Raw genomic sequence first — 501,207 nt, 5'->3', positions numbered from 1 at the left:
GGGCCTTCAGTCAGAGGGAAGATATCCCTGACCCCCAGAAAAGGTTCCTAAGCCATGTTTTAAGCTACTGCCTCTCGCACAATTATTTTTGATTTGGAGGCAAGTTCTACACTCAAAAGAGAGGCGTAGCAATGGGGCAAAGTATGCCCCTAGCTTAGCGAACCTTTTTCATGGGGGAGTGAGAGGATCGGTTTGTATACTGTGGACAAAGACCAGAATTGGTCTTGTACAAGAGGTATATAGACGACCTATTCCTTATTTGGAGGGGATCTGAGGAGTCGTTACTGGAATTTATGCAACATCTTAATGCAAATAGGAACAATATTAAGTTAGATTTCAGTTGGAGTAAGACCAATATCCACTATTTAGATGTGGAAGTCCATTTGGAGAATGGGGAAGTTGGCACTAAGGCATTTTTTAAGCCGACGGATAGGAACGGCTATCTCCCTATGCATAGTGGACACCATCCGAAATGGCTGAGGAATATCCCAAAAGGTCAGTTCCTCCGAATTAGGAGGCACTTTACTAGTGATGCGGATTTCCTCATGCAATCGGAGATTCTAAAAAAACGGTTTGTGGAGAAAGGGTACAGCCCCTCCATTCTAGAAGGCATCATCCAGGAAGTTGGGAATCTTTCTCTGGATGACTGTCTGGGGGATAAAGTTAGAGATAAGAATAACAAACATGAATGGGGGTTTATCACTAACTTTAATGAACAATATAGAGAAATAGAGGAGGTCTTTAGAAGGCATTGGGGAGTCCTATGCATGGACAAGATTTTGGGGAAGGTGATTCCCCAATCTCCTATGTTCATATATAGGAAGGGTTCATCCTTTGGCGATCAGGTTGTCCAAAATATCATAGACCCAAGATGTTCTGGGATAAAGCGGGATTCTATGCCTGCCGCAGGTGTAAATGCTGTAGGCAGGTTAAGGAACACCTGCGTGGCAAGACTACCTTTACCTCAAGTGCCAATGGTAGACAGTTTGATATTAAGGAAGGCATTTCTTGCAGTACTACCCATGTGGTGTACTGTTTAGAATGTCCGTGTGGCCTTATGTACATCGGACGCACAAAAAGAACATTGACCAAACGGGTGTCCGAGCACATAGCTAACATCATTAAAGGTTACAAGGACCATAGCGTGTCCTTTACATTTTAAAAAACTGCATAACCAGGACCCCTCAGGACTTAAATTCTGGGGCATAGATAGGGTTTATCCTAATTGGAGAGGCTCAAATTTAGTGAAACTCACTGGATATACCTTACCAACATCCTTCATCCTAGGGGCCTGAATGTTGAGCTAGATGTCAACTGTTTTATCAGTGACTACTAACATCTAATAAATTATGTCTACCCTACCTATATCTCACGGTTGACCCCATTATATGAATTGGGATGGAACTGTTGGGTAGGGACTCATAGGGAGAGGTGGACTGCAAATAAAAATTTTTATATACAAATTCTCTCTGATATTGGATTTCTTATTATTTTAATGAGCTTTTACCGGATTATAGTAATTTTAGCCATTTGTTACTGGTAAATGGGCCAATTCATTTTAAATCTATTTATCCTCTGTGTGTGAGGATCAATCCGTTTGAACCATGCGCACGCTAGAGATTTTAATTAAATATATACATCTGGGGCACCTGTTTACCCATATGGGGTGCGCTCAGTTCACGCATACAATAGAGAGCTTTGATGTTAAATGACCGACATCGTGCACTTAGTAGCAGAATGGAGGCATCATAGATGTAAATCTAATTTTATATGGAGTCATCCATTTTTTTATATATGTGTTTTTATATATGCATTTTACATGTGTCATTGTATGTGATGAGCTATAGCTAGACCGATGTGGTGTCTTAATATGAGGTGGGAAAAGGTTATTAACCCCCTGAAGTAATTGGGGTGGTGTAATAAACACCGCAGGGCACTGCGAGGTGAAGCTACTATTATAGTTTTAATGCCATTCAAGTGGATATGAAACGAATGCATAACACTATGTACATGTATTGTTATTAAATGAGGGGCTCCGGTCTTCGGGTCCCGCAATCAATGACTACCAAGGATGCCGGTCGTCCGCAGCGGTTGTAATACTACTGAAGGGGTTAAGGTCTGGCGGAGGTACGAGATAAATATGAGTGATGTGACCGCGCAATCACGCTCTCAGTTGAAGTCCTCTGACGAAACGCGTTAGAACGGTGACTTGCGCAGTCACCCAGGCAACGGTAACTTCGGCTAAGATCGGGAACTTCCGGAACGCTGGCGTGCGGGCGGGAGACCGGTAAGCGGCCGGCAGAGACCGTGGTGCCGACACTTTTTGAGTATATGCTGTGTTTTAACCTTTTTTGATGTGAGTGTAATGGGTGAGGGGGGGGAGAACTTGATAATAAAAAAGTGCATGTTGTATCAAGCGGTACTTCTCTATGTGCATTTTTTTACTCCCTCCTATGCACCGCGTCTTTGAGAATATCGCAGCCGTGAGTAGGGCTCTCAGAGCTTGGATTATCTGGATGGTCCGGACGTGATTTCATTATCCTTACAGGCTCATATTGCAGAGGGATCTGGTAAGCGTGTATACTTTGGGTTCTTTACACGTGGTGAGGTGGGAAGAGGGACATACTGACTACTTATGTTCCATACCGGAGATATACCCCTCACTGGGACCCCGCAAGAACTCTGTTAGTGACGGACTTTTCCATAATTGGACTTTTTCTCTATTTATGTGTGACACGTGATTTTAGAGATATTTATTTTAGACTGTTTTTTACTATGGTCATAGCGGTGCTTGTGCATATTGATTAAGATCTTCATGATCGATACGCACCTTTATTTATTCATAGTTACATAGTTACATAGTTACATAGTAGGCGAGGTTGAATAAAGACAATAGTCCATCCAGTTCAACCTGTGTAGGTGTGTGTGACTGTAATCATCTAACATAGCCCTCAATCTCCTGATCCTTGAGATGTAAGTCTAAGAGTCTTTTGAAAGTCACCATACTACCCGCAGAAACCACCTCTTGTGGTAGACAATTCCACAATCTTGTAGCCCTAACAGTAAAGAACCCCCCACGTTGCCTGAGGTTAAAACGCTTCTCCTCTAATCGCATTGTATGTCCTCGAGTCCTCATGCAATTCCTTCGAATGAACAGCTTTTCTTCTAAGCTGAGATCCCCATTAAGATATTTATAAATTGCTATCATGTCCCCTCTCAGACGTCTTTTCTCCAGGGAAAATAAATCGAGCGATTGCAGCCGCTCTTCATAGGTAAGGTCCTCCAACCCCCTAATCAGTTTAGTTGCCCTTCTCTGGACTTTCTCCAGCTCCAACACATCCCTCCTGAGGACTGGCGACCAGAACTGGACAGAATACTCCAGATGCGGTCGGACCAGAGTTTTATAAAGTGGAAGGATTATAGTCTTATCTCTGGAATACATCCCTTTCTTTATGCATGCTAATATTCTGTTGGCTTTGGAAGCTGCCGCTTGGCATTGCATGCTGTTGCCTAATCTATCATCAACTAAGACTCCCAAATCTTTCTCCATTTTTGATTCCCCCAAGGGTTCCCCTCCTAACGTGTATTGTGCTTTTATGTTTTTGGTCCCCAAGTGCAAAACCTTATTCTTTGAGTTGTTTTGGGCGGCAGCTGTTTGAGTCAAATTGTTTGTGTGTTATTGCACACCATCTATTGGGAGTGCAGAGCCCTGGGTGATTGAGTTTTAAGCTTAGCTTGGTTCTCAGTCCTTTTATAGAACAAACCTCTTATACTTACCTGCTGTAAGAGACGCTCAGCTGGACCCAAATAGACGTTTGTGCGCATGCCCAGGCACACAGGTAGAAATGTGCGTATGTGCGTATGCGCGAACACACGTACGCAACGTGCGCACGTAATTGATGCCAAACTCCCTATTTATGCTGAGCGGTGACAGGAGCATATTGCTGAGTGGTCTTTCAGCTTGTTCCTGTTTACCTGTGCCCTGACCTGCTTCTGGATTACCTGTTATACCGACCCGGCTTGCCCTTGACTCTCCTCTGGATTCCTACCTGCGACCTCGGCTTGTGTCTGACCCTGATCTTGCCTTATGCTTTTGTACCTCGCTGCCAGACTGTATACCGACTTCGGCTTGTATCCTGACTCCTCTCCTGTCTCACGTTCCTGTACCCGTGCTGTCCGGCTGTTGACGACTCCTTGTGTTCCGGCTTTGCTCCTGCCTTCTCATCTATCTGATCCACAGCCATCATTCTCCTGTCAAGAAACCACCTGCTATACCGGCCCTCATGCCACTCTGTCCTACATCGCCTGTCATCTCTACCAGGGTTGTTGGACAGGAGGTGCAAGAGAAGCCCTCTCTACAGCTTGGTCTCCACCAGGTACGTGATACCTGCTCTGTGAAATGGTTTTGCACAGAGCAGCCTGGATCATCCTCTTCTCGGGCCTCTTTGCTGCTCCTAGCCCCCCTTCAGTCAGGTGCCCCACAACAAACAGCTTGCAAATGGGGGCACCCGAGCCGAGGTGCAGCTCCGTGTGTCCATTCAGACATGGAGCTGCCGTTCAGCCCCGCCCCCTCTTTCCTGAATAGCTGAATGAGTTTGACAGCCACGGAAGCCATTGGCGCCGCTGCTGTGTCACCTACAACTAAAGATTTGCTCAACCTACTAGTCTAGCGCTTGTTATTTAACTGGCATGGTTCTGTGAGTAACCCTTGTGGGCCTAGTATTTCTTTACGTCTGCTGTTGTAATCTTGCAAAGTCTGACTCTGTGGGTTCTGCTTTGCATGCAATGCACCCTTGATGGGGAGATGACTCTCTACCCAAGACCATTTCCTCTGGGCAGTGGCTTCCTCCAGAACCACTCCCCAGCCGGAGAGACTGGCATCTGTAGTCACCACCTTCCAGGTCACTGGAAGAAAGGATTTCCCTTTCTTCAGATTTCTGGTCAACAACCACCAATTCAGACTGTCGTGCTCTTGGTAGCAGAGATATGAACTGTTGTTCTGCAAGGGTCTGGCATGGAATTGATCATAATGAATTGCCTCGAATGTGGATACCATCTTCCCCATTAACATCATGCAAAAACAACACTCCCAGTTCTTAACCACTTTACCACCGGAGGATTTTCCTGCTTTACGTCCAGGCCACTTTTTGTAACTTGGCACTGTGTGACTTTAACTGACAATTGCGTGGTCATGCAACGCTGTACCCAAACAAAATTTACGTTGTTTTTTTCCCACAAGCAGAGCTTTCTTTTGGTGGTATTTGATCACCTCTGCACTTTTCATTTTTTGCGATATTAATAAAAAAAGAGTGAAAATTGTGCGAAAAAATTTACATTTTCTTCTTTGACAGTTAAAAAATATCCAATATATTTAGGCCAAAATGTATTTAGCTACATGTCTTTGACAAAAAAATTCTCAATGAGCGTATTTTTAACTGCTTTAAGACCAGAAGATTTTACCCCATTCCTGACCAGGCCATATTTTGCAATTGGGCACTGCGTTACTCTAACGGACAATTGCGCAGTCGTGCGACACTGTAACCAAATTAAATTTATTTTCTTTTTTTTCCCCACAAATAGAGCTTTCTTTTGGTGGTATTTGATCACCTGTGGGATTTTTACTTTTTGCGCTATAAACAAAAAAAGAGCGACAATTTTGAAAAAATAACTATTTTTCACATTTTTTTATATGAAATTCCCCAAAAAAAATGTAAAAAATCAACATTTCAGGCCAATTTGTTTTCTGCTACATATGTTTGGTAAAACAAAAACGCAATAAGCGTTTGCGCAAAAGTTATCACAGCTACTAACTACGGGAAATTTGTCATTTTTATTTGTTATTTTTAACTAGTAATGGCAGCGATCTTTTTTTTTTTTGTGGGACTGCGACATTGCGGTGGACAGATCGGACCCCTAACTGACATTTTTGAAACTTTTGGGGGTACCAGTGACATTACTACAGTAATCAGTGCTATAAATATGCACTGTTACTGTAATAATGACACTGGCAGGGAAGGGGTTAACTTTATTGGTGATCAAGGGGTTAAATGTATGCCTGGTGCTTACTGATGTGTGTAGGGGGAGGGGATTGAGTGACACAGGCACAGATCGCAGGTTCAGCTATGCTGAATCCTGTAATCTGTCCCTGCCTGTCACATAGGAGATCCGCACGTTTTTGTTTACACAAGCGGGCGGATTTCCTCACTCGATCCCCGACGATCGGGGAAGAGCGGCGGTGATCACCGCCTCTTCTCCCCTGGCCCGACTCCCGCTGTGTCTGAATACAGTGGGAGCGAGCCTCCGGTGGAGCGCGCCGCCGAGAAGGGAAGAAGTCCAGCGACCTAGGTCTACGTCGCTGGACGATAACAAGTCACTTTGCCGCAGTACGCTCAAGGCAAGTGGTTAAAGACCAAAAATGGTCATTTTGATCAAAAACGGCACTCCCGGCCTTTGGAGTCCAAAAATGGTCATTTTGACCAAAAAGGGCACTCCCAGCCTTTTGGAGACCAAAAACAGTAATTTTGACCAAAAAAGGCACTACCGACCCTTGGAGACCAAAAATGCTCGTTTTGACCACAAAAACGGCACTTCAGACCCTTGAAGATCAAAAACAGTCCTTTTCACCAAAAACCCTTGGAAACCAAAAATGGTCGTTTTGACCAAAAAGGGCACTCCCGACCCTTGGAGACCAAAAAACTGTAATTTTGACAAAAATAATGGCATCACGACCCTTGGAAGACCAAAAATAGTCTTTTTGACCTTCAACAGCACTCTTGACTGTTGAAGACCAAAATCAGTCATTTTGACCAAAAACGGTACTCCCGGCCCTTGAAAACCAAAAATGGTCATTTTGGCCAACAGCACTACCGACCTTTGGAGACGAAAAATGGTCATTTTGACCAAACACGGCACTCCCCACCCTTGGAGACCAAAAAAGGTAATTTTAATAAAAAACGGCACTCCCGACCCTTGGAGACGAAAATGGTTGTTTTGACCAAAAACAGCACTCCCGGCCCTTGGAGACAAAAAATGGTAATTTTGACCAGAAAAACGAACTTCAGACTCCTGGAGACCAAAATCAGTAATTTTGACCAAAAACGGCACTCCCAGCCCTTGGAGATCAAAAATGGTAATTTTGACCATATAAGGCAATCTCAGCCCTTGGAGACCAAAATCGATCATTATGACCAAAAAATGGTACTTCCAGCCCTCGGAGACCAAAAACAATAATTTTAACCAAAAATGGCACTCCCGGCCCTTGGAGATCAAAAATGGTAATTTTGACCTACAACCGCACTCCTGACCGTTGGAGACCAAAATCAGTAATTTTGACCAAAACGGCACTCCCGGCCCTTGGAGACCAAAAACTGTAATTTTGGCCAAATACGGCAACTTCAGACACTTGGAGACCAAAAATTTTAATTTTAAACAAAATTTTTTGGTTTCCAAGGGCCGGGAATGCCGTTTCTTGCCAAAATTACAGTTTTGGTCTCTAAGGGTCTGAACTGCCATTTTTTAATGGTCATTTTGGTCTCCAAGGGCCGGGAGTGCCATTTTTTGGTCAAAATTACCATTTTTGATCTCCAAGGTTTGAAAGTACCATTTGTGGTCAAAATTACATTTTTTGATCTCCAACGGTCAGGTGTTGGTCAAAATTACCATTTTTGGTCTCCAAGGGTCGGGAGTGCCGTTTTTGGGTAAAACCGGACACTCCCCACCCTTGGTGACCAAAAACTGTAATTTTGACCAAAAACGGCACTCCCGGCCCTTGGAGACCAAAAATGGTAATTTTGACCAAATAAGGCAACTTCAGACACTTGGAGACCAAGAGTGGTCATTTTGACCAACAACAGCACTCCTGACCGTTGGAGACCAAAAATGGTCATTTTGACCAACAGACCCTTGGACACTAAAAACTGCCTTTTTGACTAAAAACTGCACTTCCAGCCTTTGGAGACCAAAAATAGTCATTTTAATTTACAACATCACTCCCGCACATTGGAGACGAAAAACTGTAATTTTAACAAAAGAATATTACTCCCGGCCCTTGGAGACCGAAAAAGGTAAATTTTGATCAAAAACGTCACTCCCGGCCCTTGGAGATCGAAAATGGTCATTTTGACCAAAAAACAGCACTTCAGTCCCTTGGAGACCATAAATGGTCATTTTGGCCAAAAACGGCACTCCCAGCCCTTGAGACCAAAATCAGTCATTTTGGCTAAAAACGGCACCCCCGAACATTGGAGACCAAAAACGGTGCTGTTGTTGGTCAAAATGACCTTTTTTTTGGTCTCGAAGGGCCGGGAGTGCCGTTTTTTGGTCGAAATGGCCCTTTCTGATCTGATCTCTTAAATTGTAAAAAGCACAAATCTCGCTCCCTGCCTAACTGACTGCTATAAGCAATGTCCTCTTAATTAGACTACACTGCACTGTCTGATAAACTGCAAATGACTGTCCTCTCCCTGCCTCAATCACATTCCTCTTCCTGCCCCAAACACTTACTATCTCGCCCGCACAGTCACACTACACGCAGCTGCTGTGCGAGCAGCCTTTATATAGTGTGGGGCATGTACTTAGCCCCTGAACCATGATTGGCTGAAGGCATCCAGAGACCCGGGCGACATATGACCTACACGTCTCGCCTGGACCGGGGGATGGGATTTTTTGATTTGATTCTTCCTCATTCTAAAGATATTACAAATAACCTTTACTGAAAGATAATGTGGACGGACTACAAAACTCTTTTTCCATAACAAAACAAATACCAATATTCACTCACTTAATAAAACATGTCTCTAGGATTTACACATTCACAAAATCACTTTTTACCTAGATGTACCCCTTTATGGTTTCAAAACCTTCCTTCAAGCCACCAACGTATACAAATTAAACCTTATACTTTTGGAATCGGGGTGTCTCTTCTAGAACACACAAAAAAAAAACCCTTTCCGAGTCTTGACTGATACTCCCAGGTATAGTGGCTATCAAGAAGGTTTTCCTACCATTATAGACAAACAATACACATAATAAACATTTATCTTATACTTCGATGCTACAGAAAAGATAAACAAAGGAAAGAAAAAGATCTGAGTCTCATAGGTTACGATCGGTCAGTAAATTTTATAGTAATAATGTGACTGTCACTGTCAGGTCCGGTATGTTGTATTAACAGTCCGCAGGCGCAATTTATACAAGTCATATACAATTTTATACGGCTTCAATATATGTCAAACCAGTAATCGTGACAACTCACTTCCTCTCATCAGATATAAAGTAAATGAACTTAAATCTCTACACAAGTGACAAACCGGTTCATTTACTTACCAACTGAACCTCTGGGTCACGCAAACAGATTATCTTATACTTTAATCCTTATAACTCTATGCGATAGGAAGATATAAGCAAAAGAAGATTTTACACAGAACTGACCGACATCTATTTGTTCTTCCCAGAGGAACAGGATTTTCCTAAAACTCCTGGGCTTCCCTGAAGCCCCGTGTATTGTCTTTTCTTAAGACAATTCCCGTGTCTCCCTGAGACACTGTCCCGATACGTTCCCGGAACGTATTCAGGTTCAGGGATCGGAACCACGGTCAGAGTCCAGGTCTCCCGGACAGGTAGATAGATAAAATAAAATATCCACTTACCGGGTGACCAGGAGTGACCTTCCGATCTCAGATACAAGCCCCCAGCTGAAAGTGGTTGGCTCAACCCCACTTCTTAGTAGTCCCTGACCACTTAAGTCAAGTCGGTTCTGTGCAAGGGCGGAGTCTCCGGGAGAAACCCTTGCCACTGGAATAAATCGACCTAGTCAGCGTGTGGTTCAAAGGATTTCTCATCCGTTTATTACATTTCATGAGTAGTTATACATGCATTGAAAAAGATGGGTGGCCTAGGGTAAATTCCTTATACGGGTATAAACTGATCAGTTAGTTTTGAAGCTGCAAGCTATAGGAAATGCTCCTTATACGGAGACAGACTTAATTAGTAGATTCTATTGGTTAATCAAGAAGATTAAACAATTCCGACGAGATCATTCTTTCAAAAGAGGAACTAAAGACAAAAACATGTACAGGAAACAGATAGCATAATTTTAACACGCCATAATGTGTTAACTGCATGCTACGTGTATCAAAGATGAAATGAAGTTCAGACAATTAGCAATTATTCTATACAAAATGGAGTAGCATACTCCACACTCCTTCAAGTACATCTCCCCAAAAAGATCACATTCACATCTATGGGTCCATCATTGAACGCATGGCAGAAAAGAGTCACATACAACATAAACCATGGACATAAGTACCCTCCTTAACTCCTGGAAATCCAATGTGTATTGTTACATGTGATTTAGGCACTGCTCATCAAAGATTTCAATCAGATATTAGAGAAATACATCTGCAAGCAATGTACGTTAGGCACAATCTAGTTCAAAGAGGGATGACAGCAGTATATTAAAAAAGAATAGCACAACCATGCAAAAGAAATGACTATTAAATATGGAGACAATCCATAAATAAAAATGGGGATTTAGTCCCACCATATGGCCATATCGTGCTCAAGCCCACCACTGCGTCAAAGTACCCCATTATCAGTGGGTCCTACACTATCCATAGAAAAGGGTTGAATCCAGCCTCCCCAACCCTTGGAGACAACACTCCTTGCTGGGATGGATGTGCTAATGCACTACAAAGGACTCCTCCTGTATCTACTTGATGGTGGACTCTGATAGAGTACAGGTGTGTGTGGGGGGTGGGATGCTCAACCACAGAAGTCTGGTCAGACCGAATACATAATAAACAAGCAAAAAATTGGGGGAGCAAACCCTGAACATGTATATCTAAAGCCGGTGCAGCTATGGACCAAGCAACATGTATATTAAAAAAGAATAGCGCAACCATGCAAAAGAAATGACTATTAAATATGGAGACAATCCATAAATAAAAATGGGGGTTTAGTCCCACCATATGGCCATATTGTGCTCAAGCCCACCACTGCGTCAAAGTACCCCATTATCAGTCAATCCCCATTTTTATTTATGGATAGTCTCCATATTTGAGAGTCATTTCTTTAGCATGTGTGCGCTATTCTTTCTTAATATACATGTTGCTTGGTCCATAGCTGCACTGGCTTTAGATATACATGTTCAGGGTTTGCTCCCCCAATTTTTTGCTTGTTTATTATGTATTCGGTCTGACCAGACTTCTGAGGTTGAGCATCCCATCCCCCACACACACCTGTACTCTATTGGTGTCCACTATCAAGTAGATATAGGAGGAGTCCCCTGTAGTGCATTAGCACATCTTTCCCAGCAAGGAGTGTTGTCTCCAAGGGTAAGAGAGGCTGGATTCACCCCTTTTTTATGGATAGTGTAGGACCCACTGATAATGGGGTACTTTGACGCAGTGGTGGGCTTGAGCACGATATGGCCATATGGTGGGACCCAATCCCCATTTTTATTTATGGATAGTCTCCATATTTGAGAGTCATTTCTTTAGCATGTGTGCGCTATTCTTTCTTAATATACATGTTGCTTGGTCCATAGCTGCACTGGCTTTAGATATACATGTTCAGGGTTTGCTCCCCCAATTTTTTGCTTGTTTATTATGTATTCGGTCTGACCAGACTTCTGGGGTTGAGCATCCCATCCCCCACACACACCTGTACTCTATTGATGTCCACTATCAAGTAGATATAGGAGGAGTCCCCTGTAGTGCATTAGCACATCTTTCCCAGCAAGGAGTGTTGTCTCCAAGGGTAAGAGAGGCTGGATTCACCCCTTTTTTATGGATAGTGTAGGACCCACTGATAATGGGGTACTTTGACGCAGTGGTGGGCTTGAGCACGATATGGCCATATGGTGGGACTAAATCCCCATTTTTATTTATGGATAGTCTCCATATTTGAGAGTCATTTCTTTAGCATGTGTGCGCTATTCTTTCTTAATATACATGTTGCTTGGTCCATAGCTGCACTGGCTTTAGATATACATGTTCAGGGTTTGCTCCCCCAATTTTTTGCTTGTTTATTATGTATTCGGTCTGACCAGACTTCTGAGGTTGAGCATCCCATCCCCCACACACACCTGTACTCTATTGATGTCCACTATCAAGTAGATATAGGAGGAGTCCCCTGTAGTGCATTAGCACATCTTTCCCAGCAAGGAGTGTTGTCTCCAAGGGTAAGAGAGGCTGGATTCACCCCTTTTTTATGGATAGTGTAGGACCCACTGATAATGGGGTACTTTGACGCAGTGGTGGGCTTGAGCACGATATGGCCATATGGTGGGACCCAATCCCCATTTTTATTTATGGATAGTCTCCATATTTGAGAGTCATTTCTTTAGCATGTGTGCGCTATTCTTTCTTAATATACATGTTGCTTGGTCCATAGCTGCACTGGCTTTAGATATACATGTTCAGGGTTTGCTCCCCCAATTTTTTGCTTGTTTATGACAGCAGTATAACCTAGCACTGAATAGTTCTGTGAATGTGTTTGTACAATAACACTTTTTAAAATAATAAAGTCTGTAAAAGTGAGATACTACTGTTCGCAAAGTGATTTGACTGTGTACTGCTGTTTTGGTTCCTAATAAAACCTTCTTTCTGATTAAAAAAAAAAAAAAAAGAAGAGGGATGACAGCAACATCGCCATAATCCTTGCAGAACATCAAATAGTTTATAAAGGTGGTAACCTGACATATCCTGGGTGTTCTAATAAAATATTGCCTCCCCCATACTCTATAGTCTGAAAATATCAAAGGAAGATAGAAGATGCCAGCTCCATGTTGGACACCCATGTTTATCAGGGTGGAGAACAGGTGTTAACAAGGGGCAAAGGTGGATTTACATCTCTCAGGAGTGAGATTGCAATGGTGGTCTAAAGAGGGTAAAGTTCACATGTATGCAGAACAAGAGAAGGTGGGAACTAAAAGATTGCAGGGTTCAGAGTGCTTCAGAGGAACTAAAAAAGTTAAACAGAGGTCTCAGTCAAGTCAGATTTACAGTTCAGGATCAGTATCCTCAATGTTTGTGTACCACATCAAACTCCACCAGACCCCTAATCCATGCCTGACAAAGATCTTCTTTTTCTGAGCTTAATAATGGATACAACTAATAACATCACATGTTCTGGCAGGGTCAGGTGACCATGAGTACAGAGTTCTGTGGAACAAGTCGATCATTAAAAGGTGTCTGTAGTGTTGTCCAGTAGTTTATGTAGTATGGATTCAGTAGTGTTTTGGAAATGTTCAGCTTCAGTTGCCTTCCACAAGGGCATGTAGTTGTAGTTTATTCCACTGACTCCTGTCCTCTAAGTCCTCAATGTACAACAGGAGAGTGCACAAATGAGCAGTTTGTGAGATCTGCAATTGTTCCAGAGGGATAATCCTGGCCTCCAGTGCTGAAGTTTTAGACTCTCCCTTATCTAGTCTTTCAGTAACTTGGACAAAGTCTGTGTGGACATACATTAGAGGCTTTTGATGGGAATCTTGCACTTGATGAATCAGGGCCTCAATGTCTGCCTTTATAATTCTAGAATCAGTGCCCTTGAGCACCTCACCTATTCCACACACGGCAAAAGGCTGGGTCAGGTTCCACTCAAACTGCCCACTTAGGAATTCCAAGTGGAAGTTGTTCATAATCAAATCTACTGGACTCAACGATGGAACAATGAGGAAAATAGCCATGGTTCTTGATTTGAGGTGTAGGAGGAAGCAGGAGCACATATCAGTGCAATTGCGTGCCTGTCCTCACTGTCCACCAACTGAAGTCTTGACGCAATTATGCATTTTGGATCTGGTGGCAGAATACTGTTATTTGCATTTTTTCTGCGAGTATAAGCTCAAGTCTGAAAAATGCTGCAAGCAGCAGAGTTGGAGCTCATCTGAAAAGGTCCACAATTGCTCATACATGCCCATAAAGGTATGATTTTATATGCATAATTAAATTGGGCCATCTTGAACCAACGTAAGTGTGCTTTTTTTTTTTTTTAGATCTGAGGGACTGCTGTGGAGGCAAGCACTGTTTTTGGATGTTTTGAGACCTTTACCGAGCGGCTTACCTTCTGCATGGGTAACACAAGGGGTTGCTCACTGGCACTGCTGCCAGTTATAGAATGCCTAGTATATTTTTTCCAATTAATTCATAGCATTCTCTGATTGGACTAGATGGAGAGTTGGGACATTGACATCACAATTTGTACTTCATCAAATCAGAGAATGCCATGTTTTAAAAAAGCAGGTGCTCTGTGAACGGCAGCCTGTTTCCTAGCAAGCACCCCCCTTCTGTTCCCTATTCAACTGAGAAGCTGTTTGGCACAGTATTTAGAAAAAAGTGGCAAGCGTGGTAGTAGCACCAACTACTACAGTGGTTGTCTTCTTCCACTGCAGTCCCTTAGATATACATATTGTCAGAATATTTATACTGCTCTGAATATAACAGTGTCTCGATTTATGTAAATAAGCAAAGATCTGTGAGGTAGGAGAATCTCAACTTATTTCCACAAATCAATACGTAGCGAATTCTTTTTATCGATTAATTTATTTTTAAAAGCATATACCAGGGGTATTGAATTAAAATTCATGGAGGTCCGATTAGTAAAATTTTCTTCCAGCAGAGGTCCAGATTGCATTTTTGCGTGATGACTTGGATTCTTTACATCACAGCCCAGGTGTGCAGGCACGACAGCCCATTCATTTGAATGGGCTGTTGTGTCTGCGTTTTCTGCTGGGAATAGGCCCTGGCACCTTTTTAAAAACGCTGTCGCATGGAAACTGCATGGTGCGTATGTACCATGCAATTTCCATGTGTGGGAAACCGCACCTTGTATTTCATTGCATTTAAGAGTCAATTGTACCCCTGCACGGTTTCTGTGCAGCTGCTTATCCCCCTTCACATCACCACTCACAGCACTGTCCCCCTTCACATCACCACCGTCCCCCCACACACACACACACACACCACTCACAGCACTGTCCCCCTTCACATCACCACCGTCCCCCCACACACACACAACACTCACAGCACTGTCCCCCTTCACATCACCACCGTCCCCCCACACACACACACACACCACTGTCCCCTTCACATCACCACCCCCCCCCCACACACACAGAACAGTCCCCCTTAACATTACCACCCCCCCCCCACACATACACACACACAGCACTGTCCCCCTTAACATCACCACTCCCCACACACACACACAGCACTGTCCCCCTTCACATCACCACCCCCCCCCACACACACACACAGCACTGTCCCCCTTCACATCACCACCATCCCCCCACACACAGCACTGTCCCCCTTCACATCACCACCCCACACACACACACACACACAGCACTGTCCCCCTTCACATCACCACCGTCCCCCCACACACACACACACCACTGTCCCCTTCACATCACCACCCCCACACACACACAGCACTGCCCCCCTTCACATCACCACTGTCCCCCCACACACACACCACTGTCCCCTTCACATCACCACCCCCCACACGGCACTGTCCCCCTTCACATCACCACCCCCCACACACACACACACCACTGTCCCCTTCACATCACCACCCCCACACACACACAGCACTGCCCCCCTTCACATCACCACTGTCCCCTTCACATCACCACCCCCACACACACACAGCACTGCCCCCCTTCACATGACCACTGTCCCCTTCACATCACCACCCCCCCACACACACAGCACTGTCCCCCTTCACATCACCACCCCCCACACACACACACCACTGTCCCCTTCACATCACCACCCCCACACACACACAGCACTGCCCCCTTCACATAACCACTGTCCCCACACACACACACACCACTGTCCCCTTCACATCACCACCCCTCACACAAACACACAGCACTGTCCCACTTCACATCACCACCGTCCACCCCCCCACACACACACCACTGTCCCCTTCACACCACCCCCCCCCCCACACACACACAGCACTGTCCCCTTCACATCACCACCCCCACACACACACAGCACTGTCCCCCTTCACATCACCACCCCCCACACACAGCACTGTCCCCCTTCACATCACCACCCCCCACACACACACGGCACTGTCCCCTTGACATCACCACCATCCCCCCACACACACACACACACCATTGTCCCCTTCACATCACCACCCCCCCACACACACAGCACTGTCCCCCTTCACATCACCACCCCACACACACAGCACTGTCCCCCTTCACATCACCACCCCACACACACAGCACTGTCCCCCTTCACATCACCACCCCCCACACACACACAGCACTGTCCCCCTTCACATCACCACCCCCCATACACACACAGCATTGGTCCGCTTCACATCACCACCCCCCACACACAGCACTGTCCCCCTTCACATCACCACCCCCCCCACACACACACACAGCACTGTCCCCCTTCACATCACCACCGTCCCCCCACACACACACACCACTGTCCCCTTCACATCACCACCCCCCCACACACACAGCACTGTCCCCCTTCAAATCACCACCCCCCCCACACACAGCACTGTCCCCCTTCACATCACCACCCCCCACACACTCACAGTACTGTCCCCTTCACATCACCACCGTCCCCCCACACACACACCACTGTCCCCTTCACATCACCACCCCCCCACACACACACACAGCACTGTCCCCTTCACATATCACCCCCCACAGCACTGCCTCCCTTCACATATCACTCCTGCAGCACTGCCCCATTCATACCCCCCCACAGCACTGCCCCCATTACCTCCCCCCAAAGCACTGCCCCCCTATTACCCCCCCCCACACTGCACTGCCCCCTTCACCTCCCCACACAGCACTGCCCCCCTCACATATCCCCCCCACAGCACTGCCCCCTTCATATATCCCCCATCAGCACTGCCCCCCTCACATATCCCCCACAGCACTGCCCCCTTCATATATCCCCCCATCAGCACTGCCCCCCTCACATATCCCCCCATCAGCACTGTCCCTCTTACATATCCCCCAACAGCACTGCCCCTTTCACATCCCCCGCACAGCACTGTCTCCCTTTACATCACCCCCCCACACACACACACACACCACTGCCCCCTTATATCACCCCCACAGAACTGCCCCTTTGCATCACCCTCACACACATACACAGCACTGCCCTGTTAACACACACCCCCATAGCACTTCCCCCCTTTACATCAATATACACCACTACCCTCTTAACATATCACCCCCACAGCATTGCTCCCCTTTACATGAATCCCCACACACCACACTACCCCCCCTGCACATGACCCCTGCTCCCCAATCATCCTTCACAACTTTACAGCCCTGTCCTCCCTTCACTCTCCTACCTTACACAGAGCGGAGAGCAGGAGGCGGGACAATCTCAAGGAAGACAGAGGAACAGCAGCACCGCATGCATAGAGGCAGCAGACTGTGTGCCAGCCAATCACCTTCCGCCTCTCAGCAGCCAATCACCTCCAGCCTGAAATGCTAATTCAGGCAGCTGCCTCCCTCCATTCAATGCCGGTCCCGCCCCCAGTCTCAGTCCCACCTCCAGCCATCTGCCCTGCTCTGCTAATGACAGCAGCAGAGACAGGGAAGAAATCCAGCAGCTGATCGCGGCGGTCCGGATGGAGCAGCAGCTCGGCCCAGAAACGGACCACGGGCCGCCATTTATTGATGCCCGGCATATACCAATCTTAGTGAAAAAAGTCTACTGTAGGGAATATATAAGAATATTTATTCACAAGACATGTATTCACTATAAATGATCAGACTTGAGATGACACAAAAAGATAACTTTACATAAAATACAAACTTCAAACAATAAATGCAATGTGATGTGTAGCTCACTAATGAGAGTAAAAATAAAGCAAGATTTCATTTTCTCCAGGTGTAGTATAAACCATAAATGAATGTTCTATATAATCAGACCACAATTGTCTGCGCAATGCGCAGCCGATAGTCACTCCACTGCAGATGAAGCGAGAATAGGCCATGCAAAACGTGAGACTAATACGCCAATATGCGCTAAATCTGATATTAATAAAAATTTATAAAAACAAAAATCAGTTTTTAAAGAAAAATCTACATGGTTCATACGGCTGGGATTGTAATCTCATTACCCTTTAGCATGAAATGTAAAACATGTAAGGAAGGAAATTAATGATAGTAAATAATATCAAATAACAGCAAGGTATATTTACCATATTTAAAATGGCTGCTAGCTTAGAATGGTCGTTACCAGAGTCCTTAAGATGGCTGCCTTCCCAAAATGGTGGCCAGTTAGGGAGGAGTTTCATTTGGCGTCCTTCCAAGTTTCAGATACATGATGGAGCAAAATGGAGTATGTATAGATGAGTATATGCATGGCTGTAGTAGCGTGTGTGTTGTATGTGTAATGTAATGTGTTACATCTGGGTTCTCCTTTTTATATGGTATTGAACAAAGGACTATTAAAATTACCATAAGTTAAACCCAGAGGGAGTAACTTCATCCCCATTGGTTGGGACATCTTATTCATTAACTGGTGATGTCATTGGTCAACACCTCTAACCAGTATACTAAAATTAAATGATGATTTCTTTATATTTAAGAGTAATCATCATAAAAACTTGTCCATACTCTCATAATACACATATCCATCTAATAATATCCATCATGTATCTAAGAAAGGATTAAATCTGGTAACACCATAATATATTATTAATATATATATATATATATATATATATATATATATATATATATATATATATATATATATATATATATATATATATTTTGGAAATTACTTTTTAACCTAAGACTTCAATTAGTAGCAGTCAGTCAAAGATGGCAGTATTGTGTTGCTCTTTAGATTTAGTACATAGCAATATAACAAATAAACTTTGAACCTTATATTGACAAAGAGCCTTTAATCCCAGACCTTCTAGACTAGACACCTGGCAAGGTCAGAAAAAGTTTTATGATACTTTACCACTTACAAGAGCTTATTTACTGAAGCCTTACTAAACATGCAGTGATGAGTCATCAAAATCAGTTAAAGCTAGAATTTAGCAAGAATGAAACAACTTTAATATATAACGTTTTCCTACATATCTATGCATGTTATTCATATATATATTTTATTGTTAATATCCTTTTACATAGGATTATAATATATCTTTAAAGCAGAGTTCCGGCCACAAATAAAACATTTCAATGAACATACCCCCGGGACAGTCAGGGCTAGTACATTCCACAATGGCTAGCCTCTGATCTGTCCCGGTTCGCACTTACCTTTTAGAAGAAATACTTACTTTTAAAATTTCTTCTCCAGCGCTGCCATCTCAGGTGTGGGCAGCTTGAAGCCAGCGCGATCCTCTTCCGCGTCCTCTTCGGTCCCACGATGCACTGCGCCGGCCCCGCCATCACTTCCGGGTCTGTAGCGTCATCCCTGCACAGCTTCTGGGCATGCCCAGAAGCTGTTTAGCAACAGACTGACGTCTGGGTCGGTGCAGGCGCATTGATTCCTGGGAGCGATGATGTTCAGCTCCCAGGAATCATTGCAAAGCGGAAGTGACGACGCATGCCGTGCGGCCGAGGGAGGAAGTGGAAGAGAGGTGAGTATTTTCTTTCTGCAATTACAAGGTAAGTAAAAAAAAAAAAATCCTAACTATCCATTTCTGTTTCAGGTGATCTATGGCAAGCGGATGGCCCAAAATCGATTTTGTGGCCGGAACTCCGCTTTAAATCTTATTTTTAAATGGGTCTAAACACAGAATACTTGACTAGGGTTTATCCACACAAACAAGATTATCTTGGTATAGCGTCAGCTAGACTTTATCTAAAGAAAGTCAACAGACTATTTATTTATTACCTTAGGTCAACACAGCATGTCTGTTGAAACTTTTTAAGAATCTCCTGAATTAACACTTTTCTTAGAAGGAGATTTGAAGTTTTTTTTTTTTCAAATTCTTTATTTTGGTTTTGCATAGAAAGCAAATACAAATACAGAATACAAAGTGCGTAAGCAAATAGGTAAACAAACAAAATATGACATATCGGTTGAGATGGTCACTAGAAAGTGTAATAGACATAGTCCCATAGGGAAGGTTGAACCATCAGAACCAAAGGGTTATAAGCTCCACATATTCGCAATATCATGACCGAGGATCGTGCGTTCTGGAAGTCAGCAAGGTGTAGTGCAAGCAGGGATGGCCCATAACACTGGCCTATGACGGCCAGTTAGGACAACGTGCACGTCCCGGGGTCATGCATTCCATGGTATTTTCTCGATAGCAGGGGGAGGGTGCCAAGAAACAAGGACTAGGAAATAAGGGGGGATCAGGAAAGGGCTAAAGGAAACAAGAAGTGTAGGTAGAAGTAGAGCACAAGGAATGATAGAGAGTGGGGAGCCAGGTGAAACAAAAAAAGGGGGGGGGAGGGTAGACACAGGGAAAGAGCGGGGTGAAGGGAGGTTAGACAGGGCAGAAAGGGACTAAGGGTAGGGAGGGGTCCCGTACGGGCGACTCAATAGTCCAGTCAGACCCCTACTGCTGGGGGAGGCACACCCAATAGTCGGCCCTCATCCGAGAGTATGAACTCATTCCAACAGGCCCACGTCTTAGTATATTGCTCCCTCCGTCCACTCGCCGTCAGTACCAGGTCCTCCAACTCGTTAATCCATTTCACCCTCTGTAGCCAGAGGGCGATCGTAGGAGGGGTCGAGCTTTTCCAGCATAAATTAATGCATGATTTCGCCGCGTCCAAAAGATGACGCAGCACAGAGCGCTTATATCGCTTCGGGGCCATGCCCGAACGATGCAATAGGAAGAACGCTGGGTCTTCCGGGATGACTCTTTCCGTCATCCGTTGTGTAATACGGCGGACCTCGGACCAGAATTCGCCCAACTTAGGGCAACTCCAAAAGATGTGGGAGATGGTACCCTTATCCAAATGGCACCGCCAGCATCTGTCCGAGGTGCCTGGAAAGACGCGGCTGAGTTTATCAGGAGAGTAATACCAATGGGTGAGGATTTTGTAGTTGGACTCTTGGATACTTGTGCAAATGGAGGACTTCAGTGCGAATCGGACAATGGTGCGCCGTTGTGGTTCCGTAAAACTCCGATCAAGTTCCCGTTCCCACTTGAGAATCCCTGGCAGGACGAAGTCCTCCGGGGGTTGGGACAGGAGCGAATACAGCTGGGAGAGTGCATGGGGCATGTGCCCCTGTGACCTCAAAAGGTAGCACGTCCCTCTGGAAGATCGACGCTGGACCCAGTTCCCGAAGAAAATGGAGTAATTGTAGAGCCTGCCACCTAGACAGGCGGTACCTGCCTTCCGGCGTGGTGAGCTGAGAAAGTGAAGGCCATTGATTATTCTGAATAAAATGGGAAGCCTGAAAGATGCCACCCTGAACCAACTCACCAAACCTGTCTCTCTCACAGCCCGGGGTGAAGCGTGGGTTCCCCAAAATCGGGTACAGTGGCCCCTTTGCGTCCGCCAGTCCTTTACCTAACACGATGGAGGAGCACGCCCTAACTGTCGGCCCAATCAAGGGATGCTGTCGGGCCTCCATTGGTAGGTCCCGTGGAATCAAAGGTGCTCCAGGCAACGACACGTTAAACAAAGAGGCCTCCAGAGTGACCCATTGTTTCAAGTCTGCATGCCGAGCCCAGTTGATCCATCGTGTCAGCATTACAGACTGGTAGTATCGCTTGACGTCAGGTAAAGCCACCCCGCCATGCCGTTTGGGCAAGACCAGGAAGCGTCGAGCCAGGCGTGGCGTCCGGCCCGCCCACACGAATTGAGTAAAGGCGGAGTCGACTCTCCGAAAGAAGATCGTCGGGATAGATATCGGGAGTGCTTGCATCAAGTACAACAATTTAGGGAGTATCGTCATTTTGATGATGTTGCACCTCCCGAACCACGAATGGAGCCCCGTGGTCCATCGTGCGAGGAGCGCGCGGATATTCACCAAGAGTGGAGGAAAGTTAAGGCGGAACAGATCTGCCGGGTTGGGGGAGATCCAGGTGCCCAGGTACCGGAGTCCCCCCGCGGCCCATTTAAATGGGAAGTCCTGGGTCAGGGTATTCCGCACCGGCTGAGTCAGTGCGACCCCCATGACCTCCGACTTAGAGAAATTTATTTTCAGATTTGAGACAGCACCGAAGAGTTCAAATTCCTTCAGAAGGCATGGTAGGGAGATCAGAGGTTGGGTCAGGGAAAACAGGAGGTCATCTGCGTACGCAGACACCTTGTGCACCGAAGTCCCCACCGTGAGGCCCGAAATATCGGAGCTCGCCCGGACCTTAGTTAAGAATGGCTCCAATGAGAGCGCGAAGAGCAATGGCGACAGGGGGCAGCCCTGCCGCGTGCCGTTGGAGATGCTAATAGGGTCCGAAAGAACCCTGTTCACCTTCACCTTAGCGCTGGGGTTAGTGTACACCCCTTGAATCCAGGAGAGCATCCGGTCGCCCAGGCCAATTCTACGGAGAGCCGTAAACATATAGGACCAGTTGACCCGGTCGAACGCCTTTTCTGCGTCCGTGCTCAAAAAGACAGTGGGGACACGGGAGCGACGCGCCTGATGTACTAAGTTGACCACCCTGATCGTATTGTCCCTAGCCTCACATGTGGGGACAAACCCCACTTGGTCCAAATGCACCAGGGCAGGTAGGTGAGTTTGTATGCGAAGGGCCAGTAGTTTAGTGAAGAACTTCAGGTCCGCGTTAAGCATAGAAATCGGGCGATAACTCCCGCAGGCCGAGGGGTCCTTGCCCTCCTTGGGGATCACCGAAATATGCGCGCTCAAAGCCTCCTCTCGGAAAGAGACGGTGTCGCCCACCGCATTGAAAAGCTGCAGCGGGGGGGGGGCAGGATAGAGATTTGAAGTTTTAACAACCTTTAACAAAATGGATGTCACTGCTCAAAATTTCTATATAAAACAGAATATCTATATATGACTATGCCAAAATTAAATTTTTCTTTTAATTTGATCACCCCAATAATTCTGAAAATATTTACATTGTGCCAAACTATACTAAAGTAGCTAGGCATTTAAAATAAACTAGTTGTCTCCCCAAACAAAAGAAAACCTTCAGAAATAAGATGTATGCAATCAAAAACACATAATGGAAACATTCATACAATTTCCATTACCCAAATATTGCAATCCAGTATGCCATTAAATTGTGCTTGAAAGTCGGGGTAATTTTCAGAAAGATGCAGGACCCTACCACATGTACAGGCAATAGGTCTTCTGGAAAAAATATACATTTCTTCAAATTGCACATAGATGATCCCAGGCATGTTTAAATCACTGCCAGTGCAGTACCTCAGAATCTTACACAAATTGTAAGTTCTCTAATGTATTTTTTTAAAATATTTGGATACCTCATTTTCTTTTGGTGACATGGTAACAGGGAATTCTAACTGCTTCAGAACTTTTTGACATGTTGGCTGGAGTTCTGTGTATTGTTGTGATAACATGTCAGCTGTAAGAAACTGCATTTCCTGTAATATCTCTTTCCAGGAATCAATGACAAACATTGGTTTTTGGATTAATTCTTTATGTGCCATCTCAAACAGTGTAGCTCTGTAACTGGTTGATGTTATTTTACGTCGGCATCCATAATTATCAAGAACATCCAGAAGTTCTGCTTCATCAGCTTCTGAAAATGTGTTCAGAGCTGTTGCGAGAATTGCTTATTCTGAGTAGTTGACATACAAAGAAATGTTCAATAATATCTGCATAAATACTTCCAAATAAGACTTCCTGCATGAATGGAAGCGCAAGTTTAATAGGAAGGTACACACAATCATTGTAACCTTTGAGGTAGGTTCTGGCAATTGCCTTCCAGGTGCCATATGTATAGTCGTGCCTTATGAATGGGACTTTACAACTGTTCCCTAAAGTACGCTGCTCATTAAACTCCTCCCAAAAATGACACAATGTATCTCTCATGACACCTGACCCACTTCCAGGTTCTTCTGAGCCATCTGGAAACAGACATTTTATATGTATGTTTTGCTTTAGAATTTTGGGATTGCTAAAAGCAGTGATCATGTCTGTTAGACAGTTAGCATAGTGAATAGTCACAGTGTATTCCTCTTCATTTTCAGTAAGACTTGGAGATAACCATAGAAGGGTGCTTTCTAAATCTTCTTGAGAGATCCTTAGTGGACCAAATTGAATATCTTCATCACTATTTGTCAGTTCTCTAAAGTCAGAAGCTTGCGGAGCAATATCAGATTGTTTCGTCAGTGTATTTTCAATCAAAACTGGTGTGCTATTTGTGGAATAATGGTCACTTTGAGTTTCCCCAACATGAACTGATGTGGTTAATGTAGGAACATAGGTAGGGTCTCCTTCAGGATCAGCTTTAACAACAAGGTGTTCAGGTTAAAAACGCAGTACAGAAAGTTTCACAAGCTCATACATTTTGCCTATTGTAAGGTCATCAGAAATAGGATTTTGCTGGAAGTCGCAGACCTCTAATATAAAAAGGGATTATTTTCCTCTTGCTAAAATTCCATCAGGGAAAAAATCGGATTTTTGTAAGATCTTACCGATCTTACCGTACCACCGTCTGTCTGATCCATTTGGAAATAGTCGCGGCAGATGCAGGCAACCCCTTTTTGGGTCCATCCGGGATCACAAAAAGTGAATCCGTCTTGCGAAACGAGTCTGTCGTTTTCAAGTATACCCTGATCGCCCGGACCACATCCAAGGAGTGTAAAGCAAACTCCCGAGGATGACTGGGCTTAGGACACAGGGAAGGTAATACAATTTCTTCATTCAGATGAAATTCTGAAACCACTTTTGGTAGGAAGGATGGGTTCGGACGAAGAACCACCTTATCTCTATGAACCACCAGATATGGGGAACGACAAGATAAAGCGGCCAGTTCTGACACCCTGCGTGCAGAAGTAATAGCCACCAAGAAGGCCACCTTCTGGGACAACGTAGGTAGAGGAATCTCCCTAATATCTTCAAAGGGAGGTTTCTGAAGAACCGACAATACTAAATTAAGATCCCAGGGTGGTAACGGCGCGCGCACTGGTGGTGCAAGATGTCGCACCCCCTGGATGAAATTCCGCACCAAGGAATGAGTAGCTAAAGGCTTCTGAAAGAAGATAGCTAATGCTGAGACCTGACCCTTGATAGTGCTCAAGGCCAGTTTCTGCTCAACCCCTTGTTGCAGAAAAGCTAATATTCGGCTAACCGAATAAGACCGTGGACGGAACCCCAGAGGTTCACACCATGCAATGTAGGACTTCCATGTACGATGATAAATCTTTCTGGAAGTCGCTTTCCTTGCTTTAACTAGAGTAGGAATAACTGAAGCTGACAATCCCTTGTCCTTCAGCACCTGGGTCTCAATAGCCAGGCCGTTAAAGCCAGCGATCGTAAAGCAGGATGGAAGATCGGTCCCTGAGACAGTAGGTCCTCCCTGAGAGGAAGTCTCCACGGGACGTCCGCCACCAGTCTGACCACGTCGGCGTACCAAGCTCGGCGAGGCCAGTCCGGAGCTACCAGGATTACTGGAATTCCTTCCTCCTCTATCCTGCGAAGAAGTCTTTGCAGTAACCCGAGAGGAGGAAAGGCATACATTAGCTGGTATTGCCCCCACGGGGCGATCAGTGCATCTGCGGTCTCTGCTAGAGGATCGCGGGAGCGAGCCACGAATCTCTGTACTTTCCTGTTGAATCGTGATGCCAACAGATCCACATCCGGGGTGCCCCACCGTAGGCACAACTGGTGGAAAACTTCTGGATGGAGGGACCATTCCCCCTGATCCAGAGTCTGACGGCTGAGATAATCTGCCTGCCAATTCTCCACCCCCGGAATGAATACCGCAGAGATAGCTGGAACAAATCGTTCCGCCCAGCGAAGAATGCAAGCCACTTCTTTGGCCGCTCGGACACTCTTGGTGCCCCCCTGGTGATTGACATAAGCCACGGCCGTGGCGTTGTCCGACTGGATCCGAACCGGGCTGCCCTGGAGCTGCTCGGTCCAGTGAATCAGACAAAGTTTGATCGCTCTCAGTTCCAATACATTTATCGGCAACCTGGATTCTTCCGGGGACCAAAGTCCCTGGACAGATAACTGACCGAGAATTCCTCCCCATCCGGATAGACTGGCATCCGTGGTCACTATCGTCCAATATATTGGCAGAAATGACTTTCCCTGGCTGAGCATCGGAGACCGAAGCCACCAGACCAGAGACTCTCTGGTCTGTTTGCTCAATCAGATCCGATTGTCCAGGGATTCCGGATTCCGATTCCATCTGAGAAGAATCTCTTGCTGAAGAATTCGGGTATGGGACTGGGCAAATGGGACTGCTTCGAAGGAAGCCACCATCAATCCCAGAACCCTCATGCAAGTTCGAAGAGAAGACCAGCTGTTGGATAGTAACAACTGGACTGCTGATTGAATCTTCCGGAGTTTCCCTACCGGAAGGAAAACTCTTGACCTGACTGTGTCTAGAATTAGACCCAGATATTCGAGCCTCTGGGTGGGAACCAGAAATGACTTTTGCTGATTCACCAGCCACCCGAATTCCTGTAAAGAAATTATAGTAATTTCTATGTTTTGTAGCAGAGTCTGAGGAGACTCTGCATGAAGCAGGAGATCGTCTAGGTAACCTAGAATCGATATGCCTCTTTGGCGCAGTAGTGCCAACATTGGGGCCAACACCTTCGTGAAGACCCGAGGAGCCGTGGCGAGACCGAAAGGTAACGCCACAAACTGATAGTGGTTCTCTTCTACGGAAAAGCGTAGAAACCGCTGATGTCCTGCGAAAATGGGAATGTGAAGATAGGCGTCCTTGATGTCTATGGACGCTAGGACATCCCCTGGATGCAGGAAGGCTGCTACTGTGCGAATGGATTCCATCTTGAATTTCCTTATGTTGAGAAAGGAATTGAGTGCCCTTAAGTCCAGAATTGGACGCACTTTGCCCTCTTTCCTGGGTATTGTAAATAGGTTTGAATAAAACCCTTGAAAACGTTCTGTCCAAGGAACGTGGACTACCACTCCTTGTTGTAGTAAATCCGTGACTGCTCTCCGCAGATCTTCTAAACGATCCGGGGATAGTCGGATATTGGAAGGGAAGAATCGCGCCGGTGGGAGAGATCAAAACTCGATCTTGTACCCTGACCTTATGACTTCGCAAACCCACTTGTCCGGGATTCTGGAAAGCCATGGATCCGGGAACCGGCGAAGACGTCCCCCCACCCCAATTATGGGTGGGGGCGCACCTTCAGGCTTTGGACGATTTATCTTCAGGTCTGGAGGGGGCGGGCTTTTGCTTGCCCGACCAACGTCCCCTGAAGCCTCCTGAAGGAGCTTTGGAGGACTTAATTTTTTGACCCGCGGGACGAAAAAACTTTTTGTGAGCAGAAAAAGAAGGCCCTCGTCTTTGACGAGTTCCTTTACCCTTAACATTTTGCGGTAAAAAGGTGCTCTTCCCACCCGTGAGATCCTTAATGATCTCATCTAAGTTGGCTCCAAATAGACGCTCTCCTGAAAAGGGGATATTAGCCAATGCTTTTTTGGAACCTTGGTCGGCTAACCAACCTTTTAGCCACAGTGTACGCCTGAGAACCACTGCTGAAACTGATGCTCGCGCCAATAATGGAGTGGAGTCTAACGCCGCATCACACACAAACTGTAACCCCTGTATCATTTGTTCCAACAAATCTGATACCGCCTGAGGGACCTCTTCTAAGTCCCGGCGTAACCACTTGGTCCATTCAGTTACAGTCTGCGAAACCAGACCAATAGCAATTATTGGTCTGAAAGCTGATCCAATCAAGGAAAACATGGTGCGAGACATAGCTTCTATCTTGCGATCCACTGGATCTTTAAAAGACGGAGCGTCTTCTAAAGGAATAACCGTGGCTTTATTCAATCTAGCAATTGGTGAATCCACCACAGGTGGTTCTGTCCATTTCTTAATGAGGGTTTCCTCAAACAGATAACGCCTGTTAATGCGTTTAGAAATAGCAGAGGTGCGTTTTGGCAGACTCCATTCTTCTTTGATTGGATTGCCAAAACATTTGGGCAATGGAAAAACCTTCGCCACTTTCATGCGTTTTTTAGTCCCAAAAGGGATTTCAGTTTCAGCTATTTCCGACGGAATACCCTGTAATCTTAAGGTTTCTTGAACAGATATAATGAGTGCGTTTACCAACGCTTCCTCTCGGGCTATGGCTGATGCCGAAACATCCTCCTCACTGTCTGAAGAGACAGTACCCGAGACACCAATCCCAGATGAAGTACCTGCAACTGCAGAAATAGGCTCAGAGTCTGAATCCAAAGTTTCAGATAATAAGGGGTTAGGCGGGGGTCGCTTTCTTGCGCCCTGTCCCTGACAAGCCACTTCCACCCGGGACACAAAAGTTTCCATAATAGCTGACAATGATTCAATCGTAAGCGGGGTGCTGGAGGATCCTGCAGACACCTCGAGGGGATCCGGTGGAGATACATGAGTGGCAGGGTCCATGTTAATTCAGGACACCTCTGCCAGAAAAAACAAAAAACTTTTTTTTTTTTTTAAAATAAAAAAAAATACCTTTTTTTTTTATGTGTCTCCCCCTAGCGCAATAGCGCCCCTCAGAGTACCTGCTTCTCGATCCCCAAGAGAGAGAGAGAGGGACCCCCAAGGCTCACCACCTGATGCAGAGAAGTTTCCAACCAACTGCAGTCAGCGTCTGTCTTTTACAGACTGGAAAGAGCTGTGTTCGTTTTCCCGGGTAGAAGGACGTGGCTCCGCCCCCTGTGTACGCCTTTCCGGCGTTCCCAGCTCTCCACGAGGTAGCTGGGCTCATCAAACATGGCCGCCCCCATACAGGAGACAATAGACTCCAAAAACATGGCGGCCGGCGTGACCTGAGGACATACATGCACCTGGTCTACGGCAAAATGGCGGCGGACCGCCGAAATCGTTTTTCCCAGCACATCCACCTGCATCTCTGCTAAGTGGCGGTTTATCGATCTGCAGGAGGTACACTACAATTAAGGTAGGATTATACCTCCTATGTCTGCTGTAATACTACAGTCTGCTGGGTAGAGTGTTAGCTCTCAAACCAAGTCCACTTCCCACCAAACACATACTGTATTTACAAGGGGGACTTTTGGTGTCAGATATATACTGACCATGTATGGAGGGGCCCATAATTCATACTGCCTCATAACGAGGAAAAAAGGGAACGTTTACTCACCATACCAAACCGACAGGCACCCTCTCTTCACAATACCCTCTCCACCGGGGTGGGGGGTTGTGGACCACTCCGGACGCCTCGACTCTCTGGTTCCTGGCGTCCAAGCGAGACTTTTAACTCGCAAGGTCAGTCCCTCCAATGGGACTCCGTCGCGGCCGACCCAGCGCGGAGCTCTGGTCTGCACGCGCTCGTAGGCAGAAACCGGGGTGACCACTGGATCTCAACATCCAGCCCGTCGCCCGGCCCCGCATACTTACTTGAATGTGTCGCGGCCGACCAAGCGCAATGCAATGGTCTGCGCGCGCTCGTAGGCCGGCTGGGGTGACCACTAGTGTCGCCCAGTCCGGCGTATTTGCTTGAAGATCTTACAGGAAAAAAACACTGGAGAAAACTGCCTAAAAAAAAATATTTTTTCTAAGAAAAAATCTTGCCAGGACCCAAAAGATCCCAGCAAGGAACTTAGGTCCTTACTCCTGACTAGACAGAAAAAAACTGATGCCTTGTAGCAGAGAGAGGGAGGATATACCCTCAGGGACTGCCCCTAAGGTGGAGCCAGAACGTTTTTTCTTTCTGCCTAGTCCTGCTCCTGCGGAGACAACATAACCCAGTTCTTGTGAATCAAGAAGACTACGTCTGTCAATGAGCGACAGAAAAAAAAAGTTTTTTTGCTTCATGCAGTATTTCAATCTTTCCGGCCTCACTTCATTAATCCATCCTATTTCCATCATCTGAGTTCCAGACAAACTCTTTTTCTGCTCAATCTCTGCGTCTTCATGGTCTTTACTTTTTTCAGGTTGAGTTTTTCGAAGTTTCATTTTGTCCTGCAATTTTTCAAAAAGGCCCATTTTGCAATTTGACAGTGGCTCTAAGCACCTACAGACATTGAACAGGGCTATTCTGTCTCCATATGATGGAATATACTTTGAAAGTGAATGGTCCTCCATAAGAAGTATAATATCTCTGTCAATCTGAAATGAGAGAATATATTTAGCAAATAAATAAAAAATAAAAATATAAAGTTATATCCACTTACATATAAAACTAGAAGTATAATTTGGCTATCATTTATCTCTCTCTGTGCAACTGAGAAAAAAATCTATGGTGGAAAAGATTACACAAGCTTGTTTTTTTAACAAGCAAACACTCTTTCACTTTTAAATGACAATTACTGACAGCTAGTTTAACAAATATTTCTAAAAGTCTGTGCTGCAAGAAAACACATAGTGTACATACAGCAGGCATACTTGTCCAAAAAAGGGGAGGATAACCTACAAAATTTATTCCCAGCCCTTAAAAATGGTAATAACTGCATCGATTGTGGCAAACTTCTATCCAACATTTAGCAATAGCTCAGAAAACCAATAGACATTAAAGGGGAAGTCCAGCTTAACACTGAAATCTCTACATCTACAGGCATCCACGATCTAAGACTAACCTATCTAGCCCTGTAAAGAAGAAATCGCTATACATACCTTTTTTTAAGCCAATGTGGTCTGGTCTCCAACGGTGGAAGCTCTGCAGAGGACACAGCCAACAAGGGCTCAAAAAAGTGATGTCACCCATAGAGTTACTATGGGGCTTCTGTTGTTGGCTGCCTCCTCTGCACCCGCCTCCACAGAGATACTGCCGTTGACAGCTCAAAGGGGGACTGGACCAGATCAGCTTCACAAAATGTATGTATAGCGATTTCTTCTTTACAGGGCTAGATAGTTTAGTCTTAGATCATGGATGTCTGTAGATGTAGAGATTTTAGTATTATTGTTCAGCTAAAAAAAAATACAAAAATAACCTTTTCATTTTGCAGGACTTGCTAAGTTTCTTCTGGAAGGCTCCGATCTCAGAGAAATTCTATTATAGAATTTTCCTCAGACATGTTCAGATTTTTTAATCTAAAAAACAAAAAATTTAAATTTTATTATAATTCCTAGAATCCAAAAGTAGCATTTTTAACAAGAGACTTTCTGGCATGTGCAGCGTGCCCTAGAAGAAAGTGAAGCATTTTTCTAACATACCATGAAGGCCTGCCACTGCCAAATGCACTTTGGGAGGTATAGTAGCTCCAGACCAAATTTCTGGAGAGTGCTATGCGGATGCTGGAAGCACGAATGGGCGAGCTGATGCAATGCACACATGGTGCCACCCACTTTTTGCACCTTCAAAAGTAGGTGTGTCAAAAATTGAGTGTTTCTTCCCAGGCTATAGTTCATATTGTGCCTTTGTATAGACCCTTCCCCCTTTGTATAAATTAAACAGGGCCTGAAGGTACACTCAAGAGATTGTGGAAGTAAAATAGGCTTCACTGGGACCAGCATTGAGAGCCCCAGTGTCAGGGGCTGGTAATAACTCCCAGCATGTGTCAGGGACAGCATTGATAACTCTTAACAAGGTGTCAGGGCAGGAAACATCAAGTCAAAGGGGAAATTAGGTACAGTATTTCAACGGCTGCAAAGAAACCAAAGACCCATATAAGACTCAGTCACACACTGATAACAGGCCAGTCAGTCAGACACTCTATCCCATGCCAATGCCACAAGCTTATCCAGACCACTTTCCCTTTCAAACACAAGCAACTGTTCTTTTCATATCATTCTTTCAATTATGGGAGTACTGACTGCCCTGAGTCACAGCAGCCTGCAAGTACTTTTAACTAGATGTTGGGAGCTGCAAGGTTTACTCTATACAGACTTGTGCCTCAAACCACTGTGTCTTTGCTTATAAGCTAGGAAAACTTATATAAATCATATCACTATGGTGCATGGGAGTTGCTAGGGTTGTGAAAGACCTAGGGCACCCAGGGGAACATAAAAAAAAAAAATCAGCGTGCCACAGCGAGTGGTAGGCATGTAGAACTAGCACCAAATAATGGAAGTGGCTTAAGAGGAATGGGTAAAATAAAATCTGAAAACAAAAATTTCCTTACCAGCTAGCCTACAAACAAACCAAATTGACCCTATAACAATTCACATTAAAACAGAGGGTTTTGTTGCACACATTTGCAAATGTGGAAGTCGCAGTGCTCACATATAATCAGGCCCAAACTATTATTGAGTAACTGAGTCTCTCCAATTTGGAGCACATTTAGCATTTGATAAATTAAGGGCTGGTTTGTCTGAATAGAGTCCACTAAATAGAATCTGAGCCAACTTGTACACATATATTAATTACTGGGCTAGTCTAACAAACATAAACCTTAGCACAAATCATCATTCTTAGGAATTGTTTACACTTGCTTCAAAACATGGCTTTGGACACGCTTTTTTTTAAAGCTCTCTGAATGCCAGTCAAACCTCCTGTCACTAAATAAAATGGTTACCTTTACTGTCCTGTTGATGCCAAAACGAATACCCCATGTTGCTTTATTGATGTTTCAAGCCTAAATAGAAGTCTATGACAAAGCTTGCTTGAAGCACCTGCAGCTTTTGAGGGACTTTAATTCAGCTTTATCTTCTGTAGCCCTGCTCCCACGGGAGTGGCTTAATGCAGGTATATCCTCTTCACTTTGGTTGCCCTGAGCCTGCTCCAACCCAACTGACACTATTGGTTTGGTCATGTTAAATAATCAAGACCACAAGAGATTGCAATAAAAGATCAAATTTACTGCTCTTTGATTTGAAGTTAAAGAATGTACCAACAGAATCAATCATAATGCAAGAATGTCAATAGTAATGTAGATCCTCAGTCCCCAACCAATAACTTGAGTAGGGTTTAGCACTCAGGATCTGGAATACAAGCCACACATATATAATGTATATACATACATATATATGCTAGAGGATTGTATTCTGTAATAATATAAACACACTGGATTTTTAAGTAGATGGAGAGTGACCACAAATTAAGGTTAACAGTACTTAGAGACAAACTGTAGAATAAACAGTACTAACTAAATATCAGAGGGCACTCTGTGTACTAACGGGGGCCCCCTTTACACTAGATTGCAAAAGTCTCCTGGAAAGTGAGGCCTCACTAGTCTTCACCGGCAAGAGATCCTCAGGAAATCCAAGGAAAGTAATTGTAATCCAAGTAAAGGTGATCAATAACTGTAATCCCCAAGGTAGTTAGTAATTGTAATCCACAAAGATGAATGAGAAACCGATCTCGATGCTTTCCATTAGGCAAACAACCTGGTACTGTAAAAGGGCTTAAGGCCTTGTTCGCTCACCACACACTATGTATAACTGCAGTGTCCAGTGGAGATTTTAGAACTCAGTATGGCCTGCTACTCAAACAGTTCGGCAGTTCTGCCCTGACTCAGTCTAGGTATGTGATAAATGCAGATGCTGGATGTCTCTCACCCAATACCGGGAGCTCCACTCCGCGCTGCAACCAGGCCCCGCTCTGCTCAGCGACTCTCTTTCGGCCTGTCAGGCGTCCTTCCGCTCGGTCACACTACCGAGATTCTTCAACACACACCGCTCATCTCAGCTCCGATGTCCACTACTAGGCCTCCGGCCTACTCCTCTGCGATCCGCAGCAGCTCTTCCCCTTCTTCACAGCACGCTGTCCTCAAGGCAAGAGAGTGAAAGTTGATCCCGCCCCCCTTTATAAAGACACTCCCAGCAGGCTCCACGAGTCACATCGCTCCCTGGGAGAAGAGTCCTTTCGCATAGCAGTCTATGGTCCTGGCTCATCCCGGAACTACATCGCCCATAATTAAAAGGTCACTTTCTTTGCAAAACTTTAATACCAAACAACAGTCTGAACAATACTAGCCGTGCGACAAGGCTACACTTCGCTTTGTTGAAGGGAGATATCAACACACTTACAGGGCATCTGCCAAGCTTCATTAAAGCTTCAAAAAAGCACCGCTGAAGCATTGCAGAAGCATTAAAAAAGTCAAAAAAGCATGTGGAAGTGATAGGCTCTTTAATGTGTGTGTTTAACCACTTAAATACAGGGCACTTTCACCCCCTTCCTGCCCAGGCCAATTTTCAGCTTTTAGAGCTGTTTCAATTTGAATGACAATTGCGCAGTCATGCAACACTGTACCTAAACCAAATTTATGTCATTTTTTCCCCCACAAATAGAGCTTTCTTTTGGTGGTATTTGATTACCGTTAGGTTTTTTCTTTTTTGCTAAACAAATAAAAATAGACTGAAAAGTTTGAAAAAAAAAGTTTTTGTTTAGGTTATAAAATGTTGTAAATAAATATGTTTTTTCCTGCACTGATGAGGCCGCACTGACAGGCACTGATGAGGAGGAACTAATACGCAGCACTGATGGGCACTGATAGGCATCTGGCACTGATATGTAGCACTGATGGGCACTGATAGGCGGCACTGATAGGTGGCAATGATGGGCACTGGTGGATGGCACTGATAGATGGCAATGATGGGCAGAAAGGAGGGCACTGGCAGGCTCCCTGAGCACTGATTGGCATCCCTGGTGGCATGGGTGGGCATCCCTGGTGGCCATGGGGCCATGGGTGGGCAATACCTGGTGGCTTCTAGTGGCATCCCCCAAAGGTCTGCACTGGTAATAAATGCTCCGATTACCAGCACAGACCCCCCTCCACAGGAGAGCCGCTGATCGTCTCTCCTCATCTGCGCCTGCCAGGCGCGAGCTGAGAAAAGCCGATCGACAGCACTTCCTATTTACTACGTCACCAGCTGTGATTGGACACAGCTGGTCACATGGTAAAGAGCCCAAGTCATAGGCTCTTTACCAGGATTGGAGATGCGGTGTGTCGGAGTGACACACCGCACCACCGATCGCCGCTCTGCGTGCCCCCCGGGGGTGTGCAGAGTGGTCTATCCTGCTGGACATCATATGACCCTCAGTCAAGATAGTGCAACCACTTTGCCGCCGTCATTTTGCTATATGACGGGCGGCAAGTTGTTAAGTTAAAGTGTAAAGGAGCACTAAATTAAAATCTTCCATTATTCGCTTTACCACCACAGATATACTGCGAAAGAGCGGCCGCCCTGCGCCAGATCATGTACCATGTGCCAGGGGAGAGAGCGTGCCCCCGCCTCCCCGGCTGTGCTGCGATTGGCTGCAGCACCAACCAATTGTTCACCAGCACCCAACGATCAGCTCCATACATTACCGAAGAGAGAGCCTTGTGCAGGGCTCTCTTCTGACAGCAGCGATGTGCTGTTTTTGTCTTCCTGCGAAGCACATTGCTTAGTAAAAACAGCACATAGTACCACATGTTGGCCACACATTCAACCCCTTGATCGCCCTAGATGTTAACTCCTTCCCAGCTAGTGTCATTAGTACAGTGACAGTGCATATCTTTAGCACTGATCACTGTATTGGTGCCACTGGTTCCCAAAAAAAGTGTCAGTTAGGGATCCTATTATCTGATTTGTCCACCAAAATATTGCAGCCACACTATAAATCGTTCATCGCTGCCATTACTAGTAAAAAATAAATTAAAATTCCATAAATATAACCCATAGTTTGTAGACTCTCTAACTTTTGCGCAAACCAATCAATATATGCTTATTGGAATTTTTGTTTTACTAAAAACATGTAGCAGAAAATACATTTTGGCCTAAACGGATGAAGAAATTCGATTTTTTACATTTTTCTTTGTAATGTGTTTAAAAGCAGAAAGTAAAAAATATTTTTTTTGCAAAATTGTCGGTCAGTATTTCTGTTTATATCACAAAAAAATAAAAACCACCAAAAGAAAGCTCTATTTGTGGGAAAAAAGGACACATTTTATTTGGGTACGGTGTTGCATGACCGCACAATTGTCAGTTAAATTAACTCATTAAGGGGGTAAATCTTCCGGAGCTGAAGTGGTTAAATAAGCTTTTCTTCAAACTGAAAAGAACACTTTCTGATCCTAAAAAGTTTTCAATATTTTTGGAAGTACTTTGCAGTCAGCATCTCGTAAAGCAATAGACCCAATGCTAAAAATATGTAATGAGCAACAAGGAATATAAACTTTGACAAAGTCGGATGTGACGAAACACGTGTCAGGGCGCGGCTACATGGCATACCGGAAGATAGTGATCAGGTGAGTGGAGGTATTTTACGAAGGTCTGTTGCGCCACCGTGGAGGTAGTAAGGATTTAAGGAATACCTCTGACCCTCTAGGTAACTATATGCGCCAATATTGTTTTATCCTATGTGAGTGCAATTATATTGGGCTTGATTTTAATTAATAAAAGGTCAAACTGTATTGCACTAGTGGACTCTTTTTCTCCTTACATATACATCTGAGAGAGGAAGAGGTGACACGCAGGAGCAGTCCGAGGAGGATTCCTTGATTTTGCTATATTGATTTATTATGCGCATTGGGCCCTAACCATGAAGATGGTGGGCATTAGTATGGGGTGAAGTTGCCTAGCTGAAGGGTGTGGATTCACAACAGTGGTGGATTTTGCGTTGACCCATTACTCAGCATGGGATTTTAACACCAAAGATCACTTAATTCCCTGATTACACTGTGGACTTTTTTTGGCACTAATTCATTGATTTATTGCAGTGCACTTTTTTGGACTTTTTTCATTTATACATAGTTATAGGTTTATGACACTGATTTATATTTTAATACGTTTGTTTTTGGTAATGCGCGGCTAGTGGGAATATAATTTCACTTTAATTAAAAGGAATATAAATTGCAGTGATCAGGAGTGTAACACACAACACCGTTGAAATAATGCAGTGGTCGGGACTATCTGACATACACAGCATGGCCATATAAATGTGAAGAGACAAGAAAGATTGGCCCATGGGACTGGAAATAAAAAACAAGAGTAGATGGATAAAAAAAGAGTAGGCTTTTATTGCAGTAGATAAAAATAAATGGGAGTAAAAAATGACATCATGCAATAGTATACACATGAACTCTCCAACTGAATGAAGTATGATAGTATATCACATAAAAGTATACATCGTAATAATACAACTTGGTTTCAAGGATAATCTTATTAACATCATATAATTCCATGACAATTGAGAATAATGTATCCTGAGCTGACGCGTTTCGCGAGCTATGCGCTCGCTTCTTCAAGAGTAAATGCATTCAACGTATGTCTACAAAGGAAACATAATATTGGAGTAAAAAAAATAGAAAATTCATGAAAAAAAAGGTTCAGTAAAGAAGTGGGGACACGATGGAGTGCCCAATACTCACAGGCCGATGAGGCTGAAATGGGGGGATGGACTTCTGTGCGGTGGTAGTAGCACATGTCTGACCCAGGAGCAGAAGGGTCATGAATTGTGGAATAGAAAAGTGCACCTTCCAAATCTGTCATAAATTGTAAATAAAGTAATGTGGGTATAGGTATAAAATTGTAATATCACATATATAAGGATAATGCGGTATTATGTTAGATATAGGAAGGGCTGGTGCAAAAGTGATATAAGTGACAAAAACCAAGGTAGAGTAGGGGGGGGGGAGGGGAGGAAGATGAAAAGGAAAGTGTACCTGGCACCAAGTATCTAGCAACCATGATAATGAAGGGAATAATAGGTAGGAATGAGAAGGTAGACCATCGCCAAACACCCAAAAAGTATGTGAAGAGTGAAGAACAGCATCAAAATAAGTCAACCTGTGCTGGACATGTTGGATGAAGATGGTGCAGAGAAAAGGTATGCCAGTGATGAAGAAAAGAGAAGAAAGTGACCCAGCTACCAATCCTACCATGGATATCGGAAACCAGCAGCATAAAATGGGACCCTAGCGTCATGCAGTGGGTAACGAACGGATCAATCAGAGACCTGGGCGTCTGTGACCTTGTGGAGGAGAAGAACGCTGACCGCAGACTTCCCCCCCTCCCGCAGATGTAAAAGCATGCAGCAGCGCGGTGACGTCAGTGATGACACCGGCGCACCACGCTGAAGGTGCAGCATGACGCCGATGTATGGGGGAAGGGTAGGGACAGCAAGGGAGGAGAAGCCTTCCATATTATACATCGCAGCTCCCGGGATTAGAGCAGCCACCACCCGATCACACAGGACCCCAAGGGAACCAGAGTGGGATGCAACGCCCAGTGTAAAAGCATCACAACGGGGGAACCAATTTGATGGTATTTGGAAAATCGGATTTTTGTAAGATCTTACCGTAAAATCCTTTTCTCTTAAGCTCATTGACAGACGTAGTCTTCTTGATTCACAAGAACTGGGTTATGTTGTCTCCGCAGGAGCAGGACTAGGCAGAAAGAAAAAAAAACGTTCTGGCTCCACCTTAGGGGCAGTCCCTGAGGGTATATCCTCCCTCTCTCTGCTACAAGGCATCAGCTCTGTCACAAAGCAGCAACAGAGAATTTAACCCAACCCAACTCAATGATAGAGGGGCGGGTACTACGTCTGTCAATGAGCTTAAGAGAAAAGGATTTTACGGTAAGATCTTACAAAAATCCGATTTTCTCTGTCGCTCATTGACAGACGTAGTCTTCTTGATTCACAAGAACTGGGACATCCAGAAGCAGTGCCACAAATGAGGGGTGGGATTGACAGAAATCAAAATCCAATCTAGAAGGCCCAACCGGAGCCAACCAGAAGTATCAAAGGACTCATCGAGTAAACAGATGAGACCTACCCCACAAATCCTCGAGGTAGACCAACAGTCTCCTCAAACAGTGGCCTGCAGGAACCTTGCAGCCAGAAGAGGCATCTGACAATGCCATCACATAAACCTTATACAATATTGTAAAGGTATGAACCGATGACTAAACAGTCGCCTTGAAAACCTGAACCACTGACGCCTGATGGCGGAAGGTCCAGGAAACTAAGCGCCCGAGTAGAATGCGCCTTAACAGGGAACGGGGGATCCCGACCCTTAGATAAAATAAGCCAATACCACCATCTGTCTGATCCATCTAAAGATGGTCGCAGCAGAACAGGCAACCCCTTCTTAGGGCCATCCGTGATCACAAACAGTGAATCCGTCTTACAAATTGAATCCGTAGTATTCAAAAATATCCTGATCGCCCGAACTACATCCAAGGAATGCCATGCAAATTCTCGAGGATGATTGGGCCAAGGACATAGGAAGGACAATACACTGTCCTCATTCAATGAAACTTTGAAACCACCTTAGGAAGGAAGGATGGATTCGGATGAAGAAGAACCTTATCCCTATGAACCACCAGATCTGGGGAACAACAGGATAATGCAGCCAGTTCTGACACCCTGCGTGCAGAAGTGATAGCCACCAAGAAGACCACCTTCTGGGATAAAGTAAGCAAGGGAATCTCCCTGATATTTTCAAAGGGAGGTGTCTGAAGAACCGACAGCACCAAATTAAGATCCCAGGATGGTAACGGCGCGTGCACTGGCGGAGCCAGGTGTCGCACCCCCTGGATGAAATTCCGCACCAAGGAATGAGTAGCCAAAGGCTTCTGAAAGAAGATAGCAAATGCTGAAACCAGACCCTTGATAACACTCAAGGCCAGCTTCTGCTCAACTCCCTGTTGCAGAAAAGCCAATATTCGGGCTACCGAATAAAGATGTAGATGGAACCCAAGGGATTCACACCACACAATATAAGACTTCCATGTACGATGATAATCTTTCTGGAAGTCGCTTTCCTTGTTTTAACTAGAGTAGGAATAACTGAAGCTGACAATCCCTTGTCCTTCAGCACCTGGGTCTCAATAACCAGGCCGTTTAAAACCAGCGATCGTAAAGCAGGATGGAAGATCGGTCCCTGAGACAGTAGATCCTCCCTGAGAGAAAGTCTCCACGGGACGTCCGCCACCAGTCTGACCAAGTCGGCGTATCAAGCTCGACGAGGCCAGTCCGGAGCTGCCAGGATTACTGGAATTCCTTCCTCCTCTATCCTGCGAAGAAGTCTTGGCAGTAACCCAAGAGGAGGGAAGGCATACATTAGCTGGTATTGCCCCCACGGGGTGACCAGTGCGTCTGCGGTCTCTGCTAGAGGATCGCGGGAGCGAGCCACGAATCTCTGTACTTTTCTGTTGAATCGTGATGCCAACAGATCCACATCCAGGGTGCCCCAACGTAGGCACAACTGGTGGAAAACTTCTGGATGGAGGGACCATTCCCCCTGATCCGGAGTCTGACGGCTGAGATAATCTGCCTGCCAATTTTCCACCCCCGGAATGAACACCGCAGAGATAGCTGGAACAAATCGTTCCGCCCAGCGAAGAATGCAAGCCACTTCTTTGGCCGCTCGGACACTCTTGGTGCCCCCCTGGTGATTGACATAAGCCACGGCCGTGGCGTTGTCCAACTGGATCCGAACCGGGCTGCCCTGGTGCTGCTCGGTCCAGTGAATCAGACAAAGTCTGATCGCTCTCAGTTCCAATACATTTATCAGTAACCTGGATTCTTCCGGGGACCAAAGTCCCTGAACGGATAACTGACCGAGAATTCCTCCCCATCCGGATAGGCTGGCATCCGTGGTCACTATCGTCCAATATATTGGCAGAAATGACTTTCCCTGGCTGAGCATCGGAGACCGAAGCCACCAGACCAGAGACTCTCTGGTCTGTTTGCTCAATTGGATCCGATAGTCCAGGGACTCCGGATTCCGATTCCATCTGAGAAGAATCTCTTGCTGAAGAATTCGGGTATGGGACTGGGCAAATGGGACTGCTTCGAAGGAAGCCACCATCAACCCCAGAACCCTCATGCAAGTCCGAAGGGAAGACCAGCTGTTGGATAGTAACAACTGGACTGCTGATTGAATCTTCCGGAGTTTCCCTACCAGAAGGAAAACTCTCGTCCTGACTGTGTCTAGAATTAGACCCAGATCTTCGAGCCTCTGGGTGGGAACCAGAAAAGACTTTTGCTGGTTCACCAGCCACCCGAATTCCTGTAAAGAAATTATAGTAATTTCTAGGTTTTGTAGCAGGGTCTGAGGAGACTCTGCATGAAGCAGGAGATCGTCTAGGTAACCTAGAATCGATATGCCTCTTTGGCGCAGTAGTGCCAACATTGGGGCCAACACTTTCGTGAAGACCCGAGGAGCCGTGGCGAGACCGAAAGGTAACGCCACAAACTGATAGTGGTTCTCTTCTACGGAAAAACGTAGAAATCGCTGATGTTCTGCAAAAATGGGAATGTGCAGATAGGCGTCCTTGATGTCTATGGACGCTAGGACATCCCCTGAATGCAGGAAGGCTGCTACTGTGCGAATGGATTCCATCTTGAATTTTCTTATGTTGAGAAAAGGAATTGAGTGCCCTTAAGTCCAGAATTGGACGCACTTTGCCCTCTTTCCTGGGTATTGTAAATAGGTTTGAATAAAACCCTTGAAAACGTTCTGTCCAAGGAACGTGGACTACCACTCCTTGTTGTAGTAAATCCGTGACTGCTCTCCGCAGATCTTCTAAACGATCCAGGGATAGTCGGATATTGGAAGGGAAGAATCGCGCCGGTGGGAGAGATCGAAACTCGATCTTGTACCCTGACCTTATGACTTCGCAAACCCACTTGTCCGGGATTCTGGAAAGCCATGGATCCGGGAACCGGCGAAGACGTCCCCCCACCCCAATTATGGGTGGGGGCGCACCTTCAGGCTTTGGACGATTTATCTTCAGGTCTGGAGGGGGCGGGCTTTTGCTTGCCCGACCAACGTCCCCTGAAGCCTCCTGAAGGAGCTTTGGAGGACTTAATTTTTTCACCCGCGGGACGAAAAAACTTTTTGTGAGCAGAGAAAGAAGGCCCTCGTCTTTGACGAGTTCCTTTACCCTTAACATTTTGAGGTAAAAAGGTGCTCTTTCCACCCGTGAGATCCTTAATGATCTCATCTAAGTTGGCTCCAAATAGACGCTCTCCTAAAAAGGGGAGATTAGCCAATGCTTTTTTGGAACCTTGGTCGGCTAACCAACCTTTTAGCCACAGTGTACGCCTGAGAACCACTGCTGAAACTGATGCTCGCGCCAATAATGGAGTGGCGTCTAACGCCGCATCACACACAAACTGTAACCCCTGTATCATTTGTTCCAACAAATCTGATACCGCCTGAGGGACCTCTTCTAAGTCCCGGCGTAACCACTTGGTCCATTCAGTTACAGTCTGCGAAACCAGACCAATAGCAATTATTGGTCTGAAAGCTGATCCAATCAAGGAAAACATGGTGCGAGACATAGCTTCTATCTTGCGATCCACTGGATCTAAAAGGAATAACCGTGGCTTTATTCAATCTAGCAATTGGTGAATCCACCACAGGTGGTTCTGTCCATTTCTTAATGAGGGTTTCCTCAAACGGATAACGCCTGTTAATGCGTTTAGAAATAGCAGAGGTGCGTTTTGGCAGACTCCATTCTTCTTTGATTGGATTGCCAAAACATTTGGGCAATGGAAAAACCTTCGCCACTTTGATGCGTTTTTTAGTCCCAAAAGGGATTTCAGTTTCAGCTATTTCCGACGGAATACCCTGTAATCTTAAGGTTTCTTGAACAGATACAATGAGTGCGTTTACCAACGCTTCCTCTCGGGCTATGGCTGATGCCGAAACATCCTCCTCACTGTCTGAAGAGACAGTACCCGAGACACCAATCCCAGATGAAGTACCTGCAACTGCAGAAATAGGCTCAGATTCTGAATCCGAAGTTTCAGATAATAAGGGGTTAGGCGGGGGTCGCTTTCTTGCGCCCTGTCCCTGACAAGCCACTTCCACCCGGGACACAAAAGTTTCCATAATAGCTGACAATGATTCAACCGTCAGTGGGGTGCTGGAGGATCCTGCAGACACCTCGAGGGGATCCGGTGGAGATACATGAGTGGCAGGGTCCATGTTAATTCAGGACACCTCTGCCAGAAAAAACAAAAAACCTTTTTTTTTTTTTATGTGTCTCCCCCTAGCGCAATAGCGCCCCTCAGAGTACCTGCTTCTCGATCCCCAAGAGAGAGAGAGAGGGACCCCCAAGGCTCACCACCCGATGCAGAGAAGTTTTCAAGCAACTGCAGTCAGCGTCTGTCTTTTACAGACTGGAAAGAGCTGTGTTTGTTTTCCCGAGTAGAAGGACGTGGCTCCGCCCCCTGTGTACGCCTTCCGGCGTTCCCAGCTCTCCACGAGGTAGCTGGGCTCATCAAACATGGCCGCCCCCATACAGGAGACAATAGACTCCAAAAACATGGCGGCCAGCGTGACCTGAGGACATACATGCACCTGGTCTACGGCAAAATGGCGGCGGACCGCCAAAATCGTTTTTTCCCAGCACATCCACCTGCATCTCTGCTAAGTGGCGGTTTATCGATCTGCAGGAGGTACACTACAATTAAGGTAGGATTATACCTCCTATGTCTGCTGTAATACTACAGTCTGCTGGGTAGAGTGTTAGCTCTCAAACCAAGTCCACTTCCCACCAAACACATACTATATTTACAAGGGGGACTTTTAGTGTCAGATATATACTGACCATGTATGAAGGGGCCCATAATTCATACTGCCTCATAACGAGGAAAAAAGGGAACGTTTACTCACCATACCAAACCGACAGGCACCCTCTCTTCACAATACCCTCTCCACCGGGGTGGGGGGTTGTGGACCACTCCGGACGCCTCGACTCTCTGGTTCCTGGCGTCCAAGCGAGACTTTTAACTCGCAAGGTCAGTCCCTCCAATGGGACTCCGTCGCGGCCGACCCAGCGCGGAGCTCTGGTCTGCATGCGCTCGTAGGCAGAAACCGGGGTGACCACTGGATCTCAACATCCAGCCCGTCGCCCGGCCCCGCATACTTACTTGAATGTGTCGCGGCCGACCAAGCGCAATGCAATGGTCTGCGCGCGCTCGTAGGCCGGCTGGGGTGACCACTAGTGTCGCCCAGTCCGGCGTATTTGCTTGAAGATCTCACAGGAAAAAAACACTGGAGAAAACTGCCTAAAAAAATATTTTTTCTAAGAAAAAATCTTGCCAGGACCCAAAAGATCCCAGCAAGGAACTTAGGTCCTTACTCCTGACTAGACAGAAAAAAACTGATGCCTTGTAGCAGAGAGAGGGAGGATATACCCTCAGGGACTGCCCCTAAGGTGGAGCCAGAACGTTTTTTTTTCTTTCTGCCTAGTCCTGCTCCTGCGGAGACAACATAACCCAGTTCTTGTGAATCAAGAAGACTACGTCTGTCAATGAGCGACAGAGAAAGGTAGATAAATAGAAAAGAAAACCTAATTTCTTGTCTATTTATATATATATATTGGGATGGAGGTGTTTTACTGATGTTACCAGACCATTCCCCTGTTGCTATTGAATTAGGGTGGAAGACACCCATTTGTGCCCATTAATGGTCTGGTGTCATTATGGCTGATATCTTGAACTTTGGTTTTCTTTTCTATTTATCTACCTTTCCAAATACCATCAAATTGGTTCCCCCTATTTGATGCTTTCACACTGGGCGTTGTATCCCACTCTGGTTCCCTTGGGGTCCTGTGTGATCAGTGGTGGCTGCTCTAATCCCAGGAGTTGCGATGTATAAAATGGGAGGCTCCTCCTCCCTTGCTGTCCCCGCCCTTCCCCTCTGGACGAGCGGGTCCACCCATACATCGGCGTCATACCGCACCTTCAGTGTGGTGCGCCGATGTCATCACTGACGTCACCGCGCTGCTGCATGCCTTTACATCTGCAGGAGGGGGGAAGTCTGCGGTCAGCGTTCTTCTAATCCACGAGGTCACGGATGCCCAGGTCTCTGGTTGATCCGTTCGCTACCCCCTGCATTAAGCTAGGGTCCCATTTTATGCTGCTGGTTTTCGGATATCCATGGTAAGATTGGTAGCTGGGTCACTTTCTTCTCTTTTCTTCATCACTGGCATACCATTTCTCAGCACCATCTTCCTCCAACATGGCCAGCACCGGTTCACTTATTTTGATGCTGTTCTTCACTCTTCACATACTTTTTGGGTGTTTGGCGATGGTCTACCTTCTCATCCCTACCTATTATTCCCTTTATTATCATGGTTGCTAGATACTTGGTGCCAGGTACACTTTCCTTTTCATCTTCCTCCCCCCGTACTCTACCTTGGTTTTTGTCGCTTATATCACTTTTGCACCAGCCCTTCCTATATCTAACATAATACCCCATTATCCTAATATATGTGATAACACAATTTTATACCTATACCCACATTACTTTATTTATTTACAATTTATGACAGATTTGGAAGGTGCACTTTTCTATTCCACAATTCATCACCCACCTACCATGGGCCCTCTTCTCTGGCTTGCATCCAGTTGGGACCCTTGAGCTCCTGGGTCAGACATGTGCTACTACCACCGCATAGAAGTCCATCCCCCCCATTTCAGCCTCATCGGACTGTGAGTATTGGGCACTCCATCGAGTCCCCACTACTTTACTGAACCTTTTTTCATTTATTTTCTATTTTTTTTACTCCAATATTATGTTTCCTTTGTAGACATACGTGGAATGCATTTACTCTTGAAGAAGCGAGCGCATAGCTCGCAAAACGCATCAGATAAGTATGCATTATACTCAATTGTCATGTGATTATATGATGTTATTAAGATTATCCTTGAAACCAAGTTGTATTATTACGATGTATACTTTTATGTAATATACTATTATGCACGCTGTACATTGTTTATACTTCAGTCAGTTGGAGATTTCATGTGTATACTATTGCATGATGTCATTTTTTACTCCCATTTATTTTTTATCTACTGCAAAAAAAGCCTACTCTTTTTTTTATCCATCTACTCTTGTTTTTTATTTCCAGCCACAAGTACTCACCTCATTCAAAGTCCCGTGGGCCAATCTTTCTTGTCTATATATATATATATATATATATATATATATATATATATATATTGGGATGGAAGCGTTTTACTGATGGCACCAGACCATTCCCCTGTTGCTATAAATGTGAAGAGATACTATTTCATAATAAAAAATGCATTAAAACTGAGCAAATCAATCAAAATATTTAAAAATGTGAAATCTGTGAAAAATGCAATTCATTACCAGCGTGTCCAAAATATGAAAATGTATTTCTATAAAATAAATTGTTAATAAATCACTCAATTAGAAATGAAAGTCTTATGGAGTGCATCCACATGCGAAACAAAGTGCTCTGTGCTCCAGTATACAAAGTGCTCCAGTGCTCAAAGCGCTAGTAAGATAAAAGGGCCTGTTACCAGACTGCACTGATCTCAAAATTATAGAGATTATTGGGCTAAATTTGATTGACTTGGAGGAGCTGACGGGTCTCACTCTTGGATCTCCACACAACTCAATTACCCTAACGAACAGGATTAACAGCAAAGTCCACCAAACACTCCATCAACAAGCTCCAACACACAGACGCATCAAATATAAAAAGGGAGAAGTGTCACAGCGCAACACTTTAAAATACTCGATTTATTCCATAAGGTATTGCACTTATACAGATTCAGAAAGAACAGCCATTTCACAAACGCTTTTGCAGATCGGCCGCAATGTCTTCCGGCAAGCCTCAGCATGATGACGTCACAGAGCTAGTTACACCAAAAGTGTTTCTCCGTACAAGGCACCCTCTGGAATTGGAGACTGTCGCCAGATGGTTTTTGGTATGAATCTTAAACTGATACTCAGGTTTGTTAACCACTTTCGGACCGCTCACATTGAGTGTACTGCGGCAAAGTGGCTCGTTATCGTCCAGCGACGTGGAGCTACGTCGCTGGACTCCTCCCCTTGTGGGCGGCACGCGCGCGCTGCCGGAGGCTCGCTCCTGCTGTATTCAGTCACAGCGGGAGTCGGACCAGGGGAGGAGCGGCGGTGATCACCGCCGCTCTTCCCCGATCGTCGGGGATCGAGTGTGGAGATCCGCCCGCTTTGTTTACACAAGTGACAGGCAGGGACAGATTGCAGGATTCAGCATAGCTGAGCCTGCGATCTGTGCCTGTGTCACACAATCCCCTCCCCCCACACACGTCAGTAAGCACCAGGCATACATTAACCCCTTGATCACCAATAAAAGTTAACCCCTTTCCTGCCAGTGTCATTTTTACAGTAACAGTGCATATTTATAGCACTGATTACTGTAGTAATGTCACTGGTAACCCCAAAAGTGTCAAAAATGTCAGTCAAAGGTCCGATCTGTCCGCCACAATGTGGCAGTCCCGCAAAAAAAAATCGCAGATCACCGCCATTACTAGTTAAAAAAAAAAAACAATAAAAATGACAAATTTCCCGTAGTTAGTAGCTGCGATAACTTTTGCGCAAACCAATCAAAATACGCTTATTGCGATTTTTTTTTACCAAAAATATGTAGCAGAAAACAAATTGGCCTAAAATGTTAAAAAATTAGATTTTTACATTTGGGGGGGGGGGGGGGGGATTTCATATAAAAAAAAATGTGAAAAATCTTTTTTTGTTTATAGCGCAAAAATTAAAAATCGCACAGGTGATCAAATAACACCAAAAGAAAGCTCTATTTGTGGGGAAAAAAAGGCCATACATTAAATTTAGGTACAGTGTCGCACGACCGTGCAATTGTCCGTTAAATTAACGCAGTGCCGAATAGCAAAATATGGCCTGGTCAGGAATGGGGTAAAATCTTCCGGTCTTAAAGCGGTTAAAAATACGCTCATTGAGAATTTTTTTTGTCAAAGACATGCAGCTAAATAAATTTTGGCCTAAATATATGACAAAAATTTAATATATTGGATATTTTTTAACTGTCAAAGTAGAAAAATATTGTTATTTTTTCAAAATTGTTGCTTTTTTTTTTATTAATATAGCAAAAAATGAAAAGCGCAGAGGTGATCAAATACCACCAAAAGAAAGCTCTGTTTGTGGGAAAAAAAGGACGTAAATTTAGTTTGGGTACGGCGTTGCCTGACCGTGCAATTGTCAGTTAAGGTCGCACAGTGCCGAATCGCAAAAAGTGGCCTGGACGTAAAGCAGGAAAATCCTCTGGTGGTAAAGTGGTTAATCACTTAAGCCCCGGAAGATTTTACCCCCTTCCTGACCAGGGCCTATTTTGCGATTCGGCACCGCGTGACTTTAACGGACAATTGCGCAGTCGTGCGACGCTGTACCTAAACTAATTTGATGTCCTTTTTTTCTCCAACAAACAGAGCTTTCTTTTGGTGGTATTTGATCACCTGTGCGATTTTTTGATCATGCGCTATAAACAAAAAAAAAAAGAGCGTCAATTTTGCAAAAATAACAATATTTTTCACAATTTTTTTATATGAAATTCCCCAAAAAAAATGTAAAAATCAAAATTTTTTAACATTTTCGGCCAATTTGTTTTATGCTACATATGTTTGGTAAAAAAAAAAGGCAAAAAGCGTATTTTGATTGGTTTGCGCAAAAGTTATCGCGTTTACTAACAAAGGGAAAGATTTTTGTCATTTTTGTTGTTTTTTTTTTTAACGAGTAATGGCGGCGATCTGCGATTTTATTTGCGGGACTGCGACATTGCTGCGGACAGATCGGACCCTTGACTGACATTTTTGACACTTTTGGGGTTACCAGTGACATTACTGCAGTAATCAGTGCTATACATATGCACTGTTACTGCAAAAATGACACTGGCAGTGAAGGAGTTAACTGTATTGGAGAGGGAGGGGTTAAGTGTGTCCTAGGGGCGTGTTTCTAACTGTGATTGGCTGTGGCTACTAGTGTAAGAACAGAGATCAACGGTCCTACATAGTAGAACCGTCTGATCTCCATTCTTACACAGGGAAGAATGACAGGCGACTTTGTTTACATCGGGTCCGCCGGGCACACGCGCGGGGGGGCCCGTGTCCGGCGGCGCGCGCTCGCTCCCTAGAGCCTCACAGGCTAGCGACGTAGTATGTAACTCAACCCAACAGAGGGTCAGGTGTTGTGTCCATCAGTGAACCTCAGAGAAAAGGATTTCACGGTCAGACAAAAATCCATTTTTCTCTTTCGTTCTCTTGAGGACACAGCTCCATATCTTCCTTAACCTTTGGGACATCCCAAAGCAGTGTCAATATGAGGGGCGGGAAAAAACACAATAGATATAATGCCCAACAAGGGCTAAATATAGCCAACCAGGTAAACCAGGAGCTCAACCAGGAACAACTGGAGCTCACCACCAGGAAAAAAAACACCCTCAAGAGGCAGGAGCCTCTGCAACCGCAGCCTGCAAAAGTTTGCGGCCAAACGCAGCATCTGAAGATGCATGGACATCCACCTTATAAAACTTTATGAATGCGTTCACAGATGACTACATAGCCTAAGAGGGGTATATGCAAATGCCAGGAGCCTAGCTAATAAAATGGATGAGTTGGAAATGTTAGTACATGAGGAGGACATAGACCTTGTGGGAATAACAGAAACTTGGTTCGACCCTTCACATGACTGGCTGGCCAATATCCAAGGGTATTCTGTGTATAGGAAGGACAGGCTAGGAAAAAGAGGGGGATGGGTATGTCTCTATGTCCAGAATAATGGAAGGGTGGTAGAGAGGAGTGATATTATGGAAGGGATGAGTACAGAGCTAGCAGGGCCGGCCCTACAATGGGTCCCAGTGGGTCCATTAGACCCAGGCAGCAGATGAGCAGGGGCGGCCGCATCGCGCCCACCACGTGACCACATCCGCACTATGCCAGAGCAGTGTAGAAGAAGAAAAAAATTCATTACCACTAACGTAAGTGTTGCGGCCAGCGGCTGCGGCAGGGACTCTCAGGAGTATTCAAATTACACTGCTGGCCGCGGTCCCTGTCTCGGCTCCAGAGTGACTCAGACAGTGTGACAGCGTCAGAGTGTCACCTCCTCCCTATGCTACTGACTGGCCGAGGCGAGCAGGGCGAGTGGCAATGCCGGTTGGTTGGAGCAATGTGGGTGGGCGGGCTGTGCGGGCTTGTGAGGCGGAGCCAGGGCAAGAGAGTGGAGCAGCTAAGTTTCCAGGCAGGAGGCACCAGGCAGCAGCACAAGAACCCGCTTACCAGAAGGCAAGACTTTGCTGGTGAGTGTAAGATAAATTAAATGAAAAAAAAACACTGACGCCACTAATTAATAATAAGGCAATGAAAACGAGTGTGTTGTAAATAACACTAAAGAGCCGCATGTACACACTAGCAGTGCTTCAGGACGAAAGGTCCCACGAATGACCAAGATTTGGCCGATTCACATATATACAAGTTCAATGCAATGGTCTCATGTGACTGTGGTAAAATCCTTTTCAGTGCTTCAAAGACACAAACAGGATGGTAAAAACCTCTGTGAGCCCCCTAGGTGATAAACACGTACCCTTATGTCATGTGACTGGCGCTTTGTATGATTATTTCAGCCTGGCTCTCCACATCAGTCCACTTGCACTGACACCTCGATCAGGAACCTCTTAAATTAGACCGCCAGCACTCCTCCTGATGTCTCTCAACATCAGTGGCAACCTTATTTAATCGTTGTTCTGAGGCCCTGGTGGGTTCCTGTACTCAGCTTTTTTTAGTGTCATGTGACCAGCACAGCACCAACCAGCACTGTGCAGACACAGGTTATACATCAGCAGAATATTGAAACTCCTCAAAACTTTCCCTAAGGACAGCAAAGACCTGAAAAGCAACATGTGACCTCAGAACAACTATTAAATAAGGTTGCCACCGAGACATCAGATCAGGAGGAGTGCTGGCGGTCTAATTTAAGAGGTTCCTGATCGAGGTGTCAGTGAGTGGACTGATGTGGAGAGCTAGGCTGAAATAATCATACAAAGCGCCAATCACATGACATAAGGGTATGTCAAAATAGAAAACTGGTTGCTATTAGGTACAGTTGCTAGCAAAGATGCTGGTTGCTAAGGAGTATGCTAGTTACTATGAGCTATGATTTTTCTAGGTGGTTGATTTGACCTATGGTTGCTAGGGAGAATTCCGGTTTCTATGAATTACAGTTGCAAGGGAGGAGGATGGTTTTTGTGAACTATGGTTGCCAGAGAGAATGCTGCTTGCAATGAACACTGGGTAGTAGGGAGGATGCAGATTACTATGAGCTATGGTTGCTAGAAGGATGCTGGCCGGTATTTGCCACAGTTGCTAGAGAGGATGCTGGTTGTTATGACCTGCTGTTGCCCACAGCCCCGCATTCTCCTGTACCATGCCCGCAGTTCTGCATTCTCCTGTACCATGCCCGCAGCCCTGCATTCTCCTGTGCCATGCCCACAGCCCCGCATTCTCCTGTACCATGCCCGCAGCCCCGCATTCTCCTGTACCATGCCCGCAGCCCCGCATTCTCCTGTACCATGGCCGCAGCCCCGCATTCTCCTGTACCATGCCTACAGCCCCGCATTTTCCTGTGCCATGCCCGCAGCCCTGCATTCTCCTGTACCATGCCCACAGCCCGCATTCTCCTGTACCATGCCCGCAGCCCTGCATTTTCCTGTACCATGCCCACAGCCCCGCATTTTTCTGTACCATGCCCGCAGCCCTGCATTCTCCTGTACAATGCCCGCAGCACTGCATTCTCCTGTACCATGCCCGCAGCACTGCATTCTCCTGTACCATGCCCGCAGCACTGCAGGGCACTGTGGCACTATAGACAGTAGAAAGCCTGGTGCGCTCATCTGCCCAGTGTCTACTGCTCTGTCCTGCTCCTGCTGTCACTCCGTACCCATTCACACTCCTCTGACTGCTTTCATAGTCCTATAGAATGTGGGGGCCTCTTGGAGGGCGTGGATTTTTTTTTGGGGGGGGGGGCAGCATTTCATTTTTGGACCCAGGCAGCACAATGTCTTGGGCCAGCCCTGAGAGTTAGAATCCATGTGGGTAGAACTCCATAGGGAAGAAGTAAAGGGAAAAGTAATTGTGGGGGTTTGTTATAGGCCACCCAACCAAAGGGAGGAGGTAGAGCTGGAATTTATGTCACTGTTGGGTAAAATGGCAAAGCTGGGATCAGTCATCATATTAGGAGACTTCAATTATCCCGACATTGACTGGGAAGAGGGGACACACTCACAGAAGGCCCGTCTCTTCATGGAAACCTTACAGGACAACTACATGTCTCAGTTGGTGGATTCTCCTACTAGAGAAAATGCAGTGCTGGATCTATTAATCACTAATGACCTAGACCTTATCTCAGATGTAGGAGTCCAGGACAACCTGTGCTCTAGCGATCACAGGATGATCACATTTAGCGTAAATAACAATATAATCAGGCAAGAGGGGAACATAAGAACCCTAAACTTCAGAAGGGCAAACTTTCCCAAATTGTGCTCAATGATGGAAAAGGTAAACTGGGACCAAACCCTAGAAACACTGACCACTGAAAAATGGGAATGCTTTAGGAACATATTAAACAAATGCATCTTGCAGTGCATTCCTATGGGAAATACATTTAGAAGAGACAAAGTCAAACCTGGCTGGCTAAACCGTAATGTTAAAAAACTTAAGGGGAAAAAAATGGCCTTCATGAAATATAAATCAGAGGGCACAGTATCGGCTTTCCAGCAATACAAGGAAGCAAATAAGAAATGTAAATACGAAATCAAAATGGCTAAAATCAACTTCGAGAGACAAAGAGCGGAGGATAGCAAAAAGAACCCTAAGAAATTCTTTAAATATATCAACAGCAAAAAAACTAGGGCAGAGCATGTTGCACATATAATTACCGATGAGGGGAGGATGGTTACAGAGGACACAGAGAAGGCAACCGTGCTTAATGCTTTTTTCTCCTCAATCTTTACACAGGAAAAGGAGGGGTACACTGACCATGACAGCGGGTGAAATCAGAGAAGGGCTGGATAAAATTAACACAAATAAATAACCAGGTCCGGATGGCATACATCCGAGAGTACTCAAAGAACTTAGTAAAACTATATCTAGACCACTGTTCCTGATCATTGCTGACAGTATTATGACAGGAAATGTACCAGGGGATTGGAGGAAAGCTAACGTGATACTAATATTCAAAAAAGGGCAGAGGCATGTCCCAGGAAATTATAGGCCGGTCAGCCTGACATCGATAGTATGTAAACTTCTGAAGGAGATGATAAGGGACTATATCGTAGAGTTTGCTAAAGACAACAACATCATCAGCAGTTATCAGCACAGGTTTACAAATAGGCGTTATTGTCAAACCAATCTGTTAACATTCTATGAGGAGGTGAGCTGTGAGCTAGATAGGGGGATTCAGTTCCCCACAAGTGCTTAATTTATAAAATAAGGTCTGCAGGCATCGACCACAAGGTTTGCTCTTGGATACGGAACTGGTCCAAAGGGTGGTAATAAATAGCGCATACTCAGACTGGTCTGGGGTGGTAAGTGGGGTCCCCCAAGGCTCAGTCATTGGACCAACCTTGTCCAATTTATTCATAAACAGCATTGAGGACAGGATCATTAGCTCGATATCAGTTTTTGCAGATGACACAAAATTGGGCAGGGGAATAACTGCACAACATGAGGCAGATATCTCACAGAATGACCTGAACAAAATAACAGAGTAGGCAACTACATGGCAAATGAGGTTTAATGTGGAGAAGTGTAAGGTTTTGCACTTGGGGACTAAAAACATAAAACAAAATAGACTTTAGGGGGGAACCTTTGGGGGAATCAAAAATGGAGAAAGTCTACCATTGTCGGTTTTGGGGCGTATCAATCTTGTTAAAATTAAAATTCTCCCAGTCTTCTTGTATTTTCTCCGGAATTCACTGGTGTGGGTTCCCCGTTCGTTTTTCCAAAGGGTTAATGGCCTGATAGGCTCCTTTGTCTGGGGTAGTTCTCCTCCTAGAATAGGCATCATGGTGCTTCAGGAACCATGGGGACAGGGGGGGGACTAGCTTTGCCCGAATTACACAAGTATTTTTTGGCGGGACAGGGGGTGTTTGCACGCAGGTGGCTTCGGGGTGATGACAGGGATTCTGCCACGGTGTTGGAGGCGGCTGTTTTGGGCTCATACGAGAGTGTCCGTCTCCTTCTGCATCGTGGCCCTGGGGGCCAATCTTCCCCTGACGGGGACGATGCGTGCCACTATCAAAGCCTGGGACCAGATGCGGGCACTGGTGGAGCCTGGAGCGCCTGGGTTCTCTCCGGCTTCCCCCTGTGGCGGAATCCTCGGTTCCCTCATCTTCACTCTATACCTGACCCTGTCATCTGGGTGTCGAGGGGGGGTCAAGACGCTGGGTGATGTTACGTCTGGCAGGGAACTTTGCCCCTTTGATGCATTAAAAGCCCGATTTCATCTACCTAATTCTTACCTGTTCCGATACCTTCAGTTGCGTCATGCTTTTCTTGCACAGTTTGGCTCCTCTCGCATTCAGCTTAAGACTTCCGTGCTGGAGACTGTTGTGCAGGCTGAGGACTTGAGGAAGCCGCTGTCGGAGCTATATAAGGAGCTGTTTGTCACCCCCCCTGTTGGCAGTGCGTAGGTGCAGGGAGAAGTGGGTGGAGGACGTACCGGACTTGGATGGAGATGACTGGGATGACATGTGATGTTCTCCGTTTACCTACCTGGTTTCTGCTAGGGATTGTTTAATCCAGTTTAAATTCCTGCACAGAATTTACTACACGCCCGCTCGGCTGGCTCGTATTTTCCCGGGATCGTCTGCTGAGTGCTGGCGGTGCTCATATACCCCTGCGGATTTCGGGCACATTTTCTGGCACTGCCCCGTGGTTTGGTATTTCTGAACTGCAGTGCTGGGCTGTATTGAGGAAGTGACAACGGTACCGGTTCCTAGAACTGTAGACATTTGCCTGCTGGGTTTGGTCGACAGTTTGGTCCCCACCGGGGCCCTCCACACATTATTCAGCTTGCTGCTCTTTTATGCTCATAATGCCCTGCTTCTACACTGGAAAGGTCCACTGGCTCCGACCGTCTTCTTTTGGAAGGGTCTGGTGAACAAGGTGACTCCACTCTATAAGGCTACGTATTTGAACAGTGGTTGTCCTCACAAGTTTGATAAAGTCTGGAAGATATGGCTGGACTGTCTGGCCTCGACCTACTGCTAAACGGTCATGGGTATCCTATTTATGCTATCTGCCTCAGCTGCTGTTAAGTATATGCTGCTGAAAGATTTCCTCGACTGAATGTGCATGATGACGGGTATTGTCTTTTATTTCTGTATTCATGGGTGGGTACTGGAGTATGCTGCCAAACGTACTCTACATCCTACTGGTACTATTGTGAAGCTGTGAGCATGTTATTAATCTACTGAGGTGTTTTGGCCTCCTCGGAGGCTTATGCATTCATTGGGATGGGCCTGATGGGTAGAGCCTGGGTTGGTGGGTGGGTAGGGTGGGGGCGGGGGGTTCCACTGGCTTGTTTCCGGCTGTTCTTGTGTTTTTGTGTTCGCCCTGCATGCCGGCCTTGTTTTATTGTGTCTTTTTCTTGTTTAAAATAAAAAGAAATTTACAGTGCCTTGAGAAAGTATTTGGCCCCCTTGAACTTTGCGAACTTTTGCCACATTCCAGGCTTCAAACATAAAGATATAAAACTGTAATTTTTTGTGAAGAATCAACAACAAGTGGGACACAATCATGAAGTGGAACAAAATTTATTGGATATTTGAAACTTTGTTAACAAGTAAAAAACTGAAAAATTGGGCTTGCAAAATTATTCAGCCCCTTTACTTTCAGTGCAGCAAACTCTCTCCAGAAGTTCAGTGAGGATCTCTGAATGATCCAATGTTGACCTAAATGACTAATGATACTAAATAGAATCCACCTGTGTGTAATCAAGTCTCCGAATAAATGCACCTGCACTGTGATAGTCTCAGAGGTCCGTTTAAAGCGCAGAGAGCATCATGAAGAACAAGGAACACACCAGGTAGGTCCGAGATACTGTTGTGGAGAAGTTTAAAGCCGGATTTGGATAAAAAAAGATTTCCCAAGCTTTAAACATCCCAAGGAGCACTGTGCAAGCGATAATATAGAAATGGAAGGAGTATCAGACCACTGCAAATATACGAAGACCTGGCCATCCCTCTAAACTTGTAGCTCATACAAGGAGAAGACTGATCAGAGATGCAGCCAAGAGGCCCATGATCACTCTGGATGAACTGCAGAGATCTACAGCTGAGGTGGGAGACGCTGTCCATAGGACAACAATCAGTCGTATACTGCACAAATCTGGCCTTTATGGAAGAGTGGCAAGAAGAAAGCCATTTCTTAAAGATATCCAAAAAAGGGTTGTTTAAAGTTTGCCACAAGCCACCTGGGAGACACACCAAACATGTGGAAGAAGGTGCTCTGGTCAGACGAAACCAAAATCGAACTTTTTGGCAACAATGCAAAACGTTATGTTTGGCGTAAAAGCAACACAGCTCATCACCCTGAACACACCATCCCCACTGTCAAACATGGTGGTGGCAGCATCATGATTTGGGCCTGCTTTTCTTCAGCAGGGACAGGGAAGATGGTCAAAATTGATGGGAAGATGGATGGAGCCAAATACAGGACCATTCTGGAAGAAAACCTGATGGAGTCTGCAAAAGACCTGAGACTGGGACGGAGATTTGTCTTCCAACAAAACAATGATCCAAAATATAAAGCAAAAGCTACAATGGAACAGTTTACAAATAAACATATCTAGGTGTTAGAATGGCCAAGTCAAAGTCCAGACCTGAATCCAATCGAGAATCTGTGGAAAGAACTGAAAACTGCTGTTCACAAACGCTCTCCATCCAACCTCACTGAGCACGAGCTGTTTTGCAAGGAGGAATGGGCAAAAATTTCAGTATCTCGATGTGCAAAACTGATAGAGACATACCCCAAGCAACTTACAGCTGTAATCGCAGCAAAAGGTGGAGCTACAAAGTATTAACTTAAGGGGGCTGAATAATTTTGCACGCCCCATTTTTCAGTTTTTTATTTGTTAAAAAAGTTTGAAATATTTAATAAATTTTGTTCCACTTCATGATTGTGTCCTACTTGCTGTTGATTCTTCACAAAAAATTACAGTTTTATATCTTTATGTTTGAAGCCTGAAATGTGGCAAAAGGTCGCAAAGTTCAAGGGGGCTGAATACTTTCGCAAGGCACTGTGTATATATATAATATATATTTATTGATTATTCATGTGATTTTTTTATTCTAGGTGCTTTCTCTATTTTTATATATATTTTTTGTATATTTATGCACACCCACGTACGTCATAATTGGCCTCTTATAATTGATAATTTTCATGTGTATATATATATATATATATATATATATATATATATATATATGCGCATATATGTATATGCATGTTAGTACTGATTGCTCAATTTTATAGATTATATACTTTTTTACATATATTTTTTACATATTCTTTTTTATTTATCACATTATTTTATATTTTTCTATTCTTTGTATCAATTTATGTACAGATTTTTATATTAATTTTATAATTTCAAGTCACATAAGCCTTTATAAGTTATAAGTGTGCCCAAAAATTGGTGTTTTGGTATGCTAATTACACATTAGTATGTATTTACTTTGTATTTATTCTGTATTGTTTAATATTATAGTACACTTTCCAATGCCACAAGTATGCTTTATATTGGACTTGTCCGTCCTGTGTTCCCAGTTATGACAATCGTATAGGTTGTTATCTGTGTATTAGTAGGGTACCTACCTTTGTTTAGGAGCCAGCGGACCTTTAGAGGGTTTCCCTCTATATATTTCCCTCCCTTAAGATGGCACCACTAGAGGCCTGAGGAAGGAGCGAATGCTCCGACAACGCGTCGCCTGCCACATCATCACATTCCTACGTCTCAGCCGGAAGTGCGCCGCCGGAAGCTCCTACAGTGTCCCCAGTGTTCGGGAAACGCCGACTTCCACCGGCTACAGCGGACTACTGTAGCCGACCGTTCGAGCTCTTCCTAGGCATCCGGATGCACCAACCGCCTGGACGGAACATCTTTGTATTACCCACTGCTGTTTTATACCTACTCTCTTGTGAGTACATGGTGTTATTGATTTACAACATTAAACGTGTCTTACTGCACTTAGAGTGGCGCCTGTCTTTTTCTTACAGTACTCTGCAAGTTTTTCTTCTTGCTTGTGACAGAGCAGCCTTCAAGTGCCTATCGACCAATTCCATTTGACCCTAGATGGTAGTAATTGTTGGTATCCCTCCATTTCTTTGCGCCAGTATAATCATTGTGTTGTGTTGTGTATCTGTGACAACGTGAGCAGAGGAAGTTCACGAATATTTGATGGCAAACCCCTTGCACGAAAGTGTGAACCAACGATGTCGCAGCCAACTGCCTTTGAAAAAATATGGCCACCTAGTTGTAGAAACTCCAGCAGATGAGACACAGAAAAGGAACGGGGAGAATCCCCCCTGAGACTCACACCAAGCAATGCATGCCCTTCAAACTTGATGATAACCCTTCCTGGAACTAGATTTCCCTGCTTTTAACAGCATAGGAATCACTGACTCTGACAGCACTCTTTAAGCACCTGGCTTTCAATAGCCATGCCGTTAAAGCTAGGGACCGTAAAGCAGGATGGAAAATCGGTCCTTGACACAAAAGATCCTCTCTGAGAGGAAGTTTCCAAGGAGCATCATCTACCATCTGTACCTTCCCGTTGAGACGGAAGGCCAACAGGTCCACATCTGGTGTCCCCCACCAGATACACAGTTGATGAAACACCTCCGGATGGAGAGACCAGTCTACATGCCAATTCTCTACCCCTGGAATGTGCAGAGCAGAAAGGGCCGAAACATATCGTTCTGTCCACCTTGAGATGCTGGCTACTTCCCGGGCCGCCAGGGCACTTCTTGTGCCCCCTTGATTGACATAGGCCAAAGCTGTGTCATTGTCCGAATGCACCCTTTACGGTGCACCCCTGCAGGCGATCCATCCACTAGGACAGACAAAGCCTGATCGCCCGAATCTCCAGGATGTTGATCGGCAGACTGGACTCCTCCCGAGTCCAAACTCATTGAACCGAGTAAACGACCAAGACACCTCCCCACACGGACAGGCTGGCATCTGTGGAAACCAATCTCCAATACAGGGGGAGAAAGAACTTTCCCTGTTGAAGCGCCGGGGAACAGAGCCACCAAATTAGGGATCCCCTCGCACCCCGGCTCAACAGGATAAGATTGTCCTGGGATTGGGGATTCTTGTCCCATTTAGCAAGAAGCTCTTTTTGCAGAGGTTTGGTATGGAACTGAGAAAACAGAACTGCCTCCAAAGTGAACCTGCCACAGTAAAAAGGTATCGGTCCAGAGTCTCAACTCTCCTGTACACAGGGTCCTTAAAAGACGGGGAATCCTCCACCGGAAGAAGCGTTGCTTTGGTCAATCTTGAAATCTGAGAATCCACCACCGGTGGAACCGTCTGCTTCTTCAAAAGGCACTCCTCAAAGGGATACCTCCTAGCAAAATGCTTAGATATTCCAACCATGCGTTTCATGGATTCCCACCGATTAGCAACAATCTCGTCGAAATGGGCAGGAAAGGGGAACACCTTTAGTCACCTTGTATGGTCTATGGGTACCAAATTGCACTGACGCAGCATTAGCTGTGTCCTCCAATTTTAAAGTTATCTGCACTGATACAATCAGTGCCTCCACAAGCGCCTTTTCATGCGCGGCCGTAGTGGAAGAAGATTCATCCTCACCGTCAGAGCACTCAGTGTGCGTGGACTCGCGTCCGCAGCGGCCAAATCAACCTCAGAATCTAGGATGCATAGGATACAGGTGAAGGCGGGGGTTCTTCATGCTAGGCCTCTTTTGAAGGGCCATATCAACATTGGACACTATTGACTGCAGGACCGCCATCATGGCTGTCAGGGCAGACTGAGGCCCAGAGGGTCCCGCAGCTTCCGAGAGTCAGTCAGGTGGTGACACATGCTCCAGGGACTCCATGGTTAACCCGGAGGCCGCCTGCAATATGTGAAAAAAATTGCAACAAAAAAAAACCCCTCACCACTTCAGCGGTAGTACTACAAGTCCCAGCGCACCAGAGGCACTGCTATAGCTGAAAGAGGGAGCTGTACACCCGCAGGATCTCTAAAGACGCCACAGGAAGTGACAAAACGAGTTAGATTGGAACGCATAGCGTCATTACGTCACTGAAGGTGGAACGCAAACCAGGAGCACCGCTAATCACCACCAGTGATTTGTTTTTGTATTTACTGCCTTTTAAACCCAAACTGAGGGTAATAAACATTATTATCATTTGAAATACTACACTATTTGGAGCTTCTTTTCTCCTTCCCCATATTTACTGGCCGTATGTCCTGGAGCTTAAAGGAGCCGGCACCAGCCCATTGAACCTAAAGGGAAAGCCATCACAGCCCAGGGGGCAATTAAGCTTAAGTGGTCCTAATGCCATACAGCATATAGGTCCCACTAGATCCCGTAAGTGATTCATTCTATCCATACACACAGTGAAAGGAATCAATGTCATGGAAAATCATGTTTGAGCACTTGCACTTTTGAATTCGCTGGAGAATTCACAATCACTGAGGACTTTAGTTGATAATAAATTTCTGAGCACTACAGTCACTTTTTTTTGGACTTTATTATTGATCCACTGAACTTATTTATTGATTTATTATTCACAGCTGTATATTATGGTACGCAATGAATTTGAATCATCTTGCTATTGCTATTTATTTGAAGTTGTTCACTTCAAATAATCACCACTTTAGTGGTCACTTTAATCACCATTATTATCACCATCTATTAATTAATTAATTTATTTATTGACAGTTTTTATGTTCATCACATATCATCTTTTTAGTCCATTGTACTGCTATTTATATAGGGTATTAGAAAGCGCTGTAGTTGGCCTTTATAAAGACCATTACCATCTACTGCGTGACTTTAACTGACAATTGCGCGGTCGTGCAACACTGTACCCAAATTAAATTGACATCCCTTTTTTTCCCACAAACAGAGCTTTCTTTTGGTGGTATTTTATCACCTGTGTGATTTTAATTTTTTGCGCTATAAACAAAAAAAGAGCGACAATTTTGAAAAAATTATATTTTTCAAATTTTTTTTTTGAAATTCTCAAAAAAAAAAAAGTAAAAAATCTAAATTTTTTAACATTTTAGGCCAATTTGTTTTCTGCTACATATTTTTGGTAAAAAAAAAAAATCGCAATAAGCGTATTTTGATTGGTTTGCGCAAAAGTTATTGCGTTTACTAACTACGGGAAATATTTAGGTCATTTTTATTGTTTCTTTTTAACTAGTAATGGCGGTGATCTGCAATTTTTTTTGCGGGACTGTGACATTGCGGCGGACAGATCGGACCCCTGACTGACATTTTTGGCACTTTTGGGGGTACCAGTGACATTACTACAGTAATCAGTGCTATAAATATGCACTGTTACTGTAAAAATTACACTGGCAGGGAAGGGGTTAACTTTATTGGTGATCAATGGGTTAAGTGTGTCCCTAGGGGCGTGATTCTAACTGTTAGGGGGCGTGGCTAGTGAAGTAATCACAGAGACATACGATCCTACATAGCAGGATCGCATAGCCTCTGTCATTACTTCAAAGAGAATGACAGACGGCTGTGTTTACATCAGCCATCTGTCTTTCTCCCTCTCCTGCGGAAGATCGCGAGTGTCAGGCGGACATCGGAGCTGGCGGTTACTCGCGCTAGGTCCCCAGGGAACGAGGTCTACGTCACTTTGCCCAGCTGCGGCAGACTGCCGCAATAAATCCTTGTTAAACGGTCGGCAAGTGGTTAAAATTACACTTTAAAACACATTCTCTAAAGCCTTCCGAGTATGGTGATACTGCATGTGTGAGACTATTTCACAGCATGACCACATAGACGGTCCCAAAATCAAACGAGAACCTTCAGGCATTCTAGGGGCAAATTACACTATAATGAAATTACCCATAAAAGATGATAAAGGAAAAATGGCCACTGAGGACAGAGAAAAGACGGGAGTGTTAAATAATTTCTTCTCTTCAGTCTTCACAAAAGAATCGGGGGGCTACATGAACCTTGCTTGTAAGGCCGAACTAAATAATACACCTCAGGAAGTGCCGCCATGGCTAACAGAGGATAGACTTAGAGCTAAACTAGAGAAACTTAACATAAATAAGTCCCCGGGACCGGATGGCTTGCACCCGAGGGTTCTTAATGAGCTCAGCCAGGTGATTGCCAGACCATTATTCTTGATCTTTAAGGATAGTTTATAGACGGGTATGGTGCCAGCTGATTGGAAAAAAGCCAACGTGGTACCAATATTTAAAAAGGGGCTGAGATATATCCCGGGTAACTATAGGCCGGTCAGCCTAACATCAGTAGTCTGTAAAATTTTGGAGGGGATGTTAAGGGACCATATACAAGACTTTAGTAATGAAAACGGTATTATAAGTAGTAATCAGCACGGATTCATGAAAAATCGTTCGTGCCAAACCAATCTATTAACCTTCTACGATGAAGTGAGCTGCCACCTAGATAAAGGAAAGCCTGTGGATGTGGTGTATCTGGACTTTGCAAAGGCCTTTGACACCGTTCCCCACAAACGCTTACTGTACAAACTAAGGAAGGTAGGTATGGACCATAAGGTGAGTACCTGGATAGAGAACTGGCTCCAGGGGAAGAGTACAGAGGGTGGTGATTAATGGGGAGTACTCAGATTGGGCGGGTGTGGAAAGTGGGGTCCCCCAGGGTTCTGTCCTGGGACCAATCCTGTTTAATTTATTCATAAATGATATAGAGGAGGGGATATCGAGTACAATCTCAGTATTTGCAGATGATACTAAACTAGGCATGCCAATATCTTCTATGCAGGATGTGGAAACCTTGCAAGCGGACCTGAAAAAAATAACGGGGTGGGCAACTACATGGCAGATGAGATTTAATGTTGAAAAATGTAAAGTAATGCACTTGGGGGCCAGAAACCAGAAAGCAAGCTACCCACTAGGGGGGAACCTCTGGGTGAGTCTAGGATGGAAAAGGACCTGGGGGTACTGGTAGACAACAGGCTTGCCAGTGGCATGCAATGCCAAGCCGCCGCAAGCAAAGCCAACAGAATACTGGGATGTATAAAAAAGGGGATTCACTCCAGAAATAAAGAGATTATTCTCCCACTATACAAGACTCTGGTCCGGCCACATCTGGAGTATGCTGTCCAGTTCTGGGCACCGGTCCTCAGGAAGGATGTGCTGGAACTGGAGAAAGTCCAGAGAAGGGCAACAAAAATAATTAGGGGAATGGAGGACATCAGCTATGAGGAAAGACTACAAGCACTGAACCTATTCTCTCTGGATTAGAGACGATTGAGGGGGGATATGATATCAATGTACAAATACTGTACTGGTGACCCGAGCATAAGGAACAAACTATTCAGAGAAAGGAGATACAATAAGACACGTGGCCACTCACTAAAACTAGAGGAAAGGCGGTTTAACCTTAAAGTGCGTAAGGGGTTCTTCACTGTAAGAGCGGTAAGGCTGTGGAATTCTCTTCCACAAGCAGTCGTATCAGCAGGGAGCATTGATAGTTTCAAAAAACTATTAGATGGGCACCTTAGAGACCACAACATACAGGGGTATACAATGTACGGTTAAAAGCAAACACACACACACATCATAGGTTGAACTGGATGGACTGATGTCTTTTTTTCAACCTCACTAACTAAGTAACTATGTAACTATGCAACACTAATTTCCTGACTATCTATCACATTTGTGGAAGCCCTAGAGCACTTTGATAGTAGAAACAACCAAAAAAATGACTGAATTTTGGAAAGCAAATAACCCAATGTATTTACTAAGAGGCATAGTAAGTCTTTTGAAAATTGTCATTTTTTTTACCACAAATGTTTGGAAAATGTAAAAAGAAAAAGAAAATGTATTTTTTTAAGCAATTTTGCCAATGAATAAGATATTTCTAACATACAGCATAGGCATTCTTAGAATAACACTTCAAAACACATTGCTACTGCTACTGTTTCTGAGTATGGGGATAACCAGTATGTAGGATATTTTCAATGTTTGGACTAATTAGGTACATTGCAACTTGTGTATCACAAAAATCAGCCAGCCCTGTATAGGAAACAATGAATTGTAAGTGCCGGTTCACACTAGGGCGACCTGTGAGGCGACCTGGTCGCCTCACAGGTCGCCGCAGGTCGCCTCCCATAGGGAAGCTGCGGACCCGTTCTAATAGGAGCGACACAAGTCGCACCGACCTAGAAAAAGGGTCCGGAGCTTCTTTGGGGCGACCCGGAGGCGACCGCCATAGACTTCAATGTTATGAAGTCCGTGGCAGCCGCTCTGAGGTAGTGGCGCGCTGCTCGTAGCGTCTCTGCAGTGTGAACCGGCGCTAATGGTCACCTTTTTATCAGTGGTCAGTCGATATAGTGTATTGTAGCTTCACCTACAACAATCCCTGTTCCTAAAAGCCTAACCTACTGGTATGTTGCTTCCCCCCCATTGCATGTTAACTCGCCAGAAAGTACAGGAGGTTTAACAGGGAGTAAACCAAAGAGCACCTGTGCTTTCAGTAGTGCAGTTGTCTGCAGAGGCTGGGTGACACCAGCGTCTCGCAGGAATGTAGCCAGTGGGATGTGCAGATGGGCCAGTGCAGGTGCCAAGCAGAGAAGTGGTCAGCAAACAGGCAAAACAGTGGTCCAGGCAGAAGCCAGGAACATGGTCCATAAACAGGCCAGAGTCCATAGAGGCAGTGACATAGTCAAAGGATTGGCCCAGGCTGTAACATGCTTAAGCCTTGGTTAGGTAAGACTGGACAAAGAGGTAGGGGCCGAAATCTCTTTGAGAGCCTCTGGTCTCAAGACTCTGGTTTACAACCCTGGAATTACAACCCAAGAAAACGAAAAACCTAGTTTTGTCCCTTAAAGACGTGAGACTCCCGTATTGTCTTGAATCCAACTACTTCAGTGGGGGGGCTTATATTAGTCCAGGAGGCAGTCAAAAAAACATGGGCGATTAACCACTTGCCGACTGCCTAACGACGATTTACGTCGGCAGTCAGCCCCTCACAGGCAAAGTGACGTAGATCTACGTCGCTAGCCTGTGAGGGTCTAGGGAGCGAGCGCGCGCCGCCGGAGACACGCTCCCGCGTGGTCACGGACCCCCCCCCGCGTGTGTGAGTGCAATCGCTGCTGCAGAGGGAGAAAGTCAGGCGGCTAGTGTAAACAAGCCGCCTGTCATTCTCCCCTGTGTAGAAACTGTGATCACACGGTTCTACTACGTAGAACCGTTGATCACTGTTTCTACAGCTCAACCCACAGCCAATCACAGTTAGAATCACGCCCCTAGGGACACACACAGCCCCTCCCTCTCAAATAAAGTTAACCCCTTCACTACCAGTGTCATTTTGCAGTAACAGTGCATATGTATAGCACTGATTACTGCAGTAATGTCACTGGTAACCCCAAAAGTGTCAAAAATGTCAGTCAAGGGTCCGATCTGTCCGCCGCAATGTCGCAGTACCGCAAAAAAAAAAAAAAAAATCGCAGATCGCCGCCATTACGCGTTAAAAAAAAAAAAAACAACAAAAATGACAAAAATCTTTCCCTTTGTAAGTAAACGCGATAACTTTTGCGCAAACCAATCAAAATACGCTTTTTGCGATTTTTTTTACCAAACATAGGTAGCATAAAACAAATTGGCCGAAAAGGTTAAAAAAAAATAGATTTTTACATTTTTTTGGGGGGGAATTTCATATAAAAAATTTGAAAAATATTGCTATTTTTGCAAAATTGACGCTCTTTTTTTGTTTATAGCGCATGATCAAAAAATCGCACAGGTGATCAAATACCACCAAAAGAAAGCTCTGTTTGTGGGAAAAAAAGGACGTCAAATTAGTTTAGGTACAGCGCCGCACGACCACGCAATTGTCCGTTAAAGTCACGCAGTGCCGAATCGCAAAATACCCCCTGGTCAGGAAGGGGGTAAAATCTTCCGGGGCTTAAGTGGTTAACAGGCTGAAGTCAGTTCAGGTTGAAGGCAGAAGCAGATGGCTCCAAGCAGCAGGCAGAAACTTGGCAGGGAAATGGTAGAGAATACGGGAGAAATATCTTCACAACACTTCACTAATAGCTTGATGTATAGTAGATACGGAGGCGCTCTCCTAAACAGAGGCCAGGCTGGGAGGGACACTGGGGACAACAGTATCTGGCGACATGTTGAATTCTATTTTTGAAGCATACACAACATTTTTTTTTGGGGGGGGGTTGTGGTCTGTTTGGGTTGGTTGGAGGATATCTGGGAAATGTCCTTTGTAGTATGCTTACTGCATCAGAGCGAATTTGTTCAGGTATGGGGCTCTCCTGATAGATGAGGGATGTGACAATCCTGTAGATGAGAGGTGACCTGCCCTGCATTGTAACATGTTAGTTTGGTTCACTTTGGCATCATCCCAGATATATACATAACAAGAATTTAGAAAATCGAGAAAGGGGGCTTTGTGTATGCCATTGAGAACCACACCGCAAAATATATAAAAATTACAGAATGTTTTATTCGGTCATACAATAAATTTGTTTAAAACACAATTTTTGTAAACATATACAGAAAAAGGAAAAACCCTTCAAGTAGTTCAGAACTTTGTTATTTGCATACATAAATAAATTCACAGGTGGTCTACGCATTTTCACAGGAGTCCCCTGGTAAAATGTCAGGTTTCTGTGATGAGACAAAGCTAAATCATTTCAGACCCTTTTCCACCTTTTAATGTAACCTATAAACTGTACAACTCAGTTGAGCAAAAAACTGAAACCTTTTAGGTAGAGGGAAGTAAAAATAAAATAATATGGTTGCAGAAGTGTGCACACCCTTAAAAAATAAACTAGACCTAGAAGAGGGTGCGCTTCCCTACACACCAAAGGGCCACTTAACTAAAACTTTTTTTTGTATAAAAGGTACTAATTGATGATAACCAGTATACCTATAGGATGGGGTCAAATGCCATTATTTATGAATCAACGTTCTATCTCTATGTGGCAATATTAGAGGATTTATAAACTCAAGGTCCACTCACCAACACCAACTGGTATGAAGAGCTGGGGGTATATCTGTCTCTCCTCCCATCTATTGGCCACATATAAAAATGAGATGAACAGAAAAAGTGAAAGTATACTAGTAAATACTGTCTTACTAAAGATGTGGGCTGTCTGTCTTCCACCCTATGAAACGATCTATCTTTCAGATATGTAATACAGGTACATTCATCCATGTGGACACAATTAACCACTGATGGACGAGCCCCATATATCCCCATATGCACAAAAAAAGCTTCTCTCATAGTCAAGACTGCATTGACACAAGACCTATCTCAGACCACAAAAAAAAAAGATACTTTGTTGAAGTACCTTTTAATTTTATTACAGCACTCAGTCTTTTTGGGTATGAGTTAATCAGCATGGCACATCTTGACTGACATTTTTGACACTTTTGGGGGTACCAGTGACATTACATATGCACTGTTACTGTAAAAATGACTGTAAAAATGACACTGGCAGGGAAGGGGTTAACTTTATTGGAGAAGGAGGGGTTAAGTGTGTCCCTAGGGGCGTGCTTCTAACTGTAAAGGGGCGTGGCTTTTCATGTAACAGCAGAGATCTACGGTCCTACATACCGTGTTTCCCCGAAAATAAGCCTGGGTCTTATATTGATTTTGGCACCAAAAGACACAGTAGGGCTTCTTTTCGGGGTAGGTCTTACTTTCATGTGCTGTCCCTCTCTTCCCTCTCTGCGTGCCAAGAATCCTGTGTGAACCTAGTTTAGTGTATATAAAATCCTAGGATGCGCTTTATTAGTGTTTTATATATGTCCAGTGTGTGTTTTTGTAATGCAATTGTGTGAAATACCTTCATTACTGCTCTGTGTTAAGCTACAGTAATCTCCCACTCTCTCCTGTCTTTCTTCTCTCATGCCGTGGCTGTCAGACTCAGAGGGGGGTATCAGCCCCTCCCCTCTGCAGTTCAAACAGAGCGCAGGGTAAATTAGATTACAATACCGGTTGTGTGAAATACCTTCTTCATCGCTGCTCCGGGCTCAGATGATCTGTCGCCCTCTTCTCCCCGCTGACAGCTGGGGGTCATGGAAGTGCCGATGTAAAGGTATTTCCCACAATTCTAATCGAACATCCAGCTCTTCTGTGTTACACTGCAGAGGAGAGGGGCTGAGATCCCCCTCTGACAGGACAGCTAAGGTATGAGAGGAGACAGAATCAGCCGAGAGCGGAGCAGCGATGAAGGGAAGGTATTTCACAGTGTTATATTACAAAAACACACATTGGACATTATTCAAAACACTAATAAAGTGCATCCTAGGATTTTACAAACACTAAACTAGGGCTTATTTTCGGGGTAGGGCTTATATTGCAGCCCTCCCCAAAAATAACACTAGGTCTTACTTTCGGGGAAACACGGTAGCAGGACCGTATGATCTCTGCTGTTACACAAGGGAGAATGCCTTTCTCCCTCTGTAACCGACGATCGCGAGTGACTGGCGGACATCGGGTCCGCCGGTCACACGCGCGAGGATCCCAGTGAGCGAGCGGGGGCAGGAGCGCGCTCGCCCCCTATTGGCTCGCAGGTGAGTGACGTACCGGTACGTCACTTTGCCTGCACGGGGCTGACCGCCGCAGTATATATACTTGCGGCGGTCGGCAAGTGGTTAAGGGGGCTGAATAATTTTGCACGCCCAATTTTTCAGTTTTTTATTTGTTAACAAAGTTTGAAATATCCAATAAATTTCGTTCCACTTCATGATTGTGTCCCACTTGTTGATTCTTCACAAAAAAATCACAGTTTTATATCTTTACGTTTGAAGCCTGAAATGTGGCAAAAGGTTGAAAAGTTCAAGGGGGCCGAATACGTTCGCAAGGCACTGTATGTGAACAGGGGCCATTGAAATTAATAGGATTTGCTTGTTGGGCGTTTTGAGGCTTCAGAGAGGAGCGTTTTACGGGCTGAAAAATGCCCAGGTGTGCCCCTGGCCTTAACCAGTTGCTGACTGCCTAACGACGATTTGCGTCGGCAGTCAGCCCTTCACAGGCAAAGCGATGTAGGTCTATGTCGCTGGCCTGTGAGGCTCTGGGGAGCGTGCGCGCCACTGGAGGCGCGCTCCTGCTCGCGCGCGCGTGTGCCGTGGCACTCACGATCATCCGTTAGAGCGGGAGAAAGGCATGCGGCTAATGTAAACACAGCCGCCTGTCATTCTCCCCTGTGTAAGAATGGAGATCACACGGTTCTACTATGTAGGACCGTTGATCTCTGTTCTTACACTAGTAGCCACATCCAATCACAGTAAGAATCACGCCCCTAGGGACACACTTAACCCCTCCCTCTCAAATAAAGTTAACTCCTTCCCTGCCAGTGTCATTTTTACAGTAACAGTGCATATGTATAGCACTGATTACTGTAGTAATGTCACTGGTAACCCAAAAAGTGTCAAAAATGTCAGTCAAGGGTCCGATCTGTCCGCCGCAATGTCGCAGTCCCACAAAAAAAAAACAATCGCAGATCGCCGCCATTACTCGTTAAAAAAAAAAAACAACAAAAATGACAAAAATCTTTCCCTTAGTTAGTAAACGCAATAACTTTTGCGCAAACCAATCAAAATATGCTTTTTGCGATTTTTTTACCAAACATATGTAGCATAAAACAAATTGGGCTAAAATGTTAAAAAATTTTGATTTTTACATTTTTTTTTGGGAATTTCATATAAAAAAATGTGAAAAATATTGTTATTTTTGCAAAATTGACGCTCTTTTTTTGTTTATAGCGCATGATCAAAAAATCGCACAGATCAAATACCACCAAAAGAAAGCTCTGTTTGTGGGAAAAAAAGGACGTCAAATTCGTTTAGGTACAGCGTCGCACGAATGCACAATTGTCCGTTAAAGTCATGCAGTGCCGAATCGCAAAATAGGCCCTGGTCAGGAAGGGTTGTAAAATCTTACGGGGATTAAGTGGTTAAAGTGATATTGCTAGTTTTGTTATTTATTTATTTACCTATTTGTGTATCCAGGTTTTTGAATGCATTTTCTTTAATCAGTCCCACCGATGACATTCCATGGTTGCATTATATATGATTCCCATGATATGTAAAGGAGCCAGTGTGCCCCTAAGTAGCAGTGTGCCCCTAAGTAGTAAATGTTATTAATCCTAGTCCTAACCCTGCACTGGTTCTTGTCTCTACATACATTGGCTCACTACCCACTTCTCACCAGCCTGGTGAAAGAGTGCACATGTCCACAAATAGTAAGGCACATGAATTGACAGGCGTCACTCTTCTCCAGTGACATCACCCTGCAGACCAAGTTGTGCTCCAGTGCCATCTTGGAACTTCAATTGATGGCTTCCACGTGTCTCTATCCCTGCCGCAGTGGACCCCGCTGGCTCCACAGCAAACATGAGCAAGGACATCCCGGCCACACATCTCCTTTATGAGCCTGTTATTTATCCACAAAATGGGAGTGGCCAATTGTGGCTTGCTTGTTTTTTCCCCAATAAATTTAACAGTCTGCACTTAGACACTTTTATCCTTTATGCCAGTGATGGCGACCCTTTGCACCCGAGATGTTTTGGAACTATATTTCCCATGATGCTCATGCACACTGCAGTTTATTTGGGCATCATGGGAAATGTAGTTCCAAAACATCTGGGGTGCCAAGTTTCACCATCACTGCTTTATTCCATTGCATACAGAGCCTGCTTCTGCTCAGTGAAAAGCTTGCCCTATTGACTGGGCTTTGTTTGGATTGAATAAAGACTTTGCCCATGTGGGGGCAAAGCAGTCCCTCTCTCTCTGGGGGCAAAGCGGTCCCGCTATCCCTTTCTAGAATAACCCACCCTTATTATAGCGAAAAACACATATAAATATGATTTTAACCTTAAAATCTACCTAAAATCACATTGCTAATTGCATATTGTACTTTTTTGTAACTTAAATACTGAAATTTGCAACTTAAAGTTTTGGAAATCCCAGTAAAAACTTGGTTGGCCTGTAAATTTTGTGTGTCATGTCAATGAATTTCAATCTAGCAGGTTGGCAACACTGAGTAGGACCAGTCACTGGGAGTGAGGTGATGGAACTACTGAGTTGGTGGAGACCAGTACATGCTCCATGATACTGGCTCAGAAATGCTGCACACCTGGAGAATAGTGTTCTCTAACAGAAGTGTGTCTGAAGTGCTTAGTGCTAACAGCATCAGAAATACAGCCATGGATTACGAGTTAACTGTGCAAGTCGCTGTTCGCTTCTAAAGTCTGGAGACCTGCCTTAATGTTGATTTCACAGGACCGCAGCTCCTGCCTAGGATTCAGGCATTAGTGAGTGCAGTTCCAGTGTCCATACTAAGCTTCCTAAGCCCCACCCATATGCTCTTATTCCTGCTTCTGCCACTGTGATCTACAATTCCTTCTGCTTGCTCAAATATATAGTTACATAGTCCAGTTGAAAAAAGACCATCCAGTTCAACCATTATAAGGGGGGAAAAATTATGCAATCCTACATATACAATCATATTCCCACAGTTGAATATGCTAGATTATTTTTATATATTTGAATCTGTGGAGGACCTGTTCATCTTCCTTCTGCTACTGCCCTCTTTGTACAGGAAAATGTTTAAAGTGTTTATAATATAATGTTCCATAAAATAAAATTATTGTTGGCCTGCAATTATCTATCAGATTTCCTGGCTGTTGCAAACTTGCAAAAATATCTATATATTTTTGAACATTTGGGAGCCAGGTCATTCTCTGCTGGTGCAGCTGCCCACAGCCATCTTGTTATTGTATGTAAAACTATCCATAAACTTGTATTGTTATTTTGCACCATCAAGGGCCTGCTCATCTTCCTAGTACTTTCAATATCTGCTTCAGTTTGGTCTGTATGCCCCTAAATATCTACACAATTCTAATGTTTTGCAACAAATGGGTGAATGGTCACCTAAAAGATAAGTCTCCAAAATAAGTAAGATGAAAGCACATTTTTTTCTTAGGAGCATGTCAGGCTCCTGCAGTCCATCAGTGTAGCTGTCTGCCTGTACCTCCGATACGGGCACGTAGTTACTTCAGTCCAGGAAGATTCAATGAATTACGAGGATGCTTACCAGCGCTCCCGTAGTTCAATGAGGACTACAAGCTATCAGCTGCAAAGGCTGACTGCACAAAACTCAGGGAATGAATGACGCAGCTGTTCAGGCAGAGCCCCACACAGCTAAGCTCTTTTCAATTTGAGACTGTGGGTGCAGAGAGAAGATCGCCAGGCCGCTGTCACAGGCAGGAGGCAGAGGATCGGGGGGAGAGCTCCAGGAACAAGGAACCCTAAAAATAGAGAGAACATGTAATATGTTCTTGAAGGTGGACATATCCTTTAAGTACTGCTACTTTTTTTGGTACCTTGATGACATATATACAGTTGTAACCAAGTGCTGATTATGTCATCACTCCATTCAACAGACACTTACTGTGTTCCTGTCAGGGCACAAACACTAGGAGAAGGGCTCTAGGACCCAGCAGCGCTATTAGCACTTTGGCAGGAGAAGGACTTTAGGACCAAGCAGCACTACCAGCAATTTACCTGGGCCTATATAAGGAAGCCTGCCAGTGATTTTAGTTGCTGGTTGATCTTCAGCTCCTCTAGTGTTTTATCCTAGTGATATTCCAGTTCCTGTCTCCTGTTACCAACCCGGCTTGTCCTTGACCAGTCTCCTGATTGCTTCCTGTGTTCGACCTCGGCTATCCACCTGACCACGCTTGCTCTGATATCCACCTGGCTCCTGATCTTGGCTATCCACCTGACCACGTTCCAGTCTCAGCATTATCCAAGTCCTGCAAACACCTCACGGGCGCCACCTGTCTGCTGGTTCCACTCCAGCGGTACTCTGGATCCTCCTGCACACAGTCCAGCAGGCGACCCGTGCTACTTTGGGCCTGACCTCTCCTGTTCTCATCCTCAGGGGGGTCTGGAACCCCCCTGAGCCGCAAGGGAAGCCCTCTCTCTCCATTGGCACCAGGGACGTGATAGTTCCTAAATGCTGATCAGACTACACCTACCAGAAGTCTGGTGAGGAAGAGAGGATACTGGGAGAGCAGACTCATTGAACTGCGAGCTGTGGGCTTCCTCTCTTGGGACACTGAGCTTTAGTACAGGAGTCTGTCGCCCCTTTCTCTGAGAGCAAGGCAGGCATCGCTGTGTGCAGACCGTTTATGCATTTTATGCAGCTGTTCTGCCCATCAGGATTGCCACTGACCTCTCCATGCAGCTCCCGCTGATCTGCCACACTGACAGACTGTCAGGCGGATACTCCATCCATTGCTGCAGACCCTCAAGAGCAGAGGTAGGCAACCTTTGAGAGGTGGACATCTAGCTGACCAACATGGAAGGGATCAGAGATCCCAGGGATTCTGCACCAATTTTATTGCTACTATATGCAGTTACCTGCGGTTTTTTCTCATGGATAAATGCAGGTAACTTCAATGACCCACAGAAGATAATAGTTTTCTATGTGTCATGTTCATACCAGAACACTGTGTTATGCAATATGTTTGCGTAATATTGCATCTCATTGGATGTCACTGCACAGCAAATCAAGGCACCATGCTGCGGTGTGGTGACATGAATGAAGTGTCACTTTGTGCAGTGACACAAAAAACAGGAAACTGATCTGCTTAAATGTGCATCACACTCCCCTCTACCACAGGCTCACTGCGGCTGAAACAGACAGATGCTGCAAACTAAAACACCTTGGTTTAGTTTGCTTTCAGTGTAAATGGGCTAAAAAATTAAATAACAAGGACTTGATAAAAAGCAAGGACAGCATAAAGAAAACTGACAAAAAATATAATTAAACAGATGTCACTGTAAAAATATAAACTTAACCTAAGGTACCTTAAAAGTTAGCTTCAGTGACGAGGTCAGTTGGATGTATTGCACTGTACAGGGGTCAGTAGTATGTGAGAAAATGTACAGAGGTCAGCAGTTTGCAGGGGACAGTGTCAGTGGTGCAGTGAGCAGTATCAGTAGGGCAGAAGATGGTTTCAGAGCAGTGGATAGTGTCAGTAAGGCAAAGGACAGTGTCAGAGCAGTGGATGGTGTCAGTAGGGCAGTGGATGGTGTCAGTAGGGCAGAGAACAGTGTCAATAGAGCAGTGGATGGTGTCAGTTATTTTGTGGTCTACCTATTCTTGAATAAAAGCTCTTAAAAGGTTTCACTAAAGAATTGTCTCTATTGCATTTCTGTCTCTATTTGGAATGTGTGTAAAACCAGAGTGTGTCAAAGTTGTTAGGAGTCTTACAAGGGCAACCATTGGGGACAAGCATTGTCAAGCAAACCCTCCAGGGGTTTGGGGGCTTGTCCATTTGGGGGCTTGTCCGGGATGTGTCTCACAGTTGACTTTGGCAAGTGGAATTACAAGCCAAGGCATGAAGTATTGATGGACCCAGCTGCAGTGGTTATGTGGGGCCAGGGACAAGGATGCCAACTGGAACCGTGTACGGTTATCCAGATACTAGGGTGAGGAAAGTCCTTCAGTTGATAAAGAATCTTGTGCCAGATCTGAGGGTCTATCTCATTTACATGAGAAAAGTTTTTTCTATGGACTGTACACATGTATTACTAGAGTGGAAGGGAGCTATACTTGTTTGTATCCAAAGGGACAGCATAAGTTTGGCAGAGGGGGTTGAAGCACAAGTGATCTCATTGTTTCACCTTGGTGATACGCAGGACCATACACAAGCAAGGTCAGAGAGTCCGTATCGGTGGAGGCCGATTCACCCCTAGTTGGGTTCCCCACTGCCTCTTTCTACACAGACATGAGTAAGCTAGTTGAAAACCTAGTGAAGAATAATTCCGCTTCCATCAGTCAAGATTTCTTGGGGTGGGTTCCAAACCCCCACAGGAGAGTAAGAATTTGAAACCTGGGTGGATTAGGCCACTCAGGCTGTGGAAGAGTGGGATCAGGGCCGATCCTAGGGTAACAGATGCCTGGGTGCAGAAATATTTATGGCGCCCACATGTGGGCGTGGTCATCTTACTAACTCCTCCCCTTTTCCTAATGGGACCTGGAGGGGGGTCTCTCCAAGGAACACAGAGAGGGCCTCTGTTAGAGAGTCTGTTAGAAAGAGCCCCCACCAGGCCCCATTAGAGACTCCAATGGGGTCCTATCATAGAACCTGGAGGGGGGTCTCCCGAACAGTGGTCATCTCTGTGTGAATTTTAAAGTCTATGTTAGAAAGACCCCCCCCCCCCACCGGGCCCAATTCGAGACTACAACGGAGTCTAATAGGACCTGGAGGGGGGGTTTATCTGTGCCTATTGGAGAGTCTCTGATAGAAAGAGTCCCCTCCAGCCCCCATGAGAGACTACATTAGAGTGTCACTGAACAATAGAAAGATAAACCATATTATATTAATTCATAGCCCAGGCCCAATACTAGAAGACTTCACTTACCTTAAATAATGGGTACTAGGGCTGGCTGCTGGTCCTGGGGCCTGGCTTCTGTGGCTTTACTGCTGGTCCTAAGGTCTGGCTGCTGGGGCTGGCCTGCTGGTCCTGGGGTCTGGCTGCTGGTCCTGATTCCTGGCTGCTGGTCCTGGTTTTTGGGGCTGGGCTGCTGGTCCTGTATTCTGGCTGGCTCTGTGGTGCCAGGCTCTGTGATGCTGGTTTCTGTGGTGCCGGGTTCTGTGGTGCTGGTTTCTGTTGTGCCGGGCTCTGTGGTGCTGGTTTCTGTGGTGCTGGGCTCTTGTGCGATATCCTGGGGGGCTGCGGCTGTCCCTGTATGAACGGCGCCTTTATTTGCCCCATAGTCCCGGCTTACAGGCGGAGTGATATCAAATGCACTCCGCCTGTGAGAGGAGGAGCCGTACATAGAAAACAGGCAGCTGCAGTAGAGAGCAAAGCCGCTGCTTCCTCTGTACGGCTCCTCCTCTCACAGGCGGAGTGCATTTGATATCACTCCACCTGTGACCCGGGACTACAAAGGATGTAGCGGCTACATTCTCTCACTGCAGCCTCACGCATGCACCCGCCCAGGATCGGCCGAGTGGAATGTTCCAGAAGTAGTAAGGAGATAAGAGACCTTGTGAGAGCCTTAGAGGTCCAGTGGCTGAACTGATACGCAGCCTGAGACTGAGAAGGCAGGACTATGTAGTAATGGACTACATTGATGCTTTATATGCTGTGTTTGACAGAGTAGATGTAGAGAAGCTTCCAGATCTTCTATACAAGTTTGAACACACTCACAAGGGGTGAGAGGTTGTCTGAATATATCCCTCGAGTAGATAGGATATTTCATAAGATTGGGAACAAGTGCAGTGTTCACAACGGGGAACAGATCCGTGAATTACACATGGAGTCCAAAAACAGGTGCTCTGGCTAGTTATAGTGTCCTCAATACACCAGAATTCAGCATAAAGCAAAAGTGATAGCCGACAACTCCAACATCCGTATGAATATCTTTATTTCTTGCACAAGAGTAAAGAAAAAGCTTACATGTTTTGGCGAGTAGCCTTGTTCACAGCTATGAACAAGGCTACTCACTGAAACATGTAAGCATTTTTTCTACTCCTGTGAAAGAAAAAAAAGATAGTCATATAGATGTTGGAGTTGCTAGCTACTACTTTTGCTTTATATTGCATCAGATTATACTAAAGAAGGGAATCGACCCCTGAGATGCTGATAAAGCTTGTCTGGATCGTGTCCTTCAAGGTGCCAGGCCTAATCACCCAATTGTTATAAAACTTTTACTTAAAGGGTCACAAGTAACCCCCACTTACCCTGAGCTAGTATGAGAGGTGAGAGAGGAGGCAGCTTTATTAATAGAGAAGAATCCAGAACCCCTAGTTGGCAAAATCAACCCCTAAGAAACAGAAAGTGTCGACAGGTGGTGCATATAGACGAAGACAGTGAGGTGGAAACAGAAGCGGACAAATACTCTAACCCACCCATCACAGAGGCTATCAGTGAGGCAGCCCCAGCTAATCTGTTGACTTTAGTTGTTCATGTCCAAAGTCAGATACAGCAAGCCTTACTGCGGGTGATGGAGACAAGTGAAAATGCAGACTGCTGGGGGGCGTGGCCTGATGCAGCATGATGTAGGATGTGTGTAGCTTGACCTCTGACCATTGCTCCTTCTACCCTTTAATCTTGTGCTCTGACTGCCTCCTGTGCCAGCCTAACAGATCCCCTGAGGACCCTGCACACAGCCAGTCGTGGCCTCACAAAATTCTGGCCAGACGGAGGCCCGCACGGAGTGGCATTCCCCCGAGCGACTACCATTTCTAGGCGAGACCGTGGCTTCGGCCTAGTTCTGGAGGTCCATGTTCATATTGCTACACCCGGCTGTCCAGCCTGCACACCATCCTGCCCCTACCGACTTCTGAAATCGCCTTTAACAGTTACTGGTGGATGCTCAGCCTTCCCGCCACCCCCTATGGCCCCCTCAGTCACCACTGAGCATCGGCCTGCGGGCGATCCCCACGGCCATCTTGCTGCTCCCCGAGGGATACCTACGGCCACCTTAACCACTTCCAGCAAGACTCAGACCCCACATGACCACGGGGAACATCAGCCTGATAGTCTGATACCCCTGGCTCCATCTGCAGTGGACTTCCTACTCCATCAGGGAGGGGAGGTGGTTGTGGCCTAGTTCCTGGTGCTACCCATGGCGGCCATTGTTCCACGCTGCCCTCCTTTCCGACATGCCTGCTTCCCTAGTGCCTAGCTTTACCTCTATACTGACCCCATCCCCACTCACCTACTGCACCTGCCCCATCCTTGCTCCTGCCATGGCCATGCCGGAACCCAAGTCGGAGGTGGCTACCGAGCTGGATAAGTTTCATAGGAATGAGAGGGACGGCCTGGAAGAAGATGGTGGAACCACATTGAAGGGGAGGGTCTCGGCAGGAGTGGACACAGACAAGCTTTTGGAGGCCATCTCTGCTTTGCAGGCCACCCTTGCCACTAAAATTGAGGCGGTGAAGGTGGATATTTCCCTAGTCCAGCAAAACCTCCACAAGCTCAAGGAGCGGGTTAAAATATCAGAGACCAAAATAGGGGAGGTGGAGGACGTAATCCCACCATTACAGAATTCCTCAGAACGCATGCAGCACCAGATCAATCAACTCCTTGCAAAACAAGACAACATGGAGAACAGACTTCGGAGGTGCAACCTCCGCCTCATTGGCCTACCAGAAGGATGCGAGGGGAAGAACCCAGCTGATCATAACATATGGCAGAGAGGCCTTCTCAGCCACGTTTGCTGCTAAACAGCTCATGCATGCCCACCAGGCTGCCACCACAAGGTGCCCCTCCATGCACATTTATCGCCAAACTGCTGAATTACAAAGATCGAGACATCCCACTATGTATGGCACAAGTGAAAGGAAATATATCCATTGGCAATGTTAGGGTGGCTATTTTCCCTGACTTTTCCACTGAAGTACAAAAGCGCAGACAAAGCTTTACGGAGGCCAAAAGATGCCTACGCGTCAAAAACCTCAAATATTTCATGCTGTTCCCTGCACGCCTTTGCGTAGAAGACGATGACCGTGCCATTTTTTTTTAAACTCCCGATGATACCATTGCCTGGCTGGAGCATCGAGAAACCAATGGGAGATCAAAAGATTAACCTATGATGCGCGGTGTACGACTGTCTACTGCTACCGAGGATTACAAGCCTCCCTGACTACACCTTTTCTCAGGTACTGTGGATTTCCTATCAGACCTCCCTTTCAATAATTTCAGGCTACCGTTTGCATTACTCACCCCTAGTTTTCTTTTTCCCCATTACCTCCTGTTATGATAGCAGGGCTCTTTCCTCAACGTCTCTCATCTGGTGAACTGCAACATTAGGTTTCATGCACACCTCCGGATAGAAGATACTCTAAACAACTGCTGCCTCGAATGAGGGCTAACAAGTTCTCCTTGAGTGTTATGGCCGGGAATCCCCGGGATGCACAAACCACCTAGGCCAAGGCCACAAACAGAATAACCATTCCCCTACACGAACAGAGAAATACTACTAGAAGTGACGAAAGTCTTACAATATGCGAGATTTTTTCAGTGCAGTTTCGCCCCCCTTGCACTTCCAGAGGGACCTGGATTCGCGGATTTAGGTTTGTTCTGAAATCTGCCCCACCATGCTCCAAAAGCCCTACTGCAACACATCCTGTGTGGTATGGTTACAGGACTGTATTGCCACATCACCCTTTATCACTTAGGGCCCAGATCCAGGTTTTCTCTTTGTTACTGTTGCACTTGAATGAAGTTTTTGATCCACTTCACCTGCAAGTTACGGTTTTGTTATGGGAATATGCCTACACCAGTTGGGGTCGTGTTGGGCTGGGTGGGAAAGAGGGGGGACTATTTTATCAAAACGTACAATGCATCAAGTACAAATGTTATTGTTTGAAGAATGCTATGTTCAGTGTATTTCTATTTGCTTTGATACCTAGAGGGCTTCCCCACATGTGTGGGGTGATGACCCCCTCTTGTGTGACTTCAGGGTACTACATGATCACAATCCTACGTTACTTACATCATACTCCACCATGACGTCTCTGAAATGCCTAACTTGGAACGTTAGAGGGTTGGGAGACAGGGTCAAACACACAGTCCTATCCTACATTAAAAAGCAAAAAGCTGACATTATAGTTCTTGTTGAGAAGCATTTAGATGGCCACTTACACCTGGCCCTTAGACGCCCCTGATTGGATGGGCATATCACTCAGCTTATACCACACACGCAAGAGGAGTGCCATTACTCATAACCAAGTCCCTGCATTTTGAATTGTGTGACCTGTGCTCAGACCTGCAGGGTCGCTATGTTTTCTTGCATGCTAAGATATATGGTGAACAGTTTTTGTTGATGGCATATTATGTACCACCTCCATTTTGCATGACAGTTTTGACGGAAAGGCTTGATTATATGGCGCAACACCCGACGATCCCAACCATCTTTCTGGGTGACTTCAATGCCACCCTAAACCCTAACCTAGAAAAAGTGCAGCAACCTGCCCTGAATTCTAGACCCTGTACATTAGGGCTGCGCATCTTCACTTACCTCACGATTCGATGCGATTACGATTATTACACCATTTTTGGACCATTTTTGAAAACAAGCCATTCTCCATCTCTCCAGTGCCAGAAAAGCAGTAAAAAATATAAAATGTTCCAGGTTCACTGCGATTGTGTTTGCCCCTGCCATTGCCAGTCAACTAAACACAGTGTGTGTGTGTCGTGACTCGTGACAACTCAAAAGCTTATACGCAGCCTCAGCATCAACTCAACACACACACACACTGTGTGTGTGTGTGTTGAGTTAATGCTAGAGCTGCGTTATAAGCTCTTGAGTTGTCACGACAGTCAGTCAGTCAGTCACGTTACAGAAAGAAAACTTTACCTGCACTGCACTGAGCAGCACTCTACCATGTTGATTACATCTGTAACTGAAGCCAAGCTAGCCAACAAGCCACCATTAGAGGAAGGAAAATCCTTGAGAGAATAAATTGTAAACTGAAGCTTAACCTTGAGGAAATCCTATGGGGGTCACATTCACAAACTCACAAATATAGTATATTACACAAGAATCCACAATTGGTGTATTTATTTGTGATCCAATAAGATAAGATTTACTCGAGGTTAAGCTTCAAATGTACAAGTTATTTCTCTCAATGATTTTCCTTCCTATAATGCTGCACCGTGGCTGGCTTGGTGTCAGTCAGTTGTCTAGAAGAAAATACACTTTAATATTATTTATTTGGTTGAGGGTTAAATGAACCCCTGCCTACTTGCCTAGACACTTTTAGTGTGAAGCAACGGAACGGATTATGGATTGGAAATGGACACATTGGACAGGACAATCTTCAAAAACAAACCATCAGTGCTATAAAACAAGACTGGTGATGTGACTGACTGGTGACTGGCGGCAGATTGAATTAGTAATTACTAATTCATTAAAAACATGAATTAGTAATTATTTCAGTGCTTAGCATTTGGGAACATGTAGGTTTTTCTGTAAGAACACTAGATGATCCACATGCTCAGGTTTCAGACTGCTTCTTTTCGCTGTTATAACATCTCCTGCAGTAGAGAAAACCCGCTCTGCAGATACACTTGTACCTGGGATACACAAATATTGCTTTGACAGCTGAGAGAGGAGGGGGAATATGACCTCATGCTCCCGCCACCATTTCAAAGGGTCCTCAGTGAGAGGCAGAGGTGGGGCTTTACAATATTTTTCCATTTCGTCTTCTGCCTTGGCATAGGGGGTCTTAGGTTCTATTGCACCATCAGTGAAAGACTGCCCCAGCAAAGTCATGAGCAGCGATGTTGTGGCCTTTTTTTTGGGAGGAGAATGGCTGTCCTCAATGGGTGTTGTTTCTTCTTCCACAGTTGCTTTTTCCCTAGGCACTTCATCCACATTTGTCCTTCTATTAGATGTAATCTGTGTGTTTGAACAAAAGATAATAGTATAAGAAGAGCTGAACTGACTAAGAGTGTGATTCATTGATGAGGTGTGGGAAACTGCACGGTAATCCATACCATACAGTTCCACTTTCCACACCGCATCAGTGAATCAGGGCATGTTATTACACAACACAATGTAGCTGAGCTTCTAGCTGTCTGGGAGGAAACATGATGAAATTCTAATTACCTCCAAAGATGCAGCCTCCTCAGTCACTCCTCTGTATATCTCCGATCTCTCCTCCTCTGTGAGAATAAAAGGCAGTCCTTTAAAGCGAGGATCCAGTGCAGAGGCTGTATGAAGGATCTTCTTCTCTGCCTCACTGCTGTACCTCTTCAGGAGATCTGTTTTGATGGCATTCTTGATCTCATGGGTCATGGGTGTGTCTCCCATGGTGTCTGTCATGCTCTGGAGCAGTTGTGCATTTAGAGGGGCAATGAGAGACACTGTTGGGTTGCGCTCTTCTGACATCAGCAAGGTTGCATCCTTCATTGGCTTTAATGCACTCACAGCATCCTCTGCATTTGACACATCTGTTTCATTGAGAGTGCAGAGATCAGACTCTCCTTTTCTGACTTCTGGAGACCGCAAGGTGGCACAAACTGCAGGTTGTTGTTCCAAGAACCTCTTGACCATGTCATATGCGCTGTTCCATCCTGTTGGCACATCAGTTATTAGCTTATGATTCTTCAGGCCCAGACATTTCTGTTTCTCTTTTAGACAGTGGCTTTCTCTAGTGCTGCGATGGAAGAATGTGGATATTCGTCGCACTCTGGCGAGAAGCCTGGAGAGCGTGGCCCTTTTCAGTGCCCGCTGACATGGAAGATTGAGTGTATGGGCAAAACATTTAACATGTGGAAATTTACCAACTTGAGCTGCAACTATCATGTTCGCCGCGTTGTCGGTCACAAGCACTACAGATTTATCAGACAGCTGCCATTCTTCCATGACATGAGACAGTAGCTCTGCCAGATGAGCACCTGTGTGAGACTCATAAATGGCTCGTTTGCAACACATGTGACAAGACCTGCCAGTCCTTAGTAACGTAATGTGCTGTTATTGTAACATAGGACTCCGTTGTGACTGAAGTCCATGAATCACACGTTATTGCGACTCGACTGGCTTGGTTCATTGACGCAAGTTACCTGAGCTTTGGTGTCGTGGTAGAGTGCAGGTATAACGTTTTCTGTAAAGTGACTGCGTGATGGGATCTTATAACGTGGCTCTAGCGTCTTCACAAGGTAGCGAAACCCGGCGTTGTCCACAACTGAGTAAGGCCGTAGGTCCTTGGCGATGACAGCTGCCACAGCTTTGGTTAGTTTTTTCCCTTTTTCTGAGTTGGGCTGATAAGTTGACAGTATGGCATCAATTCTTGGCTGATCTGGGTCTAGCAGTCTTTCCTTGGCAGTGGTGGCACTGCTGGTGGCGACAGGTGTTACTAACTCAGAGTGAAAACGGCTAACATGGTTTCTCAAGTTCGTAGTATTCCCTAGGTATTTAATTTTTGTGTGACAGGCTTTACATACGGCGTGTGTCTTGTCCAACTCACGCTTCCCTGTGTGTTCGTAAAATCCGAAATGTGCCCAGATGTTTGCTCTTAAAACGCTAGGTGCATTTTTTATCTCTCGATCTTTTTCTCCTTCTGCCATTACCACCATACTACCACGTATGTGACGGAGACGGATGACGTAAGTTGCCAAACTCTGTCAGTGTTTAAAAAAAAAAAATACCACTTGTAAACTAAGCCGCAACAAGTCAACCAAGCAACATCTTTCATAAAATATGACTGTCTGTCAGACTCCCTCTTATGCATGCACTGAGCCAAAACCCCCGGGGCCCCCCCTTACCCCACAGCTGCCTGTGACAGTGACACTGACAGAGACCCCCCTCCCCCCACAGCTGAGCTGACAGCCGGACACACTGACAGAGACTTGGATGTCCCACACCTTCCCCAATCCCCCACAGCACTGACAAACACTGAGAGTGAGTCCCCCCCCTTGCCCAGACCCCCACAGCTGACAGTGACACTGACAGAGACCTGGATGTCCCACACCTTCCCCAATCCCCCACAGCACTGACACTGAGTGAGTTCCCCCCTTGCCCAGACCCCCACAGCTGACACTGACAGAGACCCCCAGGACCCCACTGACACTCAGAGAGAGCCCCCCTGGCTGCCAGACTGCCACAGCAGAACAGTACCCCCGGGCCCCGACCGACCGTCCCCTGTCCCAGCCCCCCCATCAGACATCCCCCAGAGATACAGACGAGACCCCCATGAATGTCATGATTATACAATTATTTGTTCGGACTAGTACATACCTGCTGCTGTGTGACTGTGTGGGTTGTTGTGCACTGCATTGCAGAGGAGGACAGGTGCTGTGCTGCTCTGTGGCGGGCGGCTGGTGTCACTGGCAGTGGCGGCTGGGCCTGGGACGGTCGGCTACGGTGAGGCTGGTGGCGCTGGCTGGCTGTGATGGGAACGCACTTGGGGCTCCTCGCTCCTGTGCTGTGGAGTGTGGACTGGCTTCTGGCTTGGCTGGCTTCTTGGCTGCAAGGCCGCAGGTGGGACGCCGATACACGCCGGGGATGTCTTGCTGCGCCTCGGCCCGGGTCTAAGAGACGGAAGGGGAGGGGCGGAGCCTTTTTATTAAGCTCCCGCCACTAACCCACCAATCCGCTGCCGATCTTGTGACTTTTTCTCCCTTGCGCGATAGGGCGTGGCCGCGGCTGATGACGTCATTTCCTAATCGATTATGCCAGCAACCCGCATCGATGCAGAATCGCGAAGGGTCGAATCGCGATGCATCGATCTTTCGATTATATTCAGCAGCCCTACTGTACATCCACCAGGTTTGCCAGGTTGTGTCAGGGATACAGCCGTACTGGCATTTCTGCCAGTACTAGTCATGGACGCTCCTGGCTCAATTGACACAGCCCTCTGCTGGCCCGTCAGGGAAATGGCCGTAGGAGAACTGGCAACATTGCCAGTAATAGCAATCTTCTTCCTGCCTCAATTGACACTGCCCTCTGCTGGCCTATAAAAGGTGGCCATAGGAGCAGACTCATTGCTGGATTATCTCTCAGCTTCCTGTGTTCCTGTTTGGACTTCCTGTTGTGACCCGGCTTGTTTCTGAACCATCTGATCTCCTCCTGGTGTTTGACCCTCGGCTTGCCTCTCGGACTTTGCTCTTGCTACTACCTGCCTGTTTTCCCAGTGTATGACCCCGGCTTGCCTAAGGACTCTGTTTCTGCCTGCTCACCTGTGTATGACCCCGGCTCGCCCCTGTTCTGCTACTTACCTTGCTCTTGGACTGATCACCGGTGTTTGACCCTCGGCCTGGCTTTTACTACTCCTCTAGTTGCCTGCCTTACCCAGAGATCCTGAAATCATCTGGTGCTCACCACAGGCGACCTGTGCTACTTCACAAGGGCTGAGCTGCAAGGGAAGCCCTCTCTGCACTTCGGCCTCCATCCAGATTGTGACAGTATAATCCAGCCATGTCTGAGGCCGACAGAGGTGCTTCCCCGCTCGAGTCGCTATGTCAACAAGTCGCCACCCTGACCCAAGCAGTTCAGAGGCTTCAAGATGGCTACTTCCAGTTAGAAGGACATCTGCAGCATTTAACAACTTCTCCTTCTCCTGCTGATCCCAGCCAGCTCTCTGCCAGCTCCGCTTCTGCCTCCTCACAACAAGAGCACCCCAGTTCTCCACATTTTGCAATGGCACCTCCACCAGAGCCACGGGTGCCAACACCTGAACGTTTTCGCGGAGAACAAATGAAATTCAGGTCCTTTAAAAATGCCTGCCTGCTGTACTTGGCCCTCCAGCCTAGGACCTTTTCCTCCGAGACTGTGAAAGTGGGGTTCATAATCTCCCTACTATCTGAGGAACCCCAAACTTGGGCCCATAACCTTCTGGAAAAAAGAGTCCCACTCTGAATTCGGTGAACTCCTTCTTTGAGGCTATGGCTCAGCTTTATGAGGACCCCCAGCGTGCCGCTACTGCCGAATCAGCCTTGCATGCTTTACAACAGGGGAAACGACCAGCAGAGGACTACACTCTTGACTTTCGCAGGTGGGCCGCAGACACTGATTGGAATGAGGCGACTCTCAAATATCAATACCGCCATGGACTGTCCGAAATCCTCAAGGATGAACTGGCTCGTGTCGATACCCCTGCTTCTCTCGAGGATCTTATTCAACTAGCCATTCAATTGGACAGACGTCTGAGAGAACGACGTTCCGAACGTTACCAAGGCTCCCGACCCACCTGGGTATTGCCTAAGGTTCCATCAGCTACTGCACCTCCTACTGGGTCACCTGCTACCTTGAGCACGGAAGGGGGAACCCATGCAGATCGGCTTGATTCGATCCTCCTTGACTCCTGAGGAAAGACAACGCTGCCGGCAGGCCAACCTCTGCCTCTACTATGGGGGGACCGGCCATTTCCTGCGCAACTGCCCTGTAAGACCCAGTAAGTCTTACCTACGAAGCTCTCCAAACTGTCAAGTCTCTGAGCCTTCCTCCTCTCACCTTGTTCTCCCTGTCTCCCTACAGGTGTCAGAAGGGAAGGTTCGGCTCCTGGCGATCATTGATTCCGGGGCGTGCAGCGGTTTCATGGACTTTGCTTTGGCTAAGAGACTGGGTATCTCTTTGCAGCCGAGGAAACAAAGACTTGAGGTCCACTTAGCCGATGGTTCCCTGCCCAGCTCCGGTCCAGTTACCCGGGAGACCTGTCCTATTCTAACTACATCGGACTCTGGCCATCAAGAGTTTGTTCGTTTCGATGTAATATCTTCACCCATGTTCCCCATCATCCTAGGACTCCCTTGGCTGCAGGCCCACAACCCTCAGATTAATTGGGTCAAGAAGGAGATCCTCTTCACTTCCGAGTACTGCCAGAATCACTGCCTCCCTCCCGGGCCTCATAGTTCTTCTACCTGCTTGGCGGTTCAATCAGTACCCGACACCCTTTCCAGCATCCCTGCAGCCTATCGGGAGTTCATGGACATTTTTGATAAAAAGAAAGCCGAGGTCCTTCCCCCTCACCACTCCTACGATTGTCCCATTAAATTACTCCCTGGAGCTGAGATCCCGTTTGGGAGGATATTCCCTCTATCCGAGAACGAACTTGAAGTCCTCAGAGTCTACATCAATGAGAACTTGGAGAAGGGGTTCATCCCTCCCTCCTCCTCTCCTGCTGGGGCTGGCATATTCTTTGTGGAGAAAAAAGATGGCTCTTTAAGACCCTGTGTGGACTACCGAGAACTCAACAAGATTACCGTTAAGAACCGGTACCCTCTTCCCCTTATTCCTGAACTTGTTCAGCGCTTCCGGTGTGCCCGAATTTTCACCAAACTTGATCTTCGAGGAGCCTATAACCTAGTCCGTATCTGAGAAGGGGATGAGTGGAAAACAGCGTTCAGAACTCGATTTGGCCACTTCGAGTACTTGGTCATGCCTTTTGGGCTGTGCAACGCTCCAGTGACTTTTCAACATCTCGTGAACGACATCTTCCGAGAATTCCTGGACAACTTTCTGATAGTTTATCTAGATGACATCCTCATCTTTTCTGCCACCCTTGAGCTACATCGGACTCCTGTTAAAAGAGTGCTTGGCACCCTGAGGAAGTATGGACTCTATGTAAAGGCAGAAAAGTGCGACTTTGAGAAGGATTCCATTCAGTTTTTAGGACTGATTATCTCCACCAATGGAATCTCCATGAATCCTCAGAAAGTAAAATCTATTTTAGATTGGCCAGCCCCTTCCGACAAAAAAGGTGTCCAACGGTTTGTAGGCTTTGCCAATTTTTACAGAAGGTTCGTGAAAGGTTTCTCCACGATCATCTCACCCATCACCCAGCTGACCCACCAGCAGGTTCGCTTCCGCTGGTCACCGGAGGCCCAAGCAGCATTTGACGAACTAAAAAGACTATTTATCTTGGCACCTATCCTTCAGCACCCGTCCGGCTCTGCCCTATATATTAGAAGTTGACGCTTCAGAAATTGCTACTGGGGCAATCCTGTCCCAACGTCAAGGCCCGAAGGCGCTTCTTCACCCCGTGGCCTTTTCCTCCCGGAAAATGACTCCTCCAGAGAGGAACTACGATGTAGGTGATCGTGAACTTTTGGCTATAAAATGTGCCTTAGAGGAGTGGAGATATCTGCTGGAAGGGGCCGCCCATCCCATCATGATTTTCACTGACCACAGGAACTTAGAATACCTCAGAACAGCTAAATGTCTAAGACCTTGACAAGCCCGGTGGGCTCTGTTATTTTCAAGGTTCAACTTCCACATCACCTACAGGCCCGGGTCTAAGAATGGAAAAGCAGATGCTCTTTCTCTGATGTTTCCTGACAACCCAGAGATGGTTGAACCCAATACCATTCTCTCTGCTCAAAATTTTTTTTTGCTTATCCAGCCTGACCTGAAGACTGTGATTAAGAAGGCCTCTGCTCAGAGTACAGAACCAGTAACTCCCCCCTTAAGCAGACAAGATGGATTCTTGTGGCATCAAGACAAAATTTTTGTTCCCCCTCAAGTAAGCCTTCTGGTCTTTAAAAGCTTTCATGACCACAAGCTTGCCGGTCACTTCGGGGTACGGAAGACCCTCGAACTGGTCCAACGCCTCTTCTGGTGGCCCAGCCTGAATCAGGACTGCAAGGCTTATGTTGGTTCCTCCGTCACTTGCCAACGTAGCAAGGGGTCCAAAACCAAGTCTTGGGGCCTACTAAGACCTCTATCTCTATGGACTTCATCGTGGATCTCCCACCCTCAGAAGGGTTCACCACTATTCTGGTGTTAGTGGACCATCTTTCAAAGATGGCCCACTTTTTACCCATGATCGGTACACCCTCTGCTCTAGATACTGCCAACGTGTTCATTAGAGAGATACTTAGGTTACACAGGCTTCCAGACAATATTGTATCAGACAGAGGTGTACAATTCACCTCTAGATTCTGGAGGGAGCTATGTAAATCCTTATCCATTGAAATAAGTCTGTCATCGGCTTACCATCCACAGAGTAATGGGCAAACCGAAAGAACGAACCAAACTTTGGAGCAATATCTACAATGTTTTTGCACAGGTTCCCAGGATAATTGGGTTTCTCTCCTTCCTTGCGCAGAATTTGCGTACAACAATTCTCTACACTCTTTGCCTCTTTCTTGCCTAACGTCATTCCTGAAACATCAGTCCCTGCAGTCCAGGATCGAGTAAGTTCCATCCAGGTCAACTACCAGTTACTGCAGGATGCCATACTCAAGGCCCAAAAGGACTATAAAAGATTCTATGATCTGAAGAGGAAAGGAAATCCTGATTACAAGATTGGAGATAAGGTATGGCTTTCTTCTATGAATTTGAAACTGTCTTGTCCTTCTAGGAAACTTGGGCCCAGATTTATCGGCCCTTTTGAAATCAAGAGGGTGATTAATCCAGTGGCTTTTGAACTGGCTCTGCCCAGTTCCTACAAGACCCACCCAGTGTTACATACCTCTCTACTTAAACCAGTTGTACAGAGCCCGTTCCCTGGAAGAGAGGAGCTACCTCCACCGCCGGTTTCAGTGGAAGGTGAAACCGAGTTTGAGGTCGAATCCATCTTGGATTGCAGGAAAAGGGGTAGACAGACTCAGTACTTAAGTGGAAGGGGTATCCCCCTGAAGATAATTCATGGGAACCCATGAGCAATATCCATGCCCCAAGGCTTATCCGAGAATTCCATAGAAGGTTTCCTGAAAGTCGGGCCCATCTGGGCATCCGGAAGCTGCCCCTTGGGGGGGGGGGGGGCACTGTCAGGGATACAGCCGTACTGGCATTTCTGCCAGTACTAGTCATGGATGCTCCTGGCTCAATCGACACGGCCCTCTGCTGACCCATCAGGGAAATGGCCGTAGGAAAACTGGCAACATTGCCAGTAATAGCAATGGTCGTTCCTGCCTCAATTGACACTGCCCTCTGCTGGCCTATAAAAGGTGGCCATAGGAGCAGACTCATTGCTGGATTATCTCTCAGCTTCCTGTGTTCCTGTTTGGACTTCCTGTTGTGACCCGGCTTGTTTCTGAACCATCTGATCTCCTCCTGGTGTTTGACCCTCGGCTTGCCTCTCAGACTTTGCTCTTGCTACTACCTGCCTGTTTTCCCAGTGTATGACCCCGGCTTGCCTAAGGACTCTGTTTCTGCCTGCTCACCTGTGTATGACCCCGGCTCGTCCCTGTTCTGCTACTTACCTTGCTCTTGGACTGATCACCGGTGTTTGACCCTCGGCCTGGCTTTTACTACTCCTCTAGTTGCCTGCCTTACCCAGAGATCCTGAAATCATCTGGTGCTCACCACAGGCGACCTGTGCTACTTGGGACGCTTCACAAGGGCTGAGCTGCAAGGGAAGCCCTCTCTACACTTCGGCCTCCATCCAGATTGTGACAGGTTGATATCATCTTTTAATCTGGTTGACTCCTGGAGGACTAAACATGCAAGCGCCAGAGCATACTCATGCTTCTCCTCCATCCACAACACAATGTCCCGTATAGACTTTATTTTTCGATCACAGATACTAGTGCCTTGTCTGTTAGATGCAGCCTTTTGCCCTAGACTTCTGTCAGATCATAGTCCATATTGGATGACAATAGCTGTCCCTACAGTCAAACCACATAGGACTTGGAGATTAAACCCATTTTGGCTGTCGTTACTGCCAGATGATGGTCAGATGGACAATGAATGGAAAAGATATTTCCACGAAAATGCTCACTCTGCCTTATTTGCGAATATATGGGACTCGTTTAAACTCGATGTGTGGGCCACCCTAATATCTCGAATAAATAGGCTTAAAACTACCACAGCTGAGAGGGCAGATGGGATACTAGAGGAGCTCTTCCTCTCAGAACGTCAGTATGAGACTGACCCATCTCCTGTTAACGCCTAACTGAACATCATTACAAAGTGGCATGTTGGAGCAGAGGCCATTGGAGTCACTCCATCAAGAGTACCCAAGTGCTATTGTAATCTGACTCAAGTGAGGAGTGAGGGCCTGACACAATTATCCAAAAAGGACCTAAAGATGAATCAGAGTGAGGATCCGTTATGCCGCTTAACCTTGAAAGCTCTGAGTAAATAAGATCCCAGTCTGCTGCTAGAAATAGTTCTGTCACAAACTCTTAACTAATAAACAAAGAATGGGACCGGTTATAGCTGAGAGATGGCCTCATCTACAGTGGATATAGAAAAGAGTCTTCTTAAAAAAAATAAATAAATCACATTTTGTTGTTTTGCAGCCTGAAGTGTAGACAGGCACATTTTTTGTTTTATCCAGCTGTATTTGCTCAGTGCAACTTATAACATCCAAGTGAAAGATATAACACCAACATGTCAGAAAAAAATAAAATTCAATAGCAGAGTCATTGGATTGGAAAAAGGATAACCCCCTTGTGTCAGTATTTTAGTTTTGCTTTAATTATAGCCTTTAGTCTGTTGGTTTACATATCTCTACTAACTTTGCACATCTAGACTTTGCAATATTTGCCCACTCTTCTTTGCAAAACTGCTCAAGTTCAGTTGAATTTGATGATGACCGTTTGTGGACTGCGGTCTTCGAACCATTTCACAGATTTTCAATCGGATTAATGTCTGGAATCTGACTAGGCCATGCAAGTATATTCACCTTTTTCTCCTTCAACCACTGTGTGGTCATGTTTGCTATGTGCTTTGGGTCATTGTCACATTGGAAGGTAAACTTTCTTCCTATTGACAAATTTCTGGCAGAGAGCAGTAGATGTTCCTTAAGAATTTGATGGTATTTTGCCCTGTCCATTTTTCCTTCTATCCTGACAAGTGCTCCAGTCTTTGCTGCAGAGAAACACCCCCATAAGAGGATATTACCACCTCCATTCTTTACTGTAGGAATGGTGTTATTTTGGATGGTGAGCTGTACTGGATTTCTGCCAGACATGGTTTTGAAGCCAAATAATTCAATGTTAGTCTCATCTGACCATAACACATTTTTCCATATGGCCTCAGAATCTTCAAGGTGCGTTTTGGCAAAGCTCAGTCGTGACTGCATGTGGCCTTTCTTGGAGGAGTGGCTTTTTTATTGCAACCCTCTTATACAAGCCACATTTGTGGAGAAATTGTTGTCACATGCACACAGTGACCACTCTGTCATAAATTCCTGCAACTGCTTCAGAGTTGCTATAGGCTTCTTGGTAGCCTCTCTGTCCAGTTTCCTCCTGGTTCTTTCATTCAGTTTGGAGCGATGTCCTGATCCAGGCTGCTTTCACACTGGGGAGTTTTTCAAGCGCTTTTTTGTTAACAAAAGCACCTGAGAGCAGCCGTAATAATATACTTCACTGTGCTTAAATGCATTAAAAAAAGCCTTTGAAATGTTTTTGTATCCATCTCCTGACTTGTGCCTGTCCACAACTTTATCCAGGAGATCTTTTGACAGTGCCTTGCCACCCATAGTTGATTTTTTGCTTCAGTTTCACTACCAGGGATTGAAATGCTCCAGGAAAGTTCTTTCATGCTGAGCTAATCAAAATGCTGAGCTAATCAAAATTACCACAGGTGCTCACAGTTGAAAATCAAATGGCTTTGTGTGCTATTGAGAAGGTGATTATCTATACCTTAGTTTACAAGTCATTTTTAGGAGGGGATGATCCTTTTTCCAACTCAGTGATTCGGTTTTTGATTTTGTTTCTGACATGGTGTTGTATCTTTCACTTGGATGTTATACAGATGAATAAAACAAAAACTGTGTCTGTTTTCATTTCAGGCTGCAAAGCAAACAAATGAGATTTTAAAGAGGGTGATTTTTTTTAATACCCACTGTTATGGAGGGGCCCATCAGAAGATTCTGAAGAAAAATGGCAGTTGTTACTCCCAGAGAACACAGACAAACTATGCTAATAGCTCTACAGGATGAGCACTAACATTCAGGACCAGAATAGACCTTCAGGTTAGTCAGTGATCACTTTTACTGGCCTGTTATGAGAGCAGAAGTAGAGAGCTACTGTCACTCATGTTTACAGTGCATCCAGAGAACAACTACCAACCAGAGCTGCCTTAATGGGCCATCTGCAAAGTCAAGGGCCTATGGAGCCATCCATTGACTTTCTGTGCCTAGAACTCAATGCCAGTGGGAGAAGCAATATCTTAGTGGTAACTGACCGTTTCACTCAATATGCTTAAGCTTTCCCCATCAAAGACCAACAAGCAATCACTGTGGCGAAAGCACTGGTGGAAAAGTTTTTGTGTACTACAGCCTGCCATGAATACATTCTGACCAAGGAAGAGACTTCAAGAGCAAACTAGTTTAAAAGCTATGTGAGCTCCAGGGTATTCAGAAAACTTGAACTTCCCCATATCATCCTTAGGGAGCACCGCAGCCTGAAGGATTCAATCGTACCCTGCTGAATATGCTGGGAACATTACCCTCAGAGAAGAAACAGCATTGGGGAAGCCGTAGTGCATGCCTACAATAGCACAATAAACAATGCCACTGGTTATTCCCCTACAAATTAATGTTTGGAAGAGAAACTCAAATGCCAGTCGACCTGGCCTTCCTAAATTTCATGGATTACACATCCCTAACCTCACACAATGGGTATGTTGACCGACTATGAAAGAATCTGAAGCACGCTTATGAGAGGGAGAGAGAAACTGCTACCACCTGAGAGCAAAGACAAAGAGAAATTTGATCTTAAGGTCAAAGTACAAGATCTCCAGCCAGGGGCTTGTGTTTTGTTGTGGAAATTGATAGTACCTTGGGAAGCACAAGCTGGCTGATCGTTGAGGATTCCAACCCTATATTGTCTGCAAGCAACTCCCCAGGCTGCCAGTTTATCTGATCTGTCCTAAAGGAAAAACAGACATATTGAAAATGTGGCATCCAAATCACTTTCTGCCCATCTCAGATGCAATACAAATACTGTACTTCCCCCTTCTACATCCCAATCCATCAAACCACCCAATCCTAGGTTTCAATCACAATGTCAAACTGATATCCATGCTGTGGAAGAGGATGAAAGTGATCAAGAAGAGATGGTGACTGACTGGTTATGGTTAAAGCTGCAGGAGTGCAGCAATACCCCTCGTTAAGTTGAGCAAGCAGAGCAAGAGACATTAGAGCCAGAAGTGGCAGTTTCCTCCACTCGTGGGTAACACTAGAATTAAAACCGAAGCAGGCAGTGCACCCACAAGAACAGACAACAACACTCCATCTGACCCTAGTAGCGAAGACCGGGTGGCAGGGCCGGAGTAGGGGACACTTCTGAGTCTGACCCACATCCAGTTGTCATAGATTCAGATTGTGAACAGGAGGCTCAAGCGGTTGAATTCTGTCAAAACATCCATAATGAAGTTCACGAGCCTGCAACTACGTTGAGTGAGAACTTACCTCTGATTCAGGTTAGGACCTCACACTTGAGGAATCCTTGAATTACAGGACGGAGACAAAAGATCAATCCACCCAAGAGATTGACATATGATGCACTGGGAGAAAACTCAGATGAACTGACTCCTCTACCCAGCATTCAAGTAAAACACCAGTTTCTACTACTAATGTGCATTGGGTAGAATGACCTTGACTTGTCTTCTGACACTACTGGGTGGGCCACTGCAACTTCACTGGCCTGTCAACAGGCTAACTGAAAAGTTATACAAGTGGTTATATTTGAACTTTAAAGTTTGTAAATTACTTTTAAAAATGAATTATGGTTGATATCTGTTTTTTTAAGGTTCATTATTAGGTGACTAATATCATAGAGAACTCCACCTCTTTGGGGACCAAAGATTTCAAGCGGGGGGAGGATGTGGCCAAGTGCTGATCAGGTCATCACTGCATTCAACAGACACTTTCTAGTGGAACTTCAAGTGAGTTTTTTCTGCAAGTGCCCAGCTTTGCGACAGCTACATCACTTCCTGTTTGCAAAGAAAATCCCTTTTATCTGCCAGCAGAGGATATGGGGACCTGTAGTCCCTCTGTAAAGATACACTGTATTTCTGAGTGCTGAACAGACTACACCTACCAGAAGGCTGGTGAGGAAGAGAGGATGCTGGGAGAGCAAATATATTGAACTACGGGCTACAGGCTTTTGGCACGTGGGACTCGGAGATGGACAGGAGTCTGTCGCCCCTTTTCCTGAGAGCAAAGTGGGCATTGCGGCCTAGTTCTGGCTGGGATACTTTCTTCAGTGGATTATCCTCGTTGCAGTGCATACCGTTGCTGCAGAATTTTGACAGGTGTTCTTCCCATCAGGATCACCATGGTCATCTCCATACAGCTCCTGCTGATCTGCCGAGCTGACACTCCATTCATCGGTGCAGACTCTTAAGAGCCTGTGCAGGAATTCCCTGTTCTTAGAAGGCAAAGCTATCATAAGGAGTGGTAAACAGGGGAATGCCCAACCTTCTTTACCAGTTAAGTAACCCAGACATTCTGCATGCAGACACCTGTACACCTCAGCCAATAGGATAACCTTTACTGTGAGCAGCATGTTGCCATTTGCCTAATCTCACAGTGTTCACCATTGCTTTGGCACCCATCATTGCGAGCAAAAGACAGTGGATAACCTTTTCATCATAGAGACTTCTGCATCAAAGAGACTTTTGCACCACAGGACTCTAGTTGCTATCCTAGTTAAAGGAACTCTTCTTCATTTAAGGCCTTACCCACTCAAACGAGTGCTTCCCCGGTCGGGTTTCTTCTCCCTACTTAAATGCTGGGGGTTCAGAGGGAGTTGACTGACCAAGAAGTATTTTCCTCCCCCTTTTTGCTGCGGGGGTTGCAGTTTAATGTCTGAAGTTTATTTGCCACAATCGTTGCAAACTATTTACCACTACAAATTAACCAGTATTTTTTTAGAGCTTATTGTCATTCCTTTGTTAAGGCTGTGTACATTGATATAGTTATTTTGTGGTCTACCTACAGTATTCTTAAATAAAAGCTCTTAAAGGTCTCAAGAATTGTGTCTAATGCTTTTCTGTCTATATTTGAAATATGTGTAAACTCAGACTGTCAATAAGTCTCGTCTTTCCCATCTTTTCTGCCAGAGGTTGCAGTTAAATGACTGAAGTTAATTTACCATAATTGTTGCAAACGATTTACTGATTTTTACGAATTAATCAGTATCTTTGTATTCGAGTAATCCTTTGTTAAGGGTGTGCAAATTGATATCGTTATTTTGTGGTCTACCTATTCGAGTAAAAGCTCCTAAATGTCTCACTAAATAATTGTGTCTATTGTATTTCTGTCTCAATTGGAAATATGTCTGAACCCAGAGTGTCAGAGGTGTTTGGAGTCTTGCAAGGTCAGAGCAACCATTGAGGACAAACATCTGGGGGTAGCGTTACACACGTTACGTACAATTTTGAACCAGTGAGGGCATGGTCATGTAAATGTTAACGATCCCAGAGGAAGCCCAGAAGAGGCGGGGGGCCTGCCTTTAAATAGGCGGCTCCTCCCCTCCCACAACTCCAGGCTGCGCCTTCCCATTTGTGGTCAGGGAATAGAGCCCAGATGGATAATATAGCATAATTAAAACTACGGTAGTAGCGTGCCAAAACCGTCGTTCGGGCAGGCCTGTGGAATAAAGAGGGCAAAAGGAAAGCGTGCAAGTAACCTTTAATGCAAGTGCAAAGTTTATACAAGGAAAAGACACAATCGTGAGTCATTCGGCTAAGACTCGGAACGCCTGTCTAAGCTCGCCTTCGGGTTGGGGTATATACCTGCAGTAAGCGGAGGCTTTCCACCGCCCTAGTCTCTTGAGTATATGCACGGGAATGCCATGGCTGGAGGCCACCGTGGCTGCCCCTATGCAAAATTAATGACCGGAGAAAGCATCGGGATCGCACCCTAACTTACTCAGCAGTGTTCTCAGGTACTTGACAAACCTGGGCGTGGTGAGAGGCCTGCCATGGAGGCTCAGCACGGGAGCATCGCTGGCCTGATCCGCCATGCCCGAATAAAGGTGGTCCAGCAACTGGACTGGGCACCATCTATTGTAAGAAGGATACAGTGGTATCTCAACTGGTGGCCCTAATTGATTGGTCTTGGACTGGCGGAGTGACAGGACAAAATGGTTGTCCACCTTAACCAGGTCTGCCCTCCTTAACATGTTGGCGGTGCTGAACAAGTTCCCCACGGTGAACTCGTTAGGCCGCAGGAACCCGTAGAAGGCCAGGTATACTGCTGTCTTGATGGCATCATTGGTCCCTGCCTCAAATAGCCTAGTATCCAACAGGTCGGACAAAGCCCGGAACCTGCTGCCGTCGATTGGTTGACGACACGTGGGCTTGTGGCCTTCCAACCGAAGGATGCCTTTTAGAATGTTCTTGACGGGACTTGACGTCATGAAGGTACCGTGACTGGGGTACGTGTTGACAATGTGAAACTGAACTCCAGAGAGGTAGAGTTTGATTGTGCTGTGCGCCAGTTTCAAGTTCAAATGGCAAAAGGAGGAAAAAGCCACGACGGTGTCCAAAGACAACGGGTCCGAAATATTGAACTCTGTGATGAACCTCAAGAAGATGGTCAGAACCCGCGCGTAAGAGCGTCTGGTGTTCAGCGACAGTGCTGACTGGGCTAGCATGTTCCCATGGGCCATGAGAACAGCTAATGCAGGATTAGTTCCCGGAATGGTGGTGGTTCATCCGGGATTTCCTCTGCCATGGGATGTGCCTGGAAGAAGCCCTGCAAATTGGAACGAGACAGGGCATCAGCTGCTGTGTTAAGAACGCCTGGCACATGCTCGCAAACCAAGTGGAATTGCAAAGTGGCGGCCAGCCAAGTGAGCCTTCTGACTAAACTCAGGATGGTAAGGAAGGAAGACCGCCCCCTGTTGATGATCTCGCCCGCTGCCATGTTGTCGGTGAAGCACTTTACAGTTTGGCCTGCCCAAAGTTGCCCCCAAATCCTGGCAGCTGCCACTATGGGGTACATTTCAAAAAGGGCCGAGGTGGAGTTGAAGGATGGCAGGTTTAAGGTTTCAGGCGGCCAACTATCCCTGAACCACCTGTTGCCCCAAATGGCCGCGAACCTGGTATGGCCAGCCGCGTCGGTCAATAAAACCGGAGGGCAGTCTGTGACAGGCGGGATGAACATGTTCATGCCATTCCAATGGGCCAGGAACTCGCTCCACATGGACAAGTCCGCCCTGGCCTGACCGTCCAGTATGATGAAGCTGTCCTTGTGCGGAAGAACTGGGAGCAGGCTAAGAAGTCAGGACACAAAAGCACGGCCTTGGGGGATGACCCTCATGGCGAAGTTCAGAGAACCCAGGAGGGACTGCAGATCCCTCCGCGTCGTGGAACCTCTGTGGAGGAAAGACTCGACCTCAGCCCTGATTCTCTGAACTTTGTCTGCAGGAAGGCTGGCCTGCATGGAGACTGAGTCCAGGCAAATGCCTAAAAAGGTCAGCTTGGTGGTGGGGCCTATGGTCTTGGCTGGAGCCACTGGAACCCCCAAGGTGGAAAAAACCCTCACAGTCTTGGTTAAACTGAGTGGTGTAGCGGTGTGACTTTCTACGGTCAAGAAATCATCCAGATAATGAATTACCACTGGACAGCGGCTGATGTTTAGAAGGAACCAGCACAGGGTTTCAGCAAATGTGTCAAAAATTTTTGGGCTACTTTTGGCCCCGCAAGTCAGGCGGACAGCAAAATAGTAGACTCCCCCCACTTGACGCCGTGCAGGTGCTATAGTGACCGATGAATGGGCAGTAGTTTAAAGGCATCGGATATGTCAGTCTTTCCGAGCCAGGCAGCCTCGCCGGCCTGCAAGATCGCCTGGATGGCATTGTCTACGGAGGCGTATTGTAGAGAAAATGCCTCAGAGGGGATGAGAGAATTGAGGCTAGGCATGACAACAGAATAAGGAGCCGAAAGGTCAATAATTAAACGCTTTTTTATGTTGTATTTCCCGGTGGCAATGCGCAACGGGTTGGTACGCCAACAAGAAAAAGGCGGTGTGTCAAAAGGCCCAATCATGAAACCCTTGGCCACCTCAGCCTGTAACAAGGTGTTGACTGTGGAGGGGTCGGACAGGGCAGACTGCAAATTGTTGCACTCCACCGTGGTTGCTGGTAGAGCGACTAACCCTATCTGAAACCCTTCTGTGAAACCCTGGATTAGAAAATTAACCAAATCCTGAGCAGGGTGGGGACTCCAGGAGGGAAGCCAGGGTGTCCACGTGTAATTCGGTCAGTCATTTCTTTGGGAAGAGTCGGTTATGGCACATGGTCTTGGCGCGTGCCCGGAAGCAGGTAGAGCAGATATGCAACAACCTGCAGGCGCTGAAACTGCAACCACCTGCATTGAAGTTGTTACAGACCTGTGTCTTACCCAGGAACACGATGGGCCTGCCTAGCCTGTCTTTGGAAGCTTTCTGGTCGACTCTGCTGGTACCCGGGGTGACGTCGCTGGTGACGGTGGAACTGGATTCAAAGGTACACAAGTTGGTGGGATGGGAAAAAGCAGCACAGTTGGCGCAGGCCGGTGGAGCGAGCCCAGCGAAGTGGCGGCAGAATAGCTCCATGTCCAATTGGCCCCAGTCTGCCTGGACATTGAATTGGGCGAAGGGGGCAGCCGCTTTGGCGGAAAAAGAACGGTGGTAATCATAGAATGCTGAGCCGCCATACTTGTACCCCAACTCGACCACCTTGTGCATATACAAATCCAGTTCCTCACTTCGGTTCAGGAAACTGAAGCACATCACATCCCTAAACAGACCGAAAGCCAACACGAACTCCGGGATGGTCAATTTCTTTGGGGTCTTTGGCCTTAAGCACCACAGAAAGTTCGCCGTATTTATACGTCTTACTTTCAACGACGTCCTGGGAAGCTAACAGCAGGGTCATGAGGTTGACATCCTTGCCCTCCAGGATATCTTTCTTGACACTAGGAGGGACCAAGTGAGCTGGCGTGATGATGTGTGAGATAGAGGCAGGGGAGGTAAGAGTACCTGCGATGACACTGCGAGAGACTGCTCGCAGACACAGACTGCTAGGCCGGCAACCTGGGAGAGTGGGAAACCCGGGGATACCGAGGGGACGGGAGCCTGGGTTTCTAATTTCTCCATCCTCTGATTTAGGCTGTTGATGGAGGACAAGATGGACGCCATCGTGGCCTGAATCCCAGCTAAAGTCTCGTGCACATTGTCCTGCGATCCAAGCCCCGACTGCGGAACTGTGTTGGTCGTTAGGATCCTGAAAAGTTCAGCTTTCCTGGCAGTGGCCGGGAGCGGAATTCTTCTCCGTCTTAATTCAGCGACGATCTTTGGGATGGTCCATGCGCTCAATGGCCAGGGCTCGTCGAGACTTGGCTTCATCCTGCGATAGGGACTGACGCCGGAGTAGGAGGCCTGACTGGCGTGCTAGGAAGGGAGAAGCTATCTCCTATGTCTGACGCGTGAGACATCCTGGAAAACATGAAGGAAAAGGTCACTAAAACATGAGCGTAAAAACATTTGACGGGTGGGCGTGCCCCCCCAAGGTTTCCCGAGAGGAGACCAGCGCTAGCGAGCGGGACGTGAGGCGCTAACTAACCCAGCGGTGGATAGAGGCACTGTCTTTGAGTTGGCCCTGTGCTGTGCCAAGTAATGAAATGGCGGGGTGTAGGCCTCTGGAAGGTGACGCCCTCTCTACGCTAGTGGGGTGACCGAGACGCTAGCTATGATTTGGGCCGATGGACGAATTCCTCCGCGTGAGGATGGGTGTTGGTCTCAGGCTAACTTCCAAGTGACCTACCCAACTACCCCCCCCCGCCCGATACAAAGGAAGAGTATAGACCAAGTGAGACGACATACCTTTGTGCGTGCTGCCTGTATGGGTAAAAAAAACTGTTGGCGCCTGAAGTGAGATGACATAAGCGCCGGACTCAAACAACTGACATGACCTGCGGACGCCAACCCTAGGTGTATCAAGAGGGGCTGTACGAAGTGCCCACCAGAACCTGCGACTGAGGGAAGGAGAGATGTGGTCCGCTCCCCCGAATGAACGTTTCACCGGAAGTGAACCAGGAATGTGGTTGGAGCGTGTCCTTGTGTGTCAAGGCCGTGGGTGGTAGCCGGAAGCCAGGTGAGGGGGGCGGGAGCGTGGCCCCCCGCATGCGGTACAAAGACCTCTGTGGCCGAGTTGGCCCAGAGAGTGGTGACTAAAGAGAAGAAAAAAAAAAAACAGTCTGTTGTACCTGAAATAAACATCAAACGAACATTGAAAGAAAAAAAACCCATATGTAACCAAACAAAGATTGAGTGGCTCAACGTGATGGCAAAGAAAACGACAAAGCATTTCGGCATTAAGTCTGTGTTTGGTAAACCCCCCCCCCCCCCCAGAGAATGCAAGAGTGAGGCTGGCCAGTGGGAGGGAGGCCCAGCCAGGGGGTTGCCTGTGCGAGATGAGAGCAGGTGCAAACCAAAAGGTGCGATTAAAAGGCAAAGAAAGCTGCTTCACGGGATTCCTTTTTTTTTTTAAGCCGCAACCAACTATCTGGGTGTATGTGACCTGATGCATGGAAATAAAATAATCGGAAAACATGAATGAGAAACAAACAATTTGCAGGGTTCCTAACCAGGTTTGCAGTATGACAATAATGAACAGGTTTGAATAGGACAGTGAAACGAAAAAAAAAAAAAAAATTGCAGATGTAATTTCCCTCTAGACCACTAGGTGTCGCCAGTGAGCCGGAAATGCAGCCTGTGCTGATACTGAGAGACGAACCTGTGAGGTGAAGTGAACTGTCCCGAAGGAGATACTTCAACGGAACGATGCGAGCTGTCCCATGGCTGGTTGGTGGGGGGGGCAGGCTGGTGGTGGGTGACCCGGGGGGTGAATTTGAAGGTGCCCGGAAAGGTGGGAGCGCCCCAATTAACTTACAATGGGGAGAAAAAATGGCAGGGCAGTGAAAGGTGCAAGGGCTGGCAGGGGGGCCGGGGGATAATGTCAGGACCCCCCCCCAGGGAGGCCGTGGACTGCCCCAGGGTGTGCGGACATGATCAGGAGTGGCCAGGACGAGACCCCCCCCCATGCAGCAGCCTGAGAAGGGTAGGTCCAGGCTGGGGAGACAAGTTGCGGTTGACCCTGTGTGAGTGGAAGAAGGAGCAGGAAGGTTTTGCGGCTGGTGATGGAGGGAGGGGGGTGGGTGGGGAGACCGGGCCCCAGCTCCCCCTCCCCAGTACTCACAGTGAGCCGGGTGCCTGATGGCCAACCCGGAAGCATCCTCGTGGAGCTCTGCAAATTGACTGGTGGGCGTGACACAAACCAGATAACGATCCCAGAGGCAGCCCAGAAGAGGCGAGGGGCCTGCCTTTAAATAGGCAGCTCCTCCCCTCCCACAACTCCAGGCTCCGCCTTCCCATTTATATTATGTATACCCAGGAAGAATCCAGTCCTTTTTTAAAGCAAACTAGTGAGCTAGCCAGAATCACCTCTGGAGGGAGCCTATTCCACATTTTTCCTAGCTCTTACGATGAAGAAACCTTTCTGTATTTGGAGACTAAATCTGTTTCCCTCTAGACATAAAGAGTGCCCCTTGTCCTCTGTGTTGACCTTAAAGTGAATAACTCAACACCAAGTTCACTACATAGACCCCTTATGTAAGAGAGAGAATAAATTCAGTTCCTCTAATCTTTTCTCATAGCTGAGCTCCTCTATGCCTCTTACCAGTTTGGTTGCCCTTCTCTGCACTCTCTCCAGTTCCCCGATATCCTTTTTAAGAACTGGTGCTCAAAACTGAACTGCATATTCCAGATGAGGTCTTACTAATGATTTGTACAGGGGCAAAATTATATCCCTCTCTCTGAAATCCATGCCTCTGTTAATACAAGAAATTACTTCGCTTGCTTTGGAAACACCACTGATACCTCAGACCATTCAGAGTAAGAATCATTAACCACTACTCTCTGAATTCTATCTTTTAGCCAATTTTCTATTTACAAACTGATCTTTCCAAGCCTGTAGACTTTACCTTACACATTAGCAGTATGTGAAAAATCCAAGTATACTACGTCCACAGCCACCACTCTGTCCAAGGTTTTACTTACCTCCTCAAAAAAAGAAACAGGTTCCGTCTTTCATGAATCCATGCTGTCTGTTGCTTAAAATATTTTTTTCCAGCAAGAACTCATCTAAGCGGTCTTTTATTAAACTCTCCAGTATCTTCCCGAATATAGAAGTTAAAGTAACAGGTCTATAGTTATATTTGGCAAAGACTTTGATCCTTTTTTAAATATAGGTACCACATTGGCCCTACGCCAATCCAGTCGTACTATTCCAGCCCTTAACTAGTCCCTAAAAATTAGAAACAAAGGCTTTGAAATTACAGCGCTCAATTCTTTTAGGATGCGTGGGTGAATGCCATCTGTTCCAGGTGATTTATCCACCCTTATTCTGTCTAAATATTTCTGGACCATATCACTTTTGAGCCATTGTGGATCATTTGGGGCTGTGTCAATACCATCCTCATTATGGTCATGAGCTCCCCCATGCTCCTTTGTATACACAGAGCTAAAGAAAGTATTTAATACATTTGCCTTTTTTTTTTTGTCCCCAGTCACCCACTCATGATTATTTTGTAAAGGGCCTTCATGCTCAGACCTGACCTTTTTACTATTAATATATTTGAAGATTTTTTTCGGGTTTGTCCTACTATCTTTTGCAATCTGTCGTTTATTTAGAATTTTTGCGTACTTGATTTCCTTTTTACATATTTTGTTATATTCTTTGTAACAATGATAGTGTTCCTTCATTTTTATATTTTTTAAAAGCGCTTTTCTTATTATTTATATATTTTTAAACTTTGGTCGTGAGCCACATAGGTTTTATTTTTAACTTGTAAACTTATTACCCATGGGAATATACTTTACAGTGAGTTTGCATAAAGTCTTTTTGAAAATTTTCCATTTCTGTTCTGTGCTCATCGATGCCGATATTCCCTCCCAGTCTAAATCCTGGAGAGCAGCCCTCATTCTTGGAAAATTTGCTCTCTTAAAGTTAAGTGTTTTTGTATTTCCTGTATGCGTTTTTTGCTTACAGCTAACATTAAATGAAATCATGTTATGGTCACTGCTACCCAGATGTTCTTTTATATGAACATTACTAAAAAGCTCTGCATGGTTTGAGATGAACAGGTCCAACAGAGCATCATTTCTAGTGAGGGCCTCAATAAACTGTACCATAAAATTGTCTTGTAATATGTTTATAATATTTTGCCCTTTAACTGTTCCAGCAGTACCATTACTCCAGTCAATGTCTGGGTAGTTAAAATCCCCCATTATCATCACTGTCCCAGCCCTTTTTTAGCTGTGCCAGGAGCTGAGTCTCCACCTCCTCATTAATATTGGGAGGTCTATAACAAACTCCAATGTTAATCTTTTTATTTCAAACACCCATGTACATTTCCACCCATACTGCTTCAGACTCATCACACTCTCCATCAACTAGGTCCTCTTTCACACTCACTTTGAGATCACTTCTCACATAGAGACAGACACCACCACCACCAACCCCCCCCCCCCCCCGTTTTAACCCTGTCTTTCCGAAAGAGAGCATAGCCAGGAATATTATTAGCCCAGGCATGTGAAGAATGAAGCCAAGATTCAGCAATACCAGTTAAGTCATAGTTCTCCTCGTGCACCAGAGCTTCCAACTCACCTATTTTGCTTGGCAGACTTCTGGCATTGGTGAACAAACACTTTAAATCATTGTCACATTTTGCACACTTGTTTTGCATATTTTTAATTTAGGTACAAATAGTACTGTTTCCAATGGTTGTTTGTACCATGGGAATCCTCTGCCATAACCCCATCTTTCTCTATTCCATCAACCAATAGGGGCGGACCCCTGTCTGACCGGTCTGCCCCATTATAATCAAATTCACCCTCCCCCCTCAATCCTAGTTTATAAACTCCTCCAGCCTTCCCATAAACCTCTCCCCTAGCACAAAAGACCACCTTCCATTTAGGTGCAAACCATCTTTAGCATATAGGTTGCACACCAATGAAAAGTGAGCCCAGTGCTCTAAAAACCCAAATCCCTCCTTCTTACACCAGGTCTTTAGCCATGCATTCAGCTCTCTAATCTCCCCCTGCCTTTCCTGTGTTGCGCATGGCACTGGCAATATTTCACAGAATATCACCTTGGAGGCCCTTCCCTTCAACTTGCAGCCTAGTTCATTAAATTGGTTCTTATGGAGCCTCCACCTTCAATATATTCTGTCATTAGTTCCAATGTGGACCAAGACGGCTGGGTCATGCCCAGCCCCTCCCAGTAATTTATCAACCCGGTCCACCTCATGCCGAACCCTGGCACCAGGGAGACCGCAAACCATTTGGTTGAGGTGATCCTGGCGACAAATTATTCTATCAGTCCTTCTGATTATGGAATCCCCAATTACCACTGTCTGTCTAGGCCTGCCTACAGTCCCTTCACACCTCTGCTCTCCCGGCTGTTAGGGATAGCAGTGACATCTAGGGCTGCCAACTCTGAGCTTGCCACCCCCACATCTTCACCCAACATGGAAAATCTGTTAGGGTGCTCAAACCCAGGGCTGGTCTTTCTTTTCTGTGAGCCCCTACCACTCCCTCTGACTGTAATAACCCATCTTCCTACCTGATAAACCTGACTTACCCCTCCAACCTCCCCATTAACCCTACTAGCCACCAGCTTTTCAAGGTTGTCAGTTCTGCCCAGTGTTGCAATTTGCACCTCCAGATCTCTAATGTGAGGATCCAGAAGGGCAACCCGCTCACATCTTTCACAGCGCTATCCATCCTGGAGCGGTTGCTCCGTTATTGTATACATGCGGCACACGTGCACTGCACAAAACCTTCAATCTTGCTAGCAAACATTTTCCCGATTACAACAATGATACAACTAATAGAACATTTCAGATGTTACTAACTGGTCAGAAGACTCCTGTTATAATCTCCTGCTTTAAAATCTGGTTTTTAACTCACCACTTAGTCAAGGTCCATTAGGTGAGAGATCCAGCAAGCAAAAATGTGGCAAGCTCAAAGAGCAAGCTCAGAAAGGAGTCCTGCAGAAATTTAAATAGCACCTGAAGCACCTGTGACCAATTAACCACTCCCCTTAATTAGTAGTCTGAAGAAAGGAAAGAAAGGAAAAAAATGGCTATTTAAAAAGTGACAGAAAAAAAAAAAACTGCAAGGAAAGAGCCCTTAAAAATGCAAACAGTCACCAAAAGTAAAACTGTTTATCACTCTCCACTCAAATTTCCCACTCTTCAGCCTCCAAACAGCAAATCTGGCAATTGTTTTAAAGCAGTTTTACTTTACACCATTTCTTCACACCTGCCTAAAAATTTTAGCATACTTGTACATATGAGTTTCCTAATCTGACATCACCCCACTCCGCCCAACGTGTTGTGTCATCAATCACATGACTTCATCAGGAGTGCAACCAATAAGTATCTGTTATAACCTGACTGATGTTGTCTAGTGTATGTTTATGCATATACACATGAGTGCAATACCTTTTACTTTAATAAAGTGGAGGCTTTTTTTTTTTTTTTTTTTTTTTTTAGGTACTACACTGTGTAAGTCCTTTATTAAACAGTTAAATTATTAAATTGATCATGTGATCAAATGAGATCATTTCAGCCACAGTTAAGTGAATGCACTCTGTGAATGCACCCTGGCTGCAATCATATGCCAGAACCCCAGCAGGGGTTCCCACGATTTGCTGCAAGTTGCAGCCCAATCAAAAGCAATGGGAGGATGTCGGCTCTCGCAGCTAATCAAACTCACTCCCATGTAATTGCTCATACTGCAATCACATTAGAGAGATCATCCCTAGAGGCAGGCAATTTGTGTCCAAGGTATTTGCATATAATTGCAGCATTAGTGATTACATGTGAGTGGGCACCATTAGCAGCTTTAAATTGCTTTCAATGGGGATATTGCTTGCAGCTACAGTGAGGGGAAAAAAGTATTTAATCCTCTGCTGATTTTTTACATTTGCTAACTGACAAAGAAATGATCAGTTTATATTTTAATAGTAGATTTATTTTAACAGTGAGAGAAATAATAACAAAGAAATCTAGAAAAAAAAACCATTTAAAAAAGGTATAAATTAATTTGCACTTAAACTAGTGAAATAAGTATTTGATCCCCTATCAATCTGCAGGATTTCTGGCTCCCAGGTGTCTTCTATACAGGTAACATGCTGCGATTAGGAGCACTCAAAGGGAGTGCTTCTAATCTCAGCTTGTTACCTGTATAAAGGACACCCGTCCACAGAAGCAATCAGATTCCAATCTCTCCACCATGGGCAAGAACAAAGAGCTGTCCAATGATGTCTGGGACAAGATTGTAGACCTACACAAGGCTGAAATGGACTACAAGACCATTGCAAAGCAGCATGGTGAGAGGATGAAACAGTTGGTGCGATTATTTACAAATGGTTGAAACACAAAATAATGGTCAATCTCCCTCTGTCTGGGGCTCAATGCAAGATCTCACCTCGTGGAGTTTCAATGATCATGAGGATGGTGAGGCATCAGCCTAGAACTACACAGGACAATCTTGTCAATGATCTCAAGGCAGCTGGGACCATAGTCACCAAGAAAACAACTGGTAACACACTATGCTGTGAAGGAATGAAAATCATGCAGCGCCTGCAAGGTTCACTACTTAAAGAGGTTGTAAACTCAGTTAAACTTTTTTTTTTTACAACCTGAAAGAGAAACACATAATGAGCTAGTATGCATCGCATACTAGCTCATTATGAAATACTTACCTTAGAATGAGCCCCCGCCGTGCTGCCCGCTCACCTCTATGACGGGCGACATGTCCAGTCGCCCGTCTTCCGGGATCGCGGCATCCGGCCATCTGATTGTCAGGAGCCGCGGTGACGTCACTCGCGCGTGGGAGCCGACAGTCACGGCACGGGTCTCTGAAGAAATGGCACCAGTGGCCGTTCCTTCAGAGCGCATGCGCCAGTGACGTCACTGGCTGCATGTAAGGTAAATATCTCCTAAACGGTACATGTTTAGGAGATATTTACAGTACCTATAGGTAAGCCTTATCATAGGCTTACCTATAGGTACAAGTGTCAGAGGAGGGCTTACTTCCTCTTTAAGAAAGCACATGTATAGGCCCGTCTGAAGTTTTCTAATGAACATCTGAATGATTCAGAGGAGAACTGGGTGGAAGTGTTGTGGTCAGATGAAACCAAAATCAAGCTCTTTGGCATCAACTCAACTCGCTGTGTTTGGAGGAGGAGGAATGCTGCTTATGATCCAAAGAACACCATCCCCACCGTCAAACATGGAGGTGAAAACATAATACTTTGGGGGTGTTTTTCTGCTAAGGGGACATGACAAATTAACAGCATCAAAGGGACGATAGACGCAGCCATGTACCGTCAAATCTTCCGACCCATCTTCAGGGCACTGAAGATAGGTCGTGGATGGATATTCCAGCATGGCAATGACACAAAAAACACTGCCAAGGCAACAAAGGAGTAGCTCAAGTACAAGCACATTAAGGTCCTGGAGTGGCCTAGCCAGTCTCCAGACCTTAATCAGATAGAAAATATGTAGAGGGAGCTGAAGGTTCAAGTTTCCAAAAGTCAGCCTTTAAACCCTAATGACTTGGAGAGGACCTGCAAAGAAGAGTGGGAGAAAAACACTCCTGAGATGTGTGCAAACCTGGTGGCCAACTACAAGAAACGTCTGACCTCTGTGATTGCCAACAGGGAATTTGCCACCAAGTACTAAGTCATGTTTTATGAAGGAATCAAAAATATTTTTCACTCATTAAAATGCAAATTAATTTATAATTTTTTTTAAAAAAATTTTTTCTGGATATTTTTGTTGTTAATCTGTCTCTCACTGTTAAAATAAATCTACCATTAAAATTGTAGACTGATTTTTTATTTTTTTTTGTCAGTGGGCAAACGTAGAAAATCAGCAGGAGATCGAATACCTTTTTCCCTCACTGTAATCGCAGAAACCACTGCAGCCAGGGTGCATTTGTAAGTGTGAATGCACCCTTAAGGTTGAGAAAAGATACTATGGGGGAGATTTACTGAAGCTTGTGCACACAAAATCTGGTGTAGCTGTGCATAGCAACCAATCCGCTTCTAATTTTAGCTTGTTCTATTAAAGTATAACTAAAGTATAACTTAAAGTATAACTAAAGAACACATTTTTTTTTTTTTAGTTTTGGATAGAGTAGAGATGGATTAAAACACCTGTCAATGCTTATTGCTGTCTGTGCCCCCATTAAGGAGATCCACCCTCTCTATTTGTCCTGTTTACCATTATCATTGAAAGTGAAAGAAAGAAAATCCCAAATTTTAGGTTGTGCCCAGAAAAGTAATAGAGGGGAAATCTTTCAATAGGGACACTAGTTCTGGTAACCTGGGGTCCCCAAGGAATTCCCTCAATTTCCTGTTTGGCTATTGGACAGGAAGTGAAGGGATGGGACACAGATGGCAAAAATAAATCTGACAGAGGTTATAACCCTTCCTTACTCTATCCAAGTTTTGCCTATAGTTTTACCATAAGCTTTCACAATAAAACCTGGAAGCTGATTGGTTACTATGCACAGCTGCACCAGATTCTGAGAGCACCAGTTTTAGTAAATCTCCCCCTATACAACATTTCTGATCTAGGGACATAGCAAGAGAGGTAAAGATTTACAGACTGTATGAAAAAGGTCATTTACATTTTTATATTGCATTTAGATGTCATGTTTTCAGCAAATTAAAAGAAGATTTCAATGTAAAACATGGAAAATACTTTTTGAAAGCAAAAAGCAATGAAATTCCTATTTTTGCTTTTGTTGGAACTGTGGAGCTTATGTTTACATTGTCTGAAACTTGTCTGGAAATGGAACATAACATTGTCTGGAACTGGAACATAAACTTATGTATACTTTGTCTCAAAATCACTCCCTAAATGAACGGCTAACAATTGTATTGTTTGACCTGCTTTTGGTCAACGTATAACCCAAGCTGCAAGTACCACCATGTTGCTACGTGGACTGGTCAGAAACACAGTATTTATTTATGGTAAAATGAGTTATTTTGCTGTGACTGCCTATAGGTGTGCTGGAACAATTCTGATACCACAATAGTTGAAGCATAGTATGTGCAAATTATGGTTGGGATGTTTTTGTTTTTTTAAGGCTTCAGTTCTAGTGCATATGCCCTCAAAATGCTTTTGAAACACATAGGGGGCCATTTATAAATGTTTTCACACAGCTTTCTCTCAGGCTTACGATTTAAAAATTGTTGAAACACACAGAGGTCCATTTATAAATGTTTTCTCACAACTTTTCTTCCAGGATTCAGACAATTGCATTCAATCAGAAAAATATGAAAAAGTAAGTATTCTGTGTGAAATATTTAAACAATAGAACCAAGACATTTATTCATGTACAGGCATTTTACTGCCTGCATTTATATTTTCAGAAATGTCTGATTTAATCAATACCAATCTAAGGCCCCTTCACATTGGCGCTTAAACGCATAGGCCGTGAATGGGCCTGGTCTTGGAACTGACAGGTGCTGTGTGCAGGCAGCCCATGTAGGTCTAGGGGAGTGCAGCAGCTATATAAACAGTTTCTTGGCCCAATTCGACAGCTGTTCAGCTGCAGGTGAACGTCCCCAAATGCACAATGTATACATTCAGGGCTGCTCACCCGCATCTGCACTGTCAAATTGAGATAAGCAGCTGTGTCATGTGCATTCATGGAGTACAAGTGTACTCCATTCCATTTTCAGTAAGCCGGTTACATGTTTTCAGAATCGGTGACTTAGATGGAGGTGAAGCTTTATTCATTTTTTTACATTATTTTCCCTTCTATTCTTAAACTTTTCTTTTTATTTATTTAACTTTTTTTCCAGCCGTTTTGGGACAAATTCTTAATAAACTGTGTTTTTTTCCCAAAATGGCAAAATTTTTTTCATATTGGAGAAAAGCAAATGAAGGGTTTATTTACTTAATTCACCATTACAATTGTTATCATTTAACCTCTATTTCCTTGTGAAATAGGGAAACAGCAGAATAGTTGAATTATAGACATTTGGTAGTGACCAGAATTGTGATTTGCAGAAAATAAGGAAGGAAAATGATGGGTGAAGAGCTATGGAAAAATAGCCAGCTACTGCAAATCATTATCTACAGTATAATAAATTAGCAAACGTGGTTTATTTAAAATTGATATATTCATGGATGTAATTGAATTCTCTGGCCCTCACTGAAAAATATGCAGCAAAGCAACAAATTATCACCTCAGATAGCATATAAAATACACAAAAAATATGATAATGGACACCCTAGAGTCATTGTCAGAGCTGTCCCTTCCCTAGGATCCTATGTGCAGTAGGGTATTGCTACATGTATATCAGAGAGCCCAAGCCACTGCATATACATCAAAGTGGATATCACACCTTCATACCAGGATAAAATTTCAGAGCTTTCATTGCATTGGGTCACTTGTATAAAATGTAATTTTCCTACGATAAGCTAGAAAAGCTAATGAAAATAAAAGTAGGACAAACCTGGGAAATGCAAACTGAACAAAGATTACCTCCAGTAAAAATTACATGTCAAAATTATTATTAAATAAATAATAAATCTAGAGATGTAATCAGCTAATGTCAACTCAAATTTTTAATTTTACAATTTAAAAATTAAGCTCCTCTTATCTCTTTATCTGTTCTTTAGATGGCCCCATTAAGTATTTGGAAGGTTTAAGTGGAGACAATACTATTACATGCACAATGACATTGGAATATAAGCTGCCCTAATGCTAAGACATGTGATTTCCATCTAAGAAAACCTCTGCTTTTACATTTCTTTAATCATATGCTCAGATTGCATTGCTCAGGGTTATCACAGGTTTATGTTAACACCCTGTCTGGTGTCCATATGAAATTATTTGAAACAATCAATCATGTCTCTCACCCTGTATATGGGTAATTAAAAAACCTAAAAGAGTAAAAAAATTTTGTTCTGCTTCCAGTAAAAATACCTGCACCTCCTGCTTACACACATTTTTCTTAATCTCAAACATTCAAACAGAATAGCGAGAACTCAATAAATAAGGTCAAACAGAAGTAATCACAATCACTTTGTTAACAGACAGGCAGATGCACAAAGCCCCTTATAGTTGTGTTCACAATTTAAAAGGCAAATTGTTGTATCCAAATTCACAGCCAACACTGCCTTTGTGCTATTTTGTCCTTTATCATGAACCTTGTTGCTTACTGTTCTTATAGCTGTCCATGTGCTCTGTAACCACAAGATGGCAGTGTATAGTTTGTTTAAAATTAGTATGAAAAAACCAAGCCTGTATAAAAGCACAGCATGGTAACAACATTGGCATATGCTATATGTTTCATCAAGGCAAGATATTTCCACATAACCATAAATAAAATTGTGCTCAGCTTAATTCCACCTACAAAAGATTGACAAAGGTTTACAGTGTGTACCTATTGCCTTCAGAAATTGTTTCATCTTTGCTTGACAACTGTGCGTGTCCATTTATAGAGCTTCTAACATGTTAAAACTGTGACATTTACAAGTAATGGCTGGTTTGGAAAGTTCACCCTGTGTTTTAAAGACCTCCTACATACCCTTGAAATTAAGAATAAAAATAACCATAAAAGGTAACAAAATGTTTATATGGAGACATGGTAATCAAGGAACTGGATCTGAAGTCCACCCATAACTAATGTTTCAGCTATTGACGCACTGTAGTGGGCGGTTATACCCACTAGCATCATATCTCTCTGAGTTTTCAGCTGCAAGATCTCACCAAAGTATCCATCTCTGCTCTCCCCACCCCGAAGTAATATTTCTAATGTTAGAGCAGTAAGTTTCATCTTTTCTATGGCATTTTGTAATATAACCTGTAAAATACTGCAAAACAAAAATTAAAAAAAAAAAAAACCCGTGGAGAACAAATGGATTAAATAGGTTTGCCTCCCCTAGCTTCTTCTAATAGCGCCTAGGCGAGAGTGCCATCATACTTCTTCTGGCAAGATCTCTGGGAATGCCTGAATCTTGAGAAAACATGCTCATGCATTGTGTTTGAGCCCATCTCATAAGATATTTTTAAACTACTTAGCATTCTCTAGGATCTTGTCTGGAGAAGTGTGAATTCACCTAATGCTGTATAGAAGCATACAAAAAGGTGTTAACTACTACATAAGTGAACTTTGTTTGTAATGCAAGGTCTGCTTTAATATTCTTTTACAGGCTGGCTCATTTTAAAAAGGAACACTCTCACAAGAACCATAGCAGGTAGAAGGAACTTGGAATTCATGTGCTGAGACCTTGCCACTGGAATTCCGTATAGAAGTAAGCTGGTGGGCAAGTTAACCTTTTGACATTTACCACAAAATGATATCATCAGTTCAGGGTGGACTGATAATTTACAGGTGGAATTTGTAACAGTGTTCAAGATTGGAACAAAGATAGTCATTGAGATCTGATTTGGTAAAGGGATTCTGAGGACTGTTAGTTGCTCAGACTGTAGTGACAGAGAGCAAGGGATTGTAAACCCGCTTTCCATCAGCTGAGCGTGTTCCATGAGCCAGCATTTCTTGAATTGTGATCCAGTTGTCCAAGATCTTCTTGTTGCGTTTTTTCATGGTCTTGCGGTGGCTAAGTGCAATAATGCTCATTTCGCCCTTGCCTTCTGCACCTTGCTGCTGCTGTTGCTCACGTAGACAGTCCAGTCTGCTCTGCATCATGAATTCTCTCCTCTTTCTTTGCTCCCGAGCTCTCATTAGGTGCCTTTTTCTGTCTTCCTTGCTCCAGTAACGTCCCATTTTCATTTCACTCACAGCATCATCATCAGTGGTCATCCCACTGCGCTCCTCTTTGATTTTCATGGCTCTTGCTTTTAGAAGGCGGTCTCTTACAGGGCGTTTAGCCACATAACGTGTGCCATCACTCCTTATCTTTACTTTCCACTCCATTCTTGGTTCAGCTTGAGTGCCTTGTGATGCTCCCATATTTTTTCCACACGTGGGGTCCACATCCAGCTCATCTAAATTTCTTGGCTGGGACAGCTGTAGGCAGCTTCGATAACGTTCACCTCCCTGGGAGCGGTGACGTCTGCTTAGGTATGGACTACTCTCACAGCTTCCCCTTTCAAGCTCATTTCCTGGTTTTGATCCTCTTCTTAACCTGTCTTCTGTTGGGTGCCTTCCATTGCGGCACAAAGATCTAAATTTAGATGGCACTGGCTCTGGACTACCAGCGTATGAAGGTACATTTTTGCCATGTCCTCTGCTTAAATTACTATTAGAAGGAAGGCTTTCTGCTGTTTTGCAAAATGCTCCTGAAGGATCATTGTTTCTCCTCAAGGGGCTGTCCAAAGGTAATGGTGGCTCCATCATAAGAGGAGTGCTCCTGCAGCTCTCCCCAGTGTTATATGCACTGGTACTGTCCTTGTCTGATCTCTCTGGTAATTCAGTGATGTCAGGAAGCTTGGTAGAACTTTCATTGTTTGCACTACCCCCCCCTATAAAGCCATACAAACTCTCCTCCTCCTCAAGAAGCCAAGCTTTCATGCAACGTTCACGTAGTTGTTGCATCTTTTGTGCACGCAAAACATTGCGAAACTTAAATTCTAGATGTCTCAACTCCTCTTCCAGAACTGCCATTTCCCGTAGGACATTTTCATTGCGATTTACATCCAATCCGCCCTGTCGTGACGCATAGAGGAAGGCTGGTCCATTTCCATTCTCCATGTGACATGTAATTTCAAGCAGTTCTCTATATCTCTCATACTCTTCATCTGTGAATCCTGCACCAGGAGGAAGAACTTCATTGTAAGGTGCTGACCCATCAGCTGCAAGCAGGGAGTCCAAACTGTGATGAAATTCACGACACTGAAGAGGATGTTGGTTATCTCCTCGCAAGAAACGCAAACGACGCTGGCTGCCTGGTGTATTTGCACTACTTGTTTGTTCATCTCCCAAAAGATCATGTTCCGAGCTTTCATCATTGCGAGTGCTCTCATCTGTTCGCCCAACTCCGCTATCCAGCTCCTGACTGTGACTTAGGCCTGGAGTGTGTGGAAAAGTATGAGGGGATTTAGGACTCGCTTCTGCATCCTCATTCTCTACCTATAAATCAAAAACAATCCATGTTAATTCTGAGAAAAAAGAACAGGAGCTATAAAATACAGTATATAAAATTAATAAATTGAAAGGCTCTCTTTAAAGAAGTTTTATGGGAAATTCTGTCTGCTTCTATACCTCTTAAAATACAGGGGTCCCTCCAAGCCAATTGAAAAAATATTGGTTAATGTGTATGCATATGTAATTTTTTTTCTTTTTTAGTTTTTACATATAGTGGAAGAGTAAGACCCTCTGTCAAGTGCTAATTGCCACGTATCTGCTGGGGAGATTTCCCCTATTTGTCCTGCTGATCCCCAAGACAGAAAGTGTGAGCAGATCTTAAAAACTGGATTTTTGACTTACCGTAAAATCCTTTATCTTAAGTTCATTGACGGATGCAGTTCTCTTTGATTCATATCAGTAGGGTAATACTGCCCCCTACAGGAGTAGGACACTAGGCAGAAAAAGGTTCTGGCTATGCCTATGTGCAGTCCTGGAGGGTGCACCCTCTCTCTTCCTGCATAGGATGTCAGTTTTATATCAAAGCATTTTCAGAAAGGAATACCAACCCAACTCAAAATAGAGGGGCGGGTACTGCGTTCATCAATGAACTTAAGAGAAAAGGATTTTACGGTAAGTCAAAAATCCAGTTTTCTCTATCGTTCATTGACGGACGCAGCTCTCCGATTCATATCAGTAGGGACATCCCAAAGCAGTGCCATAAAATGAGGGGTGGGAACAGCAGAAAAGAACAAGTCCCCAAGGCCAAACATAGCCGATATCTTATGATTAAGGCATTTTTGCTGAAACGCGTTAAGGCCACGCCATTGACAGCCTACTGATGTTATCTGATATGCTATTCTCCAAGAGATGTCTGTAAGTGTATCTTGGTATTTTTTATTTAATACAATTTAGCAATTTTACACTATTTTTGCCCCTTTTGCTTCATTTGCCATGTCTTGGCTGTACAGGAGCCTTGGGGAGTCTCTGGTGTAAGGGCACATTTGCTACAAGATTCCATTGGAACATCCTTGAATTATGTACTGTGTTGAATAACCCACCTACGTTATATCAAGCTCTTCTGACCCAGATGCTATATGGCATTCTGAGTCCAACCTTTCTGGTGAGCATATAGTATCTCCATTCCCTGTTGGTGTCGGGACCTGCTGAGCACTGTGATCATCCGCTGCTTAACTGCACATTAATGTCACTCCTACCACTTGGGACTTTAACTTCACTCATATTTTTGCTTATACGTATTTTTATGTACTTATCTGCATTTATTGATTTTTAGCGCTGCACTTCTTTATATATTTTTCCTGTTTAACAATTTGTTGTCAATTGTCTGTGTCAGCCGCTTATCTTTATGGTTAGCGTAATTTCTTTCGTTTTCATAGCCGACCAGGCAACATAGGACTCATCAGAACAAAAGATGAGGCCCATCTGAAAACAAACAGTAAACGCCCTCCAAACAACAGCCAGCAAAAAAAATCTTGTAGCCGAAAAGAGGCATCTGCAGATGCCAGCACATCCACCTTATAACACGTGGTAAAGGTGTGAACAAATGACCAGGTAGTCGTCTTGCAACCTGAAGCACAGATGCCTGTATGGCAAAAAGCTCAGGAAGCACCAGGCGCCCAAGTAGAAAGCGCCAAAACAGGGAAAGGTAGGACCTGACCCGTAATTGAAGAAGCCTGCACCACCAACTGTCCGATCCACCTGGAAATAGTTGCAGCAGAGGCAGGCAGCCCTGACCTTATAAACAATGACCGGACGCCGTCATGACGTCCTGAGGAAGCGTGCGTGACGCACGCGAAATGCGTTGACGTCACACGCCGACGTCCCGCCCGCCAACCCGCCCCCGCTCTGATGTAGAGGTCCCTGCCGAGAGCAGCAGCTATGGCTTCAACATATGCTCCGAGGATCTTTTCATTTGAAAAATTACTTCCGGGTTCTGAGACGCAGACTCTACGTGACTCACCCCAAGAACGGACTTTGCAGTTGATGGTCTGATTCACATTAATTGGGCAAGCTATACGCAAGCTATACGCCTGGATTGATGCCAGCTGCATCTGCCGGAGCCACACATGGCATGACAACAATTTGTGAGGTCAGCGCTCTGCAACAGTTTTGAGAGTTAATGGTAAGACTCCAGTTTTTTACCTACTTGGGAATCCACTGCTGTATATTAGCTACTTGATAGCTGCGCCCCTGGACACTGTACTTACAAGCGGTTATCTACCCAAGATGAAATTGTTATTATTGATTGCCTTGAGGTGGTTAACTTCTACCTCACAGGTACTGCATGAGCAAGATATTTGCGTCCACGAGTAGAAGTCTGTTCAGAGTACACCATCCTGCTCCATTCAATTCATAAGTCACTCACCCCGGATCCCGGACATTATTTCAGTTTCAACTGAATGACTAGCAGTTCCTTTCTGTTTTGTCAGCCATACTATACATTGTTCTCTACGTCTGGTAGAGAATGGACCGAGTTTGAAGTCAGTTTTCACTTTTCCCTCACAAGGATACTCATGTCATATGTGCCAGGGACATTTCCTTACCATCAGTGAATTACCTTCATCAACTTCATATGTACACTGTGAATTAACTATTTGTCTCTGAAAATATATCAATACGATCTCATTGCTGACAAAGCAGTCGGTCCCTTTATGCCGCATATGAATTTCATCCTTTGGACACATACAGTTGTAGGGAATTTTGTGTACATTTGTATTCAGAATGAAATCCTACAAGGACTTCTTAAAGAACCATATGCAACTAAAATGACATCAATTGGTTTTGTAATACAGTAGTAAATGTTTCTTTTGTGAATTCTTCATTGACAATTATTCAACCCCTTAAAGACTACCACTCTGAAGAACAGAGGTTCATTGAAGTGTTTTCAATCAGGTATTGAAAACACCTGTGGATGTCAGGGAGCAGCAATAAAGCCAAATAAGCACCAATTAGGCAGCTTTAAAATGACTGTGATACTCAGCTCCTTCTAGACATTTACTGGTGTGGTTACAAACATGGTGAAGTCAAGAGAATGGTCCAGGAAGACAAGAGAAGAGGTGATTACTCTTCAAAGGAAGGGCAATGGCTATAAGAAGATTGCAAAGATGTTAAACATACCAAGAGACACCATAGGAAGCATCATTCGCAAATTCAAGGCAAAGGGCACTGTTGAAACGCTACCTGGTCATGGCAGAAAGAAGATGCTGACTTCAACTGCTGTGCGCTACCTGAAGCGTAGAGTGGAGAAAAGTCCCCGTGTGACTGCTGAGGAACTGAGAAAAGATTTGTCAGATGTGGGTACTGAAGTTTCTGCTCAGACAATACGGCGCACACTGCGTAATGAAGGCCTCCATGCCAGAACTCCCAGGCGCACCCCCTTGCTGTCTCCAAAGAATAAGAAGAGTCGACTGCAGTATGCCAAAAGTCATGTGGACAAACCACAGAAGTTTTGGGATAGTGTTCTGTGGACTGATGAAACAAAATTAGAACTGTTTGGGCCCATGGATCAACACTATGTTTGGAGGATGAAGAACAAGGCCTATGAAGAAAAGAACCCCTTGCCTACTGTGCAGCATGGCGGGGGTCAATCATGCTTTGGGGCTGTTTTGCTTCTGCAGGTACAGGGAAGCTTCAGCGTGTGCAAGGTACCATGAATTCTCTTCAGTACCAGGAGATATTGGATGACAATGTGATGCAGTCCGTCACAAACCTGAGGCTTGGGAGACGTTGGACCTTTCAACAGGACAATGATCCCAAGCATACCTCCAAGTCCACTAGAGCATGGTTGCAGATTATAGGCTGGAACATTTTGGAGTGGCCATCACAGTCACCAGACTTAAATCCGATTGAGAACCTCTGGTGGGACTTAAAGAAAGCAGTTGCAGTGCACAAGCCGAAGAATGTGACTGAACTGGAGGCTTTTGCCCATGACGAATGGGCAAAGATACCCGTAGATCGCTGCAAGACACTTGTGTCAAGCTATGCTTCACGTTTAAAAGCGGTTATAACTGTAAAAGGATGAGATTGAATGTCACTTGGGGGTTAAATAAAACTGATAATGATGTGAGCACAGAAAAGACATTTGTGGTTACAGTAATCCCCCACTCCATCGCGGTTCAGTTTTTGCGGTCCCAGTAATTCGCGCTATTTTAATTAGGACCCATTAATTTGGATATCGCGGTCCCGGTAATTCGCGCTATTCTAATTAGGGCGCATTAATTCGGATATCGCGGTAATATTTTGCCATTTCGCGGTTATGTAGCGGTGAATGAGAGAATCAGAGCGAGGCTGTGGTGGAACGCATGCCTCGCTCGTGGACCGCACCGAGCGCGGTGACGTTAGAGGGGGCGGTAACGCGATTCGGAGCATGTGCAGATGTGCTCCGTGCTCCTTTGCCAACCACAAGCAAGAATGCCTGCAAGAATGCCACCCAAACGCCCATCATCTAAGGCTAAGGCTTCTGGTGAGCCAAAACAGAAGAGAAAGTTCCTTACAATTCAGGAGAAGGTGAAACTTCTTGATATGATAAAGGAAGGACAGAGTTATGCTGCTGTAGCCTCCCATTATGGTATGAATGAGTCAACGATTCGATACATCAAAAAGGATGACAAGAATATCAGGGCAACTGCTGCACTGTCCATAAACCAAGCTGCAAAAAGAGTTGTTTCTTCCCGCAATAAAACCATTGTTAGGATGGAAACTGTATTGGCCATTTGGATCCAAGATTGCAGAAAAAAAGCATCACATTGGATGGTAACATCATCAGGACTCAGGCAAAGAAGCTGTACAACACTTTTGCCAATCAAGGAGGCTCTGAAGAAGGCTCTGCCGCAGCCGAACAGTCAGACAACGACAATCCTGATCAGCCTTCTACTTCTAGTACAGGTACATCTTCATCAGGAGACTTTTCTGCCAGCAAGGGTTGGTTTGACCGCTTCCAGAAACGCTATCAGTTGAAGAGTGTTTCATTGCAAGGTGAAGCTGCATCTGCCGACAAAGAAGCTGCTGAAAGGTACACCAATGAGACCTTCATCGAGGAGGGTGGGTACAAACCAGAGCAAGTCTTTAATATGGATGAGACCGGCTTGTTCTGGAAGAGAATGCCCAAACGGACCTACATCATGAAGGAGGAAGCCCGAGCCCCTGGATTCAAGGCTTATAAGGACAGAGTAACCTTGGTTATGTGTGGAAATGCTGCTGGGTTTATGATCAAGCCAGCCCTGATCTACAAAGCCAAGAACCCCAGAGCATTGAAGCATAAAAACAAGAACCAGCTACCAGTCTATTGGATGCATAACTCTAAGGCTTGGATGACTAAACGCCTCTCAACTGAGTGGTTCCATAATTGTTTCATCCCAGCCGTCAAGGTCTACCTTGCCGAACTTGGCCTTGATTTTAAAGTGCTTCTGCTGATGGATAATGCAGGAGGCCACGCCATGGATCTATCGTACGAAGGAGTGCAAGTTGAGTTCCTTCCACCCAACACCACGTCTTTAATTCAGCCTATGGACCAGGGTGTGATACGAGCATTCAAGGCGCTGTACACTCGCAACTCCTTGAATCATTTTGTTGAATCCATGAACAATGATGATAATTTCAATTTGAAGAACTACTGGCGTAATTACATCATTGCAACTTGTCTGGAGAACATACAAAAGGCCCTCAAGGAGATGAAGAAGGAGACCCTGCATGCCTGTTGGAAGAAGCTTTGGCCAGAAATTATTCATGAATATAAAGGGTTCTCTCCTGATGAAGTTCATCATTCAGCTGTGGACAAATCAATTAGGCTGGCGAAGTTGCTAGGAGGTGAAGGTTTTCAGGATATGACCCAGGACGATGTCAATGACCTAATTGAAACCCATTCAGCTCCACTAACCGATGAGGATCTGACAGAACTCACCAAGTCAGCGAGTGAGGAGGAAATGGAGGAACATGAGGGGGAGGAAGAAGATGAAGGCTTGTCAATTGAGCGCCTTGGCAGGGTCACGTGTACGGCCAATGACCTGAAACAGATGTTAGCTGATTGGGATCCTGACATGGTTCGTTCACTGCAGTTCCAAAACAGCATTGATGGAGCCATTCAGGTGTACAAGAACCTCCTCGCCCAAAAGAAGAAACAGGCCCAGCAACTGCCTATAACTATGTTCTTCACAAAACAGAAGAAGGCCACATCCACCCCAAGTACCTCCACAGGCACCTCTGATGTAGAAGTGGAGGTCATGGAGCAGCAAGAAGACGACCCACCTACACCAAAAGAAGCGCCTGCTGAACCTGCGCCTTCAAAAGGACAGTAGCTGCTCTTATTTGCTGCTTATCGTCATCTTCTTTTCTGCTGAGTACAGTACAGTACAAATACTGTACAGTACTCTTATTTACTACTGTACAGTATACAGTACTGTACTTTTAGCACAATAGTTGTGTTTTTACAATGCTCTTGCTCTCTCTCTATACAGTACTGTACAGTACTCTTTTACTACTGTACAGTATACAGTACTGTTAGCACAATACAGTACAGTAGTTGTGTTTTTACAATGCTCTTGCTCTCTCTATACTGTACAGTACAGTTGTACAGTATTTTTTTACTACTGTACTGTTAGCACAATAGTTGTGTTTTTACAATGCTCTTGCTCTCTCTCTATACTGTACAGTACAGTTGTACTGTACTCTTTTTTTACTACTGTACAGTATACAGTACTGTACTGTTAGCACATTAGTTTTGTGTTTTTACAATGCTCTTGCTCTCTCTCTATCTTTTGTGTGTTTTTATTGCTTAAAAGTTTGTTTAAAGACCTTTAAATGCTATTAAAAAGTTAACAAAACATGCCTAGGGTGTATTTAAATAGGGTCTTTCTATTTCGCGTATTTTCACTTTTCGCGGGTGGGTCCGGAACGTAACCCCCGCGATGGAGGGGGGATTACTGTATTTCATTATAAATGTTATGTTATATTTGTCTGACCTACACGTGCCTCTTTGATTTAATTGTAAGCAGGATGACTGAATGATCAAAATCAATGTCAAACTGGCCAAAACGATCAATTTCATTGGGGGTTGAATAATTTTGAACACAACTGTATGTGACCTATCGTTGGCCCCAAAGGAACTATGATGACCCTGAAATGTGTTTAGAAATAGAGATGCCTTATGGTCTTTGATTATTACCTGTATTTAAAATTTTTTCCATTTCAGCATCATTCTGGACCTATTGCATTGCGGGTGTGCGGACAGTACGCCTAAACTGCAAGATCAATACCACCTTAAGGTGGACCATTAAAAGTGCAAGAATTAGGCACGTGAAGCAACTATCTCTTAGATAGGTGGCAGTGAACTAGTGTCTTGTCGACCAGTCACTCCCTATGTTTGGTGAATAGTGCTTGAACCTGGGTACCCAGTTGGGGCGGGACGTCTAAGTGTGTAGACCATCTGATACCCCCTAGGGTCGTCAGGGTCCAATATCTGCCATTGTCTGTTCCTATTTTTGACTGTCTACAGGAATTTTACTGATTTTTGTATATTTCTTCTTTTCTCACCACTAATAAAGGTTAATTATTTTTTTGCATGGTAACTCTGTGCGAGCCCTACATATTGCAGCCCTCTGAGGTGTCTATATCACCTCTTTTTCTCCATTTTTTGAGGCAGGGGGATACCCTCGATAATCACAAAAGGAGGATCTTGAAGAACCGACTGCACCAAACCAAGGTCTCCAGTTGGTGACGGAGGTCGCACCAGAAGAACCAAGTGCCGCACCCCCTGGAAGAAGTTACGCAACAGGGAGTGGGCGGCCAATAGCCTGTTGAAGAAAAATTACCAAAGCCGAAACCTGACCCTTGACAGTACTCAAGGCCAACTGTCAATGTCAACTGCCATGGAGTAAGAGCAAGGGGGAGCCCAGGAAGACTCACACCACGCAATACGCAACTTTCTCATATGATGAAAAAATTCATCCCAGAAGATGCTTCCCAGGCTTTACGCAGGCTGGGAATCACTGAAGCAGACAATCCTCCGTCCTTCAACACCTAGCTTTTAACAGCCAAGCCAACGAGCGTAAATCCGGAAGGGAGATCGGCCCCCGGAGACAAGAAACCCTCCCTGAGAGGAAACCTCCAAGAAGCTCGGCAAGGCCAGTCTAGAGCCACGAGAATGACCAAAATCTCTTCCGCCTCAATCCTGCGAAGTATTCTTGGCAGCCACTGGAAAGGAGGAAAGGCAGACAGCAGCTGATAAAGAGCTTGGACCATCCGTGAGCACTCTGACATGATCATGCCTGCGCAGGTGACCCCGCCAAACTTCTCAGCATCGTTCAAGACCAACCTAGCGAATGTTCTTGCCTATGACAGAACCCATGGTGCCACCAATGCACCCACCAGAGGCTCCCGGGAGCGGGCCACGACCTCTGCACTATCCTGTAGATGCAATGCCAACAGGACCACGCCCGGAGTGTCCCCAAATGACGGCACAACTGCTGGAACGACTCCGGATGAAGGAACAATCGCCCTGCATCCAGGACCTGTCGACTAAGGCAATCCGCCTGCCAATTTTCGTTTTCCGCACCTGGAAAGGAAACAGCGGATAGAGCTGGAACAAGGCGCTCAGCCCAACGAAGAATCATCACTTCTAAGGCTGCAAGGAAACCCTTGGTGAATGACTCAAGCCACGGTCGCGGCGTAAGCGATTTAATGTGCACCGGACAGCTGCAGGTGCCCGATCCAGTGAACTAGGCAAAGCCGGATTGCCCTCAGCTCCAGGACAATAAGTGGTAACCTGGATCCTCCAGGGACCATGCTCCTGAAGCAGAGAACCTGCCGAGGACTCCTCCCCACCCGAACAAGCTTGCATCCGTGGTGACAATTGTCCAGTAGAAGGGGAGGAAGGAATTCAGAGCAGGACTCCCTGGGCACCCGGCTCAGTCGGATTTCAGTCGCCTTTGAGAAAGGATTTCCTCCTGGGGGATCCCCAAGAGGGAATGAGCGAAAGGGACCGTCTTGAAAAACAACACCATCAGTCCCAGAATTTGCATGCAAGTCTGAAGGGAAGACCATGTGCGAGACAGCAACAGTCGACCACAGTCTAAGTTCCAAGAGTGTTTACCCCGGAGGGAGAAACACCCTGACCAAAGTCAGGCTCAGAAAGTCCAGTCTCATGGAAGGGACCAGGGATGATTTCTGAAGGTTAAGAACCCACCTGAACTCCTCCAGAGTTCTCACGGTGACAACCAACTTCGTTGTCAGCACCGTAGGGGATTCCAAATGGAGAAGCAGAGTGGCCAGGAAACCATGGCCGAAACGCCCTGCTGCCGCAACAGCGCCAGGACCGGAGCCAACACCATTGTGAAGACCATAGTAGCATAAGCGAGATCAAAGGGTAACGCCACAAACCAAATAAGATCCCTCCCCACGGCAAAAAACGGAGAACCTGTAGCTGTCCAGAACATAACGCCGAAGGACCACTGCTGTTAGGGACAGCCTAGAAACCAAGGGAGCCACATCCAGAGAGGCACTACAGACAAACTGCAATCCCTGGACCAACTGATCCACCAGCTCGCAAGGGCAGGGGGAAGCTGTTCCCCCTCCAGATCCTGGTGCAAAAGCTTTGCCCACTCCGTTAAAGTCTGGGGCACCAATCCTATGGTGAACACCGACCTAAGGACCGATACGGCTACAGGAAACATACGGCAGACCAAACTCTTGGCTCTTCTGTCAAAGGAGTATTTAACCAGTTGCCGCCTGCCCAACGCAGATATACTGTGGCAGGCTGGCTCGGTTGTGCGAATCGCCACAAGGGTAAGTTGGTCGCGCGCGGGAATAGGAGGGGCGTGTGCGCAACCCTGCTATCGCCGTAATATTCTGGTTCGGTTCAGAACTGATAAGTCATTAGGTCCAGGCCAATTATTTTTGGCCTGGACATGTTGATCGGTTCTGACCAACGGCAGAAAATCCTGTGCCCGTGTAATGTACACACAGGCACAGGATATGATGTAATCGCCTCTCCTGGAGTTCTTTTCGGTTCCAGCGTGAGAGGAGATAACATCTACCATGAGTACACAACTAGTACACATAGGCACACTTAACTCCCTGATCACCCCCTAATTAACCCTTTCATGTATTGATCACTGTATTAGTGTCACTTGTGACCAGTTAGAGAGGCAGTTAGTGGTAGTTAGAGGCAGTCCCAGATAGGGGGTATATGGCGAGGACCCTAAACCTAATAAAGATTTAACCCCCTGATCACCCCCAGTTAACCCCTTCATTGCCCTGTGTCACTATTATATAGTGTACAGATCTTTTTTCTGATCGCTGTATTAGTGTCACAGGTGACATCAGTTACCATTAATTCAGGACAGCGTCAGATTGTCCGCCACATATTTAGTAATACATTTTAACCCTTTGATTGCCAGTGACACGCACACTAAACACCTCTATTACTAGTATAGTGAAATATAAAAATGCAGCGCTGTTAATTGATTCTGTATATAAATGTAGGACATAAGTTCGATTCAGAATACTATTATGGAACAGTCCTATCCACCAAAACACCATGGAAAGTGAAGAAATCCGTCAACTTGGTACTGGAATAGTGAGAACCTCCACCATATATAAAGTGACCGATTGGCCTCTTACCAAATGCAGGTGACCAATGCTCTCACAATGGTCGCCAAACGCTTTAGCTCAAAAGCAGGATGGTCAGCTCCAAACGGTGTCAGCAGAAGCTCCCAGGATCCAAAAATCACCTCCCAAGGACAGGATCAACCATATAGCGTCCCTCTCAGATATAAAATGTAAAAGCAGGGAGAGACCATGGTGCAGTATGTTCCATGTTGTTGTTGGATTTCTCATTGAAGGTCCTTTATGCTTTTATATGTGGTGAGTGCACCTGATTTTTAAATAAATTTTATATTGGAACATACTGCACCATGGTCTCTCCCTGCTTTTACATTTCATATCTGAGAGGGACGCTATATGGTTGATCCTGTCCTTGGGAGGTGATTTTTGGATCCTGGGAGCTTCTGCTGACACCGTTTGGAGCTGACCATCCTGCTTTTGAGCTAAAGCGTTTGGCAACCATTGGTCACCTGCATTTGGTAAGAGGCCAATCGGTCACTTTATATATGGTGGAGGTTCTCACTATTCCAGTACCAAGTTGACGGATTTCTTCACTTTCCATGGTGTTTTGGTGGATTGGACTGTTCCATAATAGTATTCTGAATCGAACTTATGTCCTACATTTATATACAGAATCAATTAACAGCGCTGCATTTTTATATTTCATTTCCTTGTATCACATTGTGGTTTGTGTCAGCTGCTCATTTTGGTAGCGCGGATATTCAGTTTGTTTATATTACTAGTATAGTGTCTGAACAGATCAATAACTTTGATCTGATCAGAATTATACTAGCGTCCCTAATAGTTTGGTGTTCCCAAAATGCAGCGCTAGCAGGATCAGCCCTGACAACTGCCAGCACCTGCGTTTAGCCCCTCGGCGCCCCCCCCCCCCCCAAGAATCAGCATATTACTGTCACTTCCAATACACAGCACACTAAACTGCAGCATTAGCAGAGCAGAGTCAGGTCTGATCTCTGCTAGCACTAGCAGTTAATTTTTTTGGTAGCAGTTTAAACAGTCCTTGACAACCAGGTTCTTTTTTACCTGTGAGTCACAGTAGGTACCTATAAATGTATTGGCCAAAATGTCCAAACAGAGGTACACTAGTGAAGAGGCCTACACGATGCGGAGCATTACAGATGAGAGCGATGGGGAAGCCTCACTGTCAGATTCAGGCTCAGTATTCAAACCTGTAGACAGCAGTGGCACAAAGACAGATAGCAGGGACCGCTACTCCGTCGTCAGAGCTAAGGTCAGGCGTACCCGACCCCGTGTTCTTCTGTTGCTGAGGTGCAACAAAAGCAGGGTTCTCGTATGCAGCAGAGTATCAGTACTAGTGCCGCTCAATCTTCTGGTGAACTGGCAAGCACCAGTGGCCTAGTACATCCTGTTCATAGTCAAACCAGAACAGCAGTAACACTTGGTGATTTGGCAAGACCCATAAGTGCAGTTCAAGCTGGTGCGGTGGCTATCAAAAGTAGTGGCCCGTAGACACCAAGAATTTGAAGACAGGCCCGTAGAGCCCACAGTGTCCTTCCTGATGCGCTTGCAAATCCTGATTGGGAGCCCACCACTTCTGCAGCACCCGTACTATCCCCCCCCCCCCCATTCACTGGCCAACCTGGAATTTAGGTGGAAACAGCCAATTTTACTTTCCTTGATTTTTAGGAGCTATTGTCAATTTATATGCTGATCAAGTCATTGCCGCAAATCCAAATTTGGCCCTTGCCAGAGAATTTGCATGGAAACGTACCACGGTTTCCGAATTTTATACTTTTCTGGGCCTATCCCTCCTCATGGGCATTACAAAAAAAAAAAAAAAGTGAGTTGCGGTCATATTGGTCTACTGACCCAATTTACCATATGCCCGTGTTCTCTGCTGCCATGGCCAGGACACGATACGAGCAAATCTTTCGGTTCATGCACTTCACCGACAATGAACTCTGTTGTCCTTGGGGTGACCCTGGATATGACCGGCTCCACAAAATCCGGCCCCTCATAAACCACTTCAACCAGAAGTTTGCAGCCTTGTATATGCCCCAACAAGCTCCGTGTTTAAAGATCCCTGATTCAATTTTCAGGCCGCCTTGCTTTCAAACAGTTTTTCCCCAGCAAGCGTGCCAGATATGGGGTCAAGATGAACAAGTTCTGTAACAGGGCAACAGGCTATACATGTAGTTTCCAGGTTAAGAGCAATAAGGAGCCCCCCAGCTGCCCAGACTACATGGGAAGCAGTGGCAAGATTGTTTGGGACTTGGTGTCACCCTTATTTGGAAAGGGGTACCATTTATACGTGGACAACTTCTATACAAGCGTGACACTTTTTAGACACCTTTATGATTTTGCAATTGGCGCATGTGGCACAGTGCGACCTAATCGCCGGAGCTCCCCCCAACGGAGGGGGGACTTAGACTGGGGGGGAGAGCCTGCTTGAAGTCTGATATATTGCTGATAGTGAAGTGACACACGGAATGTTTTGGCTCTGTCCTCCATTTACGCAGATATGACAGTCCAAATTGCAACGGCAGCTGGTGCTGTTGAGAAGCCCCTCTGTGTCCATGAAAACATTAACATGGGAAGGGTGGACTTCAATGACCAGATGATGGCGCCATACTTAGATGCCCATAAGGCCAGACGCTGGTACAAAATAGTGTCTGTATACTTATTTCAATTGGCTCTGCTGAACGCTTAGGTGCTATACAAAGCGTCAGGACGAAGTGGATCTTTCCTAAAATTCCAGGAAGCGATCATCACAGCCCTTCTGTATCCAGAAGGTGCTGTGGCCCAAATTTACATTCCAGATGCAGTGATCTGGCTGCATGAAAGGCATTTTCCAGATGTCCTCCCTAGTAACCCTACCCAAAGAACACCCCAAAGAAGAGGTCATGTCTGTAGAAAACACTGATTTAGGCGTGACCCCCGTTATTTTTGTCCCTCCTGTCCTGGCCAACCTGGTTTCTGCATCGGGAACTGTTTCCGTTGCTACCACACACTAGTAGTGTATTAGTATAGGGTACTACACAACACAGTCTAGGGCACACTTTTCACACAGGGTCTTGAAAGATATTGGCTATTGCATTTTGAGAGACCCTAGCCTTGAACAGTTTAACAGTTACAAAAAGGTTACCAAAAAAAAAGCCAAAAGCAGTTGTCCTTTTATTGAGTGAATTTTCTGTTCTTGCTCTACTTTACTACTCTTTGTACTTTTACTGTACTTTATAATATACTGTAATGTTTTATTGTTACTGTATTTTATTGTTAGCCATTGTTTGCTTTGCAGGTACGCCGATTAGCTGCAGCACTGATTTGTTTATTCTGACAGCAACAGCGTTTGCCCTCACCATATACGTAATCACTGATTGCAGCACTATAGGAGGTGATTTCGCCACCGCAATTAAAAAGAGCATATATGGCAAAGCATAGGGGATGGGGTGGACAGAGGGCAGATCTCCCCTATTCTTCTCCATATTTTTTCTTAACACTTTTCTTGGCAGATATTTCTTCATCCACGTCGATTGATGCGAATGGAGGAATCTACTGTTCTTTTTTTTCCTTCAGCCCATGGGCTGAAGAAAAAAAAAAAAACATGGCATGTATGCTTATCATTAGAAGTGGGTGGATGCTGGGAGGTCTAATGGTGGGCATACCAAACACTTTCTGGCATCGTTTTTTACAGCCAGCGGGCAGCTTTCATGTAAAAGCAATCCTAGGAGATAATTAGACGCTAGACTGCTTTTACAAGCAGTGGGATGGAACCCCCCCCCCCCTCTCGCTGCCTTCCACAGTTTTCTCGGGCTCTCCTGTCCCACCGGGTAACCTGAGACTGCAGTCTGTGGTTTAGTCAGCTGACCATAGAGTTGGAGACCAGAATGGCTCCAATCAGCTCTATGGCCTAAGATACCGGAAGTTACGAGCATTCCATGACTTCCGTTTCGCCAGATCTAAACAGCGCCATTGGGAAATTGGGAAAGCATCTTATCACACCAATTTTGGTGTGGTCAGATGCTTTAAGGGCAGAGGAGAAATCTAGAGTCCAATAAACCCCATTTAAAAAAAAAAAAAAAAAAAAGGAGTACCTGTCACTACTTATTGCTATCATAGGGGATATTTAAATTCCCTGTGATAACAATAAAAAAATAAATAAATAAATGAAAGGGAAGGGAAGGTGTCAAAATAAAATAAAAAAAACAAAATAAATAATATAAAAAAAGTCGAACGCAAGCATTGGTCTGGTGTCATATGTAAACAGCAATTGCGCCATGCATGTGAGGAAACGCCGCGAACGTCAGATCGAGGGCAGAAATTCTTGCAGTAGACCTCCTCTGTAAATCTAAAGTGGTAACCTGTAACGGATTTTGTAAATGTTGGCGCTGCACTGGCGTGCGCAATTTTAAAACATGTCGTGTTTGGTATCTATGTACTCGGCATATCATCTTTTATGTTTTACCAAACAATTGAGCAATAGATTTGTGCATTAAATTTAAAAAAAAACAGTTTTTTTTTAAAAATTGCGTTTGGAAAATCTCTTCGCAAATACCGTGTGACAAAAAAAATTGCAACACCTACTATTTTATTCTGTAGGGCCTCTGCTTTAACAAAATATATAAATGTTTGGGGGTTCAAAGTAATTTTCTAGTAAAAAAAAAAAACAAATCTTTTTTTCACGTAAACAAAGTATCAGAAAAGGCTTGGTCTTCAAGTAATTAGAAGAGTGGGTGATGTGTGGCATAAGCTTTTAATATTGGGCATAAAATGCCAGGACAGTTCAAACACCCCCCCCCCAAAATTACCCCTTTTTGGAAAGACACCCCAAGCTATTTGCTGAGAGGTATGTTGAGTCCATGGAATATTTTATATTTTGCCACAATTTTCAGGAAAATTATTATTATTTATTTTTTTACACAAAGTTGTCACTAAATAATATATTGCTCACACATGCCATGGGTATATGTGGAACGACACACAAAATACGTTCTGCTGCTTGTGCTGAGTACAGGGATACCACATGTGTGAGACTTTTTGGAAGCCTAACTGTGCACAGGACCCCAAAAACCAATCACCGCCTTCAGGTTTTCTAAGGGCATAAATTAATTATTTTACTTCCTCACTACCCATCACAGTTTCTGAGGCCCTGCAATTTCAAGATAGCACAACCCCCCCCCCCCCCAATAAACCCATTTTGGAAAGTAGACACTCCAAGCTGTTTGCTGAGCCCTCTGACAGTCGCCGCCCACTCATACAGTCTGCACTTCTGGGTATTGATCTTATCCACAGGAGTAAGCTAGGCATAAGATTTTGTTAGAAAACATTCACAAAACCTTTGCATACACACACCTATAGGGGGCTGTCCCTCTGGTCCAATACCCCCAGCTAGCAGCATTCCCAAATAAGTTTGGTAGCAAGCAGTATAGAGATCCATGAACCCCAAAAGAGGGGTGGGGGGTGGCGACTGTCAGAGGACTCAGAGAAAATAATTTTACGGTAAGTTCTTACAAAAATTCTATTTTCTCTTACGTCCTCTGACAGTCGCCGCCCACTCATACAGTCTGCACTTCTGGGACGTCCCAAAGCAGTGTAGATGTGAGGGGTGGGAAAAGTAACCGTCAAAAAGGCAACGCAGCACCCAGGTCACAGAAAAGAACCTTATCTGAACCAGAAAGGTAAACACTGGGTAACCGGAAAGCTCAACAGGAGCGAACAAACCCAGGAAAGCAAAATAACCAAGGGGGAAAAAACCCCAACAGGAGGAGACAGGCTAAAAACCGCCATGTCTCCCCTAAGGCACTGCCACACTCAGAACTTTGCGGCCAATAGAGGCATCTGCCGATGCCAGAACATCAAAGTTTTTTAAATTTTGTAAAAGGTATGCACGGACGACCAGGTGGCCGCTTTGCACACCTGGGACACCGATGCCTGATGGCGGAAGGCCCAAGACGCACTAACCGCTCTGGTAGAGTGCGCCGTGACAGGGAAAGGTGGAACCTGATCCCTAATTGAATAGGCCTGTACAATCGTATACAAAAGTTGCCGTGTAGATTTGGCCCTTACCCCTATGAGGAGACTAGCAAACAAATAGAAAGAAAAGATTGGGCTTTGCGGGCCAGTGGGAGTAGAAGGATCAGACGCAAAACCAGTTTATAAAACCAAATAACATTTTATTGATATATAGGATAAAAACGCATGGATCACCATGCATATAGGGTGCAATTGGACTAACATACAATTCATAAAATCAAGCAGGATGAGTCATTTACAGCATGGAAATATGTCCCATAAGGGAAACAAAACCAAAAAGCCTGTGTAGGATGGAGAGTAGGTCTCACGATGGAATCGGTCAATGTAGGTCCCCAGCAAGCCGCCGCGTTTCGCTCAAGGCTTCCTCAGGGCCTGAGAGACCAAGACAGACCGGTATTTCCTGATTGATAATGACTCAGAGTAGATGACAGGATTGTGACGACACAGATATTGACTGGGAATTATTGCTTCCGTATTCAAGACATAAACTTCATGTTGGCATACATATGCATTCTATTCGTGCTGGATTACAAATTTTGGACCCTTGCATTCACCACTAGTGATAATCTCCTGGCAGTTTCGACTACTCGCACCCTTTCCCTGATGTATTCAGATTTATTTAGGGTGCTCAACATTTAGGTGTAAAAAATCTATCGTGGCATGGGGATAGCCTCAAGCGAACAAAAACAGGCACATTCTATATAATCATAGGAGGCATCATAAACCAGACCCAGAGGTCCCAGAATTAGCGGTGAAAACCTATTTTTAGTACAGGAGTGGCTCCAGGCAGGAAAGGATATGTATATACGTGTCAATATTTTTGATAGGAGGGACCATAAGTCCCGAGCTCCATAGGCCCTTAGTGACTATCGTGTGTCAGCAACCTGCCTGTACAATCGTCTGTCTGATCCATTTGGAAATGGTTGCCACAGACGCAGCCGCACCCTTCCGAGGTCCCTCAGGAAGGACAAAAAGAGAATCTGACTTTCTGAAGGATTCAGTAGATGACAGGTAAACCCTGATCGCCCTCACCACATCCAAGGAATGCAAGGCAAACTCCTTAGGATGCTTAGACTTCGCACACATCGAAGGCAAGACAATGTCCTCGTTGAGATGGAAATCCAAAACCACTTTCGAAGAAAGGACTGATGAGGTCGCAAGACCACTTTGTCCCTATGAACAACCAGATAGGGAGATCGGCACAAAAGAGCCGCCAAATCCGACACTGCGAGCAGATGTGATCGCCACCAGAAAGGCAACTTTCCGTGACAGTGCCGGCAGAGGAATCTCCCAGATGTTCTCAAAGGGAGGACGTTGCAAAACGGACAAAACCAAATTCAGGTCCCAAGGAGGCAAGGGTGCCCTTCTAGGGGGAGCCAGAAGACGCACCCCTTGAATGAAAGTGCGGATCAAGGAATTCGACACCAGAGGGCGTTGAAAAAGAATGGCCAGCGCAGATAACTGGCCCTTAATAGTGGTCAGCGCCAGACGCTGCTCCACACCAGTTTGCAAGAAGGCTAACACCCTCGCCACCAAAAAGGAGCGGGGATGGAACCCCTGGGATTCACACCAGGTGAAATAAGCCTTCCAGGTACGATAATAAATCTTACTGGAGGAGGCCTTCCTAGCCTTGAGTAAGGTAGGAATGACTGCCGACGAGAGACCCCTTTCTCTCAAGACCTGGCTTTCAACAGCCACGCCGTCAAAGCCAGCGACTGTAAAGCAGGATAAAAGATCGGCCCCTGAGACAGAAGATCGTCTCATAGTGGGAGCTGCCAGGGAGGCTCGACGACCAGTTGCATGATGTCCGCATACCAAGACCGGCGCGGCCAGTCTGGGGCCACTAGAATCACCAACCTCGGTTCCGAGACCAACCTGCGAAGGAACCTGGACAACTGAATTGGGGGAAAGGCATAAATCAGGCGATACCGATTTCAAGGCACTACCAACGTGTCCGAGGAGTCCGCCAGAGGGCCACGTGTTCTTGCCACGAACCTTCCCACCTTGTTTAGCCGAGACGCGAACAGATCCACATCCGGGGATCCCCACCGTGCACACAGCATCTGAAACACATTGGGGTGTAGGAACCATTCCCCCTGGTCCAGGGTCTGGCGACTCAGATAGTTCGCCTGCCAGTTCTCCACACCTGGAATGTGAACTGCCAAAATCGCCGGGACCTGCGTCTCGGCCCAAGACAGAATCTCGGCCACTTCCTTGGCCGCCCGGGCACTCCTGGTGCCCCCTTGGTGATTGATGTAAGCCACCGCAGTGGCGTTGTCCGTCTGCACCCGCACCGGGCAGCCCCGCAGAAGATCCGACACACGGAACAAACAGAGTCTGATCGCTCGCAGTTCCAAGACATTAATCGGAAGGGAGGACTCCCCCTCCGACCAAGTGCCCTGGGCAGACAGATTGCCCAAAACACCACCCCAGCCCGACAGGCTGGCGTCCGTGGTTACCACAGTCCATAGCAACGGTCGAAAGGACTTTCCTTCCCGCAGAGCCAGAGACTGAAGCCCCCACAGAAGATCCGATCTGATTTAAGGGCTCAAAGAGATCCTCCTTTCTAAGTATTGAGGATGCCTGTCCCACCTGGTCAGGATCTCCGCTTGCAGAGATTGTGTGTAACTCGGCAAATGGTACCGCCTCGAAAGCCGACACCATCAAGCCCAGGTACCACATGCAGGTCCGGAGCGAGGAGAACTCGCTGTCCCTGAGGGACGTGACCTCGTCCTGCAGAGTCTAGAGTTTGTCCTCCTCAAGAAAGACCTTCGCCTGGGCGGAGTCCAGAATTATCCCCAGGTACGGGAGACAAACAGAAGGGGACAATGTCGACTTCTGAAAATTGATGGCCCACCCGAACTCCTGGAGCATCTGAACCGTGGATCCAGAGTAGCACTGGAACTCGACCTTAAAAGGAGATCGTCCAGGTACCCCAGGATGTCAATCCCCTGTACCCGCAACAAGGCAAGAACAGGAGTCAACACTTTGGTAAAAACCCTTGGAGCCGAAGCGAGGCCGAAAGGCAACGCCACGAACTGATAACGCTCCTCCGCAATTGCGGATCGGAGGTACCTCTGATGACCCTCGTAAACAGGGATGTGTAGATACGCATCCTTGAGGTCGATGGAAGCCAGGAAATCCCCTGGACTCAGGGATGCCACCACCGACCGGAGGGACTCCACCCGGAATTTCTGGACCCGCACAAAGCGGTTCAGAAACTTTAAGTCCAGAATTGGACGCACCTTGTCCTCTTTTCTGGGCACTGTGAACAGATTCGAGTAAAAACCCTGAAACCTGTCCCGATGTGGCACCGGGACGACCACCCCCTGGGCGAGGAGATCCTGAACCGCCCGATGGAGATCTCGGAAACGATCTGGGGTCAAATGAAGATTTGAGGGAAAGAATCTGTCTGCTGGGCGTGATCGAAACGCGATCTTGTACCCTGACCGAATGAGTTCTTGAACCCACCTGTCCTGAATCTTGGCCAGCCAAGGTTGGGGAAAACAGCGCAGACGTCCCCCCACCCCTGAAAAGGGTGAGGGCGCCCCTTCAGGTCGAGGCGGACTGGGCCACCGTGCCCGTGTGGGCGGCTTTAGGCTTGCCCGCCCAAGGCTTCTTCTGGCCACCAGGGGCCTTGAAGGACTTACCCTTGTCTTGTGCCTTGAAGGCACGAAAGGACCCCTGGTTAGGTTTTGTAAGATCCTGGTACTTTCAGTACCTTTCTAGCCTCTTACTTCCGCATTGCGTTCCACCATTCAGGTAGGTGGAACGCATATAACTGCATGTCTCTTTAACATCTGATGACGTCATCACTAGGCGCCGCTCTGAGCGGCTATTTCAACCGACGCTGTGCACTCACAAGGTGTTCGTGCAACCGCTCGTTATACATCCCTGTCTGATGCTGCCGAATCCTCCAGCTATCTTCCTATACCTGGATTGACTGGAGCCTCGCTACCTGATCCTTTACCTCGCTACCTGATCCTTTACCTCGCTTACCAGCTAGTGATAAGTACCCCGCAGGGGATCCCTTCCTATCAAGTCACATGCTATCTATTCTTGCATATTAAGAACTGTTGCTAAACTCTAGGATATATGCACTCACAAGATGTTCGTGCAACCGCTCGTTATACATCCCTGTCTGATGCTGCCGAATCCTCCAGCTATCTTCCTATACCTGGATTGACCGGAGCCTCGCTACCTGATCCTTTACCTCGCTTACCAGCTAGTGATAAGTACCCCGCAGGGGATCCCTTCCTATCAAGTCACATGCTATCTATTCTTGCATATTAAGAACTGTTGCTAAACTCTAGGATATATGCACTACAATATCTATCACCTGCATTGTTAGTTTGCTAGCTCTTGAGCCTACTACCACCTGTAACTTATATCCTTGCATTAACTTAGCATCTCCTGTACACTTCATCTGCTATCCCCTACCACCTGTTACTTGTACATGATTGCTAACCCTCCTGCATACTATCTATCACCATCTGCTATCGCTCCTGCAACATTACTACCTGAGTGCCTATCATTAATTGCTATCACTACTCAAGCCTATTCCTTCAGTATATCACCTCAATACTATTGCATAGATATCTATCACTCCAGCAACATCTTATCTGAGTGTTTGTGTATGTGCATACTGAAGCGGGCTGAGCCACTATGATGAGTCAGGAGAGTTGGATAAGGTGATTCAACACATCTCTACAAGAGTGGAAATTCCGCAGCTGCAAATCCAGTTCACTAAATCAAACCCCAGAGCGTTACAGGTTTAAATGAAGGGCCCCGCTTACCGCGGAAGGATCTTCCCCTGGACACCTGGGGCAGCAGCGTGCTCTTACCTCCAGTGACCCCCTTCACCAGTTCATCCAGAGAGTCCCCAAAAAGACGACTCCCTGCATAAAGGATGTCAGACACCGTCTTCTTGGAAGACTGGTCGGCCGACCAGCTTTTCAACCAAACGATGCGATGAATCATCACAGCAACTGCAGACAGGCGTTAGACTAAAGGGGCCTCATCCAGGGCCGCGTCACATATGTATAAAGCAGCCTGAATAATTTGATCCACCATCTCCAGAGTAGCAGGAGGGGCGGAGTCATTAATAAGTGTGAGTTTTAAGCACCTTGGCCCACTCCACAACAGCTTGAGAGACCATTACGGAAGCAAACACGGGTTTCATTAAGGAACCCGCATCCATGTAGATGTGGCGGGTAAGATTTTCCACCCGCCTATCCGCCGGGTCTTTAAACACAGGAGAATCCTCCGCGGGCATTAAAGTGGCTTTATTTAACCTGGACACAGTGTGGTCCACCTTAGGAGCCACAGTCCATCGCTAATGCACCGGAACCGCAAAGGGATAACGGTACTGAAAACGCTTGGGCACCACAAAATTGCGCTTTAAATTGCGCCATTGTTCATTAACGGTCTCGTGAAATTCAGCTGGGCAGGGAAAAACCTGACCTGACTTCTGGGCTTTGCGGGTCCCAAAGGAAGACCGCTTATCCGACAGGTGGGGCTCATCATCTAAATTTAGCGTGTCTTTCACAGTGCTAATAAGTGCAGACATTGCAGCGCATTCTCTTGCTGAACCGGAGGTGGAATCCTCATCCTCCTCCACATCCGACCGAGAGGACTGAGACCCCTCAGAGGGTACACTGCCCGTGGCAACCATATCTGGCTCTGAATCAGAAGATTGAGAAAACCTGGGCCTTTTCCTAAAAGCCCGGTCAGATATTAACAAATCCACTTTTGCCACTAAAGTCGCAAGCGCAGCAGTAAGTGAGACTATAGCAGAGGATTGAACCCTCCACTAGAGCAGGGGGGAATTTGCTATCCTGGGACTCCATCATAGCACTTCAGAATTTAAAAGGCGCTGGCCCTTTAAATCGGTGATTACCGCGGTTCCCACCGCAAATGCACTGCAATGAGGAACTAAGCCTGTGCTACTAAAAACTGCAAAAGAATGAAAGCCAGCAGGAATGCAGCCCAGGAAACACCATAAAATGCCCTAAAGTGTGCCTATACCTTGTCACACGCTGTCAGCTCGATCTGCCTGTGAGAAGAAAGGAAGTGACCTCACGCCACTAGAGGCAGAACACAGCTCTGAGCCACAAGAAAATGGTTGCCAATACAAGTCTATGGAGAAGGCTCCAGGAAAATGGCCGCTGTTCACATTAAGAAACATAGCGCCCACACTAAAGATGGCGCCCGAAGGGCGCCAAAAGAATAGCAGAAAATGGCTGCTGCCCTCACAATGAGGCCAAACAGCCTGCCCACACCTAAAATGGAGGCCCCGTGGTTTTACACTGATCGCGGCCCCCACACACACTATGTCTGTACCCCCAAAACGTTGCCGAAGCACCTCAGGGACATCAGGGACCCCCGCAACCCCCCACACAGCGGCAGAACCGCCATAGCGCCCCCGCAGGAACCGGGAAGGGACACACAGGGACCCCACTGATAGACATGAGGGGGATATCACAGATCCATGTGCACTGCCATCCCCATAAAGAGAGGGCCCACATACACACCCCGACAGACAATTGCCATAGACAGAGGAGTAGCATGGTACTCACTGGTCCAGCAAAACGTGGGTACCGCTCTGTGAAAGGAAGCCTCCCACTCTGGGTGGTGGTGCCGTCAGTCGAAAAGGATGCTAGCAACAGCTAGCTAGCTAGCGTACCGCAGTTGAGACATCCCAGAAGAAGTAGCCACTACGCAGGCTCTGCCCTGAGGACAGGGACATGGTCGTTTGCAAGGCCTGGGCATACGCATAGCCTGCTAACACTCGATGGCAGGCTGAGATTCCATAAGGCCCTAGGATAACCAGTTAAATTCCCAGCCCGCAAACGCTGTAGTCTTCTGAAGTCCAACTAATCGCAGGAACAAATAAAAAGCTATTATTAAAAAAAAACACTTTCTCAGAGAGAAAAAATAATAAGAAGTAAAAAGGCTGAGACTGCAGCCCCAGCCAGGGAAAAGCCAGCCTACTCCTATGCTAGGCAAAGACAAACTGATTTGGGAATGCTGCTAGCTGGGGGTATTGGACCAGAGGGACAGCCCCCTGTAGGTGTGTCTATACAAAGGTTTTGTGAATGTTTTCTAACAAAATCTTATGCCTAGCTTACTCCTGTGGATAAGACCAATACCCAGAAGTGCAGACTGTATGAGTGGGCGGCGACTGTCAGAGGACGTAAGACAAATAAGATTTTTGTAAGATCTTACCGTAAAATCTATTTTTCTGATGTCCATCGTCAGACGCAGCCTCATCTCCATGAGCGAAGTGGGTTATGCTGCCACCTGCAGGAGTAGTCTAGGCAGTGTGTTAATACAAAACTTTTAATATGTACACGCCCACAGGGCTGTCCCTCCAGGCATAACCCCCACTGCCACAGCCCAGCACATCAGTTTAGTTGCAAGCAGTGAAGACAAAAAAAACATCCCCATAAAGAGGGGCGGGTGCTGTGTCTGTCGATGGATATCAGAGAAAAAGGTTTTTATGGTAGGATCTTACAGAAATCTTATTTTCGCTATCGTCCATTGACAGACACAGCCTCATCTCCATGAGCTGAGTGGGACGTCCCAAAGCAGTATAGGCATGAGGGGTGGGAAAATGCAACCAGACAGTAATGTCAACTCCAAGAGGCTAAACCTAGCCAACCGGGCAGCATGGAGCTAACCCAGGTAAAAGACCCTTAAGAGAAAAACAAAAAAAACATTCTCTTATGAAACAGCAGCCTGCAAAACCTTGTGGCTAAAAGAGGCACCCGAAGATCTCAACAAATCCACCTTGTAAAATTTTGTAAAGGTGTGCACAGACGACCAAGTCGCTGCCTTACAAACTTGTACAATAGAGGCCTGATAGCGAAAAGCCCAAGAGGCACTCTAGTAGAATGCGCCATCACAGGGAAAGGAGGAACTTGACCCTTTTTTTGAATAAGCCTAAACGACCCCCTGCCTGATCCATCTCGAAATGGTAGCAGCGGACGCAAGCCAAACCTTTGCGAGGACCGTCCGCAAGGACAAAGAGTCTGACTTCCTGAAGGACTCAGTAACCGTCAGATAAACCCTTATCGCCCGAACCACATCCAGAGAGTGCAAGGCAACTTCTTTGGGATGTTTAGGCTTAAGACAAAAGGAAGGCAACACAATGTCTTCATTCAGGTGACAATCGGACATCACCTTAGGAAGAAAAGACGGATTAGGTTGGAGGACCACTTTATCCCTGTGGACCAAAAAATAAGGCGAACGACAGGACCGCGCCGCCAACTCAGAGGACTCTGCGAGCACAAGTGATAGACACTAGGAAGGCAACCTTCTGTGAAAGAAAGCAGAGAAATCTCTCCAATATTCTCAAAAGGAGGCTTCTGAAGAACAGGTAAAACCAGATTAAGATCCCATGGTGGTAACGGGGATCTCCACAGAGGAGCCAGATGATGTACCCCCTGAATGAAAGTGCGAATCAAAACTATTAGTAGCCAACGGATGTTGGTGTAAGATTCTGGTAACTTTGGTACCCTTATTGCCCATTTTCCTTTTCATATTGCGTCCCACCTTTTTAGTTAGGTGGAACGCATATACCTTTAAGCCGGATGACATCATCGCTGAGCGCCGCTCTGAGCGGTTATTTCAATCGCCGGCTTTCTCTCTCACATTGTTCGTTCAATGTTACCGCATGCTCACAAGCCTTGTCTTATGCTGCCGGAGCCTCCAGCTATTCTCCTTTACCTGGAACAGACCGGAACCTCGCTACTGATCCCGTATCTCGCTACCGGATCACTCCCTCACTACCGGACCCCTCTACTTACTAACAATACTAGTGATAAGTACCCCACAGGGGATTCCTCCATAACTAACTTACACTATCTACTTCTGCACATTAAGGACTGTTACTATCTATGCATACTAATTCTATCATCTGCACAGTTACATAGATTGCTAGCTCTTGAGTCTACTACCATCTATCCTTGCACTGGGTTAGTCTATCCTGTATATGTCATCTGCTGTCCTCACCACCTGTTACCATACATGATTACTAACCTATCTGCATTCTACCTATTACCATCTACTACTCTCCTGAACATTACTATCAAGTGCTTATCATTGCTGTCACTGCTCACACCTGTCCCTTCAGCACATCACCTCCATACTGTCATATACATCCCATCACTCCAGGAACATCTTATTGAGTGTGTGTATATCTGTATGCTGAAGCAGACAGGCCCACAGTGATGAGTCTGGAGAGTTGGATCTGGTATTTCAACACATCTCTACATGACTACTGAGTGGAGATTCTGCAGCTGCAAATCCAGCTTACTATAAAAACGCAGGAGCGTTACAGATTGAACGAACCCAAAAAATGGATTCAGCAGAATTACCCACTCAAGTGACACAATTAACACAAGTAAATGCATTAATACTTGCTCTTACTGAAGTAAAAGATGAAAATCAGACTCTGAGACAGCAGGTAACCCGTCTTTCACAGCTTACTGCTGCTCAGCCCCCTGAACCTAAAATAAACCCTCCTCTAGTGTTTACAGGTGATCGGAAAAAATTTTGTGAATTCAAAAACGCATGTCAATTGTTTTTTTTGCTAAAACCTCGTACTTACCCTACTGATCAAATTAAAGTTTGTACCGTTATTTCATACTTAACGGGTGATCCACGGGCCTGGGCAGACTCTCTCTTTGAGAAAGATGATCATCTTCTCAACTCCTATCCTTTATTCCTAGCGGAACTCGCTAGCTTATATGAAGACCCCAATAGGCAGAGTACTGCTGATATCCAATTGAGGGCTTTAAAACAAGGAAGGAGACCTGTTGAAGACTTTGTAGCAGAGTTCAAAAGATGGACCCTTGATTCAGGGTGGAATGATACATCTCTGCAAACTCAGTTCAGACTTGGGTTGTCAGAAGCCGTTAAAGACGAGCTCGCCCGAGCGGATTTACCTGGCACTTTGGATGCCTTAATACAACTCAGTATCAACATTGACAGGCGACTGCGAGAAAGAAAGGCTGAGAGAATGGGAATGCCATTGTCTAGTCCTTCTCGGATTTCAGCCGTTGACCCTACTCCTATGGAGGTAGGAACCATACGCCCACCTTTATCAACTACTGAACGAGCCAGGAGAAGATCCAGAAACCTCTGCATGTACTGCGCATCCCCGGATCATTTGATAAGCGTCTGTCCCCTTGTCCGCAAAAAAGAGCGTGAGTGTTCAGATGTCTTGCTAGGGGGATTAACGACTTCCTTTTCTAATCCCTATCTCTTTGTTCATTTAACATTACAGTGGGACCAGACTAGGATTACCACCAAGGCTATGATCGACACAGGATCTTGTGGGAACTATATATCGATACACGTTTTGTTACTTTAAATAAAATACCTATTATTTCAAAACCTAAACCTGTCTCTGTTAGTTTCATTAACGGTATTCCGTTATCTTCTGGTCCAATCACCAATCAGACACAAGCACTCCTTGTCACTGCTAACGAGTCTTATATGGAGACCACCACTTTTGATGTACTATCTTCACCCCATTTTCCCATTATTTTGGGACTTCCCTGGTTACACACACATCAACCAACCATAGATTGGAAAACACGGACTCTAACTTTCCCTTCTCACTATTGCGAGATTACGTGTAACCTCCCATCTTATGGAAAGATCCTGTCTGTGGTGTCAGATGAGATTGCACCACTATGCTATCAGGATCTGTCCGAAGTTTTCCTTGAGAAAAATGCTCAAGTGTTGCCTCCCCATAGGGATTATGATCTACTCCCTAACAGCAAATTGCCTTTCGGTCATGTTTATCCTCTTTCACAGGATGAACTCTCTCATCTCAAGGAATACTTGGATGAGAATTCGACAAAAGGTTTCATCAGACCCTCTACTTCTTCCACAGCTGCAGGACTTTTCTTTGTCCGCAATAAGGATTCAAGTCTTAGGCCTATTATCGATTATAGGCAATTAAATACCATTACGATAAAGGATCGATATCCTTTACCGCTCATCCCTGAACTCATTGAACAAGTGCGTGGGGCTACCTACTTCTCTAAATTGGACCTAAAAGGGGCATACAACCTAATCCGAATCCGTGACGGAGATGAGTGGAAGACAGCATTCAGAACCAGATACGGATTATTCGAATATCTTGTGATGCCATTCGGGTTGTGTAATGCTCCCGCAGCCTTTCAACGGTTAATAAACGACATCTTTAGAGACTTACTTGATGTCTGTGTTGTGGTATATCTGGACGATATACTTATCTATTCTCGATCTTTGTCTGAACATATAAAACATGTAAGACTTGTGTTATCCAGATTACTCGCACACAATCTATACGTGAACCTAAAAAAATGCCTATTTCATAAAGAAGAAATATTATTCCTAGGATACATCATATCCAAAACCGGAATCAAGATGGATATGAGCAAGATATCCTGTATTCTGGATTGGCCTATACCAACAACTCGTAAGGCATTACAGCGATTCCTTGGATTTTCAAACTTCTATAGGAAGTTCATCAAGAACTTCTCTGCTATTGTGAGACCTCTCACACAACTTACAAGTATAAAGAAACCATTCAAATGGTCAGAAGAAGCAAATGGAGCTTTCCGCTTGTTAAAATCAAGCTTTACTTCTGCTCCCATACTACGCCATCCAGACCCATCCCTCCAATATATTCTGGAGGTAGATGCGTCAAACATGGCAGTAGGAGCAGTTCTCTCCCAACGACCAACAAATACTTCACCACTCCACCCAGTTGCTTTCTTCTCTAAATCAGTAAGCAGCCCAGAAGTGAATTACCCAGTGGGTGAAAAGGAGTTGCTTGCCATAAAACTGGCACTGGAGAATTGGCGACATCTACTTGAAGGTACCCGATTACCAATACTCATATATACAGATCATAAAAACCTTCAATACCTCCAGACTAACAAAACTCTTTCCCACCGGTAGGTACGATGGTCATTATTCTTCCTAAGATTCAACTTCCTAGTGACCTACACGCCTGCAGACAAAAATAAAAAAGCGGATGCGCTATCACGATTAACCGAAGATAACTGCGCCGAAATCCCTTCTATTCCTATAATACCCTATGAACGTATTATTGGTGTTGTTCGTTCCCTGAAGGAAGAGATTTTGCACAGTATAGGATTGGATTCACCTCCACCACAACTAAGTACTGATGCAGAAGGCTCCCTCTATTACAACGACAAACTCTACATACCCCCTACTATGCGCACCAAGATCTTGGAATTATCACATGATGTGCCTATGGCAGGACATATGGGTATGACGAAAACCCTTAATTTGCTTACCAGGCAGTTTTGGTGGCCTGATATGAAGACGTCTGTACAAAAATTTGTTTCTTCATGTGACATCTGTGCAAGGTCCAAAATTGACACTACAAAACCATCTGGTCTACTCTGCAGTCTACCAATACCCCAGGTTCCATGGGAAGTTGTGTCCTTAGACTTTATAGTAGAACTACCACCTTCCAAAGGATTTAATACCATTCTAGTGTCAGTGGACCATCTGACAAAGATGGCACATTTCATTGCTATTCGCAGACTACCTTCATCTAAACAAACAGCGGAACTACTAATGAAACATGTGTTCAAGTTACATGGAATTCCAAAGACTCTTTTATCAGACCGTGGTTCACAGTTTATCTCCAAGTTTTGGCAAGCTCTATGTCAAATACTACGGATTGAGCGAAAGCTCACTTCTCCTTACCACCCTCAGACCAACGGACAGACTGAAAGAGTCAACCAGTGTATAGAACAATATCTGCGTTGCTACACATCATACCTACAGGATGATTGGGTGGACCTCCTCCCTCTGGCGGAATTTGCTTATAACAACGCAACCCACAGTACTACTAAGCAAAGTCCGTTCTACTTGAACTATGGGTTTCATCCCACACTTCTTCCACCACGCATCCTACCATCAAGTAACCCAGTAGCCTCGGATTATCTTACCCAAATAAAAGACTCTCTGGGTTTACTTAATACCACCATCTCACACACTCATAGTCAACAAAAAAGGTACTACGACCTTCGTAGAAGACCTTCTCCGCAATATGCTATTGGGGACCTCGTTTGGCTATCGACAAAAAATTTAAGGTTAAAGATCCCTAGCAAAAAGCTTGGACCTTTATTTCTGGGACCCTTCCCAATTAAGAAACTCATTGGAAAAGCTGCAGTGCAACTCACCTTACCGGCAGATCTCAGAATACATCCCATCTTTCATGTGTCGCTATTGAAACCACATGTTCCTAACCAAGGAATAAGGCCTACCATCTTGCCTCCACCTCCAGTACAAGTTGAAGGCGGAGAAGAATATGAGATTAAGGAGATTTTGGATTCTCGTATCCACAGAGGAAGACTCCAATATCTCATAAAATGGAAGAACTATGGACCCCAAGACGACACCTGGTTGGATACTTCTGATGTTCACGCACCTAGGCTTATACGAAGATTTCACTCTAAATACCCGGAGAAACCAGTGCTATAGGCCTTCCGGAGCCGGCCTTAAGGGGGGGGGGGGTACTGTAAGATTCTGGTACCCTTATTGCCTATTTTCCTTTTCATATTGCGTCCCACCTTTTTAGTTAGGTGGAACGCATATACCTTTAAGCCGGATAACATCATCGCTGAGCGCCGCTCTGAGCGGCTATTTCAATCGCCGGCTTTCTCTCTCACATTGTTCGTTCAATGTTACCGCATGCTCACAAGCCTTGTCTTATGCTGCCGGAGCCTCCAGCTATTCTCCTTTACCTGGAACAGACCGGAACCTCGCTACTGATCCCGTATCTCGCTACCGGACCCCTCTACTTACTAACCATACTAGTGATAAGTACCCCACAGGGGATTCCTCCATAACTAACTTACACTATCTACTTCTGCACATTAAGGACTGTTACTATCTATGCATACTAATTCTATCATCTGCACAGTTACATAGATTGCTAGCTCTTGAGTCTACTACCATCTATCCTTGCACTGGGTTAGTCTATCCTGTATATGTCATCTGCTGTCCTCACCACCTGTTACCATACATGATTACTAACCTATCTGCATTCTACCTATTACCATCTACTACTCTCCTGAACATTACTATCAAGTGCTTATCATTGCTGTCACTGCTCACACCTGTCCCTTCAGCACATCACCTCCATACTGTCATATACATCCCATCACTCCAGGAACATCTTATTGAGTGTGTGTATATCTGTATGCTGAAGCAGACAGGCCCACAGTGATGAGTCTGGAGAGTTGGATCTGGTATTTCAACACATCTCTACATGACTACTGAGTGGAGATTCTGCAGCTGCAAATCCAGCTTACTATAAAAACGCAGGAGCGTTACAGTTGGACATAAATAGCCAAGGCCGACACCTGGCCCTTGATAGTGCCCAACACCAAGCGCTGCTCAACCCTTTTTTGTAAGAAGGCCAAAACGCTAGCTATAGAGAACAAGCGAGGGTGCAGCTGCAGCGATTCACACCATGAAATGTACGATTGATGTACGATGATAGATCTTCCTAGATGTCTACTTCCAGGCCTTCAAAAGGGTAGGAATCACCGAATCAGAGAGACTTCTAGCCTTCAACTCCTTGCTTTCAACAGCCAAGCCGTTAAAGCCAGCAACCATAAATCAGGATGGAAGATCGGTCCTTAAGATAGCAGATCTTCCCGCAGAGGAAGACGCCATGGAGGATTCACGACCATTTTTTCCAGTTCTGCGTACCAGAACCACCGAGGCCAGTCTGGTGCCACCAGAATGACCGGAACGCCTTCCATCGCCACCCGGAGAAGAAACCTCGGCAAGAGAACGAGCGGAGGGAAGGCATAGATCAGGCGATACTAAGCCATTAGAGCGTCTGTGGCATCGGCCAGGGGATCCCGAGACCTGGCCACAAAACGCTGAAACTTCCTGTTGAGGCCAGACACAAACAGATCCACCTCTGGAGTCCCCCACCGGGAACACAGAAGAAGAAACCCCTCCGGATGAAGGGACCACCCCCCTTTATCCAACACCTGACGACTCAGGTAATCCAACTGCCAATTCTCCACACCTGGGATGTGGACGGCGGAAAGAGCCAGAACATTGTGTTCTGCCCACACTAGAATCTCAGCTACCAGGGCACTGTTGGTGCCCCCTTGATGATTGATGTAAGCCACGGCCGTGGCATTGTCCGTCTGAACCCGAACGGGAGAGCTGCATAGCTGACTCGTCCAGTTAAGCAGGCAGAGCTTGATCACTCAGCTCCAAAATCTTGATCGGCAAGGAAGACTTCAGTCGTCCAAGTCCCCTGGGCACAGAGCTTCCCAAGCACTCCACCCCAGCCTGACAGGCTGGCGTCCGTGGTGACCACTGTCCAAAACACCGACAGGAAGGCCTTGCCCTGGCACAGGACAGGTGACTGAAGCCACCAAGAGAGCCGACTTCGTGAGATGGCTCAACCGAAACTTCAGGTCCAATGACCGAGGATCCCTGTTCCATTTTGTCAGGATCTCTTTCTGCAACTGTCTCGTGTTAGACTGTGCAAACGGGACCGCTTCGAAGGTCGAGACCATTAGACCCAGGGCCCTCATGCAGGCCCGCATAGAGGACTGATCGGTCTCCATCAGCAACCGGACCACCCCCTTTGCAACTTCTGAAGCTTGTCCAAGGGAAGGAGGACCCTCGCCAGAGCAGAGTCGAGGATCAGCCCCAGATAAGTGACCCGCACGGATGGCGTCAGGGCAGATTTTTTTAAATGAATCGTCCAACCTAATCCTGAAGGGTCTGAATGGTGACAGAGACGTTGTCCAGCAGATCCGAATGGGAGACTGCTCGCAACAGGAGATCGTCCAGATATCCCACAATGGAGATCCCTCATTGACGTAACAAGGCCAGGTCAGGGGCTAGGACCTTGTTAAAAACTCCAGGAGCCAAGTTGAGACCAAAGGGTAACACCACAAATTGAAAATGCTCCTCTGCCACCGCAAAGCAGAGGAAATGCTGATGCCCCATGAATATGGGGACGTGGAGATACGCATCTTTGAGATCGATGGAGGCCAGAAAATCCCCCAGATTCACTGATGCCACCACTAACCGAATGGACTCCATTCGAAACTTCTGCATCCGCACAAAGCGGTTCAGAGCCTTGCGGTCCAGGATTGGACGCACCTTGCCCTCCTTTCTGGGCACCGTGAGCAGGTTTGAATAGAAACCTTGAGAGCGTTCCTGCGGTGGAACTGGCACAATCAGGAGATCTCGCACAGCCTCCCGCAGATCCTTAAAACGCTCCGGAGACAGGTAAAGATTTGACTGAAAGAACCTGTCCCTTGGCCGGGACCAGAAATCTTTTACCCAGAGCAAATCAATTTGTGAACCCACTCATCCTAAGGCCCTCGATCAACTCATCCAATGAGTCGCAAAACAAACGCTCTCCCAGAAAGGGGAGATCAGGTAGAGCTTTCTTAGAAGCTTAGTCAGCCGACCAGCTCTTCAGCCAAACCATGGCCACCAGGGGAGCCATATCCATAGTCGCATCACACAAACACCAAAACCTGGATCACCTGGTACAACAGTTCCAGCTGTTTCGGAGGAACAGTCTCGGGGTCCAAAGACTCCCGCAATCCCCTAATCCATTCCGTCACCATCTGTGAGACTAACACAGACACAAAAACCCGTTTTAAAATGGAACCCGCCAGCACGTGCAGATGGCAGGAAAGGGATTCCACCCGCCTGTCCACTGGATCCGTAAAGACCAGGGAATCCTCCACAGGCACAAGGGTAGATTTTGGTTAATCTGGAAACAGGATGGTCCACTTTAGGTGGCACCATCCAACGGATGGAAACCTTTTCTGCAAAAGTGTACCGGCATTTAAAGCATTGATCATTCACAATATCCTAAAAAGTGTCAGGACAAGGGAAAACCCTGTCAGTCTTTCTTACGGGAGACTTACGGGAGCCAAAAGCCACCCGAGTCCCTGCCGGCGTGGGCTCATCAGCCAATTTTAAAGTATTCCGTATGTAATAATCAGGGCTTCCATCAAAGCGCGTTCCCGTGCTGCAGCTGAAGAGGACAGGTCCTCTTCACCATCTGACTGCGAGGACAGCAACCCCTTTAGGTAGGGGAGCATCCGGGGCGACCACATCAGTCTCTGATTCAGAGGACTCCTCCATAGATGGAGAAGGCAGCGGCCGTTTTCGGCTATCAACCTTTTTCATGACTAAATCAAATTTAGTCGCCAGGCTTTCCAGGGCTGCTGAAATCGTGGCCAGTGACTGTGATCTGGACTGGCCGGGAGGCGCACAGAGCGAGTCTGAGGGTGATTGCACAATTTGGGACTCCATATTGCAAGTAGCAAAAAAACAGAGCACTGTCGCTTTAAGAGCACCGATCACGTCACCTTCCACCGATCCGGTCTGCAGGGAGCCCCCTCTAAACTACACTGACAGCAGAACGTGCAGGAATATGCCCGCAGGGACCCCCAAGTACTGTACCACCTCAGACAAACTATCCTTCTGATTCTTCCAGCAGCATGGAGAGAAAGACCGGAAGTAAACTCGGCTAGCAGCAGGAAACAAAAGCACAGGAAGCGATGGTGCCTGAGGAAGGTCACGCTGCTCAGCATAGCACAGGGGCTACACAACAATGGATGCCTATATATATATATATATATATCAATAGGAAGCTCCAAGGAAAATGGCTGCTCCATACAAGTCTAAGGGGAAAAATTCACATTGCCCGCCCACACTTAAGATGGCGGCGCCCACGTCAAGCCATGCTGCCAGGAACCGACACATGAAGGCCTCAGGAACCACAACAGGGACCAGCAAGCCCAAGGTATAATGTCATCCCCCCCCCTCCCCCAAGGGCGACAGGCGCTCCAGACACACAGCCACTGCAGGGACAGGGAAAGGGGGGGGGTAGGTCACACAGGCCGGGTACCGGGCAGGGGGATCTCTTGGGAGGCACAAATCCCATTATCCATAGGAGACAGCCCACATCCCCCCAAGGCCAGCAGGGACAAGGGGGGCACATTTACTCACCATACCATGGACCAGGTGGGCTCCACTCCGGGCAGACTGCCTCCCACTCAAAGTGGGGGTGCTGCCAGCCGAGGGGTACACTGCGACCCAGGGCGTTCCAGGTCATCGCATCCTGGCGAGGCTTCCGCCTGCAGGCTCCTCCCCATCCTAAAAGGGGCACCGTCGTGGCTAGGCCTAGGTTGGGACTATAACCTGCTCACGCTCGTAGGATAGACTAGGGGTACCATAATGATCTAGATTATCCAGTGCAAAGCCCCGGCCTGCATCGTTGCTTGTAGATCACCAGGAAAATTCTTCCCTGAACACTAGCTAGCCAGTGAGTAAAGAGAAATAAATATTCTGAAAATAATAAAAAACAGACCGAAGTCCCAGCAAGAAAGCTAGGTCCTACTCCTTCTCTAGGTAGAAACAAACTGATGTGCTGGGTTGTGGCAGTGGGGGTTATGCCTGGAGGTACAGCCCCGTGGGCGTGCACATGTTAAAAGTTTTGTACCAACGTACTGCCTAGACTACTCCTGCAGGTGGCAGCATAACCCACTCAGCTCATGGAGATCAAGCTGTGTCTGTCGATGGACGATAGAGAAATGTTTATTTTTTCAATTTACAAAACTGTGTGACAAAAAACGAGATCTGCAATGTACTCAAAATGCATCTCAGCAAATAGTTTAGGGTGTCTACTTTCCGAAAAGGGGTCATCGGGGGGGGTTGTGCTGTCCTGGCATTTCATGACCTCCGAAACTGTGATATTTAGTGAGGAGTAAAATCAACAATTTCCGCTCTTGGAAAGCCTGAAGGCGGTGATTGGTTTTCGGGGTCCTGTACGCGGCTAAACTGCCAAAAAGTCTTACACTTGGTATCCCTGTACTCAGGAGAAGCAGCCAAATGTATTTTGGGGTGCCATTTTACATATAGCCATGGCATGTTTGAGCAAAATATCACTTAGTGACAACTTTGTGTAAAAAAAAAAAAATTATCATATTCCTGATACTTGTGGCAATAATATAAAATATTTCATGGACTTAACATGCATCTCAACAAATAGTCTAGGGTGTCTGCTTTCCAAAAAGGGGTAATGGGGGGGGGGGTGCTATCTTTGCATTTCATGGCCCCTGAAATTGTTATAGGAAGTGAGGAGTGACAACAATTTATTCCCTTAGAAAGCCTGAAGGCAGTGATTGGTTTTCGGGGTCCTGTATGTGGCTAGACTGCCAAAAAGTCTCATACATGGGTTATTCTAGTATGCAGGAGAAGCAGCAGAATGTACTTTGGGGTGTAATTCCACATATACCCATGGCATGTGTGAGCAATATATCTTTTCATGGACAACTTTGTGTAAAAAATTTTTTTTCAAACACCTGTGACAACAAAATGTAATATTCAATGGGCTCAACATGCCTCACAGAAAAATCCTTGGGGTGTCTAGTTTCCAAAAAGGGGTAATCGGGGGGGGGGGGGTCTTGTACTGCCCTGTCATTTTAGCACTTCAAGAAATGAGATGGCCAGTCAGAAAGTAAAAGCTGCGTAAATTCCAGTATTTACACCATAGTTTGTAGATGCAATAACTTTTATGCAAACCAATAAAAATACACTTCCTGAGATATTTCTTTTAATCAAAAACATGTAGCTAAATCAGGGCTTGACAAATTTTCCTGAAATCTAGGAGCCAGCCCTAAAAGTTAGGAGCCAGTTTTTTTTTTTTTTTAAACTAACAACCAAGCTTTATTTAATAAAACGGATACTAAATTTACACATAAATACGACTAGAACCCCACTCTCCTCTAGCGCAATTGGATGAAAACAGACTGTCTGTCTCTTTCCATCCGATGCCATCTGATCCGATCCACGGGATGGATAGAAAATAGAACCACCATCCATCTGCTTTTGGAGGACAGGATCAGATGGCGGCAGATTACTGCTCCATTGAGGAGAATGAAGGGTCCGATCAGGTCTGCCTGAAAAACTGACAGGCGGACCTGATCAGACAGCCCGTGTGAAAGGGGCCTTCGGCTGTGGCATGGCGATAAGGAAAAAAAGAAAAAAAAAAAAAAAAAAGATAATATATATAAATAATAATAATTGGAAAAAAACATTTTTTTTTTTTTATTTTTTTTTAATAATTAAAAAGAAAAAAATATTATTTAGTTTTTACATTTAAAAAATAAATTAAATTAATAATAAATAACCACACTCCCTGTCAAAGGTAACTAACTGGACAGGGAGATGGTAATGCATTGTGAACAATCAGGCAGTGGAAACACAACAGTGGATTACAACAGTCATTACTCCCGGCCACCACAAGAGGGCGCCAGTTCCCCATTGGAAGCCTCTCATTTCAAGTAGGCCGAAAAGCCGGGGCCTCAATTTTCGGACGGCCCGGAAGTCCGTGCACTCCGTGCGCGGAAGTCCGTGCAAAAATGACAGGACACCTTCTGCAGGGCACCCCAGGCGCCAGGTCGCTAATTCTAGTTGCAAATGCGACCTGACGCCCGGGTTTTGTCGAGGCCTGAGCTAAATACATTTTGGCCTACATGTATAAAAAAAATTTAGTTTATTGGATATTTTTTTATAAGAAAAAGTAGAATTTTGAGACTCTAGAGCTCTCCTCTGCCCTTACAGCATCTGACCACACCAAAATTGGATTGATAAGATGCTTTCCCTATGGCGCTGTTTATATCTGGCGAAACTGAAGTCATGAAATGCTCGTAGCTTCCGGTATCTTAGGCCATAGGAGATGATTGGAGCCATTCTGATCTCCAATCAGCTCTAAGGTCAGCTGACAGAACCACCGGCTGCAGCCTCGAGTTGCCCGGTGGGACAGGAGAGCCAGAGAAAACCGTGGAAAGGGGGGGGGGGTGGAGTGCCCTCCCACTGCTTGTAAAAGCAGTTTAGCGGCTAATTATCTGCTAGGATCGCTTTACATGAAAGCCGACGGCTGGTTGTAAAAAACCACACCAAGATGCTTAAATCTGAAGGCATCATCTTGGTATGACCACTCAAAGTCCAGCGACATACCAGTATGTTGCTGGTCCTTGTTGGCCATATATTGTAAGGTCCCTTTCACACAATCCGGTCCGTCAGGCGGACTCCGTTTAGCTCAGCGGGGGATCAATCCGCCGATCCCCCGCTGAGCAGGCGGATGGCAGCTGTGTCTTCGTGCTGTGTGCGGAGACAGCTGTCAGGTCCCGCTGTTCTCAATGGGGGAATCGGATGGGAACGGACCATCTGTCCATTCTCATCCGTTCCCATCCGATCTGATCTGCTGGGCGGATGGAAAATAGGGTTTCCATCCGTCCAGATTTGACTAATCGGATGTCAGCGGACATGTCTCCACTGACATCCGATGCCCCATAGAGATGCATAGGGTGTCCGTTCAGATCCGCCAAAAAAAAAAACTGACAGGCGGATCTGAAAGGTCCGCCTGTGTTAAATATTCTTGGGATGTCTGGTGTGAATCGCTTTCTTGAGGTCATGACACAGCATCTCAATCGGGTTGAGGTCAGGACTCTGACTGGGCCACTTCAGAAGGCGTATTTTCTTCTGTTTAAGCCATTCTGTTGTTGATTTATTTCTATGCTTTGGGTCATTGTCCTGTTGCAACACCCATCTTCTGTTGAGCTTCAGTTGGTAGACAGATGGCCTTAAGTTCTCCTGCAAAATGTCTTGATAAACTTGGGAATTCATTTTTCCTTCAATGATAGCAATCCATCCAGGCCCCGAGGCAGCCCCAAACCATGATGCCCCCACCACCATACTTCACAGTTGGGATGAGGTTTTGATGTTTGTGTGCCGTGCCTCTTTTTCGCCACACACAGTGTTGTGTGTTTCTTCCAAACAACTCAACTTTTGTTTCATCTGTCCACAGAATATTTTGCCAGTACGGCTGTCGAACACCCAGGTGCTCTTGAGCAAACTGTAAACGTGCAGCAATGTTTTGTTTGGACAGCAGTAGCTTCCACTGTGGTATCCTCCCATGAAATCCATTCTTGTTTAGTGTTTTACATATTGTAGATTCGCTAACAGGGATGTTAGCATTTGCCAGTGACTTTTGTAAGTCTTTAGCTGACACTCTAGGATTCTTCTTCACCTAATTGAGCAGTCTGCGCTGTGCTCTTGCAGTCATCTTTACAGGATGGCCACTCCTAGGGAGAGTAGCAGCAGTGCTGAACTTTCTCCATTTATAGACAATTTGTCTTACCGTGGACTGATGAATAGCAAGGCTTTTGGAGATACAGTGCCTTGCAAAAGTATTCGGCCCCCTTGAACTTTGACCTTTTGCCACATTTCAGGCTTTAAACATAAAGATATAAAACTGTAATTTTTGGTGAAGAATCAACAAGTGGGACACAATCATAAAGTGGAACGAAATTTATTGGATATTTCAAACTTTTTTAACAAATAAAAAACTGAAAAATTGGGCGTGCAAAATTATTCAGCCCCCTTAAGTTAATACTTTGTAGCGCCACCTTTTGCTGCGATTACAGCTGTAAGTCGCTTGGGGTATGTCTCTATCAGTTTTGCACATCGAGAGACTGAAATTTTTGCCCATTCCTCCTTGCAAAACAGCTCGAGCTAAGTGAGGTTGGATGGAGAGCGTTTGTGAAAAGCAGTTTTCAGTTCTTTCCACAGATTCTCGATTGGATTCAGGTCTAGAGTTTGACTTGGCCATTCTAATACCTCGATATGTTTATTTGTGAACCATTCCATTGTAGATTTTGCTTTATGTTTTGGATCATTGTCTTGTTGGAAGACAAATCTCTGTCCCAGTCTCTGGTCTTTTGCAGACTCCATCAGGTTTTCTTCCAGAATGGTCCTGTATTTGGCTCCATCCATCTTCCCATCAATTTTAACCATCTTCCCTGTCCCTGCTGAAGAAAAGCAGGCCCAAACCATGATGCTGCCACCACCATGTTTGACAGTGGGGATGGTGTGTTCAGGGTGATGAGCTGTGTTGCTTTTACGCCAAGCATAACATTTTGCATTGTTGCCAAAAAGTTCGATTTTGGTTTCATCTGACCAGAGCACCTTCTTCCACATGTTTGGTGTGTCTCCCAGGTGGCTTGTGGCAAACTTTAAACGACACTTTTTATGGATATCTTTAAGAAATGGCTTTCTTCTTGCCACTCTTCCATAAAGGCCAGATTTGTGCAGTATACGACTGATTGTTGTCCTATGGACAAAGTCTCCCACCTCAGCTGTAGATCTCTGCAGTTCATCCAGAGTGATCATTGGCCTCTTGGCTACATCTCTGATCAGTCTTCTCCTTGTATGAGCTGAAAGTTTAGAGGGACGGCCAGGTCTTCGTAGATTTGCAGTGGTCTGATACTCCTTCCATTTCAATATTATTGCTTGCACAGTGCTCCTTGGGATGTTTAAAGCTTGGGAAATCTTTTTGTATCCAAATCCGGCTTTAAACTTCTCCACAACAGTATCTCGGACCTGCCTGGTGTGTTCCTTGTTCTTCATGATGCTCTCTGCGCTTTAAACGGACCTCTGAGACTATCACAGTGCAGGTGCATTTATACAGAGACTTGATTACACACAGGTGGATTCTATTTATCATTAGTCATTTAGGTCAACATTGGATCAGTCATAGATCCTCACTGAACTTCTGGAGAGAGTTTGCTGCACTGAAAGTAAAGGGGCTGAATAATTTTGCACGCCCAATTTTTCAGTTTTTTATTTAAGTTTGAAATAGCCAATAAATTTCGTTCCACTTTATGATTGTGTCCCACTTGTTAATTCTTCACAAAAAATTACAGTTTTATATCTTTATGTTTGAAGCCTGAAATGTGCCAAAAGGTCGCAAAGTTCAAGGGGGCCGAATACTTTTGGAAGGCACTGTACTTTTATAACCCTTTCCAGCTTTATGCAAGTCAACAATTCTTAATCGTAGGTCTTCTGAGAGCTCTTTTGTGCGAGGCATCATTTACATCAGGCAATGCTTCTTGTGAAAAGCAAACCCAGAACTGGTGTGTGTTTTTTATAGGGCAGGGCAGCTGTAACCTCCAATCTCATCTCATTGATTGGACTCCAGTTGGCTGACATCTCACTCCAATTAGCTCTTGGAGATGTCAGTCTAGGGGTTCACATATTTTTTCCACCTGCATTGTGAATGTTTACATGGTGTGTTCAATAAAAAAACATGGCAACATTTCATTCTTTGTGTGTTATTAGTTTAAGCAGACTGTGATTGTCTATTGTTGTGACTTAGATGATGATCAGATCACATTTTATGACTAATTTGTGCAGAAATCCATATCATTCCAAAGGGTTAACATACTTTTTCTTGCAGCTGTATGGTTAACAATGAAAAACAGTAACAATAAAACATTACAGCAGAGGTGTCAAACTCAATTCTATCTGGGGCCGCATCAGCGTTATGGTCGCACTCAAAGGGCCAGTTGTATCTGTAAGACTAGATGTCCAGAGCACACCCCCCTACATCAGAGGTCAAGAGTCCCCCACCCTCTCTTATACAGTGCACCCTCCCTACCATGAGCTGCTGCAGTGAATAAGCTGGAGGCAGCGCTAGGAAGTAGAAAGTGCAGAATATGGAGGAAGACCAGAGGAGGGCTGGAGTCAGCTGCTGGAGTCTGTTGAATGCTGAAACCAGGGAAGGTGGAGACAAGGTGGTGCTGGAGCTACATAGAGGTGCAGGATCTGTAGGAGGAGTTTTGACTTCCTCTCAGCTGCTGACTGCTTAGGCAGGGGGGGTGGGCAGAGACAAACCTGCCCGTAGCTGCATGGAAAAGTGCAGGATCTGACGCGGGAGTTCTGTCCTCCTCTTTGCTGCTGACTGCTGAGACAAGGTAGGTGTGGAGATGAGGGGGGAGCTGCAGCTGTAGAAGAGGTGCGAGGGCCACATGAAATGGCCTGGAGGGCCGGATTCGGCCCTCGGGCCTTGTGTTTGACACATGTGCATTACAGTATATTATAAAGTACAGTGAAAGTAGAAAGAAAAATTAGAGTAAGAACAGAAAATTAACTCAATAAAATGACAACTATTTTTGGCTTTTTATTTTTTTTTTTATTATTTTTTTTGTTGTAACTTTTTTTTGGAACTGTAAAACATTCCAGTTTACTGTCTCTTAACCACTTGCCGACCGCCGCAAGTACATATACTGAGGCGGTCAGCCCCGTGCAGGCAAAGTGACGCACCGGTACCTCACTAGCCTGTGAGCCAATAGGGGGCGAGCGCGCGCCGCCGGAGGCACGCTCCCGCCCCCGCTCGTTCAAGGACACCTCCGCGCGAGTGACCGGTGGACCCGATGTCGTGCTTTTTAAGTATTGCAGAACACATCTTCTGACATCTAATTTGTGAAAATTAATTTCCTGTTCCCTCACAGGATCTGAACAAAACCTTGGTAGTACTATCTCCTGGTCTCTATGGAACTTTGAGACCACCTTGGGAAGAAATGCTGGATCGGTCTTAAAAATAATTCGATCTGCAAAAATCTGTAAAAGAGGTGGTTTAACTGAAAGGGCCTCTAGCTCACTAACCCGTCTGGCGGTAGTGATTGCCACTAAAAAAACTGTCTTGAAGGTTAAGGTTTTCACGGAACAAGACTCCAATGGCTCAAATGGTTCTTTAATAAGAGCCTGCAAAACTAAGGACAGATCCCACATTGGAAATGGGAGACCTCCTGCTGGTCTTTGTCTATTCAAAGCCTTAAAGAAATGGATCACCCAGGGATCCTTTGCTAAAGGATTTTCTAGGAACACGCTAATGGCTGACACTTGGCTTTTCAGGGTGCTGATGGCTAACCCCTTGTTTGCCCCCTCTCGAAGGAACTCGAGTACTGACACTGTGCTTCCTGTGTCTAAAGAGCTTGCTTTGCACCAAGCTATGAAAAACTTCCAAGTTTTTAGGTAAATGCTCTGTCTCTTTCTTTCTGCTTCCTAGCAGAGTTAGCACCAGTTGGTCCGAGAAACCCTTGCTCCTTAACAGTTCTTCTTCAGAAGCCAGGCTGCCATGAGGACAGAGTACTGGGCCCTGATAGAGGAGATCTTCTCTCACTGGTAATAACCAGGGGGGCTCTACCGCTAGGTGTTTTAGTGTCGAGAACCACGGCCTCCTTGGCCAATGTGGCGCTATAAGGATTAGCGTCGTACTTTCCTCCTGAAACTTCCTCAGGACCGCTGGTATTAGCACCGGCGGAGGGAAGGCATTAGATTTTGGGAAAATCCAAGGTTGAGCCAGAGCATCCACTCCTAGAGCTCCGTCCCATCTGCTCAGGGAAAAGAATTGAGGTTTCTTTGTGTTCTGCCGTGAGGCAAACAGGTCGATGTTTGGTATTCCCCATCTCTGGGTAATTCCATTGAACACCTCCTGATTTAGCGTCCAGTCGCCTTCTCTTACAGTTTTCCTGCTGAGAAAGTCGGCTAGTTGGTTTAACTCTCCCTTGAGATGGACTGCCGAAAGAGAGAGAACTTGGACTTCGGCCCATTGAAAGATCATCTTTGCCAAACCCCATAGGAGATTGCTCCTGGTTCCCCCCTGTCGTTTTATATACGCCACCACTGTGGCATTGTCCGACCGAACCTGGATTCTGTGTCCCTGCAAGTCTTCCTGGAAGGCTCTGAGGGCTAGCTCTACTGCTCTGAACTCCCTCCAGTTGGAGGATTGTTTCGCTTCCTCCGGTCCCCAAGCCCCCTGAGCTGGCTTGGATCCCAGATGGGCCCCCCAGCCTGTGCCGCTTGCATCTGTGGTGATAATGGTGGAAGCTATCTGAACCCAACAAAGGCCCTGCGATAGATTTGCGGCTTTTCTCCACCACCACAGAGATCTTTTTACTCCGGTTGGGATGTGGATTAAAGTATCCAGGGAGTCATGGCTGCGGTCCCAAGCTTCCAGAATGAATAGCTGCAAGGGATGAAAATGCAGACCTGCCCACTGTACTGCTGGGATGGCCGCTGTTAGTAACCCCAGTATAGACATGGACTGTCTGACTGAGATTGCTTGGTTGGTTTGTAACTGTCCTACCGCTTTGTTTATCTTCTGTTTCTTGTCCAGAGGTAGGAAGACTTTTTGGACTGTGGAGTCTATCTCGTAACCCAAGAACAATATCCATTGCGTTGGTACTAAGGAGGATTTTTCTAGATTCAGTAGCCAACCCAGACTTTCCAGAATTTGTGTTGAATCCCAGAGGTCCTGCAGGTTGTCTAAGTACGCAATGATCGACAACCCCTGTAGCCGCATTAATGCCAAGGTCTCTGCCATGACCTTGGTGAATATTCAGGGGGAAGAGGAGAGGCCAAATGGGAGGGCTTGAAATTGCCAGTGTTGAATGTCCTTCCCTGTTCTTACGGCTAACCTCAGGAACCTTTGGCTTTTCTCTGCAATGGGAATGTGCAGGTAGGCATCCTTGAGGTCTATTGAGGCCATATAACACTGTGGGGGTAGGACAGTCCTTATCGAATAGAGTCCATCCTGAAGTTCCTGTATCTGATTGAACGATTCAGGGGTTTTAGGTTTAGAATTAACCTGTGACTGCCTGAGGGCTTTACTACCACGAAAATGTGGGAGTAAGACCCTTCTCCCACTTCCCCTAGTGAAACCCTCCTGATGACCTTCTGTTTCTTTAGGTCCTTGAGGGAGGAGAGTATGGCCATGGCCTTCTTTTCACACTTTGGTAGATGGGTAATTAACATTCTGGCTGGAGGGGGGCTTGAGAACTCCAGCTGATAACCCTGTCTTATGATCTGCAGGATAAAGGGGCTGGAGGTGATCTCTTCCCACCGTGGGAGAAAAGCCCCCAGTCTTCCTCCCACTGTGGTGAGGTTGTCATTGTGACTTCCTGTGCTGTTCAGGAGGGCGAAAAATAGCCCCCCCACGGCCCTTTCCTTTTTGACTCCAAGATTTCCTCTGCCCTTCAGATTTTCTTGGAGCTGAAAAGTTCTTTAGGGGGTAAGACCTTCTAGAAAGGATTTCTTCTGCCGTTTGATCTAGGATGGTCTCTAACCCTGGACCAAATAGGTGGTCTCCTGTAAATGGGATCCCACACAGCTTGGCTTTAGATCCCCCGTCTCCTTGCCAAGTTTTTAATCAGAGGGCTCTCCTAGCCAAATTGGTTAAGGCAGATGACCTGGCCGTCATGCGCACCGACTCTGCGGAGGCATCTGCAATGTATGCTACTCCCCGTAGCAGCATGGGAAAGGAGGACAATATGGTCTCCTTAGCAGTACCCGCCTCAATGTGCGCTTTTATCTGTGTTAGCCAATACTCCATGTTTCTGGCTACCACAGTAATTGCCATAGCAGGCTTTAGGTTTCCAAGAGATGAGTCCCATGCTTTTTTAAGGAGGGAGTCCGCCCGCTAATCCATGGGATCAGGAAGCGACCCCATATCCTCGAAAGCCAAATCCGTATGCCTGGAGACTCGTGAAAAGGCTGCGTCCAGTTTAGGTGATTTGTTCCAGACCGCCGAATCATCCTCAGAAAAAGGAAATCGTCTCTTTAGAGCCCCTGAAAAGAAGGGTTTCCTTTCTGGGTCCTGCCATTCTCCCTTTACGGTGTCTACTAGGACCTCGTGTACTGGAAAAACCTTTTTCTTAGGTTTGCCCAGACCCGCATACATCTGATCATGTAGGGATAAGGCTTTCTTTTCTTCTTGGATTCCCAGAGTGGTGTGGATAGCCGCTAAAAGGCCCTCCACCTCTTCCAGAGACAGCTTGTACCTAGAGGTTCTGTTGGATTCCCCATCCGACCCCTCTGCCTCAAATTCCCCTTGGGAATTGGGGGATGTGCTATCGCACTCTCCCTTCTGACGTTCAGAAACCGCAGGTACCTCCCCACTTGTCGAAGGTAGCACCTGCGGCGTTGGAGCAATTTCCTGCCGTGCCGACTGGGGGGAACTCTGTGGAAGCTGGATATTAGCAAACAATTCCTTAAAGGACTGGAAAGTGCTAGTAAGCTCCTTGACAGATGTGGCTAAGTCTGCATTTTTACTTTCAGTGTGCTCTCCGACTAAACTATCCAGACATTCTCTGCATAAAGGTTTAGTCCAGGATTCCCCCATGTTTTCTTTGCAGGAAGGGCATATCTTCTTAGCAATATGGGCTGTTTTTGTTTTTTTCAGAGGCTTTCTGAAATTTAACATAAAAAAACATAGTAAAAACATACTCCTACTAGTGCCCCCAGCCCGCACAGCTTGCCCCAACAGAGGGTGTTACTAGGGACGACCATCACCAAAAGATCCCACAGTGTAACCCTCAAGCCTCCCTGATCCCCTTAAAGAGCCTCTAGGGGAAAGGAAAATGGAGCTAGTGGGAGGAAGGTAAGGGAGTACCTCCCCAGGTCTCCTTGCCTTATGTTGGCTGGTGCTGTTCTCCCCCGGAGCAGTCCCTGAGACCTGTGCCCCTGTGGCTCCTGGAGTGGCTCACAAACTCTTTCAGGCAGCTGTCCCCCAGCAGTTTGAATGCACCAGTCTTCATATCTGGCCCGCTCACCGCCGTGACCCGGAACCGGAAGTCACGGTTGCCGACGGAAGTGCCCGCCCCTACTGGAAGTGACGTCCCCCGTCATCCGGCCCGGTTGCTCCACACCGGCCGTACAGCGGGGGGCAGTGCACAATCGTCGGACGCTCTCCCCGAGCGTGGAGAGCAGGCCCCCCAGCCTGAATGCCCCCCTGAGCGGGGCTGGGGTGATACATTTCTTGCGGCCGACAGGTAAGCGGGTCCCCCCCGGTGCTATTTTTCTGGCTGCTTCTGAGAGTACCTGGCTCTCTTTGAGCTTCAGCTTCCCAGCCTCAGCTATGGCTCCTCTTTGGATGGTGTCTCCCCGCTGGAGGAAACACCAGAACTGAGGCATCCAGCTGGAAGGAGGCTTAAATCTTTTAGATTGGGGCGCGGTTTCCTATGAAAGGAGGAGCCAGGTTCTCTCAGAAGTGCCTGTCCTGAAAGACGACAAGGGAAAAAAGGACGTCAAATTTGTTTAGGTACAGCGTCGCACGACCGCCATTTAATTGTCCATTAAAGTCACGCAGTGCCGAATCGCAAAATAGGGCCTGGTCAGGAAGGGGGTAAAATCTTCCGGGGCTTAAGTGGTTAAAATGCAATCACCATCTAACATCTTTCGAGACCCTGTGTAAAAGTGTGCTCTAGACTGTGCTGTGCTATTCCCTATACTAATACTCTACTAGAGTGTTGTAGCGACGGAAACAGCCCCCGATGCAGAGACCAGGTTGGCCAGGACAGGAAGGACAACAATAGCGGGTGTCACGCCTATATCCTTCTTTGGGGTGCTCTTTGGGTAGGAGTACCAGGCAGGACATCCGGAAAATGCCTCTCATGCAGCCAGCTCACTGCATCTGGATTGTGAATTTGGGCCACAGCACCTTCTTAGTACAGAAGGACTGTTATGATCTCTTGCTGGAATTTTAGGAAGGATCCACTTCTTCCTGACACTTTGTATAGCACATAAGCGTACAACGGGGCCAATTGGAATAAGTATACAGACACCTTTTTGTACCAGTGTCTAGCCTTACGGGTAATTAAGTACAGTGCAATCATCTGGTCATTGAAGTCCACTCCTCCCACGTTAGGGTTGTATTCGTGGACACAGGGGCTTCTCAACACCACCAGTCGCCTTTGCAATTTGGACTGTCGCTTCTGCGTGAATGGAGGACAGAACTAAAAAACATTCTGTGTGTCCCTCCACTTCACAGCAAGCAATTTATTACACTTCAAGCAGGCTTTTTCCCCCCGTCTAAGTCGGGAATCTACAAGCCGTTGGGGGAAGCCCCCGCGATTAGGTCGCATGGTGCCACATGTGCCAATTCAAAAGTCAAAAAGGTGACTAAAAAGTGGCACACTTGTGTAATAATTGTCCACATATAAATGGTATCCCTTTCTGAATAGGGGTGACACCAAGTCCCAAACAATCTTGCCACTGCTCCCCACTGTAGTCTGGGCAGATGGGGGGCTCCACATTGCTATCTTTTCCCTCGTAAATTCGGAATCTACATGTATAGCCTGTTGCCCTGTCACAGAGCTTATACATCTTGACCCCATATCTGGCACGCTTGTTGGGGATAAACTGTTTTAAAGCAAGGCAGCCAGAAAATTTACCCAGGGACTCATCAACACAGACCGTTTGTTGGGGCGTATACAAGGCTGCAAACTTTTGGTTGAAGTAATTTACAAGGGGCTGAATTTTGTGTAGCCGGTCATATCCAGGGTCACCCGGAGGACGACAGAGTTCACTGTCACTGAAGTGCATGAACTGCAAGACTTGCTCGTATCTAGTCCTAGCCATGGCAGCAGAAAACACAGGCATATGATGAATTGGTTCAGTGGACCAATATGACCGCAACTCACTCTTTTTAGTAATGCCCGTGAGGAGGGATAGGCCCAGAATGTTAGGTTTTAAATTCGGAAACAGAGATACATTTCCATGCAAATTCTCTGGCAAGGGTCAAATTTGGATTTATTGATCGGCATATAAATTGATTTGGTCCACAAAAGGTCTGTACAGATCTTCCGTAAAAAAAAAAAAAAAGCTCATAATAATCAAGGGAAGTAATATTGTCTGTTTCTACCTGAATTTCGGGTTGACCAGTGAATAGGGGAAGTACAGGCGCTGCGGTACACTACTTGTGTTAGCCACCGCACCAGCTTGAACTGCACTTATGGGACTCGCCACGTCACCAAGTGCTACTGCAGTGCTGGTTTTACTAGCTCCTGCTCTCTACAGGTTTGAATACTGAGCCTGATTCTGACAGCGAAGTGACGAGCGGGGCCGGTGCCATCGCATTGATTCCTGGGAGTGATGACGTTCAGCTCCCAGGAATCATCGCGAAGGAGGAAGTGACGGAGGAGCCGCGGCACAGAGGGAGGAAGTACATTGAGGTGAGTATTTTCGATCTTCAATTACAAGGTGAGTTTTAAAAAAAAAAAAAACTTACTATCCAATTCCTTTTCAGGTGAAGGTGAAGAAGCGGACGGGCACAAAAAAAAAGATCGATTTTGTGCCCGGAACTCCGCTTTAATGTGGAACTCAGAGATCACCTTAGGAAGGAAGGAGGGATGCGGACGCAAAACCACCTTATCCTTGTGAATCACCAAGTAAGGAGAACGGCAAGACAACTCCGCCAGTTCCGATACCCTGCGAGCCGAAGTGATCGCCACCAAAAAGGCAACCTTCTTAGACAGCAGAGGTAACGATATCTCCCGTATGTTTTCAAAGGGAGCACGCTGTAACACGGACAGAACCAAGTTCACGTCCCATGGAGGCAAAGGCTCCTTCCTGGGAGGAGCCAAATGTCACACACCTTGAATGAAGGTGCGAACCAGGGAATGAGACGCCACAGGGCGTTGGAAAAGAATAGCCAGTGCGGACACCTGGCCTTTTATCGTGGCCAGCGCCAGGCGTTGGTCCACCCGAGACTGGAGGAAGGCCAACACTCTCGACACAGAGTACGAGCAAGGGGAGAACCTCCTGGACTCACACCAGGCGAAATAGGCCTTCCAGGTACAGTAATAGATTTTACCAGAGGAGGTCTTCCTAGCCTTGACAAGGGTAGGGATGACCTCAGGGGACAGACCCCTGTCCCTCAGGACCTGGGTCTCAACAGCCAGGCCGTTAAAGCCAGCGACTGTAAAGCAGGATGGAAGATCGGACCCTGAGACAGGAGATCTTCCCACATTGGCAGCCGCCACGGAGGCGCCACTGCCAGGTGAACAACGTTGGTGTACCAGGACCGGCGTGGCCAGTCCGGGGCCACCAGAATCACCAGGTGCGGATCCGATGCTAACCTGCAGAGGAACCTGGATAGCAACTGAATCGGAGGAAAGGCATACATCAGACGATACTGATGCCAAGGGGCCACCAACGCGTCCGCCAGAGGATCGCGCGTTCTTGCCACGAACCTTTCCACCTTTTGGTTTAACCGAGATGCAAACAGATCCACGTCTGGGGATCCCCACTTCGCACACAGCATTTGGAAGACCTCCGGGTGCAGGGACCATTCCCCCTGGTCCAGGGTCTGGCGGCTCAGATAGTCGGCCTGCCAGTTCTCCACACCCGGAATGTGAACTGCCGAAATCGCCGGGACTTGATTCTCGGCCCAAGACAGAATGTCGGTCACCTCCCGGCCCCCCCGGGCACTCCTGGTGCCCCCTTGGTGGTTGATGTAAGCCACCACGGTAGCATTGTCCGTCTGTACCCGAACAGGACGGCCCCAAAGTCGGTCCGACCACTGGAAGAGACAGTTTTATCACTCGCAATTCCAGCACATTTATCGGGAGTGAGGACTCCTCCCCCGACCAAGTGCCCTGGGCAGACAGATTGCCCAGGACTCCACCACAGCCCGACAGGCTGGCATCCGTGGTAATCACCGTCCACAACAACGGACAGAAGGACTTGCCTGCCGACACCGTCGGGGACTGGAGCCACCACAGAAGAGCCAATCTGGTCTGACGACTCAATGAGACAACCAGATACAGGGACTGAGGCAGTCTGTCCCACCTGGCCAGGGTGTGAAACTGAGCAAAGGGTATTGCCTCGAAGGCCGAAACCATCAACCCCAGGCCCAGCATACAGGTCCTGATTGATGAGGACGGGTTGTCCCTGAGGGACCTGATCTCGTCCTGCAAGGTCCAGAGCTTGTCCTCCGGCAAAAACACCTTTGCCTGAGCAGAGTCCAGAATCATTCCCAGATAGGGAAGAGGAACCGATGGAGACCACGTCGATTTCTGAACGATGATGGTCTATCCGAACTCCTGTAGCGTCTGCACCGTGGTGGACAGATCGTGCACTAGGTCCTGACTGACACTATCTCAGAAGAAGATCGTCCAGGTACCCCAAGACCGCAATGCCCTGTGCCGTTAACAGGCCCAGAACCGGCGCCAGCACTTTGGTAAAGACCCTTGGAGCCAAAGCGAGACCGAAAGGTAATGCCGCAAACTGATAGTGGTCCTCTGCGACAGCAAACCGAAGGTACCGCTGATGACCCTTGAAAATGGGGACGTGCAGGTACGCATCTTTTAGATCTATCGAGGCCAGGAATTCCCCTGGACTCAGGGAGGCCACCCCCAACCGGAGAGACTCCATACGGAACTTGCGAACGCGCACGAAGCGGTTCAGCGCTTTTAGGTCCAGAATAGGACGTACTTTGCCCTCCTTCCTGGGCACAGTGAACAGATTGGAATAAAATCCCCGAAACCTGTCCCGATGAGGCACCGGGACAATCACCCCCTGAGCAAGAAGGTCCTGCACCGCTTAGTGTAGGTCCTGCAGACGCCCAGGAGGCAAATGAAGATTTGAGGGAAAGAATCTGTCCGCCGGCCGGGAAAGGAATTCGATCTTGTACCTCGATTGAATGATGTCATGAACCCACCTGTCTGAAATCCGGAGCATTTCAGACTTCTGCTTGCCCGCCCAGGGCTTCTTCTGGCTGCCCTGGGCCTTGAAGGGCTTGCCCTTGGATTGGTTCCGAAAGGCACGAAAAGGACCCCTGAGTGGATCGAGGCGCAGAACCCCTCTTGCCAGGAAAGGACTTGTACTTCGGGTTCTGGGGCAGCAAAGTGCTCTTGCCCCCTGTGACGCCTTTCACCAGGGTATCCAATGCCTCGCTAAAAAGGCGAGAACCAGCATAGGGAAAATCAGCCACTGTTTTCCGCGAGGACTGGTCAGCCGACCAGCTCTTCAGCCATATCAGTCGCCGGTTAAGTACCGAGACACTAGAGAGGCGTGCCACTAAAGAGGCCTCATTTAAGGCCGCATCACACAGATACATGATTCCTTGGTGGATTTGATCCACCATATCCAGCCGGGCAGGCGGAACAGCATCAGACACGAGGTTGGTCCTAAGCACCTTAGTCCAATCAGCCACCGCCTGAGCCACCAAAACGGACGCGAAAACGGGTCTGAGCAACGAGCCCGCCACCGTATAGGAATAGCGGGCTAGAGACTCCAACCGCCGGTCCGTGGGATCCCGAAAAACCGGGGTATCCTCAGAAGGAACCAAGGTAGCCTTGTTTAACACAGCCACAGTGTGCTCCACCTGTGGAGGCACACACCATTGTGATTCCGTAGCCGGTGCAAAGGGATAAAGCAACTTGAACCGACTAGGTACCAAGAATGGACGTTTTAAAGTGCGCCACATTTCATTAACAGTGTAATGAAACTCAGCGGGGCAGGGAAAAACCTGCGCCGACTTGCGGGTCCTGTGTGTTCCAAAGGAGGACACAATGCCCGGAGGACTGAGCTCATGCTCCAAATGTAGTGTTTCCTTAACAGAAACTATCAATTCATCCATGGTCGCTCACTCTTCAGGCGACCCTGGGGAGGAGGTATCAACCTCCTCCACCTCCACCTCCCCCTCAGACCCCAGCGGGTCTAAGGATGACCGAGACCCTGAAAAGGGCACGCTTGCTGCAGCAGCCATATCACCATCACAATCAGAAGAGAGGGACAATCTGGGCCTCTTTTTAGCAGCACGTTCAGCCATCAGCATTTCCATATTGGACACCAAGGTCGCCACTACAGCGGCCAAATCAGGTCTCAGAGGGGCCACAGGAGAACTGGGGTCCCCCACCAGAGCTGGGGGGAATTTGCTGTCCTGAGAATCCATTGCCCAAGATGAAAAAACAACAGTGCAATACATTTGGTACTGCCCCTTTAAGACTGCTGCGAAGTGCGCAGCCCACCGCTACAGTGACAAAGACCCCCAAACAGGAGAAGAAAAAACTGAGCCAGAAATTACAATACAGAAGGTAATTGAGAGAGATAATCTGCAGAGCCCCGCAGAGTGTTACCACCGATGTCCTGCTTCAGAGGAAAAGGAAGTGCTGTCAGAGTAGGCTGAACCATAAGCTGCATGACTCAGGGAAAATGGCTGCCCCATAGGACTGAATGGAAGGCTCTGGCAAAATGGCCGCCGAACATGCGGTCGTAACGATCGTTCTGCCACCGCAAAATGGCGGCGGATGGCGCCAAAACAGCATGTAGTATTGCCCATAGTGAAGCCAAACATGCCTGCCCATACCTAAAATGGCGGACCGCGCGGTTTCACCCCGCTGCGGCCGCCACACACACAGTCTGCACCCCCAACAAGCACTGAAGTGACACAGGGAAGGGGACCCCTAAAAACATACAGCACGGCAGCGCATGCACAAGCGATCCCCGCAGGGACTGCATCAGGGAGTCACACAGGCACAGACATGGGGGACACACAGCAACACAGGACTTGTTGCTGTAGCCTATGAATAGGAAAGACTAACTGGATAATTTTGAGGCCATGTATGCTGTATTTAGGTTAGTGGAGAAGCTCCCCGGCCTTCTATCCAAATTCGAGCACACTTATGAACGAAAGCGTGACAGATTTTGAGTACATTTTGCAAGTGGAAAGAGTATTACACTAGATCATCCTGAAGACCCCAAATATGCCGACAGAGTTCCAATGGACTGAGCCCTGCAGGGGGCACGTCCAAATTAACCAATTGTCTTGAAGCGGCTGTTGAAAGGAGCCGTGCAGTCTCCACCTACCCAGAGCTGGTGAGGGAAGTAAGAGAAAAAGAAGCTTTGCTAGAGGAGAAGAACAAAAAGCCAAAAGAGCTGCTGAAGTCTGGGCTGAAGGGGGGAATAAGTGTCTGCCGGTGCAGCCCAGTTGGAACCCAGCCTTTCAGATGAGGATAGTGAGGCAGAGGCAAAAGGGGAGTATCAGTCTCACTAGCATGACTGATAGGAAGTCTAAGCAAGCGGAACTATTGGCTCAAGTTGCTCAAACTCAAAGTCAAATGCAACAAGCCCTGCTGCGAGTGATGGAGACTCAAGCAAGGATGCAGGGGTCAAGGCTCAACCCAGGAGGAACCAAGTCATCCCTAACCAAGGTAAAGAGATGCTTCAGATGCGGAGAGACTGAACACTTCAGAGCTCAATGTCCCCAAGAAGAAGTTAGGCCTCAGCGCTTGGCCTTACCTTTAAAGGCGGTTTCTCACAAAGCAAAAGGGAAACTTCAAGGGGCCTCACTGAAGGAGCCAGCTGAGGTCCCCAGAGCTCTGAAAGTCAGGAGATCTCAAATCTAAACAATGCCTCCTTGTTCTCCATGTTCTTCTGGCCCTTTACCTATGCCTAGTTCTTCCCAATCAGGTTGAGAAGAAGGACACAGAAAGGCCAGCACCACCTTCCCCTAGAATTGCTGACAAGTCCCGGCAACAATCAAGGAAGCTAGAGAGGGTCCAAGCGACAAAGCCCAACATGAATGACCTGCCAAAAAACCCATTAGACCCATCTCCTATTGTCTTGCTACAAGTAGAGGGAGTCTACACCAAAGCCTTGCTAGACACTGGGGCCCAAGTAACCTTAATGTACAGAAACTTTTATGACAAATACACTTTGTCACTCCAAAAGTGCAGAGTGCTCAAAAGTGTTCCTTATAACAAATTGGCCACCTACCCCACAGAGTGGATCCCGATTACAGGAATCACATAAGCATATATTCCATCCAGCACTGCGTATCACCAATATCAGTGGGTATACACAATAACAAACTTCATGTTGACCCATCGTCTAAGAAAGGCTTTCGATCTCCTCTCAAATGCTCATCAACGATAACCATACAAAGCCAGCAGGGAGAATCTCATAGTGCAATACAGCAAACTTTTATTAAAAAAACAATCTTGTTCACTTACATCAAAGTGAATGCAGGTGAGCTTCAAATAAGCGTTATGGCTATGGCCATGGCTCCTCAAACTCCAGCAGCACTTGTCGACGTCACACACACTCTTCTGCCGACACGTTTCCCAAAAAATGGCATCTTCTTGGACTGGAGGGTTTGCGTTTGAGGTATTTTTCTTTTTTTTAATTATTCATTACTGTCTGTTTTTTTTTTCATTCTGAACATACCTAAATGCCATGTGTCCAACTCGACCAGTCTTGGGTGCTGTCCCAGGGTTTGGTTGACCTTTCTGCACCCACTGTATGTCTTGGTCACTACAGAAGTCTGCTGAATTAAGTTTACATTGTGTCTGTGGTTCATTTAAAGGGGTATACATCATGTCAGAACCTAGAGTGTCAGAAGGGCTGGGAAGATCCCAGGGTCAGGGCAGCACAAGAGGACAAGCAATATCGAGCAGCCCTGATGGGGGGTAGCGATACATTTGTGTTGTATTGTTGCCTCAAGGAGAATGAGAACACATTCTGTTTTTTTCCTTTGTTTTTTTTTTTTCTGTGTTGCCCTCTTGTCCTAATAAATGGATTTTTGTAAAATCTTACCGTAAAATCCTTTTCTCTTAGCTCATTGACAGACGTAGTCCTCGGTGATACACCACCTTCGGGTTATGTTGCCTCCACAGGAGGACTAGACAGGAAATTAAAAAGCTCTGGCCACACCCTAGGGGCAGTCCCAGAGGGTATATCCTCTCTCTCTCTGCCTCAGCAAATCAGTTATGTGAAAAAGCAGTCTTTAGAGATTTTAACCCAACTCAAAAAACAGAGGGGCGGGGACTACGTCTGTCAATGAGCTAAGAGAAAAGGATTTTACGGTAAGATTTTACAAAAATCCATTTTTCTCTAGCGCTCATTGACAGACGTAGTCCTCGGTGATACACCACCTTCGGGACGTCCCAGAGCAGTATCACAACTGAGGGGTGGGAAAATGAAATCAAATCCCAATCTAGAAGGCCCAACCGGCGCCAACTAGAAGTTTACAATGCTCATCCTTAATGATGAGACTCAACAAAAAAGAGAAAAAAATTTTTTTTTTTTTTTTTCAAACAGAAAAAAACCCTCGAGGTAGACCACCGGTCTCCTCAAATTGCGGCCTGCAAAACCTTGCGGCCAAATGAGGCATCCGCCGATGCCGTCACATCAATTTTATAGAATTTTGTAAAGGTATGTACCGACGACCAGGTGGCCGCCTTACATACCTGGACCACTGACGCCTGATGGCGAAAGGCCCAGGAAGTACTGAGCGCTCGAGTGGAGTGCGCCCTAACAGGGAACGGAGGACTCTGACCCTTGATAGAATAAGCCTGTACCACCGTTTGTCTAATCCATTTGGCAATGGTCGCGGCAGATGCAGGCAAACCCTTTCTGGGGCCATCCGTGATCACAAAAAGTGAATCCGTCTTACGGAAGGATTCCGTAGCTTTCAGGTATACCCTGATTGCCCGAACCACATCTAAGGAATGCAACGCATGTTCCCGATGATGCTTGGGCTGAGGACACAAGGAAGGTAGTACAATATCTTCATTCAGATGAAAATCTGAAACCACCTTAGGAAGAAAAGATGGCTTAGGATGAAGTACTACCTTATCCCTATGAATCACTAGGTAAGGGGACTGGCATGATAATGCAGCCAGTTCTGACACCCTGCGAGCAGAAGTAATAGCCACCAAGAAGGCCACCTTCTGGGATAAAGTAAGCAAGGGAATCTCCCTGATGTTTTCAAAGGGAGGTTTCTGTAGAACCGACAAAACCAAATTAAGATCCCAGGGCGGTAAGGGCGCGCGGACTGGAGGAGCCAGGTGCCGCACCCCCTGGATGAAATTCCGCACCAAGGATTTGGTAGCTAAAGGTTTCTGAAAGAAGATTGCTAATGCTGAAACTTGACCCTTGATGGTGCTCAAGGCTAGCTTCTGCTCAACCCCTTGTTGCAAAAAGGCCAATATTCGAGTCACCGAATAGGTACGTGGAGGAAATCCTAAAGATTCGCACCACGCAATATAAGTCTTCCATGTGTGATAATAGACTTTGCTGGAAGTCGCTTTCCTTGCTTTAATAAGGGTAGGAATGACTGAAGTAGACAAACCTCTGTCCTTCAGTACTTGGGTCTCAATGGCCAGGCCATTAAACCCAGCGACTGTAAAGCATGATGGTAAATTGGTCCTTGAGACCACAGACACTCCCTGAGACGAAGTTCCCACGGAACGTCTACGACTAACATGTCCAAGTCGGCCAGGCCGGCTTGAGGAGGCCAGTCTAGAATTTCTAGGACCACTGGCGCTGATAGAATCTGAACCAGGCGTCCCTAGAGGTATCTGGCCCCGACCATCCGAGAAAGTCTGGTCGTTTTCTGTTCCCACACATTTATCAGATACCTGATAGTTATCAGGAAAGGTGATCTTTTCTGGTTGAACCTCAGGGACCGAAGTCACCCGACTAGAGGCTACTTGGCCTATCTGGTCAACCAGATCCGATTCCTGTGAGGTATCGGGACTAATCTTAGGAAAAGGTAAAGGAAAAGATCTATTCAGGGAACGGTAACTACCGCTTCCTGTAGTACTTAAATGTTGGAAGGGAAGAATCGCACCGGTAGTAGTGGTTGATGCTCGATCTAATGTCCTGAATACCGGTGAAAACGTCCCCCCACCCTGAAACCAGGTGGGGGCGCACCTTCAGGCTGTGTACTCCTTTGCTTCGGGTTTGGCTGGGTTGGTCCTTTGCTTGTCCGACCAGCCCTTCTTGAACCCTCCTGGAGGAGTCTTGCCTTTCCCGCTAGTACCAGCCGGGCGCCCTTTATGGGCGGTAAAGAAAGGTCCTCGCTTGTTGCGAGGTCCCTTCGCTTTAGCAGCCTGTGGCAAAAAAGTGCTCTTGCCCCCAGTGGCATCCTTAATGATTTCATCTAGGTTGGCCCCAAATAGACGATTCCCCTGAAAGGGGAGATTTGTCAAGGTCTTTTTGGAACCTAGGTCAGCTGACCAGCATTTTAACCACAGCACACGTCTGAGGATCACCGCTGTCTTAGATGCATGCCCTAATAAGGGAGTAGTGTCCAAGGCTGCGTCACAGATAAACTGTAGCCCTTGTATAATCTGTTCCATCAAATCAGATGTCTCCTGGGGAATATCTTTTCCCCTAAGATCTTGGCGTACCATTTTCGCCCATTCCGTAAGTGTCTGGGAAACTAGACCAATAACAATTACTGGTCTAAATGCTGACCCTATCAGAGAGAAGATGGTGCGGGACTCTGCTTCCATCTTTCGATCCACCGGATCCTTAAAGGACGAAGTGTCCTCCACTGGAATAACCGTGGCTTTATTCAGCCTGGAAATAGGTGGATCCACCACTGGTGGTACCGTCCATTTCTTAACCACTTAAGCCCCGGAAGATTTTACCCCCATTCCGACCAGGGGGTATTTTGCGATTCGGCACTGCGTGAATTTAACGCACAATTGCGCGGTCGTGCGACGCTGTACCTAAACGAATTTGACGTCCTTTTTTTCCCACAAACAGAGCTTTCTTTTGGTGGTATTTGATCACCTGTGCGATTTTTTGATCACGCGCTATAAACAAAAAAAGAGCGTCAATTTTGCAAAAATAGCAATATTTTTCACATTTTTTTATATGAAATTCCCCCCCAAAAAAATGTAAAAATCAAAATTTTTAAAAATTTTCGGCCAATTTGTTTTATGCTACCTATGTTTGGTAAAAAAAAATCGCAAAAAGCGTATTTTGATTGGTTTGCGCAAAAGTTATCGCGTTTACTAACAAAGGGAAAGATTTTTGTCATTTTTGTTGTTTTTTTTTTTTAACGCGTAATGGCGGCGATCTGCGATTTTTTTTGCGGTACTGCGACATTGCGGCGGACAGATCGGACCCTTGACTGACATTTTTGACACTTTTGGGGTTACCAGTGACATTTCTACAGTAATCAGTGCTATACATATGCACTGTTACTGTAAAAATACACTGGTAGTGAAGGGGTTAACTTTATTTGGAAGGGAGGGGCTGTGTGTGTCCCTAGGGGCGTGGTTTCTACTGTGATTGGCTGTGGCTCTAGCTGTAAGGACACTGATCAACGGATCTACATACCAGATCCGTTTTATCAGTGTCTTTGCAGCGAGGAGAATGACAGGCAGTTTGTTTACACAAGCTGCCTGACATTCTCCCTCTCCCCCGCCGATCGCCGAGTGACCGGCGGACATCGGGTCCGCTGGTCACACGCGCGGGGGGGTCCGTGACCACGCGGGAGCGCGCCCCCGGGGGCGCGCGCTCGCTCCCTAGACCCTCACAAGCAAGCAACGTAGCCCTACGTTAGTTTGCCTGTGAGGGGCTGACCGCCGACGTAGATAGTCGTGCGGCGGTCGGCAAGTGGTTAATGATGGATTCCTCAAACGGATAGCGTCTAGCAATACGCTTGGAAATAGTAAAGGTACGTTTAGAATGCTCCCATTCTCCTTTAATCTGATTACCGAAACATTTAGGTACAGGAAAAACCTTCACCGTTTTGATGGGCTTATTAGTACCAAAAGGAATCTCTGTTTCAGTTGCCTCTGCCGGTAAAGCCTCAAGTTTTAAGGTTTCCTGCACTGCCACAACTAGTGCGTCCACCAATGCTTCTTCCTGAATTATAGCGGGAGAAGAAGCGTCCTCCTCACTGTCTGAGGGGGCTTTACCTGGGATAACAGCCCTTGCAGAGGAACCTGCAACTGCAGTGACCATCTCTGAATCAGAGTCAGAGGTGTCAGATAGTATAGGGGTAGGCGGGGGTCGCTTCCTTGACCCCCGTCCCTGACAGGCCGCCTCCACCCGAGCCACCATAGACTCCAAAATTGCTGTAAATGACTCTATACTCTGTGCACCGGCGGGTCCCGTGGCCCCCTCGAGGGAAACAGGTGGGGGAATATGTGTGGCAGGGTCCATGATAATTCCAGTCACTTCCTGGATAATATGATTCAAAAATAAAAAACTTTTTTTTTTTTTTTTTCTCAGACCCCCAGCGCCACAAAAGCCCCTTAGTGTTACCTGCTAGGGATCCCTATCGATCGAGAGAGAGAGATAGACCCCCAGGCTCACCACTTGATGCTCAGAGTTTAACTGCAACAGGTTAAAGCGCTGTCTTGACAAACAGGAAGTCTTTTGGCTGGCTGCCCAGGAAGAAAGGAGGCGGCTCCGCCCCTCTGCACGCCTTCCGGCGCCTCCCCCAAGCTCCACGAGGTGTTAGATCACCTCAAACATGGCCGCCCCCATGCTGGAGACACGAGGCTACGCCAAAATGGCGGCTCGTGCGATCCAGCAAAAAAAAAAATGGCGGCGGCCTGTACTGAATAGCGGTGTGCTGCAGGGCACACAACACTCTCTCTGCATGGGGATATGGCGTGGTTGGCGGTACCGGCCCTGGCGGACCGCATGGCCATTCGGGAGGCCTGCTAATAGCTGGAGATCTGATTAGGAAGGCAGTCTACATGTCCGTGGCTTCTGACTGGTAGGTAGCTTATTCTTAACACCGTAAGATTCCCAGAATGCCACAGATTACATCTTTTTAACATGTATACAATTAGATTGTTAGCTCCCAAACCAAGCCTCCTGGCTTTTTGCACATAAAATCACACTCAAAGTAGGAGGATCTGTGTCATGTTATAGGATAGAGAGGGACTCTATCTTACCATACAGAGAGGGGCCCGCGTTCACCACAAGACCCTTAGGGGAAAAGGGGGAACATACTACTCACCATACCGGAACCAGGCGGGCACCAACTCCTGACAGTACCCCTCTCCACCGGGGCGGGAGGGCTGTCGACCGATACGGACGCCGTGACTCATGGTCTTTGGCGTTTCAGCGAGACGTTTAACTCGCGTGAACAGTCCTTTAATGGGACTTTGTCGCGGCCGACCCAGCGCGGAGCTATGGCCTGCACGCGCTCGTAGGCTGAACTGGGGTGACCACCGGATCTCAACATCCAGCCCGTCGCCCAGTTCAGCTTTCTTGCTTGAAGATCTCACAGGAACACTGGAGAAAAAAAGCTGTCTAAAAAATCCTTTAAGAAAAAATTCTTGCCAGGACCTAAGATCCCAGCAAGGTATCTAGGTCCTTACTCCTAACTAGACAGAAAATAACTGATTTGCTGAGGCAGAGAGAGAGAGAGGATATACCCTCTGGGACTGCCCCTAGGGTGTGGCCAGAGCTTTTTAATTTCCTGTCTAGTCCTGCTCCTGTGGAGGCAACATAACCCGAAGGTGGTGTATCACCGAGGACTACGTCTGTCAATGAGCGCTAGAGAAAACATGTTTTCTTTCTCCTTTTTGGTTTTTATACTTCTTAGTTGAGCAATGTATATCCTTTTTGTTCTGTATGTTCTAAGGGTGTAAGATGGGGTGCAATTAGTTTTGTGAATACTCTGGGAGTGGACCAAATGGCAGTGTGACAAACTAGAAATTGTTTGTCTCCTACTACTAAGTGCAGAGAGCACTGATAAGGTAAAAGGGAATATGCAGATAGGCATCTTGGATGTGCCAGGTATTCTTCATTCCAGAGAGTTAATAACTTAGCTTGCTGATTCCATATGAAACTTTTTCACTAGAAGTTATTTCTTTAGGGATTTTAGGTCCAGGATAGGACAAATAACACTGTTGGATTGTATTACCATGAACAGGCTTGAAAAGAATTGGAACCTGTCCTCTAGAGGTACTAGAACTACTGCCTAGAGCAAGAGATGGTTCAGGGCAATCTGCAATTCTGATTTTCTTTAGCAGATTTTGGTTGGTTTGAGGGAAGAAAGCGGTGAGGGAACGAAGCTGAGAACTTTATTTTTGTACCCTTTTAAACCACCGATTGAACCCATATTTCTGGGAAGTCTTTGACCCAGAGACAGGCAAATGTATCAGATGTCATTCCCAGTCTTAGGAATGTGGGTGTATCTTCATTGTAAAGAGAGATTTGGGGTGGACATGGTGGTTTTTGTGTTCCAGGTTTTGTGTCAGAGGGAAGGGCTGAATGTTGGCTTAGCAGCCGAAGCCTGGGTAGAACCTTGAGGTGCTCTGCAATTTGAGGGAGAAGGCGACCATGATGAAGGGGATTTCGGAACCTTCCACTGTAAAAGAAGAACCCTTCCCCGTGACATCTTTGATGAATTTGTCAAGTGTCTCATCAAAAGAGATGTCCTGCTTTAAAAGGCATATGTATAAGGCGTCTTTTAGAGGCTACCAGGCTCTGAACCACAAGATTCTGAGCATGTAAACAGAAATCAGAGCTATTCTGGAGGAGATCTGTGTCATGACTTATTCTAGGACATAAATACAAAAGAGCATGGCAGAAGGTAATTGCTGTATTTGGCAGGCCTACAAGAGTAACGAGAACCTTTAAAGTGGTTGTAAACGTTTACATTTATTTAATTTTTTTATTAAAACACCAAACATGGTAAACTGAGATGCTCTGTGCAATGATTTTACACACAGCAGCCCTGATCTTTCTCTTCTCAGGTCCTCTGCCGGAACTCCTGGCTCCTCCCCCTCGCCGAGTGCCCCTATAGCATGCAGCTTGTTCTGGGGGCACTCGTGCATGCGTTTGTCTATTAACAGAGTGTGGCTTCGTCCCCACCCCCACTCCCTCCTTACTGGCTGTGATTGACAGCAGCAGGAGCCAATGTCTACCGCTACTGTCTGAGACAGGAGGGAGAGAGCCAGGAGAGCTGCTGCTCTCGTGCAAATGCTGGATTGAGATCAGGCTCTGGTAAGTAAAAGGGGAGCTGGGATTGCATGCAGAAAGTTCATTACCTAATGCAGCTAACTACACACATTATATATGCCCATGCAGGATCCAATTCCCAAAGCAAGATTACAGGATGTTACCATGGTTCGGGGTTCAGGTACAGTTCCCAAGGTTTTATTGAGGTTGCACCGATTCTGATGTAATGCTTCTATGATTGTATTAGAAAATGGAGAAGAGTTGATTAAAGAACCTGAAGTTAAAATAATAAACAAGTTAAGCTAAGAGTGATTTTTTTTCCATGAACGAGAAGTGGGCCATCCCCTTAAGACACTAGCAAAAAACGGAGGTTTTACAGAGTGGGGTAAGGTTATAAGGTGGCACCCAGTGAGTGTCTCGCAAAAGCCTTGCCAGTGTCTTATCCCCTGAAGGTACCAGCCTATAACCAGGGTCTATGAATTTTAAGCCTGTATTCTGTACTGTAAGATCAAGATGCACTTGTTCGTCGACCACACAGTACCCCAACGTACAGTATCTCACAAAAATGAGCACACCCCTCACATTTTTGTAAATACTTTATTATAGCTTTTTATGTGACAACACTGAAGACACTTTGCTACAATGTCAAGTAGGGAGTGTACAGCTTGTAAAACTGTGTAAATTTGCTGTCCCCTCAAAATAACTCAACACACAGCCATTATTGTCTAAACCGCTGGCAACAAAAGTGAGGACACCCCTAAGTGGAAATGCCCAAATTGGGCCCAAAGTATCAATATTTTGTGTGGCCACCATTAGTTTCCAGCATTGCCTTAACCCTCTTGGGCATGTGGTTCACCAGAGCCTCACAGGTTGCCCCTGGAGTCCTCTTCCACTCCTCCATGACGACATCACAGAGCTGGTGGATGTTAGAGTCCTTGCGCTCCTCCACCTTCCATTTAAGGATGCCCCACAGGTGCTCAATAGGATTTAGGTCTTGGGACATGCTTGGCCAGACCATTACCTTTACCCTCAGCTTCTTTAGGAAGGCAGCGGTCGTCTTGGAGGCTGTTATGTTGGAAAACTGCCCTGCGGCCCAATCTCCAAAGGGAGGGGATCATGCTCTGCTTCAGTTTGTCACAGTACACGTTGGCATTCATAGTTCCTTCAATGAGCTGTAGCTTCCCAGTGCCGGCAACACTCATGCAGCCCCAGACCATGACACTCCCACCACCATGCTTGACTGTAGGCAAGACACACTTGTCTTTGTACTCCTTACCTGATTGCCACCACACACGCTTGACACCATTAGGACCAAATAAATTTATCTTGGTCTCATCAGACCACAGGACATGGTTCTAGTAATCCATGTCCTTAGTGTGCTTGTCTTCAGCAAACTGTTTGCGGGCATTTTTGTGCATCATGTTTAGAAGAGGGGTGACAGCCATGCAGACCAAATTAATTGCAGTGTGCAGTGTATGGTCTGAGCACTGAGAGGCTGGCCCCCAACCCCCTCAACCTCTGCAGCAATGCTGGCAGCACTCTCACGTCTATTTCCCAAAGACAACCTCTGGATATACGCTGAGCACGTGCACTCAACGTCTTTGGTCGACCATGGCGAGGCCTGTTCTGAGTGGAACCTGTCCTGGTAAACCACTGTTTGGTCATCGTGCTGCAGCTCAGTTTCAGGGTTTTGGCAATCTTCTCATAGCCTAGGCCATCTTTATGTAGAGCAACAATTCTTTTTTAGATCCTCAGAGAGTTATTTGCCATGAGGTGCCATGTTGAACATCCAGTGACCAGTATGAAAGAGTGAGAGCAATAACACCAAATTTAACACACCTGCTCCCCATTCACACATGAGACCTTGTAACACTAATGTGTCACATGACACTGGGGAGGGAAAATAGTTAATTGGGCCCAATTTGGACATTTTCACTTAGGGGTGTATTCACTTTCATTGCCAGCAGTTTAGACATTAATGGGCTGTGTGTTGAGTTATTTTAAGGGGACAGCAAATTTACACTGTTATACAAGCTGTACACGCATTACTTTACATTGTAGCAACAAGTCATTTCTTCAGTGTTGTCACATGAAAAGGTATAATACAATGTTTACAAAAATGTGAGGGGTGTACTCACTTATGTGAGATATACAGTATCAAAGTCTACGCGTATTGGGGGTCGCTATCCTAAAAGAAACTGCGGCTACACAGCCAGGGCCAAAAACCAGGACTGCGCATGCGCAAGCTAAGCCTCAGTTTCACCTGAGGCATCGCACATGCACAGAATGGCCCGGAAGCCACCAGCCACGGAGACTGGCAGCATCAAGAGCAGTGTGAAACCTAAATGTGCTTCAGCCATCATGTGAGGCTGCATACTACTAGAACCAGGGAAAAAATTAAACAAAGAAAAAACAAACAATTAACAGGCAATCCATAAAACAAAAAAAATGTATCTGCGGCACTGACATAACCCGGTTACCGGAAGCAGGAGATCAGCTGCATAATCTACTCTGGGCACAGTTAATGGCCACCCGCTGATAGCAGGGCTCCTGACCAATGCAAAACGCCCACCGATGGCAGGGTCCACTTTTCCAGGCAAGGATCTTCTGTATATGTTGTGCCATAACACCACCCCACTAATAGCTGGGGACATGGAAAACAATCAAGCCACCCTGGAAGGCTAGAAGACTCCTGGATGCTGCAAGACGCTCCACTAATCTGCACAGCTGCTCCCTGAACAAGACCAGGCCACCGATACTTTCAAAAGGTAGGAAAAGAAATATCAAACATGATGGGTCCTAGGAGGAGGACAAAAAAAGGAATGCGGCCTCTTGTTCAGCCTAAACATTTTTGGGAGTGGGGTCCTTTAGGGTAGGGCCGAGGGCGGAGATACCTAAACGTATGCTGCCATGGAGTCCTTTCAGGAAAAACAGAGTTAGGTACCTGGCAACTCTTTTTCTAGGAAGTGTTCCATGGCAGCATCTGAGAGATAGGGTTCCTCCCACCTGTAAACTGGAAACACAATGTCTACCATTATAAAAAGTTTGCACGTAATATAAAAGTACCAAAGGAACAACAAATGATTATCTTGCCTTTTCACTGAAACCAAATAATTCCCCCCCCCCCTTTTTTTTTTTTTTTTTTCTTTTTTAGGAGGGAACGAGTGCTGCCCTGGAAAACTTCCTTGACAAGGAGTTACCAGGTACCTAACTCTGTTTTTCTCAAGTTGTCTTCCAGGGCAGCATCTGAGAGGTTGTAGCAAGGAATACTTACTAGGGGGGTCTACCGCCTAGAGAACTTTCCTACTGAAATTTTAATCTTAGCTGGACAGGCGGTCAATGCGATAGTGCCTTACAAAGGTCTTCAAGCTCGACCGTGTCGCTACCCTGTAGCCTGTATCCTTCTGCAAAGGAGGAGGCCCAAGCTCTGGTAGAGTGGGCTGTGATACCCTCAGGCGGACGTAGACTTTGGGACTGGTATGCCAGTGCAATGCCCATTTTAATCCATCTTGCTATAGAGCTCTTTGTAGCTTGATGACCCCTATTTTTTCCTGAGTACAGAACAAAGAGCAAGGAAGTCTTGCGCCAGTCTTTGGTCCTTTCCAGGAAAGCTATCAGGATTCTGTTGTTGTCTAGTTTGGAATAGGTTTCCCTTTTGTTGCTATGGAGTTTAGCTGGGAAGGAAGGTATGATGATGTCCTGTGACCTATGGAATGTTGAGAAGACATTTGGTACAAAGGCTGGGTCAGGTGAGAGGATTACTTTTTAATAGGATCGTACAATATGGTTCCAGGATTGATAGTGCCTGAACCTCACTGACTTTTCTTGCTGATACCAGCGATACCAATACTACAGTTTTTAGTGTTATTGTTTTGTCTGAGCATTCATCTAAAGTATAGGAGTAGAGAGGAGTAGAGAGGAACCCCTTTAGTACTGTGGATAGATCCCACGAGGGGAATTTTCTATACCTTGTTGTTATTTACTTTTTTACCGATAGGAGGAATAGTTTTATGAGCGATCTTCCACTAGTCTTTCATCAAGGAAGGAGAATAGTGCTGCGACCTGCACCTTTAAGGTGTTGTGCAATAACCTGCCAACTGCACTGTCTTGACGAAAGTCCAAAATGGTTGGAATAATTTTTTCCCCCAATCTACTCCTTTCAAATGCCAAGATACAAAACTTTTTTCGAACCTTCTTATAAAATTGCTTAGATGATTTTCTTCCTACTAGCCCAGATGGTATTCACCACTTTGCCTGACAGGCCTTTGTTCTGTACCATTATTCTTTCAGGAGCCAGGCTGAAAGCTTCAGTATTTTGACGCTTGGGTGCCGGATTGGCCCTTGAGTTAGTAGTCCTGTTTTGCATGGCAATGGGCGGGGCAGCCAACAGCTCATGTTCTTTAAATGGCTGAACCATGCTCTTTGAGGCCAGTAGGGGGGCGATCAGGATGACCGCGGTCTTCTTCTTGATTTTTTGGATGACCCTGGGATCAGAATTGTTGGGGGGATTTCATCACGTAGCGGGAATGACCAGCCTTGTGCCAAGGTATTCACCCTGATGTTCCAGACCTTTGGGAAGAGGGAAAAGAACCTTGGGACCTTGTTGTTGTGCTTTGATGTGAATAGGTCTACCGCCTCTTCAATGAGGTGAGTGACCAGTCCTGTCTTCAAGTGCTTTGGGCCAGATGTTCTGCTAAGTGCGCTCCCCAGCCTTAGGTGCTGGCATCTGTGGTGATGCAGGTCACATTATTTTGTGTCCACAAGTGCCCCTGGCTGTGTGGTTTTAGCCACCATTGCAGCAATGATCTTCTCTCTTGTGGTAGTGTGATCCAGGACTCTATGGATCGGGGGTTTCTGTCCCACTGAGCTAGGATGAAGTTCTGCAATGGTCTTGTGTGCAGTTGTGCCTAGGTGATGGTCGGTATAGAAGAAGTCATGAGGCCCAGCACCCTCATGCTTTTTCTGATGTTGACCGCATTGGTGAGACATAAGGTCTCAACTTCTTCCGTTAACCTTACTATCTTGTCTTGTGGTAGAAAAATCTTTGTTTTCTTCGCATCCAACACATACCCTAGGTAATTTACTTTCTATCTGTTTTTATTTAAGAATATCAGATAATCAGGAATACAAAATAAACCAGGTTTACCATCCAAAGAGAATAACATCACACATGAAAAAAATTTTCGCAAGGAAATAGGAATCATCAAAACAAAAGATAATAAAACGTTTCCAGAATTGGAATGCACCAAAAGGTAAACATAACAGGATCATTAGATAAGCACAGAACTAAGTTAAATATTTTTTTGTGTGTCTAATAAAGTATTTATGGTTTCAAGTGACCTAGAAAAGTAATCATAGGATCCCAATAAATCAGAGTTTTTAGTGGAAAACATATATTGGAAACCAAGACAGGTAAAACCTGGTCAGTGGTAGGAGGTTGAGGTCTAAAGGGCGGACCTAGGGTAGCTATTAAAGCCTTAAAGAGAAAAGAACAGAAAAGTAGAAGGAGAAAAGAGTTGATGTAGAAAAAACAAGGAAGATAAAAAGAAGAGTGACCGACTAGGAGTGAGCTATCCCAAAAATCATGGAACCAAAGGGATCTTAATGTAGTTTGCCCATGGTTCCCATATGGCTTTAAACCTCTGAGTGGAATCCAAGAGCAAGCTAACCATCTTTTCCTGGGCCATAATCCAGGTGATTTTCTTTTTTGCTACTTGGACAGAGACATAAGGTGCCTTCCATAATTTGGCAATGGTTAATTTGGCCCCAAGGAGGACGAAAAGGTCTTTGCATGTTCCTGGAGGCTGATTCCACCAGAAGGTTGAGGAGGGCAAATTGAGGAAACTTTGTGATCGGAATACCTGAAAATCTTCTGAAGCAAAGAGAATATTTTGTTCCAGAAGCTCCTAAGTTTAGGGCAATCCCACCATATCTGGAGCATGTCACCCAGATGTTCACAACCTCTGAAACAGAGGGGTGAAGCTGAAGGTGTCATAACTCAAATTAGCTTCCACAAGGCCAATATTGAGCACCCCTTTTTAGGCCTTAAAGAAGTTCCTATTCAATACCCATTCTTGTGAAAGATCCCAGGCCAACATAAAGAAGTTTGAGTGTACAGAGGAAAGCACCTTGTAGATAACTGAAATCCCCCCTCCATGCTCTGCTGCTTGATTGCACCATTGTTCGTACATGGTGATGTTGGACCCTTCTGTTTTTGAATTCCAAAGTTTATGTACAAAATTTGAGAATAAAAGCAACAAAAAGTTCAGAGGAAGGCATGTCTAAATTGCAAATACAAAAAGCCTTAGTGAGTGGGCCCAAAGGTCGTAGGAAGTGTCCAATACTGTAAAGCCCCTTGTTTAACCACCAACCCTAGGTAATTTACCTTTTGGCTAGGGTTTAGGTAGGATTTTTGTTTATTATCCACCCTAAACTTTTTAGAGGATTGATACTCGAATGGAGGTTGTCTGTCAGGGTTTCTTTTGTGTTCGCAAAAAAAAAAGGAGGAGGTTGTCCAAGTGTGGTACGACTCCTATGCCTTTTAGCCTTAGACTCTTCAGAGCCTCTGCTAGGATTTTGGTAATAATTCTGGGTGCTGACAAAATGCCAAATGGCAAGAAGGTGTACTGGAAGTGAAGGGTGGCTTTTGGCTCTTGCATCGTGAATCTTCGAACCTTGTGGTGATTTTTCTTTATTGGTATGTGCAGGTAGGCATCCCGCAAGTCTACCATTGCCATGAAGGCTTCTGGCAGTAGCAAGTTTCTCACCGAATAGATAGACTCAGTACAAAACTTTCTGTATTTTATTTTCTTGTTGAGGGGTTTTAGTTTCAAAATGAGCCTGTACTTTCCGGATGGTTTCTTCCTGGCAAAGATGAGCGAGTATAAACCTAGTTTGTCCTGTGGGACCGCAGAAATTACTTTTTGTGTTAGGAGGTTTTCTAGGGAGGACAGAAACCCTTCTGCCCTCTGTTTGTCTCTGGGAAGTGAGGTCACCAAGAAACTGATTGGGGTGGTGTTGGGAAAATTTTATTGTGTAACCTTGTTCTACCGTGTGAAGGACAAATTGGTTTGTGATAATTCCTTGCCATTTGTCTATGAATCAGGAGAGTCTGCTGGACATCATTGTCTTTTGGTGTTGGGCCAGGGAATCTGGAGGATGAGGTCATTCCTATTTTTCCTCCTTGGAAAGGACCATCGCTCCCGTTTCATTTTGCTTGTAGCTTTTTTTTTTTTTTTTCCGCTGCCAAAAAGTCCCTTGCTTTGTTTTCCCTTTCGTCTGCGGAAACCCCTTTTTCCTATCCGCTGACCTGTCAAGGACCTGCTCCAAATCTGGGCAAAAGAGAAGGTTGCCTGCGAAGGGGATACCACACAACTTGTTCTTTGATGCTCCTGCTTCCCTTGCCCTCTTTAGAAGGGATTCCGCTTTTTTATTTATGGGGTCTTTTAAAGTACTGGAATCTTCAAAAGAAATCTCCGACTTATTTGCTATTCTTGACAGTGATGCGTCTTCCTCGGGGCATTTGCCCCAGGTTAGCGTGTCCTCTTCTGCAAACGGGTACCTGCGTTTTATTGCTGGTGGTATGAACAATCTCCTCTCGGGTTCTTCCCATTCCTTCTTTATGATGTCTTTCATGGATTGATGTACAGGGAATGTCCTGGGTTTCTTTGGTTACAGTCCCTTGTACATTGTGTCATGTAAAGACAATTCTGATTTTTGTTCTTTTATTCCTAGTGTGTGTCTGCAATTGGCCTCAATAGTTCCTCAGTGTCCTCTGTCAGAAAGAGTAAATTTTGGGAGTCTTCTTCCTAATCTTCTGAATCTGAGCATAGACCGGGTGGCTGCCAGACTGGTGGGAGGGTTGCTCCTTGGCGCTTCTTTGGCTGGGTTTTGGAGGTTTTTAATGTTCACAACAGTGTTAAAGGTGTCCCACATTTCCTTTTTGAAAGTTGACATAAGCTCTTTGAAGCGCCCGTGTCTCTTTTTGCTACCAGCTTGCTGATACATTTTTGGCATAAGGGTTTCGTCCAATCTGACGCTAATTTGTGATCGCATGAAGGGCATGCCTTACTGCTGGTCCAGGCTTTTTTCTCTTCTGGGGCTTTTGTCTGTAAGTAAGAAAAAAGGGACCAAGCGTGAGGAAGATGTAGCCTGCTGTATACCCCTATATAGCCTGGGGAGTCGGTGAGAACAGAGGTGGCCCGTGCATGCTCTGACTTACCTTGGAGCTGTCCTGTTTTGCAGGATCTGCAGGGCAGGGTGATGCAGCTTTCAACATGATTAGCCCACTGAGCCTGCTCCAGTTGCTCTTTTTAAGGCTTCCCAGCTCCTGCTCCTGCTCTGGCGCTGCCCCAGCTACCTTAATAGAGGTATGTGTGGACACATACCTCTCCATGTGTCTGTGTCCTGAATAGATGCTGTATCCAGATTGACTGTCGATCTTGCAGCCGGAAGTGACTTCACTGCTGTGTCCTAACTTTGCTTTCCCCCTCCGCGTCAAGGTGCCCACAAAAAAGATGGTGCTGGCCAGAAGTGCGTCGCCAGAAGTGTGTCCCTGGAAGTGCGTCATTGTTAGGTCCGCCCACCAGAAGAGACAAACTTGGAGTCCCAGGATTCACCCGACGCCGTCTTGCTACACCCTCCAAACACCAGCAGGGAGAGGAGAGGGGAGGATGGATGACGGGAAGTGCTACTGCACTCCAATTCCGGAGGGGGGACTCAGGGAGGCATCCTGAGATACCTTGTTGGCTAGGGGGACAGTTGCTTACCCCCCCCAATGGGGCCGAAGCCTCAAGACGATGGGATCACTGTGTGGGTCCCTGGAGGCCTTTGCCTGTGTGTTTACACGTGGGAGGAGCACTCTCTCTCAGATGCTGCCCTGGAAAACGACTTGAGAAAACTTTTTAGGAGTGACACATGCTGATAACAGAGGAACAAAGCACCAAAGAGAAATGACACTTAGAGCTTTGGAGATAGACAGAGTACACTACAGATATACAGTATGTGCTTTGTTCAGATTTCATGACTGAGGTTTACAACCAATTTAATAGTTCAGTGTCCTCTGTATAGCATTGCCAAATACTGTATATCATGCTATATAAATGTACAGTATAACAACTTGTTACTGTGGTGGGATATTTGCTAAATTTTTAAACGTAATTTTTCTTGTTTGGAGGTTTGCAAATGGCCAAATTAAATGGGGGCTTGGTTGAGCCGAACCTTCAGCTGCAGCAGAAAGTGGAACATTTAATATCAAAATTACAACTGCTGGTAAATGTGACATACTCCTGCTCAGAAAGTCTGTTAGGGAGCTGGCAGCCATTCAAGCACACACAGAGAAGAAAAAAAAAAGTTTGCGGTCACCTCAAAACTATGACAGACCCTCAAAAAAAAAAAGAAAAAGGGGTAGAGTGCTGTGGATACTGTGGGTGACACCCAGGACACACCTTTATTTACAATCAGCTGCGTGGCCTGAGAGCTGTCATTTACAGTGAGGGATGGGTCATTGGGTGTTCATTGTGAATGACGAGGACCTGCTTTGCCGGACAACATTATTCCACCCATATACTTCCTAAAGCTAGCCATATGTTATACAGTTTTCTGGTTTAATTTCCTTTAGATTTACCTTCAATTACGTAGTGCAAGGGCCTGCCTGACTGCATACAAATTTAAAGTGTTTAGGTTTGACATCATATTATATGGTTTTGATAAATCTAAAGGAAAATTGTAGAATGTATGGCCAGCCTAAGGGCTCTTTTATACCCAAAAAGAAAAAGAAAAAAAAATGTCAGCGCCTAATCCATAAGAAATAGCAGCTTGCAAAACAGTGTGAACATATAAACACCAGTGAAATAAAAGGATGCAGCGCTAAACAATGTTATAAAGAGTGTCTGAAAATCAAGTCCATCAATGAAACATAAGTTCAGTCAACTCATAAATCCAAGTGGATGACAATATTCTGTGTCAATATAAATTCAATGCCGATACCAGCTAGTGTTTCTTCAACAAAGTAAAAAGTGAACTCTCACCAGACCCATATGCTGTCTTATCAGGACAGCTGAAAGCGTGTGATATGAAGCCAGAGAAATCAGGCGAGGAATGATCTTCTTATCCCTTTACCGGACTTGCTTTCCTCAGATGTTAAATCCAGAGTGGCTAATTAACCGACAGGAGAGAAAAGAAATCTCCTCATGGTGTAGTATTTATTAAAACTTCCACAAAAGTTAAAAACAATGTACAAAACACACATAGAGATCCATACAGTGCAACAACATATATAGCACTTACATATGGAGACACCAGACTGAAAAGACTGGCGGCTTATGGACCTCTGGCATATAACCATATGCCACATTTAATAAATACTACACCATGAGGAGATTTCTTTTCTCTCCTGCCTGTTAATTTGTCACTCTGGATTTAACATCTGAGGAAAGCAAGTCCGTTAAAGGGATAAGAAGATCACTCCTTGCCTGATTTCTCTGGCTTCATCCATCACGCTTTCAGCTGTCCTGATAAGACAGCATATGGGTCTGGTGAGAGTTCACTTTTTACTTTGTTGGAGAAACACTAGCTGGTATCGGCACTGAATTTATATTGACACAGAATATTGTCATCCACTTGGATTTATGAGTTGACTGGACTTATGTTTCATTGATGGACTGGATTTTCAGACGGTCTTTTATACCCAATTTGCTCTTTGGAGAGTAATTCTCTGTGAATCGCTTTTGAGATAGTAGTGCTGGCAGGGCTGACAGGCATTCAGGAGGGGGGTTGGCGGTGTTGGGCATCGTGATTGACTATGGATTTACACCAGAGGAAATTTTTTTTTCTTTTTAATAAAGTACTTGTCAAAACTGCCTCCTGTCTTTTTGTACTCCATATTCATTCACATGGGGGCTTCCAGATTCCAATAAGCCCCCTGCCTGCGGACCCCCACAGCCCTGGCACCTTTGGCAACATGGGGACAAAGTGCTTTGGGAGCCCCAAAGCACCCCTAATGCTGAGGGCATGTGGATGACCCCACACACATTTTATTATTTTTTGTTAAATGTTCATTGGCAGCAATTCTATTTTTTTTTAAACATTGAGCTATCAGCAGGAAACCCCGCTGACAGCTGATGTCTCATATGATGTTAATGACGCGGCGGCCGCCCACTCCCTAACAACCATAACAGTTACAGTGGCGGCTATTTAAAATGTTTGTTAAAGACATCATCTACCACCGGCGGTAAATTACTACTAACATACCGCATGACTCCATTAAATAACTCATGTGGTATTTTAGTAGCGTTTTTTTAGTGAATGCCAAAAAAACTTTTTGAAAAATGTTATGCGGTAAGATACTGCTTTGTGAATGGAGCCCTATGTAACTGGGAAATTTCAACTTAAATTTCACATGCTAAAGGGTGTCACTTTTTCATTTTAGAAAATTGTGTGGAATGATTAATACATAATTGGAAATAAATCAGAAAAACTGGATTTTGTCTTACCGTAAAATCCTTTTCTCTGACGTTCACTGATGGGACACAACTCAATGTCTTCTAGACCATTGGGCTTTATGCTGCTCTCTCTAGGAGCAGGACTTGGCGGAAACCTTTTAGGTTACACCCCTGAGGCAGTCCTAGAGGGTATACAATCTTTTCTTGCTTTAGGACTTCAGTTTGTAACAAGCAGTGTCAGAAGAACACATAACTCAACCCAACAGAGGGGCGGGTGCTGTGTCCATCAGTGAACCTCAGAGAAAAGGATTTTACGGTAAGACAAACATCCAGTTTTTTATTTCGTTCACTGATGGACACAGCTCCATGTCTTCTAGACCATTGGGATGTCCCAAAGCAGTATCAATATGAGGGATGGGAAAAACACAGCAATACGTAGAATTCCCAACAAGGCTAAATATAGCCAATCAGGTAAAAAACAGGAGCTCAACCAGGAACAACTGGAGCTCACCACCAGGAAACAAATTACACCCTCAAGAAGCAGAAGCCTCTGCAACCGCAGCCCGCAAAACTTGCATCCGAAGATGCAAGTACAGCCATCTTTTTAAACTTTTGTGAATGTGTGTACAGACGACCACATAGCCACCATGCACACCTGAACCACTGATGCCTGATGATGGAAGGCCCAGGAGGCACTAAGCGCCCTCGAAGAAAGCGCTTTAACAGGGAAAGGAGGAACCTGACCCTTAATGGAATAGGCCTGCACCACAGTCTGCCTCATCCACTTAGAAATGATCACAGCAGATGCGGCCTGCCCCTTACGAGGTCCATTCGTAAGAACAAACAAAGAATCAGATTTTCGTATCGGTTCAGTCACCACTAGGTACACCCAAATTGCCCTGACCACAGCCAAGGAAGTCTGGTGCCACCAGAACGACTGGAATCCCTTCTACCTCGATTCTGCGTAGCAATTGCATTGAAGGAAAGGCGAAAATCAGACGATACTGACCACAAGGGGCCACCAGGGACTCTGTGGCGTCGACCAGAGGATCCAAATGCCTTGACACCCTCCTGTTGAGACGGGAGGCCAGCAGGTCCACATCGGGGGTCCCCCACCGAAGGCACAGTTGATGAAACACCTCCGAGTGAGGAGACCATTCTCCCAGATCCAACATCTGCCGACTGAGATAGTCTACTTGCCAATTCTCTACCCCCCGGAATGTGCACAGCAGAGAGGGCCAAAACATATACAGTATCTCACAAAAGTGAGTACACCCCTCACATTTTTGTAAATATTTTATTATATCTGTTCATGTGACAACACTGAATAAATGACACTTTGCTACAATGTAAAGTAGTGTATAACAGTGTAAATTTACTGTCCCCTCAAATTAACTCAACACACAGCCATTAATGTCTAAACCGCTGGCAACAAAATGTGAGTTCACCCCTAAGTGAAAATGTCCAAATTGGGCCCAATTAGCCATTTTCTCTCCCCGGTGTCATGTGACTCGTTAGTATTACAAGGTTTCAGGTGTGAATGGGGAGCAGGTGTGTAAAATTTGGTGTTATCGCTCTCAGTCTTTCATACTGGTTTCTGGAAGTTCAACATCGCACCTCATGGCAAAGAACTCTGAGGATCTGAAAAAAAGAATTGTTGCTCTACATAAAGATCTAGGCTATAAGCAGATTGCCAGGACCCTGAAACTGAGCTGCAGCACGATGGCCAAGACCATACAATGGTTTAACAGAACAGGTTACACTCAGAACAGGCCTCGCCATGGTCGACCAAAGAAGTTGAATGCACGTGCTCAGCGTCATATCCAGAGGTTGTCTTTGGGAAATAAACGTATGAGTGCTGCCAACATTGCTGCAGAGGTTGAAGGGGTCGAGGGTCAGCCTCTCAGTGCTCAGACCATACGCCGCACAGTGCATCAAATTGGTCTGCATGACTGTCATCCCAGAAGAAAGCCTCTTCTAAAGATGATGCACAAGAAAGCCCGCAAACAGTTTCCTGAAGACAAGCAGACTAAGGACATGGATTACTGGAACCATGCCCTGTATTCTGATTAAACCAAGATAAACTTATTTGGTTCAGATGGTGTCAGGCGTGTGTGGCGGCAACCAAGCGAGGAGTACAAAGACAAGCGTGTCTTGCCTACAGCTGCATGAGTATTGCTGGTACTGGGGTGCTACAGTTCATTGAGGGATCCATGAATGCCAACATGTACTGTGACATACTGATGCACAGCATGATCCCCTCCCTTCGGAGACTGGGTCACAGGGCAGTATTCCAACATAACGGCCTCAAACACACCTCCAAGACAACCACTGCTTTGCTAAAGAAGCGGAGGGTAAAGGTGATGGACTGGCCAAGCATTTCCCTTGACCTAAACCATACTGAGCATCTGTGGGGCATCCTCAAATGGAAGGTGGAGGAGCGCAAGGTCTCTAACATCCACCAGCTCCATGATGTCGTCATGAAGGAGTGGAAGAGGACTCCAGTGGTAACCTGTGAAGCTCTGGTAAACTCCATGCCCAAGAGGGTTAAGGCAGTGCTGGAAAATAATAGTGGCCACACAAAAAATGGACACTTTGGGCCCAATTTGGACTTTTTGACTTAGAGGTCTTTTCACTTTTGTTGCCAGTGGTTTAGACATTAATGGCTGTGTGTTGAGTTATTTTGAGGGGACAGCAAATTTACACTGTTATACAAGCTGTACACTAACTACTTTACATTGTAGCAAAGTGTCATTTCTTTAGTGTTGTCACATGAAAAGATATAATAAAATATTTACAAAAAATGTGAGGCATGCATCACTTTTGTGAGATACTGTAGTTCTGCCCACCTCAAAATACTGGCCACTTCCCGGGTTGCCAGGGCACCCTTTGTGCCTCCTTGATGACTGACATATGCCACAGCCGTAGCATTGTATCCGCACAGGGCATCCCTGCAGAAGATCCGCCCATTGAGACAAAGTCTGATCGCCCAAAATCCCAGGATGTTGATCGGAGGCCTGGACTCCTCTCGAGAACTCCAAACACCTTGGGCCGAGTACATTCCCAAGACACCTCCCCATCCAGACAGACTGGCATCCGTGGTGATCACAGTCCAAGACAGGGGAAGAAAGGATTTTCCCAGACGAAGGGTCGGGGAGCGGAGCCACCATAGCAGAGACTCCCTCGAACCCCAACTCAAGAGGATCAAATTGTCCATGGACAGAGGATCCTTGTACCATTTGGTCAGAATCTCCCTTTGCAGAGGTCTGGTATGGAACTGCGCAAACGGAACCGCCTCGAAGGTGGGAACCATCAGACCCAGCACTTGCATGCAAGTCCTGAGGGACGACTGACGATTGGACAACCGGAGCCAAACCCCATCCTGTAGCTTCAGGAATTACACCCGAGGAAGAAACAATCGGGCTGATGTTGAGTCCAGCCTCAGCCCCAGGTAGTCCAGCTTGGTGGACGGAGGCAGTGCCAATTTCTAAAAATTTAGTGTCTATCCAAACTCCTGAAGCGTTCGCCCAGTAATGTCCAAGTCGGCTTCTAGAGCCGAGAAAGACTCTGCATGCAGAAGCAGATCGTCCAGGTAACCCAATACCGCAATCTTCTGTCGTAGCAAGGCCAGAACTGGGGCCAAAACCTTTTTGAACACCCAAGGAGCTGAGGCGAGACCAAAAGGTAAAGCTACGAATTGATAGTGCTACTCGCCCACGGCAAAACGAAGAAAACACTGATGCCCGACATATGTTGGAATATGAAGGTAAGCGTCATTGAGATCGATAGAAGCCAAAAGATCCCCTTGATTAAGAAAAGCTACTACCGTGCGGATGGACTCTATATGAAACTTCTGAACCCGCACAAAGTGGTTCAGAGCCTTGGGATTCAAGATCGGACGAACCTCGCCTTCCTTCCTAAGAACTGTAAACAGATTTGAATAAAATCCTTAAAAATTTTCTGACTCTGGAACTGGAACTGCAGGGCTGCCGTCAAGGCCACCAGGGCAGGCTGAGACCCAGAGGGTCCTGCAGCTTCCAGGAGTGGGTCAGGTGGTGATACACGCTCCAGAGGCTCCATTGCCAACAAGGGGTGAAGCGGAACCACGCCACAGACAAACGAGAAAAAACGGGGGACCCCGCACACCGCTGGAGCACTGTATATAGGAAGGCTCGTACCCCCCAGAGCTGGAAAGCGGCAAACAGCCTGCCACACTGCGATAGAAAAGGAAGAGGAAGCGCCGACACTGACACTAGAGGTCCCCGCAGCTCGTTACCGCACTCAGACTAGTAGAAAATGGCCTCCGTAGTTCTCTATGGGAAAACCAAAAACATGGCCGCTGGACTACACAAACATACCTGCCGAAGCTGGGAATTCCGAATCCATTGCAAAAACGGCGGCACTGCACGGGACCCAGGACCTCACTGGACCCCAGGGAAGAGGTCATGCACCAGGAGGGGACCCCCCCAAAGCACCCAGGTACAGGCACCCAAAAAAGGGGAGCACCGACAGCGGCACCCACTACTCTCCGGCCCAACACCAGACAAGCCCCCCTACCCAAATGCACCTATTAGGGGGAGGAAGGACATATGAGGGAGCCTATCATCCCCTGGGAGGGCCCATGACCACCCGAACAATTCCGTAAGAAAGGAGGGGGGACACTACTCACCACACCACTGCACCAGGTGGGCGCTACTGCCAGCAGTCCACCGTACCATCTTGGAATGGGGGTGCTGTGGCCTGAGGTACGCTGCGACTCTGATCGTGACTGCTGTCGTGACCAGGGCTATGGGACCTCGTGAGGTGTTTCACTTCCCCGTCTAGTGGGGCTATGTCACGGCCAACCTAGCACGTAGCTAATAGTTGCGTCACGCTCACAGGCCAGACTGGGAAGACCATAAGGATCTAGGATATCCAGTGCGTCGCCCAGTCCGGCTGTTGATTGTAGTTCACACAGGAACAAGCTGATTGTAGTTCACACAGGAACAAAAATAATAAAGAAAAAGTAACAAATTCCATATAAAAAAGGAAAAAAAGCCAGGACTGCAGATCCCAGCAGAGAGCCAGGTCCTTACTCCTGACTAGGCAGAAAAAACTTAAGTGCTATAGCAGGAAGTGATGGTATACACTCTGGGACTGCCTCAAGGGAGTAACCAAAAAGGTCTCCGCCTAGTCCTACTCCTAGAGAGAGCAGCATAAAGCCCACTGGTCTACAAGACATGGATCTATGTCCGACAGTGAACGAAAGATAAATATATTTGTATCCTTTTAAATCACAATATACTGTAGATGTTATTTTAAATTGTGAAACTAGAAATAAGGAGGCAATGCAAATTTACACCACAGAGTTTTGATGCTAGGCAGGGTTCAAAGCTGTTGTTAGGTACCTGCTGCTGAAGAGGAGAGGTCACTCCTTGTGTTTGTAGTTCCTCCTCATTTTCAGATACTAAATCATCCAAGAAATCCTCTCTGTCACTATCTTTCCATCTTCTGCCCATCTAGGATGAACCATAGAAAATTAATGTGATGAGTCCAACAGATTTAAAGGTACATCATTATATTTTTTAAAGGGATGTCATGTTTTGCTAATTAATATAATTATTGAAATCTTCAAAAAACGTTTTGGAAATGTTAACACTGCATATTTAAGGGACCTTTAAAGTCAGAGTCAAACTCTGCCCAATTTGTATGAAGTAACAAATATCAGCAACAGAGAGTGAACAGTTTAGTAAAGAAGCAAAGTTCACTTTCATTTTGCTGCTCAGAAAATACACTTATTTCAATGGGCAGCTGGGCTTACTGGCAATAGAACAATATTCATGTCGTACATGACCTCATGTGTCCATGAGCATGAGGTCTTTGGGTACAAGGACTGTGACATATTTTACTGTGTTTTAAGTTTTAAGCCCCTGCCACTGTTACCACAGTTTTGCTACACCTATAATTTGCCACAGCAGGCACAGCCTTATTGTTCCCCTCTGGGTGCCCTGAATAGACTTAGATCTCAATATCTGCATTGTTCTGTACACAAGAAAAAAGTCAAAACAAAAACTATGAAGGCTAACACGAATACTTACAGGCACCAAGGGTCATGATATATTTTGTTAATGATACATGAACGGATCAAGTTCAATGTTATCAACAGACAATATCTTTATTCTTTTATTTCATCAAGTATGGCTACATTTTATACAAGCAATTATTAGAACTTAGATCTCCAGTAGCAACTTGATTTTTTTGCAGTAGAATGGGTAAGAGTTAGATCAGCTGCTAGGTTTTTATAGTTGTGTCTTTGCTAGGGAGAACTCCCTTTGCTTTCTCTTTCTCAACAGCAGGAACAATTTTAGTAGAGTGGGGAAGTGGGAAAAACCCTCCCAAACACAGCTGGTAATAAAAAACCAACAGTCTGGTCAAACATTCCACTTCAATTCTGGCACTAGATATGACTCTATTCCAGCAATGCAAAAAAAGCAAAAAAAAAAAAAACTGGCCTTTTGTCTTACCTTAAAATCCTTTTCTCTGATGTTCATTGATGGACACAGTTCCATATCTTCTCGACCCTTGGGTTTTTTGCTGCCCCCCCACAGGAGTAGGACACACGGCGGAAAAAAGTCTGACAACGCCTATAGGGCAGTCCCAAGGGGTATACTCCCGTTTCCTGCTATAGGTCTTCAGTTTTGCAACAAGCAGTTTCAGAAGAACATATAACCCAACTCAACAGAGGGGCGGGTGCTGTGTCCATCAATGAAAATCAGAGAAAAGGACTTTACGGTAAGACAAAAATCCAGTTTTCTCTTTCGTTCATTGACGGACACAGCTCCATATCTTCTTGACCCTTGGGATGTCCCAAAGCAGTGTCAACATGAGGGGTGGGAAGAACACAGCAATAAACAAACTTCCCAAAGGCTAAATGTTGCCAGCCAGGTAAAAGAGGAGATCAACCAGGAACAACTGGAGCTCATCTGACAAAAAATACACCCTCAAAGAGGACTAATCCTGTCCAACAGCGGCCTGCAAAACCTTGCGGCCAAAGGCAGCATCCGCAGATGCCAACACATCCACCTTCTAAAATTTACTGACAACCAGGTGGCCGCCTTGCAAACCTGCACCACTGAAGCCGGAAGGCCCAAGAGGCACTAAGTGCCCTTGTAGAATGCACCTTAACAGGGAAAGGAGGATCCTGACCCTTAATGGAGTAGGCCTGCACCGCCATCTGCCGGATCCATCTGGAAATGGTGGCAGCAGACGCGGCCTGCCCCTTACTGTCCCTTACCATCTGTAAGGACAAATAGGGAATCCGATTTTCGAAATGACTCAGTCGCCGGCAAGTACACCCTGATCGCCTGAACCACATCCAAAGAATGCAAGGTAATCTCTTAACCACTTGCCGACCGCCGCACGACTATTTACTGTAGTACTATGTCGCTAGCCTGTGAGGGTCTGGGGAGCGAGCGTGCGCTCCCGCTCCCGAGTGGTCAAGGACCCCCCCCCCGCGCGTGTGAACGGCGGACCTGATCGTCCGCCGGTCACTCGCGATCATCGGTGGAGAGGGAGAAAGGCAGGCGGTTAATGTAAATAAGTCGCCTGTCATTCTCCCCGGTGTATAAATGGCGATCATACGGTTCTACTATGTAGAACCGTTGATCACTGTTCATACATCTCAAGCCACAGCCAATCACAGTTAGAATCACGCCCCTAGGGACACAGATAGCCCCTCCCTCTCAAAAAAGTTAACCCCTTCACTGCCAGTGTAATTTTACAGTAACAGTGCATATGTATAGCACTGATTACTGTAGAAATGTCACTGGTAACCCCAAAAGTGTCAAAAATGTCAGTCAAGGGTCCCATCTGTCCGCCGCAATTGCGCAGTACCGCAAAAAAAAAAAAAAAAAAAAAAAAAAAAAAATCGCAGATCGCCGCCATTACGTGTTAAAAAAAAAAAAAAAACAACAACAAAAATGACAAAAATCTTTCCCTTTGTTAGTAAACGCGATAACTTTTGCGCAAACCAATCAAAATAAGCTTTTTGCGATTTTATTTTACCAAACATATGTAGCATAACACAAATTGGCCGAAAATGTTAAAAAAATTTGATTTTTACATTTTTTTTGGGGAATTTCATATAAAAAAAATGTGAAAAATATTGTTATTTTTGCAAAATTGACGCTCTTTTTTTGTTTATAGCGCATGATCAAAAAATCGCACAGGTGATCAAATACCACCAAAAGAAAGCTCTGTTTGTGGGAAAAAAAGGACGTCAAATTAGTTTGGGTACAGCATCGCACGACCGCGCAACTGTCCATTAAATTCACGCAGTGCCGAATCGCAAAATAGGCCCTGGTCAGGAAGGGGGTAAAATCTTCCGGGGCTTAAGTGGTTAAGGGTGCTTAGGCTTAGGACACAAAGAAGGCAACACAATGCCTTCATTTAAATGGAAACCAGAGATGACCTTAGGAATGAACGACTGTCAGGGATGAAGCACCCCTTTGTCTCCGTGAACCACCAGGTAAGGTGAACAACAAGACAACGCAGCCAACTCCGACACCCTGCACGCAGAAGTAATAGCCACCAAGAAGACTACCTTCTGTGACAAAGTAAGAAGAGGAAGCTCACAAATATTTTAAAATGGCGGTTTCTGAAGAACCGACAGCACCAAATTGAGGTTCCACGGAGGTAATGGAGACCTCACCGGGGAGCCAGGTAGCGGACCCCCTGAACAAAAGGAGTTAAGTGTGAACCAAGGAATTCCTGGCCAACAGGTGCTGAAAGAAAAATCGCCAGGGCCGAATTGGGGCCTTTAATGGTACCCAAGGCCAAACGCTGATCTACAAGACATGAGACACCGAAAAGGAATGGACTTAACTAGACTTGATGATAAATCTTCATAGAAGTAGATTTTCTAGCTTTTAACAGCCTAGGAATCACTGATTCAGACACCCCTCTATCCTTCAACACCTGGCTTTCAATAGCCAAGCGGGTAAAGCCAGCAACTGTAAAGCAGGATGGAAGAACGGCCCTTGAGCTAAAAGATCTTCTCTGAGAGGGAGTCTCCAATGGACATTGCGACCAGACGTACCAGGTCTGCGTACCAAGACCTGCAAGGCCAGTCCGGGGCCACTAGGATGACCGAAATCCCTTCTGCCTTGATTCTTTGCAGGAGTCTCGGCAGAAGAGTTATTGGAGGAAATGCGTTTATCAGACGATACTGGCCCCAAGAGGCCACCAGAACTTCAGAGGTGTCAGCCATAGGATCCTGAGACCTTGCTATGAACCTCTGCACCTTCCTGTTGAGACGAGAGGCCAACATTGGAAGTCCCCCCACCGGAGGCACAGTTGATGAAACACCTTCAGTGGGAGAGACCATTCGCCTTGATCCAACGTCTGCCGAATGAGGTAGTCCGCCTGCTAATTTCCCACCCCTGGAATATGCATAGCAGAGATGGCTGGAACAAAACATTCTGCCCACCTTAGAATGCCAGCTACTTCCTGGGCCACTAGGACACATTTGGTGCCCCCCTGATGATTGACATATGCCACGGCTGCGGCATTGTTCGATTGAATCCTTACCGATTGCCCCTGCAGACGATTCGTCCATTGGGTAAGTCAAGGCCTGATCGCCAACATCTCCAGGATATTGATTGGCAGGCTGGACTGAGCACAATCCGTGCCCAAGAAACCTCCCCACCCAGACAGGCTGGCATCCGTGGTGACCACCGTCCAGTACAGGGGGAGAAAGGATTTTCCCCGTCAAGCGCTGGAGAGTGGAGCCACCAGATCAGGGACCCTCTCGTACCCCGGCTTAACAGGATCAGATTGTCTAGAGACTGGATTCTTGATCCATTCTTGATCTCCTTTTGCAGAGATCTGGTATGGAACTGAACAGAACCGACCCGAAGGTGGAGACCATCAGGCCCAGCACTTGCATGCAAGTCCTGAGAGATGACCGCCGGTCGGACAAGAGGAGCCAAATCACATCCTGCAACTTATGGAGTTTCTTCTCCGGAAGAAACAACCGGGCTGAGGCAGAGTCCAGGGTCATGCACAGGTAGTCCAGTTTGGTGGACGGGACCAGAAAATAATTTTGGAAATTCAGTTTCCACTCAAACTCTTGTAAAGTTTGCATCGGAATGTGCTCCAAGCCCACAGCAAAGTTAAGGAAATGCTGATGCCAACATATATTGGTATATGAAGGTAAGCGTCCTTGATGTCGGTAGAGGCCAGAAAATCCCCTTGATCAAGGGATGCCACTACCATGCGAATGGACTCCATCCGAAATTTCTGAACCTGCACAAAGCAGTTCAAGGCCTTGAGGTCCAGGATTGGACAGACCTTGCCTTCCTTCCTGGGAACAGTAAATAGGTTTGAATAAAACCCCTGAAAGCATTCAGATTCTGGAACTGGTACAATGACCCCTTGTGAGAGCAGATCCTGTACCGCCCCAAGAAGACCTCGTAGGCGATCTGGGGGATTGGAAGGAAAGAACCTTGCCCAGAGGCAAGGACCAAAACTCAATCTTGTAACCGGACGAATGAACTGTTGGACCCATTTGTCTTGAATCAAGGAGGGCCACAGATCCGGAAAGAAGCGAAGATGTCCCCCCACCCCAGATACGGGTGAGTGCACTCCTTCAGGCAGAAGTGGACTTGTCTGCGGTCCTGGAAGAACCCGCTCTCGGCTTACCAGGCCAGGGCTTCTTGGAACCCCCTGCGGGGTTACGGGTGGATTTTGATCCCTGGTCCTTAGATCCCAAGGACTTTTACCTCCTGTAAGACACTTAATGATCTCCTCCATGGAAGCTCTGAACAGTCGGTCTCCCACAAAGGGGAGATCACTCAGTACCTTCTTGGAAGCCTGGCCTGCAAACCGGTATTTCAGCTATATTATGGGGCGAAGGGTCACCACTTTCACGGACACCCTGAAAGCTAAGGGGGCCGCATCTAGAGAGGCATCACAGATATACAGCAACGCCTTGGTACAACTGGTCTGCCAGGTCAGGAGGAGGCTAGGTCCCCCTTCCAAATCCTGGCGCAAGAGCTTAGCCCATTCCATTAAGGTCTGGGAAACCAAGGTTATGGTAAAAACCGGGCGCAGAATAGAACCGGCCATGGTAAAAAGGTATTGGACCAGAGATTCAGCTCTCTTGTCAAAAGGATCCTTAAAGGAGGGAGAGTCCTCCACCGGGAGAAGGGTGGCTGTATTCAACCTGGAAACCTGAGAGTCCACCACAGGTGGTACTGTCAGTTTCTTTAACAGGGACTCTTCAAAAGAATACCTTCTAGCAAAACTTTTAGGTACCCGACAGTGCGTTTAGGGGAACCCCGCTGACTCGAGAATGCTGTCGAAATAGGTGGGAAAGGGGAATACCTTAGCAGCCTTTGAGGCTCTGCGGAATACCAAATTGCACCTGCGCAGCCGACGCAGCCGTAGCTGTGCCCTCCAATTTTAAAGTGCATTTTACAATCAGTGCATCCACTAGCACCTTTTCATGCGTGGCTGTAGTGGAAGAGGATTCATCCTTACTATCAGAGCACTCTGGGTGCATGGATGCAGACCCAGTAGGGTGACTCATGTCCGTGGCGGCCAAATAAACCTCAGAATCTGAGGAAACAGTGGATGCAGGTGTAGGCGGAGGATGCTTTTTGCTCATCCTATTTTGGAAGGCCATATCTACCTTGGACACTAGTGACTGCAGGACCACCGTCATAGCAGACAAAGTGGACTGGGACCCAGAGGGCCCCGCAGCCTCTGTGAGGAGCTCAGGTGGTGACATGTGCTCAAGAGACTCCATGAGTTAACCTGGGGACCGCCAACAAAAATGTGGAAAATTGCTGTTAACCACTTAAGCCCCGGAACAGAGCTTTCTTTTGGTGGTATTTGATCACATGTGCGATTTTTTGATCATGCGCTATAAACAAAAAAAGGAGCGACAATTTTGCAAAAATAACAATATTTTTCAAAATTTTTTATATGAAATTCCCCCCCAAAAAATGTAAAAATCTAAATTTTTTAACATTTTAGGCCAATTTGTTTTCTGCTACTTATGTTTGGTAAAAAAATTTGCAAAAAGCGAGTGACCATCGCGGGGGGCGTGAACAAGTGAGGGGCAGGAGCGCGCCTCCAGCGGCGTGCACTCGCCCCCTAGAGCCTCACAGGTGGTACTACGTCGATTTGCCTGTGAGGGGCTGACGGCCGACTTAAATAGTCGTGCGGCGGTCGGCAAGAGGTTAAAGTACCCCCCACTGCTGCACCAGCGGCAACACAAGCCGCAGCGCACCAGTTACCACTATAGCAGAAAGAGGGAGCCTTTTAGCACCCACAGGGATTTACCAACCCCTACTCAGGTACAGAGAGAGAGAGAGAGAGTGCCCAGCTGCACACGTGTGGCAATCAGAGAGAAAGAAAAAGTTCAGGAACTGACCCTAGAGGCCCACCGCCGATTCATCGCTCCACAGGCTTGAAAAACATGGCCGCCGTATGATAGCAATGGGAAACTACAAGAAAATGGCTCCTGGACTACATAAACATGGCCGCCGATAGCGCAGCCATCCACATCAAAATGGTGGCTTCACGCGGTTCCTGGAACCCCCAGGTACATTTGGACAGCAAGGAAGGCCCCGGCAGGGGCTCCCACCAGGACCACCACCCCCCCCAAAAAAACGCGTTTTGAGCAGCCGCCATTGCGCCCTCCCCAGCCCCCAGCACCTGCTCAATGCCCCCAAAGAAAACTGGCATTGCACCCCAGGGAAGCTAGGCGTGAATGAATGGGGGGTGGTCCACAGAGGGACCCCGATAGTGAAGGGGAGCATTATGAGTGAAGGAAGGGCGCTTGGGGGTCCGACCAACCCAGGGAGGGGCCCACGTCCACCCCAAAAACTGCCAGAAGGGAGGGGGGGGGACACTACTCACCACACCTTGGGACTGCTCCAGGCAGACCACCGCTCCAATTGGAATAGGGGTGCTGCGGGCCAGAGGCACGCTGCAATTCAGGTCGTAACCAGGGCTATGCGTCCTCGCAAGGTGTTCACTCACTGGCCAGCCCCCATCCAGTGGGGCTATGTTGCGGCCGACCTAACGCGGAGCGAGCTCGCTGGCCGGCCAGAGTGGGAAGACCGTAAGGATCTAGAATATCCAGTCCGCTGCCCAGTTCAGCAGTTGATTGTAGTTCACAGGAACAGAATGGATTGTAGTTCTCACAGTAACAGAAAATAATAAAAGAAGCAAAAAACATTTAATTTAAAAAGGAAAAAAAATGCTAGGACCAGAGGACCAGAGATCCCAGCAAGGGACTAGGTCCTTACTCCTGACTAGGCAGAAAAAATTGAAGGCATATAGCAGGAAATGGAAGTATACCCCCTGGGACTGGCCTATAGGTGAAGTCAAACTTTTTCTGCCTAGTGTCCTACTGCTGTAGGGGGCAACATAAACTCAAGGGTCAAGAAGATATGGAGCGATGTCTGTCAATGAACGAAAGAGAAAAACAGTTTTCTACATGGTTTAGCATTTATTAGTCAGCAGATAAATCTCTGATTTTAATGTATTTAGAATCTCACCTCAGTCTCTGGACGAGCAACTAGCAAGGAGACGTTTGTGTTTTCATCCTGTGTTAGTATAGCCACTGCCTCCTCTTTGTTTTGGACATCCATGCCATTAATCTAAAAAGGGGGAACCCAGTAGTCATAAAACTTTAAAATGGCTAGATATTTTGTAAAAAATACTCCTATAAAAAATCTTCAATTCCAAGTGTGAGCGCAAATAAACTGATTTTATTTATTTCCCAAAACATCCCAGTTTATTGTAGCTCAAGATGGCTTATATAACTTAGCTACATAGTTAAAGCCTAACTCCACTTTTGTTGAGAAAAAAAACATTCCCCTCTGGGTGATATATGTACATTGCAAGGATTATAACAACCTTTGTTGCAGATTCCTACCTTTTGTTAATCTGAAGAAATCCCTGTTTGATCCTCTGTGACTCTGTGCTGAGTGGGTCTAATGGGAGTGGTTTCATAATTATCAATCAGCTGTACAGCTGCAGAGCACTAATGAGGAAATCTGCTTGGCCTGTATCTCACCATAAATGACATTTTTGTTGCAGGAGATGCCTGAAATCTGACTTGTATCTTAGGCAGACGTCTGGGATAATTGGTGAGCCAATCACACAAGCAGGAAATGGTATTTGAGGGGTGCGTTCAGTACACACTCTGTGTGCAGAACTACAGGTAGCCATATTGCCTTGCATTTTCAGAAAATACAGCGGCTGCAGATTGAAAAGGAAAGGTCATTTTTTATAACATTCCGTTACAATATGACTTGTGTTGCAATTGTATATGCTATATTATTTTTTTCTCAGGAAAGTGAATGTACCCTGTAAATGCTGCTTTAAACAGATTAATATTGCTATTATGGCATCTTGGCATTTAACCTCATCTGGGGGTCTTGCAGGTTAATTTTCTGTTTGTAGGTAAGTATGCTCACCTAGTAAATTGCAATCTATGAAAAAGCCATTGCTGCTGCAGCACCCAAACATTTCTGAGCAACATCTGAATTTCATAAGTCAAAACTATGCATGCTTCTTTCTTTTCCACAACAATGACCCTGCCTCATGAAAGCCCCTGTGTGAGTGCTACCACTATGGAGGAGCTTCACATATTCCCACATATCCAGAATTAAAAGTTTTTTCTACAATGTGCGCATGTTTTATTGTGTCATATTTGTCCACCTCTCCAGGATGGCAGTTGTAGGGGTCACAGATCAAAAACTTATATTGAAAATCATTTAATGAGAATTAGCCTTATTTGCACCCGTTAGGTGCTGATTCATGCTGGTTAAATCCCTCTCAGAACACATAACCATTTAATAGACTAGCTACATCAGTGACCTACCTGAAGAATTCTGTCTCCTTCTCTAATTCGGCCATCTCTTGCAGCAATGCTGTTTGGGTTCACCTGTTAAAGAGAACATTTTCCCAAAATATAACTTCACATTTTACTGCATTGCATAACTGTTCATATAAACAATGTGTGATGACAGCTGAAGTCTCAAAAAACTTGGAAATTAAAGCAGAGTTGCACTCAAAAGTGGAACTTACACTCATCTGTCTCTTCCCCCCGTCCAGTGCTACATTTGGCACCTTTTTTTGGGGGGGGGGGGGGGGAGCTGGGAGCGGGTACCTGTTTTTGATAGGTACAATGTCCCCGCTTCCTTCGGACCGTGCCGCGGCGAGGTACGTCAGAAGTTCGACCCCCTCCTCCTCCTTCCTCTGCTTCCAGGCCAGTAACCTAGCGCAGCGTGCTTCACGCATGCTTAGTAGGGGCCTGGCCGTGAAGCAGCAAGGTAAGGTAAGTTCCCTTACCGGCAATAGCGGCAGCATCCGTCAGCCGATGAAAACATCGGCTGCGGTGCCAACATCGCTGGATTCCAGGACAGGTAAAGTGTCCAAGTGTCCAGTATGTGTAGCTGCTGACTTTTAATTTTTGGAGGGTGAGGCCGGAACACTGCTTTAAAACCTAACTCCAGGTTTTAGGTATTTTAAAGCTGCATGCACAGTAGGTAAAAACTGCTTCAGCAACCCTGGACAAAAAACGCTAAAGTTTAAGCATTTTTGCTGGCGTATAGCAGTGTTTAGCCCAGTGTTTAAGCTACTTTTAATAGTTGCAGGGTTAAGGAGCGGAGCCCGCCGACATCCTTAACAACGAATCAAATTGAAACTAAACGAGTCAAAATTAAAAAAAAAAAAAGAAAGTGTTGGGCCCTCCCCAAAATCCACATCCTTAATATTGGATGAGTCATCAGCTGTCAGTGGGGTTCCCTGCTGACAGCTGAACATAAAAAAAACCCATTGCTGGCAATACAAAAATGTGGGAAAAAACGGAGTGGGGATCCTCCCCCCAATCTATTCCAGGCCCTTTGGGTCTGGTATGGGTTTTAAGGAGAACTCCACGCCAAAATTTAAAAAAAAAGGCGTGGGGTCCCCCCAAAATCCATACAAGACCCTTACCTGAGCATGCAGCCTGGCAGGCCAGGAAGGGGGGGGGGGGGTTGAACAAGAACACCCCCCTTTCTGAACCGTACCAGGAAACATGCCCTCAAGATGGGGGGGGGGGTGCTTTGTGGCAGGGTGGTCTCTGCCCCCCCCTTGCCAAAACACCTTGTCCCCATGTTGATGGGGACAAGGGTCTCTCCCCCACAACCCTGGCCGGTGGTTGTGGGGGTGTGAGGTGGGGGGGGGGCGTATAGGAATCTGGAACCCCCTATTAACAATGGGCCCCCTAGATCCCGGCCCCTCCTCTTTTGTGAATGAGCATGGGTTACATAGTACACATAGTAATTAAAACACTTTTTTTGTCAAAGGTTTTGAGAAGTCCTTTATCAAAAAATGTCCCCGCTGTACTTTAGATACATCACCAATCACTCCGCCCGCCACCACCATTGACCTGAAAAAAGTTTAAAAAAAAACACCAGTCCTGCCTAAGGCTTCTGCCACCTGTGCCAGCTCCCCCATCTGACAGCTCTTAAACTAAGGGGCATGCCCTAAACTACCCAGCATGCACTTGGTCATTGATAACACAAAGGGGCGGTGCCACCTGGACACATCACTGGGTTGCCCCGCCCCTTTGTGATATCATTGACCAAGGGCATGCTGGGTTTGTGATATCACAAGGAAGTGGTGCCACCCTGCAATGTCACCGGGTGGCCCACCCCTTAGTTATTTAAGAGCTGTCAGATGGCAGAGCTGTCAAAAGCAGAGGGCGGGAGCCTTCGTTGGGACTGAAGGTTTTTGGGGTTTTTTTTCCTCTTTTCTGGTCGGCGGTGGACGTCATGATTGAAGATGGATCTACAGTGGGGGACACTTTTTTATTCTTTACTTTTTATTAAAGGACTTGTCAAAAACCTGTGTTGTATTTTTATTTACATTTTACACTTCTTTGGTGAATGAGTGGAGGGGGGGAGGGGCTGGGATCTGGGCCCCCTGTCCCCAGACCCCTATAATCCCTGGGCAGGGTTGTGGTTGAAGAGGCCCTTATCCCCCATCAATGTTGAGGGCATGTGGCCTGGTACGGTTCAGTAGAGGCAGGTGCTCGCAACCCCCCCCCCCCAATCCTGGCCTGCCAGGCTGCAGAATGGTACCATCCATCCATTTGAAATTTGTCCCTTAAGCCCCGGTTCACACTTATGCGATGCGGGAAGACTGGGAATTTGCAGCCTGTTCCCACATCGCAAACGCACACCTGGCAGTTCACACTGCCATATGCGAAACGCTGGGGGTGTCAATGTAATCTTAACGACACCCCCAGTTTGATCGTATATCGCAGTGCGATCTTGCAGTTCGCACAGGATCGGATCGCACAAGTGTGAACCGCTGTGTGATCCGATCCTGATGCGGCTGCAAAAAAGGGTCCTGTGAGTCTTTGCTGCAGGTGCGGTGCGAATTCAGCCATACAAAGTGTATGGCTAAACTCGCACCGCACAGCCGATCGCATGTAATGAAGGAGCAGTGCGCTCCGACATTACATGCGATCGCCGCAGCCGCATCAGTGTGAACCGGGGATAAGCGCTGTTAGACCTCCCCATGTCTGGGGTCTGATATTTTGATAAGCGGCTGCGTGTTTTTATGGTGGTTGGTGCACTGTTTTGGGATGGCTTATGAAGAAATAATTTACCTCATGGTGGACTTTAAAAAAATTTTGGACTTATATTATACTTATTATTTGGGATCATATTTTTTTTTTTCTTAACACCTTAAAATTGAAAACCATTTGTTAATTCAGTGTAAAGCGACAGCACAACACACTTTATTTGTATTACCTTACAGCTTAATAGCTACACTAATTACGGTTTCTCTGTCAATCCCCTCACCTCCCTGCATAACCATTTACCTATCAGCAAGGAGAGGGGTAAAGGAGAATACTACATTTTCACTTGAGCAAGCAGAGTCAGCTGGAGCTGTTATCACAACAAAGATGGCAGCACCCAGCAGTAGTCCCAAGGCTTTTAAATGTCTATAAAAAGGAAGGCTTTTTACAGGTAAATAACATGCGTAAAACACAATAAACGCACATACACTCTTATGGGAAGATTGTTGTCAAAAAGAATGATTTGGCAACAGGGCCTCTTTAATGTCAAATTTCATAATAAATGCCTGAAGAATGTTCTTATTTAATGGAAGTGCTGAAGAGAATTCAGAGCCTCATACCTCTCCTACATAAATTCCCAGATCTTCTTCATCATCTGTGCGGTAACAAACTGTTAGGCCAAGCTTATCTTGATGGCTTGTTTTACATAATTCCACTTCCTGCAACAGAGGAAGACACTAGCAACACAGAAATACACACATATATAACAGGTTCCCCAAATATAACAAGTTCCCCATATTGGTAGAAGTGAAAGTTAGCAGTAGCAAACAGTGAGTGCTGCTGCTAGGCAGGATCCAAAATGTCTGGATCACTGAGCAGAGTGAGGATGCCACAGAAGTTTGAAAACCTGGGAGATCTGTGAACGGAGCCTGCTGCAAGGTGGAGGAGGAGGAGAGTCTGAAGACTTAATAGAGGGGGCCCATCCCACACCATGGGGACCTCTGAGCAGATGATTAGCGGAAGGAACAGGCAACGTGATTGGAACTGTGAGGTGCAGCTCTACTGTATGAGTGAGATCTGTGTGAGAGCCATTTGAATGGGTGAAGGAGCTGCTGTATAACCTGAGGAAGGCTGTGTGAGGAGCTGTACACTATTATAACACCGCTGGCCTTTGAAATAATAGAATTTTTGTAAAATCTTACCGTAAAATAATTTTCTCTGAGTCCTCTGACAGTCGCCGCCCATTCATACAGTCTTCACGATTGGTATTGCCCTTCTACGCAGGAGCAAGCTAGGCAGTAATTTTGTTAATACAACAAACATTAACATATAGACACACCCACAGGGGGCCGTCTCTCTGGCCAATATCCTCCAGCCAATAACACCCTAATCCAGTTATGTAGCAAGCAGTCCATGAAAAAAACATCAACCCCAAAGAGAGGGGCGGGGGCGGCGACTGTCAGAGGACTCAGAGAAAATAATTTTACGGTAAGATTTTACAAAAATTCTATTTTCTCCTACATCCTTTGACAGTCGCCGCCCATTCATACAGTCTTCACGATTGGGACATCCCAAATCAGTGTAGATGTGAGGGGTGGGAAGACGCAACCTTAAAATAGGCAACGCAGCACCCAGGTCAGATAAAAAAACTGAACTGAACCAATAGGGTAAGTAAAGCTCAACAGGAGCTAACCCAGAAAAAATGAAATAAACCCCATGACTAAGAGACAGAGAAAAATAACATGTCTCTCTAGACTACTGCCGCACTCAAAACCTTGCGGCCAAAAAGAAGCATCCGAAGATGCCAACACATCAAGTTTGTAAAACTTAGAAAAGGTGTGTACAGACGACCAAGTCGCCGCTTTGCACACCTGAGCCACCGACGCCTGGTGGCGAAAAGCCCAAGACGCACTAACAGCTCTAGTAGAGTGCGCCTTAACAGGGAAGGGAGGAACCCGACCCTTAATCGAATAGGCCTGCACAATCGTCTGTCTGATCCATTTGGAAATGGTTGCCGCAGACGCCGCTGTACCCTTCCAAGGTCCCTCAGGAAAGACAAACAGACAATCCGACTTCCGGAAAGAGTCCGTGGTAGAAAGGTTAACCCCGATCACCTGGACCACATCCAAGGAATGCAATGCAAACTCCCTTGGATGCTTGGGCTTCGCACAAAGCAAAGGCAACACAATATCCTCATTGAGGTGGAAGGCTGAAACCACCTTAGGAAGAAAATACTGATTTGGTCGCAAGACCACTTTATCCTTATGAATAACCAGATAAGGGGAACGGCAAGACAGCCGTCAACTCAGACCCTCTGCGAGCAGATGTGATCGCCACTAGAAAGGCAACCTTCTGTGAAAACACAGGCAGAGAGCTCTTCTCTGATGTTCTCAAAAAGAGGTCGTTGTAAAACAGACAGAACCATATTCAGGTCCCAGGGAGGTAAGGGAGCCTTCCTCGGGGGAGCCAGATGATGCACCCCCTAAATATAAAGGCGCGAATCAAGGAATTAGACGCCTAAACGATGCTGGAAAAGAATGGCCAAAGCCGACAACTGGCCCTTGATCGTGGTCAGCGCCAGGCGCTGATCCACCCCAGTCTGCAGGAAAGCCAAAACCCTCGCCACTGAAAAGGAACGGAACGGGGGTGAAGACCTTGTGACTCACACCAGGCAAAATATGCCCTCCAGGTGCGATGATAAAACTTCCCAGAGTAAGCTTTTCTAGCTTTTAGCAAAGTAGGAATGGCAGCCGACGTAGTACCCCTGTCTCTCAAGACTTGGCTTTCAACAGCCAAGCCATCAAAGCCAGTGACTGTAAAGCAGAATGGAAGAACGGTCCTTGAGACAGAAGATCGTTTCTTAGTGGAAGCCGCCAGGGAGACTCGACAACCATCTGCATGATGTCCGCGTACCAAGACCGACGCGGCCAGTCTGGAGCTACCAGAATCACCAGCATTCCGAGGCTAACCTGCGGAGGAACCTGGACAACATTTGAATCAAGGGGAAGGCATATATCAGCCGATACCGATGCCACGGCACCACTAATGCAGCCGAGGCGTCCGCCAGAGGATCGCGAGATCGAGCCACGATCCTTTCCACCTTTTTGTTGAGATGGGATGCGAACAGATCCACGTCCGGAGAACCCCACCGGACACACAGAAGGCGAAACACCTCCGGGTGTAAGGACCATTCCCCCTGGTCCAGGGTCTGGCGACTCAGATAGTCCGCCTGCCATTTTTCCACACCTGGAATGTGGACAAGCGAAATTGCAGAAACATGTGATTCGGCCCAAGACAGAATCTCGGCCACTTCCCTGGTGCCCCCTTATAATTTCATGTACGCCACCGCTGTGGGGTTGTCCGTCTGCACTCGCACAGGGTAGCCCTGAAGCTGAGCCGTCCAACGGAACAAACAGAGCTTGATTGCCCGGAGCTCCAGGACATTTATCGGTAAGGAGGACTCCTCCCCAGACCACGACCCCTGGGCACAAATCGTGCCCAGAACTCAACCCCAGCCCGACAGGCTGGCATCCGTGGTGAGCAACGTGCACAATAACGGCCAGAAGGACTTGCCTTGTGTCAGAATCGGTGACTGGAGCCACCATAAAAGATCCAATCTCACCTGGTGGCTTAGAGAAATCCTCCTGTCCAAAGACTGAGGATGCCTGTCCCACCTGGCAAGAATCTCTGCTTGCAGTTTTCTCGTATGAAACTGCACAAAAAGAGACCGCCTCGAAGGCCGACACCATCAGATCCACGGACCGCATGTAGGTTCGAAGGGAGGAGAGATCGTTGTCCCTGAGGGAACTGATCTCGTTCTGCAGAGTCTGGAGTTTGTCCTCCGGAAGGAAGACCTTCGCCTGAGCGGAGTCCAAGATCATCCCCAGGTAGGGGAGAGGAACCGAAGGGAACAGAGCCGACTTCTGAGAATTGATGGTCCACCCGAATGCCGGGAGCGTCTGAACCGTGACCGACAGATGGTTTAACAGAGTGGCACTCGAGCTCGACCTTAACAGGAGATCATCCAGATAACCGAGGATCGCAATCCCCTGCACCCATAGCAGAGCCAACACAGGAGCCAAAACCTTGGTGAACACCCTTGGAGCCGAAGCGAGACCGAAGGGAAACGCCACGAACTGGTAATGCTCCTCTGCAATTGTGAAGTGGAGATACCGCTGATGATCCTCGTAAATAGGGATGTGCAAATACGCATCTTTCAGGTCGATGGAGGCCATGAATTCCCCTGGACACCGACCGGATGGATTCCATCTGAATTTTCTGTACCCGCACAAAGCGGTTCAGTAACTTTAGGGCCAAAATCGGACGCACCTTTCCCTCTTTTCTGGGCACCGTGAACAGACTGGAGTAAAAACCCCCATAACCTGTCCCGCGGAGGGACCGGCACAATGACCTCTTGGGCGAGAAGATCTTGAAGATCGTTATAGATCCCGAAAAGGATCGGGAGTCAGATGGAGATTTGATAGGAAGAATCTGTCTACGGGGCAAGATCGGAACTCGATCTTGTACCCTGAACCCACCTGTCCTGAATCTCGGACAACCAGGGCTCAGGAAAACAATGCAGATGTCCTCCCACCCCTTAAACGGGTGAGGGCGTCCCTTCAGGAAGGGGTGTCCTGTGCCCCGAAGGCAGGAAAGGACCCCCGGTTAGCATTGTATACCCCTGTATGTTGTGGTCTTTAAGGTGCCCATCTAACAGTTTTTTGAAACTATCGATGCTCCCTGCTGATACGACTGTTTGCGGAAGAGAATTCCACATCCTTACTGCTCTTACAGTGAAGAACCCCCTGCGTATTTTAAGGTTAAACCGCCTTTCCTCTAGTTTTAGTGAGTGGCCACGTGTCTTATTGTATTCCCTTTCTCTGAATAGGTTTTTTCATATGATAGGGTTGCCAGTACAATATTTGTACATTGATATCATATCCCCCCTCAATCGTCTTCTCCAGAGAGAATAAGTTCAGTGCTTGTAGTCTTTCCTCATAGCTGATGCCCTCCATTCCCCTAATTATTTTTGTTGCCCTTCTCTGGACTTTCTCCAGTTCCAGCACATCCTTCCTGAGGACCGGTGCCCAGAACTGGACAGCATACTCCAGATGTGGCCGGACCAGAGTCTTGTAGAGTGGGAGAATAATCTCTCTATTTATGGAGTGAATCCCCTTTTTTATACATCCCAGTATTCCGTTGGCTTTGCTTGCAGTGGCTTGGCATTGCATGCCACTGCCAAGCCTGTTGTCTACCAGTACCCCCAGGTCCTTTTCCATCCTAGACTCACCCAGAGGTTCCCCCCCTAGTGAGTAGCTTGCTTTCTGGTTTCTGGAACCCAGGTGCATTACTTTTCATTTTTCAACATTAAACCTCATCTGCCATGTAGTTGCCCACCCCATTATTATGTTCAGGTCCGCTTGTAAGGTTTCCACATCCTGCCCAGAAGATATTGGCATGCTTAGTTTAGTATCATCCGCAAATACTGAGATTTTACTCGATATGCCTTCCTCTAGATCATTTATGAATAAATTAAACAGGATTGGCCCCAGGAAAGAACCCTGGGGGACCCAGCTTTCCACACCCGCCCAATCTGAGCACTCCCCATTAATCACCACCCTTTGCAACCTCCCCTGGAGCCAGTTCTCTATCCAGGTACTCACCTTATGGTCCATACCTACCTTCCTTAGTTAGAACAGTAAGCGTTTGTGGGGAACGGTGTCAAAGGCCTTTGCAAAGTCCAGATACACCACATCCACAGGCTTACCTTTATCTAGGTGGCAGCTCACTTCATCATAGAAGGTTAATTGACTGGTTTGGCAAGAACGATTTTTCATGAATCCATGCTGATTACTACTACTAATACCGTTTTCATTACTAAAGTCTTGTATGTGGTCCCTTAACATCCCCTCAAAAATCTTGCAGACTGATGTTAGGCTGACCGGCCTATAGTTACCCGGGATATATCTCGGCCCATTTTTAAATATTGGTACCACGTTGGCTTTTTTCCAATCAGCTGGCACCATACCCGTCTGTAAACTATCCTTAACGATCAAGAATAATGGTCTGGCAATCACCTGGCTGAGCTCTTTAAGAACCCTCGGGCGCAAGCCATCCGGTCCCGGTGATTTATTTATGTTAAGTTTCTCTAGTTTAGTTCGAAGTCTATCTTCGGTTAGCCATGGCGGTATTTCCTGAGGTGTGTTGTTTAGTTTGGCTTTACAAGCTGGGTTAGTGTAGCCCCCAATTCTTTTGTATGGCCTTACAAGCTGGGTTAGTGTAGCCCCCAATTCTTTTGTAAAGACTGAAGAGAAGAAATTATTTAACACTACCGCCTTTTCCCTGTCCTCTGTGGCCAAAACTCCCTTATCGTCTTTTATGGGGCCAATGTGTTCTGGCCTCGCTTTCTTACTGTTTATATACTTAAAGAATTTCTTGGGGTTCATTTTTACTCTCTTCGGCTATATGTCTCTCATGTTCTATTTTAGCCGCCCTGATTTCGTCTTTACATTTCTTATTACACTCTTTGTAATGCTTAAATGGTGCCAATGACCCCTCAGTCTTGTATTTTTTGAAGGCCTTTCCTTTAGCATTAATATGCATTTTTATGTTGGAGTCTAGCCACCCAGGGTTTAGTTTTGCTCTTTTAAATTTATTTCCCTTTGGAATGCACTGGCCAATCCCTTTGTTTAGTATGCTTTTGAAGCACTCCCATTTTTCCTCCGTGTTCTTTGTTCCCAGGGTTCTATCCCATTTCTATCCCATAACGGTACTTAAATCTCTTAGGTACTACCAGCGTATGCTTAATGCGACGCCATTGGTCATTTACCGTTTCCTGAAACTCCTCGGGACAAGGAAAAACCTGACCCGACTTCAGGGCCTTGCGGGTCCCGAAGGAAACCCGCTTACCTGCCATGGAGGGCTCATCATCAAGATTTAAAGAGGATGGGGACCCCTCAGGGGGGAACGTCGTCCGTGGCAACCAATTCAGGCTCGGAGTCAGAAGACTGAGAGGGCATAGGCCGTTTCTTTGTAACTCGGTCAGACATCAGCAGATCAACTTTGACGCTAAAGTCGCAAGTGCAGCAGATAAAGAGGCTAAGGAAGTGGAAACCACCTGTACCACCAAGTGGAAGTACCTGAACTAGGTCTGTGGGGAATTTGCGATCCTGGGACTCCATATTAGCAAAGTGCAAAAATAATGACACTGGCCCTTTAAAACGGCAGTTCCCGAGGACCCTTATCGCAAACTGCACTACAGGTGGATACCCTTCCCTTAACTAAAGCCACACTGAAAAAAGAGTGCTAGCAGAAACATAGCCAGAGAAAAACAGTAAAATCCCCCCACAGTGTCCCTATACTTGCCATGCTGCAGAGAAGGCCGATGTGAAAGGAGGAAGTGACCTCACGCCCCTAGAGGCAAAAGTCAGCCCTGAGCCACAAAAAAATGGTGCCTGATAGAAGTCAATGGAGGAAAAGCACTTAGAAAATGGCTGCTGCCCAGAACAGGCCATCCGCCCACACTAAAGATGGCGCCTGACCGGCGCTGACAATGATGATGGAAAATGGCCGCCGCCCTCACTCTGAGGCCAAACAGCCAGCCCTCACCAAACATGGCGGCCGGGCGAACAGCGCCAAATGCCGCAGCAAACGCCTGCACTAGCCCCAACCGGGATCTGCACAGAGCACCCCGGGGAGAAGGAAGCCCACACACCCCCCTGCATGGCGGTCTGCTCCGCAGGAGCGCCCCCGCAGGGGCAGGGAAGGTAAGACACAGGGGGCCATCCCACGGCCATGAGGGGGATATTACAGCAAACTTTACATGTACCGCCATCCCCAGAGTGGGCCCACTCAATACACCCTCAAAAACCTGTTCCCAGGGACAGAGAGGTAATAGTACTCACCATCCAGCGAACATGGGCACCGCTCAGACACGGGAGACCTCCCACCCTGGGTGGAGGTGCCGTCAGCCAGGAAGGATGCTAGCAACACCCGGGCGTTCCAAATTTGAGATATCCCAGTGAAGATAGGAAAAGTTTGCAGGCTCGTCCCCGTTTCTTGGGGCACTGTAGTTGGGAGGCCTGGGCGTACCAAAAGCCTGCGACGCTCGATGGCAGACTGGAACTTCATAAGGTTCTATATAAACCAGTGCGAGGCCCAGTTCTGCTGACGCTTGTAGTCCTCCAAATTCTGACTAACTAGGTGAGAAAAATAAAAAGCCATTTTAAATGAAAAATCACTTTTCAGAAAGAAACTCAAAGAAAAAAAACTAGGTCCCAGCAGGGAAAACCTAGCCTACTCCTGACGCTAGGCAGCAAAGAACTGGATTAGAGTGTTACTGGCTGGAGAATATTAGCCAGAGGGACGGCCCCCTGTGGGTGTGTCTATATGTTAATGTTTGTTGTATTAACAAAATTACTGCCTAGCTTGCTCCTGCAGAGAAGGCCAATACCAATCGTGAAGACTGTATGAATGGGCGGCGACTGTCAGAGGACATAAGAGAAAACTATTAACAACTTCTAGGTACTATAACAACAACTAGGCACTGTAATAACTGCTGGGTACTGTAATAACTAAGCACTGTAATAACTATTGCAGGGCAATATAATAACCACTGGGCACTACATCAACTACTTACGTTGTAATAACCACAGGGCACTGCAATAATGACTTCTGGGCACACTCAATTAGGTGAAATAGGTGTACTCCAGCGCTACCAATGGTATACTCCTAAATGAGATGTTTATGTTCCAAATCATAAACTAAATCAAACAGTAAAAGCTGCTGCTTGCACCGGATAGTGTTCCAACAACTATAAATGCTACAATAATATCCAATGGTGCTGCGCAATAGACTCTTCAATAAACTATTATAAACAAATTATTAGTTTGTGTCCTTATTCCCAACATTGAAGAATACAGTATACAGTATATCCTATATATAGAAAAATAACCAAATAAAATAACCAAAATTATCAATACACTTTACAACTGTGACATCTTGATATTAACAAATCATCAATTTATAACATTTATCTTCCCCTGTGATGTGCACCCCTCACCAATAGATATACAGTATCTTTCTGTGTTTCAACCAGTGCTCCTCTGTGTCAAGCATATACTGCATCTGTCTGAGTTTCACCAACTGTTGGTCCTCCCACTAACATTCATGCTGCAAAATTCGCCTTCCAGTGACCCTCACAGCCCTCCGCTGTCTCCTCGTTCCACCAAGGTTTTAGGTTCATTAAGAATCAGGCTGACTTAATAGTAAATTACTGACTCTACAGAAGGGGTCAACTGCACCTAAATGAGTTGGGTACAGCTCTGTTGGGGAGAAAATTATAAATTGGAGGGGCTTTTACACTAGGATCTGGGAGGGAAAAATACCAAAAATGAACATACTGTGCAGTGAGCAAGAATTAAAGTGGTCACAGAAGATAGTGTTGAGTGGAATCGTGGAAACAGGGGGGACTCAAACCAGCTAGCAGGGAACTTGCATTATCCAATAGCAATAGTCCAATGCAGAAAGTCTGTCCCTGCTAATTGTAACTCAAGAGAAAGCAACAAGAAAATTCTAAACACACATAAAAATTAAAAGGTATGCTCACAAATGCTTAAAGTCTGGCTAACAAAATGGAAGAGCAAGAATTTCTGCTACTCGGGGAGGTTTTTGAACTTGTGGGAGTATTAGACACTTAGTTTGACAGCTCACATGACTGGGCTGCAGGGGGAACACTCTGCTTCATGTTTTTATATGTTATTATGGGAGATATTGATTGGGCAAATTAAAACCTCTCTACATACTCTCATCTAAAGCTTGCACTTTCCTAAAGGCCAAGCTCACCTGTTTTTTTTTTTCCAATTTCCAGTTTTCCTATGTACCAATATACCATTAATATGTTGCAAAATAGAGAAATTATTTTCTATATTCTAGGCCAGGCTTTGCCTCCAGTTTCTCCTAAAGAAAACACCTCCACCTGAGTACTTCAGTAGCTGACCTCATTAAAACAAACCAGAAACCTGTCCTCCCTCTCCAGGAAATTCCTCCCGCCCACCTTTGTACTTACACACAATCAGTGTCGGTGAGCACTGTTCTCCCTGAATACATAGCCAGTGTCTTCATCTGCTGATCATTTTGCATCTTACCTTCTTGCATAGATCGTTCATTTGGAAGAGTCTGCAGGAGCTGAGCGATTGCAAAACACTCTGTGTAGGGCAGAGCTGTAGTATTGAAAACAGAAGTGTGTCCCTGGAAGTCTGTAAAGCTCACCATACAGTCTGATCATACAGTCTGATCTACCAACAACTATGTAGTTCAAGGACCTTCCTGATTGAATACATAGTGATTGGATAGATAGGTGTGTCCTCCTATTATATAGTTTTGGTAAATCTAAAGGAGATTGTACAGAAATGGTACATTTGTACATCTAAAATGAACTAATAATTTAGTAGCACCAAAAGTGCAAACAGCATCCCAAACATGGAAGTAAGCACGCATTTTGGCCACGTGTAAAAAAAAGGGCCCCATGTGCTACTTTGCCACATTTGTTGCATGTAGGACAGCCTGCTGAAATCAAAGCTGCAAAAAATGTGCATTCCCACCACACTAGATGTGAATAGGGCCTGAGCTTGAAATTAGTGTGTTTACACAAGAACAGTGACAGCCGCGTGCCTCAGGTTCCTCTTATGTGCTTGTATACAGCTGGCCATACACTATAAAATCTGGATTTACAATCTCTGTACAATTTCCTTTAGATTTTCCAAAACTATGGAATAGGATGACCCATCTAAATAATCTATTTAATTTGTATAATGTCAGGCTGGCTCTTTCACTGCATAGTTGATAAAGAAGATTGTATTATCAGATTGTACAGCATATGGCCACCTTAAAGGAAGAAGTGGGTGGAAATAAAAAAAAAAAAAAAAAAAAAAAAAAAAAAAAAAGAGGTGGTGAAGGGATGAAGGAGATGTCGGGATTATTGGGGGTGATTGATTAAAATAATAATAGGTAAAAAAAAAATGATTTTAAAAGCCATGTTTATTCATATCTTATGATGCTGAACAGTACAGCATGGCTTCCATCTTGTTTTTAAGGTCAAAGAAAGTTCATATATGTACTTGTTAAACAAAATGTCTCTTACAAGTTTACAAAGGGTCTATGGTTTCAACAGAGATCTTTGTATTTCTTTTAAAATCATAAATAAGGTGATACATTGACATCTCTATCAGATAAGACTCAGTCAGTCTGACGCTATGTTAAGGGGGTGATATCTCAGTCTGTCTATAAGTATTTAACAATGGACAATACCCCAGTATACTCTAGTTGTATTTTAAAATGAGCTATATATAAATTTTTAAAGATACATTATATGTGTGTGAAGATATTAGCCATAATTATGTCATTATATTATGTAAGGCATATACATATATATTTAGGAATGTTATATCACATTTTGGGTTTATATTCTTACAATAGTAATCTTACTTAGACTTAAGACTAGAGTGAATACTAATTACTTCATTTTAAAAGGTATGTGGTAGGAGTGTTTATATAAGAATTGCTTTAGAATAGACTAAGTAATAGATCTTCCAATTCTAGACGCTATGTCTGACAACATGTGGCATGGTCAAATAAGTAATGGACTTTCACTAGCCAGAGGTCAAAGATCATTAGATAAGAATATCTTATAATTAGTCTAAATACACTGAATTTAATAAACGGTACAATACTGCCCTCTGTAGACGAAAAACCAAATGCAGTTTTGGGATAGTTGAGATATTCCCATATAGAAATATTATATTGTATTAAAAATAATTATTATTGAAATGGTTTACCAGATCCAATAATTGCCAGAGAATGATGGAGATACAGATGGACATTTATGTATGTACTGGGAGTATGGACAAAGTTTTATGTTGCGTTTTATGATTAATCTTACATATAGAGAAATCATCCTTTAATTTTATTATACCAAGTATTGGGTTAATTGTCAAGGGAGGTGTGTCTCTGACCTCACCAGTTTAGGTATAGAATATCCCGACCAATGGAGATAATGTTTCATCCCTCTGGGTTTAACTTATGGCAATTTTAATAGCTCTTTGTTCTTGCCATATAAAAGAACACCCCAGATGAGAGACACATTACATTACATTGCCCAACATACAATACACTTGCATCACACACACACTACTACATACATCTATAGACTCATCCAGACATACTCCATCTTGTCCACATCATTCATCTGAAACTTGGAGGAAACTCCTCCCTCACTGGCATCCATCTTAGGACTCTGGTAACGACCATTTGAAGCTAGCGGCCATCTTAAGTGTGGTAAATATAACCTTGCTATGTTATTTGATTTTATTCAATATTGTTTATTCCTTCCTTATATGTTTTATATTGCATATTTAAGGGTAATGAGATTACAATCCCAGCCGTATAAACCATGGTAGATTTTTCTCTAAAAAGCTGATTTTTGTTTTTATACATTTTATTAATATCAGATTTAGTGCATTATTTGCAATTTTAAGTCTTCCGTTTTGCACGGCTTATTCTCACTCATCTGCAGTGAAGTGACTTTCGGCTATGCATTGCGCAGACCATTGTAGTCTGTTTATATAGAACCTTTATTTATGGTTTATGCTTTACCTGGGAAGAAAGGGTAATCTTGCTTTCGTTTTACTTTCACTTTGTTTCAGTTTCACTTTCATTATTGAGCAAAACATCACATTGCATTAATTGTTTGAAGTTAGTATTTTATGTAGAGTTGTTTCTTTGTGTCACTTCTTGTTTGATCATATATCGTGATTGCATGTCTGGTGAATAAAAATGGATTTTTGTAAAATCTTACCGTAAAATCCTTTTCTCTTAGCTCATTGACAGACGTAGTCCTCGGTGATACAGCACCTTCGGGTTATGTTGCCTCCACAGGAGTAGGACTAGACAGGAAATAAAATGCTCTGGCCACACCCTAGGGGCAGTCCCAGAGGGTATATCCTCTCTCTCTCTCTCTGCCTCAGCAAATCAGTTATGTCATAAAAGCAGTCTTTAGAGAATTTAACCCAACCCAACTCAAAAAAAACAGAGGGGCGGGTACTACGTCTGTCAATGAGCTAAGAGAAAAGGATTTTACGGTAAGATTTTACAAAAATCCATTTTTCTCTATCGCTCATTGACAGATGTAGTCCTCGGTGATACAGCACCTTCGGGAAGTCCCAGAGCAGTATCACAAATGAGGGGTGGGAAAATGGAAATCAAATCCAAATCTAGAAGGCCCAACCGGTGCCAACTAGAAGTTTACAATGCTCATCCTTAATGATGAGACTCAACAAAAAAATTTTCAAACAGAAAAAAACCCCCGAGGTAGACCACCGGTCTCCTCAAATTGCGGCCTGCAAAACCTTGCGGCCAAATGAGGCATCCGCCGATGCCATCACATCAATTTTATAAAATTTTGTAAAGGTATGTACCGACGACCAGGTGGCCGCTTTACATACCTGGACCACTGACGCCTGATGGCGAAAGGCCCAGGAAGTACTGAGCGCTCGAGTGAAGTGCGCCCTAACAGGGAACGGAGGATTCCGACCCTTAATAGAATAAGCCTGTACCACCGTCTGACTGATCCATGTAGATATGGTCGCGGCAGACACAGGCAACCCCCTTCAAGGGCTATCCGTGATCACAAAAAGTGAGTCCATCTTACGAAAACCACTTTAGGAAGGAAGGATGGATTCGGAAGAAGAACCACCTTATCCCTATGAACCACCAGATCTGGGGAACGACAGGATAATGCGGCCAGTTCTGACACCCTGCGTAGAGAAGTAATGGCCACCAAGAAGGCTACCTTCTGGGAATGTAAGCAAGGGAATCTCCCTAATATCTTCAAAGAGCAGTTTCTGAAGAACCGACCACACTAAATTAAGATACCAGGCGGTAAGGGTGCGCGCACTGGCGGAGCCAGATGTCGCACCCCCTGGATGAAATTCCGCACCAAGGAATGATTAGCCAAAGGTTTCTTGAAAGAAGATTGCTAACGCCGAAAACCTGACCCTTGATCGTGCTCAAGGATAGTTTCTGCTCAACCCCTTGTTGCAGACAGACCAAAATTCGGGTCACCGAATAGGTATGTGGGGAAAATCCAATAGATTCACACCATGCAATATAAGACTTCCATGTGCTGGAAGTCGCTTTCCTTGCTTTAACTGGAGGTAGGAATACCTGAAGCTGACACTCCCTTGTCCTTCAGTACCTGGGTCTCAATGGCCAGGCCATTAAGCCAGCGACTGTAAAGCAAGATGGAAGATCGGTCTCTGAGACTGCAAATCCTCCCTGAGAGGAAGTCTCCAAGGAGCGTCCGCGACTAGCCTCGCCAAGTCGGCGTACCAGGCTTGACGAGGTCAATCCAGAATTTCCAGAATAACTGGAATTCCCTCCACCTCTATCCTGCGAAGAAGTTCCCGCAGCAACTTGAGAGGATGGAAGGCATGCCGTAGCTGATACTGCCCCCACGGGGCGATCAGCGTTTCTGCTGCGTCCGCTAGAGGATCGTGGCGCGAGCTACAAACCTCCGCACCTTCCTGTTAGGCCAAGGTGCCAACAGATCCACATCCGGGATGTCCCAATGAAGGGACAGCTAGGGAAAAAACCTCTGGATGAAGAGGCCATATGCGATTGGATCCGAATCGGGCTGCTCTAGAGCTGCTCGATCCAGTAAATCAGACAAAATCTGATCGCTCTCAATTCCGATACCCTTATTGGTAATCTGGATACTATCGGAAGAAATGACTTCCCCTGGTTGAGCATCGGAGACTTCCTGGTCCGCTCGCTCAACCGGATCCGATTGTCCAGGGAATCGGAATTCTGATTCCATTAAAAAAGAATCTCCTTCAGGAGAATTCGGGTATGAGACTGGGTATACGGTACTGCCTCTAAGAAGGCCACCATCAGCCCCAGCCAATTGACGGACAGCAACATCCGAATCGTTGAACCTTCTGGAGTTTCCCAGCAAGGAGAAACTCTCTTGCCCAGGATGTATCCAACCTTAGGCCCAGATAGTTCAGTCTCCTGGTGGGAACCAGGGATGATCTTTGGGAAAGCGAAAAAATCGCTGATGTCCTGCGATGATGGGGATATAAAGATAGGCATCCTATATGTCTATGGACGCCAGGAAATCTCTTTTATGCAGGGAGGCCACCACTGTACGGATGGACTCTATTTCTTCCCAAGTCCAGATTTGGACGCACCTTGCCCTCTTTCCTGGGCATTGTGAATAGGTTCGAATAGAACCCCTGAAACCGTTCAATGTTAGAAGGGCAGAATCGCACCGGTGGAAGTGATCGAAACTCGATCCTGTGTCCTCCAGAAACCGGTGAAGACATCCCCCCCCCACCCCAGAGATGGGTAGGGGCGCATCAGGCTATATTCTTCAGGCTTGGCTGAGCCGGACTCTTTGTTTACCCGACCAGCGCCCTTTGAAACCCCTCTAAAGGGGCTTTGGAGGGTTTCGCCTTATCGCCCGCCCTCGCGGAACGAACAACTCTATATGAGCAGAAAAGGAAGGTCCTCGTTAGTTACGAGGTCTTTTTATCCTAACAGTCTGTGGCAAGACAGCAGGTGGTACCGTCTATCCTATAAAGAGGAATTCCTCAAACGGATAGCACCTAGCCATGCGTTTGGAAATAACAGGGGTTCGTTTCAAAACGACCCCATTTGGGTAAAGGAAAATCCTTCGCCCTTTTGGTAGGCTAACAAGTACCAAAAAGGAATCTCAGTCTCAGCTACCTCTGCCGGTGTAACCTCAAGACTAAAGGTTTCCCGGACGGACACAACTAGTGCATCCACCACTCTTGTGCTATGGCGGAGGCAGAAACGTGCTCCTCACTGCTGAGGAGATATTACCTGAGACAACAGCCCCCTAAGAGGGACCTGCAACTGCATTGACCAGTTCCGAATCCGTATCTGAAGTATCTGATAAACAATAGGGGTAGGCGGGGGTCGCTACTTGACCCCCGTCCCTGACAGGCCACCTCCACCCGGGATACCAAAGACTCCAAAATTGCCGATAATGCATTAAAACACAAGTGGGGTACTGGAGGGTCCTGCGGCCACCTTGAGGGGATCAGGTGGGGATACCTATGCGGCAGGGTCAATGATTATACAAGACACTTGCCAGCGACAAAAAATGACAAAGTAAAAAAAACTTTTTTTTTTTTTTTTGTGTCCCCCAGTCGCAACAGCGCCCCTCAGTGTTACCTGCCTTTTTGGACCCCACAGAGAGAGAGAGACAGACCCCAAGGCTCATCCCTGATGCACAGAAGTTTTCATCAGCTTGCTCAGTGCTTGTCTTGTTACAGACAGGAAGTCTTTGGCCCTATTTCCTGGGTAAAAGAGGCGGCTCCGCCCCTTAACACGCCTGCCGGCTCCTCCCCCTGGCTCCATGAGGTGTTTGAGTCACCTCAAACATGGCCGCCCCCATGCTGGAGACACGAGGCTACACCAAAATGGCGGCCTCGTGCGATCTACCAGACAATGGCGGCGGCCTGCACAGAATAGCGGCATGTCTGCAGAAGGATCTCGGCCTCACAACCCTTCACCCTCATGGTGGTCAGCGTGGTCGGAGGTACCGGACCCTAGCGGGCCGTATGCGGACCGCTGCTTAGCTGGAGGAATGATCTGGAATGCAGTATACATGTATAGACATCGCCCTGTGGCTACTGACCGGTAGGATACCTTATACTATCACAGTAAAGTTCTAGTACTGCCACTGACTACAATCATTTACACATCTTTACAATTAGATTGTCAGCTCCCAAACCAAGCCTCCTGGCTTCTTGTACACAAAAATCACACTCAATTAGGGGGATCTGTGACATGTTGTAGGATAGAGGGGAACCCATCCTTACCATTACAGAGAGGGGCCCGCGTTCACCACAAGACCCGTCAGGGGGAAAGGGGGAACATACTACTCACCATACCGGAACCAGGCGGGCGCCAACTCCTGACAGTACCCCTCTCCACCGAGGTAGGAGGGCTGTCGACCAATACGGGCGCCGTGACTCATGGTCTTTGGCGTTTCAGCGAGACGTTTAACTCGCAGGGTCAGTCCCCGTCCAGTGGGACTATGTCGCGGCCGACCCAGCGCGGAGCTATGGCCTGCATGCCCTCGTAGGCTGAACTGGGGTGACCACTGGATCTCAACATCCAGCCCGTCGCCCAGTTCAGCTTTCTTGCTTGAAGATCTCACAGGAACACTGGAGAAAAAAAGCTGTCTTAAAAAATTATTTTCTAAGAAAAAAATCCTGCCAGGACCGAAGATCCCAGCAAGGTATCTAGGTCCTTACTCCTGACTAGACAGAAAAAAACTGATTTGCTGAGGCAGAGAGAGAGAGAGAGGATATACCCTCTGGGACTGCCCCTAGGGTGTGGCCAGAGCATTTTATTTCCTGTCTAGTCCTACTCCTGTGGAGGCAACATAACCCGAAGGTGCTGTATCACCGAGGACTACGTCTGTCAATGAGCGATAGAGAAATATTTTTATATATATTCCATACTGTAAACTGTACTCACTAAGATTGGTATATGCTTTTAAAAAGAAATTAATCAATTAAAAATAATTCACGACATATTGATTTATGGTAATAGGTGAAGACTCTCCTTTTTCATAGATCTTTGCTTATTAACCATATATAAATACACCGCTATATTCAGAGCAGTATAAATTTCTGACATAATGAAGTACGAGCGCGAGATATTATTATTAAATATTCTTACAGAGATGTGGTCCAGAGAAGTAAACATGCCCTATTCTGTGATGCAGTAAGGCCGTGCATGATGGGCTATGCCGTTTTCTGGATGGTCACCCGATACTACAGAAAGTGAGGAGCTCAGAATGCACGTTTAACAATTTTTTAACAGAGAGGTGAAGATTCAAAGCTGCCACGGACTAGGTAAGAGAGAGATAAGCACATTGGTTGGCTTGGGCAGAAAAGACATAAGAAAAAGCCTCTATTTATTATGAAAAGTGAACAATTATGCCTGCAAAGGTAAACTTAGCCTTTACATTTATTTCAGGAAATGTCATGGGTCAAAATGATGGAAACTCCTAACTCATTTCAAATAACCCAAAACAACCCAAAACTCAAAGACTGAGATCAAACACCGCTGATCGCTCTCTGCTCTGGGAGTCCTGAGAACCGAGCTGGTGATGGTCAGTCACCAGCTCTCTGCTCCCCCTCCCTCCGTTTCTCAGCGGCTCACCAGTTTTCTGGTCAGAAGAACCAGGGGAATATGCCCAATGGGCTCATAAGGCTTTTTCTGTGAAACTGCCAGCACCAAATTTAGATCCCAAGGACACAATGGTGGCTCCACTGGTGGAAGCATACGTAACATCCTTTGGACGAAGGTTTGAACCAAGGAATGAAGGCTGAAATTTGACCCTCAACAGTGCTCAAGGTTAATTTCATTTCTACTCCTACTTGCAAGAAGGCTAGAATTCTCCCGATAATAAACTTGCAGGGATGCCATTTCCTGGCTTCACACCAGGTAATGTAATATTTCTAGACTCTAGCATTTATCAGGGTAGAAACCGCAGGGCCAGATATACCCCGCTCCTTCAAAATTAAGGCTTCAATAGCCAAGCCGTCAAATTTAGAGACTGTAAAGCAGGGTGGAATATCGGACCTTGAAAGAGTAGGTCCGGATGCAGTGGAAGAACCCTACCACTATATAATCTCAATCGAGGAATATAATATCAATATAAAAACACGGGAGGTAAATGGCACTGCCTGAAGCAAGAAATTATATATAATCAAATAAATTAAGATGGTCCAAACTGGGGATAGGTGAATAAATCCCACTCTTCTTAGAATCTCAGTGATACTCTAGTGCAAATAAACAGTTGAATAAATAATTCTACTATACATAGAAGAATAAATTCATAAAAAATCAGGATCAAGTGCCTAAGTACAAAGAACGGTGTCCATGTGCACAATAAATAGGATAAAAATCAAACCATGTGCATAAAAGTAAATATAAACACACAGAACAAATTGTAAATAAATAACTATGAAACATTTGCACATAAAATGTCTTTATAAAATGACTAAGTGCCCAAAAAAGTCCATATACACTGTAAATAAAATTAGTAGTTGATTCTTCATTGGGGATAGGTGATAAATAAACTCGCACATAACTTATTTCTTAATAAATTGACTAAGTGCAAAAAAAATTGTACATATGTACTGTGGATAGATTAAATTTGATTCTTCAATGGTAATACGCGATTGTGGTAAAACACACGTGCTCACCCTCTCTCTCCTAGGACCACACTCACCAGATCACCAAACCCCCACAGGGGTAATGAGCCTCTAGATGTTTAAAGATGGTGGTAGTATCTTTACCCAGCTGCATATGAAACCACGTTGCCGATGTAGAAAGATCTTGGTCTCAAAGGCCATACATATATAAAAAGAAATATGCCCGTATAGTGTAACCTGTATAATCCACAGAGTTTATTTTAAAGTAATATACTCACAAACAGAAAGGTATCAATTGCAATGTGACAAACGGTGCTTCCGGAATGCCGTGCATTCCATGGACCGGAAGTACGCGGAAGTGACGCGATGACGCTCTGTGACGTCATCAGGAGCAGCGTCATCCAGGTCGCTTCAGCATATTAAATAGTGTGAGGTTACCAAGAAACGGGGACGCCTGCAACCGGAGAGAATAGTGCTTAGCCAATCTCATAGCCACTATGCAAATCAACCAAGTGTTACTACTAGGCAGTGATTAAGGATCACAACCATAAAATCGTAGCCCCACAACTACGGTCCTTTTTTATTTTAAAATACATTAGATAGTAATATTAAATATGGGACAATGCTACGGATGATAGGTTAAAATGGATTAAAAAAAACTTTATTAAATTATAAGGCCTCATGGCTTGATAACCAGGTTGGGATATGTGAGCCCCAATAGTATAAAACCCAGGTTGGGATATGTGAACCCCAATAGTATAAAACCAAATTCATATAGTATATAAAATCTCCAAAGGGCCTATAAATACATATAATTATTTAAATATTAAAAAATACAAAAATAAAAATTATACATTAATTATGTACAGAAGGACAGAGGAAATACTGTAATTAAATGTATTCCCATAAAGGAATGAATATGCGTAAATTTGTATACATGTCACATCGTAAATGTGCATGATATAAACAAAGGAGGGGGAGGGAGGGGGGCTAAAACCAGATATTCCTCATACTACAACCCAATGTTTACATTAGAGGACCAGAAGAAAAACATACCCACAATCCTATGTGTAAAGCCTAAATGTGGATAAGATATAGATAAAATGATTAAGAAAAAAAGAGGGGAAAATTTAAGGGAAGGGTACTCAATTAGTGACCGGTTAAAACCTTAAATATAAATAACATATATGTTAGATGAGGGAGGGGGATGGTTGGAAATAAAACTGTTTAGGTCAATGTCTAGGTTTAACCCATAGGGTTGCAAGGATCCTAGCTGATAAATCCATTTAGTCTCATTTTGGGAGATCTTTTTCTTCTTATTTTCACTCCTCCAATGTCCCTGAATAGTGTCTATTCCATAAAATGTTAATCCACTGGGGTCTTTTTTTGTGTTTCTCTGCAAAGTGTCTGGATAGGCTATGCTTCAGGAATCCTTTTCTGATATTATTAATATGTTCCCTGATCCTGATAAACCGGGGCCTTGTTGTTCTAACATACTGAAGCCGGCAAGGGCATTCTATCACTGTCCCTTCTTGTCCCATTTGGCAAGAATTTTCTTTTTGCAGAGGCCTGGTATGGAACTGCTTCGAGGTGGAGACCATCAAACACAGAACTTGCATGCAAGTCCTGAAAGACAGAGACTCTGCTTGCAGAAGAAGATCGTCCAGGTACTCCAGTACTGCGATCCCCCTCTGGGGAAAACGCTGGTGCTTAACATATACTGTGATATAAAGGTAAGCGTCCTTGATATCGAGAGAAGCCAAAAAACCCCCCTTGATGAATGGATGCCCCCACCGTACGAATGGACTCCATCCGAAATTTCTGGACCCGCACAAAGCGATTCAGGGCCTTAAAAAACAAAATCAGATGGACCTTGCCTTCCTTCCTGGGAACAGTAAATAGATTTGAATAAAATCCCTGAAAACTTTCCAACTCTGGAACCGGGAAAATTACTCCATGTGATAGCAGATCCTGCACCGCCCCGTAAAGGCTCTGCAGCCGATCCGGGGACAGGCGCAGGTTGGAAGGAAATAACATTGCCGGAAGCAAGGACCGAAACTCGATCTTGTAACCGGACCAAATCAACACATGGATCCATTTGTCTTGAATGAGAGGTCCACGGGTTTGGAAAGAAGCAAAGGTGTCCCCCCCCCCCCCACACCAGATACGGATGAGGACACACCTTCAGGCAGAGGAGGGCTTGTCTGTGGAACCCGCTTTTGACTTACTAGCCCAGGGCCTCTTGGAACCCCCCCGCAAAGTGACGAGTGGACTTCTGTCCCTTCTCCTGCAAGCTCGCAGGACAAAAAGGCAGTTTGTGAGCCGAGTAGAAAGGACCACGTTTACGACGAGGCTCTTTGCAACCTGTGGAAGCAGAGTACTCTTACTCCTGTAAGACCTTGAATGATCTCATCCATAGAAGCACTGAAAAAACGGTCTCCTGAAAACGATAGATCAGTCACCACCTTTTTGGAAGCCTGGTCAGCTGACCAGTACTTCCACCAAATCATGTGGCAGAGGATCACTGCAGTCACAGACACTCTGCCAGCCAAAGGGGCCGCATCAAAACGATGCATCACAGATATACTGTAGCCCCTGTATCAACTTGCCAAGTTGCAGGTTGAGGGGGATATCAGCTCAGGGGTGGCAGTGCTGGAGCAGGCGCCCTCCCCCAGCTGCCAGGGGAGTGGCAGCTCCAGGAAGAAGAGGGGGGGCCGAGATTCAGGAAAGGTTAGACAGGTTGTGGTAGTGGGGGACTCAATCATCAAGAGGACAGAAAGGGCAATCTGTCGAAACGATTGTGGTAGCTGGACAGTATGTTGTTTACCGGGCGCTCGAGTTCGGCACATCGCGGATCGGGTAGACAGATTATTGGGCGGGGCTGGGGATGACCAAGCAGTCATGGTGCATGTGGGCACTAATAACCAAGTAAGAGGAAGGTGGAGGATCCTAAAGAACGATTTCAGGGACTTAGGGAATAGATTGAGGAATAGGACCTCCAAGGTGGTTTTCTCTGAAATACTGCCAGTACCTCGAGCCACACAGGAGAGGCAGAAGGAGATTTGGGAACTTAACAAGTGGCTGAGGAATTGGTGTAGGAAGGAGGGGTTTGGGTTCATGGACAACTGGGCTGACTTCTCAGTCGGCTACCGGCTCTTTAGTAAGGATGGGCTGCACCTTAATGGGGATGGTACAGCTCTTTTGGGGAGAAAGATGGCCACCAAGTTGGAGGGGCTTTTAAACTAGGAGACAGGGGGGAGGGCTCAGAAGTAGAGTCAGTCAGGAGGGAGCAAAGGACAGAAGGCAGTATTAGAGTCAACAGCGACAGTAGTTCCATAACGTCAATGGGGGGGATCTGTGCGGGAAAACCTCAGACCGAACAGGAATAAAAATAATCACCATTCACTATCAACTTACACAAAACTGTGAGGGGTTTATGCAAATGCCAGGAGCCTAGCTAATAAAATGGATGAGTTGGAAATTTTAGTACATGAGGAGGACATAGACCTTGTGGGAATAACGGAAACTTGGTTCGACCCCTCACATGACTGGCTGGCCAATATCCAAGGGTATTCGGTGTACCGGAAGGACAGGGTAGGAAAAAGAGGGGGAGGGGTATGTGTTCCGTGAGAATTACCTACCCGTGAGAAAAACCTACCCTCGTCACTTCCGGTGCACCCTCATTGTCTGTAACGCGGCGGTGACATTAAAACAGCTGCCCGACAATATGAATCATCTCCGCTCCTTCCCCTGACACTTCACTGATGTCGGCTAGTAAATATAAAAGCGCCGCCGGGTGTATGAGAAGATACGTAACGGACCCGCCAGCCACTTTTATATTTACTCGCCGACATCAGTGAAGTGACAGGGGAAGGAGCGGAGTTGATTCATATTGTCGGGCAGCTGTTTTAATGTCATCGCCGCGTGGGTAGCTTTTTTTCACGGACACCCTAATACTGTCATACTACTGCGCATGCCCAGTAGTCAGCTCCTTATCTTTTTCATTCGGTTTCCGGGGCTCTGAGCATGCGCAGTGCTGCGCTGCTCAGCTGTTCCTGCCCGGAAGGGACGAAGGTAGGTTTTTCTAACAGGGTAGGTAAATCTCATGTTACAGTATGTCTCTATGTCAAGAACAATGTAAGGGTGATAGAGAGGAGTGATATTACGGAAAGGATGAGTATGGAGTTAGAATCCGTATGGGTAGAACTCCACAGGGAAGAAGAAAAGAGAAAAGTAATTGTGGGGGTTTGCTATAGGCCACCCAACCAAAGGGAGGAGGTAGAGCTGGAATTTATATCACTATTGGGAAAAGTGGCAAAACTGGGATCAGTCATCGTATTGGGGGACTTCAATTATCCTGACATTGACTGGGAAGAGGGGACTACACACTCACAGAAGGCCCGTCTATTCATGGAAACCTTACAGGATAACTACATGTCTCAGTTGGTGGATTCTCCAACTAGAGAAAATGCAGTCCTGGATCTATTGATCACTAATGACCCAGAGATCACAGGATGATCACATTTAGCGTAAATAACAATATAACAAGGCAAGTGGGGAACTTAAGAACCCTAAACTTCAGAAGGGCAAACTTTCCCAAATTGTGCACCATGATGGAAAGGGTAAACTGGGACCAAACCCTAGGAACACTGACCACGGAGGGAAAATGGGATTGCTTTAGGAACATATTAAAGAAATGCATCTCGCAGTGTATTCCTATAGGAAATAAATTTAGAAGAGACAAAGCAAAACCTGGCTGGCTAAACCGTAATGTTAAACTTATTAAGGGAAAAAAATTGGCCTTCAAGAAATATAAATCAGAGGGCACAGTATCGGCTTTCAAGCAATACGAGGCGGCAAATAAGAAATGTAAATACGAAATCAAAATGGCTAAAATCAGCTTTGAGAGACAAATAGCGGAGGATAGTAAAAAGAACCCAAAGAAATTCTTTAAATATATCAACAGCAAAAAAACTAGGGCAGAGCATATTGCACACATAATTAACGATGATGGGAGGATGGTTACAGAGGACACTGAAAAGGCAACCGTGCTGAACGCCTTTTTCTCATCAGTTTTTACTCAGGAAAAGGAGGGGTACCCTGACCATGACTGTATGATTAGTAGTAATACACAGTAATACACAGGACTTGCCATACGAACATTCTACCAGGAGGTGAGCTGTGAGCTAGATAGGGGGAGACCAGTGGATGTGGTGTACCTGGATTTCGCTAAGGCATTTGATACAGTTCCACACAAGCGCTTAATTTATAAAATAAGGTCTGCAGGCATCGACCGCAAGGTCTGCTCTTGGATACGGAACTGGCTAAAAGGGCGTGTCCAAAGGGTGGTAATAAATAGCGCATACTCAGACTGGTCTGAGGTGGTAAGTGGGGTCCCCCAAGGCTCAGTCCTGGGACCAACCCTGTTCAATTTATTCATAAATAGCATTGAGGACGGGATCAGTAGCTCTATAGCAGTTTTTGCAGACGACACAAAATAGCAGATATCCTACAGAATGACCTGGACAAAATAACGGAGTGGGCAACGACATGGCAAATGAGGTTTAATGTGGAGAAGTGTAAGGTTTTGCACTTGGGGACTAAAAGCATAAAAGCACAATACACTTTAGGGGGGGGGGGGACCTTTGGGGGAATCAAAAATGGGGAAAGATCTGGGAGTCCTGGTAGAGGATAGACTAAGCAATAGCATGCAATGTCAAGCGGCAGCTGCCAAAGCCGGCAGAATATTAGCATGCATAAAGAAAGGGATGTATTCCAGAGATAAAACTATAGTCCTACCACTTTATAAAAAACTCTGGTCCGACCACATCTGGAGTATTCTGTCCAACTCTGGTAGCCGGACTTCAGAAGGGATGTGTTGGAGCTGGAGAAGGTCCAGAGAAGGGCAACTAAACTAATTAGGGGATTGGAGGACCTTAATTATGAAGAGCGTCTGCAATCGCTTGATTTATTCTCCCTGGAGAAGAGACGCCTGAGAGGGGACATGATAGCAATTTATAAATATCTCAATGGTGATCTCAGCATAGAAAAAAAGCTATTCAGTCGGACGGATTGCATGAGGACTAGAGGGCATACAATGCGACTGGAGGAGAAGCGTTTTAACCTCAGGCAGCGAGGGGGGTTCTTTACTGTTAAATACAGCTTAGCAAATTCAGATAACAGGAAATAGTGTTGTCAGTGAAGAACAGAAGCTGTTTGTTAAGCTTAGATAAGACTTTCTAAGCGTCACAAGCATATAGTTTTAGACTGGAGTTTCCCTTTAAGATCTGCACGAAGCCTTTGGCCAACAGACTGGTAGACATCCTTCCATCCCTGATACATAAAGACCATTCGGGGTTTACAAAAGGTTACCAAACTTCTTATGCAAAAAGAAGGATGATTAATGTTATTCATCACGCTGACATTACTGGAAGCATCTCTCCCTGGTCTTGAATAAGTTTGGATTTTAAGGACAATTTCTAAGAGCCATACTAGCCACATACACCAAACCGTCTGCACGGGTTTACACATCCAATACTCTTTCCACTCAATTCCAATGGCACAAGACAAGGATGCCCACTATACCCCCTAATTTGTAACTAATCCGAACCATTAAAAAAAAATTCCAGAATCAATATTGCATCCCAACAACATAAAATCAGCCTATTTGCGGATGACGTGATACGAATATTAACTAACCCCACATCATCCCTAGCAAAAGTCTAAAAATTTTTTACATGGTTTAGCAAAGTCTCTTATTACAAAGCCAACAAAACAAAATCATCCATTCTAGATTAAGGAATAGATGCCACATCCCGACATCTTATTCAACAATAGTTCCCATATAGCTGGGAAAAAGCATACCCTATCTAGGCATACAATTGACAAGGTCAACAAACTATTTCAGCATAATTACAATCCCCTTCGTACCAAAATGCAACAAGACCATAATAATATGGCCAAATTTTAATTCTCATTGATGGGTAGATTAGCTGGGTTTAAAATGATGCAGCTCCCCCAACTTATTTATCTATTCATTCAGGATGCTACCTATCCCGATCCCGACCAGTTACTTCAAATCCTTACAATCCCTCTTACCCAAATTTGTTTGGAAAGGGAAAAAATCCCGCTGTGCACACTGACAATTAATCAAAGATAGGTTCAATGGATGAGTGGGATATGTAGACTTCCAAGACTATTTAGCGACAGTCCTCACACAACTCAAGGAATGGTTCCTTATGTTACCCAGCACACCTTGGGGCTCTATAGAATGTCCCTACAGACCCCATTATCCCCACTCAAACTGGATATTCAGTACACACATGGGTGCCCAGATCCCTTCATGCTTCTGACCATGCTGCCGACCATGACAGCGACACTATGATCTTGGAAGAAACTGAGCCAGCAAGCCCAAATGTACACACACAACCTATATCCAGATACCTTTATCAGCCCAATGCCCCTTATATACGAAACATTCAAAGGTCCATTAAAGACCTTTATGAAGGCAAGTCTCTTAAACCTTTCTCATACCTTGAAACTAAATACCACCTCCCACACTGACATATGTCAGAACACCTGTTTGGCCATATTGACAATCATACAAGTTATACATGCTGTGTTTTTCTTACATTGGGTATATGCATTGTACACTGTAATTCTTCCTTTATTCATTAGTGTCTCATAAATACATGCCTTTTTTGTATGACATCTATAGCTGGCTTTGTCTCATTCCTTTATGTAAAAGCAGCCTTCAGCCTATGCTCTGATGGATCATATTCATTATGCATTTATTGATCAAATACATTGTTGTAGTAGTTAGCTGTTTGATTGGTTTTTGTTTACTATTTTTCTTTTGCCAGCAACTCCCACTGTTGGGACTTGTGTCCCCTTGTTTTGGCCCTATTCTGGGTGACCCGGCACGGTAAGGGCTCACTTCTGCGAGCCTGACTCTGAGCTGCATGTTTCCATCCCCGGGATCCAGTCTTGGTGACCTGGTGCATGCTCAGTACCTCCCTGCAGACAGTTCTGCGGGGAGGTTTCTCCGTGTGGGTGGAGATCGGGGGCTGGTCGCCGTTCCACCACATCACTTCCTGTGATGCTGTGTGGGGTGGGGGCAGCGCCGAGCTTCCGCTCTCCAGGAAGCCCTCTCTGGGAGCCGGTGTAACATTAAAAAAACCCTACCTCGTGAAAATTCCCTACCCTCGTCACTTCCTGTTCACATACGTCATGGAACAGCTGAGCAGGTTACCACTGCGCATGCTCACAGCTCTGGAGGGTAGCACCTACATCATGGAACAGCTGAGCAGCTTACCAGTGCACATGCTCACAGCTCCGGAGGGTAGGGAATTTTCACGGGGTAGGGTTTTTAACGTTACACCGCATCAGCTGTTGCCGCGGGTACATGAAATCATCTCCGCTGCAACATGAAATCATCTCCGCTCCTACCCCTTTGACTTCCCTTATCTCGGCTACTAAATGTAAAAGCGGCGGGTGTATGAAAATATAAATCACGGAGATCTCGAGTTATTGTAATATCGCAACAACATATGTACTAATCTTGCTTTGTATGATTTAATCTTAGAGGAACAGTTGTAGCCATCAGTGTCACCCCTGAAGAAGAAGCGCAATCAATTCGAAATGCATTGGGCATACATTGTGCTATAAATCTGATCATCTATTGCATTTTGTGTAGTTTCTGGAACACACCGCTTGATCTTTTTAATGGTTTTTGCTTTAATGTCTTTGTTTTTCATTAATGAAAATTATATTATATTACATTTTTTGTTATTTTTACAAGTGCCTTTGAAGTCCCATCACAGGGGGAATTTTCCTTCATCCATTTAAATAGGGATGTGGCACGACTATTAGGGGTTTTGCTGAGGTCAAACTATTTCACTATGTCAGAACACCTAGATAACTCATTGTTTATCAAAAATTCCCAACTGGCCTTGCTTAACACCAAACCCAGCTTGGTCTTTCACAACCTCCTCCACATTACACCAAAAGGGGATTTCCTTTTTCTATACCATCCTCCAACAAAAACGCCACTTCATCGAGACTCTCCCCTTCCAACAGTGGGAAGCACACTTAGGCCAGACATTCACAGATATCCAATGGGCCACAGCTTGTAAAACTACATACAGAGTTACATGCTGTTCCACACTATGGAAACTCTGCACAAAATCTGCTAAAATGGTATATGAATCCAGACAAATTCTCGCGCTTCAGTCCTCAGCTGACTAATCAGTGCTGGTGAAATTGCAGTCAAAAAGGAGATACCCTACACATTCTATGGGGATGCCTTACGCTATCATACTGGATATCCATCTTTAACATTATTTCTGAAATCGATCACGTACATGCCTCTCCAAATCCAGGACACGGTTTACTGTACCTAGATATGGGCATTCTACCATATAAATCACTTCATATAACCATCCATATCATTCTTGCTGCAAGATTCAATATCACTAGAAAAGTGGAAGAACCCCCCCCCCCCCCCCCCCAAGAGAAAAAAAATACAGGGCCAAGGGGTCTTCGTCAGCATTTCAACACTATAAGGAATGCAATAAGAAATATAAGAATGCAATCAGGGCAGGTAAAATAGACCACGAAAGACACAGTGGAGGAGAGTAAAATAAATTAAGTTAAATATATCAACAGTAAAAAAGTGAGGTCAGATCTTATTGGCACCATGAAGAATGATGATGGGAAGTTGGTTACAAATTATAGGGAGAAAGCAACTTTTCTAAATGCTTTCTTCTCCCTAGTTACACAGGAAATAGAGGGGTATAACAACCATGACTGTATAGTTAGTAACATGTCACATGATGTAATTTTGTGGCTAACAGAAGCCAGAGCCCAAAAAAAAAAAAAAAAAAAAAGACTAGAAAAGCTTAAGACAAATAAGTGACCAGGACAGGATGGCTTACACTTGAGAGTCCTCAAAGAACTTAGTCAGGATACAGCCAGACCTCTATTCCTAATTTTTATGAACAGCATACTGACAGGAATAGTACCAGCTGTCAGGTTTCTACTGGTGTGAGCCGACAGGCGAGCAGGTGACACAGGATCCCCTAGGGTGTGGAATCTAAGAGCCAGCCGGTGTTCTGCCAGGGACCCCCCCCCCCCTCCCCAAGGGAGTTTGGACTTAGCTGCGTGCTGACCCCAGGTCACGAGCCCCAGGTTCACCCTGCTCGTAGGGAGAATTCCCAAAGACACAGTGCAGGCACGGATGGATAGATGGATGGAGCAATAGGAGAGCTGGATAACAAGCCAAGGTCAGGGCGGGCAGCAGACAAGCGTAATCCAGAGAACTAGCCGAGTCGGTACACAAGAGATCAGTCCACGAGAAGACAGGTTAGGAAGGATTGCACAGAAGGTGCTCAAGTAACCAGAAACTGGTCTGAGTGGGATTTAAATAGGGAGACACATGGGAGGCTGAACAAGAAGTTAACCATCAGGTAAAGCGGTTGACACCCATAGCTGCTAAGTCAGTGCAGCAAGAGCAGAGAACAAGCTTGTGGAACCGCAGGTGCCAGCAGACCTACAGCAGCAAAAGGTAGAAAACATATGCAAATAGTAAGACACAGATCAGCTCCCCAGCCGATCTGTGAAAGTAACCCCCCCTTGCTTACGAGACCCCCCACAGGTCTAGGCTTCAGCAGGGAGACATGGAAGGCATTGGGGATCCTGAGATGAGAGGGCAGGCGGAGCTTGAAAGCAACTGGATTGATCTGATGGAGAATTTGAAAGGGACCAATGAAGGGAGGGGCAAATTTCAATGAGGGCACCATAAACTGAAAGTGCTTGGTAGAGAGACAAACTATCGCCAGGTAGAAACTTAGGACCAGGGCGAAGACGACGATCTGCTGTCATTTTATGCCTGGAAGCAGCCAGATGAAGATTCTCAGAAACTTCTTCCCAGACAGAGTGGAGGGGCCTCTGGGTTTCAGCTGCTCCTGGTATGAGAAAAGAGATCGGAGAAGGACAGGGAACGGATGGATGTTGCCCATAAAAAGCAAAGAAGGGAGATTTACCAGTACTCGCATTGGAGTGGTGGTTTAAGGCAAACTCTGCCCAGGGCAAAAGGCCCACCCAGTCATCTTGGTGGGATAAAATGAAGGCACAGAGATAACGTTCTACATTTTAATTGACACGTTTTGTTTGCCCATTGGTCTGGGGATGAAAGGCAGATGAAAAATCCAATTTAATCCCGAAGGAGCTGGCCAAGGCTCTCCAAAACCGAGCTGTAAATTGAACTCCCCTGTCAGACAATGTGTGAAGGCATCCCATGGAGACCAAAAATTTCCTTTATGAAATTTATGGCAAGACTGGTAGCTGTAGGTAGACCCGGGAGAGGAATCAAGTGAAATTTTGGAGAACCGATCCACCACTACCCAGATGACCATAGAAACTGTTGAGGGGGGCAGATCTGAGATAAAATACATGGAAATACAATGCCATGGTATATTGGGAACTGGTAAGGGTAGAAGCAGCCCAGCTGGGGTGGATGTGGAAGACTTGGATTGTACACAAACCATGCAAGCTTGTATATACTTTTTGATGTCCTTACGAAGAGCGGGCCACCAGTAGTAACGCTGAAGAAGGTCACAGGTACGATGTAAACCTGAATTTCCAGAGAATTTGGAGCCATGTGCCCATGCAAGGAGTTTGGAACGAAGTGTGGGCACCACAAATGTTTTACCTGTAGGAGGCTGCGTGGGCAGGAGCAGAGTAGTGGCCAGAATTCGGTGCGAAGGGATGATGGGTCAGTCAACACACTCCGAGTCTGCTGCTGGGCCTGTGAAGGGGGTTGATCCTACTGCTGAGCAGTCAAGTCTCTCTAAAGGAGGAAGGCGATCAGCGGACTTTTTGCAAAAAATATCATGGAAGAACTGTTATTGGGAAGGCAAAATAGGGAACAATTCAATGTTTTATCTGCCCAATTTTCATTACAAGAAATCACCAAGGCAATTTCCAACCTACCGATGCATAAAGCCCCAGGCCCAGAGGGTTTCAGCAACGAATACTATAAAAAATTTAGCTCAGTCCTAGCGCCACATATACAAAATGTATGCAATACCGCAGCAAACAGAACTCCATTCCCCAAAGAAGCCCTGGAAGCAACGATAATCACTTTACCAAAGCCTAGAAAACCCCCACATCTCCCAGCTAACTTTCGTCCCATCTCCCTTTTAAACGCGGACATAAAAATTTACGCTAAAATCATTGCTGTCAGGCTTGACAACATTATTCCCAATCTAATACACCAAGGATCAAGTGGGCTTTGTGAAGGGTCGCCAGGCACCTGATGGCACCAGACGCATAGTGAACTTACTTCAATATGTGGGGTCCCTTCGAACCCCTTCCCTGCTTCTCTCCCTGGATGCGGAGAAGGCGTTCGATAGGGTTCACTGGCCTTATCTTAGGGAGGTTCTACAAATATTTGGCCTAACAGGTTTTATCAACTCAGCCATCAATGCTTTATACTCCTCCCCCAGGGCAAAGGTATTTACGAATAGCATTATGTCACAAGCCTTTCATATTACTAATCTAACCCAGCAGGGCTGTCCCCTATCACCAATAACTTTCGCTTTGGTTATGGAACCCCTCGCTCAAGCCATTAGAAACCACCCGGAGGTCACAGGTATAAAGATAGGATCTGCAGAATACAAAATTGGGTTATACGCTGATGATGTAATCCTATCCTTATCCAACCCCGCAACCTCCCTCCCAGCAGTCACCACTCTTCTACAAGAATTTGGTCGCCTCTCCCTTTACAAGGTGAACATTCCTAAATCACAAATGATCCCAGTAGCTCTATCCAACAAATTAAAAGACCAAACCACTAAAATATCCGGCTTCTCCTGGGCTCCACATTCAACCCTTCAATATTTAGGCGTTAAATTAACTTCACCTAGCTCCTCACTCTTTTAAAGCCAACTACGAACCTCTTCTAAGCAAAATTAGACAACAAACAAGTGCTTATGCTAACTTTCAAGTTTCTTGGGCAGGTAGATCAGCAGTCACAAAGATGTCAATTCCGCCAACAATACTATACTATTTTAGAACATTACCGATCCCACTCCCCCCTTCTTATCTCCGAAAGCTCCAATCCACTCTAAATCTATACATATGGGGAAAGCAACGCCCACGGTTCAGAAAGAAGATCCTATACAGACCCAAATCAGCAACTGGAATGGGGGTGCCCAACTTAAAATTCTACTACCACGCAGTTATCCTTGACCAAATCAAAGCATTGTGGGACCCGACGCCCGACAAACAATGGGTTCATATAGAACAAGCAGTATTGGGACACCCATTAAAAGGTATATTAGGAGCCACGGCAATGGGTCTCCCTATCCCAACAACTAATCACTCCACATTGGCAGCCACGGCCAAAACGTGGTCCTTCACCGACTCATTGAAATATCGCCAGCAGCCCCCACACTTTGGCCTCCTTCAGTTATGCTCACTACTAGAACTCTTCACAATAGACAACTCTCTCAGCAACTGGGTGGAGTCGGGCATCATCACCATTGGACACCTTTGTGAAGGCTCACTCCTGAAATCTTTCTCAGATCTACAGAGTCAATTCAACATTCCACATAAGGACTTCAAATATCTAAGCATCAGACATACCATTGAATCCATGGTGGAGATCTAAATTCCATCTGACCTTCTCTTCTTGCTCCAGGACCATGCCACAAACCAAAAAGGGATATAATTTTTCTTCAAATGGCTCATCTCCCCCACCTCTAAGGAAAAATCCCAATCTATGAAGATGTGGGAAAAAGACCTTTTCACACCCTCCAATGGTTCAACGCCATGGTTTTCAAACACTCAATATGTCCTACTCATTGGGAATCCCAACTTAAGCTAATCCACCGCTGGTATTATACTCCGATACGCCTATCCAAGTTCTCTCCCTCTCACTCCCCACTCTGTTGGAGGCATTGTGGAGAAAGTGGAACCTTGCTGCACACCTGGTGGCAATGTCCTAAATTACTTCCTTTTTGGGTCACTGTCTTTCACTTCATCTCCCCAGTAATGAATGTGAAATTAGATCCAGATCCTGCAGCAGCACTTCCCTTTCTAAACAATGAGCGATGGCCAAAACATCATCACCCATTCATCATACACAGCCTGATCGCAGCCAGAAGAGCCATCGCATCCAACTGGAATCAATCGGCCCCTCTAGATATTTCTGTTTTTACAGCTAATCTTAACACACAAACCCAATTTGAACTTATGTTTTCCATCAAAAATGGCAGAGAACAAGCCTTCTGGTCTCAATGGTCACCCTGGCTACAACATCCGTCATGTACAGCACACCTGTAACGATGGCACGACATCTCCCTTTGCTTCACTGGGAAGCCATCCTTTTATTTCCTAAATATATCATTAGAGTCCCCCCTCACTTCTCCTAGGAGTACCCAGACGGGTCCTCCTCACCAGTGATGTTGATTTCAGAGTTACTATTCCTATGCCTTAAGTCTTAATTTCTGTAAATCCTTTTGTGTGCAGTCGTATATCTTACTGTTGAGAGTATACTGTCATTGGGTTAATTACATAATTAAAAATGTGAAAAAAATATGATTGAGTTCTGTCCTCCCTCCAAACACAAATTGATCCCCCAGGGGTGTGTGGAGGTGACGGACACCTCACCTACTGTAAAGCTTGGATCTGATCCTATTGTTTAAGAATGTTACTACTTTTATTATATTACCAATGTATACCTATCTGTGTTCACCCACAGCACTGTTGGTATACTACGTCTGTATTCTTTGTTTCCTCTGAAAATTGATTAAAAACTATTGAAAGTAAAATGGGAGTTGTGGAGGTTTCAGCCAGAGGGACGGTAAGAGACGGTAATACCTTGGACACACAATGTTCATGACACCGAGGCCCCCAAGCCAATACTTGTCGAGAGTTCCAATCCAGATGCTGTGAGTGTTTCTGCAACCATGGGATGCCCAGAATGATGGGACTGGAGGATTTAGGCAGAATTAGGAAAAAAAAAGTTTCCTCACCATTCAAAATCCCATTCTGTAACGCAATAGGAGGGGTTTGAAACCAGAAGGGGCTAACTGGCAAAAAGGTGCCATCTACTGCCGTCACAGAGAGGGGTATAATCAGGGCAACAAAGGGAACAAACTCGGAGGCCAAGGATTGCTAAATGAAGTTTCCGGCTGCTCCAGAGTTCACATATGCAGAGAATTGATAGGCGTTTTGAGCCCAATGGATAGACACTGGTAGGATGAAACGAGCTAAGCTGACTAAATTAGAGGATCGGTCTAGATCTCATCCCTCAGAGTGACCTAGACCCTGGAGTTTCCCATACAAGCTGGACAGGGTTTCAAAAGATGTCTTTTTACGTCACAGTAAGGCACAAGCCCAAACCAAAGTGACGGGTGTGTTCCTCTGGAGTGAGGCGAGTTCGAGAGGTTTGAGAGGCTGGAGATGGAGAGGGTTCCATACGTTTTTGGGAAACCTGTGTTAGATGGCCAGAAGGACGACGAGTGGATCTGGATCTTTCCAGGGCCCGTTCCTGGAAGCGTATATCTATTTGAATGCTCAATGCGATCAAATCATCAAGCGTGGTAGGAATGGTACGTACAGCAAGTTAATTATTTACTCGCTCAGATAGGCCTTGACAGAAGGTAGCGGTAATAGCCTTATTATTCCATTTGAGTTCAGCGGGCCAGTGTACGAAATTGAACTGCGTATTTGCCCAAGTGACATTCCTTGCGGACGAAGACGAAGGTGGGTCCCAGCAGCAAAAGACGCTCTGCCGGGCTTGTCAAAAGATTTACGGAATACATTCAAAAATGCATGGAGGTGATAGGATCTTGTTGTTCCCATAGTGGGGAGGCACAAGCAAGGGCATCACCAGAAAAGAGGGAAATGACATATGCCACTTCAGTGCGATCTGCTGGAAAATGGTGGCTGGAAAGTTCAAAGTGGATGGAACACTGATTAATGCAGCCACGGGAAGCCTTAGGGTCACCAGAAAAAAGAAGTGGTGGTGGTAGACGCAGGCAGGGATTGCCAGGTGTTGCAGGTAACAAGGAGTCGATGGGGCAGAAGCAGGAAAAGAAGAAGTCGAGGTTACAGTGTCTTGCAGACGATCCAGGCGGGAGGTAAGATCCTGTAAAAATATAATTTTTGTAAGAACTTACTGTAAAATTCTTTTCTCTGAGTCCTCTGACAGTCGCCGCCCACTCATACAATCTGCACGTCTGGGTATTGGCCTTCTCTGCAGGAGTAAGCTAGGCAGAAGATTTTGTTAGAATAATCACAAAAAAACTTTGCATAGACACACCTATAGGGGGGTGTCCCTCTGGTCAATACCCCCAGCTAGCTGCATTCCCAATTCAGTTTGGTAGCAAGCAGTATAGAGATCCATGAACCCCAAAAGAGGGGTGGGGGCGGCGACTGTCAGAGGACTCAGAGAAAATAAATTTACGGTAAGTTCTAAAAATTCTATTTTCTCTTACGACCTCTGACAGTCGCCACCCACTCATACAATCTGCACGTCTGGGACGTTCTAAAGCAGTGTAGATGTGAGGGGTGGGAAAACGTAACCGTCAAAAAGGCAACGCAGCACCCAGGTCAGAGAAAAGAATCTTTCCTGAACCAGATAGAAATCACTGGGCAAGAAGAAAGCTCAACAGGAGCGAAAAACCAGGAAAAACAAAAAAAGGGGAAACCCCAACAGGAGGAGACAGGCAAAAAAATACCCTGTCTCCTCCAAGGCACTGCCGCACACAAAACATGCGGCCAAAAGAGGCATCCGCTGATGCCAAAACATCAAGTTGTAAAAATGTGTAAAGGTATACACGGACGACCAGGTCGCCGCTTGGCAAACCTGAGTCACCGACGCCTGATGGCAGAAGGCCCAAGACGCACTAATCGCTCTGGTAGTGTGTGCTGTGACAGGGAAAGGTGGAACCTGATCCCTAATTGAATAGGCCTGCACAATCGTCTGCCCAATCCATATAGCAATGGTAGCTGCAGACGCAGCTGTACCCTTTCGAGGTCCCTCAAGAAGGACAAAAAAAAAATCCGACCGTCTGAAGGATACAGTAGATGACAGGTAAACCCTGATCGCCCGGACCACATCCAAGGAATGCAAGGCAAACTCCTCGGGATGCTTAGGCTTTGCACACCGCGAAGGCAAGACAATGTCCTCGTTGAGATGGAAGTCTGAAACCACCTTTGGTAGGAAGGACTGATGAGGTCGCAAGACCACTTTATCCCTATGAACAACCAGATAGGGGGAGCGGCAAAACAGGGCCGCTAACTCCGACACTGCGAGCAGATGTGATCGCCACCAGAAAGACAACTTTACGTAACAGAACAGGCAGAGGAATCTCCCGGATGTTCTCAAAGGGAGGACGTTGCAAAACGGACAGAACAAAATTCAGGCCCCAAGGGGGCAAAGGTGCCCTCCTAGAGGGAGCCAGATGACGCACCCCTTGAATAAAGGTGTGGATCAAGAAATTTAACGCCAAAGGGCGCTGAAAGAGAATGGCCAGTGCAGACAACTGGCCCTTAATAGTGGTCAGCGCAAGACGCTGTTCCACACCAATTTGCAGGAAGCTAACACCCTCGCCACCGAAAAGGAGCGTGGATGGAACCCCTGCGACTCGCACCAGGCGAAATAAGTCTTCCAGGTACGATAATAAATCTTACCCGAGGAGGCCTTCCTGGCCTTGAGCAAGGTAGGAATGACCGCAGACGAGAAACCTCTGTCTCTCAAGACCTGGCTTTCAACAGCCACGCCGTCAAAGCCAGCGTCTGTAAAGCAGGATGGAAGATCGGCCCTTGAGACAGAAGATCGTCTCTTAGCGGTAGCCGCCAGGGAGGCTCGACGACCAGTTGCATGATGTCCGCGTACCAAGACCGACGCGGCCAGTCTGGGGCCACCAGAATTACCAACCTCGGTTCCGAGACCAACCTGCGAAGGAATCTGGACAACAACTGAATCGGGGGAAAGGCATAAATCAGCCGATACTGATGCCAAGGCACCACCAACGCGTCCGAGGCGACCGCCAGAGGGTCGCGCGTTCGTGCCACGAACCTTCCCACCTTATTGTCGAGACGAGACGCAAACAGATCCACGTCCGGGGATCCCCACCGCGCACACAGCATCTGAAAACACCTCCGGGTGGAGGGACCATTCCCCTTGGTCCAGGGTCTGGCAACTCAGATAGTCCGCCTGCCAGTTCTCCACACCTGGAATGTGAACTGCCGAAATCACCGGGACCAGCGTCTCGGCCCAGGACAGAATCTCGGCCACTTACTTGGCCGCCCGGGCACTCCTAGTGCCCCCTTGGTGATTGATGTAAGCCACTGCAGTTGCGTTGTCAGTCTGGACACGCACTGGGCAGCCCCGCAGTCGATCCGACCAACAGAGCAAACAGAGCCTGATTGCCCGCAGTTCCAAGACATTCATCAGCAGGGAGGATTCCCTCTCTCCGAACAAGTGCCCTGGGCAGACAACTTGCCCAGAACTCCACCCCGCCAGATAGGCTGGCATCCGTGGTGACCTCAGTCCATAGCAACGGACGAAAGGACTTGCCTTCCGTCAGAGCCAGAGACTGGAGCCACCACAGCAGATCCGATCTGACATGGGGGCTCAAAGAAATCCTCCTTACCAAAGACTGAGGATGTCCCTCCCACTGGACCAGAGTCTCCGCTTGAAGAGATCTCGTGTGAAACTGTGCAAATCGGATCACCTTGAAGGCCGACACCATCAAGACCAGGCACCGCATGTAGGTCTGGAGCGAGGAGAACTTGTTGTCCCTGAGGGACCTGACCTCGTCCTGCAGGATCCGGAGCTTGTCCTCCGGAAGAAAGACCTTCGCCTGGGCGGAGTCCAGAATCATCCCCAGGTAAGGAAGGCGAACAGAAGGGGACAAAGTCGACTTCTGAAAATTGATGGTCCACCCGAACTCCTGGAGCGTCTGAACCGTGATCGACAGATCGCGCAACAGATTGGCACTGGAGCTTGACCTTAATAGGAGATCGTCCAGGTAACCGAGGATGGCAATCCCCTGTACCCGTAACAAGGCTAGAACAGGAGCCAACACTTTGGTAAAAACCCTTGGAGCCTAAGCGAAGCCGAAAGGCAACGCCACGAACTGATAGTGCTCCTCCGCTAATGTGAAGCGGAGGTACCTCTGATGACCCTCGTAAATAGGGCTGTGTAGATACGCATCCTTGAGGTCGATGGAAGCCAAGAAATCCCCTGGACTCAGGGATGCCACCACCGACCGGAGGGACTCCATTCAGAACTTCTGAACCCGCACAAAGCGGTTTAGAATCTTTAAGTCCAGAATCGGATGCACCTTGCCCTCCCTTCTGGGCACGGTGAACAGATTCGAGTAAAAACCCCAAAACCTGTCCCGCTGTGGAACCGGGACAACCAACCCTTGGACGAGGACCTGAACCGCCCGAGGAAAATCTTGGAAACGATCGGGGGTTAAATGAAGACTTGATGGAAAGAATCTGTCTGCGGGGCGAGATCAAAACTCGATCTTGTACCCTGAAACGAATGAGTTCTTGAACCCACCTGTCCTGAATCTTGGACAGCCAAGGCTCAGGAAAACAACGCAGACGTCCCCTCACCCCTGAAACGGATGAGGGCGCCCCTTAAGGACGAGGCAGACTGAGCCACTGTGCCAGTGTGGGCGGCTTTTGACTTGCCCGCCCAAGGCTTCTTCTGGCCACTAGGGGCCTTGAAGAACTTACCTTTGTCTTGTGCCTTGAAGGCACGAAAGGACCCCTGGTTAGGTTTAAAGAAGATTTCCCCTGGACACCTGGGGCAAAAGAGTGCTCTTGCCCCCAGCGAGCGCCTTGACTAGGTCAACCAGAGAGTCCCCAAAAGGACAACACCCCGCATAAGGGATGTCAGACACTGTCTTCTTGGAAGACTGGTCGGCCGACCAGCTTTTTAACCAAACGATGCGATGAATGTCGTGCGATTAAAGGAGCCTCATCAAAGGCCGCGTCACACAGGTACAGAATGGCCTGGCCCATTTGATCCACCATCTCCAGAGCTGCAGACGTCCTCTGACGAAACGCGCAGGGTGGAGTCATACGTCATTACGTCACTTCCGGGTTTCGGAGCCAGGGCCGTGGAACGCGGAAGCTTCCCGGTTTCCTCTTTCACTGATCGTGGACAGCTATAACCGTGAGTTACTACCGTCGCCTTTTCCCCCGATTGCCATTTCTATTACACCAAGTGGTCCTCCTTCTCTCCCTTCTTGTCTCTGAGGAAATTAAGAGAGGGAGGAACACACCGGAGAGACCCTGAAACGCTATATTTGTCCCACGGAATACACCACAAGCAGGTTGTATGAGAGGTGCGACACCTAGTGGGCACACTGGTGATCGCAACCAAAAGAAATCCTTACATCTGTTTTTTCACCCATTTATTTCACATATTTATAATTTTTTTTTCTGGTGGAACTTTATGATTATTTCTCACTAAGAGGAACTCTATCTCATCTATTGATTTAATTTTCACTGGTGCTATCACACTGTAAAGTATTCATTATTTCCGTTATAATAAAATTCACTATTTATTAGGGCTGGGGAATATAATCGAAAGATCGATGCATCACGATTCGACCCTTCGCGATTCTGCATCGATGCGGGCTACCGGCATAATCGATTATACGAAATGACGTCATCAGCCGCGGCCACGCCCTATCGCGCAAGGGAAAAAAAAAATCACAAGATCGCAGGATCGGCAGCTGATTGGTGGGTTAGTGGCGGGAGCTTAATAAAAAGGCTCCGCCCCTCCCCTTCCGCCTCTTTGACCTGGGCCGAGGCGCAGCAAGACATCCCCCCGCGTGTATCGGTGTCCCACCTGCGGCCTAGAAGCCAGCCAGCCAGCCATCCAAGCCAGAAGCCGCCAGTCCAGTGAGTCCACACACAGGAGCGAGGAGCCCCAAGTGCGTCCCCATCGCAGTAAGCCAGCGCCGCCAGCCTCACCTCACCGTAGCCGACAGGCCCTGGAGGCCCAGCCGCCACGCCACTGCCAGTGACGCCAGCCGCCCGCCACAGAGCCCAGAGAGCAGCACAGCACCTGTCCTCCTCTGCAATGCAGTGCACAACAACCCACACAGTCACACAGCAGGTATGTCTGAACAAATAATTGTGTAATCATTCATGGGGGTCTCTCGTCTGTATCTCTGGGGGATGTCTGTGATGGGGGGGCCTGGGACAGGGGATGGTCGGTCGGGGCCCGGGGGTACTGTTCTGCTGTGGCAGTCAGGGGGGTCAGTCAGTGTCAGTGGGGGCCTGGGGGTCTCTGTCAGTGTCAGTCAGCTATGGGGGTCTGGGCAAGGGGGGGACTCACTCAGTGTTTGTCAGTGCTGTGGGGGATTGGGGAAGGTGTGGGGGACATCCAGGTCTCCGTCAGTGTGGGGGTCTGGGCAAGGGGGGGGACTCACTCTCACTCAAGTGTTTGTCAGTGCTGTGGGGGATTGGTGAAGGTGTGGGACTTCCAGGTCTCTGTCAGTGTGGGGTTCTGGGCAAGGGGGGGGGGACTTACTCACTCTCAGTGTTTGTCAGTGCTGTGGGGGATTGGGGAAGGTGTGGGACATCCACCCAGGTCTCTGTCAGTGTGTCAGGCTGCAGTCAGCTCAGCTGTGGGGGGAGGGGGGTCTCTGTCAGTGTCACTGTCACAGGCAGCTGTGGGGTAAGGGGGGGCCCCGGGGGTTTTGGCTCAGTGCATGCAAGGAAGGGAGTCTGACAGACAGACAGACAGTCATTTTATGAAAGATGTTGCTTGGTTGATTTGTTGTGGCTTAGTTTACAAGTTTTTTTTTAGTTTTTTTTTTTAAACACTGACAGAGTTTGGCAACTTACGTCATCCGTCTCCGTCACATACGTGGTAGTATGGTGGTAAATATGGCAGAAGGAGAAAAAGATCGAGAGATAAAAAATGCACCTAGCGTTTTAAGAGCAAACATCTGGGCACATTTCGGATTTTACGAACACACAGGGAAGCGTGAGTTGAACAAGACACACGCCGTATGTAAAGCCTGTCACACAAAAATTAAATACCTAGGGAATACTACGAACTTGAGAAACCATGTTAGCCGTTTTCACTCTGAGTTAGTAACACCTGTCGCCACCAGCAGTGCCACCACTGCCAAGGAAAGACTGCTAGACCCAGATCAGCCAAGAATTGATGCCATACTGTCAACTTATCCGCCCAACTCAGAAAAAGGGAAGAAACTAACCAAAGCTGTGGCAGCTTTCATCGCCAAGAACCTACGGCCTTACTCAGTTGTGGACAACGCCGGGTTTTGCTACCTTATGAAGACGCTAGAGCCACGTTATAAGATCCCATCACGCAGGCACTTTACAGAAAACGTTATACCTGCACTCTACCACGACACCAAAGCTCAGGTACTTGCGTCAATGAACCAAGCCAGTCGAGTCGCAATAACGTGTGATTCATGGACGTCAGTCACAACGGAGTCCTATGTTACAATAACAGCACATTACGTTACTAAGGACTGGCAGGTCTTGTCACATGTGTTGCAAACAAGAGCCATTTATGAGTCTCACACAGGTGCTCATCTGGCAGAGCTACTGTCTCATGTTGTGGAAGAATAGCAGCTGTCTGATAAATCTGTAGTGCTTGTGACCGACAACGCGGTGAACATGATAGTTGCAGCTCAAGTTGGTAAATTTCCTCATGTTAAATGTTTTGCCCATACACTCAATCTTGCTTGTCAGCGGGCACTGAAAGGGGCCACGCTCTCCAGGCTTCTCGCCAGAGTGCGACGAATATCCACATTCTTCCATCGCAGCACTAGAGCAAGCCACTGTCTAAAAGAGAAACAGAAATGTCTGGGCCTGAAGAATCATAAGCTAATAACTGATGTGCCAACAAGATGGAACAGCGCATATGACATGGTCGAGAGGTTCTTAGAACAACAACCTGCAGTGTGTGCCACCTTGCTGTCTCCAGAAGTCAGAAAAGGAGAGTCTGATCTCTGCACTCTCAATGAAACAGAAGTGTCAAATGCAGAGGACGCTGTGAGTGCATTAAAGCCAATGAAGGATGCAACCTTGCTGATGTCAGAAGAGCGCAACCCAACAGTGTCTCTCATTGCCCCTCTAAATGCACAACTGCTCCAGAGCATGACAGACACCATGGGAGACACAGCCATGACCCATGAGATCAAGAATGCAATCAAAACATATCTCCTGAAGAGGTACAGCAGTGAGGCAGAGAAGAAGATCCTTCATACAGCCTCTGCTCTGGATCCTCGCTTTAAAGGACTGCCTTTTATTCTCACAGAGGAGGAGAGATCGGAGATATACAGAGGAGTGACTGAGGAGGCTGCATCTTTGGAGGTAATTAGAATTTCATCATGTTTCCTGCCAGACAGCTAGAAGCTCAGCTACATTGTGTTGTGTAATAACATGCCCTGATTCACTGATGCGGTGTGGGAAGTGGAACTGTATGGTATGGATTACCGTGCAGTTTCCCACACCTCATCAATGAATCACACTCTTAGTCAGTTCAGCTCTTCTTATACTATTATCTTTTGTTCAAACACACAGATTACATCTAATAGAAGGACAAATGTGGATGAAGTGCCTAGGGAAAAAGCAACTGTGGAAGAAGAAACAACACCCATTGAGGACAGCCATTCTCCTCCCAAAAAAAAGGCCACAACATCGCTGCTCTTGACTTTGCTGGGGCAGTCTTTCACTGATGGTGCAAAAGAACCTAAGACCCCCTATGCCAAGGCAGAAGACGAAATGGAAAAATATTGTAAAGCCCCACCTCTGCCTCTCACTGAGGACCCTTTAAAATGGTGGCGTGAGCATGAGGTCATATTCCCCCTCCTCTCTCAGCTGTCAAAGCAATACTTGTGTATCCCAGGTACAAGTGTATCTGCAGAGCGGGTTTTCTCTACTGCAGGAGATGTTATAACAGCGAAAAGAAGCAGTCTGAAACCTGAGCATGTGGATCATCTAGTGTTCTTACAGAAAAACCTACATGTTCCCAAATGCTAAGCACTGAAATAATTACTAATTCATGTTTTTAATGAATTCGTAATTACTAATTCAGTCTGCCGCCAGTCACCAGTCAGTCACATCACCAGTCTTGTTTTATAGCTTTATAGCACTGATGGTTTGTTTTTGAAGATTGTCCTGTCCAATGTGTCCATTTCCAATCCATAATCCATTCCGTTGCTTCACACTAAAAAAGTGTCTAGGCAAGTACTAGGGGTTCATTTAACCCTCAACCAAATAAATAATATTAAAGTGTATTTTCATCTAGACAACTGACACCAAGCCAGCCACGGTGCAGCATTATAGGAAGGAAAATCATTGAGAGAAATAACTTGTACATTTGAAGCTTAACCTCAAGTAAATCTTATCTTATTGGATCACAAACACCAATTGTGGATTCTTGTGTAATATACTATATTTGTGAGTTTGTGAATGTGACCCCCATAGGATTTCCTCAAGGTTAAGCTTCAGTTTACAATTTATTCTCTCAAGGATTTTCCTTCCTCTAATGGTGGCTTGTTGGCTAGCTTGGCTTCAGTTACAGATGTAATCGACATGGTAGAGTGCTGCTCAGTGCAGTGCAGGTAAAGTTTTCTTTCTGTAACGTGACTGACTGACTGACTGTCGTGACAACTCAAGAGCTTATAACGCAGCTCTAGCATTAACTCAACACACACACACACACACACACACACACACACACAGTGTGTGTGTGTTGAGTTGATGCTGATGAGGCTGCGTATAAGCTTTTGAGTAGTCACGACACACACACACACACTGTGTTTAGTTGACTGGCAATGGCAAACACAATCGCAGTGAACCTGGAACATTTTATATTTTTTTTCACAGCTTTTCTAGCACTGGAGAGATGGAGAATGGCTTGTTTTCAAAAATGGTCCATTCACATACGTGAATTGATAATTATTTAAGCTTAAGCTTATATTTGTATAACTCCCCTCTAGCAGCCATCAACTCACTTCACTTGAGTTGACTGGCAGTTGCAGGGGGAAACAAACATCACGGTGAACATGGAAGTTATGCAGCAGTGCACTATTGCCAGGTTTACCTTTGATATTTGCTACTAGTCAGGAAGTGCTCTGTTTTGTAGAGGACAGGTTATGGCACACACCTGGAAATTATTGCAACGCATGTCTGTCTGCTGGTCTGTTGTACTCTGTAGCAATAGCAAGTGTAGGGGGTTCCCTCAACCAAACAAATACTAAAGGTAAAAGTGTATCTAGACAACTGAAGGCAAGCCAGGCAGCCACGGTACAGGAAAGGACATCCTTGAAAGATTAAATCAATCATACATTGAAGCGTAAAACCTTGATTAAATCTTTACTGGATCACAAATACACACAAACCTGACCTAACCTATATGCCTTGAGTTGTACCAGTGTGGCAATGCCAAACCTTTCTTCAGTTCTCATGATTCTGATGCAGACAATCGTGTTGTGTGTTTTTTTGTGATCCCATGAAGATTTACTCAAGGTTTAAGCTTTAGTTGAGGATTTACTCTGTCAAGGGTTTTCCTTCCTCTAATGGTGGCTTTGGCTTGGCTTCAGTTGGGTTTAATCGTGGTAGACAGAGACTTTCTGCAGGACAGGTAACGTTTTCTGTAAAGTAAGTGACATAAAAGTGACATAAGTGAATTGATAAGCTTAAAGCTTATATTTGCAACTCCCCTCTAGCAGCCAATCCATCAACTCACTTGAGTTGACTGGCAGTTGCAGAGGGAAACAAACATCACGGTGAACATGGAAGTTATGCAGCAGTGCACTATTGCCAGGTTCACCCTTGATGTTTGCTACTAGTCAGGAAGTGCTCTGTTTTGTAGAGGACAGGTTATGGCACACCTGGAATTTATTGCAATGCATATTCACATAAAAGGATTTATATATAATGTTTTGTGGGAATTTATGATGACCATTTTCACAAGAATATTCGCTTGGCTGGCTGGCTGGCTTCTTCTATCTTGGCTTGCCTTAAAGTACTCTCTGGAAAAAGACTTCCTTCGGGAAGCCAAAAAATTACAACAAAGATTGCTCCTAAGGGGATATTCTCGTACAATTCTGAGAAAAGCCTTTAACAAGGCCAAGGAATTGGCTAGAGACGATGTTTTACAACGTTAAAAGAAAACGGACTCTGATCCAACTGTAAAAATAATTACCCAGTTCTCCAATAATCACCAGCAACTTAGAGCTATATTCCAGAGGCATTGGCATCTGCTTAAAGAGGAAAATACTCTTGGCAAATATGTCAAGGAATACCCTGAGATTGTGTTCAGACGAGCCACATCTCTTAGAGATTTGCTGATTAAAAGCCATTATACTGTGGACAGACCCCAACCCATGGGCAGGCTAGGCACATACCGATGTGGTGGTTGCTCTCGCTGCCCCTGGATTGAGGAGGGTCCGATTACACAGTTACCCAACGGCTCTTCTCACAAACTGCGGGGATCCGCAGACTGTGCGACCCGGGGCGTGATATACCTTATGAGATGCCAGTGTTCCGCCTTCTACGTTGGCAAAACGATCAGACAATTAGGCCAACGAGTGGGGGACCACATATACCTCTCCGGGGGGGGAAAATCCTCACCCCGGTTACCAGACACATAGGGCTACATCATAGTTTTGACAACTCAGTTGTCAAATTCAGGGTACTGGAAATTATTCCCCCTGATCCCAGAGGGGGTAACTGGGATCAGAAAATATTACAACGTGAAACCCTCTGGATAGAAAGGCTAAACGCCACTATACCTCCAGGATTAAATGAAGCTCATTCTTATAAGGCATTTTTATAGGTCATGTATACTGAATTGAATCTGTCTTCCCCCCCCCCCCTCTTTGTATAGTTATTTTATTCTTTTTCTTTATTTTCCCTTTTCTCCCCCTGTCCAACTTCACCAGTATATCCATGCGACATCTTCATCCATTAATTTATACCAGTCTCAGCCTCCTGGGGAGTTTAAATACCCCATGGACAAATGGACTGTCGATATATAGTGGTGCACTATATATGTATTAATTAAATTTCCTTTTTTTCTTCTTAGTATGATTATACATTTTGTAAGTTGTTGATGTATATTTTATTTGTTGTGGTTTTTTCGATTAATGAAGTCTACCAATATTATTGATCTTTATTTTTCTGTAACTTTACAGTTATTCAGAAATTTTTCTTTTTTAGTAACAAATTTGCGTGTCCATGACACAATGTCCAGCGGTATACACTTTCCCCTCCGTTTTTCCTGTTTTTGTAGGTTCAAATATGGGCTATTTGATTGCTCTCTTTTGATGCGACTACTTCGGGCTCCCCCATTGGCGGGCACATGACGTCAGGTATTACCCCTCCCCCCTTCGGGGGACTGGTGTTGATATGTCGTTTGGCTTGCCCCTCCTCTACACGTTCGCGGTGGCCACTCCCATGGCTCCCGCGGACGGCGTTTTGGATGTTGACCGGCCTTCGGCTGATGCGCAAGGTGCGCGCGCGTCCCTGACGTCAGCCCGGATGTTCGTCAGGACGCACGTCCTGTGCGTCACCCGGGTGGAGTTATCCGGACACATAAATAGCGGCAACTTGGCGTCCATCACCGCGATGTGCGGGGACTGGACGCGATCCTTATTCTGTTATCAAGTAATGCTTGTGCCTTCATTATTTTCTTGTATCGGCAACACCTACACCGAGGGGCAAGCCCAACCTAATGGCTTAGATCCTCGTCAAGGATGATTAGTCTAACCTCTAGATAATGTGATACATGTATCTGCCTAAATATTGCAGATTGCTTCTCCTAGTCGATACATATTAGATATATATTACCTTATATTTGTTTCTTTTTAGGAAACATTATTGGGGATCTTCTATTTTGATCCACTTTCTCCCTCTACCCAGTCCCCGCCCATATTTATGGCCGGGCATTACTGAGGTAAGACACCCTCTCTTAACCACCATAGCTCCATGAGCTACGGCCTAAGCTAAAAACACTAGGTGCCCCTCCTGTCTCCCCTTTCTAGGTGAAACATAGGGTGGCTATACATGAAATTAAAAGCACATATATTATTTTTTATTTTTCATCTTTTAGATCATACTTTCCTTCAGCTGCATTTGTATGCCCTATTTGTGGTCGGTCTCCTGTGTCCGCCCCCGGGGGGTTTCCCTCTGGCCTTGTGGTCGCACCTCCTACTACAGCGTGCTCCATTGCATGCCGAACAGGTAGTATAGTGTATACTACTTTTGCTACCCCTGTGTCATGGACACTATTCAATTTTTTGTTTACTATAGCTACTATTTTGAATAAGCTCTGACATTACATCATTAATTGTACAAGCTATTACAAACATGTATATCATGATTTTGTACTAACTTCATTTTTCTTTTCTTTTCTTTATCATCTTAGCTTATTATTACATTTCTTTCATGACAAATATATTTATGTGATACCCTCAAAGATACCCCTGAAGAAGCGGCGGTAGTGCTGCGAAACATGTTGGGTTAATTGTTGTGGGCTACCACGCCTCCTGCACAAAGACCATCCATTGTGGATGCAACTGGGTATAAAAGCATATACACCATTTACCCCTGTGTTAGGAGAATATATGTATGACTATATTTGTATGAAATTATATGGCTGTTTATTGTCGGTGTGATATAATTCAATTTTGTACAATATACTGTGACTTCCCTAATCACAGTATATTTTTTATTGTTGTTTACAATAAAGTTATATTTTGCTTTTTTTACTCTAATATATGCTTAGTATTTTTTTGTCATATCTGGTACACCACAGAATACCCAAGCACCCTATTGTAAAGTCCCCCTTTGTGGCACCCAGCTATACTTCCCAGTATAACTCCTCACACTAAAATATTCAATAGGGACGTGGTGCTTTTCAAATAACTTCAAACTTATAGAGATAGTCCTCTGTTTATATTGCCTTAAAGTACAACTATAGGCCAAACTTTATCCAAAATCCAAAAAGTTTGGCCTTTAGTTGTACTTTAAATGGTGGTAGGCCTGGCTTATATTAATATTTTCTTTTATGAAGCAGTAAACTGCACTACTACAGTTTTTTACTAATTTTACTGTTACTTCTAGTAAAATACTAGTGTTGTTGTCTGTCTCTGCTATGCTGTTTGCTTTTTCAGACCTTCCTATATGTTTGCAGTGCAAGTGCCCTAAAGTATGCAGGGCTTGCAGGCCATGACAGGGTCCAGGAAAGTGTCCTTTGAAGCAAATGAAAATAAAAAGGATTCTTTTATTTGTGACTGCTTGATTGTTTGTTTTTTTTGATAAAGTTTTGAAAACCATTGGGCAGTGGGCTGGGCATGGGCATTGGGCAGTAATCGTGATGCATCGTGATGCATCGCGGAATCGAATCGCGACCCTAATAATCGTAATCGCATCGAATCGTGAGGTAAGTGAAGATGCACAGCCCTACTATTTATATAAGTTTATTTTTCCAACTCAATTTATTTGCACTAGCGCTTTTCACCTGTTTTTGCATGCCTTCCTGGGGCTAACATTTGGTCACAGCATCGACCACAACCACTAGTGCACTTAACATTTATATTCATTAATTTTATGATTCTATATAAAAAATCTATTTGTATCACGATTTATTTATTTACTTGTACACTTGGCACTTGTAAGGTAGCGCCGTTTCAATCCCTTGCACATATCTCACTTTCTTAACCCTTAGGGGTTGGTTGTTGGCAGCTTACACCACTGTGATAAAGAATACACACATTTACTGAAAATTCCATAGTGCTGGTCACCCCTGCTTACCCAATAACCAGACGTGCAGATTGTATGAGTGGGCGGCCACTGCCAGAGGACGTAAGAGAAAACAGTATTATTCACTCTTGATTAGCCTGCTGGGAGTCAAGTCTCTGAGCTAGGTGTTGCATTTGGTCTTCAGCCGGTGACAGACTCTTAGAGGAGCTCATGGCTTGAGCAAACTGTCACGTTTCTACTGGTGTGAGCCCACAGTCGAGCAGGTGACAAGGGATCCCCCAAGCCAGCCGGTGTTCTGCCAGGGACCCCCTCACAGGAGTTCGGACTTAGCTGCGTGCTAACCCCAGGTCAAGACCCTCAGGTTCACCCTGCTCGCAGGGAGAGTTCCCAAAGACACAGTGCAGGCACAGATGGATGGATGGATGGAGCAAAAGGAGAGCTGGATAACGAGCCAAGGTCAGGGCGGGCAGCAGACAAACGTAATCCAGAGAACTAGCTGAGTCAGTACGCAAGGGATCAGTCCACAAGGAGACAGGTTAGGAAGGATTGCACGGAAGGGGCTCAGGAACAAGGGTTGCTCAAGCAACCAGAAACTGGTCTGAGTGGGATTTAAATAGGGAGACACATGGGAGGCTGAACAGGAAGTAGCAGGAAGGAAGGTATATTAACCATCAGGTGAAGCGGCCGACACCCGTAGCTGCTAAGTCAGTGCAGCAAGAACAGAGAACAAGCTTGTTGAACCACAGGTGCCAGCAGACCTACAGCAGCAAAAGGTTAAAAAACGAATGCAAGCAGTAAGACACAGATCAGCTCCACAGCTGATCTGTGACACCACCAGCTGATTGGTGACGGGCCAACATGGTACCAATATTCAAAAAAGGGCCAAAACATATACCTTGGAATTACAGACCAGTCAAACATTGATAGTATGTAAACTATTGGCGAGGATGATAAGGGACTATCTCCAAGAATTTGCGAATGAAAACAGTATCATTAGTAGTAATTGGTGTGGGTTTATGAAAGGACAATCATGCAAAACCAATCTGTTAACATTCTACAAGGAAGTGAGCTGCCATCTAGATAAGGGAAGGGTGGTGGATGTGGTGTATCTCGATTCTGCAAAAGCATATGATACAGTCCCCCATAGACGCTTAATTCACAAACTGAAGTCAGGAGATATGGACCATAGGGTTTGTACATAGATAGATAACTGGTTACATTGGCGGGTTCAAAGGATGGTGATAAATAGCGAACACTGAGAATGGTCTGGAGTGGTAAGTCTTAGGCTCTGTCCTGAGATCAATTCTGTTTAATTTTTTCATAAATGATATAGAGGTTGGTATAAATAGCTAAATCTCAGTGTTTGAGGACGATACAGTGTAAGTGAAGTAGGGAAATAATTTCACAGCAAAAAATAGTAACCCTACAAGAGGACCTCAATAAAATAATGGGGTGGGCAACTACATGGCAAATGAGGTTTAATGTCGAAAAATGTAAAGTAATGCACTTGGGGGCTAAAAATGTGAATGCAAGTTACTCGCTAGGGAGAGAACCTTTGGGGGAATCCAGGATGGAAAAAGACCTGGGGTTGCTAGTAGATCACAGACTCAGCAATGGCATGCAATGCCAAGCTGCAGCAAGAAAAGCTAGCAGATTAGCATGCATTAAAAAGGGAATTTACTCCACAGATAACATGACAGTCCTATCACTCTATAAAATGCTGGATCAGCCACACCTGGAATATGCTGTCCAGTTCTGGTCCCCAATCCTCAGGAGTCCAGTGAAGGCAACAAAATTAATAAGGGAACTGGAGGACCTTGGTTACGAGGAATGACTATAATCATTAAACTTACATTTATCTCTGAAGAACTCAATGAAATTGGAGGAGAAGCAGTTTAACCATAACCATTTGCTGACTGTGCCATAGCAGAATGATGGCTACAGAACAGCCGGCCAGTTCTGGGAGGGCATCATATGAGGGCCATGCGCTGCAATCACTGTGTCCCTAGGACAAAGCTGATCACAGATCATGGTAAAGAGCCAATCAGCGGCTCTTCACCACATGATAATCATACCAATGTAAACACAAGCCGGTTATTAGCATTCCTTTCCTCACGCTGACAGCGGGAGGAGGGAAAAGCTGATAACCGCCTTGTGCGAAAGAGAAATCCACACTGAAAATCAGGACACTGATTATCAGTGCCCTGATTATCAGTGCAGTCTTACCAGTGTCCACCAGTGCTGCCAATCAGTGCTGCTAATCAGTGCCCATCAATGCTGCCAATGAGTGCCCACCAATGCTGCCAATCGGTGCCCATCAGTGCTGCCAATCAGTGCCTCCTCATCAGTGCCCCCTATCAGTGCACCTCTGAGAATCCAGTGTCCTTTATACACAAATTCGCAAAATTCTCACCACGGCAGGGCCTCCCACTATCACAATGTATTTCTTAGCAATGCACAGGGATGTGGAACACTGTAGTCTTGCACACAAATTCTTAGGTTGAACTGGATGGACCAGTATCTTTATTCAATACCAACTATTTAATTTTTGGCTGCGAGCTCCAGCCTCTAAAAAAAACGGAATTTTTGTAAAATCTTACCGTAAAATTCCTTTCTCTGAGTCCTTCGACAGTCGCCGCCCCCTTCCAAGTCCTCACCAATGGGTATTGACCTTTGCTCCGTAGGAGTAGCTAGGCAACAAGAATTGTTAATACAAAAGCTTTTAGCATAGACACACCCCTAGGGGGCTGTCCCCTCAGTCAATACCTCCCTGCACCAGCATTCCCAACTCAGTTTGGTAGCATAGCAGTAAGAGTACACAAAAACCCCAAAAGAGGGGCGGGGGGGGGCGGCGACTGTCGGAGGACTCAGAGAAAGGAATTTTATGGTAAGATTTTACAAAAATTTTACAAAAATTCAGTTTTCCCTTACGTCCTCCGACAGGCGCCGCCCCCTTCCAAGTCCTCACCAATGGGACGTCCCAAAGCAGTGTAGACATGAGGGGTGGGAGACGCAACCGTAGAAAGGCAACGCAGTACCCACATCAGAGAAAGGAACCTTACCACAGTAAGAGAACCAACTGGGCAACAGGAAAACATGCTCAACAGGAGCAACAACCCAGGAAAACAAGTAACCCAGGGGTAAAACACCCCAATAACCAAGGGCCCACAAAAACAAGGGTCCCTAAGAAACTGCCGCACTGAGAACTTTACGGCCAAAGGAGGCATCAGCCGATGCCTGAACATCCACCTTATAGAATTTTGAGAAGGTGTGAACGGACGATCAAGTCGCCGCCTTACACACCTGGGCCACAGAAGCCTGATGACGGTAAGCCCAAGACGTACTCAAAGACCTGGTAGAGTGCGCCTTCACAGGGAAGGGAGGAACCTTCCCCTTCAAGGCATAGGCTTGTTCAATGATCTGTCTGATCCATTTGGCGATGGATTTGGCCATTTGCAGCCGACGCCACCATGCCCTTCCGAGGTCCCTCAGGAAGGACAAAGAGGGAATCCGACTTGCGAAAAGATTTAGTGGACAACAGGTAAACCCTGATCGCCCGGACAACATCCAAGGAATGTAAGGTGAAATTCCGAGATCCTTTTCGGAAGAAAAGATGGGTTAGGCCGCAGGACCACCTTATCCTTGTGGACCACCAGGTAGGGAGAGTTGCAGGACAAAGCCGCCAGCTCCGACACCCTGCGAGCCGAAGTGATCTCCACCGAGAAGGCAACCTTCTTGGATAACAGAGACAACGAGATCTCCCTGATCTTTTCAAAGGGAGCCTGTTGCAACACGGACAGAACCAAGTTCAAGTCCCATGGAGGTAAAGGTTCCCTCCTAGGAGGGGCCAAATGTCGCACCCCCTGAACAAAGGTGCTAACCAATGAATTAGACGCCACAGGGCGTTGAAAGAGAACGGCCAGCGCAGAAATCTGACCCTTAATCGTGGCCAACGCCAAACGCTGGTCCACTCCCGTTTGAAGGAAAGCCAACACTCTCGACACCGAGTATGAGCGAGGGGAATACCCCCTGGACACCAGGCAAAATACACTTTCCAAGTACGGTAGTAAATTTTTCCTGAAGAGGCTTTTCTAGCCTTGATCAAAGTGGGAATGACCTCAGGGGAGAGACCCCTATCCTTCAGGACCTGGCTTTCAACAGCCAGGCCGTTAAAGCCAGCAACTATAAAGCAGGATGTAATATCGGTCCTTGAGACAGAAGGTCTTCCCGAAGCGGCAGATTTACGAGGTCTGCGTACCAAGACCGGCGAGGCCAGTCCGGTGCCACCAGAATCACCGTGTGCCGTTCCGAGGCTAACCTGCGAAGAAGCCTGGACAGCAGTTGAATCGGTGGAAAGGCATACATCAGACGATACTGATGCCAGGGCGCCACTAACGCGTCTGAGGCATCTGCCCGAGGATCGCGCGTCCTTGCCACAAACCTTTCCACCTTGTTGTTCAGACGAGACGCGAACAGGTCCACATCCGGGGAACCCCACTTCGCGCACAACATCTGGAAGACATCCGGGTGAAGGGACCATTCTCCCTGGTCCAGGGTCTGGCGACTCAGATAATCCGCCTGCCAGTTCTCCACCCCCGGAATGTGAACTGCCGTTATCGCCGGGACGTGCGTCTCGGCCCAAGACAGAATGTCGGCTACTTCGCGAGCCGCTCGGGCACTCCTGGTGCCCCCTTGGTGGTTGATGTAGGCCACCGCGGTGGCATTGTCTGTCTGAACCCGAACTGGACGGCCCCGAAGCCGGTCCGTCCATCTCAGAAGGCAAAGCTTTATCGCCCTCCATTCCAGAATGTTGATCGGAAGGGAGGACTCCTCCTCCGACCAAGTTGCCTGGGCGGACAGAACGCCCAGAACACCACCCCAGCCCGACAGGCTGGCATCCGTGGTGAGTACCGTCCATATTAATGGACGAAAAGACTTGCCCCCCGACACCGCCGGGGACTGGAGCCACCACAGAAGATCCCTTCTGGTGTCGTGGCTCAACGAGATCCGCAGATCCAGGGATTGCGGCCGCCCGTCCCACTCGGCCAGAATCTCCGCTTGGAGACCCCGCGTGTGAAACTGGGCAAAAGGGATCGCCTCGAAAGACGAGACCATTAAACCTAGACATCTCATGCATGTCCGGAGAGACGAGTGCCGGTTGTCCCTGAGGGACCTGACCTCGTCCTGAAGAGTCCGAAGCTTGTCCTCCGGCAGGAAGACCTTCGCTTGGACAGAGTCCAGAATCATTCCCAGGTAGGGAAGGCGAACCGAAGGACACAGAGTCGACTTCGGAATGTTTATGGTCCAACCGAACTCCTGCAGAGTCCGCATCGTGGTGGACAGGTTGGTCACCAGGCTCTGACTGGCGTTTGACCTTATCAGGATATCGTCCAGATACCCCAAGACAGCAATGCCCTGTGCACGCAACAGGGCCAGAACCGGCGCCAGCACTTTGGTAAAAACCCGCGGAGCCGAAGCGAGACCGAAAGGTAACGCCACGAATTGGTAGTGATCCTCCGCAATGGCGAATCGAAGGTACCTCTGGTGACCCTCGAAAATGGGGATGTGTAGGTACGCATCCTTCAGATCGATGGAGGCCATGAATTCCCCCGGACTCAGGGCAGCCACCACTGAGCGCAGGGATTCCATGTGAAACTTGCGAACCCGCACAAAGCGGTTCAGAGCTTTCAAGTCCAGAATCGGACGCACTTTGCCCTCCTTTCTGGGCACAGTGAACAGATTGGAGTAAAACCCCCGAAATCTGTCCCGATAAGGCACCAGGACCACCACCCCCTGGGCCCGCAGGTCCTGCACCGCTAGGTGCAAATCCTGCAAGCGCTCCGGAGACAGCTGAAGATTTGAGGGAAAAAATCTGCCCACCGGCCGAGAGAGAAATTCGATCTCGTAACCAGATCGAACGATTTCCTGAACCCATCTGTCCCGAATGCGGGCCAGCCAGGGTTGTAGGAAACCGCGCAGACGTCCCCCCAACCCAGAAACGGGTGAGGGCGCCCCTTCAGGCGGAAGTGGCATGGGAAGTTGAACCGGACTGGCCGGACTTCTGCTTCCCCGCCCACGGCTTCTTCTGGGAGCCTTGGCCTTTGAAGGGCTTGCCCTTGGACTGCGACCGAAAGGCACGAAAGGACCCCTGAGAGGGCCTAGACGAGGAATTCCGCTTTCCACGGAAAGACTTATGCTTGAAAGACTGGGGCAGGAGAGTACTCCTGCCCCCCGTAACCCCTTTTATCAGGGTATCCAAAGCCTCGCCAAAAAGGCGAGACCCCGCGTAGGGAAAATCTGCCAGCGTCTTGCGAGAAGATTGGTCGTCCGACCAATTCTTCAGCCAAATCAGACGACGATTCAGTATCGCCACGCTGGACAGGCGCGCAGCCAAGGGAGCTAAAAATGGATTTTTGTAAGAACTTACCGTAAAATCCTTTTCTCTTAAGCTCATTGACAGACGTAGTCTTCTTGATTCTCAAGAGCTGGGTTATGTTGTCTCCGCAGGAGTAGGACTAGGCAGAATGACAAAACGTTCTGGCTCCACCCTAGGGGGCAGTCCCTGAGGGTATATCCTCCCTCTCTCTGCTACAGGGAATCAGTTCTGTTTAAAGCAGTACAGAGAATTTAACCCAACCCAACTCAATGATAGAGGGGCGGGTACTACGTCTGTCAATGAGCTTAAGAGAAAAGGATTTTACGGTAAGTTCTTACAAAAATCCATTTTTCTCTATCGCTCATTGACAGACGTAGTCTTCTTGATTCTCAAGAGCTGGGACATCCAGAAGCAGTGCCACAAATGAGGGGTGGGATTGACAAATCAAATCCAATCTAGTAGGCCCAACCGGTGCCAAACTAGAAGTTTTAAAGGCTCATTATAAACAAAGAATGAGACTAAAAGAAAAAATTTTCCAACGGAAAAAAACCCTCGAGGTAGACCACTGGTCTCCTCAAATTGCGGCCTGCAAAACCTTGCGGCCAAATGAGGCATCAGACGATGCCATTACATCAACTTTATAATGTTTAGAAAAGGTATGCACCGACGACCAGGTAGCCGCCTTGCACACCTGGACCACTGACGCCTGATGGCGAAAGGCCCATGACGCACTAAGTGCCCGAGTGGAGTGCGCCTTAACAGGGAACGGGGGCTCCCGACCCTTAATAGAATAAGCCTGTACTACCGTCTGTCTGATCCATCTGGAAATGGTCGCGGCAGATGCAGGCAACCCCTTTTTGGGTCCATCTGGGATCACAAAAAGTGAATCCGTCTTGCGAAACGAGTCTGTCGTTTTCAAGTATACCCTGATCGCCCGGACCACATCCAAGGAGTGCAAAGCAAATTCCCGAGGATGACTGGGCTTAGGACACAGGGAAGGTAATACAATTTCTTCATTCAGATGAAATTCTGAAACTACTTTTGGTAGGAAGGATGGATTCGGACGAAGAACCACCTTATCTCTATGAACCACCAGATATGGTGAACGACAAGATAATGCGGCCAGTTCTGACACCCTGCGTGCAGAAGTAATAGCCACCAAGAAGGCCACCTTCTGGGACAACGTGGGTAGAGGAATCTCCCTAATATCTTCAAAGGGAGGTTTCTGAAGAACCGACAACACTAAATTAAGATCCCAGGGGGGTAACGGCGCGTGCACTGGCGGAGCCAGATGTCGCACCCCCTGGATGAAGTTCCGCACCAAGGAATGAGTAGCCAAAGGCTTCTGAAAGAAGATGGCTAATGCTGAGACCTGACCCTTGATAGTACTCAAGGCCAGTTTCTGCTCAACCCCTTGTTGCAGAAAAGCCAATATTCGACTAATCGAATAAGACCGAGGACGGAACCCCAAAGGTTCACACCATGCAATGTAGGACTTCCATGTGCAATGATAAATCTTTCTGGAAGTCGCTTTCCTTGCTTCAACTAGAGTAGGAATAACTGAAGCTGACAAACCTTTGTCCTTCAGCACCTGGGTCTCAATAGCCAGGCCGTTAAAGCCAGCGATCGTAAAGCAGGATGGAAGATCGGTCCCTGAGACAGTAGATCCTCCCTGAGAGGAAGTCTCCATGGGACGTCCGCCACCAGTCTGACCATGTCGGCGTACCAAGCTCGACGAGGCCAGTCCGGAGCTACCAGGATTACTGGGATTCCTTCCTCCTCTACCCTGCGAAGAAGTCTTGGCAGTAACGCGAGAGGAGGGAAGGCATATATTAGCTGGTATTGCCCCCACGGGGCGATCAGTGCGTCTGCGGTTTCTGCTAGAGGATCGCGGGAGCGAGCCACGAATCTTTGAACTTTCCTGTTGAATCGTGATGCCAACAGATCCACATCCGGGGTGCCCCACCGTAGGCACAACTGGTGGAAAACGTCTGGATGGAGGGACCATTCCCCCTGATCCAGGGTCTGACGGCTGAGATAGTCTGCCTGCCAATTCTCCACCCCCGGAATGAACACCGCAGAGATTGCTGGAACAAATCGTTCCGCCCAGCGAAGAATGCAAGCCACTTCTTTGGCCGCTCGGACACTCTTGGTGCCCCCCTGATGATTGACATAAGCCACGGCCGTGGCATTGTCCGACTGGATCCGAACCGGGCTGCCCTGAAGCTGCTCGGTCCAGTGAATCAGACAAAGTCTGATCGCTCTCAGTTCCAATACATTTATCGGTAATCTGGATACTTCCGGGGACAAAAGTCCCTGGACAGATAACTGACCAAGAATTCCTCCCCATCCGGATAGACTGGCATCCGTGGTCACTATCGTCCAATATATTGGCAGAAATGACTTTCCCTGGCTGAGCATTGGAGACCGAAGCCACCAAACCAGAGACTCTCTGGTCTGTTTGCTCAATCGTATCTGATTGTCCAGGGATTCCGGATTCCGATTCCATCTGAGAAGAATCTCTTGCTGAAGAATTCGGGTATGGGACTGGGCAAATGGGACTGCTTCGAATGAAGCCACCATCAACCCCAGAACCCTCATGCACGTCCGAAGGGAAGACCAGCTGTTGGACAGTAACAACTGGACTGCTGATTGAATCTTTCGAAGTTTCCCTACCGGAAGGAAAACTCTCGTCCTGACTGTGTCTAGAATTAGACCCAGATATTCGAGCCTCTGGGTGGGAACCAGAAATGACTTTTGCTGGTTCACCAACCACCCGAATTCCTGTAAAGAAATCATAGTAATTTCTATGTTTTGTAGCAAGGTCTGAGGAGATTCTGCATGAAGCAGAAGATCGTCTAGGTAACCTAGAATCGATATACCTCTTTGGCGCAGAAGTGCCAACATTGGGGCCAACACCTTTGTGAAGACCCGCGGAGCCGTGGCGAGACCGAAAGGTAACGCCACAAACTGATAGTGGTTCTCCTCTACGGAAAAGCGTAGAAAACGCTGATGTCCTGCGAAAATGGGAATGTGAAGATAGGCGTCCTTGATGTCTATGGACGCTAGGACATCCCCTGGATGCAGGAAGGCTGCTACCGTGCGAATGGACTCCATTCTGAATCTTCTTATGTTGACGAAAGAATTGAGCGCTCTTAAGTCCAGAATTGGACGCACTTTGCCCTCTTTCCTGGGTATTGTAAACAGGTTTGAATAAAACCCTTGAAACCGTTCTGTCCAAGGAACGTGGACTACCACTCCTTGTTGTAGTAGATCTGTGACTGCTCTCCGCAGATCTTCTAGACGATCCGGAGATAGTCGGATATTGGAAGGGAAGAATCGCGCCGGTGGGAGAGATCGAAACTCGATCTTGTACCCTGACTTTATGACTTCGCAAACCCATTTGTCCGGGATTCTGGAAAGCCATGGATCCGGGAACCGGCGAAGACGTCCCCCCACCCCAGTTATGGGTGGGGGCGCACCTTCAGGCTTTGGATGGTTTATCTTCAGGTCTGGAGGGGGCGGGCTTTTGCTTGCCCGACCAACGACCCCTGACGCCTCCTGCAGGAGCTTTGGAGGACTTAGTTTTTTCACCCGCTGGACGAAAAAACCTCTTGTGAGCAGAAAAAGAAGGCCCTCGTTTTTGACGAGTTCCTCTACCTTTAAAATTTTGCGGTAAAAAGGTGCTTTTTCCACCGGTGAGATCCTTAATGATCTCATCTAAGTTGGCTCCAAATAGACGCTCTCCTGAAAAGGGGATATTAGCCAATGCTTTTTTGGAACCTTGGTCGGCTATCCAACCTTTTAGCCACAGTGTACGCCTGAGAACCACTGCTGAGACTGATGCTCGCGCCATTAATGGAGTGGCGTCTAACGCCGCATCACATACAAACTGTAACCCCTGTATCATTTGTTCCAACAAATCTGATACCGCCTGAGGGACTTCTTCTAAGTCCCGGCGTAACCACTTGGTCCATTCAGTTACAGCCTGCGAAACCAGACCAATAGCAATTATTGGCCTGAAAGCTGATCCAATCAAGGAAAACATGGTGCGAGACATAGCTTCTATCTTGCGATCCACTGGATCTTTAAAAGACGGAGCGTCTTCTAAAGGAATAACCGTGGCTTTATTCAATCTAGCAATTGGTGAATCCACCACAGGTGGTTCTGTCCATTTTTTAATAAGGGTTTCCTCAAACGGATAACGCCTGTCAATGCGTTTGGAAATATTAAAAGTGCGTTTTGGCAGACGCCATTCTTCATCGATTGGATTGCCAAAACATTTGGGCAATGGAAAAACCTTTGCCACTTTGATGCGCTTTTTAGTCCCAAAAGGGATCTCAGTTTCAGCTATTTCTGATGGAATACCCTGTAACCTTAAAGTCTCTTGAACAGATACAATGAGTGCGTTTACCAACGCTTCCTCTCGGGCTATAGCAGATGCCGAAACATCCTCCTCACTGTCTGAAGAGACAGGACCCGAGACACCAATACCAGATGAAGTACCTGCAACTGCAGAAATAGGCTCAGAGTCTGAATCCGAGGTTTCAGATAATAAGGGGTTAGGCGGGGGTCGCTTTCTTGCGCCCTGTCCCTGACAAGCCACTTCCACCCGGGACACAAAAGTTTCCATAATGGCTGACAAAGATTCAATTGTCAATGGGGTGCTGGAGGATCCCGCAGACCCCTCGAGGGGATCCGGAGGAGATACATGAGTGGCAGGGTCCATGTTAATACAGGACACTTTGCCAGCAATAAACAAAAAAACTTTTTTTTTTTTTTTTTTTTGTGTGTCTCCCCCTAGCGCAATAGCGCCCCTCAGAGTACCTGCTTCTCGATCCCAGAGAGAGAGAGAGAGGGACCCCCAAGGCTCACCAACCAATGCAGTGCAGTTTCCAACAAACTGCAGCCAGCGTCTGTCTTACACAGACTGGAAGGAGCTGTTTGCTTTTTCCCGGGCAGAAGGCGTGGCTCCGCCCCCTGTGTACGCCTTCAGGCGTTCCCAGCCCTCCACGAGGAAGCTGGGCTCACAAAACATGGCCGCCCCCATAGAAGAGACATAAGACTCCAAAAACATGGCGGCCGGCGTGACCTGAGGACATATATGCATTCGGTCTACGGCAAAATGGCGGCGGACCGCCGATATCGTCTTCCCAGCACATCCACCTGCACTCTGCTGAGAGGTGACATATGGATCTACAGAGATATACTGCACATAAGGTAGGATTATACCTCCTATGTCTGCTGTAATGTTACAGTCTGCTGGGTAGAGTGTTAGCTCTTGAACCAAGTCCACTTCTCACAAACACATGCTGTATTACAAGGGGGACTTGTAAGTGTCAGATATATACTGACCATATATGGAGGGGCCCATAATATATACTGCCTCATAAATGAGGAAAAAAGGGAACGTTTTACTCACCATACCGAACCGACAGGCACCCTCTCTTCATAATACCCTCTCCACCGGGGTGGGGGTTTGTGGACGCCTCGACTCTCTGGTCCTGGCGTCCAAGCGAGCTTTTAACTCGCAAAGTCAGTCCCTTTACTGGGACTCCGTCGCGGCCGACTCAGCGCACTGGTCTGCACGCGCTTTTAGGCAGAAACCGGGGTGACCACTGGATCTCACATCCAGCCCGTCGCCCGGCCCCGCATACTTACTTGAATATGTCGCGGCCGACCAAGCGCAATGCCTGGTCTGCACGCGCTCGTAGGCCGGCTGGGGTGACCACAAGTGTCGCCCAGTCCGGCATTTTTGCTTGAAGATCTCACAGGAAAAAAACACTGGAGAAAACTACCTAAAAAATGTCTTTTTCTTTAAAGAAAAAAAGTCTTGCCAGGACCAAAAGATCCCAGCAAGGAACTTAGGTCCTTACTCCTGACTAGACAGAAAAAAACTGATTCCCTGTAGCAGAGAGAGGGAGGATATACCCTCAGGGACTGCCCCCTAGGGTGGAGCCAGAACGTTTTGTCATTCTGCCTAGTCCTACTCCTGCGGAGACAACATAACCCAGCTCTTGAGAATCAAGAAGACTACGTCTGTCAATGAGCGATGGAGAAATTCAAGTCCGCATCGCACAAGTACATGACACCCTGATGGATCTGGTCCACCATAGCCAACGTGGTAGGTGAAGCGGAATCAGCCGCCAAGGTGCGCCTGAACATCTTGGTCCAATCAGCAACAGCCTGTGCCGCATAATGGAAGCAAAAATAGGCTTCAGCATAGAACCAGCCACCATATAGGCATGACGGGCAAGAGACTCTATTCTTCTGTCCGTAGGGTCCCGGAAAACCGGGGTATCCTCAGAAGGCACCGCAGTAGCTTTGTTCAAAACGGCTACCGCGTGATCCACCGGAGGCGCCACACACCAACGCTCGTCGGTGGCAGGTGCAAACGGATAAAGCAATTTAAACTTATTTGGCACAGTAAAGGGCTTCTTTAAATTGCGCCACTGTTCATTAACCGTATGGTGAAATTCAGCAGGGCAGGGAAAAACCTGCGCTGATTTGCGAGTCCTCTGTGTCCCAAAGGAAGACATCCTAGCAGGAGGAGTAGGGTCATCCTCCAGGTGCAAGGTGTCCTTAATGGAAGCAATCAGCTCATTCATGAGTGCAAGCTCTTCAGGCGAGCCAGGGGGAGAATCATCAACCCCCTCCACCTCAGGCTCCCCCTCAGACCCCACAAGGTCCAAAGATGAGCGGGACCCCGAGAAGGGCCAGCCAGCCACAGCAGCCACATCGCCCTCTGAATCAGAGGAAATGGATAACCTGGCCCTTTTTGCGGATCGTTCAGCCAGCAGCATCTGCACCTGAGACACTAAGGAAGCCACTACAGTGGACAGATAGGCCCCCTCGGGGGGTGCAGCAGCCCCCTGGTCCCCCACCAGGGCGGGGGGAAACCTGCTATCCTGAGAATCCATGCCAGAGTACAGAAAAGTAATAAAGGTACTGGCCCTTTAATACCACGGCAAGCGCAGCCCACTGCACACTGCTGTATGCACTGACCCCGCAGGGATAGACAATACTGAGCAAGGAATGACAGGACAAGAAGGTAAAAACCTGGAGAGAGCACACCAGACTGCAGCCACCGATCGCTGTTCCCAGAGAAAGAGGAAGTGATGCAATGCTGGCTGACTGATATAGCCTATGGAAGGCTCCAGCAAAATGGCCGCTCGGCCGAGGGAGAAGGCTACAATAAAATGGCGCCGCCATGTGCATGATGAGTACCGCCCGCCAAAATGGTGGCGAATGGCGCCAAAACACGGCGCTGCATAGGGACAGGGCCGGTCACAGTATACAGGCAAATAAAATGGCGGATCGCCGCAGCGACCGCCGCATACACACATGTCTGCACACAAAACTGCACCCAGAGCATAATAAACAGCAGAGCAGGATGGCCCCCCCTCGCAGCCCACAGGCAGTGCAGCCACACAGGGATCTGACAGGGAGCCCGCAGTTACACAGACATGGAGGGTAATACACAGCCACAGACTGTCACCCATACAGAAGGTCCCCACACAGAAGGTGCTTACCGTACCAGATGGAGTGGGGAGCCGTCTCCAGCGACAAACCGCTATCAGGGCAGACAGGGAGTGCCCCAGCCAGGACGCTTGAGGACCGCAGTCATGGCATCCAGTGAGGTAGCCACCTCACAGGCAGCATCCCTGCAGTAAACAGGGATGGGTCGTTCAATGTGCCAGGGTAAAACCTAAGCTGAACGCTTGATGGCAGGCTGGGGATCCATCTGGCTCTCAGCCCTGGGATCCAGGGCGACCAGTCCGAGACCCAGCTCCGCATGAAGATTCTTCATCAGAAGATCCCTAAACTAAGGCTGACAAAATAACAGCTAGTAAGGAAAAGAGAAAACACTTGAAATAAAATCAAAGAAAGGGTAGAAGGCTGAGACTGAGCCCCAGCACAGGATAGCCAGCTACTCCTAAGCTAGGCAAGATCAAACTGAGTTGGGAATGCTGGTGCAGGGAGGTATTGACTGAGGGGACAGCCCCTAGGGGTGTGTCTATGCTAAAAGCTTTTGTATTAACAATTCTTGCTGCCTAGCTACTCCTACAGAGCAAAGGTCAATACCCATTGGTGAGGACTTGGAAGGGGGCGGCGACTGTCGGAGGACGTAAGAGAAAGCTCGATTTTGTGGGCATTCCTATGGGGGAAGTTCCAGCAGAGCCCAGTAGCTACTGCCTCTTTGCTATGCCCTCCTGTCATTCTCGCTCACCGACTCTCTGTTGTGTTTTAATTTTCTTCACACCTTCTGCTGTCATTCACGTCTGCCACCTCTATTCAATTCCTTAGCCTACCACAATCATTTCTCTTCTCCCACCTCCAAACTACCAATCTTCCTCCACCCAACTGTATGTCATACTCTCTAAGCACATCTACCTAATTATTTTGGCTCCTGCTGTCATTTCTCTTTCCCCACTTTCTGTCCTCCTGTCAGTGTCTCCTGGAGACAAGTTTTTCAAAACGCAGGAGCCTGGCAGCGTGCAACGATCACTCTCCAACTGCCAACCAAAGTAACAAAATGGCCTGAAGAGGTCTGAACACGTATTGACAGCGCTGATCTCTAGTGTGCTCCTCCTGCCTGAGACAAGTGTGTTATGCACCAATTATATATTTATCTCCTTGTGAGCAGTGAGGTTGAACAGCAGTGGGAAAAGGGGGGTGCTCTCTTGCCAATGCTAGCTCAGCACCTACAACACTGGTCAAAATGGGACAAAGTGCTACATGAACTTTGTCCAGACTGGGGGAAACTTTAGGGAATATGGTGAAACTTCTTCTTTAGGAGACAAGAAGCATGTCTGATATGAGATCATTGACATATTTGTTTAGGAGAGTCTAAAGTAAGTGACACAGTTACAGATAGAGGAAGAGGCTATCAGATTGTAATGCAAGTTTTGAAAATACTCAATGCATGACACTTTTCATGGAGGAGACCTAGAAAATGACAAACATAAGCAAAGATCATTCACACAAAACATTAACCAGAATAAGATGTACAGTAAACCCCCGCTCCATCGCGGTTCAGTTTTTGCGGTCCAGGTATATTGCGTTTTTTTTTTTGTAATGTTATTTTGCTATATAAATCATTAAAAATGAAATATTTTTGTGTTTTCCATAGCTCTTGCTATGTCTCTCAGTATCTTTTATGTGTTTAAATGAGTTTCTATTGTTTTAATAGTGTGTTTAAAGACCTTAAAATGCTTTTACACGTACAGTGACAGTAAAAAAACATGCCTACAATGCATTTTAATAGGGTTTTTCTATTTCGCGAATTTTCACTTTTCGCGGCTGGGTCCGGAACGTAACCCCCGCAATGGAGGGGGGTTTACTGTATATATCATCAAATTATTAGCGTAAATAGAATAAAAGAGAAACTCACTTCATACTCCAGTTCATCAGCACGCTCCACATCTGGCTGCATCCCATCTGTATATTCCCCTGGTTCATAGAACTCATTTCCAATGGGAGGGCTATAGGATTAAGCATAATAAAAATGTACTTTAAAATAAATGTTGCGTGTCAAACACTAGAAAATGTCATATTCCCACTAAAGAAAATCTAAGGCTATGTTCAGATAGTCGCTAAAATGGGGACTTTGCAAGCAGTTTGACGTCTGCTAAGTGCCCTCCAAACATATCAGTACACACAACAGCAGTTTGCAGATGTCATTTTAGAGCGAAGCTAGATATACAATATACGCTCACTGATTCTCAAGGTGGTCCACCTTCAAAAAAAGCCTTCCAAACACAGCTCTGCCACAAAAAGTGTAGGGAAATCTACAGTAAATAATCGGGATATAGGCAACAAAGAAACCCCTCCAGGGTTTCTAAATTGTTCCTACTATATGCAAAGCTAAAAAATAAAAAAAGTTTTGGCTGGAGTTGAAGCTTAAGGGCTGTGTTGTGTCTATGGACCTGCGATCTATGTACAGAGACATACTTGATGAAAACCTGCTCCAGAGCGCTCTGGATCTCAGACTGGGGCGAAGGTTCGTCTTCCAACAGGACAACGACCCTAAGCACAAGATAACAAAGGAGTGGCTACGGGACAACTCTGTGAATGTCATTGAGGCCCAGCCAGAGCCCAGACTTGAACCCGATTGGACACCCCTTGAGTGATCTGAAAATGGCTGTGCATGATGCTCCCCATCCAACCTGATGGAGCTTGAGAGGTCCTGCAAAGAAGAATGGGAGAAACTGCTCAAAAATAGGTGTGCCAAGCTTGTAGCATCATACTCAAAAAGATGTGAGGCTGTAATTGCTGCCAAAGGTGCGTCAACAAAGTATTCAACAAAGGCTGTGAATACTTCTGTACATGGGACTTTTCTCGTTTTTTATTTTTAACAAATTTTCAAAGATTTTAACAAACTTTTTTCACAATGTCATTATGGGGTATTGTTTGTAGAATTTGAGGAAAAAAAACGGAATTCAATCCATTTTGGAATAAGGCTAACATAAAATATGAAAAAAGTGAAGCGCTGTGCACTGTACATGTGATCAGTTGTTATTGCACACAGTTGATCACATGGTAAAGAGCCAACATCATTGTTGACACCGTCATTGACTGACACTGTCCACTGCCCTACTGACTGACACTGTCCACTTTTAAGGTCCAGAAGCAACCAACTATGTCCTAGATGAGGACGACGTCCGGTGCCTGCACAGCATTGTTTGCCCCTCTATCCCCCCCCCCCCATTAGTACTGGGGTCATATTAGCGGAGTGAGGACTGGAAACTGAAGGAGAAAGAAACATTGAAATACTACTCAGTACCAGTGTGCAAAGGGGTATTTGCTTTGGAAGGAAAAAATCAACTCTGATGTTGGATGTCCTACCTGTGTGGATGTTGCCACGTTATATAAAACTATTTGTTTAGTTTTTTTTACATTTTGGAATGGGGTTTTTCGAGATTGTCCATATTCTAATGGGTGCCTTGGCTGAAATAAGGTTGAAAGACACTGTTCCAAGTTACCACAAACCAATTCTCTTTTTAAAGTTAATAGCAATTTGTAGAGACTACTCACAGCTCCGAGAGTACATACGGTTCAAGAACAACCATGGCAGGACTGGGGGGTCGTGCTTTGCCCATTGTCATGATCTGCTCAAAGGTGATATCAGTCTGTGTTCCACTATCCACATATTGAAGGTCATTGGAGGAGGCTGCCAGGACTCCCTTCATACGTGGACTGCGTCTTAGAACTTGGATCAGGAGAGGGTCTTTAGTGGTGCGTAGTGTCTCAAGTGTCTGCTCCTGCGAAAGTCGGGATAGATCTTTACCATTGACCTGTGAAACAGCAAAAATTGTATATTCCGGTTAGCGTTAAAACATAGAATTTAATACTTTTATTTGCAATTCAAAGGTAAAATAATTGTTTCAAGAAGTTTTAAGTGCAGTAAATGTTGTGTAATGCTGTGATAGCACTTGCCTCCATGCCCCTGATCTAGAGATCTTCAGTTGCAAAGTTTGGATCAGGACATGCTTCTGCAGTCAGCGTCGATTCAAGTAAGTTGTTGGATATGTACAAATTTAGCTAGCTGTAAATGTTGTAAGCATGTCAGAACCCAAAGCATGTCAGGATCTCTGAAGCAAGGGCATAGAGATAAGTCCAAAACACATCATTACCATGGCTATATATTAATTTACATATTTTGTGACCTTGGAGGTCTTCTTGAAAAAATTTGAAGGCGCCTTATGAAGATAAATGTACAAAATCATCTGCAAGTCCATTAATCAATGGCATTCCTGCTGAAGTATTAGTATGCAATTATTAACAACTCCAGGATTAGTGGCATATGTATTGCCAGCACTAAAACAATATTGAAAGAAACTTGATGTATATTGATCGTGACCACTTTTGATATCAGCGACTTACTAAAATAATAACTTCAAAGTATTAAAAATAGCTGTTAAAATAGTTATGGCAATTGCTATATGATGCTTTTGTCTGAAGAGCGAGAAATCTTTTTCTGTTGGAGCAGGTCTCTGTGTATGGCAAACGCTTGACCCTTTCACAACTTTGAAACTTTAGCTGGTGTGCAAGGATACAGGTGAATCCATGTGACATTCAAGGATTCAGTTGTACACCTAAAGCAAGCACTATTAAAAATGCAAGTAAGGTTAGCAGCCTTTTTTGACAATGTTCTCACAATACATTCACTACACTTATTCAATCATGTACAAATAAGAAAAAAGTAAAGAGGGATTTTGATGATTCCCAAATCTTCAATTAGACATTTAGTGAATGAAACCTGAGATCGGACTTGCTGTCATAGCTAGGGCTAGGGACGAGCTTGGAGTTTGAGCGAATAGAGTGCTTGGGCCAAACTTTAGATGTTTAAGGTTCACATCAGAAAAGGATCATCATGGTTGGCGCATCATTCATCAATGATGGACCTAAATTGCTAATAGATGATGATTTTTATTTTACCATGTGCATTTGTTTAGTGAGTGGACAGGGCCCTCCAGCTGCAGTGAGCCCCTTTGGGCATTTTAGTGTGTCCGCGAATGACAGATGTAGCATCCAGCGCTGTTGTCAAAGTCTATGGCAGGCTGCTGCTTGATGTGACTGGACCTTGTACTGAGTGGTACCAGCGTTTAGGGTCGTGTGTGTTCAGGGATAAAGATATACACTCAGATAAGGATCTGATATGGATTTTAGAGTCGGCCCTATGATGTTTTTTTTGTGATGTTTCCCCTCAAAAGGTCTATCACAACCTCATCAAGGATAAATGTTACATAGTTGGTCAGGTTGAAAAAAAAGACACCAGTCCATCCAGTTCAACCTATGAACTGCCCCTGTTGCTGATTTCATATGGCAAACCAATACGTGCCATTGCCAGGTTTGCTGTGTCTCCCAGCACAGTCTCAAGAGCATGGAGGAGATTCCAGGAGACAGGCAGTTACTGAAGTAGAGCTGGACAGGGCCAAAGAAGGTCCTTAACCCATCAGCAGGACCGGTATCTGCTCCTTTTTGCAAGGAGGAACAGGATAAGCATTTTTTTATTTTATTTTTTTATTTATTTTTTATCAACGTTATTGCTATCACAAAGGATGAACAGCAGCCCTTGTGATAGCATGGGCAGTGACAGATCTTTTTGGACAGATCTGGGGTCAATTAGACCCCAGATTTCTCCTCTGGCCTCCAAAGCATCTGATCAAGCCAAGATCAGTTTGATCAGATGCTTTCACAAGCCAGTAACGGCTTTTTTATATAAGACCAAAGCCAGAAGTGACAACCTCACTTCCAGTTTCTGACGTCACACAGTTGAAGGAACATCATCAGTTTCTCTCACTGTGTCCGCATTACATGATGCTGCCAGTCGCATCCCAAGGCTGTGGCAGCGGTGATGGCGGTGGTGGGGTTGTACACCATTTGCCACCTGTAGAAGTGATGCAGAGGCTGTATTACCGCTCAGATCACCATTACTTAAAACGCAATTTTAACGGAACCGCGACCCACACTGTTTGTGGGCTTCCGTCAGAATACCACTTCCTTCAGTCTTGAACATAGATAACAGATATTCTAGCTGCCCCCATACAAAACTAGCCAGAACTTTGCTTGTATAGATCTGGAACCAACAAATTTATTGAATAGTCTCACACACAATATATACAGCACAGGGAAATATCCCCCTCCTAAACAGTCACCACACCAGGTCAGGTACCTGATTACATTATCATATGCAGATGAAATTGTGTACAGAAATATTATTAACATATCTAAAGAACAACCAACACAAACCGTATTCTATTTTTCCACCAGTAACTAATAGATGACAGCCATTCTATCATCTTGAGCCAATTAACTAGCAGATTGCCGTCCTCGAATGCCTGAAGTACAACACACATTATCATAAGTGTAAACGCAGAACCCACAGTAGAGAACAGGGGAGTAAATCAGCATATTCAACAATTTGTGGAAGACAGGTGATTGAGCTGATAGTAACACAAAAAAAGAGTTCATGCGCTGATCCAAAGCACAATGTCCCTGTAGTGTCCTTACCCAGAGGGTACAAAACTATAATGGAAATGTATATGATGCACCGCTGGACGCCTAATCCTTGACACTGGATGGTGTATGGAAGAATAAAAACGAGAAAAAAGGATGGCGCTCTGGCGTGCATAGATAAAGTAAAATCACCCCAAATGAAGCTCACATGTGCAGTCTGTAAAGATTTATTGAGTAAATCCAGGGTAAATTAAAACAAACGGCATACTTCCTACCGGACCATTAAGCCTCTGTATCTCCTAGCTGTGATGTAAGGGATCCCTGATGGAAGTCATGGGAACCTGGTACCTTTAATCCCGGTGAGGAAATGGTTCCCGATTGTGAAGGCTCGCACGGTCCAGTATGCGACCGCTTCCTAGGACCGGAGCCGATGCGCTGTACTCCCGCTGTGTCCGCCATGAACACCGGGAGTCGCACTTGGATGACGTCACAAGGGGGGGGCAGAAATCAACCGGAAGTCAGCTGCGGAGACCAACAAGAAGCCGGATGGAGCTGGGAAAGTGATGCGCTCGCTTCTCTGGAGCCTCCCGTTGCCACAACTACATTTTTCGCTACGATGTAGCTTTGTCAAGTTGTGGCTATGGGCAACTGGAGGCTATAAGAAGGCAAAATAATGGGTGGGATTAGGCCAGTCAGCCAATAAGAACCCTCAAAAGCTGAATCAGAAAAGAATAAGTAAAATATAAAAAATAAAAAAATAATATAATATATATAAAAAAAAAAAAAAAACAGAAAAGAAGAGGCATATGAAAAAAAATATAAAAAATATATATACAGTAAAACCTTGGTTTGAGAGTAACTTGATTTAAGAGCGCTTTGCAAGACAAGCAAAATTTTCAAATAAATTTTGACTTGATATACAAGCGATGTCTTGATATACAAGTAGCCTCATGTCACAGCTGATGATTGGAACAGGCACATCCAAGGATGCAGGCATCAGGGGTAAAGCTGTCCACATAGGACTATCCTCCGCACCATCATCTACGTCATCCTTTCCATGCTGCCCCTCGCTTTCAGATCGCTTTACTGCAGGGTGGTCTTCCCGGGCAGGATTACAGACTGGCAGCCGGCGGTGCAGAAGATGGTCTATGTGAAAAGCTTTACCCCGGATGCCTGCATACTTAGATGTGCCTGTTTTATTCATCAACCATGTGAGTTGCTAAATGTTGTACCTTCATTAAATGGAACCATATTGCTACCCTGTAGCTCCTGCTGGATTTTGCTTCCAATCCCCTTGTGGAAGCGGCTATTTGTGGATGGACATTTTATGGTTACACAACCTATCGCTGTGTCCATAATCTTTTTATATACTATAAATTGAAGGATTTGTGAATAAATGGTTGTGGAACGAATCATCTGAGTTTCCATTATTTCTTATGGGGAAATTCGCTTTGATATAAGAGTGCTTTGGATTACAAGCATGCTTCCGGAACGAATTATGCTCGCAATCCAAGGTTTTACTGTATATTAGAGGCATAAAAAAAAGGGAGGGAATTAATAAAATAAATATGTATTTGTAAAAAAGGAAAGAATTGGTTAATAAGCGATTTAAGTCTATTCGCTCAAATGTATATATATGTGTGTGTAAGTGATCCCAAATGCCTAAACTTAACCATGCTGGAGATCCAGAATGCTTCATGGCGGCAATAGAAGTATAATAAAAATTATTGATACAATAAAAATCATTAAATAAATAATTTAACAGTCCATCACAATTTTATACATAAAATGTATACATATATATAAAAACGTAATAAATTAATCTTCTAAAACTTCGCTCACACACCTAAAACCAACTTGTTAAACATATATGTAAAATATAACCATCAATCCATAAAATTACTCTTAGGTAAAAAACCGAATCAGGGTAAAATTTAATAAAATTTAAAATCAGACAAGACAATTGACCTCCAACTCTTCGTTGAGACCATTAGGCGTCAAACAATTGAATTTATAGATCCAATACGTTTCTCTCTTGCATAGTTGAGAGAAACATTCGTTCTCTGTCAAAGTACCCTTGGGGATACTCTCAATTGCCATGACTTCAAGTTTTCTAATATCCTTATTGTGCAATTTTAAAAAAAATGACGTGGGACGCTATGCTTGTCGCATCCCTTTTGGATTAGTCGACGGTGTTCCCCTATTCTTTTCCGTAGGGTCCGCATGGTGCGCCCCACGTACACCAGCTTACATGGACACCTCAACACATAAATTACATATTCAGTAGAACATGTAATAAATTGTTTGATTGAAAAAGTATTGTCTCTATTGGTAATAGAGGTGCAAGCCTGAACTATTGACTGGCACGTCAAACAACCACGTTTCTTGCACTGATAAATTCCTATTCGATTATCAAAATAGAACCTAATGTCATAGAGGGCCCGAGCCTGAGATTTTAATTTACTTGGGGCTAAAATGTTTTTAATTGTGCGTGCCCGTTTGAAGGTAACTTGTGGCATAGGGGGTAGAATGGGAGCCAATCTATTGTCAAGGTGGAGGATGTTAAAGTGTCTCTTAATGATCCCTGATATTGCCCTATATTAATCATTGTAACCAGTTATGAATCTTACTATGTTCATATTTTTAGCTTGGTTACGTTTTCGGGTTTGTACAGATTCCAAGTGCATTTGGAATACTTCCGCGACAAGGGGCATCGGAAACCCCTTGTCTAAGAAACACTCCCTCATTCTGGCACCTTGATCACAGTAATTGGCCTTGCTGGAGCAATTGCGCCGGAGTCTGTGAAACTGACCCCCCTGGATGTTCCGTTTCCATGCCGGATGGTGACAGCTTGCATAGTGTAAGTATGAATTGCCACTAGTAGGTTTTATATGGTTCTTACTGGTGATTAAACGGCCTTCATGAGAGAGCACTAGGTCCAGAAACACCAGCTCGTTGGGATCAATGACAGATGTCAAAGATAACCCCAAAGGGATGGTGTTACAATGAGCCACAAACTACTCAAAAGGTGTCTGGGCCACCACTCCAAATGAGGATAACGTCATTGATATATCGTCCGTAATAGACGACATACCGAGCGAAGGGGTTGTTGTTCCAGATGTGGTGCTCTTCCCATAGGCCCATCGTTAAGTTGGCATACACTGGAGCAAAGTTGGCACCCATGGTAGTGCCCTTGGTCTGTAAATAAAATTGATCCAAATAGGAAAAGTAATTATGGCGTAGACAAAATTCAGTGCAGTCCACTAGAAATATGGACTGTAGTGAATTGAAAGAATCTGACTGGGTTAAAAAGTGTGTTGTGGCCTGGAGTCCCACTTCATGGGGTATAGATGTATATAATGACGTTACATCAAGGGAAGCCCACATGTAATTGTCCTCCCATGTGTAGGACTTCAGGGCTTCAAGCACTTGGGAGGAATCTCTAATGAATGAGGGTAACTGGCAGACCAAAGGCTGGAGAAAAAAGTCAATGTACTTGGAGATCCCGCTGGTAAAGCTGTTTGTACTAGCCACAATGGGTCTCCCTGGTGGTTGTACTAATGACTTATGTACCTTTGGTATGTGATAAAAGTAAGGGGTACTAACTTCTCCTGGGAGTAAAAATTTATTTTCCTTGTCATTAATGACTCCTTGATGCCAAGCGTTCTCAAACAGGGATTTGAGTTCCTGTTGGTATGCAGTTGAGCTGATATTAGCATCTGATATGAGTCTGACTGTGTGAAGCAGTCTCTTATTGACAATGGGCAGCTAATCCTTAACAAGAATCCTAGGTCTAGAGCCCCAGAGTCTTCATGTTCCTTGAGATATATTGTTGACAAATATTACTGTCCCATTTGAATAATTCAAACCATATTCTAAGTATTCATTTTTTCTTGGTCACCCTCTGCCCCTAATAGACTCAGGGTGACTTACACATAAGAGCAACCGGGGAAGCTGGACAAGGTGTTTCCCAATGTCTCTAAAGTAATTTGGGTTCCACAATCCCACGCCCAAAGTGACTCCTATCACAGTGACACGGTGTGCTGACTGCTGAGTGCGTCTGTGAGGAACTTGGAGTAGCTGTAGCACCAGGGGTACTTGGAGTAGTGTAGAGTACCAATAGCACCACTTTCTTTATTATCACCATTAGAGTAGCGGGTAAAATGTCAAACAGGATTGGGGATGTGACCCAGTGCACATCTTGCTCCGTGTATGCGTTCCTTAAAGTGCCATTTGAGGGCGAATATTGCTGTGTGAGATGTGAGCGAGTGGTTTCTCTGAAAGCCCAGCTCCTCGATCTGGAGAATCATGTGGAAACACTTAGAAGCAGCAGCAACCTGGAAAGGAGTTTGGAAATTACCCAGCCAGGTACTGGCAGGGAACAGTGTAGAGGACTGCTCCAGTATGGATATGGAAAGGATACAGACAAGATTAGACAGGTACTGGTAGCAGCGGACTCAATTATTAGGACAGAGAAGGCAATCTGTCACAAAGACTGATCGCCAAACGTTTTGTTTACTGGGCGCTCGGTTTCTGCATTTCGCGGATCGGATGGACAGATAATTGGGTGGGGCTGGGGAGTACCCAACTGCCATGGTACACGTTAGTACCACCGACAAAGTGAGAGGAAGGTAGAGCGTCCTATAAAATTATTTCAGGGACTTAGGGAATAGATTGAAGAGAAGGACCCCCAAGGTGGTTTTCTCAGAAATCATACCTGTGCCTTGAGAGGCAGCAGGAGCTTAGGGAACAGAAAAAGTGGCTGAGGAATTGGTGTAGGAAGGAGGGGGAGGGAGGGGTGTGTCTATATAGCAAGAACGATTTACGGGTGGAAAAGAGGAGTGACATTGTAAACGAGGCAAGGGGGAGCTGGAATCTGTGTGGGTGGAACTTCAAAGGGAAGAAGCAAGTGGGAAATTAATAGTGGGGGTATGTTACAGGTCCCCCAACCTGAAGGAGGAGCTGGACCTCCTATTACAGTTAGAAATTACCGCGAGGCAGGGAAATTGCATCATAATGGGGGACTTCAACTATCCCAATATTTACTGGGCAGAGAGGGCAGCTCACTCATTAAAATCCCATAATTCCTTAAATGTCTTACAGGACAACTTTGTGTTCCAATTGGTGGATTCCCAGACTAGAAAAATGCATTACTAGATCTATTAACTACGAACTATTTAAATCTGATCACAGATGAGGAAATACAGTTCAACTTGGGATCTAGCAATCACAGGATGATCACATTTAGCATAAATCATAGAACAAGGAGGCACAGGGGGCAGTACAAAAACACTAAATTTTAAACTAGTAAACTTTTTTGAACTACAAGACATGAATTGGGACCAAATCTTAGAAACATTGACCAAAGAGGAAAAATGGGAATGCTTTAGGAACAATTTTTAACAAAAAGGTATCACACAACGCATTCCAATGGGCAATATATGGCGCTTTTCCACTGCATGGAACCGTACCAGTTCGGCACGCTTTTGTGCTTTTCCACTGCGGTACCGCATGGTATAGGGTCGGAACGGTTCGGTACGGTATAGGTTTGCTTTTCCACTGCATGGAACCGAACGGTACGGTACGGCTCTGAAAAAACAGTACCTACTCGATTGTGGTTCCAACAGGTACCAAACTGGTACCATATCCCACAATCCTTTGCATGCAGTCACTACTAGCCACTGATTGGTCAGAGAATCACACCCACCCCGTTGTTATCCCACCCACTTAACTTTAGTACTACTTTAGTGGAAAAGCAAACCTATACCGTACCGTACCGAACCGTTCCGACACTATACCATGCGGTACCGCAGTGGAAAAGCAAACCGGGCCAAGCAGGGCCGAGTAGAGCCGAGCCGGTACTAGCCGGTACTTGCAGTGGAAAAGTGCCAATAAAAGAGCGAAGGTTAAACCTAGCTGGCTAAACCGAACATAAAAGCACAATAAAAAGAAAAAAATGGCCATTAAAAACTATTAAGGGGATGGGTCGTGGTCAGCATTTCAACACTATAAGGATAACAGTAGGAAGTGTAAGAAGGCAATCAGGGCAGCTAAAAAAAAAAATAAATAAAAAAAAAAAAAAGGACTATGAAAGGCACAAAGGAGAGAGTTCATCGACAGACACAGAGCTCCACAAATCATAACTACTGGGTAATATTGCCCCCTCCAGGAGGACTAGACAAAACAAAAAACACCTGGCTACGCCCATGGGATGTCCTCCGCTTGGTATATAACCCTCCACTGTGCTCTAGGTAATCAGTTTAGTAGCAAGCGGTATTAAAATTATCAGAACTCCATAGAGGGGTGGGTGCTTTGTCCGTCGAACTCAGAGAAATGGATTTTACTGCAAGTACAAAAATCCCATTTTCTTTTTCGTTCATCGACGGACACTGCGCTCCATAAATCATAACTACTGGGACATCCAAAAGCAGTGCCAAAAGGAAAATGAGGGACGGGGGAAAATAACCCAAAGTTAAACATAAGAACCCTTAACCAGGACACATGAGCCCTAACTGGGTCACAGGAGCCCCGTCTGAAAAAAAAAAAAAATAGATTTTTGTCTTTCCGTAAAATCCTTTTCTCTGATGTTCATTGACAGACACAGCTCCATATCTTCTTTGACCCTTGGGTTATGCTGCTCTCCATAGGAGTAGGACACTAGGCAAAAAAAGTTTGGATACGCCCATAGGGCAGTCCCAGGGGGTATACTCTCACTTCCTGCTCTAGCTCTTCAGTTTTGCAACAAGCGGTGTTAGAAGAACATAACCCCCAACTCATTAGAGGGGCGGGTGCTGTGTCCATCAATGAACATCAGAGAAAAGGATTTTATGGTAAGACAAAAATCCAGTTTTCGCTTTCATTCATTGATGGACACAGCTCCATATCTTCTTTGACCCTTTAGGAGGTCCCAAAGCAGTGTCAACATGAGGGTTGGGAAGAACACTGCAATAAACATATATTTTAAGAAATAGATCTGCAGCACCACAGCTAAAACCTCTATCCCTGAAATTGTGAAAATAAAATAAGGGGGCCAGTGGGACTTTGAGTGAGGTGAGCATATTAGCTGTTAATGAGACAATTGAAAGATTGGTGCCAAATAGGATTTTAGAAATGGCTCCATGACGAATAAAAAGTCAGGCAGCAATTGATCAAAAAACATATCAATCAATAAAATAAGATTTAAAACAGCACGAACATGGATACCATGGAGAAAATCGATTGACATACACATATGTATGTAACATCAAAAAATGAATATATACCATATTAGGAACCATATACATACAAATAATACACATTACATGAATACTTCAAATCAAAATAGGGAAAATGTCCACATCAACACGCATCAGAGATACGGTCTCATCAACATTCTATGAATTCATGTCGTGATCTGTCATTTTTTAGCTCTACGCGTTTCGTGGAATTTAGATCCACTCTTCAGGAGCTTTGTAAAAATACCTATAAGTAAATTTTTTTTTTTTCCCTCGCACACATTTCCTTCCAATCCTGGAAGCAGGGTCCTTTTTGCTTCTTTTCCCTTTCTACCTACTCGCCTAATTGGCTTGCATGGCACTTTGGTGTTTCTCTTTGGGATCCTATGGTATTCATTCCTTTTATTTTGAACTTCCTCACACTTATCACCCTAATATGGACCTTGTCCTTTATTAGTATATATTCATATACGTTATTTACACTAAACAATCTAATGTTGTTTTTGTACAGATCATTGGGTCACATATGTGTGAGAATATTGGCAAAATCTATTTTCTTTGTGGGGTCCATCTGGCTCCTCCCCCCTGTTCCACCTTGGACCTCTTGTGGCGTGCACCCGCCTCAGCCCCGGATCAGACGTATACCCATTCTGGTGCATCCAGCAATGAGAAATGTTTTTTCCTTTATATCCTTTAAAATCCCAGAATATCCTTGGAGATTTTCTGGTCGATTAATTAATACAATCGTGTCTCTGTAAGTATTCAAACACTTCAGATTTTGGCTGTTCTCAAGTTGAATTTTCCGGTATACTTGTTTTATTACTAATATATCTGTGCCAAATAATTTTACTTATAGGTATTTTTACAAAGCTCCTGAAGAGTGGATGTAAATTCCACGAAACGCGTAGAGCTAAAAAATGACAGATCACGACATGAATTCATGGAGTTGATGCGTGTTGATGTGGACATTTTCCCTATTTTGATTTGAAGTATTCATGTAATGTGTATTATTTGTATGTATATGGTTCCTAATATGGTATATATTCATTTTTTGATGTTACATACATATGTGTATGTCAATCGATTTTCTCCATGGTATCCATGTTTGTGCTGTTTTAAATCCTATTTTATTGATTGATATGTTTTTTGATCAATTGCTGCCTGACTTTTTATTCGTCATGGAACCATTTATAAAATAAATCCTATTTGGCACCAATCTTTCAATTGTCTCATTAACAGCTAATATGCTCACCTCACTCAAAGTCCCACTGGCCCCCTTATTTTCTTTTCACTGCAATAAACATACTTCCCAAAGGTTAAAACGTAGCCAACCAGATAAAATAAGAGCTCAACCAGGAAACAACTCAAGCTCATCTAGCAAAAATTGTCACCCACAAAGAGTCATCTCCAACAGCGGCCTGCAAAACTTTTCGGCTAAAGGCGGCATCAACAGATGCCATTATATCTACAGTGCCTTGCGAAAGTATTCGCCCCCCTTTAACTTTGCGACCTTTTGCCACATTTCAGGCTTCAAACAAAGATATAAAACTGTAATTTTTTGTGAAGAATCAACAAGTGGGACACAATCATGAAGTTGAACAAAATTTATTGGATATTTCAAACTTTGTTAAATAAAAAACTGAAAAATTGGGCGTGCAAAATTATTCAGCCCCTTTACTTTCAGTGCAGCAAACTCTCTCCAGAAGTTCAGTGAGGATCTCTGAATGATCCAATGTTGACCTAAATGACCAATGATGATAAATAGAATCCACCTGTGTGTAATCAAGTCTCTGTATAAATGCACCTGTACTGTGATAGTCTCAGAGGTCCGTTTAAAGCGCAGAGAGCATCATGAAGAACAAGGAACAAACCAGGCAGGTCCGAGATACTGTTGTGGAGAAGTTTAAAGCCGGATTTGGATACAAAAAGATTTCCCAAGCTTTAAACATCCCAAGGAGCACTGTGCAAGCAATAATATTGAAATGGAAGGAGTATCAGACCACTGCAAATCTACGAAGACCTGGCCGTCCCTCTAAACTTTCAGCTCATACAAGGAGAAGACTGACAGATATGCAGCCAAGAGGCCCATGATCACTCTGGATGAACTGCAGAGATCTACAGCTGAGGTGGGAGACTCTGTCCATAGGACAACAATCAGTCGTATACTGCACAAATCTGGCCTTTATGGAAGAGTGGCAAGAAGAAAGCCATTTCTTAAAGATATCCATAAAAAGTGTAGTTCAAAGTTTGCCACAAGCCACCTGGGAGACACACCAAACATGTGGAAGAAGGTGCTCTGGTCAAATGAAACCAAAATCAAACTTTTTGGCAACAATGCAAAACGTTATGTTTGGCGTAAAAGCAACACAGCTCATCACCCTGAACACACCATCCCCACTGTCAAACATGGTGGTGGCAGCATCTTGGTTTGGGCCTGTTTTTAATCAGCAGGGACAGGGAAGATGGTTAAAATTGATGGGAAGATGGATGGAGCCAAATACAGGACCATTCTGGAAGAAATCCTGATGGAAGTCTGCAAAAGACCTGAGACTGGGACAGAGATTTGTTTTTCAACAAGACAATGATCCAAAACATAAAGCAAAATCTACAATGGAATGGTTCACAAATAAATATATCCAGGTGTTAGACTGGCCAAGTCAAAGTCCAGACCTGAATCCAATCGAGAATCTGTGAAAAGAACTGAAAACTGCTGTTCACAAACGCTCTCCATCCAACCTCACTGAGCTCGAGCTGTTTTGCAAGGAGGAATGGGCAAAAATTTCAGTCTCTCGATGTACAAAACTGATAGAGACATACCCCAAGTGACTTACAGCTGTAATCGCAGCAAAAGGTGGCGCTACAAAGTATTAACTTAAGGGGGCTGAATAATTTTGCACGCCCAATATTTCAGTTTTTTATTTGTTAAAAAAGTTTGAAATATCCAATAAATTTTGTTCCACTTCATGATTGTGTCCCACTTGTTGTTGATTCTTCACAAAAAAATTACAGTTTTATATCTTTAGGTTTGAAGCCTGAAATGTGGCAAAAGGTCGCAAACTTCAAGGGCGCTGAATACTTTCGCAAGGCACTGTATCCTAGTACAAAAAATGTGGCAAAAGGTCGCCACCTGCACGACTGACGCCAGCTGACAGAAGGCCCAAGAGGCACTAAGCTCCCTCGTAGAATGCACCCTTACAGGAAAATGGAGGATCCTGAGCTTTAATACAAGAGGCCAGCACACCCTCTGCCTGATCCATTGGAAAAGGTAACAGCAGATGCGCCCAGCCCCATACGGAAACCATCCGTAAGGACAAACAGGGAATCAAATTTTTTGGAACGACTCAGTCCCTGGCAGGTACACACTAATTGGCCGAACCACATCCAAAGAATGTAAGGCAATCTCTTCAGGGTGCTTAGGCTTATAATACAAGGAAAGCAACACAATGCTTTTATTTAAATGCAAACCAGAGACGACCTTAGGAAGGAAACTGGCAAGTACGAAGCACAACTCTGATCTCCGTTAACCACCAAGTAAGGTGAACAACAAGGCAGCTTCCAGTTCCGACACCCTCGGTGCAGAAGAAAAAGCCACCAAGAAAAGGCAACCTTCTGGGACAATGTATGCAGAGGAATCTTGCGAATATTTTCCAACGACGGTTACTGAAGAACCGACATCACTAAGTTGAGATCCTACGAGGGCAACGGAGTCCATACTAGGGGAGCCAAGTGGTGAACCCCCTGAACAAAGGTGCAGACCACAGAAAGGAATTGCCAAAGGACGAAAAAAGCAAACCACCAATAGTTGAACTTGGCCCTTGATGGAACCCGAGGCCAAGTGCTGCTCAACACCTCACTGGAGGAAAGCAACTCAGAATCACCGAAAAACAGCGGGAGTGAGCCCCAGGGATTCACACCTGCAAAATATGCTCCTCAAAGGCGATGCTAAATCTACCTAAAAGCAGATTTACTAGCTTGCAGCCAGGAGGAGACGTGTGTTGAGGAAGCTCCGGATTCTGGCTCTGATCCTGTGACCTATCCTGCTGTAAGCCCCACGCTAATGCGGTGTTCAGAACACCCTGACATCCTGTAGACACCCCGGGTGATGACCAGAGGCAGGAGTGTCAGATCAGCACGACGCAACGCGGAGTACTGCCACTACGCCGCAGCACTCCAGCCTAATACCTAGACACATGGCGACTCAGACTGAGGGCCACTCTACCACTTCAGAGGCAGCTGCTAGCTTCGACACTCTCATGCAAGCCATCTCAGTCTGCCCAGCTGCCCTCACCTCCAAAATAGACCATGTCCAAATGGACATCTGTCCAATTACTTGAGACATGGATCGATTCCACGAGCAGGTATCGCAGGCGGAAGGGAGGGTGTCAGATGTGGAAGACACCCAGCAAAAGCACCATACTGACATACAGACCCTAAATATCAAAGTTAAACACCTGGAGTATAGGGCAGAGGACGCGGAAAACCGCAACCCCTGAAGTAATTTGCGGATCATAGGCCTACCTGAAGGGGCTGATCCTATAGCCTTTGGTGGGCGTCTGCTTACCACCCTACCAAGGGCAAAATTTACAGCATATTTTTCCATTAAAAGGGCCCACCGCATGCCGGCAGTTAGAGGCCCACAGGGTACCCCCCCACATACCTTTATTTTCAAGCTCCATCATCAAGACTGCAATGCTGTCCTCAGAGAGGCCCACAACCAGGGCAAGCTGAGATATGAAAACACTAAGCTACCAATATTCCCCAATTACTCTATTGAGGCTTTAGAGGCAAAGGAAATCATTTGATTATGTTCGTGCTAAGCTGAGGGAGAAAGGCCTAAAATACAGCATGCCATTTCCAGCCAAGCTACGGGTTCAAGATAGCAACCGCGTGCAGTTCTTCCCCTCTCCCAAGGATGCAGCTTCATGGCTGGAATTCTATCGCAGAGGAACTCTCCAATTTAATTTCAGGTCAAGTTTCTACTGCAGCCCGCTATTCTTCTGTAAAGTGTTTGTGTTGGTCCTTTGACTGATAGTGGAGACCCCGGAGGAATCCCATATTGTTTGCATAACTCTTTTTGATGGGTTCATCCTTCTTTTTGGGATGTCTGGGCCTCCCCCTTATGAATTATATGCAGTATGGCATGGCTGCAGTTTAATGGTGTTACTTTCAAGAATATACCCCTGGAATACAGGGTGCTAACAATTGTTTTTTTTTTATTTTCAATAGCTTTTTATTAAGAATTAAAGCACAGCAAATACAAATGTTACATAATAAATGTAATTGCGGATTCCAAGTGTCCACACAAAGAGGCGTTAGCCCGCACTTGGATAATCCTGATAGTGTCCACAGTAATGCTGAGTACAAAGTTGTAAACAATAGAAACAAAAATATAATCAACATATTAGGGTTTAACCAGAAAAACACAAGGAAATCAAACTTGGAAAACGTGAGTCTAAGCATTTAGTAGGCAAAAAAAGACATGTCAATATTCCAAAAGAATCAGAATGTATTACCATTGTAACTACTGCGCCAATCCATCCACGGGCCCCATCCTATTTCTACTTTATCTAACATGTTATGTGCAGATGCAAACATTCTCTCATATGTGCAATATAGTTGGGTTAGATTACTAATTTAATCTAAGGGAGGGAATGAAGGGGTGCGCCAGTGTTGCAAGATTGTCAGTCTGAATATTGGTGACAATATTCCTGAGATGGTAAGGGATGCTATCTACAATATGTCTAGGTTCAATATGGCTAGACCCGGGTTCAAAGGTAGAGGGATGGTGGTCACAATATTCAGGAGATGGAAAACATCCGGCCAGAACTTGGACAGATGTTTGCAGGACCAAAGGAGGTGGAAAAGGGTGCCTATCTGTCCGTAACCCCCAATTGTTTTATTTAGCTGGAATACCTACTCTGTGGGCAACTCTTGTTGGAGGAGGTAGTTGTGCCTTTTGTTCGCTGGCCTCAGGAGCATGGAGGTTGAGCCGGCGTTCTGTTCGGGATAAAAACCCTCCTTAAATTTTATGGGGGGTGATTTCAGCTTTTGTTGGTTTAAGTTAGTTTGTTATATTTTTTTATGTTCTATGTGCAGCTTGTGGTCATTATGTTCGTATAATTTGTCTTGATGCGAAATTGCACTTTCTTGTATCTTTCATCCGGGGCCATACATACTGCTTTAACTTTTTAGTGGCCTCCATTCGGTTGTGTTATTTGACAGTATTTTAAGGGTAGACATTAATATGTACAATCTTGGAACACCAGGGTGTTGAATTCTCCTTTTAAGAGATCCCTGGTGTTTCAATTGATTAGGACACATGCCCCTCATATATGTGTGCTCCAAGAAACTCACTTGGTGGGTAGGAGGACACTTGCCCTGAAGAAACCATGGATAGGCCACCATTACCACTCTTACTCGAATTTGGCAAGGGGAGTGAGTTTACTGATTCATGAATCTCTTCCCTTTAAACTTTTGGATCTGAACTTGGACCCGGATGGAAGATATATAGTGCTCCACATGCAGATTGAATCCCTGACTCTGGTGCTGGTGGGCTTATACCTATCTCCACCGGGCTCTGAAAAACTGTTATATAGACTCACAACTAAGATTTCAGATTTTTCTACTGACAATGTGATCATCCTGAGTGATTTTAATATGGTCACTGACCCTATATGGCCCCAGACTGTCGGCCAATGCATCCTCTCGGTCAGATCTTGCTACCTGGGCAGAGATCTACAGTCTGGTAGATGTGTGGAGATGGAAACACCCTGGTCTGCGCACATACATCTGTCACTTTGCCTCCTATCGGACCTTTTCCCGTGTATACTTGGTCTATGCCGGGGATCCTATCCTGCCTAGGGTCCGAACTGTCCACATCCTACCAACGGGGATATCAGACCACGCTCCATTGCTGTTCAAAATGAACGTATGTAATGTCCCCTCGGATAAGTTCTGGATATGATCTAGATTTTGGATCTCAGATGTCACTGTGGAGTTACGCTTTAAATTGCAAATGCTCATGTACTGGGATGTTAATCCTGACTTTGCCCCTGATGCTGTTGTATGGGACGCCTTTAAGGCATTTACCCATGGCCAATACCAGACCATAATTCCTAAGGTTTGCAGGGAAAGGGGGACAGACTTTGAGAGGAAGGAGACAGAGGCTACGGATCAAGAGGCCCTGTACATGCGCACCCAAGATCCCCTTCACTACCCCCCGAATACAGGACCTAACTGCTGAAATTCTTCTGCTAGGGACTGCCTTGACAAAAAAAAAAAAAAAGCTGCTTCACCACGGAGAATCTACGAACAGGGAGAAAAAACAGAGAAACTGTTGGCTTGGTTGTCCTGGGAGCATACAACCGGGATTAGCATACAGTATCACAACACACTGACCATACTGGGATCTGCTATTCCATTACCTTCAATGTTTTGCTAGGTATTATCAGACCCTGTAGAGCTCCCAGGCAACATATTCAGAGAATGAACTGGTTTCCTATCTGGATGGAATAGACTTACCAACTCTGACCGAGACATATCGGAATAAGTTTGACGCCCCACATTACCAACACCGAGATACAAAAGCTCTCAGTGCACTGCAATCCAGGAAGACCCCTGGCCCAGACGGAATTCCTGTGGAATTCTACAAGGCCTATGCTGAAGATCTAATATCCCGATTACACTCCTTGATGTCACAGTCGCTGTCATCGGAGTCCCTTCCTACATCTATGGGTGAGACGGTAATTGTGGTCACCCCTAACCCGGGGAAAGATCACACACTGTGCTCCTCTTATCGTCCAATTTCCTTACTTAATGCAGATGCGAAGCTCCTCTCCAAAATACTGGCCAACCATTTGAATACAGTAATTACGGCCTTGATCTTCCCTGATCAAACGGGCTTCATGCCTGGAAGAGTCACAGAAATTACCATAAGGAGATTACATACTAACATGGCCTTGGTGGACTCCTATCGTGCTTTGGTTTTAGCCCTCGTTTTGTGTCCTGGATAAAGATGCTTTATGCTCGGCCGGTTGCACGGGTCCAGACCAACGGTAACTTGTCAGACTACTTTCCATTAGGCCGGGGGACCTGTTTGCTCTGGCCTTGGCTCTCCTGCTTAAGGCTGTCCCGGGGGTGAGGGGCATATGGATTGGCACGATAGAAGAAAAACGGTCGTTATATGCCTATGACTCCCTACTATACCTGGCCGATGCCTCTTCCTCTCTTCAAACAGCACTGACCCTTTTTGCCATTTTTGGTCGATACTCATGCATACCCATAAACTGGGCTATATTATTACTTTTCCCCCTTCACCCGTTGACCCTGCGCGTAGATACACATACACCACTCTGCTGGGTTGAGGAATTTACATATCTGGGTATCCGGGTGGGTAAGCTTATGTGAGAAATAACATTGACTCTCTACTGGGCCAACTTACCTGAAAATTTGAAGCGTGGTACCCTTCCACTGTCACCAGTTGGTAGGGTTAATTTAATTAAGATGTTTTATCTGCCAAAGTTCTTGTACTTTTTTCAGAATTCCCCGATTCGCATTCCTAGAACGTTTTTTCTAAGTATGGATGGTCTGGTGGTTTCTTTTGTCAGGGCTGGGCGTGTTCCTCAAATAGCCAAGAAAACACTGTGCTTGCCCTTATCAAGAGGCGGCCTAGCAGTCCCTAACTTTCAATTGTACTTTTGGGCTGCAATTTTATTCACCGTCCGTTGGTGGTTCACCCAACCTAGACAAGATCCTGCAGTGACCCTGGAGGCGGCACTCTTAGGTTTGTACGTGGCATTGAGTAACCTGGCCTTCTGGGGTGTGCGGGCACACCCACAGGTGACGGTCCAAATGAAGAGGAGTATGGGTGCAGGCTCGCAAGATCTGTGAAGTGCTATCGCATATCTCCCAGTCCCCGCACACACCTCTTTGGGGGAGCCCATCCCTCCCACATTTGTACACGATCCTGGATGCGCATGTATGGGCACAGAGGGGGATAACCACGTTAAAGCATATCATGTCTGATGGAGGGCTTCTCCCATTTTCAACCATGAAAACGCACCTTCTCCCTGCCTCAATCTCTTGAGTTCAGATATTGGCAACTTCCCATGCAATTAGGGCCCAATTCCCTGATCCAATTGTCCTCGAGTCTGACCCTGTAAAACGTCTACTGTCCTCTAGGGTGCTGGGAAAACCTTTATCCTGCCTGTATATACAATTGTCCACGGCACAGGGATCAAGACTGACCCACACATTTGAGAGATGGAAGAAGGATATCCCAGACCTTACTGAAGATGATTGGGAGGACAGTGTGACTTCATACATTCTAACCATAATCTCAGCTAGAGATAGATAAACACAGCTTAAGTTTCTCCATCACGTATACTGCACACCCTAAATATTGGCCAGAATTTATCCACAGAGAGACCCCAGGTGTATTAGGTGTGGCGATGAAAATGGTACCTTTTGCCATATGGTCTGGTCTTGTCCTAAACTTAACAGCTATTGGCAGACGGTGATTGATATTCTTAGTGAAAAATGTGACAATATAGTCCCACTGAATCCTGGAGTTACTCTTCCTAATAGGATAGATGTTGTTGTAGGGGATAGGTATACAAAGTTGTGTATTACATTTTGCATTATTTTATGCCAGACGAGAAATTTTATTAAAATGGAAATCAACGGAGCCCCCTACCTGTTCCTCATGGTGCAGGGCAGTCAAATCAGCATTACCATTGTATAAAATAACGTATGAGAGCAGGAATTGTCCTAAGAAGTATGACAAGATATGGTCTAATTGGATTGATGCAGATGTTCGAGCTCCATAGAAAATGTATTAATACGATGACAATTACATGCGTTATCCCCATCACTCTGTTCCACTCTTCAATCTTACCCTTTTTTAAACTTTGTCTTCTCACCTTCAAGCGCCCCCCTTTTTAATTTTTTTCCCTTCCCTTTTACTACCCCCCTCCCCTACTTGACATATCTTGTACTGGTCCAGGTCACCATCTCCGGTCTAGGCGATGCTGATGGTGATCCTAGTTCTGTATTGTGTAATTGTAATCCCTCTTCAGTCAAAAGAATGTTATTATAATATCTATTTATACAAGATAAATGGACAAATTGTATGTACCTCTTTACTTGTTACCTTTCTGCGCAAGAATCCAGTGTACAGACCCGGTTTGCTATTGTTTTATCCATCAATATGAGTTTTCTATTAAAAAAAAAAAAAAAAAAAGGCAGCGATTATAAAGCAAGATGGGAGATTGACCCTTGAGGCAAAAGATCTCCTCTAAGGATGAAGTTATCAAAGAACATCGACGACCAACCATAACAGATCTGGTTACTAAGACCGGCGAAGCCAGTCTGTAGCCACTAGCATCGGCGTAATCTTGGCAGAAGTTCCAGAAGAGGAAAGCCGGATTTCAGACGACACCGGCCCCAAAGGAGCCACCAGTGGGTCCGTGGCGTCGGCCAGAGGATCCCAAGACTGTGCCACAAACCCAAACACCTTCCTGTGGAAATGAGAGGCCAACAGGACCAACTCAGGAGTTCCCCACCAGAGACACCATTGATGAAACATCCTCCGGAGGAGATGTCCAGTATATCAAATCGGTATTCTGGATGCTTCCAGAGGCCAGACCCCCTGAACACAATCTGTGTCAAAATACGCCACACCACCCAGACAGGCTGGTATCTATGGTGACCATTGTCCAGCACAGGGGAAGAAAAATTCACCCTGTCGAAGTCACCCAAGCAGGGACCTTCTCGTGTGAAAGCCCAAGAGACTGAGGTGAGCACTCTCCTTCCTAGGCCCTGCAAACATGTTTGAATAAAATCCATGAAACAAACATTCCGATTCTGAGACTGGAAAAATCACCCGCGAAGAGACCGCACAGGCGGTCTGGGGATAAACGCAGGTGGAAGGAGAAAAGCGCACTAGAGGAGAAGATCGACGACCTGATCTTGAAGCCGGGCCGATCAACTCATGGACCCACCTATCTGAATCAGGGAGGTTTACAGGTCCTGAGGAAGCATAGATATCTTTCCCCACCCCAAACATGGGTAATGGTGCCCCTTCAGGCAGAAGAGGCCTCCTTGTCCGCAGGTCTGAAAAGACACGCTCTCGGCATACCAGACCGAGTCCGCAAAGGAACCTCCGGAGGAGGTCCTTCCAGAGAGGCTTTGAACAGGCGATTCCCCACAAAGGGAAGATCACATAAGGCCTTCTAGACAGCCTGGTCCGCAGATCAGTATATTAACCATAACCAAAAAGCCTGCCAGGTCCGCAAAGGCAAGTGGAGCCTGTTCCCCTTTCAAGAACCTGGCGCAAAAAACTTTGCCCATTTGGGAAAGTCAGGGACACCAAAGCTATGGTGAACACCCGCCCAAGGACCGAATCGGCCACAGTAAAACATGTGGCGGACCATAGTCTCGGCTCTCCTGTCAAAAGGATCTTTTAAAAACCAGAGACTCTTCCACTGGAATTATGGTGGATTTATTCAGCCTGGAGACCTGAGAGTCCCCCACAGGTGGCACTGCCCACGCACTCAACAGAGACCCCTCAAGGGATACAGACTATTGAAACACTCAGGAACCCCCATTTTGAGTTTGGAACAACTCCACTGATTTGTGACAAACTTGTCACAGTAGGCGGGAAAAAAAGGAAAAAAAACCTCATGCCGCTTTTAAGGAGTTGCGGCCTCAAGGGGACCAGCGCCTCTGACACAGTAACTGCTGCATCCCAATATTTAAAATTACCTGCACCAAATACATTGAGTGCATCCACCAGCACCTTAGCATGCGCATGTGCAGTAAAAGAGGAATCATCCTCACCGTCAGAGCACCCGAAGTGCGTGGACACAGACTCAGTAGAGTCACTATATGCTAAGCTCACCCTGAGAACATAAGCAGGAGAGGTCGACTAAAGGTCCACAAAAAGGACCACCTATTAGACCTAAGGCAGGCCTCGACAAACCCCGGGCGCCAGGTCGCATTTGCGACTAGAATTAGCGACCTGGCGCCTGGGGGGCCCTGCAGGAGGTGTCCTGTCCCTTTTGCGCCCCCACCTTCTTTCCCGAGTGCACGGACTTCCACGCCATCCATAAATTGAGGCCCCGGCTTTTCGGCCTTCTTCTGTTAGATGAGAGGCTAGGGGAACTGGCGCCCTCTTGTGGTGGCCGGGAGTAATGCATGTTCTCAATGCCTTCCTTCTCATCTGCTCTTTGGAAGGAGATGGGAAGTTTTTGCAGGCTTCATCTCTCTGTCCAGTTACCTTTGCTTAAAGGTAAGTGGACAGGGAGTGTTTTTATTATTATTAATTTATTTTTTAAATTAAAAAAAAAAAATACATTTTTTCTTTTTTTTTTTTAATTATTAAAAAAAAAAAAAAAAAAAATTCTTTTTTTTTTTTTCAATTCTTATAAAAAAAAATATGAGATATATATATATATATATATATATATATATATATATATATATATATATATATATATATATATCTTTTTTTTTTTTTTTCCTCATCGCCGTGCCACAGCTGAAGGCCCCTTTCACACGGGCTGTCTGATCGGGTCCGCCTGACAGTTTTTCAGACAGACCTGATCGGACCCCTCATTCTCCCCTATGGAGCGGTAATCGGAGGATCGGATCAGATGGCATCGGATGGAAAAAGAGAGACAGTCTGTTTCCATCCAATTGCGCTATAGAGGAGAGTGGGGTTCTAGTCGTATTTATGTGTAAATTTAGTATCCGTTTTATTAAATAAAGCTTGGTTGTTAGTTTAAAAAAAAAAAAAAACTGGCTCCTAACTTTTTTTAGCTGGCTCCTAGATTTCAGGCAAATTTGTCAAGCCCTGACCTAAGGGTCATCCTCCATAGAGGACATAATAGGACATAGCCCCCGGGGGGGGGGGAGGGTGCAGACGATCAGGCAGAGTACCCTCACCCACACAAAAATGGCTGCTCGGACACCCAACCACGAGTAGTCCGCAAAGCAGCGGTCCAAATTTGGGGCCCTAACAGGCTGGGTGAATCGCGAGTCTGCCGACAGCTTTGTTAGCTTGATCAGCAGCTCGGACAGCTTGGTTAGGAGCTTGGACAGCTTGGTCAGTCACTCAGATGGCTTGGTCAGTCGCTTGGACAGCTAATTCCGTCAGCCGCGGCCTTAATTTTTGTCCCGATCCAGCCGTGTGGGGCACACATTCGTCGGCAGTACTGTCCGCTATATCATTGGCTCGGACAGCTTTGTCAGGCAATCGGACAGCCGCGAGTAAGCCGCGGTCTGAATTTTCAGCCTCATCCAGCCACGTGAGGCGTGGATCTGCAGCTGAGGAAACAAACCCCCCACTCCCCCCCAGCCCAATAACTACTGCAAGGAGCCCAAAGGGCATCCCTGCCCCAGTCACAAACCCCCATGGGGCCGGGAGCCCGCTCAAAGACCCCCGTGTGCGATCCAGACAGCCTGGTCAGCACATCCACCTACCCCTACTGCAGCAAGTGGCAAAGCCAGCTCCTACCTCACCCAGGGAGGGAGGGTGGGGGCAGGTTGGGGCCAAAAGACCCACCATGACTGTTAGAGGGGCTGGGGGGGAACTAAAGGGAGCCCGGGGGTCCGACCATTCCAGGGAAGGGCCCACGTCCACCCCGAGGGATCACATAGGGAGAGGGGGGACACTACTTACAACACCATGGAACCGGGTGGGCACCACTCCGGGCACACAACCTCCCCATCTTGGAATGGGGGGTGTAAAACTGTACATATCACCACAACTACTTTGTACATCCAGATGGATTATACAGCATCTCACAAAATTGAGTAAACCCCTCACTTTTTTGTTAAAAATTTATTATTATTATTATATTATAACTTTTCATGTGACAACACTGAAGAAATTACACTTTGGTACAATGTAAAGTAGTACTGGTCACTAGAAGTTTAACATGGCACCTATTGGCAAAGAACTCTCTGAGGATCTGAAAAAATTAATTGTTGCTCTACATAAAGGTGGCCTAGGCTATAAGAAGATTGCCAAGACAATGAAACTGAGCTGCAGCACAGTGGCCAAGACCATACAGAAGTTTAACAGGACATGTTCCACTCGAACAGGCCTCTCCATGGTCGACAAAAGACCGCAAATTTACACTGTTAAACTGTACACTCACTATTTTACATTGTAGCAAAGTGCCATTTCTTCAGTGTTGTCACATGAAAAGTTATAATAAAATATTGACAAAAATGTGAGGGGTGAACTCACTTTTGCGAGATACTGTATAATCCATCTGGATATACAAAGTAGTTGTGATGATATGTACAGTTTTACTAACACATGTCAAAATTGTGCTTAGGCATCTACATTTGGTTTTACCCTTAGGCGTGAAGGGGTTAAGTACTTGCCGACCCACCACAGTACATATACTGCAGCAGGTGCAGGCACAATCACGTACATGTACGTCATGTGCCTGAACTGGTTTTAGCAGCACCCCTCCCCCCCTGCAACCACTGTGTACTCGATGGCAGGGTGATCATGACAGCTGTGTTGCCTATGTTGGGATTGGCCCACAGCTATCACATGGCACCTAGGCCAATCACAGCACCCTGAACCATGTGATTAGCTGTAGCCAATCACAGATCACTAGTGATCAAAGCTGTCATGAATGGTTATAGCCCGATCATGGCAGTCGAAAACATTGCTGTTACAATGATCTTTATAACAACAAACAAAATGTAAATAGAAAATCCCTGATCACCCCTCCCCTCCATATTAGTGGAGTGTTACTATGGTGACAGGATTTAAAAAAAAAAAAAAACTATGAAAATGAAAAAAAAAAAGGTAAATTAAAACCTTTTTTTTTTTAACATACTGTAACCAGTCAGTGTCCCTAAACACCGCCACATCAGTCATATAAATCTGTACTGTGCTGGTGACAGTACATAAGTAATAGATCCTCCAGATATCCTATTACAGATATCCCCCTGGACCTTAGAACTGCAAATACCGGAGCTAGGATCTTTGTGAACACTCTTGGAGCTGTGGCTAAACCAAAGGGCAGGGCCACAAACTGAAAATGACGGTTTTCTATTGCAAAGCGTAGAAACCTTTGATAAGCCTGGCATTTAGGCACGTGAAGGATATGCATCCTTGATGTCTATGGATGCTAGAAATTTCTCTCCCTGAAGGGAGGCTATGACTGAACAAATTGACTCCATACGGAAAGTACGAACGTTCAGAAACTGGTTTAGAGCTTTGAGATCCAGAATACGTCTCACATCCCTACTTGGTTTGGGGATCAGGTTTGAGTAAAAACCCCTGAACCTTTCATTCTCCGTTATCACTCTTTGGGCCCTCAGCTGGTCTAACGCTAGAAAGAGAGACCTTTTTAGGGGATCTGTCGGTGTACTTGACTTCTAAACAGAAGATGTGGGAATAATCTAAATGCCAGTTTGTACCCCTACGAAATGGTGGAGATAATCCAGTAGTCTAGGATCGTTTCCACCCAAACCTTTGAGAACCTAAGCAGCCCCCCCCCCCCACCCAAGTTAGCAGGGGCGCCTCTTCACAGAGTAGGCTTAAAAGGAAGACTTGGTTGATCTCTGGGCCCAGGGCTTTTTCTGACCCTGCCCAGAAAGCTTGGTTCCGGACCCAGATGGCTAAGCCTGTCGTCACCATTTGGAATTAGAAGCACTGGTAGTTTGAGTGCTGGGGATTTTAAAAGAACGTGTGCTCTTCCTTTTTACAGGAAGCAACGTACTCTCCCCTCTGAGATCTTTTGGATATACTTATCTAAATCGTCACCAAAAAGGCCTTCTCCCTGAAAAGGGAAGCTAGCCAGTTTAAAATGTTTTACATGGTAATTCCACAGACCAGCTCTTTAACCAAAGGATTCTGTGCATATGCATTTTCATCAGAGCAACTCGTGACATTTGCCTTATGGAGTCTGTAAGAGCATCCACTGCGAAACAATGTGCGAGGCAGATCTGACAGATCTTCCACAGACTCTCCTTGAGAAGGAACTGTCTTGGACACTCGCTTCATACGGTCTTTTAAAGACTGACACTCCTATGGCTGCTACTGCTGGTTGTATTGCAGATTCTGCAACTGCAAAGGAGAACCTCTTATCTACTGGATCCTTAAAAATCTAGGCATTATCAACAGGGCAGGTTAAACTCAAAGAAATGGCAGCATCTACAGTGGGTATATTCCATTTCTTAGTAAACTTTTCCCCCAAACGGTACAACAGTGAAAACCTTTTAGGAGGAACAAAAATTATATCAGGATGGTCCTAATTATTATACATTTCTTGCTCCAAGAGCGGATGTATGGGAAATGTCCGAGGACTATGAGGAGGATGCAATGAGCTTAGAGAGGAAAAAGACTTCAGCTGTCTCTAAGGGAAGAAATTTGTGTCCATATTGGACTATTTCAATAAGAGACTGAACCAACAATCTCTGGGTTTGAGAGGCTGACAGAGATTCCTCTGACCCGGACTCCCCAGAAGTGGAAACCTCAGCTTGACCTTCTATAGGGTCATCATCAGCTAATTCTTCCACATCCTCTGCCCAATCCTGAACAGAGCTCAGGGGGTGGCTCAGGTAAGGGGGATCCATCACGTTTCCTCCCTCCTTGTGATGCTGCAATCATGCCAACAATCTTACACTCAAGGCTGACTAATGCCGATGCCAAATTGTCCTTAGTGGCGTTGGTTGTGTCAGAAGCACCTGGAGTAGCTACTATAGAAACAAAAGAGATTGGCCCGCGGGACTTTATATGAGGTATGTGCTTAGTGGCTTGAGATCAATAAAATACACAATAAATAAGTAAAGCAATATTTGATTTTTTTATTGCATTATGTGAACAGGTTGTAAGAATAAAAATAGTAACGTACTCAGTAGCACATGACGTAGCTCAATAGCTAAATTAATATATAAATGATATACAACATGAACAGTATTACATCACATATTGGCAAACATCTTGGTGTAACCACTTGGTTTCAAAATTAGCCTGAATAGTATATTGGAATTCCATAACAGTAGAATATATAACATTGTGATCTGACGCGTTTCGGGAGCAACATCTCCCTTCTTCAGAGATCAATGTATTCAAAATATATCTACAAGAGAACAATATGTAGGAGTATGCAGTATGGGATAAAAGAATTTGAATAGAAGAAGGTTCAATCAAATAGTGAGGACTCAAAGGAGTACTAAATACTCACGGATCAATGAGACTCAAATGGAAAAATTAGACTCCTGTGTGGCAGCGGTATATCGTGTCTGACCCGGGAACTGAAGGGTCCCAATGGGATAGCAAACCAGAGAGGGGGGGTCCATGGCAGGTGGGTAATGAGTGTGTAGTAGGGAGAAGCACCTTCCAGACCTGTCATCTATATAAAAAAGAAAAATAGGAGTAACCATGTAGCATAATGCTACCATTTGTAGTGAACATACATAAGTGTGTATTAGGTAGAAAGGGCTGGTGTAAGAAATATAGGGATCCCGAATGGGTGTTGGAAAGGAAAAAGAAAGAAAAAAAGGGGGCAAAAATGCAAAAACCACCAAGTGGTTGTGTGATAAAAGAAAAAAAGAAATGAATAACAGTGTGGTATGGCCAAGGGCCAAGTTAGTGAAGATTGACTGAAGTGAGGTCGTCAGTAAAGGGATAAGCTACTGACCCAAGGAGAGTAAGTATGCGGGGAAAGTGTGGCCGTGAAGAAGGAAGTGGAGAAAAGAACCAGTGACTGACCTACCATGTTAATCCGAAGCTAGCAGCAAGCCTAGGACCCTAGCGTCATGTAGCGGGTGAAAAAAGATCAGACAGAGCTGAGGCGTCCGCGATCTCGTGGAGGAGAGGAACGCTGACGGCGGACCTCCCCATCCCGCAGATGTAAGAGCACGCAGCAGCGCGGCGACGTCAGTGGAACCACTGACGCACAGCGCTGGAGGTGCAACATAACGCCGATGTAAAGGTGGACCCGCTCGTCCCAAGGAGAGGGGAGGGGCGGGGACAGCAAGTGGGCAGAGCCTCCCTCTTAATACATCGCAGCTCCCGGGGTTCGAACAATCACCACTTGGCACACAGGAGCCAAGAGATCATTGAAAGATATGACATCCAGTGTGAAACATCACAAAGGGAGAACTCAATGAGTGTAGTTGCATATAACATACTGCAAAAAAGAAGAATAGATGTAAAATAAAAAATAAAAAAATTTGGAGTAGCTACTATGCCTGAAAACCGTAATGGCTCAGACTGGCTAGTAGCCTCTTGCCCTTCACGGGGAGTAGACACAAAAGAAGCACGGCTCGGACCTTAAAGGCCTGACTGTGGCATCACAGTGCCCCTTCAAACCGTGCCCCCCCCCCCCCAGCCTTCTTTGGGGCAGACATTACTTTATAGCGAAACAAACTTGAGATACTAACTTTAGTGTACCAAGCTTATACAGCTTATCGCACACAGCACTGATTATCCCAAGATGTTTGTGCCAGTAAAATACACCCACAGTGACTCACACAACCCAGCTGCTGCTGCTCTGTGTCCCTTTCAGCCTCAGCAGAGGCTAGCGCGTTGGAAACCATTCCTTCTAAATTGCTCCCATTTATGCTATACTGCGCATATGCATGCCAATCACATTCAAACATACGCCTGTAATAAAAGGCAAAGATTCTTGCATTCACCACAGACAAGCTATCAAGGAAGGAGATGAACATGCGGGTGCTTTTGCGCCAAGGCGAAAACAGCAACCACATGGGGTGAGAGCAGCTTAGGCTGAATTTTGTTTGTCACAGCTGATACCTTTCAGGTGATCAGCCCAGGGCAAAAAAAAAAACGGTGTGATAACAATAGGCAAAGAAATGTTTAAACAACTGCACAAGCTCATATAATCACAATTGATAAAATTGGCACATTTAATCCCTGAGGAAAGGCCAGAGCTTTCAATAAGATATATTTTGCATAGCTTAACACCATTGTCTCATGCACACATTGGTGCGTCACAGCTGCTACCACTCAGGTGATTAGCACAGGGTAAAAACATTGTGTCAGAAAAACCCTCATGTGGCACTCGGTCTCTTATCTTTCAACGGGAACAGTGCATAAAACATTTACAATCTGCAATTATACCAGCAATTTTAGCCTTCAAGGCTTGCTGTATATGTAAATATTTTAAATTGGACTTACCAGTCCTGCCTAGACATATGCCGGTTTTCGGTAATTCGATATATCGCGGTATTGCATAGCCACGGTATTGTTATTGTGGCATTTTTAAAATACCGAGTTTCTCTGTCAAGTCTGCCTGACTTGTGAATTGATACATTTCAGTGAGCTGGATGACTCATTCACTCACACAGCTAACCCCTTTCAGCATTAAGTCTCCTAACTATAAACAAAAATGTTTACATTGTATCTTTTCCTTCCCTCTGCCAGGGAGAAAGGAAGTTTAACCTCTTAAAGACTGGATCTTTTTCTGACACTTGTTGCTTGCAAGTTAAAATCAGTTTTTTTTTTTGCTAGAAAAGTACTTAGAACCCCCAAACATTTTATATATTTTTTTAGCAGAGACCCTACAGAAAAAAATGGCGATTGTTGTAATATTTTATGTCACACTGTATTTGCGCAGCAGTCTTTCAAACGCAATGATTAGACTTTAATGAATTAAAAAAAAAAAAAAACGTAACAGTAAAGTTATCCCAATTTTTTATTTTTTTTGTTACACAGAGAATCGTGATCTTTATTCCAAGCTAAAAAATCGTGATTCTCATTTTGGCCAGAATCGTGCAGCTCTAATAAATATATATATATATATATATATATATATATATATATATATATATATATATATATATACACACACACACACACACACACACACACACACGCATAGCAGCCCACATTACATTATTATATAGCCATCAAGCAGTGTCTACAAAAAATGCAGAAAGCTTGCCAGAGCAGGAACTGCAGGTTAGTCGCATGGTGCAAAAGCAGGATGGATTTCAAGGCCACTGAATTTTAAAAAAATGCTGCATGCACCTTTTTTCTGCGGAAAATGAGGGCATAGCAGCCCATTCAAATCAGTGGGTTGCTATGCATGTGCAAATGTGGGCCGCCAACCCGCATACATGTGAACCGCCAACCCGCATACATGTGAACCAGGCCTAAAGCAATAGTAAAGTCATTTATAAACAACACCTCCTTCAGGTTTAACCACTTCTTGACCACAAGGATTTGCCCTCTTAATGACCAGGCCATCGGATCGGAGCCGAGCGCCAGGACCAGTTATCACCAGTTAGGCCAGACACTGCTTGATGACCTATTTTAGGCCTGGTTCACAGAGTCTGTACTGACTGACTATATAATAATGTGCATAAGTGAACCAAAGCCCCTAAATTCAGCAATGAAATTGAAGTGAGGTGGAAATTTAATAATTTAAATTTAATAATAGAATACCGTGATAATACCGTATACCGTGGCAAAACCTTAATCAATTAATCGCAGCATGAAAATCTGATACCGTCACAAGCCTAGTCCTGCCACAGGATTCTGTTTGAAACGGGAATCCAATCTTCACCCATCACGGCGAGCTTTGTCTTGGTGACCTTCAAGGACTGGGTCCCCTTTTTTAGAGGGGCATCGGTCTTGGACCTGTGGAGCACCCTGCACGGAGTGCCTTTGGGGCTTGGTATTCAAAGGGTCTGGATCCCAGGGTCCAGGACCTAAAAAGGACAGCATTACAGGCAAAACCTTGTATCTGCTTCCCGAGGCTCAGGTACCATCTTTTTAGTCCATTGACGGTTTTTTGGATCCGATAGCTAACCCCTTAGATTCAGTGGCCTTTGATTGGGGTATATAGCAGATCTTTTTTCTTCTTTGAAGAAAAATGTGGAGAAACTCTCCAACATGACCATCACCTTTAGACACTAGCGAAAAAACCAAGGTACTTCCTGTGTGGGAGGGGTTATATAGAGGGACATCCTTTCTGATTGCTTGCCAGTGTCCCTCACCTTTAGGTGGCTATATAACCCATATGTTATGATTTATGGCTCTGTGTCCTGTGATGTACGAAAAGAAACATACATTTTAGTTTTGAGACAAACTGCTTAATTCCTTTTGTAAATTGTCCTTGCTGAGAGAAAGAGAAATTCTATATGTATTCTCTGCCGTATGTATATTTGTGTATATACTGCCATGTGCATTGTGTATGTCCAGGAACTTTGCCATAGGGGATATATCCCGTGTTACACTTAGCATGCTCAAAGACTTAGCCATTTGACATCATTTGATAAGTAAATGGTAGTTAATGCACTTGGTGCTCTCAATCTCACATAAATCTAAACCAAAACTCCTATAGTTGTCTTCACAAACCACACACAGTACCATTGCTGAAGGAAATTTAAAATGAATACAAATTGTGTGTGTTTTTTATCATTTCCAAATTATCTTGTCACCACAAATATGTGATATGGAGGGCCAACATCATAAAGCCAAATCAAAACGTCATTACCAAAATTCAGGAGTTAACACCACTATACTACACACACACACACACACACACACCAATAAACATCAAATATCACAGAATAAATCAAGAAACATAACTTCTGACTTATGTTACATAGTTACATAGTTAGGGAGGTTGAAAAAAGACATCCATCCATCCAGTTCAACCCAGAGGTTGAAAAAAAGACATCCCTCTATCCAGTTCAACATATGATGTGTGTGTGTGTTTGCTGTTAACCGTACATTGTATACCCCTGTATGTTGTGGTCTTTAAGGTGCCCATCTAAAATTTTTGTGAAACTATCAATGCTCCTTGCTGATATGACTGCTCTTACAGTGAAAAACCCCCTACGTACTTTAAGGTTAAACCGCCTTTCCTCTAGTTTTAGTGAGTGGCCACGTGTCTTATTGTATTCCCTTTCTCTGAATAGCTTGTTCCTTATGCTAGGGTCGCCAGTACAGTATTTGTACATTGATATCATATCCCCCCTCAATCGTCTCTTCTCCAGAGAGAATAAGTCCAGTGCTTGTAGTCTTTCCTCATAGCTGATGTCCTCTATTCCCCTAATTATTTTTGTTGCCCTTCTCTGGACTCTCTCCAGTTCCAGCACATCCTTTCCGAGGACCGGTGCCCAGAACTGGACAGAATACTCCAGATGTGGCCGGACCAGAGTCTTGTAGAGAGGGAGAATCTCTTTATTTCTGGAGTGAATCCCCTTTTTTATACATCCCAGTATTCTGTTGGTCTGGCTTGCAGCGGCTTGGCATTGCATGCCACTGCCAAGCCTGTTGTCTACCAGTACCCCCAGGTCCTTTTCTATCCTAGACTCACCCAGAGGTTCCCCCTCTAGTGAGTAGCTTGCTTTCATATTTCTGGCACCCAAGTGCATTCATTACTTTACATTTTTCAACATTAAACCTCATCTGCCATGTAGTTAGCCACCCCATAATTTTATTCAGGTCCGCTTGTAAGGTTTCCACATCCTGCATAGAAGATATTGGCATGCTTAGTTTAGTATCATCTGCAAATACTGAGATTGTACTAGATATCCCCTCCTCTTGATCATTAAAGAATAAATTAAACAGGATTGGTCCCAGGACAGAACCCTGGGGGACCCCACTTTCCACACCCGCCCAATCCGAGTACTCCCCATTAATCACCACCCTTTGAACTCTTCCCAGGAGCCAGTTCTCTATCCAGGTACTCACCTTATGTTCCATACCTACCTTCCTTAGTTTGAACAGTAAGCGTTTGTGGGGAACGGTGTCAAAGGCCTTTGCAAAGTCCAGATACACCACATCCACAGGCTTTCCTTTATCTAGGTGGCAGCTCACTTCATCGTAGAAGGTTAATAGATTGGTTTGGCAAAAATGATTTTTCATGAATCCATGCTGATTACTACTAATAATACCATTTTCATTACTAAAGTCTTGTATGTGGTCCCTTAACATCCCCTCCAAAATCTTGCAGACTACTGATGTTAAGCTGATCGGCCTATAGTTACCCGGGATATATCTCAGCTCCTTTTTAAATATTGGTACCACGCTGGCTTTTTTCCAATCAGCTGGTACCATACCGTCTGTAAACTATCCTTAAAGATCAAGAATAATGGTCTGGCAATCACCTGGCTGAGCTCTTTAAGAACCCTCGGGTGCAAGCCATCCGGACCCGGTGATTTATTTATGTTAAGTTTCTCTAGTTTAGTTCTAAGTCTAATCTTCTATTAGCCATGGCGGTACATCCTGAGGTGTGTTATTTAGCTTGGCCTTACAAGCTGGGTTAGTGTAGCCGCCCCCCCCCCCCCCCGATTCTTTTGTGAAGACTGAAGAGAAGAAATTATTTAACACTTCCGCCTTTTCTCTGTCCTCTGTGGCCATATTTCCTTTGTCGTCTTTTATGGGGTCAATGTGTTCTGGCCTCGCTTTCTTACCGTTTATATACTTAAAGAATTTCTTGCGGTTCTTTTTACTCTCTTCCACTATATGTCTCTCGTGTTCCATTTTAGCCGCCCTGATTTCGTCTTTACATTTCTTATTGCACTCTTTGAAATGCTTGAATGCTGCCAGTTCTACCCATAGGGATTCTACCTCGTCCATAGCTCCATTATTAACATCATCCCTCATATTTATCTGTACACTGTTCTTAATATACAGACATAACCCTCTCCCTTTTTTACCTTCTCTATCTCTGCGATGAAGGGAGTACCCCTGAATGGTCGCCATCCAGTCATGAGAGCTGTCAAACCAAGTCTCTGTTATCCCCACAAAATCTAAGTTCTCCTCAAACATCCGCAGCTCCAGCTGTCCCATCTTGTTGGCCAGGCTTCTGGCATTGGTATATAAACCTCTTAATTTTGACCGGTTGCATATATCCTCATTTGATGTTTTTAGGCTGCTCTTGAGATTTTTTCCCATACCCACCCTGGGTTTAGGAGCTCTGAACACCCTACCGCTAATGTCCCTATTTGTGCCCTCCGAATCTTGCTTTCCACTGGCTAATTCTACATCTTTACCCTCCCCCTCATCACCTAGTTTAAAAGCCCCTCTAACTCTATGGCCATCTTCTCACCCAGTACGGCTGCACCCTTCCCATTTAGGTGCAATCCGTCCCTACCATAGAGCTGGTGGCCGACTGAGAAGTTGGCCCAGTTCTCCAGGAACCCGAAACCCTCCTTACTACACCAGCTCCTCAGCCACTTGTTAACTTCCCTAATCTCCCGCTGCCTCTCTGGTGTGGCTCGAGGTACAGGTAGTATTTCTGAAAATACTACCTTGGAGGTCCTACTCCTCAGCTTAGCGCCTAAGTCCCTGAAATCATTTAGGACTCTCCATCTTGCTCTGCCTATGTCATTGGTACCCACATGTACCATGACAGCTGGGTCTTCCCCAGCCCCACCCAATAATCTGTCCACCCGATCCGTGATGTGCCGAACCTGAGCGCCGGGTAAACAAAAGGTTGCAAAGTTCAAGGGGGCCGAATACTTTTGCAAGGCACATAAATAATTCATAGATCCAAACAGTCTTGTGCTAGAAATGGTGCAAAATTAGCTTGATGACGATAATCCAGCCAGTGTTTTACAAGTGAATCTGTGTGTGTGTGTCTTATCTTGGGTGTTGGTAATTTTGCACCAATTCTAGCACAAGACCACTGGACTGTTTGGATCTATGAATTATTTATATATTATATGAATTTGATTCATTACAAGCACTTTATTTCTATTATAGCACCTTAATATTGCACAGTTATTTGTACTATGGCACTTTAATACTGCACAGATTTATGTATTATAGCACCTTACTATTGCATAGATACCGTATATGTTCTTGAATTTTTACATATCCTCACTGAATGCACCTTATTAGCGCTGTACCGTTGTTTTGAATCAGGGATAACGACCTCGAGGATACTGTGCGGGGTGTCTAATTCCATCCTGGGCAGACAAGCCACCGAGCCGTTGCGATCTAATCGCACACACCGTGACCTCCGCCCCCGCAACCTCTCTTCGGAGCTCCCAAGGGATGTTATCTGCCAGCTGCATTATTTTGAGGACAAGAACGCCATTTTAACTAAACTCCATAGCACACAGGCTATTGACTTTGATGGTGCCTCCCTTAACATCTTTCCGGACCTTTCCAAGGAGACCCTGGAACACCGGCAGGCCCTGAAACCACTCTTGGAGCAGCTGAGGGCTTCACTTACCAATGGGGGGTTTCCAGCCTGCTTTATTGCTACCAAAAATGGCCACTCCTCCACCCTCCGCTTCCCGGAAGAGCTAGCGCATTTCTTGCAGGAGACCGGTCTCCCAACCCTAGACCTACCTGGGTGGCACGATTGCATTCCCTCGTTTTCCTTTGTCCCCGACTCCCCTTGGCGCAAGTCACCCTCGAAGAAGAGGCACACGTCTGCTCCATCTTCCCAAAAGGGTGGTAATACTCCTTCGTAGGTTCTCATATGATGCTGCAGGTTGTATTTGTCTCCTTTCATTTTTTGCCGCTTTACATGCTGCTGTCTTACTGCTTATGTTTTATTATACTCGACTCCCCCCCCCCCCTCCTGCGGGGGGTAGGCTTACCCATTAGCCAGAGGCTATGCCATTGTTATGGTTAATTCCATTTTGTCTTCTTGCCGAATGTCAGTTGTTCATCATGTCCAGGTTTCAGGGTGAAATGTTCCCCCAGTTCGCCTTGCTTCGCATCCTCCTTTGGGGTGTGGGAGGAACCGTGGGCACCTGCTCTCCCCAACTAGCTACACTTATTGTGTGCAGTTCGCACACCCCCAAGGGACTTTGTGTCCCACATGTTCCTTTCCTATAATGTGCGGGGTCTTAATACCACGATGAAGCTTCACCAGGAGCTTCGTAGGGCCTCTTGCTCTGTGGCTTTCCTCCAGGAAACCCACCTCACTCATTCTACGAATGTGCAACTTTCTTCCCCTTACTATCCTGCATGGCTTTATAGTCTCTCCTCTACCAATAAAGCTAAAGGTGTCGCCATCGGGTTTCACAAATCTACCCCTTTCCAGCTCGATGATAGATTGTCAGACGATGATAATAGGTTTCTTTTTGTCAAGGGCTCCTTCCTCTCTTCTGTCCTGATCAAATTGGCCTCTTTCGCTGAGGGCCTCCTCCTCCTGGCTGGAGATTTTAACCACTTCCATACCGGGCCATTATAAAATGACGCCGGCAGGAAGTCTTCGCCGATCCGGGCGGCAGCCCTATGGGGCGCGCAGCGTGGTGATCGGGGGTGAGGCTCGTCCCTTTGGACTGTCACCAGAGTAGCCGAGTACCTGTCACCAGAGTACCCGAGTACCAGCCCATCAGAGTTCCCGAGTACTAGCCCATCAGAGTACCCGAGTACCAGCCCATCAGAGTACCTGATGGGCTGGTGACGGGTACTCGGGTACTCCGATGGCAGGTACTCAGGTACTCCGATGACAGGTACTCCGATGACAGGTACTCGGGTACTTTGAGTACCTGTCAGAGTACCCGCGTACCTGTCATCAGAGTACCCGCGTACCTGTCATCAGAGTACCCGCGTACCTGTCATCAGAGTACCCAAGTACCTGTCATCAGAGTACCCAAGTGCCTGTCTCCAGCCCAGAGTGCCCGAGTACCTATCTGCACCCCATCAGATTACCCGAGTACCTGTCTCTAGCCCTTTAGAATACCCAAATACCTCTCTGAAGCTCATCAGAGTACCCAAGTACCTTTCTGAAGCCGATCAGTGTACCTGAGTACCTGTCTGCAGCCCATCAGGAGTACCTGAGTACCTATCTGCAGCCCATGCCTCCTAGATTATGTGTTGGGGTGTTTGCTTTCCAAAATGGGGTAATTTTGTGGGGGGTTTCCCTTGTCCTGGTGCTCCAGGGCCTTCAAAAGTGTGATAGGTCGTTAAGAAATTATGTGTAATTTATTCTCCTAGAACACCTGACCGTGCTCCTTGCATGTTGGGCCTCTGTATGTGGCCAGGCTGTGTAAAAGTCTCACACATGTGGTATCACCATACTCAGAAGGAGTAGCAGAATGTATTTTGGGGTGTAATTGCAAGAATGCATATACTGTGCGTTAGAAATAACTTGTTATGGCAATTTTGTGTAAAAAATAAATTCTTCATTTTCACAAGAATTGTGGGAAAAAATTACAACTTCAAAAAACTCACCATGCTCACTCTTACTTAATACCCTGGAATGTCTACTTTCCAAAAAGGGGTAATTTGGGGGGTATTTGTACTGTCCTGACATTTCAGGGCCTCAAGAAATTAGATAGGCAGTCGGTACATCAGGTGTGATCAATTTCCAATGATTCGCACCACTGTTTGTTGACTCAATAACTTTCACACAGACTAAATAATAAACACTAATTTAGGTTATTTTTTACCAAAGATATGTATAAGTATAGATTTTGGCCCAAATTTATGAAAAAAAATTACTCTTTGCAAAATTTTATAATAGAAACTAAAACCAAATGTGTTTTTTTTTTCAAGGTTTTCGCTATTTTTTCACTTATATCGCAAAAAATAAAAAACCCAGTGGTGATTAAATACTACAAAAAGAAAGCTCTATTTGTGTGAAAAAAATGATAAAAAATTTGATTGGGTACAGCGTTGTATGACTGAGTAATTATCATTCAAAATGTGAGAGCGCCGAAAGCTGAAAATTGGTCTGGGTAGGAAGGGGGTGTAACTGCTCTGTATGGAAGTGGTTAACATGACTTTCGATCCTTTAACCACTTTCCGCCTGCCCGCCGTCATATTACGGCGGAGCGGTGCGACTATTGTTCTGGGCCGCCGTCATATGATGGCGACCCATTCAGGCAAGGCAGGCGCGCAATCGTGTGCGCGCCGCCCTGCACTGCCGGTGTCAGCGTGTCCCCGGGACACAGCCCGTCACCAGCAGGGGGGAAACAGCCAATGGGCATGACTGTTTCCCACGTGATCGGCTGTGTGATTTGAGCAGCGGGGAAAACTATCCGGTCCTGGATCCTCAGAGACAGGAAGTCGAGTGAGGACAAGATGGCCCTCACTCGACTCTATGGTCTTGGAGGACCGGTGCTACGTCAAAAGTCGTTGCCTAGCAACCGGTTTAAAGGGCCGCTTTTTTTTTTCTTTTTTAGTGTAGTTGTGAGGTCTTTTGACCCCAGATCTCACAATAAAGAGGACCTGTCATGCCTATTTCTATTACAAGGGATGTTTACATTCCTTGTAATAGTTATGAAAATTATCAAAACTTTTTTTTTTTTTTAAAAAACCGTGTAAAAATAAAAAATAAATAGGAAAAAAAAAATTAAAGTGCCCTGTCCCAGTTAGCTCGCGCGCAGAAGCGAACGCATACGCAAGTCCCGCCCACATATGTAAACGGAATTCAAACCACACGTGAGGTATCGCCGCGATCGTTAGATCGAGAGCAATAATTTGAGTGCTAGACCTCCTCTGTAACTCTAAGCTGGTAACCTGTAGAAATTTTTAAACTGTTGCCTATGGGGATTTTTAAGTACCAATGTTTGGCGCCATTCCGTGAGCGTGCGCAATTTTGAAGCATGACATGTTGGGTATCTAATTACTCGGCGTAACATTATCTTTCACAATATGGAAAAAAATTGGGCTAAATTTACTGTTTTCTTATTTTTTAATTAAAAAAAGTGAATTTTTTTTTTTTTAAATTGCATTTGGAAGACAGCTGCGCAAATATGGTGTGATAAAAAATATTGCAACGATCTCCATTTTATTCTCTAGGGTCTCTGCTAAAAAAATATATATAATGTTGGGGGGTTCCAAGTAGTTTTCTAGCAAAAAAAAATGATTTTAGCTTGTAAACACCAAGTGTCAAAAATAGGCCCAGTCTTAAAATGAATAAATGGACAACTTTGTGTAAAGTGCTACTTGGATGTTAGGCCTCTGTATGTGGCTAAGCTGTGTAAAAGTGTTACACATGTGGTATCGCCATACTCAGGAGGAATAGCAGAATGTATTTGTATTTCAGAGTGCAATTTTTGCTAAGTACATGCTATGTGTTAGAAATATTGCATAAATGGACAGCTTTGTGTAAAAAAAAAAAAAATGCGTTTTAATTTTCTTTCCACATTTTCCAAAAACTTGTGGAAAAAAAAGACATATTCAAAAGACTCATTATGCCTTAAAAAATTATACGTTGGGCTGTTTGCTTTCCAAAATGGGGTTATTTATGGGGGTTTCCATTGTCCTGGTGCTCCAGGGCCTTCAAAAGTGCGATAGGTTGTCAGGAAATTATATGTGAAATTTACGATCCTAGAATGCTGGACAGTGCTACTTGGATGTTAGGCCTCTGTATGTGGCTAGGCTGTGAAAAAGTCTCACACTTGTGGTATCGCTATACTCAGGAGGAGTAGTAGAATGTGTTTTGGGGTGTAGTTGCAAGTATACATATGCTGTGTGAGAGAAATAACCTGTTATACGTCAATTTGTAAAAAAAATCTTCATTTTGCAAAGAATTGTGGGAAAAAATTACAACTTCAAAAAACTCACCATGCCCCTTATTAAATACCTTGGAATGTCTACTTTCCAAAAAGGGGTCATTTGGGGGGTATTTGTACTTTCCTGACTTTTTAGTGTCTCAAGTGGTCAAGTGTGATCAATTTTCAATGATTTGCACCATAACTTGTGGACTCTATAACTTTCACAAAGACCAAATAATATATACTTATTTGGGTTATTTTTACCAAAGATAAGTAGCAATATAATTTTTGTCCAAAATTTGTGAAGAAAAATTACAAATTACGCAAGCAGATATGGACTTGAAGCGGGTGAAGCTCCCTAGACTTCCTGCATGTATGTTGAGAAAGCTGGAGGAGTTCACAGTTGAGGAGTTTCAGAAAGCTCTGAAGGACACACCGTCTGGTAAAGCCCCGGGCCCCGATGGCTACACGGTGCTTTACTACAAAACATTTGGGGACATTCTTCTCCCCCACCTTACCACTTATGCTAAATCCATCTCTGCGCCCACTGGTCTCCACCCCGAGTCTCTCTTGGCGCACATCACTATTATCCCCAAATCAGGAAAGGACCCAGCGTGCTGCGGCAGCTATCGCCCTATCTCCTTATTAAATGGACATAAAATTATATTCTAAAGTGATAGCCAACAGACTCCTTCCCCTTATCCCCCAATGGATATCTACTGATCAGATGGGTTTCATCCCTGGCAGGGAGGCGAGGGATAACTCCCTCCTCGCACTCTCCCTCCTTCACTTTGTCCGCACTCACTCCCAGTCCACTCTGTTCCTCTCGACTGACGCCGAGAAGGCTTTTGACAGGGTGGACTGGGACTATCTGCTGACTACATTACAGTTTTTTTCGGCCTAGGTCCCAAAGCTCTACATCGCGTAGCTTCACTTTACTCCCAGCCGACCGCTCAGGTATGTGTCAACGGCATTCTGAGCTCTCCGTTCACGTTACACAATGGCACGAGGCAGGGGTGCCTTTTGTCCCCCCTGCTTTTTGCAATCTCCCTCGAACCCTTCCTCGCTAAGGTCAGAAATGCTCCAGATATCCATGGTGTCACAGTTGGTTGCAAAACACATAAATACGCAGCAAACGCAGATGATATCCTGTTTTTTGTCCAACAACCACGTATATCTCTCCCTAACCTCATGCGAGCCTTTCAAGACTTTCGGAGACTCTCAAACTTTAAGATCAATTTAGCTAAATCTGAAATTCTAAATATTAATCTTCCCCGCAACATGGTAGGCTCTCTTAAACCTTCCTTTCCTTTTTCATGGTGTCCCGAAAAATTGAAATATTTAGGCATCTTCATAACCCCCCGCCTGCATTCCCTTTTTCGCCTCAACCACATTCCCCTACTGAATACAGTCAAAACGGACCTGAGGAGATGGTCTACATTACCCCACCCCTGGTTAGGTAAAATTAGCATTGTCAAAATGAATATCCTCCCACGTATTCTTTTTGTTTTACAGATGTTGCCGCTGGGTGTGCCTGTAGGGTTCTTCTCATTACTGCAGTCTTTAATTTCACGTTTTGTATGGCAGGGTAGGCGCCCCTGACTTGCTAGGGCGACACTTTACCACCCAAAGCGGTCTGGGGGGCTTGCACTCCTGAATATAAAGGAGTATTACCATGCAGTACACATGTCCCGCATTACTGATTGGAAATATGCTGCTGCTGACAAACTATGGGTGCCCCTGGAATCCGACATTTGTGGCGCGGATCTCTCCACTATGCCTTGGATACCTCGCTCCACCAGGATTCTCTCACCGGACACATCTCCTTTGACCTTCTCTACCCTGGACTTTTGGGACTCTCTCCACAGGAAATACTCTTGGCCCTACAATTTACCTTCTAATGCCCATTCTAAAAAACCCTTACTTCGTGCCTGGTACTATGGACTCTGGTCATGCATGCGGATGGCCCGCGGCCTCTGCGGCACATCCTTGGCTCCTTAGCGGCCTCCACCATGGACCTCTGGCAATACGGTCAGCTCCAGACATTTATTGATAAAAGAAAAGGAATTGGCAGCACTCCAGGTTGAGTCAAAATCCAGATTTATTGACTGGAAATCCAAATATGACAATCGTGACAAGGTAGACGCGTTTCACACACTGACTGTGTGCTTAATCATTACAATTGGGTAATGATTAAGCACACAGTCAGTGTGTGAAACGCGTCTACCTTGTCACGATTGTCATATTTGGATGTCCAGTCAATAAATCTGGATTTTGACTCAACCTGGAGTGCTGCCAATTCCTTTTCTTTTATCAAGTTTTCACGGAGGCGAGCTGGGGCATGCACCTGTGTGAGTCATCAGGCAATTACACCACCTTGAGCAGCGAGTCCTTGTCTGTTCAATTCCAGACATTTATTCACTCCCTTCCAAGACCATACCGCGACCTCTCACAGTTGAACCCTATTGAGGACATTCTTAAATCCACTGGCCCCCCCCCCCCCCTTACATGTTTCTCAATTCTACAGGGCTCTCATTGCCCTACAAGGGCAGCAATTCCCACCTTTCCTACAGAAATGGGAGTCAGATCTTCGGATTCCCATAAGGACAAAGCGCTTGCAATGGCTCAGGTTTCGTCTATCTCTTCCAAAGTGGCCGACTCAAATTACAAGCTGCTATCCCGGTGGTACTACACACCAGTCAAGCTTCACAACCTGTCCCCTACCAACTCCCCGTTATGCTGGAGGGGTTGCGGGGACATCGCCTCACATGCCCACATCTGTTGGTACTGCCCTTTGATGCGGCCATTCTGGCAGGACGTTCTGCATCTCATTTCTGTGATTACAGGTGACTCTTTCTCCGGATCCGTGGTTGATTCTATTACATTGTACCCCCAAGCCGCTGAAAAAGTACAAACGCTCTATTATCCCCCACCTGCTTAATTCAGCAAAGGCCCATATCCCTATCTTTTGGGGTATGGCCACTGTTCCTACGATTGATCTATGGCTGCGGAAAGTCAAAGACACTTGCTGAATTGAAGAACTCTCTTTCTTGACCAGAGACAAACTAGATTTACACACGTCGACTTGGTGGTCCTGGACCTCTTTTAAGACCGTCTCCCAATACATTCACATCCTTTCAGGCGCACCCTCAGACTGCTCAAATTCTAACGTTCCCCCTGCTGCCCCCACTGGGTAGCTTATGATATTAGCCTGTGTTCTTTTTTTTTTAAATCAAGAAAAGCTTTATTGAGAAAAATTCACACCATTACAGTCAGAAAGGAAAAAAAAAATTAAACTTTCGGATGGTAACATCAAACTATAAACATTACACAATCCACGCCACACCACATTCCCCCCAAGGTTATCATAGTCAAGCACATTGCGACAAACACACAGCATTATAAAATATAAGAAAGTATAGGGAACACCTCTACCCCTCCCACCCGATCCAAGATTGAGCATATACATTTCTCACAAAATTACCGTAACAAACGGTCCAGGATAAGATCATCAGGGGCCATGCCTGGGCTGTTCAGCCACACATCCCATACCTTAGAGAATTTCTGAGGCACCCCCCTATGTTGATATATAACCTTCTCCATACGTAAAGTAGAAGCCATCTGTGCCAACCACATCCCATACGTGGGTGGCTCCTGCGCTATCCAGTGTCTCAGGATCAGTAGACGGGCCTGAAAAAGTGCCCGGCTGGCGGCCTCACGCAAAAACTTATCTTCCACTACCGCTTCCAGCATCCCCAAAATGCAATGTCTGGGATCCCCAGGGATAGCCACCCCCAGAGTTCCATTAATGGCAGACAGCACCGTGGACCAGTATCTGTGCAGCTTTGGACATCGCCACAGCAAGTGAACCAAGTCCCCCACCTCTCTCCGGCATCGTCCACAGAGGTCATCGTCACGAAGACCCATGGCATAGAGTTTCCGGGGAGTGTGATGCACTCTTAGCAGGATGTAAAGCTGCGACACCTGGTGTGAGGCATTGAGAGAGCAGCTACGGACTACCTCCAAGGCCTCCTCCCACTGTTCCCCCGGGATCTCCCCCACATCCACGCTCCAGCGGTCACAAGCCTGGCTCGGGTACTTTTCCAGGAAAGATCCCAGAAGAGAGGCATAGCAGCCTGATATGAATCCCTTGGTGTCCTGATATTGTTGCATAAGGAAAAAGACAGGGGTCGGGGACAGAAAAAGCTGTCCCAGAGTTGCCTGTGCCCTCCATGCGTGTTGCAATTGGAAGTAATAAAATCTCATACTGTCCGGGAGCGAGAAGCGCTCCTGAAGCTGTTCAAAGGTCAACAGGGACCCCTCCCGCACAACATGTGTAAGGTGTGTCACCCCATATACTCGCCACCTGTCACCCTGTTCCAACTTGCATTAGCCTGTGTTCTGATATTAGGAGACTGCCTACTGTTTTACTTATGTTGCTTGTCATTTCATGACCCCTCCTTCTGTTGTATTTAATGTGTCCTTTTGGGATTCTCATTTACTGATACACCCCTGGCCTGCCTCCCACCTTCCCACTCCTAATTTCTTTCTGACCTCTCTGGGTCTTCTCCTCTTGCTCTCCCTCTTTTCTACTTTATATCTACATTTCTTTCATTCTTCTCTTTTTCTCTCTTTTCTTTGCTCTCTCTTGCTTATCCTCTTTCTGAAAAATGCAGAGTTTGACCAACTTCTTTCACATGTAGCACTAGCCTGCTTAGCAGATCCATTGTCGTTGTACGTTTTACGACCAGCTTCTTGTTGATGTATTCTGCTTTCTATCTGGTTAGAAACGGCTGGATTCGATGTATACCTACTTATTGTTCTTGTGTTACACAATCTGCTGTTCTTGTCCTCTGTTAAGGACCATTTCTAGGTGTACCTGTCTCTCTCGGTTTTAATAAACATTTATTAAACAAAAAAAAGAATGTACACACAGGATCATGACTAAATCTTGCAGTGTAATGCCATATAAGAAACACGTTTGCAATTGCCAACTGTAGAACTGCGACTATGCCGGTTTGGCATTTACTAATGTGTGTTGATCGCAGTTTTCGGTTTACCTAGTCGAAGTCTTAATTAGGTGCAACTAGAAGTTCAACAACCATTGATTTTTCTTATTCTTAGTAAATCAACCCCAGTGTTGCTAATCCATCTTTTGGTTTGTTTTAGCTGCAGTGATTTGCTTTTCTGACAACCCCTTAGCACTGACGAAACGCAAATATGTGGCCTCAGGTTCAGGGGGTTGTACCAGGGTGATGCCTGCAGCTAGGAGGCATCACTCCGGTACCGTTGTTTAGAGCCAACGGTAAGCTTTCTTGTAAGGACAACTGATCAGCTGTCATTACAAGGAGCGGGAGGGGGAAGCCCAACCCCCTCCTGCCATCTTCCACTGCTCGCCCGGGTCTGCTGCCCCACCGGGAGATCCGAGCGACCAGCCGACATGTCTGCTGGCTGGCCAGACTCGAACAAAGCCGAATTCGGCTCTGATTGGGTCTCTGATGTAAAAACCCAGAAGGCTTCCAGGTACTGGAGCCTTAAAGGCGCCAGATTTAAAAAAAAAAAAAAAAAAAACTGACAGCATTCAAAACAGCCAAACTTGGTTTTTAAGTGCAAAGGAGGGATTAGGGGTCTTTTAGACTCCAGATCCTGCCATAAAGAGCACCTGTCACTGCCTATTATTGTCACAAGGGATGTTTACATTCCTTGTGACAGCAATAAAAGTGATCAAAAAAATGTTTTAAAATCAAAAGTGTAAAAATAAAAAATAAATAAAGTAAAATAAAATAAAGGAAAACGCACCGGCATATATAAACAGTGTTCAAACCACACATGAGGTATCGGCGTGATGGTTAGAGTGAGAGCAATAATTCTAGCACAAGACCTCCTCTAACTCTAAACCGGTAACTGTTAAAATTTTTTAAAGCGTCACCTTTGGAGATTTTTTAGGTGCCAAAGTTTATCCCCATTCCATAAGTGTGCACAATTTTAAAGCATGACATGTTGTTAGGTATCCATTTACTCTGTGTAATATCTTTCACATTATACAAAAAAATTGGGCTAACTTTTTTTTTTTTTTAAATTATGAAAGTGTATTTCTTCCCCAAAAAATTGCATTTGAAAGACCGCTGCGCAAATACCGTGTGACATAAAATATTTGTCATTGTATTCTCTAGGATCTCTGCTAAATATATATATTATATATATATATATATATATATATATATATATATATATATATATATATATATATATATATATATATATATATATATATGTTTGGGGGTTCTAAGTAATTTTCTAGCAAAAAATACTGATTTTAACCTATAAGCAACATTTGTCAAAAAAAAGGCTTAGGCTCCAAGGGGTTAAGCTACCTTAGCAAACTCTTGCCGAAGAAGAAAAATCCAGGGCATCACCCTGACTTTTTTCCTCATTCTGACCACCCAGCCATGTCACATGGCCCCTCACAATTTTTTTGAAGGATACTTTGTCCTAAGTGCCTGCCCAGCATTAAAGACTGCTCAAACATACACACCTCTGTCTAGCAGGAGTCCCCCCCACATAAAATACAGTTTTTCAGAAGGATGGCAAACAGGGTCCATCCAGCACATCAACAACGGTGGAAACCTGTTGGCTCAAGCTCTCAAAGATCAGGGACTTCTCTCATACATTCCCTCCATGATTACCCCACCAGAGGAAAACATTGCCTCTCTTTAGCAAATCGTGGACACCTTCAGGAACTTTGAATCAATCACCACTGCCCATCCACTTCAGCACCAAACAACAATCTGTCAGAACACCATGATGATTATATTGCCACTTCACAAAGTTGATTCCCACCTGAGTCCTATTTTAGATGAGATATCATTGACAAAAGAAAACAAATCGATCCCCAAACTGAGAAAGTAGTCTCTACAGATAAATTAATAAAAGTCAGTTATACAAAAGAGATTGGAACTGGCAGAAATTTACTACGGGTACCAAGCATAACGTTGGTCATACAACTTGCAATCTGTTTGAACAATTTTCTATTCTAAACAATCTTTAGATTTGCTAACAATAATTCAATATGAGATTTTATCGAACTAGATGAAAAAAAACCAAACTGGATTGTTTACATCTACCAAAACTATGTAGCGAAAGCCCTATGTAAAGTAAAATTCATAGCAAATGCAAGGTGTGATCAGAATGAATAATTTCCCCCATTTCACCTTTTCCAATATCATATACTGAGGTTTTTCTTATTGCCATTTCTTCTCTATATTACAGAAACACTATTGTCTCTCACGCTACATTGTGCCACCAGTCTATTGGGGACTGATCAATGGTGTTCTTGCATACTGTGTCTTATTGATACACAGCAGCTGTTGCCATGGAAACTGGGTCTCTGCTGAAGGAATGGAACACAGCTGGGAAGCAAAAGCAAGGATTTTATTTGATGGGGGATGGGGGGAAAAAAAGAGATGTGGGACATGATGTGTGATGGACACAGGAATGATGAGGGCATTCTGGCTGTGCAATTATTAAAAAGAACCATGTAACAGTGACAGCTTCGGGCCTCCAGGAAGAGAAACAGTGACAGGGAGAGTTAATGAGCACAAAAAAGAATAAGGAAAGGAGACACAAATACAGTAAGGATAGGGGGAGGAAAACAGAGCATTCAGAGAGATCCAAGATTACAGTGAGAGAGGAGAATCCTAGAAAGTGACAGTCATGTCTGGCATGCGTCTGCTTTTTTTTTTTTTTTCCGAAAAGCTTGTTGTTGGCTAATTCTCTAAAACTTTGACTCTAAAACAGGAAAAACAACACATAACAGCAATGAAATATAAAGCACACGTGCCCATATTACTTTGGTAAAATGTTAAAGGAATTTTCTTCACATGACATCATGCGCAGTGGGTGCTCCCATGTAGACATGTCGCATTGGGGCACGCATTGTGCTGCCGAGCGGGGTGCCCACATGAAGAGCCAGAAAACATGGTATTGCAGGGATAGATCCCTCACCTACTTCCTCCTCCAGTAGCAGTTCAGGCGCTCTGAGTACTTGGGCCGGAACGTCCCCCAGGCGCAGCCTGCAAGGCCTTGTCCTGCATTGTGAGTGGGCAGGAGGGGGTGCAGACGGCCTCAGAGATGGTCCACCTTCTTTGTTCTGGTCACTGGTGCACATGTGAGCTCAGCTACAGGTAAGAGCAACAGGTAAGTTCTGTGGTGGTGGGATCTCTGGCTTGCTGGACACACAGGAAAAAATGTGTCCCTTGAAACGGTTTTGAAATACGTATTGGCAACTATGCTAAAATCATTGGCTAAAAGATAAGTCTAGTAACAGCTAATTTCAAGGTGTGAAATTACATAATTAATGATATAATTCCATCAATAAAAATGCAGGAAAGCAACAGCCGGGGCCCAGACAAATTGCTTTGGTAGGCAGAGTCGTAGCCTGCATTTTATTTTTTTATATATATACACAGGACTGTTATTTTTAGCAATGTGTGGGAGGCCTATGTTGGCTTTGCAGAAATCTATTTGTGATTCCAGCACTGATGCATTTCTCTGCAGACTCCTGAATGATTGTCAAAATTAATATCTGTGTTAGGACTGAGTTCACCTGCTGGTAGCACTGTGTTGCCCTGGGCTGAATGCTGCAGTTCCAGTGTCCTCCAGCAGGTGTCTCCCAGAAGGCAGCAGGCTTCTATGATCACTTATACCTGTGTTCAGCTGCCAGGTGGCTATTTAAGGCTGCTCCTCCCTTTCCCAAGTGCGTCACTATTTTGATTGCCTTCTCGTTGCCAGAGCCTTGTTCCTGCGATCCTGATTCTTAGCTCGATCTGTCCTGTATTCCTGTGCCTTGCTCCTGTTCTCGGATTTTCTACTCCCTCTTATGTAGATATTTGTAGATTGTCAGTTGTTCAGTAGTTTTTTTTGTCTTTGGGATTGGGTTTTGTTTGCTGGTATTACCTATGTTCACTGCTTGCTGTGTATGCTTGTTTGTGTGTTTCACTGTAAATAAATCTCACTTTAAGGCTATCTACATTGTCTGGTCTCAGTCTCCATGTGTAGCTATGTGTCTGGTCTCCCTAGCGGCTGCTAAACCCTGACAATCTGAGGGTAGGAGCTACAAATAAAGCAGAGTCCAGAATAACATAATATACTGATACAAGAGAAGAGGTTTCAGAGGAAAGCTCATCAGCACCACATCATATTAGTTTGGATGTAGGACACAAGAAAATGGATCACATCATGAGCTGGGATTTTTAAAGGTGCCAATAACTCAAATGTTTACAAATGAACAAAAAAATTCAACATTTTTTATTATTCAATTAGTTAAAAAACATTCTAGAGAATGACCAACATAATGGACAGTTGATGGTGTTTATGGGGTGACAGTACCGACATGTTTTGCAAATTCGGCTTCCTCAGGGGATGTTTATTGTCACACCTACATCGATAGATGAATCAAGTGTGAGACTCGCATTAAGTGTAGAGCGTTTAAAGGACATCGGCATTCGCTTTTTTTTTTTTCTTTTAACCACTTACTACACGCCCGCCGTCAAATGACGGCGGAGCGGTGTAGCTATTATCCTGGGAGGCTGTCATATGACTGCGCACCAGAACAGCCTCTGTTCACGGCGCAATCCCGATCTCGGTAAAGAGTCAATGACATGACTCTTTCTTTACCCATGTGATCGGCTGTGTCCAATCACAGCCGGTCACACGTTAATGAGGAAGTGCCATTATTCTGTCAGTGGGCGTGTGTGAGGCGAGGAGAGACGATCAGCGGCTCCTCCTCATAGGGGACACAGGGAAATGTAATCGGGGCACCGATCACCAGTGCCCTGATTACACAAGAGTGAAGTGCCATAACTGCCGATCATCAGTGCCCACAGTGCCAACCATCAGTGCCCACAATCAGTGCCCATAGTGCTACCAGTCAGCGACCATCAGTGCCTGCTCACCTAGGCACTGACTGGCAGCACTATGGGCACTGATGGTGCTGCCCATCAGTGCCACCCATTAGTGCCGCCTCTGTGCCACCTCAGTGCTCGTCAGTGGCACCTATCAGTGCTGCATATTAGTGCCACATCATCAGTGCCCATCAGTGCAGCCTATCAGTGCCCCCTCATCAGCGCACATCAGTGAAGGAGAAAAATGTATTAATTTTCAAAATTTACAGAAAATAAAAACTTTTTTTTCCAAAATTTTTTGTCTTTTTTCTTTTTTGTAAGAAATAAAAAACCCAGAGGTGATTAAATACCACCAAAAGAAAGCACTATTTGTGTGGGAAAAAAAATCATAAAAATTTCATATGGGTACAGTGTAGCATGACCGCGCAATTGTCATTCAAAGTGTGAGAGCGCTGAAAGCTGAAAATTGGCATGGGCAGGAAGGGGGTGAAAGTGCACTGTAGGCAAGTGGTTAAGGGCTTTCCTCACCCTTGTTTATTAAAGGAAAGTTCATCAAGCAGAAAAATAACAGGGTTTCAGCATTTCAGTCCTATGCAAAATAAACGATCATTTAGCCCCTGACTCCTGGGCCAGACCTCCTGTCTGTCGGGGTGGAGCTATGAACCATGGTCAGGTCATTATTAAAAGCCCAGCACACACCTGACCAATTAGTTTGCTGGCTATACTGAATAGCTGGACCCAGGATTGGAGATTTCATCCCACCCGGATCACTTCGAAATCTCCAGGCTCCAGGTCCCAAACTGGACTTTTTAAAACACAGACGAAACTGAAAAGCCAGTTTCCTCTTTACTTCACAAGCTCCCTGGAGCCCCTCAACCCATCTGGTCAAGAACTCTGGGTCAAAACCTCTTTCTAGACCTTGGCAGGGCAACGCTCTGCCACACAAGATATATTCATCATTGTACATACACTGAACAAAATTATAAACGCAACACTTTTGTTTTTGCCCCCATTTTTCATGAGCTGAACTCAAAGATCTAAGACTTTTTCTATGTACAAAAAATGCCTAATACTTTCAAATATTGTTCACAAATCTGTCTAAATCTGTGTTAGTGAGAACTTCACCTTTGCCGAGATAATCCATCTACCTCACAGGCAGTGTTGGTCATCTTACTTTAAAAAAGTAATTAGTTACAGTTACAAATTACTTTTCCCAAAAAGTAATTGAGTTACTGACTCAGTTACCACATTGAAAAAGTAATTAGTTACTCAGCAAAGTAACTGTGACTGAGGGGGTCTGAGTCCTGAGTCCTCCTGACTGTGAGTAACTGTATTTTGTTTTGTTTTTTGGTACCTGCTGCCTGGAGTGGCTGGCTGTTGGTGGTGTGGCACACTGGTGGTGGTGGCGGTGTGGCACACTGGTGGTGGTGGCGGTGTGGCACACTGGTGGTGGCGGTGTGAAACACTCACGGTGTGACTCACTCCTCCGTTCTGAGTCTCCTCCTCTTCTCTCCAGTACCGCGGACAGCGGTCATAGAGGAGAGGGGGAATACAATTACATCTACTACCATCTAGTGGCGGTAGATGTAATTGCAGTAACGCCGCCGAAAGTAACGGCAGCGGCATTACAGGGATAGGACGAGTAATCTGATAGATTACTCGTTACCCTGAAAAGTAACTGCGTTAAGCAACGCTGTTTACTTAAACGCAGTTACTTCCAACACTGCTCACAGGTGTGGTAAGTCAAAATGCATGATTTTTGCACAGGTGTGCCTTTGGCTGGCCACAATAAAAGGCCACTCTAAAATGTGGTTTTATCACACAGCACAATGCCACACATGTCGCAAGTTTTGAGGGAGCGTGCAATTGGCATGCTAACTGCAGGAATAAACACCAGAGCTATTGTCCGTGAATTTAATGTTTCTCTACCATAAGTCTCCAAAGGCATTTCAGAAAATTTGGAAGAATATTCAACCGTCCTCACAACCGCAGACCACGTGGACCACACCAGCCCAGGACTTCCACAACCAGCGCCTTCACCTCCAAGATGTTCTGAGACCAGCCACCCGGACAGCTGCTGCAACAATCGGTTTGCATAATCAAAGACTTTCTGCACAAACTGTCAGAACTGTGTCAGGGAAGCTCATCTGCATGCTCATCGGGGGCTCAACCGGACTGCAGTTTGTCGTCTTAACCGACTTGAGTGGGCAAATGCTCACATTCGATGGCATCTGGCACTTTGACGAGGTGTTTTCTTCACAGATGAATCCCAGTTTTCACTGTACAGGGCAGATGGCAGACAGCATGTATGGCGTTGTGTGGGTGAGCGGTTTGCGGATGTCAGCGTTGTGGATCGAGTGGCCCATGGTGGTGGTGGGGTTATGGTATGGGCAGACGTATGTTATGGACAACGAACACAGGTGCATTTTATTGATGGCATTTTGAATGCACAGAGATACCATGACAAGATCCTGAGGACAATTGTTGGGCCATTTATCCACGAACATCACCGCATGTTGCAGTACGATAATGCACGGCCCCATGTTGCAAAGATTTGTACATAATTCCTGGAAGCTGAAAACATCCCAGTTCTTGCATGGCCAGCATATTCACCGGACATGTCACCCATTGAGCATGTTTGGGATGCTCTGGATCGGCGTATACGACAGCGTGTTCCAGGTTCTGCCAATATCCAGCATCTTCGCACAGCCATTGAAGAGAAGTGGACCAACATTCCACAGGCCACAATCAATAACCTTATCAACTCAATGCCCAGAAGATGTGTTGCACTGCGTAAGGGAAATGGTGGTCACACCAGATACTGACTGGTTTTCCGACCCCCCTAATACAGTAAAAATGCACATTTTAGAGTGGCCTTTATTGTGGCCAGCCTAAGACACATCTGAATAATAATCATGCTGTCTATACAGCATCTTGATATGCCACACCTGTCAGGTGGATGGATTATATCAGCAAAGGAGAAGTGCTCACTAACACAGATTTAGACAGATTTGTGAACAATATTTGAGAGAAATAGGCCTTTTGTTTACGTAGAAAAAAAGTCTTAGATCTTTGAGTTCAGCTCATGAAAAATGGGGGCAAAAACAAAAGTGTTGCTTTTTTAATTTTGTTCTGTGTACATAAATTCTAAGCAATTTAATTTGCCTGAATATTTAAATTAAGGTATATAGAACATACATATTGATAAAGTTAGACATTCCAAGATGCCAAGCACTAAGTATTACAATGCTACAATACAACACTACATATTGAAGACTGATAAGGGGCTTCTTACCACTGTGCACTATAGATGTATATAATCGTCCAAATAGAAGCTTGTATTTAAAGTAAGATCCACGTTTAAACCAATTCAAACAGAGAAGAAGGAGACACACCAGGTGGTTATTGGACGAGGAATTCGTATGTTGGCCACAGGAGGGAGAACTTAGATCCTAGTTGATGACAAACCATGTATTCCGTAAGTACAACAAGTAGTAAAACCCATATATCTGTCCCCCAATACCTCAACAATAAGAGGCTATAATAATGTGGATAAACATTGTGGGTTCTGTAGCAAAAGTTTGGGTGCTGGATATTACAACAGCAGTGGGATGATATTAAACACTGTAGTCTACATATTAAAAAAGTGGATAAATACCAGCAAACTTGCTCCTCCAGAGAAATATTCAATCTCCAGATAAGCCTCTCCCCAAGAGATGTTCAGTCCCCAGATCCACCAAAGGGGCCATTAGAAGGGGAAAAAAAGGAGAGAAGAAAGTCCCCAAAGAAATCTGATGGAGAAGCAAACAGTTAATTAGATACATATGAAGAAGCGCAATGACACTTCCTAATACAAACATCCCAGCAGGTTCTCACCTTATATGCTGATGCACACTGGTATGTGTGTATCCCAGTTTCCCCGCCGATCAAGTAAGCCAGCGGGAATAGCTCCTAAAGTACCTCTCCTGCCCCACCCAGTGTAATGACGCTGGGACATGACGCGGACGCTAGAGAGCGCCTGTCCGTGCCCAGGGTTGGTGGTCATGTACATCCGAGGATGTGGGTGTGGTGGGGCCATCCAACACCAGACCTGCAGAGAGGGCTGATTGCCGACTCACAGTTTCCCTGCATAATGGTAAAGACATAGGTTAAAATGCCACCTAGAGGTCATTATAAAGAAAAAAGACAAAGAGCAAAAAGAACAAGTTTAACCACCTCAATACTGGGCACTTAAACCCCCTTCCTTCCCAGACCAATTTTCAGCTTTTAGCGCTGTTGCATTTTGAATGACAATTGCGCGGTCATGCAACACTGTACTTAAACCAAATTTATGTCATTTTTTCCCCCACAAATAGAGCTTTCTTTTGGTGGTATTTGATCACCGCCAGTTTTTTTCTTTTTTGGTGCACAAATAAAAAAAGACCGAAAAGTTGGAAAAAAAAAAAAAAAGTTTTTTTGTTTAGGTTATAAAATTTTGTAAATAGATAAGTTTTTTCCTGCACTGATGACGCCGCACTGACAGGCACTGATGTGGAGACACTGATGGGGTGGCACTGATGGGCACTGATAGGTAGCACTGATATGCACTGATATGCAGCACTGATATGCACTGATATGTGGCACTGATAGATAGCACTGATATGCAGCATTGGTGGGCACTGATAGGCAGCGCTGATGGGCACTGATAGGCAGCACTGATGGGGACTGATCGGCGGCACTGTAGGTGGCACTGATGGGCGGCACTGATAGGCAGCACTGGTGGGCAATAATGGGCACTGGTGGGTGGCACTGATAGATGGCAATAATGGGCACTGGTGGGCAGCACTGATAGATGGCATTGGTGGGCAGCACTGATAGGGGGCATCACTGGCAGGCTCTCTGAGCCCTGTTTGCCATCCCTGGTGGCCATGGTGGGCATCCCCGGTGGTCATGGGTGGGCATCCCTGGTGGCTCTAGTGGCACCCCCTCCCCCCAGGGCTGCACTGGTAATCAATCATCTGATTACCAGCACAGACCCCCCCTGTGATCAGTGAGTAATTAGAAATACTCACTGATCACCCCGGCTGCAGAATCGATCCTCTCCTCTTCTGCTCACTGACAGGATCTGTCAGGAGGAGAAGAGATTGAAGCCGTTACAACGGCTGTATTGACATTACATGACGGCTGTGATTGGACACAGCCGTCATGTGATCAGGAGGGCCAATCACAGGGCCCTCCTGCCGAGTCTTGTTGCTCTGTGTCCTAGGGACACAGGCACATCGAGATCGCGCCGCTGCGCGTGCCCGCGGCGGCGCGATCTCTCTCCTTCAGAAGGACGTTCCGGAACGTCCGATCAGAAGGACGAGACTCCCACCCTGCCGTATATGTACAATGGCCCGGGTGGGAGGTGGTTAAAGAACAAGTCAAGATATAGAGAGTATAGGGGATATATTATACATGTAGAACCAGCTAGTGGTCAGCAAAAGAGAAAAATATACGCCTTGTGAAAGTATTCGGCCCCCTTGAACTTTGCGAACTTTTGCCACATTTCAGGATTCAAACAAAGATATAAAACTGTAATTTATTGTGAAGAATCAACAACAAGTGGGACACAATCATAAGGTGGAACGAAATTTATTGGATATTTCAAACTTTGTTAACAAATAAAAAACTGAAAAATTGGGCGTGCAAAATTATTCAGCCCCTTTACTTTCAGTGCAACAAACTCTCTCCAGAAGTTCAGTGAGGATCTCTGAATGATCCAATGTTGACCTAAATGACTAATGATGATAAATAGAATCCACCTGTGTGTAATCAAGTCTCCGTATAAATGCACCTGCACTGTGATAGTCTCAGAGGTCCGTTTAAAGCGCAGAGAGCATCATGAAGAACAAGGAACACACCAGGCAGGTCCGAGATACTGTTGTGGAGAAGTTTAAAGCCGGATTTGGATACAAAAAGATTTCCCAAGCTTTAAAAATCCCAATGAGCACTGTGCAAGCGATAATATTGAAATGGAAGGAGTATCAGACCACTGCAAATCTACGAAGACCTGGCCGTCCCTCTAAACTTTCAGCTCATACAAGGAGAAGGCTGATCAGAGATGCAGTCAAGAAGCCCATGATCACTCTGGATGAACTGCAGAGATCTACAGCTGAGGTGGGAGACTCTGTCCATAGGACAACAATCAGTCGTATACTGCACAAATCTGGCCTTTATGGAAGAGTGGCAAGAAGAAAGCCATTTCTTAAAGACATCCATAAAAAGTGTCGTTTAAAGTTTGCCGCAAGCCACCTGGGAGACACAAACATGTGGAAGAAGGTGCTCTGGTCAGATGAAACCAAAATCGAACTTTTTGGCAACAATGCAAAACGTTATGTTTGGCATAAAAGCAACACAGCTCATCACCCTGAACACACCATCCCCACTGTCAAACATGGTGGTCGCAGCATCATGGTTTGGGCCTGCTTTTCTTCAGCAGGGACAGGGAAGATGGTTAAAATTGATGGGAAGATGGATGGAGCCAAATACAGGACCATTCTGGAAGAAAACCTGATGGAGTCTGCAAAAGACCTGAGACTGGGACGGAGATTTGTCTTCCAACAAGACAATGATCCAAAACATAAAGCAAAATCTACAATGGAAAGGTTCACAAATAAACATATCCAGGTGTTAGAATGGCCAAGTCAAAGTCCAGACCTGAATCCAATCGAGACTCTGTGGAAAGAACTGAAAACTGCTGTTCACAAACGCTCTCCATCCAACCTCACTGAGCTCGAGCTGTTTTGCAAGGAGGAATGGGCAAAAATTTCAGTCTCTCGATGTGCAAAACTGATAGAGACATACCCCAAGCGACTTACAGCTGTAATCGCAGCAAAAGGTGGCGCTACAAAGTATTAACTTAAGGGGCTGAATAATTTTACACGCCCAATTTGTCAGTTTTTTATTTGTTAAAAAAGTTTGAAATATCCAATAAATTTCGTTCCACTTCATGATTGTGTCCCACATGTTGTTGATTCTTCACAAATTACAGTTTTATATCTTTATGTTTGAAGCCTGAAATGTGGCAAAAGGTCGCAAAGTTCAAGGGGGCCGAATACTTTCGCAAGGCACTGTATATGCTATAGAAGTATTTGATATACATAAGTACATCATTAAGTACAAACCCAATTCCAAAAAAGTTGGGACACTGTACAAATTGTTAGTAAAAAAGGAATGGACAAATTAACAAATCTCAAACTTATATTTTATTCACAATATAATATAGATAACATATCAAATGTTTAAAGTGAGACATTTTGAAATGTCATGCCAAATATTGGCTCATTTTGGATTTCATGAGAGCTACACATTCCAAAAAAGTTGGGACAGGTAGCAATAACAGGCCGGAAAAGTTAAATGTACATATAAGGAACAGCTGGAGGATCAATTTGCAACTTATTAGGTCAATTGGCAACATGATTGGGTATAAAAAGAGCCTCTCAGAGTGGCAGTGTCTCTCAGAAGTCAAGATGGGCAGAGGATCACCAATTCCCCCAATGCTGTGGAGAAAAATAGTGGGGAAATATCAGAAAGGAGTTTCTCAGAGAAAAATTGCAAAGAGTTTGAAGTTATCATCATCTACAGTGCATATCATCCACAGATTCAGAGAATCTGGAACAATCTCTGTGCGTAAGGGTCAAGGCTGGAAAAACATACTGGGTGCCTCTGATCTTCGGGCCCTTAGACGGCACTGCATCACATACAGGAATGCTACTGTAATGGAAATCACAACATGGGCTCAGGAATACTTCCAGAAAACATTTTCAGTGAACACAATCCACCGTGCCATTCACAGTTGCCAGCTAAAACTCTATAGGCCAAAAAAGAAGCCATATCTAAACATGATCCAGAAGCACAGGTGTTTTCTCTTTGCCGAGGCTCATTTAAAATGGACTGTGGCAAAGTGGAAAACTGTTCTGTGGTCAGACAAACCAAAATTTGAAGTTCTTTTTGAAAACTGGGACACCATGTCATCCCGACTAAAGAGGACAAGGACAACCCAAGTTGTTATCAGCGCTCGGTTCAGAAGCCTGCATCTCTTATGGTATGGGGTTGCATGAGTGCGTGTGGCATGGGCAGCTTACACATCTGGAAAGGCACCATCAATGCTGAAAGGTATGTCCAAGTTCTACAACAACATATGCTCCCATCCAGACGTCGTCTCTTTCAGGGAAGACCTTGCATTTTCCAACATGACAATGCCAGACCACATACCTCATCAATTACAACATCATGGCTGCGTAGAAGAAGGATCCGGGGACTGAAATGGCCAGCCTGCAGTCCAGATCTTTCACCCATAGAAAACATTTGGTGCATCATAGAGGAAGACCTAAGACAGTTGAGCAACTAGAAGCCTGTATTAGACAAAAATGGGACAGCATTCCTATTCCTAAACTTGAGCAACTTGTCTCCTCAGTCCCCAGACGTTTGCAGACTGTTATAAAAAGAAGAGCGGATGCCACACAGTGGTAAACATGGCATTGTCCCAACTTTGAGATGTGTTGATGCCATGAAATTTAAAATCAACTTCTTTTTCCCTTAAAATTATAGATTTTCTCAGTTTCAAGCGGAGTTAAGGGCACAGAAGTAATTTTTTAACAAACATACCCCCGGGACAGTCAGGGCTAGTACATTCCACAATGGCTAGCCTCTGATCTGTCCCGGTTCGCACTTACCTTTTAGAAGAAATACTTACTTATAAAATTTCTTCCACAGCGTTTCCATCTCTCTTGTGGGCAGCTGAAGCCGGCGCGGTCCTCTTCTGCGTCTTCTTCCGCGTCTTCTTCTCCCAGAATGCGCCTGCACCGGCCCCTCTCGTCACTTCCGGTGCGGCGCCCGGAAGTGACGAGCGGGGCCGGTGCTGACGCATTGATTCCTGGGAGCGATGACGTTCAGCTCCCAGGAATCATCGCGAGACAGGAAGTGACAGCGGAGCCGCGGCGCTGAGGGAGGAAGTACCCTGAGGTGAGTATTTACAATCTTCAATTACAAGGTGAGTTTTAAAAAAAAAAAAAATTTAACTATCCAACTCCTTTTCAGGTGATGCAGAACTAGCGGACGGGCACAAAAAAAAAAATATCGATTTTGTGCCCGGAACTCCGCTTTAAACATTTGTTATGTCATCTATGTTGTATTCTGAATATAATATTGAAATTTTAAACTTCCACATCATTGCATACTGTTTTTATTCTCAATTTGTACAGTGTCCCAACATTTTTGGAAATGGGTTTGTATATAATTTCATCAATAAAAATGCAGGAAAGCAACAGTCAGGGCCCCGACGAATTGCTTTGGCAGGGTGGTAGCCTGTATCCTTTTTTTTTTTATGCATTTCTCTGCAGGCTCCTGAAATTGTCAGAATTAATATACGGTAGTTAGGGTAAGAGCTGCACATAAAGTAGGTGCCAACAATCCAGAATAACTTCATATATTGCTTTATGAAACAGGCTAGTACAATACAAAATATTTATCTTTTTTAGTGTATGAATATAGTTTCCTATTGTATAAAACCAGTTTAGCCAGATTTTATGGAGCAGAGCAATTTTTACATTTCAGCTACATTCCAGCTATTGGCCTATTGATTCAGCTATAACTTTGTCATTAACCACTTTACCACCGGAAAATTTTGCTGTCTTACGTCCAGGCCACTTTTTGCGATTCGGCACTGTGCGACTAACTGGCAATTGCGCGGTCATGCAACGCCGTACCCAAACGAAATTTACGTAGTTTTTTTCCCACAAACAGAGCTTTCTTTTGGTGGTATTTGATCACCTGTGCAATTTTCATTTTTTGCGATATTAATTAAAAAAAGCGACAATTTTGAAAAAATAACAATATTTTTCTACTTTGACAGTTAAAAAATATCCAATATATTCAATTTTTGTCATATATTTAGGCCAAAATGTATTTAGCTACAGGTCTTTGACAAAAAAATTCTCAATGAGAGTATTTTTAACCGCTTTATAACCGGAAGGTTTTACCCCATTCCTGACCAGGCCATATTTTGCGATTCGGCACTGCGTTACTTTAACTGTACCCAAATTAAATTTATGTCCTTTTTTCCTCACAAATAGAGCTTTCTTTTGGTGGTATTTGATCACCTGTGCGATTTTTACTTTTTGCGCTATAAACAAAAAGAGCAAAATAACAATATTTTCCACATTTTTTATATGAAATTTCCCCCCAAAAAATGTAAAAATCAAATTTTTTTTATCATTTTAGGCCAATTTGTTTTCTGCTACATAATTTTGGTAAAAAAAAGAAAAAAAAAAAAAAAAAAAAAAATCGCAATAAGCATATTTTCATTGGTTTGCTCAAAAGTTATTGCGTTTACTAACTAAGGGAAAGATTTCTGTCATTTTTGGTGTTTTTTGTTTTTAATGAGTAATGGCGGCGATCTGCGATTTTTTTTGTGGGACTGCGACATTGCGGCGGACAGATCGGACCCTTGACTGACATTTTTGACACTTTTGGGGGTACCAGTGACATTACTACAGTAATCAGTGCTATACATATGCACTGTTACTGTAAAAATGACACTGGCAGGGAAGGGGCTAATTTTTATTGGAGAGGAAGGGGTTAATATATGCCTGGTACTTACCGTGTGTGGGGGCAGGTGACTGAGTGACACAGGGACAGATCGCAGGTTCAGCTATGCTGAACCCTGCAATTTGACCCTGCTCTTCCCCGATCGTCGGGGATCTAGTGTTTCCACACTAGATCCCCGACGATCGGGGAAGAGCAGCGGTGATCACCACCGCTCCTCCCCTGGCCCGACTCCCGCTGTAACTGAATACAGCTGGAGCGAGGCTCGCGCGGCGCCGAAAGAGGGCAATGTCTGGTGATGTAGGTCTACGTCGCCAGACGATAACGTCAACGTGACTGGTCGGCAAGTGGTTAACCACTTCCATACCGAGTCATGTAAAATGACGTCGGCAAAGTGGTTGTCTAGATCCGGGCTGCCGTCATATGACGTCGGCCCGTTCTAGCAGCCAGTGCGCGCCCCCGGCGGCGCGCAGCGGCGCGATCAGGGATGAGGCTCGTCCCTCGGACATAGCCCATCCCTGATCAAGGTAAACAGCCAATAGAAATTGGCTGTTTACCACGTGATCGGCTGTGTCAATCACAGCCGATCACATGAGCGGCTCCAGCACGAGCCGCTCGTTCTCTCTGCTATGCGCGCCCCCGGGGGCGCGCAGAGCAGCGATCGGGGACGAGGCTCGTCCCTCGGACAGAGTCGATCCCCGATCTAGGTAAAGAGCCAATGAAATTGGCTCTTTACCACGTGACCGGCTGTGTCCAATCACAGCCGGTCACAAATGTCAACAGACAACACGGTAACTAGCTGTCACCGTGTTCTCCTCCTTACACACACTGATCCTGTGTGAGGAGGAGATTGTGGTAACAGCTAGTTACCAACTACAGTGCACCCTAAACACACTGATTGCCCCCCCCCCCCAATAAAGAGCACCTGTCACTAGCCCATCAAAGTACCCGAGTACCTGTCACCAGGCCATCAGGTACTCAGATGACAGGTACTTGGGTACTCTGATGGGCTGGTGACAGGTATTCGGGTACTCTGATGACGGGTATTCGGGTACTCTGATGACGGGTACTCGGGTACTCTGATGACGGGTACTCGGGTACTCTGATGACGGGTACGCAGGTACTCTGATGACGGGTACTCTGATGACAGGTACTCGGGTACTCTGATGAAGGGTACTCGGGTACTACTCTGATGACAGGTACTCGGGTACTTTGATGACAGGTACTCGGGTACTTTGAGTACCTGTCAACGGAGTACCCGTCATCAGAGTACCTGAGTACCTGTCACCTACCCATCAGAGTACCCGAGTACCTTCCACCTGCTCATCAGAGTACCTGACGCCTGAAGTACCCGAGTACTTGCCGCCTGCTCATCAGTACCCATCACTACTCATCAGTACCTATCACGTATCAGTACTGATCATCAGTACCCATCAGTACAGTATCACGTATCAGTACTACTCATCAGTACCTATCACCTGCCTGTCACCTGCCCATCAGAGTACCCGAGTACCTGTCACCTGCCTATCGGAGAACCCGAGTACCTGCCACCTGCTCATCAGTACCAGAGTACCTGTCACCTGCCCAACAAAGTACCCGAGTACCTGTCACCCTTCATACAGCCACCATGTCCAAGTCCAAAAAGGTTTATATACGTCCTCCGTTTAAACCAAAATACCGGTGTTATGGCAGCAGATAGCTGCCATAACCCTGGTATTTTTTTAAACGGTGGACAGTTGGCTTTCCGATAAGGGTGGTCCCAGCGGCGGATTCGCCGTGGGATCACCCTTCCGGGATGGCGGAAGAGGCGCCCCCCCTCCCGACGCGTTCCGGTCCTTTTCCCCACTTACCGGACCCACCGGCAGCGGGGAAAACGATCCGGTCCCGGATCCTCACAGACAGGATGTCGAGTGAGGGCAAGCTTGCCCTCACTTGACTCTATGGTCTTGGAGGACCGGAGCTACGGAAAATGTTGTTGCCTAGCAACCAATTTAAAGGTCCTTTTTTTTTTTTTTTTTTTTCATTTTATATAATAATTATTTTTTTTTTTTTTCCTTCTATCTTTTAGTGTACTTGTGAGATCTGAGGACTTTTTGACCCCAGATCTCACAAAAAAGAGGTCCTGTCGTGCCTATTTCTATTACGAGGAATATTTACATTTCTTTTAATAGAAATTAAAAAAAAAAAAAATTGATCATTTTTAACGGTGTAAAAATAAAAAATAATAAATAAAATAAATAGTGAAAATAAAAAAAAATTTAAAGCGCCCTGTCCCCGTTAGCTCGCGCGCAGAAGCGAACGCATACAGAAACCCCGCCCACATATGTAAATGGTGTTCAAATCACACATGTGAGGTATCGCCGCGATCGTTAGAGCAAGGGGAATAATTTGAGCCCTAGACCTCCTCTGTAACTCAAAGATGGCAACCTGGGGGCGTGGCTGAACCGTTCATGTAGGCAGACGTGTGTTACCTCGGCTCCGCTATCCTTTGCCGTATCATCCTGAATAGCTGCCCGCTATCCTCATCACAATTGCCCGCTTACTTCGGTCCAGGTCCTACCTACCTCCGGTACCGATTGCAGGGCTCCGGACCTCGCCAGTTGCTATGGCAAACAAGAAGAAGGAGGACGGGTCGCACGCGGCCAAGCAGGCCCAAAATGGCGGTGTCCCGCTACCTCAGAGATCGGGGAAGGACAAGCCCTCTGCACTTTCCAAGCTGGGGCAGTTCTCCCATGACCGGGCTGCCCGCAAACAGTCCACTGCTACATCTTCGGCTGCTCGCAGCCCTCAAGCCGGACACTCGCCTCCCGCCCGAGCTCCCTCGCCGCCGCACGCCTGCCAGGCCGCAACATCGTCGGGGATTGCAGTGACTTCTCCTCCGGAGCAAGGGGGGGGGCTGAACGGCGCAAATACCGGGGAACTGTCGGAACCTACCCTACATGATGTTCTGGCGGCTGTCCACACCTATGGTGCCTCCATATCGGTCCTGTCTGATGAAGTCAAGAGCATGAAGGAGGGGTTGCTGCACATTCGACAGGATGTGCAGAAGATCAGGGAGAGGGCCACCGCGCTGGAGGGCCGCGTTAGTGCGGTGGAGGACGATCTTGGCCCTCTGGCCCAGGATGTCCACAGGAACACGGCAGGGGTCACCGAGGCCTGGAACAAGCTGGAGGACATGGAGAACAGACTACGCCGAAGTAACCTGAGGTTAGTGGGTATTCCGGAAAAGGCGGAAGGGAAAGACCCGGTTACCTTTATTGAACAATGGCTTGTGGATACCTTTGGCAAAGACAACCTGTCCCCTTTTTTCTCTGTGGAGAGGGCACACAGAGTGCCGTTCCGTGCCCCTCCACCTGGTGGCCCGGATCGCCCCTTCCTGTTAAAGCTCTTGCATTATAAGGACAGAGACATCATACTGCGTCTGGCGAGACAACATCCTAGGATGGAGATTCAAGGTACGAGGGTCTCCATATACCCTGATTTTTCTGCTGCCCTACAGAGACAACGGGCTAAATTTCTGGATGTCAAGAAACGCCTGCGGGCTATCCCCCTTGTGTATTCTATGCTGTACCCTGCCAAGCTACGAGTGGTGGCTAACGGAACCGTGCACTTCTTTGACAACCCCGTCATGGCGACTAACTGGCTGGATCGACAGGAGGGTCAGCTGAGAGCTGCTGCGGAGCGATAATCTTCTTGCCCTGGACCTCCTTACTTAAGCGGGTGGACTCTCAATACCCCTCAACAGGAGCCAAGCTGTTTTTTATTTTTTCTCTTCCTACTCGGATATAGTGCTGGCTGGACATTGTTCTGTTACCTGTTGGCAGCACTATGGTTCGTTTGCTTCTACATGCTTTGGGACCTGTTGACATGCAATTGCAGGTCTCCATGTTTGACCAAGTTCGGGCCCTCACTACCTACCCCCATGCCCCTTTGGGGCCAACAAACTGTTCCCTGCGGGGCTCAGATGGCCGTGGCCTTGTTTGCTGCCTGCCATCTTCTGTTTTGTGTTCTGTTCTATTCCTTTTTGTTTTTCTCACAGCTCAATCTACCGGCGGATCCCTCCTTCACGTTTGCTACACATCCTTGACTCTGTTGCTCCTCTCTCTATTGCCACCCTGGCACTTCGCTGGTGTCCTGCTGTCCATTCCACTTGGCAGACTGCTCTGCCCCCTCACCTGGCTGATTTATCCCCATGGCAGTCACTGATGGTTCGTTACTCTCCTGGAATATACGGGGTCTGAGTGACTCTCGTAAACGTACAGCTGTGATATCGTTCCTGTCGCTCCATGGACCCACCTTGGTCTGTTTGCAAGAGACCCACCTCACTGCAGACTCGGTCGGCAACCTCCGGTCGCGGAGGTTCCCGGTTCAATTACACTCTTTTCATAGTCAATACTCCCGGGGAGTATCTATTCTGGTAGCTGCTGCTGCTAAATTTGAAATACTGGACTCCCTGATAGACTCGCAGGGGAGGTTCATTTTCCTGGTTGGGATATGGGATGTTTTCAAATGTATTATTGCAAATGTGTATATTCCACCCCCTTTTTCCTTTGAGGTGCTAGAGTGCTTGTCTCGGTTCGTTGGTAAACACCCCCAGGTCCCAATTCTGGTACTGGGGGACTTTAACAATATTCTTGATCCGTCCCTGGATTTGCATAAAAAATTCTGCCCCGGGGGTTCCAGAAGGCCCACTCCCTTTGCTAAATTCATGGGGGAGCTGGGTCTTGTGGATCTCTGGCGCTGTAAACACCCCCTTGAGCCCGGGTTTTCCTGCCACTCCCTGACTCACTCCACACTATCCCGAATTGATATAGCCTTTGGTTCCGACTCGCTGCAGGTCCTTACTCCTGAGGTGGAATACCTTGCCAGGGGTCTCTCTGATCATTCCCCGTTGAAAGTTGGTCTTACATTCCCAGGCCCTAAGCTGCCGATGCACTGGAAATTGAACCCCTTCTGGCTCCAATTGTTCCCAAAACCTGACTTCCCTCTCAGACAAATTACAACATTTTTTCATCGACAACAGGCACTCTGCAGCTCCGGGGGTGGTGTGGGATACTATGAAAGCTTTTTTGCGGGGTTTGTGTATTAGGGAGGTGTCGGCCATCAAGTCTGGGAGCAGACGTTGGGCGCGGGATGCAAGCGAGGCTGTGCTCCGTGCTGAACGTGAGTTCCTACACTCCCCATCGCCTGCCTTGGAGGCCAGATGGTTGGATGCGCAGCGTTTCTTCCGTTCTGTTCAGCTCCAACAGGCGGATCATAAACGTTTTTTCGCCTCTCAGGCACATTTTGAGGAGGGGGAAAAGACAGGCCACATGCTTGCTGTCATCTCCAGGGCCCAAAACCCCCCACCTATTATTCACAGGCTAGCTCTCCCTTCGGGTCGAGTGGTCACTGATACAGCTGCTATTTTACAGGGATTTGGGGCTTTTTATGAGGATCTGTACTCCTCCAAGGTCACTTATGACCCGGGGGACCTCAGACAATTCCTGCAGGAGCTCCATTTACCGCAGGTCTCCGGGGGGGACCGGGCTGTTCTGGATTCCCCCATTACATTGGAGGAGCTCCAGACGGCTATGGCATCGTTCCCCAACTCCAAGGCACCGGGTACTGATGGTATCCCCATTGAGCTGTATAAGGCCTTTGGTGGCATTCTACTGCCTGAGCTACTTACTACTCTCCTGGCTGCTTTCGAGGGGGGGGGAACTCCCGAGATCCATGTATGACGCGGTGGTGGTGGTCATTTTGAAGCCAGGGAAGGATCCGACTCGCCCTGAATCTTACCGGCCGATTTCCTTGCTACCCACCGATCTAAAACTGCTGGCTAAGGTTCTGGCTAACAGATTGTCAAAAGTGATAGCCAAATTGGTTCACGGGGATCAGTCTGGGTTCATCCCGGGCCGCTCTACTGCTGCTAATATCCGTAGACTATACCTCAACATGCAATTGCCTCCGGATAACTGTGGGCATAGAGCGATACTGTCGCTCGATGCTGCTAAAGCTTTTGATAGTGTGGAGTGGCAGTATCTGTGGATGGCCCTCGAGGGATTTGGCTTCGGTCCTTCCTTCATACGCTGGATTAAGATTCTGTATGGGGCGCCCACTGCCTGTCTGCGAATTAACGGCTCTGTTTCCCGTTCGTTCCCGCTACACAGGGGCACAAGACAGGGGTGCCCGTTGTCGCCCCTGCTCTTTGCCTTGGCCGTGGAACCCCTGGCAGCGGCTGTCAGGGCCGATTTGAATATTGTGGGCTTTAGGAGGGGTGAGGGGGAGGACAAAATTGCTTTATATGCGGATGACGCGCTATTATTTTTGGGAGACACTTCGGGCTCCCTGGTTGCCTTGATGCACTTGATTCACAGATTCGGATCCTTCTCTGGCTTTCAGATTAACTGGGATAAATCTGTCCTGCTCCCGTTAGATCCCCTCGAGACTGCATTGCCCCCTGAAGCGTCGCAGATCTTGGTGGTAGACCAGTTCCGCTACTTGGGGGTGGTTGTTCATCCTGATCTGGGACGTTATGTGAAGCTTAATGTTCTGCCGTTGCTGCATAGGTTCAGGGACAAAATGGCTAGCTGGATTAGGTTGCCGCTGTCTGTGGTGGGCAGATGCAACCTGATCAAAATGATCTGGAACCCGCAGCTGTTATATGTGCTGCATAACTCCCCTGTATGGATCCCTATTCATATCTTTAAGAAGTTCAACACGGTTTACCGCGCTCTTATATGGAGAAAGTCGTCTCCTCGCATTCGACTGGAGACGTTGCACGAGTCTAAGGAGAGTGGTGGATTGGCGGTACCGAACCCCTACTACTATTTTCTGTCTTCCCAATTGCAGCACTTTACAGGGTGGCTGCAGGATGACGACTCTGACCCTGTCGGGCGTGTCCTGGCGGCACGCTTGGCGGGGGACTCTCTGGTCGAGTCCCTGGAGGCGGGCGCCCTTGGGCTCTTTCCGGGCTGCCCCACTCTCAAGTTGCTCGATAGGATCTGGCACAGGGCTAGGAGTCACTTTGGCTATAGTGGCTACTCCAGATACTCACGTATTTTAAACAATGCCCATTACCCCGAACTGGATAAGCTCCGGCATTCCTTTACTTGGGGTGACTACGGAGTGAAATATATTTCGCAGCTGTATCAGGGGGACAACTTGAGGGATTTCCAATCCCTCCGTGCTGAATTTGGTCTGCCTAATTCCCTTTTCTTTCAATATTTACAGTTGCGCCATGCCGTCAAAGCCCAGTCCCGAAGTTCCCCATGGGGTCCCTGTCGCCCAGTAATACTCACTGATCTGGTGACCACTACCATCAAAAAGGGGCAGATCTCATCACTGTACTCGGCTTTTATGGAGCACATATCGAAAGCCATGTCCTTTAAATGTAGAGACGCCTGGGCGGGGGATATTGGTCCCATCTCCTCAGAGGAATGGACGAGTATTTTAGAGAATGTCCCTAGGGTGTCTCTGTCTTCCTCACAGAGACTTACGCAACTGTTCATTCTCCACCGGACGTACAGGACCCCTCAGAGGCTGTACGACTGGCGGAGGAGGGACTCTCCCCTCTGTCCTAGATGTCGAGCCCACGCCGGTACCCTGCTGCACATGCTGTGGCGGTGCCCGAAGTTGCACCGGTATTGGCATGCGGTGGTGAGGACTATTAACTCGCTCTGGAAACTACCTCTATCTGTGGAACCGAAGTTGTGTATTTTGGGTTGCTTGGATGAGGAGCTCTATCTACCTGAGGTCCATGCTGCAGTGCTCAGGCTTCTCTTTCTGGCCAGGAAATTGATAGCGCGGCGGTGGATATCCGCTACAGCGCCGTCTCATGCTGACTGGATTGAGGAAGTTAAGGTGCTCCTAAACAGAGAACATCTCACTTACAAACACAGGGGGACTGCCTTGAAATTTGACCGTGTGTGGGGACCGTGGCTGGACGTTCCTGGCCTAGCTCCCACTCATTTAGTCACCAACGATTCCTGGGTGGGGTTGCCTCCTCCACGTGAGGTTCTGCTGCTGATCTTGTTGACACCCGGAGTGCTTACAGGGGAGAGCAACTCATTGCATGCTAGGTGGTGGATGCCTATATCTGAGGGAGCTCAGTATCTATTTAACTCTACTGGTTAGTGGGGAGGATTCATCTATTGTATTCTGTACTACGTGTGCTGCCGTCATCTCTTGGACCTGTGAGGCGGAGGGGGATTGCTGTTCATTAGGCGTAGATGAATGCATGTCTTCTGTTCCATAGATGTATTACATTGCCTTGTAGCCTCATGCTATGCCGATATCTACCCTCTCTCCCTATTCCCTGGTATTGTTATTATCCTCTGTATGCACGTGCTGAATACTTTTGACTTGTGAGCTGTTGTGATGTTTCTCTGTTTTCTTTTGTTTTTGTTTTGTATTGTTTGTGACAAAAAAGTTTTCAATAAAAATGATCTGATTAAAAAAAAAAAAAGATGGCAACCTGTAGACATTTTTAAATTGTCGCCTATGGGGATTTTTAAGTACCAAAGTTTGTCGCCATTCCGTGAGCGTGCGCAATTTTGAAACATGACATGTTGGGTATCTATTTACTCGGCGTAACATTATCTTTCACATTATGGAAAAAAATTTGGGCTAACTTTACTGGTTTCTTATTTTTTATTTAAAAAAAGTGAATTTTTTCCAAAAAATTGCGTTTGGAAGACCGCTGCGCAAATACGGTGTGATAAAAAATATTGCAATAATCTCCATTTTATTCTCTAGGGTCTCTGCTAAAAAAAAATATATAATGTTTGGGGGTTCTAAGCAGTTTTCTAGCAAAACAACTGATTTTAGCTTGTAAACACCAAATGTCAAAAATAGGCCTAGGCAAGTGGCTAGGATGCATGATGATGCTCCTTGGATGTTAGGCCCCTCTATATGGCTAGGCTGTGAAAAAGTCTCACACATGTGGTATTGCCATACTCAGGAGGAGTGGCAGAATGTATTTTGGGGTGTCATTTTTGCTGTGTACATGCTATGTGTTAGGAATATCCTATAAATTGACAACTTTGTGTAAAAAAAAAAAAGTTTTCATTTTTTTCCCACATTTTCCAAAAACCTGTGGAAAAAAATGATATGTTCAAACGACCCATAATGCCTCATAGAATATACGTTGGGAGTGTTTGCTTTCCAAAATGGGGTCATTTTGTGGACTTTTCCATTGTATTGGTGCTCTAGGGCCTTGAAAAGTGTGATAGGTAGTAAGAAAGTTTTATGTGTATTTATGCTCCTAGAACGCCTGAATGTGCTTCTTGGACGTGGAGTCTCTTTTTGTGGCCAGGCTGTGTAAAAGTCTCACACATGTGGTATCGCCATACTCGGAAGGAGTAGCAGAATGTATTTTTGGGTGTAATTTTTGCTGTGTACATGCTATGTGTTAGAAATAGCTTATAAATTGACAACTTTGTGGGAAAAAAAAAGAAAAAAAATTTTTCTTCTTCATTTTCCCAAGAATTGTGGGAAAAATTACAACTTCAAAAAACTCACCATGCCTCTTACTAAATACCTTTGACTGTCTACTTTACAAAAAGGGGTCATTTGGTCGGTATTTGTACTGTCCTGACATTTCAGGGCCTCAAGAAAGGAGATAGGCAGTCAGTACATCTGGTGTGATCAATTTTCAGTAATTGGTACCATAGCTTCTAGACTCAATAACTTTCACACAGACTAAATAATATACACTAATTTGGGTTAATTTTACCAGAGACATGTAGCAGTATACATTTTGGCCCAAATGTATGAAGAAAAATTAATTTTTTGCAAAATTTTATAATTGAAACTAAAAAAAAAGTGTTTTTTTTCAAAATTTTTGCTCTATATTTTTGCATACATCACGAAAAAAAAAAACCCCCAGTTGTGATCAAATACCACCAAAAGAAAGCTTTATTTGTGTGAAAAAAATGATAAAAATCTTGTTTGGTTACAGTGTAGCATGACTGAGCAATTGTCATTCAAAGTGTGAGAGTGGTGAAAGCTGAAAATTGGTCTGGGCAGGAAGGGTGTCTAACTGCTCTGTATGGAAGCGGTTAATTGAGATAAAGTAATAAATATGCCGATCAGCCATAGAATTATGGCTAATGGCTGGTAACGTGAATAATATTGATTATCTCATTACAATGGCATCTGAAAGTGGGTGGGATATATTAGGCAGCAAGTGATCATGTTGTTCTTGAAGTTGATGTGTTAGAAGCTGAATAAATGGGCGTGGATAAGGATTTGTGTGTAAGCAGTTGCAGTTAGCTAGTCTGTCACTAGGTGGCTCTGCCCCAGAATAGTGCTGGTAACAGAGAATAGTGTAATCAGGTTCTAGGTCCACTTTAGTTAGAGCCCCTCTGTAATGATGTCATGGGTTAGTCAGTGCCCACATATATAAGCCAGTTTGGGGGTAGCCTTGGTGCACTTGGAGCATAGGAGCCAAACACCTCACAACTATAAAGGGGAACACCCTTATAGAACTATAAGGAATCTCCACCCTGCGCCAGGTAAAAGAAAAACACAATAAGAATAAATGAGCAGCCACCTACAAAAATGTATACACTAAAATAAAGGATGTTAATGCCTAAAAGAACTATAACATCAAGCGGCCCTAAAATAGTTCTGGTCTAAAGAACTGTTAAATAATCAGTTATAAACACTTGCTATATCCTATAGCAACTTATGCTTATAGAATATTAGATATAGCATAGATCAATTCAATCAACAGGTTAGTCCCAATACAATTGGATAAACATTAGTCCATATATAACTGCTAATCGAACAAATAGATGTCCATGGGGTACACCACGTGAGGTAAGTCCAGAAGGTAGAGATACTAAGCCGTCACCACACCATGTGCAGCCTCTCCTTATGGTCACACACTCAGCGGAGAACAAATGGTTAACAGCATGTACACTCCATGGCATCCAAATAGCCCTCCTAGAGAGAAACTCCTCTTGCAGTCACATAAGCAACACGACTTAATGGACCCACTCAAAGGATTTCTCCAAGCGTATGCAGATAATTCTCATAACTCCAAGATTATAAGCCGCCAAAGAGAAAGGGGAAACTCATAGTGTAATTCCACAAAAAGCCTTATTGAAAATCACAACCCCCCCCCCATTCATCTATACACTTACAAGCAAACTCTTGGGAACCGCATATATTACATATAAAAGCAGAGCGCGCAGCGTGTACCTCCTTCCACTTCTTCCGTCCAGGGGAGACTGAAACGTGATTATGTACTGTCAAGCGACCCCGCATAGTATGCCAATGTGATATGACTGCTCTGCCATTTTCCAAGTACCATCAGTAAAGTGCCGCAACTATTTATGTGTGGACATTCTTTCCCCAGGGATATAAAGGGTTGTCAGGCTTATTTGGGGAGGTTAAATTCAAAAATAAGAAAAAAAATTAAATGTTATATTTTGTTCTATATAGAACTATGAAGCAAAGACATCCATTTTTGTTAGGTTACTGAAAGGTTAAATCTCTTTCACAAAAAGTGCCTATTCAACAGGTTTACCCCAAGACATGCTGTGTTGACCTAAGGTAATAAATAAATAGTCTGTTTAACTTTCTTTAAGATAAAGTCTAGCTGACGCTATACCAGGATAATCTTGTCTGTGTGGTAGTCATAAAACATTAGTCAGTATTTTCTGTGTTTTTATATGTAACATAATATTAACAATGAAATATATATGAACTAACATACATAGATATGTAGAAAACTGTTATATATTATAATTGTTTCATCCTTGCTAAAGGAAAAGTTTTAACAGATTTTGAGGATTCATCACTGCATGTTTAGAAAGACTTCATGTTAATCCTTTGTAAGTGAGAAAGTATCAAAACATTTTCTAACCTTGCCAGGAGTCTAGTCTAGAAGGTCGGGGATTATAACCAGTCAATTGTCAACATAAGGTTCAAAGTTTAATTGTTATATTCTATATACTGAACCTAAGAGTCATACAATACTGCCATCTTTGCTGACTGCTACTAATTGAAGTCTTAGGTTTAAAAGTAATTTTCAATATATTATATATATACATTATATATATATATATATATATATATATATATATATATATATAGATATATTAATAATATATTATGGTGTTACCAGATTTAATCTTTAATTAGATACATGGTGGATATTAAATGGACATGTAATAGATGAGAGCATGGATAGATTTTATGTTTTATGATATTCTTAAATGGAGAAATCATTTAGTTTTAATATTCAATATTCTGGTCAACCAAGAGGTGTCACCCAATGACCTCACCAGTTAATGAATAAGATGTTCCAACCAATGGGGATCATGTTACTCCCTCTGGGTTTAACTTATGGTAATTTTAATAGTCCTTTGTTCTATACCATATAAAAAGGCAAACCCAGATGAGAGGGGGACACATCACAAACATCACACATGACATTTGCCCAACATACATCACACATACAATACACCTCCATAACCCTGGGCTTTGCAGGGTGTTTATCTATTTAAAGTTTTTATTGTTTTTGTTTAACTATGCAATCATTAAAGTTCATTATTTTATGTATATTGGGTTATTGAACCACTTATAGTTACTGGTTACAGGGGCGTGTCCAAAGGGTGGTGATAAATAACGCGTACTCAGACTGGTCTGGAGTGGTAAGTGGGGTCCCCCAAGGCTCAGTCCTGAGACCAAATTTTTTCAATTTATTCATAAATCAATCTCAGTTTTTGCGGATGACACAAAAATAATGAGGGGGAATAACTTCTCATCAAGATATAGAAATCTTATAGAATGACCTGAACAAATTAACATAGTGGGCAACAACATGGCATAGGAGGTTTAATGTGGAGAAATGTAAGGCATTGCACTTGGGGGCTAAAAACAAAACGCAAAATATTCATTAGTGGGGAAACCTCAGGGGAAATCAAGAATGGAGAAAGTTCTGGGAGTCTTAGTGGAAGGTAGACTAAGCAATAGCATGCAATGTCAAGCTGCAGCTGCCAAAGCTGGCAGAATATTAGCATGCATAAGGAAGGGGATATATTCCAGACATAAAGCTATAATCCTACCGCTTAAAAAACCATGGTCCAGCCACATCTGGAATATTCTGTCCAATTCTGGTTGCCAATCCTCAGAAAGAATGTGCTGGAACTGGAGAGAGTACAAAGAAGGGCAACTAAACTAATTAGGGGATTGGAGGGCCTTAATTATGAGGAGCTTTGCAAGCGCTTAATTTATTATCCTTAGAGAGGAGACGCCTGAGAGAGGACTTGATAGCAATTTACAAATACCTCAATGGTGATCTCAGCATAGGAAAAATAACTATTTTGTCTCAAGGAGTGTAAGAGGACACGTGGCCACACAATGAGATTAGAGGAGAGGCGGTTTAAACTTAAACTACGTAAGGGGTTTTTCCACTGTAAGGGCGATAAGATTGTGGAACTTTCTTCCACAATTGGTGGTAACTGCAGGGAGTATAGCTACTTTTAAAAGATTATTGGACGTGTGTCTCAAAGATCACAACACGCAGGGTTATGGGAAATGAATACATCATTGACACACACACACACCTACACAGGTTGAACTGGATGGACTGTTGTCTTTATTCAACCTCAACTACTAAGTAACTATATTTAAGAAGGGTCTGCGCTCCCATCCAGGGAGTATGTCAGCACAGACGGGGGACACTTTCAAAAGTAAATACTGAAAAGGAATAAAAAAAAAAAAAAAAAGCAAATACATGTATTGTATACATGCATGAATATTATTATTTGTTTTACGAAAAAAAATAATAAGTTGCAGTAAAGAGTTTGAAAAATATCTGTAAGCCTAGACTTAAATTCATATGTAGTATATAAATTGTGTATAGCCAGCGCACCTATCAGTACAGCAGCTGGCACACAAGGTGAGTGTACAGAACCTTGTGAGTAAACAAACAATATGAAGTGCACACTTAAAGCGGTAGTATCCCGCTTTTTGACACTTTTACCTACAGGTAAGCCTATAATAAGGCTTACCTGTAGGTATAATTAATATCTCCTAAACCGGCACGGTTTAGGAGATATTTGCAGTGCATACAGCCGCTCACGCGAGCGGCGCATGCGCTCTGAAGGTTCGGGGGGACCTTCAGTTTTCCTAGCCGGCAGCTTGCCGGAAAATCAGCATGCGCGCGGGAGTGACGTCATCGCGGCTCCGGCCAATCACAGAGCCGGAGCCGCCGAACCCGGAAGAGACGCTTCCGGATCATGGCGGCGCCCGCAGCGATGTCCGGGGGTCCGCGTCGGGGCTTCGTTCTAAGGTAAGTAATGCATAATGAGCTAGTATGCGATGCATACTAGCTCATTATGGCTTTGTCTTGCAGGTTTTTTTTTTTTTCATTTTCGGGTTTACAACCGCTTTAATAAATGTGATAGCTTAAATATATTTTAGGTAAGAAAAAAAAAATCCAAATCCAGAAACATTTAAAGTGAACTAAACAACACTGTGAAAAGAGTGTCCACAATGTGTAGAAGGTTCATCCAGGGTATAAATTCCTGGTGTACTAGATGTTCACCAGAACACCAATTATTAGAAGGAACAGACAATCTGCTTTGTTTTCCACTTCACAGGCTGTCTCCGATTTGCTCCATAGGAAGACCAGAGAAAAGTGGTTTCATGATAGACAGAATGATGGAAGACGGCAAGAGCTGTGGAGAGCAAGGCCCTTGATGTATTACAAGCCTGGACGTTTCTAAAGAACTTCAGAATGGACTTTCTAATTAACTTTTTTCAAAAGACTGAAACACCTCAGTTGCAAAAATATGGGAGGTGGTTGCATTCAAGGCAAATTAATGTTTAGCATGAGTTGTTAGCAATGAAGATATTTTCTGTGTGGAGTCTAAGAAAAAAAAAATCAAGGGAGGAATGTGTTGCGTTTGATAAATATTATGATTTTATATCTTAGACTTAAGGCTCGGTTCACACTATTGCGATGCGGGAAGGCTGCGAATTCGCAGCCTGTTCCCGCATCGCACACGCACCCCCGGCAGTTCACACTGCCATATGCGATCCGCTGGGGGTGTCAATGTAATCTTAACGACACCCCCAGTTTGATCGCATATCGCAGTGCGATCGTGCAGTTCGCACAGGATCGGATCGCACAAGTGTGAACCACTGTGCGATCCGATCCTGATGCGGCAGCAAAAATGCCTCCTGTGCGTCTTTGCTGCGGGTGCGGTGCGAATTTAGCCATACAAACTGTATGGCTAAACTCGCACCGCACAGCTGATCGCATGTCATGTCGGAGCAGTGCGCTCCGACATGACATGCGAACCCGGCACACGCAGTAGTGTGAACCGGCTCTTAGTGCAGGTGTGGAGAAAACTGTTTAGTAGTTTGTCACAGAAATCAGGTTTTGTTTGAGTGGATGCTTCTCTAACGAATGCCTTGGTAACAAGTACACAGGCTGCCCTCAAACAATGGGAACTTAGATACCATTGTTGTATTTTAGTTGACTGCTGTTCAGTCTATTGTTGTGTAATTGTTGTAAATAACAGATTGACAGCCTGACATATTTATCCTATGCCATGTATGATACTAGAGTGCCATCTGGAGGGAGAGTCTGAGAATACCACTCTAATTGAAAACTACAGTTGTGCAGTCTGTTAACCTCCCTGGCGGTATGATTGTTTCCGATGTTAGGTGCTGAAAGCGGTACCATTATTTTGCTAGTAATTCTTAAGGACAAGCAGCCCAAACCAACTATTTTCATATGATTTTTTTTTTACTGTGCGTTCTTTATAACATCTCGGGGTATGATAAAGTTTGAAACACAAAGTCATAAATTATAACATAATAAATAACTATAAATAAGTTAAAGTATATCTATATCTATATATATATATATATATATATATATATATATCTATATCTATATATATATATATATATATATATATATATATATATCTATATCTATATCTATATCTATATATATATATATCTATATCTATATCTATATCTATATCTATATATATATATATACACACACACATACACACACACACATACACATATATATATATATATATATATATATATATATATATATATATATATATATATATATATATATATATATATATATATATACACACAGTACAGACCAAAAGTTTGGACACACCTTCTCATTCAAAGTTTTCTTTATTTTCATGACTATGAAAATTGTAGAGTCACACTTCAAGAGGTAGTCACTTGAATTTGGTTTTCCAACAGTTTTGAAGGAGTTCCCAGAGATGCTTAGCACTTGTTGGCCCTTTTGCCTTCACTCTGCAGTCCAGCTCACCCCAAACCATCTCGATTGGGTTCAGGTCCGGTGACTGTGGAGGCCAGGTCATCTGTTGCAGCACCCCATCACTCTCCTTCTTGGTCAAATAGCCCTTACACAGGCTGGAGGTGTGTTTGGGGTCATTGTCCTGTTGAAAAATAAATGATGGTCCAACTAAATGCAAACCAGATGGAATAGCATGCCGCTGCAAGATGCTGTGGTAGCCATGCTGGTTCAGTATGCCTTCAATTTTGAATAAATCCCTAACAGTGTCACCAGCAAAGCACCCCCACACCATCACCCCTCCTCCTCCATGCTTCACGGTGGGAACCAGGCATGTAGAGGCCATCCGTTCACCTTTTCTGCATCGCACAAAGACATGGTGGACTCATCAGACCAAAGCACAGATTTCCACTGGTCTAATGTCCATTCCTTGTGTTCTTTAGCCCAAACAAGTCTCTTCTGCTTGTTGCCTTTCTTTAGCAGTGGTTTCCTAGCAGATATTCTACCATGAAGGCCTGATTCACACAATCTCCTCTTAACAGTTGTTCTAGAGATGCGTCTGCTGATAAAACTCTGTGTGCCATTGACCTGGTCTCTAATCTGAGCTGCTGTTGACCTGCGATTTCTGAGCCTGGTGACTCGGATGAACTTATCCTCCGCAGCAGAGGTGACTCTTGGTCTTCCTTTCCTGGGGCGGTCCGCATGTGAGCCAGTTTCTTTGTAGCGCTTGATGGTTTTTGTGACTGCACTTGGGGACACTTTCAAAGTTTTCCCAATTTTTCGGACTGACTGACCTTCATTTCTTAAAGTAATGATGGCCACTCGTTTTCCTGTACTTAGCTGCTTTTTTCTTGCCATAATACAAATTCTAACAGTCTATTCAGTTGGACTATCAGCTGTGTATCCACCTGACTTCTGCACAACACAACTGATGGTCCCAACCCCATTTATAAGGCAAGAAATCACACTTATTAAACCTGACAGGTTACACCTGTGAAGTGAAAACCATTTCAGGTGACTACCTCTTGAAATTATATATATATATATATATATATATATATATATATATATATATATATATATATATATATATATACACACACATACATACATAAACTTACAGTGCATTGCGAAAGTATTCGGCCCCCTTGAACTTTGACCTTTTGCCACATTTTAGGCTTCAAACAAAAGATATAAAACTGAAATTTTTTTGTGAAGAATCAACAAGTGGGACACAATCATGAAGTGGAATGAAATTTATTGGATATTTCAAACTTTGTTAAATAAGAAACTGAAAAATTGGGCGTGCAAAATTATTCAGCCCCTTTACTTTCAGTGCAGCAAACTCTCTCCAGAAGTTCAGTGAGGATCTCTGAATGATCCAATGTTGACCTAAATGACTAATGATGATAAATAGAATCCACCTGTGTGTAATCAAGTCTCCGTATAAATGCACCTGCACTGTGATAGTCTCAGAGGTCCGTTTAAAGCGCAGAGAGCATCATGAAGAACAAGGAACAAACCAGGCAGGTCCGAGATACTGTTGTGGAGAAGTTTAAAGCCGGATTTGGATACAAAAAGGATTTCCCAAGCTTTAAACATCCCAAGGAGCACTGTGCAAGCGATAATATTGAAATGGAAGGAGTATCAGACCACTGCAAATCTACGAAGACCTGGCCGTCCCTCTAAACTTTCAGCTCATACAAGGAGAAGACTGATCAGAGATGCAGCCAAGAGGCCCATGATCACTCTGGATGAACTGCAGAGATCTACAGCTGAGGTGGGAGACTCTGTCCATAGAACAATCAGTCATATACTGCACAAACCTGGCCTTTATTGAAAAGTGGCAAGAAGAAAGCCATTTCTTAAAGATATCCATAAAAAGTGTTGTTTAAAGTTTGCCACAAGCCCCCTGGGAGACACACCAAACATGTGGAAGAAGGTGCTCTGGTCAGATGAAACCAAAATCAAACTTTTTGGCAACAATGCAAAACGTTATGTTTGGCATAAAAGCATCACCCTGAACACACCATCCCCACTGTCAAACATGGTGGTGGCAGCATCATGGTTTGGGCCTGCTTTTCTTCAGCAGGGACAGGGAAGATGGTTAAAATTGATGGGAAGGTGGATGGAGCCAAATACAGGACCATTCTGGAAGAAAACCCGATGGAGTCTGCAAAAGACCTAAGACTGGGACGGAGATTTGTCTTCCAACAAGACAATGATCCAAAACATAAAGCAAAATCTACAATGGAATGGTGCACAAATAAACATATCCAGGCGTTAGGATGGCCAAGTCAAAGTCCAGACCTGAATCCAATCGAGAATCTGTGGAAAGAACTGAAAACTGCGGTTCACAAACGCTCTCCATCCAACCTCACTGAGCTCGAGCTGTTTTGCAAGGAGGAATGGGCAAAAATTTCGATGTCTCTCGATGTGCAAAACTGATAGAGACTTACCCCAAGCGACTTACAGCTGTAATCGCAGCAAAAGGTGGCGCTACAAAGTATTAACTTAAAGGGGCTAAATAATTTTGCACGCCCAATTTTTCAGTTTTTTATTTGTTAAAAAAGTTTGAAATATCCAATAAATTTTGTTCCACTTCACGATTGTGTCCCACTTGTTGTTGATTCATCAAAAAAAAAAAAAAAGTTACAGTTTTATATCTTTATGTTTGAAGCCTAAAATGTGGCAAAAGGTCGAAAAGTTCAAGGGGGCCGAATACTTTCGCAATGCACTGTATTTGATCATTTGCATATTCTGTTCTGTATGCTTATTCTGTTTTGTATATGGGTATTTCCTGGATATTGTACATTTGGCAATAAAAAACCTTTTAATAAAAATTTAATATTTGCAAATAATTGCAAGTACTGTGAGAGTGCTTACTGTTCCTTCAGCATGGGGTACTCCAGTACTGCTAATAAAAATGTTTTGCTTCTGCTTATAGCAGTAAGGCCTTTTTCCTCAACCCTAGATTGCAGGGATAACAGGTAAGCTGTTGTAAAATAAAAACAAAAATAGCCTGTTTAATGTGATTTTGAGTGGGTTGACATGATAAATACACAAATCCTTCCAATTACAAGATTTGGAGATGCCTTAAAGCTGTACTGGTGAAACAGCACAATTTTTATAGACAGTCTCAGTGCATATTTGGCTGTGAAACAGAAGTAGATTTGGCTCCTGCTGATGCCAATCAAATCCTGTGAGAATTTATCTATGTTTGCACACAGCCCAGCTCTGGAGCGAGCCAGCACGCAAGTGGTTTGCTATGGGGGCAGACACAGAATAGGAGCCCAGAGCGCCGGGGGGGGGGGGGGGGGACCCCAGAAGAGGAGGTTTGGGGCTGCTCTGTGAAATATCACTTCATACAGTGGGGCAAATAATTATCCACTTGCCCTGTGTTAGATTTACCCCCTTTATGACCGGGCCATTTTTTGTGATACGACACAGAGTTACTTTACCTGAAAATTGCAGGGTCGTGCGACACTGTATCCAAACAAAATTTGTGTCCTGTTTTTCCACAAATGGAGCTTTCTTTTGGTGGTATTTGATCACCACTGTGGATTTTATTTTTTGACGCTAAAAACAAAAAAAAAAATTCTTGAAAAAAAAAAAACAAAAAAAAAAAAAAAACTGAATTTTTGTAAAATCTTACCGTAAAATTCCTTTCTCTGAGTCCTCCGACAGTCGCCGCCACTTCATAATCTTCACTATTGGGTAATTGACCTTTGCTCCGCAGGAGTAGCTAGGCAACAAGATTTGTTAATATCAAAGCTTTTAGCATATCACACCCCTAGGGGGTGGTCCCCTCAGTCAATACCTCCCTGCTTCCAGCATTCTCAACTCAGTTTTAGTAGCATAGCAGTAGAGTACATAAACAAACCCCAAAAGAGGGACGGGGCGGCGACTGTCGGAGGACTCAGAGAAAGGAATTTTACGGTAAGATTTTACAAAAATTCCGTTTTCTCTTACGTCCTCCGACAGTCGCCGCCACTTCATAATCTTCACTATTGGGGACGTCCCAGAGCAGTGTAGACATGAGGGGTGGGAAAAAACGCAGCCGCGCATAAAGCAACGCAGTACCCACATCAGAGAAAGGAACCTTACCAAAGTAAGAGAACCAACCTGGCAACAGGAAAACGTGCTCAACAGGAGCAACAACCCAGGAAGAACAAGTAACTCAGGGTTAAAAACACCCCAACAGCCAAGGGCCCAAACAAGGGACCCTAAGGCACTGCCGCACTAAGAACTTTACGGCCAAAGGAAGCATCTGCTGATGCCTGAACATCCACTTTGTAAAATTTGGAGAAGGTGTGAACGGACGACCAAGTCGCCGCCTTACACACCTGGGCCACAGAAGCCTGATGACGATAGGCCCAAGACGTACTCAGAGATCTGGTAGAGTGCGCCTTCACAGGGAAAGGAGGAACCTTCCCCCTCAAAGCATAGGCTTGCACAATTGTCTGTCTGATCCATTTGGCGATGGTAGCAGCCGACGCCGCCATGCCCTTCCGAGGTCCCTCTGGAAGGACGAATAGGGAATCCGACTTGCGAAAGGACTTAGTTGATGACAGGTAAACCCTGATCGCCCGAACAACATCCAAGGTATGCAAAGCCACCTCCTTCGGATGCTTAGGCTTCGCGCAAAGCGAAGGCAAGACAATGTCCTCATTCAGGTGAAACTCCGAGATCCTTTTCGGAAGAAAAGATGGGTTAGGTCGCAAGACCACCTTATCCAAGTGAATCACCAAGTAGGGAGAGCTGCAGGACAAAGCCGCCAGCTCCGACACCCTGCGAGCCGAAGTGATCGCCACCAAAAAAGCAACCTTCTTGGACAACAGAGACAAGGAGATCTCCCTGATCTTTTCAAAGGGAGCCTGTTGTAACACGGATAGAACCAAGTTCAAGTCCCATGGAGGCAAAGGTTCCCTCCTAGGAGGGGCCAAATGTCGCACCCCCTGAACAAAGGTGCTAACCAATGAATTAGACGCCACAGGGCGTTGAAAGAGAACGGCCAGCGCAGAAATCTGACCCTTAATTGTGGCCAGCGCCAAACGCTGGTCCACTCCAGTTTGGAGGAAAGCCAACACTGTCGACACCGAGTAGGAGCGAGGAGAATACCCCCTTGACTCACACCAGGCAAAGTACGCTTTCCAAGTACGGTAGTAAATTTTTCCTGAAGAGGCTTTTCTAGCCTTGATCAAAGTGGGAATGACCTCAGGGGAGAGACCCCTATCCTTCAGGACCTGGCTTTCAACAGCCAGGCCGTTAAAGCCAGCGACTGTAAAGCAGGATGGAATATCGGCCCTTGAGACAGAAGGTAGTCCCGAAGCGGCAGACGCCACGGAGCGTCGACTGCCAGATTTACGAGGTCTGCGTACCAAGACCGGCGAGGCCAGTCCGGTGCCACCAGAATCACCGCGTGCGGTTCCGAGGCCAGCCTGCGAAGCAGCTGAATCGGTGGAAAGGCATACATCAGACGATACTGATGCCAGGGCACCACCAACGCGTCTGAGGCGTCTGCCCGAGGATCGCGTGTCCTTGCCACGAACCTTTCCACCTTGTTGTTCAGACGAGACGCGAACAGGTCCACATCTGGAAGACCCCACTTCGCGCACAACATCTGGAAGACATCCGGGTGAAGGGACCATTCCCCCTGGTCCAGAGTCTGGCGACTCAGATAGTCCGCCTGCCAGTTCTCCACGCCCGGAATGTGTACAGCCGTTATCGCCGGGACGTGCGTCTCGGCCCATGACAGAATGCTGTTTACTTCCCGAGCAGCACGGGCACTCCTGGTGCCCCCTTGATGGTTGATGTAGGCCACTGCTGTGGCATTGTCCGTCTGAACTCGAACCGGACGGCCCTGAAGCCGTTCCGACCAATGCAGAAGGCAAAGTTTTATCGCTCGCAATTCCAGAATGTTGATCGGAAGGGAGGATTCCGCCTCCGACCAAGTTCCTTGGGCGGACAGAACGCCCAGAACAAAAAAATCTGCTCGCCGGCCGAGAGAAACTCGATCTTGTATCCAGATCGAACGATTTCCTGAACCCACCTGTCCCGAATGCGGGCCAGCCAGGGTTGAAGAAAACCGAGCAAACGTCCCCCCACCCCAGAACCGGGTGAGGGCGCCCCTTCAGGCCGAATTGGTATGGGCAGCGGGCCCGGACTGGCCGGACTTCTGCTTACCTGCCCACGGCTTCTTCTGAGAGCCTTGGCCCTTGAAGGGCTTGCCCTTGTATTGTGACCGAAAGGCACGAAAGGACCCCTGAGAGGGCCTGAACTAGGTATTCTTCTTACCGCGAACAAACTTATTCTTGTGAGTTTGGGGCAAGAGAGTGCTCTTACCCCCGGAAATTCCCTTTATCAGAGTATCCAAAGACTCGCCAAAAAGGCGAGATCCCGCGTAGGGTAAATTAGCTAAAGTCTTGCGAGAAGATTGGTCAACCGACCAACATTTCAGCCATATCAGGCGACGGTTCAACACCGCGACACTGGAGAGGAGTGCAGCCAAAGGGACTAAATCCAAGTCTGCATCGCACAAATACATGACACCCTGATGAACTTGATCTACCATAGCCAACGTTGTCGGCGGAGCTGAGTCAGCCACCAGGGTGCGCCTGAGCACCTGCGTCCAATCCGCAATAGCTTGGGCTGCCATAATGGAAGAAAAAATAGGCTTCAGCATAGAACCAGCAACCGTATAAGAATGACGGGCCAGAGACTCCAATCTCCTGTCCGTAGGGTCCCGGAACACCGGGGTATCCTCAGCAGGAATCGCAGTAGATTTATTCAAAACTGCCACCGCGTGATCCACCTGAGGCGGCACACACCAACGCTCATCAGTGGTGGGTGTAAATGGATAACGCAGCTTGAACTTACTTGGCACAGTAAAAGGCTTCTTTAAATTGCGCCATTGCTCATCAACAGCGCGCTGAAATTCCGCAGGGCAGGGAAAAGACTGCACTGCCTTGCGTTTCCTTTGCGTCCCATAAGAGGACATCAAAGCAGGAGGACACGGTTCATCCTGCAGATGCAGTGTTTCCTTGATAGAAGTAATCAACTCATCCATGAGTGCAAGCTCTTCAGGCGAGCCAGGCGGAGAAGTATCAACCCCTTCTACCTCAGCCTCCCCCTCAGACCCCACAAGGTCCAGAGATGAACGAGACCCTGAGAAGGGCACTCCAGCCATAGCAGCCCCATCGCCCTCTGAATCAGAGGAAATGGATAACCTGGGCCGTTTTGCGGATCGATCAGCCATCAGCATCTGCACCTGAGAAGCCAAGTTCGCCACAACAGCAGCCAGATCAGCCCCCTCTGGGGATGCAGCAGCCCCTTGGCCCCCCACCAAGGTGGGAGGAAACTTGCAATCCTGAGAATCCATGCCCCAGTATCAACTGAAATAAAGTACTGCCCCTTTAAGACAGCTGCGAGCGCAGCCCACCGCACACTACTGTATGCACCGACCCCCGCAGGGATAAGGAGCACTGAGCAAGGAAATACAGGATAAGGAAGGTAAAAACCTGGAGAGACCACACAGGCTGCTGCCACCGATCGCTGTTCCAGAGCAAAAGGAAGTGATGCAATGACTGACCGCCCTATATAGCCTATGAAGGCTTCACAAACATGGCCGCTCGGCAGAGGGAATCAAGGCAACAAGAAAATGGCGCCGACATGTGCTCGCAGGAGTGATTGCCGCCAAAATGGCGGCGTTTGGCGCCAAAACACCACGCTGTAACACACAGGGCCTTCATCACAATGGCGGACGCCGCATAGCATGTCTGAGCCCAGTCTGCCCCATACATCTCACACAGCAGAGCGGGAGAGCCCCCCCCCCCCCCCCCCCGCAGCCCACAGAAAAGCAGCTATTCCACACAGGAATCTGACAGGGAGCTCAGCACTTACACAGACATGCAGGGTCACACAGTCACAGACTGACATCCAAACAGACAGGTCCCCACATAGAAATTTACTTACCAGTCCGGATGGCGTGGGGAGCCTTCTCTAGCGACCAAACCGCTGTACTGAGGACAGGGAGTGTCGCAGCCAGGACGCAGTGGACTGCGGTGCGAAACCGCAAATGGCGTCCGGTGAGGTAGCCACCTCACAGGCAGCATAGCTGCAGCGAGCAGGGATGGGTCGTTCAATATGCCAGGAAAACCTGAGCTGAACGCTCGATGGCAGGCTGGGGAAACCCCTGGCTCTCAGCCCTGGGATCCAGGGTGGCCAGACCGAGACCCAGCTCCGCACGATCATCTTCATCCGAAGAAAACTAAACTAATGCTGAGAAAAAAACAGCTAAGTAAAAGAAAGAGAAAAATACTTGAAATAAAATCAAAAAGAGAATAGAAGGCTGAGACTGAAAGCCCCAGCACAGTAACAGCCAGCCACTCCTAAGCTAGGCAATTGAAAACTGAGTTGAGAATGCTGGAAGCAGGGAGGTATTGACTGAGGGGACCACCCCCTAGGGGTGTGATATGTTAAAAGCTTTGATATTAACAAATCTTGTTGCCGCTACTCCTGCGGAGCAAAGGTCAATTACCCAATAGTGAAGATTATGAAGTGGCGGCGACTGTCGGAGGACGTAAGAGAAATTATATTTTTTACTTTCTGGTATAAAACCTATCCAAAAAAACAAAAACAAATTTCTTAATCAATTTAGGTCAATATGTATTCTGCTACATATTTCTGGTATACAAAATCCCAAAAAGCGTATATTGATTGGTTTGCGCAAAAGTTATAGTGTCTATAAATTATGGGATAGATTTATTTATTTTTACTAGTAATGACAGCGATCAGCGCCTTATAGCAGGACTGCAATATTGCAGCAGACAGTTAGGACACTAACTGACAGTGGTGATACAATGATCAGTGCTAAAAATATGCACTGTCACTGTACTAATGCCACTGGCTGGGAAGGGGTTAGACATCAGGGGCGATCAAAGAGTTAACTGTGTGCCTAGTCAGTATTTATTAACACTGTGGGAGGTGCTTTTATTAGGGGAAGGCATTGATCCATGTTCATGCTTTGCAGGAACACAGGATCAATGCCTTCCATACTGAAAGAACAGCGATCTTCCTTGTTTATATTGCCCGATCCCTATTCTGCCTGTGTACCAAATGATCAGCGGATGCCAGCAGGCATCAGGTCAGTGGGACCTGTTGATCAGCTTCCATGTGGGAGCAAGCCGCTGCCAGCGTGCACTCGGGCCTCATACTCAGAAGTGCAGGATCAATATATATATATATATATATATATATATATATATATATATATATATATAGGTGATCCTGCTCAGCGTAGCAGCAAAACTGATATAGGATGGTCGGCAAGTGGCTATTTGATCCCCTGCTGATTTTGTAAGTTTGTCACGTACAAAGAAATGAAGGGTCTATAATTGTTATGATAGGTGTATTTTACACGATAGAGACAGAATATCAACCAAAAATCCAGAAAAAAACAGACGATACAAAGGTTATAAATTGAGTTGAAGTTCAGTGGTTAAAAATAAGTATTTGATTCCCAAGCAAAGCATGACTGACTACTTGGTGGATAAAACCTTGTTGGCAAGCACAGAGGTAAGACATTTCTTGTAGTTGGCTACCAGGTTTGCACACATCTCAGGAGGGATTTTGGTCCACTATTCTTAACAGATCTTCTCCAAATTCTTAAGGTTTCTACTTTCTTGGCTGTCGCTTGGCAACTTGAAGTTTCAGCCCCCTCCATAAATGTTCTATAGTATTAAGCCCTGGAGACTGGCTAGGCCACTCCATGACCTTAATGTGCTCCTTCCTGAGCCACTCCTTTTTTGCCTTGCATGTTTTGGGTCATCATCATGCTGGAATACCAATCCACGATCCAACTATAGTGTCCTGGCTGAGGGAAGAAGGTTCTCATCCATGATTTTACAATACATGGCCCTGTTCATTGGCCCCTCAATGTGGCAAAATCAGCCTGTACCTTTAGCAGAGAAACAGCCCCAAAGCATAATGTTTCCACCTCTGTGTTTGACTGTAGGGATGGTGTTCGACTCGAAGGAGTCGAGTTAATGCCAAAGTGCTGTGGTCCCAACTGCCTTGAGATCCTTCACAAGCTCCTCCTGTGTAGTTCTGGGCTGATTCCCCACTTTTCTCAGCATCATCCTTACCCTATGCGGCAAAATCTTGCATGGAGTTCCAGCCTGAGGGTGATTGATGGTTATTTTGTATTTCCATTTGTGAATAATCGCTCCAACAGTGGTCTCCTTCTCACCAAGCTTCTTGTTGATGGTCTTGTAGCCCATTCCAGCCTTGTGCAGGTCTACAATCTTATCCCCGATGTCCTTGGACATTACTTTGGTCTTGCCCATGACGGTGAAGTTTGAATGGAAGATAGAGACAGGTGTCTTTTATACACAGAACGAGTTGTCATTAGGAGCGCCTTCTTAAAATTGACAGGACTAATCGGTTTACCACATAATATAGCCAGCCTGTGGGAGCCAGAATTATTGTTAGTTGGTAGGGGATCAAATACTTATTTTACTTACTGAACTGCAACTCAATTTATAACAAATTGTGTCGTGTTTTCTTTCTGAATTTTTGGTTGATATTGTGTCTCTATTATTTAAAATACACTTATGATAAGAATTGTAGACCCTTCTTTTCTTTGTAAGTGGGCAAACGTACAACATCTACAGGGGATAAAATAATTATTTTCACCAATGTAGAACAGGTAAGCCTCGGTTCACACTAGGGTGACCTGTGAGGCGACCTGGACGCCTCACAGGTCGCCGCAGGTCGCCTCCCATAGGGAAGCTGCGGACCCGTTCTAATAGGAGCGACACAAGTCGCTCCGACCTAGAAAAAGGGTCCGGAGTTTCTTTGGGGCGACCAGGAGGCGACTGCCATAGACTTCAATGTTATGAAGTCCGTGGCGGCCGCTCCGAGGTCGCGGTGCGCTGCTCGCACCGCGATCTCGGAGGTCAACCCTGGAAGTAGCGTCGCAGTAGTGTGAACCGGCGCTAAGAATACCTTATTTATATTTTGATTTAAAAAATTACCCTTTACAGCCACTTAAAGCCATCAGGTATAGCTCAGTAAATATTGGGCAAAGGCAGAACAGTTTGATGGCAAAGTTTATAAGCTTCTTTTTTTTTTCAAAACCACACTGCTTGGTTTTAAAAAGTAAACATAAAAGTCAAAAACGGAGTGCAAAAACAGAAAAAAAAAAAAAATTTACAACAGCATACCAAATATCTAGCACCCCTATTGTTCCAAAATATTAGAGCAATAGGCCTCAGGTATGGTCTGTTATAAATTGGCCAGTAGCAAGACAGTTTTGTATCAACAATAACAGGCCGAAAAGTGGCACAAGGCACAGTAAAGTTTTTTTCTGCCCAACAGAGCATCAACTCAGATACAGGTGTGTAAACAGTTTTTCAAAAGCAGGACCATTTGTCCTAAACTAGACTATACCCAATTTTGGAGATACAAGGAAGGCGTTTACCAGCAATAAATAATAGACTGTTGCATCTGAGAGTAGTGAAACATTTATAAGCAGCAGGACAGTGCCTGAGTCAAAATTGACAGATATGCAGTAGGTGTTTTCCAGCAATAAAAATTAGAATGTCAGGACAGTATGGGAGCAGCCAGAACAGGCTGCAAATTGGGTTAGACAAGGCAGATGTTTTCTAGCAATAAAAATGAGAATGTAGCAATAAGGGCTTGCCCACACTTCCTCAAAATACTGATGCTTATCAAAACGTGCCTATAGTGTTAATGCGTGGTAATAGGTACAGTTGAGAAGCGTTTAATGAGCATTAAAATGCCCTATGTGAATTTGCGGTGCGCTCCACAAGTGTTTTTGGTTTGTTAAAACCGCATCATAAATGCCTTCAATAGCGGAGTAAGGAGCAGACCGGGAAGCTGGCCACTGCCTCCTTGAGTCATCAGCGGTCAGCGGGCTTCCTTGCTGACAGCTGAAAGTAAAAAAAAAAAAAAAAAAAAAATCGGGGAACAAATGGCATGAGTCCCCCCCCCCCCCCAAAATCAATACCTGGCCCTTCGGGTCTGGTATGGACTTTGAGGTGAACCCAGAATTAAAAAAATAAATAAATAAATGGCCTGGGGTCCCCCCTAAAATTCCTACCAGAATCTTATCCGAACATGCAGCCCAGCAGGTCAGGAAAGGGAGGGAACGAGTGAGCAACACCCCTCCTCCTACACCATACTGGGTCATGCGCCCCCCTTAACACAGGGGGAGTGCTTCAGGCAGGGCTCCTTTACTAAAAAACAAATGCAAACTGTCAGGAGCCTTCAACATGGGCAGAGTTTTTTTTTCCTGGGTTGGCGGGGGCGGCAGGTGTAGTAATTGAGGATAAATCTACACTAGGGGACATTTTTTTTTTTTTTTTTTTTTAAATAAAGAAATTGTCAAAAACTGTCTGTTTTTATTGCTTTTTGACATTTTTTTGGTGAATGAGTAGGGGTACTAGTCATTCACATGGGGGGGCAGGATCTGGGGGCCCCCCTAGCTAAAGGGGGCTTCCAGATTCTGATAAGCCCTCTGCCCGCAGACCCCAACAACCACCAGCCAGGATTATGGGTAAGAGGTCCTTTTCCCCAACATGGGGACAAGGTGCTTTGGGATACGGGGATAGTAAAGGAAAATGAGCCCTACTTCAAAGCACCCCCAGATGTTGTGGGCATGTGGCCCGGTGTGGTTCGGGGGGGGGGGGGGAATCACTTTTCCTTTCCTGACCTGCAGGTCTGCATGCTCGGGTAAGGATTTGGTATGGATTTTAGGGGGGACTCAATTACATTTTTTTTTTTAATGTTGGCGTGGGGTTCTCAAAATTAATACCAGACCCTAGTATGGATTGAGGGGGACCCCACACTGTTTTTTTCCCCAATTTTTTTATTGCCTGCAATTCTTTTTATTACATTCAACTGTCAGCGGGTAAGCCTGACAGCTGATGACTCATCGGTTAAGGATGCAGCGGTTGGCTTCCCAGCCCGCTCCTTAATAACCAACTAAAATTCACACTGTACTAACAAGCCGCAACCACACTGCGTTACCATCGGCTTAAATGGGAGGCGTTGAAAGGCTTCACATGCCTCCTCACTCAACATGAGGCTTCAATTTTGAACCGTAGCGACACGATGCTAACGCTTCATGTTTGGACAATGGGAAACAGTACTGTTTGCTGTCCATTGTATCATTTGCATAGGCATTTGAGAAACTCCCCTCAAAACGCCTGCTTGTAATGCCAGTGTGAACTTAGGCTAAGAAATAGTGTAAAAATGGACCTGCAGAGGATTCTACCAAGGGGCAACTATAGAAGCCACATTATGATAGAGAGATAGGCTACCAAGACCCCATTTTCTGCAGTCACTTAACGCCTGGAGCAGCAGATCTGCTAGGACTACGAAAGACCTAAGGCACCTTTTACCCTAAAAAATATGCTTTAAATACTGTTCCAAAAAGTGAGAGTCTAACAAGCACGTAGAAACCTCACACTGATTGCTGGCTTACATTAGAATTGTTGAACAAGTGCGATTTTTAAGTGGAAAGGTAAAAAAAATTGGATTTTTATCTTACCGTAAAATCCTTTTCTCTGAGGTTCACTGATGGACACAGCCCCATGTCTTCAGACCATTGGGCTTTATGCTTCTCTCTCTTCAGGAGAAGAACTACGCAGAAACCTTTTTGGTTACGCCCCTGGGGCAGTTCCAGAGGGTATACAATCACTTCCTGCTATAGGACTTCAGTTTGTCCGAAGAACACATAACTCAACCCAACAGAGGGGCGGGTGCTGTGTCCGTCAGTGAACCTCAGAGAAAAGGAGACAAAAAGGTAAAACAAAAATCCAATTTTCTCTTTCTTTCACTGATGGACACAGCTCCATGTCTTCAGAACATTGGGAGCCAACCAGGTAAAAACAGGAGCTCAACTAGTAACAGGAGTAACTAGTAACGGAAGCCTCTAACCACAGCCTGCAAAACTTTGCGGCCAAGCGCTGCATCCGAAGATACAAGTATATCCACCTTAAAAAACTTTGTGAATGTGTGTATAGACGACCACGTAGCCACCTTGCACACATGAACCACCGACGCCTGATGACGGAAGGCCAAGGAGGCACTAAGCGCCCTCGTAGAATGTGCTTTAACAGGGAAACGAGGAACCAAACCCTTCACGGAATAGGCCTGCACCACCGTCTGCAGGATCTTCTTGGAAATGGTCACAGCAGAGGTCCATCTGTAAGAACAAAGAATCAGATTTTCAAATCTGTTTAGTCACCCCCAGGTACACCTGAATCGCCCTTACCCCATCCAAGGAATGTAAGGCAAATTTCCTTAAGTTGTTTTGGTTTAGGACATAGGGACGGTAACACAATATCCGGATTCAAATTAAATCCCGAGACAACCTTAGGAAGGAACTCCTGACAGGGTCGCAACAACCACTTTGTCCCTATGAATTATCAGGTAAGGTGACTGACAGGACAACGCAGCCAACTCCGACACCCAACGTGTGAGAGTAATAGCTACCAAGAAAGCCACCTCCTGCGACATAATGAGCAGAGGAAATTCTGTAATATTTTCAAAGGGAGGTTTTTGAAGCACCGACAGTACCAAATTGAGATCCCACGAGGCACAAGGGATCCTACAGAAGGAGTACAAGGGGGAACTCCCTGCACAAAAGTGTGAACCAAGGACATCGCCGCCAGCCGCCTTTGGAAGAATATAGCCAAGGTGGAAATCTGGACCTTAATGGTGCCCAGAGTCAAACGTTGATGTACGCCTTCCAAACTATGATAACCCTTCCTAGAAGTAGATTTCCTAACTTTTAACAATGTTAGAATCACCGACTCCAACAGCCCTCTGTCCTTCAGCACCTGGCTTTCAATAGCCAAGTTGTTAAAGCCAGCGACTGTAAAGCAGGATGGGAGATTGGTCCCTGAGACAGAAGATCTTCCCTGAGAGGAAGTTTCCAAGAGATGTCTGCTACCAGCCTTACCAAGCCTGCGTACCAAGACCGGCGAGGCCAGTCTGATGCCACCAGAATGACTGGAATCCCTTCTACCTCGATTCTGCGTAGCAGTCTCGACAGAAGTTGTATTGGAGGAAAGGCATAAAATAGATAATACTGACCCCAAGGGGCCACCAGGGCATCTGCGGCGTCAGCCAAAGGATCCAGAGACCTTGACATGAACCTCTGCACCTTCCTGTTGAGACGGGAGGCCAGCAGGTCCACATCAGGGGGCCCCCACCGCAGACACAAATGATGAAATACCTCTGGGTGAAGAGACCATTCTCCCGGATCCAATGTCTACCGACTGAGATAATCCGCTTGCCAATTCTCTACCCCCGGAATGTGCACAGCAGAGGGCAAAAACATATCGTTCTGCCCAGCTCAAGATACCGGTGACTTCTGGGGCCGCCAGGGAACTCTTTGTGCTCCCTTGTTGATTGACATATGCCATGGCCGTAGCACTGTCCTATTGTATCAGCACAGGGCATCCCTGCAGACGATCAGTCCATTACATAGTTACATAGTTAGTGAGGTTGAAAAAAGACATCAGTCCATCCAGTTCAACCTATGATGTGCGCGTGTGTTTGCTGTTAACCGTACATTGTATACCCCTGTATGTTGTGGTCTCTAAGGTGCCCATTTAATAGTTTTTTGAAACTATCAATGCTTCCTGCTGATACCCTCTGGAACTGCCCCAGGGGCGTAACCAAAAAGGTTTCTGCGTAGTTCTGCTCCTGAAGAGAGAGCAGCATAAAGCCCAATGGTCTGAAGACATGGGGCTGTGTCCATTGGGACAGACAGTCTGATCAGCAGCCTTGACTCCTCCCAATTCCAGACACCTTGGGCCAAACACACTCCCAAAACACCTCCCCATCCGGACAGACTGGCATCCATGGTGATTACAGTCCATACAGGGGAAGAATGGATTTTCCCAGACGCAGGGCTGGGGAGCGGAGCCACCATAGAAGAGACTCCCTCGAACCTCGACTCAACAGGATCAGATTGTCCAATGGACGGCAGATCCTTGTTCCATTTGGTCAGAAGAATCTCTCTTTGCAGAGGTCTGGTGTGGAACTGCGCAAACAGAACCACCTCGAAGGTGGAAACCATCAGACCCAGCACTTGCATGCAAGTCCCGAGTGGTGACCGATGGTTGGACAACAGGAGCTGAACTGCATCCTGTAGCTTAAGAAGTTTCATCTGAGGAAGAAACACCCAGGCCGACGCAGAGTCCAGCGTCAGACCTAAGTAGTCCAGCTTGGCGGACGGAGTCAGTGCTGATTTCTGAAAATTCAGTGTCCACCCAAACTGCTGTAGAATTCGCACAGTAATGTCCCAATTCGGCTTGTAGAGTCGAGGAAGATTCTGCATGCAGAAGCAAATCATCCAGGTATGGCCGCCAGAGCAGACAGACTCAGGGGACCCCCCACGCACCGCTGGGGGACCACGAGGATCAGCGCACCCCTGGTGCAGAATATAGCAGAGGAAGGATCACGTGTCCCCAGAGACTCACCACCAGAGCTGGAGAGCGCCAAACAGTCTGCCACACTGCCATGGAAAGAGGAAGCGCTGACCTGACACTAGAGGTCCCCGCTGCACATCACCACACACAAGAAAATGGCCCCTGTTAATCTTTATGGTGAAACCAAAAACATGGCCGCCAAACTACACAAAAATAGCTGCCGAAGCCGGGAATTCAGCATCTATGGCAAAATGGCGGCACCACACAGCGCTGCACGTGACCCTGGACCCCAGGGAAAAAAAACAGACCCCCAGGTACGAACATACCCAAAAGGGGGGCTGACAGCGGCACCCACCCACTACTCTCCGACCCAAAACCAGACAACCCCACCTACCCAAAAGCACCCATACCCCCCCAAAAGGGGCCAGGGGGGGACAGGTGAGGGCACCTACGCTGGGGGAACCCCGCTGTGGAGAAGGGGGAAAGGCATGAGGGGGGAAGGAAGGACACAGGAGGGGGCCTACCATCCCCAGGAAGGGGCCCGTGACTACCCCTGCAATTCTGTAAGAAAGGAGGGGGACACTACTCACCAAACCATGGCACCAGGCGGGCGCTACTCCCAGCAGTCCACCGCACCATCTTGGAATGGGGGTGCAGTGGCCTGAAGTACGCTGCGACTCTGATCGTGACTGCTGTTGTGACCAGGGCTATGCGACCTTGCAAGGTGTTTCACTCGCCGGCCAGCCCCCATCCAGTGGGGCTATGTTGCGGCCAACCTAGCGCGGGGCTAATAGTTGGGTCGCGCTCGCAGGCCAGGTTGGGAAGACCATAAGGATCTAGAATATACAGTGCGTCGCCCAGTCCGGCTGTTGATTGTAGCACACAGGAACAAGCTGATTGTAGTTCACACAAGAACAACATAGAACAACATAAGAAAAAGTAAAAAAATTACATTAAAAAAGGAAAAAATACCAGGACTTCAAATTCCAGCAGAGAGCCAGGTCCTTACTCCTGACTAGGCAGAAAAAAATGACGTCTTATAGCAGGAAGTGATGATAAACCCTCTGGGACTGACCCAGGGGCATAACCAAAAAGGTTTCAGCCTAGTCAACCCCTAAAGAGAGGGCAGCATAAAGCTCAATGGTCTGAAGACATGGAGCTGTGTTAATCAGTGAACAAAAGAGAAAAACGGAGTTGTGCCTTTTCACTGCTTGGTGATTGCTTATGGCAGGGGTACTCAAATGTAAACTTGAAAGGTCCACTTACAAATTTTCCATTCAGTCCGAGGTCCAGAAAAGTGACCGTGAAATTCCAAATACAGAACGCCAACAACAAAAAAAGGCATTCCACAAAACTTGCCCCCATCCAATGCAGAGTGACCAGCGTGCGTGCCCCCATTAATGCAGAGTGACCAGTGTGCGTGTCCCCATTAATGCAGAGCGACCATGTGCGTGCCCCCATTAATGCAGAGCGACCATGTGCGTGCCCCCATTAATGCAGAGCGACCATGTGCGTGCCCCCATTAATGCAGAGCGACCATGTGCGTGCCCCCATTAATGCAGAGCGACCATGTGCGTGCCCCCATTAATGCAGAGTGACCAGTGTGCGTGTCCCCATTAATGCAGAGTGACCAGTGTGCGTGTCCCCATTAATGCAGAGTGACCAGTGTGCGTGTCCCCATTAATGCAGAGTGACCAGTGTGCGTGTCCCCATTAATGCAGAGTGACCAGTGTGCGTGTCCCCATTAATGCAGAGCGACCATGTGTGTGCCCCCATTAATGCAGAGCAACCAGTGTGCGTGCCCCCATTAATGCAGAGTGGCCAGTGTGCGTGCCCCCATAAATGCAGAGTGGCCAGTGTGCGTGCCCCCATAAATGCAGAGTGACCAGTGTGCGTGCCCCCATTAATGCAGAGTGGCCAGTGTGCGTGCCCCCATTAATGCAGAGCGACCAGTGTGCGTGCCCCCATTAATGCAGAGTGGCCAGTGTGCGTGCCCCCATTAATGCAGAGTGACCAGTGTGCGTCCCCCCATTAATGCAGAGCGACCATGTGCGTCCCCCCATTAATGCAGAGCGACCAGTGTGCGTGCCCCCATTAATGCAGAGTGACCAGTGTACGTGTCCCCATTAATGCAGAGCGACCAGTGTGCGTGCCCCCATTAAGGCAGAGCGACCAGTGTGCATGCCCCCATTAAGGCAGAGCGACCAGTGACCCATGCCCCCAGTGTGACCAGTGCGGATTAGAGCACCGCATGATTATAAAAAGCAGAGTCATCAGCGGGGGGGCAGAATGGAGAGGATCGGAGTGGCTGTGTTTTACACTGGCAGCGCTGCACGATTTGTAGGACAGCCCCTCCGCCGGGTAAGCAGAAGAACTCGGCATTTTGTAATCATGCAGCGCTGCCAGTGTAAAACACAGCCACTCCGATCCTCTCCATTCTGCCCTCCCGCTGATGACAGAAGGAAGGAGACCGCTTCGGCGGTCAAGATTTAAGTGCGCCTATTGAGGACCCCGGGCTTATGGTTACATGTGTTTTCTTTTCTTCTTTCAGAACTTTGCTATGAGTTTTTAAAACACTTTTTTTTTTTCAATGTCTGTAGTCATTCTGGAGGTCCTCCAGTCTCCTCATTAGTAGCTTGCTTGAACTACTCTGGACTAGGCTTGTGACGGTATCAGATTTTCATGCTGCGATTAATTGATTAAGGTTTTGCCACGGTATACGGTATTATCACGGTATTCTATTATTAAATTTAAATTATTAAATTTCTACCTCACTTGAATTTCATTGCTGAATTTAGGGGCTTTGGTTCACTTATGCACATTATTATATAGTCAGTCAGTACAGACTCTGTGAACCAGGCCTAAAATAAGCCATCATGCAGTGTCTGGCCTAACTGGTGATAACTGGTCCTGGCGCTCGGCTCTGATCCGATGGCCTGGTCATTAAGAGGGCAAATCCTTGTGGTCAAGAAGTGGTTAAACCTGAAGGAGGTGTTGTTATTTATAAATTACTTTACTATTGCTTTAGGCCTGGTTCACATGTATGCGGGTTGGTGGTTCACATGTATGCGGGTTGGCGGCCCACATTTGCACAGGCATAGCAGCCCATTGATTTGAACGGGCTGCTATGCCCTCATTTTCCGCAGAAAAAAGGTGCATGCAGCATTTTTTTAAAATTCAGTGGCCTTGAAATCCATCCTGCTTTTGCACCATGCGACTAACCTGCAGTTCCTGCTCTGGCAAGCTTTCTGCATTTTTTGTATACGTGGGCACGGCATTTAAAAACAGTTTGCGTGTGCAGCAACGGCAGGTAAGTCGCATGGTGCAAAAGAAGGATGGATTTCATGGCCACTGCATTTTTTTAAATTCTGCATGCACCTTTTTTTTCAGCTGAAAAAGCAGGCATAGCAGCTCAAGCCCATTCACATCAATGGGCTGCTATGCCTGTGCAAATGTGGGCCCCCAACCCGCATACATGTGAACCACCAACCCGCATACATGTGAACCAGGCCTAAAGCAATAGTAAAGTCATTAATAGATAAAAACACCGGTCCTCCTGCAGGTTTAACCACTTCTGGATCGCAAGGATTTGCCCCTTTAAAGACCAGGCCATCGGATCAGAGCGCCAGGACCAGTTATCACCAGGTAGGCCAGACACTGCTTGATGGCTATATATGTGTGTGTGTGTGTATATATTAGAGCTGCACGATTCTGGCCAAAATGAGAATCACGATTTTTTAGCTTGGAATAAAGATCACGATTCTCTCACGATTCTCTGTGTAACAAAAAAAAAATTGGGATAACTTACTGTTACGTTTTTTTTTTTTTATTCATTAAAGTCTATTAATTGCATTTGAAAGATTGCTGCGCAAATACAGTGTGACATAAAATATTACAACAATCGCCATTTTTTTCTGTAGGGTCTCTGCTAAAAAAAATATATAAAATGTTTGGGGGTTCTAAGTACTTTTCTAGCAAAAAAAAAACTGATTTTAACTTGCAAGCAACAAGTGTCAGAAAAAGATCCAGTCTTTAAGAGGTTAAACTTCCTTTCTCCCTGGCAGAGGGAAGTAAAAGATACAATGTAATCATTTTTGTTTATAGTTACTGGCATTAGCTGTGTGAGTGAATGAGTCATCCAGCTCACTGAAATGTATCAATTCACTAGTCAGACCCAGGAGCAGAGAAACTCGGTATTTTAAAAATGCCACAATAACAATACCGTGGCTATGCAATACCGCGATATATCGAATTACCGAAAACCGGCATATGTCTACTCTGGACTCTCTCTAGTGCAAGCACATCCTTCCTGATGATTGGCGACAAGAACTGGACAGCATACTCAAGATGTGGCTAGGATACCCTTTTTAATGCATGCTAAAAGTCTGCTGGCCTTGTTTGCTGCAGCTTGCCATTGCATGCTATTGCTGAGTCTCTGACCTACTAGGACCCCCAGATAATTTACAATATTAAAACCTCATCTGCCATTTACTGTAGCTGCCCACATCTTTGTTTTAACTAAGTATTTTTGTAAAACTTGCTATATCTTGTGAGGTTATTGTCCTGCTTAGCTTTGTATCATTAGCAAACAATGAGTTTTAACTATTTATTCCTACCTCTACTTGGTTTAAAAACAAGTTAAACAAAATAAATCACAGAACAGAGCCCTGGGGTACCCCATTCACTACTCCAGACTATGCAGAAAATATACCATTAATCAACACCCCTAGACTGACTCCAGTAACCAGTTCTCTATCCAGGCTCATACAATAGCATTGATGCTAAAAAAAAAAACGAAAGTAAAATAAAGCATTTATGGGGTACTGTATTAAATGGCTTAGTAAAATGCAGATACACCAAGTCCACAGGCTTTCCTCTGTCCAGATTACCTCTTCATAGAAGGGTAAAAAGTTGGCAAGAAGTCTTCCATAAATCCATGTTGGCTACTACCAATGATATGATGCTCATCAACAAATTCTTGGATTTGGTCCCTTATCATTCCTTCCAGTAGTTTACATACTATTGATGTTAGACTGACTGGTCTGTAGTTTTCAGGTATATAGTTACATAGTCAGGTTGAAAAAAAAAAAAAAAGGACACTAGTCCATCTAGTTCAACCAACACACAAATAGAAAACCTCCATATACAAAATCCTTTAACCACAGTAGATCCAGAGAAGGCAAAAAACAAACACAAGACAGCATGGTCCAATTAGCTACAATGAGGGGAAAAAAATGCCTTCCTGATCCTCCATAAGGCAATTGGATATTTCCTGGATCATCTACCCCTGACATTATTACCCATCTAGTTATATTTTGTGCATTTAGGAATGCATCCAGATCATTTTTTAAAACAAATCTACTTAGCTGGCCAGAACTAGTTCTCAAGGGAGTCGATTTCACATTTTCCGTATGTGAAGGTTAACTCATTTCCTCCAGACAGAGTGCCCACTTATACTCTGTAATGACCTGAAAGTGAATAAATTAACACCAAGTTCACTATTGGCACTTTTCCACTGCAAGTACCGGCTCGGCTCTACTCGGCCCTGCTTGGCCCGGTTTGCTTTTCCACTGCTGGTACCGCATGGTATAGTGTCGGAACGGTTCGGTACGGTATAGGTTTGCTTTTCCACTAAAGTAGTACTAAGTTAAGTGGGTGGGATAACAACGGGGTGGGTGGGATTCTCTGACCAATCAGTGGCTAGTAGTGACTGCATGCAAAGGATTGTGGGATATGGTACCAGTTTGGTACCTGTTGGAACCACAATCGAGTAGGTACTGTTTTTTCAGAGCCGTACCATGCCGTACCGTTCGGTTCCATGCAGTGGAAAAGCAAACCTATACCGTACCGTACCGAACCGTTCCGACTCTATACCATGCGGTACCAGCAGTGGAAAAGCACAAAAGCGTGCCGAACCGGTACGGTTCCATGCAGTGGAAAAGTGCCATATATGGACCGCTTAAGTATTTATACATGTTGATCATTTTACCCCTAGTCTCCTCTTCCCAAGAGAAAATACATTTAGGTAAGGTAATCTTTTCCGATTGCGGGGTTCTTTTATGCCTTTTATCAGTTTGGTTGCCCTGCACTCTGGTTCTTTGATATCCTTTTTGTGAATTAGTGCCCAAATGGAACTGCATAGAGTATTCCAGATTAGGTCTTCCTAATGATTTACAAATTGATTGATTTACAGGGGCAAGATTATGTCTTCCTTTCAGGAGTCTATACCTCTTTTGATACAAGAATGTATTTTGCTAGCTGTAGAAATTTCAGCTTGGCTATCATTCGGGGCTATCATTAGGTCTATGATCTACCAGAACACCTAGATCCTTCACCATTGACTTTCCCAGCTGTTCTCTATTCAGGCTCCTCTTTCCATTGGTGCAGATTAGGTTGGTATACCTGTGTGTTATTGTGAAGTCAGTGAAGTTTGTACATGAGCTTGTTGGAGGTAGGGAACAGCTTTTAGTACGGATTAGAACTATGTTGTTATGCATTGATGTTTTTGCAATTTGCTTTCTTTTAGAGGGGTGATTTTTGTGGCAAATACATTTTTGGCAGTCCACTGTCTGAATCATCTAAACTTTTCTTAAAGTGACAGGAGGATTCCAATCAGTGAAAAACTGTAGATCTATTACGATAATAACATGGCATGCCATACATATCTCTTCAAATAGGAGGTAGGCTATTTCTCACTAGAGTAGGTTTAGGAGATATACTGGTGCTTGCAGATCATATTTCATGATAGCTGGTCAGATATGTGGGGAAACCAGAAACTATTGTGGAATTCTTCTTAACAAGCAAGGTGCTGCATTGGGAATTATACCCTTTTACCTATGTATAAGCTTTAACCACTTTACAACCGGAGGATTTTGCTGTCTTCCGTCCAGGCCACTTTTTGCGATTCGGCGCTGTGCGACTTCAACTGACAATTGCGCGGTCGTGCGACGCCGTACCCAAACGAAATTTACGTCCTTTTTTTCCCACAAACAGAGCTTTCTTTTGGTGGTATTTGATCACCTGTGCGATTTTTACTTTTTGCGCTATAAACAAAAAAAGAGCGTTTATTTTGAAAAAATAACAATATTTTTCACATTTTTTTATATGAAATTCCCCCCAAAAAAGATGTAAAAACCAATTTTTTTAAAAGTTTTTGGCCAATTTGTTTTATGCTACATATGTTTGGTAAAAAAAAAAATCGCAATAAGCGTATTTTGATTGGTTTGCGCAAAAGTTATTGCGTTTACTAACAAAGGGAAAGATTTCTGTCATTTTTGGTGTTTTTTTTTAACGCGTAATGGCGGCGATCTGCGATTTTTTTTGCGGGACTGCGACATTGCGGCGGACAGACCGGACCCCTGACTGACATTTTTGACACTTTTGGGGGTACCAGTGACATTACTGCAGTAATCAGTGCTATATATATGCACTGTTACTGTAAAAATGACACTGGCAGGGAAGGGGTTAATTTTATTGGAGAGGGAGGGGTTAATGTATGCCTGGTGCTTACTGACGTGTAGGGGGGGGAGGTGACTGAGTGAGTCATGGACAGATCGGATGTCCAGCTATGCTGAACAGTCCGATCTGTCACTCCCTGTCACTATGGAGATCCGCCCGCTGTGTTTACACACAGCGGGCGGATCTCCAGACTCGATCCCCGACGATCGGGTAAGAGCAGCGGCGATCGCCGCTGCTCCTCCCCTGGCCCGACTCCCGCTGTGAATGAAAACAGCGGGAGCGAGCCTCCGGCGGCGCGCAAGCGCCGCCCAGAAGGGGGAGTGTCCAGTCACGTTAATACTACGTGGCTGGACGATAACGAACCACTCTGCCGCAGTAGTATTACTGTGAGCGGTTGCAGAGTGGTTAATTTCTGGGGGTAAAATAGCGGTGATGGACTTTTCTGTATTAGGCCCTGCTTGTTACATATATTGTGACAAGTTGGGGGTTGCTTAACTCAACAGTAGTGCATAGCAGTGAGTCCAGTCCACTTCAGATGTGCTTTTCAGGGCCTTTTCTGCCCACTTTTAATTAAAACAGATCACAAGTGAATAGCTTTTCACACAGGGGGTTTCCACCATCAATACGGAAAATAACAGTATTCAGCCTCCTGGCTCTCTTTGCAGCTCTACTGCTCAGGCCTTGTGCTATGGTCCTTGAGACCATCTAACACGAAGTCTCAGTGCTTGTGCACAGACGCTGTACCTTTCTCTGCTCTCTGTCTTTTCCTGCAGCTCATTTCTCTGTCTCACTCTCAGTTGCAGGCCTTTACCTGTCCTGTACTAGATGGCATGATGCAGACATCCATCTCTCTGCCTCATTGCAACACACAAGGACTCCTGGGAGGGTGGTGCACTCCTTAGAAGTAACTATTGATGTAGGGGCTAGTGTGTTCAGGTGGGGGCTGCTCCCCCTGGACCCATTTGGGTCTGTATCTTGGGCTTTCTCCTCTTCTCTTACCTGGCTGGGTGTATATGCAGCCATACATTGTTATTTACTTATTATTTAAGTATTCATTTAGAAAATGTTTTCCAAACAATAATGCAAGTATGGCTCCAGAAGAAGTGAACTACGTCCAAGAAACACATTGAGCCTCTTACTTCCAAGATGAAACAATTGATGGAGATGCACAACCACGTGTTTGAAACTGTATAATAAGGGTGTACTTTTTCATTGTATTTTAATTTTATTTTTATTTTTTTTTTATTTTATTACAGGTTTTTAGAAAAAAAAAAAAAATCTGATCACTTTTATTGCTGTCACAAGCAATGTAAACATCCCTTGTGACACCAATATGCAGTGACAGGTACTCTTTATGGAGGGATCGAGGGTCTAAAAGACCCTAGACCCCTCCACTACACTTTCATGTATGCAAAACGCCAAAAACGGCGTTTTTGCATACAGCCGTTTTTTAAAACTGCCGCCTTTTGCGGCAGAGTAACCCGGAAGGGACGTCCCTTCCCGATCACCCGGGTAACGATCGAGCGGCTCCCGAGCCGCATCGGTCGTTACCGTCGGAAAGCCGACCGTCGGCTGTAAATGACGGTACCGGGATGGTGTCTCTAGCTAGAGGCATCATCCCGGTATACTACCGCAAAGTCTGCCGATGTAGATCTACGTTAGTATGCGGTAAGTGGTTAATGATCAGGCGCTATTTTGCGATTCGGCACTGTGTTACTTTAATGGACAATTGCGCAGTCGTGCGACGCTGTACCGAAATAAAATTGATGTCCTTTTTTTCCCCCACAAATAGAGCTTACTTTTGGTGGTTTTTGATCACCTGTGTGATTTTTATTTTTTGTGCTATAAACAAACAAAAAAAAAAAAAAAAAACAGCAACAATTCTGAAAAAAGAAAAAACCAAAATATTTTTCACTTTCTGCTATATAAAAGATTCTCCAAAAAAAAAAAAGGTCATCAAATTTTAACATTTTAGGCCAATTTGTTTTTGGCTACAAAAAAAAAAAAAAAAAAATCACAATAAGCGTCTTTTGATTGGTTTGCGCAAAAGTTACCGCGTCTACTAACTACGGGAAAAATGTATGTAATTTTTATTGTTTTTTTACTAGTAAATGGCGGCTATCTGCGATTTTTAGTGGGACTGCAACATTGCGGCGGACAGATCGGACCCCTGACATTTTTTACTCTTTTGGGGGGGGACCAGTGACATTACTACAGTAATCAGTGCTAAAAACATGCACTGTTACTGTAATAATGACACTGGCAGGGAAGGGGTTAACACTGAGTGATCAAGGGGTTAAATGTGAGCCTAGGGGAGTGTTTCTAACTGTGGGGGGGGTGGCTTGTGAAATGATCATAGAGACCTGTGATCCTACATAGAAGGATCACAGGGGCTCGGTGATGCTTCCAGGGAGAAGAACGGTTAGCTGTGTTTACAACAGCTGACTGCTCTTCTCTCTCAGTGGGGAGCGATCGTGGGTGTCAGGCGGCAATTGGAGCCGCCTGCCCCGTGCATTGGAGTCCCCCCCTGCCGAGATGGGGTGGGAGCGTGGTAGCGCCGGCCGGCGTGCTCGCCCCTAGCTGCAGGTACACGACTGACGTTAAGTCTACATCGGTTTGCGCAGGAGGGCTGCACTGTCGCAGTAAATAGGTGGCCGGCGGTCGGAAGCGGTTAAGTATGGGAGTGATCTGTGTATGCTTTAACAGGGAGGGGAGGGGAAGGTGCAAGTAGAGAGAGAGAGAGAGAGAGAGAGAGAGAGAGAGAGAGAGAGAGAGATTGAAGATGTGAGTGAGGGTGCACAGGATAATAACAAAAGGTGACTGTAGTAGTTACAAGGGAACAGGATCCAAAGGACAATTGGTTAGGTGGGCATGTGAGAAAGGTTTTGTAACCTCTTCAGTAGTGGCCAGTTCAAAGGAGGAGTGTGTTGACTGTGCTGTTAGACAAGGTATATTAAGTTGGGAAGATAACTGTACAGTGGTTGTGCCAATCTGGTCTCTGAAGTGATTGGCAGTCTCCTGGGCAGTGAGTTAGTGGGTAGAGGGGGCGGAGGACAAAGCAGACAGTTAAAGCGGAGTTCCAGACATTTTTGTGTTTATTAAAAGTCAGCAGCTACACTTTTTGTAGCTGCTGACTTTTAATAAACACTTACTCACCTGTCCCATGATCCAGCGATGCGGCCGCTCGAAGCCTCAGTTCTCTCTCTCGGCTCTGTACGGCTTACCTGTAGGTACGGTAAATTTCTACTAAAAGTGCACCATTTGGGAGATATTTACTTTAACAGCACCGGTGATGTCACAGGTGCATGCGCACTCTGCTCTCAACGGATGACTGCTGCCGGTGAAGGAAGATTGAGTGAAGATAGAAGCCCCGTCAGCTGTGACAGTGCACCGCTGGAATGCTTAGTTTTTTTAGGTAAGTCTTTAACCACCCCCCATCCGCGCTACAGCCTATATACAGCTGCAGCGCGGACTTGAATTTTCGGGAGGCCGTTTTTAAACATCCTCCCAGTAACCCGCTCCCCGCGAGTGCGCATCGGGGAAATTCTGTCTCGGCCATGTCCCTTGGACACGGCCGATCACAGATCGTGGTGAACGGCCAATCACAGCGCCCATTCACCACGTGATCGGACCGTCCAATGAGAGATGATCTCATATGTAAACATATGAGATCATGTCTCATCGCTAGCCCTCCTTCCTCACACAGAGCCTGCAGTGTGAGGAAGGAGGGGGAGCCTCAGAGCGCCGGGGACACAGAACAAATGTAATCAGGGCACTGATCACCAGTGCCCCGATTACTAAAGGTAAAAAAAAAATACACAAATTGCCCCCCCATCAGTGCCCACAGTGCCTGCCATCAGTGCCCCCCATCAATGCCCACAATGCCCATAGTGCTGCAGGTCAGTGCCCATCAGTGCCTGCTCATCTAGGCACTGATGAGCACTGACTGGCAGCACTATGGGCACTGAGTGTGGGCACTGATGGTGCTGCCGCCTATCAGTGCCCATCAGTGCTGCCTGTCAGTGCCACCTCAGTGCCCAGCAGTGCCACCTCTCAGTGCCCAGCAGTGCCACCTCTCAGTGCCCAGCAGTGCCACCTCTCAGTGCCCAGCAGTGCGGCATATTAGTACCTCCTCATCAGTGCCACCTCATCAGTGCCCATCAGTGAAGGAGAAATTTTTATTTTCAAAATTTACTCGCAGAAAATAAGAAAAACTTTTTTTTTTTTTCAAAATTTTCTGTCTTTATTCTTTTTTTTTTTGTAAAAAATAAAAAACCCAGAGATGATTACATACCACCAAAAAAAAAAAAAAAAAAAAAAAAAGGTCTCCCCCAATCCCTTTGAGTCTGGTACATAACTTTTTTTTTTTTTTGAGGGAATATCCACGTCAAAATGTAAAAAAAAAAAATGGCATGGGGTCCGACGAGCAAGATGCCCCCCTCCTGAATCATATCAGAACACATGCCCTCAACTCTGGGGGTTCTTGTGTCTCTGCCCCCCCCCAAAATCCCCTCGTCCCCATATTAATGGAGACAAGGGCCTCTTCCCCCCAACACTGGCCGGTGGTGGTGGGGGTCTGCAGGCAGGGGGCTTATCCGAATCTGGAAGCCCCCATAAACAAGGGGGCTGCCAGATCCTGGCTTCCGCATGTGAATGAGTATGGGGTACATAGAACCCCTACTCATTCACCAAAAAAAAAAGAAGTGTAGTGTAAATTAGGGATTGACCGATTATCGGCAAAGCCAATATATCGGGGGCCGATATGCATTTTCCCCGATATATCGGAATCTGCCCCTGAGGTTACCGATATTTCGGGAATGTGCATGTACCGGAGTGATGCCTGCATCTAGGAGGCATCACCCCGGTACCGGCGTCCATAGCCGACGGTCGGCTGTCTTGTAATGACAACTGATGCAGCTGAGAAGCCGCTCGGCTGTCATTACAAGGAGCAGGAGGGGCGGTCCCCCCCTTCCCCTGCCTTCTGCGGCTCGCCCAGGTCTCCCATCCCACCTGGAAACCCGGGCAACCAGCCTGCACGGTCGAAGACCCGATCAAAGCCACATTCGGCTCTGATGGGGTCTCCATGTAAAACCCGGAAGGGATGTCATGACATCACTTCCAGGTACTCGGCGCCAGATTAAAAAAATGACAGCATTCAAAACATCCAAACTTGGCGTTTTGAATGCTTTTAAGTGCAGAGGAGAAGTTTGGGGTGTTTTAGACCCGCCAGATCCCCCCACAACAGTACCTATCAAGTGCTACAAATAAAAAAACATTTTTTTTTTCAAATGTACGAAAATATCGGCCGATACCGATATGCATTGGCAACAAAAAAACGATATCGGTCGATCACTAGTGTAAATAAGCACCAAAGTCCTTTTTTAACCCGATAGAGCCTAAGCCTTTTTCTGACATTTGTTGCTTGCAAGTTAAAATCAGTATTTTTTGCTAGAAAATTACTTTGAACCCCCAAACATTATATATATTTTTTAGCAGATACCCTAGAGAATAAAATGCCGCAATATTTTATGTCACGCGGTATTACAAAACAGTAAAGTTAGCCCAATTATTTTGTATAATGTGAAGGATGATGTTACACCGAGTAAACAGATACCCAACATGTCATGCTTAAAAATTGCGCACACTTGTGGAATTGCAAAAAACTACAGTACTTAAAAAGCTTTAAAAAAATTTAACCGTTACCAGCTTGCAGTTATAGAGGAGGTCTTGTGCTAGAATTATTGCTCTCGCTCGAACGATAGCAGCGATACCTCACGTGTTGGTTTGAACACAGTTTACATACGTGTGCGCGACTTGCATATTTGTTTGCTTCTGCACTCAAGCACGAAGGGACGGACGGGGCGCTTAATTTTTTTTTCTAATTTATTTTATTCTTACACTGTCCCTTTAAAAAAATTCTGATCACTTTTATTGCTGTCACAAGGAAGGTAAACATCCCTTGTGACAGTAATAGGCAGTGACAAGTACACTTTATGGAGGGATCTGGGGTCTAAAACCCCTCCTCTGCACTTAAAACAGGGCTTGACAAATTTGCCTGAAATCTAGGAGCCAGCTAAAAAAGGTAGGAGCCAGTTTTTTTTTTTTAAACTAACAACCAAGCTTTATTTAATAAAACGGATAGAACCCCACTCTCCTCTATAGCGCAATTGGATGGAAACAGACTGTCTGTCTATTTCCATTCGATGCCATCTGATCCGATCCACGGAATGGATAGAAAATAGAACCACCATCCATCTGTTTTTGGCGGATAGGATCAGATGGCGGCAGATTACTGCTCCATAGAGGAGACTGAAGGGTCCGATCAGGTCTGCCTGAAAAACTGACAGGCGGACCTGTTCAGACAGCCCGTGTGAAAGGGGCCTTCGGCTGTGGCACGGTGATGAGGAAAAAAAAAAAAAAGAATTGAAGGAAAAAAAAAAAAAACGTATTTTTTTAATTAAAAAAAAAAAAGAAAAAATATTCTTTTTTTTTTAAATTTAAAAAATAAATTAATAATAATAACCCCACTCCCTGTCCACTTACCTTTTAAGCAAAGGTAACTGGACAGAGAGATGAAGCCTGCAAAAACTTCCCTCTCCTCTCCTGTTTGGAAGGAGATGGAAAGGCATTGAGAACAGGCATTACTCCCGGCCACCACAAGAGGGCGCCAGTTCCCCAGCCTCTCTCATCTCACAGAAGAAGGCCGAAAAGCCGGGGCCTCAATTTTTGGACGGCGCGGAAGTCCGTGCACTCGGGGAAGGAGGTAGGGGCACAAAAGGGACAGGACACCTCCTGCAGGGCACCCCAGGCGCCAGGTCGCCAATTCTAGTCGCAAATGCGACCTGGCGCCTGGGGATTTCGAGCCCTGACCTAAAGCATTCAAAACGCCCAAGTTTGGCCGTTTTGAATGCTGTAATTTTTTCTAAATCTGGGGCCTTTAAGGCTCCAGGACCTGGAAGTGATGCCATGACATTGCTTCTGGGATTTTATATTGGAGACCTGATCAAAGCCGAATCCAGCTTTGTTCGGGTCTTCAGCTACGGGTGGACGTGCCGGCTGCTCGCTGGGGTCTCCCGGTGGGACAGGACACCCAGGCAAGCCATGGAAGGCGGCGGGAGGGGGAGGCGTCCCCTCTTGCTCCTTGTAATAACTGCTAATAAATACTCCTTAGCCGCATCAGTTATTACAAGAAAGCCGACCGTCGGCTCTAAACAGTTCTGGGGTGATGCCTCTAGCTGCAGGCATTACCCCAGTACAACCCCTTGGAGCTGAGGCTGCATATTAGCGTTCCATCATCGTGAAGAGGTTAAAAAAAAAATCTAAATAGAACAAAATTGTCACCAGGTGTAGATCCAGCATCAATCAATATAAATGCAGGCCGCCAACCCAAAAAAAATAAAACAAAAAGATTCACATCCGACACGAAGGCTCCTGCCGCATGACAGCGCCGCCGCCTCCTGATGCTAGATAAATTAAGAGGCAGGGCCACCTGGTGACGTCACACATCAATCGGAGCATGCTGGGTCGATGGTTTCGCAAGAGACCGGGCTCACCCGCTGACGTCACTGGGTGGCCCCAGCCACTTTGTTTATTTAGAGGTAGAAGGCACGAGCTGTCATTTGGCAGGAGCCTTTGCCGGGTACGGACCACTATTTTTTTTGGTGTTTGACTGGCATCCACCATCTACACAGGAGATCGGGAGGGGATCTCCGCCATTTTTTTTCCATGATTTTTCTGTCAGCAAAGCTTTTCTTATGACTTACGGTAATTGGTTGTAAAGGACACGGCGGCTGCCCACTCCTTAACAGTCAGTTAGAATCATACACATTCCTTAAATACAGCATGCCTGGACCACTAAATTACCACATGCATTTAATTATTTCCTTCTGTCAATTGAGTTAACACCTGTTCATGCTGTATTTACTGAGCATTTTCAGCATTTTGTAGTAAATACCGGAAGACGGTATAGTGAATTGACAGTTTCAGGAACGCATTTAGGCAAAATATGTCTGGACACTTAAATACCGCATCCGAGATGCTTTTGTGAATGGAGCCCTATACAAATTTATAAATCTGTTAAAAAGTAAGGGTCCCAACAATGAACCTTGGAGTATACTGCTAATAACCTTAGACCATTCAGAGTATAAATCGGTCTTTTAGCCAGTATTCGATTCATTTACAACCTGATTTTTCCAGATCTTGAAGAATTTTGGGGGGGTGGGGGTTTGTCTTACTCTTTTGCAACCGGATATTCATTTTCAATTTTTGCAGCCTTGATACAGCCCTCATTTTTATGGCACAGGAAACAACAAAGGCCAGCCAGGCAGTGGCAAAAGAATCAGCAAAGTAGGGCAGCGGGCATGAAACCAACAAAGTCTGGCTGGGCAGTGGCCAGGGAACCAGCAAAGTTTGGACTGACACCTGGCAGATCCCAGTATGAGAGTGTGAGAGCGATAACACCAAATTTAACACACCTGCTCCCCATTCACACCTGAGATCTTGTAATACTATCGAGTCACATGACACCAGGGAGGGAAAATGGATAAGTGGGCCAAATTTGGACATTTTCACTTAGGGGTGTACTTACTTTTGTTGAAAACGGTTTAGACTGTCATTGCTATGTGTTGAGTTATTTTGAGGGGACAGAAAATTTACACTGTTATACAAGCTGTACACTCAAGCTGTACCCTTATTTTAATACATCTCTGGAGTAAGTAGAGGCTGTTTTGGAAGACTGAACTCTACTTGATCCAGTTTAATACAATTTGTGTTTTGTTTTCCTAGAGTTGTATTCAGAATAGCTAGAACTGTGTCATGTAAGCCTCTCCCTGTTGTGGCTTCAGGAATACCTCTAAGTCTTAAAGAGGAAGTAAACCCTCCTCTGCAAGTTGTACCTATAGGTAAGCCTATGATAAGGCTTACCTATAGGTACTGTAAATATCTCCTAAACATGTACCGTTTAGGAGAGATTTACCTTACATGCAGCCAATGACGTCACTGGCGCATGCGCTCTGAAGGAACGGCCGCTCGTGCCGTTCCTTCAGAGCCCAGTGCCGTGACCGTCGGCTCCCACGCGTGCGCGGGAGTGACATCACCGCGGCTCCGGCCAATCAGATGGCCGGATGCCGCGATCCCGGAAGACGGGCGACTGGACATGTTGCCCGTCAGAGGTAAGCAAACAATATCCCAGAGGTGTTCCATTTGATTTAGGTCAGGCGAGCGTGGGGGCCATTCAATGGTATCAATTCCTTCATCCTCCAGGAACTGGCTGCATACTCTCGCCACATGAGCCGGGAATTGTTGTGCACCAGGAGAAACCCAGGACCCACTGGACCAGCGTAGGGTTTGACAATAGGTCCACAGATTTCACCCAGATACCTAATGGCAGTTGGGGGGCAATTGTCTAGCCCAGGAATGGGCAAACTACGGCCCGCAGGCCATATATACGGCCCGGCGGACCTTTTAATCTGGCCCACGGAGCCCGTGGATCAAACGGTACCGGGCCGCCCGAGGAACTTTGGCAGTGGAGAGCGGGGCGCACAGAGCAGTGCACCCCAAGCCCGCCCATTGTATGACAATAGCGAATGAAGATTTGCTATTGTCACACGGATCCTCCTCCTGGTCAATCAGGGTCCTCCCGCTTCCTGATTGGCTGAAAGGCAAACCCCATGTCATTGGCCGAGGAGGCGGCGGGAGGACTGAGGACACGAGAAGACACCGGGGGACTGAAGAGAAGCGCTGCCTCTGAGGTAAGTGCACTGGTCTCGCCAGGGGGGGGGGGGGTTGGCACATCTGCATTGAAAGTGGGCCCCCTGTCCTATCTGCATTGAAAGGGGGCCCCCTGTCCTATCTGCATTGAAAGGGGGCCCCCTGTCCTATCTGCATTGAAAGGGGGCCCCCTGTCCTATCTGCATCTTGGTCCGACCCCCGGGTCCAATATATGAACCCATTGCGGCCCTCGAGTCAAAAAGTTTGCCCACCCCTGGTGCGTCCTTCCATGGATATGCCTCCCCAGACCATCACTGACCCACCACAAAACCGGCCATGCTGAACGATGTTACAGGCAGCAAACCATTCTCCACGGCTTCCCCAGACCCTTTCACGTCTGCCACATGTGCTCAGGGTGAACCTGCTCTCATCTGTGAAAAACACAGGGAGCCAGTGGCTTATACAAGATAATAAAACCTGGACAGTGTGAAAATGCAGAGAGGTTGGATTGCAATACTAATAATCCAGCAAAAAAGAGATGCGACAGATCTATAATAGAAAAATATATTAATAATCCTAATAAATTACACAATCAATACAATATAATTTACAATGGGGTCAGATAATATTTATTATTCAAGTGCAAAAAATGCAAATATTTGCAGCAATGATCACTGATGTATTTACACATGCTGAAAAAAAAGTTTGTAAATCATCTTCAGAAAAATGGCTTTGGGAATGGGCTTTATACAAGGCAAAAAATAGAAGTCACTGCTTCAGCATATGTTCCAAGAGCAGAAGGTTCTGCATTTTTGTGGCAATTGACAAAAAAAGTGTGCGTTTCTACAATATTAAATACAAAATACTGAAAGAAAAAAAAATTATAGGGAGTTAAAAAGGATAAAAAAAAAAAAAAAAAAAGACCAAAAACGATATGACCACACCGACAAACAATGAGAAGCTGGGCACAGGTAAGATCTGTAAGATTAGAATAAAAAGGTACATGCAGTAAAGAATCTCGACAGGGTTGGGTTCTGTGGGAGAGAGGTTGGATAAAATAAATAAAAACCAAGGGACGATAGATAATATAGGGATATACATGCACTATCCTACACACCCTATGACAGATGCGTCAAACAAGGCCCAGGGGCCAAGTCCGGCCCTCCAGGCCATTTCATGTGGCCCCTGCAACCAAGGCTTTTTTTCCAGACGAAACATGGCGGAACTTAATCCTGCTACCTCCGGCTCTGGCCCTCTGTTCCCCATTCACCGCTATCACTTGTAAACACAGAAGCCTTTTGTGGTTACAAGGACAGCTTTCCTCTCGGTGGCGCTCATATATACAGTCAGGTCCATAAATATTGGGACAACGACACAATTCTAATCTTTTTGGCTATATAATGGATTTGAAATAAAACAAACAAGATGTGCTTTAACTGCAGGCTTTCAGCGTTAATTTGAGGGAATTTACATCCAAATCAGGTGAAAGGTGTAGGAATTACAACAGTTTGTATATGTGCATCTCACTTTTTAAGGGACCAAAAGTAATGGGACAATTGGCTGCTCAGCTGTTCCATGGCCAGGTGTGTGTTATTCCCTCATTATCCCATTTACAAGGAGCAGATAAAAGGTCCAGAGTTCATTTCAAGTGTGCTATTTGCATTCGGAATCTGTTGCTGTCAACTTTCAATATAAGATCCAAAGAGCTGTCACTATCAGTGAAACAAGCCATCATTATGCTGAAAAAACAAAACAAACCCATCAGAGAGATAGCAAAAACATTAGGTGTGGCCAAATCAACTGTCTGTAACATTCTTAAAAAGAAAGAATGCATCGGTTAGCTCAGCAACACCAAAAGAGCTGGAAGACCACGGAAAACAACTGTGGTGGATGACCGAAGAATTCTTTCCCTGGTGAAGAAAACACCCTTCACAACAGTTGGCCAGATCAAGAACACTCTCCAGGAGGTAGGTGTATGTGTGTCAAAGTCAACAATCAAGAGAAGACTTCACCAGAGTGAATACAGAGGGTTCACCGCAAGATGTAAACCATTGGTGAGCCTCAAAAACAGGAAGGCCAGATTAGAGTTTGCCAAATAACATCTAAAAAAGCCTTCACAGTTCTGGAACAACATCCTATTGACAGATGAGACCAAGATCAACTTGTACCAGAGTGATGGGAAGAGAAGAGTATGGAGAAGGAAAGGAACTGCTCATGATCCAAAGCATACCACCTCATCAGTGAAGCATGGTGGTGGTGGTGGTGTCATGACGAGGGCATGTATGGCTGCCAATGGAACTGGTTCTCTTGTATTTATTGATGATGTGACTGCTGACAAAAGCAGCAGGATGAATTCTGAAGTGTTCGGGCAATATTATCTGCTCCTATTCAGCCAAATGCTTCAGAACTGATTGGACGGCACTTCACAGTGCAGATAGACAATGACCCGAAGCATACTGCGAAAGCAACCAAAGAGTTTTTCAAGGGAAAAAAGTGCAATGTTATGCAATGGCCAAGTCAATCACCTGACCTGAATCCGATTGAGCATGCATTTCACTTGCTGAAGAAAAAAACTGAAGGGAAAATGCCCCAAGAACAAGCAGGAACTGAAGACAGTTGCAGTAGAGGCCTGGCAGAGCATCACCAGGGATGAAACCCAGCGTCTGGTGATGTCTATGCATTCCAGACTTCAGGCTGTAATTGACTGCAAAGGATTTGCAACCAAGTATTAAAAAGTGAAAGTTTGATTTATGATTGTTAATCTGTCCCATTACTTTTGGTCCCTTAAAAAGTGTGAGGCACATATACAAACTGTTGTTATTCCTACACCGTTCACCTGATTTGGATGTAAATACCCTTCAATTAAAGCTGAAAGTCTGCAGTTAAAGCACATCTTGTTTGTTTCATTTCAAATCCATTGTGGTGTGTATAGAGCCAAAAAGATTAGAATTGTGTTGATGTCCCAATATTTATGGACCTGACTGTACCTGCCTGTCCTGCATGTACTCCTGGCTAGGACAGATGACGACTAATAATCTACCTGCCAGCGAGAGAGAGAGGGTGGATACAACTATGGTGCCGGAAGGTACTAGAGTCAGGCTGGGTGCGCGAGATGCAAGGAAGCTTTTGGGGGCGGGGAGAGAGATGAGGGCTGTAGATGGAGATGTGTGCAAACGCGGGGGATTTGGGAGTGTGGTGCCGAGGTCAAAACCGAGAGCTGAACCCTGCAACCCTAAACCCTGCACTCTGTATGTAGCACACTCCTCATCCCTGCACTCTGTACACAGTACACTCCATAATTCTGCACTCTGTACGTAGTGCACTCCTGAGCTCTGCACTCTGTACGTAGTGCACTCCTGAGCTCTGCACTCTGTACGTAGTGCACTCCTGAGCTCTGCACTCTGTACGTAGTGCACTCCTGAGCTCTGCACTCTGTACAGAGCGCACTCCTGAACTCAGTACCTAGCACACTCCTGAACTTTTTATGTAGCACACTCCTGAACTCTGCATACATAGTCTTACAGATACAGCTGGCCATTGGGGGCAGCCATAATGCTGATGCAGCCCTCGGTTAGACTGAGTTTGACACCCCTGCTCTATGAGAATGGAAGCCTACTGAGAGGCTGTAGGTCCACAGTTATGCTCCAGTCTTCTTCCAGTTTATTGAAGAAAATATCATGTCCGCTGACACCCGCCGCTATCCAATCCTGTCTGTGAAATCTAGACGAATGAAAACCCTAGGATCGAATCGGATGAAAACAGACAGGCAGTCCCCCATAGAGGACAGCGGGGATCGGACAGGTCCGCCTCTGCAAAGTAAGCGGAGATGGATCTGCGGATCGATCCCCGCTGAACAAAAACGGAGTCCGCTTGGCGGAAAGCCTGTGTTAAAGGACCCTAAGATTCTAGGTGAGTCAACAGCTTTCAGTTGCGGCTGATGACAGTGATTTCTAGGGAACGAACTCAGGTGGGCAATAACCACTTAAGGACCACCCCACATACATTTACTGCGGCAGGGTGGCCCATAAGCGCAAAGTCACGTACCTGTACATGATTTCTTTCATCGGCTCTGGGGCATGCACGCCACCAGAGTGACACTCCCGCTGTGATTGAAGCGGGTCCGGCAGCCATGATGGCCACCGGCGATCGTTTGGAGGAATGACAGAACGGCAGTCTGCCAATGTAGACAAGGCAGACTGTCATTCTGTCAGAGAGGAAGAGAAAGCTCTGCTAACCAGGAACACAGATGTCTCTCTTCCTACAGTCAGTCCATCCCCCACACAGTTAGAAATCATTCCCTAGGAGCACACTTAACCCTTTGATCACCCCCGATATTAACCCCTTCCCTGCCAATGTCATTTATACAGTGACAGTGTATTTTTTTTTTTAAGCACTGATCACTGTATTGGTGTCACTGATCCCCAAAAAATGTCACTTAGTGTCCGCCGTAATGTCACAAAACAATGTACTGTAGATCCAAAGTCATTCAGAAAGATAGGCAAAAGGTATACTGTAATCATTTGTTCCAATGACTGAGGGATATCCTTTTCCTTGATCTAAACAGCAGCAGAAAAGTTTATTGCATTGTTTTACTATAACCTTTTTCAATAAAATAAAATTATCAAATATGTATTTATAGAACGAGACTTGTTCACAAAGGCTCAGCTTTGGTATTTCTCTTCTGATCTTCAACTATCTAATTAATTGGTGATCCCCACTCCCCCCAAATAAAGTGATTTTAAGACATCAATATGAAGATTTTATGACATACCATAAAAATACACAAATTTTGGTCTATGTGTCTGAACATGTAAAAACACTGTCAAACCTGAAATCAAATCGGGAAAAAATTATATATATATACAGTGGGTACGGAAAGTATTCAGACCCCCTTAAATTTTTCACTCTTTGTTATATTGCAGCCATTTGCTAAAATCATTTAGGTTCATTCTTCTTCCTCATGAATGTACACATAGCACCCCATACTGACAGAAAAACACAGAATTGTTGACATTGTTGCAGATTTATTAAAAAAGAAAAACTGAAATATCACATGGTCCTAAGTATTCAGACCCTTTGCTGTGACACTCATATATTTAACTCAGGTGCTTTCCATTTCTTCTGATCATCCTTGAGATGGTTCTACACCTTCATTTGAATCCAGCTGTGTTTTATTATACTGATTGGACTTGATTAGGAAAGCCACACACCTGTCTATATAAGACCTTCCAGATCCCAATGCATGTCAGAGCAAATGAGAATCATGAGGTCAAAGGAACTGCCTGAAGAGCTCAGAGACAGAATTGTGGCAAGGCACAGATCTGGCCAAGGTTACAAAAAGATTTCTGCTGCACTTAAGGTTCCTAAGAGCAGAGTGGCCTCCATAATCCTCAAATGGAAGACGTTTGGGATGACCAGAACCCTTCCTAGAGCTGGCCGTCCGGCCAAACTGAGCTATCGGGGGAGAAGAGCCTTGGTGGGAGAGGTAAAGAAGAACCCAAAGATCACTGTGGCTGAGCTCCAGAGTTGCAGTCAGGAGATGGGAGAAAGTTGTGGAAAGTCAACCATCACTGCAGCCCTCCACCAGTCTGGGCTTTATGGCAGAGTGGCCCGACGGAAGCCTCTCCTCAGTGTAAGACACATGAAAGCCCGCATGGAGTTTGCTAAAAAACACCTGAAGGACTCCAAGATGGTGAGAAATAAGATTCTCTGGTCTGATGAGACCAAAATAGAACTTTTTGGCCTTAATTCTAAGCGGTATGTGTGGAGAAAACCAGGCACTGCTCATCACCTGTCCAATACAGTCCCAACAGTGAAGCATGGTGGTGGCACCATCATGCTGTGGGGGTGTTTTTCAGCTGCAGGGACAGGACGACTGGTTTCAATCGAGGGAAAGATGAATGCGGCCAAGTACAGGGATATCCTGGACAAAAACCTTCTCCAGAGTGCTCTGGACCTCAGACTGGGCTGAAGGTTTACCTTCCAACAAGACAATGACCCTAAGCACACAGCTAAAATAACGAAGGAGTGGCTTCACAACAACTCCGTGACTGTTCTTGAATGGCCCAGCCAGAGCCCTGACTTAAACCCAATTGAGCATCTCTGGAGAGACCTAAAAATGGCTGTCCACCAACGTTTACCATCCAACCTGACAGAACTGGAGAGGATCTGCAAGGAGGAATGGCAGAGAATCCCCAAATCCAGGTGTGAAAGACTTGTTGCATCTTTCCCAAAAAGACTCCTGGCTGTATTAGATCAAAAGGGGGCTTCTACTAAATACTGAGCAAAGGGTCTGAATACTTAGGACCATGTGATATTTCAGTTTTTCTTTTTTAATAAATCTGCAACAATGTCAACAATTCTGTGTTTTTCTGTCAGTATGGGGTGCTATGTGTACATTCATGAGGAAGAAGAATGAACTTAAATGATTTTAGCAAATGGCTGCAATATAACAAAGAGTGAAAAATTTAAGGGGGTCTGAATACTTTCCGTACCCACTGTATATATATAATATATTAGGGCTGCCACGACGCGTCGACGTAGTCTACTACGTTGACTACGAAAAATCGTCGACGTGCGTGAAAGGCGTCGACGCGGCAACACGCGACGTCACACGCATACCAAAGATACGGCCGGTTCTTTAAACTTCACTTCCGCTGCGAGTACGAGACTTCTAAAAAGACTTCCAATGCAATGCCCTCGATGGCCGTGCACAGTGGAGAACACTGTGGACGGCCATCGAGGGCATTGCATTGGAAGTCTTTTTAGAAGTCTCGTACTCGCGGCGGAAGTTGGATTTTTCGGAAAGATGTTTCTGCAGCGCCGCTTTAAGCATTGCCGGCCGGGCTGCTGCATTGATTGGGGCCGCTGCAGGCTGATCCCTCCCACTGTCCCACACAGACGAGATGTCACATGCCACTCCAGCAGCAGCAGGTGAGCCTGAGGGGTCTCCACTGGGAGGGGGGGCTTACTAAGTGGTCTGTACTAGGTGGGAGGGCTTACTGTGGGGTCTGTACTGGGAGGGGGCTTACTGTGGGGTCTGTACTGGGAGGGGGGGCTTACTGAGGGGTCTGTACTGGGAGGGGGGGCTTACTGAGGGGTCTGTACTGGGAGGGGGGGGCTTACTGAGGGGTCTGTACTGGGAGAAGGGCTTACTGTGGGGTCTGTATTAGTTACAGGATTAATTAGCTAATCAAAAACAACACTCAATTAAGCCACAAAAAAATAAAATAAAAATAATCCTTAGATTAGTCGACTAATCATAAAAATAATCGATAGATTAGTCGACAGACAAATTAATCGTTAGTTGCAGCCCTAATATATATATATATATATATATATATATATATATATATATATATATATATATATATATACACACACACACATTTTCTATTATTATTTGTATGACCAAAGTATACCCTTCTAGTGGTTTTCACAAAGAAGTTTAGCTTTTAGTAATAAAAAAAAAAAAAAAAAAACATTTTATTCAAGATATTCATATGCTGTCTGCATTCTTCATATTTCTAATTATGAGAGACAAAAAGGAAAATGCTATGTGCAAGGTGCTATGACCCTTAGCAACCATCAATGCTTTCTCATTGTTACGACTGCTCTATAATAGCCAAATAATTACAGTCCGCTACATTTCTTGCTCTTTGCGTGATCTTATTATTAAACTCTAATTATGTCAACCTGACCAAAATCTCATTGAGAATCCAGTAGCATTTGAAGGGCAGTGGATGTGTATAGTGCATTAGGTGTTGCACGTGTGTCTATGCATGTCAGTGAAATAAAATCTGCATGTATTTGTGCATGCTGGTCAGCAATATAGAAAGGCAAGAATGTTCGATGCAGAGTAGGGTACCTATATCGGAAGGTTAAGAACAATGGGGGGAATTTACTAATGGTGGCCATACTATTATACATCAATGAATGATCGGTTTCTTTTCAGATCGATCTCACCCAATATATTCATCTATAGCCATTAACCCGATCAATGGGCCTCACACGGGGAAGTGGATTGCAATCAATAGTTGGAAGATGTGATAGTAAATTATCAATCGCAACTCTATTTCCACCATGTAATCTGATCAATCAAAATATGGTTAGGAATCTGATCATATTTTGATTGATCAGATTAGGAGATTGCATGGTGGAAATAGTAAATTATCGATCGCAACTCTATTTCCAACATGCAATCTGATCAATCAAAATATGATCGGTTTCATAACCAAATATTCATCTATAGCTAGTAATCCAATCAATGGGCCACACACGGGGAAGTGGATTTCAATCAATGGTTGGAAGATGTGATAGTAAATTATCAATTGCAACTCTATTTCCACAATGCAATCTGATAATCTGATCGGATTCATAACCAAATATTCATCTATAGCTAGTAACCCGATCAATGAGCCCCACACAGGGAAGTGGATTTCAATCAATAGTTGGAAGATGTGATAGAGTTGCGATTGATAATTTACTATCACATCTTCCAACTATTGATTGAAATCCACTTCCCTGTGTGGGGCCCATTGATCGGGTTACTAGCTATAGATGAATATTTGGTTATGAATCCGATCAGATTATCAGATTGCATTGTGGAAATAGTAAATTATCAATCGCAGCTCTTATTTCCACCATGCAATCTGATCAATCAAAATATGATTGGATTCATAACCAAATACTTTCTATAGCTAGTAACCCGATCAATGGGCCCCACACGGGGAAGTGGATTTCAATCAATAGTTGGAAGATGTGATAGTAAATTATCAATTGCAACTCTATTTCCACCATGCAATCTGATAATCTGATCAATCAAAATCTGATCGGATTCATAACCAAATAATTATCTATAGCTAGCAACCCAATCAATGTGCCCCACACGGGGAAGTGGATTTCAATCAATAGTTGGAAGATGTGATAGAGTTGTGATTGATAATTTACTATCACATCTTCCAACTATTGATTGAAATCCACTTCCCCGTGTGGGGCCCATTGATTGGGTTACTAGCTATAGATGAATATTTGGTTATGAATCCGATCATATTTTGATTGATCAGATTGCATGTTGGAAATAGAGTTGCGATTGATAATTGACTATTTCCACCATGCAATCTCATCTGATCAATTAAAATATGATCGGATTCCTAACCATATTTTGATTGATCAGATCAGATTGCATGGTGGAAATAATAAATTATCAATTGCAGCTATTTCCACCATGCAATCTGATCAATCAAAATATGGTTATGAATTCGATCATATTATCAGATTGCATGGTGGAAAATAGAGTTGCAATTGATAATTTACTATCACATTTTCCAACTATTGATTGAAATCCACTTCCCTGTGTGGGGCTCATTGATCGGGTTACTAGCTATAGATGAATATTTGGTTATGAATCCGATCAGATTTTGATTTATCAGATTATCAGATTGCATGGTGGAAATAGTTAATTATCAATCGCAGCTCTTATTTCCACCATGCAATCTGATAATCTGATCAACCAAAATCTGATCGGATTCCTAACCATATTGATCATTTTCCCCCCTGACTCAATCTGATGAAACCTGATTGGAAGGGGAGTTCTGGCTATTCGACTGTTTGCCAATTCAATCGTTATGAATGAATAATAAAGATGAAAAGGGTGTATGGCCACCATTTGACCGGAGCAGCCAGGATCCGAAGCAACTGTGCATGGCAACCATTCTACCATTCATGCACCAAGCTGATTGGTCGCCATCACTACGGCTCCTCCAGTCTTCCTACATTTCCCCCAATCTGAACTTGGCTATCTTATAGCAACCAATAGGAAAGCGGTTTCCATTGTTAAATGCTGTGTATGAACAGGTGACTGCTTCTGGTCTCCTCACTTTCAGGTACCACACCCTCCCCCTCCTGCAGTAGATTTTATTCTGATGTCGCCATGCAATCCCCCCTTTATTTCTGTCTTGTAGAAATCCTCTCCTTTACCTCTGATGGCAGCTCCTTCCACCATGTTTATTCCTCCCCCATCCCCCCCTTACCTGCAGCATGACTTTGTAATGCTCCTCTGGTTTCCGAACCACACACATATTACATCCCATGTTAGCTCGGAGAAGGTGTGAGGGGGGGCTGGGTACCCCCAATCTTGCCTGCTTTCCTCTTCAATTCTTCTTCTATTGCATCCAAAGCCAACAGCTGTACAGAACGGGATCAGAAGAAGACCTTCATATTATCCATTGGGGGGCAGACAGGGGGGGAGGGGGGAGCTCTGACATTGAGAGGATGAAACCAGCAGCTGCCCCCCCTCATTTTGCATTAACGGGGTGCCGCTTCTCCTCCCCTCCCCCTCCTCTCCAGGGCTGACCCAGGTTAGAACATGGATACTTCTTCCAGTGAGGATGGCCGGGGCTGGCTTCTCATGCTTCCACTCACACAGGCTGCTTACATTGGGTAGTGAAGGCACCTGTGCTTCCACAGACTGCAGCACGGCGCATGCGCACACAGCCTCTCCGAGCATCAGCATTGCTGGGAAGAAGGGAGGGAGGCTCACTGACAAGGAAAGGGGGGGAGGGGAGAGCAGAAAGAAAAGTCTCTAATAAATATGGATTGTCTGTCTTTGGTGAGAGCCCAGAATTTCATCAGCAGCTCTGACTACGGGAGAACGGAGGAGGAGTTACCATTTATCATAGTTCCAGGCATTCATTAGGAATAATTAATTCATCACTTCAGAAGGATTCGCCCCCTTAGCCCCGGTTCACACTTGTGCGTGTGCGGCGATCGCATATCGGAGCGCACTGCTCCTTCATTACATGCGATTAGCTGTGCGGTGCGAGTTTAGCCATACACTTTGTACACCGGTTCACACTTGTGCGATGTGGGAAGGCTGCGAATTCGCAGCGTGTTCCCGCATCGCAAACGCACATCTGGCAGTTCACACTGCCATATGCAATACGCAGGAGGTGTCAATTAAATGTTAACGACAGCCCCAGTTTGATCGCATATCGCAGTGCGATCGTGCAGTTCGCACGGGATCGGATCGCACAAGTGTGAACCGCTGTGCGATCCGATCCTGATGCGGCTGCCAAAAAGGGTCCCTGTGCGTCTTTGTTGCAGGTGCAGTGCAAATTTCAGCCATACAAAGTGTATGGCTGAATTCGCATCCGCACATCCGATCGCATGTAATGAAGGAGCAGTGCGCTCCGAATTACATGCGATCGCCGCAGCCGCACAAATGTGAACCGGCCCTGTATGGCTGAAATTCGCAGCGCACCCGCAGCAAAGACGCACAGGGACCCTTTTTGGCAGCCGCATCAGGATCGGATCGCACAGCGGTTCACACTTGTGCGATCCGATCCTGTGCGAACTGCAAGATCGCACTGCGATATGCGATCAAACTGGGGGTGTCGTTAACATTACATTGAGCCCCGGTTCACACTTGTGCGTGTGCGGGGTTCGCATGTAATGTCGGAGCGCACTGCTCCGACATTACTTGCGATCGGCTGTACGGTACGAGTCTAGCCATACAGTTTGTATGGCTAAATTCGCACCGCAGCCGCACCAAACACGCACAGGGACCCTTTTTTCTAGCCGCATCAGGATCGGATCGCACAGCGGTTCACACTTGTGCGATCCGATCCTGTGCGAACTGCACGATCGCACTGCGATATGCGATCAAACTGGGGGTGTCGTTGAGATTACATTGACACCCCCAGCGTATCGCATATGGCAGTGTGAACTGCCGGGGGTGCGTGTGCGATGCGGGATCATTCGCAGCTTTCCCGCACTCGCATAAGTGTGAACCAGCCCTTACACCCCCAGCGTATCGCATATGGCAGTGTGAACTGCCGGGGGTGCGTGTGTGATGCGGGAACAGGCTGCAGATTCGCAGCCTTCCTGCATCGCATAAATGTGAACCGAGGCTGAGTGAAAGAAAAGTTTTTGTGTTATCATTCATATTCTTGGAAAAATGGGCAAGAAATCATAAATTCTGCCAGGGTATGTAAACTTTTGAGCACAACTGTGTGTGTATATATATATATATATATATATATATATATATATATATATATATATATATATTGTATTAAAAAAATATATATATATATATATCATGTGTGTTTGAGCTTAGGGGTGCACATCCTAACGCAATAGGCTGCGCACACCTATGATAGGGAGGAAATGCTCTGCATAGAAACTCACTGAAAACTAAGCATGTGCAGAGTTGCCACCACAACTCTGCAAAATCCCCAGCTGAGTCGGGGACTTGGACAGAAGAAGGAGATAGAGATCAGTGGGATCAACCAGGTTTGTTTCCGGATTTAGAAAAGTATGAACAGCGTGTAATATAGCATTTATTGATTTTAAATGTTTTTATGATATGGGTTTAGTGACACTTTAAGGGCAGAGGAGACATCTGGGATCTGGTAGACTCCATATTCCTAAGTAAAGAGCACCTGCCACTGCCTATTGCTTTCACAGGGGATATTTACATTCCATTGATTACATTGTTAACAATAAAAGTAATTAAAAAAAACTAAGGGGACAGTGTAAAAAAAAAATTATAAAAACAATCAAAGCGCCCCATCTCCGCAAGCGGTTGCGCAAAGGCGAACGCATGTGTCGGTATGTAAACAGCAATAGCACCATGCATGTGAGGTATATTAATGAACGTCAGATCGAAGGCAGTCATTTTAGCACTAGACCTCTTTGGTAAATCTAAAGTGGTAACTTATAAAGGCTTTTAAAGCATCACCTATTGATATTAAAAATGTACGTAGTTTTTCGAGGTTGCATGGGCGTGCCCAATTTTAAAGTGTGACGTGTTTGGTATCTATTTACTCGGTGTAACATCATCTTTTATATTTTACCAAATAAATGGGTATTATATTGCGTTTTTGTGCATTAAAATTCATAAAAGTGTATTTTTTCCCCAAAAAACTAGATTTTTGTATGAACTTACCCTATAATCCTTTTCTCTGAAGTTCATCGACAGACGCAGCTCTATCTAGTCAGAGACTATAGGGTTATGCTTGTCCTATCAGGAATAGGCACTAGGCAGGAAAAAAGCTTAGCCACACCTATGGGGGCTGTCCCTGCAGGCATAACCCCACACACCCTGCTATCATCAAGCAGTTTAGTTGCAAGCAGTGTTTAGAATAGAAAAAAACCATTCACTCAGAAGTAGAGGGGCAGCAGAGCCGGCCTTAAGTGATCAGGCTCCCTGTGCGAGATAATCCTGTGGCGACCCCCCCCCGCCCGCATTTTCTTGCACCTTTTTTGCACTTTATTTGACTTTTCTTTTTTTTGATCACTAATAACTTAGCCCCCCTTACATCAGAGACCCCCCACACAGAGCCCCCCCACACAGAGCCCCCTTTACATCAGAGCCCCCCACACAGAGCCCCCTTTACATCAGAGATTCCCCACACAAAGCCCCCCCCCACACAGAGCCCCCGTCACATCAGAGACCCCCCACACAGAGCCCCCCTCACATCAGAGACCCCCCACACAAAGCCCCCCTCACATCAGAGACCCCCCCACACACAGAGCCCCCTTACATCAGAGACCCCACACACAGAGCCCCCTTACATCAGAGACCCCCCCACACATCAGAGACCCCCCCACACAGAGCCCCCCTCATCTCAGGGACCCCCACACAAAGCCCCCCTAACATCAGAGAGCCCCCACACAAAGCCCCCCTAACATCAGAGACCCCCCCCACACAGAGCCCCCTTACATCAGAGACCCCCCCACACATCAGAGACCCCCCCACACAGAGCCCCCCTCATCTCAGGGACCCCCACACAAAGCCCCCCTAACATCAGAGAGCCCCCACACAAAGCCCCCCTAACATCAGAGACCCCCCCACACAGAGCCCCCTTACATCAGAGACCCCCACACAAAGCCCCCTTACATCAGAGACCCCCCACACACAGAGCCCCTCTAACATCAGAGACCCCCCACACAAAGCCCCCTCACATCAGAGACCCCAGAAACAAAGCCCCCCTAGCATCAGAAACCCCCCACACAAAGCCCCCCTCACATCAGAGACCCCAGAAACAAAGCCCCCACATCAGAGACCCCCTCACATCAGAGACCCCCACACAAAGCCCCCCTAAGATCAGCAACCCCCTACACACACACACAAAGCCCCCCTCACATCAGAGACCCCCGACACAAAGCCCCCCTCACATCAGAGACCCCCCACACAGAGCCCCCTTACATCAGAGACCCCCCCCACACATCAGAGACCTCCCACATCAGAGACCCCCACACAAAGCCCCCTTACATCAGAGATCCCATCACACATCAGAGACCCCCCCCACACATCAGAGACCCCCCACATCAGAGACCCCCCCACACAAAGCCCCCCTAACATCAGAGACCCCTTACACACACACAAAGCCCCCCTCACATCAGAGACATCCCCACACAAAGCCCCCTCACATCAGAGACCCCCCCACACAAAGCCCCCCTTACATCAGACCCCCCCCCCACGGAGCCCCCCACATCAGAGAGCCCCCCCTTACATCAGACCCCCCACACAAAGCCGCCCTCACATAGCCCCCCACATCAGAGAGCCCCCCTTACATCACAGACCCCCCACACAAAGCCCCCTCACATCAGAGACCCCCCACACAAAGCCCCCCCACATCAGAGACCCCAGAAACAAAGCCCCCCTAGCATCAGAGACCCCCCACACAAAGCCCCCCTCACATCAGAGACCCCAGAAACAAAGCCCCCACATCAGAGACCCCCTCACATCAGAGACCCCCACACAAAGCCCCCCTAAGATCAGCGACCCCCTACACACACACACACACAAAGCCCCCCTCACATCAGAGACCCCCAACACAAAGCCCCCCTCACATCAGAGAGCCCCCCCTTACATCACAGACCCCCCACACAAAGCCCCCCCCCACCCCTTACATTTTTTGAAGGATAGAGACCTCACTAATGCCCCATACACACGTGCAGATTATCTGCAGACTTTTGTCTGCAGACTTACCAAAACCATATAATATGAGGTCAAACCTAAACACTTTCAATTTGTATGCAATCCGGCAGGCCCTTGCACTACATAGAAAAGGTAAGTATGCAGACAAAAGTCTACAGATAATCTGCACGTGTGTATGGGGCATTACCTTACGTTGTCTGCAGTCCTTCCACGCTGACTTCCTGCCCACACATCCCCGGGAATGTGGGCGGGCGGGAGGAGGAGGAGAAGGGGCGGGGCGAGGAGGAGCTGACGATCTCTCCTCCCTCCCTGCACTGACGCCAGAGGAGAGATCGTCAGCTCCTCCTTGCCCCGCCCCTTCTCCTCCTCCCGCCCGCCCACACTCCCGGGGATGTGTGGGCAGGAAGTCAGCGTGGAAGGATCGGAGGCTGAGCTGTGTGAGAGATACACAGCTCGCCTCACTGCAACAATAGGTGACCGAGGCACAGCCGCACATCGGGAGGTAAGCAGCGACCGTGGCCTGTGTTAACCCTGTCCAGGCGCTGTGCGGCCTGAATCGCCTGATCCTCTGCGAGCTGTGATGGCCGCACGGCACCCTTGTTGCCCATGGTGCACAGCTCGCACACCCCAAAGGCCGGCCCTGAGGGGCAGGTGCTGCATTTGTCGATGAACTTCAGAGAAAAGGGTTTTACGGTAAGTTCTTAAAAAAATCCAGTTTTCTCGATCGTTCATCGACATACGCAGCTCTATCTAGTCAGAGACTATAGAGATGTCCCAAAGCAGTATATTCATGAGGGGTGGGAAGACAACTCAAACGGAAATGTAACTCCCTAAAGGCTAAACTTAGCCAACCAGGAACAACACAATACACCCTCAAAGAGAAACAAAAAACGGCCTCCAAAACTTTGCGGCCAAAGGAAGCATCCGAAGATGCCAACACATCTACTTTGTAGAATTTTGTAAACGTATGCACAGACGAGCAAGTTGCTGCCTTGCAAACTTGCAGCACTGACGCCTGATGGCTAAAAGCCCAAGAGGCACTCAGCGTTCTCGTAAAATGCGCCTTCACTGGGAAAGGAGAAACCTGATCCTTCAGTGAATAAGACTGAACTACTGTCTGCCTGATCCATCTGGATATGGTCGCCGCAGATGCAGCCAATCCTTTACGAGATCCTTTGGTAAGGATAAAAAGAGCGTCTGATTTTCTAAAAGACTCAGTGGTCTCCAGATAAACCCTGATTGCCTGAACCACATCCAAAGAGTGCAATGCAAATTCCTTAGAATGTTTGGGCTTAGCGCAGAGTGAAGGCAACAAAATGTCTTCATTTAGATTAAAATCAGAAACAACCTTAGGAAAAAACGACTGATTAGGACGAAATACCACTTTATCTCTGTATCACCAGATAAGGTGAGCGGCAGGACAACGCCGCCAGTTCAGACACTCTGCGAGCGGAAGTGATAGCCACCAAGAAGCTAACCTTCTGGGACAAAGAAAGCAGAGAAATATCCCGAATGTTCGCAAAAGGAGGCTTTTGAAGAACAGATAATACCAAAATGAGAACCCAAGGCGGCAGCAGGGACCTTCTCGGAGGAGCCACATGGCGCACTCCTTGTATAAAGATATGAATCAAAGCATGAGTAGCTAATGGGCATTGCAAATTTATAGCCAAAGCCGACACTTGGCCTTTGATAGTGCCCAAAGCCAACCGCTGTTCAACTCCTTTCTGCAGAAAGGCCAAGACCCTAGCTATCAAAAACAAGCGAGGGTGCACCTTCAGCGATTCACACCATGAAATATACGATTTCCACATACGATGATATATCTTCCTAGAAGTCGACTTCCTAGCCTTCAATAGTGTAAGAATCACAGAAAGACCTATCTCTCAACACCTGGCTTTCAACAGCAATGCCGTTAAAGCCAGCAATTGTAAAGCAGGATGGAAGATTGGACCTTGAAACAGCAAATCTTCCCTGAGAGGAAGTCTCCAAGGAGCGTCGGCAACCAACCTTACTAGGTGTGCGTACCAAGACCGGGGAGGCCAGTCCGAAGCCACCAGAATGACCGGAATCCCTTCCACCTCTATCCTGCTTAAAAGCCTCGGCAGGAGTTTCAAGGGAAGAAAGGCATAAATTAGCCGAGACTGACCCCAAGGAGCCACTACCAAGATACTCTTGGTGCCCCCCTGGTGATTAAAGTAAGCCACAGCCGTGGCATTGTCTGATTGAATCTGAACTGGACAATCTTGAAGACGAGTCCTCCAATGGCTCAGACAAAGCTTTATTGCTCTGAGCTCCAAAACATTTATCGGTAGTTTCAACTCTTCCATTGTCTAGGTACCCTGGGCACAGAGCTTCCCCAGCACCCCGCCCCAGCCCGATAGGCTGGCGTCCGTGGTCAAAACCCTCCAAAACAATGGGAGGAAGGACTTGCCCTGAAATAGTCCTGGAGACTGAATCCACCACAACAGAGCAGGAGTTTGTGTTGTGGCTTAACTGAATCCAAGGGCTTTGGATCCTTGTTCCATTTGACAAGAATCACCCTTTGCAAATGTCTGGTATGGAACTGAGCAAAGGGAACCGCCTCAAAGACTGATACCATCAGACCCAAGGCCCGCATGCAAACTCGAAGAGAGGACAGATTGTTCGCCAACAACAACCGAGTCGCCTCCTGCAACTTTTGCAGCTTGTCCGGGGGAAGAAACACCTTGGCCAAGGCTGAATCCATAGTCAAACTATCACGTACTTGGTGGAGATCGAGCTGTAGAGGGGGCTTCTCTTGCACCTCCTGTCCAACACCCCTGGTAGAGATGACAGGCGATGTGGGGCAGAGTGGCACGAGGGCTGGTATAGCAGGTGGCACTGGCTGCATCTTGGCAGGAGACGATGGCCGTGGATTACCAGATGAGCACCTGGAACTGGAACTCCGTGATGCTGGATGAGAAGGCAGGAGCGTAGCCGCAAAACAAGCCAAGGAGTCGTCGACAGCCGGGCAGCGCAGGTACAGGAACGTGAAACAGAAGCCGTGTCAAGATACAAGCCAAAGTTGGTACACAGTCTGGCAGCGAGGTACAAAGGCATAAGACAGGAGCAGGGTCAATCACAGGCCGGGGTCACAGGTAGGCAGGCAGGAATCCAAAGGAGAGTCAAAGACAAGCCGAGTCAGCACAGGTAAACCAGAAGCAGGTCAGGGCACAGGTGAACAGGAACAAGCTGAAAGACTGCTCAGCAATGTGCTCCTGTCATTGCTCAGTTTAAATAGGCCATTTGGCGCCAATGCGTGTGTTTGCGCGCACACACATTTCTTCTTGTGCAGACATTAATGTGCCTGGGAATGCGCGCCTACACCTGTTTGGGTCCAGCTGAACTTTTCTTACATTGCCCCCCCCCAATGGGCAACCTCCGGACGCCTATTTGCAACATAATTTCAGGATGAGACTGGAAAAATGCCTGTATTAGTCTTTTAGTATAAAGATTAGTTTCTGGTTCCCATGAACATTCCTCTGGACCATAGCCCCTCCATTTAATCAAGTACCGGACAGTACCTCTTCTCTTCCTACAATCCACAATTGTCTCGACTTCGTATTCCTCATTGCCATCAATTATTGCAGGTGGTGGTGGATCCAACTCACGAACAGGGAATGGGTTTAATCTTACAGGCTTTAGCAAGGATACATGACAGGGTGAATCTTGTACGTTTCTGGAAGTGAAGTTCATAAGCTACTGGGTTGATTTTACAGAGAATGGACCGATATATCTAGGCTCTAGTTTCTTGGATTGGCATGACAGCTTTAGATTAGTGGTGGATAGCCAAACCTTGTCTCCTTGTGAGGTTTAGGTCTCCTCTCCTTTTCCTGTCAAAAATATTTTAATTGTCTTGCTGCGCTCTGGAAATGGCATCTTGCAACACTCTGTTGTTTGTCTGTAGGAATTTTGCTCTTTCCTGGACTGCGGAAACCAAGGAATCAGGCATCACGTCAGGTAAAAAGGCTGGGAAGTACCCATAATCTGCAAAAAAGGGGGCTTGTCCTGTGGCCGAATGAACTGCGTCATTATATGCAAATTCTGCCAGGGAAAAAGATGAAAAACACCGGAGATATTGCTCCAGGGTTTGGTTTGTTCGCTCCGCTTGGCAATTTGTTTGTGGATAATAGGCTGAGAAAAAGCTTGTTTCAATTTTTAATATTCTGCAGAGGTCTCTCCAGAACCTGGAGGTAAATTGTACCCCTTGATCTGAGCTGCTGCTGCTGGGTACCCTGTAAAGCCGAACCACTTATTTGATGAAGGTACGGGGCAGTTTCTATTGCTGAGGGGGTCCCCGACATAGGGATGAAATGGACCATCTTGGTTAATCTATCAACAACCACAAAGATGGCAGTGAATCCTTCAGGAGAGAGCTTGACAATAAAGTCCATGCTGATCATCTCCCAAGGACTCTTGGGAATGAGCAAGGGCCTTAGTAGACCCCAAGATTTGGTTTTGTTGTTCCTGTTCCGGATGCAGATTCCACAGGTTCTGACACAATCGCCGGCATCGGACATCAGACCAGGCCACCAAAAGGAGCGTTGTACAAGTTCCATCGTCTTGGATATCCCAAAGTGCCCTGCCAAGGGATGATCATGGCACAGGCCAAGGATTTTGGAAGGTAGACTGGGGGGTACAAACACCTTTTGGTTAAATAGAAACAGTCCCTCCAATTCTTGGAGATACACACCTGGTTGTAGAACATCCCTTATGGATGCCTGCTTGAGCTGAGTAATCGGATCCGCTTGCAGAAGTAGGAAGCTTTGGGCCGGCATGATTGTGTCTACTTGGTGACATTCTTCATCCTCCAGGTACATGCGGGATAGCGCATTGGGCTTGCCATTCTTGGAACCTGGTCTGTAGGTAATGTGAAAGGTGAAGCGGGAAAAGAACAGTGCCCACCTGGCTTGGCGTGGTTTTAGTCATTTGGCAGTCCTGGGGTATTCAAGATTCTTATGATCGGTAAAGATCAGAATAGAATGAGTTGCCCCTTCTAACAGGTAACGCCATTCCTCTAGGGCCATCTTTATAGCCAGCAGCTCCCGGTCTCCCACATCATAGTTCTTTTCTGCTGGGCTGAGTTTCTTAGAAAAGAAGGCAACAGGATGAAGAAGGGACTTTGTGCCTTGACGCTGTGACAGGATGGCACCTACGGCATTTTCTGAGACATCCACTTCAAGGACATATGGTAATGCAGGGTTTGGATGTCATAGAATAGGTGCTGTGGTGAATAGGGTTTTTAACTGGTCAAACGCAGCTTGTGCTGCAGGTGTCCATTGAAAACAAGTACTTTGCTTTGTTAGCTGGGTGACTGGAAGGATAATAGCAGAGAAATTCTTAATAAATCTGTGGTAGAAGTTGGCTAATCCAATGAATCTTTGCATGCTTTTCCTGTCTGTGGGAGAAGGCCATTCGAGGATAGATTTCAGCTTCTGAGGATCCATGGAGACCCCAGAGGTAGAAATGACAAGTCCCAAGAATTGGATTGTTTGTTTCTTTTTCAAATTCACATTTTTTGGCCTTTGCGTACAATCCATGGTCTCTTAGGTGGCCAAGGACCTTTTTGACGTGTTTACGGTGCAGTTCGATGGATACTGAAAATATAAGAACGTTGTCAAGGTAAACAATCATGACTAGATCAAGAAAGTCTCTGAAGATATTATTTACAAAATGCTGAAAGATGGCTGGAGCATTACACAATCTGAAGGGCATGACAAGGTACTCAAAGTGACTGAATCTAGTGTGAAAGGCGGTCTTCCATTTGTCCCCTTCGCGGATTCATACTAGATTGTATGCTCCTCGCAAGTCAAGTTTCGTGAATACTGTGGCTGCCCTAAAACATTGAAAAAGTTTGTGAGCTAGGGGTAAAGGATATCTGTTTTTAACAGTGATTTTGTTTAAATCCCGATAATCGACAGGGGCCTAGAGAATGATTCTTCTTCTCAACAAAAAAGATACCAGCCCCTGCGGGGGACGTAGAGGGCCAGATGAAGCCTTTTTCTAAATTTTCGTCAATGTAGAGGCGAAGTGCCTCAAGTTCCAGTTCGGAAAGAGGGAAGATGCGCCCAAAAGGTATTTCAGCACCAGGTAAAAGTTTGATTGGGCAGTCATATGGACGGTGGGGTGGCAAGAAGACTTAAGATAAGACCCGTCAGCTAGATGGATAGCTAGCTGGTGGGTCTTTGCTTGCAGGGGAATTTGATGATGCTGAGCAAAGTCACTGTCCATGAAGCAGCTGCAAGCTCCGGAGTCAATGATGGCTGGGATTTGGATATTCTTTCCGAGGATCTATAGTGAGAGAGGTAGAGTAATGTGAGTGGATCGGTCTCTCCTAGAACAGTTAGTGAGGTAAGAAGAGAGAGCGGACTTGGACTTACTAGGCCTCACAGGGCAGTTCTGAAGGTAATGTCCTACTTCCCCACAATAGAGGCATAAGTTATTCCTGCGTTTTCGTGATCTCTCTTCAGTGGTGAGTGGGGAGCGTAAGAGCCCCAGTTGCATGGGTTCTACCCCGGAGGCTGTGGGGGGAAGTGGTAGATGGAGGAAATGCTGGAGTTAACGGGACTTGTAGCAATATCCAGGTAGGACTGGCACTACCGGCTCTCTCCGCTCTCCTCTCCCTGAGCCTGCAATCAAGCTGGATAGCGAGACCAATGAGGTCGTCAAGGGAACCAGGCGTAACCACTCTGGCAAGTTCATCTTTAAGGCCCTCCGATAGGCCGAGACCGAATTGATGCCGTAAAGGCTGCATCATTCCAGCCTGTATCAGAGACCCACCTACAGAACTCAACATAGTCTTCGACAGGGCGGCGATCTTGCTGCAGTGCATGTAGGGTTGCTTCAGCTGTGGCAGATCGCTGGGGATCGTCATAGAGCTGAGCCATTGCTTTCGAAGAATGATGTGATCGTGTTCAGGACTGCATTGTTCTGTTCCAGAAGACGATGGGCCCAGGACTGTGGTTCCCCGAGAAGCAGAGAGACTGCAAACCCCACCTTGGTGGATTTAAGTGAGAAAGTCAGTGGTTGCAGGGCAAAGTATAGTTCACAAGAATACCTGAAAGTCTGGAACTTGTGCCGGTCACCCGAAAATCGCTCCGGGGCAGGTACCCCATGTTCCGGTGGTGGTATAACCACTGCAGGTGCAGATAGGGCCCGTTCAGGCAAAGAGGGTCCAGGGGCTGCAGCAGGTGCAGGGGTTGCTGAGGTGGAGGCCATGGATTGGATGCGACCCTCTAGCTTAAAATAGCCCTCTTTCAGGGAGTTGACTGCTTGGGTAAGCGTGGCAAGTTGCTGGCATAGCGTCTCTAGAGGCGAAGCCCCTCTCTCGGTCTCCAACATCTGGCTGAGTGGTACTATCACGTACCTGGTGGAGATCGAGCTGTAGAGGGGGCTTCTCTTGCACCTCCTGTCCAACACCCCTGGTAGAGATGAAAGGCGGTGTGGGGCACAGAGTGGCACGAGGGGCGGTATAGCAGGTGGCACTGGCTGCGCCTTGGCAGGAGACGATGGCCGTGGATCACCAGATGAGCACCTGCAACTGGAACTCCGTGATCCTGGATTAGAAGGCAGGAGCGTAGCCAGAACACAAGCCAAGGAGTTGTCAACAGCCGGGCAGCGCGAGTACAGGAACGTGAGACGGAAGCGTCAAGTGTCAAGATACAAGCCGAAGTCGGTACACAGTCTGGCAGCGAGGTACAAAGGCATAAGACAGGAGTAGGGTCAATCACATGCCGGGGTCACAGGTAGGCAGACAGAAATCCAAAGGAGAGTCAAGGACAAGCTGAGTCAGCACAGGTAAACCAGAAGCAGGTCTGGGGACAGGTGAACAAGAACCCTACAAGAACTGAGACAGGGTACTACAAGCCCCAGCATCTCCTACAAGAACCGAGACAAGGTACTACAAGTCCCAGCATCCCCTACAAGAACTGAGACACGCTACTACAAGTCCCAGCATCCCCTACAAGAACCGAGACAGGGTACTACAAGTCCCAGCATCCCCTATCAGAACCGAGACTGGGTGCTACAAGTCCCAGCATCCCCTATCAGAATTGAGACAGGGTACTACAAGTCCCAGCATCCCCTACAAGAACTGAAACCGGGTACTATAAGTCCCAGCATTCCCTATCAGAACAGAGACAGGGTACTACAACTCCCAGCATCCCCTACCAGAAATGATACAGGGTACTACAAGTCCCAGCATCCCCTACCAGAACCGAGACAGGGTACTACAAGTCCCAGCATCCCTACCAGAACTGAGATATGGTACTACAAGTCCCAGCATCCCCTATCAGAACCGACACAGGGTACTACAAGTCCCAGCATCCCCTATCAGAACTGAGACAGGGTACTACAAGTCCCAGCATCCCCTATCAGAACTGAGACAGGGTACTACAAGTCCCAGCATCCCCTATCAGAACTGAGACAGGGTACTACAAGTCCCCAGCATCCCCAACCAGAACCGAGACACGGTACTACAAGTCCCAGCATCCCCTATGAGAACTGAGACTGGGTACTACAAGTCCCAGCATCCCCTATCAGAACTGAGACAGGGTACTACAAGTCCCCAGCATCCCCAACCAGAACCGAGACACGGTACTACAAGTCCCAGCATCCCCTATGAGAACTGAGACTGGGTACTACAAGTCCCAGCATCCCCTATCAGAACTGAGACAGGGTACTACAAGTCCCAGCATCCCCTACCAGAACCGAGACTGGGTACTACAAGTCCCAGCAACCCCTATCAAAACGAGACAGGGTACTACAAGCCCCAGAATCCCTACCAGAACCGAGACTGGGTACTACAAGTCCCAGTATCCCCTATCAGAACCGAGACACGGTACTACAAGTCCCAGCATCCCCTATCAGAACCGAGACACGGTACTACAAGTCCCAGCATCCCCTATCAGAACCGAGACACGGTACTACAAGTCCCAGCATCCCCTATCAGAACAGAGACAGGGTACTACAAGTCCCAGCATCCCCAACCAGAACCGAGACAGGGTACTACAAGTCCCAGCATCCCCTATCAGAACTGAGACAGGGTACTACAAGTCCCCAGCATCCCCAACCAGAACCGAGACACGGTACTACAAGTCCCAGATTCCCCTATGAGAACTGAGACTGGGTACTACAAGTCCCAGCATCCCCTACCAAAACTGAGACAGGGTACTACAAGTCCCAGCATCCCCTATCAGAACCGAGACTGGGTACTACAAGTCCCAGCATCCCCTATCAGAACCAAGACTGGGTACTACAACTCCCAGCATCCCCTATCAGAACTGAGATATGGTACTACAAGTCCCAGCATCCCCTACCAAAACTGAGACAGGGTACTACAAGTCCCAGCATCCCCTATCAGAACCGAGACTGGGTACTACAAGTCCCAGCATCCCCTACCAGAACTGAGATATGGTACTACAAGTCCCAGCATCCCCTACCAGAACTGAGACACGCTACTACAAGTCCCAGCATCCCCTACAAGAACCGAAACAGGGTACTACAAGTCCCAGCATCCCCTACCAGAACCGAGACTGAGTACTACAAGTCTCAGCATCCCCTATCAGAACCAAGACTGGGTACTACAACTCCCAGCATCCCCTATCAGAACTGAGATATGGTACTACAAGTCCCAGCATCCCCTATCAGAACCGAGACTGGGTACTACAAGTCCCAGCATCCCCTATCAGAACTGAGACAGGGTACTACAAGTCCCAGCATCCCCTACCAGAACCGAGACTGGATACTACAAGTCCCAGCAACCCCTATCAAAACGAGACAGGGTACTACAAGCCCCAGAATCCCTACCAGAACTGAGACAGGGTACTACAAGTCCCAGCATTCCCTATCAGAACCGAGACTGGGTACTACAAGTCCCAGTATCCCCTATCAGAACCGAGACACGGTACTACAAGTCCCAGCATCCCCTATCAGAACCGAGACACGGTACTACAAGTCCCAGCATCCCCTATCAGAACCGAGACAGGGTACTACAAGTCCCAGCATCCCCAACCAGAACCGAGACAGGGTACTACAAGTCCAAGCATCCCCTATCAGAACTGAGACAGGGTACTACAAGTCCCCAGCATCCCCAACCAGAACCGAGACACGGTACTACAAGTCCCAGCAACCCCTATGAGAACTGAGACTGGGTACTACAAGTCCCAGCATCCCCTATCAGAACTGAGACAGGGTACTACAAGTCCCAGCATCCCCTACCAGAACCGAGACTGGGTACTACAAGTCCCAGCAACCCCTATCAAAACGAGACAGGGTACTACAAGCCCCAGAATCCCTACCAGAACTGAGACACGGTACTACAAGTCCCAGCATCCCCTATCAGAACCGAGACACGGTACTAAAAGTCCCAGTATCCCCTATCAGAACCGAGACACGGTACTACAAGTCCCAGCATCCCCTATCAGAACCGAGACACGGTACTACAAGTCCCAGCATCCCCTATCAGAACCGAGACACGGTACTAAAAGTCCCAGTATCCCCTATCAGAACCGAGACACGGTACTACAAGTCCCAGCATCCCCTATCAGAACCGAGACACGGTACTACAAGTCCCAGCATCCCCTATCAGAACAGAGACACGGTACTAAAAGTCCCAGTATCCCCTATCAGAACCGAGACACGGTACTACAAGTCCCAGCATCCCCTATCAGAACCGAGACACGGTACTACAAGTCCCAGATTCCCCTATGAGAACTGAGATATGGTACTACAAGTCCCAGCATCCCCTACCAGAACTGAGACACGCTACTACAAGTCCCAGCATCCCCTACAAGAACCGAAACAGGGTACTACAAGTCCCAGCATCCCCTACCAAAACTGAGACAGGGTACTACAAGTCCCAGCATCCCCTATCAGAACCGAGACTGGGTACTACAAGTCCCAGCATCCCCTACCAGAACTGAGATATGGTACTACAAGTCCCAGCATCCCCTACCAGAACTGAGACACGCTACTACAAGTCCCAGCATCCCCTACAAGAACCGAAACAGGGTACTACAAGTCCCAGCATCCCCTACCAGAACCGAGAATGGGTACTACAAGTCTCAGCATCCCCAACCAGAACCGAGACACGCTACTACAAGTCCCAGCATCCCCTATCAGAACTGAGACAGGGTACTACAAGTCCCAGCATTCCCTACCAGAACTGAGACACGCTACTACAAGTCCCAGCATCCCCTATCAGAACTGAGACAGGGTACTACAAGTCCCCAGCATCCCCAACCAGAACCGAGACACGGTACTACAAGTCCCAGCAACCCCTATGAGAACTGAGACTGGGTACTACAAGTCCCAGCATCCCCTATCAGAACTGAGACAGGGTACTACAAGTCCCAGCATCCCCTACCAGAACCGAGACTGGGTACTACAAGTCCCAGCAACCCCTATCAAAACGAGACAGGGTACTACAAGCCCCAGAATCCCTACCAGAACTGAGACACGGTACTACAAGTCCCAGCATCCCCTATCAGAACCGAGACACGGTACTAAAAGTCCCAGTATCCCCTATCAGAACCGAGACACGGTACTACAAGTCCCAGCATCCCCTATCAGAACCGAGACACGGTACTACAAGTCCCAGCATCCCCTATCAGAACAGAGACAGGGTACTACAAGTCCCAGCATCCCCAACCAGAACCGAGACAGGGTACTACAAGTCCCAGCATCCCCTACCAGAACCGAGACTGGGTACTACAAGTCCCCAGCATCCCCAACCAGAACCGAGACACGGTACTACAAGTCCCAGATTCCCCTATGAGAACTGAGACTGGGTACTACAAGTCCCAGCATCCCCTACCAAAACTGAGACAGGGTACTACAAGTCCCAGCATCCCCTATCAGAACCGAGACTGGGTACTACAAGTCCCAGCATCCCCTACCAGAACTGAGATATGGTACTACAAGTCCCAGCATCCCCTACCAGAACTGAGACACGCTACTACAAGTCCCAGCATCCTCTACAAGAACCGAAACAGGGTACTACAAGTCCCAGCATCCCCTACCAGAACCGAGACTGGGTACTACAAGTCTCAGCATCCCCAACCAGAACCGAGACACGCTACTACAAGTCCCAGCATCCCCTATCAGAACTGAGACAGGGTACTACAAGTCCCAGCATTCCCTACCAGAACTGGGACACGCTACTACAAGTCCCAGCATCCCCTATCAGAACCAAGACTGGGTACTACAACTCCCAGCATCCCCTATCAGAACTGAGATATGGTACTACAAGTCCCAGCATCCCCTACCAGAACTGAGACAGGGTACTACAAGTCCCAGCATCCCCTCCCAGAACTGATACAGGGTACTACAAGTCCCAGCATTCCCTACCAGAACTGAGACACGCTACTACAGGTCCCAGCATCCCCTACAAGAACCGAGACAGGGTACTACAAGTCCCAGCATCCCCTACAAGAACCGATACAGGGTACTACAAGTACCAGCATCCTCTACCAGAACTGAGACACGCTACTACAATTCCTAGCATCCCCTATCAGAAACAAGACTGGGTACTACAACTCCCAGTATCCCCTATCAGAACTGAGATATGGTACTACAAGTCCCAGCATCCCCTACCAGAACTGAGACACGCTACTACAATTCCCAGCATCCCCTACCAGAACTGAGACAGGGTACTACAAGTCCCAGCATTCCCTATCAGAACCGAGACTGGGTACTACAAGTCCCAGTATCCCCTATCAGAACCGAGACACGGTACTACAAGTCCCAGCATCCCCTATCAGAACCGAGACACGGTACTACAAGTCCCAGCATCCCCTATCAGAACCGAGACACGGTACTACAAGTCCCAGCATCCCTACCAGAACTGAGATATGGTACTACAAGTCCCAGCATCCCCTACCAGAACTGAGACACGCTACTACAAGTCCCAGCATCCCCTACAAGAACCGAATCAGGGTACTACAAGTCCCAGCATTCCCTACCAGAACCGAGACTGGGTACTACAAGTCCCAGCATCCCCTATCAGAACCAAGACTGGGTACTACAACTCCCAGCATCCCCTATCAGAACTGAGATATGGTACTACAAGTCCCAGCATCCCCTACCAAAACTGAGACAGGGTACTACAAGTCCCAGCATCCCCTATCAGAACCGAGACTGGGTACTACAAGTCCCAGCATCCCCTACCAGAACTGAGATATGGTACTACAAGTCCCAGCATCCCCTACCAGAACTGAGACACGCTACTACAAGTCCCAGCATCCCCTACAAGAACCGAAACAGGGTACTACAAGTCCCAGCATCCCCTACCAGAACCGAGACTGAGTACTACAAGTCTCAGCATCCCCTATCAGAACCAAGACTGGGTACTACAACTCCCAGCATCCCCTATCAGAACTGAGATATGGTACTACAAGTCCCAGCATCCCCTATCAGAGCCGAGACTGGGTACTACAAGTCCCAGCATCCCCTATCAGAACTGAGACAGGGTACTACAAGTCCCAGCATCCCCTACCAGAACCGAGACTGGGTACTACAAGTCCCAGCAACCCCTATCAAAACGAGACAGGGTACTACAAGCCCCAGAATCCCTACCAGAACTGAGACAGGGTACTACAAGTCCCAGCATTCCCTATCAGAACCGAGACTGGGTACTACAAGTCCCAGTATCCCCTATCAGAACCGAGACACGGTACTACAAGTCCCAGCATCCCCTATCAGAACCGACACACGGTACTACAAGTCCCAGCATCCCCTATCAGAACCGAGACAGGGTACTACAAGTCCCAGCATCCCCAACCAGAACCGAGACAGGGTACTACAAGTCCCAGCATCCCCTATCAGAACTGAGACAGGGTACTACAAGTCCCCAGCATCCCCAACCAGAACCGAGACACGGTACTACAAGTCCCAGCATCCCCTATGAGAACTGAGACTGGGTACTACAAGTCCCAGCATCCCCTATCAGAACTGAGACAGGGTACTACAAGTCCCAGCATCCCCTACCAGAACCGAGACTGGGTACTACAAGTCCCAGCAACCCCTATCAAAACGAGACAGGGTACTACAAGCCCCAGAATCCCTACCAGAACTGAGACAGGGTACTACAAGTCCCAGCATTCCCTATCAGAACCGAGACTGGGTACTACAAGTCCCAGTATCCCCTATCAGAACCGAGACACGGTACTACAAGTCCCAGCATCCCCTATCAGAACCGAGACACGGTACTACAAGTCCCAGCATCCCCTATCAGAACAGAGAAAGGGTACTACAAGTCCCAGCATCCCCAACCAGAACCGAGACAGGGTACTACAAGTCCCAGCATCCCCTATCAGAACTGAGACAGGGTACTACAAGTCCCCAGCATCCCCAACCAGAACCGAGACACGGTACTACAAGTCCCAGATTCCCCTATGAGAACTGAGACTGGGTACTACAAGTCCCAGCATCCCCTATCAGAACTGGGACAGGGTACTACAAGTCCCAGCATCCCCTACCAGAACCGAGACTGGGTACTACAAGTCCCAGCAACCCCTATCAAAACGAGACAGGGTACTACAAGCCCCAGAATCCCTACCAGAACTGAGACAGGGTACTACAAGTCCCAGCATTCCCTATCAGAACCGAGACTGGGTACTACAAGTCCCAGTATCCCCTATCAGAACCGAGACACGTTACTACAAGTCCCAGCATCCCCTATCAGAACCGAGACACGGTACTACAAGTCCCAGCATCCCCTATCAGAACCGAGACACGGTACTAAAAGTCCCAGCATCCCCTATTAGAACCGAGACAAGGTACTACAAGTCCCAGCATCCCTACCAGAACTGAGATATGGTACTACAAGTCCCAGCATCCCCTACCAGAACTGAGACACGCTACCACAAGTCCCAGCATCCCCTACAAGAACCGAAACAGGGTACTAAAAGTCCCAGCATCCCCTACCAGAACCGAGACTGGGTACTACAAGTCTCAGCATCCCCTATCAGAACCAAGACTGGGTACTACAACTCCCAGCATCCCCTACCAGAACTGAGATATGGTACTACAAGTCCCAGCATCCCCTACCAAAACTGAGACAGGGTACTACAAGTCCCAGCATCCCCTATCAGAACCGAGACTGGGTACTACAAGTCCCAGCATCCCCTACCAGAACTGAGATATGGTACTACAAGTCCTAGCATCCCCTATCAGAACCGAGACACGGTACTAAAAGTCCCAGCATCCCCTATTAGAACCGAGACAAGGTACTACAAGTCCCAGCATCCCTACCAGAACTGAGATATGGTACTACAAGTCCCAGCATCCCCTACCAGAACTGAGACACGCTACTACAAGTCCCAGCATCCCCTACAAGAACCGAAACAGGGTACTAAAAGTCCCAGCATCCCCTACCAGAACCGAGACTGGGTACTACAAGTCTCAGCATCCCCTATCAGAACCAAGACTGGGTACTACAACTCCCAGCATCCCCTACCAGAACTGAGATATGGTACTACAAGTCCCAGCATCCCCTACCAAAACTGAGACAGGGTACTACAAGTCCCAGCATCCCCTATCAGAACCGAGACTGGGTACTACAAGTCCCAGCATCCCCTACCAGAACTGAGATATGGTACTACAAGTCCCAGCATCCCCTACCAGAACTGAGACACGCTAATACAAGTCCCAGCATCCCCTACAAGAACCGAAACAGGGTACTACAAGTCCCAGCATCCCCTACCAGAACCGAGACTGGGTACTACAAGTCTCAGCATTCCCTATCAGAACCAAGACTGGGTACTACAACTCCCAGCATCCCCTATCAGAACTGAGATATGGTACTACAAGTCCCAGCATCCCCTATCAGAACTGAGATATGGTACTACAAGTCCCAGCATCCCCTATCAGAACCGAGACTGGGTACTACAAGTCCCAGCATCCCCAACCCGAACCGAGACATGCTACTACAAGTCCCAGCATCCCCTATCAGAACTGAGACAGGGTACTACAAGTACTAGCATTCCCTATCAGAACCGAGACAGGGTACTACAAGTCCCAGCATCCCCTATCAGAACCGAGACAGGGTACTACAAGTCCCAGCATTCCCTACCAGAACTGAGACACGCTACTACAAGTCCCAGCATCCCCTACAAGAACCGAAACAGGGTACTACAAGTCCCAGCATCCCCTACCAAAACTGAGACAGGGTACTACAAGTCCCAGCATCCCCTATCAGAACCGAGACTGGGTACTACAAGTCCCAGCATCCCCTACCAGAACTGAGATATGGTACTACAAGTCCCAGCATCCCCTACCAGAACTGAGACACGCTACTACAAGTCCCAGCATCCCCTACAAGAACCGAAACAGGGTACTACAAGTCCCAGCATCCCCTACCAGAACCGAGAATGGGTACTACAAGTCTCAGCATCCCCAACCAGAACCGAGACACGCTACTACAAGTCCCAGCATCCCCTATCAGAACTGAGACAGGGTACTACAAGTCCCAGCATTCCCTACCAGAACTGAGACACGCTACTACAAGTCCCAGCATCCCCTATCAGAACTGAGACAGGGTACTACAAGTCCCCAGCATCCCCAACCAGAACCGAGACACGGTACTACAAGTCCCAGCAACCCCTATGAGAACTGAGACTGGGTACTACAAGTCCCAGCATCCCCTATCAGAACTGAGACAGGGTACTACAAGTCCCAGCATCCCCTACCAGAACCGAGACTGGGTACTACAAGTCCCAGCAACCCCTATCAAAACGAGACAGGGTACTACAAGCCCCAGAATCCCTACCAGAACTGAGACACGGTACTACAAGTCCCAGCATCCCCTATCAGAACCGAGACACGGTACTAAAAGTCCCAGTATCCCCTATCAGAACCGAGACACGGTACTACAAGTCCCAGCATCCCCTATCAGAACCGAGACACGGTACTACAAGTCCCAGCATCCCCTATCAGAACAGAGACAGGGTACTACAAGTCCCAGCATCCCCAACCAGAACCGAGACAGGGTACTACAAGTCCCAGCATCCCCTACCAGAACCGAGACTGGGTACTACAAGTCCCCAGCATCCCCAACCAGAACCGAGACACGGTACTACAAGTCCCAGATTCCCCTATGAGAACTGAGACTGGGTACTACAAGTCCCAGCATCCCCTACCAAAACTGAGACAGGGTACTACAAGTCCCAGCATCCCCTATCAGAACCGAGACTGGGTACTACAAGTCCCAGCATCCCCTACCAGAACTGAGATATGGTACTACAAGTCCCAGCATCCCCTACCAGAACTGAGACACGCTACTACAAGTCCCAGCATCCTCTACAAGAACCGAAACAGGGTACTACAAGTCCCAGCATCCCCTACCAGAACCGAGACTGGGTACTACAAGTCTCAGCATCCCCAACCAGAACCGAGACACGCTACTACAAGTCCCAGCATCCCCTATCAGAACTGAGACAGGGTACTACAAGTCCCAGCATTCCCTACCAGAACTGGGACACGCTACTACAAGTCCCAGCATCCCCTATCAGAACCAAGACTGGGTACTACAACTCCCAGCATCCCCTATCAGAACTGAGATATGGTACTACAAGTCCCAGCATCCCCTACCAGAACTGAGACAGGGTACTACAAGTCCCAGCATCCCCTCCCAGAACTGATACAGGGTACTACAAGTCCCAGCATTCCCTACCAGAACTGAGACACGCTACTACAGGTCCCAGCATCCCCTACAAGAACCGAGACAGGGTACTACAAGTCCCAGCATCCCCTACAAGAACCGATACAGGGTACTACAAGTACCAGCATCCTCTACCAGAACTGAGACACGCTACTACAATTCCTAGCATCCCCTATCAGAAACAAGACTGGGTACTACAACTCCCAGTATCCCCTATCAGAACTGAGATATGGTACTACAAGTCCCAGCATCCCCTACCAGAACTGAGACACGCTACTACAATTCCCAGCATCCCCTACCAGAACTGAGACAGGGTACTACAAGTCCCAGCATTCCCTATCAGAACCGAGACTGGGTACTACAAGTCCCAGTATCCCCTATCAGAACCGAGACACGGTACTACAAGTCCCAGCATCCCCTATCAGAACCGAGACACGGTACTACAAGTCCCAGCATCCCCTATCAGAACCGAGACACGGTACTACAAGTCCCAGCATCCCTACCAGAACTGAGATATGGTACTACAAGTCCCAGCATCCCCTACCAGAACTGAGACACGCTACTACAAGTCCCAGCATCCCCTACAAGAACCGAATCAGGGTACTACAAGTCCCAGCATTCCCTACCAGAACCGAGACTGGGTACTACAAGTCCCAGCATCCCCTATCAGAACCAAGACTGGGTACTACAACTCCCAGCATCCCCTATCAGAACTGAGATATGGTACTACAAGTCCCAGCATCCCCTACCAAAACTGAGACAGGGTACTACAAGTCCCAGCATCCCCTATCAGAACCGAGACTGGGTACTACAAGTCCCAGCATCCCCTACCAGAACTGAGATATGGTACTACAAGTCCCAGCATCCCCTACCAGAACTGAGACACGCTACTACAAGTCCCAGCATCCCCTACAAGAACCGAAACAGGGTACTACAAGTCCCAGCATCCCCTACCAGAACCGAGACTGAGTACTACAAGTCTCAGCATCCCCTATCAGAACCAAGACTGGGTACTACAACTCCCAGCATCCCCTATCAGAACTGAGATATGGTACTACAAGTCCCAGCATCCCCTATCAGAGCCGAGACTGGGTACTACAAGTCCCAGCATCCCCTATCAGAACTGAGACAGGGTACTACAAGTCCCAGCATCCCCTACCAGAACCGAGACTGGGTACTACAAGTCCCAGCAACCCCTATCAAAACGAGACAGGGTACTACAAGCCCCAGAATCCCTACCAGAACTGAGACAGGGTACTACAAGTCCCAGCATTCCCTATCAGAACCGAGACTGGGTACTACAAGTCCCAGTATCCCCTATCAGAACCGAGACACGGTACTACAAGTCCCAGCATCCCCTATCAGAACCGACACACGGTACTACAAGTCCCAGCATCCCCTATCAGAACCGAGACAGGGTACTACAAGTCCCAGCATCCCCAACCAGAACCGAGACAGGGTACTACAAGTCCCAGCATCCCCTATCAGAACTGAGACAGGGTACTACAAGTCCCCAGCATCCCCAACCAGAACCGAGACACGGTACTACAAGTCCCAGCATCCCCTATGAGAACTGAGACTGGGTACTACAAGTCCCAGCATCCCCTATCAGAACTGAGACAGGGTACTACAAGTCCCAGCATCCCCTACCAGAACCGAGACTGGGTACTACAAGTCCCAGCAACCCCTATCAAAACGAGACAGGGTACTACAAGCCCCAGAATCCCTACCAGAACTGAGACAGGGTACTACAAGTCCCAGCATTCCCTATCAGAACCGAGACTGGGTACTACAAGTCCCAGTATCCCCTATCAGAACCGAGACACGGTACTACAAGTCCCAGCATCCCCTATCAGAACCGAGACACGGTACTACAAGTCCCAGCATCCCCTATCAGAACAGAGAAAGGGTACTACAAGTCCCAGCATCCCCAACCAGAACCGAGACAGGGTACTACAAGTCCCAGCATCCCCTATCAGAACTGAGACAGGGTACTACAAGTCCCCAGCATCCCCAACCAGAACCGAGACACGGTACTACAAGTCCCAGATTCCCCTATGAGAACTGAGACTGGGTACTACAAGTCCCAGCATCCCCTATCAGAACTGGGACAGGGTACTACAAGTCCCAGCATCCCCTACCAGAACCGAGACTGGGTACTACAAGTCCCAGCAACCCCTATCAAAACGAGACAGGGTACTACAAGCCCCAGAATCCCTACCAGAACTGAGACAGGGTACTACAAGTCCCAGCATTCCCTATCAGAACCGAGACTGGGTACTACAAGTCCCAGTATCCCCTATCAGAACCGAGACACGTTACTACAAGTCCCAGCATCCCCTATCAGAACCGAGACACGGTACTACAAGTCCCAGCATCCCCTATCAGAACCGAGACACGGTACTAAAAGTCCCAGCATCCCCTATTAGAACCGAGACAAGGTACTACAAGTCCCAGCATCCCTACCAGAACTGAGATATGGTACTACAAGTCCCAGCATCCCCTACCAGAACTGAGACACGCTACCACAAGTCCCAGCATCCCCTACAAGAACCGAAACAGGGTACTAAAAGTCCCAGCATCCCCTACCAGAACCGAGACTGGGTACTACAAGTCTCAGCATCCCCTATCAGAACCAAGACTGGGTACTACAACTCCCAGCATCCCCTACCAGAACTGAGATATGGTACTACAAGTCCCAGCATCCCCTACCAAAACTGAGACAGGGTACTACAAGTCCCAGCATCCCCTATCAGAACCGAGACTGGGTACTACAAGTCCCAGCATCCCCTACCAGAACTGAGATATGGTACTACAAGTCCTAGCATCCCCTATCAGAACCGAGACACGGTACTAAAAGTCCCAGCATCCCCTATTAGAACCGAGACAAGGTACTACAAGTCCCAGCATCCCTACCAGAACTGAGATATGGTACTACAAGTCCCAGCATCCCCTACCAGAACTGAGACACGCTACTACAAGTCCCAGCATCCCCTACAAGAACCGAAACAGGGTACTAAAAGTCCCAGCATCCCCTACCAGAACCGAGACTGGGTACTACAAGTCTCAGCATCCCCTATCAGAACCAAGACTGGGTACTACAACTCCCAGCATCCCCTACCAGAACTGAGATATGGTACTACAAGTCCCAGCATCCCCTACCAAAACTGAGACAGGGTACTACAAGTCCCAGCATCCCCTATCAGAACCGAGACTGGGTACTACAAGTCCCAGCATCCCCTACCAGAACTGAGATATGGTACTACAAGTCCCAGCATCCCCTACCAGAACTGAGACACGCTAATACAAGTCCCAGCATCCCCTACAAGAACCGAAACAGGGTACTACAAGTCCCAGCATCCCCTACCAGAACCGAGACTGGGTACTACAAGTCTCAGCATTCCCTATCAGAACCAAGACTGGGTACTACAACTCCCAGCATCCCCTATCAGAACTGAGATATGGTACTACAAGTCCCAGCATCCCCTATCAGAACTGAGATATGGTACTACAAGTCCCAGCATCCCCTATCAGAACCGAGACTGGGTACTACAAGTCCCAGCATCCCCAACCAGAACCGAGACATGCTACTACAAGTCCCAGCATCCCCTATCAGAACTGAGACAGGGTACTACAAGTACTAGCATTCCCTATCAGAACCGAGACAGGGTACTACAAGTCCCAGCATCCCCTATCAGAACCGAGACAGGGTACTACAAGTCCCAGCATTCCCTACCAGAACTGAGACACGCTACTACAAGTCCCAGCATCCCCTACAAGAACCGAGACTGGGTACTACAAGTCCCAGCATCCCCTATCAGAACCAAGACTGGGTACTACAACTCCCAGCATCCCCTATCAGAACTGAGATATGGTACTTCAAGTCCCAGCATCCCCTCCCAGAACTGATACAGGGTACTACAAGTTCCAGCATCCCCTCCCAGAACTGATACAGGGTACTACAAGTCCCAGCATTCCCTACCAGAACTGAGACACGCTACTACAAGTCCCAGCATCCCCTACAAGAACCGAGACAGGGTACTACAAGTCCCAGCATCCCCTACAAGAACCGATACAGGGTACTACAAGTCCCAGCATCACCTACAAGAACCGAGACAGGGTACTACAAGTCCCAGCATCCCCTACCAGAACTGAGACACGCTACTACAATTCCCAGCATCCCCTACAAGAACCGAGACTGGGTACTACAAGTCCCAGCATCCCCTATCAGAACCAAGACTGGGTACTACAACTCCCAGTATCCCCTATCAGAACTGAGATATGGTACTACAAGTCCCAGCATCCCTACCAGAACTTAGATATGGTACTACAAGTCCCAGCATCCCCAACCAGAACCGAGACAGGGTACTACAAGTCCCAGCATCCCCTATCAGAACTGAGACAGGGTACTACAAGTCCCCAGCATCCCCAACCAGAACCGAGACAGGGTACTACAAGTCCCAGCATCCCCTATCAGAACTTAGACTGGGTACTACAAGTCCCAGCATCTTCTACCAGAACTGAGACAGGGTACTACAAGTCCCAGCATCCCCTATCAGAACTGAGATATGGTACTACAAGTCCCAGTATCCCCTACCATAACCGAGACTGGGTACTACAAGTCCCAGCAACCCCTATCAGAACCGAGACAGGGTACTATAAGTCCCAGAATCCCTGCCAGAACTGAGACAGGGTACTACAAGTCCCAGCATCCCCTATCAGAACTATGATATGGTACTACAAGTCCCAGCATCCCCTACCAGAACTGAGACAGGGTACTACAAGTCCCAGCATCCCCTATCAGAACTGAGACACGGTACTACAAGTCCCAGCATCCCCTATCAGAACCGAGACAGGGTACTACAAGTCCCAGCATCCCCTACCAGAACTGAGATATGGTACTACAAGTCCCAGCATCCCCTACCAGAACTGAGACAGGGTACAAGTCCCAGCATCCCCTATCAGAACCGAGACTGGGTACTACAAGTCCCAGCATCCCCTATCAGAATTGAGATATGGTACTACAAGTCCCAGCATCTCCTACCAGAACTGAGACAGGGTACTACAAGTCCCAGCATCCCCTACCAGAACCGAGACTGGGTACTACAAGTCCCAGCATCCCCTATCAGAATTGAGATATGGTACTACAAGTCCCAGCATCCCCTATCAGAACTGAGATATGGTACTACAAGTCCCAGCATCCCCTACCAGAACTGAGACAGGGTACTACAAGTCCCAGCATCCCCTATCAGAACTGAGACACGGTACTACAAGTCCCAGCATCCCCTATCAGAACCGAGACACGGTACTACAAGTCCCAGCATCCCCTATCAGAACCAAGACTGGGTACTACAACTCCCAGCATCCCCTACCAGAACCGAGACTGGGTACTACAAGTCCCAGCATCCCCTACCAGAACTGAGACACGCTAAAAGGATCTGGGGGAATCCATAGCGGAGAAGGATCTGGGGGAATCCATAGGGGAGAAGGATCTGGGGGAATCCCTAGCAGAGAAAGATCTGGGGGATTCCATAGCGGAGAAGGATCTTGGGGAATTCATAATGGAGAAGGATCTGGGGGAATCCATAGCGGAGAAGGATCTGGGGGGATCCATAGCGGAGAAGGATCTGGGGGAATTCATAGTGGAGAAGTGTCTGGGGGAATCCATGGCAGAGAAGGATCTGGGGGGAATCCATAGCGGAGAAGGATCTGGGGTGAATCCATAGCGGAGAAGGATCTGGGGTGAATCCATAGCGAAGAAGGATCTGGGGGGATCCATAGCGGAGAAGGATCTGGGGGAATTCATAGTGGAGAAGGGTCTGGGGGAATCCATGGCAGAGAAGGATCTGGGGGGAATCCATAGCGGAGAAGGATCTGGGGGGAATCCATAGCGGAGAAGGATCTGGGGGGAATCCATAGCGAAGAAGGATCTGGGGGAATCCATAGTGGAGAAGGATCTGGAGGAATCCATAGCAAAGAAGGGTCTGGGGGAATTCATAGCGGAGAAGGATCTGGGGGAATCCATAGCGGGGAAGGATCTGGGGGAATCCATAGCGGAGAAGCATCTGGGGGAATCCATAGCGGAGAAGCATCTGGGGGAATCCATAGCAAAGAAGGGTCTGGGGGAATTCATAGCGGAGAAGGATCTGGGGGAATCCATAGCGGAGAAGGATCTGGGGGAATCCATAGCGGAGAAGGATCTGGGGGAATCCATAGCAAAGAAGGGTCTGGGGGAATTCATAGCGGAGAAGGATCTGGGGGAAACCATAGCAAAGAAGGATCTGGGGGAATCCATAGCGGAGAAGGATCTGGGGGAATCCATAGCGGAGAAGGATCTGGGGGAAACCAGAGCAAAGAAGGGTCTCGGGGAATTCATAGCGGTATACCACGTCCACAGCCACCCCTCTGTCCAGGTATACCACGTCCACAGCCACCCCTCTGTCCAAGTATACCACGTCCACAGCCACACTTCTGTCCAAGTATACCACGTCCACAGCCACCCTTCTGTCCAAGTGTACCACGTCCACAGCCACCCTTCTGTCCAAGTGTACCACGTCCACAGCCACCCCCCTTTCCAAGTATACCACGTCCACCCCTCTGTCCAAGTATACCACGTCCACAGCCACCCCTCTGTCCAAGTATATCACATCCACAGCCACCCCTCTGTCGAAGTGTACCATGTCCAAAGCCACCCCTCTGTCCAAGTATACCACGTCCACAGCCAACCCTCTGTCCAAGTATACCACGTCCACAGCCACCCTTCTGTCAAGTATACCACGTCCACAGTCACCCCTCGGTCCAAGTGTACCATGTCCAAAGCCCCCCCTCTGTCCAAGTATACCACATCCACAGCCACCCCTCTATACAAGTATACCACATCCACCCCTCTGTCCAAGTATACCATGTCCACAGCCATCCCTCTGTCCAACTATACCACGTCCACAGCCACCCCTCTGTCCAACTATACCCCATCCACAGCCACCCCTCTGTCCAAGTATACCACGTCCACAGCCACCACTCTGTCCAAGTGTACCACATCCACAGCCACCCCTCTGTCCAAGTATACCATGTCCACAGCCACCCCTCTGTCCAAGAAGTATACCAGGTCCACAGCCACCCCTCTGTCCAACAATACCCCGTCCACAGCCACCCCTCTGTCCAAGTATACCATGTCCACAGCCACCCCTCTGTCCAAGGTTTTACTTACCTTCAGGTTTGTTTGACAACTTCTGTCTTTCATGAATCCATGCTGTCTGCTGCTTAAAATATTTTTTTCCAGCAAAAACTCATCTATGTTGTCTTTTATTAAACTCTCCAATATCTTCCCGACTATAGAAGTTACACTAACAGGTCTATAGTTACTTGGCAAAGACTTTGATCCCTTTTTAAATATAGGCACCACATTGGCCCTACGCCAATCCAGTGGTACTATTCCAGTCCTTAACGAGTCCCTAAAAATTAGAAACAAAGGCTTTGAAATTACAGCACTCAATTCTTTTAGGATGCATGGGTGGATGCCATCTGGTCCAGGCGCTTTATCCACCCTAATTCTGTCTAAATATTTCTGGACCATATCACTTTTGAGCCATTGTGGATCATTTGGGGCTGTGTCAATACCATCCTCATTATGGTCATGAGCTCCCCCATGCTCCTTTGTATATATAGAGCTGAAGAAAGTATTTAAAAAAATTTGCCTTCTCTTTGTCCCCAGTCACCCACTCCTGATTATTGTGTAAAGGGCCTACATGCTCAGACCTGACCTTTTTACTGTTAATATATATGAAGAATTTTTTGGGTTTTGTCCTACTATCTTTTGCAATCTGTCGTTCATTTTGAATTTTTGCGTCCCTGATTTCCTTTTTACATATTCTGTTATATTCTTTGTAACAATTAAACAATGATAGTGTTCCCTCATTTTTATATTTTTTAAAAGCTCTTTTCTTATTATTTATAGCTTTTTTAACTTTGGCCGTGAGCCACATAGGTTTTTATTTTTAGCCTTTTAAACTTATTACCCATGGGAATATACTTTGCAGTGAGTTTGCATAAAGTCTTTTTAAAAATTCCCATTTCTTTTCTTTGCTCATCAATGCCGATATTCCCTCCCAGTCTAAATCCTGGAGAGCAGCCCTCATACTTGGAAAATTTGCTCTCTTAAAGTAAAGTGTTTTTGTATTTCCTGTATGCGTTTTTTGCTTACAGCTAATATTAAATGAAATCATATTATGGTCACTGCTACTCAGATGTTCTTTTATATGAACATTGTTAATAAGCTCTGCATTGTTTGAGATTAGCGAGTCCAACAGAGCATCATTTCTAGGGGGGGCCTCAATAAACTGCACCATAAAATTGTCTTGTCATATGTTTATAAATGTGTGCCCTTTAACTGTTCCAGCAGTGCCATAACTGCAGTCAATGTCTGGGTAGTTACCATCCCCCATTATTATCACTGTCCCGGCCCTTGAAGCCCTTTCTATCTGTGCCAGGAGCTGAATCTCCGCCTCCTCATTAATACTGGGAGGTCTATAACAAACTCCAATGATAATCCTTGTATTACGCACACCCATGTACATTTCCACCCATACTGCTTCAGACTCAGCACACTTTCCATCAACTAGGTCCTCTTTCACACTCACTATGAGATCACTTCTCACATAGAGACAAACACCACCACCCCTCCGTTTTACCCTGTCTTTCCGAAAGAGAGCATAGCCAGGAATATTAATATCCCAGTCATGTGAAGAATGAACAAAAGAGAAAACAGGCGCCTCTGAGTTAAGACTGCTATTTAATATGGCAAACAAGTAATAAAAACTTACATCGAGGTAAGTATAAGCAGACAAGATGGGTCCTTCCGGTGTCCGTGTGGAGGCTGGGGCTTGGAGTCATCACTGTGGGTCTGTAATCATCTCCTCTCTTCCTCTTCCTGTCCAGCAGGAAGTGAAGGGTGTCACAGCAGTGAGATGGAGGCTTGGACAGCAGGGTGAAACCGCAGTGAGATGGAGGCTTGGGCCGCACGGTGGCCGTGATGCTCGTCCACAGGATCTTCCGGCGTAATGACTGACACGTTTCCGAGCATGCGCACTGTGGGGGGAAAACCGCTCCTTTTTCAAAGTCAGACATCTTGACTCCATGACTCCAAGCCCCAGCCTCCACACGGACACCGGAAGGACCCATCTTGTCTGCTTATACTTACCTTGATGTAAGTTTTTATTACTTATTTGCCATATTAAATCGCAGTCTTAACTCAGAGGCGCCTGTTTTCTCTTTTGTTTGTTGCATGTTTGGAGATCGCTTCTGCTCCCCAACAGGCTGGCCCTGAGCATCCAGACTATTTCCTCATCTCACCTTAAGACTTTATCATAGCCTTGATGTGCTATTATATGGACTATCGTTTTTATGTAGTGCTAACAGCTTGCGCCACTTGTTTCATTTCTTATGTGAAGAATGAAGCCAAGATTCAGCAATACCAATTAAGTCATAGTTCCCCTCGTGCACCAGAGCTTCCAACTCACCTATTTTGCTTGGCAGACTTCTGGCATTGGTGAACAAACACTTTAATTTATTGTCCCATTTTGCACAATTATTTTGCATATTTTTTATTTTGGTACAAATAGTACCATTTCCAATGTTTTTTTGTAACATGGGAACCTTCTTATCCTCTGCCATAACTCTCCTTCCATCTTTCCCCATTCCACCCATCAATAGGGGCTGACCCCTGTCTGCCCCATTATAATCTCATTCACCCCCCCCCCCCTTCAATCCTAGTTTAAAAACTCCTCCAGCCTTCCCATAAACCTCTCCCTTAGAATAAAAGACCCCCTTCTATTTATGTGCAAACCATCTTTAGCATATAGGTTGCACCCCAATGAAAAGTGAGCCCAGTGCTCTAAAAACCCAAATCCCTCCTTCTTACACCAGGTCTTTAGTCATGCATTCAACTCTCTAATCTCCCCCTGCCTTTCCTGTGTTGCACATGGCACAGGCAATATTTCAGAGAATATCACCTTGGAGGTCCTTCCCTTCCACTTGCAGCCTAGTTCATTAGATTGGTTCTTAATGAGCCTCCACCTTCCATATATTCTGTCATTGGTTCCAATGTGGACCAAGACAGCTGGGTCAAGCCCAGCCCCTCCCAGTAATTCATCAACCCGGTCCACCACATGCCAAACCCTGGCACCAGGAAGACAGCAAACCATTCGGTTGAGGTGATCCTGGCGACAAATTATTCTATCAGTCCTTCTGACTATAGAATCCCCAATTACCACCAACTGTCTAGGCCTACCTACAGATGGATATCTGATCAGTTCCCCTCACTAGAGGGACCCGACAAGGGCACCCTTTGTTTCACTTGCTTTATGCTCTGCCTGCTGAACCACTGGCTATTGCAGTGCGCTCTCACTCAGGGGTGATCGGGTTATGCATGGGTTCCATGACAGAAAAGATAAGCATGTACGCAGATGACACATTACTATATTTGGCTGACTCTTGGAATATTAATTGAATATTTGTTCATTCATTTATTATTATTAATTTAATATTAATGATATTTATTATTAATTTTTATGGCCATATCTAGTGTCTCGCTATGCCAGTACCTCAATTGTTTATTAAAAAAGAATAGCGCAACCATGCAAAAGAAATGACTATCAAATATGGAGACCATCCATAAATAAAAATGGGGATTTAGTTCCACCATATGGCCATATCGTGCTCAAGCCCACCACTGCGTCAAAGTACCCCATTATCGGTGGGTCCTACACTATCCATAAAAAAGGGGTGAATCCAGCCTCTCTTACCCTTGGAGACAACGCTCCTTGCTGGGAAGGTGTGCTAATGCACTGCAGGGGACTCCTCCTATATCTACTTGATAGAGGACACCAATAGAGTACAGGTGTGTGTGGGGGATGGGATGCTCAACCTCATAAGTCTGGTCAGACCAAATACATAACAAACAAGCAAAAAATTGGGGGAGCAGACCCTGAACATGTATATCTAAAGCCGGTGCAGCTATGGACCAAGCAACATGTATATAAAAAAAGAATAGCGCAACCATGCAAAAGAAATGACTATCAAATATGGAGACCATCCATAAATAAAAATGGGGATTTAGTTCCACCATATGGCCATATCGTGCTCAAGCCCACCACTGCGTCAAAGTACCCCATTATCGGTGGGTCCTACACTATCCATAAAAAAGGGGTGAATCCAGCCTCTCTTACCCTTGGAGACAACGCTCCTTGCTGGGAAGGTGTGCTAATGCACTGCAGGGGACTCCTCCTATATCTACTTGATAGAGGACACCAATAGAGTACAGGTGTGTGTGGGGGATGGGATGCTCAACCTCATAAGTCTGGTCAGACCGAATACATAACAAACAAGCAAAAAATTGGGGGAGCAGACCCTGAACATGTATATCTAAAGCCGGTGCAGCTATGGACCAAGCAACATGTATATTAAAAAAGAATAGCGCAACCATGCAAAAGAAATGACTATCAAATATGGAGACCATCCATAAATAAAAATGGGGATTTAGTTCCACCATATGGCCATATCGTGCTCAAGCCCACCACTGCGTCAAAGTACCCCATTATCGGTGGGTCCTACACTATCCATAAAAAAGGGGTGAATCCAGCCTCTCTTACCCTTGGAGACAATTCTCCTTGCTGGGAAGGTGTGCTAATGCACTGCAGGGGACTCCTCCTATATCTACTTGATAGAGGACACCAATAGAGTACAGGTGTGTGTGGGGGATGGGATGCTCAAACCCATAAGTCTGGTCAGACCGAATACATAACAAACAAGCAAAAAATTGGGGGAGCAGACCCTGAACATGTATATCTAAAGCCGGTGCAGCTATGGACCAAGCAACATGTATATTAAAAAAGAATAGCGCAACCATGCAAAAGAAATGACTATCAAATATGGAGACCATCCATAAATAAAAATGGGGATTTAGTTCCACCATATGGCCATATCGTGCTCAAGCCCACCACTGCGTCAAAGTACCCCATTATCGGTGGGTCCTACACTATCCATAAAAAAGGGGTGAATCCAGCCTCTCTTACCCTTGGAGACAACGCTCCTTGCTGGGAAGGTGTGCTAATGCACTGCAGGGGACTCCTCCTATATCTACTTGATAGAGGACACCAATAGAGTACAGGTGTGTGTGGGGGATGGGATGCTCAACCTCATAAGTCTGGTCAGACCGAATACATAACAAACAAGCAAAAAATTGGGGGAGCAGACCCTGAACATGTATATCTAAAGCCGGTGCAGCTATGGACCAAGCAACATGTATATTAAAAAAGAATAGCGCAACCATGCAAAAGAAATGACTATCAAATATGGAGACCATCCATAAATAAAAATGGGGATTTAGTTCTACCATATGGCCATATCGTGCTCAAGCCCACCACTGCGTCAAAGTACCCCATTATCGGTGGGTCCTACACTATCCATAAAAAAGGGGTGAATCCAGCCTCTCTTACCCTTGGAGACAACGCTCCTTGCTGGGAAGGTGTGCTAATGCATTTGCGCGCTATTCTTTTTTAATATACATGTCTTTTGGTTCATAGCTGCAGCAGCTTTGGAAATACATGGGTATGCTCCCCCAAATTTTTTGCCTGTTTATTATGTATTCGGTCTGACCAGACTATCGAGGTTGAGCAGCCCTCCCCACCCCCCACACACACCTGTACTCAATCAGTGTCCACCATCAAGTGGATATAGGAGGAGTCCCCTGTAGTGCATTTGCACATCTTTCCCAGCAAGGAGTGTTATCTCCAAGGGTTAGAAAGGCTGGATTCATCTCTTTTTCATGGATAGTGTAGGACCCACTGATAATGGGGTACTTTGACGCAGTAGTGGGCTTGAGCACGATATGGCTATATGGTGGGACCAAACCCCCATTTTTATTTATGGACTCTCTTCAGATTTGGTAGTAATTTCTTTTGCATTTGCGCGCTATTCTTTTTTAATATACATGTCTTTTGGTTCATAGCTGCAGCAGCTTTGGAAATACATGGGTATGCTCCCCCAAATTTTTTGCCTGTTTTTTATGTATTCGGTCTGACCAGACTATCGAGGTTGAGCAGCCCTCCCCACCCCCCACACACACCTGTACTCAATCAGTGTCCACCATCAAGTGGATATAGGAGGAGTCCCCTGTAGTGCATTTGCACATCTTTCCCAGCAAGGAGTGTTATCTCCAAGGGTTAGAAAGGCTGGATTCATCTCTTTTTCATGGATAGTGTAGGACCCACTGATAATGGGGTATTTTGACGCAGTAGTGGGCTTGAGCACGATATGGCCATATGGTGGGACCAAACCCCCATTTTTATTTATGGACTCTCTTCAGATTTGGTAGTAATTTCTTTTGCATTTGCGCGCTATTCTTTTTTAATATACATGTCTTTTGGTTCATAGCTGCAGCAGCTTTGGAAATACATGGGTATGCTCCCCCAAATTTTTTGCCAGTACCTCAATTGTTATTGTTTTTTTCATTATTCCTTATTTTCATCTGGTCCTGGTGATACTATTACAAAAAGCGACTATTTGTAATAAAATTGTTCGATTGGCCTTTCTTATAACCCATCAAATACAATTTTGGGGCAAAAGGTTGGCCTTTATATTGTTCACAGCTGTTTAATGTTCCTTTTAAATTGAGGGCAGCTGATCCAGTACTCAATATGGCGGCCGCTACTCTTCCTGCACACCTCAGATCGAGGCAGGGTCCATTGGTTGTCTTTATATGGTGAGGTCAGCACACTGCCTGCATCCCTATCAGAAGTCTGTTGAGACGAGTGCGTAGGGCACGGCGTGCTGACGTCACCGCGCTGCCCAGAGGACGGGCTACATGAGAGCCGGCCGGCTTTTTTATTCAGAGCGAATTTCCTGAGTATATATGTGTTAGGGTGCTGGTGGTAACCTGGCGACAGAGATAGGCCCCGATGTCCGCTAGAGGGCGGAGCTTGGACGGAACCCCCAAGGTAAGTGACACAGGCTAGCCTGAGGTGCGGAGTCTAAGTATCCACCGGTTTTTGCCGGTCCTCAGGGTCGCCCCACCAAGGGAGAACCGATCAAGGTCCGAAGGCGGGTAAACAGACAAGGGAGATCCGAGAGAATGGTCAAACAAGCCTGGGTCAGGACGGCCAGCAGACGAGCGGAGTCAGGAACAAGCCAAAAGGTCAACAGGAAATCAGCAGCAAACAGGTCACAGGTTCAGGAACAATGGCAGGAGCTGAAGACAAGACTGAACCTGGGTGATGATCCAGCTTAAATAGTGCTCTTTCTTGATGAGAGGGGTGGAGCCGGAATAGCCTGTGAGTCTTAACTCATCCTCTGCCAGAGCCTTCCTGACAGGTTCCTAACATTGTCCCCACCTTAAGGGCAACCTCCGGGTGCCCAACAAGCTCCTTTTTTGTGGATGAGCAAGAAAAAATGCTTGGATTAGGTCCGCAGCATGGACGTTCCGTTCAGGCTCCCAGGAGTTCTCTTCCGGACCATAACCCTTCCATTTGATGAGAAACTGTAGCTGGTTGCCTCTCTTTCGACAGTCCACCACAGCCTCAACCTCATACTCCACATCTCCATGCACGATCACAGGTTCTGGGGTACCTGAACTTCTACCAGGGAAGTTATCGGGGATCACGGGCTTCAGTAAGGAAACATGAAATATGGGATGGATCCGAAGGATATCGGGTAGGGATAGTTCATAGGACACATCATTGAGTTTCCTTTTAACTGGAAATGGACCAATAAATCTGGGAGCCAGTTTCTTGGACGGACAGGCTAGGCGGAGATTAGCCGTGGAAAGCCAGACCCGATCGTCAGGTTGAATTATCAACTCTCCCTTCTTTCTCTTGTCGAAGATCCTTTTGGACGCAGCTTGGGCCTTGGCTAAGGTCTCCCGCAGAAGATTATTATTCCGGGAAAAGAAGTTGACGCTGTCTTGCACTGCAGGAACTCCGGATTCACATGGAATATCTGGTAAGAAGGAGGGATGAAATCCGTAATTAGCAAAGAAGGGAGATTGGCCAGTAACAGAGTGCTTGGAATTGTTGTAGGAGAATTCTGCAAATGGTAACAGGGCTACCCAGTCGTCCTGGACAAAGGTGGTAAAGCACCGCAGGTACTGCTCCAGGGTTTGGTTTGTCCTCTCAGTTTGTCCGTTGGTCTGTGGGTGGTAGGCTGAGGACACAGACAACTCGATCTTTAACAGTTTACATAAAGCCTTCCAGAAGCGGGACGTAAATTGTACCCCTCTGTCAGAGATGATGTTCCTGGGAATCCCATGGAGTCTTATGATCTCCCTAATGAAGATCTCTGCAGTTTCCCCTGCAGAGGGAGTACCCTTGAGGGGCAAAAAATGGGCCATTTTAGAGAGTCGATCTACCACCACAAAAATGGCAGAGCACCCCGCAGAAGGTGGAAGTTCCATGATAAAATCCATGGCAATTGTTTGCCAGGGCCGATCAGGGATGGGAAGAGGTCTGAGAAGGCCCCATGCCTTACTTCTGGCAGTTTTACACCGGGAACAGGTGGTACAGGAGAGTACATAACTCCTGCAGCTCTCTTCCATGTCAGGCCACCAAAAAGAACGCTGCAGGAGGTCAAGGGTTCTATGGAAGCCAAAATGACCGGCCAGAGGGTGATCATGACAGCCAGCCAGAATTGCTGTTCTGACCTCTTCTGGGACGAAGATCTTGTCTTTAACCCATAACAAGCCATTCTTGTGCACCAGGGGTATTCCGGGTGGACCAGGAATGTGGGCAGAGGCTTGCTCAAGACGGGCTTTCAGATTTGTGAATAAAAGTAGGAAGTTCTTTTCGGATAGGATGGTGTCAGGTACTGAAGTTTCCTTCGGGCTATCAAACATCCGGGACAGGGCATCCGGTTTAACATTTTTAGACCCAGGCCGATAGGTGGTATGAAATGAAAACCTTGAAAAAAAAAGTGCCCACCGTGCCTGACGGGGTCTCAAACGTTTTGCAGATCTCAGATACTCAAGGTTTTTGTGATCCGTAAAAATAAGAATAGGGTGTACAGCCCCCTCAAGCAAATACCGCCACTCTTCAAGTGCGGCTTTGATCGCCAGAAGTTCCCGGTCCCCAACATCATAATTCCTCTCTGCAGAGGAGAGTTTCCAGGAAAAGAAGGCTATCGGGTGTATCAAGTCCTTGGTTCCCTGTCTTTGGGAGAAGACTGCCCCGACAGCAACTTCAGAAGCGTCAACCTCGAGGAGGTAGGGTAAGGTGGGATCTGGGTGACTCAACACAGGGGCTGACGTGAAGAGCTTCTTAAGGACCAAGAAGGCGGACTGGGCTTCGGGGATCCATTGAAAGCGAACACTCTTCTTGGTGAGCTGAGTAATGGGAGTGATGATATGAGAGAAACCCTTAATGAACTTTCTATAGAAGTTGGCGAAGCCAACGAATCGCTGCACTCCCTTTTCGTCAGATGGAAGTGGCCAATCCAGGATGGCAGAGACTTTCTAGGGATCCATCTCTATACCCTCTGAAGAAATTATTAACCCCAGAAACGGGATGCTGCTCCGTTCGAATTCACACTTCTCGGCCTTAACATAGAGACCATGCTGACGGAGGCGGCCGAGGACATTTCGAACATGCTCGCGGTGTTGCTCCAGGGATGTAGAGAAGATTAGGATGTCATCTAGGTAAACTATGACAAAGATATCCAGCCAATCCCGGAAAATATCGTTCACCAGGGGCGTAACTACAGGGGTTGCAGGGGTTGCAATCGCAACCGGGCCCCATGCTCAAGGGGGCCCATGTGGCTCCCCTGTACACTTGAATAGGAGGGGCGGCAGGGGCAGCATGTAGAGAAATCACTGTCCTCCTTTTTTCCTTCTGTAGCTGCAGAAGGAAAATGGAGGAGATTGGTTCCTCTGTACGCTGCCCCCCGCCACTTCTCCTATCCAGTATACTTGTGTTCTGCTGTCTCTGGGCCCCTGTGTGCTCCCCTGGTCCCCCCTTCTGTGCTGCCCCCCCCCCCTTCAGAATTCTCCCTTCCCTCTCCTGCCAGCTGCTGCAGAGAGGGGATGTGTCACAATAGAGAACCAGGAAGGGGTCGGTAAATATGTAATTTATGGGGCCCACTGCAGAACTTGTGAAAGGGTCCCACTGTGGGACCATAATAAAGGGCCCCGCAACTAGAGTAAAGGGCCCCAGAGGTCCAGGGGGCCCTTCATTGTTTCTTGCACCGGGGCCCTGAAGGTTCTAGTTACGCCTCTGTCGTTCACAAAGTGTTGGAACATAGCTGGGGCGTTGCAGAGGCCAAAAGGCATCACAAGATATTCGAAATGCCCGAACCTGGTACGAAAAGCTGTCTTCCACTCATCGCCTTCTCGAATACGGACTAAGTTGTAGGCCCCGCGGAGATCCAACTTAGTGAACAGGACAGCAGATCTGAGCCGCTGAAAGAGCTCGGGAACCAGAGGGAGAGGGTAGCGGTTCTTAATGGTAACTTTATTCAAGTCTCTGTAATCGATACAAGGTCGAAGGGAGTGATCCTTCTTTTCTACAAAAAAGATACCTGCCCCTGCCGGAGAGGTGGAAGGACGGATAAACCCCTTCTTCAGACTTTCGTCCACATAGTCCTTTAAAACGTTCAGCTCACGTTCAGATAGTGGGTAAATTCGGCCAAATGGGATCTCGGCTCCCGGGAGCAAGTCGATAGGGCAATCATATGAACGGTGAGGAGGTAAGGTCTCAGCTCCCCGCTTACTGAAAACATCCAGGAAGTCGTGATATGACTTGGGTACAACAGAACGTAAATCAGGCTCAGATTCGAGACTGAACAGAGTTTGGGGGGACTTGGATGGAGCGGGTAGACAGGAGTTCCTGCAGTAAGGAGACGGGAACTGGACGGCTCCTGTGATCCAGTTGATTTGCGGAATGTGTGCCTGCAACCATGGCAATGCCAGGATAATGGGAAATAAGGGAGATGCGATGACATCCAAAACGTATCAATTCCTTATGGCCAGATGGAGAGACCATTGGAAGAGGAAGGGTTTCTTGGGTCACGGGTCCAGACTTGATGTGGGAGCCATCGGCCAGGAAGATAGTGAGGTCCTGGGTCTTGGTCTGGAGAGGTATGCCTTGCTGCCCCGCAAAGGAACGGTCAATGAAACAACTGCAGGCTGAGTCAATGATTGCTGTAACCTGGACGGGTCCTTCTGGGAGCTGCAAAGACACAGGAAAGGCTAAGTGGGAGGTAGAGGTAACTGATGCCACACAACTGGAGGGCGAGACTGGCAAAGACTTATAGTGTTTCGCTGGGCAGGAGCGCACATAATGGCCAGCTTCTCCGCAATACAGGCATAGATTATCCAGCTGGCGGCGACAAGACAGGCCGCATGACCCCAAGTTGCGTGGGTTCAGGAGCATCAGGCATGGCTCCGGCGGGAGCAGGGCTGGGAGAGACTGCCCCAGCAGAAGGGAAGTGTACAGGAGGTGCTACTCGTGGCAACATCCAGGCTGGCCGAAACTGCTGCGTTGATCGTTCCCCGGCGGTCGATTTGAATGGCCTGGGAGATCAAATCCTCTAGTGCGTCGGGGATGCCCACCCGGGCCAATTCGTCCTTCAGTGCTTCGGACAGGCCTAGACGGAACTGGTACCGGAGTGCAGCCTCGTTCCAGGAAGTGTCGGAACTCAGGCGACGGAAGTCCGTGACATAGTCTTCTATGGGTCTGCGCCCCCCTGCTGGAGAACGTGTAACGCAGCTTCTGCGGTGGAAGATCGCTGTGGATCATCATAGAGTTGGGCCATAGCCTCAAAAAATGACAATAGAGAGTTCAAATGGGGGCTACCCTCTTCAAGGAGCCGATGGGCCCAGGACTGGGGTCCGCATAGTAGCATTGAAATAACAAACCCCACCTTGGTGGCCTCCAGGGAGAAGGTCCGGGGTTGCAAGGAGAAGTATAGCTGGCAGGCATTGCGAAACGCTCGGAATTTACCCTGATCTCTGGAATATTTTTCAGGGGTAGGGACCCGAGGTTCCGGTGGCAGCATCACTACTGTGGGGTTGGAGGCCGGTGCTGCGGCTGCGGCAGTGGAGGAGGGAGCAGATGGCGCAGTGGAATCTGCCGGGAGGGTTACAGAGCGCAATCGTCCCTCTAACTGTGTATAGCCATCCTGAAGCGTCCTCACGGCTTGAGACAGGGCTGCTAGGTGTTGGCAGATCTCCTCTAACGGTGAAGCCTCTCTTGCAGGTTCCGACATGGCTGTCTTGTACTGTTAGGGTGCTGGTGGTAACCTGGCGACAGAGATAGGCCCCGATGTCTGCTAGAGGGCGGAGCTTGGACGGAACCCCCAAGGTAAGTGACACAGGCTAGCCTGAGGTGCGGAGTCTAAGTATCCACCGGTTTTCGCCAGGGTCTCTAGTGGTGAGGATGGACTTCACTGCGTGTGGATACCAGGTCGCGGTCCTCAGGGTCGCCCCACCAAGGGAGAACCGATCAAGGTCCGAAGGCGGGTAAACAGAGAAGGGAGATCCGAGAGAATGGTCAAACAAGCTGGGGTCAGGACGGGCAGCAGACGAGCGGAGTCAGGAACAAGCCAAAAGGTCAACAGGAAATCAGCAGCAAACAGGTCACAGGTTCAGGAACAATGGCAGGAGCTGAAGACAAGACAGCACTGAACCTGTGTGCTGATCCAGCTTAAATAGTGCTCTTTCTTGATGAGAGGGGTGGAGCCGGAATAGCCTGTGAGTCTTAACTTGGAGTTCACTTCGATTAACATCAGGATTAGTTTACTCTCTCCTGGCCATATCCATGGTTACTTGCTGGAGGAAGGATTCCTTATCTAAGTGGCGCTGTGAGGAGGTTCATACAGGCTGTTTTTTACCAGTGTTCTGGTAAGGAGATAAGTGTGTCACTGTCCTTAGATCACTGGGGTGACTGCAGATTAAGCTTCACATCTTTATCATTTCACTTTTCCTTTGGATTCAACTTTGGGACTTTGATTATTTATGGACTATTTTCACAATACTGTTTATATATTTCTTTGTGATTTCTAGTGGTCACTTAGATTATTTATGTTACACATTAGTTAAATTTGGTGTCTCACTGAGTGTTTGATGATGCTATTTGTTATATAGGTACAATATTTTTGTCAATCACTATAACCAATTTAGTATGGTTTTTGCACATTACCTACTGGTTCATATAAGCTGAGCTTTCTTGTCTATTTATTGTTGTTTGGTGTAGTCTCATTTATAGCTGCTGCTCTTTCTTTTCTTTCTTAGTTCCTAGCGCGGTTATACGATTTTTATTTGACTCTGAAACCTCCCTATCAACGACTCTCACTATTATAGAAACATATGGGATATTCTCTGGCCATAAGATTACCTGGGATAAGTCCTAAATACTCCCAATAGAAAGTTTCCCACCTTCATCCAATCACACAGATCTACCACTACAGAGGGTAAGTCACATTAACCACTTGCCTACTGTGCACTTAAACCCCCTTCCCATCCAGACCAATTTTTAGCTTTCAGTGCTCTCACACTTTGAATGACAATTGCGCGGTCATGCAACACTGAACCCATATAAATTTTTCGCCCTATTTTTCATAGAAATAGAGCTTTCTTTTGATGGTATTTATTCACCGCTGGGCTTTTTATTTTGTGCGCTATAAATGAAAAAAGACCGCAAATTTAAAAAAAAAAAAACGTTTTTTTTTAGTTTCTGTTATAAAATTTTGCAAATTAGTAATTTGTCTTCATAAATTTTGGCCAAATTTCTACATATCTTTGGTAAAAATAACCCAAATAAGTGTATATTATTTGAACTGCGTGAAAGTTAGAGAGTCTACAAGCTATTATGCTAATCATTGAAAATTGATCACACCTAATGTACTGACAGCCTATCTCACTTCTTGAGACCCTAACAAGCCAGGAAAGTACAAATGACCCCCAAATGACCCCTTTTTGGAAAGTAGACATTCCAAGGTATTTTAATAAGAGGCATAGTGAGTTTTTTGAAGTTGTAATTTTTTCCCACAATTCTTTGCAAAATTTAATTTTTTTTTTTTTTTTACAAAATTGTCATATTCAACAGGTTATTTCTCTCACATGGCATATGCATACTTACAACTACACCCCAAAACACATTCTGCTACTCCTCCTGAGTATGGTGATACCACATGTGTGAGACTTTTTTATAGCCAGGCCACATACAGAAGTCCAACATTGAAGTAGCACCTCCAGGCGTTCTCGGAGCATAAAATACACTTTTCATTTCTCAACCACCTATTACACTTTTGAAGGCCCTGGAGCACCAGCACAATGAAAAAGCCCACTAAATGACCCCATTTTGGAAAGCAAACATCCCAACGTATAATCTATGAGGCATAATGAGTCTTTTGAACATGTCATTTTTTTCCAGAATCTTTCAGAAAATGTGGAAAAAAAATGAAAACGCATTTTTTTTACACAAAGTTGTCCATTTATAAGATATTTCCAACACATAGCATGTACATAGCAAAAATGACACCCCAAAATACATTCTGCTATTCCTCCTGAGTATGGCGATACCACATGTGTGAGACTTTTTTACAGCTAGGCCACATACAGAGGTCCAACATTGAAGTAGCACCTCCAGGCGTTCTCGGAGCATAAAATACACTTTTCATTTCTCAACCACCTATTACACTTTTGAAGGCCCTGGAGCACCAGCACAATGCACAATGGAAAAGCCCACTAAATGACCCCATTTTGGAAAGCAAACACCCCAACGTATAATCTATGAGGCATAATGAGTCTTTTGAACATGTCATTTTTTTCCAGAATCTTTCGGAAAATGTGGAAAAAAAATGAAAACGCATTTTTTTTACACAAAGTTGTCCATTTATAAGATATTTCCAACACATAGCATGTACATAGCAAAAATGACACCCCAAAATACATTCTGCTATTCCTCCTGAGTATGGCGATACCACATGTGTGAGACTTTTTTACAGCTAGGCCACATACAGAGGTCCAACATTGAAGTAGCACCTCCAGGCGTTCTCGGAGCATAAAATACACTTTTAATTTCTCAACCACCTATTACACTTTTGAAGGCCCTGGAGCACCAGCACAATGGAAAAGCCCACTAAATGACCCAATTTTGGAAAGCAAACACCCCAACATAGCATGTACATAGCAAAAATGACACCCCAAAATACATTCTGCTACTCCTCCTGAGTATGGCGATACCACATGTGTGAGACTTTTACGCAGTCAGGTCACATACAGAGGCCCAACATGCAAAGAACACCATCAGGTGTTCTAGGGACACATAGCATGCACATACCATGAATTACCATGAATTACACCCCAAAATACATTCTGCTGAGCAAAGGGTAAACAAAAGCTTACCTGTAGTTTTAGAAGTGCAGTTGTCCACAGGAGTTGAGTCCAGGCAGCAGGCAGGGACATGGTCAGCAACAGTGCATGCAATTCTCCATGCAAGGATACCAGTCCAGTGTCAGTGCAGGCCGAGATAATGTGAGCAGTGCTGGTGTGGTCAGTTCATGCGGCAGGCAGAGGCATGATGGTAGTAAGTCCTGCAGGCAGAAGTAGGGCCTCTGTCGGGATAGAATGGGGACAGGGGTAGAGGCTTCTCCCACCCAAATCGCTTTGAAGCCTCCGGGATCCAGACCCTAATCTGAGAAGAAGAAAAACAAAAAAAATAGTTTTCTTCATCCAGAAAAACAATTCTGGTCCCCTCACATATGCGAGACCCCTGTGGTATGAATCCCACTACTTCCAGAGGCAGGCAAAAATCGTGGTCAAACAGTCCAGGGTCAGTTCCAGAGCAGGCAGAGGTAGGTACAAAAAATCGGCAGGCAAAGGCGTGGTCAAATAACAGTCCAGGGTCAGTTCCAGATCAGGCAGAGGTATTAACAGAATCAGCAGGCAGAAGCATGGTCAAAAAACAGGCCAGGGTCAGTTCCGGAGCAGGCAGACATAGGTACAAAATCAGCAGGCAAAGGCGTCGTTGAATAACAGTCCAGGGTCATTTCAGGAGCATACAGTGGCATAAGGGGTGAAGGCGGAGGACTACGTTTACCATACTAATAGTTTAGACAAGTATGGTAACGGCGGAAACAGTCTTCTACACAGAGGCCTGGTTGGGAAGGACACTGGGGACAATAATGGCGGGTGTCTTTTCTAATTCCTGCCTTGGTACACACCCTACATTTTTTCTGCCGTTTTTGGTTTGTTTGTGTGGGAGGGACTTTACTGGGAAAATGGCGTTCGGAAAGTCTACTGATTACATCAGATCGAATGTTTTCTGGTGGGCCGTTTGGAAATATAAGGGCAGTGAAGATTTCCTCCAGGTAATAAAGGAAGGGTTGGGGGCTTTCGGTGGACTTGCGGTATAAAATGTATGAATTGTATGTGGCCAAATGAAAAATATAAATTGCTACTTTTTTGTACCAATGATATGTACGTCTTGTGGGTAGATAGGGTTCCATCATTTGGTCATTGAAATCCACTCCCCCCATGAATAAGTTATACTCATGTACACATGTTGGCTTTCGGATTGGGCCATTCCTTCTTCGGTATTCCACATAGTTGTCATTGTGGATTGAAGACAACATGTACACGTCTCTTCTGTCCCTCCACTTCACAGCCAGAACTTCCTCATTTCTCAGACTCGCCGTCTCCCCTCTTCTCAGCTTGGTGTTTACTAGCCTTTGAGGAAAGCCTTTCTGGTTTTTTCGGACCGTGCCACATGCAGGAGTCTTCTTTCTGTGAAGGTTTCGGAACAGGGGCAAACTGGTGTAGAAATTGTCTACGTACAGGTGGTAGCCTTTTTCAAGGAGAGGGTAAATGAGGTCCCAAACTACTTTCCCGCTTGATCCCAAGTAGTCCGGACATTCAGGGGGATGCAGCTGGGTGTCCTTCCCTTCATACACCCTGAAGGCATATGTGTACCCTGTGGCTCGGTCACATAACTTGTACACCTTCACCCCATAGCGGGCCGTTTGCTGGGAATGAATTGTTTGATGCCCAGCCTGCCGGTAAATTTAACCAGGGACTCATCCACACATACATGTTGGTCTGGGGTAAATAATTGAGGGAATATTTCCGAAAAATGATTTAGAAGTGGCTGAATTTTGAATAGCTTGTCAAATGCTGGGGAATTTCGGGGAGGGCACTGGGTATTGTCGTTAAAATGGAGGAACCTCGTGATCATCAAATACCTGGCCCTGGGCATTACTGCAGAGTAGATGGGCATATGGTAGATGGGTTTGGTTGACCAATATGCTTGCAGTTCATTTTTTTTATTGAGTCCCATGTTGAAGGTGAGGCCTAAAAAGATCTTGAACTCCTCCACCGTTAGGTTTCTCCACTCAAAGGGACGGGAATAAAATGATGTGGGGTTACTCTGGATAAATTGTTGTGCATACAGGTTGCACTGGGCCACAATTGACGTCAGCAGGTCCCCCGTAAAAATTAACCCGAAGAAGTCTATTGGGGCAAAGTTCTCCGTGTTGACCTGGACTCCTGGCTGGGCAGTGAAAGGGGGGATGATGGCTTCTCCTGAGTTGGGAGGAAGCCACAGGGGGTTCTGAAGGGCATAGGGAAGGCTGGCGTTGGTCCTAACCCTTTGGGGGCGAGGTGACACCCCACTTGAGCTTGGCCTTTCTTGCCGAGGCACTGTGGTGCTGGTGGATGGCACTGCGGAGTTGGTGGATGGCACTGCGGAGCTGGTGGATGGCACTGCGGAGCTGGTGGATGGTACTGCCTCCTCCTCACCAGAACGCCTTCGTTTGGCAGGCGGGCAGTATTCTTCCTCGTCGGAGTCGGTCTGCGTCCCGCTGCTAATGACCGGCTCGTAATTTACTTCGGAGTCAGACTCTGACTCCGAAAAAGATTCCGAAGCAGAAAGCTCCATGTCCCCACTGATGATATTGAAGGCCTCCTCGGCTGAGAAAAACTGAATTTTTGTAAAATCTTACCTGTAAAATTCCTTTCTCTGAGTCCTCCGACAGTCGCCGCCTCCTCTAAGTCATCACAATTGGGTATTGTCCACCTATCCGTAGGAATAGCTAGGCACATAGACTTAGTCAAAAGACAAAAGGCATTAGCATGTACACACCCACGGGGGCTGTCCCATCTGGTCAATACCCCCCCTGCATCACCACTCCCAACTCAGTTTGGTAGCATAGCAGTAGGTAATAAGAACCCCAAAAAGAGGGGCGGGGGCGGCGACTGTGGGAGGACTCAGAGAAAGGAATTTTACAGGTAAGATTTTACAAAAATTCTGTTTTCTCTTACGTCCTCCGACAGTCGCCGTCTCCTCTAAGTCATCACAATTGGGATGTCCCAAAGCAGTGTAGACATGAGGGGTGGGAGACGCAACAGTAGAAAAGGCAACGCAGTACCCACATCAGAGAAAGGAATCTTACATGCACTGTAAGAACCAACTGGGCAACAGCAACAAACAATGCTCAACAGGAGCAACAGCCCAGGAAAGCAAATGCCAAAAGCCAGGGACCCAGGAAAAAACCAAGGGTCCATCATGGCACAGCCGCACTGAGAACTTTGCAGCCAAAGGAAGCATCAGCTGATGCCAGAACGTCTACTTTGTAGAACTTGGAAAAAGTGTGCACCGACGACCAAGTCGCCGCCTTGCACACCTGGGCCACCGAGGCCCGATGCCAATAGGCCCAGGAAGTACTCAAAGACCTGGTAAAGTGCGCCTTAACAGGGAAGGGCGGAACCCGTTCCTTCAAGGCGTAAGCCTGCTCAATGGTCTGTCTGATCCATTTGGCAATAGTTGCTGCGGACGCAGCCATGCCCTTCCGAGGTCCCTCAGGAAGGACAAAGAGGGAATCCGTCTTCCGAAAGGATTCCGTAGACTTCAGGTAAACCCTGATCGCCCTAACAACATCCAAGGAATGCAAGGCAATCTCCTTCGGATGCTTAGGCTTCGTACAAAGCGAAGGCAGGACAATGTCCTCATTAAGGTGATAATCAGAGATCACCTTGGGAAGGAAGGATGGGGGTGGTCGCAAAACCACCTTATCCCTGTGAATTATCAAGTAAGGGTAACGGCAAGACAACGCCGCCAGTTCCGACACTCTACGAGCCGAAGTGATCACCACAAGAAAAGCAACCTTTTTCGACAGCAGAGACAACGATATCTCCCTGATATTCTCGAAGGGAGCACGCTGCAAAGCGGACAGGACCAAATTCAAGTCCCATAGAGGTAAAGGCTCCTTTCTAGGAGGAGCCAAATGTCGCACACCTTGAACGAAGGTGCGCACCAAGGAATGAGACGCCACAGGGCGTTGGAAAAGGACCGCCAGTGCTGACACCTGGCCCTTTATTGTGGCCAGAGCCAGGCGCTGATCCACTCCAGACTGGAGGAAAGCCAAGATCCTCGACACCGAGTAAGAACGAGGGGACAACCCCCTGGACTCACACCAGGTGAAGTAGGCCTTCCAGGTACGGTAATAGATCTTACCAGAGGAAGATTTCCTAGCCTTGATCAGGGTAGGAATAACCTCAGGAGATAGACCCTTGTCCTTCAAGACCTGGGTCTCAACAGCCAAGCCGTTAAAGCCAGCGACCGTAAAGCAGGGTGGAAGATCGGACCTTGAGACAGATCTTCCCGCAGAGGCAGGCGCCACGAAGGTGCCACTGCCAGGTGAACAACGTCGGCGTACCAGGACCGGCGAGGCCAGTCCGGTGCCACCAGAATCACCATGTGCGGTTCCGAAGCCAATCTGCGAAGGAACCGGGATAGTAACTGAATCTGAGGAAAGGCGTACATCAGACGATACTGATGCCAAGGGGCCACCAACGCATCCGAAGCGTCCGCCAACGGATCGCGCGTTCTTGCCACGAAGCTTTCCACCTTTCGGTTTAGCCGAGATGCGAACAGATCCACATCTGGGGATCCCCACTTCGCACACAGCATCTGAAAGACCTCCGGGTGCAGGGACCATTCCCCCTGGTCCAGGGTCTGGCGGCTCAGATAGTCGGCCTGCCAATTGTCCACACCCGGAATGTGAACTGCCGAGATCGCCAGGACATGAGCCTCGGCCCAAGACAGAATGTCGGTCACCTCCCGGGCCGCTCGAGCACTCCTGGTGCCCCCTTTGGTGGTTGATGTAAGCCACTGCGGTAGCATTGTCCGTCTGTACACGAACAGGCAGGCCCTGGAGACGGTCCGACCACTGGAAGAGACAGAGTTTTATTGCTCTTAGTTCCAGCACATTTATCGGGAGGGAGGATTCCTCCTCCGACCAAGTGCCCTGGGCAGACAGGTTGCCCAGGACTCCACCCCAGCCCGACAGGCTGGCGTCCGTGGTAACCACCGTCCACACTAACGGACGGAAGGACTTGCCTTCCGCCACTGCCGGGGACTGGATCCACCACGGAAGAGCCAATCTGGTCTGGCGACTCAAGGACACCTCCAGATCCAAGGACTGAGGAAGTCTGTCCCACCTGGCCAGGATCTCCGTCTGGAGAGCCCGCGTGTGGAACTGGGCAAAGGGAATCGCCTCGAAGGCCGACACCATCAACCCCAGGCCCCGCATGCAGGTCCTGAGTGACGAGGACGGATTGTCCCTGAGGGACCTGAGTTCGTCCCGCAAAGTCCAGAGCTTGTCCTCCGGCAAGAACACCTTTGCCTGACCAGAGTCCAGAACCATTCCCAGATAGGGAAGGCGAAGCGACGGAGACAACGCTGATTTCCGAACGTTGATGGTCCATCCGTACTCCTGAAGCGTCTGTACCGTAATGGACAGGTCGCGCACAAGGTCCTGGCTGGCCCTCGATCTCAGAAGCAGATCGTCCAGGTACCCCAGGGCCGCAATGCCCTGGGCCCGTAGCAGGCCCAGAACCGGTGCCAACACCTTGGTGAAGACCCTTGGAGCCGAAGCGAGACCGAAAGGTAACGCCACAAACTGGTAGTGGTCCTCTGCGATAGCAAACCGAAGGTACCGCTGATGACCCTCGAAAATGGGGATGTGCAGATACGCATCCTTCAGATCTATCGAAGCCAGGAATTCTCCCGGACTCAAGGAGGCCACAACCGAACGGAGAGACTCCATTCGAAACTTTCGAACACGCACGAAGCGGTTCAGCGCTTTTAGGTCCAGAATAGGACGCACTTTGCCCTCCTTCTTGGACACAGTGAACAGATTCGAATAAAACCCCCGAAACCTTGGAGGGAAAGAATCTGTCCGCCGGCCTGGAAAGGAATTCGATCTTGTAACCTGATCGAACAGTTTCCTGGACCCACCTGTCCGATACCCGGAGCAGCCAAGGTTGAAGGAAACCGCGCAAACGTCCCCCCACCCCTGAAATGGGTGAGGGCGCCCCTTCAGAGGCGGATTGTCCCGCTGAGCCGGCGTTGCCGGTCTTCTGCTTACCCGCCCAGGGCTTCTTCTGGTTGCTCTGGGCCTTGAAGGGCTTGCCCTTGGATTGGTTCCGAAAGGCACGAAAGGACCCCTGAGTGGATCTAGGCGCAGAACCCCGCTTGCTTCGGAAGGACTTGTTCTTCGGGTTCTGGGGTAGCATAGTGCTCTTGCCCCCCGTGACGCCTTTCACCAGGGTATCCAACGCCTCGCCAAAAAGGCGAGAGCCAGCATAGGGAAAATCAGCAACTGTTTTCCGTGAGGACTGGTCGGCCGACCAGCTCTTCAGCCATATCAGTCGCCGGTTAAGCACCGCGACACTTGAGAGGCGAGCCACCAAGGGGGCCTCATTTAAGGCTGCATTACACAAATACATGACTCCTTGGTGGATCTGGTCCACCATTCCCAGTCAGGCAGGCGGCACGTCGTCAGACACTGGGTTGTTTCTAAACACCTTGATCCAATCAGCCACCGCCTGAGCCACCATAGCGGACGCGAAAACGGGTTTGAGTAACGAACCCGCCACCGTATAGGAATGGCGGGCTAGAGACTCCAACCGCCGGTCCGTGGGATCCCGGAAAACCGGAGTATCCTCAGTAGGAACCAAGGTAGCCTTGTTCAGTACAGCCACAGTGTGATCTACCTGTGGAGGCACACACCATCGCGATTCCGTAGCCGGCGCAAAAGGATAAAGCAATTTGAACCGACTAGGCACCACGAATGGACGTTTTAACGTGTGCCACATTTCATTGACAGTGTAATGAAATTCAGCTGGGCAGGGAAAATCCTGCGCAGACTTGCGTGTCCTGTGCGTCCCAAAGGAGGACACCACGCCCGGAGGATTGGGCTCATCCACCAAATGCAAGGTTTCTTTTACAGAAACAATCAACTCATCCATGGTCGCCCGTTCTTCAGGTGACCCTGGGGAGGATGTGTCAACACCCTCCACTTCAGCCTCCCCCTCAGACCCCGGGGGGGTCTAACGATGAGCGGGACCCTGAAAAGGGCACGCTCGCAGCAGCAGCAGCAGCCATATCCCCCTCTGAATCAGAAGAGAGAGACAGCCTGGGCCGTTTTCTCGCAGCCCGTTCAGACATCAGCATTTCCATATTTGCCACTAAAGTCGCAACTACAGCAGCTAAATCAGGTCGCAGCAGAGCCACAGGAGAACTGGGGCCCCCCACTAAAGCTGGAGGAAACTTGCTTTCCTGAGAATCCATGGTCTAAAGAAAAAATTACAGTGCAAAAATGATGTACTGTCCCCTTAAATAGCGCTGCGGAGTGCGCAGTCCACCGCTACTGTCACAGCTATGAAGACCCCCAAAAGGAGAAAGAAACTGAGCCAGAAGCAGTATGCAGAAGAAGACTGAGAGAGATGCAGTGCAGAGCCCGCAGATAGTTGCTACCTGTGTCCTTTGCTGCCTGAGAGGAAAAGGAAATGCTGCTGGAAGGGGCTGGCTATAAGCCAGACCTAAGGGAAAATGGCTGCCCATAGGAAATGCATTGGAGGCTTCACTAAGGTGGCCACCGACATGCGGCCGAACCGATCGTTCTACAGCCCACAAAATGGCGGCGGAGGGCGCCAAAGCGATCTGTACACTCGCCCAAGAGGGGCCATATCCATGTGCAGTAAAAAACATGGCGGACCGCGCGAACATACCCCCGCAGCGGTCGCCGCACAACACGCACGTCTGCACCCCCAACATGCACCTAAGGTGACACAGGGACAGGGACCCCCAGCAAAAAACATACAATTTTGCACAAAACGAACCCCGCAGGGATCGCACAGGGAGTCACACAGGCACAGACATGGGGACACACAGCAACACAGACTGCCACCCCAGACAGAGGCCCCACACAGAAAAGTACTTACCTGTACCCGATGGCGTGGGGGAGCCTCTATGCACGGATAAACCTCTGTCCTCTCCTGACAGGGAGTGCCGTGAGCCAGGGACATGAAGCTGCTGCAGCGCAGACGAGTCCTGTGAGGTAGCCACCTCACGGCTGCATCCCTGCAGCGAACAGGGATGGGTCATTCATAATGCCAGGGCAAACCATAGCTGAACGCTCCATGGCGGGCTGGGGGTCCATCTGACCCTCTGTGCCCTGGAGAACCAGGGCGGCCAGTCCGAATCCCAGCACCGCATGATCCATCTTCATCCGAAGAATAACTAACTCTAAAGCTGACAAAATAAACAGCTAGTAAAGTGAGAGAAAAAAACTGACATTTTCCAAAGTAAATCAAATGAAAGATATAGGAAGGCTGAGACTGAAGCCCCAGCACAAGGTAGCCTGACTATTCCTGAAAGCTAGGCAAACTAAAACTGAGTTGGGAGTGGTGATGCAGGGGGGGTATTGACCAGATGGGACAGCCCCCGTGGGTGTGTACATGCTAATGCCTTTTGTCTTTTGACTAAGTCTATGTGCCTAGCTATTCCTACAGATAGGTGGACAATACCCAATTGTGATGACTTAGAGGAGGCGGCGACTGTCGGAGGACGTAAGAGAAATTTTTTTTGTCATCGTTGGTGATACTGATGGGCACGGTGACTGATGGGCACTGTGAGACTGATGGGCACGGTGACACTGATGGGCACTGTGACACTGGCACACTGATGGGCACTGTGAAAGGCACACTGATGAGCACACTGATGAGCACACTGATATGCACTGTGGGCACACTGATGGGCACTGTGGGCACACTGATGAGCGCTGTGGGCACACAGATGAGCGCTGTGGGCACACTGATGAGCACTGGGCGGGCACTGATGAGCACTGGTGGGCACACTGGTGGGCACTGGTGGGCGCACTGGTGGGCACTGGGCACACTGGTGGGCACTGGGCACACTGATCTGTGGGCACTGATGGGCACACTGATGGGCACACTGGTGGACACTGGGCACTGTGGGCACTGTGGGCTGATTTGCAGATTTTACCACTCACGGATCTCTCCTCTCCTCACACTGCAGTCTGTGTGTGAGGAGGGAGAGCTGGCAATGAGAGATGATCTCATATGTTTACATTTGAGATCATCTCTCATTGGATGCCTAGATCGAGTGACGAATGGCCGCTGTGATTGGCCATTCGTCACGATCTGTGATTGGCCGTGTCCAAGGGACACGGCCAACACAGATTATCCCCGGTGCGCGCTCGCGGGAGCGCGCGGGGAGACTGTTCCTACGAGGCAATGACAGATGATCTCATATGTTTACATATGAGATCATCTGTCATTGGATGCCTCGATCGTGACGAATGGCCGCTGTGATTGGCCATTCGTCACGATCTGTGATTGGCTGTGTCCAAGGGACACGGCCAACACAGTTTCCCCCCGATGCGCGCTCGTGGGAGCGCGCGGGGGGCGTGTTAGAGGGAGGCCGTATAAAGACGGCCTCCCGAAAATTCAAGTCCGCGCTGCAGCCGTATATAGGCTGTAGCGCGGATGTCAGGAGGTTAAATACCTAGGGGTTCAGATTGCCAACTCCTCGGTGGACTATGTCCCTGATAACATACAACCTCTCTTCACTATGATCAAAGCAAAAACCTGGGCTCGATTGCCGATTACGGTGATGGGTCGCATAAACCTTATAGAAATGATACTCCTACCCCAAATTCTAAATGTCTTCTGGCACTCACCAATTTATCTACCTCTTAACCACTTAAGCCCCGGAGGATTTGGCTGCTAAAAGACCAGACCCCTTTTTTCAACTTGGCACTTCGTGACTTTAACTGATAATTGCGCGGTCATGCAATGCTGTACCTAAACGAAATTTACGTCCTTTTTTTCCCACAAACAGAGCTTTCTTTTGGTGGTATTTGATTACCTCTGCGCTTTTTATTTTTTGCGATATTAATAAAAAAAGAGCGAAAATTTTGCAAAAAAATGGCATTTTCAACTTTGTCTTTTAAAAAATATCCAATATACTCAATTTATGTCATTTTTTTTGGCCAAAATATATTTAGCTACATGTCTTTGACAAAAAAAAAATCAATGAGCGTATTTTTATTGGTTTGCGCAAAAGTTATAGCGTCTACAAACTATGGTGTAAATACTGAAATTTATGAAGCTTTAATTTCTAAATGCCTATCTCATTTCATGAAGTGCTAAAATGGCGGGGCAGTACAAAACCCCCCCAAACTACCACTTTTTGGAAAGTAGACATCCTAAGGAATGTTCTAAAAGGCATGTTGAGCTCATTGAATATTTCATTTTTTTGTCACAGGTGTTTGAAAAATGACTAAAAATATTTTTTTTTTTTTACACAAAGTTGTCATTGAAATGATATATTGCTCACACATGCCATGGGTATATGTGTAATTACACCCCAAAATATATTCTGCTGCTTCTCCTGAGTACAGGGATACCACATATGTGAGACTTTTTGGGAGCGTAGCTGTGTACGGGAGCCCGAAAACAAATCACCACCATCAGAATTTCAAAGGGCGTACATTTTTCATTGCATTTTCTCACTACCTATAACGGTTTAGGAGGCCCTAAAATGTCAAGATACCACAAAACCCCCCCAAATGACCCCATTTTGGAAAGTAGACACCCCAAGCTGTTTGCTGAGAGGCATGGTGAGTCCATGGAATATTTTATATTTTACCACAAGTTTCGAGAAAATTACAATTTTTTTTTTATTTATTTTTTTTACACAACGTTGTCACTAAAAGATAAATTTCTCACCCATGACATGGGTATATATGGAATGACACCCCAAAATACATTCTGCCGCTTCTCCTGAGTATGGGGATGCCCCATGTGTGAGACTTTTTGGGAGCCTAGCTGTGTACAGGACCGCGAAAACCAATCAACACTCTCAGGTTTTCTAATGGCGTAAATTGTTCATGTCACCTCTGCACTACCTGTCAAAGTTTCGGAGGCCCTAAAATTTCAAGATAGCACAAACCCCCCCCCCCCCCCCCAAATGACCCCATTTTGGAAAGTAGACACCCCAAGCTATTTGCTGAGAGGCATGGTGAGTCCATGGAATATTTTATATTTTGCCACAAGTTCCGGGAAATATATATATATATATATATATATATATATATATATATATATATATTTTTTTTTTTACACAAAGTTGTCAGTAAATGATATATTGCTCACACATGCCATGGGTATATGTGAAATTACACCCCAAAATACATTCTGCTGCTTCTCCTGAGTACAGGGATACCCCATGTGTGCGACTTTTTTGCAGTCTAGCCGAGTACAGGTCCCCGAAAACCAGTCCCCACTTTCAGGCTTTCCAAGGGCGTAAATTGTTGATTTCACTCCTGACTACCTATCACAGTTTCGGAGGCCCTAAAATTCCAAGATAGCACAAAACCCCCCCAAATGACCCCATTTTGGAAAGTAGACACCCCAAGCTATTTGCTGAGAGGCATGGTGAGTCCATGGAATATTTTATATTTTACCACAAGTTTCGAGAAAATTACAATTTTTTTTTTATTTATTTTTTTTACACAACATTGTCACTAAAAGATAAATTTCTCACCCATGACATGGGTATATATGGAATGACACCCCAAAATACATTCTGCCGCTTCTCCTGAGTATGGGGATGCCCCATGTGTGAGACTTTTTGGGAGCCTAGCTGTGTACAGGACCGCGAAAACCAATCAACACTCTCAGGTTTTCTAATGGCGTAAATTGTTCATGTCACCTCTGCACTACCTGTCAAAGTTTCGGAGGCCCTAAAATTTCAAGATAGCACAAACCCCCCCCCCCCAAATGACCCCATTTTGGAAAGTAGACACCCCAAGCTATTTGCTGAGAGGCATGGTGAGTCCATGGAATATTTTATATTTTGCCACAAGTTCCGGGAAATATATATATATATATATATTTTTTTTTTTTTACACAAAGTTGTCAGTAAATGATATATTGCTCACACATGCCATGGGTATATGTGAAATGACACCCCAAAATACATTCTGCTGCTTCTCCTGAGTACAGGGATACCCCATGTGTGCGACTTTTTTGCAGTCTAGCCGAGTACAGGTCCCCAAAAACCAGTCCCCACTTTCAGGCTTTCCAAGGGCGTAAATTGTTGATTTCACTCCTGACTACCTATCACAGTTTCGGAGGCCCTAAAATTCCAAGATAGCACAAAACCCCCCCAAATGACCCCATTTTGGAAAGTAGACACCCCAAGCTATTTGCTGAGAGGCATGGTGAGTCCATGGAATATTTTATATTTTGCCACAAGTTCCGGGAAATATATATATATATATATATATATATATATATATATATATATATTTTTTTTTTTTTTTTTTTTACACAAAGCTGTCAGTAAATGATATATTGCTCACACATGCCATGGGTATATGTGAAATGACACCCCAAAATACATTCTGCTGCTTCTCCTGAGTACAGGGATACCCCATGTGTGAGACTTTTTTGCAGTCTAGCCGAGTACAGGTCCCCGAAAACCAATCTCCACTTTCAGGCTTTCCAAGGGCGTAAATTGTTGATTTCACTCCTGACTACCTATCAGTTTCGGAGGCCCTAAAATTCCAAGATAGCACAAAACCCCCCCAAATGACCCCATTTTGGAAAGTAGACACCCCAAGCTATTTGCTGAGAGGCATGGTGAGTCCATGGAATATTTTATATTTTGCCACAAGTTCCGGGAAATATATATATATATATATATATATATATATATATATATATATATTTTTTTTTTTTTTTTACACAAAGCTGTCAGTAAATGATATATTGCTCACACATGCCATGGGTATATGTGAAATGACACCCCAAAATACATTCTGCTGCTTCTCCTGAGTACAGGGATACCCCATGTGTGAGACTTTTTTGCAGTCTAGCCGAGTACAGGTCCCCGAAAACCAATCTCCACTTTCAGGCTTTCCAAGGGCGTAAATTGTTGATTTCACTCCTGACTACCTATCACAGTTTCGGAGGCCATGAAATGCCAAGACATCACAACCCCCCCCCCCCCCCCAAATGACACCTTAAGCTATTTGCAGAGAGGCATGTTGAGTGTTTTGCAGATCTCACTTTTTGTCACAAAGTTTTGGAAATTGAAAAAAGAGGAAAAAAAATGCATTTCCCTGTTTTTTCTTCATTTTCCAAAAAAAATGAGAGCTGCAAAATACTCACCATGCCTCTCAGCAAATAGATTGGAGTGTCTACTTTGCAAAATGGGGTCATTTGGGGGGGTTTTGTGCCATCTTGGCTTTTTATGGACTTCAAAAGTGTGATAGGTAGTAAGGAGTGAGATCAACAATTTACGCCCTTAGAAAGCCAGAAGGTGCAGATTGGTTTTCCGGGTCCTGTATGCGGCTAGACTGGCAAAAAGTCTCACACATGGGGTATCATTGTACTCAGGAGAAGCAGCAGAATGTATTTTGGGGTGTCATTTCACATATACCCATGGCATGTGTGAGCATTATATCATTTACTGACAACTTTGTGTAAAAAAAAAAAAAAAGTCCCGAAACTTGTGGCAAAATATAAACTATTCCATGGACTCACCATGCTTCTCAGCCAATAGCTTGGAGTGTCTACTTGCAAAATGGGGTCATTTGGGGGGGTTTTGTGCTATCTTGAAATTTCAGGGCCTCTGAAACTGTGACAGGTAGTCAGGGGTAAAATCAGCAATTTACGCCATTAGAAAAACTGAAGATGTGGATTGGTTTTCGGGGGCACGTACACAGCTAGGCTGCCAAAAAGTCTCACACATGGGGTATCCCTGTACTCAGGAGAAGTAGCAGAATGTATTTTGGGGTGTCATTTCACATATACCCATGGCATGTGTGAGCAATATATCATTTAGTGACAACTTTCTGTAAAAAAACAACAACAAAAAAAAGAAATATTAATTTTCCCGACACTTGTAGCAAAATATAAAATACTCCATGGACTCACCATGCCTCTCAGCAAATAGCTTTGGGTGTCTACTTTTCAAAAAGGGGTCATTTGGGGGGTGTTTGAACTGTCCCGGCATTTTATGCTCAATCTTATCCACACATCACCCACTCTTCTAACCACTTGAAAACCAAGCCTTTTCTTTGCCTTTTTGTTTACATGAAAAAATATTTTTTTTTTACTAGAAAATTACTTTGAACCCCCAAACATTATATATTTCTTTAAAGCAGAGGCCCTATAGAATAAAATGGTGGATGTTGCAAATTTTTTTGTCACACGGTATTTGCGCACAGATTTTCCAAACGCAATTTTTGCGAAAAAAATACATTTTTTTAAAATTTATTGCACAAATACACTATATAATTCCAATTTTTTGGTAAAATTTAAAAGATGATCTTATACCGAGTTCATAGACACCTAACATGACATGCTTTAAAAATTGCGCACGCCAGCGCAGCGGCAACAACGTACGTACATTTTTAAAAACCTTTAAAAGTCTCTACAGGTTACCACTTTAGACTTACAGAGGAGGTCTACTGCAAGAATTACTGCACTCGATCTGGCGATCGCGGCGATACCTCACATGCATGCTGCAATTGCGGTTTACATATGACACTAGACCAACGCTTGCGTGTGCCACTGCGCGCAAGCACGGGGGGAAGGGGGGGGGGGGGGCTCGATTTTTTTTTTTTTTTTTTTGCTTTTTTATGTTATTTTGACACCTTTCCTTTAATTTTTTTTTTTTTAAATCATTTTTATTGTTATCACAGTGAATTTAAATATCCCCTATGATAGCAATCTGTAGTTACAGGTACTCTTTTTAAAAAAAATTGGGGTCTTTTATACTCTAGATCTCTCCTCTGACCTTAACGCATCTGACCACACCAAAATTGGTGTGATAAAATACTTTCCCAATTTCCCAATGGCCCTGTTTATTTCTGGCGAAAAAGAAGTAATGAAATGCTCGTAGCCTCTGGCATCTTAGGCCATAGAGATGATGGGAGCCATTCTAATCTCCAATTAGCTCTATGGTTAGATAATTGAACCACCGGCTGCACTCTCGGGTTAACCGGTGGGACAGGAGAGCCCGAGAAAAACCACGGAAGGCTGCGGAAGGCGGCGGTGGGGGGGGGGAGGCCCCTCCCACTGCATGTAAAAGCAGTCTAGCGGCCAATTACCTGCTAGGATTGCTTTTACATGTAAGCCGACCGCTGGCTGTAAAAAACGATACCAAGATGATGCCTAAATCTGCAGGCATCATCCTGGTATAACCACTCAAAGTCCAGCAACGTACCAGTACATTGCTGGTCCTTGTTTGGCATATAGGTTTTTTTTTTTTTTTTTCATGCAGCCTGTGGGCTGAACGGAAAAAAAGAGAACCTATCAGAAATCAGCACAGGAATAATGCGTAGTATTACTCATCATTAACCGCCCAAACAACCACCCACTGAATTTAATGATGGGTATACACGACACTATCCACGTATACCAAAATAGGATTTTAACTGCAGTGCTGAAATCAGAAAATCACTGCAGCTGCTATCAGCAAAGGTATCCATATATGCTGAGCGCAAACGCTGTTTGTGTCAGAATATATAAAATCAATGCGTGGTAGCCGACGAGTAACTGCAAGAGTAACAGGTCACAAAAGAATGAAAAAACAAACAAAGGACATTAAAAGTACAGTAAGAAGAGTAGAAGGACATATAAAATGACTGACACAACAATAGTTTTTGGATCCTTTTATTTTTCTTTCTAACTGTTTCTTGATGTCTTGACTTGGGACTGCGATCTTCCAGCTTGGGTCTCTCAAAATGTCGATGGACATCCAACATCTTTCGAGACCCTGTGTTTGTGTGCCCTACACTGTGTCGTGCTGTACCCTACACTAATACTCCACTAGTGTATGGTAGCGCTCAAAACATTCCCCAATGCAGAGACCAGGTTGGTCAGGACATTTGGGACCATAATAACGGGTGTCACGCCTAAATCCGCGCCTGCTACAGACACGACATCGTCTTTGGGGTCGTATTTGGGTAGGGGTACTCGGGAGGACATAAGGAAAATGTCTCTCATGCAGCCGGCTCACTGCATCTGGAAGGGGAAGTTGGGCAGGCATGCCTCCTGGGTACAGGTAGGCAAGGATGATCGCTTCCTGGAATTCCCGGAAGGATCCACTTCGTCCTGACGCTCTGTATAGGACAAAGGCATTCAGCATAGCCAATTGGAAAAGGTAAACAGACACTTTTTTGTACCAGCGTCTGGCTTTACGGGCAACTAAATACGGCGCCAAAAGCTGGTCGTTAAGGTCCACCCCTCCCATGTTAAGGTTATATTCGTGGACAAAGAGGGGTTTCTCCATAACGCCAGTTGCCGTAGGAATTTGGATCGTCGTGTCTGCGTGAAGGGAGGACAGAACATAAACATCCCGTGTATCCTTCCACTTCACCGCAAGCAATTTGTCCGTTTTCAAGCAGGCTCTCGCCCCCCGACTAAGACTGGAATTTACAAGCCGTTGGGGGAAGCCCCGGCGATTAGGTCGCATGGTACCACATGCGCCAATTTGTAATTCAAGCAGGTGACTAAATAGTGGCACGCTTGTGTAAAAGTTGTCCACGTACAAATGGTACCCCTTTCCGGATAAGGGTGACACCAAGTCCCAAACAATCTTACCGCTGCTCCCTATGTAGTCTGGGCAGTTCGGGGGCTCCATAGTGCTATCTTTTCCCTCATAGACCCAGAAACTAACTGTATAGCCTGTGGCCCTGTCACACAATTTATACAGTTTGACCCCGTTTCTGGCACGCTTGCTGGGGAGGTACTGTTTGATAGCAAGACGGCCAGTAAATTTAATCAGGGACTCGTCAACGCAGACAACTTGTTCGGGGGTAAACAAGGCTGCAAACTGCTGATTGAAGTGGTCTATGAGGGGCCGAATTTTGTGGAGCCGATCATATGCAGGGTCTCCCCGAGGACGACAGATTTCATTGTTGCTGAAATGCATAAATCGCAGAATTTGCTCGTATCTCCCCCTGGACATGGAGGCAGAGTACATGCGCATACGGTGAACTGGGCTAGTGGACTAATATAGCCGCAATTCACTCTCTTTAGTTATGCCCATGTGGAGGGAAAGGCCCAGAAAGATTTTAAAATCGGAAACCGTTATAGGATTCCAGCCGAATGGTCTGGCAAGGGGGCGAATTTGGGTTGGCGGCGATGAATTGTTGTGCATATAAATTTGATTGATCCACAATAGATCTGTAAAGATCTTCCGTGAAGAACAGCTCAAAAAAGTTCAGGGGCGTAAAACCAGCTGTCTCCACGTGGATTCCAGGTTGGGCGGTGAATGGGGGGAAGTACTGGCGCTGTAGAATCAGTGGGTTGCCAATTGGGATATGCCAGCGCATCAGGGAGGGCACTATGCGCTAGCATATCTACGAATACGCGGTGGCTGCGGGCCACTACTTGTGCTAGCCACGGCACCAGCTTCAACTGCACTTAGGGGACTCACCACGTCACCAGGTGATACTGCAGTGCTGGTTGTACTAGGTCCAGGGTGTACTAGGCCGCTGGCGCTTGCCAGGTCGCCAGAAAAATGAGCGGCACTAGTAACCACACTCTGCTCCATACGAGCACCCTGCGATTCCTGCATCTCAACAACTCCAGAACGGGGTCAGGTACGCCTGGGTCTAACAGGGACCCATCTGTCGTCGAGCTATCTGTCAGGGAGCCGCTGCTGTCATCTGGTTCGTATACTGACAGTAATTCGGTCATTGTAGCTTCCCCATCGCTATCAGATGACACGGCCAGCATACTATAAGCCTCTTTACCACTGTACAAACGTTTAGACATTTTGGTAACTAAATTTACCTGTACAGTGGTGTTGACTCACAGGTAATAAAAGCACCTGGTTGTCAAGGACTATTTCAAGCGCTACCAAAAAATCTGCTAATGCTAGCAGGGATCAGGCCTGACTCTGCTAACACAGCGGTTTTGTGTGTTGTGTTTTTTTTGTAAGTGACAGTAATCTGTTGATTTACTACTCTTACCTGGGTGAAAGGGTTAAACGCAGGTGCTGGCAGGAATCAGTGCTGACCGTGCAAACACCGCGTTTTGGGAACCCTAAACTATGGGGGCGCTAGTATAGTTCTGATCAGATCAGATATTGATCTGTTCAAACACTATACTAGAAATGGAAGTATATGTGCGTGTGTGTGTGTGTGGCAATCAAGGGGTTATTTCTAACTATGCGCCGGGGATCTGGGGGGGGGGTGGCGGGGACCCTAAACCTCCTTTGGGATAGAAACTAACTCGCTAGCGCAACCTCAAGTCACAATGACACTAATACAAAATACAGTAAAAACAGTATATTATGTGTGTATTAGTGTGCAATGTGACAGGGGGGAAGGGGTTACTGGATGTGATCAGGGGGTTAAATCTTTATTGGAAGGGGGTGGCGGGTATCCTATGGATAAAAGAAACGGTGGCAAGCGCTAAACCTGGTCGCAAGTCACACTTATACGGGTATATAGAGAATGCTATATACTGTATACACTGCGTTGTGGCAGGGGGTGTAGGGGTGATCAGGGGGGATCAGGGGGTTAAATCTTTATTGGGCGGTTGGCGGGGACCCTAAACCTTCTTGGAACAGAAACTTAGTCGCCTGCGCTAATTCTGATCACAATCACACTAATACAAAAATACAAAAATACTGTATATTATGTTTGTATTAGTGCTGATGTGACAGAGGGTGTAGGGTTTAACTGGCGGTGATCAGGGGGGGGTCAGGGGGGATCAGTGGGTTAAATCTTTATTAGGGGGGGTGGGGGGTAATTTAAGTGGAAAAGGGGGGGTCGCAAGCGCTACATCTGACCACAAATCACACGTATACAGGTATATAGGAAAATGCTATATGCTGTATACAGTGTGTGTTGTGTCAGGGACTGTAGGGGTTAATCGGGGGGCGATCGGGGGGGTAAATGTGCCTATCTAAGTGTATATGTATGTGCTTGGTGCTGTACTTACAATTAGATGTGCTCTCCTTTCACGCTGGATCCAAAAAGACCGTTGGGAGGGGAGGGCACATCTTCTCTAAGCCTGTGTTTACATTTCACAGGCTTAGAGTGTGATCTGATTGGGCAGGACCGATCAACAGGTCCAGGCCAAAAATGATTGGCCTGGACCTGATGACTGATCGGTTCTGACCCCAATCGAGTCATCGGCGGGACCGCGGGTGCGCACGCACGCGCGCACCAGAGCGGCGAAGGCTAGTGACGTACCGATACGTCACTCTGCCTGGCCGGGGCTGACCGCCGCAGTATATAGTCGTGCGGCGGTCGGCAACCGGTTAAACACTTCAAGTTAATGGAGTCATTGCTTAGACCATTTGTCTGGGGCACAAGTAGACATAAGCTACCATGGCAGAAGCTTAACAATCCCACCGATCTAGGAGGCGCTGGGCTTCCCGACATAAATCTATATTACCTGGGGACTCAGCTGTCCCCACTATTTCACATAGACAAACACAGATTCCATTCTCTTCTATGTCCCACATGGTCACACCCTACAGCAGACCCACTATATGTAATAATGAGTGGACAGAGGGGAGCTGAGATTCCAGGCGACAATAAATCTCTCATATATACCAATATAGGCGCATATGGGACGTAGTGTCTGATCAACTCGACATCCCCCAATTTCACCAATTTACCCCCCTATGGCATAATACTTCCTTATCAGAGTTCCAATCTATCCCGGACTCAAACATATGGAGTGCCAGAGGTATCTATTACTTATCTCATCTACTGACAAACGGAAGCCTTAAATCATTTGAAAGGTTGAAAAGTGAATTCCACCGACCAAACCAAATGTTTGTTAGATACTTACAAATTCGATATGCTTTTCAAGTGCAGTTTACGACTGCAGCCATTCAAATTGATACTTCTCCAGTTATGGAGGTAATTAGGAGTGATGAGTCTAAAAAACTCATTTCAATATTCTACACCAGGGGTCTTCAAACTTTGGCCCTCCAGTTGTTCGGGAACTACAATTCCCATCATGCCTAGCCCTGTCTGTGAATGTCAGAGTTATAAAATGTCTCATGGGACGTGTAGTTCTGCAACAGCTGGAGGGCCCTAGTTTGAGGATCCCTGTTCTACACCATGTTACATCTACCCTCCTCCTCTAAACTCGCTTATGTGCTTAAACACAGGTGGGGGAGGGATTTGGACACTATGGAGGATGAGGAGTGGAGTGAGGAGTTGGATGATTGCAAGTTAGTATCTCCTAAATTATCGGATCGTCTAACACAACTATATTTCCTTCACCGTTCTAATCTCACCCCTGTCAGAATGGCTAGGTATAGAACAGACCAAAATCCCCTCTGCCCTATGTGTGGGGGTGGCTTAGGCACCTTTTTTCATTTAACTTGGCTTTGTCCCGAAATCCAGGGTTACTGGAAACAAGTCATTCAATTCCTACCTGACAACATGGGTTCTCCCCTGACACTACACCCTAAATCATGTCTACTGGGAATACTCCATGAAGTAGACCTGGATAAATTCACTAAGGTCTTTCTTCATGAAACTCTTTTCACAGCTAGAAAACTCATTGTCAGATTATGGATGCCGAGATCATCCACCGACTTTTGGGGTCTGGCTAGCAGAGATAAACAACACCTTTCCATACAAAAAATGTTATACATTCATAGAGATTGTCCTTCCAAGTTTCATAAGATTTGGGATAGATGGCTTCATACTTCAGAAACATGTGGATAGTCAACATACGCAGGGATTGTGGTCTTCTGTTTGGATACCAATGGCCTTACCACTCATTGTGCTCTTTGGTATTGTTTCAGAGCATGCGCAACAGCCACACTGGGCATGCACGCTCCTTTTTCAAGAGTAAAGTGTTTTGACACTTGAAAAAGGAGCAAGCATGCCCGGTGTGGCTGTCACGCATGCTGTGAAACGCGTGGTGCCATCTTGCACCTTCCCCTGACGTCATACGCCCTTACATCGAGGTCTCCGCCTCCCGCTGACGCCAGCTCGCCCGGAAGACGCCGAGTGCCAGCTCCCTCATCGTCTCCTGCTGACATCCCGGGCTTTGCGGTCTCGGTGTGGGCTACACTGCATCACTGGGCGTCTTTAGATGAGCAACGTTTTTTACCTCTATGCGAGTTACTACTGTTTATTCTGTCAATATTAAATACGATTTCACTCAGAGGCGCTCTCCTCTCTCTTTTATCCACATATCCAGAGTTGGCTTCACTCTCCTGGAGAGCTTGCCCTTTGCTGGTCATCCTTCCCCTGGAACTTTCATGGACCGTGCATATGGACATTGATACAGTCCCTTACATATGTCCTTTGCTTATTTCCCTAATCTATGCATATGGACATTGATACAGTCCCTTACATATGTCCTTTGCTTATGTCCCTAATCTATGCATATGGACATTGATACAGTCCCTTACATATGTCCTTTGCTTATGTCCCTAATCTATGCATATGGACATTGATACAGTCTCTTTTATATATGTCCTTTACTTATGTCCCTAATATACTACCTTGTATTGATCTAACTTGCATATACACCTTGAGTGCCAACATCATTTGTTTTTGTGTACTAAAGTGAGAGGTGTAATCCCAAAGACAGGTGGGACTGGGTGCTAACCTTGGCTTGAATCCGTGTATACAACTTGGGAAAGAAAATAGCTGCACAACTCCGACCGCTCAATAGATTTATTTTAACATGTATAAAACTTCCACCAGGACAAGGACACAGACCATAAAAAGTTTAAGACATTTCACACTGACAACGTGCTTCTTCAAAACCTTGCACCAGCAAGCTACTCTACCAGTCCAGGGATTTGAAATACCCACTGCTTAACCCTAACCCCCTAATGCCTAACCTAGCCCCCTAACCCTCTAATGCTTAACACTAGCCCTAACCTCCTAAACCTAGCCACTTAACCCTAACCCTCTAATGCCTAACCCTAACTCCCAAACCCTAGCTTCCTAACCCCTCAATCCATAACCCCAACCCTAACTGTGCATAGTGCAATCCTGAACAGTAAGAGCAGAACTAATCTCTCTGCTCCCCCATCAGGCTCCGCCTACCAAGTCTAAGTTATTTCCCATCCTGACAACACGGTTGACAGCGGGCTTTAGTCTGCTGTCGGCTGAATACAGGTCACAGGAGTGCAGAGCTACGTGTAGATTCACCTGTCAGGTGACCAACACTGGACCTCCTCCAAGGTCCCGCTCTATCTACCTCCTGCGATCCTGCACTGTCAGGCACCAGCAAGCCGCTCTACCAGTCCAGGGATTTGAAATACCCACTGCTTAACCCTAATCCCCAAATGCCTAACCTAGCCCCCTAATGCCTAACCCTAAACCAAGCAACCTAATCCTAACCCCCGTAATGGCTAAACCCTAACTCCCTAACACTCAATCCCTAACCTCACCCCCTAACCCCAACCCTAACTGTGCATAGTGCAATCATAAACAGTCAGAGCAGAACTAATCTCTCTGCTCCCCCATCAGGCTCCTCCCACCCAGAGTATGTTATTTCCCATCCCAACAACACAGTCGACAGCGGGCTTTAGTCTGCTGTCAGCTGAATGCAGAGCTACGTGTAAGTTCACCTTTACAGAAAATCTGTCAGGTGACCTAACACTGGACCTCCCCCAAGGTCCCGCTCTACCTACCTCCTGCGATCCTGCACTGTCAAGCCCCAGCAAGCTGCTCTACCAGTCAATTGATTTTAAATCCCTACTGCTTACCCCTAGCCCTAAACCTAACCCTAACCTCCTAATACCTAAGCCTAAACTTAATCTCCTAATACCTAACCCTAGCCCCCTAACCATAGCTCCCTAACTCTAACACTCTAATGCCTAACCCTAACCCCCCAGTCCCAAACCCTTACCTCCTAACCCTCCAATCCCTAATCCTACCCCCTAACTGTAACCCCCTAACACTATTCCCTGGTGATGATGGTAGTGGTGGTGCTGGAGATGGTGATGGTAGTGGTGGTGCTGGAGATGGTGGTTATCATGGTGGTGCTGGAGATGGTGATGGTGTTCCTGAAGATGATGATGATGGTGGTGTTGATGATGATGGAGGTGGTGATGATGGTGATGCTGGAGATGGGGCCATTGGCTGTTGCTTCAAACGCTCGCTCATGTAGGAGAATTCGCTGATATTCCACTGCTCCTCTGTCTCCAAATCTTCTCTGGACAGGAATTCCCTCAATCTGATTCTTCCATATTCCGGTTCCTCAGGAATCTGCAAAGAGTAGAAGACATTCATCAATATTTCTGAGCGATACAGAAAATGGTGACAAAGCTTGGTGAACCCAACCCCTGATGTGCAGCGATTACCCCAAGGGGGATCTTCCAACACCAGCTCCCTTTAGTGGTCAGAGGAAGCACTACACTGCATTAACACACCCTTCATGTATATCTAAACCCTGTCACCCCAGGACAGGAAGTGTGTTATTGGCGGGATCACCAAGTACAATAAAAAAAGGACAATTCATTCGGTCCCCGTACGGGCCACCAAAAAAAAAAAAAAAAAGGACAATTCATATACTTACTGTTTCTGATTTCAACGGTGAGGGTGAATTTCCTTTCTTTAACTCGGCCCAATTGATGTCCTTGAACAATGGATGCCGTCTCAGGCCCTTTACAAGGCGCGTTCTCTTCTCCTGGTCTTTATGTAAGAGCTGTAAAGAAGAATGAAAAATAATAAGAAACATTGAAAGAACGATATTGTACCAACAGAACCCCCCATTTTAATATGAGATTCTGGCAGTGACATATTTCAGCTTCCTTACTTTTTCCTCCAACCTGCCATCTAACACAAGGAAGCCTGGGAAGGATTGAAGAGAAGGTATACTCACCCTTTCTAATAAATTATGAAGGCATGGATCCACGTCGTTGGGGTAGTGAGGTTTATTGATGAGCACTACCTGCACAAAGTCTCGTATTCTCCTGTGGTTTTTATAGAACGGATGTCTGCTGAGCGCCATCTCATAGACTATCACCCCCAAGGACAAATAGTCCGCCGTGGCGAAGTATGGCAACTTTTGAAGCACCTGTAGAAACATAAAAAAGAAAGGATGAGGACCTTCGTAGGCCAAGCAGAGATCAGAGATGACTCCATTGTGACATATGGGAAGTGTGAAGCCTCCCAGGAGTCCTACAATTGTACTTAACTGCTTGCCGACCGCCGCAAGTACATATACTGCGGCGGTCAGCCCCTCACAGGCAGAGTGACGTATCGGTACGTCACTAGCCTGTGAGCCTCTGGGGCGCGAGCGCACCGGCACGGAGCCCCCCGCGCGTGTGACCGGCGGACCCGATGTCCGCCGGTCACTCAGCGATCGTCGGGGGAGAGGGAGAAAGGCAGGCAGGCTGTATAAACAAGCCGCCTGTCATTCTCCCCTGTGTAAAAACAATGATCATACGGTTCTACTATGTAGGACCGTTGATCATTGTTCCTACAGCTCAAGCCACAGCCAATCACAGTTAGAATCACGCCCCTAGGGACACACACAGCCCCTCCCTCTCAAATAAAGTTAACCCCTTCACTGCCAGTGCAATTTTACAGTGACAGTGCATATGTATAGCACTGATTACTGTAGAAATGTCACTGGTACCCCCAAAAGTGTCAAAAATGTCAGTCAAGGGTCCGATCTGTCCGCCGCAATGTCGCAGTACCGCAAAAAAATCGAAGATCGCCGCCATTACTCGTTATAAAAAAAAAACAACAGAAATTACAAAAATCTTTCCCTTTGTTAGTAAACGCGATAACTTTTGCGCAAACCAATCAAAATACGCTTTTTGCAATTTTTTTTACCAAACATATGTAGCATAAAACAAATTGGCCGAAAATGTTAAAAAATTTAGAGTTTTACATTTTTTTGGGGGGGAATTTCATATAAAAAAATGTGAAAAATATTGTTATTTTTACAAAATTTACGCTCTTTTTTTGTTTATAGCGCATGATCAAAAAATCGCATAGCTGATCAAATACCACCAAAAGAAAGCTCTTGGGAATAAAGGACGTCAAATTATTTTCGGTACAGCGTCGCACGACCACGCAATTGTCCGTTAAAGTCACGCAGTGCCGAATTGCAAAATACCCCCTGGTCTTTAGCAGCCAAATCCTCCGGGGCTTAAGTGGTTAAAATACATCAAACCGAGGCAGAGCTTGTGGATTTTCAAGGTGGGGCTTAAAGTGTATGCATAGTCAAAACCTATTTTTGTTTTAGTTTTGGATCGAGTAATTTAGGGTTAGGAATCCTGGAAGATTATTTTTTGCTCCCTGTGTACCATTGGAGAAATTATCCGTCACTTACAATCCTAGAGGAACTCTCCTAAAGTGAGGGGACAACTCCACATCTTTGGATGTCCTCTTCATTTCGGGGACAATGGTCACCAGTACAAGTAGAAGGTGAATCTCCGCAATGGGGACCCCAATAAAATCCTGACCCATGGGTGCTCAACATGTGACTCTCTAGCTGTTGCAGAACTACAATTCCCATCATGCCTCAGCCTTTGAGAGTCATGCATGTAACTATCAGCCTTGCAATGCCTCATGGGACTTTTAGTTCCACAATAGATGGAGGACCACAGGTTGAGCACCCATACCCCCCACCCTATCCAAAAGGCTTTGACTAGAGGTAAACTTTATTTAACGGAGGTATATAAAGGTGTACAGACCCCAATAGGGCGATCTCCACAAGCTCTCACCATGGTAAAGAGAAGCAGTGAATTGGGCCGGAGAGATCCATCCATCTTCACCTCAATGTCCTCCACAAAGAAGCCCCAAGACTGCTGAAACTCTCAGAATTTCCCCCGTTTATTGGATATTCTTCCCTGCCTGGAGACCCACAGAAAGCAAACGTGGCCCCAGTGGAGGAATTCTCCATTCAGTGAAAATACCCCCCCCCTTTATCTCTTCTCTATATCCCATAATACATATTACAATTCAGTCTAATATTAAAATCTTACCTCTGGGGCCATGTATGATATGGTACCGGCACGTTCTTTGATCCTTTCCGTCTCGGTGACACCAACCATGGACAAGCCGAAATCAGCAATCCTGATGTGTCCTTCACCGTCCAGCAGAATGTTGTCAGGTTTGAGATCTCTGTGAAGAAAATAAGTGAACAGTTAGCTCTGCATATCCCACATTATATTAACCACTTGCCGACCGCCGCACGACTATATACTGCGGCAGTCAGCCCCCTACAGGCAAAGTGAAGTAGGGGTACGTCGCTCCCCCGCGAGCCTGTAGGGGGCTCCCGCCTCCGCTCTTTCCCTGCCTAGCCAGCGCGTGTGACCAGCGGCTCCGATGTCCGCCGGCCACCCGCGATCTCCCTCAGGAGTGGGAGAAAGACAGACGGCTGATGTAAACACAACCGTCTGTCATTCTCCCTGAAGTAATGGCAGAGGCTATGTGATCCTGCTATGTAGGTTCGTATGTCTCTGTGATTACCTCACTAGCCACGCCCCCTAACAGTAAGAATCACGTCCCTAGGGACACACTTAACCCCTTGATCACCAATAAAGTTAACCCCCTTCCCTGCCAGTGTCATTTTATAGTAACAATGCATATTTATAGCACTAATTACTGTAGTAATGTCACTGGTACCCCCAAAAGTGTCAAAAATGTCAGTCAGGGGTCCGATATTTCCGCCGCAATGTTGCAGTCCCGCTAAAAATCGCAGACCGCCGCATTACTCGTTAAAAAAAAAAAACAATAAAAATTACATAAATCTTTCCCGTAGTTAGTAAACGCAATAACTTTTGCGCAAACCAATCAAAATACGCTTATTGCAATTTTTTTTTACCAAAAATATGTAGCAGAAAACAAATTGGCCTAAAATGTTAAAACATTTTGATTTTTTACATTTTTTTTGAGAATTTCATACAAAAAAATGTGAAAAATAGTTATTTTTTCAAAATTGTCGCTCTTTTTTTTGTTTATAGCGCAAAAAATAAAAATCACATAGAGGTTTTTTACCTCTATGTGAGTTACTACTGTTTATTCTGTCAATATTAAATACGATTTCACTCAGAGGCGCTCTCCTCTCTCTTTTATCCACATATCCAGAGTTGGCTTCACTCTCCTGGAGAGCTTGCCCTTTGCTGGTCATCCTTCCCCTGGAACTTTCATGGACCGTGCATATGGACATTGATACAGTCCCTTACATATGTCCTTTGCTTATGTCCCTAATATACTACCTTGTATTGATCTAACTTGCATATACACCTTGAGTGCCAACATCATTTGTTTTTGTGTACTAAAGTGAGAGGTGTAATCCCAAAGACAGGTGGGACTGGGTGCTAACCTTGGTTTGAATCCGTGTATACAACTTGGGAAAGAAAATGGCTGCACAACTCCGACCGCTCAATAGATTTATTTTAACATGTATAAAACTTCCACCAGGACAAGGACACAGACCATAGAAAGTTTAAGACATTTCACACTGACAACGTGCTTCTTCAAAACCTTGCACCAGCAAGCTACTCTACCAGTCCAGGGATTTGAAATACCCACTGCTTAACCCTAACCCCCTAATGCCTAACCTAGCCCCCTAACCCTCTAATGCTTAACACTAGCCCTAACCTCCTAAACCTAGCCACTTAACCCTAACCCTCTAATGCCTAACCCTAACTCCCAAACCCTAGCTTCCTAACCCCTCAATCCATAACCCCAACCCTAACTGTGCATAGTGCAATCCTGAACAGTAAGAGCAGAACTAATCTCTCTGCTCCCCCATCAGGCTCCGCCTACCAAGTCTAAGTTATTTCCCATCCTGACAACACGGTTGACAGCGGGCTTTAGTCTGCTGTCGGCTGAATACAGGTCACAGGAGTGCAGAGCTACGTGTAGATTCACCTGTCAGGTGACCGAACACTGGACCTCCCCCAAGGTCCCGCTCTATCTACCTCCTGCGATCCTGCACTGTCAGGCACCAGCAAGCCGCTCTACCAGTCCAGGGATTTGAAATACCCACTGCTTAACCCTAATCCCCTAATGCCTAACCTAGCCCCCTAATGCCTAACCCTAAACCAAGCAACCTAATCCTAACCCCCGTAATGGCTAAACCCTAACTCCCTAACGCTCAATCCCTAACCTCACAACCTAACCCCAACCCTAACTGTGCATAGTGCAATCATAAACAGTCAGAGCAGAACTAATCTCTCTGCTCCCCCATCAGGCTCCTCCCACCCAGAGTATGTTATTTCCCATCCCAACAACACAGTCGACAGCGGGCTTTAGTCTGCTGTCAGCTGAATGCAGAGCTACGTGTAAGTTCACCTTTACAGAAAATCTGTCAGGTGACCTAACACTGGACCTCCCCCAAGGTCCCGCTCTACCTACCTCCTGCGATCCTGCACTGTCAAGCCCCAGCAAGCTGCTCTACCAGTCAATTGATTTTAAATCCCTACTGCTTACCCCTAGCCCTAAACCTAACCCTAACCTCCTAATACCTAAGCCTAAACCTAATCTCCTAATACCTAACCCTAGCCCCCTAACCATAGCTCCCTAACTCTAACACTCTAATGCCTAACCCTAACCCCCCAGTCCCAAACCCTTACCTCCTAACCCTCCAATCCCTAATCCTACCCCCTAACTGTAACCCCCTAACACTATTCCCTGGTGATGATGGTAGTGGTGGTGCTGGAGATGGTGATGATGATGGTAGTGGTGGTGCTGGAGATGGTGGTTATCATGGTGGTGCTGGAGATGGTGATGGTGTTGCTGAAGATAATGATGATGGTGGTGTTGATGATGATGGTGGTGGTGATGATGGCGATGCTGGAGATGGGGCCATTGGCTGCTGCTTCAAACGCTCGCTCATGTAGGAGAATTCGCTGATATTCCACTGCTCCTCTGTCTCCAAATCTTCTCTGGACAGGAATTCCCTCAATCTGATTCTTCCATATTCCGGTTCCTCAGGAATCTGCAAAGAGTAGAAGACATTCATCAATATTTCTGAGCGATACAGAAAATGGTGACAAAGCTTGGTGAACCCAACCCCCGATATGCAGCGATTACCCCAAGGGGGGATCTTCCAACACCAGCTCCCTCTAGTGGTCAGAGGAAGCACTACACTGCATTAACACACCCTTCATGTATATCTAAACCCTGTCACCCCAGGACAGGAAGTGTGTTATTGGCGGGATCACCAAGTACAATAAAAAAGGACAATTCATTCGGTCCCCGTACGGGCCACCAAAAAAAAAAAAAAAGGACAATTCATATACTTACTGTTTCTGATTTCAACGGTGAGGGTAAATTTCCTTTCTTTAACTCGGCCCAATTGATGTCCTTGAACAATGGATGCCGTCTCAGGCCCTTTACAAGGCGCGTTCTCTTCTCCTGGTCTTTATGTAAGAGCTGTAAAGAAGAATGAAATATAATAAGAAACATTGAAAGAACGATATTGTACCAACAGAACCCCCCATTTTAATATGAGATTCTGGCAGTGACATATTTCAGCTTCCTTACTTTTTCCTCCAACCTGCCATCTAACACAAGGAAGCCTGGGAAGGATTGAAGAGAATGTATACTCACCCTTTCTAATAAATTATGAAGGCATGGATCCACGTTGTTGGGGTAGTGAGGTTTATTGATGAGCACTACCTGCACAAAGTCTCGTATTCTCCTGTGGTTTTTATAGAATGGATGTCTGCCGAACGCCATCTCATAGACTATCACCCCCAAGGAGAAATAGTCCGCCGTGCCGAAGTATGGCAACTTTTGAAGCACCTGTAGAAACATAAAAAAGAAAGGATGAGGACCTTCGTAGGCCAAGCAGAGATCAGAGATGACTCCATTGTGACATATGGGAAGTGTGAAGCCTCCCAGGAGTCCTACAATTGTACTTAACTGCTTGCCGACCGCCGCAAGTACATATACTGCGGCGGCCAGCCCCTCACAGGCAGAGTGACGTATCGGTACGTCACTAGCCTGTGAGGCTCTGAGGAGCGAGCGGTCACGGAGCCCCCCGCGCGTGTGACCAGCGGACCCGATGTCCGCCGGTCACTCAGCGATCGTTGGGGGAGAGGGAGAAAGACAGGCAGGCTGTGTAAACAAGCCGCCTGTCATTCTCCCCTGTGTAGAAACAATGATCATACGGTTCTACTATGTAGGACCGTTGATCATTGTTCCTACAGCTCAAGCCACAGCCAATCACAGTTAGAATCACGCCCCTAGGGACACACACAGCCCCTCCCTCTCAAATAAAGTTAACCCCTTCACTGCCAGTGCAATTTTACAGTAACAGTGCATATGTATAGCACTGATTACTGTAGAAATGTCACTGGTACCCCCAAAAGTGTCAAAAATGTCAGTCAAGGGTCCGATCTGTCCGCCGCAATGTCGCAGTACCGCAAAAAAATCGCAGATCGCCGCCATTACTCGTTATAAAAAAAAAAAACAACAAAAATGACAAAAATCTTTCCCTTTGTTAGTATACGCGATAACTTTTGCACAAACCAATCAAAATACGCTTTTTGCAATTTTTTTTACCAAACATATGTAGCATAAAACAAATTGGCCGAAAATGTTAAAAAATTTTGATTTTTAAATTTTTTTGGGGGGGAATTTCATATAAAAAAATGTGAAAAATATTGTTATTTTTGCAAAATTTACGTTCTTTTTTTGTTTATGATCAAAAAATCGCACAGGTGATCAAATACCACTAAAAGAAAGCTCTGTTTGTGGGAAAAAAAGGACGTCAAATTATTTTCGGTACAGCGTCGCACGACCACGCAATTGTCCGTTAAAGTCACGCAGTGCCGAATTGCAAAATACCCCCTGGTCTTTAGCAGCCAAATCCTCCGGGGCTTAAGTGGTTAAAATACATCAAACTGAGGCGGAGCTTGTGGATTTTTAAGGTGGGGCCTTAAAGTGTATGCATAGTCAAAACCTATTTTTGTTTTAGTTTTGGATCGAGTAATTTAGGGTTAGGAATCCTGGAAGATTATTTTTTGCTCCCTGTGTACCATTGGAGAAATTATCCGTCACTTACAATCCTAGAGGAACTCTCCTAAAGTGAGGGGACAACTCCACATCTTTGGATGTCCTCTTCATTTCGGGGACAATGGTCACCAGTACAAGTAGAAGGTGAATCTCCGCAATGGGGACCCCAATAAAATCCTGACCCATGGATGCTCAACATGTGACTCTCTAGCTGTTGCAGAACTACAATTCCCATCATGCCTCAGCCTTTGAGAGTCATGCATGTAACTATCAGCCTTGCAATGCCTCATGGGACTTTTAGTTCCACAATAGATGGAGGACCACAGGTTGAGCACCCATACCCCCCACCCTATCCAAAAGGCTTTGACTAGAGGTAAACTTTATTTAACGGAGGTATATAAAGGTGTACAGACCCCAATAGGGCGATCTCCACAAGCTCTCACCATGGTAAAGAGAAGCAGTGAATTGGGCCGGAGAGATCCATCCATCTTCACCTCAATGTCCTCCACAAAGAAACCCCAACACTGCTGAAACTCTCAGAATTTCCCCCGTTTATTGGATATTCTTCCCTGCCTGGAGACCCACAGAAAGCAAACGTAGCCCCAGTGGAGGAATTCTCCATTTAGTGAAAATACCTCCCCCCCCTTTATCTCTTCTCTATATCCCATAATACATATTACAATTCAGTCTAATATTAAAATCTTACCTCTGGGGCCATGTATGATATGGTACCGGCACGTTCTTTGATCCTTTCCGTCTCGGTGACACCAACCATGGACAAGCCGAAATCAGCAATCCTGATGTGTCCTTCACCGTCCAGCAGAATGTTGTCAGGTTTGAGATCTCTGTGAAGAAAATAAGTGAACAGTTAGCTCTGCATATCCCACATTATATTAACCACTTGCCGACCGCCGCACGACTATATACTGCGGCAGTCAGCCCCCTACAGGCAAAGTGAAGTAGGGGTACGTCGCTCCCCCGCGAGCCTGTAGGGGGCTCCCGCCTCCGCTCTTTCCCTGCTTAGCCAGCGCGTGTGACCAGCGGCTCCGATGTCCGCCGGCCACCCGCGATCTCCCTCAAGAGTGGGAGAAAGACAGACGGCTGATGTAAACACAACCGTCTGTCATTCTCCCTGAAGTAATGGCAGAGGCTATGTGATCCTGCTATGTAGGTTCGTATGTCTCTGTGATTACCTCACTAGCCACGCCCCCTAACAGTAAGAATCACGTCCCTAGGGACACACTTAACCCCTTGATCACCAATAAAGTTAACCCCCTTCCCTGCCAGTGTCATTTTACAGTAACAGTGCATATTTATAGCACTGATTACTGTAGTAATGTCACTGGTACCCCCAAAAGTGTCAAAAATGTCAGTCAGTGGTCCGATATTTCCGCCGCAATGTCGCAGTCCCGCTAAAAATCGCAGACCGCCGCCATTACTCGTTAAAAAAAACAATAAAAATGACATAAATCTTTCCCGTAGTTAGTAAACGCAATAACTTTTGCGCAAACCAATCAAAATACGCTTATTGCAATTTTTTTTTACCAAAAATATGTAGCAGAAAACAAATTGGCCTAAAATGTTAAAACATTTTGATTTTTTACATTTTTTTTGAGAATTTCATACAAAAAAATGTGAAAAATATTGTTATTTTTTCAAAATTGTCGCTCTTTTTTTTGTTTATAGCGCAAAAAATAAAAATCGCAGAGGTGATCAAATACCCCCAAAAGAAAGCTCTGTTTGTGGGAAAAAAAGGACGTCAATTTCATTTGGGTACAGCGTCGCACGACCGCGCAATTGTCCGTTAAAGTCACGCAGTGCCGAATCGCAAAATAGGCCCTGGCCATTGAGCAGCCAAATCCTCCGGGGCTTAAGTGGTTAAAGAGAGAAAAGATACAAATATACATCTATAGAAAGTAGAATGAAGATTGATTGGGGGGACATTGGCTTCTTTTATATCCACCTACAGGAAGATCTCTGCCCCGGGGTTCCCAGCTCCGCCCACCTGCTATATTCATCATGAGGAGGTCTCACTCCCATTGCTGGATTTTGTATTAATCCTACATTAAGCAGAATATGGCGTGGGTGCCGAGACTTCTGCAACAGATGGAAGGAGACTTTATGAGAGGCAACACAACTGGGAACTCTGGCGGAAAGTCTTCCTGATTCAATAAAAAAATTTCAGAAGCCAAGGGGTGATTCCGCTCAGAACTACAAGGACAGTTTTGGCGGAGTGACCCATTAATGCTGAACTTGAGGAAAAATGGAAAGCACCCTTTCAGTGGGGCTCCTCCTACCACATGGCAAGGAATTCATTCCAGTTTATGCCCGGGGTACCAGAAAAAAGGACTTTTCCTGCAGGCTTGGGGAGCGGGGGAGGAGGTCAGTAAAAGTCCCTATTGGTCCCCTAGCCATAAATACCCATTTATCCTTTGTAGTGCAGTGGGAGCCCCTATGCAAGGGAGGGTTTTTCTTTATCCCGGGGTTCAGCTTTAAACATCCCAAATTAAACATCCCATTAATCCGCTGATCCGATCCTTACCTGTGGATGATGCTATGAGAATGCAGGAACTTCAGGCCGCATAATATTTCCGCAGTGATGAATCTGATAGAGAAAGAAAAATATGAATTAGCATTCAAAGTCATCACAGACCAATAGAGGGTATGGACGGAGGGGGGTATGGATGCATGAGAGTGTATTGATGGATGGGTATAGATGGATAGAGGGTATGGATGGATGCATGGAGAGGGTATGGATGGATGGGATATGGATAGAGGTTGAATGGATGGATGGAGAGGGTATGGACGGAGGGGGGATGGATGCATGAGAGGGTATTGATGGATGGGTATAGATGGATAGAGGGTATGGATGGATGCATGGAGAGGGTATGGATGGATGGGATATGGATAGAGGTTGAATGGATGGATGGAGAGGGTATGGACGGAGGGGGGGATGGATGCATGAGAGGGTATTGATGGATGGGTATAGATGGATAGAGGGTATGGATGGATGCATGGAGAGGGTATTGATGGATGGATAGAGGGTATGGATGGACGGGATATGGGTGGAGGTTGAATGGATGGATGGAGAGGGTATGGACAGAGGGGGGGGATGGATGCATGAGAGGGTATTGATGGATGGGTATAGATGGATAGAGGGTATGGATGGATGCATGGAGAGGGTATTGATGGATGGATAGAGGGTATGGATGGACGTGATATGGGTGGAGGTTGAATGGATGGATGGAGAGGGTATGGACGGAGGGGGGGGGGTGGATGCATGAGAGGGTATTGATGGATGGGTATAGATGGATAGAGGGTATTGATGGATGCATGGAGAGGGTATGGATGGATGGATAGAGGGTATGGATGGACGGAATATGGGTGGAGGTTGAATGGATGGATGGAGAGGGTATGGACGGAGGGGGGGGATGGATGCATGAGAGGGTATTGATGGATGGGTATAGATGGATAGAGGGTATTGATGGATGCATGGAGAGGGTATGGATGGATGGATAGAGGGTATGGATGGACGGAATATGGGTGGAGGTTGAATGGATGGATGGAGAGGGTATGGACGGAGGGGGGGGATGGATGCATGAGAGGGTATTGATGGATGGGTATAGATGGATAGAGGGTATGGATGGATGCATGGAGAGGGTATTGATGGATGGATAGAGGGTATGGATGGAGGTTGAATGGATGGATGGAGTCATCACAGACCAATAGAGGGTATGGACGGAGGGGGGGATGGATGCATGAGAGTGTATTGATGGATGGGTATAGATGGATAGAGGGTATGGATGGATGCATGGAGAGGGTATGGATGGATGGGATATGGATAGAGGTTGAATGGATGGATGGAGAGGGTATGGACGGAGGGGGGATGGATGCATGAGAGGGTATTGATGGATGGGTATAGATGGATAGAGGGTATGGATGGATGCATGGAGAGGGTATGGATGGATGGGATATGGATAGAGGTTGAATGGATGGATGGAGAGGGTATGGACGGAGGGGGGGATGGATGCATGAGAGGGTATTGATGGATGGGTATAGATGGATAGAGGGTATGGATGGATGCATGGAGAGGGTATTGATGGATGGATAGAGGGTATGGATGGACGGGATATGGGTGGAGGTTGAATGGATGGATGGAGAGGGTATGGACAGAGGGGGGGGATGGATGCATGAGAGGGTATTGATGGATGGGTATAGATGGATAGAGGGTATGGATGGATGCATGGAGAGGGTATTGATGGATGGATAGAGGGTATGGATGGACGTGATATGGGTGGAGGTTGAATGGATGGATGGAGAGGGTATGGACGGAGGGGGGGGGGGTGGATGCATGAGAGGGTATTGATGGATGGGTATAGATGGATAGAGGGAATTGATGGATGCATGGAGAGGGTATGGATGGATGGATAGAGGGTATGGATGGACGGAATATGGGTGGAGGTTGAATGGATGGATGGAGAGGGTATGGACGGAGGGGGGGGATGGATGCATGAGAGGGTATTGATGGATGGGTATAGATGGATAGAGGGTATTGATGGATGCATGGAGAGGGTATGGATGGATGGATAGAGGGTATGGATGGACGGAATATGGGTGGAGGTTGAATGGATGGATGGAGAGGGTATGGACGGAGGGGGGGGATGGATGCATGAGAGGGTATTGATGGATGGGTATAGATGGATAGAGGGTATGGATGGATGCATGGAGAGGGTATTGATGGATGGATAGAGGGTATGGATGGAGGTTGAATGGATGGATGGAGTCATCACAGACCAATAGAGGGTATGGACGGAGGGGGGGATGGATGCATGAGACTGTATTGATGGATGGGTATAGATGGATAGAGGGTATTGATGGATGCATGGAGAGGGTATGGATGGATGGATAGAGGGTATGGATGGACGGAATATGGGTGGAGGTTGAATGGATGGATGGAGAGGGTATGGACGGAGGGGGGGGATGGATGCATGAGAGGGTATTGATGGATGGGTATAGATGGATAGAGGGTATGGATGGAGGTTGAATGGATGGATGGAGTCATCACAGACCAATAGAGGGTATGGACGGAGGGGGGGATGGATGCATGAGACTGTATTGATGGATGGGTATAGATGGATAGAGGGTATTGATGGATGCATGGAGAGGGTATGGATGGATGGATAGAGGGTATGGATGGACGGAATATGGGTGGAGGTTGAATGGATGGATGGAGAGGGTATGGACGGAGGGGGGGGATGGATGCATGAGAGGGTATTGATGGATGGGTATAGATGGATAGAGGGTATGGATGGATGCATGGAGAGGGTATTGATGGATGGATAGAGGGTATGGATGGAGGTTGAATGGATGGATGGAGAGGGTATGGATGGATAGAGAGGGATTTGGTTTATAGGTATGCATGGACGGGTTACGGATGGCCTGACTACGTCACTGCCTATGCTCAGTTGTCAGCCAACCCGACTCCAGCATGACCGTCTTTGGACTTACCTTAAGGTGCTCAGATCCAGTGGAGCTTTATTGTTTATCAATGTAAGGAGTTCGCCTCCACTCAGGAACTCCATGGCAAAGACCAGATGAGTCTGTGAAAAGAAGAGGTAGAGGTTCCATTATAGACATGTCAGATTCACATTGAGGAGAAATATACAGAAACACGCACACAATTTAGGAAAGCAGAGACGATAAGAAGGCCGCCATGGCTGGACTCTCCTGATCACAGTACTAGTTGAGTCCGGACTTTAGGGGTGATCCAGTCACTTCGATACTTTAGTCACCATCCTGGAAGTCCCATGTAGATCAGGAGGCCTGACTTCTCCTGTCCTCCTCGCTGTAGGCTTGTCCTGGCTCAGTGACTCGAGGTTTGGGGCCAGAGACAGCCAGGCAACAAGTAATTTCAGAAGTAGGTCAGCAATGGCAGCCTCTGTATAGAAGACCTCTACTCTGTACAGTTGACCTAACTAACCTCCAGCCTTGTAGGAGGAGCTTTAGAGTTCCGCTCTTTCCTATACTGCTTACCCGACTACAGCCGGAGCCCTCAGAAAACCTGGTGCGGGACACAAGTGGAGCTCCCTTCCACCTCCTCTAATTTAGTGCCCAAAGGACTAATAGACAGGCCTGAAGACCAGCATTGGGGGAAGGGGAGAGGCTTCACCTTGTGTTAGTTCTGACTCACGAAAAAGTCAAAATTTGAGTATTTTGAGGGGTCTGGGTGAGTGGTGGAGCGCAGTACAGGAAAGAGATGAAGAAAATAGAAGGTGGAAGGACTTACTTTTGTCTGGAACGATCCAAATAGGTGAGTGATGAAGGGCGTGATGCCACCGACTTGCATTACGGCACACTCTATAAGGGGGGAGACTGGGTCATTTTTTTGTAGACTTTTTTTGACCAGCTTCACCGCCATCTTCTGCTGAATTGCGGGATGAGAGGCCAACAGCACCTTCCCGAAGCTCCCCTGTCCAAGCACTTTATGGAAGGTGAAGCTTTTCATTGATAGAACCCGTGGCTGGTCATTGGTAACTGAGCCGCTTGAAGATAGTTTGTCTAATATTGAAGCGTCGTCTGATCTGTGCGAGGGTGGCCCGCTCCACATTACGCTGTGGAATGATCCAAGTGAAGATGGACCATTCGGTATTACGCTGTGGAATGATCCAGAAGACACTGGACCATTCGGTATTGCGCGGTGGGATGATCCCAAAGGAGGTGGACCATTCAGTATTGCGCTGTGGAATGATTTGGAAGTAGATGGACCTTTCTTTATTGCGCTGTGGGTTGGTCCAGAAGGAGGTGGACCACCCCATATTGCAGTGTGGAATGATCCACAGGACGATGGACCACTCCATATTGCGGTGTGGAACAATCCACGGGAAGATGGAGCACTCCATATTGCGGTGTGGAACAATCCACGGGAAGATGGAGCATTAGGTATTGTGCCGTGGAATGATCTGGATGAAGGTGGATCATTCAGCATTGCGCCGTGGAATAATCTGAATAAAGATAGACCACTCTGTATCGCTCCATGGAATAATCTGAATAAAACGGGACCATTCCATATTGCGTCGTGGACGGATCTGGGTGAAGATGGACCGTTCCATATTGCGCTGTGGAATGATCTGGGTGAAGATGGACCATTCCATATTGTAATGCGGTCTGAAGCCGGTGGGAGGAGTTTCCCTGATGTTGCATTGCTGCGTTCCGGAGTCGGATGGATCTCACTGGTGGGTTGAACCTCTTTGGTCGGCTTTCCTTCGTTGGTGGTCGGGTCATTATTTTCTTCTGGAGAGACAAAAAAAAGGAAAAAGGATTATTTTTATTGCTCCATCTACTGGTGATTTATTGGTGGGACACGGTATATGCGCACATTTCCTTCTATATATATAAGTGATCGGCGTCTGTGATGGGGAAACAATCTTCTATTATATGAACAATGTGGGAGTTCTGGGCCCCGGGAGGTCATTCTCCCATCATCATCATTCCAATATTCTACATCTGGTTTTATCTCAGTAGATGTATAACACGGGGGGAGGGGGGAGGGGTACATGAACTCTACCGATCATCCACACACCAAAATTATTTTTTTTGTTTTCAAAATTGTCGCTCATTTTTTGTTTATAGAGCAAAAAAATAAAAATCGCAGAGGTGATCAAATACCACCAAAAGAAATCTCTAATTGTGGGGGAAAAGGACGTCAATTTTATTTGGGTACAGCGTCGCACGACCGCGCAATTTTCCATTAAAGTTACGCAGTGCCAAATCGCTAAAAATGGCCTGGTCATTAAGGGGGGTAAATCTTCAGAACTGGTTATTGAGTCTTGCAAAACGCTCTCAAACCGCGTTACTCCAAATCCAAAGTTTTTCTGTATATTGCGTTTTTCTGCATTAAAATTTTAAAAAGTGTATTTTTTTCCCCAAAAAATTGAGTATCAAAATCAGCCGCGCAAATACCGCGTGACATCCAAAATTCCAAAACCCCCCAATTTATTCTTCAGAAAAAATTTATATTATTTGGGGGTTCTAAGTCATTTTCTAGCAAAAAAAAAAACTGATTGTCATATGTGAATAAAATGTGGTAGAAAAGTCCTGGGGGGGGGGGGGGGGGGTGCTAATTTTCTCACTTTCTGCTATAAAACATTCCCAATTAAAAAAATCTAAAAAATAATTTTTTTCACCCTTTTAGGCCAATTTGTATTCTGCTACATATTTTTGATAAAAACAATCCCAATAAGCGTATTTTGATTGGTTTGCGCAAAAGTTATCGCATCTACAAACTAGGGGAAAGCTTTACAGTATCTGACAAAAGTAAGTACACCCCTCCCATGTGACAACACTGAAGAAATGACACTTTGCTACAATGTAAAGTAGTGAGTGTACAGCTTGTATAACAGTGTAAATTTGCTGTCCCCTCAAAATAACTCAACACACAGCCATTAATGTCTAAACCGCTGGCAACAAAAGTCAGTACACCCCTAAGTGACAATGTCCAAATTGGGCCCAATTAGACATTTTCCCTCCCCGGTGTCATGTGACTCGTTAGTGTTACAAGGTCTCAGGTGTGAATGGGGGGCAGGTGTGTTAAATTTGGTGTTATCGCTCTCACTCTCTCATACTGGTCACTGGAAGTTCAACATGGAACCTCATGGCAAAGAACTCTCTGAGGATCTGAAAAAAGAATTGTTGCTCTACATAAAGATGGCCTAGGCTATAAGAAGATTGCCAAGACCCTGAAACTGAGCTGTAGCACGGTGGCCAAGACCATACAGCGGTTTACCAGGACAGGTTACACTCAGAACAGGCCTCGCCATGGTCCACCAAAGAAGTTGAGTGCCATGTTCAGCGTCATATCCAGAGGTTGTCTTTGGGAAATATGATGAGACCAAGATAAACTTATTTGGTGTCAGATGGTGTCAAGTGTGTGTGGGGGCAACCAGGTGAGCAGTACAAAGACAAGTGTGTCTTGCTTACAGTCAAGCATGGTGGTGGGAGTGTCATGGTCTGGGGCTGCATGAGTGCTGCCGGTATTGGGGAGCTACAGTTCATTGAGGGAACCACGAATGCCAACATGTACTGTGACATACTGAAGCAGAGCATGATCCCCTCCCTTCGGTGAAACACGTTGATTTTAATGTGAAATGCCTGTATTGGACTCATAGAACGTGAGCATTATTTCAATACTCGGTATAAATAAGTGACTCTGTGCCATTGGTCCCCATCTTCTTTGTTTCTGCTTATATATATATATATATATATATATATATATATATATATATATATATATATATATATATATATATATATATATATATGTCGGAGTGCTGCTGGATCTGTTTGACATGAAATCGCTTAACCAGCGGGAAGAAGGTGATGAGACGGGAGTCCTGTGTAAATCTTTTACATCTGAAAGATCATTTTGCCAACCATGAGAATGGAAGGCAACACAATCTGGTGAGCGCATCAACCAATGGGAGTGGGGTGACCACATTCACGGCACGAGGTGTTTTTTGGCCTCAATTATCTGGATGAACATTACTCTTGGATATTTGGGACATTTTCTAATAATAATTTTTTAATGATTTATAGCGCTCATTTCTCACTTGGGTGTATTTCATTTGATTTTATTTCTTATTTATTTTTTATTTGAGGTTTTGAGAAAGGATACACTGGAACTTCCATTTGGAAATTTATTTTGATGATTATATAACGGCAGCCAGGTGAACATTCTTCTATTTAAATTCTCTTTATTTAATTATTTCACGTTTACGTTTTATGCCTCCAGCGCGCCTTTATTTGCAAGATTATTAATTAGATGTAATCGCTTTTTTTGTTGGAATTAATTACTTGCACATAATATTTGTATTATTAATGGCTGTGTGCTGAGTTATTTTGAGGGGACAGCAAATTTACACTGTTATACAAGCTGTACACTCACTACTTTACATTATAGCAAAGTGTCATTTCTTCAGTGTTGTCAAATGAAAAGATAGAATAAAATGTGAGGGGTGTACTTACTTTTGTGAGACACTGTATGTTCAGTTTTACTAACACATGTCAAAATTACAAAATTGGGCTTAGGCATTTAGATTTGTTTTGTTCTTAGGAGTGAAGGGGTTAAATCGATTTTCTTTCCCGTATGGGAGGGGTGTACTTACTTTTGTCAGATACTGTATGTGGGTGTCGGTGTATATAGTATATATATATATGGGTGTCGGTGTATATATAGTATATACTGTATGTGGGTGTCACACATTATATTCCTCTATTATAATACTTACCAATGACGTCGTCTTTTGGTTGAGGAATGAGCTGCACTCTGTGTGCCGCTTCCTCGTCTCTCCGCCCATTTACCCTCCCCCGACCCCTTGGAGGGGCGGTATCCTCAGGTGGGCGGTCCTCTGTAATGGGGGTCACTCTGAGAAGTACAACATTTTCCTCTTTGTTGGTGATCAGAGGATTCTTCACATTGTATCTTCCCTTCCTCTTCTTAAATAGTTGTCTGATTGCCCAACAACACCCACCCTTCTGGGGGGCGGGTATTATGGGCGGGTTGGTAGGTGGGCAGTCCTCTGATAAAGGAGTCACTTTCAGTAATAAAAGCGTTTCCTCTGTGTTGGTGATCAGAGGATTCCGCATCCTGGAAATGTTTTTTCTCTTAAAGAATCGCATTGTTATAAAATATGAAAACTGCAGAGTAAAGAGAAATGCGTCTTTCTTCCTCGGAGTCTCTCACAGTCGGAGCTCCAACTGTCAGGGAGGTTCCTTTTATAGACATCACACCTGACTCCGCCCACTGCTGAGTGTCTGGCAGCAGGGGGGGTTGGGTTACCATGACGATAACTGACAATATGCAAATGAGGTCACATGACTCTGTCCTAATAACTTGTAAACAACTCCCTTGGAGGTTCTATGAGAAGGATTATGTATGAGAATTTTATATGTCTAATAAAAGGAAATGTGGGAGATCTGCGATTGGCTTATATCTGATATATTTATCTTTAATATCTGCAGCCCATAATAACATCATTTTATTCATCTCTATGGAGAACGGATACATTTCTCACCCCAGTGTGAGCCCACCTCTCTAAAGGTCAAATTTCAAATCTCCCGAAAATAACCGACATTTTTTTTTAATTAACAAATTTGAATTTCTTGGCTGCTCCTAAAAAAAAATAACCAACGTTTTTTTTTTTTTAATTAAATTTGAATTTCTTGGCTGCTCTTGAAAAAAATAACTGACTTTTTTTTTTTTTTGGAAAAATGTTAATGTCTTGGATGTTCTTGTAAAAAAAAAAGTCTGTTTATTGTGTGTGTGGCGGGGGGGGGGGGGGGGGTTGGGAATTCACAAACATATACCAGTTATTAGTAGGGAGGAGGGGGGTATGTAGTATATATCTAGTATATATATATATATATATATATATATATATATATATATATATGTATATATTACCAGCCAGTAATACTCCTCCATTATCAGACCATTCCTCCCTATACAGGAATCTGATAGTTGGACTGACAATTAGGGCTGCAACTAATAAATATTTTCATAATGGATTAGTTGGCCGATTATTGTTTCAATTAATCGATTAATCTGATAATAGCCTTAAGAAAAGTGTGGTGTATAATTTAGTTAATATGTAAAGTTTAAGCCCTTCCCAGCCGTTATCCCAGCGAGTGGGAGGAGTGAAGGGGTTAAATCGATTTTCTTTCCCGTATGGGAGGGGTGTACTTACTTTTGTCAGATACTGTATGTGGGTGTCGGTGTATATAGTATATATATATATGGGTGTCGGTGTATATATAGTATATACTGTATGTGGGTGTCACACATTATATTCCTCTATTATAATACTTACCAATGACGTCGTCTTTTGGTTGAGGAATGAGCTGCACTCTGTGTGCCGCTTCCTCGTCTCTCCGCCCATTTACCCTCCCCCGACCCCTTGGAGGGGCGGTATCCTCAGGTGGGCGGTCCTCTGTAATGGGGGTCACTCTGAGAAGTACAACATTTTCCTCTTTGTTGGTGATCAGAGGATTCTTCACATTGTATCTTCCCTTCCTCTTCTTAAATAGTTGTCTGATTGCCCAACAACACCCACCCTTCTGGGGGGCGGGTATTATGGGCGGGTTGGTAGGTGGGCGGTCCTCTGATAAAGGAGTCACTTTCAGTAATAAAAGCGTTTCCTCTGTGTTGGTGATCAGAGGATTCTGCATCCTGGAAATGTTTTTTCTCTTAAAGAATCGCATTGTTATAAAATAGGAAAACTGCAGAGTAAAGAGAAATACGTCTTTCTTCCTCGGAGTCTCTCACAGTCGGAGCTCCAACTGTCAGGGAGGTTCCTTTTATAGACATCACACCTGACTCCGCCCACTGCTGAGTGTCTGGCAGCAGCGGGGGTTAGGTTACCATGACGATAACTGACAATATGGATTTGAGGTCACATGACTCTGTCCCAATAACTTGTAAACAACTCCCTTGGAGGTTCTATGAGAAGGATTATGTATGAGAATTTTATATGTCTAATAAAAGGAAATCTGGGAGATCTGCGATTGGCTTATATCTGATATATTTATCTTTAATATCTGCAGCCCATAATAACATCATTTTATTCATCTCTATGGAGAACGGATACATTTCTCACCCCAGTGTGAGCCCACCTCTCTAAAGGTCAAATTTCAAATCTCCCGAAAATAACCGACATTTTTTTTTAATTAACAAATTTTAATTTCTTGGCTGCTCCTGAAAAAAATAACCAACGTTTTTTTTTTTTTTTTAATTAAATTTGAATTTCTTGGCTGCTCTTGAAAAAAATAACTGACTTTTTTTTTTTTTTGTAAAAATGTTAATGTCTTGGATGTTCTTGTAGAAAAAAAGTCTGTTTATTGTGTGTGTGGCGGGGGGGGGGGGGGGGGTAATTCACAAACATATACCAGTTATCAGTAGGGAGGAGGGGGTATGTAGTATATATCTAGTATATATATATATATATATTGTAAGGGATTAGCTCGGTGGTAGGCGTGGATGACCCCTTTGGGGGTGCGTTTTCACAGAGAGATAGCCCAAAAGTGCTTGCAAACAACAGGTTTATTCTTCAAACAAGTGCATGCAGCAAAACATCCAAAATAAAATAAAACAAAATAAATCCTTGCCTCTGTGGGCGGCTACCTTCTCACAACTGGAACCTACCTAAGAAGTCTTTCCAACCTACTGTTGGGCCGACACTGCTGATCCTACAGCAGACACTCAAATGTCCATTTGTTTGCTTTTCACACAGCACATGTCCATTTATAACAGGATCCTTTACTCTTCACACTCTTCACATGGAACACTTTGTCTTCTCACCTTTGAGACGTCTTCACTCGTGGTTACCCTCCTTAGCTTCACATCGCTGTAGGGGGTCTTCTCCCATGCTCACCAGCTTGTCGGGAGGCACACATCCGACTGTCCCCCTCTCCCAGCCTACACGGCGACAGGCGGCAGCAGTCCTTCTCCCATGCCCACCAGCTTCGGGAGGTACACGTATGTCTGTCCTCCTCTCCCAGCCTACACGGCGACAGGAGGCAGCACTCAATAGATTTTCTCTGGACAAATTATAGAGGCCTTGATCTCCTCATTCTGAACAGCTGAAGGCCTTTCAACTTCCTGCTGGCTAGCTCTGTAGCCAACACCCTAAATTAATTAATGGACTTTCTAAGTCAGCTGGAAATGTATCTCCTTCCTGTGACTACATTCCCAGATTTAGCTGACTTCCTGTTACATACCCCCCCCTCTTGTTTCAACCCTAGGGTTGGGACACAGATTTCCAGGCACGCATGTGTCAAGCACTGCTGACTCACTGATAAGCCTCCTATTATCCTCAAGCTTCCGGATGAAACTGTTTTGTCATCTTCATTGACGGATTTCTCATAAATGCCACACAGTTTGTCTCTCATCTCATATACACATTCTTCAACTGCATTTTTGGCATCATTTTGCTCCTTCTCGTTTCTGTCATCTTCATTGACAGCTTTCTCATAAATGTCAGACAGCTTGTCCCTCATAACCGTCTGTCCAATCCACCATGGAGGACCGTGATCCATAGGCAACTCAATTGGGCTAGTCTTAATGTCTTCAACATTCTTAAGACGCCTCTCTCTGCAATCCATAAATGTTTTCCACAAAACTTTGAGAACCTTTGCTTCACTAAGCTTTGTTCCAAGTAGGGACTCTTGACATCCCTCTGTGACTTGAGTTGCCTCTCCATACATCTGTACACAATCATTGACTTTTTGTTGTAAAAGGGAATGATCTTCCTTCTTGAGCTTTGCTTGCTCTAAGATGCTGTGCAGAGGATTTTCCAATTGAGACAACAGGCTGTCACACATTTCTTCAAAGTGACCCCTGTTCCTTTTCCCAGAGATATCAATATCATTCACCAAACATTTCATATTCATAGGCAGATCTGAAGCATTTGCACTCATCAACTTCTTAAACTTTTCGCCCTCCTGAGCGAGTCGCAGTAAAGGCCTACTATTTGATTTGATATTCAGTTTATATTTCTTGCCAAACTCTTCACAGAAGAAGCCAACCAGAACATCATCAACTTTCCTTCCACCAACATAGGGGTCAAAGGCAACAACACAGTTGAACCCAGCGATCTGGGTGGTATCCATTATAGACCTCCTCTCTGCATCAGTGAAGAAGCATGGAACTGCAACACATTCTTTTACAGGTTTCTTCAATGCACTTTCTGCTGAACTATTTGACCGCTCAAGGTCACCTAGTTCTTTTTCTCTATCTGAATTCCACATGGAATGCATCTCAAGATCACGATCAAACTTCTGCCACCCGTCTTTTACCAGTTTCATTTTAGAAATATTCTCTGAAAGGCACTTGAAATTCATTTGCTTCACGTTTTCACCAACAGCCTTAGTTTTCTCCACTAGGTGGCGTTTGCTTTTTCCTCCCAGATTTATATCACTTGCTTTAGTTTTCTCCGCTTTAGTTTTCTCCACTAGGTTTTCAGCCTGAACTGAGAAATCATCACATTTCTTACACAACTCCTTTATTTGCTGAAGTTCTAATGATACATTTTCCAATGCTTGAAGTTTTTGAAGGAACGGTTTATTCCAAAGGGGTGATTCAAGCCACGTGTCATCACATTTCTGAGGCTCACTCAGGACAGACCCCAAAACACTGATCCTTTTAAAAACTGCATCAGGCACACTATCCCCTCTTTGGGACAGATCCTCTGTTGCCTGGAATTCCTCTTCCAGTTCCTGCAACGGAATCTTCATCTCTTCTACTTGCTGTTCTAAGGCTCGTTTAGACTTTTCTAGCTCCTGAACGCTTTTCACAACATCATCCTTGGAGCTGACCAATTCTTCCATTTCTGTACGCAGCTGTTTGTTAACACTTTCTAGTTCAGCCTTACACTCTAGAACTTCCTCCAAAGAGCGAGCCAAGAACAGGGCTTTGCTCTCGTTATCACGCGCCTCCGTTTTTGCACGGTCGCGTTCTTCTGCATATTTTGCAGACACAGTCTTCTCTTCACCAAGCATCTGATCAAACTTCTTTTTCACATCTTCAACACACTGTAATGAACCAACGCTTTCTTCCATGCGTTTTTTCATATCCGCTATCTGAGCTTGCAATGTTGCGACTTGCTCTGATAGGTTTTTCTTTGCTTCCGCCTCCTCTTTTAATTGTTCCAGGAAGCCATTTTTCTCATCTTCCATTTGTTTGAGCTTTGTGCTAAAACTCAGCCTTTGACACCTCTCTTCCTGTAAGAGTTCCTGCGTGTCTTGCAGCTGCGATTCCAAGATAGAAAAATCTTCCGCAATTTCTCTAGATTTGCTGTCTGCTTGAGAAAGCTGATTTGTAACATTGTCCAACTCAACCTGCAGTCGGTTTGCCTTCTCTGACAGCTTAGCACACAATCGGTCACCTTCTGACACCTTGACTTGCGATTCCAGAAGCTGTGCCTCTACTTTTTCCCTCTTATGTTCACAATCTCCTTTTCCCTGCATAAGAGCCTTCACCTCATTGGCTAGCATCTGGGAATAAGAATGTAATTCTGCCACACAGGCTTCTTTCTCCTTTAACTGCTGCTGGAAACGTTGGGCTTCACCTTTCCAACTTTCACAGTCCGCACGCCATTCATCTACCACATTGCTCAAAGTAGTGAGCTCATACACAGTACTCAGTAATTTAGCCTCTCTTTCACTTTTCTCTTTGTCGCTGAGAGACAATGTCGCTTTCAGAGCAACATTCTGTTCCTGCGACTCCTGCAGGTCTATTTTTGTAGCTCCCAAAGACTGAAGACTTTTTTCCAGCTGATTACGCAATTCCAACATATCAGCCATACTTTGCTTCTGCAAAGTCTGAATTTCACTTTCCTTTTCCATGAGGATGGTATCTTTCTCCATTATAGTCTCTCTGCGTTTTTGCAACTCGACCAAAAGAAGAGCAGTGGATTCTTCCCACTGTAACACATGAGACTTGAGTAGTTCATTCATTTCCTGCAAGTTTCTATGCTCCATTTTAAGCAATTCCAAGGCTTGTTCCTTTTCTTCCATTTTCCGTTGCAAGGCATCCAACTCAGCCCTGCACACATACTCGGTTTCCTCCAAACCGATGGCCTCCATTGGCTGCTGGCGTCTCTGTTTCCAGCCTGCCATGCTCTCTTGGTGATCCTTTTGTTGAGCTGCAAAGCTCCGTTGTTTCAGCATCTCCCCCATTTTGGGTTTACTTTTCATCTGAGAACCCTGCGTCTCCAAAGCAGTTTCATTTGCCCCAGTGTTGCTAGGAACAACAACTTTTCTCTTTAGCCGATTCCGTTCAGGCATGGATGGGGCTGGTTCAGACGGCAACATCCCCTCCATCCATAGAATCCGGTCTCTCATTTCATCTATCTTTGCATTTTTCAGGCGTTTGGACCGCCCCATCTTCAATAACTCCACAAACAAATTTTTCACAGTCCAGCAAACAATTTTCAGACCACTGTCTCTTCAACACATGTAGTTTTTCTCTCTCTTGCAGGATCTCTTTTCCTGCGCACACAGTTTGTGCAGTCACTTGCACCAGACACAACAAAGTTCATCAAATAATTTTGAGACCGCTGTCTCTTTAAAACACTTTTTTTTTTTTTCTGTCAGGATCTTCTCTCCTGCACACATAGATTGTGCAATCTCATGCACCAGACAAAGTTCATCAAACATTTGCACTTCCTTGCAGGGATCTCTGCTTATGCCCACTGCATACCTCCACCATATGTAAGGGATTAGCTCGGTGGTAGGCGTGGATGACCCCTTTGGGGGTGCGTTTTCACAGAGAGATAGCCCAAAAGTGCTTGCAAACAACAGGTTTATTCTTCAAACAAGTGCATGCAGCAAAACATCCAAAATAAAATAAAACAAAATAAATCCTTGCCTCTGTGGGCGGCTACCTTCTCACAACTGGAACCTACCTAAGAAGTCTTTCCAACCTACTGTTGGGCCGACACTGCTGATCCTACAGCAGACACTCAAATGTCCATTTGTTTGCTTTTCACACAGCACATGTCCATTTATAACAGGATCCTTTACTCTTCACACTCTTCACATGGAACACTTTGTCTTCTCACCTTTGAGACGTCTTCACTCGTGGTTACCCTCCTTAGCTTCACATCGCTGTAGGGGGTCTTCTCCCATGCTCACCAGCTTGTCGGGAGGCACACATCCGACTGTCCCCCTCTCCCAGCCTACACGGCGACAGGCGGCAGCAGTCCTTCTCCCATGCCCACCAGCTTCGGGAGGTACACGTATGTCTGTCCTCCTCTCCCAGCCTACACGGCGACAGGAGGCAGCACTCAATAGATTTTCTCTGGACAAATTATAGAGGCCTTGATCTCCTCATTCTGAACAGCTGAAGGCCTTTCAACTTCCTGCTGGCTAGCTCTGTAGCCAACACCCTAAATTAATTAATGGACTTTCTAAGTCAGCTGGAAATGTATCTCCTTCCTGTGACTACATTCCCAGATTTAGCTGACTTCCTGTTACAATATATATGTATATATTACCAGCCAGTAATACTCCTCCATTATCAGACCATTCCTCCCTATACAGGAATCTGATAGTTGGACTGACAATTAGGGCTGCAACTAATAAATATTTTCATAATGGATTAGTTGGCCGATTATTGTTTCAATTAATCGATTAATCTGATAATAGCCTTAAGAAAAGTGTGGTGTATAATTTAGTTAATATGTAAAGTTTAAGCCCTTCCCAGCCGTTATCCCAGCGAGTGGGAGGGGAATTCCCCCCCTCCTCCCCCCCTCCTTCTGCCGCCATCCCCCGCTCTGCCCGGATCTCCAGTTACTTTTTGTTTTTTTGACAATTGCGCGGTCGTGCGACGCTGTACCCAAATAAAATCGAAATCCTTTTTGTCCCTCAAACAGAGCTTTCTTTTGGTGGTATTTGATCACCTGTGCGATTTTTATTTTTTGCTCTATAAACAAAAAAAGAGCGACAATTCTGAAAAAAAAAAAACACATCATTTACTTTCTGCTATAAAACATTCCTAATAAAAAAATTTAAAAAAATCAAATTTTTTTTTTATCATTTTGGGCCAATTTGTTTTCTGCTACATATTTTTGGTAAAAAAAAAAAAAAATCCCGAAAAGCGTATTTTAATTGGTTTGCGCAAAAGTTATCGCGTCTACAACCTATGGGAAAGATTTTTGGACTATTTATTTATTTATTAGTAATGGCGGCGATCTGCGATATTTTGCGGGACTGCGACATTGCGGCGGACAGATCGGACCCCTAACTGACATTTTTGACACCTTTTGGGGGTACCAGTGTGATTACTGCAGTAATCAGTGCTAAAAATATGTACTGTTACTGTAATAATGACACTGGAAGGGAAGGGGTTTATACTGGGGGCATGGGTGTCCGCAGTGGGGGGGGGGGGGGGCAAGGGGGGACCAGTGCCCCCCCCTGGAAGGTCAAGCTGTGCTCTGTGCTCTGCTCCCTGCTCTGCTTCCGACAGCTGCAGGGGGCGGGTCGGACCGAGGATTCCCTCTTGACATCAGTCAGGAGGGGCGGAGCTGCGGCCCGCAGAGGAGAGAGGCGGGATACACCAGTGAACAGTGAGTGCTAAAGGAATGATAAGAAGGTAAGTAATGAGGCGCTGCGACTCGTATTTAACATATAGATACTGTAAAAAATTCACTTTATGCAATCTAAAATAGGTGACTCCAAATTCCCGTGCTGGGGGGTGAATGTAACTTATTCACTTAAAAGTGATCAGAAATAAATGACAATAAATATTAGAATGAGATATAAAGTGCTTGTGATAAACTTCGCTCATTTTCTCACAACATGCGAGAATAAAATACATTTATTTCTGATATAAGTTACATTCACCCCCCAGCACGGGAATTTGGAGTCACCTATTTTAGATTGCATAAAGTGAATTTTTTACAGTATCTATATGTTAAATACGAGTAGCAGCGCCTCATTACTTACCTTGTTTGACATTTAACCACTTAAGCCCCGGAAGATTTTACCCCCTTCCTGACCAGGGCCTATTTTGCGATTCGGCACTGCGTGACTTTAACGGACAATTGCGCGGTCGTGCGACGCTGTACCTAAACAAATTTGACGTCCTTTTTTTCCCACAAACAGAGCTTTCTTTTGGTGGTATTTGATCACCTGTGCGATTTTTTGATAATGCGCTATAAACAAAAAAAGAGCGACAATTTTGCAAAAATAACAATATTTTTCACATTTTTTTATATGAAATTCCCCAAAAAAAAAAAATGTAAAAATCAAAATTTTTTAACATTTTCGGCCAATTTGTTTTATGCTACATATGTTTGGTAAAAAAAAAAAAAAAATTGCAAAAAGCGTATTTTGATTGGTTTGCGCAAAAGTTATCGCGTTTACTAACAAAGGGAAAGATTTTTGTCATTTTTGTTGTTTTTTTTTAAACGAGTAATGGCGGCGATCTGCGATTTTTTTTGCGGGCCATTGGGGCGGACAGGTCGGACCCTTGACTGACATTTTTGACACTTTTGGGGGTACCAGTGACATTACTGCAGTAATCAGTGCTATACATATGCACTGTTACTGTAAAAATGACACTGGCAGGGAAGGGGTATTGGAGAGGGAGGGGTTAAGTGTGTCCTAGGGGCGTGCTACTAACTGTGATTGGCTGTGGCTACTAGTGTAAAAACAGAGATCAACGGTCCTACATAGTAGAACCGTCTGATCTCCATTCTTACACAGGGGAGAATGACAGGCGGCTTGTTTACATCAGCCGCCCGCCTTTCTCCCTTCCCGCCAGGGACAGAGGGATTAAATCAGGGTTATAAGCACGCCCCTAGGGACACACTTAACCCCTTAATCACTAATAAAGTTAACCCCTTCCCTGCCAGTGTCATTTTTACAGTAACAGTGCATATTTTTAGCACTGATTACTGCAGTAATGTCACTGGTACCCCCAAAAGTGTAAAAAATGTCAGTCAGGGGTCCGATCTGTCCGCCGCAATGTCGCAGTCCCGCAAAAAAAAAAAAATCGCAGATCGCCGCCATTACTCTTAAAAAAAAAAACAACATAAATCTTTCCCGTAGTTAGTAAACGCAATAACTTTTGCGCAAACCAATCAAAATACGCTTATTGCGAATTTTTTTTACCAAAAATATGTAGCAGAAAACAAATTGGCCTAAAATGTTAAAAAAATTTTGATTTTTACATTTTTTTTTTAGCAAAATGTGAAAAATATTGCTATTTTTTCAAAATTTACGCTCTTTTTTTTGTTTATAGCGCAAAAAGTCAAAATCACACAGGTGATCAAATACCACCAAAAGAAAGCTCTGTTTGTGGGAAAAAAAGGGTGTCAGTTTCATTTGGGTGCAGCGTCGCACGACCGTGCAATTGTCTGTTAAAGTCACACAGTGCCGAATCGCAAAATAGGGCCTGATCAGGAAGGGGGTAAAATCTTCCGGTCTTAAAGCGGTTAAAAATACGCTCATTGAGAATTTTTTTGTCAAAGACATGTAGCTAAATACATTTTGGAATAAATATATGACAAACATTGAATACATTGGATATTTTTTAACTGTCAAAGTAGAAAAATATTGTTGTTTTTTCCAAATTTTCGCTTATTTTTATTAATATCGCAAAAAATGAAAAGCGCAGAGGTGATCAAATACCACCAAAAGAAAGCTCTGTTTGTGGGGAAAAAAGGACGTAAATTTAGTTTGGATACGGCGTTGCATGACCGCGCAATTGTCAGTTAAAGTCGCACAGTGCCGAATCGCAAAAAGTGGCCTGGACGTAAAGCAGGGAAATCCTCCGGTGGTAAAGTGGATAAATATTTAAAAAAAGAATTATGTTTTTGGTCTATAAATGTAATTCTATACAAATAATTCCCATTTTCTTCTATGCATACAATGATTTGATTTTCTCGGTATATAATAGTTATTTCATTCTATGGATTTATACATTAACGTTGTTTTATACTTTTTGCAATGGATGTGTATTTGTCATGCGTTCCTTCCTTCATTCACACCCAGTAATGAGGGTAGAATGTACTCACGCCCGGCATTTTACACCCAGATAACATATAGATACCAGCAGCAATCTGACGACATTCTGACGAAATTTACGTGAAGCTGAATCTTCCAGAAATTCATACAGTCATAACAGATGGATCAACCGACCAATCTACGTAGTTTGCGGTGCCACGGACAGCCTTCTCATTGGTCAAATGTGTGACAGGAGGCGGACTTATCATTAGCGGCGAAAGGAGACCTAGCGCGACGTGTGACGTCACGAAAACGTGTGCGAATCCGCAGCCGACAGCTTGAGAGCTTGCTCTCCAATCACAGAATTCCAACGCGTGGTGCTGTAACCAATCATAGCCCTCCACGACTGTGGCCGGTCGAGAGGGTATAAAACTAGACCGGCGGCGCGTAGTACGTCAGTCTGACTGCTACCGGCAAATATAAAGAATTTGGGGAGGCGAGTAACGAGGCTGATTCTGACACCGGTATGTGGGAGATTTCGGGTGGTTAGGCCTGAACGGGGTTTCTGCTTAAAGGTTGTAATGTAATAATGTGGAATTTCCCGGTTTGGGCGGCGGCGAGGCCTGGTTGTGTCAGTGGATCTTTAGCTGATGTGAGACTCATGGCTGGATACACACCATACAATCTTCTGTAGATTTACCATATACAGTAATATCAGGTCAGACCTAAACACTTATCATTTGTATGAAGCCAGGAAGGCCCTTCATAGGTGAAGGGAAATCTAAGACAAAAGTTGTATGGTGTGTATCCAGCCAATCATCCGATCTTACAGTCTGCTTTAAAGTGTCCATGCTTGGTACAATGGATCATCTACTCCAAGGCCTGTCTGATTATTACCATTGGAATTGGTTCAGTAGATCTCTCTTCTCCATTGGGAAATGAAATCGTACAGAGATGTACATCGGACTGTGTATTGTATTGCTTTACGATTTACAAAATATTGTTGATACCATAGTTTTTCATCTTAAGTTGTCCAAGCATAAGTCTGATTGGATGATCGTCTTAAGCTTTACCAACAACAGATCTACATCAGGGCCTGCCAAATTCCATCCATATTGGGTCTATTAGGGTCATATGTTACACTTATTGTAAATCTATAGTTGATTGCATGGTGATCATTAAGTCTAATCTCAACTTTGCAAAGGTGACCATACACTGTGCAATCTGACTGTGTTCTCCTTTATAACGCAGTGCATTCTCCTTATTGGCTGTGCGTTCTACTGTGTTGGCTGTGCATTCTCCTTATTGGCTGTGCGTTCTCCTTATTGGCTGTGCTTTCTCCTTATTGGCTGTGCTTTCTCCTTATTGGCTGTGCTTTCTCCTTATTGGCTGTGCGTTCTCCTTATTGGCTGTGCTTTCTCCTTATTGGCTGTGCGTTCTACTGTGTTGGCTGTGCTTTCTCCTTTAGATCTGCTCTCATCATTTTAGTGCAGTAGCCTGTTTGAATGAATAGAGTTGGAATGGATTCTTTAAGGCCGGTCATACATGTTCAATTGTCTTATACCAAAAACCATCTAATAATGAGATCATAACAATCAGTTGTATCCAATTAGGCAAGTCCTTGCACTATGTAGTTTAGGGTAAATCTATAAAAGAAAATTGTACGAGAGACTTGAACATGTATGGCCAGCCTTAGTTCATTTTCTGCTCAGTAAATGGGCAGGGGATTGTGCTCTCTGGTTGTATAGTGTGTGGTCGCCTGTGGCACTGCATACAAATATTGGTTTGTTTAGGTTTGCACTCGTATTGTTAGAGGTTGTGGTGTGTGGTTTTTTTTTTTTTTTTTTTTTTTTTTTTTTTGTGTATGTTGAGAGAGATTAAACAATCAGGTTGTATAGTGTTTGATCAGCGGAAAAGTGAATGTATCTCTAATGCGCTTTACACAATGAAGTAAAATGAATGAAGATGGTCAAAGCAGTATTATTAAAAGTGTATACAGGAGCTATATTCATTGTGTATTTAAAAAAAAAAAAATATATATGTTAAATGCACAATGATAACCCATATGTTACACAATGACTATAGCCTGTATATTTGGTAATTGGTGTAGAGTGAGATGTAATGTTTGGATGGTTTCTGACTCCTGATATCGAGGTTTTGCAGAAAGCCATCATTCATTGAAATTGTGCTTTAATGTTTAATTTGCCCAATGGCTTTATGTTCCTGATGTTGGCTTTGTATCCATGAAATGAAATGTATATAAACTCTAAATTGGGATCTTTTTATGATCTGCTCAGACTGCAGAAGGTGATCTCTGGTGTCTGGTGTGCTTTACATTTTTGCTGCTTATACTGTTGATTTTTTTTTTTTTCTGGTTTAGTTAATCCAGAATAAAACAATCTTTGGTGGTAGCCAGTTAGAGATTGGCGTTGGGGACCCGTGGTTGACACGGTCGCTGCCATTACACTGTAGACTGAAGGGGGGGGGGGGGGGGGAGCGCAGCCCTGTGGCTTCCTTCCTTTCTCGCTCTAGAAGCTTCTCCTTCCTTTCCCCTGATTCATCAGCTTGTCTCCTCATTGGATGGAGGGGAGAGATGTAGAAGTTGCCCCACCCTTCTTTATTTCTGCCTACTGTTATCCAGAAGACCTTCTTCTTCTTCTTTCTTCCGGATTTGCAATGCATTTGTTTTATGAAGCGATATTGTGTTTGATAATGAGCTTGTACTTTTATTAACTTTCTCTTTTCTTTCAGCAGGCTGTTGCCCTCTACATAGGATTTCTATCTTATCGTGAAAAGGAGAACACATCTCATGGTAGCAATGAAGCTGTTGGGAATTCTTTTGCTGGTTATTGGCATCACTTTTGCCGATGATGATGACAAAAGGGAAGAGGTTGGCACCGTGATTGGCATTGACTTGGGGACGACTTATTCATGGTATGTAGTTCACAGGCTAGAAGTGCCTAAAATTGTAGTAGTATTTTAATAAAATTTGAGAATACTTCAGTTTTCTTTACACTCTTGACTGTAGCAAGAACAATGCATTCGCTTTACTCCAGTTACATACAAGAGTTTTTGTTTTTATTACAAAAGTGCTTTTAAGGATCCATGTCTGTTGTATGTGACATCCAGTCTGCTTTGCTTATAGGAGATGTACAGCCAAAGCTTGTTTTGGCTGTATATTTCCTCCTAAGGTTCACAAATGTGCAGTTCGTTCTCCACTCCTGTGACTCCAGGTTGAAGTCGCTCTCTGCTGACGTCACAGAAGTCGGTTCAGGCACCGCGTCATCACGGCAATGGAAGTCTGGATCTGCCTGGTTCAATACCCGGCTCAGCCTCTCAGGGAGCCCATGAGAGCCTGAGCCAACCACTGCTCCAGTGAGCGAGGAGGGGGTAGAGCTCTCTGTCAGAACCAAACGATCAGCGGTGTTCAATCGCTCAGTTTTCAGTGCAGGAGTGCCGTGGAACAGATGCTGCATCCACCTAGGTAAGATAACATTTAAACAAATCAACTCCCTTTTTTAAATATCAAAAATGGCTAGATCTGGTTGCTAGGCATTGGACTGCATGCACATGGTCACATTTGCCCATGCATTGTAAAGCCACAGCATATTTCTATTTCCGATGTCCTAGCACTGCAAACCGCCTTCCATAGACCTGAATGAGTGAAGGAGGCTGTAGGCAGCTATTTGCATAAAGTAACATACATGCACAGACTTAATACACCTAAAGTGCACTAATTTTATGTAAATGGCTTTGTACAGTCTCCGTCACCCATTCATGTTCATGTGCAGCCTTACCTCACGAGTCGACGAGTCACAGCAGCTTCTCTTTAGTCCCGGCTCCCACGTCTCCTCAGTCCTCCCGCCTCCTCCTCGGCCAATGGCCTGGGGTGGTATGCCTTTCGGCCAATCAGGAAGCGGGAGGACCCGCTCCCTGATTGGCCAGGAGGAGGATCTGTGTGACAATAGCGAAATTTCATTCGCTATTGTCACACAATGGGTGGGCTCTCGGGGCGCGCTGCGCCGTCTTACATTGTACTGCGATTGACCGTAATTTAGACTGCGCTGCCACGCAGGCGCGCAGCTTAAAGGGAACATTGGCCATGAGGATGTTTTTTAGCGGCAGGAACTGAGACTAGTCAGAATCAAGGGAAGGATAAATGCAGCAATGTACAGAGGCATGCTTTAATGAAAACCTCCTCCCAGAGCGCTCTGGACCTCAGATTTGGGAGAAGGTTTGTCTTCAACAGGACAACAATCCTAAGCACACAGCCAAGATAACAAAGGAGTTGCTACAGGACAACTCTGACTATCCTTGAGTGGCTGAGATATAAACCAGATTTGAACATCTCTGGAGAGATATGAAAATGATTGTGTACCGACGCTCCGAATCCAAAGTGATGGAGCTTGAGAGGTCCTCGAAAGACGAATGGGAGAAACTGCCCAGAAATAGCTGTGCCAAGCTTGTAGCGTCATAGTCAGACTCAGCTGTAATTGGTGCCAAAGGTGCTTTAACAAAATATTGAGCAAAGACTGTAAATACCTACGCATATGTGATTGGGTTTTATTTTGTATCTATAAATTAAAAAAAAAAAAAAATTGCAGAGATTTCAAACTTTCATGTTGTATACATGGGGTATTGTTTGTAGAGTTTTGAGGGGAAAATGAATTGAATCCATTTTGGCATAGGGCTGTAACATAACAATGTGGAATAAGTGAAGCGCTGTGAAGCCTTTCCAAATGCACTGTAAATGGCCATTTTTCCTGCAAAGCATGCTCTTGCCATGCAAAAAAAGTATATCTGATGTTCGGTCCGTATTGAAACACTCTAAAAGGACATCTCTTCATCCTTTATTTTTTGGCAGTGGCCTAAATGTGTTCCTTTTATTTTTGCAGCGTTGGTGTATTCAAGAATGGACGTGTCGAGATTATTGCCAACGATCAGGGAAACCGAATCACACCCTCCTATGTAGCTTTTACTCCAGAAGGTGAAAGATTGATTGGAGATGCTGCCAAGAATCAGTTGACTTCCAATCCTGAAAATACAGTGTTTGATGCCAAGCGTCTGATTGGTCGCATTTGGAATGACCCATCTGTACAACAGGATGTCAAGTATCTGCCTTTTAAGGCAAGTAGTCAATATTCAGTGTGTTGCTAATTTACTGAATACGTTTTGTGTGTGATTGTTCACTTCTCAAAATGAATATACTTTGCCAAGTTAATTAGCAGTTAACTTAAAAGCATTCTAGTCCTTACTACCTGCAGTCTTTTTTTTTTTTTTGCCCTGTACACATAGCCTATAGAAGTGTTGGCAGTTTGATCAAACAGGAGGGGTGCTGCATCACACTGCACCTCTGTCTGTAGTTCCAAGAACTCAGCCTCTTCTGGTGGGAGCTACACAGTAATTAGATCTGAGTGACGCAAGCAGGAAAAGTAATGGAGAAGAGGGGTTGCATTCCCACATTTGTGATGCAACAGAGGAAATGGCAAGGCTTGGACTACTGTGTGACTCTAAAGATTTTTGCCTGTCCCTTAGCAAACGGGGACAAGCTAGGTGAATTAATACATGGACAATCACAGCCCATTCACACTGCAGCGGCATGACTGTACTACTTAGGGGGCGACTTGCACGGACTTCATATAATGACTGTCTATGAAAGTCGCCCCGAAGTAGTACAGGACCCTTTTTCTAAGTCGGAGTGACTTGTGTCGCTCCTATTAGAACTGGTCCTGTAGCAGTCAATGGACCACGACTTGTCAGGCTGACAAGTCGCTCTAGTGTGAATGGAGCCTTAGTCAGCCATGACACCACAAAATGCAGCTACAACATTTGAGCCCATCATTACAAAGGAAAGGCAAACAAATCGCACAGCTTTTTTCCAAACCCGTGGACCTTTTCAGAAATTGGCTCTGACTCTGTCCAACAAGTTGGACTACCTGGGCCTGACTTTGGATTCAGCCCCAGCCAGGGTGTTTCTCCCGGAGGCAGAACTACTGATGTTGCAGCATGCGATTCGGCTCCTGTTGTCCAACCATTGGTTGTGTCTCAGGATGTGCATGCAAGTGCTGGGCTTGATGGTCTCCACCTTTGAGGCGGTTCCATTTGCTCAGTTTCCTAACAGGCCTCTGCAAAGGGAGATTCTTGCCAAGTGGGACAAGAATCCTTGACAAAGCGATCAATATCCTGGATATTCAGGCAATTGGGCTTTGCCTGTCCCAGTGGACAGATTGTCTGTCTGCAAGGATGTCCTGTAAGGATTCAGTTGGACAATGCCATGGCTGGCGTATGTCTATCATCAAGGGGGCACAAGAAGTGCCCTGGTGGCAGAAGTTGCTGGCATTTTAAGATGGGCAGAATGTTTGTTCCAGCCCTCTATGCTTTGCACATTCCAGGAGTGGAAAATTGGCAGGCCCTGAGTCCGGGCGAATGGTCTCTTCATCCGGAAGGGTTTCAACAACTATGTCTACTGTGGGGGACTCTTGATGTGGACCTGTTGCCCTCTCATCTCAACCAGAAGGTTCAGAGGTTTGTGGCAAGATCTTGGAATCCTTTAGCCAATGCTCTGGTGGCCTCTTGGGGACAGTATTGTGTGTTTTTTTTTATTTATTTTTTTTTACACTGTTCCCCCACTACAGCTTCTGGGCAGAAGGGATTCCAGTCATTTTGGTGGCTCCAGGTCTTGGTACGCAGGCCTCGTAAGGCTGGTAGCTAATGTTCCTTGGGGACACCCTCTCAGAGAACCTCTTTTGTCCCAAGGGCCGATCTTCCATCCTGCTTTACGTTTGCTGGCTTTACCGGCCTAGCTATTGAAAGCCAGGTACTGAAGGATAGAGGGTTTTCTGATTCAGTTATTCCTACTCTGTTAAACGCTAGAAAATCTACTTCTAGGCAGGTTTATCATGGTCTCATTTCTTTGTTGTGCGTCTCAGGTGTTTCTCCCCGTTCCTTTTTGGTGTCCCGTCTGCTGGGGTTTCTAAAACAAGGTGTAGATAAAAGTTTGGCTCTGAGCACCATCAAGGGCCAGATTCCCCCTCCCCTCCTCATGTTGACACTACTTTGAGATGTCCCAAAGTCAAAGATCTGGAGCTGTCCATCAATGAATGAAAGGGAACTGGATTTGTCAAATCCTTTTCTCTGATGTTCACTGATGGACACAGCACCCACCCCCTGTGTTAAGTTTGATTATGTATTCTTCGGACACTGCTTGTTACAAACTGAAGTCCTATAGCCGGAATTGGTAAGTATACCCCCTAGGACAGCCCTAAGGGTGTAGTCAAGTTGTTTCCACCTAATCCTATGGAGAGCAGCATAACCCAAGCGGTTTCTGTCAATTAACATCTGAGAAGGATTTTACGGTAGAACAAAAATCCAGTTTTTTAAACCTCTCCAAAAAATGTTTTATAGATAAATATCGCAGCTTTTTGCCTTTGCACATTTTTTATTTTCTGATCTTTTTTTACTAGGTTGTTGAAAAGAAAACCAAGCCCTATATTGAAGTCGATGTTGGTGAACAGAGAAAGACCTTTGCTCCAGAAGAAATTTCTGCTATGGTTCTCACTAAGATGAAAGAGACTGCTGAGGCATATCTAGGCAAAAAGGTATGTACTTTTTTTTGTGTGGGTTGTTGGGTTTTCCTTTTTTTTTTTTTTTTTTTTTATTTGTTCAGAATTTACCAGAAGTTTTTACTTCCATTTGTCTTAGGTTACACATGCTGTTGTCACTGTACCTGCTTACTTCAACGATGCCCAGCGTCAAGCCACAAAAGATGCTGGAACTATTTCAGGACTTAATGTGATGCGGATTATCAATGAGCCGTAAGTATCTTCTTAAGTTGGGGGGGGTATGTTTTGAGAATTTTTTTTTTTTTCTTTACATGTACAGAATAACATGACCACATTGTCACAGGGAATAAAAGTAGAACATTTTTAAAATAGCCCAAAAAAACCCATTACAGCACTAAGCCCACAAGGTACCAGTGTTAATTTTGGCAGCAAATTTCGATTCAGTTTTAGTCCTAGTATTTTGACTAAAATGCCATTTTAGTCATCAGAGTTGTTTTAGTCATATTGTTTTGGACATATTTTAGTTGCCTAAAATCTCTAGTACATTTTAGTCAACTTCAAAATCGAATGGGTTTAGGTAAATTGTAATGCATTATTTAAACTTTTTTTCTAGAATTTCCAAACTAATTATATACTCCTGGCGTAAAAATCGAATAATATGCTATTATAAGGTTTGAACACGCGTTACAGACACAGATTTAACCATTGTGATTATTTATATATATATATCTCACGTGTCGGTTTTTTATTATAATTTTTTTTTTTCTTTGTGAATTACAGAACTGCTGCTGCGATTGCATATGGCTTAGACAAAAAGGAAGGGGAGAAGAACATTCTTGTCTTTGATCTGGGTGGTGGTACTTTCGATGTGTCCTTGCTTACAATAGACAATGGAGTCTTTGAAGTGGTGGCTACCAATGGAGACACTCATCTGGGAGGAGAAGACTTTGACCAGCGTGTCATGGAACACTTTATCAAGCTCTACAAAAAGAAAACTGGTAAAGATGTGCGCAGAGACAACAGGGCTGTCCAAAAGCTTCGTCGTGAAGTTGAAAAAGCCAAGAGAGCCTTGTCATCTCAACATCAAGTTAAGATTGACATCGAATCCTTCTTTGAGGGAGAAGACTTCTCTGAAACCCTTACCCGGGCTAAGTTTGAGGAGCTTAACATGGTAAGGATTTGTAGACCAACTGCAGTACTATATTGAGTGGTTTGCTGAAGATGGTGGGGGTGTTGGCAGCGTGCATTCCCCTCTGCTGTCCCAGCTAGTCAACAGCCAATCGGTCCCCTTCTCCTTGTTACTAACTGCTGTGCACTTGGCATAACTGCAAGCTCCCACGGATGCCTGCATTTTACATCCTATATAAAGTTGCATCCATAATCACATGTTTTATTTATTTTTATTTTTGTCCACCCATTGCATCTTGTAATTTTCATTGAATATTTTGCCCGTTTTTAGGATCTCTTCCGTTCTACCTTGAAACCAGTACAGAAAGTGCTTGAAGATGCTGATCTAAAGAAATCTGACATCGATGAAATTGTGTTGGTGGGAGGTTCTACACGTATTCCTAAAATTCAGCAGCTGGTTAAAGAATTCTTCAATGGCAAAGAACCATCTCGTGGCATAAATCCTGATGAGGCTGTGGCTTACGGTGCTGCAGTCCAGGCTGGTGTACTCTCTGGAGACCAGGACACAGGTATGCATACATTAGAACAAATAAGTCTATTTGTGTGAGTGTAAACGTATATGAAAATGTATAACACCTATTTTAATCTACTGGTTTCAGGTGATTTGGTTCTTCTTGATGTGTGCCCTCTGACTCTCGGTATTGAAACTGTTGGTGGTGTCATGACTAAGCTCATCCCAAGGAACACTGTTGTGCCTACAAAGAAGTCACAAATTTTCTCCACAGCCTCTGATAACCAACCTACTGTCACAATAAAGGTTTATGAAGGTAACCATGTTTAAACATTTTTTGGGGTTTGAAAATGTAAAGTTATGTGAATACTACTCTTGTATGCTTTTCCTGATTTGGCTTTCAAGTTGGTCCCCAGCCTTGGTGACATACAATCATAACTTTATTGGATCAGGCCACATGCAACTTTACTCATGTTGCTTTCCTTTGCTTCTGGGGCATTCAAATGTAACTGTTTCTGTATTTTGGATGGGTGATGATTTAATCTTGGGTTAAGCATCAAAGTATAATAAGAGAATCTTCCTTGGTGAAAATTCCCAAACAATAGATTATGGTTTTGGTTAAAGAACTCCAATTTTCATAACTTTTTAAAAAACCTGCTTGGTTACGTCCAGTGAGGTCAATGCCACCTTGTGGACTTTTTATTTTACAATGTACTTTTTTTTTTTTTTTTTTTGATGTGCCCAAAGGTCCAGTGCTAAAGCATCAGAAGTATAGTGATCACTGTATTTGTGTCACTCAGTAAAAATATATAGGGGTTCAGGAGGTGGCACGCGCACACAAATTGAAATATATATATATATATTCAATTTTTTTTTTTTTTTTTCTTAACCATTTTATATACAAACACCTTTTCACAATTGATGGATTTCTGCTTCCTTTTTTCACTGTTAATGGAAGTCCCTTTCTATAAATGGGCCTTTGATCTATTCTGCCAGCCAGCTAACGGGAACTTGTCAGACAGCCATTGCCTGGAAAGTGGAACTTTGTGGTTCACTCTCCAATCTTTACATATATACCCATGTGCTTGGTGCATCAGGCTTAGGCAGCCACCACAATTGAATGGGAACTTTTATATGCCTGTAGACTATGGTCTAGATGTGTTTTTAAAAAAAAAAAAAAAAAAAAAAAAAAAAAAAAATCTTTTGTATAGTAAATGACTGCAGTCGAGTGCATGCAGATGACTTTTTTTTTTTTTTTTTTTTCTTTATACAGTAAAACCTTGGATTGCGAGCATTATTTGTTATGGAAACATGCTTGTAATCCAAAGCGATTTTCCCCATAAGAAATAATGGAAACTCAGATGATTCGTTCCACAAGTCCTTCAGTTTATAGTCTATATACAAAGATTATAGCAATGTGATAGGTTGTGTAACCATAATAATGTCCATCCACAATATGCAGCCTTCCCAAGGGGATTAGAAGCAAAATCTAGCAGAGCTACAGAATATAAGAGAGATAAGAGTGTAGCAATAAGGTTACATTTAATGAAGGTTCAACCTTTAGCAACTCGCATGGTTGATGATTAAAATAGGCATACCTAAGTATGCAGGCATCCGGGGTAAAGCTGTCCACATAGACCATCTTCTGAACCACCAGCTCTCACCACTGTCAGTCTGCAATCGTGACTGGGAAGAATAGCCTGCAGTAGAGCGATCTGAAAGTGAGGCTTTGAATCACTCGTGGAGTGCAGCGGAGAAGGGATGATGAAGATGGCGGTGAGGAGGGCGGTCTATGTGGACAGCTTTACCCCAGATGCCTGCATACTTAGATGTGCCTGTTTTATATTCATCAACCATGTGAGTTGCTAAATATTGAACCTTCATTAAATGTATCCATATTGCTACACTTTAGAGGCTCCTCTCCTTTTTTTTTATACATGACGCTACTTGTATATCAAGACATCGCTTGTATATCAAGTCAAAATGTATTTAAAAAATTTGCTCGTCTTGCAAAGCGCTCTCAAAGTTACTCTCAAACCAAGGTTTTACTGTATTTTCTACAGTATGAATTGTTTTCCCTTTTACATCCGTACTGATTATTCTGAAATGCAATACATGCAGCCGTTAGAGCAAACTTTCATAATTGTGTAGGTTTTTGATGAGCTGCTGTAGGTTTTCACATTTAAATTTTAAACCTATTCAGACTTTATATTTATAGTAAATTTGTAATTTGGCTTGTTCTAGGTGAGCGTCCGCTGACTAAGGATAACCATCTTCTGGGCACTTTTGACCTTACTGGTATTCCTCCGGCTCCCCGTGGTGTTCCTCAAATCGAAGTTACATTTGAAATCGATGTCAATGGTATCTTGCGGGTTACAGCAGAGGACAAAGGTACTGGAAACAAAAACAAGATCACAATTACCAATGATCAGAATCGACTAACGCCTGAAGAAATTGAAAGAATGGTCACCGATGCAGAGAAGTTTGCTGAGGACGACAAGAAACTGAAAGAACGGATTGATGCACGGAATGAACTTGAAAGTTACACTTATTCACTGAAAAATCAAATAGGGGACAAAGAAAAACTTGGTGGAAAGTTGTCGTCTGAAGACAAGGAAACTATTGAGAAGGCAGTAGAAGAGAAGATTGA

At 45.9% G+C, this 501,207-nt stretch overlaps 4 protein-coding genes and 2 pseudogenes across 6 annotated transcripts in view; 2 read left to right on the top strand and 4 right to left on the bottom strand.

The window, feature by feature from the left end:
- Window positions 1-23,119: 23,119 nt before the first annotated feature.
- LOC309559850 lies at window positions 23,120-30,051 on the bottom strand (annotated as a pseudogene). Its single transcript has 2 exons — window positions 29,952-30,051; window positions 23,120-24,358 (listed from the first exon to the last, which is right to left on the bottom strand). The product of its transcript is annotated as an uncharacterized misc_RNA (transcript).
- Window positions 30,052-80,901: 50,850 nt separating this feature from the next.
- On the bottom strand, window positions 80,902-81,873 carry LOC309560130 (E3 SUMO-protein ligase ZBED1-like; the record flags this gene model as incomplete). The annotated part of the gene is made up of 2 exons (XM_082263676.1): window positions 80,902-81,360; window positions 81,571-81,873. The coding sequence occupies 2 exons, from the start codon at window positions 81,871-81,873 to the stop codon at window positions 80,902-80,904; spliced, it is 762 nt and encodes a 253-aa protein (XP_082119802.1).
- A 16,699-nt stretch (window positions 81,874-98,572) lies between these two features.
- LOC309559849 lies at window positions 98,573-99,487 on the bottom strand (annotated as a pseudogene). Its single transcript has 2 exons — window positions 99,400-99,487; window positions 98,573-99,283 (listed from the first exon to the last, which is right to left on the bottom strand). The product of its transcript is annotated as an uncharacterized misc_RNA (transcript).
- Window positions 99,488-112,686: 13,199 nt separating this feature from the next.
- Window positions 112,687-392,042, bottom strand: PDZD4 (PDZ domain containing 4). The gene is made up of 8 exons (XM_082262609.1): window positions 391,971-392,042; window positions 271,977-272,236; window positions 270,334-270,424; window positions 206,135-206,233; window positions 202,824-202,886; window positions 201,493-201,594; window positions 193,330-193,440; window positions 112,687-114,476 (listed from the first exon to the last, which is right to left on the bottom strand). The coding sequence occupies exons 1-8, from the start codon at window positions 392,028-392,030 to the stop codon at window positions 112,866-112,868; spliced, it is 2,397 nt and encodes a 798-aa protein (XP_082118735.1). The 5' UTR covers window positions 392,031-392,042; the 3' UTR covers window positions 112,687-112,865.
- LOC309559369 (E3 SUMO-protein ligase ZBED1-like) lies at window positions 247,862-248,833 on the top strand (the record flags this gene model as incomplete). The annotated part of the gene is made up of 2 exons (XM_082262626.1): window positions 247,862-248,164; window positions 248,375-248,833. The coding sequence occupies 2 exons, from the start codon at window positions 247,862-247,864 to the stop codon at window positions 248,831-248,833; spliced, it is 762 nt and encodes a 253-aa protein (XP_082118752.1).
- Window positions 392,043-492,163: 100,121 nt separating the features above from the next.
- Window positions 492,164-501,207, top strand: part of HSPA5 (heat shock protein family A (Hsp70) member 5) — a 9,563-nt gene continuing 519 nt past the window's right edge. Inside the window, exons 1-8 of the mRNA XM_082262696.1 lie at window positions 492,164-492,290; window positions 494,252-494,483; window positions 496,820-496,954; window positions 497,058-497,170; window positions 497,699-498,089; window positions 498,378-498,615; window positions 498,706-498,873; window positions 500,802-501,207. The exon at window positions 500,802-501,207 is cut by the window's right edge and continues 519 nt beyond it. Of these exons, the coding sequence (XP_082118822.1) occupies window positions 492,166-492,290; window positions 494,252-494,483; window positions 496,820-496,954; window positions 497,058-497,170; window positions 497,699-498,089; window positions 498,378-498,615; window positions 498,706-498,873; window positions 500,802-501,207 (1,808 nt within the window). The 5' untranslated portion in view covers window positions 492,164-492,165. The remainder of the gene's footprint in view (window positions 492,291-494,251; window positions 494,484-496,819; window positions 496,955-497,057; window positions 497,171-497,698; window positions 498,090-498,377; window positions 498,616-498,705; window positions 498,874-500,801) is intronic.

This window comes from Pelophylax lessonae (genome assembly GCF_965119305.1).
Source record: "Pelophylax lessonae genome assembly, chromosome: 7".
NCBI classification, from domain to species: Eukaryota; Metazoa; Chordata; class Amphibia; order Anura; family Ranidae; genus Pelophylax; species Pelophylax lessonae.
Note: the sequence above shows the minus strand (reverse complement) of the source record. Positions and strands in the feature narration are given on the sequence as shown.

Excerpts from the sequence above, each read along its gene's own strand:
- PDZD4 (XM_082262609.1), bottom strand. The coding sequence starts at position 392,030 with ATGGGATGTAATATGTGTGTGGTTCGGAAACCAGAGGAGCATTACAAA. Across the intron at positions 206,234-270,333 it reads CTGATGAACTGGAGTATGAA|GAAGTGGAATTATGTAAAAC; the intron begins GTGAGTTTCTCT and ends CCTCTGTTGCAG. Across the intron at positions 201,595-202,823 it reads AAGGAGACAGAATTCTTCAG|ATTAATGGCATGGATGTCCA; the intron begins GTAGGTCACTGA and ends CCCCCTTTTTAG.